Source organism: Bufo bufo, chromosome 9 (assembly GCF_905171765.1).
Source record: "Bufo bufo chromosome 9, aBufBuf1.1, whole genome shotgun sequence".
NCBI classification, from domain to species: domain Eukaryota; kingdom Metazoa; phylum Chordata; class Amphibia; order Anura; family Bufonidae; genus Bufo; species Bufo bufo.
Window position 1 is genome coordinate 227,158,330 of NC_053397.1, and position 576,716 is coordinate 227,735,045.

Genomic DNA, 576,716 nt, shown 5'->3' on the forward strand with positions numbered 1-576,716 from the left:
TACCCTGCAGATTTTCTGCCGTGAATTTATGTGTGGCAAACCTGGCGCCGCGCCAATCAACTGTTAAAAGAGTCCGGCGCTCTGGTGAATGCCTCGCCCTCTTCCTAGGTCATGTGACGTATGTGACATCACGTTCATCAGTCACATGGCCTAGGCGCAGCTCAGTCCTATTCAAGTGAAGGGACCTCGACTGCAATACCAAGCAGTGGACGGATAACATGACGTCACTACACGGCCTCCGCGGCCTCTTCAAACAGCTGATCGCGCGGGGGGGGGGGGGGGCGGAAGTCAGACCCCCAATCAGATTTTGATGACCGATCCTGAGGATAGGTCATCAATATTAAACACTCTGAAAACCCCTTTAAGTTTGCAGCACATAGATTTATGCTGCATATATCCCCAAAAATCTTCCTTGTGTGACCATAGCCTTAGGGAATTCCCCTTTTATAGAAGGGAGTGTCCGGGCACGTCCATGTATTGCTGTGTGATCTGTGTAATGCTCTTCAGCCAAGGATTAAACATTTTTAAACTTTCATGTTTTATATGGGGAATTAGATTCTGAAGGTCCCTCAGCAATCGCCTCTTTTGTCAGCTCGGTTGTCTCTTGAGCTCCCCCTAGTGGTGAATGCAGGGAGGCACAATTTTATCAGTTAATTTTACAGTGTCTATGAAGGCAAGTTCTGAGCACTAAGAAGATATACAGTACAGACCAAAAGTTTGGAGACACCTTCTCATTCAAAGAGTTTCTTATTTTCATGACTATGAAGGCATCAAAACTATGAATTAACACATGTGGAATTATATACATAACAAACAAGTGTGAAACAACTGAAAATATGTCATATTCTAGGTTCTTGAAAGTAGCCACCTTTTGCTTTGATTACTGCTTTGCACACTCTTGGCATTCTCTTGATGAGCTTCAAGAGGTAGTCCCCTGAAATGGTCTTCCAACAGTCTTGAAGGAGTTCCCAGAGATGCTTAGCACTTGTTGGCCCTTTTGCCTTCACTCTGCGGTCCAGCTCACCCCAAACCATCTCGATTGGGTTCAGGTCCGGTGACTGTGGAGGCCAGGTCATCTGGCGCAGCACCCCATCACTCTCCTTCATGGTCAAATAGCCCTTACTTTCAAAGTTTTCCCAATTTTTCGGCTGACTGACTGACCTTCATTTCTTAAAGTAATGATGGCCACTCGTTTTTCTTTACTTAGCTGCTTTTTTCTTGCCATAATACAAATTCTAACAGTCTATTCAGTAGGACTATCAGCTGTGTATCCACCTGACTTCTCCTCAACGCAACTGATGGTCCCAACCCCAATTATAAGGCAAGAAATCCCACTTATTAAACCTGACAGGGCACACCTGTGAAGTGGAAACCATTTCAGGGGACTACCTCTTGAAGCTCATCAAGAGAACGCCAAGAGTGTGCAAAGCAGTAATCAAAGCAAAAGGTGGCTACTTTGAAGAACCTAGAATATGACATATTTTCAGTTGTTTCACACTTGTTTGTTATGTATATAATTCCACATGTGTTAATTCATAGTTTTGATGCCTTCAGTGTGAATCTACAATTTTCATAGTCATGAAAATAAAGAAAACTCTTTGAATGAGAAGGTGGGTCCAAACTTTTGGTCTGTACTGTATTATGGAAGTAATCAGCACTGAATACTAAACCTATTACATTACAAATGTCTTCTCATGTAGCTGAAGGCAGTTTCTCCATTTTTCTCAGTTTTCAGCTGTTTCAGGCTGGGGAGAGGCTGAAAAATGGGAGATAAGAATTCACAGAAATCCCTTACCTGAGGATCCAGCATCTGCATGAGCCCATGGGCCTTTAGTCCAACCAATGCAGGAAACAGTATCCAAATGGAATCCGTTAGGTGACATCACTGCCTTAGAAGATGACATTACTGCCTTTGATGGCGATATCACTGCCTAAAATGGTGAAATCACTGCCTCAGATGATGTCATCACTGCATTTGATGGTGATGTCACTGTGTTAGTGACATCCCTGCCATAAATGGTGACTTCACTGCCTTAAAGGCTGACATCACTGCCTTAGATGGTGACATCACTGCCATAGATGATGACATCACTGCATTCGATCGGGATATCGCTGTGTTAGTGACATCACTGCTGTAAATTGTGACTTCACTCCCTTAGAGGCTGGCATGGCTGCCTTAGATGGTGACATCACTGCCTTAGATGGTGACATCACTGCCATAGATGATGACATCACTGCATTCGATGGTGATATCGCTGTGTTAGTGACATTACTGCTGTAAATTGTGACTTCACTCCCTTAGAGGCTGGCATGGCTGCCTTAGATGGTGACATCACTGCATTCGATGGTGATATCACTGTGTTAGTGACATCACTGCCGTAAATTGTGACATCACTGCCTTAGAGGCTGACATGGCTGCCTTAGATGGTGACATCACTAAACCTTTCCAGGATCCCAGAGACTTGTCAGCCCACTCCTGCAATGAAGCTGAAGTTCTCACAGGGTATGAAAACATTTACAACTATATTATTTCAGTCATTTACAGCAGCCCTGGAGGTCGGCAAGAGCAACATAACAGCGCGACTTCTTCCAGGAATGTTCCACGACTTTCGATTCCAGTTGCGCTGTATGGCTATAAGGTTCTTGACCCGACCCTTCGTCAGCCGCCATATTGTCACAGCGCCATTATAGCTCCACATTATCAAGCAGTAGAATCTTCTCACAGGAAAGTCTTCGGAGCACAAATTGTGGACGGACTGATAGGAACGAAAGTCACCAGAGTGGAAAAGAAATGAAAGCAGAAACCACTCGTGAGAAGATCAGGATTTCATACAAAAGTTACAACTTTTATGTGGCATTTAAAGCGCGCCGGAAAATTCACAGAAAAGACGGCGAACCAAAAGAAAGTCTGCGACTGTGACTTTATGTGACTCAAAGAAAAAAAATCCCAGTCCCAGTCTGCACTCATTAAAGCCATTGTACACGGGGCGGACGTCCCGAGCCCATTAAACACATATGATGTTACTTAAAAGGACGCATGGAAAAATATTTTGCTGATTGGCACAGCAGAGCGCCCGTCTCCTCCCCAGCAACAGAGGCTCGTAAAGCACCGCCTGCGCAGGGGGCATTCCTCTAAACGCAGCTCCGCTTCACAGCTGGCCTAATTGATCTAACACAGTCCACGGAAGGGGGCTCTCTGGTGTAATGAGGACCCCGCGTGGGGAGGGCAGTGATAACCGTGGATGTCACACATCAATGAGGTGCAAATAAACAAGTCATTTGTATGTAACATGTCAGCGAGACACGCAGGAGACGCCCGAGGAGCGCGGGACGAAAATCACATGACGTTTATGATAGGTCAGTTATAGACTGAAGAATTAACCGTATATAAAGATATAGCAATGTGCGACCATCGGAGCATCCGGGGAAGAACATGGCCGCCTCCAAGCACCAGTGAGGATCCTTACAGTTTGGCGCTGGCATGTATTTTTTCTCCACCTGCGGTTTTTGTGGCCTTTTGTTCTGGTGTTTTTTTTAACATGCTTTGCTTTACACTTTTTAGCATTTTTCCCAGATAAATGTGATGACAAAACCGCAAAAAAACGCCAAAAGCTCCAGTTCACTGCGTTTTTGAAAAGAAGCAAGAAAGAAAGAATGTCAGGAGTAAAAACTGCCTGTGTGTCCTGCGCGTTATATTTTCCATAGACCTTCAGCTAACATCTGGAGATGGCGATTATACCGCAATAAATGCAAAAAAAACACCAGAAAAAAACGACATGTGAAAACATCCTTATACATTCACCTTGGAGCCGTAGTTCAGACACGGCGGTACATCCGTCGCCCCGTCCGGTCTCAGACCGTCTCCATGGGGGAGAGATGTGGCGATGGAGCACGTTGCATACACTACGTCCACGTCCCCTGACCACTGTCCACACCACAGAAACTTCTCGTCCAACTCTTTCCGAGAGTTGACGGACCGACCCTCCAGCTTCTCGGAGTCCCACTACTTTTCAGGGACCTTGAATTACTCCCATGGCGTCCGCCCTCATCTAGCAGTGATGAGACAAAAGTAGAAGCCTGTGAAGTGCGGATCGTGGACCTGTGATCAGTACACGTAACGCTCCAGCATCGCCAGATTGCAGGGTGGTCAACCAGATTTTCTCTTGTTCTGGACAACTTATCCCAAAATCACGGACAGCCAACATTTTATAAGGACAAATTGGAAAACCATATGATGAAGAAGCAACGATGAAGATTCTAAGTAACACACGTCTACTGATCAGAACTAATCACCAGCAATTACTGGGAGCTGTGAAATGCTGATAAATACCACCAAAACAATCCGGTCCAGAACCGCCAGCCTCCAAAAAATCACAGACACTTGTTGTCTTTCAAGGACACAGAAACAAAGTTGCAAACCCTTTGGGATTGTGACATTGGATTTGTATCCTCGCTCCTTCTAGCGGTGTATTACAGGAGAAGACGCAGCAGCTTTCTGGGCATCTCCAGTCCATCTCATCGCTGGTAACCTCTGCTCTCTGCGGACGCAGCTGCACTAGTGACCCCTACTGGCTGACCGCTGACTGACAGCAGTGGACACACCACTTCTGCATATGTCCTGTGTACTCTGTGCATGTACTGATGGATATACAGCCGGTGACTGATGTAGACAGCTCTGTATAACTGGAGTGTGGGATGATTGACAGCTCTGCTGACAGGGCAGGTATCTGAGCAGCACATGCGCAGCAAAGCGCATGGTTAACAGATATCTGATACTTTACTTATCTAATAGAAATCAACCACACGTCGACAGAGCCAATATAAGGCAATGGCTACACCGCCACTTATAGCCTCGACCTAAAAACAGACTTTTGGGCTAGGACTACATGGTGGTTTTTAGGGTTACATGGCGACTATTAGTCTAGGTCTAAACAGTGACTTTTAGGCTATGGTTACACAGGCGCACAATTTGCAAATAACTTTTCCCGCTCGGCAGCGGCAACTCATTTGATTCCTTATAAAGGGTGTTGGAAATCTTACATCTGGTGGGGCTCACAGCGAGGCCACATCCTAAGATTGTTGACCAGCAGCAAGTGGAAAACAAATCGCACACGTTTTTCGGTTTCCCGACTGATTCACTCTGACATCCATAAGTAAGGGAAGGGTTAATCCCATCGCGTTCCATCCTTCTCTATAGGGGAGGATGGATTGTGTGTGGGCAGTAAAGTATATGGAGAATAATATGGCTGCCCGCCGTAGTGTCCTCCTGAGAGCCGCCACTGTAATCACTGATCGCTATATAAGGCCATCTGTTTACAGGGTGGCAGTTTTATAGGTGCTTGTGCGACTGCACATAAGACGCCAATTTACCGCCGCAGTGTGTTTTCATACGCAACCTCTCCATAAATCTGTATTAAAATCAAAATGGAAAATTTAAGGGAGCCGGGGCAGGCAGACAGATGGGAGGTCAGTGCCGCTGACGGCTCCGGTGTCACTGCGGCTGAGGCCACGTTCTGGTCCAGGACGCGGTCACACTGGCAGGAGATGTATGACAGAGCGCAGGCGGCCAGAACGGTATAGCAGGTGTCCAGCGCAGGTCAGAGGTCAATCGAGTGATTGCGTCTCCCCGAGAGTGCATCAAAACAGACAGGACCACAAAAATATGGGATCTAATCAGACGAGAGATTTATATCCTGGTTATTATTCCCTGCGTCGTCTGCATTGGTTGGAGTTAGGTATGAAATGTGATAGGGAGAAGAGCAGCCAGTAAGATGGGGCACTAGATGATGGTGGTAGTAGTTCTACAAGAAGCAGGTTAAAGTAGGTCATCCTGTTATTCAAATAGACCTTTATTTACACTGACGAGCAAAAGGGTAACAATGTTTAGAACTTCTAACTTTCAGGCTCCAGATCTCACCATGCACTGCAGCTTCGGACGTGAGACTCCCATCATCCTATAGACAATCCTCCGGCTATCTCATACATACATTGGACTTGCAGCTATTACGCATCTGATTAGTTCTGCAGATTCTTCTCGTGTAACTGCATGGTTACTGTTTTGCTCGTCAGTGTAACTGCATGGTTACTGTTATGCTCGTCAGTGTAACTGCATGGTTACTGTTTTGCTCGTCAGTGTAACTACATGGTTACTGTTTTGCTCGTCAGTGTAACTGCATGGTTACTGTTTTGCTCGTCAGTGTAACTGCATGGTTACTGTTTTGCTCGTCAGTGTAACTGCATGGTTACTGTTTTTCTCCTAAAATTGGAAATTAGTAATTTCTATTATTTTGTTATTATTTTGTAAATCCACCTTTGGCTTTCAGCACGGCCCGAGTCCTTCTGGGCATGCTCCCCATCAGATTCCGGCATGTCTTGGCTGAAATCTGCTCCGAGGTCTCTTCTACACATTCCCAATGTTGGTCCATACTGGTCGACTCGCTGGGGTACGAATACAGGTTTTTCTTCATGTCTCCCCACAAGTGTTGGATTGGATTGAGGTCCGGGGACTGTGGGGCCGATCCAGCTCCTCTACTTCATTGTCACTGAACCATTTCTTCTCCAACCTCGACGTATGCTTCGGGTCGTTGTCCTGGTGGAACACTATGTCGTCCTTTTCATACCCATAGTACTCGAGTGTAGGAAGTAACTCACCTTGCAGGATACTCACTTATAGCTCAGCATTGAGACCACCATCGATCCTGGTCAAGTATCCAACGCCTTTGGCTGTGAAACATCCCCATACCATCAGGCTTCCTCCACCAAACCTGGCAGTTCCTTCAAGTTCCCGATCCGTTATCCCCTTGTTTCTTCCAGACCCATGTTCCCCCATCAGAGCCCAGTCTATTGACTTTCATCTCATGGCTCCAAATCACCCGTTTCCGATCTTCTATTTTCCACTGTTCGTGCTTTTTTCTAAACTCGAGCCGACACTTCTTATGACGATATTGAAGTCGAGGCTTCTTCACCTTTTTTCGGGCCACCATTCCAGACTTGTGTAATGCGCGTCACACAGTGCTGACGTGGACTGCTGTGATGTCACTATTACGAAGCATACGAGCCGCCTCCACTGCCGAGCTTGTCTCTCCAGAACTGATAGACCTTGTGATGAGCGTTGACTCGGATATTTTGCCGGGACGTCCACCTCGTGGCTTTGGAATAGATGGACGGACTTCATTTCGGATTCTTCCAACTGTCATGGCGCTCACATGATGCAGTTTGGCGATTTTCTTGGCCGAGGTACCGCTGTCCATCAGCTGGATGACGCTGTCTCTCTTTTCTTGGGAAATCTTCTTCATGGCGGCTCCTGGATTCCAACCAGTGACCTTTCTCTTTGGAATCGACCTAATAATGCACTGAGCTCTTAGGGAATGTGAGGACAGGCTGCAATTTGTAGTCTACAAGAAGAAGAAGAAGATTGTTCACCACCAGGAGCAGAACAGTAACCACGCAGTTACACTGACGAGCAAAACAGTAACAACGCAGTTACACTGACGAGCAAAACAGTAACAACGCAGTTACACTGACGAGCAAAACAGTAACCATGCAGTTACACTGACGAGCAAAACAGTAACCATGCAGTTACACTGACGAGCAAAACAGTAACAACGCAGTTACACTGACGAGCAAAACAGTAACAACGCAGTTACACTGACGAGCAAAACAGTAACAATGCAGTTACACTGACGAGCAAAACAGTAACCATGCAGTTACACTGACGAGCAAAACAGTAACCATGCAGTTACACTGACGAGCAAAACAGTAACAATGCAGTTACACTGACGAGCAAAACAGTAACCATGCAGTTACACTGACGAGCAAAACAGTAACCATGCAGTTACACCGACGAGCAAAACAGTAACCATGCAGTTACACCGACGAGCAAAACAGTAACCATGCAGTTACACTGACGAGCAAAACAGTAACCATGCAGTTACACTGACGAGCAAAACAGTAACCATGCAGTTACACTGACGAGCAAAACAGTAACCATGCAGTTACACCGACGAGCAAAACAGTAACCATGCAGTTACACTGACGAGCAAAACAGTAACCATGCAGTTACACTGACGAGCAAAACAGTAACCATGCAGTTACACTGACGAGCAAAACAGTAACCATGCAGTTACACTGACGAGCAAAACAGTAACCATGCAGTTACACTGACGAGCAAAACAGTAACCATGCAGTTACACTGACGAGCAAAACAGTAACCATGCAATTACACTGACGAGCAAAACAGTAACCATGCAGTTACACTGACGAGCAAAACAGTAACAATGCAGTTACACTGACGAACAAAACAGCAACCATGCAGTTACACCGACGAGCAAAACAGTAACCATGCAGTTACACTGACAAGTAAAACAGTAACCATGCAGTTACACGAGAAGAATCTGCAGAACTAATCAGATGCTGAATAGCTGCAAGTCCAATGTATGTATGAGATAGCCGGAGGATTGTCTATAGGATGATGGGAGTCTCACGTCCGAAGCTGCAGTGCATGGTGAGATCTGGAGCCTGAAAGTCAGAAGTTCTAAACATTGTTACCCTTATGCTTGTCAGTGTATATCTGTGTCCAGGAAAGCAGGGTGACAAGCTGGTATCCCATGTGACTGATGTTACAGCTCCCACAGGTTGTCACCCCGCTTTCCCAGGCCCCTGACTGACAAGTCTACAGTGTTAGATTGGGTTCACATCTTTTGTTGTCAATTCCATCCGACCTGATGGCAAGAATAGCGCAGCGGACCCCATAAAAGTCGATGGGGGTCCATCTGGCGCCAATGAGGTTGTTGGTTGTGAATGGAGGTCACGAGACAAGGATTCTGTAAAGAACTGATCCTGATAGTGACGACGGTCCATAAATGTCCCACAGGGACGAAGACGATCCCCCAAACTGTAAAGAAAAAGTGCATCCTCCGGCCCAATGATCTAAAGGGGTTGGGACGAGGCAAAAGGGAGCAGATGGTCTTTTAGGGGGTGTCACCGAGGGGGAGGGGCGCAATCCGTGATCAGTTTTCTACACAACTCATTGATCTGCGTCATCCCTGAACAGATAAGAACGCGGGAAATGGAAGAAACGGAGAAGCAGTGACGATTACAAGTATGGGGCGCATTCTGCAAACACCGCCCCAGGCACCGACACAGCATGTCCCAGGGATGTAATCAGGAGCGGGACGGCTGACATCGGGGCTGCCTGTTACCACCCACGGGTGACACTCAGTGTGAAGTCGACCACCACAAGGGCAATAACTCCATAAAGAATAAGCAGCATCCGTGCACTACGGGGACCTCTGTCTAAGAGAGCGGCGCCTCATCGGACGTATAGGGAGGACAAGCTACTCAGGGAGGGTGAAGGATCCGCTGCAGCCCCAGGAGCTGGAAAGGTTCCCATTTTAGAAGATTCAATCACAGGTAAAACAATCCGACTGCGCAGTCACCAAGTGATAGAAGATCCAGGGTAACGCGTTTCGGGGTGGACGGTCGCCCCTTCATCAGACAATGTAAACAGTCATAACATCAGTATACCTGGGGCAAAGGCGCCAGTCCCGCCCCTCTGGGGATATCAGAGTTAAAATTAGCATATAAACTCAATTTCAATTATAATATGGCTAAAAACAACTCAAATTTGTTCTAAGAAGTGTAAAAAAATTAGAGAAATAAAATCTCTCATAGAACGAGGTAATCCGGCAGTTTATAAGCCGCGCCACCCCGCATTGCCTGATATGACCGCGCATGCGCATTACGCCCCACCGGGCTCGTAGGAGCCAGTAGTGTGTCGGAAGGACGCGGACACAGCGTATTCATCGCCTATGGTTAACACTCTCCTGAACGGAAACCTGACGGATCCCGGTAAAGTCAGCTCCATCTGTTAGGCTCCGTTATTTATGTCAGTTATGCGCCGAATCTGGGAATTCCGTCACTTTCATTCTTCTGCTCCTATAACAGAAATACCTAGCGCTGATGTGAAAGAGGCCAAAAGGATAACGGGCAATGTAAGTGGTTGTGAAGCCTGGAAATACAGAAGACCGGCGTCAAAGGAAAGAGTATACAACGTAAAGATACAATGTAACTAAGTATTACATGTGAATAGGGAGGACGAACAAACAATACTTCAATGTCGGACAGATTTAGCACAAAACTCTCTAAAATAAAAAATCCAAATAGGATCCAAGCTGAGATAAACTAAAATGGGGACATCACAGATAAATTAAAGGGGTCCTCTCTCTTCAGAAAATAGCATTTATTATGTAGAGGACGTTAATACAAGGCCCATCCTAATGTATTGGGGTTCTCCATATTGCCTTGGTTGGCTGGATTCATTTTTCCACCACATTATACACTGCTCGTTTCCATGGTTACGGCCACCCTTCAATCCATCAGCAGTGGTCGTGCTTGAGGATTTTGAATGTAGGCGGATGCAAACTGACCCACCTACAAATTAGCAAATTTCGTTCCCATCGCTGTTCCCCCGTTTCTGTAGGAACACTTCATCATCAAAGTCATATAGGTTGTGGGTATGGAAATAATCCCATCTAAAAAGGAACTTTTTTGAAGTGGTGGCATTGACCCATCTTTATCCAAATAATCAGCTATGACCCCTGTTGTCCAGCGCGGCACATCTAGTGTGGCCCCTTACATTCAGTTCTCCATTCAGTGTCCTGCAGATCATACTGGTGGAATCTGTATGATGGGAATCTAATCACGAAACCATCCATGCCTGGTGAGGAAAAAGATCCCCGAGATTAAGGAGCTTCTTGGGGGGTTTGGGTCCTTGCTTGTTTTGTTTTTTTGGAAGATGACAGTAAATTGCCTGCGTGTTTAACATACATCTTTTCTGGATATGACGCCGTCATGGGCTTGGTTGATTAAATCCACAATTCCTTGTTGGAAATCGGAGGCAGGGTCTGTAATACAGCGTAGCCGACAAACTGCGTTGTCCTGTAGCCCACCTCCCATATCATTAGATTATTATGGGCTCGGAGGCTTTTCAGGTCGCCTATTCCAGTACGGGAATGTAAGGTTTCTACATAGATTCCTTTACGATATGTAGAGCGAAGCTACATATTAGCTTAAAGGGGTTGTCCTGGCGTTTATATTATCATCGATATCTGATTGGCAGGGGTCTGACTCCCGGCACCCCCACCGATCAGCGATTTGACGAGGAGGTGGCGCTCCATGCGAGTGCTGCTTCCTCTTCATTACACTGCCATTGTCTTGGAAGTAATGACGAGTACTCGCTCCATTCACTTGAATAGTACTTGTAATTACACTGCGCAAACGCCGCACAGGAGACGACCTGTAGTGAAGAGGAAGCAGCGTTCACATCGAGCACCACCTCCACCACCATACAGCTGACCCCCGCAGATCAGATATTGATGACCTATCCTGACAATAGGTCATCAATATAAATGTCAGGACAACCCCTTTAAGACTGGATCACATTGGTAGGGGATCTAGACCATTTTCTGTGGAGGGCCCTGAAAATTGCATATTAAAGGGGTTATCCAACCCCAAAAATGGCCCCCAAATGCCCGTGTCCCTCACACAGATTGCACTTACCTCACTCCCGCCGCTGCATCTCCCCATTGCGCGGATCAAAACATCTGGTGACGGGGAGGGCAGCCAATAGCATCTCGAGTGACGCTAGGGAGGCTCGGGAGAAGCAGCGGCCGCCGTACGGGCATCAGAAGCGACCCGGGGAGCGAGGTAAGTACAATCTGTGTGAGGGGCCCGGGCATTTGGGGGGACATTATAGGGGTTGGATAACCCCTTTAATATTAGTATTCACCTCCTGTTTAGTCGCTCTTTGGTCGTTCTTCTGATCTCAGTGTCTGGTTAATACATTGGATGGTAAATCTACATATAAGTCAAACTCACAGGAAGACAAACCTGTGCTTAAAGGGAACCTGTCACTGGGATTTTGTGTATAGAGCTGAGGACATGGGCCGCTAGATCGTCGCTAGCACATCCGCAATACCCAGTCCCCATAGCTCTGTGTGCTTTTATTGTGTATAAAAACTGATTTGATACATATGCAAATTACCCTGAGATGAGTCAGAGCTTGAAAATATGACTCTTCTCTGGTCACACAAGTAAGATGTGACTCTTTTATGTTAATTTGCATATGTATCAAATCGTTTTTTTTACACAATAGAAGCACACAGAGCTATGGGGACTGGGTATTGCGGATGTGCTAGCGGCCATATAGCATCCCATGTTCTCAGCTCTATACCCAAAATCCAGGGGACAGGTTCCCTTTAAAAGGCTGATCTCGGCCTCTTTTAAAACGTATTTGGATAGACTGAAATTTCTTGACCTTTGTCTTTCCTTCTCTTCTTCTTCTTCTTAACTCTATTTTCCCTTCGGTCTGAAGAATTGTCTGATTTTCATGGTATTTTTTGATCCCACTAAATGAAGCTGCGGAGAGAAGCTGAGATGGACTGAAGGAAGTCCCTGTATTAGGACTGGAGCTCTTGGATGCATAGGATTGTATGTAGTGATGGGATCAGGGACGGACTGGCCAAACACCCCTACAGGGAAATTTACCGGTGGGCCGATGCCCAGGAGGCCGTCTGAGCCCTTCTCACGGCCGTCAGTAAGGTATATAACGACCTGATGCTCTCAGCATTAAATAATGTAGGAGCTTTAGGCAGTGGCCGCAGGTCCCTCTTGAGTGCAATCCCTCAAGTGCAATGATACTGCAAGGATGCCATCCCCAGGACGATGATACAGTTTCATATTGTGGGGCAGGCGGCCGTATATTGTGCTGCACTGTGATATATGGTTCTGCTGGGGCGGTATATTGTGCTGCACTGTGGTATCTGGTTCTGCTGGGGCAGTATATTGTGCTGCACTGTGGTATCTGGTTCTGCTGGGGCAGTATATTGTGCTGCACTGTGGTATCTGGTTCTGCTGGGGCAGTATATTATGCTGCACTGTGGTATCTGGTTCTGCTGGGGCGGTATATTGTGCTGCACTGTGGTATCTGGTTCTGCTGGGGCGGTATATTGTGCCGCACTGTGGTATCTGGTTCTGCTGGGGCAGTATATTGTGCTGCACTGTGGTATCTGGTTCTGCTGGGGCGGTATATTGTGCTGCACTGTGGTATCTGGTTCTGCTGGGGCAGTATATTGTGCTGCACTGTGGTATCTGGTTCTGCTGGGGCGGTATATTGTGCTGCACTGTGGTATCTGGTTCTGCTGGGGCAGTATATTGTGCTGCACTGTGGTATCTGGTTCTGCTGGGGCAGTATATTGTGCTGCACTGTGGTATCTGGTTCTGCTGGGGCAGTATATTGTGCTGCACTGTGGTATCTGGTTCTGCTGGGGCAGTATATTATGCTGCACTGTGGTATCTGGTTCTGCTGGGGCGGTATATTGTGCTGTACTGTGGTATCTGGTTCTGCTGGGGCAGTATATTGTGCTGCACTCTGGTATCTGGTTCTGCTGGGGCGGTATATTGTGCTGCACTGTGGTATCTGGTTCTGCTGGGGCAGTATATTGTGCTGCACTGTGATATATGGTTCTGCTGGGGCGGTATATTGTGCTGCACTGTGGTATCTGGTTCTGCTGGGGCAGTATATTGTGCTGCACTGTGGTATCTGGTTCTGCTGGGGCAGTATATTGTGCTGCACTGTGGTATCTGGTTCTGCTGGGGCAGTATATTATGCTGCACTGTGGTATCTGGTTCTGCTGGGGCGGTATATTGTGCTGCACTGTGGTATCTGGTTCTGCTGGGGCGGTATATTGTGCCGCACTGTGGTATCTGGTTCTGCTGGGGCAGTATATTGTGCTGCACTGTGGTATCTGGTTCTGCTGGGGCGGTATATTGTGCCGCACTGTGGTATCTGGTTCTGCTGGGGCAGTATATTGTGCTGCACTGTGGTATCTGGTTCTGCTGGGGCGGTATATTGTGCTGCACTGTGGTATCTGGTTCTGCTGGGGCAGTATATTGTGCTGCACTGTGGTATCTGGTTCTGCTGGGGCGGTATATTGTGCTGCACTGTGGTATCTGGTTCTGCTGGGGCAGTATATTGTGCTGCACTGTGGTATCTGGTTCTGCTGGGGCAGTATATTGTGCTGCACTGTGGTATCTGGTTCTGCTGGGGCAGTATATTGTGCTGCACTGTGGTATCTGGTTCTGCTGGGGCAGTATATTATGCTGCACTGTGGTATCTGGTTCTGCTTGGGCGGTATATTGTGCTGTACTGTGGTATCTGGTTCTGCTGGGGCAGTATATTGTGCTGCACTCTGGTATCTGGTTCTGCTGGGGCGGTATATTGTGCTGCACTGTGGTATCTGGTTCTGCTGGGGCAGTATATTGTGCTGCACTGTGGTATCTGGTTCTGCTGGGGCGGTATATTGTGCTGCACTGTGGTGTCTGGTTCTGCTGGGGCGGTATATTGTGCTGCACTGTGGTATCTGGTTCTGATTGGGTGGTATATTGTGCTGTACTGTGGTATCTGGTTCTGCTGGGGCGGTATATTGTACTGCACTGTGGTATCTCGTTCTGCTGGGGCAGTATATTGTGCTGCACTGTCGTATATGGTTCTGCTGGAGCAGTATATTGTGCTGCACTGTGGTATCTGGTTCTGCTGGGGCGGTATATTGTGCTGCACTGTGGTATCTGGTTCTGCTGGGGCAGTATATTGTGCTGCACTGTGGTATCTGGTTCTGCTGGGGCGGTATATTGTGCTGCACTGTGGTATCTGGTTCTGCTGGGGCAGTATATTGTGCTGCACTGTGGTATCTGGTTCTGCTGGGGCAGTATATTGTGCTGCACTGTGGTATCTGGTTCTGATTGGGTGGTATATTGTGCTGCACTGTGATATATGGTTCTGCTGGGGCAGTATATTGTGCTGCACTGTGGTATATGGTTCTGCTGGGGCAGTATATTGTGCTGCACTGTGATATATGGTTCTGCTGGGGCAGTATATTGTGCTGCACTGTGGTATATGGTTCTGCTGGGGCGGTATATTGTGCTGCACTGTGATATATGGTTCTGCTGGGGCAGTATATTGTGCTGCACTGTGATATATGGTTCTGCTGGGGTAGTATATTGTGCTGCACTGTGGTATCTGGTTCTGCTGGGCCGGTATATTGTGCTGCACTGTGGTATCTGGTTCTGCTGGGGCAGTATATTGTGCTGCACTGTGGTATCTGGTTCTGCTGGGGCAGTATATTGTGCTGCACTGTGGTATCTGGTTCTGCTGGGGCGGTATATTGTGCTGCACTGTGGTATCTGGTTCTGCTGGGGCGGTATATTGTGCTGCACTGTGGTATCTGGTTCTGCTGGGGCAGTATATTGTGCTGCACTGTGGTATCTGGTTCTGCTGGGGCGGTATATTGTGCTGCACTGTGGTATCTGGTTCTGCTGGGGCGGTATATTGTGCTGCCCTGTGGTATCTGGTTCTGCTGGGGCGGTATATTGTGCTGCTCTGTGGTATCTGGTTCTGCTGGGGCGGTATATTGTGCTGCACTGTGGTATCTGGTTCTGCTGGGGCAGTATATTGTGCTGCACTGTGGTATCTGGTTCTGCTGGGGCAGTATATTGTGCTGCACTGTGGTATCTGGTTCTGCTGGGGCGGTATATTGTGCTGCACTGTGGTATCTGGTTCTGCTGGGGCAGTATATTGTGCTGCACTCTGGTATCTGGTTCTGCTGGGGCGGTATATTGTGCTGCACTGTGGTATCTGGTTCTGCTGGGGCAGTATATTGTGCTGCACTGTGGTATCTGGTTCTGCTGGGGCAGTATATTGTGCTGCACTGTGGTATCTGGTTCTGCTGGGGCAGTATATTGTGCTGCACTGTGGTATCTGGTTCTGCTGGGGCGGTATATTGTGCTGCACTGTGGTATCTGGTTCTGCTGGGGCGGTATATTGTGCTGCACTGTGGTGTCTGGTTCTGCTGGGGCGGTATATTGTGCTGCACTGTGGTATCTGGTTCTGCTGGGGCAGTATATTGTGCTGCACTGTGGTATCTGGTTCTGCTGGGGCGGTATATTGTGCTGCACTGTGGTATCTGGTTCTGCTGGGGCAGTATATTGTGCTGCACTGTGGTATCTGGTTCTGCTGGGGCAGTATATTGTGCTGCACTGTGGTATCTGGTTCTGCTGGGGCAGTATATTGTGCTGCACTGTGGTATCTGGTTCTGCTGGGGCAGTATATTATGCTGCACTGTGGTATCTGGTTCTGCTGGGGCGGTATATTGTGCTGTACTGTGGTATCTGGTTCTGCTGGGGCAGTATATTGTGCTGCACTCTGGTATCTGGTTCTGCTGGGGCGGTATATTGTGCTGCACTGTGGTATCTGGTTCTGCTGGGGCAGTATATTGTGCTGCACTGTGATATATGGTTCTGCTGGGGCGGTATATTGTGCTGCACTGTGGTATCTGGTTCTGCTGGGGCAGTATATTGTGCTGCACTGTGGTATCTGGTTCTGCTGGGGCAGTATATTGTGCTGCACTGTGGTATCTGGTTCTGCTGGGGCAGTATATTATGCTGCACTGTGGTATCTGGTTCTGCTGGGGCGGTATATTGTGCTGCACTGTGGTATCTGGTTCTGCTGGGGCGGTATATTGTGCCGCACTGTGGTATCTGGTTCTGCTGGGGCAGTATATTGTGCTGCACTGTGGTATCTGGTTCTGCTGGGGCGGTATATTGTGCTGCACTGTGGTATCTGGTTCTGCTGGGGCAGTATATTGTGCTGCACTGTGGTATCTGGTTCTGCTGGGGCGGTATATTGTGCTGCACTGTGGTATCTGGTTCTGCTGGGGCAGTATATTGTGCTGCACTGTGGTATCTGGTTCTGCTGGGGCAGTATATTGTGCTGCACTGTGGTATCTGGTTCTGCTGGGGCAGTATATTGTGCTGCACTGTGGTATCTGGTTCTGCTGGGGCAGTATATTATGCTGCACTGTGGTATCTGGTTCTGCTGGGGCGGTATATTGTGCTGTACTGTGGTATCTGGTTCTGCTGGGGCAGTATATTGTGCTGCACTCTGGTATCTGGTTCTGCTGGGGCGGTATATTGTGCTGCACTGTGGTATCTGGTTCTGCTGGGGCAGTATATTGTGCTGCAATGTGGTATCTGGTTCTGCTGGGGCGGTATATTGTGCTGCACTGTGGTGTCTGGTTCTGCTGGGGCGGTATATTGTGCTGCACTGTGGTATCTGGTTCTGATTGGGTGGTATATTGTGCTGTACTGTGGTATCTGGTTCTGCTGGGGCGGTATATTGTACTGCACTGTGGTATCTCGTTCTGCTGGGGCAGTATATTGTGCTGCACTGTCGTATATGGTTCTGCTGGAGCAGTATATTGTGCTGCACTGTGGTATCTGGTTCTGCTGGGGCGGTATATTGTGCTGCACTGTGGTATCTGGTTCTGCTGGGGCAGTATATTGTGCTGCACTGTGGTATCTGGTTCTGCTGGGGCGGTATATTGTGCTGCACTGTGGTATCTGGTTCTGCTGGGGCAGTATATTGTGCTGCACTGTGGTATCTGGTTCTGCTGGGGCAGTATATTGTGCTGCACTGTGGTATCTGGTTCTGATTGGGTGGTATATTGTGCTGCACTGTGATATATGGTTCTGCTGGGGCAGTATATTGTGCTGCACTGTGGTATATGGTTCTGCTGGGGCAGTATATTGTGCTGCACTGTGATATATGGTTCTGCTGGGGCAGTATATTGTGCTGCACTGTGGTATATGGTTCTGCTGGGGCGGTATATTGTGCTGCACTGTGATATATGGTTCTGCTGGGGCAGTATATTGTGCTGCACTGTGATATATGGTTCTGCTGGGGTAGTATATTGTGCTGCACTGTGGTATCTGGTTCTGCTGGGCCGGTATATTGTGCTGCACTGTGGTATCTGGTTCTGCTGGGGCAGTATATTGTGCTGCACTGTGGTATCTGGTTCTGCTGGGGCAGTATATTGTGCTGCACTGTGGTATCTGGTTCTGCTGGGGCGGTATATTGTGCTGCACTGTGGTATCTGGTTCTGCTGGGGCGGTATATTGTGCTGCACTGTGGTATCTGGTTCTGCTGGGGCAGTATATTGTGCTGCACTGTGGTATCTGGTTCTGCTGGGGCGGTATATTGTGCTGCACTGTGGTATCTGGTTCTGCTGGGGCGGTATATTGTGCTGCCCTGTGGTATCTGGTTCTGCTGGGGCGGTATATTGTGCTGCTCTGTGGTATCTGGTTCTGCTGGGGCGGTATATTGTGCTGCACTGTGGTATCTGGTTCTGCTGGGGCGGTATATTGTGCTGCACTGTGGTATCTGGTTCTGCTGGGGCAGTATATTGTGCTGCACTGTGGTATCTGGTTCTGCTGGGGCGGTATATTGTGCTGCACTGTGGTATCTGGTTCTGCTGGGGCAGTATATTGTGCTGCACTCTGGTATCTGGTTCTGCTGGGGCGGTATATTGTGCTGCACTGTGGTATCTGGTTCTGCTGGGGCGGTATATTGTGCTGCACTGTGGTATCTGGTTCTGCTGGGGCGGTATATTGTGCTGCACTGTGGTATCTGGTTCTGCTGGGGCAGTATATTGTGCTGCACTGTGGTATCTGGTTCTGCTGGGGCGGTATATTGTGCTGCACTGTGGTATCTGGTTCTGCTGGGGCGGTATATTGTGCTGCACTGTGGTGTCTGGTTCTGCTGGGGCGGTATATTGTGCTGCACTGTGGTATCTGGTTCTGATTGGGTGGTATATTGTGCTGTACTGTGGTATCTGGTTCTGCTGGGGCGGTATATTGTACTGCACTGTGGTATCTGGTTCTGCTGGGGCAGTATATTGTGCTGCACTGTCGTATATGGTTCTGCTGGAGCAGTATATTGTGCTGCACTGTGGTATCTGGTTCTGCTGGGGCGGCATATTGTGCTGCACTGTGGTATCTGGTTCTGCTGGGGCGGTATATTGTGCTGCACTGTGGTATCTGGTTCTGCTGGGGCGGTATATTGTGCTGCACTGTGGTATCTGGTTCTGCTGGGGCAGTATATTGTGCTGCACTGTGGTATCTGGTTCTGCTGGGGCAGTATATTGTGCTGTACTGTGGTATCTGGTTCTGATGGGGCAGTATATTGTGCTGCATTGTGATATATGGTTCTGCTGGGGCAGTATATTGTGCTGCACTGTGGTGTCTGGTTCTGCTGGGGCGGTATATTGTGCTGCACTGTGGTATCTGGTTCTGCTGGGGCGGTATATTGTGCTGCACTGTGGTATCTGGTTCTGCTGGGGCGGTATATTGTGCTGCACTGTGGTATCTGGTTCTGCTGGGGCAGTATATTGTGCTGTACTGTGGTATCTGGTTCTGCTGGGGCGGCATATTGTGCTGCACTGTGGTATCTGGTTCTGCTGGGGCAGTATATTGTGCTGCACTGTGGTATCTGGTTCTGCTGGGGCAGTATATTGTGCTGCACTGTGGTATTTGGTTCTGCTGGGGCAGTATATAGTGCTGCACTGTGGTATCTGGTTCTGCTGGGGCAGTATATTGTGCTGCACTGTGGTATCTGGTTCTGCTGGGGCAGTATATTGTGCTGCACTGTGGTATCTGGTTCTGCTGGGGCAGTATATTGTGCTGCACTGTGGTATTTGGTTCTGCTGGGGCAGTATATAGTGCTGCACTGTGGTATCTGGTTCTGCTGGGGCAGTATATTGTGCTGCACTGTGGTATCTGGTTCTGCTGGGGCAGTATATTGTGCTGCACTGTGGTATCTGGTTCTGCTGGGGCAGTATATTGTGCTGCACTGTGGTATCTGGTTCTGCTGGGGTGGTATATTGTGCTGCACTGTGGTATCTGGTTCTGCTGGGGCGGTATATTGTGCTGCACTGTGGTATCTGGTTCTGCTGGGGCAGTATATTGTGCTGCACTGTGGTATTTGGTTCTGCTGGGGCAGTATATTGTGCTGCACTGTGGTATCTGGTTCTGCTGGGGCAGTATATTGTGCTGCACTGTGGTATCTGGTTCTGCTGGGGCAGTATATTGTGCTGCACTGTGGTATCTGGTTCTGCTGGGGCGGTATATTGTGCCGCACTGTGGTATCTGGTTCTGCTGGGGCGGTATATTGTGCTGCACTGTGGTATCTGGTTCTGCTGGGGCGGTATATTGTGCTGCACTGTGGTATCTGGTTCTGCTGGGGCGGTATATTGTGCTGCACTGTGGTATCTGGTTCTGCTGGGGCGGTATATTGTGCTGCACTGTGGTATCTGGTTCTGCTGGGGCAGTATATTGTGCTGCACTGTGGTATCTGGTTCTGCTGGGGCGGTATATTGTGCTTCACTGTGGTATCTGGTTCTGCTGGGGCAGTATATTGTGCTGCACTGTGGTATCTGGTTCTGCTGGGGCAGTATATTGTGCTGCACTGTGGTATCTGGTTCTGCTGGGGCGGTATATTGTGCTGCACTGTGGTATCTGGTTCTGCTGGGGCGGTATATTGTGCTGCACTGTGATATCTGGTTCTGCTGGGGCGGTATATTGTGCTTCACTGTGGTATCTGGTTCTGCTGGGGCGGTATATTGTGCTGCACTGTGGTATCTGGTTCTGCTGGGGCGGTATATTGTGCAGCACTGTGGTATCTGGTTCTGCTGGGGCAGTATATTGTGCTGCACTGTGGTATCTGGTTCTGCTGGGGCAGTATATTGTGCTGCACTGTGGTATCTGGTTCTGCTGGGGCGGTATATTGTGCTGCACTGTGGTATCTGGTTCTGCTGGGGCGGTATATTGTGCTGCACTGTGGTATCTGGTTCTGCTGGGGCGGTATATTGTGCTGCACTGTGGTATCTGGTTCTACTGGGGCGGTATATTGTGCTGCACTGTGGTATCTGGTTCTGCTGGGGCGGTATATTGTGCTGCACTGTGGTATCTGGTTCTGCTGGGGCAGTATATTGTGCTGCACTGTGGTATCTGGTTCTGCTGGGGCAGTATATTGTGCCGCACTGTGGTATCTGGTTCTGCTGGGGCAGGATATTGTGCTGCACTGTGGTGTCTGGTTCTGCTGGGGCAGTATATTGTGCCGCACTGTGGTATCTGGTTCTGCTGGGGCGGCATATTGTGCTGCACTGTGGTATCTGGTTCTTCTGGGGCAGTATATTGTGCTGTACTGTGGTATCTGGTTCTGCTGGGGCGGTATATTGTGCTGCACTGTGGTATCTGGTTCTGCTGGGGCGGTATATTGTGCTGCACTGTGGTATCTGGTTCTGCTGGGGCAGTATATTGTGCTGCACTGTGGTATCTGGTTCTGCTGGGGCGGTATATTGTGCTGCACTGTGGTATCTGGTTCTGCTGGGGCGGTATATTGTGCTGCACTGTGGTATCTGGTTCTGCTGGGGCAGTATATTGTGCTGCACTGTGGTATCTGGTTCTGCTGGGGCAGTATATTGTGCTGCACTGTGGTATCTGGTTCTGATTGGGTGGTATATTGTGCTGCACTGTGATATATGGTTCTGCTGGGGCAGTATATTGTGCTGCACTGTGGTATATGGTTCTGCTGGGGCAGTATATTGTGCTGCACTGTGATATATGGTTCTGCTGGGGCAGTATATTGTGCTGCACTGTGGTATATGGTTCTGCTGGGGCGGTATATTGTGCTGCACTGTGATATATGGTTCTGCTGGGGCAGTATATTGTGCTGCACTGTGATATATGGTTCTGCTGGGGTAGTATATTGTGCTGCACTGTGGTATCTGGTTCTGCTGGGGCAGTATATTGTGCTGCACTGTGGTATCTGGTTCTGCTGGGGCAGTATATTGTGCTGCACTGTGGTATCTGGTTCTGCTGGGGCAGTATATTGTGCTGCACTGTGGTATCTGGTTCTGCTGGGGCGGTATATTGTGCTGCCCTGTGGTATCTGGTTCTGCTGGGGCGGTATATTGTGCTGCTCTGTGGTATCTGGTTCTGCTGGGGCGGTATATTGTGCTGCACTGTGGTATCTGGTTCTGCTGGGGCAGTATATTGTGCTGCACTGTGGTATCTGGTTCTGCTGGGGCAGTATATTGTGCTGCACTGTGGTATCTGGTTCTGCTGGGGCGGTATATTGTGCTGCACTGTGGTATCTGGTTCTGCTGGGGCAGTATATTGTGCTGCACTCTGGTATCTGGTTCTGCTGGGGCGGTATATTGTGCTGCACTGTGGTATCTGGTTCTGCTGGGGCAGTATATTGTGCTGCACTGTGGTATCTGGTTCTGCTGGGGCAGTATATTGTGCTGCACTGTGGTATCTGGTTCTGCTGGGGCAGTATATTGTGCTGCACTGTGGTATCTGGTTCTGCTGGGGCGGTATATTGTGCTGCACTGTGGTATCTGGTTCTGCTGGGGCAGTATATTGTGCTGCACTGTGGTATCTGGTTCTGCTGGGGCGGTATATTGTGCTGCACTGTGGTGTCTGGTTCTGCTGGGGCGGTATATTGTGCTGCACTGTGGTATCTGGTTCTGATTGGGTGGTATATTGTGCTGTACTGTGGTATCTGGTTCTGCTGGGGCGGTATATTGTGCTGCACTGTGGTATCTGGTTCTGCTGGGGCAGTATATTGTGCTGCACTGTCGTATATGGTTCTGCTGGAGCAGTATATTGTGCTGCACTGTGGTATCTGGTTCTGCTGGGGCGGTATATTGTGCTGCACTGTGGTATCTGGTTCTGCTGGGGCGGTATATTGTGCTGCACTGTGGTATCTGGTTCTGCTGGGGCGGTATATTGTGCTGCACTGTGGTATCTGGTTCTGCTGGGGCAGTATATTGTGCTGCACTGTGGTATCTGGTTCTGCTGGGGCAGTATATTGTGCTGCACTGTGGTATCTGGTTCTGCTGGGGCGGTATATTGTGCTGCACTGTGGTATCTGGTTCTGCTGGGGCAGTATATTGTGCTGCACTCTGGTATCTGGTTCTGCTGGGGCGGTATATTGTGCTGCACTGTGGTATCTGGTTCTGCTGGGGCAGTATATTGTGCTGCACTGTGGTATCTGGTTCTGCTGGGGCAGTATATTGTGCTGCACTGTGGTATCTGGTTCTGCTGGGGCAGTATATTGTGCTGCACTGTGGTATCTGGTTCTGCTGGGGCGGTATATTGTGCTGCACTGTGGTATCTGGTTCTGCTGGGGCAGTATATTGTGCTGCACTGTGGTATCTGGTTCTGCTGGGGCGGTATATTGTGCTGCACTGTGGTGTCTGGTTCTGCTGGGGCGGTATATTGTGCTGCACTGTGGTATCTGGTTCTGATTGGGTGGTATATTGTGCTGTACTGTGGTATCTGGTTCTGCTGGGGCGGTATATTGTACTGCACTGTGGTATCTGGTTCTGCTGGGGCAGTATATTGTGCTGCACTGTCGTATATGGTTCTGCTGGAGAAGTATATTGTGCTGCACTGTGGTATCTGGTTCTGCTGGGGCGGTATATTGTGCTGCACTGTGGTATCTGGTTCTGCTGGGGCGGTATATTGTGCTGCACTGTGGTATCTGGTTCTGCTGGGGCGGTATATTGTGCTGCACTGTGGTATCTGGTTCTGCTGGGGCAGTATATTGTGCTGCACTGTGGTATCTGGTTCTGCTGGGGCAGTATATTGTGCTGTACTGTGGTATCTGGTTCTGATGGGGCAGTATATTGTGCTGCATTGTGATATATGGTTCTGCTGGGGCAGTATATTGTGCTGCACTGTGGTGTCTGGTTCTGCTGGGGCGGTATATTGTGCTGCACTGTGGTATCTGGTTCTGCTGGGGCGGTATATTGTGCTGCACTGTGGTATCTGGTTCTGCTGGGGCGGTATATTGTGCTGCACTGTGGTATCTGGTTCTGCTGGGGCAGTATATTGTGCTGTACTGTGGTATCTGGTTCTGCTGGGGCGGCATATTGTGCTGCACTGTGGTATCTGGTTCTGCTGGGGCAGTATATTGTGCTGCACTGTGGTATCTGGTTCTGCTGGGGCAGTATATTGTGCTGCACTGTGGTATTTGGTTCTGCTGGGGCAGTATATAGTGCTGCACTGTGGTATCTGGTTCTGCTGGGGCAGTATATTGTGCTGCACTGTGGTATCTGGTTCTGCTGGGGCAGTATATTGTGCTGCACTGTGGTATCTGGTTCTGCTGGGGCAGTATATTGTGCTGCACTGTGGTATTTGGTTCTGCTGGGGCAGTATATAGTGCTGCACTGTGGTATCTGGTTCTGCTGGGGCAGTATATTGTGCTGCACTGTGGTATCTGGTTCTGCTGGGGCAGTATATTGTGCTGCACTGTGGTATCTGGTTCTGCTGGGGCAGTATATTGTGCTGCACTGTGGTATCTGGTTCTGCTGGGGTGGTATATTGTGCTGCACTGTGGTATCTGGTTCTGCTGGGGCGGTATATTGTGCTGCACTGTGGTATCTGGTTCTGCTGGGGCAGTATATTGTGCTGCACTGTGGTATTTGGTTCTGCTGGGGCAGTATATTGTGCTGCACTGTGGTATCTGGTTCTGCTGGGGCAGTATATTGTGCTGCACTGTGGTATCTGGTTCTGCTGGGGCAGTATATTGTGCTGCACTGTGGTATCTGGTTCTGCTGGGGCGGTATATTGTGCCGCACTGTGGTATCTGGTTCTGCTGGGGCGGTATATTGTGCTGCACTGTGGTATCTGGTTCTGCTGGGGCGGTATATTGTGCTGCACTGTGGTATCTGGTTCTGCTGGGGCGGTATATTGTGCTGCACTGTGGTATCTGGTTCTGCTGGGGCAGTATATTGTGCTGCACTGTGGTATCTGGTTCTGCTGGGGCAGTATATTGTGCTGCACTGTGGTATCTGGTTCTGCTGGGGCGGTATATTGTGCTTCACTGTGGTATCTGGTTCTGCTGGGGCAGTATATTGTGCTGCACTGTGGTATCTGGTTCTGCTGGGGCAGTATATTGTGCTGCACTGTGGTATCTGGTTCTGCTGGGGCGGTATATTGTGCTGCACTGTGGTATCTGGTTCTGCTGGGGCGGTATATTGTGCTGCACTGTGATATCTGGTTCTGCTGGGGCGGTATATTGTGCTTCACTGTGGTATCTGGTTCTGCTGGGGCGGTATATTGTGCTGCACTGTGGTATCTGGTTCTGCTGGGGCGGTATATTGTGCAGCACTGTGGTATCTGGTTCTGCTGGGGCAGTATATTGTGCTGCACTGTGGTATCTGGTTCTGCTGGGGCAGTATATTGTGCTGCACTGTGGTATCTGGTTCTGCTGGGGCGGTATATTGTGCTGCACTGTGGTATCTGGTTCTGCTGGGGCGGTATATTGTGCTGCACTGTGGTATCTGGTTCTGCTGGGGCGGTATATTGTGCTGCACTGTGGTATCTGGTTCTACTGGGGCGGTATATTGTGCTGCACTGTGGTATCTGGTTCTGCTGGGGCGGTATATTGTGCTGCACTGTGGTATCTGGTTCTGCTGGGGCAGTATATTGTGCTGCACTGTGGTATCTGGTTCTGCTGGGGCAGTATATTGTGCCGCACTGTGGTATCTGGTTCTGCTGGGGCAGGATATTGTGCTGCACTGTGGTGTCTGGTTCTGCTGGGGCAGTATATTGTGCCGCACTGTGGTATCTGGTTCTGCTGGGGCGGCATATTGTGCTGCACTGTGGTATCTGGTTCTTCTGGGGCAGTATATTGTGCTGTACTGTGGTATCTGGTTCTGCTGGGGCGGTATATTGTGCTGCACTGTGGTATCTGGTTCTGCTGGGGCGGTATATTGTGCTGCACTGTGGTATCTGGTTCTGCTGGGGCAGTATATTGTGCTGCACTGTGGTATCTGGTTCTGCTGGGGCGGTATATTGTGCTGCACTGTGGTATCTGGTTCTGCTGGGGCGGTATATTGTGCTGCACTGTGGTATCTGGTTCTGCTGGGGCAGTATATTGTGCTGCACTGTGGTATCTGGTTCTGCTGGGGCAGTATATTGTGCTGCACTGTGGTATCTGGTTCTGATTGGGTGGTATATTGTGCTGCACTGTGATATATGGTTCTGCTGGGGCAGTATATTGTGCTGCACTGTGGTATATGGTTCTGCTGGGGCAGTATATTGTGCTGCACTGTGATATATGGTTCTGCTGGGGCAGTATATTGTGCTGCACTGTGGTATATGGTTCTGCTGGGGCGGTATATTGTGCTGCACTGTGATATATGGTTCTGCTGGGGCAGTATATTGTGCTGCACTGTGATATATGGTTCTGCTGGGGTAGTATATTGTGCTGCACTGTGGTATCTGGTTCTGCTGGGGCGGTATATTGTGCTGCACTGTGGTATCTGGTTCTGCTGGGGCAGTATATTGTGCTGCACTGTGGTATCTGGTTCTGCTGGGGCAGTATATTGTGCTGCACTGTGGTATCTGGTTCTGCTGGGGCGGTATATTGTGCTGCACTGTGGTATCTGGTTCTGCTGGGGCGGTATATTGTGCTGCACTGTGGTATCTGGTTCTGCTGGGGCAGTATATTGTGCTGCACTGTGGTATCTGGTTCTGCTGGGGCGGTATATTGTGCTGCACTGTGGTATCTGGTTCTGCTGGGGCGGTATATTGTGCTGCCCTGTGGTATCTGGTTCTGCTGGGGCGGTATATTGTGCTGCTCTGTGGTATCTGGTTCTGCTGGGGCGGTATATTGTGCTGCACTGTGGTATCTGGTTCTGCTGGGGCAGTATATTGTGCTGCACTGTGGTATCTGGTTCTGCTGGGGCAGTATATTGTGCTGCACTGTGGTATCTGGTTCTGCTGGGGCGGTATATTGTGCTGCACTGTGGTATCTGGTTCTGCTGGGGCAGTATATTGTGCTGCACTCTGGTATCTGGTTCTGCTGGGGCGGTATATTGTGCTGCACTGTGGTATCTGGTTCTGCTGGGGCAGTATATTGTGCTGCACTGTGGTATCTGGTTCTGCTGGGGCAGTATATTGTGCTGCACTGTGGTATCTGGTTCTGCTGGGGCAGTATATTGTGCTGCACTGTGGTATCTGGTTCTGCTGGGGCGGTATATTGTGCTGCACTGTGGTATCTGGTTCTGCTGGGGCAGTATATTGTGCTGCACTGTGGTATCTGGTTCTGCTGGGGCGGTATATTGTGCTGCACTGTGGTGTCTGGTTCTGCTGGGGCGGTATATTGTGCTGCACTGTGGTATCTGGTTCTGATTGGGTGGTATATTGTGCTGTACTGTGGTATCTGGTTCTGCTGGGGCGGTATATTGTACTGCACTGTGGTATCTGGTTCTGCTGGGGCAGTATATTGTGCTGCACTGTCGTATATGGTTCTGCTGGAGCAGTATATTGTGCTGCACTGTGGTATCTGGTTCTGCTGGGGCGGTATATTGTGCTGCACTGTGGTATCTGGTTCTGCTGGGGCGGTATATTGTGCTGCACTGTGGTATCTGGTTCTGCTGGGGCGGTATATTGTGCTGCACTGTGGTATCTGGTTCTGCTGGGGCAGTATATTGTGCTGCACTGTGGTATCTGGTTCTGCTGGGGCAGTATATTGTGCTGCACTGTGGTATCTGGTTCTGCTGGGGCGGTATATTGTGCTGCACTGTGGTATCTGGTTCTGCTGGGGCAGTATATTGTGCTGCACTCTGGTATCTGGTTCTGCTGGGGCGGTATATTGTGCTGCACTGTGGTATCTGGTTCTGCTGGGGCAGTATATTGTGCTGCACTGTGGTATCTGGTTCTGCTGGGGCAGTATATTGTGCTGCACTGTGGTATCTGGTTCTGCTGGGGCAGTATATTGTGCTGCACTGTGGTATCTGGTTCTGCTGGGGCGGTATATTGTGCTGCACTGTGGTATCTGGTTCTGCTGGGGCAGTATATTGTGCTGCACTGTGGTATCTGGTTCTGCTGGGGCGGTATATTGTGCTGCACTGTGGTGTCTGGTTCTGCTGGGGCGGTATATTGTGCTGCACTGTGGTATCTGGTTCTGATTGGGTGGTATATTGTGCTGTACTGTGGTGTCTGGTTCTGCTGGGGCGGTATATTGTACTGCACTGTGGTATCTGGTTCTGCTGGGGCAGTATATTGTGCTGCACTGTCGTATATGGTTCTGCTGGAGCAGTATATTGTGCTGCACTGTGGTATCTGGTTCTGCTGGGGCGGTATATTGTGCTGCACTGTGGTATCTGGTTCTGCTGGGGCGGTATATTGTGCTGCACTGTGGTATCTGGTTCTGCTGGGGCGGTATATTGTGCTGCACTGTGGTATCTGGTTCTGCTGGGGCAGTATATTGTGCTGCACTGTGGTATCTGGTTCTGCTGGGGCAGTATATTGTGCTGTACTGTGGTATCTGGTTCTGATGGGGCAGTATATTGTGCTGCATTGTGATATATGGTTCTGCTGGGGCAGTATATTGTGCTGCACTGTGGTGTCTGGTTCTGCTGGGGCGGTATATTGTGCTGCACTGTGGTATCTGGTTCTGCTGGGGCGGTATATTGTGCTGCACTGTGGTATCTGGTTCTGCTGGGGCGGTATATTGTGCTGCACTGTGGTATCTGGTTCTGCTGGGGCAGTATATTGTGCTGTACTGTGGTATCTGGTTCTGCTGGGGCGGCATATTGTGCTGCACTGTGGTATCTGGTTCTGCTGGGGCAGTATATTGTGCTGCACTGTGGTATCTGGTTCTGCTGGGGCAGTATATTGTGCTGCACTGTGGTATTTGGTTCTGCTGGGGCAGTATATAGTGCTGCACTGTGGTATCTGGTTCTGCTGGGGCAGTATATTGTGCTGCACTGTGGTATCTGGTTCTGCTGGGGCAGTATATTGTGCTGCACTGTGGTATCTGGTTCTGCTGGGGCAGTATATTGTGCTGCACTGTGGTATCTGGTTCTGCTGGGGTGGTATATTGTGCTGCACTGTGGTATCTGGTTCTGCTGGGGCGGTATATTGTGCTGCACTGTGGTATCTGGTTCTGCTGGGGCAGTATATTGTGCTGCACTGTGGTATTTGGTTCTGCTGGGGCAGTATATTGTGCTGCACTGTGGTATCTGGTTCTGCTGGGGCAGTATATTGTGCTGCACTGTGGTATCTGGTTCTGCTGGGGCAGTATATTGTGCTGCACTGTGGTATCTGGTTCTGCTGGGGCGGTATATTGTGCCGCACTGTGGTATCTGGTTCTGCTGGGGCGGTATATTGTGCTGCACTGTGGTATCTGGTTCTGCTGGGGCGGTATATTGTGCTGCACTGTGGTATCTGGTTCTGATTGGGTGGTATATTGTGCTGTACTGTGGTATCTGGTTCTGCTGGGGCGGTATATTGTACTGCACTGTGGTATCTGGTTCTGCTGGGGCAGTATATTGTGCTGCACTGTCGTATATGGTTCTGCTGGAGCAGTATATTGTGCTGCACTGTGGTATCTGGTTCTGCTGGGGCGGTATATTGTGCTGCACTGTGGTATCTGGTTCTGCTGGGGCGGTATATTGTGCTGCACTGTGGTATCTGGTTCTGCTGGGGCGGTATATTGTGCTGCACTGTGGTATCTGGTTCTGCTGGGGCAGTATATTGTGCTGCACTGTGGTATCTGGTTCTGCTGGGGCAGTATATTGTGCTGCACTGTGGTATCTGGTTCTGCTGGGGCGGTATATTGTGCTGCACTGTGGTATCTGGTTCTGCTGGGGCAGTATATTGTGCTGCACTCTGGTATCTGGTTCTGCTGGGGCGGTATATTGTGCTGCACTGTGGTATCTGGTTCTGCTGGGGCAGTATATTGTGCTGCACTGTGGTATCTGGTTCTGCTGGGGCAGTATATTGTGCTGCACTGTGGTATCTGGTTCTGCTGGGGCAGTATATTGTGCTGCACTGTGGTATCTGGTTCTGCTGGGGCGGTATATTGTGCTGCACTGTGGTATCTGGTTCTGCTGGGGCAGTATATTGTGCTGCACTGTGGTATCTGGTTCTGCTGGGGCGGTATATTGTGCTGCACTGTGGTGTCTGGTTCTGCTGGGGCGGTATATTGTGCTGCACTGTGGTATCTGGTTCTGATTGGGTGGTATATTGTGCTGTACTGTGGTATCTGGTTCTGCTGGGGCGGTATATTGTACTGCACTGTGGTATCTGGTTCTGCTGGGGCAGTATATTGTGCTGCACTGTCGTATATGGTTCTGCTGGAGAAGTATATTGTGCTGCACTGTGGTATCTGGTTCTGCTGGGGCGGTATATTGTGCTGCACTGTGGTATCTGGTTCTGCTGGGGCGGTATATTGTGCTGCACTGTGGTATCTGGTTCTGCTGGGGCGGTATATTGTGCTGCACTGTGGTATCTGGTTCTGCTGGGGCAGTATATTGTGCTGCACTGTGGTATCTGGTTCTGCTGGGGCAGTATATTGTGCTGTACTGTGGTATCTGGTTCTGATGGGGCAGTATATTGTGCTGCATTGTGATATATGGTTCTGCTGGGGCAGTATATTGTGCTGCACTGTGGTGTCTGGTTCTGCTGGGGCGGTATATTGTGCTGCACTGTGGTATCTGGTTCTGCTGGGGCGGTATATTGTGCTGCACTGTGGTATCTGGTTCTGCTGGGGCGGTATATTGTGCTGCACTGTGGTATCTGGTTCTGCTGGGGCAGTATATTGTGCTGCACTGTGGTATTTGGTTCTGCTGGGGCAGTATATAGTGCTGCACTGTGGTATCTGGTTCTGCTGGGGCAGTATATTGTGCTGCACTGTGGTATCTGGTTCTGCTGGGGCAGTATATTGTGCTGCACTGTGGTATCTGGTTCTGCTGGGGCAGTATATTGTGCTGCACTGTGGTATTTGGTTCTGCTGGGGCAGTATATAGTGCTGCACTGTGGTATCTGGTTCTGCTGGGGCAGTATATTGTGCTGCACTGTGGTATCTGGTTCTGCTGGGGCAGTATATTGTGCTGCACTGTGGTATCTGGTTCTGCTGGGGCAGTATATTGTGCTGCACTGTGGTATCTGGTTCTGCTGGGGTGGTATATTGTGCTGCACTGTGGTATCTGGTTCTGCTGGGGCGGTATATTGTGCTGCACTGTGGTATCTGGTTCTGCTGGGGCAGTATATTGTGCTGCACTGTGGTATTTGGTTCTGCTGGGGCAGTATATTGTGCTGCACTGTGGTATCTGGTTCTGCTGGGGCAGTATATTGTGCTGCACTGTGGTATCTGGTTCTGCTGGGGCAGTATATTGTGCTGCACTGTGGTATCTGGTTCTGCTGGGGCGGTATATTGTGCCGCACTGTGGTATCTGGTTCTGCTGGGGCGGTATATTGTGCTGCACTGTGGTATCTGGTTCTGCTGGGGCGGTATATTGTGCTGCACTGTGGTATCTGGTTCTGCTGGGGCGGTATATTGTGCTGCACTGTGGTATCTGGTTCTGCTGGGGCAGTATATTGTGCTGCACTGTGGTATCTGGTTCTGCTGGGGCAGTATATTGTGCTGCACTGTGGTATCTGGTTCTGCTGGGGCGGTATATTGTGCTTCACTGTGGTATCTGGTTCTGCTGGGGCAGTATATTGTGCTGCACTGTGGTATCTGGTTCTGCTGGGGCAGTATATTGTGCTGCACTGTGGTATCTGGTTCTGCTGGGGCGGTATATTGTGCTGCACTGTGGTATCTGGTTCTGCTGGGGCGGTATATTGTGCTGCACTGTGGTATCTGGTTCTGCTGGGGCGGTATATTGTGCTTCACTGTGGTATCTGGTTCTGCTGGGGCGGTATATTGTGCTGCACTGTGGTATCTGGTTCTGCTGGGGCGGTATATTGTGCAGCACTGTGGTATCTGGTTCTGCTGGGGCAGTATATTGTGCTGCACTGTGGTATCTGGTTCTGCTGGGGCAGTATATTGTGCTGCACTGTGGTATCTGGTTCTGCTGGGGCGGTATATTGTGCTGCACTGTGGTATCTGGTTCTGCTGGGGCGGTATATTGTGCTGCACTGTGGTATCTGGTTCTGCTGGGGCGGTATATTGTGCTGCACTGTGGTATCTGGTTCTACTGGGGCGGTATATTGTGCTGCACTGTGGTATCTGGTTCTGCTGGGGCGGTATATTGTGCTGCACTGTGGTATCTGGTTCTGCTGGGGCAGTATATTGTGCTGCACTGTGGTATCTGGTTCTGCTGGGGCAGTATATTGTGCCGCACTGTGGTATCTGGTTCTGCTGGGGCAGGATATTGTGCTGCACTGTGGTGTCTGGTTCTGCTGGGGCAGTATATTGTGCCGCACTGTGGTATCTGGTTCTGCTGGGGCGGCATATTGTGCTGCACTGTGGTATCTGGTTCTTCTGGGGCAGTATATTGTGCTGTACTGTGGTATCTGGTTCTGCTGGGGCGGTATATTGTGCTGCACTGTGGTATCTGGTTCTGCTGGGGCGGTATATTGTGCTGCACTGTGGTATCTGGTTCTGCTGGGGCAGTATATTGTGCTGCACTGTGGTATCTGGTTCTGCTGGGGCGGTATATTGTGCTGCACTGTGGTATCTGGTTCTGCTGGGGCGGTATATTGTGCTGCACTGTGGTATCTGGTTCTGCTGGGGCAGTATATTGTGCTGCACTGTGGTATCTGGTTCTGCTGGGGCAGTATATTGTGCTGCACTGTGGTATCTGGTTCTGATTGGGTGGTATATTGTGCTGCACTGTGATATATGGTTCTGCTGGGGCAGTATATTGTGCTGCACTGTGGTATATGGTTCTGCTGGGGCAGTATATTGTGCTGCACTGTGATATATGGTTCTGCTGGGGCAGTATATTGTGCTGCACTGTGGTATATGGTTCTGCTGGGGCGGTATATTGTGCTGCACTGTGATATATGGTTCTGCTGGGGCAGTATATTGTGCTGCACTGTGATATATGGTTCTGCTGGGGTAGTATATTGTGCTGCACTGTGGTATCTGGTTCTGCTGGGGCGGTATATTGTGCTGCACTGTGGTATCTGGTTCTGCTGGGGCAGTATATTGTGCTGCACTGTGGTATCTGGTTCTGCTGGGGCAGTATATTGTGCTGCACTGTGGTATCTGGTTCTGCTGGGGCGGTATATTGTGCTGCACTGTGGTATCTGGTTCTGCTGGGGCGGTATATTGTGCTGCACTGTGGTATCTGGTTCTGCTGGGGCAGTATATTGTGCTGCACTGTGGTATCTGGTTCTGCTGGGGCGGTATATTGTGCTGCACTGTGGTATCTGGTTCTGCTGGGGCGGTATATTGTGCTGCCCTGTGGTATCTGGTTCTGCTGGGGCGGTATATTGTGCTGCTCTGTGGTATCTGGTTCTGCTGGGGCGGTATATTGTGCTGCACTGTGGTATCTGGTTCTGCTGGGGCAGTATATTGTGCTGCACTGTGGTATCTGGTTCTGCTGGGGCAGTATATTGTGCTGCACTGTGGTATCTGGTTCTGCTGGGGCGGTATATTGTGCTGCACTGTGGTATCTGGTTCTGCTGGGGCAGTATATTGTGCTGCACTCTGGTATCTGGTTCTGCTGGGGCGGTATATTGTGCTGCACTGTGGTATCTGGTTCTGCTGGGGCAGTATATTGTGCTGCACTGTGGTATCTGGTTCTGCTGGGGCAGTATATTGTGCTGCACTGTGGTATCTGGTTCTGCTGGGGCAGTATATTGTGCTGCACTGTGGTATCTGGTTCTGCTGGGGCGGTATATTGTGCTGCACTGTGGTATCTGGTTCTGCTGGGGCAGTATATTGTGCTGCACTGTGGTATCTGGTTCTGCTGGGGCGGTATATTGTGCTGCACTGTGGTGTCTGGTTCTGCTGGGGCGGTATATTGTGCTGCACTGTGGTATCTGGTTCTGATTGGGTGGTATATTGTGCTGTACTGTGGTATCTGGTTCTGCTGGGGCGGTATATTGTACTGCACTGTGGTATCTGGTTCTGCTGGGGCAGTATATTGTGCTGCACTGTCGTATATGGTTCTGCTGGAGCAGTATATTGTGCTGCACTGTGGTATCTGGTTCTGCTGGGGCGGTATATTGTGCTGCACTGTGGTATCTGGTTCTGCTGGGGCGGTATATTGTGCTGCACTGTGGTATCTGGTTCTGCTGGGGCGGTATATTGTGCTGCACTGTGGTATCTGGTTCTGCTGGGGCAGTATATTGTGCTGCACTGTGGTATCTGGTTCTGCTGGGGCAGTATATTGTGCTGCACTGTGGTATCTGGTTCTGCTGGGGCGGTATATTGTGCTGCACTGTGGTATCTGGTTCTGCTGGGGCAGTATATTGTGCTGCACTCTGGTATCTGGTTCTGCTGGGGCGGTATATTGTGCTGCACTGTGGTATCTGGTTCTGCTGGGGCAGTATATTGTGCTGCACTGTGGTATCTGGTTCTGCTGGGGCAGTATATTGTGCTGCACTGTGGTATCTGGTTCTGCTGGGGCAGTATATTGTGCTGCACTGTGGTATCTGGTTCTGCTGGGGCGGTATATTGTGCTGCACTGTGGTATCTGGTTCTGCTGGGGCAGTATATTGTGCTGCACTGTGGTATCTGGTTCTGCTGGGGCGGTATATTGTGCTGCACTGTGGTGTCTGGTTCTGCTGGGGCGGTATATTGTGCTGCACTGTGGTATCTGGTTCTGATTGGGTGGTATATTGTGCTGTACTGTGGTGTCTGGTTCTGCTGGGGCGGTATATTGTACTGCACTGTGGTATCTGGTTCTGCTGGGGCAGTATATTGTGCTGCACTGTCGTATATGGTTCTGCTGGAGCAGTATATTGTGCTGCACTGTGGTATCTGGTTCTGCTGGGGCGGTATATTGTGCTGCACTGTGGTATCTGGTTCTGCTGGGGCGGTATATTGTGCTGCACTGTGGTATCTGGTTCTGCTGGGGCGGTATATTGTGCTGCACTGTGGTATCTGGTTCTGCTGGGGCAGTATATTGTGCTGCACTGTGGTATCTGGTTCTGCTGGGGCAGTATATTGTGCTGTACTGTGGTATCTGGTTCTGATGGGGCAGTATATTGTGCTGCATTGTGATATATGGTTCTGCTGGGGCAGTATATTGTGCTGCACTGTGGTGTCTGGTTCTGCTGGGGCGGTATATTGTGCTGCACTGTGGTATCTGGTTCTGCTGGGGCGGTATATTGTGCTGCACTGTGGTATCTGGTTCTGCTGGGGCGGTATATTGTGCTGCACTGTGGTATCTGGTTCTGCTGGGGCAGTATATTGTGCTGTACTGTGGTATCTGGTTCTGCTGGGGCGGCATATTGTGCTGCACTGTGGTATCTGGTTCTGCTGGGGCAGTATATTGTGCTGCACTGTGGTATCTGGTTCTGCTGGGGCAGTATATTGTGCTGCACTGTGGTATTTGGTTCTGCTGGGGCAGTATATAGTGCTGCACTGTGGTATCTGGTTCTGCTGGGGCAGTATATTGTGCTGCACTGTGGTATCTGGTTCTGCTGGGGCAGTATATTGTGCTGCACTGTGGTATCTGGTTCTGCTGGGGCAGTATATTGTGCTGCACTGTGGTATCTGGTTCTGCTGGGGTGGTATATTGTGCTGCACTGTGGTATCTGGTTCTGCTGGGGCGGTATATTGTGCTGCACTGTGGTATCTGGTTCTGCTGGGGCAGTATATTGTGCTGCACTGTGGTATTTGGTTCTGCTGGGGCAGTATATTGTGCTGCACTGTGGTATCTGGTTCTGCTGGGGCAGTATATTGTGCTGCACTGTGGTATCTGGTTCTGCTGGGGCAGTATATTGTGCTGCACTGTGGTATCTGGTTCTGCTGGGGCGGTATATTGTGCCGCACTGTGGTATCTGGTTCTGCTGGGGCGGTATATTGTGCTGCACTGTGGTATCTGGTTCTGCTGGGGCGGTATATTGTGCTGCACTGTGGTATCTGGTTCTGCTGGGGCGGTATATTGTGCTGCACTGTGGTATCTGGTTCTGCTGGGGCAGTATATTGTGCTGCACTGTGGTATCTGGTTCTGCTGGGGCAGTATATTGTGCTGCACTGTGGTATCTGGTTCTGCTGGGGCGGTATATTGTGCTTCACTGTGGTATCTGGTTCTGCTGGGGCAGTATATTGTGCTGCACTGTGGTATCTGGTTCTGCTGGGGCAGTATATTGTGCTGCACTGTGGTATCTGGTTCTGCTGGGGCGGTATATTGTGCTGCACTGTGGTATCTGGTTCTGCTGGGGCGGTATATTGTGCTGCACTGTGATATCTGGTTCTGCTGGGGCGGTATATTGTGCTTCACTGTGGTATCTGGTTCTGCTGGGGCGGTATATTGTGCTGCACTGTGGTATCTGGTTCTGCTGGGGCGGTATATTGTGCAGCACTGTGGTATCTGGTTCTGCTGGGGCAGTATATTGTGCTGCACTGTGGTATCTGGTTCTGCTGGGGCAGTATATTGTGCTGCACTGTGGTATCTGTTTCTGCTGGGGCGGTATATTGTGCTGCACTGTGGTATCTGGTTCTGCTGGGGCGGTATATTGTGCTGCACTGTGGTATCTGGTTCTGCTGGGGCGGTATATTGTGCTGCACTGTGGTATCTGGTTCTACTGGGGCGGTATATTGTGCTGCACTGTGGTATCTGGTTCTGCTGGGGCGGTATATTGTGCTGCACTGTGGTATCTGGTTCTGCTGGGGCAGTATATTGTGCTGCACTGTGGTATCTGGTTCTGCTGGGGCAGTATATTGTGCCGCACTGTGGTATCTGGTTCTGCTGGGGCAGGATATTGTGCTGCACTGTGGTGTCTGGTTCTGCTGGGGCAGTATATTGTGCCGCACTGTGGTATCTGGTTCTGCTGGGGCGGCATATTGTGCTGCACTGTGGTATCTGGTTCTTCTGGGGCAGTATATTGTGCTGTACTGTGGTATCTGGTTCTGCTGGGGCGGTATATTGTGCTGCACTGTGGTATCTGGTTCTGCTGGGGCGGTATATTGTGCTGCACTGTGGTATCTGGTTCTGCTGGGGCAGTATATTGTGCTGCACTGTGGTATCTGGTTCTGCTGGGGCGGTATATTGTGCTGCACTGTGGTATCTGGTTCTGATTGGGTGGTATATTGTGCTGTACTGTGGTATCTGGTTCTGCTGGGGCGGTATATTGTACTGCACTGTGGTATCTGGTTCTGCTGGGGCAGTATATTGTGCTGCACTGTCGTATATGGTTCTGCTGGAGCAGTATATTGTGCTGCACTGTGGTATCTGGTTCTGCTGGGGCGGTATATTGTGCTGCACTGTGGTATCTGGTTCTGCTGGGGCGGTATATTGTGCTGCACTGTGGTATCTGGTTCTGCTGGGGCGGTATATTGTGCTGCACTGTGGTATCTGGTTCTGCTGGGGCAGTATATTGTGCTGCACTGTGGTATCTGGTTCTGCTGGGGCAGTATATTGTGCTGTACTGTGGTATCTGGTTCTGATGGGGCAGTATATTGTGCTGCATTGTGATATATGGTTCTGCTGGGGCAGTATATTGTGCTGCACTGTGGTGTCTGGTTCTGCTGGGGCGGTATATTGTGCTTGTAACGGATCACCTGGTACACCGACCGGGTACCTCCGTTGAATGAATGCTCCTAGTGCTTTCCGAGGACTCCAAGCACTCCACTTGACGCCGTACGCACTGCAGACCCCACGAACCGCCGAAGCTTGGTTGAGGTCTCACCGTCTCCTACCCACCCTGGACCTACGACAAGGCTCCAGGCTCCAGTGGGTGGACCTCTCCTAAAACCAGAGATCAGGAACAGCCCTTAAAAGAGCTAGTAGTTATAGCCAGGGGAGTATACACGTATAGCAATCCCCACACACATGAGACGAGGCTCTATGTTGAAGGTGAAACAGGAACTGACTGTACTTCACGTACAGCCTCTTTTATTCACAAACCAAAAACATAGTACTGCCCACAGGGGTTTGAAATACAACCAATCAGTAATTAACAACACATACAATGCAACTACAGCAACCAATCGTTCACGCCCCCAGAGGACCAGAATGAAGACTGGGACATAGGACAACATATCCCCACAATGCATCATGGTCTCCTCCCCTCTGTCTGGAGACAACCTGAGGAGCAATCCAATTATCTCTCAGAACAAAGGGAGATCGCCAATACACATGTAGATACAACAGGACAGACATCACCATTTAAACACACAATGGGACAATGGCACAATAGAAACACACCCAGCATTTTCCTCCCAAGCTGACAAGTTACAATTATTATAGATTGTTACAACTTTGTGAGTTTACATTGGCCATACATATAACTTACATTAATTCAAACAGTATAACGTGGGGACAAACCTATCCAAAATTCACTTGAATCGGTTCAGGGGTTTAAAAGTTAGTATATGGCCCATAATCCTGGGGCAAGAGGCCAGCAGCCAGTCCTCTCCAAAACCCAGTGGCGAGGTCGGTTTCGCCACACATCTCCCCCTCCCAGGGAAGACTAACCAGATACCTGACCTCACGGTCAGTACCTGAGTTAGTCTGGCAGTCCAACCACAACCCAATACTGGACCTGTTGAATCTTGGGGCCTGGCTCTGTTCTGTATGTCCCCAGCTGTTGAGTGGGCATCTGCTACTCCTCGCTTCCTTGTGGTTCTCCAGCTTGGAACTGTAGGTACTTGGTGGGCAGAAGCCGACTGCGCTCTGCCCAGATGCCAGCTCTTCCGCTGGGGTAGCCTGTGGGAAGTCCGGCTCTGGAGAAGAGGATAGGGGAGGGCAGAGGCCGACTGCGCTCTGCCCAGATGCCAGCTCTTCCGCTGGGGTAGCCTGTGGGAAGTCCGGCTCTGGAGAAGAGGATAGGGGAGGGCAGAGGCCGACTGCGCTCTGCCCAGATGCCAGCGCTTCCGCTGGGGTAGCCTGTGGAAAGTCAGCCTCTGGAGAAGAGGATAGGGGAGGGCAGAGGCTGACTGCGCTCTGCCCAGATGCCAGCTCTTCCGCTGGGATGTGGTCAGGGAATCCTATCCCCAGGACCTTGTTGCAGATCGGCTGTGGAGAGGAGGAATCGCTTACCTCCTCCTCCTGGCATTCCTGCAGGGTTGGTGGGGGATCTGAACCGGCCGTCCAGCATCCCGGTAGGCCTGGTGCAGAGACCGCGGTCCCATCTGCACCATCGGAGTTAGGGGTGCTGTCCCCCTCCTCCTCCTGGTATCCCTGCGGAGATGGCTGGAGATCTGGACCGACCGTCCAGCATCTCTGTAGGACTGGTAGAGAGACCTCGGTCCCATCTCCACCTGCCATCTGTGGGTCCTCCCAGGACCAGTCTGTGAGGTCCCTCAACATTTGCGAGTAAGGACCACCTGCGTCCACACCTGGCAACTCCGGCTGCTGTTGAGGGTCTGGGCCAGCTGCCCAGCATCCCGGTGGAGAGACCTCGGTCCCGTCTCCCCCTGCCTGTTGTGGTTCCTCACAGGACCAGTTTATGAGGACTTCTACCTCTGTAGCTGGTACTGAAGCAGGGGATACTTCAGTCGGGTCTTCCCAGCTGTAGGGTTGTAGGTCTGGGACTGCCACCCAGCTCTCTGGCAGTGTATATTGGGACCGAATTGAGCTGAAGAAGTATTGGTAGTCCTGCTCCAGCTCCCACTCCTTTGTCACTAGAGATGCCAGGTCTTGTCTCACCTCTCTCGCTGTAGCCCAATCATGCATAGCCTCCCTGTAGTCATAGATATCCCAGAACCGGGACGCTCCAGCATCTCCGAACTCCGGTTCTGCGAAGGCCTCAAACAACAGGCCAGGGCCATCAGAATTCTCACCCTCGGGTCTGTCGTGCTCAGCCATCCAGGGGGAGTGCCGAATCACATACCACCAGAGTGCCTGGTAGGCGTCATCTAGCCAAAGCTCCTTCCATACCAGGCTCTCCAGTTCTGTCACCCACTCATTCAGGGGCTTCTCTCCCAGAAGGGGCATTCGCAGGGCCACTCGCATCCGCAACTGCTGTTCCTCACTGGGGAGACACTCGCCCCGCCGCCGCTGGGCATTTTCCAGGGCATCATACCAGACGCCTTTCCGGACTGCATCCCTCCAGTCCGGGTCATCCTCATCCTCGTAGTGGAACGCTGTTTGAAGACTAGCCGATTCCATCCTGCTGTAGCCAGGGGCGCTGTACGGATACTAGCGTTACCCTCAATTTAGTAAATCCACGAACGGTGTCTCCGAGCTGCTTCTCCTCACACTAGGACGCCATCCCACTGCTTGCCACCAATGTAACGGATCACCTGGTACACCGACCGGGTACCTCCGTTGAATGAATGCTCCTAGTGCTTTCCGAGGACTCCAAGCACTCCACTTGACGCCGTACGCACTGCAGACCCCACGAACCGCCGAAGCTTGGTTGAGGTCTCACCGTCTCCTACCCACCCTGGACCTACGACAAGGCTCCAGGCTCCAGTGGGTGGACCTCTCCTAAAACCAGAGATCAGGAACAGCCCTTAAAAGAGCTAGTAGTTATAGCCAGGGGAGTATACACGTATAGCAATCCCCACACACATGAGACGAGGCTCTATGTTGAAGGTGAAACAGGAACTGACTGTACTTCACGTACAGCCTCTTTTATTCACAAACCAAAAACATAGTACTGCCCACAGGGGTTTGAAATACAACCAATCAGTAATTAACAACACATACAATGCAACTACAGCAACCAATCGTTCACGCCCCCAGAGGACCAGAATGAAGACTGGGACATAGGACAACATATCCCCACAATGCATCATGGTCTCCTCCCCTCTGTCTGGAGACAACCTGAGGAGCAATCCAATTATCTCTCAGAACAAAGGGAGATCGCCAATACACATGTAGATACAACAGGACAGACATCACCATTTAAACACACAATGGGACAATGGCACAATAGAAACACACCCAGCATTTTCCTCCCAAGCTGACAAGTTACAATTATTATAGATTGTTACAACTTTGTGAGTTTACATTGGCCATACATATAACTTACATTAATTCAAACAGTATAACGTGGGGACAAACCTATCCAAAATTCACTTGAATCGGTTCAGGGGTTTAAAAGTTAGTATATGGCCCATAATCCTGGGGCAAGAGGCCAGCAGCCAGTCCTCTCCAAAACCCAGTGGCGAGGTCGGTTTCGCCACAGTGCTGCACTGTGGTATCTGGTTCTGCTGGGGCGGTATATTGTGCTGCACTGTGGTATCTGGTTCTGCTGGGGCGGTATATTGTGCTGCACTGTGGTATCTGGTTCTGCTGGGGCAGTATATTGTGCTGTACTGTGGTATCTGGTTCTGCTGGGGCGGCATATTGTGCTGCACTGTGGTATCTGGTTCTGCTGGGGCAGTATATTGTGCTGCACTGTGGTATCTGGTTCTGCTGGGGCAGTATATTGTGCTGCACTGTGGTATTTGGTTCTGCTGGGGCAGTATATAGTGCTGCACTGTGGTATCTGGTTCTGCTGGGGCAGTATATTGTGCTGCACTGTGGTATCTGGTTCTGCTGGGGCAGTATATTGTGCTGCACTGTGGTATCTGGTTCTGCTGGGGCAGTATATTGTGCTGCACTGTGGTATCTGGTTCTGCTGGGGTGGTATATTGTGCTGCACTGTGGTATCTGGTTCTGCTGGGGCGGTATATTGTGCTGCACTGTGGTATCTGGTTCTGCTGGGGCAGTATATTGTGCTGCACTGTGGTATTTGGTTCTGCTGGGGCAGTATATTGTGCTGCACTGTGGTATCTGGTTCTGCTGGGGCAGTATATTGTGCTGCACTGTGGTATCTGGTTCTGCTGGGGCAGTATATTGTGCTGCACTGTGGTATCTGGTTCTGCTGGGGCGGTATATTGTGCCGCACTGTGGTATCTGGTTCTGCTGGGGCGGTATATTGTGCTGCACTGTGGTATCTGGTTCTGCTGGGGCGGTATATTGTGCTGCACTGTGGTATCTGGTTCTGCTGGGGCGGTATATTGTGCTGCACTGTGGTATCTGGTTCTGCTGGGGCAGTATATTGTGCTGCACTGTGGTATCTGGTTCTGCTGGGGCAGTATATTGTGCTGCACTGTGGTATCTGGTTCTGCTGGGGCGGTATATTGTGCTTCACTGTGGTATCTGGTTCTGCTGGGGCAGTATATTGTGCTGCACTGTGGTATCTGGTTCTGCTGGGGCAGTATATTGTGCTGCACTGTGGTATCTGGTTCTGCTGGGGCGGTATATTGTGCTGCACTGTGGTATCTGGTTCTGCTGGGGCGGTATATTGTGCTGCACTGTGGTATCTGGTTCTGCTGGGGCGGTATATTGTGCTTCACTGTGGTATCTGGTTCTGCTGGGGCGGTATATTGTGCTGCACTGTGGTATCTGGTTCTGCTGGGGCGGTATATTGTGCAGCACTGTGGTATCTGGTTCTGCTGGGGCAGTATATTGTGCTGCACTGTGGTATCTGGTTCTGCTGGGGCAGTATATTGTGCTGCACTGTGGTATCTGGTTCTGCTGGGGCGGTATATTGTGCTGCACTGTGGTATCTGGTTCTGCTGGGGCGGTATATTGTGCTGCACTGTGGTATCTGGTTCTGCTGGGGCGGTATATTGTGCTGCACTGTGGTATCTGGTTCTACTGGGGCGGTATATTGTGCTGCACTGTGGTATCTGGTTCTGCTGGGGCGGTATATTGTGCTGCACTGTGGTATCTGGTTCTGCTGGGGCAGTATATTGTGCTGCACTGTGGTATCTGGTTCTGCTGGGGCAGTATATTGTGCCGCACTGTGGTATCTGGTTCTGCTGGGGCAGGATATTGTGCTGCACTGTGGTGTCTGGTTCTGCTGGGGCAGTATATTGTGCTGCACTGTGGTATCTGGTTCTGCTGGGGCAGTATATTGTGCTGCACTGTGGTATCTGGTTCTGCTGGGGCAGTATATTGTGCCGCACTGTGGTATCTGGTTCTGCTGGGGCAGGATATTGTGCTGCACTGTGGTGTCTGGTTCTGCTGGGGCAGTATATTGTGCTGCACTGTGGTATCTGGTTCTGCTGGGGCGGTATATTGTGCCGCACTGTGGTATCTGGTTCTGCTGGGGCGGCATATTGTGCTGCACTGTGGTATCTGGTTCTTCTGGGGCAGTATATTGTGCTGTACTGTGGTATCTGGTTCTGCTGGGGCGGTATATTGTGCTGCACTGTGGTATCTGGTTCTGCTGGGGCGGTATATTGTGCTGCACTGTGGTATCTGGTTCTGCTGGGGCAGTATATTGTGCTGCACTGTGGTATCTGGTTCTGCTGGGGCGGTATATTGTGCTGCACTGTGGTATCTGGTTCTGCTGGGGCGGTATATTGTGCTGCACTGTGGTATCTGGTTCTGCTGGGGCAGTATATTGTGCTGCACTGTGGTATCTGGTTCTGCTGGGGCAGTATATTGTGCTGCACTGTGGTATCTGGTTCTGCTGGGGCGGCATATTGTGCTGCACTGTGGTATCTGGTTCTGCTGGGGCAGTATATTGTGCCGCACTGTGGTATTTGGTTCTGCTGGGGCAGTATATTGTGCTGCACTGTGGTATCTGGTTCTGCTGGGGTGGTATATTGTGCTGCTCTGTGGTATCTGGTTCTGCTGGGGCGGTATATTGTGCTGCACTGTGGTATCTGGTTCTGCTGGGGCAGTATATTGTGCTGCACTGTGGTATCTGGTTCTGCTGGGGCGGTATATTGTGCCGCACTGTGGTATCTGGTTCTGCTGGGCAGTATATTGTGCTGCACTGTGGTATCTGGTTCTGCTGGGGTGGTATATTGTGCTGCTCTGTGGTATCTGGTTCTGCTGGGGCGGTATATTGTGCTGCACTGTGGTATCTGGTTCTGCTGGGGCGGTATATTGTGCTGCACTGTGGTATCTGGTTCTGCTGGGGCGGTATATTGTGCCGCACTGTGGTATCTGGTTCTGCTGGGGCGGTATATTGTGCCGCACTGTGGTATCTGGTTCTGCTGGGGCGGTATATTGTGCTGCACTGTGGTATCTGGTTCTGCTGGGGCGGTATATTGTGCCGCACTGTGGTATCTGGTTCTGCTGGGGCAGTATATTGTGCTGCACTGTGGTATCTGGTTCTGCTGGGGCAGTATATTGTGCTGCACTGTGGTATCTGGTTCTGCTGGGGCGGTATATTGTGCTGCACTGTGGTATCTGGTTCTGCTGGGGCGGTATACTGTGCGGCACTGTGGTATCTGGTTCTGCTGGGGCAGTATATTGTGCTGCACTGTGGTATCTGGTTCTGCTGGGGCGGTATATTGTGCTTCACTGTGGTATCTGGTTCTGCTGGGGCGGTATATTGTGCTGCACTGTGGTATCTGGTTCTGCTGGGGCGGTATATTGTGCTGCACTGTGGTATCTGGTTCTGCTGGGGCGGTATATTGTGCCGCACTGTGGTATCTGGTTCTGCTGGGGCGGTATATTGTGCTGCACTGTGGTATCTGGTTCTGCTGGGGCGGTATATTGTGCTGCACTGTGGTATCTGGTTCTGCTGGGGCGGTATATTGTGCTGCACTGTGGTACCTGGTTCTGCTGGGGCGGTATATTGTGCTGCACTGTGGTATCTGGTTCTGCTGGGGCAGTATATTGTGCTGCACTGTGGTATCTGGTTCTGCTGGAGCGGTATATTGTACTGCACTGTGGTATCTGGTTCTGCTGGGGCAGTATATTGTGCTGCACTGTGGTATCTGGTTCTGCTGGGGCGGTATATTGTCTGCACTGTGGTATCTGGTTCTGCTGGGGCGGTATACTGTGCGGCACTGTGGTATCTGGTTCTGCTGGGGCAGTATATTGTGCTGCACTGTGGTATCTGGTTCTGCTGGGGCAGTATATTGTGCTGCACTGTGGTATCTGGTTCTGCTGGGGCAGTATATTGTGCTGCACTGTGGTATCTGGTTCTGCTGGGGCAGTATATTGTGCTGCACTGTGGTATCTGGTTCTGCTGGGGCAGTATATTGTGCTGCACTGTGGTATCTGGTTCTGCTGGGGCGGTATATTGTGCTGCACTGTGGTATCTGGTTCTGCTGGGGCGGTATATTGTGCTGCACTGTGGTATCTGGTTCTGCTGGGGCGGTATATTGTGCTGCACTGTGGTATCTGGTTCTGCTGGGGCGGTATTTTGTCCTTCATTGCGGTGTTGCTGGTACTGTCTGCCTTCTGCCAACATGGGGCCACTTTTAGTTCCCAGTCCGCCCCTGGATGGGGTTCTCCTGGGGGTTTGGATTCTATGAGTTCTGTTGGGGTTTTGCTCAGTGTGACCCTGAGCCCGGACTCTGGTGTTTGCTGTTGCCGTATTTTTAAGGGTGGAAATTGTGACGAGGTCATCGCCTATTAGTCTCGGGGTGAGCCTTTTATGAGAAACCCGTAGGACACCAGAAGTGGCCAATGTTTTCCACCTCATAATCTTCTCTGTCCCTCTGGACTTCATGGGTTTTCTTCTCTAAAGTGTCTTCTATCTTTTTGGTTCTTCCGGTGAGGATACGTCTATCTAGCTAATTCCTGAAGCGCGCCATCTCTAGACGCAGGATAATCCGGAGACATTTTAGAAAATATAAAAGAAACTGAATTTAACCTGATAAGGACCAAGTCCCGAACATGTAAAGGGCTAGGTGCTGGGCTTTAATCCGGAGCGCTCTACCTGGGTCCCCGGAGGAGACAGAAGGGACTTATTACCAGTTTTTCCGTACATGGAGCTCGGTGAGCGCAGTACGGTGAGTAGAGCTATGCTCTACTCACCGGGTGTCTCAGTTACAAGACCCTGATCGTCTCTGCCTGTGTGCACTGCCCCCAAAAGGGACTGTATCCCCGTATACTGGGGGGAAAAGGTGCAAAATGTGAAAAAAATAATTAATTGTCAGTGTCCCTCTTACTTTTATTATATTTTTTTAGCTATTTTTTTAAATATGTTTTTCCACATAATATGACCTATATCATGTGGCAAAAATATATTTTAAGAAAATAGTTGAAAAAATATAATAAAATACAAATAAAGGTATAACAAAAAAAAACTTAGAAACGCCAAACCAAACTATAGCCATAGTTTTACTCAAAACTATACATATTATATGTTAAAAAAACAACATCAAAAAGGGAATTTTAGTGTCAGTTTAAATATTTTAAAAATGCAGATCTTTAGTTTAAAAAAAAAAGACTTTTACAAATAATTTGCACTTTTCCCCAAATAAAACAAACAAACTAAAAGACCCTATTTCTAAAAATCTCTTGTAACGTGGTAAAAATGTTGCAAAAATGATTTTCGTAGTCCAAAAAAATAAATAAAGTTGGGGTCGTTAAACCACCACGTGCGCTGAATCAGAAAAGAATGTCTGCTCATTAAAGGGTTAATAGACCAAAAACCCTAAAAACGGAACATGTTTTGTATTTATTCGCTAAATACGATTTCTCGGCCTAAATTAAGCCCTTGGAAAGGTTCATTGATATCTGAGATGGTCCCAGTTTAACCAGTGATTAGTCCTCGTCTTCACATGGATCACCCCCGGTGTTACTCACCTTCCCTCTTTCTCATGTTACCTGTGCTGTCCCCATTTTACTTCGCTCTATGACAGATTTTTTTGTCTAGTTCTTTGACATTTCTTCTACTGAATTTGAGTCTTTTTTAGGAGTATCACAAGCCCCTACATTGCCTGATGAAGGGGCGACTGTCCACTCCGAAACGTGTAACAATCATTCCTCTACCCTGGATCTTCTGTCACTTGGGTGACGGCTCAATCCGATTTTTAACCTTTGATTGAATCACTGCTATTAGAGGGCGCTGCGGCCACGAAGGGGCTACATGTCTGGACGATGGATAGGTAGGTGATACATTTCACCGCCACAAGGCTCCCAGCAGAACATTGCCCAGAGAATCACACCGACGACTTGTCCTCTTCCCATAGTGCACCTGATGCCAGCTCTTCCCCAGGTAAGTGACGCACACACCCGGCCATGTAGATGATGTAATGTGATTCCTCAGACCAGGCAGACTTCTTCCCATAATGCACCAGGTGCCATCCCTTCCCAGGTAAGTGATGCACGCACACCCGGCCAGCCACATGATGTAAGCCTATTCCTCAGACCATGCCAAGACAAAGGGGATTAGATGGCGAGCGACCATCTTCTTACTGTACCTGGAAAAAAGACCTCTAGATGTGACAAAGGCCAAAATCAGATCATAACAGTAAAGAAAGCATTAACCCCTTCCCGACTGGCGGCGTACAGGTACAGCTGCACCCGCGTGATCAGCGGCATGGGCCCGGCAGTCACTGACAGCCGAGCTCCTGCTGTATACGCCGGCATCAATGAAAACACTGATGCCGGTACTTTAACCCTCTGTATGGTGCGGTCAGCTCCCGTCCCCATCGGGTTCCCGCACTGCGGAGATGGGGACCAAATGACAGTGATGAAGTGTCACGAGGGTATCAAGAGCCACGTCTGACTCCGTTATACCCGGGGTCAGGAGATCGCAGCGGGTGGCTGCGCGCTCTATATCTAAAGATCACGGTGTTTCTTTGTGATTGTTTTCTGTGTTTGCCTTGCTATCCTTTTTGTCTCTCTCAAGGATCCGTAGCTTCTCCTCCTCAGCTGTTTCTTGTCTGCCACTCCCAACCTCCTTATATTCTCCCCTCACACTTCTCTAGTTGCCAGTTATAGAGCTTCCTGCCTGGACATCTATACTGACCCACTTGAGTGGTTAATCCTGGTTGTCGTTCCAGAGTGCTACCCTCCGGATCCCTGTTTGGCTTATTGTTGTCTCCTGTTGTCGCCCACCTGGGAATATATGTTGAGTTTGTGTTGTCTGTCCTCCCCTTGGTGTTTTCCCTTAGAGTTAGTGGTGCGGACTAGTGTTCCCATCGCCCTGTTCACTACCTAGGGCTCAGCTCAAGGAAAGCCAGGGCTTTAGGCACGTGATCGGCGTACGGGTGAGGAACCCGTCTAGGGACGTCAGGGCAGCCAGGTGCCAGCCGCCAGGTGAGTCAGGGGTCACCATCTTCCCTCTCACTTGGGCAGGGCCTTCCTCGTTCCCTCCCTCTGTGTCACGTATGTGATAGTCACGCCGACCGTGATATGAAGACTGTGAGACCCAGCCCCCTGGTCTGTCAGTGCATTACATGGGTAATACACTGACAGCCAATGAATTACAATATTATAATGCACTGTAGACGGGATCAGACCCCCAAAAGTTGAAGTCCCACAGTGGGAAACAAAAAGTAAAAAAAAGTAATAGAAAAAAAAAGTGTTTTACACAATAAAAAAAGTAAAAAAAAAAAAAAAAAACCTTTTCCCCATAATATTGTAATGCATTGTAGAGGGAATCAGACCCCCAAAAGTTAAAGTCTTACAGTGGGACAAAAAAAAAGTTTTATACAATAAAAAAAATAAAAGTTCCAAGTAAAAAAGTACCCTTTACCCACAATTAAGTTATAAAAATAGGGGAAAAATGAAAAATAGTCATATTAGTTTTTGCCGCGTCCGTAACAACCTGCTCTAAAAAATTATCACATGATCAGTCACCATCATTTAAATACCATACAAATAAAATCAGCCATTTTTTGGTCACCTTGCCTCTTAGAAAGTGTAATACCAAGCAATCAAAAGGTCGTATGTACCCCAAAATGATACCAATCAAACCGTCATCTCATCCCGAAAAAAAATGAGGCCCTAAATAAGACAATCACTCAAAAAATAAAATATATGGCTCTCAGAAATTGGCAACACAAAAACAAGATATTTTTCTTTTCAAAAATGCTTTTACTGTGTAAAATTTAACAAAAATAAAAAAATTGTCATATTAGGTATTGCCGCGTTCGTAACAACCAGCTCTATAAAAATATCACATGATCTACCCCGTCAGGTGAACACTGAAAAAATATGTAAATAAAAACAGTGCCATAACAGTTATTTGTTGTCACCTCTCCTTACAAAATACATAATATAGAGTGATCAAAAATTCATATGTGCCAGAAAATTTTAACAATCTAATCGTCATCTCATCCCGCAAAAAATGAGACCCTACCTAAGACAATCGCCGAAAAAAATAAAAACCAATAGCACCCAGAAACCAATCCATCAAAATATGCCCTGCAAATGCCATATAGCACTCCTTCCCTTCTGAGTCCTGCCATGAGCCCCCACAGCAGTTTATGGGGTGCTTTTTCTCCTGTTATCCCTCATGGAAATGAGAAATTTGGGGCTAAAGCAATATTTTATTGGAAGAAATGAAACTTTTTATTTTCACAGCCAAGTGTTTCTAAATTCCGTAAAACGCCTATGGGGTCAAACTGCTCAGTACACCCTTGAATATATTCTTTGAGGGGTGTAGTTTCCAAAATAGGGTAAGTTTTTGAGGGTTTCCACTGTAGGGGTATGTCAGGGTCTCTTCAAATACAAAATGGTGCCCAAAAGCCATTCTAGCAAAATCTGCCTCCACCATATGGCGCTCCTTCCCTTCTGACCACTGCTGTCTGCCCATACATCACTATACGACCACATATGGGGCATTTCTGTAAACTGCAGAATCAGAGTAATATATATTGAGGTTTATTCTGCTGTTAACCCTTGCTGTGTTGCAAAAAAATATTGATTAACATAAAAAATCTGAAAAAGAAAGTTAAATTTTGAAATTTCACACCCATTTTCCTTTAATTCTTGTGGAACACCTAAAGGGTTAACAAAGTTTGTAACATCAGTTTTAAATAATTTGAGGGGAGTAGTTTCTAAAATGGCATAATTTATGGGTGGTTTCCATTATGTAAGCCCCTCAAAATCACTTTGTAACTGAATTGGTGCTTAAAAATATGGTTTGGGAAATTTTCTTGGAAATTTAAAAAAATGCTTCTAAAATTCTAAGCCTTCAAACGTCTTAAATTTTTTTTAAATGTCATTTACAAGATGATGCAAATATAAAGCAGACATATGGGGAATGTTAAGTAATAAATATTTTATGAGGTATCACTATCCGTTTTAAAAGTTGAGAAATTCAAATTAAGGAAATTTTTCCTAATTTTTGGTAAACAAATTTTTTTTATAAATAAAGGTGAAATACTGTATATAAACTCATATGTAGCACTGTCATGAAGTACAATGAGAAAATAAGAGTTCAGAGTGATTACCACAAAATGGCCTGGAAAGGAAGGTGAAAACTGTCTGTGTCCTGAAGGGGTTAAAGGGGTTGGACAATCTCACACATTGGGGGCAAATCACTAGGACGACATCTACTACATTATCTGTACTCAGTTATCACTGTGTTATCTGTGGTGTTACATAGGACTGCAGGTGACATCTATTACATTATCTGTACTCAGTTATCATTGTGTTATGTGTGGTGTTACATAGGACTGCAGGTGACATCTACTACATTATCTGTACTCAGTTATCATTGTGTTATGTGTGGTGTTACATAGGACTGCAGGTGACATCTACTAAATTATCTGTACTCAGTTATCATTGTGTTATCTTTGGTGTTACATAGGACTGCAGGTGACATCTACTACATTATCTGTACTCAGAGAGTTATCACTGTGTTATCTGTGGTGTTACATAGGACTGCAGGTGACATCTACTACATTATCTGTACTCAGAGAGTTATCACTGTGTTATCTGTGGTGTTACATAGGACTGCAGGTGACATCTACTACATTATCTGTACTCAGAGAGTTATCACTGTGTTATCTGTGGTGTTACATAGGACTGCAGGTGACATCTACTACATGATCTGTACTCAGAGAGTTATCACTGTGTTATCTGTGGTGTTACATAGGACTGCAGGTGACATCTACTACATTATCTGTACTCAGAGAGTTATCACTGTGTTATCTGTGGTGTTACATAGGACTGCAGGTGACATCTACTACATTATCTGTACTCAGAGAGTTATCATTGTGTTATGTGTGGTGTTACATATGACTGCAGGTGACATCTACTACATTATCTGTACTCAGAGATATCACTGTGTTATCTGTGGTGTTACATAGGACTGCAGGTGACATCTACTACATTATCTGTACACAGAGAGTTATCACTGTGTTATCTGTGGTGTTACATAGGACTGCAGGAGACATCTACTACATTATCTGTACTCAGTTATCATTGTGTTATGTGTGGTGTTACATAGGACTGCAGGTGACATCTACTACATTATCTGTACTCAGAGAGGTATCACTGTGTTCTCTGTGGTGTTACATAGGACTGCAGGTGACATCTACTACATTATCTGTACTCGGTTATCACTGTGTTATCTGTGGTGTTACATAGGACTGCAGGTGACATCTACTACATTATCTGTACTCAGTTATCACTGTGTTATCTGTGGTGTTACATAGGACTGCAGGTGACATCTATTACATTATCTGTACTCAGTTATCATTGTGTTATGTGTGGTGTTACATAGGACTGCAGGTGACATCTACTACATTATCTGTACTCAGTTATCATTGTGTTATGTGTGGTGTTACATAGGACTGCAGGTGACATCTACTAAATTATCTGTACTCAGTTATCATTGTGTTATCTTTGGTGTTACATAGGACTGCAGGTGACATCTACTACATTATCTGTACTCAGAGAGGTATCACTGTGTTCTCTGTGGTGTTACATAGGACTGCAGGTGACATCTACTACATTATCTGTACTCAGAGAGTTATCACTGTGTTATGTGTGGTGTTACATAGGACTGCAGGTGACATCTACTACATTATCTGTACTCAGTTATCACTGTGTTCTCTGTGGTGTTACATAGGACTGCAGGTGACATCTACTACATTATCTGTACTCAGAGAGTTATCACTGTGTTATTGAGGTGTTACATAGGACTGCAGGTGACATCTACTACATTATCTGTACTCAGAGAGTTATCACTGTGTTATCTGTGGTGTTACATAGGACTGCAGGTGACATCTACTACATTATCTGTACTCAGAGAGTTATCACTGTGTTATGTGTGGTGTTACATAGGACTGCAGGTGACATCTACTACATTATCTGTACTCAGTTATCACTGTGTTATCTGTGGTGTTACATAGGACTGCAGGTGACATCTACTACATTATCTGTACTCAGTTATCACTGTGTTATGTGTGGTGTTACATAGGACTGCAGGTGACATCTACTACATTATCTGTACTCAGAGAGTTATCACTGTGTTATTGAGGTGTTACATAGGACTGCAGGTGACATCTACTACATTATCTGTACTCAGAGAGTTATCACTGTGTTATTGAGGTGTTACATAGGACTGCAGGTGACATCTACTACATTATCTGTACTCAGAGAGTTATCACTGTGTTATGTGTGGTGTTACATAGGACTGCAGGTGACATCTACTGCATTATCTGTACTCAGAGAGTTATCACTGTGTTATGTGTGGTGTTACATAGGACTGCAGGTGACATCTACTACATTATCTGTACTCAGAGAGTTATCACTGTGTTATTGAGGTGTTACATAGGACTGCAGGTGAAATTGACTACGTTGTCTGTACTCAGAGAGCTATCACTTGGTTATATGCAGTGTTACATAGGACTGCATGTGACATCTATTACATTATCTGTATTCTGAGAGTTATCACTGTGTTAACTGTGGTGTTACATAGGACTGCAGGTGACATCTATTACATTATCTGTACTCAGAGAGTTATCACTGTGTCAACTGTGGTGTTACATAGGACTGCAGGTGACATCTACTACATTATCTGTACTCAGAGAGTTATCATTGTCTTCTCTGTGGTGTTACATAGGACTGCAGGTGACATCTATTACATTATCTGTACTCAGAGAGTTATCACTGTGTTATTGAGGTGTTACATAGGACTGCAGGTGACATCTACTACATTATCTGTACTCAGAGAGCTATCACTGTGTTATTGTGGTGTTACATAGGACTGCAGGTGACATCTATTACATTATCTGTACTCAGAGAGTTATCGCTGTGTTATCTGTGGTGTTACATAGGACTGCAGGTGACATCTACTACATTATCTGTACTCAGAGAGTTATCATTGTGCTATCTGCTGTGTTACATAGGACTGCAGGTGACATCTACTACATTATCTGTACTCAGAGTTATCACTGTGTTATCTGTGGTGTTACATAGGACTGCGGGTGACATCTACTACATTATCTGTACTCAGTTATCACTGTGTTATATGTGGTGTTACATAGGACTGCAGGTGACATCTTCTACATTATCTGTACTCAGTTATCACTGTGTTATAGGTGGTGTTACATAGGACTGCAAGTGACATCTTCTACATTATCTGTACTCAGAGTTATCACTGTTATCTGTGATGTTACATAGGACTGCAGGTGACATCTACTACATTATCTGTACTCAGTTATCACTGTGTTATAGGTGGTGTTACATAGGACTGCAGGTGACATCTACTACATTATCTGTACTCAGAGAGTTATCACTGTGTTATCTGTGGTGTTACATAGGACTGCAGATGACATCTACTACATTATCTGTACTCAGTTATCACTGTGTTATATGTGGTGTTACATAGGACTGCAAGTGACATCTTCTACATTATCTTTACTCAGTTATCACTGTGTTATAGGTGGTGTTACATAGGACTGCAGGTGACATTTACTACATTATCTGTACTCAGAGAGTTATCTCTGTGGTATCGGTGGTGTTACATAGGACTGCAGGTGACATCTACTAAATTATCCGTACTCAATTTTCACTGTGTTCTCTGATGTGTTACATAGGACTGCAGGTGAAATCGACTGTTTCCTGTACTCAGAGAGCTAACACTGTGTTATTGTGGTGTTACATAGGACTGCAGGAGACATCTACTACATTATATGTACTCAGAGAGTTATCACCGTGTTATCTGTGGTGTTACATAGGACTGCAGGTGACATCTACTACATTATCTGTACTCAGAGATTATCACTGTGTTATTGTGGTGTTACATAGGACTGCAGGTGACATCTACTAAATTATCTGTACTCAATTATCAGTACTCAATTATCACTGTGTTATCTGTGGTGTTACATAGGACTGCAGGTGACATCTACTACATTATCTGTACTCAGAGAGGTATCACTGTGTTATCTGTGGTATTACATAGGACTGCAGGTGACATCTACTACATTATCTGTACTCAGTTATCACTGTGTTATCTGTGGTGTTACATAGGACTGCAGGTGACATCTACTACATTATCTGTACTCAGTTATCACTGTGTTATGTGTGGTGTTACATAGGACTGCAGGTGACATCTACTACATTATCTGTACTCAGAGAGTTATCACTGTGTTATTGAGGTGTTACATAGGACTGCAGGTGACATCTACTACATTATCTGTACTCAGAGAGTTATCACTGTGTTATGTGTGGTGTTACATAGGACTGCAGGTGACATCTACTGCATTATCTGTACTCAGAGAGTTATCACTGTGTTATGTGTGGTGTTACATAGGACTGCAGGTGACATCTACTACATTATCTGTACTCAGAGAGTTATCACTGTGTTATTGAGGTGTTACATAGGACTGCAGGTGAAATTGACTACGTTGTCTGTACTCAGAGAGCTATCACTTGGTTATATGCAGTGTTACATAGGACTGCATGTGACATCTATTACATTATCTGTATTCTGAGAGTTATCACTGTGTTAACTGTGGTGTTACATAGGACTGCAGGTGACATCTATTACATTATCTGTACTCAGAGAGTTATCACTGTGTCAACTGTGGTGTTACATAGGACTGCAGGTGACATCTACTACATTATCTGTACTCAGAGAGTTATCACTGTGTTATTGAGGTGTTACATAGGACTGCAGGTGACATCCACTACATTATCTGTACTCAGAGAGTTATCACTGTGTTCTCTGTGGTGTTACATAGGACTGCAGGTGACATCTATTACATTATCTGTACTCAGAGAGGTATCACTGTGTTATCTGTGGTGTTACATAGGACTGCAAGTTACATCTACTAAATTATCTGTACTCAGAGAGTTATCACTGTGTTATCTGTGGTGTTACATAGGACTGCAGGTGACATCTACTACATTATCTGTACTCAGTTATCATTGTGTTATCTGTGGTGTTACATAGGACTGCAGGTGACATCTACTCCATTATCTGTACTCAGAGTTATCACTGTGTTATGTGTGGTGTTACATAGGACTGCAGGTGACATCTACTACATTATCTGTACTCAGAGAGTTATCACTGTGTTATCTGTGGTGTTACATAGGACTGCAGGTGACATCTACTACATTATCTGTACTCAGAGAGTTATCACTGTGTTATGTGTGGTGTTACATAGGACTGCAGGTGACATCTACTACATTATCTGTACTCAGTTATCATTGTGTTATCTGTGGTGTTACATAGGACTGCAGGTGACATCTACTCCATTATCTGTACTCAGAGTTATCACTGTGTTATGTGTGGTGTTACATAGGACTGCAGGTGACATCTACTACATTATCTGTACTCAGAGAGTTATCACTGTGTTATCTGTGGTGTTACATAGGACTGCAGGTGACATCTACTACATTATCTGTACTCAGAGAGTTATCACTGTGTTATGTGTGGTGTTACATAGGACTGCAGGTGACATCTACTACATTATCTGTACTCAGTTATCACTGTGTTATCTGTGGTGTTACATAGGACTGCAGGTGACATCTACTACATTATCTGTACTCAGTTATCACTGTGTTATGTGTGGTGTTACATAGGACTGCAGGTGACATCTACTACATTATCTGTACTCAGAGAGTTATCACTGTGTTATGTGTGGTGTTACATAGGACTGCAGGTGACATCTACTACATTATCTGTACTCAGAGAGTTATCACTGTGTTATTGAGGTGTTACATAGGACTGCAGGTGACATCCACTACATTATCTGTACTCAGAGAGCTATCACTGTGTTATCTGTGGTGTTACATAGGACTGCAGGTGACATCTACTACATTATCTGTACTCAGAGAGTTATCACTGTGTTCTCTGTGGTGTTACATAGGACTGCAGGTGACATCTATTACATTATCTGTACTCAGAGAGGTATCACTGTGTTATCTGTGGTGTTACATAGGACTGCAGGTGACATCTACTACATTATCTGTACTCAGAGAGCTATCACTGTGTTATTGTGGTGTTACATAGGACTGCAGGTGACATCTATTACATTATCTGTACTCAGAGAGTTATCGCTGTGTTATCTGTGGTGTTACATAGGACTGCAGGTGACATCTACTACATTATCTGTACTCAGAGAGTTATCATTGTGCTATCTGCTGTGTTACATAGGACTGCAGGTGACATCTACTACATTATCTGTACTCAGAGTTATCACTGTGTTATCTGTGGTGTTACATAGGACTGCGGGTGACATCTACTACATTATCTGTACTCAGTTATCACTGTGTTATATGTGGTGTTACATAGGACTGCAGGTGACATCTTCTACATTATCTGTACTCAGTTATCACTGTGTTATAGGTGGTGTTACATAGGACTGCAAGTGACATCTTCTACATTATCTGTACTCAGAGTTATCACTGTGTTATCTGTGATGTTACATAGGACTGCAGGTGACATCTACTACATTATCTGTACTCAGTTATCACTGTGTTATAGGTGGTGTTACATAGGACTGCAGGTGACATCAACTACATTATCTGTACTCAGAGAGTTATCACTGTGTTATCTGTGGTGTTACATAGGACTGCAGATGACATCTACTACATTATCTGTACTCAGTTATCACTGTGTTATATGTGGTGTTACATAGGACTGCAAGTGACATCTTCTACATTATCTTTACTCAGTTATCACTGTGTTATCTGTGGTGTTACATAGGACTGCAGGTGACATCTACTCCATTATCTGTACTCAGAGAGTTATCACTGTGTTATGTGTGGTGTTACATAGGACTGCAGGTGACATCTACTACATTATCTGTACTCAGAGAGTTATCACTGTGTTATTGAGGTGTTACATAGGACTGCAGGTGACATCTACTACATTATCTGTACTCAATTTTCACTGTGTTCTCTGATGTGTTACATAGGACTGCAGGTGAAATCGACTGTTTCCTGTACTCAGAGAGCTAACACTGTGTTATTGTGGTGTTACATAGGACTGCAGGAGACATCTACTACATTATATGTACTCAGAGAGTTATCACCGTGTTATCTGTGGTGTTACATAGGACTGCAGGTGACATCTACTACATTATCTGTACTCAGAGATTATCACTGTGTTATTGTGGTGTTACATAGGACTGCAGAGACATCTACTACATTATCTGTACTCAATTATCAGTACTCAATTATCACTGTGTTATCTGTGGTGTTACATAGGACTGCAGGTGACATCTACTACATTATCTGTACTCAGAGAGGTATCACTGTGTTATCTGTGGTATTACATAGGACTGCAGGTGACATCTACTAGATTATCTGTACTCAGAGAGGTATCACTGTGTTATCTGTGGTATTACATAGGACTGCAGGTGACATCTACTACATTATCTGTACTCAGAGAGTTATCACTGTGTTCTCTGTGGTGTTACATAGGACTGCAGGTGACATCTACTACAATACCTATACTTAGAGAGCTATCACTGTGTTATCTGTGGTGTTACATAGGACTGCAGGTGACATCTACTACATTATCTGTACTCAGTTATCACTGTGTTCTCTGTGGTGTTACATAGGACTGCAGGTGACATCTACTACATTATCTGTACTCAGAGAGTTATCACTGTGTTATCTGTGGTGTTACATAGGACTGCAGGTGACATCTATTACATTATCTGTACTCAGAGAGTTATCACTGTGTTATCTGTGGTGTTACATAGGACTGCAGGTGACATCTACTACATTATCTGTACTCAGAGAGTTATCACTGTGTTACCTGTGGTGTTACATAGGACTGCAGGAGAATTCTACTACATTATCTGTACTCAGAGGGTTATCACTGTGCTATCTGTGGTGTTACATAGGACTGCAGGTGATATCTACTACATTATCTGTACTCAGTTATCACTGTGTTATTGAGGTGTTACATAGGACTGCAGGTGACATCTACTACATTATCTGCACTCAGAGAGCGATCACTGTGTCAACTGTGGTGTTACATAGGACTGCAGGTGACATCTACTACATTATCTGTACTCAGAGAGTTATCACTGTGTTATTGAGGTGTTACATAGGACTGCAGGTGATATCTACTACATTATCTGTACTTAGTTATCACTGTGTTATTGAGGTGTTACATAGGACTGCAGGTGACATCTATTACATTATCTGTACTCAGAGGGTTATCACTGTGTTCTCTGTGGTGTTACATAGGACTGCAGGTGACATCTACTACATTATCTGTTCTCAGAGTTATCACTGTGTCATATGTGGTGTTACATAGGACTGCAGGTGACATCTACTACATTATCTGTACTCAGTTATCACTGTGTTATCTGTGGTGTTACATAGGACTGCAGGTGACATCTACTACATTATCTGTACTCAGAGAGTTATCACTGTGTTATCTGTGGTGTTACATAGGACTGCAGGTGACATCTACTACATTATCTGTACTCAGTTATCACTGTGTTATCTGTGGTGTTACATAGGACTGCAGGTGACATCTACTCCATTATCTGTACTCAGAGAGTTATCACTGTGTTATCTGTGGTGTTACATAGGACTGCAGGTGACATCTACTACATTATCTGTACTCAGTTATCACTGTGTTATGTGTGGTGTTACATAGGACTGCAGGTGACATCTACTACATTATCTGTACTCAGAGGGTTATCACTGTGTTAGCTGTGGTGTTACATAGGACTGCAGGAGACATCTACTCGGTTATCACTGTGTTCTCGGTGCTGTTACATAGGACTGCTTGCACTGAGGTGTGTTGTATGACGCAGGCTCTGCTGCAATGTGTCAGCGATGCTCGGCCTGTGGTCCCCGCATGTATTGCTGGGCTCTGTCCTCCCCTCGAGCTTCACCCCACCATTTCCCAGGCGCAGGGATGACATAGGGCCATGTGGGGAGAAACTACATCTCCCGCCATGCACCTGGAGCGGCGCCATGTTGGTCTGGCATTCCCACATGATTCCATGTAGGAGAGGAGCAGATAGGGGCCTGCGCCTTTGCCCCGCCTTGCTTAGCACTGATTGGTCGGTGGAGCCGGCGGCGGCGCCGCTGATTGGTGGGCGTCGTCTGCCCGTCACGGCCGTCTCCATAGACAGGGGGAGAGTGAGAGGTGAGTCGCCGGGTGTCGTGTGTGTGAGGCGCGGGCGCACACCCCGTGTTATGTGCATGTATGTGCCCGGGAGGTGGGGGCCGGCGGCTCGGGCTCCCGGGGCCTCTGCTGGGCCCGCGGACGTTGGTTCGCTGCATAGGCCTCTGATGGTTGCAGGTTGTGGTGGGTAGTGAGGGGCCCGAGACCCTCCTCTCCCGCTGTGGGCCACGCCGTGCATGGTGGAGCACACGAGGGGCCACACATACACCTTGTTATAGCCGAGGGCCCCGCCATTTACCAGAGCACAACCGAGGGTCCCTCTGTATGGTCGTGTGTAACTGTAGGGCCCTCTGTACTCGGCTGAGGGGCCCTTCACACATCCCTGTACAGCTGAGGGGCCCTCTGTACTCGGCTGAGGGGCCCTTCATACCATCCCTGTACGGCTGAGGGACCCTTCATACCATCCCTGTACGGCTGAGGGGCCCTTCATACCATCCCTGTACGGCTGAGGGGCCCTTCATACCATCCCTGTACAGCTGAGGGGCCCTTCTTACATCTGTAAATGACTGAGGGGCCCTTCATAAATCCCTGTACAGCTGAGGGCCCCTATGTACCCTCCTGTACAGCTATGGGGCCCTTCATACATCCCTGTACAGCTGAGGGTCCCTCTGTACTCTCCTGTATGACTTGGGGGCCCATTTTTCATCCCTTTACAGCTTAGGGGCCCTTCGTACATCCTTGTTCGGCTGATGGGACCTCTAGCGTTCCTCTGCATCTGCGGGGCCCCACTTACATTCATGTACATATGCGGGCCCTTCGTTGATTCCTGTGCCCTCCCTGTCTGCTGTTTCTTAGCAAAAGCCTTTGTTAAATCACATGTTCTTTGGGGTCCCATCTCTGCAGCACTGTCTACTTTTATGCTGGATTTCCCAGGGGCCCAACTGACCAGCCCTAATAACAAAATCTTCAGGAGCTGCTGTGGAACTACAAGTATCAGCACAGCAGGCCTGGGTGGTTATGTAACAGCCTAGATATAAGAGGACTGGACAGAGTGTTGGGTCTGGTTGTGCTGGAATTTGTAGTTCCCATAGATTCTCCAGTATCAGCCATTTGTATCCAACGTCTTACATTTGTGATCTGTACAGCAGAATAGTGAGTGCAGCTCTGCAGTATAATACAGGATGTAACTCAGGATCAGTACAGGATAAGTAATGTATGTACACAGTGACTGCACCAGCAGAATACTGAGTGCAGCTCTGGAGTATAATACAGGATGTAACTCAGGATTAGTACAGGATAAGTAATGTATGTACACAGTGACTGCACCAGCAGAATAGTGAGTGCAGCTCTGGAGTATAATACAGGATGTAACTCAGGATCAGTACAGGATAAGTAATGTATGTACACAGTGACTGCACCAGCAGAATAGTGAGTGCAGCTCTGGAGTATAATACAGGATGTAACTCAGGATCAGTACAGGATAAGTAATGTATGTACACAGTGACTGCACCAGCAGAATAGTGAGTGCAGCTCTGGAGTATAATACAGGATGTAACTCAGGATCAGTACAGGATAAGTAATGTATGTACACAGTGACTGTACCAGCAGAATAGTGAGTGCAGCTCTGCAGTATAATACAGGATGTGACTCAGGATCAGTACAGGATAAGTAATGTATGTACACAGTGACTGCACCAGCAGAATAGTGAGTGCAGCTCTGAAGTATAATACAGGCTGTTATTCAGGATCAGTACAGGATAAGTAATGTATGTACACAGTGACTGAACCAGCAGAATAGTGAGTGCAGCTCTGGAGTATAATACAGGATGTATCTCAGGATCAGTACAGGATAAGTAATGTATGTACACAGTGACTGCACCAGCAGAATAGTGAGTGCAGCTCTGGAGTATAATACAGGATGTAACTCAGGATCAGTACAGGATAAGTAATGTATGTACACAGTGACTGCACCAGCAGAATAGTGAGTGCAGCTCTGGAGTATAATACAGGATGTAACTCAGGATCAGCCCACGATAAGTAATGTATGTGCACAGTGACTGCACCAGCAGAATAGTGAGTGCAACTCTGGAGTATAATACAGGATGTAACTCAGGATCAGTACAGGATAAGTAATGTATGTACACAGTCACTGCACCAGCAGAATAGTGAGTGCAGCTCTGGAGTATAATACAGGATGTAACTCAGGACCAGTACAGGATAAGTAATGTATGTACACAGTGACTGCACCAGCAGAATAGTGAGTGCAGCTCTGAAGTATAATACAGGATGTTATTCAGGATCAGTACAGGATAAGTAATGTATGTACACAGTGACTTCACCAGCAGAATAGTGAGTGCAGCTCTGGAGTATAATACAGGATATAACTGCATGATTTTCCTAGTCTATGACGTAAAGTCATGGTTTTATTAAAGACACGGAGGCTCCTATTGCTTTCCCTTTCTTTACTGTCCACCAATAGCAGCAAAGAATACATTTTACAAAATTAATCAAGAATAAGTAACCATAGTAACAAGGTCCCTCCCCTGACAGCCCCCTATAATAGGCAGCTCCTCCTCTGGACCTCCCTCTTTCTTTGAGACTCTGACACCAAGGCCAGAACTACAAACAGGAACCAGGAACCGAATCCTAAACTACAAACAGGAACCGGAACCGTACAACTGGAAGAAAACCGCCTCAGCACCAGCAAAACTGTAGATTGGGGCAACCTGGCCAACTTGTGGAAAGGCGACCCAAAGATGCAATAAGTCGCTGTCGGTAGGAACTTCAACCTGAAAGGAGAAAGAACAGAGAATATAGGGAAATAAATAGATCGTAGACCCCAAACTCGCTGGCCAATCAAATTCATGTAGATGCATGAAGAATAAATAATATCAATAAATAATACAAATATAAACGTACATAATAAGCAAGGGAGGGGAAAAAAGGGTGGGCAATACTCGCCTCCGTGTCTTTAATAAAACCATGACTTTACGTCATAGACTAGGAAAATCATGCAGTTTTACATCAAGACACGGAGGCTCCTATTGCAAGTTCAAAGCTGTTCAATTATAACTGAAAAAACATGAGGGGGAGGCCGAAAATTTAATTCCCTGAATGTCGTGGCCCTAGACCAATGAGCTAGGCGTAAGATGTCCTCCAAACGAGCCCCAGAAATCGCCAAAGAGGTAGCAGCCGCACCTCTCACTGAATGCGCGGTGAAAATGGAAGTATCCACTCCCGCCAGGGACATAACCCACTTCATCCAACGAGCTAAAGTAGGGCTGGAGACTGGGCCGAAAGGATGGCGAATGGAAAGAAAAAGCTGAGGAACCGTAGACCGATGAGGACTAGTCCGAGACTCGTACTCCCGTAAACAGGCAACCGGAAAAAGAGCCGGCGCAGGCGGGAAACTGGGGTACGATACCGATCTGATGTTGGTCTTAGTGCGTCTAGAAATGTTGAAGGTGACGCCTTCAGGAGTAAAGGATTTGGCATCATGATCAAGAGCCCGGACGTCAGAGACCCGTTTGCACGAAATAAGGCAAAAGAGAGTCACTAACTTGGCCGACAACTGCTGCAAGGATAGGTCCGGATTATTGGGCCATGAAGAAAAGGACAATACGGAAGAAACATCCCAAGTCGTAGTAAAACGAGGACAGGGAGGATGAGCCAGACGAGACCCACACAATAAACGACAAACTGAAGGATGCTGCCCAGCAGGGGTGCCATCAAAACCCTGATGCGTGGAAGAAATGGCAGATCTAAAGAGGTTAATCGTCCGATAAGCCTTACCTGCCTCAAATAAGGAAGTGAGGAACTATAACCGGTTCCGAAACGGGATCCAGGTCCCGTTCCAAGCACCAGCTAGCCCAAGTTCTCCAGGCTGCCCTATAAGATTTTCTGGTGCCGGGAGCCCATGCATTGTCCAGGAGGCGTCTAGTTGCGTCCGAAATGCCCTCGACCTCTCCGTGCTTCCTGAGATACGTCAGGCTAGCAACTGAAGGGATCTGTCCAGTAGGAGCGGGTGGTGTTGCCCCTGAGGGTCGCAGAGAAGCTCCACTTTACTCGGCAGAAGAAGAGGCACGTCCACGATGAGTTCCAGAAGAGCCGAGAACCAGGCCTGAGCCCCCCAGAATGGAACCACCACTACCAGATTGGCCGACTGGCGACGTGTTTGGAGTAGCATCCTCGGGATCTTAGCGAAAGGTGGAAAAGCATAGAGAAGCGAATCGGACCAGTCCTGCAGGAAAGCTGAAGAAGCGAGGGAGCTGAGTGTTGAGTTGCGAGGCGAACAGGTCTATGACGAGAGGACCCCAAACGCGTGATATTGCGGAGAAGATCGTTGGAGCCAGATTCCATCACTGCCGTCCAAGAAGTGTCGTGATCTCCAATCTGCACGACTGTTGTGGAGGCCCGGAATATACTCCGCCTGGACCATGATATCCTTGGATAGGCAGTAAGACCAAAATTCCTTCGCCAAACGTGCTAGAGTCGCAGAGTGGGTTCCGCCCAGACAGTTGACGTAACGCACGGCTGAAACATTGTCCATACGAAGTGTGATACACGCGTGGGCAAACCCTGTTGGTTGAAACTCTGAATGGCAAAGGAGCCGGCCAGAAGCTCCAAGGCATTGATGTGGAGAAGTGTTTCGTCCTCTGACCAACCGCCGCCTGTAGAGATCCCGTCGCAGTGAGCCCCCCAGACCTGGAGGCTCGCATCCGACTCCATTGTGAATTCGGGCTGGAAACCGAAAAACGCTCTGCCGTTCCACGCCTCCAGATTGTTGATCCACCAACAGAGTTCTTCTCGTGCTACCGTATCCGCAATCGCAGCACCGGAACGAATGTGTGCTATCTTCAGACGCTGAAGTGCACGGTAATGCAATGGTGCCCGGAAAACGGCTTGAATAGAGGAGGCCAACAGGCCGATGATTCAGGCTAGCTGGCGCAGCAACAAATGGGGCGCTGACAAAGCTTGACGGAGTTCTTTGCGTATAGAGTGTAACTTCGTCGTCGGGAGGCTGAGTGACTCTGCAATCGAGTCCACGTTGAATCCCAAAAACTCTATCCGTTGTAATGGGGTCAGGCAGGATTTCTCCGGATTGAGGAGGAATCCGAGGCGTGAGAGGAGATGCGAAGTCAATGAAGGTGTTCTAGTAGGGTCGTTCTGGACTGATGCATGAGGAGGATATCGTCCAGATATACAATCATCCGCACTCCCCGACTGCGTAGCCATGACATGGCGTGACGCATCAGTTTGGTGAAACACCAAGGAGCCGATGACAGGCCTAACGGGAGGCAGGTGAAACGCCAGACCTCCCCTCTCCAACGGAAGAGTGCAGGAGGTCCCTGGATGGGGTTGAAACTGGAACAGTCAAGTAAGCGTTTTTGAGGTCCAGTTTCACCATCCAGTCCCCAGGAAGGAGAAGATCCCGGAGCAGGAGAATCCCCTCTATCTTGAAGTGGAGACAACGAACCACTGAATTCAGAGCCCGAAGATGTATGACCGGGCGCATCTGACCACCTTTCTTCTGCACTAGGGAAATTTTGCTGAGGACTCCCTCGGGGAGAGGGGGAGCCCTCTCGATCGCTCGTTTGCAAACTAGAGACATAAGTTCCCTGTCTACGAGTGCACCGTGGGGTCGCGACAGTAGAAGAGGCGGTGGAGGGGGAACTAGGTCTGGGGAGTCTACTAGCTCGATGGGGAACCCTTTGACCGTGACCAAGACCCAGGGGTCTGATGTGATGGCTGACCAGGCATGGAAAAAATGACGGAGTCTGCCCCTGATGTAATGTTCCGAAAACCCCCCCCCCCGTCTGGGGGAGGATTACCGTAAGGTCTCCTGGAGTTGGGAGTTCCTCTGAACGACCTGGAGTGCCTCTGGCCGGGAAGAAGGGTGATGGGTTCCTCTGCTCCTGGAAGTGTGCCCCCACAAAACGACTCCGGTCCTTAATGAACGATTCTCCGAACAAGAGGCCTTGGGCGTCCTTGCCTGCCTCAGTTAGGGCCAGGTTGGCCAGTTTAGGGTCAATTTTAAACAAAATGGCTTTACGCCGTTCAATCGCATTTGAGGTGTTGGTACTACCTGCGATACAAATCGCTCTCTGGACCCAGCCCCTAAGTTCTTCCGGATCTACCGGAGAGCCTTCTGCCCTGGCAACTTCAGCCATTTCAAACAATTTGGCCATGGGGCCAAAGATATCAAGCAGTTTGTCCTGACAACTACATAGAGCGTAATCCAACCCTTTACGGGGGTTCCAGCCGGACTTAGAGAGGAACTGCAATTTTGTAAAATGTATTCTTTGCTGCTATTGGTGGACAGTAAAGAAAGGGAAAGCAATAGGAGCCTCCGTGTCTTGCTGTAAAACTCAGGATCAGTACAGGATAAGTAATGTATGTACACAGTGACTGCACCAGCAGAATAGTGAGTACAGCTCTGGAGTATAATACAGGATGTAACTCAGGATCAGTACAGGATAAGTAATGTATGTACACAGTGACTGCACCAGCAGAATAGTGAGTGCAGCTCTGGAGTATAATACAGGATGTAACTCAGGATCAGTACAGGATAAGTAATGTATATACACAGTGACTGCACCAGCAGAATAGTGAGTGCAGCTCTGGAGTATAATACAGGATGTAACTCAGGATCAGTACAGGATAAGTAATGTATGTACACAGTGACTGCACCAGCAGAATAGTGAGTGCAGCTCTGGAGTATAATACAGGATGTAACTCAGGATCAGTACAGGATAAGTAATGTATGTACACAGTGACTGCACCAGCAGAATAGTGAGTACAGCTCTGGAGTATAATACAGGATGTAACTCAGGATCAGTACAGGATAAGTAATGTATGTACACAGTGACTGCACCAGCAGAATAGTGAGTGCAGCTCTGGAGTATAATACAGGATGTAACTCAGGATCAGTACAGGATAAGTAATGTATGTACACAGTGACTGCACCAGCAGAATAGTGAGTGCAGCTCTGGAGTATAATACAGGATGTAACTCAGGATCAGTACAGGATAAGTAATGTATGTACACAGTGACTGCACCAGCAGAATAGTGAGTGCAGCTCTGGAGTATAATACAGGATGTAACTCAGGATCAGTACAGGATAAGTAATGTATGTACACAGTGACTGCACCAGCAGAATAGTGAGTGCAGCTCTGGAGTATAATACAGGATGTAACTCAGGATCAGTACAGGATAAGTAATGTATGTACACAGTGACTGCACCAGCAGAATAGTGAGTGCAGCTCTGGAGTATAATACAGGATGTAACTCAGGATCAGTACAGGATAAGTAATGTATGTACACAGTGACTGCACCAGCAGAATAGTGAGTGCAGCTCTGGAGTATAATACAGGATGTAACTCAGGATCAGTACAGGATAAGTAATGTATGTACACAGTGACTGCACCAGCAGAATAGTGAGTACAGCTCTGGAGTATAATACAGGATGTAACTCAGGATCGGTACAGGATAAGTAATGTATGTGCACAGTGACTGCACCAGCAGAATAGTGAGTACAGCTCTGGAGTATAATACAGGATGTAACTCAGGATCAGTACAGGATAAGTAATGTATGTACACAGTGACTGCACCAGCAGAATAGTGAGTGCAGCTCTGGAGTATAATACAGGATGTAACTCAGGATCGGTACAGGATAAGTAATGTATGTGCACAGTGACTGCACCAGCAGAATAGTGAGTGCAGCTCTGGAGTATAATACAGGATGTAACTCAGGATCAGCCCACGATAAGTAATGTATGTACACAGTGACTGCACCAGCAGAATAGTGAGTGCAGCTCTGGAGTATAATACAGGATGTAACTCAGGATCAGCCCACGATAAGTAATGTATGTACACAGTGACTGCACCAGCAGAATAGTGAGTGCAGCTCTGGAGTATAATACAGGATGTAACTCAGGATCAGTACAGGATAAGTAATGTATGTACACAGTGACTGCACCAGCAGAATAGTGAGTGCAACTCTGGAGTATAATACAGGATGTAACTCAGGATCAGCCCACGATAAGTAATGTATGTACACAGTGACTGCACCAGCAGAATAGTGAGTGCAGCTCTGGAGTATAATACAGGATGTAACTCAGGATCAGTACAGGATAAGTAATGTATGTACACAGTGACTGCACCAGCAGAATAGTGAGTGCAGCTCTGGAGTATAATACAGGATGTAACTGAGGATCAGTCCAGGATAAGTAATGTATGTACACAGTGACTGCACCAGCAGAATAGTGAGTGCAGCTCTGGAGTATAATACAGGATGTAACTGAGGATCAGTCCAGGATAAGTAATGTATGTACACAGTGACTGCACCAGCAGAATAGGGAGTGCAGCTCTGGAGTATAATACAGGATGTAACTGAGAATCAGTACAGGATAAGTAATGTATGTACACAGTGACTCTACCAGCAGAATAGTGAGTGCAGCTCTGGAGTATAATACAGGATGTAACTCAGGATCAGTACAGGATAAGTAATGTATGTACACAGTGACTGCACCAGCAGAATAGTGAGTGCAGCTCTGGAGTATAATGCAGGATGTAACTCAGGATCAGTACAGGAGAAGTAATGTATGTACACAGTGACTGCACCAGCAGAATAGTGAGTGCAGCTCTGGAGTATAATACAGGATGTAACTCAGGATCAGTACAGGATAAGTAATGTATGTACACAGTGACTGCACCAGCAGAATAGTGAGTGCAGCTCTGGAGTATAATACAGGATGTAACCCAGGATCAGTACAGGATAAGTAATGTATGTACACAGTGACTGCACCAGCAGAATAGTGAGTGCAGCTCTGGAGTATAATACAGGATGTAACTCAGGATCAGTACAGGATAAGTAATGTATGTACACAGTGACTGCACCAGCAGAATAGTGAGTGCAGCTCTGGAGTATAATACAGGATGTAACTGAGGATCAGTACAGGATAAGTAATGTATGTACACAGAGACTGCACCAGCAGAATAGTGAGTGCAGCTCTGGAGTATAATAGAGGATGTAACTCAGGATCAGTACAGGATAAGTAATGTATGTACACAGTGACTGCACCAGCAGAATAGTGAGTGCAGCTCTGGAGTATAATACAGGATTAGTAATGTAATGTCTGTACACAGCTGTGTATGTGGTTTATTTTTTATTGTTGTGTAACATTTATTTTTAGTGCATGTTTTCCAGGCTTTTCTTTTGGATAATAGATTTTTGGGGGTCCTGGGTGCTGTTGTGTTGGTGTTTGTGTGCCCTGAGTGGTGACTTGTCACTTTGCTTTGTGTCCCGGTTCTGTGGCGCTTTGTGTGTCGGGTTTCATGTTGACTTCTTGCTTTTTGTGTATTTATAGAGTCACAGGTGGAGCCGTCTGTGTGATCAATGTGTCCATACTGGAAGTAATGTTGTGATGGAGGATGAGAGTATTAGTCCTAATAGTGTAAAGTAAATTGTAAGCTTTTTGTGGTCCTGGGTAGTACTATTAGTAGAGAGAGAAATTCTTTTTGGATATTAGGAGTAGTATTCCTGTTGAGTGATCTTTATATTATTGATGTTAAAGGGGACCTCTCAACGCTCCTGACATGTCTGTTTAATAGCTTCATGCATTCCCCACGTACTAACAATTCTGGAGCATCTATTCTGTATGTTGTGCCATTACTTAATTATTCCTACTAGAAGTTATAAGTGAATTGCTATTATTCTTCAGTAAGGGTACAGAGGGGGGTAACCAGTTGGGGGGATGTCCCTGCACAGTCTGAAAATGGCGGCACTGATTGGATAGAGTGAGCTTGTGCAGGAACAACTCCCCAACTGGTTACCCCCCTCTGTACCCTTACTGAAGAATAATAGCAATTCAATTATAACTTCTAGTAAGAATAATACAGGAATAGCAGAACATACAGACAGGAATAGATGCTCCAGAATTGTTAGTACATGGAGAAAGCATGGAGATATTAACACAGGCGTCAGGAGCGGTGAGAGGACCTCTTTAAGGATGTAGTGGGGATGCTGGGTAGATTTAAAGGGACAGCACCAATTATAACTGGCGTCAGGAGCGGTGAGAGGACCTCTTTAAGGATGTGGTGGGGATGCTGGGTAGATTTAAAGGGACAGCAGCGATTATGACTGGTGATGTTGGCCGTTGATTGTACTGTGTGTCGTAGTAATCCTAGTCCGTGTGATGGGTTTACGTCATGACTTGGAGGCCTCCACTCACCTTCGGAGGTCTCAGTTGTGACTGGCGATGTTTGTCCTCTGGTTGGGAGCGGTGTCCTGTGGACTCTCATTGTCACAGAGACCCCTGAATCTGAACGGTGACCTCCCATAGTAAACTCTGCAGCTTGGCCCTGCTCATCCTGATCTTTCTGATTCCGTATGAAATCTCTAGGACTACAGTGATGACTGACACAGAGCTCCAGCTGGAGGAGTCTGGTGCAGGACTCCTGTCTGAGGACTCTTCGTACCTGGCTCTGTCCCCCTAGGGGTGACTCGGGGACTGATATTTGTAGGGCACCCTTCGTCTCGGGGTGATCGGCGCCCTATGCACTGACCGCCGACCCTGCAGGGGTTTATCCCTCGGAGATGATGATTTGCCTGGAGCCATGGCTGCCGCGATCAGGTGACGCCTTCTTCCCCCGCCGACCATTTCTCATTTAATCTTTGTTAATTTTTGATCAGATTACCGCAGTTAAGACGCTGACATTTTAAATATTTGGCCCTTGAGCCTTAATTGGGACGTCTCCGTCTCCTCGGCAGCCCCCCCGACGTGCTTCATACTTCTCTGTCCGCCTTGGAGGTTCCTCGCACCTTAACATTTACGCTATAAGTTATTTCTCTTATGTAAAGATCTGGTTGTGATGTACTGCAGGCTTCTAATACACTTTATGTTCCTGTTTCTCACCATTTTCAATATATGTGCTTGCTGTATGTGAATGAGATCCTTTACCTTTTAAGGTGCACTCTCAGTCTCAACCGTATTTTCAATCCACGTCAGATCTGCGTTTTTTGTGGATCGTACATGGACCTATTAATTTCTATGAGACAGTACAGGGTATGAGACAGTACAGGGTATGAGACAGTACGGGGTATGAGACAGTACGGGGTATGAGACAGTACGGGGTATGAGACAGTACGGGGTATGAGACAGTACAGGGTATGAGACAGTGCAAGGTATGAGACAGTGCAGGGTATGAGACAGTGCAGGGTATGAGACAGTGCAGGGTATGAGACAGTGCAGGGTATGAGACAGTACGGGGTATGAGACAGTACAGGGTATGAGACAGTACGGGGTATGAGACAGTGCGGGGTATGAGACAGTGCAGGGTATGAGACAGTACAGGGTATGAGACAGTACAGGGTATGAGACAGTACAGGAAATGAGACAGTACAAGGTATGAGACAGTACAGGGTATGAGACAGTACAGGGTATGAGACAGTACATGGTATGAGACAGTACAGGGTATGAGACAGTACAGGGTATGAGACAGTACAGGGTATGAGACAGCGCAACGGTATGAGACAGCGCAACGGTATGAGACAGTACGGGGTATGAGACAGTACGGGGTATGAGACAGTGCAGGGTATGAGACAGTGCAGGGTATGAGACAGTGCAGGGTATGAGACAGTACAGGGTATGAGACAGTACAGGGTATGAGACAGTACAGGAAATGAGACAGTACAGGGTATGAGACAGTACAGGGTATGAGACAGTACAGGGTATGAGACAGTGCAGGGTATGAGACAGCGCAACGGTATGAGACAGTACGGGGTATGAGACAGTACGGGGTATGAGACAGTGCAGGGTATGAGACAGTGCAGGGTATGAGACAGTGCAGGGTATGAGACAGTGCAGGGTATGAGACAGTGCAGGGTATGAGACAGTACAGGGTATGAGACAGCGCAGCGATATGAGACAGCGCATGGCATGAGACAGCGCATAGTATGAGACAGCGCAGAGATATGAGACAGCGCAGCGATATGAGACAGCGCAGCGATATAAGACAGCGCAGCGATATGAGACAGCGCAGCGATATGAGACAGCGCAACGATATGAGACAGCGCAGCGATATGAGACAGCGCAGAGATATGAGACAGCGCAGAGATATGAGACAGCGCAGAGATATGAGACAGCGCAGAGATATGAGACAGCGCAGAGATATGAGACAGCGCAGAGATATGAGACAGCGCAGAGATATGAGACAGCGCAGCGATATGAGACAGCGCAGAGATATGAGACAGCGCAGCGATATGAGACAGCGCAGCGATATGAGACAGCGCAGAGATATGAGACAGCGCAGCGATATGAGACAGCGCAGCGATATGAGACAGCGCAGCGATATGAGACAGCGCAGAGATGAGACAGCACAGAGATATGAGACAGCGCAGCGATATGAGACAGCGCAGCGATATGAGACAGCGCAGCGATATGAGACAGCGCAGCGATATGAGACAGCGCATAGTATGAGACAGCGCAGCGATATGAGACAGCGCAGCGATATGAGACAGCGCAGCGATATGAGACAGCGCAGCGATATGAGACAGCGCAGCGATATGAGACAGCGCAGAGATATGAGACAGCGCAGCGATATGAGACAGCGCAGAGATATGAGACAGCGCAGAGATATGAGACAGCACATAGTATGAGACTGAGCTGTGAATTATAGAACATTTCTTATTCTTGTTGCTTTTTCTCAGTCCTGCAACAAGAGTGAATGCCCCCTGAATGTGTTGTATCTCTCAGCTGAGGGTTTGTAACAGTCGTATCCAGTCTAGACAGTCTTAGCACATCTGTCTCCTCTACCCTGATGCTTTGTTACAATGTATCAGTGCAGGTATCAGTCACAGAGGATGGTCTGGCCTGGATACAAGTGTAACTATCCCTCAGCGGTGATAAGTATTTGGATGGTGTGGGTATAGAGCTCCGCTATCTGGTCCATGTGTCTGTCCGCCCCGCTGTTAATGCTGTTATTTTGCGCTCTCCCGTGTTCTCGCTCTGACTGTGCCTCCATTTTGTCTGCAGGTTTCCATGTAAATGCAGCAGAGGTTTCAATGCATTTATCGTCCCTCATCCGGCCGCAAAGACTTCCCTCGCTGCTGCTCTCCAGACCGCTGGGAACCGCGTCCTGTGACCCGTTCTCTGTCCTCCGAGCCGACACGGGAGCCGACCCAATGCTCAACAGAAAGCTGGGATGCCAGGGGTTTGGGGCGTCAGTGGCTGCGATGACCTCCTTCCCCCCACAGAGATACCATTACTTCCTAGTGCTGGATTTTGAGGCGACATGTGACAAACCCCAGATCCACCCTCAGGTAGAGCGGTCACCCGACCGGAGCGCTGCGAATGCAAACTGTTCCAAATGCAGGTTTAAAGGGGTTGGCCCACTGCAGTGTCAGACTGGTGGGGGTACTGCCTCTGGGACCCAGTCCTATTTCCAGGACAACACACGGCATACCAGAGGGGTGCTCCCCATTCATTGCTATGGGAGGTCCGGAAATAGCTGAGCGAGCAGTCCCATAGCGCTGAACGGAGGGTGTCTCCTCCTGCTGACCCGCACCTATCTGACATTGATGGCATAGCTCACCCTCTAAGAGACCGTGTAATGAGGCAGTACTGAGACAGGTTTATCCCCCCGGCTCAGGTGGGATGGTTCGCCTCACGGACAGACACTCACTTTACCTATTCGCCAGCTTATTTTTTTGCCAACATTTTGCACCATACTCTACTAAGCCACACCCATTTCCTCTAAGCCACTCCCCTTTGTCTAATGAAGCACTAGACACATGGCCGCCGGCCTCCTAGGGTTCTGCTGCATTCACTTTAATAATTCTCCCCCATTGTGGTTCGTTTTCTCACCATTAGATTTAAGACCTCTGCTTGCTGTCAATGTCTTTGACCTCATTCTTCTCACAGCTGAATTTGCTTTAGGCCTCATGCACACGGCCGTGTTCCGCGGCCGAGAGCGGTCCGTGGTGACACGGCCTGGATTCCTGTTGAGAGCAGGAGCGCACGGCATCATTGGTTGCTATGACGCCGTGTGCTTCATGCCGCCGCTGCACTAAAGTAATACACTATACATATAGTGGAGCGGCGGCATGAAGCGCACGGCGTCATAGCAACCAATGACGCCGTGCGCTCCTGCTCTCAACAGGAATCCAGGCCGTGTCACCACGGACCGCTCTCGGCCGCGGAACACGGCCGCGTGCATGAGGCCTTAGTTTCATCTAGACCATGGATCAGCAACCTTCAGCACTCCAGCTCCTGTGAGACTACAACTCCCAGCATGCACACATACTAAGCTATTCTTGTAACTCCCACAAAAGTGAAAGGAGGATTGTGGGAGTTGTAGTTTTAGAATAGCGGTGGTTGTTGATCCCTGATTTAGACTGTCTTATGTGAGCTGAGCACACCAGCGGCACAAGGGTTTGTTACAGTGTATCAGTGCAGGCTGCTCACGTCACAGACGATTGTTTAGACCGGGGACATTGTAACAAACCTTCTACTGTGTGAGCAGGGCAGCAAGCAGAGATCTTGAAAATGCTGAGGAATTTTCCATTGTACCCTGCCTGATTAAACTTTATCTGTGTGACCCCATTGATATGAGCTGCTGATCTCGGCTTACCTCACGTCCTCTCATGTGGAAAATGCATCAAAACGTATGAAAATAGCAGATTCTTTGTAAGCGCGGCGTCCTGCGCTCCTGCGCCGCGCCCTGAGAGGCAGGCATCGGTTTTCATCTGTCAGCGTGGAGATCAGCAATTAGAACGTGAGGAGCCAAATGCCACACATGACCCGCAGCACCAGGCGGCTGACAAACAAGGCCGGACAAATCGACGGATAATTTATAAGCTTTGCCCTAAAATCTAATTATTTGGCAATTTGAATTTCTCAGCCGGCCGGAGATCTGCAATAAATTTAACCCGCCATAAATTATTGAGGAGCCGCTGCCTGTGGTGTAAATCAGGAAAGATAAAAGACGCCCGAGAACGGGTCTAGTACCTCAGCTTCTAACGAGAGCGATCTGTCAGCCGCCCGGCCCGTCGGTGGGCACGGGGCGAATACTTACCTGCACCGCCACCTCCTCACGGCTGCCCTGCGCCTCCTCAGGTTCACCTTGATCAAAGCCTTTCCTATCCGTTCAGTCATGTAATAAACGAGACGTCACCCTTAATTTTAATCTTGTTTGGTTTCTGCAGTGCATACAGTTCTACCAATGCAGCCTGCAGTGTAAAGAATGGTGTTTTTTTAAAAAAATCTCTATTGGACTTGTTTTACTGGTATATCTTTAAAGAAAAAACATCCGTGCAGTAAGCCTCCCACAGCACAGACTGAAGTGTATAAATGTACAGCAGAACAGTGAGTGCAGCTCTGGGGTATAATACTGGTGTAACGGATCTCCTAGCCCCCCGACTGGGTGTCTCCGTTGATGGATGCTTCTAGTTCTTCCCGAGGGCTCCAAGCACTCCGCTCAACACAGTAAGCACTGCCGACCCCCTGAACCGCCGTAGCTTGGTTGGGATCTTGTCTTCTTCTACCCACCCTGGACCTACGACAAAGCTTCCAGTTTCCAGTGGGTGACCCTCTCTACTTTCAGAGGGCGATACAGGAACAGCTCTTACAAGAGCTAGGGATTATACTTTGGAGAGTATAATGATTATAGCAATCCCCAGAGTGCAGTTCTCCAATCCCCCAAACATGAGCCCAGACTTCATGAAGGGTAGAACAGGACCTTTAATGGGGCAACATGCCAGCCTTTTATGCAGGTCTTCCAGCAAGGGGCACTGCCCATGGGGACCGTGTGGAAGCCTGAGACAGTGTCTTACATAAACCAATCACATGCAGTTACAGGCAGAAAACACACACATGTGATACAATTAATCTACACAATGAGATAACGTAATCACTCACAGGCAACAACTACCCGTCTCCATAGTTCTGGTCCATAGGAAGGAGGCTAGCCCAGCAGAATAGTGAGTGCAGCTCTGGAGTATAATACAGGATGTAACTCAGGATCAGTACAGGATAAGTAATGTATGTACACAGTGACTGCACCAGCAGAATAGTGAGCGCAGCTCTGGAGTATAATACAGGATGTAACTCAGGATTAGTACAGGATAAGTAATGTATGTACACAGTGACTGCTCCAGCAGAATAGTGAGTGCAGCTCTGGAGTATAATACAGGATGTAACTCAGGATCAGTACAGGATAAGTAATGTATGTGCACAGTGACTGCACCAGCAGAATAGTGAGTGCAGCTCTGGAGTATAATATATTACAGGATGTAACTGAGGATCAGTACAGGATAAGTAATGTATGTATACAGTGATTCCACCAGCAGAATAGTGAGTGCAGCTCTGGAGTATAATACAGGATGTAACTCAGGATCAGTACAGGATAAGTAATGTATGTACACAGCAACTGCACCAGCAGAATAGTGAGTGCAGCTCTGGAGTATAGTACAGGATGTAACTCAGGATCAGTACAGGATAAGTAATGTATGTACACAGCAACTGCACCAGCAGAATAGTGAGTGCAGCTCTGGAGTATAGTACAGGATGTAACTCAGGATCAGTACAGGATAAGTAATGTATGTACACAGTGACTGCACCAGCAGAATAGTGAGTGCAGCTCTGGAGTATAATACAGGATGTAACTCAGGATCAGTACAGGATAAGTAATGTATGTACACAGTGACTGCACCAGCAGAATAGTGAGTGCAGCTCTGGAGTATAATACAGGATGTAACTCAGGATCAGTACAGGATAAGTAATGTATGTACACAGTGACTGCACCAGCAGAATAGTGAGTGCAGCTCTGGAGTATAATACAGGATGTAACTCAGGATCAGTACAGGATAAGTAATGTATGTACACAGTGACTGCACCAGCAGAATAGTGAGTGCAGCTCTGGAGTATAATACAGTATGTAACTCAGGATCAGTACAGGATAAGTAATGTATGTACACAGTGACTGCACCAGCAGAATAGTGAGCGCAGCTCTGGAGTATAATACAGGATGTAACTCAGGGGCAGTACAGGATAAGTAATGTATGTACACAGTGACTGCACCAGCAGAATAGTGAGCGCAGCTCTGGAGTATAATACAGGATGTAACTCAGGATCAGTAGAGGATAAGTAATGTATGTACACAGTGACTGCACCAGCAGAATAGTGAGTGCAGCTCTGGAGTATAATACAGAATGTAACTCAGGATCAGTACAGGATAAGTAATGTATGTACTCAGTGACTGCACCAGCAGAATAGTGAGTGCAGCTCTGGAGTATAATACAGGATGTAACTCTGGATCAGCACAGGATAAGTAATGTATGTACACAGTGACTGCACCAGCAGAATAGTGAGTGCAGCTCTGGAGTATAATACAGGATGTAACTCTGGATCAACACAGGATAAGTAATGTATGTACACAGTGACTGCACCAGCAGAATAGTGAGTGCAGCTCTGGAGTATAATACAGGATGTAACTGAGGATCAGTACAGGATAAGTAATGTATGTACACAGTGACTGCACCAGCAGAATAGTGAGTGCAGCTCTGGAGTATAATACAGGATGTAACTCAGGATCAGTACAGGATAAGTAATGTATGTACACAGTGACTGCACCAGCAGAATAGTGAGTGCAGCTCTGGAGTATAATACAGAATGTAACTCAGGATCAGTACAGGATAAGTAATGTATGTACTCAGTGACTGCACCAGCAGAATAGTGAGTGCAGCTCTGGAGTATAATACAGGATGTAACTCTGGATCAGCACAGGATAAGTAATGTATGTACACAGTGACTGCACCAGCAGAATAGTGAGTGCAGCTCTGGAGTATAATACAGGATGTAACTCTGGATCAACACAGGATAAGTAATGTATGTACACAGTGACTGCACCAGCAGAATAGTGAGTGCAGCTCTGGAGTATAATACAGGATGTAACTGAGGATCAGTACAGGATAAGTAATGTATGTACACAGTGACTGCACCAGCAGAATAGTGAGTGCAGCTCTGGAGTATAATACAGGATGTAACTCAGGATCAGTACAGGATAAGTAATGTATGCACACAGTGACTGCACCAGCAGAATAGTGAGTGCAGCTCTGGAGTATAATACAGGATGTAACTCAGGATCAGTACAGGATAAGTAATGTATGTACACAGTGACTGCACCAGCAGAATAGTGAGTGCAGCTCTGGAGTATAATACAGGATGTAACTCAGGATCAGTACAGGATAAGTAATGTATGTACACAGTGACTGCACCAGCAGAATAGTGAGTGCAGCTCTGGAGTATAATACAGGATGTAACTCAGGATCAGTACAGGATAAGTAATGTATGTACACAGTGACTGCACCAGCAGAATAGTGAGTGCAGCTCTGGAGTATAATACAGGATGTAACTCAGGATCAGTACAGGATAAGTACTGTATGTACACAGTGACTGCACCAGCAGAATAGTGAGTGCAGCTCTGGAGTATAATACAGGATGTAACTCAGGATCAGTACAGGATAAGTAATGTATGTACACAGTGACTGCACCAGCAGAATAGAGAGTGCAGCTCTGGAGTATAATACAGGATGTAACTCAGGATCAGTACAGGATAAGTAATGTATGTGCACAGTGACTGCACCAGCAGAATAGTGAGTGCAGCTCTGGAGTATAATACAGGATGTAACTCAGGATCAATACAGGATAAGTAATGTATGTACACAGTGACTGCACCAGCAGAATAGTGAGTGCAGCTCTGGAGTATAATACAGGATGTAACTCAGGATCAGTACAGGATAAGTACTGTATGTACACAGTGACTGCACCAGCAGAATAGTGAGTGCAGCTCTGGAGTATAATACAGGATGTAACTCAGGATCAGTACAGGATAAGTAATGTATGTACACAGTGACTGCACCAGCAGAATAGTGAGTGCAGCTCTGGAGTATAATACAGGATGTAACTCAGGATCAGTACAGGATAAGTAATGTATGTACACAGTGACTGCACCAGCAGAATAGTGAGTGCAGCTCTGGAGTATAATACAGGATGTAACTCAGGATCAGTACAGGATAAGTAATGTATGTACACAGTGACTGCACCAGCAGAATAGTGAGTGCAGCTCTGGAGTATAATACAGGATGTAACTCAGGATCAGTACAGGATAAGTAATGTATGTACACAGTGACTGCACCAGCAGAATAGTGAGTGCAGCTCTGGAGTATAATACAGTATGTAACTCAGGATCAGTACAGGATAAGTAATGTATGTACACAGTGACTGCACCAGCAGAATAGTGAGCGCAGCTCTGGAGTATAATACAGGATGTAACTCAGGGGCAGTACAGGATAAGTAATGTATGTACACAGTGACTGCACCAGCAGAATAGTGAGCGCAGCTCTGGAGTATAATACAGGATGTAACTCAGGATCAGTAGAGGATAAGTAATGTATGTACACAGTGACTGCACCAGCAGAATAGTGAGTGCAGCTCTGGAGTATAATACAGAATGTAACTCAGGATCAGTACAGGATAAGTAATGTATGTACTCAGTGACTGCACCAGCAGAATAGTGAGTGCAGCTCTGGAGTATAATACAGGATGTAACTCTGGATCAGCACAGGATAAGTAATGTATGTACACAGTGACTGCACCAGCAGAATAGTGAGTGCAGCTCTGGAGTATAATACAGGATGTAACTCTGGATCAACACAGGATAAGTAATGTATGTACACAGTGACTGCACCAGCAGAATAGTGAGTGCAGCTCTGGAGTATAATACAGGATGTAACTGAGGATCAGTACAGGATAAGTAATGTATGTACACAGTGACTGCACCAGCAGAATAGTGAGTGCAGCTCTGGAGTATAATACAGGATGTAACTCAGGATCAGTACAGGATAAGTAATGTATGCACACAGTGACTGCACCAGCAGAATAGTGAGTGCAGCTCTGGAGTATAATACAGGATGTAACTCAGGATCAGTACAGGATAAGTAATGTATGTACACAGTGACTGCACCAGCAGAATAGTGAGTGCAGCTCTGGAGTATAATACAGGATGTAACTCAGGATCAGTACAGGATAAGTAATGTATGTACACAGTGACTGCACCAGCAGAATAGTGAGTGCAGCTCTGGAGTATAATACAGGATGTAACTCAGGATCAGTACAGGATAAGTAATGTATGTACACAGTGACTGCACCAGCAGAATAGTGAGTGCAGCTCTGGAGTATAATACAGGATGTAACTCAGGATCAGTACAGGATAAGTACTGTATGTACACAGTGACTGCACCAGCAGAATAGTGAGTGCAGCTCTGGAGTATAATACAGGATGTAACTCAGGATCAGTACAGGATAAGTAATGTATGTACACAGTGACTGCACCAGCAGAATAGAGAGTGCAGCTCTGGAGTATAATACAGGATGTAACTCAGGATCAGTACAGGATAAGTAATGTATGTGCACAGTGACTGCACCAGCAGAATAGTGAGTGCAGCTCTGGAGTATAATACAGGATGTAACTCAGGATCAGTACAGGATAAGTAATGTATGTACACAGTGACTGCACCAGCAGAATAGTGAGTGCAGCTCTGGAGTATAATACAGGATGTAACTCAGGATCAGTACAGGATAAGTACTGTATGTACACAGTGACTGCACCAGCAGAATAGTGAGTGCAGCTCTGGAGTATAATACAGGATGTAACTCAGGATCAGTACAGGATAAGTAATGTATGTACACAGTGACTGCACCAGCAGAATAGTGAGTGCAGCTCTGGAGTATAATACAGGATGTAACTCAGGATCAGTACAGGATAAGTAATGTATGTACACAGTGACTGCACCAGCAGAATAGTGAGTGCAGCTCTGGAGTATAATACAGGATGTAACTCAGGATCAGTACAGGATAAGTAATGTATGTACACAGTGACTCCACCAGCAGAATAGTGAGTGCAGCTCTGGAGTATAATACAGGATGTAACTCAGGATCAGTACAGGATAAGTAATGTATGTACACAGTGACTGCACCAGCAGAATAGTGAGTGCAGCTCTGGAGTATAATACAGGATGTAACTCAGGATCAGTACAGGATAAGTAATGTATGTACACAGTGACTCCACCAGCAGAATAGAGAGTGCAGCTCTGGAGTATAATACAGGATGTAACTCAGGATCAGTACAGGATAAGTAATGTATGTACACAGTGACTGCACCAGCAGAATAGTGAGTGCAGCTCTGGAGTATAATACAGGATGTAACTCAGGATCAGTACAGGATAAGTAATGTATGTACACAGTGACTGCACCAGCAGAATAGTGAGTGCAGCTCTGGAGTATAATACAGGTTTATCTGGGTAGACCACACTGTGGACAGGAGAAAGGGGGGGTCATCAGATGCCCTCCATACATTATTTCTTTTGTAATGTGTTTTTTTATTTTCCACTTGTTGAGTTTTTTTCATTCTATTTTCTGTACATGATTATGGGGCGGCCATATTGCCTGCGCTGCTGCTGCTTTGCTTTGTTAGCAGCAGTTCAGTGATTTGCTTTACGGCAATCTCATGACCCATAGGAACATGCTACGTGGATTTACTCAGTGATTTCCGTGGAAGAGTGTTGTGGGCATGCCCTGAGATCTGTGCAATGAGGGGCAGAAGGTGGACTGTGACATTCGCCTATTGACTTCTATGGCAGTAGTGAAGTCATGACCTGTGCAGTGAGGGGGAGAAGGTTTGCTCTGAGTATTCAAGGGGTTCTCTGGGAATTAAGAAAATGAAAATATTTAAATATTACTTTATTATGAATATATTCCCAAATACCTTTCATTAGTAATAATGGCTCGTTTTGTCTGTGAAGCAATCATTAGGAGAAATAAAATGGCCGCCGTCCTATTAGTACACACAAAACCTGTCCTAATCACACAGGAGGACAAGTTTCTTCACAACACTGAGGTAAAGGGCTGCCTCATCTTCTTCTATGATCCTGAATACAGTTTAATATGATCTTCAGCTAAATCTCTGTAGAAATGGAGTTAATGTGGAGACGTGAGGTACAGAGAGGAGGTGGGATGTGGGTAATGAGCCGCAGCACTTGTATGCAGTCTCCATCACCACAGTCTGTCCTGACCGTCTTCTCTGTACCTCACGTCTCCTCATGAACTAAACTCCCCAGAGATTCAGCTGAAGATCTTATCATCTATATCTGGAGGATGAGGCAGCTCTTTACCTCAGTGCTCAGAAGCAACATGTCCTCCTGTGTGATTAGGACAGGTTTTGTGTGTATTAATAGGACGGGGGCCATTTTGTTTATCCTAATGATTGCTCCCTAAACAAAATGAGCCATTATAAATAATGAAAGGTATATGGGAAAATATTTAAGTATTTTCATTTTCTAAATTCCCAGAGAACCCCTTTAACTATTGACTTTAGTCAATAGAGTATTGTGGGCATGCCTTTTTACCTCCTGGGTTCTGTGGGAGAGTGTTGAGGGCATGGTCTGTGACCTGTGCTGCACAGAGAGAGGTGGGCTCTGATAATGACCTATTGACCTCTATCGGAAAGTGTTGTGGGCATGCTCTGTGACCCCGGCTGCATAGAGAGAGGTGGGCTCTGATAATGACCTATTGACCTCTATCGGAGAGTGTTGTGGGCATGCTCTGTGACCTGTGCTGCATAGAGAGAGGTGGGCTCTGATAATGACCTATTGACCTCTATCGGGGAGTGTTGAGGGCGTGCTCTGTGACCCCGGCTGCATAGAGAGAGGTGGGCTCTGATAATAACCTATTGACCTCTATCGGAGAGTGTTGTGGGCGTGCTCTGTGACCTGTGCTGCACAGAGAGAGGTGGGCTCTGATAATGACCTATTGACCTCTATCGGAGAGTGTTGTGGGCATGCTCTGTGACCTGTGCTGCACAGAGAGAGGTGGGCTCTGATAATGACCTATTGATCTCTATCGGAGAGTGTTGTGGGCATGCAGTGAGGGGTAGGAAGTGGGCCTTTACTATTACCTCCTGGGTTCTGTGGGAGAGTGTTGTGGGCATGCTCTGTGACCCCGGCTGCACAGAGAGAGGTGGGCTCTGATAATGACCTATTGACCTCTATCGGAGAGTGTTGAGGGCGTGCTCTGTGACCTGTGCTGCACAGAGAGAGGTGGGCTCTGATAATGACCTATTGACCTCTATCGGAAAGTGTTGTGGGCATGCTCTGTGACCCCGGCTGCATAGAGAGAGGTGGGCTCTGATAATGACCTATTGACCTCTATCGGGGAGTGTTGAGGGCATGCTCTGTGACCTGTGCTGCACAGAGAGAGGTGGGCTCTGATAATGACCTATTGACCTCTATCGGAGAGTGTTGTGGGCATGCTCTGTGACCTGTGCTGCACAGAGAGAGGTGGGCTCTGATAATGACCTATTGACCTCTATCGGAGAGTGTTGTGGGCATGCTCTGTGACCTGTGCTGCACAGAGAGAGGTGGGCTCTGATAATGACCTATTGACCTCTATCGGGGAGTGTTGAGGGCGTGCTCTGTGACCTGTGCTGCACAGAGAGAGGTGGGCTCTGATAATGACCTATTGACCTCTATCGGGGAGTGTTGAGGGCATGCTCTGTGACCTGTGCTGCATAGAGAGAGGTGGGCTCTGATAATGACCTATTGACCTCTATCGGAGAGTGTTGAGGGCATGCTCTGTGACCTGTGCTGCACAGAGAGAGGTGGGCTCTGATAATGACCTATTGACCTCTATCGGAGAGTGTTGTGGGCATGCTCTGTGACCTGTGCTGCACAGAGAGAGGTGGGCTCTGATAATGACCTATTGACCTCTATCGGAGAGTGTTGTGGGCGTGCTCTGTGACCTGTGCTGCACAGAGAGAGGTGGGCTCTGATAATGACCTATTGACCTCTATCGGAGAGTGTTGTGGGCATGCTCTGTGACCTGTGCTGCACAGAGAGAGGTGGGCTCTGATAATGACCTATTGACCTCTATCAGAGAGTGTTGTGGGCATGCTCTGTGACCTGTGCTGCACAGAGAGAGGTGGGCTCTGATAATGACCTATTGACCTCTATCGGAGAGTGTTGTGGGCATGCTCTGTGACCTGTGCTGCATAGAGAGAGGTGGGCTCTGATAATGACCTATTGACCTCTATCGGGGAGTGTTGAGGGCGTGCTCTGTGACCTGTGCTGCACAGAGAGAGGTGGGCTCTGATAATGACCTATTGACCTCTATCGGGGAGTGTTGAGGGCGTGCTCTGTGACCTGTGCTGCACAGAGAGAGGTGGGCTCTGATAATGACCTATTGACCTCTATCGGAGAGTGTTGTGGGCATGCTCTGTGACCTGTGCTGCATAGAGAGAGGTGGGCTCTGATAATGACCTATTGACCTCTATCGGAGAGTGTTGTGGGCCTGCTCTGTGACCTGTGCTGCACAGAGAGAGGTGGGCTCTGATAATGACCTATTGACCTCTATCGGAGAGTGTTGTGGGCATGCTCTGTGACCTGTGCTGCATAGAGAGAGGTGGGCTCTGATAATGACCTATTGACCTCTATCGGAGAGTGTTCTGGGCGTGCTCTGTGACCTGTGCTGCATAGAGAGAGGTGGGCTCTGATAATGACCTATTGACCTCTATCGGAGAGTGTTGTGGGCATGCTCTGTGACCTGTGCTGCATAGAGAGAGGTGGGCTCTGATAATGACCTATTGACCTCTATCGGAGAGTGTTGAGGGCGTGCTCTGTGACCTGTGCTGCACAGAGAGAGGTGGGCTCTGATAATGACCTATTGACCTCTATCGGAGAGTGTTGTGGGCATGCTCTGTGACCTGTGCTGCATAGAGAGAGGTGGGCTCTGATAATGACCTATTGACCTCTATCGGAGAGTGTTGTGGGCGTGCTCTGTGACCTGTGCTGCACAGAGAGAGGTGGGCTCTGATAATGACCTATTGACCTCTATCGGAGAGTGTTGTGGGCGTGCTCTGTGACCTGTGCTGCATAGAGAGAGGTGGGCTCTGATATTGACCTCTATCGGAGAGTGTTGTGGGCATGCTCTGTGACCCCGGCTGCATAGAGAGAGGTGGGCTCTGATAAGGACCTTTTGACCTCTATCGGAGAGTGTTGTGGGCGTGCTCTGTGACCTGTGCTGCACAGAGAGAGGTGGGCTCTGATAATGACCTATTGACCTCTATCAGAGAGTGTTGTGGGCGTGCTCTGTGACCTGTGCTGCACAGAGAGAGGTGGGCTCTGATAATGACCTATTGACCTCTATCGGAGAGTGTTGTGGGCATGCTCTGTGACCTGTGCTGCATAGAGAGAGGTGGGCTCTGATAATGACCTATTGACCTCTATCGGAGAGTGTTGAGGGCGTGCTCTGTGACCTGTGCTGCACAGAGAGAGGTGGGCTCTGATAATGACCTATTGACCTCTATCGGAGAGTGTTGTGGGCGTGCTCTGTGACCTGTGCTGCACAGAGAGAGGTGGGCTCTGATAATGACCTATTGATCTCTATCGGAGAGTGTTGTGGGCATGCAGTGAGGGGTAGGAAGTGGGCCTTTACTATTACCTCCTGGGTTCTGTGGGAGAGTGTTGTGGGCATGCTCTGTGACCCCGGCTGCACAGAGAGAGGTGGGCTCTGATAATGACCTATTGACCTCTATCGGAGAGTGTTGAGGGCGTGCTCTGTGACCTGTGCTGCACAGAGAGAGGTGGGCTCTGATAATGACCTATTGACCTCTATCGGAAAGTGTTGTGGGCATGCTCTGTGACCCCGGCTGCATAGAGAGAGGTGGGCTCTGATAATGACCTATTGACCTCTATCGGGGAGTGTTGAGGGCATGCTCTGTGACCTGTGCTGCACAGAGAGAGGTGGGCTCTGATAATGACCTATTGACCTCTATCGGAGAGTGTTGTGGGCATGCTCTGTGACCTGTGCTGCACAGAGAGAGGTGGGCTCTGATAATGACCTATTGACCTCTATCGGAGAGTGTTGAGGGCATGCTCTGTGACCTGTGCTGCACAGAGAGAGGTGGGCTCTGATAATGACCTATTGACCTCTATCGGAGAGTGTTGTGGGCATGCTCTGTGACCTGTGCTGCACAGAGAGAGGTGGGCTCTGATAATGACCTATTGACCTCTATCGGGGAGTGTTGAGGGCGTGCTCTGTGACCTGTGCTGCACAGAGAGAGGTGGGCTCTGATAATGACCTATTGACCTCTATCGGGGAGTGTTGAGGGCATGCTCTGTGACCTGTGCTGCATAGAGAGAGGTGGGCTCTGATAATGACCTATTGACCTCTATCGGAGAGTGTTGAGGGCATGCTCTGTGACCTGTGCTGCACAGAGAGAGGTGGGCTCTGATAATGACCTATTGACCTCTATCGGAGAGTGTTGTGGGCATGCTCTGTGACCTGTGCTGCACAGAGAGAGGTGGGCTCTGATAATGACCTATTGACCTCTATCGGAGAGTGTTGTGGGCGTGCTCTGTGACCTGTGCTGCACAGAGAGAGGTGGGCTCTGATAATGACCTATTGACCTCTATCGGAGAGTGTTGTGGGCATGCTCTGTGACCTGTGCTGCACAGAGAGAGGTGGGCTCTGATAATGACCTATTGACCTCTATCAGAGAGTGTTGTGGGCATGGTCTGTGACCTGTGCTGCACAGAGAGAGGTGGGCTCTGATAATGACCTATTGACCTCTATCGGAGAGTGTTGTGGGCATGCTCTGTGACCTGTGCTGCATAGAGAGAGGTGGGCTCTGATAATGACCTATTGACCTCTATCGGGGAGTGTTGAGGGCGTGCTCTGTGACCCCGGCTGCATAGAGAGAGGTGGGCTCTGATAATGACCTATTGACCTCTATCGGAGAGTGTTGTGGGCGTGCTCTGTGACCTGTGCTGCACAGAGAGAGGTGGGCTCTGATAATGACCTATTGACCTCTATCGGAGAGTGTTGTGGGCGTGCTCTGTGACCTGTGCTGCACAGAGAGAGGTGGGCTCTGATAATGACCTATTGATCTCTATCGGAGAGTGTTGTGGGCATGCAGTGAGGGGTAGGAAGTGGGCCTTTACTATTACCTCCTGGGTTCTGTGGGAGAGTGTTGTGGGCATGCTCTGTGACCCCGGCTGCACAGAGAGAGGTGGGCTCTGATAATGACCTATTGACCTCTATCGGAGAGTGTTGTGGGCATGCTCTGTGACCTGTGCTGCATAGAGAGAGGTGGGCTCTGATAATGACCTATTGACCTCTATCGGAGAGTGTTGAGGGCGTGCTCTGTGACCTGTGCTGCACAGAGAGAGGTGGGCTCTGATAATGACCTATTGACCTCTATCGGGGAGTGTTGAGGGCGTGCTCTGTGACCTGTGCTGCACAGAGAGAGGTGGGCTCTGATAATGACCTATTGACCTCTATCGGAGAGTGTTGTGGGCATGCTCTGTGACCTTTGCTGCATAGAGAGAGGTGGGGTCTGATAATGACCTATTGACCTCTATCGGAGAGTGTTGTGGGCATGCTCTGTGACCTGTGCTGCACAGAGAGAGGTGGGCTCTGATAATGACCTATTGACCTCTATCGGAGAGTGTTGTGGGCATGCTCTGTGACCTGTGCTGCATAGAGAGAGGTGGGCTCTGATAATGACCTATTGACCTCTATCGGAGAGTGTTGTGGGCGTGCTCTGTGACCTGTGCTGCACAGAGAGAGGTGGGCTCTGATAATGACCTATTGACCTCTATCGGAGAGTGTTGTGGGCATGCTCTGTGACCTGTGCTGCATAGAGAGAGGTGGGCTCTGATAATGACCTATTGACCTCTATCGGAGAGTGTTGTGGGCATGCTCTGTGACCTGTGCTGCATAGAGAGAGGTGGGCTCTGATAATGACCTATTGACCTCTATCGGAGAGTGTTGAGGGCGTGCTCTGTGACCTGTGCTGCACAGAGAGAGGTGGGCTCTGATAATGACCTATTGACCTCTATCGGGGAGTGTTGAGGGCGTGCTCTGTGACCTGTGCTGCACAGAGAGAGGTGGGCTCTGATAATGACCTATTGACCTCTATCGGAGAGTGTTGTGGGCATGCTCTGTGACCTGTGCTGCATAGAGAGAGGTGGGCTCTGATAATGACCTATTGACCTCTATCGGAGAGTGTTGTGGGCATGCTCTGTGACCTGTGCTGCACAGAGAGAGGTGGGGTCTGATAATGACCTATTGACCTCTATCGGAGAGTGTTGTGGGCATGCTCTGTGACCTGTGCTGCATAGAGAGAGGTGGGCTCTGATAATGACCTATTGACCTCTATCGGAGAGTGTTGTGGGCATGCTCTGTGACCTGTGCTGCACAGAGAGAGGTGGGCTCTGATAATGACCTATTGACCTCTATCGGAGAGTGTTGAGGGCGTGCTCTGTGACCTGTGCTGCACAGAGAGAGGTGGGCTCTGATAATGACCTATTGACCTCTATCGGAGAGTGTTGAGGGCATGCTCTGTGACCTGTGCTGCATAGAGAGAGGTGGGCTCTGATAATGACCTATTGACCTCTATCGGGGAGTGTTGAGGGCGTGCTCTGTGACCTGTGCTGCACAGAGAGAGGTGGGCTCTGATAATGACCTATTGACCTCTATCGGGGAGTGTTGAGGGCGTGCTCTGTGACCTGTGCTGCACAGAGAGAGGTGGGCTCTGATAATGACCTATTGACCTCTATCGGAGAGTGTTGTGGGCATGCTCTGTGACCTGTGCTGCATAGAGAGAGGTGGGCTCTGATAATGACCTATTGACCTCTATCGGAGAGTGTTGTGGGCATGCTCTGTGACCTGTGCTGCATAGAGAGAGGTGGGCTCTGATAATGACCTATTGACCTCTATCGAAGAGTGTTGTGGGCATGCTCTGTGACCTGTGCTGCACAGAGAGAGGTGGGGTCTGATAATGACCTATTGACCTCTATCGGAGAGTGTTGTGGGCATGCTCTGTGACCTGTGCTGCATAGAGAGAGGTGGGCTCTGATAATGACCTATTGACCTCTATCGGAGAGTGTTGTGGGCATGCTCTGTGACCTGTGCTGCACAGAGAGAGGTGGGCTCTGATAATGACCTATTGACCTCTATCGGAGAGTGTTGTGGGCGTGCTCTGTGACCTGTGCTGCACAGAGAGAGGTGGGCTCTGATAATGACCTATTGACCTCTATCGGGGAGTGTTGTGGGCGTGCTCTGTGACCTGTGCTGCACAGAGAGAGGTGGGCTCTGATAATGACCTATTGACCTCTATCGGGGAGTGTTGTGGGCGTGCTCTGTGACCTGTGCTGCACAGAGAGAGGTGGGCTCTGATAATGACCTATTGACCTCTATCGGAGAGTGTTGTGGGCATGCTCTGTGACCTGTGCTGCACAGAGAGAGGTGGGCTCTGATAATGACCTATTGACCTCTATCGGAGAGTGTTGTGGGCGTGCTCTGTGACCTGTGCTGCACAGAGAGAGGTGGGCTCTGATAATGACCTATTGACCTCTATCGGAGAGTGTTGTGGGCGTGCTCTGTGACCTGTGCTGCACAGAGAGAGGTGGGCTCTGATAATGACCTATTGACCTCTATCAGAGAGTGTTGAGGGCGTGCTCTGTGACCTGTGCTGCACAGAGAGAGGTGGGCTCTGATAATGACCTATTGACCTCTATCAGAGAGTGTTGAGGGCGTGCTCTGTGACCTATGTGGAGATGAGCTGTGACTGTCTCCTATTGGCTTCTATGACAGTGTGTTGGGAACGTGCTTTGAACCTATGCAGTAAGGTGGGGAGAAGATGAGCTGTGACCTGTTGTGAATGGCGGGCCCTGTGTTCTGTAAAAAGATGTGTTATCTGTTATAGTAATCCTGTCTGTGATGATAATGAGATGATGCTGAGAAGTTATCGCCACAGAACAGGATGTGTCAGCCTATTGTGAAACTAACTGACTGGAATGAAAACTGCAGGATGTTTTTAAAAAGGTTTTCCAAGACTTTTATACTGATGACCTTTCCTCTGACTAAGTCTTCAGTATCTGATGGGTGGGGGGTCCGACACCTGGGATCGCCCCCGATCGCCTGTTTGAGAAGGCATCAGCGCTCACTGTAGCACCACGGCCTGCTCTCTGCTCACCAAGCACAGCGCCGTACATTGTATAGTGGCCGTGCTTGGTATCGCTACGTGACCGATGAGCATGAGGTAACATGGCCGAGGGAGAGCTGAGAGAAGGCCACAACACTACTGCAAGGGCCGCAGCCTTCCTAAACATCTGATTGATGGAGGCCCGGGTTTCGTATCACCGGAGGATAGGTCATCAGTAGCAAAGTCTCGGAAACCGCCTGTTCATGCTCCACGTCATCTGCTGAGCGCAGGATCCCAGCCGCGTTCTTCATTGTGAGGTCGGGAGGACTTCCAGCAGGTGACCTCCATGGAATGAGGTCTCGTCTCAGGCCCTTTCGCCAGTGCGGGCAGTCATTGTGATCTTGCTCTCCGCCTCCACTTTTATCCTTAGAGGCTGGAGGCTGGATAATGCAGGCGCCAAGGTGAACCCTCAGAAGGTTTATCATCTGCAATCGCCCCCCATCATGTCACAGGGTAAGGCCTCGTGCAAACGACTGTTGTGTGTTTTGCGGTCCACAAATTCCGGATACGTAAAGCACGGATGTGCGTTCAGCCATTTGCGAAACGGCACGGACAGCCATCAATATAACCGCCTATTCTTGTCCGGAAAACGCGGACAAGAATAGGACAGGTTATATTTTTTTGGCGGACAACGGAACGGAGTGCTTTCCGCATCTTTTTCGGCCCCATTGAAGTGAATGGGTCCGCATCCGAGCCGCAAAAACTGCTTCTCGGATGTGGACCAAAACAACGGCTGTGTGCATGAGGCCTAAGGCTACTTTCACGCTTGCGTTTTGTGCGGATCCGTCATGGACGAATCCGTTCAGATAATGCAACCGCCCGCATCCGTTCAGAACGGATCCATCTTGAACACCATTGAAAGTCAATGGAGGACGGATCCCTTTTCTATTGTGTCAGATTGTGTCCCCATTGACTTACATTGTGTGACGGGACGGATCCGTTTTCTATTGTGCCAGATTGCGTCCCCATTGACTTACATTGTGTGACGGGACGGATCCGTTTGACTCACTCTTATCATTACAATCTGTGTTCACAGTGAGTGCTGTATTACTTACTCCTCATCATATAAATTCACCTGTGATCTCCCAGTATCCGCTGCTGGTTCAGTGTCTGCAGAGTGCTTGCCTGGGTGATATGCATTCTGGGAAGTGTTGTCTTTATTCCAGGTGCTGTGTAGTCGTCTATAGAAAAAAATAACTGCCCCGTATGATAAATGTTGGGGGTTTCTGTCCACAAGCTTGCTAATGGTTTCTGTTAACAATCTGCAAAATTATGGCTGTACCTCAGGACCAGCACAGGATCATTGATATGGCTGTACCTCAGGACCAGCACAGGATCAGTGATTATGGCTGTACCTCAGGACCAGCACAGGATCATTGATTATGGCTGTACCTCAGGACCAGCACAGGATCAGTGATTATGGCTGTACCTCAGCACCAGCACAGGATCAGTGATTATGGCTGTACCTCAGCACCAGCACAGGATCAGTGATTATGGCTGTACCTCAGCACCAGCACAGGATCAGTGATTATGGCTGTACCTCGGGACCAGCACAGGATCAGTGATTATGGCTGTACCTCAGGACCAGCACAGGATCAGTGATTATGGCTGTACCTCAGGACCAGCACAGGATCATTGATTATGGCTGTACCTCAGGACCAGCACAGGATAGGTGATTATGGCTGTACCTCAGGACCAGCACAGGATAGGTGATTATGGCTGTACCTCAGGACCAGCACAGGATCATTGACTATGGCTTTGCCTCAGGACCAGCACAGGATAGGTGATTATGGCTGTTCCTCAGGACCAGCACAGGATCAGTGATTATGGCTGTTCCTCAGGACCAGCACAGGATCAGTGATTATGGCTGTACCTCAGGACCAGCACAGGATAGGTGATTATGACTGTACCTCAGGGCCAGCACAGGATCATTGATTATGGCTGTACCTCAGGACCAGCACAGGATAGGTGATTATGGCTGTTCCTCAGGACCAGCACATGATCAGTGATTATGGCTGTACCTCAGTACCAGCACAGGATCAGTGATTATGGCTGTACCTCAGGACCAGCACAGGATCATTGACTATGGCTGTACCTCAGGACCAGCACAGGATCAGTGATTATGGCTGTACCTCAGGACCAGCACAGGATAGGTGATTATGGCTGTTCCTCAGGACCAGCACAGGATCAGTGATTATGGCTGTACCTCAGGACCAGCACAAGATCAGTGATTATGGCTGTACCTCAGGACCAGCACAGGATCAGTGATTATGGCTGTACCTCAGCACCAGCACAGGATCATTGATTATGGCTGTACCTCAGGACCAGCACAGGATAGGTGATTATGGCTGTTCCTCAGGACCAGCACAGGATAAGTGATTATGGCTGTACCTCAGGACCAGCACAAGATCAGTGATTATGGCTGTACCTCAGGACCAGCACAGGATCAGTGATTATGGCTGTACTTTAGCACCAGCACAGGATCAGTGATTATGGCTGTACCTCAGGACCAGCACAGGATCAGTGATTATGGCTGTACCTCAGGACCAGCACAAGATCATTGATTATGGCTGTACCTCAGGACCAGCACAGGATCATTGATTATGGCTGTACCTCAGGACCAGCACAGGATCAGTGATTATGGCTGTACCTCAGGACCAGCACAGGATCAGTGATTATGGCTGTACCTCAGGACCAGCACAGGATCTGTGATTATGGCTGTACCTCAGGACCAGCACAGGATCATTGATTATGGCTGTACCTCAGGACCAGCACAGGATCATTGATTATGGCTGTACCTCAGGACCAGCACAGGATAGGTGATTATAGCTGTACCTCAGGACCAGCACAGGATCATTGACTATGGCTGTACCTCAGGACCAGCACAGGATCAGTGATTATGGCTGTACCTCAGGACCAGCAGAAGAGCAGTGATTATGGCTGTACCTCAGGACCAGCACAGGATAGGTGATTATGGCTGTATCTCAGGACCAGCACAGGATAGGTGATTATGGCTGTTCCTCAGGACCAGCACAGGATCAGTGATTATGGCTGTACCTCAGGACCAGCACAGGATAGGTGATTATGGCTGTTCCTCAGGACCAGCACATGATCAGTGATTATGGCTGTACCTCAGTACCAGCACAGGATCAGTGATTATGGCTGTACCTCAGGACCAGCACAGGATCATTGACTATGGCTGTACCTCAGGACCAGCACAGGATCAGTGATTATGGCTGTACCTCAGGACCAGCACAGGATAGGTGATTATGGCTGTTCCTCAGGACCAGCACAGGATCAGTGATTATGGCTGTACCTCAGGACCAGCACAAGATCAGTGATTATGGCTGTACCTCAGGACCAGCACAGGATCAGTGATTATGGCTGTACCTCAGCACCAGCACAGGATCATTGATTATGGCTGTACCTCAGGACCAGCACAGGATAGGTGATTATGGCTGTTCCTCAGGACCAGCACAGGATAAGTGATTATGGCTGTACCTCAGGACCAGCACAAGATCAGTGATTATGGCTGTACCTCAGGACCAGCACAGGATCAGTGATTATGGCTGTACTTTAGCACCAGCACAGGATCAGTGATTATGGCTGTACCTCAGGACCAGCACAGGATCAGTGATTATGGCTGTACCTCAGGACCAGCACAAGATCATTGATTATGGCTGTACCTCAGGACCAGCACAGGATCAGTGATTATGGCTGTACCTCAGGACCAGCACAGGATCAGTGATTATGGCTGTACCTCAGGACCAGCACAGGATCAGTGATTATGGCTGTACCTCAGGACCAGCACAGGATCAGTGATTATGGCTGTACCTCAGGACCAGCACAGGATCATTGATTATGGCTGTACCTCAGGACCAGCACAGGATCATTGATTATGGCTGTACCTCAGGACCAGCACAGGATAGGTGATTATAGCTGTACCTCAGGACCAGCACAGGATCATTGACTATGGCTGTACCTCAGGACCAGCACAGGATCAGTGATTATGGCTGTACCTCAGGACCAGCAGAAGAGCAGTGATTATGGCTGTACCTCAGGACCAGCACAGGATAGGTGATTATGGCTGTATCTCAGGACCAGCACAGGATAGGTGATTATGGCTGTTCCTCAGGACCAGCACAGGATCAGTGATTATGGCTGTACCTCAGGACCAGCACAGGATAGGTGATTATGGCTGTTCCTCAGGACCAGCACAGGATTAGTGATTATGGCTGTACCTCAGGACCAGCACATGATCATTGATTATGGCTGTACCTCAGGACCAGCACAGGATAGGTGATTATGGCTGTTCCTCAGGACCAGCACAGGATCATTGATTATGGCTGTACCTCAGGACCAGCACAGGATAGGTGATTATGGCTGTTCCTCAGGACCAGCACATGATCAGTGATTATGGCTGTACCTCAGTACCAGCACAGGATCAGTGATTATGGCCGTACCTCAGGACCAGCACAGGATCAGTGATTATGGCTGTACCTCAGGACCAGCACAGGATAGGTGATTATGGCTTTTCCTCAGGACCAGCACAGGATCATTGATTATGGCTGTACCTCAGGACCAGCACAGGATAGGTGATTATGGCTGTTCCTCAGGACCAGCACAGGATCATTGATTATGGCTGTACCTCAGGACCAGCACAGGATAGGTGATTATGGCTGTTCCTCAGGACCAGCACATGATCAGTGATTATGGCTGTACCTCAGTACCAGCACAGGATCAGTGATTATGGCTGTACCTCAGGACCAGCACAGGATCATTGATTATGGCTGTACCTCAGCACCAGCACAGGATCAGTGATTATGGCTGTACCTCAGGACCAGCACAAGATCAGTGATTATGGCTGTACCTCAGGACCAGCACAGGATCAGTGATTATGGCTGTTTCTCAGGACCAGCACAGGATCATTGATTATGGCTGTACCTCAGGACCAGCACAGGATCAGTGATTATGGCTGTACCTCAGGACCAGCACAGGATCAGCGATTATGGCTGTACCTTAGGAACAGCACAGGATCAGTGATTATGGCTGTACCTCAGGACCAGCACATGATCATTGACTATGGCTGTACCTCAGGACCAGCACAGGATCAGTGATTATGGCTGTACCTCAGGACCAGCACAGGATCAGCGATTATGGCTGTACCTTAGGAACAGCACAGGATCAGTGATTATGGCTGTACCTCAGGACCAGCACAGGATCAGCGATTATGGCTGTACCTTAGGAACAGCACAGGATCAGTGATTATGGCTGTACCTCAGGACCAGCAGAAGAGCAGTGATTATGGCTGTACCTTAGGACCAGCACAGGATCAGTGATTATGGCTGTACCTCAGGACCAGCACAGGATCAGCGATTATGGCTGTACCTTAGGAACAGCACAGGATCAGTGATTATGGCTGTACCTCAGGACCAGCACATGATCATTGACTATGGCTGTACCTCAGGACCAGCACAGGATCAGTGATTATGGCTGTACCTCAGGACCAGCACAGGATCAGCGATTATGGCTGTACCTTAGGAACAGCACAGGATCAGTGATTATGGCTGTACCTCAGGACCAGCAGAAGAGCAGTGATTATGGCTGTACCTCAGGACCAGCACAGGATCAGTGATTATGGCTGTACCTCAGGACCAGCAGAAGAGCAGTGATTATGGCTGTACCTCAGGACCAGCACAGGATCAGTGATTATGGCTGTACCTCAGGACCAGCACAGGATCAGTGATTATGGCTGTACCTCAGGACCAGCACAGGATAAGTGATGCATTTACAGAGTAACCCGACCGTCAGCTGCATTACACGGTTGTGCTGGGGCCCTCTACAGATCTGCTGCATATGTCCGCACAGATTCTTTTCTGCTACATGTGGGGTTCGGAATTCCTATCTACATGCATTACTCGGTAAGTTGCTATGCAGTCCACAGCAGCTCCTTTCTGGCTTATTGCAGGGTCCTGAGCTCAGGGTCTCCCCGGTGACTTCTACTGGACCTAATAGTTGATAGGGGTTCAGCTTCTCGTCCACTGTAACAATCTAGCCTTAATTCCGTTGGCGTTTGGAGGGTTGGGGACGCCGTTCTCTGCCGCCATGTCCTGGGAGACACTCGGCACAGAAGACACAAGTCACATCCAGTCTTTACACAGAGATAATTGGAGCAGAAGATATCATCAATCTCGGGGACAATAAATCAAACACAATCATATTAGTCCATCACCGGCCGCTGCAGCCCACCACGGACGCTTCATTTTCATCAGTCTCTTCCATCTCTCGACCTTTCCACTCTGATCTAAGCAAACAAAATAAAAAGTGCAGCACTTGACCCCGGCTGCCAGAGAGGAGTGGGTGGCGCAGGAGCAGAGGCAGAACCTCAGTGATAGCTGCCCCATTATCCTGGCATTCCAGTCCCCCCCGAAGCTCTGCAGGGAGCCGGACACCACGATTTACCATCACCAGGAAAGAAGACGCACAATACATCTGGGGTGATATAAAGCCGCGCCGCCCCTCACCATAATGTGTATTTACTAATGGGGTCTTAGTACAGAGCAGTAAATCCCGGCTGACAGGTATCTGCGAGACTCCTCGCTGAGAACCGGAGGGTGAAGATGGATCGGATGCATTACACATTAATATGGAGGGTCGCTTATCAGAGCCTCAGCCCCCCCACTGTGCACGATGTGAGGCCACCGCAGGAGATGCCACGTCTTACATGAGATAATTGCATTACTCTGCAGCTTTAAGAAGGCGACCATTACTTTCTGCCTCTACAAAGCATCAGTGGCATCATGGGGGAATGAGGTGCAAGTAATATCACTGAGGCATGAGGTACCGGTCACTTCACTGAGGCATGAGGTACTAGTGATATTACTGAGGCGTGAGACCCTGGTGACCTCACTGAGGCACTGGTGATATCACTGAGGCACTTGAGATATGACTGAGGCACGAAGCACTGGTGACAGTGACATCACTGAGGCACTGGTAACAACACTGAGGCACGAGGCACTGGTGACATGTCTGAGGCACTGGTGACATGTCTGACGCACTGGTGACATGTCTGAGGCACTGGTGACATGTCTGAGGCACTGGTGACAACACTGAGGCACTGGTGACATGTCTGAGGCACTGGTGACAACACTGAGGCACTGGTGACATGACTGAGGCACTGGTGACATGTCTAAGGCACTGGTGACATGTCTGAGGCACTGGTGACATGTCTGAGGCACTGGTGACAACACTGAGGCACTGGTGACAACACTGAGGCACTGGTGACAACACTGAGGCACTGGTGACAACACTGAGGCACTGGTGACAACACTGAGGCACTGGTGACAACACTGAGGCACTGGTGACATGTCTGAGGCACTGGTGACATGTCTGAGGCACTGGTGACAACACTGAGGCACTGGTGACAACACTGAGGCACTGGTGACATGTCTGAGGCACTGGTGACATGTCAGAGGCACTGGTGACAACGCAGAGGCACTGGTGACAACACTGAGGCACTGGTGACATGTCTGAGGCACTGGTGACAACACTGAGGCACTGGTGACAACACTGAGGCACTGGTGACAACACTGAGGCACTGGTGACAACACTGAGGCACTGGTGACATGTCTGAGGCACTGGTGACATGTCTGAGGCACTGGTGACATGTCTGAGGCACTGGTGACAACGCAGAGGCACTGGTGACAACACTGAGGCACTGGTGACAACACTGAGGCACTGGTGACAACACTGAGGCACTGGTGACAACACTGAGGCACTGGTGACAACACTGAGGCACTGGTGACAACACTGAGGCACTGGTGACAACACTGAGGCACTGGTGACATGTCTGAGGCACTGGTGACATGTCTGAGGCACTGGTGACAACACTGAGGCACTGGTGACAACACTGAGGCACTGGTGACAACACTGAGGCACTGGTGACAACACTGAGGCACTGGTGACAACACTGAGGCACTGGTGACAACACTGAGGCACTGGTGACAACACTGAGGCACTGGTGACATGTCTGAGGCACTGGTGACATGTCAGAGGCACTGGTGACAACACTGAGGCACTGGTGACAACACTGAGGCACTGGTGACAGTGGTCAGACTGTGTAATGGGGGGCTTTACCGTTAATGGGTTGTCTTATAGTTGACCTCATTTAAAGGGGGTTTACATAGCGCTGACATATCCCGCAGCGCTGTACAGAATATCTCTTAGTTGTAGAGAGCTGCTTCTTACAGGAGGTCCGTGAACTGCGGCGTAAGAACGGGTTCTTAGACTATCGGGCACATATGCGCCAGACTGTCCGGATTACCTGGCGGCGGGTTACGGTGTCTCCCTGTATATATATATATGGCTCCTGTAATGGTCGCTGCGCTCAGCTCCTCCCTCCTGTTTATTTTGCTCACTGTCTACAGGCCACCGGTCCAGGAAGGGTTAAACCACTCTTAATTGCGTTCCTGGGTTGTAAAAAATGTATGAACGCGCTCGTAAAAGTGTCAGCAAGTAAAAATGTTTGCTTTTGGCTGCTTTGATTAAATTTTGCAAACTGTTTTTGAATATTAAGGAGCCGTCGTTATCAGTATGACATCAGTCAGTGGGCGCATTTCCATAACCCCAGCCGAGGCGCCGCTTTAAAGAGATATATAGAAATGGCGGCCTCATTGCGATGCGTCTTTATTAGGGAGAACTGACCAATTAATCTTCTGAAGGCACAAAACAAATTGTCACCGACACAAGGGACATAAAAGATGGGATTAACGACTGGCGCGTAATGATGGCGCTTTTATCTGCTCGGCTTCTCGCTGTTTGTTTTATCTCCGCGCCATTTGTTACGGATATTGTTATCATTAACGACCATTGAAGTCATGTGACCGCAGCCGCTGATGTCTAATGCAGGTCGTGACATGGTAATCGTGGCCTGCTACGTGGGAGGGTACTCTTCACACCTGCTAGTTTGCGGGGGCAGTAGTAATATGAACGCCCCCTTTATTCCCCTACCTCCGTCTCCTCTCGTCATGAAAGTTTCTTTTGATGTCAGAACAAATAATGTTCATTTGTGTTAGATACAAAGTAACAGGCGAATCGTACAGGCAAATAGTGAGCCGCTCCTCCAGGCCTTAAAGGGGGTCTCCAGTTTTATATAAATGAAGATTAAAGGAGTTCTCCAAGGGACCCCTCTTCATATGGGCAGGCAGGGTGCAGAAGTTAGAGGAAAAAAGACTCCGTCCCGTTCCTGCGCTGGGCCCCACGGGACCGGCAATGACACCTCCAGCCAATCAGTAGCCTCAGAGCACTGCTGACAGGTTAGTCCTTTTTTTTTTAACCCCTGCACGGTCTTATGACAAAGGGGTTCCCAGTCTCAGAGAGCCCCTTAAATCTCCACATAAATGGAAAGTTCTACAACTTTCTAATAGATGTTAGATTCCAACTCCTCAAATTTCTGTGGTCTTCGTTTTATGTCAGTGAATGAGAACACTCTAGATTACGTTCAGTAACACAGCTCATAGCTGTTCCAGCTCTCAGCTGAGGGTTTGTTACAGTTGTATCCAGTCCAGACAATGCTCTGTCAGCTGAACAACTTGTACTGATACATTGTAGCAAACTAGTAGAGACTGGATACAAACTAGTAGAGACTGGATACAAATGTAACAGACCATCAGCCGAGGGCTGGACTAGCTGTGTATGTGACTGTAAAGAGGAATATGCCTATAAACTCACAGCAAGCAGAGATCTTGAAAGCTTTGAATGACATTACACTGAATTGATGTGAGGCAGAGGGTTGTACTCGGCTATCTCAGGAACGCTCATAGAAATTAACGGAACGGCTGATCGCATGGGGCCCCCATTCTTGAGTGCTCTGATGATTATCCCTTAACCAACCGGAATACCCCTTTAAGCTGCAAAAGACATCTAACCTAGTCCTGCTTACACAGCTGAAGTTTGTAACAGCGTGTCAGTGCATTGTAACAAACGGTCAGCTGTGTGAGCAGGACATAGCATCCTCTCTGGCTGCCCAGGACACTTCCTCAGTATTTTATATATAGATACCACATAAATCATCAGTACTGATTGTTTCATTCTGTGTTTTTCATCATTCACCTCCAGAGCTGCATTCACAATTCATCATGCCCGAGAGCAGTACGTTGTGATAGAAGACACTGGAATGTCTGTGTGTAGAGCGCAGATAAACTACCGGCGTATTCCAGGCAGCGGCCTGCAGCTCTGGGTGTGATTGGAGGATAAGCTGTGCCCGTGGTCTGAGATGTGGTTACTGTGCGGTGAGGACCCGGATGGTTAATGTCTGATTCTTCTTACTTGCAGGAAATAATTGAGTTCCCTATACTGAAGTTAAACGGCAGAACCATGGAGATCGAGTCGACGTTCCACACGTATGTGCAGCCCGTGGTGCACCCTCAACTCACCCCGTTTTGCACTGAGGTAAGTGTAACTCTTGTGAATCACTGGATTACAATGTGTTTTCTGTGGGGTAGTTCCAGGACTTACTCTGCAGTGCTGTGTTCATCCTGATCTTCCTGGTTTCTCAATATAATGTCAGAACTACGGTGAAGACTGGCACACCGAGAGAGCAGTACTGGATTGTGCTGCAACTTCTTATTCTGTTCAGGGTCTGTGGAAAGCTGGGTGACAACTATAATGGGTGCCAAGAGGACAAATTAGGGCCAGATGTTCCCATGTTGTTGTGTTATAGATTGTAAGCTCTTCTAGGCAGGACTACATTAATGTACCTTATGCATTTGTCCTGGACAGTCCTCTGTGAACTAGTTGCTATCCTGTCAGGTTTGTTACAGTGTATCAGCCAAGGTAAAATATATCAGTCTAGAATCAGACTGTTACCTCACAACTGTGACAAATCCTCAGCTGTGAGAAGTCTTCAGTCTGCACAGAATAATGCTTCATGTGTTATTATCCGCGGCCATGAACCAGACGTCTGGTTATTACGTGCTATTTTTATTATATTGGGCGATCATAACCTACGACTTCAGTCACTGCTGAATGTTCTCAGGTGATGGGAGTAGTTGTCCTTCGCTCACACGACATCGTGAAAAGGTCGCCTCCATTTCTAATGAATTGTTGGGATTATCTGCCGCGGTGATAAGGTCAGAGCAGTCGTCGCCCGCATTAGTGCCATGTCATGAAGTGAGGGGAGCGGGTATCAGCATGAAAGAATAATGTTCAGCGCTGCAGCAGCGTTTTGTATCTCTGAGGTTGTGTCCAGACGCTGTATCTTCTGGATGATGAGGGTGATTGTGAGAAGCCATCGGTGCTCAGTATGTGGTTTCTGCAGGTGTCTAGGAAAGTTAGGTGTCAGGCTTTGAGGGAGATGATGTGGCGGCCATACTGGTTGTCTTAGAGGTGGAGTAGAAGCAGAGTGAGCCGCCCGCTCACCTGTAAGAGGTGTCGTGGACACATGCAGGGGTGACCACAAGGACCAGGGACACAGAGGGCCGAAATGTGTGAGGTCATCTGATACTGGAAGCAGCACCAGAACTGTTCATCCAGAGCTCCATGCATTAGAATCTCGCTGGCCGAGCAGCAGACAAACCTGAGGTCACCATGTACAATGCCAAGTGTTTGCTGGGGGGGGCGGCTAAAACCACAGGAGCTGGAGGGGGTAAAGCCACAGGAGCTGGAGAGAGGAGATGCTGGAGGGGGTAAAGCCACAGGAGCTGGAGAGAGGAGATGCTGGAGGAGGTAAAGCTACAGGAGTTGGAGAGAGGAGATGCTGGAGGGGGTAAAGCCACAGGAGCTGGAGAGAGGAGATGCTGGAGGGGGTAAAGCCACAGGAGCTGGAGAGAGGAGATGCTGGAGGGGGTAAAGCCACAGGAGCTGGAGAGAGGAGATGCTGGAGGGGGTAAAGCCACAGGAGCTGGAGAGAGGAGATGCTGGAGGAGGGTAAAGTCACAGAAACTGGAGAGAGGAGATGCTGGAGGATGGTAAATCCATAGAAGCTGGAGAGAGGAGATGCTGGAGGAGGTAAAGCCACAGGAGCTGGAAAGAGGAGATGCTGGAGGGGGTAAAGCCACAGGAGCTGGAGAGAGGAGATGCTGGAGGGGGTAAAGCCACAAGAGCAGGAGAGAGGAGATGCAGGAGGGGGTAAAGCCACAGGAGCAGGAGAGAGGAGATGCTGGAGGGGGTAAAGCCACAGGAGCTGGAGAGAGGAGATGCTGGAGGGGGTAAAGGCACAGGAGCTGGAGAGAAGAGATGCTGGAGAGGGTAACGCCACAGGAGCTGGAGAGAGGAGATGCTGGAGGGGGGTAAAGCCACAGGAGCTGGAGAGAGAAGATGCTGGAGGAGGGTAAAGCCACAGGAGCTGGAGAGAAGAGAGGAGATGCTGGAGGAGGTAAAGGCACAGGAGCTGGAGAGAAGAGATGCTGGAGGAGGGTAAAGCCACAGGAGCTGGAGAGAGAAGATGCTGGAGGAGGGTAAAGTCACAGAAACTGGAGAGAGGAGATCCAGGAGGGGGTAAAGCCACAGGAGCTGGAGAGAGGAGATGCTGGAGGGGATAAAACCGCAGGAGAGAGGAGATCCAGGAGGGGGTAAAGCCACAGGAGCTGGAGAGAGGAGATGCTGGAGGGGTAAAGCCACAGGAGCAGGAGAGAGAGGAGATGCTGGAGGGGGGTAAAGCCACAGGAGCGAGAGAGAGAGAGGAGATGCTGGAGGGGGTAAAGCCACAGGAGCAGGAGAGAGAGGAGATGCTGGAGGAGGTAAAGCCACAGGAGGTAGAGAGAGGAGATGCTGGAGGGGGTAAAGCCACAGGAGCAGGAGAGAGGAGATGCTGGAGGGGGTAAAGCCACAGGAGCTGGAGAGAGGAGATGCTGGAGGGGGTAAAGCCACAGGAGCTGGAGAGAGGAGATGCTGGAGGGGGTAAAGCCACAGGAGCTGGAGAGAAGAGAGGAGACGCTGGAGGGGGTAAAGCCACAGGAGCTAGAGAGAGAGGAGATGCTGGAGGGGGTAAAGCCACAGGAGCTGGAGAGAGGAGATGCAGGAGGGGGTAAAGCCACAGGAGCTGGAGAGAGGAGATGCTGGAGGGGGTAAAGCTACAGGAGCTGGAGAGAGGAGATGCTGGAGGGGGTAAAGCCACAGGAGCTGAAGAGAGGAGATGCTGGAGGGGGTAAAGCTACAGGAGCTGGAGAGAGGAGATGCTGGAGGGGGTAAAGCCACAGGAGCTGGAGAGAGGAGATGCTGGAGGGGGTAAAGCCACAGGAGCTGGAGAGAGGAGATGCTGGAAGGGGTAAAGCTACAGGAGCTGGAGAGAGGAGATGCTGGAGGGGGTAAAGCTACAGGAGCTGGAGAGAGGAGATGCTGGAGGGGGTAAAGCTACAGGAGCTGGAGAGAGGAGATGCTGGAGGGGGTAAAGCCACAGGAGCTGAAGAGAGGAGATGCTGGAGGGGGTAAAGCTACAGGAGCTGGAGAGAGGAGATGCTGGAGGGGGTAAAGCCACAGGAGCTGGAGAGAGGAGATGCTGGAGGGGGTAAAGCCACAGGAGCTGGAGAGAGGAGATGCTGGGGGGGTAAAGCCACAGGAGCTGGAGAGAGGAGATGCTGGAGGGGGTAAAGCCACAGGAGCTGGAGAGAGGAGATGCTGGAAGGGGTAAAGCTACAGGAGCTGGAGAGAGGAGATGCTGGAGGGGGTAAAGCTGCAGGAGCTGGAGAGAGGAGATGCTGGAGGGGGTAAAGCCACAGGAGCTGGAGAGAGGAGATGCTGGAGGGGGTAAAGCTACAGGAGCTGGAGAGAGGAGATGCTGGAGGGGGTAAAGCTACAGGAGCTGGAGAGAGGAGATGCTGGAGGGGGTAAAGCCACAGGAGCTGGAGAGAGGAGATGCTGGAGGGGGTAAAGCCACAGGAGCTGGAGAGAGGAGATGCTGGAGGGGGTAAAGCTACAGGAGCTGGAGAGAGGAGATGCTGGAGGGGGTAAAGCTACAGGAGCTGGAGAGAGAAGATGCTGGAGGGGGTAAAGCCACAGGAGCTGGAGAGAGGAGATGCTGGAGGAGGTAAAGCCACAGGAGCTGGAGAGAGGAGATGCTGGAAGGGGTAAAGCTACAGGAGCTGGAGAGAGGAGATGCTGGAGGGGGTAAAGCCACAGGAGCTGAAGAGAGGAGATGCTGGAGGGGGTAAAGCTACAGGAGCTGGAGAGAGGAGATGCTGGAGGGGGTAAAGCCACAGGAGCTGGAGAGAGGAGATGCTGGAGGGGGTAAAGCTACAGGAGCTGGAGAGAGGAGATGCTGGAGGGGGTAAAGCCACAGGAGCTGGAGAGAGGAGATGCTGGAGGGGGTAAAGCCACAGGAGCGAGAGAGAGAGGAGATGCTGGAGGGGGTAAAGCTACAGGAGCTGGAGAGAGGAGATGCTGGAGGGGGTAAACCTCAGTCCGCAGTTAGCTGTCACATCACAAGATAAGATCTCGCACTCTCGATGCTGTGACTGAAATTTAATCTACATTTTCAGATCAGTGGGATCCCCAGCAGTGACCGCAATGTTCACACAGGACAGTTAGCATGGGCGCTGCCGAAATGGTGGCGGAATCACGGCTGAACCTCCACATGTGAACCCCACACTGAGTCATCAATAAATATATCGCCCCAACCCATTAATGCACCCCCAGCTCATGTATTATTACACACGGTGCACCCCCTGATCAAGTATTATTACACACAGTGCACCCCCTGATCAAGTATTATTACACACGGTGCACCCCCTGATCAAGTATTATTACACACAGTGCACCCCCTGATCAAGTATTATTACACACAGTGCACCCCCTGATCAAGTATTATTACACACAGTGCACCCCCTGATCAAGTATTATTACACACGGTGCACCCCCTGATCAAGTATTATTACACACAGTGCACCCCCTGATCAAGTATTATTACACACGGTGCACCCCCTGATCAAGTATTATTACACACAGTGCACCCCCTGATCAAGTATTATTACACACAGTGCACCCCCTGATCAAGTATTATTACACACGGTGCACCCCCTGATCAAGTATTATTACACCCGGTGCACCCCCTGATCAAGTGTTATTACACACGGTGCACCCCCTGATCAAGTATTATTACACACAGTGCACCCCCTGATCAAGTATTATTACACGGTGCACCCCCAGCTCATGTATTATTACACGGTGCACGCCCTGATCAAGTATTATTACACGGTGCACCCCCTGATCAAGTATTATTACACACGGTGCACCCCCTGATCATGTGTTATTACACACGGTGCACCCCAAGCTCATGTATTATTACACACGGTGCACCCCCTGATCAAGTATTATTACACACGGTGCACCCCCTGATCAAGTATTATTACACACGGTGCACCCCCTGATCAAGTATTATTACACACAGTGCACCCCCTGATCAAGTATTATTACACACAGTGCAACCCCTGATCAAGTATTATTACACACAGTGCAACCCCTGATCAAGTATTATTACACACGGTGCACCCCAAGCTCATGTATTATTACACACGGTGCACCCCCTGATCAAGTATTATTACACACGGTGCACCCCCTGATCAAGTATTATTACACACGGTGCACCCCCTGATCAAGTATTATTACACACAGTGCACCCCCTGATCAAGTATTATTACACACAGTGCACCCCCTGATCAAGTATTATTACACACAGTGCACCCCCTGATCAAGTATTATTACACACGGTGCACCCCCTGATCAAGTATTATTACACACGGTGCACCCCCTGATCAAGTATTATTACACACGGTGCACCCCCTGATCAAGTATTATTACACACGGTGCACCCCCTGATCAAGTATTATTACACCCGGTGCACCCCCTGATCAAGTGTTATTACACACGGTGCACCCCCTGATCAAGTATTATTACACGGTGCACCCCCAGCTCATGTATTATTACACGGTGCACGCCCTGATCAAGTATTATTACATGGTGCACCCCCTGATCAAGTATTATTACACACGGTGCACCCCCTGATCATGTGTTATTACACACGGTGCACCCCAAGCTCATGTATTATTACACACGGTGCACCCCCTGATCAAGTATTATTACACACGGTGCACCCCCTGATCAAGTATTATTACACACGGTGCACCCCCTGATCAAGTATTATTACACACAGTGCACCCCCTGATCAAGTATTATTACACACAGTGCAACCCCTGATCAAGTATTATTACACACAGTGCAACCCCTGATCAAGTATTATTACACACAGTGCAACCCCTGATCAAGTATTATTACACACGGTGCACCCCCTGATCATGTGTTATTACACACGGTGCACCCCAAGCTCATGTATTATTACACACGGTGCACCCCCTGATCAAGTATTATTACACACGGTGCACCCCCTGATCAAGTATTATTACACACGGTGCACCCCCTGATCAAGTATTATTACACACAGTGCACCCCCTGATCAAGTATTATTACACACAGTGCACCCCCTGATCAAGTATTATTACACACGGTGCACCCCCTGATCAAGTATTATTACACACAGTGCACCCCCTGATCAAGTATTATTACACACGGTGCACCCCCTGATCAAGTATTATTACACCCGGTGCACCCCCTGATCAAGTATTATTACACACGGTGCACCCCCTGATCAAGTATTATTACACACAGTGCACCCCCTGATCAAGTATTATTACACGGTGCACCCCCAGCTCATGTATTATTACACGGTGCACGCCCTGATCAAGTATTATTACACGGTGCACCCCCTGATCAAGTATTATTACACACGGTGCACCCCCTGATCATGTGTTATTACACACGGTGCACCCCAAGCTCATGTATTATTACACACGGTGCACCCCCTGATCAAGTATTATTACACACGGTGCACCCCCTGATCAAGTATTATTACACACGGTGCACCCCCTGATCAAGTATTATTACACACGGTGCACCCCCTGATCATGTGTTATTACACACAGTGCACCCCCTGATCAAGTATTATTACACACGGTGCACCCCCTGATCAAGTATTATTACACACGGTGCACCCCAAGCTCATGTGTTATTACACACAGTGCACCCCCTGATCATGTGTTATTACACACAGTGCACCCCCTGATCATGTGTTATTATACACAGTGCACCCCCTGATCATGTGTTATTACACACGGTGCACCACAAGCTCATGTGTTATTACACACAGTGCACCCCCTGATCATGTGTTATTGCACCCAGTGCACCCCCTGATCATGTGTTATTACACACAGTGCACCCCCTGATCATGTGTTATTGCACCCGGTGCACCCCCTGATCATGTGTTATTGCACCCGGTGCACCCCCTGATCATGTGTTATTGCACCCGGTGCACCCCCTGATCATGTGTTATTGCACCCGGTGCACCCCCTGATCATGTGTTATTACACCCGGTGCACGCCCTGATCATGTGTTATTACACACAGTGCACCCTCTGATCATGTGTTATTGCACCCGGTGCACCCCCTGATCATGTGTTATTGCACCCGGTGCACCCCCTGATCATGTGTTATTGCACCCGGTGCACCCCCTGATCATGTGTTATTACACCCGGTGCACGCCCTGATCATGTGTTATTACACACAGTGCACCCTCTGATCAAGTATTATTACACACAGTGCACCCCCTGATCATGTGTTATTACACACGGTGCACCCCAAGCTCATGTATTATTACACACGGTGCACCCCCTGATCAAGTATTATTACACACGGTGCACCCCCTGATCAAGTATTATTACACACGGTGCACCCCCTGATCATGTGTTATTGCACCCAGTGCACCCCCTGATCATGTGTTATTGCACCCGGTGCACCCCCTGATCATGTGTTATTGCACCCGGTGCACCCCCTGATCATGTGTTATTGCACCCGGTGCACCCCCTGATCATGTTATTGCACCCGATGCACCCCCTGATCATGTGTTATTGCACCCGGTGCACCCCCTGATCATGTGTTATTACACACAGTGCACCCTCTGATCAAGTATTATTGCACCCAGTGCACCCCCTGATCATGTGTTATTGCACATGGTGACCCCCTGATCATGTGTTATTACACCCAGTGCACCCCTGCTCATGTGTTATTACACACAGTGCACCCCCAGCTCATGTATTATTACACCCAGTGCACTCCCTGATCATGTGTCATTGCACCCGGTGCACCCCCTGATCATGTGTTATTGCACCCGGTGCACCCCCTGATCATGTTATTGCACCCGGTGCACCCCCTGATCATGTGTTATTGCACCCGGTGCACCCCCTGATCATGTGTTATTACACACAGTGCACCCTCTGATCAAGTATTATTGCACCCAGTGCACCCCCTGATCATGTGTTATTGCACATGGTGACCCCCTGATCATGTGTTATTACACCCAGTGCACCCCTGCTCATGTGTTATTACACACAGTGCACCCCCAGCTCATGTATTATTACACCCAGTGCACTCCCTGATCATGTGTCATTGCACCCGGTGCACCCCCTGATCATGTGTTATTGCACCCGGTGCACCCCTGATTAAGTGTCATTGCACATGGTGACCCTCTGATCATGCAGTAATTGCTGCACCTTCTTATGCAACCTGTGGAGCTGCAGCAGATCTATCACATTGTGTATGGGTCGCCCTCAGCAGACCTCCTCGTATATGGTGATCCGTCTTCTTCCATGGTGCAGGACCCTATAAGTGCCGCATGTTTCCTCATCATAACAACTTAATGAAGTGGAAAAGAAAATCCTGCAGCGTCCTCTCCCGTGTTAATTAACGTTTCTCCCTGAAAGGTATTTATTAGCGCTCCTCCTCAGTCATTAGCGGGACATTCGTTTGCCTTAAGTCGGAGCCCGAGATTCATTACAATTAATTGTACTTGTGAGTTAATAAACGGCTCCGTCCACGAGGTCAGGGAGCGCCATGTTTTTGGGTGTTATCTATAGACCCTGTGCAATGGATGAAATTTTGGTACTTCTCATTGCTGAGGGTTTGTTACATATAGACACCTGACTGTCCTTTCTGTCCTCATAGTTTGTTACAGTGTATCCATGATGGTAAAATCCGGCTGGATACATTTGTATCAAAGCTTTAGTATTTGGTCTGTACGTGGTTTCAGCCTCTGGATGTGAATGTTAGGCCTCATGCACACGACCGTTGTTTTGGTCCGCATTCGAGCCGCAGTTTTTGCGGGCTGCAAAAGATGCGGATGGCACTCAGTGTGCTGTCCGCATCCGTTGCTCCGTTCCGTGGTCCGCAAAAAAAAATATAACCTGTCCTATTCTTGTCCGTTTTGTGGAACGCACACGGACGCCATCCATGTTTTGCGGATCTGCATTTTGCGGACCGCAAAACACACAACGGTCGTGTGCATGAGGCCTTATTCTCATTCATTGACAACAAGCAGCCATATTTAGACATAAAGTGTATTAGATAGTTGCAGGACTTTCTGTTACACGCTCTATGTAGGTCTGTTCGCACAGCGCAGTAAGATCCCATGCAGCGTTTTCCTCGAGTCATCATCTTTGCAGGAGCGACATTGTCAGCTCTTGGGCCCAGACCCGTGTCCTGCACTGCAGTGGGCTCCATGTAGGGGACGTCTCCCCTCTTATAATATCTGATCACATTTGCAGGATCACTGCTAAGTAATGACTTACCATAAAAATAATCTGCGCTGGGTACGGCTCACTCGTTTCATAAAATCCAGGGAACTTCTCTGTTATTTCTTGGCGCAGTGAATAATCTCGGCCATTTCTATGTTAATGTGGTCAGCAGGGCACAGACTGTGTCTAATCATCTCCGGGACACGCGTGCCCCTGCGCATTCCTGAAATTTTCCCCTAACTTTTTGCCGAATCCTTCCCCTTCCCTGTGCTTTCTCCAGAGATGACAGAAATCTGGTGTCCGTCCTGTCTGGGGAAAGCTGGGTGAAGGGGAACACGGTCTCCATCACAGCACCTACAAGGGTAGTCACCCAGCTTTCCCAGACTCTTAAGGTTTTCAGCAATTCAATATAATTCTGCCGTTTCCCAGTCGACTGCTTGCTGTCACTCAATAGAGACCTGCTATGTCCTGGTCGTGCGCTGGTCACACAGGTGCACGGCTTCTCAGAAGACTGCGCTTTGTTAACGGGGCTGTATGGACAGACATTCTGCTGTGGATGAGACTTTTTCAAAAAATCTCACCCACTTTGCTACAGTCGGCGCTGTAGATTTCATGTAGGGAATTCCTCTTCCAGTCTGCAGGGTTTACACCACGTGTGGCTGGACCCTGTAAGGAGTGCTGCACAGGACCAGCGTGGACTTTTATTCTTTGGAATGAACAAATAGAGGTTCTTTTGATTGACAGCAAGCAGAGATCTTTAAAACCCCATGAGGAATTGACACAGAAAGTTTATTGGTGACCCAATTGGATAATGTATAACATATCCTGGCCAGTCAGCGTATGAAGTGCTGCCCCCCCGCACTCAGGCGCTGGGAATGGTAAGTGATTATGTAGCTGGTTATTGGTTGTCACCCAGCTTTTCCAGAAACAGAATCAGGGTAAGGTCATGTGTGCTGTGTATGCTGCAGATACGCGGCAGTGGAACTGCGTGTGTAAAACCAGTGCCAAATGCAGGAGCAGCAAGTGGGTCCTGCCATCCTAAACCTGCAGAATGTCAGCTGAGGCTACTGTCACACTAGGATTCTACTGGATCCGGCAGGGTTCAGCAAAAACGCTTCCGTTACTGATAACACAACCGTCTGCATCCGGTATGCATAGCCAAGACGGATCCGGTTGTATTATCAGTAACATGGCCAAGACGGATCCGTCATGAACTCCATTGAAAGGCAATGAGGGACGGATCCGTTTTCTATTGTCAGATTGTGTCAGAGTGTCCCCTTTGACTTAAATCGTGGGATCCGTTTTGCTCCGCATCCAATGACAGAAAGAAATCCGCAGCACGCTGCTCTCCGGTATAGGAAAGGAACGCAATGCATTTAGGAGAATTCCCCTCTGTTCAGTTACAGTTTGTCCCCTTTGACAATGAATGGGGACAAAACGGAACCGTGTTTTTCCAGCATTGAGCGCCTATGATGGATCTCAATACCGGAAAATAGTAACACTAGTTTGAAACTACCCTTATGTTACGTATTTCTGCTGCGGATTCCTCTCCTTGCAGTGTAGAGGGCGAGATGTACAGAAGTTTGATCAATCGCTGTCTCTATATATTATGCATTCCATTTTATTTTTAAAATAATTCACATAAAAATACCTATCAGACAATCTAAAAAAAGAAATAAAAAATACATATACAATATATCTCTCTTAATAGCCTGTTAGCAATTGTGATCACAGTCCCTCTTTTGGTTCCTATTGCGGAGCTCACACAACTTCTGGAACCTTTGTTAATATGTAGCGTTCTCACCCATTGTCATGTTCCTCTATCATGTAGCTTTAGTATTGATGCTCCTTTGTTTTACTTTTCCATACACAGCATACTTGGTGCACACTTGGGCCAGATACAGTATTTATCTTGCTCACCCGTCTTCTGGTGTGTATTCGATACTAGTAATTAGTACATAACGTGGCTGTTCGCCTCATAACCGCTGGATCTCGCAGTTAGTCCGCGCGCTAGTGCCGGCACTTTCGTTTTAGCGCTTGTGAATTAGGGATATTGGGACACAGCTTTGCTCCATGACATATGTTTTATTCTTACATAGAGTATCTTTGTTTTCCTTGGATTGCCGCTATCTTGCCTTTGTATTTCTTTGCCAAACGCGTTTTGAAACCTGACAGGTTTCTTCTTCAGTGGTCAGATATATGAGATAAAATAAGGGACAAATCACTCGTTATATTGAGTCAGTATGATCCGTAAAAACCCGGACCAGACGATATCGGGTAAGTATATTAACTAAAAACGTGGACTGGACTACATGTGCTATTTATCTCTTATTCACATATTGCGATATCTTTACTTACTTAATGCTTTTCTCTATTATTTCATAGCTATATCATGGTAAAACATCTTCATAAAGAACCATGCATAAAGATATAGTAACTAGTTATATATGAATATATAATATAACAAAAAAAATAGTTTTATACTTTTAAAAATAATGTATATATATATCTTCATAGATGTTTTTCCAGCGCATCGACATGACCTGTTTCCTCCCACTGGCTCCAAAACATCTATGAATATATTTATATTATTTTTAAAAGTATCAAACTATTCTTATTATTTTTTTTGTTATACTATGTAACAGGGACTGTGATTACAATTGCTAATTTACATGCTATTAAGAGATATATATATTGTAAATGTATTTTTTATTTATTTGTTTAGATTGTCCAATAGGTATTTTCATGTGAATTCCTGCTATGCATGATATATAGAGCCGGCCATTGTAGTGGCTGTAGCAGGCTGTGCTGTATCCAGTCATTGTGTGGACACAAGTTTGCATCATTTCACTGCTTAGGAATCCCATTAGATATGGCAGCAGGCTATGGGCAGCGGACCCCTCGTGTCTGACCGCACCCGCCACCAATAAATAGCGATTTTCAGATGGTGAGAATATGTCTATGTCATAGAGGACGTCACTTCTCTCCTTCTTATTCATGTCTCTCTCTTGCAGCTGACGGGAATCATCCAAGAAATGGTGGACGGGCAGCCGACCCTGAGCCAAGTCCTGGAGGTGAGAGTCCGGAATCTCCAGTCTGTCGTATGCTGTGTCTGGTCCAAGCGTCGCACTCACATGTTGTGTCTGCTCGCGTGTTGTCAGACAAGTGTAACCTTGATGAAAGTTCTAACGTCGCTGTGAATTAATGATCATTGCCCCCCTCCCCCGATAATTATCAGTAGAGTGAGGTTTGATAACATCCTCTCCTGATTTAGCCGCGAGGCGCTCCAGGAGTGTGGTGACCTTCTAGTATGTGCCCCCTCTAGTAAACAAGCACCAAATCTTGTTAATAACATAGAGGGTGTAGGATGGGGCAGATAAGATCACAATTTTCTCCCTCGTCTGATTACATGGTCTTATCTGCGCAGGGACCGGCGTCTGCTCCAAAGCCAAAAGCCGCACATGACATTCCCTTTGTGTCTCTTCCCCTTGTGTCTTTCAGAGAGTCGATGAGTGGATGGCCAAAGAGGGGCTCTTAGATCCCAGCGTCAAGTCCATCTTCGTCACCTGCGGCGACTGGGACTTAAAACTCATGTGAGTATAAAGTGACAGACGGGATGTTATCTGAAGCTGTGTGTGCACAGCGCCATGTGTCTGATAGAGCCCCAGCACCCTGGGGACAGAGGCCCTGGTCTCCTTGGTGGTCCTGGTCTGTGATGTGATCAGGATTCTTGTTTTAATGTCCCCCGACCCCCCAGTAGGACCTGTGAACAGAAATATACTAACCCCCTTAAACCAGATTGCAGGGAATTAATACAAAAGGTTTGTAGCATGTAACCATGGAAACATATAGGTCTGCATAGGAGCTGTAGCTTTAGAAAAAAATGGGAAAAGTTCCACAACTCTTTCTAAACAATCTTCTGTGACTGCAGACTGATACAGTGTAGCTGCACTAATACATTGTAACTGCACTGATATATTGTAACTGTGCCCGATACATTGTAACTGCACTGATATATTGTAACTGTGCCCGATACATTGTAACTGCACTGATATATTGTGCCTGCGCTCACACATTGTAACTGCACTGATATATTGTGCCTGCGCTAGCACATTGTAACTGCACTGATATATTGTAACTGTGCCCGATACATTGTAACTGCACTGATATATTGTACCTGCGCTCACACATTGTAACTGCACTGATATATTGTGCCTGCGCTAGCACATTGTAACTACACTGATATATTGTGCCTGCGCTAGCACATTGTAACTGCACTGATATATTGTAACTGTGCCCGATACATTGTAGCTGCACTGATATATTGTGCCTGCGCTAGCACATTGTAACTACACTGATATATTGTGCCTGCGCTAGCACATTGTAACTGCACTGATATATTGTGCCTGTGCCCGATACATTGTAACTGCACTGATACATTGTAATTGTACTGATACATTGTAACTTCACTGCTACATTGTAACTTCACTGGGAGCTATCCGTATTAAAGGGGTTGTCTCATCATGGACAGTGGGGGCATAACGCTAGGATACACCCCCATTGTCTTATATTGAGAACGGAGCCCCTCAAGTGAAGGAGGGCGCACTGCGCATGCGCAGCCAGCCACCATTTATTTTCTATGGGGCCAGCGAAAATAGCCAAGCACTGGCTCTGCTATTTCCGTTGGCCCTATAGAAATGAATGGGAGCAAGGGCCGCGCATGCGCAGTGTGCCCTCCTTCACTTCTATGGGGAGCCGGCTTGGTGGTGGCCAGACCGGAGTCCTCCAGCCACCACCTTGCAGGGTTCCATTCTCGATATAGGTGCGGGTCCCAACGGTGGGACCCGCACCTATAAGACAATGGGGGCATATCCTAGTGATATGCCCCCATTGTCTATGATGAGACAACCCCTTTAATGGGCTTTAGACTGCAATTTCCTTTGAGGTGTTTGGGTGCGAGGTCTTGTCCAGTCAGATGATATATTTTTGCTTTTACAATCGCTGTAGTCGCCATATACGACTGCACAAAGATGGGGCAAAATTGATTAAAGTGAGTGTGGTGGCCGGTCCTGCTGCACCCCTCCGCCGTCCTCTGCCGTCCTCTGCCGTCCTCTGCCGTCCTCCGCCGTCCTCTGCCGTCCTCCGCCGTCCTCCGCCGTCCTCCGCCGTCCTCCGCCGTCCTCTGCCGTCCTCTGCCGTCCTCCGCCGTCCTCTGCCGTCCTCTGCCGTCCTCTGCCGTCCTCTGCCGTCCTCTGCCGTCCTCTGCCGTCCTCTGCCGTCCTCTGCCGTCCTCTGCCGTCCTCTGCCGTCCTCCGCCGTCCTCTGCCGTCCTCCCCCGTCCTCTGCCGTCCTCCGCCGTCCTCCGCCGTCCTCCGCCGTCCTCTGCTGTCCTCCGCCGTCCTCTGCCGTCCTCCGCCGTCCTCCGCCGTCCTCTGCCGTCCTCCCCCGTCCTCTGCCGTCCTCCGCCGTCCTCTGCCGTCCTCCGCCGTCCTCTGCCGTCCTCCGCCGTCCTCTGCCGTCCTCCGCCACTTCAGGCCTCGCAGGCGTCTACAGCACAATAAACATATTTGATGCGTGTTTTACGGCTTCTGGTCTAGATACGCGTGTAGAGGGTCCAAACCACCTCACACATTTGGGGATCGGCTCGTGTCCATTTACTTCTTTGCTTTTACAGAGTTTCCTTATTAAATGCCCCGCAGTGTACCTGATTATCAAAGAGGATTGTCTACACTGATACATTGTAACAGACCTTCAGCAGTAGGAAGTTGTAAATCTGAATATGTTTTCAGACTAAATATAAATTGTCAGCAAGCAGAGATTTTGACAGAAGTCTAGAAATGAACCAGAAACCAGCTAAAGCCTCAGTGAGGGAGCTTCGTTTACATGGGGCTGCAGATCGGTCTTTCATATCGCTTTGTGTGTACATCGACCCCCGTCCTTCAGACGCTGTATTTAACGATGCTCCTGCTGACATGAATCGCGGTTTAGGTGGGATGTGTCAGGCTGTTATTTTTATTGCGGTGGACGCTCGGATGACACCCGGCAGTAAATTGATTTCCGCGATGTTTTCTCGCTGCTTCGTTTTATTTTGACATCAATTTTCAAATTTAGCACTTAATAAGAAAATAAAAAACTAACGAGGGGCAGGCGGCAGATGTTTTACGGCGTCCTCCGGAGAGCGGGAGACTTACAGGGTGATTAAAAGAGGCGCCGTCACCTATAACAGGCGAGCGCCGTCGTATCTGCTGCATGTGAGGAAGCCACGGAAATTACTGACACTGTGGTACTGAGCCGAGCACGTGTCATACTGCAGTACTGCCCCCATCATTATGTGTCATACAGCAGTACTGCCCCCATCATTATGTGTCATACAGCAGTACTGCCCCCATCATTATGTGTCATACAGCAGTACTGCCCCCATCATTATGTGTCATACAGCAGTACTGCCCCCATCATTATGTGTCATACAGAACTACTGCCCCATCATTATGTGTCATACATTAGTACTGCCCCCATCATTATGTGTCATACAGCAGTACTGCCCCCATCATTATGTGTCATACAGAACTACTGCCCCATCATTATGTGTCATACATTAGTACTGCCCCCATCATTATGTGTCATACAGCAGTACTGCCCCCATCATTATGTGTCATACAGAACTACTGCCCCATCATTATGTGTCATACAGCAGTACTGCCCCATCATTATGTGTCATACAGAACTACTGCCCCATCATTATGTGTCATACAGCAGTACTGCCCCCATCATTATGTGTCATACAGCAGTACTGCCCCCATCATTATGTGTCATACAGAACTACTGCCCCATCATTATGTGTCATACAGCAGTACTGCCCCCATCATTGTGTCATACAGCAGTACTGCCCCCATCATTATGTGTCATACAGCACTACTGCCCCATCATTATGTGTCATACAGCCCTACTGCCCCCATCATTATGTGTCATACAGCCCTACTGCCCCATCATTATGTGTCATACAGCCCTACTGCCCCCATCATTATGTGTCATACAACACTACTGCCCCCATCATTATGTGTCATACAACACTACTGCCCCCATCATTATGTGTCATACAGCAGTACTGCCCCCATCATTATGTGTCATACAGCCCTACTGCCCCCATCATTATGTGTCATACAGCACTACTGCCCCCATCATTATGTGTCATACAACACTACTGCCCCCATCATTATGTGTCATACTGCAGTACTGCCCCCATCATTATGTGTCATACAGCAGTACTGCCCCCATCATTATGTGTCATACAACACTACTGCCCCCATCATTATGTGTCATACAGCACTACTGCCCCCATCATTATGTGTCATACAGCACTACTGCCCCCATCATTATGTGTCATACAGCCCTACTGCCCCCATCATTATGTGTCATACAGCCCTACTGCCCCCATCATTATGTGTCATACTGCAGTACTGCCCCCATCATTATGTGTCATACAACACTACTGCCCCCATCATTATGTGTCATACAGCAGTACTGCCCCCATCATTATGTGTCATACAGCCCTACTGCCCCCATCATTATGTGTCATACAGCACTACTGCCCCCATCATTATGTGTCATACAGCAGTACTGCCCCCATCATTATGTGTCATACAGCAGTACTGCCCCCATCATTATGTGTCATTCAGCCCTACTGCCCCCATCATTATGTGTCATACAGCACTACTGCCCCCATCATTATGTGTCATACAACACTACTGCCCCCATCATTATGTGTCATACTGCAGTACTGCCCCCATCATTATGTGTCATACAGCAGTACTGCCCCGATCATTGTCATACAACACTACTGCCCCCATCATTATGTGTCATACAACACTACTGCCCCCATCATTATGTGTCATACTGCAGTACTGCCCCCATCATTATGTGTCATACAGCAGTACTGCCCCCATCATTATGTGACATACAGCAGTACTGCCCCATCATTATGTGTCATACAGCAGTACTGCCCCCATCATTATGTGTCATACAGCAGTACTGCCCCATCATTATGTGTCATACAACACTACTGCCCCATCATTATGTGTCATACAGCAGTACTGCCCCCATCATTATGTGTCATACAGCAGTACTGCCCCCATCATTATGTGTCATACAGCACTACTGCCCCATCATTATGTGTCATACAGCACTACTGCCCCATCATTATGTGTCATACAGCAGTACTGCCCCCATCATTATGTGTCATACAGCACTACTGCCCCATCATTGTGTCATACTGCAGTACTGCCCCCATCATTATGTGTCATACAGCCCTACTGCCCCCATCATTATGTGTCATACAACACTACTGCCCCCATCATTATGTGTCATACAGCAGTACTGCCGCCATCATTATGTGTCATACAACACTACTGCCCCCATCATTATGTGTCATACAACACTACTGCCCCCATCATTATGTGTCATACAACACTACTGCCCCCATCATTATGTTTCATACAGCAGTACTGCCCACATCATTATGTGTCATACAGCAGTACTGCCCCCATCATTATGTGTCATACTGCAGTACTGCCCCCATCATTATGTGTCATACAGCAGTACTGCCCCCATCATTATGTGACATACAGCAGTACTGCCCCCATCATTATGTGTCATACAACACTACTGCCCCATCATTATGTGTCATACTGCAGTACTGCCCCCATCATTATGTGTCATACAGCAGTACTGCCCCCATCATTATGTGTCATACAACACTACTGCCCCATCATTATGTGTCATACTGCAGTACTGCCCCATCATTATGTGTCATACTGCAGTACTGCCCCCATCATTATGTGTCATACAGCAGTACTGCCCCCATCATTATGTGTCATACAGCACTACTGCCCCATCATTATGTGTCATACAACACTACTGCCCCATCATTATGTGTCATACTGCAGTACTGCCCCATCATTATGTGTCATACTGCAGTACTGCCCCCATCATTATGTGTCATACAGCAGTACTGCCCCCATCATTATGTGTCATACAGCACTACTGCCCCATCATTATGTGTCATACAGCACTACTGCCCCCATCATTATGTGTCATACAGCACTACTGCCCCATCATTATGTGTCATACAACACTACTGCCCCATCATTATGTGTCATACAGCACTACTGCCCCCATCATTATGTGTCATACAGCAGTACTGCCCCATCATTATGTGTCATACTGCAGTACTGCCCGCATCATTATGTGTCATACTGCAGTACTGCCCCATCATTATGTGTCATACAGCACTACTGCCCCCATCATTGAGTGTCATACAGCACTACTGCCCCCATCATTGTGTCATACAGCACTACTGCCCCCATCATTATGTGTCATACAGCACTACTGCCCCATCATTATGTGTCATACAGCAGTACTGCCCCCATCATTATGTGTCATACAGCACTACTGCCCCCATCATTATGTGTCATACAGCACTACTGCCCCCATCATTATGTGTCATACAACACTACTGCCCCATCATTATGTGTCATACAGCACTACTGCCCCCATCATTATGTGTCATACAGCAGTACTGCCCCATCATTATGTGTCATACAGCAGTACTGCCCCCATCATTATGTGTCATACTGCAGTACTGCCCCATCATTATGTGTCATACTGCAGTACTGCCCCCATCATTATGTGTCATACAGCAGTACTGCCCCCATCATTATGTGTCATACAGCACTACTGCCCCATCATTATGTGTCATACAGCACTACTGCCCCCATCATTATGTGTCATACAGCACTACTGCCCCATCATTATGTGTCATACAACACTACTGCCCCATCATTATGTGTCATACAGCACTACTGCCCCCATCATTATGTGTCATACAGCAGTACTGCCCCATCATTATGTGTCATACTGCAGTACTGCCCACATCATTATGTGTCATACTGCAGTACTGCCCCCATCATTATGTGTCATACAGCACTACTGCCCCCATCATTGTGTCATACAGCAGTACTGCCCCATCATTATGTGTCATACTGCAGTACTGCCCACATCATTATGTGTCATACTGCAGTACTGCCCCCATCATTATGTGTCATACAGCAGTACTGCCCCCATCATTATGTGTCATACAGCACTACTGCCCCATCATTATGTGTCATACAGCAGTACTGCCCCCATCATTATGTGTCATACAGCACTACTGCCCCCATCATTATGTGTCATACAGCACTACTGCCCCCATCATTATGTGTCATACAGCAGTACTGCCCCCATCATTATGTGTCATGCAGCAGTACTGCCCCATCATTGAGTGTCATACTGCACTACTGCCCCCATCATTGTGTCATACAGCACTACTGCCCCCATCATTATGTGTCATGCAGCACTACTGCCCCCATCATTATGTGTTATACAGCACTACTGCCCCCATCATTGAGTGTCATACAGCAGTACTGCCCCCATCATTATGTGTCTTACAGCAGTACTGCCCCCATCATTGAGTGTCATATTGCATTACAACCCCCATCACTGTGTCATCTTCACCACGACCCCCATCATGTTCTTCTGAGCAGTGTATCTAATCCTGTCCTGTGTGATACTGTCTGCTGAGCTGTGTATCTAATCCTGTCCTGTGTGATACTGTCTGCTGAGCTGTGTATCTAATCCTGTCCTATGTGATACTGTCTGCTGAGCTGTGTATCTAATCCTATCCTGTGTGATACTGTCTGCTGAGCTGTGTATCTAATCCTATCCTGTGTGATACTGTCTGCTGAGCCATGTATCTAATCCTATCCTGTGTGATACTGTCTGCTGATCTGTGTATCTAATCCTATCCTGTGTGATACTGCCTGCTGAGCTGTGTATCTAATCCTGTCCTATGTGATACTGTCTGCTGAGCCGTGTATCTAATCCCATCCTGTGTGATACTGTCTGCTGAGCTGTGTATCTAATCCTATCCTGTGTGATACAGTCTGCTGAGCTGTGTATCTAATCCTATCCTGTGTGATACTGTCTGCTGAGCTGTGTATCTAATCCTGTCCTGTGTGATACTGTCTGCTGAGCTGTGTATCTAATCCTGTCCTATGTGATACTGTCTGCTGAGCTGTGTATCTAATCCTATCCTGTGTGATACTGTCTGCTGAGCTGTGTATCTAATCCTGTCCTGTGTGATACTGTCTGCTGAGCCATGTATCTAATCCTATCCTGTGTGATACTGTCTGCTGAGCTGTGTATCTAATCCTGTCCTGTGTGATACTGTCTGCTGAGCTGTTTATCTAATCCTATCCTGTGTGATACTGTCTGCTGAGCTGTGTATCTAATCCTATCCTGTGTGATACTGACTGCTGAGCTGTGTATCTAATCCTATCCTGTGTGATACTGACTGCTGAGCTGTGTATGTAATCCTATCCTGTGTGATACAGTCTGCTGAGCTGTGTATCTAATCCTATCCTGTGTGATACTGTCTGCTGAGCTGTGTATCTAATCCTATCCTGTGTGATACTGTCTGCTGAGCTGTGTATCTAATCCTATCCTGTGTGATACTGCCTGCTGAGCTGTGTATCTAATCCTATCCTGTGTGATACTGTCTGCTGAGCTGTGTATCTAATCCTATCCCGTGTGATACTGTCTGCTGAGCTGTGTATCTAAGGGCTCTTTCACACTTCCGTTGTTGTCTTCCGGCATAGAGTTCCGTCGTCGGGGCTCTATGCCGGAAGAATCCTGATCAGGATTATCCTAATGCATTCTGAATGGAGAGTAATCCGTTCAGGATGCATCAGGATGTCTTCAGTTCCGGAACGGAACGTTTTTTGGCCGGAGAAAATACCGCAGCATGCTGCGCTTTTTGCTCCGGCCAAAAATCCTGAACACTTGCCGCAAGGCCGGATCCGGAATTAATGCCCATTGAAAGGCATTGATCCGGATCCGGCCTTAAGCTAAACGTCGTTTCGGCGCATTGCCGGAGCCGACATTTAGCTTTTTCTGAATGGTTACCATGGCTGCCGGGACGCTAAAGTCCTGGCAGTCATGGTAGTAGCGGGGAGCGGGGGAGCAGTATACTTACCGTCCGTGCGGCTCCCCGGGCGCTTCAGAGTGACGTCAGGGCGCCCCAAGCGCATGGATCATGTGATCACATGGATCACGTCATCCATGCGCATGGGGCGCTCTGACGTCATTCTGGAGCGCCCCGGGAGCCGCACGGACTGTAAGTATACCGCTCCCCCGATCCCCGCTCCTACTATGGCAACCAGGACTTTAATAGCGTCCTGGGTGCCATAGTAACACTGAACGCATTTGGAAGACGGTTCCGTCTTCAAATGCTTTCAGTACACTTGCGTTTTTCCGGATCCGGCAGGCACCTCCGGCAACGGAAGTGCATGCCGGATCCCAACAACGCAAGTGTGAAAGAGGCCTAATCCTATCCTGTGTGATACTGTCTGCTGAGCCGTGTATCTAATCCTATCCTGTGTGATACTGTCTGCTGAGCTGTGTATCTAATCCTATCCTGTGTGATACTGACTGCTGAGCTGTGTATCTAATCCTCTCCTGTGTGATACTATTTGCTGAGCTGTGTATCTAATCCTATCCTGTGTGATACTGTCTGCTGAGCTGTGTATCTAATCCTATCCTGTGTGATACTGTCTGCTGAGCTGTGTATCTAATCCTGTCCTGTGTGATACTGTCTGCTGAGCTGTGTATCTAATCCTATCCTGTGTGATACTGTCTGCTGAGCTGTGTATCTAATCCTATCCTGTGTGATACTGTCTGCTGAGCCGTGTATCTAATCCTATCCTGTGTGATACTGTCTGCTGAGCTGTGTATCTAATCCTCTCCTGTGTGATACTGTCTGCTGAGCTGTGTATCTAATCCTCTCCTGTATGATACTATTTGCTGAGCCGTGTATCTAATCCTATCCTGTGTGATACTGTCTGCTGAGCTGTGTATCTAATCCTATCCTGTGTGATACTGACTGCTGAGCTGTGTATCTAATCCTCTCCTGTGTGATACTATTTGCTGAGCTGTGTATCTAATCCTATCCTGTGTGATACTGTCTGCTGAGCTGTGTATCTAATCCTATCCTGTGTGATACTGTCTGCTGAGCTGTGTATCTAATCCTGTCCTGTGTGATACTGTCTGCTGAGCTGTGTATCTAATCCTATCCTGTGTGATACTGTCTGCTGAGCTGTGTATCTAATCCTATCCTGTGTGATACTGTCTGCTGAGCCGTGTATCTAATCCTATCCTGTGTGATACTGTCTGCTGAGCTGTGTATCTAATCCTATCCTGTGTGATACTGACTGCTGAGCTGTGTATCTAATCCTCTCCTGTATGATACTATTTGCTGAGCTGTGTATCTAATCCTATCCTGTGTGATACTGTCTGCTGAGCTGTGTATCTAATCTTTTCCTGTGTGATACTGTCTGCTGAGCTGTGTATCTAATCCTATCCTGTGTGATACTGACTGCTGAGCTGTGTATCTAATCCTCTCCTGTGTGATACTATTTGCTGAGCTGTGTATCTAATCCTATCCTGTGTGATACTGTCTGCTGAGCTGTGTATCTAATCCTATCCTGTGTGATACTGTCTGCTGAGCTGTGTATCTAATCCTATCCTGTGTGATACTGTCTGCTGAGCTGTGTATCTAATCCTATCCTGTGTGATACTGTCTGCTGAGCCGTGTATCTAATCCTATCCTGTGTGATACTGTCTGCTGAGCTGTGTATCTAATCCTATCCTGTGTGATACTGACTGCTGAGCTGTGTATCTAATCCTCTCCTGTATGATACTATTTGCTGAGCTGTGTATCTAATCCTATCCTGTGTGATACTGTCTGCTGAGCTGTGTATCTAATCTTTTCCTGTGTGATACTGTCTGCTGAGCTGTGTATCTAATCCTATCCTGTGTGATACTGACTGCTGAGCTGTGTATCTAATCCTCTCCTGTGTGATACTATTTGCTGAGCTGTGTATCTAATCCTATCCTGTGTGATACTGTCTGCTGAGCTGTGTATCTAATCCTATCCTGTGTGATACTGTCTGCTGAGCTGTGTATCTAATCCTATCCTGTGTGATACTGTCTGCTGAGCCGTGTATCTAATCCTATCCTGTGTGATACTGTCTGCTGAGCTGTGTATCTAATCCTATCCTGTGTGATACTGACTGCTGAGCTGTGTATCTAATCCTCTCCTGTATGATACTATTTGCTGAGCTGTGTATCTAATCCTAGCCTGTGTGATACTGTCTGCTGAGCTGTGTATCTAATCTTTTCCTGTGTGATACTGTCTGCTGAGCTGTGTATCTAATCCTATCCTGTGTGATACTGACTGCTGAGCTGTGTATCTAATCCTCTCCTGTGTGATACTATTTGCTGAGCTGTGTATCTAATCCTATCCTGTGTGATACTGTCTGCAGAGCTGTGTATCTAATCCTATCCTGTGTGATACTGACTGCTGAGCTGTGTATCTAATCCTCTCCTGTGTGATACTATTTGCTGAGCTGTGTATCTAATCCTATCCTGTGTGATACTGTCTGCTGAGCTGTGTATCTAATCCTCTCCTGTGTGATACTATTTGCTGAGCTGTGTATCTAATCCTATCCTGTGTGATACTGTCTGCAGAGCTGTGTATCTAATCCTATCCTGTGTGATACTGTCTGCTGAGCTGTGTATCTAATCCTATCCTGTGTGATACTGTCTGCTGAGCCGTGTATCTAATCCTATCCTGTGTGATACTGTCTGCTGAGCTGTGTATCTAATCCTATCCTGTGTGATACTGACTGCTGAGCTGTGTATCTAATCCTCTCCTGTATGATACTATTTGCTGAGCTGTGTATCTAATCCTAGCCTGTGTGATACTGTCTGCTGAGCTGTGTATCTAATCTTTTCCTGTGTGATACTGTCTGCTGAGCTGTGTATCTAATCCTATCCTGTGTGATACTGACTGCTGAGCTGTGTATCTAATCCTCTCCTGTGTGATACTATTTGCTGAGCTGTGTATCTAATCCTATCCTGTGTGATACTGTCTGCAGAGCTGTGTATCTAATCCTATCCTGTGTGATACTGACTGCTGAGCTGTGTATCTAATCCTCTCCTGTGTGATACTATTTGCTGAGCTGTGTATCTAATCCTATCCTGTGTGATACTGTCTGCTGAGCTGTGTATCTAATCCTCTCCTGTGTGATACTATTTGCTGAGCTGTGTATCTAATCCTATCCTGTGTGATACTGTCTGCAGAGCTGTGTATCTAATCCTATCCTGTGTGATACTGTCTGCTGCGCTGTGTATCTAATCCTATCCTGTGTGATACTGACTGCTGAGCTGTGTATCTAATCCTATCCTGTGTGATACTGTCTGCTGAGCTGCAGTTTCAGACTTGTGACTGGAGTAGGGAGTGGCGTAGCTAAGGCTTAGATACACAGTGTTTCATGTCATATGAATCTGTCAGTGAGCAGAACCCTGTGTCTAGTGGTTTTGGGGTTCACCCTCTGCCTCTTCTCTCGCTCTCGAAGTAACGTGACTCAGGAGCTCTGGTTATTGCCTTTCTTCACATTCATGAGGCTAGTTTGTTTGTCTACAGAGAGAGAAGTGCACAGACCTAAAGTAAGTGCATTCCCCCCCCCCCCCCCCCCCCCCCCCAAAAAAAAAAATATATATATATATAAAAATCATTATAGAGGCTTTATATTACAGATTCAGCATATTTACCAGAAACATTGTAACAAAATAACATCATAAGAGCAGAATAGTGAGTGCAGCTCTGGAGTATAATACAGTATGTAACTCAGGATCAGTACAGGATAAGTAATGTATGTACACAGTGACTGCACCAGCAGAATAGTGAGTGCAGCTCTGGAGTATAATACAGGATGTAACTCAGGATCAGTACAGGATAAGTAATGTATGTACACAGTGACTGCACCAGCAGAATAGTGAGTGCAGCTCTGGAGTATAATACAGGATGTAACTCAGGATCGGTACAGGATAATTAATGTATGTACACAGTGACTGCACCAGCAGAATAGTGAGTGCAGCTCTGCAGTATAATACAGGATGTAACTCAGGATCAGAGCAGGATAAGTAATTAATGTACACAGTGACTGCACCAGCAGAATAGTGAGTGCAGCTCTGGAGTATAATACAGGATGTAACTCAGGATCAGTACAGGATAAGTAATGTATGTACACAGTGACTGCACCAGCAGAATAGTGAGTGCAGCTCTGGAGTATAATACAGGATGTAACTCAGGATCGGTACAGGATAATTAATGTATGTACACAGTGACTGCACCAGCAGAATAGTGAGTGCAGCTCTGGAGTATAATACAGGATGTAACTCAGGATCAGTACAGGATAAGTAATGTATGTACGCAGTGACTGCACCAGCAGAATAGTGAGTGCAGCTCTGGAGTATAATACAGGATGTAACTCAGGATCAGTACAGGATAAGTAATGTGTGTACACAGTGACTGCACTAGCAGAATAGTGAGCGCAGCTCTGCAGTATAATACAGGATGTAACTCAGGATCAGAGCAGGATAAGTAATTAATGTACACAGTGACTGCACCAGCAGAATAGTGAGTGCAGCTCTGGAGTATAATACAGGATGTAACTCAGGATCAGTACAGGATAAGTAATGTATGTACACAGTGACTGCACCAGCAGAATAGTGAGTGCAGCTCTGGAGTATAATACAGGATGTAACTCAGGATCAGTACAGGATAAGTAATGTATGTACACAGTGACTGCACCAGCAGAATAGTGAGTGCAGCTCTGGAGTATAATACAGGATGTAACTCAGGATCGGTACAGGATAATTAATGTATGTACACAGTGACTGCACCAGCAGAATAGTGAGTGCAGCTCTGGAGTATAATACAGGATGTAACTCAGGATCAGTACAGGATAAGTAATGTATGTACGCAGTGACTGCACCAGCAGAATAGTGAGTGCAGCTCTGGAGTATAATACAGGATGTAACTCAGGATCAGTACAGGATAAGTAATGTGTGTACACAGTGACTGCACTAGCAGAATAGTGAGCGCAGCTCTGCAGTATAATACAGGATGTAACTCAGGATCAGAGCAGGATAAGTAATTAATGTACACAGTGACTGCACCAGCAGAATAGTGAATGCAGCTCTGGAGTATAATACAGGATGTAACTCAGGATCAGTACAGGATAAGTAATGTATGTACACAGTGACTGCACCAGCAGAATAGTGAGTGCAGCTCTGGAGTATAATACAGGATGTAACTCAGGATCAGTACAGGATAAGTAATGTATGTACACAGTGACTGCACCAGCAGAATAGTGAGTGCAGCTCTGGAGTATAATACAGGATATAACTCAGGATCAGTACAGGATAAGTAATGTATGTACACAGTGACTGCACTAGCAGAATAGTGAGTGCAGCTCTGGAGTATAATACAGGATGTAACTCAGGGTCAGTACAGGATAAGTAATGTATGTGCACAGTGACTGCACCAGCAGAATAGTGAGTGCAGCTCTGGAGTATAATACAGGATGTAACTCAGGATCAGTACAGGATAAGTAATGTATGTACAGAGTGACTGCACCAGCAGAATAGTGAGTGCAGCCCTGGAGTAAGGATGTAACTCAGGATCAGTACAGGATAAGTAATGTATGTACACAGTGACTGCACCAGCAGAATAGTGAGTGCAGCTCTGGAGTATAATACAGGCTGTAACTCAGGATCAGTACAGGATAAGTAATGTATGTACACAGTGACTGCACCAGCAGAATAGTGAGTGCAGCTCTGGAGTATAATACAGGATGTAACTCAGGATCAGTACAGGATAAGTAATGTATGTACACAGTGACTGCACCAGCAGAATAGTGAGTGCAGCTCTGGAGTATAATACAGGATGTAACTCAGGATCAGTACAGGATAAGTAATGTATGTACACAGTGACTGCACCAGCAGAATAGTGAGTACAGCTCTGGAGCATAATACAGGATGGAACTCAGGATCAGTACAGGATAAGTAATGTATGTACACAGTGACTGCACCAGCAGAATAGTGAGTGCAGCTCTGGAGTATAATACAGGATATAACTCAGGATCAGTACAGGATAAGTAATGTATGTACACAGTGACTGCACCAGCAGAATAGTGAGTGCAGCTCTGGAGTATAATACAGGATATAACTCAGGATCAGTACAGGATAAGTAATGTATGTACACAGTGACTGCACCAGCAGAATAGTGAGTGCAGCTCTGGAGTATAATACAGGATGTAACTCAGGATCAGTACAGGATAAGTAATGTATGTACACAGTGACTGCACCAGCAGAATAGTGAGTGCAGCTCTGGAGTATAATACAGGATGTAACTCAGGATCAGTACAGGATAAGTAATGTATGTACACAGTGACTGCACCAGCAGAATAGTGAGTGCAGCTCTGGAGTATAATACAGGATGTAACTCAGGATCAGTACAGGATAAGTAATGTATGTACACAGTGACTGCACTAGCAGAATAGTGAGTGCAGCTCTGGAGTATAATACAGGATGTAACTCAGGGTCAGTACAGGATAAGTAATGTATGTGCACAGTGACTGCACCAGCAGAATAGTGAGTGCAGCTCTGGAGTATAATACAGGATGTAACTCAGGATCAGTACAGGATAAGTAATGTATGTACAGAGTGACTGCACCAGCAGAATAGTGAGTGCAGCCCTGGAGTAAGGATGTAACTCAGGATCAGTACAGGATAAGTAATGTATGTACACAGTGACTGCACCAGCAGAATAGTGAGTGCAGCTCTGGAGTATAATACAGGCTGTAACTCAGGATCAGTACAGGATAAGTAATGTATGTACACAGTGACTGCACCAGCAGAATAGTGAGTACAGCTCTGGAGCATAATACAGGATGGAACTCAGGATCAGTACAGGATAAGTAATGTATGTACACAGTGACTGCACCAGCAGAATAGTGAGTGCAGCTCTGGAGTATAATACAGGATATAACTCAGGATCAGTACAGGATAAGTAATGTATGTACACAGTGACTGCACCAGCAGAATAGTGAGTGCAGCTCTGGAGTATAATACAGGATATAACTCAGGATCAGTACAGGATAAGTAATGTATGTACACAGTGACTGCACCAGCAGAATAGTGAGTGCAGCTCTGGAGTATAATACAGGATGTAACTCAGGATCAGTACAGGATAAGTAATGTATGTACACAGTGACTGCACCAGCAGAATAGTGAGTGCAGCTCTGGAGTATAATACAGGATGTAACTCAGGATCAGTACAGGATAAGTAATGTATGTACACAGTGACTGCACCAGCAGAATAGTGAGTGCAGCTCCACAATATAAAGTAGGATCAGTGGAGGGTAAGTAATGTATGTACACAGTAATGCGATGCTCTGTATGTGTCCGCTCTTCTGCAGCGCTGCAGTCAGGGTATATCATATCTGAAGTTTCAGTTCCGCAGAACTTTTCCACCTTGTGATTGAGTAGAGGTTTGGGATCTTGGTGTGATTGGAGCAGACAGGGCGGTGAACAGAGCCGTCACTGATGGAGAAGGTTACTTTGTGGATTCGGAGCTTGGATGGGGACCCAGTGCAGGAATTAATTTAATATGAGGAGATGCAGTTGGTGAGAACTTGGAAGCGGCTTCTTTGTGAGGAGGCAATAAATAGATGGTGAAGATGGAGCCGCCGAGTTCTGAAGGACGGAGCAGCAGAAGATTGAAGAGGTGGATGCAGGAACCTGTGCGGCGTCTTTTCTTGCAGGCCGCCTCAGGCAGACTCTGTGCCTCCTGGAGAATGACAGCAGTGTGACACCAGAGAAATAATTACTAACAAATCCCGGTGCCTGCAAACAGCTGTGTGTTCAGCAGCGTGTCACCGAGCATCAGAGCAGCAGACAGCCGCGACTAGAGCCTTATCGAGGCTGGGGGCTCCTGCGAGGTGCCGTCCCCCCAGCTCCTGCGAGCTCTGTGCAGGTATCTGCGGCCATCATCAGGTAGAGGAGGCCAATCTGAAGGGCTGCCACCTGCAGACAGAACATGGCGCTTCTCCTTTCACATCCTTTCTGTTAGGGCTCATGCACACCAACATGTTTTCATTCCGCGTCCGTTCAGTTTTTCTTGCGGACCGTATACGGAACCATTCATTTCAATGGGTCGGCAAAAAAACAGCAGTTACTCAGTGTGCATTCCATTTCCGTATGTCTGCATGTCCGTTCCGCAAAAAATAGAACATGTCCTATTAATGTTCGCATAACGGACAAGGATTGCACTGTTCTATTGGGGGCCGGCCGTTCCGCAAAATACGGAATGCACGCGGATGCCATCTCTATTTTTTGTGGATACATGCGGTCATGTACATGCGGCCTTACAGTCTATCTATTACCAGGTGAATCGTCGTGACCGCATCGACCAGAGCTTTACATCAACATATTCAAAAAGTCTCCGGCGCAGAGTTCACTGTGTGACTTCATCTCCCGGTAATATCTGAGCTTCTCATGAGGTTTTGCAGCGGCCACCAATTAACCCTCTGTTGTCTAAAGCTTTTTTGTGGAACCTCATAAAATGACAGCATTAAAAATTCCAAAACATGGGAAAAAAAATCCACAAAACTAAAAATCAAACCTTTCTGCTGTGATCTGAGGTAAATACAGGAGACCGTATTGAATGGGTCTTGGATTGAAGTACGACGATGATGATGATGTAAATGAAACCAAACTGTCCGGCGGCGTTGACACTGGTGCATCTGCTGCGCTGCTCGTCCATCCTGCCCCGCCTCTTTTTAACATTTATTTCTCCGAAGCTGCGTCCTCATTGCGTATTTTTCAGCCATTAAAATCCTCCAGTCAATCTGCGGCAGTATTCCGAGTCTGATTCTCCGATTTCTTCCATGGATTTGCATTAATAATGCCCTGAGTCTGCCTTCACTTTACCGCTAATCCATGTGCATCTACCATGGTCTCTTCTTGCAGATTTTAAGTCTGCAGTGAAATCTGCATTCGCATGGACGGCAACCAGGATTACCATCCCAAGCCATGAGCCATGGATTCTGCAGACGTCCGATTGATGTCAGGTGTGAATACCGTTGTGTGAACATACACTTCATCATTAACAACTGTTGGCGGGGACGCTCGTTACTGATGATCTGGCAGTGTAATACTGCCGGCGGTTTCCTGATGAATGAGCCAACGCTAGTTCATCGGGCAATTGGAATCTTTCATCAGGTTTGGAAATCATTGTTTGCCGGCGGCAGATTGTGCTGTGTAATTGCGATCTGCTGGCGGCAAGCAATGATGCGGTATGAGGACGAGCGATGGCATAGCGATCACTGCTCCCCATTCAGTGGAGGAGATCACTGCATGTAATAGCAGCAGTCTCCTCCACCGACGAGCAGGCGATTGCCGGGAATGAACGCGTCCCTCCTGACAATTTCCTTCTGGATTGTTTAATACAGCCTTAAGCCACTTCCACTAAGCGCCACATCTTCTGCCCAGCAGAGCGGAAACCATGCCTGGAGATGGAGAGAAAGATGGCGGCTGTGTGATGGACTAATAGGGTGAAAGTCGCAGCTTGCGGACGATGAGATGTTCCGGATTGTCAGACTTTAGTGACTATCATATTAAAGGCTTTCACTTGCTTCCTATAATTAGGGCTTATGGTATTCTGCTTCCCTTATCTGTGACTTGGGGTCCTGTCCAGTGTCGAGGCGCACCCCTTGTCTGACACGCACTCCTGGAGAGTCGATGGGATGTAAGGCTGAGGCCTCCAGAGCTGAGATCCCGGCGCCTCCATTCATTAGTGCAGGCTGACAGCAGATTGAGGCGGTGCGCTGCTGCTGTCATGTCGGCGCTTCATGCGCGGTGATATTTAAAGCTGACGCTCCACTTATAGACTTGTTGTACCGTGACAAGTTAAAATAAATAAATGTGGAGTCCTCCTGTCACCGCGTCCTCGCTGCTGTCACCCGCTCCGTAATAAGCTGCATCTTATTATGCATGTGTTGTGGTAATTATTTATTTGATATGAGGCTGTCAGCATAGACGGTAAACATGTGTATTGTGCGTGGAGCCGGCGTGATGAAACCGTCCGCAGATAGAGAAAATAACAATCCGGGCGAGATCTCTGACAGCGGCAGTGAACGGCACGGGCACAATTCTGCAACTTTAGCAATGTTCCTATAAGTGGCTTTCCTCTGGGGAATTTCTGTAAGGAAGTGCCACATGCTGCGGGCCCGTCCTCGGACGTCAGGTGTACGCTGGAGCGGCCGCCATGTCCTGTAATGAGGTGGCGCAGGATGTGTAATAATACTGGAAGGGTCACAGGGTGCGGGCCCGTCCTCGGATGTCAGGTGTACGCTGGAGCGGCCGCCATGTCCTGTAATGAGGTGCCGCAGGATGTGTAATAATACTGGAAGGGTCACAGGGTGCGGGCCCGTCCTCGGACGTCAGGTGTACGCTGGAGCGGCCGCCATGTCCTGTAATGAGGTGCCGCAGGATGTGTAATAATACTGGAAGGGTCACAGGGTGCGGGCCCGTCCTCGGACGTCAGGTGTACGCTGGAGCGGCCGCCATGTCCTGTAATGAGGTGCCGCAGGATGTGTAATAATACTGGAAGGGTCACAGGGTGCGGGCCCGTCCTCGGACGTCAGGTGTACGCTGGAGCGGCCGCCATGTCCTGTAATGAGGTGCCGCAGGATGTGTAATAATACTGGAAGGGTCACAGGGTGCGGGCCCGTCCTCGGACGTCAGGTGTACGCTGGAGCGGCCGCCATGTCCTGTAATGAGGTGGCGCAGGATGTGTAATAATACTGGAAGGGTCACAGGGTGCGGGCCCATCCTCGGACGTCAGGTGTACGCTGGAGCGGCCGCCATGTCCTGTAATGAGGTGGCGCAGGATGTGTAATAATACTGGAAGGGTCACAGGGTGCGGGCCCGTCCTCGGACGTCAGGTGTACGCTGGAGCGGCCGCCATGTCCTGTAATGAGGTGCCGCAGGATGTGTAATAATACTGGAAGGGTCACAGGGTGCGGGCCCGTCCTCGGACGTCAGGTGTACGCTGGAGCGGCCGCCATGTCCTGTAATGAGGTGGCGCAGGATGTGTAATAATACTGGAAGTGCCACATGCTGCGGGCCCGTCCTCTGACGTCAGGTGTACGCTGGAGCGGCCGCCATGTCCTGTAATGAGGTGCCGCAGGATGTGTAATAATACTGGAAGGGTCACAGGGTGCACTGCATTATGCTTCTCTCACAGACCAGCAAGTTTGGGTGCTCTATTTCACTTTTAGGGTGCATTCTTCGGTTTTGGTCATGTTGCACTTTTTGCTGTGATTTTCACTAATTTCAGCCCAAACCTTATGACCTCGACGTGAGTACGGCTTATACTCCATGCACATCCAGAGCTGTATTTTTACCTTTATGGCTGTAGTCACAGCAGCAGGGTTATACTGGGTTATACTGCAGCCACCACTAGAGGGAGCTGAGAAGGCGAGCACAGCCTGTGATATCAGTGAGGTCAGTGTGAATAGTCTGCGGTCAGCTCCCCCTAGTGGTGGCTTCTGGTAGCCGGAATGGCTCCTTTGCCACAAAGATACGTGAAGTGAACTGGTACAAAGAAAGTAATCCAACAGATCCCGTTAGATTGGTCAGAATCATTCTGGGGATGCAGACGGCAGGGTCACTAGGATTTTCATCGAGATTATATTAGACTTTCTGATAGACCTTCCTTTCCAATTCTTCACCATTTTCAAGAGTCCTGCTCGCTGTAAGTCCAGGTTTACACGTCGGTTTTTGCCACCAAAGTCTATGGGTTCGTTCACATGGCCTTTTTTAATGGTCAATCATTAGTGGTTGTCAAAAAATTGCACGTCTTATTTTTGGCCTTTTTCACGGCTAGACCGTCCCCATTGAAATAAATGGGACCGCATTTAACGGCTGCTTAAACAAGAGTGCGCCCATGTAACGGCCATTAAAAACAGGTACACTTGGTCTTTCAGGGGTTAAATAAATAAAAAACTACTAATAATTCCTCCTCCACTTGCACACGCAGGGACACTCGACGTTCACTGGATGCGGCAGGACCTGAATTTCCCAGTGTGATGATGTCATCATGCTGCATCCAGTGAAGCGCCAGTGTCCCTGCGCGTGCAAGTGGAGGAGGAATTATTAGTAGTAAGGGGGCCATTCATAATACTGGGGGCCACTAAGGATGGCATTTATAACTGGGGCCATTTATAATACTGGGGGCCACTAAGGGGGCCATTCATAATACTGGGGGTCACTAAGGATGGCATTCATAACTGGGGGCCATTCATAATACTGGGGGCCACTAAGGATGGCATGCATAACTGGGGGCCACTCATAATACTGGGGGCCACTAAGGGGGCCATTCATAATACTGGGGGCCACTAAGGATGGCATGCATAACTGGGGGCCACTCATAATACTGGGGGCCACTAAGGGGGCCATTCATAATACTGGGGGCCACTAAGTGTGTCATTTATAATACTGGGGGCCATTTAGGGGGCCATTCATAATACTGGCAGCCACTAAGTGTGTCATTCATAATACTGGGGGCCACTAAGTGTGTCATTTATAATACTGGGGGCCACTTAGGGGGCCATTCATAATACTGGCGTCCACTAAGGATGGCATTCATAACACTGGGGGCCACTCATAATACTGGCGGCCACTAAGGATGGCATTCATAACACTGGGGGCCACTCATAATACTGGCGGCCACTAAGTGTGTCATTCATAATACTGGGGGCCACTAAGGGGGCCATTCATAATACTGGGGGCCACTAAGGATGGCATTCATAACACTGGGGGCCACTCATAATACTGGCAGCCACTAAGGGGGCCATTCATAATACTGGGGGCCACTAAGGATGGCATTCATAACACTGGGGGCCACTCATAATACTGGCAGCCACTTAGGGGGCCATTCATAATACTGGGGGCCCACTAAGGATGGCATTCATAACACTGGGGGCCACTCATAATACTGGGGGCCACTAAGGGGGCCATTCATAATACTGGTGACAGCTAAGGATGGCATTCATAACACTGGGGGCCACTCATAATACTGGCAGCCACTTAGGGGGCCATTCATAATACTGAGGGCCACTAAGGATGGCATTCATAACACTGGGGGCCACTCATAATACTGGCAGCCACTTAGGGGGCCATTCATAATACTGGGGGCCACTAAGGATGGCATTCATAACACTGGGGGCCACTCATAATACTGGCGGCCACTAAGTGTGTCATTCATAATACTGGGGGCCACTAAGGGGGCCATTCATAATACTGGGGGCCACTAAGGATGGCATTCATAACACTGGGGGCCACTCATAATACTGGGGGCCACTAAGGGGGCCATTCATAATACTGGTGACAGCTAAGGATGGCATTCATAACACTGGGGGCCACTCATAATACTGGCAGCCACTAAGGGGGCCATTCATAATACTGGGGGCCACTAAGGATGGCATTCATAACACTGGGGGCCACTCATAATACTGGCAGCCACTTAGGGGGCCATTCATAATACTGGGGGCCACTAAGGATGGCATTCATAACACTGGGGGCCACTCATAATACTGGCGGCCACTAAGTGTGTCATTCATAATACTGGGGGCCACTAAGGATGGCATTCATAACACTGGGGGCCACTCATAATACTGGGGGCCACTAAGGGGGCCATTCATAATACTGGGGGCCACTAAGGATGGCATTCATAACACTGGGGGCCACTCATAATACTGGCAGCCACTATGGGGGCCATTCATAATACTGGGGGCCACTTAGGGGGCCATTCATAACACTGGGGGCCACTCATAATACTGGGGGCCACTAAGGGGGCTATTCATAATACTGGTGACAGCTAAGGATGGCATTCATAACACTGGGGGCCACTTAGGGGGCCATTCATAACACTGGGGGCCACTCATAATACTGGGGGCCACTAAGGGGGCCATTCATAATACTGGGGGCCACTAAGTGTGTCATTCATAATACTGGGGGCCACTTAGGGGGCCATTCATAATACTGGGGGCCACTAAGGGGGCCACTCATAACACTGGCGGCCACTAAGGGTGACATATATATAATACGGGGGGGGGGGGGGGGGGGGGGGGCATTCATAACACTGGGGGCCACTGATGAGGTACTAATCATACTGGTGACACAGGGAGGATTTGCCCCTTGTAGGATTAGGGTCTCCCTTGGGGGGTCAGTGAGTTTTTTTCTCCCCCCTCCCTCGTGGTGACTTACCCCCCAGCACAGCGGCGAGCAGATGGACGTTAACCCGCTGTGATTAGTTTGTAGATGGCGGCATTAATTTTTGATATGCTGGGACCACCTGAGAGATGGAATTCAATTACCGCCTCGTCCTCCTCCTCCGCCGCCCCTTCACTTTCGCCCCTTTCCACGCTTTATTTCCAGCAGAACCTGTTGAAATTCCACCGCCTTTATTTGCAGCGCTGACCTCCGGGATAATTAGGGTTAAATTGATAAGCTATCACCGCGCTGACACATTTTATCATCCACTGTTTGCACGAGAGGCTACAATACAAAGGGGAGGCTGCAAATTGTGCTGCGCTGTCAGCGGCGGCCCCAGATAAAGGCATCCGCGCTCAGATAACGGCTGCGGCTATTGTGGGACAATTAGTGTCCCCTCCCCCGCCCGGTGCCCAGCGCCGTATTTCACCTTGTGCCATCCTGTGATAATGATGCCCCGCTCCGTGTGAGGGGAGATAGCGCTCAATGGCTCCTCATCCATCTCTATATCCGCACCCTGCGCACTTAAGGAGAGTGATAAGGAGGCCTGAGCATCCATCATGGAGGCAGCGGCCGCATTATGAGCCCCCCCGTCTGTCTGGAAAAAATCTGCAGCTTATAGGCACCGTCCTCGCCGCCGCTCATCTCCGCAGAGACAAAATGTGACTTGTGCAGAAACTTATTAAACTCTTCCCAGTGGCAGCGGCCGACCTCCGGTGCTGATCTTTATGTATAAGGTTAATATCAGGAAGATGGGCGAGCTCGCCGCATACAGATGGAGAGAGGTCTGTCTGTCCGTGGGAAACAGGAAGGCCAAATCCAGCTTCCCATAAAAAACCATATCTTTATTTCTTCAGCGGTAAAAACATATTCATAACACCAAAAGTCTATGCGCTTCGGACATTAAAATCTTAGTCCTTAATCATCACATGTCATGATTAAAAACGCGTAGACTTTTGGTGTTAGGAATATGTTTTTACCGCTGAAGAAATAAAGATATCGTTTTTTATGGGAAGCTGGATTTGGCCTTCATGTTTCCCATATTATTGCGGCCAAGTCCGGGCTCCGATCCGTGCATCCCATTAAGTGAGCACAGGAGAGCGCTGCAGCTTTCTACCTTTACACATCTGTCTATTATCTATCTATTATCTATCTATCTATTATCTATATCTATTATCTATATTATCTATCTATTATCTATCTATCTATTATCTATCTATTATCTATTATCTATCTATCTATTATCTATTATCTATCTATTATCTATCTATCTATTATCTATATCTATTATCTATCTATTATCTATCTATCTATTATCTATATCTATTATCTATATCTATCTATCTATCTCCTATCTATCTATTATCTATCTATCTATTATCTATCTATTATCTATCTATCTATTATCTATATCTATTATCTATATCTATCTATCTATCTCCTATCTATCTATTATCTATCTATCTATTATCTATCTATTATCTATCTATTATCTATCTATCTATTATCTATCTATTATCTATATCTATTATCTATCTATCTATCTATCTATCTATTATCAATCTATTATCTATCTATTATCTATCTATCTATTATCTATCTATCTCCTATCTATCTATCTATTATCTATCTATCTATCTATCTCCTATCTATCTATTATCTATCTGTTATCTATCTATTATCTCTCTATTATCTATCTCTCTATTATCTATCTATCTATTATCTATCTATCTCTATCTATCTATTATCTATATCTATTATCTGTCTATTATCTATCTCTCTATTATCTATCTATCATCTATCTATTATCTATCTATCATCTATCTCCTATCTATCTATTATCTATCTATCTATCTATCTATATTCTATCTATCTATATCTATCTATTATCTATCTATCTATCTATCTATCTATCTATCTATCTATCTATCTATTATCTATCTATCTATTATCTATCTATCTATCTATTATCTATCTATCTATCTATCTATCTATCTCTCTATTATCTATCTATCTATTATCTATCTCTCTATTATCTATCTCTCTCTATCTCTCTCCTATCTATCTCCTATCTATCTATTATCTATCTATCTATCTATCTATTATCTATCTCTCTATTATCTATCTCTCTCTATCTCTCTCCTATCTATCTCCTATCTATCTATTATCTATCTATCTATCTATCTATTATCTATCTCTCTATTATCTATCTCTCTATTATCTATCTATCATCTATCTATTATCTATCTATCATCTATCTCCTATCTATCTATTATCTATCTATCTATCTATCTATCTATCTATCTATCTATATTCTATCTATCTATATCTATCTATTATCTATCTATCTATCTATCTATCTATCTATCTATCTATTATCTATCTATCTATCTATTATCTATCTATCTATCTATCTATCTACCTATCTATCTATCTATCTATCTCTCTATTATCTATCTATCTATCTATCTATCTATCTCTCTATTATCTATCTATCTATTATCTATCTCTCTATTATCTCTCTCTCTCTATCTATCTCCTATCTATCTATTATCTATCTATCTATCTATTATCTATCTCTCTATTATCTATCTCTCTCTATCTCTCTCCTATCTATCTCCTATCTATCTATTATCTATCTATCTATCTATCTATCTATCTATTATCTATCTCTCTATTATCTATCTCTCTATTATCTATCTATCATCTATCTATTATCTATCTATTATCTATCTATCATCTATCTCCTATCTATCTATTATCTATCTATCTATCTATCTATATTCTATCTATCTATATCTATCTATTATCTATCTATCTATCTATCTATCTATTATCTATCTATCTATCTATTATCTATCTATCTATCTACCTATCTATCTATCTATCTATCTACCTATCTATCTATCTATCTATCTATCTATCTATCTATCTATCTCTCTATTATCTATCTATCTATTATCTATCTCTCTATTATCTATCTCTCTCTATCTCTCTCCTATCTATCTCCTATCTATCTATTATCTATCTATCTATCTATCTATCTATTATCTATCTCTCTATTATCTATCTCTCTCTATCTCTCTCCTATCTATCTCCTATCTATCTATTATCTATCTATCTATCTATCTATTATCTATCTCTCTATTATCTATCTCTCTATTATCTATCTATCTATTATCTATCTATCTCTCTCCTATCTCTCTCCTATCTATCTATTATCTATCTATTATCTATCTTCTATCTATCCATCCATCTCATGTCTGTCTGTCTGACTGTCCGTCCATCTTCTGTCCCGGAGTGATACATAACATATTTTCCTATAGTTTTGTTTCCCTCTTACAGACGTGCCTCGTGATCCCAGCACAGAGTAGACACATTGGACTTTCAGATCCGTCAACAGCAGCTTGCTGACTCTTTTCTCCTGTACATACAGTCTAATGTATTCTATCACACGGTGTCATTCGTACTGTTGTAATGTATTGGATGTTTGTACAGTCAGAGCCTGTGTACACTATGGGTCTGTATTCAGTCTGTCGGGGCGCAGTGGAAGCCTCCATTGTCTATGCTCATCATAAACTAGTGACATCACTGTGGCTTTAGTGATGTCACCGGTCTGTGATGAATATTGTGGCTTGTGGGGTTCTGTGATCCAGCTGTGTGACGAGCGGCGCTGATCCACTGGACTAAACGCTTCTCTCTCTTGCAGGCTGCCAGGACAGTGTGAATATTTAGGACTGCAAGTCGCAGATTACTTCAAGCAGTGGATTAATCTGAAGAAGGTACTCTTCTTACCCCCTTCCTTTACATGTGTTTGTCCTCGGGGAGGTGTCCGCGGCCGTGGTTATTTGCATGGAAATGAAGTGTGATTTTTTTTCAGCATGTCTCCGGGGGATGGACAGATTTCTCTCTCCTCCTTTTGTGCAGTTAATGGGAGTCTGATACCAGAGAGTACAATGGCCGAGAGATCCCAGCATGATATTACACATGGCATCTCAAATGAAAGAAAATATCCAATGAAATCTTACATTGGTCGTAGTAGATTGGGAACCACATCGATCACTATGATCGTCTGCTGTATGAGAGCAATAGATTGTATTCTCCTGTCCTACAGTCATCCTCTCCCCTGAAATGGCTGATAACAGGGGGTAATAGACTGTATTCTCCTGTCCTACAGTCATCCTCTCCCCTGAAATGGCTGATAACAGGGAGCAATAGACTGTATTCTCCTGTCCTACAGTCATCCTCTCCCCTGAAATGGCTGATAACAGGGAGCAATAGACTGTATTCTCCTGTCCTACAGTCATCCTCTCCCCTGACATGGCTGATAACAGGGGGCAATAGATTGTATTCTCCTGTCCTACAGTCATCTTCTCCCCTGAAATGGCTGATAACAGGGGGCAATAGACTGTATTCTCCTGTACTACAGTCATCCTCTCCCCTGACATGGCTGATAACAGGGAGCAATAGATTGTATTCTCCTGTCCTACAGTCATCCTCTCCCCTGACATGGCTGATAACAGGGAGCAATAGATTGTATTCTCCTGTCCTACAGTCATCCTCTCCCCTGAAATGGCTGATAACAGGGGGCAATAGATTGTATTCTCCTGTCCTACAGTTATCCTCTTCCCTGAAATGGCTGATAACAGGGGGCAATAGACTGTATTCTCCTGTCCTACAGTCATCCTCTCCCCTGAAATGGCTGATAACAGGGAGCAATAGACTGTATTCTCCTGTCCTACAGTCATCCTCTCCCCTGAAATGGCTGATAACAGGGGGCAATAGATTGTATTCTCCTGTCCTACAGTCATCCTCTCCCCTGGAATGGCTGATAACAGGGGGCAATAGACTGTATTCTCCTGTCCTACAGTCATCCTCTCCCCCTGAAATGGCTGATAACAGGGAGCAATAGACTGTATTCTCCTGTCCTACAGTCATCCTCTCCCCTGAAATGGCTGATAACAGGGGCAATAGACTGTATTCTCCTGTCCTACAGTCATCCTCTCCCCTGAAATGGCTGATAACAGGGGGCAATAGACTGTATTCTCCTGTCCTACAGTCATCCTCTCCCCTGAAATGGCTGATAACAGGGAGCTATAGATTGTATTCTCCTGTCCTACAGTCATCCTCTCCCCTGAAATGACTGATAACAGGGGGCAATAGACTGTATTCTCCTGTCCTACAGTCATCCTCTCCTCTGAAATGGCTGATAACAGGGAGCAATAGACTGTATTCTCCTGTCCTACAGTCATCCTCCCCCCTGAAATGGCTGATAACAGGGGGCAATAGACTGTATTCTCCTGTCCTACAGTCATCCTCTCCCCTGAAATGGCTGATAACAGGGAGCAATAGATTGTATTCTCCTGTCCTACAGTCATCCTCTCCCCTGAAATGGCTGATAACAGGGGGCAATAGACTGTATTCTTCTGTCCTACAGTCATCCTCTCCCCTGAAATGGCTGATAACAGGGGGCAATAGACTGTATTCTCCTGTCCTACAGTCATCCTCTTCCCTGAAATGGCTGATAACAGGGGGCAATAGACTGTATTCTCCTGTCCTACAGTCATCCTCTCCCCTGAAATGTCTGATAACAGGGGGCAATAGACTGTATTCTCCTGTCCTACAGTCATCCTCTCCCCTGAAATGTCTGATAACAGGGGGCAATAGACTGTATTCTCCTGTCCTACAGTCATCCTCTCCCCTGAAATGGCTGATAACAGGAGGCAATAGACTGTATTCTCCTGTCCTACAGTCATCCTCTCCTCTGAAATGGCTGATAACAGGGGGCAATAGACTGTATTCTCCTGTCCTACAGTCATCCTCTCCCCTGAAATGGCTGATAACAGGGGCAATAGATTGTATTCTCCTGTCCTACAGTCATCCTCTCCTCTGAAATGGCTGATAACAGGGGGCAATAGACTGTATTCTCCTGTCCTACAGTCATCCTCTCCCCTGAAATGTCTGATAACAGGGGGCAATAGACTGTATTCTCCTGTCCTACAGTCATCCTCTCCGCTGAAATGGCTGATAACAGGGGCAATAGACTGTATTCTCCTGTCCTACAGTCATCCTCTCCCCTGAAGTGGCTGATAACAGGGGGCAATAGACTGTATTCTCCTGTCCTACAGTCATCCCATCCCCTGAAATGGCTGATAACAGGGGGCAATAGATGCAGTGCACTGTAAATGCAGGATTTATGCTTCTCTGTTGGTGCATTTGAGTATTACTCGCCAATAGGTCAGTGCTGGGGTCTCCGTCTCACTTCTGGGATTCTGCTCCTGTGTGTCGGTCGGCTCCCGTGGCTCAGTGTGCTGCAGACTTTCTTGCTTGCACCTAGCAGCCCTGTAAATGCCGCGCGTCGTCTGTCTGTCATGTGCTGTCAGAGCGGATCTGCTCGCTGATAGCAGGCGCCCTGTAAATGCGATGTGACGGCACGGCGAGGCATTGCGCAGTTCACTGACCATTACACATCGCCATTTGAAGTTCACTAAACTTTTGCTGAACAGATAGCAGCTTGTAGCTGGCAGAGCAAGTAACCTGGGCCGCGACTTGTGTAATGAGGAGTCCCGCGCCCCCCACCTCCTGTCCATGCCCATGCCTGCAGGAGCTATTTGTGCCCAATTCTTGCTGGTCCGGAGCTGTTGGCACAATCACCCGCCTCCTGCAGTGATTGTAATCTGGGGTGACAGGCGCAGACAAATGACAGCCTGACGTTTAATATTGGCGGTGTGTGAGGGCGGCCGCAGATCCCGCTGCACTCCAATGACTAACCTTCTCAGGCAGGGCCACAGAGGCCCCACAGAAAAAATCCACAGAGATCTGCTGACATCAATGACGTCACGACTGCTATCACTGGCCTGGGTGCGGCTTAGCCCCGTTCTCTTCAATGGTGCTGAGCTGCGCCCAGGCCTATGTTAGTAGTCGTGATGTCACTGGCCTGTGGGAGAGAGCGAGATGGCCTCTGCGCCACTGTCATCCCCGCTGCCTTCTGAAACAGCTGATTGGCAAGGGTCTCAGGTGTCGGACCCCCACCAATCAGATACTGATGATCCATCTTTCATTTTCAAATTGCACATGTCCGGGGATAGTTTGCTAATCTGTGTACAGTCGTGGCCAAAAGTTTTGAGAATTACATAAATATTGGAAAAGTTGCTGCTTAAGTTTTTTTAATAGCAATTTGCATATACTCCAGAATGTTATGAAGAGTGATCAGATGAATTGCATAGTCCTTCTTTGCCATGAAAATTAACTTAATCCCAAAAAACCTTTCCACTGCGTTTCATTGCTGTCATTAAAGGACCTGCTGAGATCATTTCAGTAATCGTCTTGGTAACTCAGGTGAGAATGTTGACGAGCACAAGGCTGGAGATCATTATGTCAGGCTGATTGGGTTAAAATATCAGACTTGACATGTTAAAAGGAGGGTGATGCTTGAAATCATTGTTCTTCCATGGTTAACCATGGTGACCTGCAAAGAAACGCGTGCAGCCATCATTGCGTTGCATAGAAATGGCTTCACAGGCAAGGATATTGTGGCTACTAAGATTGCATCTCAATCAACAATTTATAGGATCATAAAGAACTTCAAGGAAAGAGGTTCAATTCTTGTTAAGAAGACTCCAGGGCGTCCAAGAAAGTCCAGCAAGCGCCAGGATCGTCTCCTAAAGAGGATTCAGCTGCGGGATCGGAGTGCCACCAGTGCAGCGCTTGCGCAGGAATGGCAGCAGGCAGGTGTGAGCGCATCTGCACGCACAGTGAGGCCAAGACTTCTGGAAGATGGCCTGGTGTCAAGAAGGGCAGCAAAGAAGCCACTTCTCTCCAAAAAAAACACCAGGGACAGATTGATCTTCTGCAGAAAGTATGGTGAATGGACTACTGAGGACTGGGGCAAAGTCATATTCTCCGATGAAGCCTCTTTCCGATTGTTTGGGGCATCTGGAAAAAGGCTTGTCCGGAGAAGAAAAGGTGAGCGCTACCATCAGTCCTGTGTCATGCCAACAGTAAAGCATCCTGAGACCATTCATGTGTGGGGTGGCTTCTCATCCAAGGGAGTGGGCTCACTCACAGAAAACACAGCCATGAATAAAGAATGGCACCAAAACACCCTCCAACAGCAACTTCTTCCAACAATCCAACCACAGTTTGGTGAAGAACAATGCATTTTCCAGCACGATGGAGCACCGTGCCATAAGGCAAAAGTGATAACTAAGTGGCTCGGGGACCAAAACGTTGACATTTTGGGTCCATGGCCTGGAAACTCCCCAGATCTTAATCCCATTGAGAACTTGTGGTCAATCCTCAAGAGGCGGGTGGACAAACAAAAACCCACTAATTCTGACAAACTCCAAGAAGTGATTATGAAAGAATGGGTTGTATCAGTCAGGAATTGGCCCAGAAGTGGATTGAGAGCATGCGCAGTCGGATTGCAGAGGTCCTGAAAAAGAAGGGCCAACACTGCAAATACTGACTCTTTGCATAAATGTCATGTAATTGTCGATAAAAGCCTTTGAAACGTATGAAGTGCGTGTAATTATATTTCACTACATCACAGAAACAACTGACACAAAGATCTAAAAGCAGTTTAGCAGCAAACTTTGTGAAAACTAATATTTGTGTCATTCTCAAAACTTTTGGCCACGACTGTAGACACCTGATTTTCAGTGGATCCCATCAAACTGTGATCCACGATCACAGATCTTGTGTGTATGGGCAGCTCTCAAAGGAAGGAATAGCTTATGGCCCCGGTGTCCGCCTGCCTTGTGCCTGCAGCCGATGTGTCTCCGGTTATCCACGCAGTTTGCTCCGGCCTCTGCTCACTCATCCTGTCTGACACTTACCTGTACGGCTGCTCTTAGATCTCGGAGGTCCCGGTGTGCGCCTGCCTTGTGCCTGCTGCCGGTGTGTCTCCGGTTCTCCACGCGGTTTGCTCCGGCCTCTGCTCACTCATCCTGTCCGACACTTACCTGTACGGCAGCTCTTAGATCTCGGAGGTCCCGGTGTCCGCCTGCCTTGTGCCTGCAGCCGATGTGTCTTCGGTTCTCCACGCTGTATGCTCCGGCCTCTGCTCACTCATTCTGTCTGACACTTACCTGTACGGCAGCTCTTAGATCTCGGAGGTCCCGGTGTGCGCCTGCCTTGTGCCTGCTGCCGGTGTGTCTCCGGTTCTCCACGCTGTTTGCTCCGGCCTCTGCTCACTCATCCTGTCTGACACTTACCTGTACGGCAGCTCTTAGATCTCGGAGGTCCCGGTGTCCGCCTGCCTTGTGCCTGCTGCCGGTGTGTCTCCGGTTCTCCACGCTGTATGCTCCGGCCTCTGCTCACTCATCCTGTCTGACACTTACCTGTACGGCAGTTCTTAGATCTCGGAGGTCCCGGTGTGCGCCTGTCTTGTGCCTGCTGCCGGTGTGTCTTCGGTTCTCCACGCTGTATGCTCCGGCCTCTGCTCACTCATCCTGTCTGACACTTACCTGTACGGCAGCTCTTAGATCTCGGAGGTCCCGGTGTCCGCCTGCCTTGTGCCTGCTGCCGGTGTGTCTCCGGTTCTCCACGCTGTATGCTCCGGCCTCTGCTCACTCATCCTGTCTGACACTTACCTGTACGGCAGCTCTTAGATCTCGGAGGTCCCGGTGTCCGCCTGCCTTGTGCCTGCTGCCGGTGTGTCTCCGGTTCTCCACGCTGTATGCTCCGGCCTCTGCTCACTCATCATGTCTGACTCTTACCTGTACGGCAGTTCTAAGATCTCGGAGGTCCCGGTGTCCGCCTGCCTTGTGCCTGCTGCCGGTGTGTCTCCGGTTCTCCACGCTGTTTGCTCCGGCCTCTGCTCACTCATCCTGTCTGACACTTACCTGTACGGCAGCTCTTAGATCTCGGAGGTCCCGGTGTGCGCCTGCCTTGTGCCTGCTGCCGGTGTGTCTCCGGTTCTCCACGCTGTATGCTCCGGCCTCTGCTCACTCATCCTGTCTGACACTTACCTGTACGGCAGTTCTTAGATCTCGGAGGTCCCGGTGTGCGCCTGTCTTGTGCCTGCTGCCGGTGTGTCTTCGGTTCTCCACGCTGTATGCTCCGGCCTCTGCTCACTCATCCTGTCTGACACTTACCTGTACGGCAGCTCTTAGATCTCGGAGGTCCCGGTGTCCGCCTGCCTTGTGCCTGCTGCCGGTGTGTCTCCGGTTCTCCACGCTGTTTGCTCCGGCCTCTGCTCACTCATCCTGTCTGACACTTACCTGTACGGCAGCTCGAAGATCTCGGAGGTCCCGGTGTCCGCCTGCCTTGTGCCTGCTGCCGGTGTGTCTCCGGTTCTCCACGCTGTTTGCTCCGGCCTCTGCTCACTCATCCTGTCTGACACTTACCTGTACGGCAGCTCGAAGATCTCGGAGGTCCCGGTGTCCGCCTGCCTTGTGCCTGCTGCCGGTGTGTCTCCGGTTCTCCACGCTGTATGCTCCGGCCTCTGCTCACTCATCCTGTCTGACACTTACCTGTACGGCAGTTCTTAGATCTCGGAGGTCCCGGTGTCCGCCTGCCTTGTGCCTGCTGCCGGTGTGTCTCCGGTTCTCCACGCTGTATGCTCCGGCCTCTGCTCACTCATCCTGTCTGACACTTACCTGTACGGCAGTTCTTAGATCTCGGAGGTCCCGGTGTGCGCCTGTCTTGTGCCTGCTGCCGGTGTGTCTTCGGTTCTCCACGCTGTATGCTCCGGCCTCTGCTCACTCATCCTGTCTGACACTTACCTGTACGGCAGCTCTTAGATCTCGGAGGTCCCGGTGTCCGCCTGCCTTGTGCCTGCTGCCGGTGTGTCTCCGGTTCTCCACGCTGTATGCTCCGGCCTCTGCTCACTCATCCTGTCTGACACTTACCTGTACGGCAGCTCTTAGATCTCGGAGGTCCCGGTGTCCGCCTGCCTTGTGCCTGCTGCCGGTGTGTCTCCGGTTCTCCACGCTGTATGCTCCGGCCTCTGCTCACTCATCATGTCTGACACTTACCTGTACGGCAGTTCTAAGATCTCGGAGGTCCCGGTGTCCGCCTGCCTTGTGCCTGCTGCCGGTGTGTCTCCGGTTCTCCACGCTGTTTGCTCCGGCCTCTGCTCACTCATCCTGTCTGACACTTACCTGTACGGCAGCTCTTAGATCTCGGAGGTCCCGGTGTCCGCCTGCTGCCGGTGTGTCTCCGGTTCTCCACGCTGTTTGCTCCGGCCTCTGCTCACTCATCCTGTCTGACACTTACCTGTACAGCAGCTCTAAGATCTCGGAGGTCCCGATGTCCGCCTGCCTTGTGCCTGCTGCCGGTGTGTCTCCGGTTCTCCACGCTGTTTGCTCCGGCCTCTGCTCACTCATCCTGTCTGACACTTACCTGTACGGCAGCTCGAAGATCTCGGAGGTCCCGGTGTCCGCCTGCTGCCGGTGTGTCTCCGGTTCTCCACGCTGTTTGCTCCGGCCTCTGCTCACTCATCCTGTCTGACACTTACCTGTACAGCAGCTCTAAGATCTCGGAGGTCCCGATGTCCGCCTGCCTTGTGCCTGCTGCCGGTGTGTCTCCGGTTCTCCACGGTGTTTGCTCCGGCCTCTGCTCACTCATCCTGTCTGACACTTACCTGTACGGCAGCTCTAAGATCTTGGAGGTCCCGGTGTCCGCCTGCCTTGTGCCTGCTGCTGCCGGTGTGTCTCCGGTTCTCCACGCTGTTTGCTCCGGCCTCTGCTCACTCATCCTGTCTGACACTTACCTGTACGGCAGCTCTAAGATCTTGGAGGTCCCGGTGTCCGCCTGCCTTGTGCCTGCTGCTGCCGGTGTGTCTCCGGTTCTCCACGCTGTTTGCTCCGGCCTCTGCTCACTCATCCTGTCTGACACTTACCTGTACGGCAGCTCTTAGATCTCGGAGGTCCCGGTGTCCGCCTGCCTTGTGCCTGCTGCCGGTGTGTCTCCGGTTCTCCACGCTGTTTGCTCCGGCCTCTGCTCACTCATCCTGTCTGACACTTACCTGTACGGCAGCTCTTACATCTCGGAGGTCCCGGTGTCCGCCTGCCTTGTGCCTGCTGCCGGTGTGTCTCCGGTTCTCCACGCTGTTTGCTCCGGCCTCTGCTCACTCATCCTGTCTGACACTAACCTGTACGGCAGCTCTTACATCTCGGAGGTCCCGGTGTCCGCCTGCCTTGTGCCTGCTGCCGGTGTGTCTCCGGTTCTCCACGCTGTATGCTCCGGCCTCTGCTCACTCATCCTGTCTGACACTTACCTGTATGGCAGTTCTTAGATCTCGGAGGTCCCGGTGTCCGCCTGCCTTGTGCCTGCTGCCGGTGTGTCTCCGGTTCTCCACGCTGTATGCTCCGGCCTCTGCTCACTCATCATGTCTGACACTTACCTGTACGGCAGCTCTTAGATCTCGGAGGTCCCGGTGTCCTCCTGCCTTGTGCCTGCTGCCGGTGTGTCTCCGGTTCTCCACGCTGTTTGCTCCGGCCTCTGCTCACTCATCCTGTCTGACACTTACCTGTACGGCAGCTCTAAGATCTCGGAGGTCCCGGTATCCGCCTGCCTTGTGCCTGCTGCCGGTGTGTCTCCGGTTCTCCACGCTGTATGCTCCGGCCTCTGCTCACTCATCCTGTCTGACACTTACCTGTACGGCAGCTCTAAGATCTCGGAGGTCCCGGTATCCGCCTGCCTTGTGCCTGCTGCCGGTGTGTCTCCGGTTCTCCACGCTGTTTGCTCCGGCCTCTGCTCACTCATCCTGTCTGACACTTACCTGTACGGCAGCTCTTACATCTCGGAGGTCCCGGTGTCCGCCTGCCTTGTGCCTGCTGCCGGTGTGTCTCCGGTTCTCCACGCTGTTTGCTCCGGCCTCTGCTCACTCATCCTGTCTGACACTAACCTGTACGGCAGCTCTTACATCTCGGAGGTCCCGGTGTCCGCCTGCCTTGTGCCTGCTGCCGGTGTGTCTCCGGTTCTCCACGCTGTATGCTCCGGCCTCTGCTCACTCATCCTGTCTGACACTTACCTGTATGGCAGTTCTTAGATCTCGGAGGTCCCGGTGTCCGCCTGCCTTGTGCCTGCTGCCGGTGTGTCTCCGGTTCTCCACGCTGTATGCTCCGGCCTCTGCTCACTCATCATGTCTGACACTTACCTGTACGGCAGCTCTTAGATCTCGGAGGTCCCGGTGTCCTCCTGCCTTGTGCCTGCTGCCGGTGTGTCTCCGGTTCTCCACGCTGTTTGCTCCGGCCTCTGCTCACTCATCCTGTCTGACACTTACCTGTACGGCAGCTCTAAGATCTCGGAGGTCCCGGTATCCGCCTGCCTTGTGCCTGCTGCCGGTGTGTCTCCGGTTCTCCACGCTGTATGCTCCGGCCTCTGCTCACTCATCCTGTCTGACACTTACCTGTACGGCAGCTCTAAGATCTCGGAGGTCCCGGTATCCGCCTGCCTTGTGCCTGCTGCCGGTGTGTCTCCGGTTCTCCACGCTGTTTGCTCCGGCCTCTGCTCACTCATCCTGTCTGACACTTACCTGTACGGCAGCTCTAAGATCTCGGAGGTCCCGGTGTCCGCCTGCCTTGTGCCTGCTGCTGCCGGTGTGTCTCCGGTTCTCCACGCTGTATGCTCCGGCCTCTGCTCACTCATCCTGTCTGACACTTACCTGTACGGCAGCTCTTAGATCTCGGAGGTCCCGGTGTCCGCCTGCCTTGTGCCTGCTGCCGGTGTGTCTCCGGTTCTCCACGCTGTATGCTCCGGCCTCTGCTCACTCATCCTGTCTGACACTTACCTGTACGGCAGCTCTTAGATCTCGGAGGTCCCGGTGTCCGCCTGCCTTGTGCCTGCTGCCGGTGTGTCTCCGGTTCTCCACGCGGTTTGCTCCGGCCTCTGCTCACTCATCCTGTCCGACACTTACCTGTACGGCAGCTCTTAGATCTCGGAGGTCCCGGTGTCCGCCTGCCTTGTGCCTGCTGCCCGTGTGTCTCCGGTTCTCCACGCTGTTTGCTCCGGCCTCTGCTCACTCATCCTGTCTGACACTTACCTGTACGGCAGCTCTTAGATCTCGGAGGTCCCGGTGTCCGCCTGCCTTGTGCCTGCTGCCGGTGTGTCTCCGGTTCTCCACGCTGTTTGCTCCGGCCTCTGCTCACTCATCCTGTCTGACACTTACCTGTACGCCAGCTCTTAGGTCTCGGAGGTCCCGGTGTCCGCCTGCCTTGTGCCTGCTGCCCGTGTGTCTCCGGTTCTCCACGCTGTATGCTCCGGCCTCTGCTCACTCATCCTGTCTGACACTTACCTGTACGGCAGCTCTAAGATCTTGGAGGTCCCGGTGTCCGCCTGCCTTGTGCCTGCTGCCGGTGTGTCTCCGGTTCTCCACGCTGTTTGCTCCGGCCTCTGCTCACTCATCCTGTCTGACACTTACCTGTACGGCTGCTCTTAGATCTCGAAGGTCCCGATGTGCGCTTGCCTTGTGCCTGCAGCCGATGTGTCTCCGGTTCTCCACGCTGTTTGCTCCGGCCTCTGCTCACTCATCCTGTCTGACACTTACCTGTACGGCAGCTCTTAGATCTCGGAGGTCCCGATGTGCGCTTGCCTTGTGCCTGCAGCCGATGTGTCTCCGGTTCTCCACGCTGTTTGCTCCGGCCTCTGCTCACTCATCCTGTCTGACACTTACCTGTACGGCAGCTCTTAGATCTCGGAGGTCCCGGTGTGCGCTTGCCTTGTGCCTGCTGCTGCCGGTGTGTCTCCGGTTCTCCACGCTGTTTGCTCCGGCCTCTGCTCACTCATCCTGTCTGACACTTACCTGTACGGCAGCTCTTAGATCTCGGAGGTCCCGGTGTGCGCCTGCCTTGTGCCTGCTGCCGGTGTGTCTCCGGTTCTCCACGCTGTTTGCTCCGGCCTCTGCTCACTCATCCTGTCTGACACTTACCTGTACGGCAGCTCTTAGATCTCGGAGGTCCCGGTGTGCGCCTGCCTTGTGCCTGCTGCCGGTGTGTCTCCGGTTCTCCACGCTGTTTGCTCCGGCCTCTGCTCACTCATCCTGTCTGACACTTACCTGTACGGCAGTTCTTAGATCTCGGAGGTCCCGGTGTCCGCCTGCTGCCGGTGTGTCTCCGGTTCTCCACGCTGTTTGCTCCGGCCTCTGCTCACTCATCCTGTCTGACACTTACCTGTACGGCAGTTCTTAGATCTCGGAGGTCCCGATGTCCGCCTGCCTTGTGCCTGCCTTGTGCCTGCTTCTGCCACGCTTTCATAATGAGGGAGGTTTATTAGTGGCTGCAATTAATAAGGCAATATGTAATAACATTGCGGGTAAATTTCATCACGGGGAATTAATATGCGATTACAGGGCGAGCGAACCCAGGGCAGAGTGTTAATTAATGTGTAATTACAGTGTAAACATAATTACAGGTAATGAGTGGATCCCATACAGGGGTGGAGTAGATGCGGCGGCGTCCCCGGCAGAGGAATCTGGTTAATATTCAATTAGACATCAAACCTTCACCCTCTTCTAGGTGATAAAGAACAATAAGGAGCTGAAGCCTCTCATCAGATCCGGGGGGAGACATTAGACGCCCCCTCCTTTCATGTAAAGAAATGAGATCCTGGGTCTTTTCTCTTTTAAATACGCCTCAGAGAAAAAAGCCGAACTCTGAACGCGTTCTTTTCATTCGCTGCTTCCGTCTTGTTAACATGTGTTGCCTTTGGGGTAATCAGGGAAAAAATATTATGTCCTTTTACAATTACCGGGTTTTGGAATATTAAAATGTCTCAGTGCATCGGCAGCGGCACTTTGATTGGTATTCTAACCTTTGACTACACCATAAAGTGAGCCGCTCTTAGAGCCAATATTGCTGGGCTGAAATTTAATTCCGAAATGATTCCAGATAATAGGCAGACAGATAATATATGCATGAAGGATATTATGTTTGGGATAGATGCAGCAGGGCCAGGGCGCAGGAGCTGAATAATAGCCCAGAGTGAGTTATAATCTGCAGGGTAGAAATACCTAAGTGTCAGCCCTCGAATAGGAACCATTAAATCAAAGACAGGCGGAAGAGGGAGGAGAGCGCCAGTGGCCGCGGCAGCGCTGCCTCCCCGCCGTCCTCCCGCTCCACCTTATACTTATGTATTTATTATTCTTCCACACTAGTGAGATCCTTCCACAGTCTTGTGGTTTGGCACATCCCGGGTCGTCACCCGCCGGAGGCCACTACATTGTTTGGGAAGTGGCGCTTTTGCTGCCTTCTCTCTGTAGCGGGTCTTATTCTGCAGTTGGAGCCACGTGACCCTGACACTGGTTCACCTTGTTATCCTGCCATGGACCCCATATGGTAGGTACTAACGACCTACATGCCAAGAACACCCCACAAAACCGTCCGCTTTGGAGATGCTCGAACCCAGTGGTCCTGACACCACCATTTGGCCCCTGTCAGAGTCGCTCAGATCCTTCCACTTGCTAATTTTTCCTGCTTTCACCAACATCAAGAACTGACTGTTCATATGCTGTGTGATATATCCCCCCGCTACAGGCGCCATTGTGCCACCGCTGACTCTTCTGATCCGTGGAGCCCACAACACATTGAGTTTAATTCTCATATGTTCAGATAAATACCCATTGATCTGTAATTAACTTTGCAATGATTTAATGTGCCCCTGCAGCAGCCAAGGCTCAGAAAACGCTTTACACATGCTACATTTAACTGATTCTTCCTCTTCCCGTACAGAGACTAATGTTTATTAGACGTGATAGAGCAGCATCCGTACATGATCAGGGATGCCAACGTCTGGCTTCTCAAATTTGCCTTTAGGGGTCGCTGTAAACATTTATTAAGTTTTGTAGCTGGATGATCATTTGGCCAAATCCTCCGTAAATCTTACGACAAGTTCACATTCTTCCAAAAAACTTACAGAATCCTATAAACCATTTCACATAAAACTTCAGGAGAATGAGTGACATAAGGAGACATTTCATCACATACGTAAACCACTCCACATTCTGATATTTCTATGTTATGAGGTCTCCCTCTCAAGCCACAGATCCCAGCTACTTAAGAATATATAATACCACCCTATGTACAAGAATATAACTACTATAATACTGCTCCTATGTACAGGAATATAACTACTATAATACTGCTCCTATGTACAAGAATATAACTACTATAATACTGCTCCTATGTACAAGAGTATAACTACTATAATACTGCTCCTATGTACAAGAATATAACTACTATAATACTGCTCCTATGTACAGGAATATAACTACTATAATACTACTCCTATGTACAAGAATATAACTACTATAATACTGCTCCTATGTACAAGAATATAACTACTATAATACTGCCTCCTATATACAAGAATATAACTACTATAATACTGCTCCTATGTACAAGGATTTAACTACTATAATACTGCCTCCTATGTACAAGAATATAACTACTATAATACTGCTCCTATGTACAAGAATATAACTACTATAATACTGCTCCTATGTACAAGAATATAACTACTATAATACTGCTTCTATGTACAAGAATATAACTACTATAATACTGCCTCCTATATACAAGAATATAACTACTATAATACTGCTCCTATGTACAAGAATATAACCACTATAATACTGCCTCCTATGTACAAGAATATAACTACTATAATACTGCCTCCTATTTACAAGAATATAACTACTATAATACTGCTCCTATGTACAAGAATATAACTACTATAATACTGCTCCTATGTACAAGAATATAACTACTATAATACTGCTCCTATGTACAAGAATATAACTACTATAATACTGCTCCTATGTACAAGAATATAACTACTATAATACTGCTCCTATGTACAAGAATATAACTACTATAATACTGCTTCTATGTACAAGAATATAACTACTATAATACTGCCTCCTATGTACAAGAATATAACTACTATAATACTGCTTCTATGTACAAGAATATAACTACTATAATACTGCCTCCTATATACAAGAATATAACTACTATAATACTGCTCCTATGTACAAGAATATAACCACTATAATACTGCCTCCTATGTACAAGAATATAACTACTATAATACTGCCTCCTATGTACAAGAATATAACTACTATAATACTGCTCCTATGTACAAGAATATAACTACTATAATACTGCTCCTATGTACAAGAATATAACTACTATAATACTGCCTCCTATGTACAAGAATATAACTACTATAATACTGCTCCTATGTACAAGGATATAACTGCTATAATACTGCCTCCTATGTACAAGAATATAACTACTATAATACTGCTCCTATGTACAAGGATATAACTGCTATAATACTGCCTCCTATGTACAAGAATATAACTACTATAATACTGCTCCTATGTACAAGAATATAACTACTATAATACTGCTCCTATGTACAAGAATATAACTACTATAATACTGCTTCTATGTACAAGAATATAACTACTATAATACTGCCTCCTATGTACAAGAATATAACTACTATAATACTGCTTCTATGTACAAGAATATAACTACTATAATACTGCCTCCTATATACAAGAATATAACTACTATAATACTGCTCCTATGTACAAGAATATAACCACTATAATACTGCCTCCTATGTACAAGAATATAACTACTATAATACTGCCTCCTATGTACAAGAATATAACTACTATAATACTGCTCCTATGTACAAGAATATAACTACTATAATACTGCTCCTATGTACAAGAATATAACTACTATAATACTGCCTCCTATGTACAAGAATATAACTACTATAATACTGCTCCTATGTACAAGGATATAACTGCTATAATACTGCCTCCTATGTACAAGAATATAACTACTATAATACTGCTCCTATGTACAAGAATATAACTACTATAATACTGCTCCTATGTACAGTAATATACCTACTATAATACTGCCTCCTATGTACAAGAATATAACAACAATAATACTGCTTCTATGTACAAGAATATAACTACTATAATACTGCCTCCTATGTACAAGAATATAACTACTATAATACTGCTTCTATGTACAAGAATATAACTACTATAATACTGCCTCCTATATACAAGAATATAACTACTATAATACTGCTCCTATGTACAAGAATATAACCACTATAATACTGCCTCCTATGTACAAGAATATAACTGCTATAATACTGCCTCCTATGTACAAGAATATAACTACTATAATACTGCCTCCTATGTACAGGAATATAACTACTATAATACTGCTCCTAGGTACAAGAATATAACTACTATAATACTGCTCCTATGTACAAGAATATAACTACTATAATACTGCCTCCTATGTACAAGAATATAACTACTATAATACTGCTCCTATGTACAGGAATATAACTACTATAATACTGCTCCTATGTACAAGAATATAACTACTATAATACTGCTCCTATGTACAAGAGTATAACTACTATAATACTGCTCCTATGTACAAGAATATAACTACTATAATACTGCCTCCTATGTACAAGGATTTAACTACTATAATACTGCCTCCTATGTACAAGAATATAACTACTATAATACTGCTCCTATGTACAAGAATATAACTACTATAATACTGCTCCTATGTACAAGAATATAACTACTATAATACTGCCTCCTATGTACAAGAATATAACTACTATAATACTGCCTCCTATGTACAAGAATATAACTACTATAATACTGCTCCTATATACAAGAATATAACTACTATAATACTGCCTCCTATGTACAAGAGTATAACTACTATAATACTGCCTCCTATGTACAAGAGTATAACTACTATAATACTGCCTCCTATGTACAAGACTATAACTACTATAATGCTGCTCCTATGTACAAGAATATAACTACTATAATACTGCCTCCTATGTACAGGGATAGAACTACTATAATATTGCTCCTATGTACAAGGATATAACTACTATAATACTGCCTCCTATGTACAAGAATATAACTACTATAATACTGCCTCCTATGTACAAGAATATAACTGCTATAATACTGCTCCTATGTACAAGAATATAACTACTATAATACTGCTCCTATGTACAAGAATATAACTACTATAATACTGCTCCTATGTACAAGAATATAACTACTATAATACTGCCTCCTATGTACAAGAATATAACTACTATAATACTGCTCCTATGTACAAGAATATAACTACTATAATACTGCTCCTATGTACAAGAATATAACTACTATAATACTGCTTCTATGTACAGAAATATAACTACTATAATACTGCTCCTATGTACAAGAATATAACTACTATAATACTGCTCCTATGTACAAGAATAACTACTATAATACTGCTCCTATGTACAAGAATATAACTACTATAATACTGCTCCTATGTACAAGAATATAACTACTATAATACTGCTCCTATGTACAGGAATATAACTACTATAATACTGCTCCTATGTACAAGAATATAACTACTATAATACTGCTCCTATGTACAAGAATATAACTACTATAATACTGCTCCTGTGTACAAGAATATAACTACTATAATACTGCTCCTGTGTACAAGTATATAACTACTATAATACTGCTTCTATGTACAAGAATATAACTACTATAATACTGCTCCTATGTACAAGGATATAACTGCTATAATACTGCCTCCTATGTACAAGAATATAACTACTATAATACTGCTCCTATGTACAAGAATATAACTACTATAATACTGCTCCTATGTACAGTAATATACCTACTATAATACTGCCTCCTATGTACAAGAATATAACAACTATAATACTGCCTCCTATGTACAGGAATATAACTACTATAATACTGCTCCTATGTACAAGAATATAACTACTATAATACTACCTCCTATGTACAAGAATATAACTACTATAATACTGCTCCTATGTACAAGAATATAACTACTATAATACTGCCTCCTATGTACAAGAGTATAACTACTATAATACTGCCTCCTATGTACAAGAATATAACTACTATAATGCTGCTCCTATGTACAAGAATATAACTACTATAATACTGCTCCTATGTACAAGAATATAACTACTATAATACTGCTCCTATGTTCAAGAATATATCTACTATAATACTGCTCCTATGTACAAGGATATAACTACTATAATACTGCTCCTATGTACAAGAATATAGCTACTATAATACTGCTCCTATGTACAGGAATATAACTACTATAATGCTGCTCCTATGTACAAGAATATAACTACTATAATACTGCTCCTATGTACAAGAATATAACTACTATAATACTGCCTCCTATGTACAGGGATATAACTACTATAATACTGCCTCCTATGTACAGGGATAGAACTACTATAATGCTGCTCCTATGTACTATTATATGACACTTAATGTCGGTTTCTGCCCCTGCTCTGTGGTATTATATGGAGGTATTTTCTTCTCCTTTGTTTCTCTTGCAGAGATTCTGTGGAGACTTATCGTCTATGAATTGTTATAATCTGAGGATTCTTATATTATGGCGGTTTTTGCTACCGTCAGTGCTGTGCGGCGCGATCTCTGGACGTCCTTTACTCGCCATAAATCCGGCCTTCATTATTATGTCCGAGGGATGAATGTCGCCGCTTCTTTGTCCTGTCCGATTCATGAGATCTTGTGATGGTTTGATATAAATTGTAGACATCAGGGTTTACGTTGTGTTTTATCTGCGCTGCTCCTCTCCAGGCTTTGTCTGGACGTCTCTGGAATATTTGGGGAACGCTCCTTGGTCTTTGGGCTGCCAGAGGCACAGTTTTATAATTTGAGTACATCGTTATTCCTGGTGTCTCTTCCATCTTTCTGGTTGTGGGAAAGCTGGGTGATATCCAGGGTGCACAGCACCAGAGCTCCATAGGAGATCTTCTCCTGTTCTCCTTTAGTCTCTTCCGTCTCTAGTAAAGCTGGGTGACCGGTGACCTTGGCCTTCGTATTTCACCCTCGGCAGTAGAGGCACAGAGGCTGTATCTCTGCATTAATGGGCAGATCTAGCACGTAGAGGTGGGAAAGCTGAGTGGCTGTAATGGTTCTCACCCAACTTTACCACTAGCGCCTTCAAGGTATGTCTCATGTTATATGGACGGTGTTATCTGACATATACAGGTAGTCTTCAGGAAGGGGCGTGAGGCATTCATTTTATTCTGTAACAATGTCACATCAGGACGCTGAGATTTACGGCTCCTGTAACATGCCGTGATGAGCGTGGCCCTTCTGCACACGTCTTTTATTTGTGGGATTTTTGGATCCTGTTCAGCCTGAATATACATAGACACTGAGGGAGTGTCAGGGAGCGAACAGCTGCCGCCATGATTCCCCTTCTTGTCAGTACTGACACTTGTCCTTCGGCCGCTTGCACTTCATTTGTGGTTTTATGATAGAATTAAATTTATGTCAGCATCGCACTGAGGCGGAGCGTGAAGGCTGCGAGGTCAGAAGGGAGTCACACATGGCGGTATGGAAATGGCCGAGACGCTGAGGAGAGTAGGAAAGATATACAAAGTGACGTAACAGGAGCTGGAGGACAGGAGAACCACAAGTCCCAGACAAATTAAAATCCATCCTGGTGGTTGCAAAATGTATCTCCAGCCACATTTACTGTTTCTTTCTACTGTGTAGTCCCTGTATGTATCCATGACATTACTTAATGATCCAGTACTGATCTGGATGTACGTCCTATACTCCAGAGCTGCACTCACTATTCTGCTGGTACAGTCAGTGTGCATACATTACTTATCTTGTACTGATCCGGAGGTATGTCCTGTATTATACTCCAGAGCTGCACTCACTATTCTGCTGGTGCAGTCACTGTGTACATACATTACTTATCTTGTACTGATCCGGAGGTATGTCCTGTATTATACTCCAGAGCTGCACTCACTATTCTGCTGGTACAGTCAATGTGTACATACATTACTTATCCTGTACTGATCCTGAGTTACATCCTGTATTATATTCCAGAGCTGCACTCACTATTCTGCTGGTGCAGTCACTGTGTACATAAATTACTTATCCTGTACTGATCCTGAGTTACATCCTGTATTATACTCCAGAGCTGCACTCACTATTCTGCTGGTGCAGTCACTGTGTACACACATTACTTATCCTGTACTGATCCTGAGTTACATCCTGTATTATATTCCAGAGCTGCACTCACTATTCTGCTGGTGCAGTCACTGTGTACATACATTACTTATCCTGTACTGATCCTGAGTTACATCCTGTATTATACTCCAGAGCTGCACTCACTATTCTGCTGGTGCAGTCACTGTGTACATACATTACTTATCCTGTACTGATCCTGAGTTACATCCTGTATTATACTCCAGAGCTGCACTCACTATTCTGCTGGTGCAGTCACTGTGTACATACATTACTTATCCTGTACTGATCCTGAGTTACATCCTGTATTATACTCCAGAGCTGCACTCACTATTCTGCTGGTGCAGTCACTGTGTACACACATTACTTATCCTGTACTGATCCTGAGTTACATCCTGTATTATACTCCAGAGCTGCACTCACTATTCTGCTGGTGCAGTCACTGTGTACACACATTACTTATCCTGTACTGATCCTGAGTTACATTCTGTATTATACTCCAGAGCTGCACTCACTTTTCAGTTATTTTTGCCTGGAAAGGAAGTACTTTTTGCAGAACCTTTTCTCTTTTAAAGCTGATCTCAGATGTTGGTCACACAAACTGACCATAACTGGCGCTAAAAATAACGGATCTGTTTTTTTTGTTTTGTTTTTTATATAATTTTTCTGTTCGATTTAGGCTGAGTTCCGATCAGCGTTCAGCCTTTCCGTCCTCCTGTTCGGTTATAGGATCAGAAGAACAGAGAGGACGGATGCGGCACAGAACTGAGCTGATCGGAGCCGACGGACCGCCTAGATTATAATGAAGTCCTATGCGACAACTTTTGTCTCCGCTTGAAAAATCTTCCTCTGAGCAGAATCCTAACGGACTCCATGATAGTTTCTGGACTCTCACTGCAATCTTTGGTGGCCATTTGGCACCAGGAGTGGTGTGGAGTGGGCTCGGCATGCATGTTGGTACCTGCATTCCTTGGATATAATGGAGGCCATTTTGGCACCAAAATTACAGAAAGTAAGGCAGGCCCAGCATGCATGTGGAACCTACACTCGCTGAATTGTATGTAGCCGTCATGGCAAATAACAGTAGAATTTAGTGTTAGGACCCGTCTTACAGAGATCGCCTTGACGTGCAGCAGACGGGCTCAGATAATTTTGTACAAAATGATTTGCCTAGCATCTCTAACTTATTAGTGTAGCACTTGCAATAATTAGCAATTTTGTACTTTATTTGATTTGCAGAGAGCTGTTGCATTGCATGTTTTGTTTTACAGTCTTGTTCTCAGCCACAGCAACGTGCCCCTGCGCTTTGGGATGTGCTGACTGACCCCCTTTTTCTTTGCACCATGATATTCTATGGGGCCTGTCGGCTCCGATCAGCTCAGTTTTTTCTGTTCTTCTGATCCTATAACCGAACAGGAGGACGGAAAGGCTGAACGCCGATGTGATCCCGTCCTGCGTGTTGGTGTGACTGGTGTTACACCGCGCCCCGTGCACTGTACTTATCTTTACGACTGTAACCGCTGGGGGCCCGACCGCTTGTTGGTGTGACTGGTGTTACACCGTGCACTGTACTTATCTGTACGACTGTAACTGCTGGGGGCCCGTCCTGCGTGTTGGTGTGACTTGTCTTACTCCGCGCCCCGTGCACTGAACTTATCTTTATGACTGTAACCGCTGGGGGCCCGACCGCTTGTTGGTGTGACTGGTGTTACACCGTGCACTGTACTTATCTGTACGACTGTAACCGCTGGGGGCCCGTCCTGCGTGTTGGTGTGACTTGTCTTACTCCGCGCCCCGTGCACTGAACTTATCTTTATGACTGTAACCGCTGGGGGCCCGACCGCTTGTTGATGTGACTGGTGTTACACCGTGCCCCATGCACTGAACTTATCTGTACGACTGTAACCGCTGGGGGCCCGACCACTTGTTGGTGTGACTGGTGTTACACCGCACCCCGTGCACTGAACTTATCTGTATGACTGTAACCGCTGGGGGCCCGACCGCTTGTTGGTGTGACTGGTGTTACACTGCGCCCCGTGCACTGTACTTATCTGTACGACTGTAACCGCTGGGGGCCCGACCGCTTGTTGGTGTGACTGGTGTTACACTGCGCCCCGTGCACTGTACTTATCTGTACGACTGTAACCGCTGGGGGCCCGACCGCTTGTTGGTGTGACTGGTGTTGCACCGCGCCCCGTGCACTGTACTTATCTGTACGACTGTCACCGCTGGGGGCCCGACCGCTTGTTGGTGTGACTGGTGTTACACCGCGCACTGTACTTATCTGTACGACTGTAACCGCTGGGGGCCCGACCGCTTGTTGGTGTGACTGGTGTTACACTGCGCCCCGTGCACTGTACTTATCTGTACGACTGTAACCGCTGGGGGCCCGACCGCTTGTTGGTGTGACTGGTGTTACACTGCGCCCCGTGCACTGTACTTATCTGTACGACTGTAACCGCTGGGGGCCCGACCGCTTGTTGGTGTGACTGGTGTTACACTGCGCCCCGTGCACTGTACTTATCTGTACGACTGTAACCGCTGGGGGCCCGACCGCTTGTTGGTGTGACTGGTGTTACACTGCGCCCCGTGCACTGTACTTATCTGTACGACTGTAACCGCTGGGGGCCCGACCGCTTGTTGGTGTGACTGGTGTTACACTGCGCCCCGTGCACTGTACTTATCTGTACGGCTGTAACCGCTGGGGGCCCGACCGCTTGTTTGTGTGACTGGTGTTGCACCGCGCCCCGTGCACTGTACTTATCTGTACGACTGTAACCGCTGGGGGCCCGACCGCTTGTTGGTGTGACTGGTGTTACACTGCGCCCCGTGCACTGTACTTATCTGTACGACTGTAACCGCTGGGGGCCCGACCGCTTGTTGGTGTGACTGGTGTTACACTGTGCCCCGTGCACTGTACTTATCTGTACGACTGTAACCGCTGGGGGCCCGACCGCTTGTTGGTGTGACTGGTGTTGCACCGCGCCCCGTGCACTGTACTTATCTGTACGACTGTCACCGCTGGGGGCCCGACCGCTTGTTGGTGTGACTGGTGTTACACTGCGCCCCGTGCACTGTACTTATCTGTACGACTGTAACCGCTGGGGGCCCGACCGCTTGTTGGTGTGACTGGTGTTACACCGCGCACTGTACTTATCTGTACGACTGTCACCGCTGGGGGCCCGACCGCTTGTTGGTGTGACTGGTGTTACACCGCGCACTGTACTTATCTGTACGACTGTAACCTCTGGGGGCCCGACCGCTTGTTGTGGTTTTTTCCTGTTTTGCAGTTTTCTCATCTGCAGCTCAGGGTGACGTGGACTTGGGTGTCACCGGCTGCGCAGGGTGAGGACAGGCGACATCAGACTGCAGGGCGTCCTGCGGCTGAGAGCTGGAGATGAGCTCACATTGGCTCCTCAGGGGTTACCTCGGCTTTTTATTTCCCCCATTTGCACGTGCTGATGGTATACGACCTGAATATAAATCCGCCATGATACCGGGCGCAGCGTTTACTGCCATGCCGAGGTGACGGCTGCGGATTTTATCTGTTTTATCATTTTACTTTATTATTCTTTTATTAAATACATAAAGAGAAAATTGCATCGGCAACTTCACATAAACATGGCGATGGGCGTGGTCAGACCGCTCTGCGCAGGGCCCGCCGCTGCCGCCTCATGGGGGGGCCAGTGATGCCGAGTGTGATGGAGACCCCTGAACCAGAGAATCTCTTAATTCTTTTCTCTTTTATTTTTTTAAACAAAATTTTTGTTATAAATTTGCTCCGAATGTCCAAATCCTGTGCAAGACCCCCCTCTGGAGAGGAATTGACCAGTCCATCTCCACAGCTGAGGCTCGTCACAGTGTGTCGGTGTATGTCGTCTGCAGCATAAACATCTCTACTGTGTATCAGTACATGATTGGCCAGCACCGTCAGGTGCGAGAAGGGTTAAGTCTGTACACGGAGTCAAGCTTTGGATGAAACCTAACTAGTGTTTTCATTCTCTGGCAGCAAACAGAGGTAATGAAAATTGTGAGGCATTGAAGCACTAAGGTGCACATTTGCTGAGCTGTTACTACCTGTTTTTGGTGTTAACTGCGGCAACAGAAAATTAGCAAATTCTGACAGGCAGTAAATTGGTGTAAAAAAAAGGATATTTTCTCGTCACTTGCAGATTTGAAAAGTAGCCACAAAGGTCGGGGTGTGCCACAAAGGTCGGGGTGTGCCACAAAGGTCGGGGTGTGCCACAAAGGTCGGGGTGTGCTGTGTGCAGAGGTTCCCTCACAGGCCGCCGTCCATCCGGGACCCTGGTTTCTTGCAGGAGACCATGATGGCGGCACACAAATCCGCCGTCCATGATTTGCAGAGCCTTGTTACCTTTGTGATGATGGGAGTAGTTGTCCCTGTTTGGATCCTCCGCTGCGCTCGCCTTTCTTCCAGTCTATGTATGAAAGTAATAATGTGTATAAATGGCTTTATTAAGGGCCCGCGGCTGCACCTCCATCCGAGGCCTCCGCTCTGCCGCTCTCTAACAGTTCACGTTCCCGATAAAATATATCGCAGAGAAAAAACACAAGATGATGTTTGTTCTGCCTAATTATCAGAAGTGTTACTTTACGAGGATTGCAGCACATTATACTTTTATTGTGGTGTAATTATACCAGCTGCCTGTGGTCTGTGTCATAAAACTGCAAAAAAATGCCTCATTATCCCTGGAAAGAAAGCTTTTCCTCCTGTTTTTATTATTCCTATTTTTTCCCTTTCCCTTTTGTTTTAATTTTCTGAGCTTTGAATTGTCTGGAGACCCCGGGAGATTTGCCTGGTTAACTCCTGTGATGCCAGAAGACGTGCGCCCCCATAAGCCTCCGAAAGAGCTCTGCTGTAAGAGACTGCTGGTGTCAGGGGCCCGACCTATACCGTAGATTAGGAGCCGCCTGATACGGGAAGAGACTGCTGGTGTCAGGGGCCCGGCCTATAGATCAGGAGCCGCCTGAGACTGTAAGAGACTGTAAGGTGTCAGGGGCCCGGCCTATAGATCAGGAGCTGCCTACAGACTGTAAGAGACTGTAGGTGTCAGGGGCCCGGCCTATAGATCAGGAGCCGCCTACAGACTGTAAGAGACTGATGATCACAGGGAGCTGCCTATAGATCAGGAGCCGCCTGAGACTGTAAGAGACTGTTCGGTGTTAGGGGCCCGGCCTATAGATCAGGAGCCGCCTGAGACTGTAAGAGACTGTAAGGTGTCAGGGGCCCGGCCTATAGATCAGGAGCTGCCTACAGACTGTAAGAGACTGTAGGTGTCAGGGGCCCGGCCTATAGATCAGGAGCCGCCTACAGACTGTAAGAGACTGATGATCACAGGGAGCTGCCTATAGATCAGGAGCCGCCTGAGACTGTAAGAGACTGTTCGGTGTTAGGGGCCCGGCCTATAGATCAGGAGTCGCCGGAGACTGTAAGAGACTGCTGATCACAGGGGCCCGGCCTATAGATCAGGAGTCGCCGGAGACTGTAAGACACTGCTGATCACAGGGGCCCGGCCTATAGATAAGGAGCCGCCGGAGACTGTAAGAGACTGCTGATCACAGGGGCCCGGCCTATAGATAAGGAGCCGCCGGAGACTGTAAGAGACTGCTGATCACAGGGGCCCGGCCTATAGATCAGGAGTCGCCGGAGACTGTAAGAGACTGCTGATCACAGGGGCCTGGCCTATAGATAAGGAGCCGCCGGAGACTGTAAGAGACTGCTGATCACAGGGGCCCGGCCTATAGATCAGGAGTCGCCGGAGACTGTAAGAGACTGCTGATCACAGGGGCCCGGCCTATAGATCAGGAGTCGCCGGAGACTGTAAGAGACTGCTGATCACAGGGGCCCGGCCTATAGATAAGGAGTCGCCGGAGACTGTAAGAGACTGCTGATCACAGGGGCCCGGCCTATAGATAAGGAGCCGCCTACAGACTGTAAGAGACTGATGATCACAGGGAGCCGCCTATAGATCAGGAGTCGCCGGAGACTGTAAGAGCCTGCTGATCACAAGGGCCCGGCCTATAGATCAGGTGTCGCCAGAGACTGTAAGACACTGCTGATCACAGGGGCCCGGCCTAGAGATCAGGAGCCGCCGGAGACTGTAAGAGACTGCTGATCACAGGGGCCCGGCCTATAGATCAGGAGTCGCCGGAGACTGTAAGACACTGCTGATCACAGGGGCCCGGCCTATAGATAAGGAGCCGCCGGAGACTGTAAGAGACTGCTGATCACAGGGGCCCGGCCTTTAAGAACGGGCAGAGATCCCCAGGTCTAGATGTTCTGAGCGGGTATAGACATACCCCAAGAGACCGCAGAATCAGGGGCTCCTTTGCCTCCTCTAGGGGGTCGCATGTGACTCAAACTCCAAATATCCACTGTTATTCTAGGTTCTAAAGCAACAAAACAGGAATAGCACAGAGGGGGTGAATACTTTGGCAAGAAATAGCGGGTCCAGCGCTCGGGTCTTGAATAAAACCATAAATCTTTTATTTAAAATATTTTAAAAAAAGTCCAAAAATGGCACACAGCAGGACCTCTGCCCGCACCAGTCACCGGACTGTGCTCCGAGCGCTGGACCCTCATTTTTGTTTCTACAGTGAATTTGCTTCTCCGAAAGATCCGTGCACTGAGGACTAACAAGGCGGCGAGCAAGGCCCTGTGCATGCGTGTAATTAATGGGAGACAGACTCCTGTGTAATTCTGTGAGGATTACAGGCGGTGGCCCCTCGTGTCTGCGGCCCCTGGGCGGATGGCAATGCATTGATTGGCGTAGTGAATGCTCGGCAGCTACGATCGATGAGCTGTTGAGATAACGCGGGTTTTCTCATTCACATCAGGCTGATTACAGATGTTTTCTACACACAGAAGATTCCTCTGTGACAAGAGGTCAACAGCCGAGCCGGAGCGGGACCTGCGGGTTACACGGGGCCGGAGATTACAGGGGCCACGTCCCTGACACTCTACTCCAATCTATCGCCTAATGTCTCCTCACTGTTTAATTAATCCTCCGTCGTCCTCTGGAAGGATGAAACCTGCGACATAGGTGACCGCTGTGTGTGCGCAGAAGTCTCTGTGTGTACCGCAAGTGTGCGCTCACTGCCGCTCAGCCCCATGAAAGGAGACAGTCGCTCCGTTCTCTGTTAATGAAGCCTCATCGCTTAAGAATGAGACATTGCGCATTTGTTTTCAATATCTTATTGTTACTGAGGGTTTTGTTACAGTGTATTAGTGCAGAAAACAGCCGTCAGCCTGGCGTCCTGAACTGGGCAGAGATTTCTTTTAGTAGTGTTTTAAACTCACATGAGGTATTGTCCACCCTGATACATTGTAACAAACTGTCAGCTGTGTTGAGAGGACTAGGTCAAGACTTGGCTGGGAATTACATTACATTCACTGATGGCAAACAGAGATCCTAAAAATGCAGAAGAAGTAAAGCCGCAAAACCTATTGCCCCCTGTTATCAGCCATTTCAGAGGAGAGGATGACTGTAGGACAGGAGAATACAGTCTATTGCCCCTGTTATCAGCCATTTCAGGGGAGAGGATGACTGTAGGACAGGAGAATACAGTCTATTGCTCCCTGTTATCAGCCATTTCAGGGAAGAGGATGACTGTAGGACAGGAGAATACAGTCTATTGCTCCCTGTTATCGGCCATTTCAGGGGAGAGGACGACTGTAGGACAGGAGAATACAATCTATTGCCCCCTGTTATCAGCCATTTCAGGGGAGAGGATGACTGTAGGACAGGAGAATACAGTCTATTGCCCCCTGTTATCAGACATTTCAGAGGAGAGGATGACTGTAGGACAGGAGAATACAGTCTATTGCCCCCTGTTATCAGCCATTTCAGGGGAGAGGATGACTGTAGGACAGGAGAATACAGTCTATTGCCCCCTGTTATCAGCCATTTCAGGGGTGAGGATTACTGTAGGACAGGAGAATACAGTCTATTGCCCCCTGTTATCAGCCATTTCAGGGGAGAGGATGACTGTAGGACAGGAGAATACAATCTATTGCCCCCTGTTATCAGCCATTTCAGGGGAGAGGATGACTGTAGGACAGGAGAATACAGTCTATTGCCCCCTGTTATCAGCCATTTCAGGGGAGAGGATGACTGTAGGACAGGAGAATACAGTCTATTGCCCCCTGTTATCAGCCATTTCAGGGGAGAGGATGACTGTAGGACAGGAGAATACAATCTATTGCCCCCTGTTATCAGCCATTTCAGGGGAGAGGATGACTGTAGGACAGGAGAATACAGTCTATTGCCCCCTGTTATCAGCCATTTCAGGGGAGATGATGACTGTAGGACAGGAGAATACAGTCTATTGCCCCCTGTTATCAGCCATTTCAGGGGAGAGGATGACTGTAGGACAGGAGAATACAGTCTATTGCCCCTGTTATCAGCCATTTCAGGGGGGGGGGATGACTGTAGGACAGGAGAATACAATCTTTTGCCCCCTGTTATCAGCCATTTCAGGGGAGAGGATGACTGTAGGACAGGAGAATACAATCTATTGCCCCCTGTTATCAGCCATTTCAGGGGAGAGGATGACTGTAGGACAGGAGAATACAGTCTATTGCTCCCTGTTATCAGCCATTTCAGGGGAGAGGATGACTGTAGGACAGGAGAATACAGTCTATTGCCGCCTGTTATCAGCCATTTCAGGGAAGAGGATGACTGTAGGACAGGAGAATACAATCTATTGCCCCCTGTTATCAGCCATTTCAGGGGGGAGGATGACTGTAGGACAGGAGAATACAATCTATTGCCCCCTGTTATCAGCCATTTCAGGGGAGAGGATGACTGTAGGACAGGAGAATACAATCTATTGCCCCCTGTTATCAGCCATTTCAGGGGAGAGGATGACTGTAGGACAGGAGAATACAGTCTATTGCCTCCTGTTATCAGCCATTTCAGGGGAGAGGATGACTGTAGGACAGGAGAATACAGTCTATTGCCTCCTGTTATCAGCCATTTCAGGGGAGAGGATGACTGTAGGACAGGAGAATACAGTCTATTGCCCCCCTGTTATCAGCCATTTCAGGGGAGAGGATGACTGTAGGACAGGAGAATACAGTCTATTGCCCCCCTGTTATCAGCCATTTCAGGGGAGAGGATGACTGTAGGACAGGAGAATACAGTCTATTGCCCCCCTGTTATCAGCCATTTCAGGGGAGAGGATGACTGTAGGACAGGAGAATACAGTCTATTGCCCCCTGTTATCAGCCATTTCAGAAGAGAGGATGACTGTAGGACAGGAGAATACAGTCTATTGCCTCCTGTTATCAGCCATTTCAGGGGAGAGGATGACTGTAGGACAGGAGAATACAGTCTATTGCCCCCTGTTATCAGCCATTTCAGGGAAGAGGATAACTGTAGGACAGGAGAATACAATCTATTGCCCCCTGTTATCAGCCATTTCAGGGGGGAGGATGACTGTAGGACAGGAGAATACAATCTATTGCCCCCTGTTATCAGCCATTTCAGGGGAGAGGATGACTGTAGGACAGGAGAATACAATCTATTGCCCCCTGTTATCAGCCATTTCAGGGGAGAGGATGACTGTAGGACAGGAGAATACAGTCTATTGCCTCCTGTTATCAGCCATTTCAGGGGAGAGGATGACTGTAGGACAGGAGAATACAGTCTATTGCCTCCTGTTATCAGCCATTTCAGGGGAGAGGATGACTGTAGGACAGGAGAATACAGTCTATTGCCCCCCTGTTATCAGCCATTTCAGGGGAGAGGATGACTGTAGGACAGGAGAATACAGTCTATTGCCCCCCTGTTATCAGCCATTTCAGGGGAGAGGATGACTGTAGGACAGGAGAATACAGTCTATTGCTCCCTGTTATCATCCATTTCAGGGGAGAGGATGACTGTAGGACAGGAGAATACAGTCTATTGCCCCCCTGTTATCAGCCATTTCAGGGGAGAGGATGACTGTAGGACAGGAGAATACAATCTATTGCTCCCTGTTATCAGCCATTTCAGGGGAGAGGATGACTGTAGGACAGGAGAATACAGTCTATTGCCCCCTGTTATCAGCCATTTCAGAGGAGAGGATGACTGTAGGACAGGAGAATACAGTCTATTGCCCCCTGTTATCATCCATTTCAGGGGAGGATGACTGTAGGACAGGAGAATACAATCTATTGCCCCCTGTTATCAGCCATTTCAGGGGAGAGGATGACTGTAGGACAGGAGAATACAATCTATTGCCCCCTGTTATCAGCCATTTCAGGGGAGAGGATGACTGTAGGACAGGAGAATACAGTCTATTGCCTCCTGTTATCAGCCATTTCAGGGGAGAGGATGACTGTAGGACAGGAGAATACAGTCTATTGCCTCCTGTTATCAGCCATTTCAGGGGAGAGGATGACTGTAGGACAGGAGAATACAGTCTATTGCCCCCCTGTTATCAGCCATTTCAGGGGAGAGGATGACTGTAGGACAGGAGAATACAGTCTATTGCCCCCCTGTTATCAGCCATTTCAGGGGAGAGGATGACTGTAGGACAGGAGAATACAGTCTATTGCTCCCTGTTATCATCCATTTCAGGGGAGAGGATGACTGTAGGACAGGAGAATACAGTCTATTGCCCCCCTGTTATCAGCCATTTCAGGGGAGAGGATGACTGTAGGACAGGAGAATACAATCTATTGCTCCCTGTTATCAGCCATTTCAGGGGAGAGGATGACTGTAGGACAGGAGAATACAGTCTATTGCCCCCTGTTATCAGCCATTTCAGGGGAGAGGATGACTGTAGGACAGGAGAATACAGTCTATTGCTCCCTGTTATCAGCCATTTCAGGGGAGAGGATGACTGTAGGACAGGAGAATACAGTATATTGCCCCCTGTTATCAGCCATTTCAGGGGAGAGGATGACTGTAGGACAGGAGAATACAATCTATTGCTCCCTGTTATAAGCCATTTCAGAGGAGAGGATGACTGTAGGACAGGAGAATACAGTCTATTGCCCCCTGTTATCAGCCATTTCAGGGGGGAGGATGACTGTAGGACAGGAGAATACAGTCTATTGCCCCCTGTTATCAGCCATTTCAGGGGAGAGGATGACTGTAGGACAGGAGAATACAATCTATTGCCCCCTGTTATCAGCCATTTCAGAGGAGAGGATGACTGTAGGACAGGAGAATACAGTCTATTGCCCTCTGTTATCAGCCATTTCAGGGGAGAGGATGACTGTAGGACAGGAGAATACAATCTATTGCCTCCTGTTATCAGCCATTTCAGGGGAGAGGATGACTGTAGGACAGGAGAATACAGTCTATTGCCCCCTGTTATCAGCCATTTCAGGGGAGAGGATGACTGTAGGACAGGAGAATACAATCTATTGCCCCCTGTTATCATCCATTTCAGAGGAGAGGATGACTGTAGGACAGGAGAATACAGTCTATTGCCCTCTGTTATCAGCCATTTCAGGGGAGAGGATGACTGTAGGACAGGAGAATACAGTCTATTGCCCCCTGTTATCAGCCATTTCAGGGGAGAGGATGACTGTAGGACAGGAGAATACAGTCTATTCCTCCCTGTTATCAGCCATTTCAGGGTAGAGGATGACTGTAGGACAGGAGAATACAGTCTATTGCTCCCTGTTATCAGACATTTCAGGGGAGAGGATGACTGTAGGACAGGAGAATACAGTCTATTGCCCCCTGTTATCATCCATTTCAGAGGAGAGGATGACTGTAGGACAGGAGAATACAATCTATTGCTCCCTGTTATCAGCCATTTCAGGGGGGAGGATGACTGTAGGACAGGAGAATACAGTCTATTGCCCCCCCTGTTATCAGCCATTTCAGGGGAGAGGATGACTGTAGGACAGGAGAATACAGTCTATTGCCCCCTGTTATCAGCCATTTCAGGGGAGAGGATGACTGTAGGACAGGAGAATACAGTCTATTGCTCCCTGTTATCAGCCATTTCAGGGGAGAGGATGACTGTAGGACAGGAGAATACAATCTATTGCCCCCTGTTATCAGCCATTTCAGAGGAGAGGATGACTGTAGGACAGGAGAATACAGTCTATTGCCCCCTGTTATCAACCATTTCAGGGGAGAGGATGACTGTAGGACAGGAGAATACAATCTATTGCCCCCTGTTATCAGCCATTTCAGGGGAGAGGATGACTGTAGGACAGGAGAATACAGTCTATTGCCCCCTGTTATCATCCATTTCAGGGGAGAGGATGACTGTAGGACAGGAGAATACAGTCTATTGCCCCCTGTTATCATCCATTTCAGAGGAGAGGATGACTGTAGGACAGGAGAATACAATCTATTGCTCCCTGTTATCAGCCATTTCAGAGGAGAGGATGACTGTAGGACAGGAGAATACAGTCTATTGCTCCCTGTTATCAGCCATTTCAGGGGAGAGGATGACTGTAGGACAGGAGAATACAGTCTATTGCCCCCTGTTATCAGCCATTTCAGGGGAGAGGATGACTGTAGGACAGGAGAATACAATCTATTGCTCCCTGTTATCAGCCATTTCAGGGGGGAGGATGACTGTAGGACAGGAGAATACAGTCTATTGCTCCCTGTTATCAGCCATTTCAGGGGAGAGGATGACTGTAGGACAGGAGAATACAGTCTATTGCCCCCTGTTATCAGCCATTTCAGAGGAGAGGATGACTGTAGGACAGGAGAATACAGTCTATTTCCCCCTGTTATCAGCCATGTCAGGAAGATATTGGTTGCGGTGTCCCTCATCTACACCCTATTCTGCATCGGTGGTGATTTGCATCGTGAGGTCAGCCCCTGCGGTGGCAGCATCAATGGTCCTAGGCACTGATGCCTTCATTTGTCGTCTCTCAGCTTTGGTTTGATTTACTGAAGTCTTCGGGAACTTAGTAAAGTTTCTTGTGGATCAATCTAAGTGGAGACATTTAAGGAGTTTGCCTTTGGGACTCTTTGAAGCTCCTGAATAGTCAGTAAATGACGGTCGTAGCTTAGTAACTAGCCGCCTGCTGGGCATGAGTCCTGACGAGCCTGGCACTGGTCTGTCTTCCCTGTGCCCTGCTCCACACCCGGGTGTCCCTCTTCTCCTTTGTCTGGGCATCACTTTGAAGCCTCGTCCTGCTCCAGCCTGGGATTTCATTAGGAGCAGGGATGATAGCGGCTCGCCTTGCGCCTTTTTTTATTCTCCTTTGCTCTTCATTATGGCAGAGTCGCTGCGGCTTTCCTCTCACTTGTGCCGAGCCTTTTGTTCTGCCTTTGTCTATTTATCACACTGTGAAGGTTGAAAGAGATGTTATTAATCTGGGAGAATGAAGGCAGGATTAGTGGTATGAATCGCATTCTGAGAGGTGTAATGATAGAAAGAGTCGCTCTGTTGGCGAGCCGGGCAGGTTTGATAAATGGGGAGCACACTATACTGACTCTCACATTGTCGCGGCTGCAAGCTCTTACCCACTGGGGCGAGTCGAGTCTCTCAGATCTGGGAGCCGTCCTGCGCTAGCCTCACCTGATCCACGACGCTGGGACATCAGCCGCAACCCCCCTCCCCGGCAGCAGGTTTAATGGGAAACCAAGACACACGGAGTATGAAGAGTCATTATCAGCGCCTCTCTCGTCTTCTCCATTCTCATGTGCGATCCCTCCACGTGTTCTGCCGAAACCGACGTTGACAAATGTCCCCGGCGCTCACCTTAGATAACTGACTTTGTGCGGCTTTGTTATGGATCCAGTAGGGTCAGATGTGAGGATGACGTCCTGGGGGCGATCCTGTTCTGACCATTGCTTGGAAATATGGAAATGTGTGATTTCTAACATTAAATGAATCCACTGCCAGGAACCTGACAGAGACCCTGCTTGCTGCATGGGGTCGCTGCTCGGAGTGCTGGCCTCTGCTGATCTCCCTGCAGCCTTCTCCCCAGCCCCGGCTGATTGTCAGCCTTCTCCCTGTACATGATATTGGGAGGCAGTACTCCAGAGCCGTGGGAGACCATGGGTTAACTGTCAGTGGGATAAGTCACTATGATTGGCCGGCAGCGCTCAGTGATCTTGTTTTCTGTCACATTTATCACAATTGATGTTTTCAATTAACGGGCTGATTTGTTGTCAGTAATCTGGTTCTGGGTGTCAGGGTTCGTTAGGTGAGGCCCCTGACAGCAGGCACGACTTCTTCCTGTCAGATGTGAAGACGCCGCGGCCACTGACAGCCGGGTGACAGACGCCTGTAATTCTGCGAAAATCTTCCCTGACTGTTTCACCTTCACACTGCAGCCAAAATAAATTGGGGAGGTTATCAGTGGAACATTTCCGAATGCTAAGAGCCCGGGCTAGCACTTCCAGGCGAGTAATGAGGCCCCGGCGCTGGATATCATTTAGCATGGAAATTGCCTGACACAATGGCTGAATCTGGCAGTGGCTGCGACGACTCCTCCTCCGGGGGATTGTGCATCGCCCAGACTTCACCTCATCACACGCAGATCTGCCCTGAGCATCGCAACGTAGTGAGAGAAAAAACGGATCCAAACAGTGACGGCGACTACAGATGGACACGTATATGCACGGTGTATATACACGGTGTGGCGTATACTTATCTATATCGTCCCATACGTGTAGAGTATACATATCTATATAATCCTGTATATACACAGCGTGGCGTATACTTATCTATATAGTCCCATACCATACGTGATACAGTGTATATAGAGATACAGCCTCAGTCCTGGAGATATGTGATGATACAGTGTATATAGAGATACAGCCTCAGTCCTAGAGATATGTGATGATACAGTGTATATAGAGATACAGCCTCAGTCCTGGAGAGATGTGATGATACAATGTATATAGAGATACAGCCTCAGTCCTGGAGAGATGTGATGATACAATGTATATAGAGATACAGCCTCAGTCCTAGAGATATGTGATGATACAGTGTATATAGAGATACAGCCTCAGTCCTGGGGATATGTGATGATACACTATAGAGATACAGCCTCAGTCCTGGAGATATGTGATGATACAATGTATATAGAGATACAGCCTCAGTCCTGGGGATATGTGATGATACAATGTATATAGAGATACAGCCTCAGTCCTGGGGATATGTTATGATACAGTGTATATAGAGATACAGCCTGAGTCCTGGGATATGTGATGATACAATGTATATAGAGATACAGCGTCAGTCCTGGAGATATGTGATGATACAATGTATATAGAGATACAGCCTCAGTCCTGGAGATATGTGATGATACAATGTATATAGAGATACAGCCTCAGTCCTGGGGATATGTTATGATACAGTGTATATAGAGATACAGCCTGAGTCCTGGGATATGTGATGATACAATGTATATAGAGATACAGCGTCAGTCCTGGAGATATGTGATGATACATTGTATATAGAGATACAGCCTCAGTCCTGGAGATATGTGATGATACAGTGTATATAGAGATACAGCCTCAGTCCTGGAGATATGTGATGATACACTATAGAGATACAGCCTCAGTCCTGGAGATATGTGACGATACAGTGTATATAGAGATACAGCCTCAGTCCTGGAGATATGTGATGATACAGTGTATATAGAGATACAGCCTCAGTCCTAGAGATATGTGATGATACAGTGTATATAGAGATACAGCCTCAGTCCTGGAGATATGTGATGATACAGTGTATATAGAGATACAGCCTCAGTCCTAGAGATATGTGATGATACATTGTATATAGAGATACAGCCTCAGTCCTGGAGATATGTGATGATACAGTGTATATAGAGATACAGCCTCAGTCCTGGAGATATGTGATGATACAATGTATATAGAGATACAGCGTCAGTCCTGGAGATATGTGATGATACATTGTATATAGAGATACAGCCTCAGTCCTGGAGATATGTGATGATACAATGTATATAGAGATACAGCGTCAGTCCTGGAGATATGTGATGATACATTGTATATAGAGATACAGCCTCAGTCCTGGAGATATGTGATGATACAGTGTATATAGAGATACAGCCTCAGTCCTGGAGATATGTAATGATACAATGTATATAGAGATACAGCGTCAGTCCTGGAGATATGTGATGATACATTGTATATAGAGATACAGCCTCAGTCCTGGAGATATGTGATGATACAATGTATATAGAGATACAGCGTCAGTCCTGGAGATATGTGATGATACATTGTATATAGAGATACAGCCTCAGTCCTGGAGATATGTGATGATACAGTGTATATAGAGATACATCCTCAGTCCTGGAGATATGTGATGATACATTGTATATAGAGATACAGCCTCAGTCCTAGAGATATGTGATGATACAATGTATATAGAGATACAGCCTCAGTCCTGGAGATATATGATGATACAATGTATATAGAGATACAGCCTCAGTCCTGGAGAGATGTGATGATACAATGTATATAGAGATACAGCCTCACTCCTAGAGATATGTGATGATACAATGTATATAGAGATACAGCCTCAGTCCTGGGGATATGTGATGATACAATGTATATAGAGATACAGCCTCAGTCCTGGAGATATGTGATGATACAATGTATATAGAGATACAGCCTCAGTCCTGGAGATATGTGATGATACATTGTATATAGAGATACAGCCTCAGTCTTAGAGATATGTGATGATACAATGTATATAGAGATACAGCCTCAGTCCTGGAGATATGTGATGATACAATGTATATAGAGATACAGCCTCAGTCCTGGAGATATATGATGATACATTGTATATAGAGATACAGCCTCAGTCCTGGAGAGATGTGATGATACAATGTATATAGAGATACAGCCTCAGTCCTGGGGATATGTGATGATACAGCCTCAGTCCTGGAGATATGTGATGATACAATGTATATAGAGATACAGCCTCAGTCCTGGAGATATATGATGATACATTGTATATAGAGATACAGCCTCAGTCCTGGAGAGATGTGATGATACAATGTATATAGAGATACAGCCTCAGTCCTGGGGATATGTGATGATACAGCCTCAGTCCTGGAGATATGTGATGATACAGTGTATATAGAGATACAGCCTCAGTCCTGGGGATATGTGATGATACAGTGTATATAGAGATACAGCCTCAGTCCTGGGGATATGTGATGATACAATGTATATAGAGATACAGCCTCAGTCCTGGAGATATGTGATGATACAGTGTATATAGAGATACAGCCTCAGTCCTGGAGATATGTGATGATACAGTGTATATAGAGATACAGCCTCAGTCCTGGAGATATATGATGATACAGTGTATATAGAGATACAGCCTCAGTCCTGGGGATATGTGATGATACAATGTATATAGAGATACAGCCTCAGTCCTGGAGATATGTGATGATACAGTGTATATAGAGATACAGCCTCAGTCCTGGAGATATGTGATGATACAGTGTATATAGAGATACAGCCTCAGTCCTGGAGATATGTGATGATACAGTGTATATAGAGATACAGCCTCAGTCCTGGAGATATGTGATGATACAATGTATATAGAGATACAGCCTCAGTCCTAGAGATATGTGATGATACAATGTATATAGAGATACAGCCTCAGTCCTGGAGATATGTGATGATACAATGTATATAGAGATACAGCCTCAGTCCTGGAGATATGTGATGATACAATGTATATAGAGATACAGCCTCAGTCCTGGAGATATGTGATGATACAATGTATATAGAGATACAGCCTCAGTCCTGGAGAGATGTGATGATACAATGTATATAGAGATACAGCCTCAGTCCTGGAGATATGTGATGATACATTGTATATAGAGATACAGCCTCAGTCCTAGAGATATGTGATGATACAATGTATATAGAGATACAGCCTCAGTCCTGGAGATATGTGATGATACAGCCTCAGTCCTGGAGATATGTGATGATACATTGTATATAGAGATACAGCCTCAGTCCTAGAGATATGTGATGATACAATGTATATAGAGATACAGCCTCAGTCCTGGAGATATGTCATGATACAATGTATATAGAGATACAGCCTCAGTCCTGGAGATATATGATGATACATTGTATATAGAGATACAGCCTCAGTCCTGGAGATATGTGATGATACAGTGTATATAGAGATACAGCCTCAGTCCTGGAGATATGTGATGATACAATGTATATAGAGATACAGCCTCAGTCCTGGAGATATGTGATGATACAATGTATATAGAGATACAGCCTCAGTCCTGGATATATGTGATGATACAATATATATTGAGATACAGCCTCAGTCCTGGAGATATGTGATGATACAGTGTATATAGAGATACAGCCTCAGTCCTGGAGATATGTGATGATACAATGTATATAGAGATACAGCCTCAGTCCTGGAGATATGTGATGATACAATGTATATAGAGATACAGCCTCAGTCCTGGAGATATGTGATGATACAGTGTTTATAGAGATACAGCCTCAGTCCTGGGGATATGTGATGATACAATGTATATAGAGATACAGCCTCAGTCCTGGAGAGATGTGATGATACATTGTATATAGAGATACAGCCTGAGACCTGGAGATATGTGATGATACAGTGTATATAGAGATACAGCCTCAGTCCTGGAGATATGTGATGATACAATGTATATAGAGATACAGCCTCAGTCCTGGAGATATGTGATGATACAATGTATATAGAGATACAGCCTCAGTCCTGGAGATATGTGATGATACAGTGTATATAGAGATACAGCCTCAGTCCTGGAGATATGTGATGATACAATGTATATAGAATACAGCCTCAGTCCTGGAGATATGTGATGATACAGTGTATATAGAGATACAGCGCCAGTCCTGGAGATATGTGATGATACAATGTATATAGAGATACAGCCTCAGTCCTGGAGATATGTGATGATACAGTGTATATATAGATACAGCCTCAGTCCTGGAGATATGTGATGATACAATGTATATAGAGATACAGCCTCAGTCCTGGGGATATGTGATGATACATTGTATATAGAGATACAGCCTCAGTCCTGGAGATATGTGATGATACAATGTATATAGAGATACAGCGTCAATCCTGGGGATATGTGATGATACATTGTATATAGAGATACAGCCTCAGTCCTGGAGATATGTGATGATACAATGTATATAGAGATACAGCCTCAGTCCTGGAGATATGTGATGATACAATGTATATAGAGATACAGCCTCAGTCCTGGAGATATGTGATGATACAATGTATATAGAGATACAGCGTCAGTCCTGGAGATATATGATGATACATTGTATATAGAGATACAGCCTCAGTCCTGGAGAGATGTGATGATACAATGTATATAGAGATACAGCCTCAGTCCTGGGGATATGTGATGATACAATGTATATAGAGATACAGCCTCAGTCCTGGAGATATGTGATGATACAATGTATATAGAGATACAGCCTCAGTCCTGGAGATATGTGATGATACAGTGTATATAGAGATACAGCCTCAGTCCTAGAGATATGTGATGATACAATGTATATAGAGATACAGCCTCAGTCCTGGAGAGATGTGATGATACAGTGTATATAGAGATACAGCCTCAGTCCTGGGGATATGTGATGATACAGTGTATATAGAGATACAGCCTCAGTCCTGGAGATATGTGATGATACATTGTATATAGAGATACAGCCTCAGTCCTGGAGATATGTGATGATACAGTGTATATAGAGATACAGCCTCAGTCCTGGGGATATGTGATGATACAATGTATATAGAGATACAGCCTCAGTCCTGGAGATATGTGATGATACAATGTACAGTGGGGGAAATAATTATTTGACCCCTCACTAATTTTGTAAGTTTGTCCAATGACAAAGAAATGAAAAGTCTCAGAACAGTATCATTTCAATGGTAGGTTTATTGTAACAGTGGCAGATAGCACATCAAAAGGAAAATCGAAAAAATAACTTTAAATAAAAGATAGCAACTGATTTGCATTTCATTGAGTGAAATAAGTATTTGAACCCCTACCAACCATTAAGAGTTCTGGCTCCCACAGAGTGGTTAGACACTTCTACTCAATTAGTCACCCTCATTAAGGACACCTGTCTTAACTAGTCACCTGTATAAAAGACACCTGTCCACAGAATCAATCAATCAAGCAGACTCCAAACTCTCCAACATGGGAAAGACCAAAGAGCTGTCCAAGGATGTCAGAGACAAAATTGTAGACCTGCACAAGGCTGGAATGGGCTACAAAACCATTAGCAAGAAGCTGGGAGAGAAGGTGACAACTGTTGGTGCGATTGTTCAAAAATGGAAGGAGCACAAAATGACCATCAATCGACCTCGCTCTGGGGCTCCACGCAAGATCTCACCTCGTGGGGTGTCAATGGTTCTGAGAAAGGTGAAAAAGCATCCTAGAACTACACGGGAGGAGTTAGTTAATGACCTCAAATTAGCAGGGACCACAGTCACCAAGAAAACCATTGGAAACACATTACACCGCAATGGATTAAAATCCTGCAGGGCTCGCAAGGTCCCCCTGCTCAGGAAGGCACATGTGCAGGCCCGTCTGAAGTTTGCCAATGAACACCTGAATGATTCAGAGAGTGACTGGGAGAAGGTGCTGTGGTCTGATGAGACCAAAATAGAGCTCTTTGGCATTAACTCAACTCGCTGTGTTTGGAGGAAGAAAAATGCTGCCTATGACCCCCAAAACACCGTCCCCACCGTCAAGCATGGGGGTGGAAACATTTTGCTTTGGGGGTGTTTTTCTGCTAAGGGCACAGGACAACTTATTCGCATAAACGGGAAAATGGACGGAGCCATGTATCGTGAAATCCTGAGCGACAACCTCCTTCCCTCTGCCAGGAAACTGAAAATGGGTCGTGGATGGGTGTTCCAGCACGACAATGACCCAAAACATACAGCAAAGGAGTGGCTCAAGAAGAAGCACATTAAGGTCATGGAGTGGCCTAGTCAGTCTCCGGACCTTAATCCAATCGAAAACCTATGGAGGGAGCTCAAGCTCAGAGTTGCACAGAGACAGCCTCGAAACCTTAGGGATTTAGAGATGATCTGCAAAGAGGAGTGGACCAACATTCCTCCTAAAATGTGCGCAAACTTGGTCATCAATTACAAGAAACGTTTGACCTCTGTGCTTGCAAACAAGGGTTTTTCCACCAAGTATTAAGTCTTTTTTTGTTAGAGGGTTCAAATACTTATTTCACTCAATGAAATGCAAATCAGTTGCTATCTTTTATTTAAAGTTATTTTTTCGATTTTCCTTTTGATGTGCTATCTGCCACTGTTACAATAAACCTACCATTGAAATGATACTGTTCTGAGACTTTTCATTTCTTTGTCATTGGACAAACTTACAAAATCAGTGAGGGGTCAAATAATTATTTCCCCCACTGTATATAGAGATACAGCCTCAGTACTAGAGATATGTGATGATACAATGTATATAGAGATACAGCCTCAGTCCTGGAGATATGTGATGATACAATGTATATAGAGATACAGCCTCAGTCCTGGAGATATGTGATGATACAATGTATATAGAGATACAGCCTCAGTCCTGGAGATATGTGATGATACAGTGTATATAGAGATACAGCCTCAGTCCTGGAGATATGTGATGATACAATGTATATAGAGATACAGCCTCAGTCCTGGAGATATGTGATGATACAATGTATATAGAGATACAGCCTCAGTCCTGGAGATATGTGATGATACAATGTATATAGAGATACAGCCTCAGTCCTGGAGATATGTGATGATACAATGTATATAGAGATACAGCCTCAGTCCTGGAGATATGTGATGATACAGTGTATATAGAGATACAGCCTCAGTCCTGGAGATATGTGATGATACAGTGTATATAGAGATACAGCCTCAGTCCTGGAGATATGTGATGATACAATGTATATAGAGATACAGCCTCAGTCCTGGAGATATGTGATGATACAATGTATATAGAGATACATCCTCAGTCCTGGAGATATGTGATGATACAATGTATATAGAGATACAGCCTCAGTCCTGGAGATATGTGATGATACAATGTATATAAAGATACAGCCTCAGTCCTGGAGATATGTGATGATACAATGTATATAGAGATACAGCCTCAGTCCTGGAGATATGTGATGAAACAATGTATATAGAGATACAGCCTCAGTCCTGGAGAGATGTGATGATACAATGTATATAGAGATACAGCGTCAGTCCTGGGGATATGTGATGATACAATGTATATAGAGATACAGCCTCAGTCCTGGAGATATGTGATGATACAATGTATATAGAGATACAGCCTCAGTCCTGGGGATATGTGATGATACAATGTATATAGAGATACAGCGCCAGTCCTGGAGATATGTGATGATACAATGTATATAGAGATACAGCCTCAGTCCTGGAGATATGTGATGATACAGTGTATATAGAGATACAGCCTCAGTCCTGGAGATATGTGATGATACAGTGTATATAGAGATACAGCCTCAGTCCTGGAGAGATGTGATGATACATTGTATATAGAGATACAGCCTCAGTCCTGGAGATATGTGATGATACAATGTATATAGAGATACAGCCTCAGTCCTGGAGATATGTGATGATACATTGTATATAGAGATACAGCCTCAGTCCTGGAGATATGTGATGATACAATGTATATAGAGATACAGCCTCAGTCCTGGAGATATGTGATGATACAATGTATATAGAGATACAGCCTCAGTCCTGGAGATATGTGATGATACAATGTATATAGAGATACAGCCTCAGTCCTGGAGATATGTGATGATACATTGTATATAGAGATACAGCCTCAGTCCTGGAGATATGTGATGATACAATGTATATAGAGATACAGCCTCAGTCCTGGAGATATGTGATGATACAATGTATATAGAGATACAGCGTCAGTCCTGGGGATATGTGATGATACAATGTATATAGAGATACAGCCTCAGTCCTGGAGATATGTGATGATACATTGTATATAGAGATACAGCCTCAGTCCTGGAGATATGTGATGATACAATGTATATAGAGATACAGCCTCAGTCCTGGAGATATGTGATGATACAATGTATATAGAGATACAGCCTCAGTCCTGGAGATATGTGATGATACAATGTATATAGAGATACAGCCTCAGTCCTGGAGATATGTGATGATACAATGTATATAGAGATACAGCCTCAGTCCTGGAGATATGTGATGATACAATGTATATAGAGATACAGCCTCAGTCCTGGAGATATGTGATGATACAATGTATATAGAGATACAGCCTCAGTCCTGGAGATATGTGATGATACAATGTATATAGAGATACAGCCTCAGTCCTGGAGATATGTGATGATACAATGTATATAGAGATACAGCCTCAGTCCTGGAGATATGTGATGATACAATGTATATAGAGATACAGCCTCAGTCCTGGAGATATGTGATGATACAATGTATATAGAGATACAGCCTCAGTCCTGGAGATATGTGATGATACAATGTATATAGAGATACAGCCTCAGTCCTGGAGATATGTGATGATACAATGTATATAGAGATACAGCCTCAGTCCTGGAGATATGTGATGATACAATGTATATAGAGATACAGCCTCAGTCCTGGAGATATGTGATGATACAATGTATATAGAGATACAGCCTCAGTCCTGGAGATATGTGATGATACAATGTATATAGAGATACAGCCTCAGTCCTGGAGATATGTGATGATACAATGTATATAGAGATACAGCCTCAGTCCTGGAGATATGTGATGATACAATGTATATAGAGATACAGCCTCAGTCCTGGAGATATGTGATGATACAATGTATATAGAGATACAGCCTCAGTCCTGGAGATATGTGATGATACAATGTATATAGAGATACAGCCTCAGTCCTGGAGATATGTGATGATACAATGTATATAGAGATACAGCCTCAGTCCTGGAGATATGTGATGATACAATGTATATAGAGATACAGCCTCAGTCCTGGAGATATGTGATGATACAATGTATATAGAGATACAGCCTCAGTCCTGGGGAGATGTGATGATACAATGTTTACTGGCCTTGGTCAGTAAGGATCAGTTTTGGATGAAGCCTTGGATCAGTGAGCGGCCGCTCCTGGGTTATTGATTGACGTCAGTCTGGTAGATTTGGTCCTGGGCGCAGTCTGCTCGGTCCCTAAACCTGCAGCACGAGGCCCCTTGCAGATAATTATTTGGATGTGATAATGCAGTTAGTGCACTATTAAAAAAAGCCCCTGATATGATTAGTATGGATTTAATATCACATGATATATCATTATATCGTTACCCGCTGACAGATGTAATTGAAATACACTTATTGCAGCCGTGGGTCAGGTTTCATTCAATCACCCGCACCTCAGGGGAGATCCACGACATCGAAAAATAATCGTCAGGAGGGAACATTGCAATAAAAATAAAGAAACCAGCGACCTGCCTTTATCCGCCAGAGCCCTCGTCCCTCTGCCCAGGGATTTCTTTACGACTCCGAGCACAGAATCGCCCCTTCCTGCTGCATGAGGAGGGGCGACCATGGGAAATCCCAGGATTTCTATCGAGAAATAAGGGTATAGATATGACAGTCGCTGAACGCACTAAATGCCGCTCCACCTGCTCCTCCACCAGGAGAGAATTCCTGCATTTGATTGCATTTATGGTTTTGTCGTAAGGCTACTTATTATGGCGGCACCTACAGCCGGGAACAGTCCGGGGAGCGCAGAACAAAACCCCAATTTATATGAAAATGTCTCGATAAATACGAAATACGACTGACGAGCGGCTCCAATCTTCACACATTGTGGGTATATATTATATAGGGAGACATTGTAATATTGTAGATCCCTTACAGTCCTGCATCTGTTACTCAGCAGCCATGATTCAGGGCGATGAGGATTTCATGATGACGCCCCCGGCCGCCATGTTCATTCTTTCTTGCGCAGCTGACGTGCATCTTTTTGTGATGTTTGCTCCTTTTTGGTCATGTGACCTGTCACAGCCGCTAAATGTTGTAAGTACGCGAGGCAGCAGCTTAACGAGCGCGGGGTTAACTTGACTTTGATCCTGGTTTGCTTTCAGACCTGATAAAGGCTTTGTGCCTGCAGATCAATACCTGCGAGGTGCCGGATTTATCGCCGGGCCCCGGATTAATCACATCCCACCTCGCCTGTTTACACAGCGCACCGTCCGATAATTCCCGTCCTCTGCCGGCTCTTGCCATTTTTGACTTTTTGTCCTTGCAGAGCTGAGTCGGCGTAGCAATGGCGGGGTGTCTGCAGAAAGGATCCGCATGGTCACCGGCCTGCCGTGTGGGGACGTGTCCTGACTATGTGGTGCTGCCTCACTAATAAAGACAATGGGAATGGCTGGAGTTCCCCTTTAATCATTAAGGCTACCTGTGGCCTTAGGTCTACAGAGCATTTCAGGAGACACACAGCAGAATTGCTGAACACTGCTGATTTACGTTACAGTGTGTTCACCATTGCCCTCCATCATTGATGCGGCTGATGTCTTTGTAGCGTCCTATGTTCGTAGTGGCGTTACTGGTGGCGGTATATGGAGCAGCCATCTTGTGGCAGTAGCTGGTGTAATCCCTGTGCATGCGCCGCTCTTCACTTTGTAACCAGTTGGTATACAGCGTAGCAGGCGACTGACCCTTCCGCAGCACCTGCCGATCTGGGAATTCGCCTGCCACCAGTTCACAACCTTGTGCCAGGACAGCCATGGACGATGGATTCGGAGACCTACCGTCTGACCAGTGCCCCCCATGTGTGAGCCCAATCTCACGGGAAATGCTGTGTCACGATCCAGACTCACCCCTACTGCATGGCACCAATGGCAGTGTGACCAGCGCCATTTTAACTTCACAGCTTTACTGCAACTACCCGTACCATGCCCTTCCATGCTAGGCACGCACCGGGTCCCTACTTCTAGTGCAGACCCTCATACAGAGTGGTCATTAATTTGTGCTCCGTCTCGCCGGCGCAGTCCTCATCCCTGTTGGATTGTTCTGCGCTCTAATTGAGTGTAAAACGAGGTTCATGCAGGATTGTAGTGAGGGTCCCGAGGAGCAGGGGGCTGTATATTCATGTGTGGGGGCCCATACATTTATATATGCATGACCCTGATGTCGCAGAGTGGAGTGCGTCTTATGGTATATCAGGAGTGTAAAGTATAATGAGCTGTATGATTATAGAGAGTTCTGGCGGAGAGCCGTCGTCAGCAAACAGAGGTCTTGAAAATGATGAAGAGCTGACACCTAAAACCTGTTGCAGAACTTTTCATGATGAAACTTCATTCCTGAGCTCTGGTATTAAAGCTGCCTCCGACCCGCCAGCCCCGAGCGCCGCCGTAGGTGATGGCGCCCCCTGTATGGATTCAGCACTTTGCTGTTTTATATGTTGCGCGGTGCCTCTGGTTTCCCCCTTACTGCTGTGCCCATGTGTACACCCCGTGTCCCAGTGATTGGCGCTCATGCCGGTACCATTGCCGCCCTGGCTCCATGCCTCTGGGTATCTTTCATTTCGCAGCCTATTATCCACCTTGCAAGAGGAAATCAGTGGGATTTACTGGAATCTCCGGAAATAAATATCTGACTATTGTAGCAGCAAATGACTTCGCCGGACGCCCATCTATGTTTGGCAAACAGAAGAGACGAGGAGCGCGGGCCGTGCGGATAAATACGTGTTATGTATGTGTAATCCGTGTGGAACACACACACTTGTAACAGCCGCCAGATCCATCCATAAGCCTCTCCGGCACGCTGCCGCCGGGGCTGACGACGCATGGAGCCGCCTGATTATACACACCGCCATCTCAGCAATGTCATTTCACAGGGCGATCAGTGTTGGGAGGTAATGGCAGCCGCCGCCGGGGGACAGAATATTAAAGGGGCTAATGGAAAAGCTCCCAGATACACAAGGAGGGGGTGAGGGGCAAGAACACGGGGAGAACTGCCACACATGGCTGGGCACTGAACTAATGAGGCACGAGGCACAATACAACCACCTACTCCACCCCCCACTGCGCAGAATTAGCGCAGAGCAACCCGCGTCCCAATCAGATGTAGAAGGTTTATGTCTTGTTAGGCCGGAGGAACCTTTATATTGTATTATAACCATTATACGCGTCAGATAATCTCCCTCGGATTTGTCAGTAATGTAAGGCTATCCGAGGAGAAATGACTTGTAGCACGTGACATGGCCCCGGTATGTCTGTAATCAACATGTGTCATCTGCCTGTGTAGAGCGCAGCGCTGTCACATTTGATATCATTCCCGGCGTGGTGACATCACTGCCCTTCATATGTCATCTGCCCGTGTAGAGCACAGCGCTGTCACATGTGATATCATTCCCGGTGTGGTGACATCACTATTCCTGGCTCAGGTGACATCACTGCCCTCTGTGTGTCATCCGCCCGTTTAGAGCGCAGCGCTGTCACATGTGATATCATTCCCGGCGTGGTGACATCACTGCCCTCCGTGTGTCATCTGCCCGTGTAGAGCGCAGCGCTGTCACATGTGATATCACTATTCCTGGCTCAGGTGACATCACTGCCCTCCATGTGTCATCCGCCCGTGTAGAGCACAGCGCTGTCACATGTGATATCATTCCCGGCGTGGTGACATCACCGTCCTCCATGTGTCATCCGCCCGTGTAGAGCGTAGCGCTGTCACATGTGATATCATTCCCGGCGTGGTGACATGACCGTCCTCCATGTGTCATCCGCCCGTGTAGAGCGCAGCGCTGTCACATGTGATATCATTCCCGGCGTGGTGACATCACTGCCCTCCATGTGTCATCCGCCCGTGTAGAGCATAGCGCTGTCACATGTGATATTATTCCCGGCGTGGTGACATCACTGCCCTCCATGTGTCATCCGCCCGTGTAGAGCGCAGCGCTGTCACATGTGATATCATTACCGGCCTGGTGACATCACTGCCCTTCATATGTCATCTGCCCGTGTAGAGCACAGCGCTGTCACATGTGATATCATTCCCGGTGTGGTGACATCACTATTCCTGGCTCAGGTGACATCACTGCCCTCCATGTGTCATCCGCCTGTGTAGAGTGCAGCGCTGTCACATGTGATATCATTCCCGGCGTGGTGACATCACTGTCCTCCATGTGTCATCCGCCTGTGTAGAGCGTAGCGCTGTCACATGTGATATCATTCCCGGTGTGGTGACATCACTATTCCTGGCTCAGGTGACATCACTGCCCTCCATGTGTCATCCGCCCGTGTAGAGCGCAGCGCTGTCACATGTGATATCATTCCCAGTGTGGTGACATCACTATTCCTGGCTCAGGTGACATCACTGCCCTCTGTGTGTCATCCGCCCGTGTAGAGCGCAGCGCTGTCACATGTGATATCATTCCCGGCGTGGTGACATCACTGCCCTCCATGTGTCATCCGCCCGTGTAGAGCGCAGCGCTGTCACATGTGATATCATTCCCGGCGTGGTGACATCACTGTCCTCCATGTGTCATCCGCCCGTGTAGAGCGTAGCGCTGTCACATGTGATATCATTCCCGGCGTGGTGACATCACTGCCCTCCATGTGTCATCCGCCCGTGTAGAGCGCAGCGCTGTCACATGTGATATCATTCCCGGCGTGGTGACATCACTGCCCTCTGTGTGTCATCCGCCCGTGTAAAGCGCAGCGCTATCACATGTGATATCATTCCCGGCGTGGTGACATCACTGCCCTCCGTGTGTCATCCGCCCGTGTAGAGCGCAGCGCTGTCACATGTGATATCACTATTCCTGGCTCCGGTGACATCACTGCCCTCTGTGTGTCATCCGCCCGTGTAAAGCGCAGCGCTGTCACATGTGATATCATTCCCGGCGTGGTGACATCACTGCCCTCTGTGTGTCATCCGCCCGTGTAGAGCGCAGCGCTGTCACATGTGATATCACTATTCCTGGCTCTGGTGACATCACTGTCCTCCATGTGTAATCCGCCCGTGTAGAGCGCAGCGCTGTCACATGTGATATCATTCCCGGCGTGGTGACATCACTGCCCTCCATGTGTCATCCGCCCGTGTAGAGCGCAGCGCTTTCACATGTGATATCATTCCCGGCGTGGTGACATCACTGCCCTCTGTGTGTCATCCGCCCGTGTAAAGCGCAGCGCTGTCACATGTGATATCATTCCCGGCGTGGTGACATCACTTCCCTCCGTGTGTCATCCGCCCGTGTAGAGCGCAGCGCTGTCACATGTGATATCACTATTCCTGGCTCAGGTGACATCACTGCCCTCCATGTGTCATCCGCCCGTGTAGAGCACAGCGCTGTCACATGTGATATCATTCCCGGCGTGGTGACATCACTGTCCTCCATGTGTCATCCGCCCATGTAGAGCGCAGCGCTGTCACATGTGATATCATTCCCGGCGTGGTGACATCACTGCCCTCCATGTGTCATCCGCCCGTGTAGAGCGCAGCGCTGTCACATGTGATATCATTCCCGGCGTGGTGACATCACTGCCCTCCATGTGTCATCCGCCCGTGTAGAGCGCAGCGCTGTCACATGTGATATTATTTCCGGCGTGGTGACATCACTGTCCTCCATGTGTCATCCGCCCGTGTAGAGCGTAGCGCTGTCACATGTGATATCATTCCCGGCCTGGTGACATCACTGCCCTCCATGTGTCATCCGCCTGTGTAGAGTGCAGCGCTGTCACATGTGATATCATTCCCGGCGTGGTGACATCACTGCCCTCCATGTGTCATCCGCCTGTGTAGAGCGTAGCGCTGTCACATGTGATATCATTCCCGGTGTGGTGACATCACTATTCCTGGCTCAGGTGACATCACTGCCCTCCATGTGTCATCCGCCCGTGTAGAGCGTAGCGCTGTCACATGTGATATCATTCCCGGCGTGGTGACATCACTGTCCTCCATGTGTAATCCGCCCGTGTAGAGCGCAGCGCTGTCACATCTGATATCATTCCCGGCGTGGTGACATCACTGCCCTCCATGTGTCATCCGCCCGTGTAGAGCGCAGCGCTGTCACATGTGATATCATTCCCGGCGTGGTGACATCACTGCCCTCCATGTGTCATCCGCCCGTGTAGAGCACAGCGCTGTCACATGTGATATCATTCCCGGTGTGGTGACATCACTATTCCTGGCTCAGGTGACATCACTGCCCTCTGTGTGTCATCCGCCCGTGTAGAGCGCAGCGCTGTCACATGTGATATCATTCTCTGCGTGGTGACATCACTGCCCTCCGTGTGTCATCCGCCCGTGTAGAGCGCAGCGCTGTCACATGTGATATCATTCCCGGCGTGGTGACATCACTATTCCTGGCTCAGGTGACATCACTGCTCTCTGTGTGTCATCCGCCCGTGTAGAGCGCAGCGCTGTCACATGTGATATCATTCCCTGCGTGGTGACATCACTGCCCTCCGTGTGTCATCCGCCCGTGTAGAGCGCAGCGCTGTCACATGTGATATCATTCCCGGCGTGGTGACATCACTAGGCCTGGCTCAGGTGACATCACTGTCCTCCATGTGTCATCCGCCCATGTAGAGCGCAGCGCTGTCACATGTGATATCATTCCCGGCGTGGTGACATCACTGTCCTCCATGTGTCATCCGCCCATGTAGAGCGCAGCGCTGTCACATGTGATATCATTCCCGGCGTGGTGACATCACTGCCCTCCATGTGTCACCCGCCCGTGTAGAGCGCAGCGCTGTCACATGTATGTTGTCTGTAGGACACGTTTCTCCCCCGTCTCTCATGGTGATATCATTCTGTGCTCGACATATGGCGCGGGAGGGGCGAGGACGGAGGCGAATGACTGCGGTGTCAGGATTGCGATGCTTCTGCCGCTTTATCTGGGAATATTAAACCGTATTGCGTGACATCCGGCGGCAGCCTGAATAGATATCGCAATTCATCTCCCACTCAGCCGCTGACAAGCTACACTGCCCTTGTTGAAAGGCATCCGTCAGACTCATCCCGGCTCTTGTCCTCCACCCTCCATCTTCCCTCCAAATAAATAGTGGAATATAATGGAGCGAAGAGAGAGAAAGCGCCGGACCCCCCCACCCCCACCATGAGAGCCGCGGTGTATTAGCGCCTGTTTAGATAACATTGAGAATATCAGAATGACTGAAACCATTACAGGATGAATAAAATAAAGCAGCGGAATAAGCCGCGAAGGTGACGGCGTAATACAGGCGTTTAATATTTGATGTGATGGGATAAAGAGGATCACCTTCCAATCGAATGGCGTGTCAGCCCAGAATCTATTACTGAATCCCAGTGTGATTTGACGGCGGCGCTCCGTGTTATTCTTCACTAGTTACGGCAATCTTCTCCCCCGACATCACTCACGGATTTTTTTCTTTGCATGAGTAAACACCCATTATACCCGCGGCCCTGCCACTGGAACCTTAAATCACCGCTGCCGCTCTTAAGGCTGATGGGCACAGATTGTTGTTTCATTATTTGTCCTGATAAATGGAATTTCGGACCATTTCATGTCGCCATTTCCCCCTCTGCTTTTTGTGACTTATGTGGCGGAAGCTTCTGTTCTGGAGACATTTTCTTGCAGTGCGACAGTCGAACCGCGGCTCCATTTTGTCACAAGTTCAGTGGAAATGACAAGAGTCAGGATGGGATTTATAAGTGAGAACCCCCATAGACCCCTGCAGATCCAAATGTGTTACCAGTGATAATCACAGGGATTATTAAATATCAGAGGTTCAGCTTATCATTCATAGTCACTGTTCATCCTGCGCATCCTGGTTCATAAATAGAATGCTAGAACTATTATGACAGTTCCACAGACAGAACAGTACGGAGATGAGGCTCCATGCAAAGGTGAGGAATATTCTGGAAAACACCCAGATTTCATACACTTTACTTACAGAATAACTTGATTTAGGCCTACCCCAGACACTCATTCTTTCAAGAGCCACCTTTTCTATCCCCTCCACCTGCCTATCCTTCTCTACCTGAGACCTGCTATTTAGAGGAGTTCGGAGGTGTACTGATCCTGGGTTACATCCTGTATTATACTCCAGAGCTGCACTCACTATTCTGCTGGTGCAGTCACTGTGTACATACATTACTTATCCTGTACTGATCCTGAGTTACATCCTGTATTATACTCCAGAGCTGCACTCACTATTCTGCTGGTGCAGTCACTGTGTACATGCATTACTTATCCTGTACTGATCCTGAGTTACATCCTGTATTATACTCCAGAGCTGCACTCACTATTCTGCTGGTGCAGTCACTGTGTACATACATTACTTATCCTGTACTGATCCTGAGTTACATCCTGTATTATACTCCAGAGCTGCACTCACTATTCTGCTGGTGCAGTCACTGTGTACATACATTACTTATCCTGTACTGATCCTGGGTTACATCCTGTATTATACTCCAGAGCTGCACTCACTATTCTGCTGGTGCAGTCACTCTGTACATACATTACTTATCCTGTACTGATCCTGGGTTACATCCTGTATTATACTCCAGAGCTGCACTCACTATTCTGCTGGTGCAGTCACTCTGTACATACATTACTTATCCTGTACTGATCCTGAGTTACATCCTGTATTATACTCCAGAGCTGCACTCACTATTCTGCTGGTGCAGTCACTCTGTACATACATTACTTATCCTGTACTGATCCTGGGTTACATCCTGTATTATACTCCAGAGCTGCACTCACTATTCTGCTGGTGCAGTCACTCTGTACATACATTACTTATCCTGCACTGATCCTGAGTTACATCCTGTATTATACCCCAGAGCTGCACTCACTAATCTGCTGGTGCAGTCACTGTGTACATACATTACTTATCCTGTACTGATCCTGAGTTACATCCTGTATTATACTCCAGAGCTGCACTCACTATTCTGCTGGTGCAGTCGCTGTGTACATACATTACTGATCCTGTACTGATCCTGAGTTACATCCTGTATTATACCCCAGAGCTGCACTCACTATTCTGCTGGAGCAGTCACTGTGTACATACAATACTTATCCTGTACTGATCCTGAGTTACATCCGGTATTATACTCCAGAGCTGCACTCACTATTCTGCTGGTGCAGTCACTGTGTACATACATTACTGATCCTGAGTTACATCCTGTATTATACTCCACAGCTGCACTCACTATTCTGCTGGTGCAGTCACTGTGTACATACATTACTTATCCTGGACTGATCCTCAGTTACATCCTGTATTATACTCCAGAGCTGCACTCACTATTCTGCTGGTGCAGTCACTGTGTACATACATTACTTATCCTGTATTATACTCCAGAGCTGCACTCACTATTCTGCTTTTTTGGTCCCTTTCTTATTTTGCTTCTCCTTTCTTTTTCGCTCTTTATATCTCGCTCCTCTTACCTCTTTCCTTCTATCTATCTCCTTTGATCTTGCTGATCATTTCCAGCTCCTCATTCTGCTCCTGTTCTGTACGATAGGTCCTCAGTTGTGGCTCCTCCTATCTCACTTCTCGTTTCCCTCTCTCTTATTTCGCCCCTCATGTTTTCCTCTCACTCCTCATTCCCAACTCCTTGGATATCACTCCTTGTATGTCACTCTTGTTTCTTCATCTCTTCCTGTTCGTACCCCATCCCTTGTGTCTTGCTCCTCGTATCCCACTTCTCGTTTCTCGCTTCTCATGTTTCCCTTTCTTATCTCACTCCTTTTATCTTCTTCCTCATATCCTGCTCCTTATTTCCTGCTACTTGTAAATCATTCCTTGTATGTCGCGTGTTGTTTCCTCATATCTTGCTCCTCATGTCTCTCTCCTGATATGTATGCCTGATGAAGGGACTGGTGATGTCTCGCTATGTAACATCATTGCTTCTATCTTTTTTAGCCATTAAAAGGTATCAAACCTGCAAAACTCTTTTTTTGTTTCTGTTAATGAGAGCACTAAACTAGTTCTCTCCTGATATCTCACTTCACATCCCGCTCCCCATGTCTTGCTCCTCGTATCCCGCTCCTCGTGTCTTGCTCCTCGTATCCCGCTCCTCGTATCCCGCTCCTCGTATCCCGCTCCTCATGTCTTGCTCCTCGTATCCCGCTCCTCGTGTCTTGCTCCTCGTATCCCGCTCCTCGTATCCCGCTCCTCGTGTCTTGCTCCTCGTATCCCGCTCCTCGTATCCCGCTCCTCGTGTCTTGCTCCTCGTATCCCGCTCCTCGTGTCTTGCTCCTCGTATCCCGCTCCTCGTGTCTTGCTCCTCGTATCCCGCTTCTCGTGTCTTGCTCCTCGTATCCCGCTTCTCGTGTCTTGCTCCTCGTATCCCGCTCCTCGTGTCTTGCTCCTCGTATCCCGCTCCTCGTGTCTTGCTCCTCGTATCCCGCTCCTCGTGTCTTGCTCCTCGTATCCCGCTTCTCGTGTCTTGCTCCTCGTATCCCGCTCCTCGTGTCTTGCTCCTCGTAGCCCGCTCCTCGTGTCTTGCTCCTCGTGTCTTGCTCCTCGTATCCCGCTTCTCGTGTCTTGCTCCTCGTATCCCGCTTCTCGTGTCTTGCTCCTCGTATCCCGCTCCTCGTGTCTTGCTCCTCGTATCCCGCTCCTCGTGTCTTGCTCCTCGTGTCTTGCTCTTCGTATCCCGCTCCTCGTGTCTTGCTCCTCGTATCCCGCTTCTCGTGTCTTGCTCCTCGTATCCCGCTCCTCGTGTCTTGCTCCTCGTATCCCGCTCCTCGTGTCTTGCTCCTTGTATCCCGCTCCTCATGTCTTGCTCCTTGTATCCCGCTCCTCATATCTTGCGCCTCGTGTCTTGCTCCTCGTGTCTTGCTCCTCGTGTCTTGCTCCTCGTGTCTTACTCCTCGTATCTTACTCCTCGTATCCTGCTCCTCGTGTCTTGCTCCTCGTGTCTTGCTCCTCGTATCCCGCTCCTCATATCTTGCGCCTTGTGTCTTGCTCCTCGTGTCTTGCTCCTCGTATCCCGCTCCTCATGTCTTGCTCCTCGTATCCCGCTCCTCGTGTCTTGCTCCTCGAATCCTGCTCCTCGTGTCTTGCTCCTCGTATTCCGCTCCTCGTGTCTTGCTCCTCGTATTCCGCTCCTCGTGTCTTGCTCCTCGTATTCCGCTCCTCATGTCTTCCTCCTCGTATCCCGCTCCTCATGTCTTGCTCCTCATGTCTTGCTCATCATATCCCGCTCCTCATGTCTTGCTCCTCGTATCCCGCTCTTCATGTCTTGCTCCTCATGTCTTGCTCCTTGTATCCCGCTCCTCATGTCTTCCTCCTCGTATCCCGCTCCTCGTGTCTTGCTCCTCATGTCTTGCTCCTCATATCCCGCTCCTCATGTCTTGCTCCTCGTATCCCGCTCCTCGTATCCCGCTCCTCGTGTCTTGCTCCTCGTATCCCGCTCCTCGTATCCCGCTCCTCGTGTCTTGCTCCTTGTATCCCGCTCCTCGTGTCTTGCTCCTCGTATCCCGCTTCTCGTGTCTTGCTCCTCGTATCCCGCTTCTCGTGTCTTGCTCCTCGTATCCCGCTTCTCGTGTCTTGCTCCTCGTATCCCGCTCCTCGTGTCTTGCTCCTCGTATCCCGCTCCTCGTGTCTTGCTCCTCGTATCCCGCTCCTCGTGTCTTGCTCCTCGTATCCCGCTTCTCGTGTCTTGCTCCTCGTATCCCGCTCCTCGTGTCTTGCTCCTCGTAGCCCGCTCCTCGTGTCTTGCTCCTCGTGTCTTGCTCCTCGTGTCTTGCTCCTCGTATCCCGCTTCTCGTGTCTTGCTCCTCGTATCCCGCTTCTCGTGTCTTGCTCCTCGTATCCCGCTCCTCGTGTCTTGCTCCTCGTATCCCGCTCCTCGTGTCTTGCTCCTCGTGTCTTGCTCTTCGTATCCCGCTCCTCGTGTCTTGCTCCTCGTATCCCGCTTCTCGTGTCTTGCTCCTCGTATCCCGCTCCTCGTGTCTTGCTCCTCGTATCCCGCTCCTCGTGTCTTGCTCCTTGTATCCCGCTCCTCATGTCTTGCTCCTTGTATCCCGCTCCTCATATCTTGCGCCTCGTGTCTTGCTCCTCGTGTCTTGCTCCTCGTGTCTTGCTCCTCGTGTCTTACTCCTCGTATCTTACTCCTCGTATCCTGCTCCTCGTGTCTTGCTCCTCGTGTCTTGCTCCTCGTATCCCGCTCCTCATATCTTGCGCCTTGTGTCTTGCTCCTCGTGTCTTGCTCCTCGTATCCCGCTCCTCATGTATTGCTCCTCGTATCCCGCTCCTCGTGTCTTGCTCCTCGAATCCTGCTCCTCGTGTCTTGCTCCTCGTATTCCGCTCCTCGTGTCTTGCTCCTCGTATTCCGCTCCTCGTGTCTTGCTCCTCGTATTCCGCTCCTCATGTCTTCCTCCTCGTATCCCGCTCCTCATGTCTTGCTCCTCATATCCCGCTCCTCATGTCTTGCTCCTCGTATCCCGCTCTTCATGTCTTGCTCCTCATGTCTTGCTCCTTGTATCCCGCTCCTCATGTCTTCCTCCTCGTATCCCGCTCCTCATGTCTTGCTCCTTGTATCCCGCTCCTCATGTCTTCCTCCTCGTATCCCGCTCCTCGTGTCTTGCTCCTCATGTCTTGCTCCTCATATCCCGCTCCTCATGTCTTGCTCCTCGTATCCCGCTCCTCATGTCTTGCTCCTCATGTCTTGCTCCTCGTATCCCGCTCCTCATGTCTTGCTCCTTGTATCCCGCTCCTCATGTCTTCCTCCTCGTATCCCGCTCCTCATGTCTTGCTCCTCGTATTGCTCTTCTCATTTCTCTCTCCTGGTATCTTACTCCTTATATCTCACTCCTATTTTCTTCCTTCTCGTCTCTCGCTCCTTGTGTCTGAGCCACACATTTGCACTTGAATAACACGCAGTGATCCCCTCCCCCCTTTATGTTTTTGTTGCTGTACGGTTCAGGGCGACGGTCCAGTATTTTTGGGGTGATTACCACCAAGGTCACTCCTTTGGGGTCAGCCGCTGTGACTAGCACTGGTGACGTGAAGCCTCGGATTCCTGCACAGAGATGTTCATCCCGGTTGTTTGGCGAATGTCATCGGCGTGAGATCATAAATGGCTTATTCTGAGGCTATTGATTAACCTTTGATTGTGGCCCCGCAGTCAGGTCGTAGCCATGACGGGTGTATTCGTGATATAACTTCCATGTTGTACGCGACATGCGAGGGGCGACATCTTTGCTCCGTGATAATTTTTACGCCGTCTCTTCCTCTTCTTATCTCAGGGTGTGAGCGCCTCCTCTGGATCTGATCGATCTCTGCGCCAACACCAGGAGAAAAACAATTAAAAGGCGATTGATCGGCGCTCGCTGAATATTCATAATGTGACAACCTGACCTTCAGCCAGGCGGCAGGTTGGGGCTCATCCCCTGTGCCGACCTTGAGATCTGAAGAAGACGTCCAGAAATCCTCTGCTGTCACATTCAGGACTCTGGGAAAACTGGGTGCCGTGACCTGTGTGACCTGTAAAGCTGGTGATCACTGTGCCCCAGCTTTCCTGGAATCTGATGGGTATATCCTGAAAGTGGCGGAGACATAAGGATTTGCTTTATTGCGCGCTTTTCTTTGACCAGATATAATTTTGATGTCTTTAAATTATTTCATGTAATGGCATTTATAAGGGTGTGTGGCCCTTTAAGAGACAGTGTAACCTAAAAGGAGGGAAAATGACGCTTTTTACGTAGTGAGCCTGTGAGGTTAGAGACACAGGGAGCCTCATGCCTCAGGTTGCGGAAGGTGCTCTTTTGTGCTGCCAGCTCCTGGTAACATGGTTTTCCGTACGTTGGCGTTTCACATCCGCCGCATTGTTTTGATTTGCGTCTGACGCCGGCCCAGGTCTTGACCGGTGAGAGCTGCGAACAATGAAGACATCAGAAGCTGTTTATCCGCGGGCGGACGTGCCGGTGCGCGCTCCCCTTTGTGTACATAAAGTGTAATTCCAGTGAATTATGAGCAGACTTAATTAGGAGTTTTAATTGCTGATCATCTCCCCCTGGATTAACGCCGTTATCTATTAATTATCTGCACAGCAAAGAGGGAGGCGGCGGCGGCGGAGTCTTACGTCCGCACCACTTAATTATGTGCTAACAGGGAAGTAACAGGCGGCAAATATGCCGTTATTAGCTGTAAATTTCCGGAGACGCTGCGTCCAATCAGCCGCTTCACACGCTCCCGTCCATCTGGTTCCGTCACGTCGTCTCGGCACTTGTACCTGATCTGCTGATGGCGATTGACGCGCTCATGTGTCGCCGTTCCCTGATTCTTCAGTGCAGACGCCATATGTAAGCCATGGGCTTGTAGCTGTGGTTGCCAACTTTGTCGCCATGATGCCCGTCCCGACAACTGACAACAGACGTTTCGGTCATCACCATCTGTTCATTGGGACCCAGCAACCTGTGAAACATTGGGGGAGATTTATCAAGACACATTTATGACGAGTCGCAGGCGATCCCTCCGGCAGTCTGTGTACGTCGGCTCTGAACTGCTGCAGATGTCTGCCCTAATTTGCGCCAGAAAACTAGACTAAATGAAGATAAATTTGTATCTGCTGTTGGCCACGCCCCTTCCGTGTCCTTGCCACTCCCCCTTTTGGGAAAGTGTTGAGGGTGGCGTATATAGAGGCACTTTTCTGGTGCAAAGCAGATAATAAATCTCCCCTATTGTGTTTGTGACGGTGGTTACATCGTAGCCTGAGCTCTGTTCTCCCCATCAAACCCATAACACCCAGCGGGAGGTGAGGGGCATCTACAGGTGGATGGAGCTGACCACAGCAGAGGGAGGGGTCAATGACCTTTATTAACCTGAGCCCTGACCCCCCTTGGCCCCCCTACCCTCTTTTCCCTTCGTTGGCCATCCTGCCCCCCATACTCTGTCTTCTGCTATATATGTGCCTCTGCCCCCAGCTATCCTGCCCTCTGCCTCCCTGCTGTTTTCTCCTGCCCTCTTCACACATCGTCAGTCCTGATTTCTGCCAGACCTCTCTGACCTCAGCCCCCTCCTCTTTCCCCCCTGCCCTCAGCCCTCTCCTCTCTGTCCCCCTGCCCTCAGCCCCCTCCTCTCTGTCCCCCTGCCCTTAGCCCTCTCCTCTCTGCCCTCAGCCCTCTCCTCTCTGTCCCCCTGCCCTCAGCCCCCTCCTCTCTGTCCCCCTGACCTCAGCCCCTCCTCTTTCCCCCCTGCCCTCAACCCTCTCCTCTCTGTCCCCCTGCCCTCAGCCCCCTCCTCTCTGTCCCCCTGCCCCCTCCTCTCTGTCCCCCTGCCCTCAGCCCCCTCCTCTTTCCCCCTTGCCCTCAGCCCCCTCCTCTCCGCACCCCTGACCTCAGCCCCTCCTCTTTGCCCTCAGCCCCTCCTCTTTCCCTTAGCCGCCTCCTCTCTGCCCTCAGCCCCTTCCTCTCTGCCCTCTGCACCCTCCACTCTGCCATCAGAGACAGAGAGGAGGGGGCTGGAGGACAGAGAGGAGGGGCTAAGGGCAGGGGGGTGGAGAGGAGAGGGCTGAGGGCAGGGGGGTGGAGAGGAGAGGGCTGAGGGCAGCCACCTCCTCTCTGTCCCTCAGCCCTCTCCTCTCCACCCCCCTGCCCTCAGACCCCTCCTCTCTGTCCCCCAGCCCCCTCCTCTCCGCACCCCAGCCCTCTCCTCTCCGCACCCCAGCCCTCTCCTCTCTGTCCCCCTGCCCTAAGCCCCCTCCTCTCTGTCCTCAGCCCCCTCCTCTCTGCCCCCCCTGCCCTCAGCCCCCTCCTCTCTGTCCCCCTGCCCCCTCCTCTCTGCCGCCCCTGCCCTCAGCCCCCTCCTCTCTGTCCCCCTGCCCTCAGCCCCCTCCTCTCTGTCCCCCTGCCCTCAGCCCCCTCCTCTCTGTCCCCCTGCCCTCAGCCCCCTCCTCTCTGTCCCCCTGCCCTCAACCCCCTCATCTCTGCCCTCAGCCTTCTCCTCTCTGCCCTCAGCCTTCTCCTCTCTGCCCTCAGCCTTCTCCTCTCTGCCCTCAGCCTTCTCCTCTCTGCCCTCAGCCCTCTCCTCTCTGCCCTCAGCCCCCTCCTCTCTGTCCCCCTGCTTTCAGCCCCCTCCTCTCCGCACCCCTGCCCTCAGCCCCATCCTCTCTGTCCCCCTGCTCTCAGCCCCCTCCTCTCTGTCCCCTCCTCTCTGTCCCCCTGTCCTCACCCTTATCCTCTTTGTCCCTCAGCCCCCTCCTCTCCGCACCCCTGCTCTCAGCCCCTTCCTCTCTGTCCCCCTGCCCCCTCCTCTCTGTCCCCCTGCCCTCAGCCCCCTCCTCTCCGCACCCCTGCCCTCAGCCCCTTCCTCTCTGTCCCCCTGCCCCCTCCTCTCTGTCCCCCTGCCCTCAGCCCCCTCCTCTCCGCACCCCTGCCCTCAGCCCCTTCCTCTCTGTCCCCCTGCCCCCTCCTCTCCGCACCCCTGCCCTCAGCCCCTTCCTCTCTGTCCCCCTGCCCCCTCCTCTCCGCACCCCTGCCCTCAGCCCCTTCCTCTCTGTCCCCCTGCCCCCTCCTCTCTGTCCCCCTGCCCTCAGCCCCCTCCTCTCCGCACCCCTGCCCTCAGCCCCCTCTTCTCTGTCCCCCTGCCCTTAGCACTCTCCTCTCTGCCCTCAGCCCCCTCCTCTCTGTCCCCCTGCCCTCAGCCCCCTCCTCTCTGTCCCCCTGCCCTTAGCCCTCTCCTCTCTGCCCCCTTGCCCTTAGCCCCCTCCTCTCTATCCCCCTGCCCTCAGCCTCATCCTCTGTCCCCCTCCTCTCTGCCCCCCTGCCCTCAGCCCCCTCCTCTCCGCACCCCTGCCCTCAGCCCCCTCCTCTCTGTCCCCCTGCCCTCAGCCCCCTCTTCTCTGTCCCCCTGCCCTTAGCACTCTCCTCTCTGCCCTCAGCCCCCTCCTCTCTGTCCCCCTGCCCTCAGCCCCCTCCTCTCTGTCCCCCTGCCCTTAGCCCTCTCCTCTCTGCCCCCTTGCCCTTAGCCCCCTCCTCTCTATCCCCCTGCCCTCAGCCTCATCCTCTGTCCCCCTCCTCTCTGCCCCCCTGCCCTCAGCCCCCTCCTCTCCGCACCCCTGCCCTCAGCCCCCTCCTCTCTGTCCCGCTGCCCTCAGCCCCCTCCTCTCCGCACCCCTGCCCTTAGCCCCCTCCTCTCTGTCCCCCTGCCCCCTCCTCTCCGCACCCCTGCCCTTAGCCCCCTCCTTTCTGTCCCCCTTCTCTCAGCCCCCTCCTCTCTGCCCCCCTGCCCTCAGCCTCTGTCCCCCTGCTCTCAGCCCCCTCCTCTCCGCACCCTCCTCTCCGCACCCCTGCCCTCAGCCCCCTCCTTTCTGTCCCCCTGCCCACAGCCCTCTCCTCTCCGCACCCTCCTCTCCGCACCCCTGCCCTCAGCCCCCTCCTTTCTGTCCCCCTGCTCTCAGCCCCCTCCTCTCCGCACCCCTGCCCTCAGCCCCCTCCTTTCTGTCCCCCTGCTCTCAGCCCTCTCCTCTCTGCCCCCCTGCACTCTTTCCCTCACCCTGCACCTCCTGTTCTTCTGATTCACATTTAGGGTAGGGGTTGTCGCGGTGCCAGCTCTTTCCTTGGCATCTTTCCTTCTCGCAGACCACCATGAAGCTTCTTCTTTTCTTCCATCTCCTCCTGCCTCCCCCGGACCCCGCGATCCGTATTGTGGCCCTTGCACGCATGATGTCATCCTTTGTACCTAGTGGATCCAGCTCCTTCTTCATCTCCTCTTTCCAAGCAATTTACATTTCAATCTGCGCGGGGCCCGTGCGCCATCGCCCTCCACGCCGGGGGAACCGATTTACAAATTAAACTGGGAAATCTGCTGCCAAGTTGGTGTCTCCGCCGCTATTAACAACTGTATCTTATTATGGCGGAGGACAGCGAGAATATAAACCGCCTGAGTGCGACGGGGAATCGGATTTACCATCGGCTTCATTTATTTATCAGCACAGGAGAGGTGCGGGGTTATCTCTTCTGATCACCAGTGCTCTGATGGGAGTAGTAGTGTTGTAATAATAATGACAGTGAGAGTGGCCGCTGCAGAGATGCAATGAGATATGACACTGTGAAGTAATCGCAGTAGGCGGAGCTACCTCACTATACCACCAAACACATGATCATCATACTGTACATACATCTGATACAGCATGATGACATCATACATGATAGCGCATGACATCATCTGGGGGGTTTGGCCTAAGCAGTCTAAGGATGTTCGGAGATGGTGACATGCACCGGCAGATCCCCCTCAGAGCAGGTAACACGCACACCTACAAATATGAGGTCATATGGTCAGCTTTTTCTTATCTGTCTCTAGGAAAGTTGGGTAACAACAACGCTGGCAGTTTTGACCCATTTGCCTTTCCCAGGGTCTGCAGTGCAGGAAGCTGGGTTATACCCAGAACTAATAATGGTGACTGATGTCAGGTTACAACAGCCAGAACGTGTTCCCGGGAGTCATTTACAACAAGAAAAAGTTTCTTCATTTTTTACTTCCTTGGTGCTGCTGCGAGCAAATCTGGACAGAATGAGTCTTCTTTCCCCCTCTGACAGCTGATTGTATAGCGCCTTCTTACTTTCCCAGCAGAAGGAGTATTCTCCAGCTACACTGCCATGTACTGCAGAGGATCTGCTCCTCCTTACTGGGCAGAAAGTGATTTCTATTGGCTGCCCTACAAGTAACAGAGGATTGGTATGCAGAGGCCTGGCAGTGGGAGAACAACCGAGCATGCATGTCCTTCAGCTCTCAGCTCAGGAGCTGGAATGCACTGAACACCAGGTGGAGCCATACTATGTAAGTAACTGAACACCAGGTGGAGCCATACTATGTAAGTAACTGAACACCAGGTGGTGCCATACTATGTAAGTAACTGAACACCAGGTGGAGCAATACTATGTAAGTAACTGAACACCAGGTGGAGCCATACTATGTAAGTAACTGAACACCAGGTGGAGCCATACTATGTACGGTAATTAAATGAACACCAGGGGGAGCCATATTATGTAAGTAACTAGACACCAAGTAGCGCCATACTGTGTAAGTAACTGAACACCAGGGGGAGCCATACTATGTAAGTAACTGAACACCAGGTGAAGCCATACTATGTAAGTAACTGAACACCAGGTGGAGCCATACTATGTACGGTAATTAAATGAACACCAGGTGGAGCCATATTATGTAAGTAACTAGACACCAAGTAGCGCCATACTGTGTAAGTAACTGAACACCAGGGGGAGCCATACTATGTAAGTAACTGATCACCAGGTGGAGCCATACTATGTAAGTAACAACACCATGTGGCGCCATACTATGTAAGTAACGGATCAACAGGTGGAGCCACACTATGTAAGTAACTGAACACCAGGTGGAGCCATACTATGTAAGTAACTGAACACCAGGTGGAGCCATACTATGTAAGTAACTGAACACCAGGTGGAGCCATACTATGTAAGTGACTGAGCACCAGGTGGAGCCATACTATGTAAGTAAATGAACACCAGGTGGAGCCATACTATGTAAGTAACTGAATACCAGGTGGAGCCATACTATGTAAGTAACTGAACACCAGGTGGAGCCATACTATATAAGTAACAACACCAGGGGGAGCTATACAATGTAAGTAACAACACCATGTGGCGCCATACTATGTAAGTAACGGATCAACAGGTGGAGCCACGCTATGTAAGTAACTGAACACCAGGTGGAGCCATACTATGTAAGTAACTGAACACCAGGTGGAGCCATACTATGTAAGTAAATGAACACCAGGTGGCGCCATACTATGTAAGTAACTGAACACCAGGGGGAGCCATACTATGTAAGTAACTGATCACCAGGTGGAGCCATACTATGTAAGTAACGGATCAACAGGTGGAGCCACACTATGTAAGTAACTGAACACCAGGTGAAGCCATACTATGTAAGTAACTGAACACCAGGTGGAGCCATACTATGTAAGTAACTGATCAGCAGGTGGAGCCATACTATTTAAGTAACTGATCAACAGGTGGAGCCATACCATGTAAGTAACTGAACACCAGGTGGGGACATACTATGTAAGTAACAACACCATGTGGCGCCATACTATGTAAGTAACTGATCAACAGGTTGAGCCATACTATGTAAGTAACTGAACACCAGGTGGAGCCACACTATGTAAGTAACTGAACACCAGGTGGAGCCATACTATGTAAGTAACTGAACACCAGGTGGAGCTATACTATGTAAGTAACTAAACACCAGGTGGAGCCATACTATGTAAGTGACTGAGCACCAGGTGGAGCCATACTATGTAAGTAACAACACCAGGTGGCGCCATACTATGTAAGTAACTGATCAACAGGTGGAGCCATACTATGTAAGTGACTGATCACCAGGTGGAGCCATACTATGTAAGTAACAACACCAGCTGGCGCCATACTATGTAAGTAACTGATCAACAGGTGGAGCCATACTATGTAAGTAATTGCACACCAGGTGGAGCCATACTATGTAAGTAACTGAACACCAGGTGGAGCCATACTGTGTAAGTAACTGAACACCAGGTGGAGCCATACTATGTAATAAGCGTAATAGCAGGTGGAGCCATACTATGTAAGTAACTTAATAGGAGGTGGAGCCATACTATGTAAGTAACTGATCAACAGGTGGAGCCATACTATGTAAGTAACTGAACACCAGGTGGAGCCACACTATGTAAGTAACTGAACACCAGGTGGAGCCATACTATGTAAGTAACTGAACACCAGGTGGAGCTATACTATGTAAGTAACTAAACACCAGGTGGAGCCACACTATGTAAGTGACTGAGCACCAGGTGGAGCCATACTATGTAAGTAACAACACCAGGTGGCGCCATACTATGTAAGTAACTGATCAACAGGTGGAGCCATACTATGTAAGTGACTGAGCACCAGGTGGCGCCATACTATGTAAGTAACAACACCAGCTGGCGCCATACTATGTAAGTAACTGATCAATAGGTGGAGCCATACTATGTAAGTAACTGATCACCAGGTGGAGCCATACTATTTAAGTAAATGAACACCAGGTGGCACCATACTATGTAAGTAAATGAAACAGATCCGGCATCATTGACTTACATTTATTTTGCTGCCGGATGCAGTTTTTTCCATTTCGCTGATCAGTTTTGTCCTCATTGACAATGATTGGGGACAAGACGGAACTGTTTTGGCCCGGTTTTGAGATCCTCTGCTGGGTCTCAAAACTGGAATGACACAAAGCAAGAATGAAAAATCCCTAAGGCTAAGTTCACACTTCAGTTTTTTGGTGAGTTATTTCCATTAGTTATTGTGAGCCAAAATCTGTGGTGAAGCCTTTACAGATATCAGGTATAATGGAAATATCTGCACCTATTCTGTGTTTTTGACTGAAGTGTGAACTCAGCATTACGCTACATTCACACGAACATATTTTGTTTTCGTGTCCGCATCAGTATGTCCTTTCCGTAGCCCCCCAAAAAAGATAGAACGTGTCCTAGTCTTGTCCATTTTGCAGACAAGGATAGGCATTGTTACAATGGATCCGCAAAAAAACTGATGCCATATGGACGTCATCTGTATTTTTTGCGGACCACAAAACACATATGGTCATGTGAATGTAGCCTTATTTGGTTGAAGGTGAAGACAAATAATGAGAAGGAAATAAGGATGAGGCAGACGAGGTTTGTACGACCTCGCGATTCTCGTCATCACACTTGTTATCATCCCCTGAGGACACTTAAATGGGAGGAATTTATTTTGATCAATGACAGGAGCCGCGAGAGCGGCACAAATGTCAGATATGATCTTAATGGCGGCGAAGCTCTGACAACTCACAAACAGTCTACAGTGCTTTACACAGACACCAAATGGTGCTGGGGATCCTGTGTGTGCAGGGGTCACATGTTCATTTACATACATAGTATGGCAAATCCTGGTGTTAAGTTACTTACATAGTATGGCTCCCTCTGGTGTTCAGTTACTTACATGCTATGGTGCCTCCTGGTGATCAGTTACTTACATAGTATAGCTCCACCTGGTGTTCAGTTACTTACATAGTATGGCTCCACCTGGTGTTCATTTACTTACATAGTATGGCTCCACCTGGTGATCAGTTACTTACATAGTATGGCGCCCCCTGGTGTTCAGTTACTTACATAGTATGGCTCCACCTGGTGATCAGTTACTTACATAGTATGGCGCCTCCTGGTGCTCACTTACTTACATAGTATGGCTCCACCTGTTGATCAGTTACTTACATAGTATGGCCCCCTGGTGTTCAGTTACTTACATAGTATGGCACCACCTGGTGTTCAGTTACTTACATAGTATGACTCCACCTGGTGTTCAGTTACTTAGATAGTATGGCTCCACCTGGTGTTCAGTTACTTACATAGTATGGCACCACCTGGTGTTCAGGCATTTACATAGTATGGCTCCACCTGGTGTTCAGTTACTTACATAGTATGGCTCCACCTGGTGTTCAGTTACTTACATAGTATGGCTCCACCTGGTGTTCAGTGACTTACATAGTATGGCTCCACCTGGTGTTCAGTTACTTACATAGTATGGCTCCCCCTGGTGTTCAGTTACTTACATAGTATGGCCCCCTGGTGTTCAGTTACTTACATAGTATGGCTCCACCTGGTGATCAGTTACTTACATAGTATGGCCCCCTGATGTTCAGTTACTTACATAGTATGGCTCCACCTGGTGTTCAGGTACTTACATAGTATGGCTCCACCTGGTGTTCAGTTACTTACATAGTATGGCTCCCCCTGGTGATCATTTACTTACATAGTATAGCTCCCCCTGGTGTTCAGTTACTTTCATAGTATGGCTCCACCTTGTGATCAGTTACTTACATAGTATGGCGCCCTCTGGTGTTCAGTTACTTACATAGTATGGCTCCACCTTGTGTTCAGTTACTTACATAGTATGGCTGTTCCTGGTGCTTACTTTCTTACATAGTATGGCTTCCCCTGGTGTTCAGTCACTTACATAGTATGGCTCCACCTGGTGTTTAGTCACTTACATAGTATGGCTCCACCTGGTGATCAGTTACTAACATAGTATGGCTCCCCCTGGTGTTCAGTTACTTACATAGTATGGCTCCACCTGGTGTTCAGTTACTTACATAGTATGGCTCCACCTGGTGTTCAGTGACTTACATAGTATGGCTCCACCTGGTGTTCAGTTACTTACATAGTATGGCTCCCCCTGGTGTTCAGTTACTTACATAGTATGGCCCCCTGGTGTTCAGTTACTTACATAGTATGGCTCCACCTGGTGATCAGTTACTTACATAGTATGGCCCCCTGATGTTCAGGTACTTACATAGTATGGCTCCACCTGGTGTTCAGTTACTTACATAGTATGGCTCCACCTGGTGTTCAGTTACTTACATAGTATGGCTCCCCCTGGTGATCATTTACTTACATAGTATAGCTCCCCCTGGTGTTCAGTTACTTTCATAGTATGGCTCCACCTTGTGATCAGTTACTTACATAGTATGGCGCCACCTGGTGTTCAGTTACTTACATAGTATGGCTCCACCTTGTGTTCAGTTACTTACATAGTATGGCTGTTCCTGGTGCTTACTTTCTTACATAGTATGGCTTCCCCTGGTGTTCAGTCACTTACATAGTATGGCTCCACCTGGTGTTTAGTCACTTACATAGTATGGCTCCACCTGGTGATCAGTTACTAACATAGTATGGCTCCCCCTGGTGTTCAGTTACTTACATAGTATGGCTCTCCCTGGTGATCAGTTACTTACATAGTATGGCTTCTCCTGGTGCTTACTTTCTTACATAGTATGGCTCCCCCTGGTGTTCAGTCACTTACATAGTATTGCTCTACCTGGTGATCAGTTACTAACATAATATTGCTCCACCTGGTGTTCAGTTACTTACATAGTATGGCTCCACCTGGTGATCAGTTACTAACATAATATGGCTCCACCTGGTGTTCAGTTATTTACATAGTATGGCTCCACCTGGTGTTCAGTTATTTACATAGTATGGCTCTCCCTGGTGATCAGTTACTTACATAGTATGGCTACACATGGTGATCAGTTACTTATATAGTATGGCTCCACCTGGTGTTCAGTTACTTACATAGTATGGCTCCACCTGGTGTTCCGTTACTTACATAGTATGGCTCTCCCTGGTGTTCAGTTATTTACATAGTATGGCTCCACCTGGTGTTCAGTTACTTACATAATATGGCTCCACCTGGTGTTCAGTTACTTACACAGTATAGCGTCACTATGTTTTCAGTACATTCCAGCTCCTGAGCTGAGCGCTGGAGGACATGCATGCTCTGCTGCTCTCCCACTGCCAGGCCTCTGTTTACCGATCCTCTGTTCCTTGTAGGGCAGTCAATAGAAATCACTTTCTGCCCAGTAAGGAGGATCAGACCCTCTGAATTACATTGTAGTGTAGCTGAAGAATACTCCTTCTGAATGGGAAGTAAGAAGGCGCTATACAATCAGCTGCCAGAGGGGGAAGGAGACTCATTCTGTCCAGATCTGCTCGCAGCAGCACCTAGGAGGTAAAAAATGAAGAAACTTTTTCTTGCCTCAGAAATACTAAAATGCTTTTTCAGATTTGTGGTGATTGACTCCCGGCATCACGTTCTGGCTGTTGTAACCTTACATCAGTCAATATTACTAGTTCTGGGTATAACCCAGCTTCCCCAGATTCCTGCAAAGGCAAATGGGTCAAAACTGCCAGCGTGGTTGTCACCCAACTTTCCTAGAGACAGATAAGAAAAAGCTGACCAGATTTGGGGGGGGTGTTCTATGGCTATCAGCGTCTTTTCTGCAGATTATACATCTCTTTACTCCGGGCTCCGTCCACTCTTTGGTTCTGTGTATTTGAATATCTGGATGATGATTTGTACTTTATGTGTGTGATCCTGTGAAATTCCTTTTATCTGGTGTCTGATAATCCAGAACTTCCGGCACTTGTCATGTCAGCGATGATGAGAAGCGGTTACCGATGAAGTGTCTCTGTAGCATTATATCTTTGGATCCTCTCATGTGTCCTGTTGTATTTACTATAACCACCCAGTTATGCGGCACCTGTGCCTGTGACCCTCGGAATTTCTCAGTGTGTTGCCCCTTTTGCCGCAGTGCCCTAACTCTCGTCTCTCTCCCCAGGCGTACAGCTTCGCTATCGGTACTTGGCCGAAGAACGGACTCCTAGACATGAATAAGGGCATGAGCCTGCAGCACATAGGGCGACCCCACAGCGGAATAGGTGAGTGCCGCCACTGCGTGCAGTGTAAGTATGATACATGCAGCTCCATGTCCACCCACCTGCTCAGCTGGCACCCACCACCGTCAGGGTGAGGGTTAATTCTTCTCAGCCTCTCGCCACAAAAACTCTGAAATCAATAGATGTTAAGGAGATGAATTATTCACAGCAGCGTTTAATTAGAGCGCCTGCTCTGGGGGACACCCCCCAGTGTTATTGACAGGACTTGCATTAAAATTTGGTTTGGGCTTGGAGCTGGTATCCATTTAAATGGCGTGTGGGGAGAGCCCTAGAGGTGCCGCCACTGACAGCACCCACGTGACAGCCGCAGCCAGGATATCACTGCACCCTGAAAACCCAAGACCTGACTTCTCCGTTTCATACGTCCATCATTTCGGTTCCAAGTGCACCATTGTGTTGTGGAGTCTCATTGGTTCTGACCGATCCTCACCCTGTGATAGATTTTGGCTCAGCCTCTCGCTCCCTTGTGTTATCCCTCAACCCCATTGTGTTACCCCTGTACCTTATTGTGTTATCCCTCATCCCCATTGTATTACCCCTCCTCCACCTTCATATGGAGTGTGACTGTCAAGCCACAAGCCTGCAGAAAGTTCAGTTTCCACCGCCACCGTTGCGCTCTATCCTCCCTTGGCACCAGGTAAAAGAAGCAAAATAAAATTGTCTTCCCATCCCAGTGTTTAGTTCTGCTCCATCAGGACACCTATTGTCAGTGACTCTGGCTTAGCTGCCTTGTCTGATGGAGTATCTGCTGCTCTCAGATTGGCTGCTGGATATATGAGAAGGACAGACATCACTCCCGTTTTGGTGTGTGGCGGTCAGCGTCTCCAGTGTATCTGTGCTGCTGGCTGAAACCCAGAGTGCGCGGTGTATCTGTTCTGCTGACCCATGGATTGTGCAGTGTATCTGTTCTGCTGACCCTCAGAGTGCACGGTGTATCTGTGCTGCTGACTCCCAGAGTGCGTGGTGTATCTGTTCTGCTGACCCTCGGAGTGCGCGGTGTATCTGTTCTGCTGACCCATGGATTGTGCAGTGTATCTGTTCTGCTGACCCTCGGAGTGCACGGTGTATCTGTGCTGCTGACTCCCAGAGTGCACGGTGTATCTGTGCTGCTGACACCCAGAGTGCGCGGTGTATCTGTGCTGCTGACTCCCAGAGTGCGCGGTGTATCTGTTCTGCTGACCCTCGGAGTGCACGGTGTATCTGTGCTGCTGACTCCCAGAGTGCGTGGTGTATCTGTTCTGCTGACCCTCGGAGTGCGCGGTGTCTCTGTGCTGCTGACACCCAGAGTGCACGGTGTATCTGTGCTGCTGACTCCCGGAGTGCGCGGTGTATCTGTGCTGCTGACTCCCATTTTGCGGTGTATCTGTGCTGCTGACCCTCGGAGTGCACGGTGTATCTGTGCTGCTGACCCTCGGAGTGCACGGTGTATCTGTGCTGCTGACCCTCGGAGTGCACGGTGTATCTGTGCTGCTGACCCTCGGAGTGCGCGGTGTATCTGTGCTGCTGACTCCCAGAGTGCGTGGTGTATCTGTGCTGCTCACACCCAGAGTGCGCGGTGTATCTGTGCTGGTGACACCCAGAGTGCGCGGTGCATCTGTGCTGCTGACTCCCGGAGTGCGCGGTGTATTTGTGCTGCTCACACCCAGAGTGCGCGGTGTATCTGTGCTGCTGACACCCAGAGTGCGCGGTGTATCTGTGCTGCTGACTCCCGGAGTGCGCGGTGTATCTGTGCTGCTCACACCCAGAGTGCGCGGTGTATCTGTGCTGCTGACACCCAGAGTGCGCGGTGTATCTGTGCTGCTGACACCCAGAGTGCGCGGTGTATCTGTGCTGCTGACTCCCGGAGTGCGCGGTGTATCTGTGCTGCTCACACCCAGAGTGCGCGGTGTATCTGTGCTGCTGACACCCAGAGTGCACGGTGTATCTGTGCTGCTGACCCTCGGAGTGCATGGTGTATCTGTGCTGCTGACCCTCGGAGTGCACGGTGTATCTGTGCTGCTGACCCTCGGAGTGCGCGGTGTATCTGTGCTGCTGACTCCCAGAGTGCGTGGTGTATCTGTGCTGCTCACACCCAGAGTGCGCGGTGTATCTGTGCTGCTGACACCCAGAGTGCGCGGTGTATCTGTGCTGCTGACTCCCGGAGTGTGCGGTGTATCTGTGCTGCTCACACCCAGAGTGCGCGGTGTATCTGTGCTGCTGACACCCAGAGTGCGCGGTGTATCTGTGCTGCTGACTCCCAGAGTGCGCGGTGTATCTGTGCTGCTGACACCCAGAGTGCACGGTGTATCTGTGCTGCTGACACCCAGAGTGCGCGGTGTATCTGTGCTGCTGACTCCCGGAGTGCAGGGTGTATCTGTGCTGCTGACTCCCGGAGTGCAGGGTGTATCTGTGCTGCTGACACCCAGAGTGTGCGGTGTATCTGTGCTGCTGACTCCCGGAGTGCGCGGTGTATCTGTGCTGCTGACTCCCGGAGTGCGCGGTGTATCTGTGCTGCTGACCCCCAGAGTGCGCGGTGAATCTGTGCTGCTGACTCCCAGAGTGCGTGGTGTATCTGTGCTGCTGACACCCAGAGTGCGCGGTGTATCTGTGCTGCTGACACCCAGAGTTTGCGTTGTATCTGTGCTGCTGACTCCCGGAGTGCGCGGTGTATCTGTGCTGCTCTGACACCCAGAGTGCGTGGTGTATCTGTGCTGCTGACACCCAGAGTGCGCGGTGTATCTGTGCTGCTGACACCCAGAGTGCGCGGTGTATCTGTGCTGCTGACACCCAGAGTGCGCTGTGTATCTGTGCTGCTGACACCCAGAGTGCACGGTGTATCTGTGCTGCTGACCCCCAGAGTGCGCGGTTTATCTGTGCTGCTGACACCCAGAGTGCGTGGTGTATCTGTGCTGCTGACACCCAGAGTGCGCGGTGTATCTGTGCTGCTGACACCCAGAGTGCGCGGTGTATCTGTGCTGCTGACACCCAGAGTGCGCGGTGTATCTGTGCTGCTGACTCCCGGAGTGCACGATGTATCTGTGATGCTGACCCTCGGAGTGCACGGTGTATCTGTGCTGCTGACACCCAGAGTGCGCGGTTTATCTGTGCTGCTGACTCCCGGAGTGCGCGGTGTATCTGTGCTGCTGACACCCAGAGTGCGCGGTGTATCTGTGCTGCTGACACCCGGAGTGCGCGGTGTATCTGTGCTGCTGACCCCCAGAGTGTGCGGTTTATTTGTGCTGCTGACACCCAGAGTGCGCGGTGTATCTGTGCTGCTGACACCCAGAGTGCGCGGTTTATCTGTGCTGCTGACACCCAGAGTGCGCGGTGTATCTGTGCTGCTGACACCCAGAGTGCGCGGTTTATCTGTGCTGCTGACTCCCGGAGTGCGCGGTGTATCTGTGCTGCTGACCCCCAGAGTGTGCGGTGTATCTGTGCTGCTGACCCCCAGAGTGCGCGGTGTATCTGTGCTGCTGACCCCCAGAGTGCGCGGTGTATCTGTGCTGCTGACACCCAGAGTGCGCGGTGTATCTGTGCTGCTGACCCCCAGAGTGCGCGGTGTATCTGTGCTGCTGACACCCAGAGTGCGCGGTGTATCTGTGCTGCTGACACCCAGAGTGCGGGTGTATCTGTGCTGCTGACCCCCAGAGTGCGCGGTGTATCTGTGCTGCTGACCCATGGATTGTGCAGTGTATCTGTGCTGCTTACCCCCAGAGTGTGCGGTGTATCTGTGCTGCTGACCCCCAGAGTGCGCGGTGTATCTGTGCTGCTGACACCCAGAGTGCGCGGTGTATCTGTGCTGCTGACCCCCAGAGTGCGCGGTGTATCTGTGCTGCTGACCCCCAGAGTGCGCGGTGTCTCTGTGCTGCTGACCCCCAGAGTGCGCGGTGTATCTGTGCTGCTGACACCCAGAGTGCGCGGTGTATCTGTGCTGCTGACCCCCAGAGTGTGCGGTGTATCTGTGCTGCTGACCCCCAGAGTGCGCGGTGTATCTGTGCTGCTGACCCCCAGAGTGCGCGGTGTATCTGTGCTGCTGACACCCAGAGTGCGCGGTGTATCTGTGCTGCTGACCCCCAGAGTGCGCGGTGTATCTGTGCTGCTGACTCCCGGAGTGCGCGGTGTATCTGTGCTGCTGACCCCCAGAGTGCGCGGTGTATCTGTGCTGCTGACCCATGGATTGTGCAGTGTATCTGTGCTGCTGACCCCCAGAGTGCGCGGTGTATCTGTGCTGCTGACCCCCAGAGTGCGCGGTGTATCTGTGCTGCTGACCCCCAGAGTGCGCGGTGTATCTGTGCTGCTGACTCCCGGAGTGCGCGGTGTATCTGTGCTGCTGACCCTTGGATTGTGTGGTGGGCCGGCCCTTAGCAGATCGTCCACCGCTCTTCATAAATCGTCTGGGGATGACTGCGGTGCTGGCACGGGGCTCTGCCTGGAAGCACTATGTGGCCATAGGTTCACATGGTGACCCGGGTGACCTGCTTTTCATCCTCAGGAGGCAGTTATGGGGTTTCCAGTTATAAGTGAGTCACCATATCCATCACTTGTCAGCGGAGCTGCGTGCGAGGCGTCTCTTACCTCCAGCCCGCAGCTTGGGACACGGCCCATTACCCGCCCAGAGTTCCCAGCACTTCTGCAATCAATGCTTTAATTGATGCTTCCTGCAGTTAATGTATCCAAGAAATGAGTGATCGGCCCCTGGAATGGAGGTGCGGAGTCTAGGGCCCGGGACATCACAGGAGCCTCCCTCCTCCTGCCCTGGACTGTACATATAGAGGTGGCCCAGAAGGATGAGGCAGCCGGGGTACTAGTGACCCGCGAGCGGCAATCCGTCACGGGCAGTATCTCTCATCATCTGAATCTTATTTATACCCCTCCCCTTATTGAAGCTCCTCCCCCTTATTGAGGCTCCTGCAATCTGCATGCAGTAATTTCCAGGTCGTCTTATTGCTTGTAGTTTATATTTAATTCTCTAACCCGAAATCACCTGTGTACACAGCAGCTGGTCTGAAAGAGCAAAGCTTCAGTACTAAGCATGGTGCAGGGGCAGAACAGAAGCCTCTGATGAGGCAGGAAGTAGATTCCAGACTCCCTCAGACTCCAACAGACAATGCAGCTGAGCTGGAGTCACTGATTATAGTTGTGCCCCAATGGAGCAGAGCTGCACTGTAAAGCATGGTGCAGGGACAGAACAGAAGCCTCCGATATGGCAGGGAGTTGGGCTCGGTCTTCCTTAGGATACCTGCACATGGATGTGGGTTTGAAATGCTGTATTACGCTGTGCAGGACCCGTTACACTCCAGTAGACAAGGCAGCTGAACTAAAAGCAGCTGACTGTGAAGAAAGTAACTGGCAGCAAGCAGAGGTAGTGACCAGAACTAAACATCAGCTTTATCTTCTGGGATCTTCTTCTTCAGATCCCTTCCTTGGTCTCCGGGCAGAGGAAGGCTTCTGCTGCTCATCACATTTATTGGTCACATTAAGCAGAGATGCATCGTCTGGTAAATGCGGTGTTCTTCCATCTATCGCGGTGGCGGTATTGTGATGGCGGCCGCTCCGGTGATTGCACAGATAAGTAATTGCTGGGAAGTAAACACTTTGTGTATGCGCCGGTGATGGATCTCGGACATTACTCCTGAGAGCGGCCGTTTGGAGATTTTTGGCATGTCACGGGCGGATGATGTAAGTCGGGTATTTATCTACCGGAGAGCGAATAATGGCTGATGACATCATGAGCCGCCGAGATAATCTGGAAATGGATGAAAGGAGGAGGCCGGGATCATTCATCCTGCATGAATCGAGGAAGATGGATCCACACGGGCAGCGACATCAGCCTGGGGCGCAGCCGCAGACCATGCGCCCTGCATCCGGTTTTTGTACTTCTGAAATCTGCATCATGATCTGAGCCCCTGAGTCACCCCTGCCCCATCACTCTCTTCTATTGCTCTGCCTGGGTCAGTACTCACTGGAGTTCTAGCATTCTATTCAGGAAACAGAAGGCTCAGGATAACCAGTGTCATAGGTCCTTCTATTTTTGCGCATATGTTCCTTTTTCCAAACCCTTAGATTTGGCACCTCTGGCACTAATATCAGATCCCCCAGTACTGCTCACCCATCCGACCCATCCTAGGGTCCCGCAGCTGCTCCTCATCGAGTCTCATAGGAATGCATTCATTTAAATGATCAGCGCCATTCTGTGCAAATAATGGTTGGTGTGTGTGGGTTGTGGTTGGTGGGGGGTTGGGTCGATGTTGGTTGCTGTGGTTAGTGTTGATTGTAATTGGTGTTGGCTGTGGTTGTGGTAAGTGTGGGCCGTGGTAAGTGGTGTGGGCCGTGGTAAGTGGTGTGGGCCGTGGTAAGTGGTGTGGGCCGTGGTAAGTGGTGTGGGCCGTGGTAAGTGGTGTGGGCCGTGGTAAGTGGTGTGGGCCGTGGTGAGTATTGCTTGTGGTGAGGGTGAGTGTTGGCCGCGGTGAGTGTTGCTTGTGGTTGTTGAATTAAGTCACATGACTGAAATCGCATGTAATGCGTGGCCTCATGCGTGTGTCCCGTGTCCTTTGTTTGGAGTCGCTCTGCAGAGACTGAAGTCGTGGTAACTTTCCTGAAGATTTACCGTCTAATCTTCATATGGAATTTGTGTATTTATCATGTGCCGGGGCTTTTGAGCGAGAGTCTGAAAAATGAAGAGAGGATTTCACTGACGGAAAACCGTTTAATGTCTGTCACGGGCAGCGGAATATGGCGGGCGCGCCACAGACGCAAATAAGATGCCTTTACTTCTCCCGTCATCTTCTTTGCTCGTCCTTGAAGAGAAAAAACCTTCTGCATAATAGGAAAGAGAGAAGATGGCGAGATAAGAGCTGGAAGGAAAAAGGATTTGTGTGAGTGGCAGGAGTCACCTGCGCGGCGGCGGCGAAGGCGCCATTATCCGTGGCGTACAATAGAGGGATCGGCAGATAATGGCTTCTATCTGCTTATTTCCATATATGAAGCCGAGACCTTTCCACCTGCAGATGTTGGGAAACTTCTCATCACAAACTTTTCTGCAGAACATCGGAGGCGATGCGCGGAGGAGATGAGCAGGAAATGATAGCGGCAATAGTTAATGTCAGAGGCTATAAATGTACGGGGCAACCTCAGTTATAATGTACTGCCCTCGGGAGTCGCTAGATATCCTAGTCCTCAGGGGCCCCCATAGATCCCAGCCCCACTCCAGGAGCCCCTATAGATTCCCCCCAGAAGCACCTATAGATCCCAGCCCTCCCCGGAGAGCCTATAGATCCCAGCCCTCCCAGGAGCCCCTATAGATCCCACCCAGAAGCACCTATAGACCCCAGCCCTCCCAGGAGCCCCTATAGATGCAGCTATCTTACTGGTGATAATCCAAATTCATCTGATTACATATGGTCTCCCCTATCTGAGGGTGTTCATCCAGAGCTTATCGATTCATTAGTAGAATGACATAACTACAGTGTAGACTGACACACACAGGAGTGGGAGAGTGTCCTTTTAAGTGACAATGTAATGGCGTCATTAGTGATTGAGTTCCTTACAGTGTATCCGTGCAGATCCTTCTCTTACCAGCACTGACACATTGTAACAAACACTCAACAAAATGGGATTTTCGCTATTTCTATGTGGACGATGATTACTCCCCAGGAGTGGGGTCCCTGGAGGTGAGTGATCGCAGACCATGGCGCCCGCCGGCCCCTGTGCAGCTCCTCTCTGTAACCTTACCTTGTTAGGGGGGGTTAACCCCTTGGTTACTGTTGCAGCTATTGTTACCCTGGTAGCCTTCACCCTTACAAGATGCCCTGCTCCCGGGGTCGGCTGCTGTCTTTATCTGGGTGCGGGGAGGTTGGGGTGGCGTAGTGTTCACAATGCAGAGTATTAATTAGGCGCAGCAGCGGGGGCGGCAGAATAAATGGCCTGTGCGGCTTCTCTCCTGAATGAGGAGGTTAATGGGATGCTCGCAGAGTAGACAGCTTTAATGAGCTTCAACTGGATGTGCCGGGAGTTTACTGTGTGTGTTAAAAGGGTCACACTGCACTAGTCTGATGTGGATTGTGTGCGGGACCCCCGGGGTCAGGGGTGAGCGGCTGTCAGAGTGCAGGAGAGCTGCATTCACTTAGTGACACCATTCTAATTAACTACTGCTGGAGACGGCAGCGTCCGCTCCGCACACAGGGAGGGAAACGCATTTACTAAGTGCATGAGCTGAGGCACCGAGTGCGGGACATCCACTGACACTCCTGTGGCCCCTGAAGACCCCTGGGCTCCTCCTGCTGTGGCTACTGGTGTCTGATGCACCATTCTGGGGTCGCTGCCTGTCATCCAGATGGACGCCACCGCATATAACTGATTTCTGTAAGCTACAAGTGCTGGAGAGCAGAGCTCGGGACGCAGGGGAGCGCCATTCAGGGTCTGTGCACATTTAGTTTTTCACCCATTGTCGCCATATGCACCGGGAGAGCTGCTGCTGTGTACGCCAGAAGTAGCCCAGGGACACTATTCCCCTGTCAGAGGCCAAAAGTGATCCCCGCCAGTGTAGTGCATGCAAACTCCACTTTCTTATACAGTAAACCACTGCAAAAATGCGTAGTGCACGGTTTATTTTACCATTGTGGTTAATGACTAGGGTATGTTCCTGCTGTATACCAGTCACACCGGACCCCATAATACTATGATTATGTTGCAGTTCTGGGGAGCACATACTATGATTATGTTGCAGTGCTGGGGAGCACATGCTATGATTATCTTGCAGTACTGGGGAGCACATACTATGATTATGTTGCAGTGCTGGGGAGCACATACTATGATTATGTTGCAGTGCTGGGGAGCACATACTATGATTATGTTGCAGTGCTGGGGAGCACATACTATGATTATGTTGCAGTGCTGGGGAGCACATACTATGATTATGTTGCAGTTCTGGGGAGCACATACTATGATTATGTTGCAGTGCTGGGGAGCACATGCTATGATTATGATGAGGTGGTATGCTTAGGATCATGAGCAGCTCCTTTCCTTCTCCATACTCTTCTCTTCCCATCACTCTGGTACAAGTTGATCTTGGTCTCATCTGTCCATAGGATGTTGTTCCGGAACTGTGAAGGATTTTTTAGATGTCGTTTGGCAAACTCTAATCTGGCCTTCCTGTTTTTGAGGCTCACCAATGGTTTCCATCTTGTGGTGAACCCTCTGTATTCACTCTGGTGAAGTCTTCTCCTGATGGTTGACTGACACACATACACCTACCTCCTGGAGAGTGTTCTTGGTCTGGCCAACTGTTGTGAAGGGCGTTTTCTTCACCAGGGAATGAATTCTTCGCTCATCCACCAGTTGTTTTCCGTGGTCTTCCGGGTCTTTTGGTGTTGCTGAGCTCACCGGTGCGTTCCTTCTTTTTAAGAATGTTCCAGGCAGTTGTTTTGGCCGCGCCTAATGTTCTTGCTATCTCTCTGATGGGCTTGTAGTGTTTTTTCAGCCTAATGATGGCTTCACTGATAGTGACAGCTCTTTAGATCTCATCTTGAGAGTTGACAGCAACAGATTCCAAATGCAGATAGCAGACGTGAAATGACCTCTGGACCTTTTATCTGCTCATTGTAATTGGGATAATGCGGCAATAACACACACCTGGCCATGGAACAGCCGAGAAGCCAATTGTCCCATTACTTCTGGTCCCTTAACAAGTAGGAGGCACAGATGTAACTGCTGTAATTCCTGCACCGTTCACCTGATTTGGATGTAAATCCCCTCAGATTACAGCTGACAGTCTGCAGGTAAAGCACATCTTGTCCGTTACATCTCACATCCATTGTGGTGATGTATAGAGCCAAAAATGTTAGAATTGTGTCCATGTCCCAATATTTATGGACCTGACTGTATGTAACTTATTGTAAGTTTACAAGAGCCATGAGGTAAGAAATGCCTCACGTGCGCCATTTCTTCTGATTCTAAATTCGTGCATGATAACGTCGGAGGCCCCGGTCGCTATCTCAGTAGTTAGAGCTGTCAGCCGGGGGCAGGGAGGGTCACACCTGAGTCCTCAGAGCCAGTGCGGTGATGTAAAGCTCCTGCGCCTTGTCAGACAGCGCTCTTAACCCCTGCTCAGCCAGGGATGGCGGATACAGGATCGCAGGGGGAGGGGGGGCGGCAGGTGGGACATCGGTCCGTCATCGGACAGTCAGAGCACATTAACTGGGTGACATGTTTCTCATTAACCAGCCTGAGAGGTGTCACCGCCGGGTGACAGCGGAGAAGAGACAGCTGACAGCGGCTCCGCTCCCGCCACCTCTGCTGCTGCAGCGCTCACGTAATTAGGATACCTTTCTGCCGTGGGGCGAGACGTGCGGCACGGGGGCACAGCACCGGCTTTACAGAGCACCTCCGCCATGAAATGCTTAAAGGGCCAGTGCCCAGTCATCATTGCATAATCAAAAGGTCTGCCTCTTTCTGATGGACAAGATCTCTGCCTGCTGTCAGTGAATGGGAACGTCCTGACCTTGTCCTGGTCACACAGTCCTCAGTGGCAGCACAAGTCTCTCTCCTGTGCGGTGTGCTTGTTACAGTGTGTCAGCACAGGTAATACGGATCAGATTGGAGCCCAGGATACTTAGCACAAGGAATATTGTTTAGACTGCTGGATACAACTGTGACAAACCCTCAGCTGTGTGAGCAGAACTAGGTCAGGATGGGTTCCCAGCTTTTGTATGTAAACAGTAAACTTCCCATTCACTGACAGCATGGGAAGATTTAGAAAATGTCATAGATTTGGACTGCGCTGCTTATGTGTCAGTCTTTACTGTAGTTCTTACATTCTGTTCATGAATCAGGAGGCCCTGGATGTGCAGGGTTATAGGGCGGTATAAGAGCCAGTGACGTTGCTGCCCCTGCGGAGGGTCCTCAGGGGGCTCCTGTAATTCTCGCTGTGATTTCGCTCATCCTTCTCGGTGTCTGTCATGTTGGCTATTCACCTTGAACAATAGAAATATTCTGCCTCAATTAGGCGCCTACATGAGGCACGAGGCGCAGGCTCGGCTGTGGGGGTTAATAGGTGTCTCTGGCGGTGTAACTATCATTGATCTGTTGCTGTCTGCTTCCTATCTCAGCCCCAGCGATGCCGCGCACACCGCCTAATCAATGTCAGCAAAATTATTACTTGCAGATAGAGCCCAGGGTTGGGGGGTAGAGGGCGCACATTACTGCTGACCCGTCCTCCTCCTCACTGCCACCGCCAGCACATTAACCACTTCCCCGCCTGTCAGACCCCCGTCCTCCCAGCGCTGCAGCGTCCCCTCCATGGAGGCATCGCCAGGGCCCCGCCAGAATAAGGATTACAGGATGTAACTCAGGATCAGTACAGGAAAAGTAATGTATGTACACAGTGACTGCACCAGCAGAATAGTGATTGCAGCTCTGGAGTATAATACAGGATGTAACTCAGGATCAGTACAGGATAAGTAATGTATGTACACAGTGACTGCACCAGCAGAATAGTGAGTGCAGCTCTGGAGTATAATACAGGATGTAACTCAGGATCAGTACAGGATAAGTAATGTATGTACACAGTGACTGCACCAGCAGAATAGTGAGTGCAGCTCTGGAGTATAATACAGGATGTAACTCAGGATCAGTACAGGATAAGTAATGTATGTACACAGTGACTGCACCAGCAGAATAGTGAGTGCAGCTCTGGAGTATAATATAGGATGTAACTCAGGATCAGTACAGGATAAGTAATGTATGTACACAGTGACTGCACCAGCAGAATATTGAGTGCAGCTCTGCAGTATAATACAGGATGTAACTCAGGATCAGTACAGGATAAGTAATGTATGTACACAGAGACTGCACCAGCAGAATAGTGAGTGCAGCTCTGGAGTATAATACAGGATGTAACTCAGGATAAGTAATGTATGTACACAGTGACTGCACCAACAGAATAGTGAGTGCAGCTCTGGAGTATAACACAGGATGATACTCCGGATCAGTACAGGATAAGTAATGTATGTACACAGTGACTGCACCAGCAGAATAGTGAGTGCAGCTCTGGAGTATAATACAGGATGTAACTCAGGATCAGTACAGGATAAGTAATGTATGTACACAGTGAATGCACCAGCAGAATAGTGAGTGCAGCTCTGGAGTATCATACAGGATGTAACTCAGGGTCAGTACAGGATAAGTAATGTATGTACACAGTGACTGCACCAGCAGAATAGTGAGTGCAGCTCTGGAGTATAATACAGGATGATACTCCGGATCAGTACAGGATAAGTAATGTATGTACACAGTGACTCCACCAGCAGAATAGTGAGTGCCGCTCTGGAGTATAATACAGGATGTAACTCAGGATCAGTACAGGATAAGTAATGTATGTACACAGTGACTGCACCAACAGAATAGTGAGTGCAGCTCTGGAGTATAACACAGGATGATACTCCGGATCAGTACAGGATAAGTAATGTATGTACACAGTGACTCCACCAGCAGAATAGTGAGTGCAGCTCTGGAGTATAATACAGGATGTAACGCAGGATCAGTACAGGATAAGTAATGTATGTACACAGTGACTGCACCAGCAGAATAGTGAGTGCAGCTCTGGAGTATAATACCAGGATGTAACTCAGGATCAGTACAGGATAAGTAATGTATGTACACAGTGACTGCACCAGCAGAATAGTGAGTGCAGCTCTGGAGTATAATACAGGATGTAACTCAGGATCAGTACAGGATAAGTAATGTATCTACACAGTGACTGCACCAGCAGAATAGTGAGTGCAGCTCTGGAGTATAATACAGGATGTAACTCAGGATCAGTACAGGATAAGTAATGTATGTACACAGTGACTGCACCAGCAGAATAGTGAGTGCAGCTCTGGAGTATAATGCAGGATGTAACTCAGGATCAGTACAGGATAAGTAATCTATGTACACAGTGACTGCACCAGCAGAATAGTGAGTGCAGCTCTGGGGAATAATACAGGATGTAACTCAGGGTCAGTACAGGATAAGTAATGTATGTACACAGTGACTGCACCAGCAGAATAGTGAGTGCAGCTCTGGAGTATAATACAGGATGTAACTCAGGATTAATACAGGATAAGTAATGTATGTACACAGTGACTCCACCAGCAGAAAAGTGAGTGCCGCTCTGGAGTATAATACAGGATGTAACTCAGGATCAGTACAGGATAAGTAATGTATGTACACAGTGACTGCACCAACAGAATAGTGAGTGCAGCTCTGGAGTATAATACAGGATGATACTCCGGATCAGTACAGGATAAGTAATGTATGTACACAGTGACTCCACCAGCAGAATAGTGAGTGCAGCTCTGGAGTATAATACAGGATGTAACTCAGGATCAGTACAGGATAAGTAATGTATGTACACAGTGACTGCACCAACAGAATAGTGAGTGCAGCTCTGGAGTATAATACAGGATGTAACTCAGGATCAGTACAGGATAAGTAATGTATGTACACAGTGACTGCACCAGCAGAATAGTGAGTGCAGCTCTGGAGTATAATACAGGATGTATCTCAGGATCAGTACAGGATAAGTAATGTATGTACACAGTGACTGCACCAGCAGAATAGTGAGTGCAGCTCTGGAGTATAATACAGGATGTAACTCAGGATCAGTACAGGATATGTAATGTATCTACACAGTGACTGCACCAGCAGAATAGTGAGTGCAGCTCTGGAGTATAATACAGGATGTAACTCAGGATCAGTACAGGATAAGTAATGTATGTACACAGTGACTGCACCAGCAGAATAGTGAGTGCAGCTCTGGAGTATAATGCAGGATGTAACTCAGGATCAGTACAGGATAAGTAATGTATGTACACAGTGACTGCACCAGCAGAATAGTGAGTGCAGCTCTGGGGTATAATACAGGATGTAACTCAGGGTCAGTACAGGATAAGTAATGTATGTACACAGTGACTGCACCAGCAGAATAGTGAGTGCAGCTCTGGAGTATAATACAGGATGTAACTCAGGATTAATACAGGATAAGTAATGTATCTACACAGTGACTGCACCAGCAGAATAGTGAGTGCAGCTCTGGAGTATAATACATGATGTAACTCAGGATCAGTACTGGATAAGTAATGTATGTACACGGTGACTGCACCAGCAGAATAGTGAGTGCAGCTCTGGAGTATAATACAGGATTTAACTCAGGATCAGTACAGGATAAGTAATGTATGTACACAGTGATTGCACCAGCAGAATAGTGAGTGCAGCTCTGGAGTATAATACAGGATATGACTCAGGATCAGTACAGGATAAGTAATGTATGTACACAGTGACTGCACCTGCAGAATAGTGAGAGCAGCTCTGGAGTATAATACAGGATTTAACTCAGGATCAGTACAGGATAAGTAATGTATGTACACAGTGACTGCACCAACATAATAGTGAGTGCAGCTCTAGGGTATAATACAGGATGTAACTCAGGACCAGTACAGGATAAGTAATGTATGTACACAGTGACTGCACCAGCAAAATAGTGAGTGCAGCTCTGGAGTATAATACAGGATGTAACTCAGGATCAGTACAGGATAAGTAATGTATGTACACAGTGTCTGCACCCGCAGAATAGTGAGTGCAGCTCTGGAGTATAATACAGGATGTAACTCAGGATCAGTACAGGATAAGTAATGTATGTACACAGAGCCTGCACCAGCAGAATAGTGAGTGCAGCTCTGGAGTATAATACAGGATGTAACTCAGGATCAGTACAGGATAAGTAATGTATGTACACAGTGACTGCACCCGCAGAACAGTGAGTGCAGCTCTGGAGAGTAATACAGGATGTAACTGAGGTTTAGTAATAGTCATAATTCCAAATTTCCTGAATAAGAACGTCATTGTTTTCAGTGTGCGGTTGATGTTCCACGTTTGCGGTCTCTGGATTACCCCCCATGTACGGTCTCTGTCCATTGACTTGAATATGAGATGTGGAGGAACCTCTAGTTTTTATTCTAGTAATTAGTCAGTTTTTCTTAGTCTCTTGAGTTTCCTGGCTTTTCTTCCTCCTTCTTTCTTCGGTGGAGTTGCTTCCGTCCTCCTTTGCGTTGTTTTCTATGCGTGGAGCAGACACGTCATCTTCACATCTGGTGCTCTGTTACATTAGCAGCTGAGTCGGAGTGTTCGTGTCACCGGCAGTCTCTGGTTGCGCTCTCACACCAGCAGACGACAGTCACCCCACAGCATATTCCAGCAAAGCCTCGTCCTCATCAATATTCACAAGTCATTATCGGCAATGGCAGTTCAAGGTGAGACACGAGGATGTCAGAGGACGGGGAGACGCCGCCGTGCCCTGCCGCTCTGATGGTCGGGGTCTGGGCTGTTTGCTTCCTGAAGCTCATGTCAATATGTCAGTGCCGCCATCTGCATGTGATTAATTTCCATGAAGGTTAAAGAGAAATGGCGAGTTCTTAAAGGAGCCCTCCTCACAATGTTACACTGACCCCCCAACCGCAAGCTACCATTGTATGGGTGATTCTGCAAAATGTAGAAAGCTGTTCTAATATATAGCTCCCATAATGCAGCATTTATCTGCATCCTTGGGCGGAGCTTTTCTGTGTGCACATGACGCCTGCGCGGGAGGAAAGGGGAGGAGTCTGACACATACACAAGAAAGAGGAGTCGTCTGTTATCTGTGTAGAAGAAAAGGGGGTTGTCTGACACCTGTGCAGAAGAAAAGAGGGAAAGGTCTGACAACTGTTCAAAGGGAAAGGGGGAGGAGTCTGACAACTGTGCAGAAGAAAGGGGGAGGAGTCTGACACATGTGCAGAAGAAAGGGGAGGAGCCTCACATACATGCAGCAGAGGGAGGAGTCTAAGACATGTTCAGAAGAAACGGGGGAGGATTGGGTCCCTTGGATATCCACAAGCTGTTGTTAGGCAGCCGTCACTTTGGATCTTGTTGAGGACTGTTCAGATATGGGTGGGTTCTGGTGACAATTCCACGCTGCCCTCATTGCACTGGAATCCCTCGTGGCCTGTGACCCATTTGGATCCGGCTGAATCCCTCCACCATTGAGTCACTGATTTTGGGTCTGAAACACAAACCATTGGCCACATGTGGTGCCTTCTGGAGCAGTCCTGTATTTCCCCCCATTGGTGTCAGATCATTAGGAAGGGAAGTGCTCGGAGAGGTGAGCTCCTCCAGGACTAATAACACCGCGCTCCTGACAAAGCTGCAGCACGGCGCTGGAATGAGGACACGCTGAGGAGCATTGGCCTTGTTTCTTGCTTCCACTGCGCTCCTGCGGTGCGGCCCTCCCTTAACGTGGAGTTAACGAGAGCGTCTGTTCACCACGGTGACCTTCTGCCTCCGAGTCTGCTGGATCCTTCCTTGATTAAGCCGGACTTGAAGATGCTTCACCTCCATTAACTTGTTTTACATGGAAGAGAAAAAAGAAGATTTAAAAAAGAAACTTTCTCTTAATTGGTGCCGGCCTTTCTGTGCTCCGCATGAAAGCTCTGATCAGGATAATGAAGTTGGAGTGTACGATGGGGAAGGTGCTGCAGGAAGGAGCGAGAGCTCAGCGGCCTGGAACCTCTCGCTGCTGGACACTCTGTAGCGGGCACTAAAGGTGTCCAATACCTTCAGTAGCTGTTAAAGGGTATCACGAGAACGGGGGCCCCATACCCCGTGGAGCCCCTCTGAAATGGACAGAGCACACCGCTCCCATAGAATTGAATGGATCGGCATCACGTTTTCCGACTAGCTGCTCCATCCATTTCAGAGAAGGATCTACGGGGTATCAGGAGTCTTCATGTTTGTGGGGGTCCTACCGCTGTGACCCCCACAAATCTAATAGTTATCTCCTATCCTGTGAATAGAGGATTACTTTTTCTAACCGGAATACCCCTTTAACAGTTGTATACCTTCTGACCACCCCCCCTCCCCCCCTCATACACGTGTAAAGTTAGCTTGGCCAAGCATGCATGTGTTCTCAGTAGGGATAGGTAAATAGGCCACTTCCAGACTCCCCTGTGTCTTCCAGACCCCACTGTTCCCTCAAGAATCCTCTGTCCCCTTCCAGAATCCTTTGTCCCCTTCCAGAATCCTCTTTCCCCTTCCAGAATCCTTTGTCCTCTTCCAGAATCCTCTGTGCCCTTCCACAATCCTCTGTCCCCTTCTACAATCCTCTTTGCCCTTCCAGAATCCTCTGTGCCCTTTTCAGAATCCTCTGTGCCATTCCAGAATCCTTTGTCCCCTTCCAGAATCCTCTGTGCCCTTCCAGAATCATCTGTCCCCTTCCAGAATCCTCTGTGCCCTTTCAGAATACTCTGTGCCCTTCCAGAATCCTCTGTCCCCTTTGAGAATTCTCTTCGAGAATCCTCTGTCCCCTTTGAGAATCCTCTGTCCCCTTTGAGAATCCTCTGTCCCCTTTGAGAATCCTCTGTCCCCTTTGAGAATCCTCTGTCCCCTTTGAGAATCCTCTGTCCCCTTTGAGAATCCTCTGTCCCCTTTGAGAATCCTCTGTCCCCTTTGAGAATCCTCTGTCCCCTTTGAGAATCCTCTGTCCCCTTTGAGAATCCTCTGTCCCCTTTGAGAATCCTCTGTCCCCTTCGAGAATCCTCTGTCCCCTTTGAGAATGCTCTGTCCCTTTCGAGAATCCTCTGTCCCCTTTGAAAAACCTCTGTCCCCTTCGAGAATCCTCTGTGCCCTTTCCAGAATCCTCTGTGCCATTCCAGATTCCTCTGTGCCCTTCCACAATCCTCTGTCCCCTTCCAGAATCCTCTTTGCCCTTCCAGAATCCTCTGTGCCCTTCCAGAATCCTTTGTCCCCTTCCTGAATCCTCTATCACCTACCAGAATCCTTTGCCCCCTTCCAGAATCCTCTTTCCCCTTCCAGAATCCTTTGTCCTCGTCCAGAATCCTCTGTGCCCTTCCACAATCCTCTGTCCCCTTCTACAATCCTCTTTGCCTTTCCAGAATCCTCTGTGCCCTTCCACAATCCTCTGTCCCCTTCTACAATCCTCTTTGCCTTTCCAGAATCCTCTGTGCCCTTCCAGAATCCTCTGTGCCATTCCAGAATCCTCTGTCCCCTTCCAGAATCCTCTGTCCCCTTCCAGAATCTTCTGTCCCCTTCCAGAATCCTCTGTCCCCTTCCAGAATCCTCTGTCCCCTTCCAGAATCCTCTGTCCCCTTCCAGAATCCTCTGTCCCCATCCAGAATCCTCTGTGCCTTTCCAGAATCCTCTGTCCCCTTCCAGAATCCTCTGCGCCCTTCTAGACTCCTCTATACACCTTGAGACTCTTCTGTCCTCTGTAGACCCAGTTGTCCACTTTGAAGACCCCTGTGCCCCCTCCAGAATTCTCTGTCCGCCTCTAAGTCTGCTTTTGCCCTTTGAGGCTCCTGTAACTTCTGTTTTTCGCTTCCAGTTTGTATGTTGTGCTCCTGGAGTCACACAGCAGAATGAACCCTAAATGTCTCCACTTTACCTGCAGGATCTAGAGGTGTTTATCACCTCAGCCTGGTGCACTGATAAACTGTGCTCCTATTCTGATTTGTGCCCCCCATGCTGTAAAGTCCGTGTGGTGAGCCCCCTCTTCATTTACTTAGAAATAGATAAATGGTCGCTGCAGCGTACGTCTGCCTGCTGCAGGGTGGATTTGATTTAAATCATAGTTTTCTACATAAAGACTAATTCTTGCTGGTATAACTTATAATATGCAAGTAGATGAAGATTTAAACAACTTTTCATATTAGGTTGATTCTGCATTCATAGGTTTGTAGAAGTTAGGTTTAAGGTATTTTTCTCAACTCTGTTCATGTTATAACATTTTTGCTGTGAAGAAGAGGCCTGTGATCTCTGCTGAGTCAAATTCAGTTTTGAGAACTGCAAAAGTAAACCAAGCATCTGTGATAATATCTTGTAGGCAGAGAAACTGCCCAATAATCTTACAAAAACCTCTGGAAGAGCCGGACATTGTAAATGGATTCATGGAATTTATTTACCAAAAAAATTACACACATAGAAACCTGGAATGTGTCGGCAGATAAGAACCATTTGGCCCATCTAGTCTGCCCAATATACTGAATACTATGGATAGCCCCCGGCCCTATCTTATATGAAGGATGGCCTTATGCCTATCCCATGCATGCTTAACCTCCTCCACTGTATTTGCAGCTACCACTTCTGCAGGAAGGCTATTCCATGCATCCACTACTCTCTCAGTAAAGTAATACTTCCTGATATTACTGTTAACCCTTTGCCCCTCTAATTTAACACTATGTCCTCTTGTAGCAGTTTTTCTTCCTGTAAATCTTCTCTCCTCTTTTACCTTGTTGATTCCCTTTATGTATTTAGCAGTTTCTCTCATCTCCCCTCGGTCTTGTCTTTCTTCCAAGCTATACATGTTAAGGTCCTTTAATCTTTCCTGGTAAGTTTTATCCTGCAATCCATGGACCAGTTTAGTAGCTCTTCTCTGAACTCTCTCCAAAGTATCAGTATCCTTCTGGAGATATGGTCTCCAGTACTGCGCACAATACTCCAGATGAGGTCTCACTAGTGCTCTGTAGAGCGGCATGAGCGCCCCCCTCTGTCTACTGGTAATGCCTCTCCCTATACACCCCAGCATTCTGCTAGCATCTCCTGCTGCTCTATGACATGGTCTGCCTACCTTTAAGTCTTCTGAAATAATGACCCCTAAATCCCTTTCCTCAGATACTGAGGTTAGGACTGGATCACTGATTGTATATTCTGCTCTTGGGTTTTTACGCCCCAGGTGCCTTATCTTGCACTTATCAACATTACATTTTAGTTGCCAGATTTTTGACCATTCCTCTAGTTTTCCTAAGTCCTTTTCCATTTGGTGTATCCCTCTAGGAACATCAACCCTGTTACAGATCTTTGTGTCATCAGAAAAAAGACACACCTTACCATCGGGGCCTTCTGCAATAGATATTAAACAATATGGGTCCCAGAACAGATCCCTGAGGTACCCCACTGGTAACAAGACCATGGTCTGAATATACTCCATTGACTACAACCCTCTGTTGTCTGTCCCTCAGCCACTGCCTAATCCATCCAACAATATGGGAGTCCACGTACAGCCTTATTCTACATAATTAAAAAACTGATCTTTATTTCATGATGGAATAACCTTTGGATGGTAATATATTTTCCTCAAAAAGCATTTTATATAAAAAAAAATCTGATTTAAATAAAATAAAAAAATGATTTAATTAAAAAAAAATACGATTTTTATTTTTTTAAAATCATAGATTTTTATCCACCCTGGCCTGCTGTGATTGACAGCTCTTCCCTCTCAAGAGGTCGTGCAGCATCTCAAGGTGTTCTGCCCAGAATCAGAAGACGCCCTGGGGTAGTCTTCCCCCCCCAGCGCCGCAGTCACCCCCTTGTACTGCCATGTCCTGAAACCGTCAATCTTCATGGATCATCGTTTACCCTTCACCTGTTTCCGATGCAGCGGTCAGACTCAGAAATTTGCTGTGCGCTGGACCTTGCAGTTCTAACTTTTGTCCACTAGGTGTCGCACCGTTTTGCTGGTGGAGTTCTGGGGGTGTGAGGCAGGTGAGGGGGTCCTAGGTGTGATGAGAGGTTCGCTGTGATGTCTGCAGAGCATTAATATGTACAGAAGCTGCTCTCATCCTTCCCCACACTTCACTAATGATCACAATTGCTTTCCACCCCGTGGCAGATCACAGGGATTTGCAATCAGTAGCCGGAGGCAGCCGCACTTCATCCTCTAATAGAAAAATGGCGCGAAGCAATGGCGGTGTAAATTGTGGCATACGGCTGAGCTGCGGCGAGTTAGTGAGAATGCGGTCACTAATGCTTTACAGTGACAATAGCGGGGGTGGAGGGAAAAGAAACCTAGAAAGCGGTAAAACGGTGATTCAGGCAATATATATATGTACATATGGCGAGTGAGGAACCGCGACCACCGTATGTTATTAGACCCCTGGGCGCATCTGTAGCCTACACTACTCCTAAAATGTAACAATCCAGTATGGGGCGAGGGAGGATCTAGGGCTCTGTTCATATCTGGACGGCTTTTAAGGACAGAACATTTGTGTCCTAATGATGTGCACATAATAACCTGAGACTCTGAGGGGTTAATAAATGGCTGCCACTTTGGAGAAGTTTCTTTATTCGGCGGCTTTGCCTGCAGATCACAGCGGTGCAGACACCGCCGCACTCCTATTGAGTCCATCCTGGCAGGCCCATTTCCGCCACACATAGTCCAGCTCCTAATGAGACGACGGCAGCTAGTTAGCAGAGGGGTGTGTGTGTCGGGCTAAAATGAGATAGTTAAACTGCGGTGATTGAAGGTGGAGGTCGGGGGTCAGCTCAATTATCTTGTTGCAGAATAATCGCCGGCTCGTTTGATATGGCGGTTCTAAGCCACGGCGGCGGCACAGACAAGCTGCTTTGTGTCTGTGTGACAAGAAGAGGCGCACACACCAAATGAGAAGTATTACACTAGTTAAAATCATTAGAAAGGGTTCCTCAACAGCCTCCCCCCTCCTCCACGGCGCCCCCCCCCCCCCCCCCCATACGACGCGATTTCAGAAGCAGGACTCATACTGTGAGTGGAGCTTCAACTCTCTAAAGATTCAGGACCAGTTACTCGCACCAAAATAATCCTTACGTTCCCCATCATTTACTCCGTACAAAGTCCCTTCCGGCAAATAGTTCAGAGTCGGAATTGAAGGCGAACGCGCCGGCTTTAAACAAGGACACGATCAGTAATGCAGATCGCCTTCCTGCGGCCTCCCCGCATCTCCCATCAGCACAGTAAATGACGGAGGTGGCGGCTTCTGATGGGTTAATGAGCGCTAATGGCGCCGTGTGTTCAGGCGTGACATTGATGAAGACTCCACACAAGTAGATATATACATGCAGAGGTTTATATCATTGCCAGGGACCTTATTGTCATTAATGTAATCATCCAGGGCCTCCTGGTTCATAAACAGAGCTGCAGAACAGAAGCCAGACTTATACACAGAGCAATAGGAAAGAGTGGCCAAGGGAACCAGAATGCCATGCGGAGCACAGGCAAAGCTGAGTTGGGCGCAGGAGCTCACAATCGAGTGGAGAATGCATGCGGTCCGAGTCCTGTGCGCAGAGCTGATGGGGTTGATACAGTGTATCAGAGTAGATAAGACCTGTCATCCGGGGAGATCTGTGCAGATACATTGTAACAGCTGTGTGAGCGACACTAGGGCATGGTTTCAGTCTCTGAATGCATAAAATGAAGGTTCTCGTTCGCTGAAAGCAAGCAGGGATCCTAAAAATGGTGGAAAATTAGACATGCAGAACTTTTCCTTATGCAAGGAATAAGCTTTATTTAGAGAAAACTAGACAAGCCCTTTAAGTAATAATCTGTAAATATCAGACGGGGAACGGACATGGACCACAATGTGATGTGAATGTCATCGGATGTTGCAGGAAATAAAGTTTATTACGTTGCGTTTCCGGTGCGAGATGCGTCGCAGCGTCCTGCAGCCAGCGCTCCCCTCATGTTATCCCGTTCAGTTGAAGCCGAGCCTGTAAATCCTTATTGTGGAGGCGAGAGAGCGGGAGGGAGGGCGCGGGAGATAAATGTTAGCTCATTTCTTAAGTAATTAGTTACCTCCTCATCCCCGTGTTGTAATTGTGAAGAAGCTGTAATGTTTAATTAGTCTGTAAATGAAACCCCAATTTCATAATGGCTGCGTTGACAGCGTTAAGTGAGACGGGCGCAGAAGGGGACGCATTGTTTCAGCTGGAGATGAAGCCGTCCGTCAGTAAACCAAGCGTCTCGGGGAGAAAATGGAAATGATAAGCGAAGTGAGGCTAATTAGCAAAATCATACAGGCCCCTGCTGATGGCTCTCATGAAAGAGGGAGGGTAATGGAGCCTGGCCGCTGAGAGATCCATTAATTGGAGCTGATCTCTGCTCTGGCGCAAAAGAGAGTGCAAGACGCCATCGTCTGGTCTCCTCCGTGCTTATGTGTTGCAGCAAGGACAGGACAAGCAGTCTCGGGGTTCATAAATTACAGCCGAGAGCAAAGAAAAATCAATAAACCCCTCCAAAATAATAAATCCGTTATGAAGAAAGCCGGGGGACAACCGATATGGCGGCAATCACAGACATTGTCACCCGCTTTCCACAGTCCTGGATAAATCACTGGATAACTAGGCAGACCATTCAGAAGTCTGAGAAAGCCGTGATGGAGGCTTTATTGGTTGTCATCCCATCCCCCTGTCCTCCTTCCATCCCCTCTATTCTTCTTCATCCAGTTCTTCTACCATTCCCTCCTTTGTTTTTTATTTCTTTCCCCATTCTTCTACCTTCCCCTCTGCTTTCTTTCACCCTGTTCTTTTTATTCCCCTCATTCTTAATCCTTCCCCTCCTTTTCCTTCCTTTCTCTCTGTTCTCCTTCCTTCTTTTGTTATTCCTTCCCTTCCATTTTTTTTAGTCCCCTTTGTTCTCCTTCTTTTGCCCCATCCTTCCTTCCTTTTTCTCCATTCTCCTTCTCTCTCTCCTCCATTCTCCTGACCACAGTTTCTTTCACTTCATTCTGCTTTGCTGTCTACTGTTTTTCTCCTCCATATTCCCTTCTTCTTTCCTTTTCCTCTCTGTTCTCCAGACCTTCCGCTTTGATCTCTGCACTTTCCCTCTCCATCCTCCTCATCTACTCCTTTGTTCCTCTGACCTATTGACCTTCCCCTCCATCCTCCTAAGCTTTCCCTCCGTCCTCCCGAGCTTTCCCTCCGTCCTCCCGAGCTTTCCCGCCGTCCTCCCGAGCTTTCCCGCCGTCCTCCCGAGCTTTCCCGCCGTCCTCCCGAGCTTTCCCTCCGTCCTCCCGAGCTTTCCCGCAGTCCTCCCGAGCTTTCCCGCCGTCCTCCCGAGGATTCCCGCCGTCCTCCCGAACTTTCCCGCAGTCCTCCCGAACTTTCCCGCCGTCCTCCAGAACTTTCCCGCCGTCCTCCCGAGCTTTCCCGCCGTCCTCCCGGGCTTCCCCTCCGTCCTCCCAAGCTTCCCCTCCATCCTCCCGAGCTTCCCCTTCGTCCTCACGAGCTTCCCCTCCGTCCTCCCGAGCTTCCCCTCCGTCCTCTTGACTTTCTACTCCCGACCTTCCCCTCTATCCTTCTGAAATTCTCCATCCTCTTGACCGTCCCCTCCATCCTCACGACCTTTGTTCTTCTGACTTTTCCATCCATCTTTCTCACCTTCCCCTCTGTCCTCCTTACCATCTCCTCCACTGTGTTCCTGACCTTCCCCTCCTCTGTCCTCCTGACCTTCCACTCCTCCGTCCTCCTGACCTTCCACTCCTCCGTCCTCCTGACCTTCCACTCCTCCGTCCTCCTGATTTTCCCCTCCTCCGTCCTCCTGACCTTCCACTCCTCCGTCCTCCTGACCTTCCACTCCTCCGTCCTCCTGACCTTCCACTCCTCCGTACTCCTGACCTTCCACTCCTCCGTCCTCCTGACCTTCCCCTCCTCTGTCCTCCTGACCTTCCCCTCCTCTGTCCTCCTGACCTTCCCCTCCTGTATCTTTCTGACCTTCCCCTCCTCTGTCCTCCTGACCTTCCACTCCTCCATCCTCCTGACCTTCCACTCCTCCGTCCTCCTGACCTTCCACTCCTCCGTCCTCCGTCCTCCTGACCTTCCCCTCCTCTGTCCTCCTGACCTTCCACTCCTCCGTCCTCCTGACCTTTCCCTCCTCTGTCTTCCTGACCTTCCTCTCCTCTGTCCTCCTGACCTTCCCCTCCTCTGTCCTCCTGACCTTCCCCTCCTCTATCTTCCTGACCTTCCCCTCCTCTGTCCTCCTGACCTTCCACTTCTCCGTCCTCCTGACCTTCCACTCCTCCGTCCTCCTGACCTTCCACTCCTCCGTCCTCCTGACTTTACCCTCCTCTGTCCTCCTGACCTTTCCCTCCTCCTGACCTTCCCCTCCTCTGTCCTCCTGACCTTCCCCTCCTCTGTCCTCCTGACCTTCCCCTCCTCTTACTTTCCCCTCCTCCGTCCTCCTGACACCTGGTTAGTGGACCGGACTCAGTACTTAGATCCCGTGTATACAGAAGGCGCTGACGTCCACTAGTTGCTCACTGCCAGCCGCTGTGTATTGCAATAATCTTGTTGGATTGTTATAAAGTGCGGCAGTGGCGGGCCCAGAGCATCCGCGGCACTCTGGTTCAGCCGCTCCCCTGCCCTCGCTGCACTGAAATATTGGCATATACAACCATAAATCTCAATTTACAAGTGTGACTGCAGCGCGGGGAGTTGCGTTATACTAATGATCGCGCCTCACCATTATTTTTCATGTTACACCACAGTTATAAATTTTTAAGAACGTCAGCGGCCGCAAAGATGTTCCAGCATTTTTTTTCCTAGCACTTTTAACCCTTCATCATCTGGTGCAACACATGGACACCTGCAAAGATCATGACCTGCTCTCTCCTTCCGTAATAGAAAATGCTCCCCTTTCTTCATCCACATGTAGGCCTTTTGGGGAAATTGGGACCAGCCACAAGAGTTCATTAGTGAGCCACAACCTCTGGGTCTGTCACCACCACCTGTGCTACAACTGCCTGCAGCATCCCCACCACCTGCACCAACATCTCCACCACCTGTAGCACCACCACCTGCATCAGCATCCCCACCACCTACAGTACCGCCACCTGCACCAACATTTCCACCACCTGCATCAGCATCCCCACCACCTACAGTGCCACCACCTGCACCAACATCTCCACCACCACCTGCATCAGCATCCCCACCACCTACAGTGCCACCACCTGCACCAACATCACCACCACCTGCATCAGCATCCCCACCACCTACAGTGCCACCACCTGGACCAACATCTCCACCACCTGTAGCACCACCACCTGCATCAGCATCCCCACCACCTACAGTGCTACCACTTGCACCAGCATTTCCACCACCTACAGTGCCACCACCTGCACCAACATCTCCACCACCTACCGTGCCACCACCTGCACCACCACCTGCAGCACCACCACCTGCATCAGCATCCCCACCACCTACAGTGCCACCACCTTCACCAGTATCCCCGCCACCTGCAGATCAACCACCTGCAGCAGCACCCACACTGCCTGCAATGCCACCATCTGCACTAGAATCCCTACCACCTGCACCAGCATCCCCACCACTTGCACCAACATCCTCATCACTTGCAGGGTCATCACCTGAACCAACACCTGCAGTACCACAATATGCACCAGCATCCCTACCACCTGCACCAGCATCCCCACCATCTGCACCAGCATCCCCACCATCTGCAACGCCACTGCCTTCACCAGCATACCCACCATCTGAAGCTGAACCCCCTGCAGCAGCATCGCCACCGCCTGAAAAATGTTGCAGCTTTGTAATAGACTTCGTTTCAGTTTCCTACCATTTTTAAGATCTCTGCTTGCTATCAGTGATTGTGAGCTCATCCCGATCTAGTAGAACCCGAGAGATGCTCATCTCTAGTTCTTGTGCATGTGAGGAAGCTGTCCAGTGTGGTGGGCTAAACAGGCACCAGGAGATGGAGGTGCACTGGTTGGCTGTGGTCTACCGCACCAGGAGCACAGGATATACCGTATGCTGTACCTCACAATGTGCCCTATGAAGCAGTCAGCAGGGGGCACCTTGATTTCTGTGCTGCAGATCTGGGTCCCGTCACTCTCTAGGTGGCAGGACCGCTGCGTACACAGAAAGTTTCAGGTCACCAATTTCACAAGTATGTTGTCTGACATTCCCGGCGAGCGGCGCACAACAAATGGCTGTGCTGCAGACGGCGCAGTGACAGATTTGCAGCCGTTAGGGCACAGCCATTAAGTCAGTATTGTGGCTCTGACCTACGAGCGATGGAGTGATAGATGCAAGTAATTTGAAAGCCCAGGCTGCCATGAGGCTGCCCCGTGAGTGAGACGTACGCAGCCCCAGTGCATAAATAATGCACATCACAGCAAACATGCCAAACAACACAATTAACCCTGCGTGGAGCCCTGCAACAGGCACGCGTTTTATCCTTTGTATAGGGTGTCATCCGTTCCGCCGGAGCCCAGCGCATCCGCCTGTGACCGTAAAACTTTCAGAACTTTTTACTGCAACTGTATACTGCAGATACCGGCGGTCCTGGGCTCAGGGTGGGGTACGCTTCCATTGCCTGGAGAGATGAACCTTTACCTATATACTTGTCCGAATTACTTATTATCTAATTATATGACTATAAGATAATGCCAAAAGTATCACGTGTAACTATGTAACCTGTGAAGGTCCAATCAGATGTACTGTAACCGCCTTGAAAACCCCCAGTTACGCCTACTGTCATAAGGATATAAAATAAGGCGAACCTCGGATCTCCGCAGATACAGCCCCTTAGTCATTGTGTCTGTGTTATTCGGCCGATTGACCTGATATTTGATTGTTGATTGCTTTATACCTGAAAAATGTATTACTCTGACAACCCCTAGGACCCCATCAACCTATAACACGGGCGGGGAATTCTCTGGAGATTTCAGCTGTAAAGCCTGTACAATTGTGAATGCAGCTCTGGAGCTTGTGTAATACAGCACTGGGAGCTTCCAGTGTTCATCAGGCCATGTCATCCTCACCCTGGACTGTGCCACCATTTGCTGCCGTGACCAGATCCTTCACCATTCATATACATCCATTCATCTCTAGAAAATAACCCCCATCATCATAGAGCAGTAGCACTGGAGCACACACTGGGAGATCCGTGGCCTCCAATATTCCTCCCACTAATGTGGGACGTTGTCCCCGTCTGAGCTTAGGGCTAGGAACTGTGAGTGCAGCTCTGGAGGTGACTGGAGTGTCACATCTGAGGATCAGTACCAGATAGGCAGAGGAGATGATTTACAGAGTTACTCAGCTTCATAGCACTCATGTTGATTGTGAGTGCAGCTCTGGAGGTGACTGGAGTGTCACATCTGAGGATCAGTACCAGATAGGCAGAGGAGATGATTTACAGAGTTACTCAGCATCATAGCACTTGTGTGGATTGTGAGTGCAGCTCTGGAGGTTACTGGAGTGTCACATCTGAGGATCAGTACCAAATAGGTAGAGGAAAGGATTTACAGAGTTACTCAGCTTCATAGCACTCATGTTGATTGTGAGTGCAGCTTTGGAGGTGACTGGAGTGTCACATCTGAGGATCAGTACCAGATAGGTAGAGGAAAGGATTTACAGAGTTACTCAGCTTCATAGCACTCATGTGGATTGTGAGTGCAGCTCTGGAGGTGACTGGAGTGTCACATCTGAGGATCAGTACCAGATAGGCAGAGGAAAGGATTTACAGAGTTACTCAGCTTCATAGCACTCATGTGGATTGTGAGTGCAGCTCTGGAGGTGACTGGAGTGTCACATCTGAGGATCAGTACCAGATAGGCAGAGGAAAGGATTTACAGAGTTACTCAGCTTCATAGCACTCATGTGGATTGTGAGTGCTGCTCTGGAGGTGACTGGAGTGTCACATCTGAGGATCAGTACCAGATAGGCAGAGGAAAGGATTTACAGAGTTACTCAGCTTCATAGCACTCATGTGGATTGTGAGTGCAGCTCTGGAGGTGACTGGAGTGTCACATCTGAGGATCAGTACCAGATAGGCAGAGGAAAGGATTTACAGAGTTACTCAGCTTCATAGCACTCATGTGGATTGTGAGTGCAGCTCTGGAGGTGACTGGAGTATCACATCTGAGGATCAGTACCAGATAGGCAGAGGAAAGGATTTACAGAGTTACTCAGCTTCATAGCACTCATGTGGATTGTGAGTGCAGCTCTGGAGGTGACTGGAGTGTCACATCTGAGGATCAGTACCAGATAGGCAGAGGAAAGGATTTACAGAGTTACTCAGCTTCATAGCACTCATGTGGATTGTGAGTGCAGCTCTGGAGGTGACTGGAGTGTCACATCTGAGGATCAGTACCAGATAGGCAGAGGAAAGGATTTACAGAGTTACTCAGCTTCATAGCACTCATGTGGATTGTGAGTGCTGCTCTGGAGGTGACTGGAGTGTCACATCTGAGGATCAGTACCAGATAGGCAGAGGAAAGGATTTACAGAGTTACTCAGCTTCATAGCACTCATGTGGATTGTGAGTGCAGCTCTGGAGGTGACTGGAGTGTCACATCTGAGGATCAGTACCAGATAGGCAGAGGAAAGGATTTACAGAGTTACTCAGCTTCATAGCACTCATGTGGATTGTGAGTGCAGCTCTGGAGGTGACTGTCTTTGCGCCCCCTCCTAAATGAGATTACTGTTAGTTTTGGCGCAGTTGTCACGCGCAGAGACCTTCGCTCCATTAGTCCGAGTGTCCAGCGTTCTCGGCACGATGAGAGGGGATGATGGCCGCCGCCGCCCCTCACGCTGGGAACGTCTTGCTAGTGATGTGTAAACAAACCTGATGAATGAGACGCCGCGATCTCAGCTCGGCCGCAGTCCTATGTAAATGAGCTGTAATGGCGCCGAGTCGTTCTCTGTTGTGATCAATTCTTAATGACATTCGCTTGTTGTGGCCGAGACGTCACCGGTGAGAAGAGAAGTAAACGTCTCTCTCCACCGTTCATTAGCCGTGAGGAATGTGCCGCCACCGGAGCGGGGATGGATTTCTGAGGGTTCCTTTTCCGGGATTGTTGGATCGCAGGCGTAAGGAGACGTTCTGCGTCCATCATAAGGAGCCCCCCCCCCCCAATAATAAATACGACCTGGAAATAGTCTTGTAGCCGCTGACATCCTAGGCGACTGTTGGCGCGATTATCAGCGTTGTCACCCAGCTTTCCCTGTACCCTGGTGGGCACATAGGCCTCCATTGTTGGGCACTTACATCCTCTCTGCACTCCCTTTCTATTACTGCTCTGCCTGTGTGTCAGTCTTCACTGTAGTTCTAGTGTTCTGTTCAGAACAAAGGCGTTCTGCAGAGCAGGGGATTGTGGGACAAAACATTGACAATATTTAATAACCCTGTGATTATCTGGGATCTGAACTCATATATTGTGCCCCAATTGTCCAATCCTGCACTGATACATTGTAGCAAACTCTCAAAACAGAGGAGAGAGAGACCTGTGATGTGTGTATCTCACAGAGGAATGTTTGCTCTGATACATTGTGACAATCCTCTGCAGTGAAAATTTGAGGTCACGAATGAGTTTTTCAAGTTTCTGTTCCCTAACAGCAAGCAGAGATCTGGAAAATAATAAGGAGCTGAAACACAAAGCCTTTGGGGCGTGGTCCACGATCCAATGTGACAACACTTCAGCGAGGCCATGTTTTCAGTAAACTGATAAATACTATTAGCATCGATTGGGTTTTAAATTTTTTTTTTTAAAAAGTGCTGTCGAGTCGCCTGGTGCAGGCGGTGCCGGTGGTCGTCGTGATGGGCGATGTGAGCAGCCGCCACTCGCTGTAGTGTATGACCAGTATTAGGCAGGACATTCGATTTGCCATCACCGCTGGATCTCCAGAGCCGACCATCATACCGCCATCATCAGACGCAGGTGCTCCCCTCCCCTGCGAGGCCAGAGCTGTCACTTACTGTCAAGACAGATGGCAGAAAACATGGCAGCCGGGGGCTATCCGTTTCCTCCTCTGTAATCGCCTCCTCCTGCTGACATTTGAATAAAATGCTCAGTGTATGAACGCGGTGCCTGATGTTCCCGGGGCGCGGGGGGCGCGGCGCTATCACATCCAGTCCATCTTATCACAGGGGTAATTTGATGATAACAAATAATCCGCTGCTGGAAAGGAAACATGTGTCCGACGAGAGATTGGATGTAGGTGGATTGTGCCCCGGGGCCGCTGCTGCCGAGATGGCAAATGTCCTTCTGTTTGACATACAGCGAGCAGCCCAACCTCTGAGCCGCGCGCTGTTAACCCCTGTGCTGCTGCAGCGGTGTCCCAGTGAAGGAATGTGGGCTAATTAGCTGGATTGTTAATTAAGAGTAAGCAGATTTCCATCAGGACCCCAGACCATCTGTGAGGAGCGGAGCAATGTGTGACGAGCTCCCGCTAATAACTCATCACTAATCATCCTCCCCTCTTCGTAGAGTGTACGGAATGTGGCAGTCACTGCACCCATGTCTCTGCCCTGTACCAATGACTCTGCCCTCTACCAGTCACTGCACCAATGCCTCTGCCAGCCTCTGCACTGATCACTCTACCTGTGCTCTCCACAGTGCTGCACCTCCTACATCTCATCCTCATCTCTGTCTACCATCCTACCCGTACTCTCCACAGTGCTGCACCCCCTACATCTCCTCCTCATCTCTGTCTACCATCCTACCTGTGCTCTCCACAGTGCTGCACCTCCTACATCTCCTCCTCATCTCTGTCTATCATCCTACCTGTACTCTCCACAGTGCTGCACCTCCTACATCTCATCCTCATCTCTGTCTACCATCCTACCCGTACTCTCCACAGTGCTGCACCCTCTACATCTCCTCCTCATCTCTGTCTACCATCCTACCTGTGCTCTCCACAGTGCTGCACCTCCTACATCTCCTCCTCATCTCTGTCTACCATCCTACCCGTACTCTCCACAGTGCTGCACCCCCTACATCTCCTCCTCATCTCTGTCTACCATCCTAGCTGTACTCTCCACAGTGCTGCACCTCCTACATCTCCTCCTCATCTCTGTCTACCATCCTACCCGTCCTCTCCACAGTGCTGCACCCCCTACATCTCCTCCTCATCTCTGTCTACCATCCTACCTGTACTCTCCACAGTGCTGCACCCCCTACATCTCCTCCTCATCTCTGTCTACCATCCTACCTGTACTCTCCACAGTGCTGCACCCCCTACATCTCCTCCTCATCTCTGTCTACCATCCTCCCTGTACTCTCCACACTGCTGCACCCCCTACATCTCCTCCTCATCTCTGTCTACCATCCTACCTGTGCTCTCCACAGTGTTGCACCCCCTACATCTCCTCCTCATCTCTGTCTACCATCCTACCTGTGCTCTCCACAGTGTTGCACCCCCTACACCTCCTCCTCATCTCTGTATACCACCCTACCTGTGCTCTCCACAGTGCTGCACCCCCTACATCTCCTCCTCATCTCTGTCTACCATTCTACCCGTCCTCTCCACAGTGCTGCACCCCCTACATCTCCTCATCTCTGTCTACCATCCTACCTGTACTCTCCACAGTGCTGCACCCCCTACATCTCCTCCTCATCTCTGTCTACCATCCTACCTGTACTCTCCACAGTGCTGCACCCCCTACATCTCCTCCTCATCTCTGTCTACCATTCTACCCGTCCTCTCCACAGTGCTGCACCCCCTACATCTCCTCATCTCTGTCTACCATCCTACCTGTGCTCTCCACAGTGCTGCACCTCCTACATCTCCTCCTCATCTCTGTCTACCATCCTACCTGTGCTCTCCACAGTGCTGCAACCCCCTACATCTCCTCCTCATCTCTGTCTACCATTCTACCCGTCCTCTCCACAGTGCTGCACCCCCTACATCTCCTCCTCATCTCTGTCTACCATCCTACCTGTACTCTCCACAGTGCTGCACCCCCTACATCTCCTCCTCATCTCTGTCTACCATTCTACCTGTCCTCTCCACAGTGCTGCACCTCCTACATCTCCTCCTCATCTCTTTCTACCATTCTACCCGTCCTCTCCACAGTGCTGCACCTCCTACATCTCCTCCTCATCTCTTTCTACCATTCTACCCGTCCTCTCCACTGTGCTGCACCTCCTATATCTCCTCCTCATCTCTGTCTACCACCCTACCCGTGCTCTCCACAGTGCTGCACCTCCTATATCTCCTCCTCATCTCTGTTTACCATCCTACCCGTGCTCTCCACAGTGCTGCACCCCCTACATCTCCTCCTCATCTCTGTCTACCATCCTACCTCTGTTCTCCACAGTGCTGCACCTCTACATCTCCTCCTCATCTCTGTCTACCATCCTACCTGTGCTCTCCACAGTGCTGCACCCCCTATATCTCCTCCTCATCTCTGTCTACCACCCTACCCATGCTCTCCACAGTGCTGCACCCCCCTACATCTCCTCCCCATCTCTGTCTACCATCCTACCTGTACTCTCCACAGTGCTGCACCTCCTATATCTCCTCCTCATCTCTGTCTACCATCCTACCTGTGCTCTCCACAGTGCTGCACTTTCATCTCCTCGTCATCTCTGTCTACCATCCTACCCGTGCTCTCCACAGTGCTGCACCCCTGCATCTCCTCCTCATCTCTGTCTACCATCCTACCTGTACTCTCCACAGTGCTGCACCCCCTACATCTCCTCCTCATCTCTGTCTACCATCCTACCTGTACTCTCCACAGTGCTGCACCTCCTACATCTCCCCTTCATCTCTGTCTACCATCCTACCCGTGCTCTCCACAGTGCTGCACCCCTACATCTCCTCCTCATCTCTGTCTACCATCCTACCCGTACTCTCCACAGTGCTGCACCTCCTACATCTCCTCCTCATCTCTGTCTACCATCCTACCTGTGCTCTCCACAGTGCTGCACTCCTGCATCTCCTCCTCATCTCTGTCTACCATCCTACCTGTGCTCTCCACAGTGCTGCACCCCCTACATCTCTGTCTACCATCCTACCTGTACTCTCCACAGTGCTGCACTCCTGCATCTCCTCCTCATCTCTGTCTACCATCCTACCTGTGCTCTCCACAGTGCTGCACCCCCTACATCTCTGTCTACCATCCTACCTGTACTCTCCACAGTGCTGCACTCCCTACATCTCCTCCTCATCTCTGTCTACCATCCTACCTGTACTCTCCACAGTGCTGCACCCCTACATCTCCTCCTCATCTCTGTCTACCATCCTACCTGTACTCTCCACAGTGCTGCACCCCCTACATCTCCTCCTCATCTCTGTCTACCATCCTACCTGTGCTCTCCACAGTGCTGCACCCCCTACATCGCCTCCTCATCTCTGTCCACCCTCCTACCTGTACTCTCCACAGTGCTGCACCTCCTACATCTCCTCCTCATCTCTGTCTACCATCCTACCTGTACTCTCCACAGTGCTGCACCCCCTACATCTCCTCCTCATCTCTGTCTACCATCCTACCTGTGCTCTCCACAGTGCTGCACCCCCTACATCGCCTCCTCATCTCTGTCCACCCTCCTACCTGTACTCTCCACAGTACTGCACCTCCTACATCTCCTCCTCATCTCTGTCTACCATCCTACCTGTACTCTCCACAGTGCTGCACCCCCTACATCTCCTCCTCATCTCTGTCTACCATCCTACCCGTGCTCTCCATAGTGCTGCACCCCCTACATCTCCTCCTCATCTCTGTCTACCATCCTACCTGTGCTCTCCACAGTGCTGCACCCCCTACATCTCCTCCTCATCTCTGTCTACCATCCTACCTGTGCTCTCCACAGTGCTGCACCTCCTACATCTCCTTCTCATCTCTGTCTACCATCCTACCTGTGCTCTCCACAGTGCTGCACCTCCTACATCTCCTCCTCATCTCTGTCTACCATCCTACCCGTGCTCTCCACAGTGCTGCACCCCCTACATCTCCTCCCTCATCTCTGTCTACCATCCTACCTGTGCTCTCCACAGTGCTGCACCTCCTACATCTCCTCCTCATCTCTACCATCCTACCTGTACTCTCCACAGTGCAGCACCTCCTACATCTCCTCCTTATCTCTGTCTACCATCCTACCTGTACTCTCCACAGTGCTGCACCCCTACATCTCCTCCTCATCTCTGTCTACCATCCTACCTGTGATCTCCACAGTGCTGCACTCCCTACATCTCCTCCCTCATCTCTGTCTACCATCCTACCTGTACTCTCCACAGTGCTGCACCTCCTACATCTCCTCCTCATCTCTGTCTACCATCCTACCTGTACTCTCCACAGTGCTGCACTCCTGCATCTCCTCCTCATCTCTGTCTACCATCCTACCTGTGCTCTCCACAGTGCTGCACCTCCTACATCTCCTCCTCATCTGTCTACCATCCTACCTGTGCTCTCCACAGTGCTGCACCCCCTACATCTCCTCCTCATCTCTGTCTACCATCCTACCTGTGCTCTCCACAGTGCTGCACCCCCTACATCTCCTCCTCATCTCTGTCTACCATCCTACCTGTGCTCTCCACAGTGCTGCACCTCCTACATCTCCTCCTCATCTCTGTTTACCATCCTACCTGTGCTCTCCACAGTGCTGCACCCCCTACATCTCCTCCTCATCTCTGTCTACCATCCTACCTGTGCTCTCCACAGTGCTGCACCTCCTACATCTCCTCCTCATCTCTGTCTACCATCCTACCTGTGCTCTCCACAGTGCTGCACCCCCTACATCTCCTCCTCATCTCTGTCTACCATCCTACCTGTACTCTCCACAGTGCTGCACCCCCTACATCTCCTCCTCATCTCTGTCTACCATCCTACCTGTGCTCTCCACAGTGCTGCACCCCCTACATCGCCTCCTCATCTCTGTCCACCCTCCTACCTGTACTCTCCACAGTGCTGCACCTCCTACATCTCCTCCTCATCTCTGTCTACCATCCTACCTGTACTCTCCACAGTGCTGCACCCCCTACATCTCCTCCTCATCTCTGTCTACCATCCTACCTGTGCTCTCCACAGTGCTGCACCCCCTACATCGCCTCCTCATCTCTGTCCACCCTCCTACCTGTACTCTCCACAGTACTGCACCTCCTACATCTCCTCCTCATCTCTGTCTACCATCCTACCTGTACTCTCCACAGTGCTGCACCCCCTACATCTCCTCCTCATCTCTGTCTACCATCCTACCCGTGCTCTCCATAGTGCTGCACCCCCTACATCTCCTCCTCATCTCTGTCTACCATCCTACCTGTACTCTCCACAGTGCTGCACCCCCTACATCTCCTCCTCATCTCTGTCTACCATCCTACCTGTGCTCTCCACAGTGCTGCACCTCCTACATCTCCTTCTCATCTCTGTCTACCATCCTACCTGTGCTCTCCACAGTGCTGCACCTCCTACATCTCCTCCTCATCTCTGTCTACCATCCTACCCGTGCTCTCCACAGTGCTGCACCCCCTACATCTCCTCCCTCATCTCTGTCTACCATCCTACCTGTGCTCTCCACAGTGCTGCACCTCCTACATCTCCTCCTCATCTCTACCATCCTACCTGTACTCTCCACAGTGCAGCACCTCCTACATCTCCTCCTTATCTCTGTCTACCATCCTACCTGTACTCTCCACAGTGCTGCACCCCTACATCTCCTCCTCATCTCTGTCTACCATCCTACCTGTGATCTCCACAGTGCTGCACTCCCTACATCTCCTCCCTCATCTCTGTCTACCATCCTACCTGTACTCTCCACAGTGCTGCACCTCCTACATCTCCTCCTCATCTCTGTCTACCATCCTACCTGTACTCTCCACAGTGCTGCACTCCTGCATCTCCTCCTCATCTCTGTCTACCATCCTACCTGTGCTCTCCACAGTGCTGCACCTCCTACATCTCCTCCTCATCTGTCTACCATCCTACCTGTGCTCTCCACAGTGCTGCACCCCCTACATCTCCTCCTCATCTCTGTCTACCATCCTACCTGTGCTCTCCACAGTGCTGCACCCCCTACATCTCCTCCTCATCTCTGTCTACCATCCTACCTGTGCTCTCCACAGTGCTGCACCTCCTACATCTCCTCCTCATCTCTGTTTACCATCCTACCTGTGCTCTCCACAGTGCTGCACCCCCTACATCTCCTCCTCATCTCTGTCTACCATCCTACCTGTGCTCTCCACAGTGCTGCACCTCCTACATCTCCTCCTCATCTCTGTCTACCATCCTACCTGTACTCTCCACAGTGCTGCACCCCCTACATCTCCTCCTCATCTCTGTCTACCATCCTACCTGTGCTCTCCACAGTGCTGCACCCCCTACATCTCTTCCTCATCTCTGTCTACCATCCTACCTGTGCTCTCCACAGTGCTGCACCCCCTACATCTCCTCCTCATCTCTGTCTACCATCCTACCTGTACTCTCCACAGTGCTGCACCCCCTACATCTCCTCCTCATCTCTGTCTACCATCCTACCTGTACTCTCCACAGTGCTGCACCTCCTACATCTCCTCCTCATCTCTGTCTACCATCCTACCTGTGCTCTCCACAGTGCTGCACCCCTACATCTCCTCCTCATCTCTGTCTACCATCCTACCTGTACTCTCCACAGTGCTGCACCTCCTACATCTCCTCCTCATCTCTGTCTACCATCCTACCTGTACTCTCCACAGTGCTGCACCTCCTACATCTCCTCCTCATCTCTGTCTACCATCCTACCTGTACTCTCCACAGTGCTGCACCTCTACATCTCCTCCTCATCTCTGTCTACCATCCTACCTGTACTCTCCACAGTGCTGCACCTCCTACATCTCCTCCTCATCTCTGTCTACCATCCTACCTGTACTCTCCACAGTGCTGCACCTCCTACATCTCCTCCTCATCTCTGTCTACCATCCTACCTGTGCTCTCCACAGTGCTGCACCCCCTACATCTCCTCCTCATTTCTGTCTACCATCCTACCTGTGCTCTCCACAGTGCTGCACCCCCTACATCTCCTCCTCATCTCTGTCTACCATCCTACCTGTACTCTCCACAGTGCTGCACCTCCTACATCTCCTCCTCATCTCTGTCTACCACCCTACCTGTACTCTCCACAGTGCTGCACCTCCTACATCTCCTCCTCATCTCTGTCTACCATCCTACCTGTGCTCTCCACAGTGCTGCACCTCCTACATCTCCTCCTCATCGCTGTCTACCATCCTACCTGTGCTCTCCACAGTGCTGCACCCCTACATCTCCTCCTCATCTCTGTCTACCATCCTACCTGTACTCTCCACAGTGCTGCACCCCCTACATCTCCTCCTCATCTCTGTCTACGTGTGTATAAAGGTTTCTAAATGTGCATATAGGTGTATACAGGAGCATACATGTGTATATAGTTATATACAGGTGCATAAATGTGTATAAATGTGCATATAGGTGTATACAGGAGCATACATGTGTATATAGTTATATACAGGTGCATAAATGTGTATAAATGTGCATATAGGTGTATACAGGAGCATAAATGTGCATATAGGTATATACAAGTGCATAAATGTGCATATAGGTGTATACAGGAGCATAAATGTGCATATAGGTGTATACAGGAGCATAAATGTGTATATAGGTGTATACAGGAGCATAAATGTGTATATAGGTGTATACAGGAGCATAAATGTGCATATAGGTGTATACAGGAGCATAAATGTGTATATAGGTGTATACAGGAGCATAAATGTGTATATAGGTATATATAGGTGTATAAAGGTGCCTAAATGTGTATATAGGTGTATACAGGAGCATAAATGTGTATATAGGTGTATACAGGAGCATAAATGTGCATATAGGTGTATACAGGAGCATAAATGTGTATATAGGTGTATACAGGAGCATAAATGTGTATATAGGTATATATAGGTGTATAAAGGTGCCTAAATGTGTATATAGGTGTATGTACAGTGCTGCCCATAATTATTCAGATCCTTGGCGGATTTTGACTTAAAGTTACTTTTATTCAACCAGCAAGTAATTTTTTTGACGGGAAATGACAGATGTCTCCCAAAAGACAATAAGACGATGTACAAGAGGCATTTTTGGGGAAACAAACCATTTCTCAGCTTTTATTTACATTTGAGCAAAAAATACAAGATGTTCCGCACTGTGGAAAATGTCAGAGGACGTGGTCGGAAGCCAAAAGTGACACCTGTGCTGCCAGGAGGATAGTTAGAATCCAAGAATCACCACCAAGGCTGTCCTGGTGAATCTGGGCTTTGCTGGTGGCAATGTCTCAAGGCAGACAATCCAACGGACACCGCACACTGCAGACCAAGGAGGACGCCACTTCTCCAGATAAGGCAGACAATCCAGCGGACACCGCACACTGCAGACCAAGGAGGACGCCACTTCTCCAGATAAGGCAGACAATCCAGCGGACACCGCACACTGCAGACCAAGGAGGACGCCACTTCTCCAGATAAGGCAGACAATCCAGCGGACACCGCACACTGCAGACCAAGGAGGACGCCACTTCTCCAGATAAGGCAGACAATCCAGCGGACACCGCACACTGCAGACCAAGGAGGACGCCACTTCTCCAGATAAGGCAGACAATCCAGCGGACACCGCACACTGCAGACCAAGGAGGACGCCACTTCTCCAGATAAGGCAGACAATCCAGCGGACACTGCACACTGCAGACCAAGGAGGACGCCACTTCTCCAGATAAGGCAGACAATCCAACGGACACCGCACACTGCAGACCAAGGAGGACGCCACTTCTCCAGATAAGGCAGACAATCCAGCGGACACCGCACACTGCAGACCAAGGAGGACGCCACTTCTCCAGATAAGGCAGACAATCCAGCGGACACTGCAGACCAAGGAGGACGCCACTTCTCCAGATAAGGCGGACAATCCAGTGGACACTGCAGACCAAGGAGGACGCCACTTCTCCAGATAAGGCAGACAATCCAACGGACACCGCACACTGCAGACCAAGGAGGACGCCACTTCTCCAGATAAGGCAGACAATCCAGCGGACACCGCACACTGCAGACCAAGGAGGACGCCACTTCTCCAGATAAGGCGGACAATCCAACGGACACCGCACACTGCAGACCAAGGAGGACGCCACTTCTCCAGATAAGGCGGACAATCCAACGGACACTGCACACTGCAGATCAAGGAGGACGCCACTTCTCCAGATAAGGCAGAAATCCAACAGACACTGAAGATCAAGGAGGACGCCACTTCTCCAGATAAGGCAGACAATCCAACGGACTCTGCACACTGCAGACCAAGGAGGACGCCACTTCTCCAGATAAGGCAGACAATCCAACGGACACTGCACACTGCAGACCAAGGAGGACGCCACTTCTCCAGATAAGGCAGAAATCCAACGGACACCGCACACTGCAGACCAAGGAGGACGCCACTTCTCCAGATAAGGCAGAAATCCAACGGACACTGCAGACCAAGGAGGACGCCACTTCTCCAGATAAGGCAGACAATCCAACGGACTCTGCACACTGCAGACCAAGGAGGACGCCACTTCTCCAGATAAGGCAGACAATCCAGCGGACACCGCACACTGCAGACCAAGGAGGACGTCACTTCTCCAGATAAGGCGGACAATCCAACGGACACTGCACACTGCAGATCAAGGAGGACGCCACTTCTCCAGATAAGGCAGAAATCCAACGGACACTGCAGACCAAGGAGGACGCCACTTCTCCAGATAAGGCAGACAATCCAACGGACTCTGCACACTGCAGACCAAGGAGGACGCCACTTCTCCAGATAAGGCAGACAATCCAGCGGACACTGCACACTGCAGACCAAGGAGGACGCCACTTCTCCAGATAAGGCAGACAATCCAACGGACACCGCACACTGCAGACCAAGGAGGACGCCACTTCTCCAGATAAGGCAGACAATCCAGCGGACACCGCACACTGCAGACCAAGGAGGACGCCACTTCTCCAGATAAGGCAGACAATCCAGCGGACACTGCAGACCAAGGAGGACGCCACTTCTCCAGATAAGGCGGACAATCCAGTGGACACTGCAGACCAAGGAGGACGCCACTTCTCCAGATAAGGCAGACAATCCAACGGACACCGCACACTGCAGACCAAGGAGGACGCCACTTCTCCAGATAAGGCAGACAATCCAGCGGACACCGCACACTGCAGACCAAGGAGGACGCCACTTCTCCAGATAAGGCGGACAATCCAACGGACACCGCACACTGCAGACCAAGGAGGACGCCACTTCTCCAGATAAGGCGGACAATCCAACGGACACTGCACACTGCAGATCAAGGAGGACGCCACTTCTCCAGATAAGGCAGAAATCCAACAGACACTGAAGATCAAGGAGGACGCCACTTCTCCAGATAAGGCAGACAATCCAACGGACTCTGCACACTGCAGACCAAGGAGGACGCCACTTCTCCAGATAAGGCAGACAATCCAACGGACACTGCACACTGCAGACCAAGGAGGACGCCACTTCTCCAGATAAGGCAGAAATCCAACGGACACCGCACACTGCAGACCAAGGAGGACGCCACTTCTCCAGATAAGGCAGAAATCCAACGGACACTGCAGACCAAGGAGGACGCCACTTCTCCAGATAAGGCAGACAATCCAACGGACTCTGCACACTGCAGACCAAGGAGGACGCCACTTCTCCAGATAAGGCAGACAATCCAGCGGACACCGCACACTGCAGACCAAGGAGGACGTCACTTCTCCAGATAAGGCGGACAATCCAACGGACACTGCACACTGCAGATCAAGGAGGACGCCACTTCTCCAGATAAGGCAGAAATCCAACGGACACTGCAGACCAAGGAGGACGCCACTTCTCCAGATAAGGCAGACAATCCAACGGACTCTGCACACTGCAGACCAAGGAGGACGCCACTTCTCCAGATAAGGCAGACAATCCAGCGGACACTGCACACTGCAGACCAAGGAGGACGCCACTTCTCCAGATAAGGCAGACAATCCAACGGACACCGCACACTGCAGACCAAGGAGGACGCCACTTCTCCAGATAAGGCAGAAATCCAACGGACACTGCAGACCAAGGAGGACGCCACTTATCCAGATAAGGCAGACAATCCAACGGACTCTGCACACTGCAGACCAAGGAGGACGCCACTTCTCCAGATAAGGCAGACAATCCAGCGGACACTGCACACTGCAGACCAAGGAGGACGCCACTTCTCCAGATAAGGCAGACAATCCAACGGACACCGCACACTGCAGACCAAGGAGGACGCCACTTCTCCAGATAAGGCAGAAATCCAACGGACACTGCACACTGCAGATCAAGGAGGACGCCACTTCTCCAGATAAGGCAGAAATCCAACGGACACTGCAGACCAAGGAGGACGCCACTTCTCCAGATAAGGCAGACAATCCAACGGACTCTGCACACTGCAGACCAAGGAGGACGCCACTTCTCCAGATAAGGCAGACAATCCAACGGACACCGCACACTGCAGACCAAGGAGGACGCCACTTCTCCAGATAAGGCAGACAATCCAACGGACACTGCACACTGCAGACCAAGGAGGACGCCACTTCTCCAGATAAGGCAGACAATCCAGCGGACACTGCAGACCAAGGAGGACGCCACTTCTCCAGATAAGGCGGACAATCCAGTGGACACCGCACACTGCAGATCAAGGAGGACGCCACTTCTCCAGATAAGGCGGACAATCCAACGGACTCTGCACACTGCAGACCAAGGAGGACGCCACTTCTCCAGATAAGGCAGACAATCCAACGGACACCGCACACTGCAGACCAAGGAGGACGCCACTTCTCCAGATAAGGCAGACAATCCAGCGGACACCGCACACTGCAGACCAAGGAGGACGCCACTTCTCCAGATAAGGCGGACAATCCAGCGGACACCGCACACTGCAGACCAAGGAGGACGCCACTTCTCCAGATAAGGCGGACAATCCAACGGACACTGCACACTGCAGATCAAGGAGGACGCCACTTCTCCAGATAAGGCACAGAAAAGCTCGCTTGGCCTTTGCAAAAGCTCATCTGGACAAAGAAAAAGACTTCTGGTCTTCTGTTTTATGGTCAGATGAAACTAAAATGTCATTGTTTGGTCACAATGATGTTTCCTTCATTTGGCATAAAAAAGGAGAAGCCTTCAACCCAAAGATCACCATCCGCACTGTCAGACATGGTGGTGGGAACCTAATGCTTTGGGGATGTTTTTCAGCCAATGGACCAGGGAACCTGATCACAGTAAACGGCACCATGAAAAAAGGGCAATACATGAGGCTTCTCACCGACAACATCCGGCCGTCTGCAGAGAAATGTGGCCTTGGGCACCAGTGGACAATGACCCAAAACACACAGCAAAAGTGGTGAAGAAATGGTTAGCAGACAACAACATTAATGTTTTGGAGCGGCCCAGCCAGAGTCCAGACTGGAATCCAATGGAGAATCTGTGGAGGAGCTAAAGATCAGGGTGATGGCGAGAAGACCCTCCGACCGGAAAGACTTGGAGCTCATTGCTAAAGATGAATGGGCAAAAATACCTGTGGAGACCTGCAAAAAGCTGGTCTGCAATTATAGGAAGCGTCTGATTGCTGTAATAGCCAATAACGGCTTTTCTATTGATTATTGAGAAGGGGATGGATAGTTTTGGACTGGACACTTTTTGCTCAAATGTAAATAAAAGCTGAGAAATGTTTTTCCCACAATAATGTCTCTTGTACATCGTCTTATTATCTTTTGGGAGACACCGATGTCATTTCCCGTCAAAAAATTACTTGCTGGTTGAATAAAAGTAACTTTAAGTCAAAATTTGCCGGGGGTATGAATAATTATGGGCAGCACTGTATGTACAGTGTGATGACAGTATACAGGGGTATGAATAATTATGGGCAGCGCTGTATGTACAGTGTGATGACAGTATACAGGGGTGTGTATAATTATGGGCAGCACTGTATGTACAGTGTGATGACAGTATACAGGGGTATGAATAATTATGGGCAGCACTGTATGTACAGTGTGATGACAGTATACAGGGGTATGTATAATTATGGGCAGCACTGTATATACAGTGTGATGACAGTATACAGGGGTATGTATAATTATGGGCAGCACTGTATGTACAGTGTGATGACAGTATACAGGGGTGTGTATAATTATGGGCAGCGCTGTATGTACAGTGTGATGACAGTATACAGGGGTATAAATAATTATGGGCAGCGCTGTATGTACAGTGTGATGACAGTATACAGGGGTATGAATAATTATGGGCAGCACTGTATGTACAGTGTGATGACAGTATACAGGGGTGTGTATAATTATGGGCATCACTGTATATACAGTGTGATGACAGTATACAGGGGTATAAATAATTATGGGCAGCGCTGTATATACAGTGTGATGACAGTATACAGGGGTGTGTATAATTATGGGCAGCACTGTATGTACAGTGTGATGACAGTATACAGGGGTATGTATAATTATGGGCAGCACTGTATATACAGTGTGATGACAGTATACAGGGGTATGTATAATTATGGGCAGCGCTGTATGTACAGTGTGATGACGGTATACAGGGGTATGAATAATTATGGGCAGCACTGTATGTACAGTGTGATGACAGTATACAGGGGTATAAATAATTATGGGCAGCACTGTATGTACAGTGTGATGACAGTATACAGGGGTGTGTATAATTATGGGCAGCGCTGTATGTACAGTGTGATGACAGTATACAGGGGTATGAATAATTATGGGCAGCGCTGTATGTACAGTGTGATGACAGTATACAGGGGTGTGTATAATTATGGGCAGCGCTGTATGTACAGTGTGATGACAGTATACAGGGGTATGAATATTTATGGGCAGCACTGTATGTACAGTGTGATGACAGTATACAGGGGTGTGAATAATTATGGGCAGCGCTGTATGTACAGTGTGATGACAGTATACAGGGGTATGAATAATTATGGGCAGCGCTGTATGTACAGTGTGATGACGGTATACAGGGGGTAGGAATAATTATGGGCAGCGCTGTATGTACAGTGTGATGACAGTATACAGGGGTATGTATAATTATGGGCAGCACTGTATGTACAGTGTGATGACAGTATACAGGGGTATGTATAATTATGGGCAGCGCTGTATATACAGTGTGATGACAGTATACAGGGGTATGAATAATTATGGGCAGCGCTGTATGTACAGTGTGATGACAGTATACAGGGGTGTGTATAATTATGGGCAGCGCTGTATGTACAGTGTGATGACAGTATACAGGGGTATGTATAATTATGGGCAGCACTGTATATACAGTGTGATGACAGTATACAGGGGTATAAATAATTATGGGCAGCGCTGTATGTACAGTGTGATGACAGTATACAGGGGTGTGTATAATTATGGGCATCACTGTATATACAGTGTGATGACAGTATACAGGGGTATAAATAATTATGGGCAGCGCTGTATGTACAGTGTGATGACAGTATACAGGGGTGTGTATAATTATGGGCAGCACTGTATGTACAGTGTGATGACAGTATACAGGGGTGTGTATAATTATGGGCAGCACTGTATGTACAGTGTGATGACAGTATACAGGGGTATGTATAATTATGGGCAGCGCTGTATGTACAGTGTGATGACAGTATACAGGGGTGTGTATAATTATGGGCAGCGCTGTATGTACAGTGTGATGACGGTATACAGGGGTGTGTATAATTATGGGCAGCCCCGTATGTACAGTGTGATGACAGTATACAGGGGTATGTATAATTATGGGCAGCACTGTATGTACAGTGTGATGACAGTATACAGGGGTGTGTATAATTATGGGCAGCGCTGTATGTACAGTGTGATGACAGTATACAGGGGTGTGTATAATTATGGGCAGCACTGTATGTACAGTGTGATGACAGTATACAGGGGTATGAATAATTATGGGCAGCACTGTATGTACAGTGTGATGACAGTATACAGGGGTATGAATAATTATGGGCAGCGCTGTATGTACAGTGTGATGACAGTATACAGGGGTATGTATAATTATGGGCAGCGCTGTATGTACAGTGTGATGACAGTATACAGGGGTGTGTATAATTATGGGCAGCACTGTATGTACAGTGTGATGACAGTATACAGGGGTATGTATAATTATGGGCAGCGCTGTATGTACAGTGTGATGACAGTATACAGGGGTATGTATAATTATGGGCAGCGCTGTATGTACAGTGTGATGACAGTATACAGGGGTATGAATAATTATGGGCAGCGCTGTATGTACAGTGTGATGACAGTATACAGGGGTATGAATAATTATGGGCAGCACTGTATGTACAGTGTGATGACAGTATACAGGGGTATGAATAATTATGGGCAGCGCTGTATGTACAGTGTGATGACAGTATACAGGGGTATGTATAATTATGGGCAGCACTGTATGTACAGTGTGAAGACAGTATACAGGGGTATGAATAATTATGGGCAGCACTGTATATACAGTGTGATGACAGTATACAGGGGTATGAATAATTATGGGCAGCACTGTATGTACAGTGTGATGACAGTATACAGGGGTATGAATAATTATGGGCAGCGCTGTATGTACAGTGTGATGACAGTATACAGGGGTGTGTATAATTATGGGCAGCGCTGTATGTACAGTGTGATGACAGTATACAGGGGTATGAATAATTATGGGCAGCACTGTATGTACAGTGTGATGACAGTATACAGGGGTGTGTATAATTATGGGCAGCACTGTATGTACAGTGTGATGACAGTATACAGGGGTATGTATAATTATGGGCAGCGCTGTATGTACAGTGTGATGACAGTATACAGGGGTGTGTATAATTATGGGCAGCACTGTATGTACAGTGTGATGACAGTATACAGGGGTATGTATAATTATGGGCAGCGCTGTGTGTACAGTGTGATGACAGTATACAGGGGTATGTATAATTATGGGCAGCGCTGTATGTACAGTGTGATGACAGTATACAGGGGTGTGTATAATTATGGGCAGCACTGTATGTACAGTGTGATGACAGTATACAGGGGTATGTATAATTATGGGCAGCGCTGTATGTACAGTGTGATGACAGTATACAGGGGTATGTATAATTATGGGCAGCACTGTATGTACAGTGTGATGACAGTATACAGGGGTATGAATAATTATGGGCAGCACTGTATGTACAGTGTGATGACAGTATACAGGGGTATGTATAATTATGGGCAGCACTGTATGTACAGTGTGATGACAGTATACAGGGGTATGAATAATTATGGGCAGCACTGTATGTACAGTGTGATGACAGTATACAGGGGTATGTATAATTATGGGCAGCACTGTATGTACAGTGTGATGACAGTATACAGTGGTGTGTATAATTATGGGCAGCACTGTATGTACAGTGTGATGACGGTATACAGGGGTATGAATAATTATGGGCAGCGCTGTATATACAGTGTGATGACAGTATACAGGGGTGTGTATAATTATGGGCAGCACTGTATGTACAGTGTGATGACAGTATACAGGGGGGTATAAATAATTATGGGCAGCGCTGTATGTACAGTGTGATGACAGTATACAGGGGTGTGTATAATTATGGGCAGCACTGTATGTACAGTGTGATGACAGTATACAGGGGTGTGTATAATTATGGGCAGCGCTGTATGTACAGTGTGATGACAGTATACAGGGGTATGAATAATTATGGGCAGCGCTGTATGTACAGTGTGATGACAGTATACAGGGGTATGAATAATTATGGGCAGCACTGTATGTACAGTGTGATGACAGTATACAGGGGTATGTATAATTATGGGCAGCGCTGTATGTACAGTGTGATGACAGTATACAGGGGTATGAATAATTATGAGCAGCACTGTATGTACAGTGTGATGACAGTATACAGGGGTATGAATAATTATGGGCAGCGCTGTATGTACAGTGTGATGACAGTATACAGGGGTATGAATAATTATGGGCAGCACTGTATGTACAGTGTGATGACAGTATACAGGGGTATGAATAATTATGGGCAGCACTGTATGTACAGTGTGATGACAGTATACAGGGGTATGAATAATTATGGGCAGCGCTGTATGTACAGTGTGATGACAGTATACAGGGGTGTGTATAATTATGGGCAGCGCTGTATGTACAGTGTGATGACAGTATACAGGGGTATGAATAATTATGGGCAGCGCTGTATGTACAGTGTGATGACAGTATACAGGGGTGTGTATAATTATGGGCAGCACTGTATGTACAGTGTGATGACAGTATACAGGGGTATGAATAATTATGGGCAGCGCTGTATGTACAGTGTGATGACAGTATACAGGGGTGTGTATAATTATGGGCAGCGCTGTATGTACAGTGTGATGACAGTATACAGGGGTATGAATAATTATGGGCAGCACTGTATGTACAGTGTGATGACAGTATACAGGGGTATGAATAATTATGGGCAGCGCTGTATGTACAGTGTGATGACAGTATACAGGGGTGTGTATAATTATGGGCAGCGCTGTATGTACAGTGTGATGACAGTATACAGGGGTATGTATAATTATGGGCAGCACTGTATGTACAGTGTGATGACAGTATACAGGGGTATGAATAATTATGGGCAGCGCTGTATGTACAGTGTGATGACAGTATACAGGGGTGTGTATAATTATGGGCAGCGCTGTATATACAGTGTGATGACAGTATACAGGGGTATGTATAATTATGGGCAGCACTGTATGTACAGTGTGATGACAGTATACAGGGGTGTGTATAATTATGGGCAGCGCTGTATGTACAGTGTGATGACAGTATACAGGGGTGTGTATAATTATGGGCAGCGCTGTATATACAGTGTGATGACAGTATACAGGGGTATGTATAATTATGGGCAGCACTGTATGTACAGTGTGATGACAGTATACAGGGGTATGTATAATTATGGGCAGCACTGTATGTACAGTGTGATGACAGTATACAGGGGTATGAATAATTATGGGCAGCACTGTATGTACAGTGTGATGACAGTATACAGGGGTATGAATAATTATGGGCAGCACTGTATGTACAGTGTGATGACAGTATACAGGGGTATGAATAATTATGGGCAGCACTGTATGTACAGTGTGATGACAGTATACAGGGGTATGAATAATTATGGGCAGCACTGTATGTACAGTGTGATGACAGTATACCGGGGTATGAATAATTATGGGCAGCACTGTATGTACAGTGTAATGACAGTATACAGGGGTATGAATAATTATGGGCAGCACTGTATGTACAGTGTGATGACAGTATACAGGGGTATGTATAATTATGGGCGGCGCTGTATGTACAGTGTGATGACAGTATACAGGGGTATGTATAATTATGGGCAGCACTGTATGTACAGTGTGATGACAGTATACAGGGGTATGAATAATTATGGGCAGCACTGTATGTACAGTGTGATGACAGTATACAGGGGTATGTATAATTATGGGCAGCGCTGTATGTACAGTGTGATGACAGTATACAGGGGTATGTATAATTATGGGCAGCACTGTATGTACAGTGTGATGACAGTATACAGGGGTGTGTATAATTATGGGCAGCGCTGTATGTACAGTGTGATGATAGTATACAGGGGTGTGTATAATTATGGGCAGCGCTGTATGTACAGTGTGATGACAGTATACAGGGGTATGTATAATTATGGGCAGCGCTGTATGTACAGTGTGATGATAGTATACAGGGGTGTGTATAATTATGGGCAGCGCTGTATGTACAGTGTGATGACAGTATACAGGGGTGTGTATAATTATGGGCAGCACTGTATGTACAGTGTGATGACAGTATACAGGGGTATGAATAATTATGGGCAGCACTGTATATACAGTGTGATGACAGTATACAGGAGTATGTATAATTATGGGCAGCGCTGTATGTACAGTGTGATGACAGTATACAGGGGTATGTATAATTATGGGCAGCACTGTATGTACAGTGTGATGACAGTATACAGGGGTGTGTATAATTATGGGCAGCACTGTATGTACAGTGTGATGACAGTATACAGGGGTATGTATAATTATGGGCAGCGCTGTATGTACAGTGTGATGACAGTATACAGGGGTATGAATAATTATGGGCAGCGCTGTATGTACAGTGTGATGACAGTATACAGGGGTATGTATAATTATGGGCAGCGCTGTATGTACAGTGTGATGACAGTATACAGGGGTATGAATAATTATGGGCAGCGCTGTATGTACAGTGTGATGACAGTATACAGGGGTATGTATAATTATGGGCAGCACTGTATGTACAGTGTGATGACAGTATACAGGGGTATGTATAATTATGGGCAGCGCTGTATGTACAGTGTGATGACAGTATACAGGGGTATGTATAATTATGGGCAGCGCTGTATGTACAGTGTGATGACAGTATACAGGGGTGTGTATAATTATGGGCAGCGCTGTATGTACAGTGTGATGACAGTATACAGGGGTGTGTATAATTATGGGCAGCGCTGTATGTACAGTGTGATGACAGTATACAGGGGTATGAATAATTATGGGCAGCACTGTATGTACAGTGTGATGACAGTATACAGGGGTATGTATAATTATGGGCAGCGCTGTATGTACAGTGTGATGACAGTATACAGGGGTGTGTATAATTATGGGCAGCACTGTATGTACAGTGTGATGACAGTATACAGGGGTATGAATAATTATGGGCAGCGCTGTATGTACAGTGTGATGACAGTATACAGGGGTATGTATAATTATGGGCAGCGCTGTATGTACAGTGTGATGACAGTATACAGGGGTATGTATAATTATGGGCAGCGCTGTATGTACAGTGTGATGACAGTATACAGGGGTATAAATAATTATGGGCAGCGCTGTATGTACAGTGTGATGACAGTATACAGGGGTATGTATAATTATGGGCAGCGCTGTATGTACAGTGTGATGACAGTATACAGGGGTGTGTATAATTATGGGCAGCACTGTATGTACAGTGTGATGACAGTATACAGGGGTATGTATAATTATGGGCAGCGCTGTATGTACAGTGTGATGACAGTATACAGGGTTATGTATAATTATGGGCAGCACTGTATGTACAGTGTGATGACAGTATACAGGGGTGTGTATAATTATGGGCAGCGCTGTATGTACAGTGTGATGACAGTATACAGGGGTATGTATAATTATGGGCAGCGCTGTATGTACAGTGTGATGACAGTATACAGGGGTATGTATAATTATGGGCAGCGCTGTATGTACAGTGTGATGACAGTATACAGGGGTGTGTATAATTATGGGCAGCGCTGTATGTACAGTGTGATGACAGTATACAGGGGTATGTATAATTATGGGCAGCGCTGTATGTACAGTGTGATGACAGTATACAGGGGTGTGTATAATTATGGGCAGCACTGTATGTACAGTGTGATGACAGTATACAGGGGTATGAATAATTATGGGCAGCACTGTATGTACAGTGTGATGACAGTATACAGGGGTGTGTATAATTATGGGCAGCGCTGTATGTACAGTGTGATGACAGTATACAGGGGTATGAATAATTATGGGCAGTGCTGTATATACAGTGTGATGACAGTATACAGGGGTGTGTATAATTATGGGCAGCACTGTACAGTGTGATGACAGTATACAGGGGTATGAATAATTATGGGCAGCGCTGTATGTACAGTGTGATGACAGTATACAGGGGTGTGTATAATTATGGGCAGCACTGTACAGTGTGATGACAGTATACAGGGGTATGAATAATTATGGGCAGCGCTGTATATACAGTGTGATGACAGTATACAGGGGTATGAATAATTATGGGCAGCGCTGTATGTACAGTGTGATGACAGTATACAGGGGTGTATATAATTATGGGCAGCGCTGTATGTACAGTGTGATGACAGTATACAGGGGTATGTATAATTATGGGCAGCGCTGTATGTACAGTGTGATGACTATACAGGGGTGTGTATAATTATGGGCAGCGCTGTATGTACAGTGTGATGACAGTATACAGGGGTATAAATAATTATGGGCAGCGCTGTATGTACAGTGTGATGACAGTATACAGGGGTGTGTATAATTATGGGCAGCGCTGTATGTACAGTGTGATGACTATACAGGGGTGTGTATAATTATGGGCAGCACTGTATGTACAGTGTGATGACTATACAGGGGTGTGTATAATTATGGGCAGCGCTGTATGTACAGTGTGATGACTATACAGGGGTGTGTATAATTATGGGCAGCGCTGTATGTACAGTGTGATGACAGTATACAGGGGTATAAATAATTATGGGCAGCGCTGTATGTACAGTGTGATGACTATACAGGGGTGTGTATAATTATGGGCAGCGCTGTATGTACAGTGTGATGACAGTATACAGGGGTATGTATAATTATGGGCAGCACTGTATGTACAGTGTGATGACAGTATACAGGGGTATGTATAATTATGGGCAGCACTGTATGTACAGTGTGATGACAGTATACAGGGGTATGAATAATTATGGGCAGCACTGTATGTACAGTGTGATGACAGTATACAGGGGTGTGTATAATTATGGGCAGCGCTGTATGTACAGTGTGATGACAGTATACAGGGGTGTGTATAATTATGGGTAGCGCTGTATGTACAGTGTGATGACAGTATACAGGGGTGTGTATAATTATGGGCAGCACTGTATGTACAGTGTGATGACAGTATACAGGGGTGTGTATAATTATGGGCAGCGCTGTATGTACAGTGTGATGACAGTATACAGTGGTGTGTATAATTATGGGCAGCGCTGTATGTACAGTGTGATGACAGTATACAGGGGTATGTATAATTATGGGCAGCACTGTATGTACAGTGTGACAGTATACAGGGGTATGAATAATTATGGGCAGCACTGTGTGTACAGTGTGATGACTATACAGGGGTGTGTATAATTATGGGCAGCGCTGTATGTACAGTGTGATGACTATACAGGGGTGTGTATAATTATGGGCAGCGCTGTATGTACAGTGTGATGACAGTATACAGGGGTATGTATAATTATGGGCAGCGCTGTATGTACAGTGTGATGACAGTATACAGGGGTATGTATAATTATGGGCAGCGCTGTATGTACAGTGTGATGACAGTATACAGGGGTATGAATAATTATGGGCAGCGCTGTATGTACAGTGTGATGACAGTATACAGGGGTATGAATAATTATGGGCAGCGCTGTATGTACAGTGTGATGACAGTATACAGGGGTATGTATAATTATGGGCAGCGCTGTATGTACAGTGTGATGACAGTATACAGGGGTATAAATAATTATGGGCAGCACTGTATGTACAGTGTGATGACAGTATACAGGGGTGTGTATAATTATGGGCAGCACTGTATGTACAGTGTGATGACAGTATACAGGGGTGTGTATAATTATGGGCAGCGCTGTATGTACAGTGTGATGACAGTATACAGGGGTGTGTATAATTATGGGCAGCGCTGTATGTACAGTGTGATGACAGTATACAGGGGTATGTATAATTATGGGCAGCGCTGTGTGTACAGTGTGAAGACAGTATACAGGGGTATGTATAATTATGGGCAGCACTGTATGTACAGTGTGATGACAGTATACAGGGGTATGTATAATTATGGGCAGCGCTGTATGTACAGTGTGATGACAGTATACAGGGGTATGAATAATTATGGGCAGCGCTGTATGTACAGTGTGATGACAGTATACAGGGGTATGTATAATTATGGGCAGCGCTGTATGTACAGTGTGATGACAGTATACAGGGGTGTGTATAATTATGGGCAGCGCTGTATGTACAGTGTGATGACAGTATACCGGGGTATGTATAATTATGGGCAGCACTGTATATACAGTGTGATGACAGTATACAGGGGTGTGTATAATTATGGGCAGCACTGTATGTACAGTGTGATGACAGTATACAGGGGTATGTATAATTATGGGCAGCACTGTATGTACAGTGTGATGATATACAGGGGTGTGTATAATTATGGGCAGCACTGTATGTACAGTGTGATGACAGTATACAGGTGTATGAATAATTATGGGCAGCACTGTATGTACAGTGTGATGACAGTATACAGGGGTGTGTATAATTATGGGCAGCACTGTATGTACAGTGTGATGACAGTATACAGGGGTATGTATAATTATGGGCAGCACTGTATGTACAGTGTGATGACAGTATACAGGGGTATAAATAATTATGGGCAGCGCTGTATGTACAGTGTGATGACAGTATACAGGGGTATGTATAATTATGGGCAGCACTGTATGTACAGTGTGATGACAGTATACAGGGGTATGAATAATTATGGGCAGCACTGTACAGTGTGATGACAGTATACAGGGGTATGAATAATTATGGGCAGCGCTGTATGTACAGTGTGATGACAGTATACAGGGGTGTGTATAATTATGGGCAGCACTGTACAGTGTGATGACAGTATACAGGGGTATGAATAATTATGGGCAGCACTGTATGTACAGTGTGATGACAGTATACAGGGGTGTATATAATTATGGGCAGCGCTGTATGTACAGTGTGATGACAGTATACAGGGGTATGTATAATTATGGGCAGCACTGTATGTACAGTGTGATGACAGTATACAGGGGTATGAATAATTATGGGCAGCACTGTATATACAGTGTGATGACAGTATACAGGAGTATGAATAATTATGGGCAGCGCTGTATGTACAGTGTGATGACAGTATACAGGGGTGTGTATAATTATGGGCAGCGCTGTATGTACAGTGTGATGACAGTATACAGGGGTATGTATAATTATGGGCAGCGCTGTATGTACAGTGTGATGACAGTATACAGGGGTATGTATAATTATGGGCAGCGCTGTATGTACAGTGTGATGACAGTATACAGGGGTATGTATAATTATGGGCAGCACTGTATGTACAGTGTGATGACAGTATACAGGGGTGTGTATAATTATGGGCAGCACTGTATGTACAGTGTGATGACAGTATACAGGGGTATGTATAATTATGGGCAGCGCTGTATGTACAGTGTGATGACAGTATACAGGGGTATGAATAATTATGGGCAGCGCTGTATGTACAGTGTGATGACAGTATACAGGGGTGTGTATAATTATGGGCAGCGCTGTATGTACAGTGTGATGACAGTATACAGGGGTATGAATAATTATGGGCAGCGCTGTATGTACAGTGTGATGACAGTATACAGGGGTATGTATAATTATGGGCAGCACTGTATGTACAGTGTGATGACAGTATACAGGGGTATGTATAATTATGGGCAGCGCTGTATGTACAGTGTGATGACAGTATACAGGGGTATGTATAATTATGGGCAGCGCTGTATGTACAGTGTGATGACAGTATACAGGGGTGTGTATAATTATGGGCAGCGCTGTATGTACAGTGTGATGACAGTATACAGGGGTATGTATAATTATGGGCAGCGCTGTATGTACAGTGTGATGACAGTATACAGGGGTGTGTATAATTATGGGCAGCGCTGTATGTACAGTGTGATGACAGTATACAGGGGTATGAATAATTATGGGCAGCGCTGTATGTACAGTGTGATGACAGTATACAGGGGTATGTATAATTATGGGCAGCGCTGTATGTACAGTGTGATGACAGTATACAGGGGTATGTATAATTATGGGCAGCGCTGTATGTACAGTGTGATGACAGTATACAGGGGTATGTATAATTATGGGCAGCGCTGTATGTACAGTGTGATGACAGTATACAGGGGTGTGTATAATTATGGGCAGCGCTGTATGTACAGTGTGATGACAGTATACAGGGGTATGTATAATTATGGGCAGCGCTGTATGTACAGTGTGATGACAGTATACAGGGGTATGAATAATTATGGGCAGCGCTGTATGTACAGTGTGATGACAGTATACAGGGGTGTGTATAATTATGGGCAGCACTGTATGTACAGTGTGATGACAGTATACAGGGGTATGTATAATTATGGGCAGCACTGTATGTACAGTGTGATGACAGTATACAGGGGTATGAATAATTATGGGCAGCGCTGTATGTACAGTGTGATGACAGTATACAGGGGTATGAATAATTATGGGCAGCGCTGTATGTACAGTGTGATGACAGTATACAGGGGTGTGTATAATTATGGGCAGCACTGTATGTACAGTGTGATGACAGTATACAGGGGTGTGTATAATTATGGGCAGCACTGTATGTACAGTGTGATGACAGTATACCGGGGTATGTATAATTATGGGCAGCACTGTATGTACAGTGTGATGACGGTATACAGGGGTGTGTATAATTATGGGCAGCACTGTATATACAGTGTGATGACAGTATACAGGGGTATGAATAATTATGGGCAGCGCTGTATGTACAGTGTGATGACAGTATACAGGGGTGTGTATAATTATGGGCAGCGCTGTATGTACAGTGTGATGACAGTATACAGGGGTATGAATAATTATGGGCAGCACTGTATGTACAGTGTGATGACAGTATACAGGGGTATGAATAATTATGGGCAGCGCTGTATGTACAGTGTGATGACAGTATACAGGGGTATGAATAATTATGGGCAGCGCTGTATGTACAGTGTGATGACAGTATACAGGGGTGTGTATAATTATGGGCAGCACTGTATGTACAGTGTGATGACAGTATACAGGGGTATAAATAATTATGGGCAGTGCTGTATGTACAGTGTGATGACAGTATACAGGGGTATGAATAATTATGGGCAGCGCTGTATATACAGTGTGATGACAGTATACAGGGGTATAAATAATTATGGGCAGCACTGTATGTACAGTGTGATGACAGTATACAGGGGTGTGTATAATTATGGGCAGCGCTGTATGTACAGTGTGATGACAGTATACAGGGGTATGTATAATTATGGGCAGCGCTGTATGTACAGTGTGATGACAGTATACAGGGGTGTGTATAATTATGGGCAGCACTGTATGTACAGTGTGATGACAGTATACAGGGGTATGTATAATTATGGGCAGCGCTGTATGTACAGTGTGATGACAGTATACAGGGGTATGTATAATTATGGGCAGCGCTGTATATACAGTGTGATGACAGTATACAGGGGTATGTATAATTATGGGCAGCGCTGTATGTACAGTGTGATGACAGTATACAGGGGTATGTATAATTATGGGCAGCACTGTATGTACAGTGTGATGACAGTATACAGGGGTATGAATAATTATGGGCAGCGCTGTATGTACAGTGTGATGACAGTATACAGGGGTATGAATAATTATGGGCAGCGCTGTATGTACAGTGTGATGACAGTATACAGGGGTATGTATAATTATGGGTAGCGCTGTATGTACAGTGTGATGACAGTATACAGGGGTATGAATAATTATGGGCAGCGCTGTATGTACAGTGTGATGACAGTATACAGGGGTGTGTATAATTATGGGCAGCGCTGTATGTACAGTGTGATGACAGTATACAGGGGTATGTATAATTATGGGCAGCGCTGTATGTACAGTGTGATGACAGTATACAGGGGTGTGTATAATTATGGGCAGCACTGTATGTACAGTGTGATGACAGTATACAGGGGTATGAATAATTATGGGCAGCGCTGTATGTACAGTGTGATGACAGTATACAGGGGTGTGTATAATTATGGGCAGCGCTGTATGTACAGTGTGATGACAGTATACAGGGGTATGAATAATTATGGGCAGCGCTGTATGTACAGTGTGATGACAGTATACAGGGGTATGTATAATTATGGGTAGCGCTGTATGTACAGTGTGATGACAGTATACAGGGGTATGAATAATTATGGGCAGCGCTGTATGTACAGTGTGATGACAGTATACAGGGGTGTGTATAATTATGGGCAGCGCTGTATGTACAGTGTGATGACAGTATACAGGGGTATGTATAATTATGGGCAGCGCTGTATGTACAGTGTGATGACAGTATACAGGGGTGTGTATAATTATGGGCAGCACTGTATGTACAGTGTGATGACAGTATACAGGGGTATGAATAATTATGGGCAGCGCTGTATGTACAGTGTGATGACAGTATACAGGGGTGTGTATAATTATGGGCAGCGCTGTATGTACAGTGTGATGACAGTATACAGGGGTATGAATAATTATGGGCAGCGCTGTATGTACAGTGTGATGACAGTATACAGGGGTATGTAGAATTATGGGCAGCGCTGTATGTACAGTGTGATGACAGTATACAGGGGTATGAATAATTATGGGCAGCGCTGTATGTACAGTGTGATGACAGTATACAGGGGTATGAATAATTATGGGTAGCACTGTATGTACAGTGTGATGACAGTATACAGGGGTATGTATAATTATGGGCAGCGCTGTATGTACAGTGTGATGACAGTATACCGGGGTATGTATAATTATGGGCAGCACTGTATGTACAGTGTGATGACAGTATACAGGGGTGTGTATAATTATGGGCAGCACTGTATGTACAGTGTGATGACAGTATACAGGGGTATGTATAATTATGGGCAGCGCTATATGTACAGTGTGATGACAGTATACAGGGATATGTATAATTATGGGCAGCGCTGTATGTACAGTGTGATGACAGTATACAGGGGTATGTATAATTATGGGCAGCGCTGTATGTACAGTGTGATGACAGTATACAGGGGTGTGTATAATTATGGGCAGCGCTGTATGTACAGTGTGATGACAGTATACAGGGGTATGAATAATTATGGGCAGCACTGTATGTACAGTGTGATGACAGTATACAGGGGTATGAATAATTATGGGCAGCGCTGTATGTACAGTGTGATGACAGTATACAGGGGTGTGTATAATTATGGGCAGCGCTGTATGTACAGTGTGATGACAGTATACAGGGGTATGTATAATTATGGGCAGCGCTGTATGTACAGTGTGATGACAGTATACAGGGGTATAAATAATTATGGGCAGCACTGTATATACAGTGTGATGACAGTATACAGGGGTATGAATAATTATGGGCAGCGCTGTATGTACAGTGTGATGACAGTATACAGGGGTATGTATAATTATGGGCAGCGCTGTATGTACAGTGTGATGACAGTATACAGGGGTATGAATAATTATGGGCAGCGCTGTATGTACAGTGTGATGACAGTATACAGGGGTGTGTATAATTATGGGCAGCACTGTATGTACAGTGTGATGACAGTATACAGGTGTGTGTATAATTATGGGCAGCGCTGTATGTAGAGTGTGATGACAGTATACAGGGGTATGAATAATTATGGGCAGCGCTGTATGTACAGTGTGATGACAGTATACAGGGGTATGTATAATTATGGGCAGCGCTGTATGTACAGTGTGATGACAGTATACAGGGGTGTGTATAATTATGGGCAGCACTGTATGTACAGTGTGATGACAGTATACAGGGGTATGAATAATTATGGGCAGCGCTGTATGTACAGTGTGATGACAGTATACAGGGGTGTGTATAATTATGGGCAGCGCTGTATGTACAGTGTGATGACAGTATACAGGGGTATGAATAATTATGGGCAGCACTGTATGTACAGTGTGATGACAGTATACAGGGGTATGTATAATTATGGGCAGCGCTGTATGTACAGTGTGATGACAGTATACAGGGGTATGAATAATTATGGGCAGCGCTGTATGTACAGTGTGATGACAGTATACAGGGGTATGTATAATTATGGGCAGCGCTGTATATACAGTGTGATGACAGTATACAGGGGTGTGTATAATTATGGGCAGCACTGTATGTACAGTGTGATGACAGTATACAGGGGTGTGTATAATTATGGGCAGCGCTGTATGTACAGTGTGATGACAGTATACAGGGGTATGTATAATTATGGGCAGCACTGTATGTACAGTGTGATGACAGTATACAGGGGTATGAATAATTATGGGCAGCGCTGTATGTACAGTGTGATGACAGTATACAGGGGTATGAATAATTATGGGCAGCACTGTATGTACAGTGTGATGACAGTATACAGGGGTGTGTATAATTATGGGCAGCGCTGTATGTACAGTGTGATGACAGTATACAGGGGTATGTATAATTATGGGCAGCGCTGTATGTACAGTGTGATGACAGTATACAGGGGTATGAATAATTATGGGCAGCGCTGTATGTACAGTGTGATGACAGTATACAGGGGTGTATATAATTATGGGCAGCGCTGTATGTACAGTGTGATGACAGTATACAGGGGTGTGAATAATTATGGGCAGCGCTGTATGTACAGTGTGATGACAGTATACAGGGGTGTGTATAATTATGGGCAGCACTGTATGTACAGTGTGATGACAGTATACAGGGGTATGTATAATTATGGGCAGCACTGTATGTACAGTGTGATGACAGTATACAGGGGTGTGTATAATTATGGGCAGCACTGTATGTACAGTGTGATGACAGTATACAGGGGTATGAATAATTATGGGCAGCACTGTATGTACAGTGTGATGACAGTATACAGGGGTATGAATAATTATGGGCAGCGCTGTATGTACAGTGTGATGACAGTATACAGGGGTGTGTATAATTATGGGCAGCGCTGTATGTACAGTGTGATGACAGTATACAGGGGTATGTATAATTATGGGCAGCACTGTATGTACAGTGTGATGACAGTATACAGGGGTGTGTATAATTATGGGCAGCGCTGTATGTACAGTGTGATGACAGTATACAGGGGTATGTATAATTATGGGCAGCGCTGTATGTACAGTGTGATGACAGTATACAGGGGTATGTATAATTATGGGCAGCGCTGTATGTACAGTGTGATGACAGTATACAGGGGTGTGTATAATTATGGGCAGCACTGTATGTACAGTGTGATGACAGTATACAGGGGTATGTATAATTATGGGCAGCACTGTATGTACAGTGTGATGACAGTATACAGGGGTATGAATAATTATGGGCAGCGCTGTATGTACAGTGTGATGACAGTATACAGGGGTATGTATAATTATGGGCAGCACTGTATGTACAGTGTGATGACAGTATACAGGGGTGTGTATAATTATGGGCAGCGCTGTATGTACAGTGTGATGACAGTATACAGGGGTATGTATAATTATGGGCAGCGCTGTATGTACAGTGTGATGACAGTATACAGGGGTGTGTATAATTATGGGCAGCGCTGTATGTACAGTGTGATGACAGTATACAGGGGTATGTATAATTATGGGCAGCGCTGTATGTACAGTGTGATGACAGTATACAGGGGTATGAATAATTATGGGCAGCGCTGTATGTACAGTGTGATGACAGTATACAGGGGTGTGTATAATTATGGGCAGCGCTGTATGTACAGTGTGATGACAGTATACAGGGGTGTGTATAATTATGGGCAGCACTGTATGTACAGTGTGATGACAGTATACAGGGGTATGTATAATTATGGGCAGCACTGTATGTACAGTGTGATGACAGTATACAGGGGTGTGTATAATTATGGGCAGCGCTGTATGTACAGTGTGATGACAGTATACAGGGGTATGTATAATTATGGGCAGCGCTGTATGTACAGTGTGATGACAGTATACAGGGGTATGTATAATTATGGGCAGCACTGTATGTACAGTGTGATGACAGTATACAGGGGTGTGTATAATTATGGGCAGCGCTGTATGTACAGTGTGATGACAGTATACAGGGGTATGAATAATTATGGGCAGCGCTGTATGTACAGTGTGATGACAGTATACAGGGGTGTGTATAATTATGGGCAGCACTGTATGTACAGTGTGATGACAGTATACAGGGGTGTGTATAATTATGGGCAGCGCTGTATGTACAGTGTGATGACAGTATACAGGGGTATGTATAATTATGGGCAGCGCTGTATGTACAGTGTGATGACAGTATACAGGGTTATGTATAATTATGGGCAGCGCTGTATGTACAGTGTGATGACGGTATACAGGGGTATGAATAATTATGGGCAGCGCTGTATGTACAGTGTGATGACAGTATACAGGGGTATGAATAATTATGGGCAGCACTGTATATACAGTGTGATGACAGTATACAGGGGTATGTATAATTATGGGCAGCACTGTATGTACAGTGTGATGACAGTATACAGGGGTGTGTATAATTATGGGCAGCGCTGTGTGTACAGTGTGATGACAGTATACAGGGGTATGTATAATTATGGGCAGCACTGTATGTACAGTGTGATGACAGTATACAGGGGTATAAATAATTATGGGCAGCACTGTATGTACAGTGTGATGACAGTATACCGGGGTATGAATAATTATGGGCAGCACTGTATGTACAGTGTGATGACAGTATACAGGGGTATGTATAATTATGGGCAGCGCTGTATGTACAGTGTGATGACAGTATACAGGGGTGTGTATAATTATGGGCAGCACTGTATGTACAGTGTGATGACAGTATACAGGGGTATGAATAATTATGGGCAGCACTGTATATACAGTGTGATGACAGTATACAGGGGTATGAATAATTATGGGCAGCACTGTATGTACAGTGTGATGACAGTATACAGGGGTATGAATAATTATGGGTAGCGCTGTATGTACAGTGTGATGACAGTATACAGGGGTATAAATAATTATGGGCAGCACTGTATGTACAGTGTGATGACAGTATACAGGGGTATGAATAATTATGGGTAGCGCTGTATGTACAGTGTGATGACAGTATACAGGGGTATAAATAATTATGGGCAGCACTGTATGTACAGTGTGATGACAGTATACAGGGGTATGTATAATTATGGGCAGCGCTGTATGTACAGTGTGATGACAGTATACAGGGGTATGTATAATTATGGGCAGCACTGTATGTACAGTGTGATGACAGTATACAGGGGTATGTATAATTATGGGCAGCACTGTATGTACAGTGTGATGACAGTATACAGGGGTGTGTATAATTATGGGCAGCACTGTATGTACAGTGTGATGACAGTATACAGGGGTGTGTATAATTATGGGCAGCGCTGTATGTACAGTGTGATGACAGTATACAGGGGTATGAATAATTATGGGCAGCGCTGTATGTACAGTGTGATGACAGTATACAGGGGTGTGTATAATTATGGGCAGCACTGTATGTACAGTGTGATGACAGTATACAGGGGTGTGTATAATTATGGGCAGCGCTGTATGTACAGTGTGATGACAGTATACAGGGGTATGTATAATTATGGGCAGCGCTGTATGTACAGTGTGATGACAGTATACAGGGGTATGTATAATTATGGGCAGCGCTGTATGTACAGTGTGATGACGGTATACAGGGGTATGAATAATTATGGGCAGCGCTGTATGTACAGTGTGATGACAGTATACAGGGGTATGAATAATTATGGGCAGCACTGTATATACAGTGTGATGACAGTATACAGGGGTATGTATAATTATGGGCAGCACTGTATGTACAGTGTGATGACAGTATACAGGGGTGTGTATAATTATGGGCAGCGCTGTATGTACAGTGTGATGACAGTATACAGGGGTATAAATAATTATGGGCAGCACTGTATGTACAGTGTGATGACAGTATACCGGGGTATGAATAATTATGGGCAGCACTGTATGTACAGTGTGATGACAGTATACAGGGGTATGTATAATTATGGGCAGCGCTGTATGTACAGTGTGATGACAGTATACAGGGGTGTGTATAATTATGGGCAGCACTGTATGTACAGTGTGATGACAGTATACAGGGGTATAAATAATTATGGGCAGCACTGTATGTACAGTGTGATGACAGTATACAGGGGTATGTATAATTATGGGCAGCGCTGTATGTACAGTGTGATGACAGTATACAGGGGTGTGTATAATTATGGGCAGCACTGTATGTACAGTGTGATGACAGTATACAGGGGTATGAATAATTATGGGCAGCACTGTATGTACAGTGTGATGACAGTATACAGGGGTATGAATAATTATGGGTAGCGCTGTATGTACAGTGTGATGACAGTATACAGGGGTATAAATAATTATGGGCAGCGCTGTATATACAGTGTGATGACAGTATACAGGGGTGTGTATAATTATGGGCAGCACTGTATGTACAGTGTGATGACAGTATACAGGGGTATGAATAATTATGGGCAGCACTGTATGTACAGTGTGATGACAGTATACAGGGGTATGAATAATTATGGGCAGCGCTGTATGTACAGTGTGATGACAGTATACAGGGGTATGAATAATTATGGGCAGCACTGTATATACAGTGTGATGACAGTATACAGGGGTATGAATAATTATGGGCAGCACTGTATGTACAGTGTGATGACAGTATACAGGGGTATGAATAATTATGGGCAGCGCTGTATGTACAGTGTGATGACAGTATACAGGGGTGTGTATAATTATGGGCAGCACTGTATGTACAGTGTGATGACAGTATACAGGGGTATGTATAATTATGGGCAGCACTGTATGTACAGTGTGATGACAGTATACAGGGGTATGTATAATTATGGGCAGCGCTGTATGTACAGTGTGATGACAGTATACAGGGGTATGAATAATTATGGGCAGCACTGTATGTACAGTGTGATGACAGTATACAGGGGTATGAATAATTATGGGTAGCGCTGTATGTACAGTGTGATGACAGTATACAGGGGTATAAATAATTATGGGCAGCGCTGTATGTACAGTGTGATGACAGTATACAGGGGTATGTATAATTATGGGCAGCGCTGTATGTACAGTGTGATGACTATACAGGGGTGTGTATAATTATGGGCAGCACTGTATGTACAGTGTGATGACAGTATACAGGGGTATGTATAATTATGGGCAGCACTGTATGTACAGTGTGATGACAGTATACAGGGGTATGAATAATTATGGGCAGCACTGTATGTACAGTGTGATGACAGTATACAGGGGTATGAATAATTATGGGTAGCGCTGTATGTACAGTGTGATGACAGTATACAGGGGTATAAATAATTATGGGCAGCGCTGTATGTACAGTGTGATGACAGTATACAGGGGTATGTATAATTATGGGCAGCACTGTATATACAGTGTGATGACAGTATACAGGGGTGTGTATAATTATGGGCAGCGCTGTATGTACAGTGTGATGACAGTATACAGGGGTGTGTATAATTATGGGCAGCGCTGTATGTACAGTGTGATGACAGTATACAGGGGTATGTATAATTATGGGCAGCACTGTATGTACAGTGTGATGACAGTATACAGGGGTATGAATAATTATGGGCAGCACTGTATATACAGTGTGATGACAGTATACAGGGGTATGAATAATTATGGGCAGCACTGTATGTACAGTGTGATGACAGTATACAGGGGTATGAATAATTATGGGTAGCGCTGTATGTACAGTGTGATGACAGTATACAGGGGTATAAATAATTATGGGCAGCACTGTATGTACAGTGTGATGACAGTATACAGGGGTATGAATAATTATGGGTAGCGCTGTATGTACAGTGTGATGACAGTATACAGGGGTATGTATAATTATGGGCAGCGCTGTATATACAGTGTGATGACAGTATACAGGGGTATGTATAATTATGGGCAGCGCTGTATGTACAGTGTGATGACAGTATACAGGGGTATGTATAATTATGGGCAGCACTGTATGTACAGTGTGATGACAGTATACAGGGGTATGTATAATTATGGGCAGCGCTGTATGTACAGTGTGATGACAGTATACAGGGGTATGTATAATTATGGGCAGCACTGTATGTACAGTGTGATGACAGTATACAGGGGTATGTATAATTATGGGCAGCACTGTATGTACAGTGTGATGACAGTATACAGGGGTGTGTATAATTATGGGCAGCACTGTATGTACAGTGTGATGACAGTATACAGGGGTATGAATAATTATGGGCAGCACTGTATGTACAGTGTGATGACAGTATACAGGGGTGTGTATAATTATGGGCAGCGCTGTATGTACAGTGTGATGACAGTATACAGGGGTATGAATAATTATGGGCAGCGCTGTATGTACAGTGTGATGACAGTATACAGGGGTGTGTATAATTATGGGCAGCACTGTATGTACAGTGTGATGACAGTATACAGTGGTGTGTATAATTATGGGCAGCGCTGTATGTACAGTGTGATGACAGTATACAGGGGTATGTATAATTATGGGCAGCGCTGTATGTACAGTGTGATGACAGTATACAGGGGTATGTATAATTATGGGCAGCGCTGTATGTACAGTGTGATGACAGTATACAGGGGTATGTATAATTATGGGCAGCGCTGTATGTACAGTGTGATGACGGTATACAGGGGTATGAATAATTATGGGCAGCGCTGTATGTACAGTGTGATGACAGTATACAGGGGTATGAATAATTATGGGCAGCACTGTATATACAGTGTGATGACAGTATACAGGGGTATGTATAATTATGGGCAGCACTGTATGTACAGTGTGATGACAGTATACAGGGGTGTGTATAATTATGGGCAGCGCTGTATGTACAGTGTGATGACAGTATACAGGGGTATAAATAATTATGGGCAGCACTGTATGTACAGTGTGATGACAGTATACCGGGGTATGAATAATTATGGGCAGCACTGTATGTACAGTGTGATGACAGTATACAGGGGTATGTATAATTATGGGCAGCGCTGTATGTACAGTGTGATGACAGTATACAGGGGTGTGTATAATTATGGGCAGCACTGTATGTACAGTGTGATGACAGTATACAGGGGTATAAATAATTATGGGCAGCACTGTATGTACAGTGTGATGACAGTATACAGGGGTATGTATAATTATGGGCAGCGCTGTATGTACAGTGTGATGACAGTATACAGGGGTGTGTATAATTATGGGCAGCACTGTATGTACAGTGTGATGACAGTATACAGGGGTATGAATAATTATGGGCAGCACTGTATGTACAGTGTGATGACAGTATACAGGGGTATGAATAATTATGGGTAGCGCTGTATGTACAGTGTGATGACAGTATACAGGGGTATAAATAATTATGGGCAGCGCTGTATATACAGTGTGATGACAGTATACAGGGGTGTGTATAATTATGGGCAGCACTGTATGTACAGTGTGATGACAGTATACAGGGGTATGAATAATTATGGGCAGCACTGTATGTACAGTGTGATGACAGTATACAGGGGTATGAATAATTATGGGCAGCGCTGTATGTACAGTGTGATGACAGTATACAGGGGTATGAATAATTATGGGCAGCACTGTATATACAGTGTGATGACAGTATACAGGGGTATGAATAATTATGGGCAGCACTGTATGTACAGTGTGATGACAGTATACAGGGGTATGAATAATTATGGGCAGCGCTGTATGTACAGTGTGATGACAGTATACAGGGGTGTGTATAATTATGGGCAGCACTGTATGTACAGTGTGATGACAGTATACAGGGGTATGTATAATTATGGGCAGCACTGTATGTACAGTGTGATGACAGTATACAGGGGTATGTATAATTATGGGCAGCGCTGTATGTACAGTGTGATGACAGTATACAGGGGTATGAATAATTATGGGCAGCACTGTATGTACAGTGTGATGACAGTATACAGGGGTATGAATAATTATGGGCAGCGCTGTATGTACAGTGTGATGACAGTATACAGGGGTATAAATAATTATGGGCAGCGCTGTATGTACAGTGTGATGACAGTATACAGGGGTATGTATAATTATGGGCAGCGCTGTATGTACAGTGTGATGACTATACAGGGGTGTGTATAATTATGGGCAGCACTGTATGTACAGTGTGATGACAGTATACAGGGGTATGAATAATTATGGGCAGCACTGTATGTACAGTGTGATGACAGTATACAGGGGTATGAATAATTATGGGTAGCGCTGTATGTACAGTGTGATGACAGTATACAGGGGTATAAATAATTATGGGCAGCGCTGTATGTACAGTGTGATGACAGTATACAGGGGTGTGTATAATTATGGGCAGCACTGTATGTACAGTGTGATGACAGTATACAGGGGTATGAATAATTATGGGCAGCGCTGTATGTACAGTGTGATGACAGTATACAGGGGTGTGTATAATTATGGGCAGCGCTGTATGTACAGTGTGATGACAGTATACAGGGGTGTGTATAATTATGGGCAGCACTGTATGTACAGTGTGATGACAGTATACAGGGGTATGAATAATTATGGGCAGCGCTGTATGTACAGTGTGATGACAGTATACAGGGGTATGAATAATTATGGGTAGCACTGTAGGTGTATACTAGGGCTGAAACGATTACTCGATTAAATCGAGTAATTCGACACAAATTTTTTTTTTTGCATCGAAGATTCGTTTGTGTCATGTGACCACGGAGCGGGAGTGAAGCGCTTGCTATTACTCCTGCTCCGTGATCTCCCGCTGCGCTTGGAATACTTACCTTTCCAGCAGGCGGCCTCCGGACACTCCACAGCACGTCCATGGTCCCGCGCTGCTCTGACCTCCTGACGTACGCACGCCGTGACCTGACGCGCTGTGTGACGTCAGGAGCAGAGCAGCACAGAACGATGGAGTGTCGGCAGCGCCCCTGCTGGAAAGGTAAGTTGGTGAAACCGAGGGGGTGGGGGCGCGACTAAGGCCAGGCGCCTGGAGTGCACAGCGTCATAGAAACCAGTGACGCTGTGCAATCCGGGTGTCAGGAGGAGCATGGCAGCAGAGCTGATGGCACAATGGGGGCAGAGCTGATGGCACAATGGGGGCAGAGCTGATGGCACAATGGGGGCAGAGCTGATGGCACAATGGGGGCAGAGCTGATGGCACAATGGGGGCAGAGCTGATGGCACAATGGGGGCAGAGCTGATGGCACAATGGGGGCAGAGCTGATGGCACAATGGGGGCAGAGCTGATGGCACAATGGGGGCAGAGCTGATGGCACAATGGGGGCAGAGCTGATGGCACAATGGGGGCAGAGCTGATGGCACAATGGGGGCAGAGCTGATGGCACAATGGGGGCAGAGCTGATGGCACAATGGGGGCAGAGCTGATGGCACAATGGGGGCAGAGCTGATGGCACAATGGGGCAGAGCTGATGGCACAATGGGGGCAGAGCTGATGGCACAATGGGGGCAGAGCTGATGGCACAATGGGGGCAGAGCTGATGGCACAATGGGGCAGAGCTGATGGCACAATGGGGGCAGAGCTGATGGCACTGGGGGGCAGAGCTGATGGCACAAGGGGGCAGAGCTGATGGCACAATGGGGCAGAGCTGATGGCACAATGGGGGCAGAGCTGATGGCACAAGGGGGCAGAGCTGATGGCACAAGGGGGCAGAGCTGATGGCACAAGGGGGCAGAGCTGATGGCACTGGGGTGAGGGAGAGCTGAATGCACTGGGTGGGGAGAGCTGATGGCACTGGGGGGAACTGGTGCACTTGGGCTGATCGCACAGTGGGGAACAAAGGGTGTTGGGGACTAATGGCAGGGGGTCTGATGAGTTTTTATAAAGGAAAGCAGTCTATTATTTTTTTTTTTATTAGATTACTCGATTAATTGTAAAAAATAATCAATAGAATACTCGATTACTAAAATAATCGTTTACTGCAGCCCTAGTGTATACAGGTGCTTAAATGTGTATATAGGTGCATAAATGTCTATTTAGGTATATATAGGTGTGTATATAGATGTATATAGGGGTATACAGGTACATAGGTGTGTATATAGATGTATATAGGGGTATACAGGTGCATAGGTGTGTATATAGATGTATATAGGGGTATACAGGTGCATAGGTGTGTATATAGATGTATATAGGGGGATACAGGTACATAGGTGTGTATATAGATGTATATAGGGGTATACAGGTGCATAGGTGTGTATATAGATGTATATAGGGGGATACAGGTACATAGGTGTGTATATAGATGTATATAGGGGTATACAGGTGCATAGGTGTGTATATAGATGTATATAGGGGTATACAGGTGCATAGGTGTGTATATAGATGTATATAGGGGTATACAGGTGCATAGGTGTGTATATAGATGTATATAGGGGTATACAGGTGCATAGGTGTGTATATAGGTGCATAAATGTCTATTTAGGTATATATAGGTGTGTATATAGATGTATATAGGGGTATACAGGTACATAGGTGTGTATATAGATGTATATAGGGGTATACAGGTGCATAGGTGTGTATATAGATGTATATAGGGGTATACAGGTGCATAGGTGTGTATATAGATGTATATAGGGGGATACAGGTACATAGGTGTGTATATAGATGTATATAGGGGTATACAGGTGCATAGGTGTGTATATAGATGTATATAGGGGGATACAGGTACATAGGTGTGTATATAGATGTATATAGGGGTATACAGGTGCATAGGTGTGTATATAGATGTATATAGGGGTATACAGGTGCATAGGTGTGTATATAGATGTATATAGGGGTATACAGGTGCATAGGTGTGTATATAGATGTATATAGGGGTATACAGGTGCATAGGTGTGTATATAGGTGCATAAATGTCTATTTAGGTATATATAGGTGTGTATATAGATGTATATAGGGGTATACAGGTGCATAGGTGTGTATATAGATGTATATAGGGGTATATATAGATGTATATAGGGGTATACAGGTACATAGGTGTGTATATAGATGTATATAGGGGTATACAGGTGCATAGGTGTGTATATAGATGTATATAGGGGTATACAGGTGCATAGGTGTGTATATAGATGTATATAGGGGTATACAGGTGCATAGGTGTGTATATAGATGTATATAGGGGTATACAGGTGCATAGGTGTGTATATAGATGTATATAGGGGTATACAGGTGCATAGGTGTGTATATAGATGTATATAGGGGTATACAGGTGCATAGGTGTGTATATAGATGTATATAGGGGTATACAGGTGCATAGGTGTGTATATAGGTGCATAAATGTCTATTTAGGTATATATAGGTGTGTATATAGATGTATATAGGGGTATACAGGTGCATAGGTGTGTATATAGATGTATATAGGGGTATACAGGTGCATAGGTGTGTATATAGATGTATATAGGGGTATACAGGTGCATAGGTGTGTATATAGATGTATATAGGGGTATACAGGTGCATAGGTGTGTATATAGATGTATATAGGGGTATACAGGTGCATAGGTGTGTATATAGATGTACATAGGGGTATACAGGTACATAGGTGTGTATATAGATGTATATAGGGGTATACAGGTGCATAGGTGTGTATATAGATGTATATAGGGGTATATATAGATGTATATAGGGGTATACAGGTGCATAGGTGTGTATATAGATGTATATAGGGGTATACAGGTGCATAGGTGTGTATATAGATGTATATAGGGGTATACAGGTGCATAGGTGTGTATATAGATGTATATAGGGGTATACAGGTGCATAGGTGTGTATATAGGTGCATAAATGTCTATTTAGGTATATATAGGTGTGTATATAGATGTATATAGGGGTATACAGGTGCATAGGTGTGTATATAGATGTATATAGGGGTATACAGGTGCATAGGTGTGTATATAGATGTATATAGGGGTATACAGGTGCATAGGTGTGTATATAGATGTATATAGGGGTATACAGGTGCATAGGTGTGTATATAGGGGTATACAGGTGCATAGGTGTGTATATAGATGTATATAGGGGTATACAGGTGCATAGGTGTGTATATAGATGTATATAGGGGTATACAGGTGCATAGGTGTGTATATAGATGTATATAGGGGGATACAGGTACATAGGTGTGTATATAGATGTATATAGGGGTATACAGGTGCATAGGTGTGTATATAGATGTATATAGGGGTATACAGGTGCATAGGTGTGTATATAGATGTATATAGGGGTATACAGGTGCATAGGTGTGTATATAGATGTATATAGGGGGATACAGGTACATAGGTGTGTATATAGATGTATATAGGGGTATACAGGTGCATAGGTGTGTATATAGATGTATATAGGGGGATACAGGTACATAGGTGTGTATATAGATGTATATAGGGGTATACAGGTGCATAGGTGTGTATATAGATGTATATAGGGGTATACAGGTGCATAGGTGTGTATATAGATGTATATAGGGGTATACAGGTGCATAGGTGTGTATATAGATGTATATAGGGGTATACAGGTGCATAGGTGTGTATATAGATGTATATAGGGGTATACAGGTGCATAGGTGTGTATATAGATGTACATAGGGGTATACAGGTATATACACAGTATATATAGGCATATGGCTGCTCGCCTGGAGTTGCCGCCGTTGTGGACTCATCTATCACAGTCCCCGGTACCTGACCCTGCACAGGACTGATCTGAGCGTCGCCGCAGGACGAGCTCCGTGTAAGCGACTGATGTTACTTAAGATCATCCACTGCTAAATTGAGAAGCCGTTGTTCCATGAGAGCGCCCATCATGTGACCGCGTCCCGTCCTCCCATCGATCGGAATAACCTCACAAGGCTCAGCCTGCGCGGACGGATCGATACTGAAGCCTCCTGGAAACAAGGACTATGGTGTCCCCCACCCCGGACTGCGTCTCCTCCCTTCCTCCAGGCTGATGAGGGGCGGAGGTCAGGAATTGCAGAATTGACAGCGGAGCCACTCGCCGCTCCGGCCGTGCATCTCCGGGAAATCTCATCCATTTCGTTGACACCATCTTGGTTCCAGGAGATCACAGGCCAAATTAAACTCAGTAGCACTTCTTCTCCTAGCGTAGCCGCCATAACCGCGGGTTTGTACATCAGCCTCCGCCACACGTACCGCCACAGCTGATCCCACGTCTGAACAGCGCTCAATGTCGGTGAGATAATCTGCAGCTGTAAACACCTTGACTGAGGATGCAGCCTCATTAGCAGGACCGTATGGCGTCACGGCAGCGACAAATCACAGGTCACGTCTGGTATTCAACATGGGAAGAAAATGAGATGTCTAATTACTGCCATGAAATACAGCGCGCTGATCGCGCTCTACCGCTCGTCTTCAGTAGAAAAGTCACACATTTTTGCACAAAATTTCTGATATTTTTGGATTCTCCACCGCTCACGGGATTTTTTATAAAAGTAGGTGGAGCTTAGTGAAAGTGGTGGGAAATTTACCACAATTCTTGCTCCGACATTGACCTCAATTGTATCTGAAAGTGCAGATTTTAGTTTGTGGCACACGGACCCCCAAGATGGGCGAATGTTACCCCTTCAGACCTTTTACTGAGATGAGTGGCAGTCACAGTAAATCTGCCCCAATGACTGAACAGCCCCTGAAAAGTGCTGCCTGGGGGAGACAGAAAGCACTTCCTGGTTCTGTGGAGTCACATGGAGTATCACATGATCACTCTCAGCCAGTCTGCAGCTCTGAGACAGATCATATGACTCCTGTTTCTGCCTTGCATGTCACATGATCCTCTCCATATGATCATGTGATACACCAGGCAGACTGGTTGCTAGGCCAGAGAAAGAACTGTGGCCGGTGAGCCGCCATCACCGCAGGATCTCTGCTTTCTGTTGGTCGGCGGTGCACCAGTCGGTACTGCGGATCAGACCTCTGTCTCCTGACAGCCGCCGTGTGAGCCGGACAAGGTCAAGACAGGATGTAAGCAAGAATATTTAATTCACTAACAGCAAGCAGAGATGCTGAAAATGATGAGGAATTAAAGCTGAGTCTGTGGGGAAGTTTCTGAGCTGTTGATTATTATCCCGCGGCGTCTGATGGTGATGATGGTTGTACAGCGGGATCAGATAGGAGTCACCCGCCAGACATTTGTCAGGAGCTTCTTATTCTGCACACAAGGATGACGGTATAATCTTATAGACGGGCTGATAGACGCCATGAGATTGTGCCCCCCTCCCCCGCCGTGGCCATTGTTCTGCCGCCGTCACCTTCTCCGACAGTCCAAAAGCTCAGTGCGCAGATTAGACGGAGCCTTTATCAGACGGAGAGGCCTGATAATAGCGCTCAGCAAATCCTCGCCTGTCACAGATTAGACCGTCCGCCGCGCATTAGCCGCCATATCATCACCTCCTTTTATTCTCACTTTCTCCATGTATGGCGCGACTCCGTGCAGCGGGGAGAGTCAGCTTTAATCTGATCTGCCATTGGTTTTCCTGCCGCTTATCCCTGTGCCAGTATCGATCGGCGCGGCCCCGAACGCTCATCACCTCGCTGTCTGTAGGGAGTGATGAGTGGAAGCAAGAAGTGTTGTGGGGAGGGCAGCAGGGCCGGATGAATACGATTAATCTGAGTGCCTGCCGACACGAGGGGAGCCGTAAGAGCGTGTCCTCATCAGGGGGCGTGAATGGCCCCGACTTCTGTCTGTGGGATAAAGAGAATGGATGTCACGGAGGGAATAACTGGGATTTCTGCTGTGAACTGATTAGTGCTCTCGGCGTATTATCATACTCATCGTGTATGTCCAGCTCCAGGTTTAGTGGAGTTTCTTCGACTCTTTGGGGGAGGAAGTGGGTGGTGACACCAAGGCCCCTCCCCTCTTTAGTACACACCCCTGCTTACCTGTACATTTCCCTCTACTTTATTCACGGCATCCCCTCCCCCGACAACGAGCATCATCCATGCTGAACCTCATTAACAAGTGGAACATTTCGCCAGACTTGATCGGGCGGTTGATGTCGGCGGGTACGAAGTAGAGCCGGTCGCGCCTTCTCCAGATATCCCATTTCCCTGCGTTGTTTTGGGCGTATTTCACTTTAATTCTGACATATCAGGTAATGATGGTGTGCGGCCGGCAGGCTGCGATGTGCATGGCCGCCTTATTGAGCTCTCATCACCTCCTGATAACTTTATAGCCAAGACGAGGCCCAGAATTTATTATCAGTCAATGGAGCTCGATACTCTAACAAGGCGTGTAATAAGATATACATATTTAATGATCTGGAGTAAAACATTCTCTTAATGGGAGGATGAGAGGAGCCCTTTTAATTTTCTTCCCCATCCCGGTCGCTGCTAATGTCTCCATATAATGGCTTTATTACAGAGGATGCAAGCGAGGCCGCATTTAAAGGGACAGCACCATTCACCTGCCTTATCACACTCCACTGCTCAGGAGAAGGGCACAGATTTTATAAAGTTTCAGGTTTAAACAAAAGGATGGTTTCGCCTTTTATCCTGTCATTTAGTGAAAATAGAATTGTCTAAATTAGAGAGAGCGCTGGATAGAAGCTGAAATGGCTGATAACAGGGGCAATAGACTGTATTCTCCTGTCCTACAATCATCCTCTCCCCTGAAATGGCTGATAACAGGGAGCAATAGACTGTATTCTCCTGTCCTACAGTCATCCTCTCCCCTGAAATGGATGATAACAGGGAGCAATAGACTGTATTCTCCTGTCCTACAGTCATCCTCTCCCCTGAAATGGCTGATAACAGGGAGCAATAGACTGTATTCTCCTGTCCTACAGTCATCCTCTCTCCTGAAATGGCTGATAACAGGGGGCAATAGACTGTATTCTCCTGTCCTACAGTCATCCTCTCCCCTGAAATGGCTGATAACAGGGGGCAATAGACTGTATTCTCCTGTCCTACAGTCATCCTCTCCCCTGAAATGTCTGATAACAGGGAGCAATAGACTGTATTCTCCTGTCCTACAATCATCCTCTCCCCTGAAATGGCTGATAACAGGGAGCAATAGACTGTATTCTCCTGTCCTACAGTCATCCTCTCCCCTGAAATGGTTGATAACAGGGAGCAATAGACTGTATTCTCCTGTCCTACAGTCATCCTCTCCCCTGAAATGGCTGATAACTGGGGGCAATAGACTGTATTCTCCTGTCCTACAGTCATCCTCTCCCCTGAAATGGCTGATAACAGGGGGCAATAGACTGTATTCTCCTGTCCTACAGTCATCCTCTCCTCTGAAATGGCTGATAACAGGGAGCAATAGACTGTATTCTCCTGTCCTACAGTCATCCTCTCCTCTGAAATGGCTGATAACAAGGGGCAATAGACTGTATTCTCCTGTCCTACAGTCATCCCCTCCCCTGAAATGGCTGATAACAGGGAGCAATAGACTGTATTCTCCTGTCCTACAGTCATCCTCTCCCCTGAAATGGCTGATAACAGGGGGCAATATACTGTATTCTCCTGTCCTACAGTCATCCTCTCCCCTGAAATGGCTGATAACAGGGAGCAATAGACTGTATTCTCCTGTCCTACAGTCATCCTCTCCCCTGAAATGGCTGATAACAGGGGGCAATAGACTGTATTCTCCTGTCCTACAGTCATCCTCTCCCCTGAAATGGCTGATAACAGGGAGCAATAGACTGTATTCTCCTGTCCTACAGTCATCCTCTCCCCTGAAATGTCTGATAACAGGGGGGCAATAGACTGTATTCTCCTGTCCTACAGTCATCCTCTCCCCTGAAATGGCTGATAACAGGGAGCAATAGACTGTATTCTCCTGTCCTACAGTCATCCTCTCCCCTGAAATGGCTGATAACAGGGGGCAATAGACTGTATTCTCCTGTCCTACAGTCATCCTCTCCCCTGAAATGGCTGATAACAGGGAGCAATAGACTGTATTCTCCTGTCCTACAGTCATCCTCTCCCCTGAAATGGCTGATAACAGGGGGTAATAGACTGTATTCTCCTGTCCTACAGTCATCCTCTCCCCTGAAATGGCTGATAACAGGGGGCAATAGACTGTATTCTCCTGTCCTACAGTCATCCTCTCCCCTGAAATGGTTGATAACAGGAGGCAATAGACTGTATTCTCCTGTCCTACAGTCATCCTCTCCCCTGAAATGGCCGATAACAGGGGACAATAGACTGTATTCTCCTGTCCTACAGTCATCCTCCTCCCTGAAATGGCTGATAACAGGGGGCAATAGTCTGTATTCTCCTGTCCTACAGTCATCCTCTCCCCTGAAATGGCTGATAACAGGGGGCAATAGACTGTATTCTCCTGTCCTACAGTCATCCTCTCCTCTGAAATGGCTGATAACAGGGGGCAATAGACTGTATTCTCCTGTCCTACAGTCATCCTCTCCCCTGAAATGGCTGATAACAGGGAGCAATAGACTGTATTCTCCTGTCCTACAGTCATCCTCTCCCCTGAAATGGTTGATAACAGGGAGCAATAGACTGTATTCTCCTGTCCTACAGTCATCCTCTCCCCCTGAAATGGCTGATAACAGGGGGTAATAGACTGTATTCTCCTGTCCTACAGTCATCCTCTCCCCTGAAATGGCTGATAACAGGGAGCAATAGACTGTATTCTCCTGTCCTACAGTCATCCTCTCCTCTGAAATGGCTGATAACAGGGGGCAATAGACTGTATTCTCCTGTCCTACAGTCATCCTCTCCCCTGAAATGGCTGATAACAGGGAGCAATAGACTGTATTCTCCTGTCCTACAGTCATCCTCTCCCCTGAAATGGTTGATAACAGGGAGCAATAGACTGTATTCTCCTGTCCTACAGTCATCCTCTCCCCCTGAAATGGCTGATAACAGGGGGTAATAGACTGTATTCTCCTGTCCTACAGTCATCCTCTCCCCTGAAATGGCTGATAACAGGGGGCAATAGACTGTATTCTCCTGTCCTACAGTCATTTTCTCCCCTGAAATGGCTGATAACAGGGGGCAATAGACTGTATTCTCCTGTCCTACAGTCATCCTCTCCCCTGACATGGCTGATAACAGGGAGCAATAGACTGTATTCTCCTGTCCTACAGTCATCCTCTCCCCTGAAATGGCTGATAACAGGGGGCAATAGACTGTATTCTCCTGTCCTACAGTCATCCTCTCCCCTGGAATGGCTGATATCAGGGGGCAATAGATTGTATTCTCCTGTCCTACAGTCATCCTCTCCCCTGAAATGGCTGATAACAGGGGGCAATAGACTGTATTCTCCTGTCCTACAGTCATCCTCTCCCCTGAAATGACTGATAACAGGGGGCAATAGACTGTATTCTCCTGTCCTACAGTCATCCTCTCCCCTGAAATGGCTGATAACAGGGGGCAATAGACTGTATTCTCCTGTCCTACAGTCATCCTCTCCCCTGAAATGGCTGATAACAGGGAGCAATAGACTGTATTCTCCTGTCCTACAGTCATCCTCTCCCCTGAAATGGCTGATAACAGGGGGCAATAGATTGTATTCTCCTGTCCTACAGTCATCCTCCCCCCTGAAATGGCTGATAACAGGGGGCAATAGACTGTATTCTCCTGTCCTACAGTCATCCTCCCCTGAAATGGCTGATAACAGGGGGCAATAGACTGTATTCTCCTGTCCTACAGTCATCCTCCCCCCTGAAATGATTGATAACAGGGGGCAATAGACTGTATTCTCCTGTCCTACAGTCATCCTCTCCCCTGAAATGGCTGATAACAGGGGGCAATAGACTGTATTCTCCTGTCCTACAGTCATCCTCTCCCCTGAAATGGCTGATAACAGGGGGCAATAGATTGTATTCTCCTGTCCTACAGTCATCCTCTCCCCTGAAATGTCTGATAACAGGGGACAATAGACTGTATTCTCCTGTCCTACAGTCATCCTCTCCCTGAAATGGCTGATAACAGGGAGCAATAGATTGTATTCTCCTGTCCTACAGTCATCCTCTCCCCTGAAATGGCTGATAACAGGGAGCAATAGACTGTATTCTCCTGTCCTACAGTCATCCTCTCCCCTGAAATGGCTGATAACAGGGGGTAATAGATTGTATTCTCCTGTCCTACAGTCATCCTCTCCCTGAAATGGCTGATAACAGGGAGCAATAGATTGTATTCTCCTGTCCTACAGTCATCCTCTCCCCTGAATTGGCTGATAACAGGGGGCAATAGATTGTATTCTCCTGTCCTACAGTCATCCTCTCCCCTGAAATGGCTGATAACAGGAGCAATAGACTGTATTCTCCTGTCCTACAGTCATCCTCTCCCCTGAAATGGCTGATAACAGAGGAGCAATAGATTGTATTCTCCTGTCCTACAGTCATCCTTCCCCTGAAATGGCTGATAACAGGGGGCAATAGATTGTATTCTCCTGTCCTACAGTCATCCTCTCCCCTGACATGGCTGATAACAGGGAGCAATAGACTGTATTCTCCTGTCCTACAGTCATCCTCTCCTCTGAAATGGCTGATAACAGGGGGCAATAGACGGTATTCTCCTGTCCTACAGTCATCCTCTCCCCTGAAATGGCTGATAACAGGGGGCAATAGACGGTATTCTCCTGTCCTACAGTCATCCTCTCCCCTGAAATGGCTCTTAACAGGGGGCAATAGACTGTTTTTTCCTGTCCTACAGTCATCCTCTCCCCTGAAATGGCTGATAACAGGGGGCAATTAACTGTATTCTCCTGTCCTACAGTCATCCTCTCCTCTGAAATGGCTGATAACAGGGGGCAATAGACTGTTTTTTCCTGTCCTACAGTCATCCTCTCCCCTGAAATGGCTAAAAACAGGGGGCAATAAACTGTATTCTTCTGTCCTACAGTCATCCTCCCCCCTGAAATGGCTGATAACAGGGGGCAATAGACTGTATTCTCCTGTCCTACAGTCATCCTCTCCTGAAATGGCTGATAACAGGGAGCAATAGACTGTATTCTCCTGTCCTACAGTCATCCTCTACCCTGAAATGGCTGATAACAGGGGGCAATAGACTGTATTCTCCTGTCCTACAGTCATCCTCTCCCCTGAAATGGCTGATAACAGGGGACAATAGACTGTATTCTCCTATCCTACAGTCATCCTCTCCCCTGAAATGGCTGATAACAGGGGGCAATAGATTGTATTCTCCTGTCCTACAGTCATCCTCTCCCCTGAAATGGCTGATAACAGGGGGTAATAGATTGTATTCTCCTATCCTACAGTCATCCTCTCCCCTGAAATGGCTGATAACAGAGGAGCAATAGATTGTATTCTCCTGTCCTACAGTCATCCTCTCCTCTGAAATGGCTGATAACAGGAAGCAATAGATTGTATTCTCCTATCCTACAGTCATCCTCTCCCCTGAAATGGCTGATAACAGGGGGCAATAGACTGTATTCTCCTGTCCTACAGTCATCCTCTCCCTGAAATGGCTGATAACAGGGGGTAATAGATTGTATTCTCCTGTCCTACAGTCATCCTCTCCCCTGAAATGGCTGATAACAGGGGGCAATAGACTGTATTCTCCTGTCCTACAGTCATCCTCCCCCCTGAAATGGCTGATAACAGGGGGCAATAGACTGTATTCTCCTGTCCTACAGTCATCCTCTCCCCTGAAATGGCTGATAATAGAGGAGCAATAGATTGTATTCTCCTGTCCTACAGTCATCCTCTCCCCTGACATGGCTGATAACAGGGAGCAATAGACTGTATTCTCCTGTCCTACAGTCATCCTTTCCCCTGAAATGGCTGATAACAGAGGAGCAATAGATTGTATTCTCCTGTTCTACAGTCATCCTCTCCTCTGAAATGGCTGATAACAGGAAGCAATAGATTGTATTCTCCTATCCTACAGTCATCCTCTCCTCTGAAATGGCTTATGTGTCACCGCCAGTTCTGTGAGAAGATCTGGCAGACGTTCTTCTCTACTTCTTGTATGATGTTCTTTGTTTTGGTTTCACTTTCTCATCTTCTTTCCTTCTGCCAGGTGTCACTTATTTTGACTAATCGTCTTCCTTTATAATCCCTCCCATACTGCCTCACTTTGCGGTTTAAACTACTTCCTGGATGAAGTGTTCACTGCTGGAGGCTGCTTCTGCTGTTTGTTCAGATAAGTCATTTACTTTATTGTGTTTCCTTGCTGGCTTGATTCTAGGTGACCCTGACTCCGTCCGTATTAAGTTCAGGGAGCCGGTGGTCGTGTCCCCTCATTATTATAGGGTTTTCAGGTGTCACACAGTATTAGGTACGTGGGCATGCAATCGTCTACCATACAGACCCTTGCATGGGCATAGCAGTCAGGGAGAGCTCTTAGGCCACTTTCACACGAGCGAGTATTCCGCGCGGATGCGATGCGGGAGGTGAACGCATTGCACCCGCACTGAATACCGACCCATTCATTTCTATGGGGCTGTTCACATGAGCGGTGATTTTCACGCATCACTTGTGCGTTGCGTGAAAATCGCAGCATGCTCCTCTTTGTCCGTTTTTCACGTAACGCAGGCCCCATAGAAATGAATGGGGTTGCGTGAAAATCGCAAGCATCCGCAAGCAAGTGCGGATGCGGTGCGATTTTCACGCACGGTTGCTAGGAGACGATCGGGATGGAGACCCGATCATTATTATTTTCCCTTATAACATGGTTATAAGGGAAAATAATAGCATTCTGAATACAGAATGCATAGTAAAACATCGCTGGAGGGGTTAAAAAAAATAATAATAATTTAACTCACCTTTGTCCAGTTGATCGCGGCCCGGCATCTCCTTCTGTCTCCTTTGTTGAACAGGACCTGTGGTGAGCATTTTACAGGTAAAGGACCTTTGGTGACGTCACTTCGGTCATCATATGATCCATCACATGATCTTTTACCATGGTGATGGGTCATATGATGACCGGAATGACGTCACCAAAGGTCCTGTTTCTGCACAGAGATCAGATAAAGACAGAAGGAGTTGTCGGCTGCGCGATCAAGTGGACTAAGGTGAGTTAAATTATTTTTTATTTCTTTTTAACCCCTCCAGCGATGTTTTACTATGTATTCTGTATTCAGAATGCTATTATTTTTCCTTATAACCATGTTATAAGGGAAAATAATACAATCTACAGAACACCGATCCCAAGCCTGAACTTCTGTGAAGAAGTTCGGGTTTGGGTACCAAACACGCGCGATTTTTCTCACGCGAGTCCAAAAGGCATTACAATGTTTTGCACTTGTGCGGAAAAATCCCGCAACGCACCCGCACATTTTCCCGCAACGCTGGTGTGAAAGAGGCCTTAGGGTTTTATAGGGCTCACCTATAAGCTCCTTAGTTTGGGATCAAGCCAGTCGCTCGTTTATTTATATGTTCCAGCTATCTGTTAATTTCATCACTGACATTATAAACCGCCATAACCGTCTTAAGCATGGATCCGGTTTCAGCCTTGATTGACCACATGCAAGGTCTTTCACTGGAGGAAGCAGATCTCCGTAAAACTGTGTCTCAGTTTCAGATGACCGGTTCTGCTTGCGTTGATAGAGTTTGTTCCAAGCCTAAGATCTCGCTCCCGGATACGTTCTCCGGGGGTAGTGAGAATTTTGGTCGCTTTAGAGAGGCTTGCAAACTCCATTTTCGCCTACTTCCCCATTCCTCTGGTGATGAGGAGCAGAGGGTGGGGATCATCATCCCGCTGCTCAGGGATAACCCTCAGTCTTGGGCCTTTTCGCTGCCGGTGAAGGCACGGTCCCTCCAATCGGTGGATGAATTTTTTGTAGCCCTGGGGCAGATATATGATGACCGGGATCGTATTGCTCTGGCTGAATCTAAACTGCGTCTTTTATGCCAGGGTAAACAGTCCGCAGAGATATATTGTTCTGAATTTCGGAGATGGGCAGCTGATACTGGTTGGAATGATGCTGCACTCCGAAGTCAATTTTGCCATGGTCTTTCGGAAAGATTGAAAGATGCATTTGCCTTTCATGAGAGACCTGCCTCAATGGAGTCTGCCATGTCTCTAGCTGTTCGTATTGACAGGCGTCTTAGAGAGAGAGGAGAGACCTCTCCTTCCTGTCATATTCAGTCCAAGGACAGTGGGGCTGTCTCATTCAGTGCGCAGGGGTCTCAGTCTGTCTCAATCCCCTCTGAGGAGGAGGCCATGCAGCTGGGTTTGCTTGCCTCTGATAGTAGAGGATTCAGCTCTCAGAGGATGGTCTGTTTCCGTTGTGGGGGTATAAATCATTTAGCTAATGTTTGCCCCTCTAGGAGATTCATGAAGTTTTCTGAGGGTAATAAAAAAAAAAAAAAAGAAAAAAAGAAACCATCAAAAAACTTTCCATTTGCTTCTATTGGCAAGGTTGATGCGGAAATTGAAGGTTTGCCGTTTGCTTGTAGTTCCCGTTTTCTCCTACCTGCCAGGGTGGCGCTAGATAGCAAGAACATTTTTTGTGAGATTTTGGTGGATAGTGGAGCAGCTGTCAATCTCATTGATAATTTGCAACAACGCATGCGCATGGTTTCCAGGTATGCACTTTGGGAAAGGATATACCTGTTTTTGCTATCGATTCCGCTCCACTTTCTCAAAGATCATTAAAGGGCATAGTTCACAATATCCGTTTGACTGTGGCTGACGCTCATGTTTAGGATGTGTCATGTTTCGTCTTAAGCGGATTACCTACTCCTCTAGTGTTGGGGCTACCCTGGCTCACTAAACATAACCCCACCATTGATTGGCAAGCGAGGCAAATAAATGGTTGGAGTGAGTTTTGCAGAGAGAATTGCCTCACGGCGTCTCTTTCAGAGGTTTCTACCAAGACTGTGCCATCTTTTCTTTCTGAATTTTCGGATGTGTTTTCCGAAAGTGGTGTCCAGGAGCTGCCCCCTCACCGGGAGTACGACTGCCCTATTAATCTCATCCCAGGAGCCAAGCTGCCAAAATCTCGTTTATACAATCTCTCCCAACCTGAGAGGGTCGCTATGCGTGCTTATATCTCTGAGAGCCTGAGAAAGGGACACATCCGACCCTCGAAGTCACCTGTTGCCGCTGGTTTTTTTTTTGTTAAGAAAAAAGATGGTTCTTTAAGACCTTGTCTGGATTTCAGGGAGCTGAACCGTATCCCGATTCGTGACCCATATCCGCTTCCTCTGATCCCGGACCTGTTTAACCAGATTGTTGGGGCTAAAGTTTTTTCTAAGTCTGATTTAAGAGGGGCATACAACCTAGTCAGGGTCAGAGAAGGGGAGGAATGGAAGACGGCCTTCAATACCCCTGAGGGCCATTTCGAGAATTTGGTTATGCCCTTTGGTTTGATGAATGCTCCGGCCGTCTTCCAACATTTTGTGACCAGCATTTTTTATCATTTAATCAGGAAATTTGTACTGGTGTATCTAGATGACATTTTGATTGTTTCTCATGATTTCCAGACTCATCGGAACCACCTATGTCAGGTCTTGCTGATTCTGCAGGAGAATAAATTGTACGCTAAACTGGAAAAATATGTGTTTTAGGTTCCGGAGATACAATTTCTTGGTTTTCTTCTCTCCGCTTCTGGTTTTCGAATGGACCCTGAGAAGGTTCGCGCTGTGCTTGATTGGGAGCTTCCTGAGAATCAGAAGGCGCTGATGCGGTTTTTGGGTTTTGCCAATTATTACAGAAAGTTCATTTTGAATTATTCCTCTGTTGTTAAGCCACTCACTGATATGACTAGAAAGGGGGTGGATTTTTCCTCGTAGTCGGTAGATGCGTTTAAAGCCTTTTCTAGTATCAAAGAGAGTTTTGCTTCCGCTCCTATTTTGGTACAACCTGATATCTCTCTGCCCTTCATTGTTGAGGTGGACGCTTCTGAGGTGGGTGTGGGTGCGGGTACGGTCTTATCTCAGGGTCCCTCTCCTGTCAAATGGCGACCGTGTGCCTTTTTCTCAAGGAAACTCTCCTCCGCAGAGAGAAATTACGATGTGGGAGATAGGGAGTTGTTGGCCATCAAGTTAGCTTTTGAGGAATGGCGCCATTGGTTAGAGGGAGCCAGAAATCCTATTACCGTGTTTACCGACCATAAGAATCTGGTCTACTTGGAATCGGCCAAGCGTCTGAACCCGAGACAGGCCAGATGGGTTTAATTTTGTTGTTACGTTCCTCCCTGGGGTTAAGAATGTGAAGGCGGATGCCCTGTCACGTTGTTTTCCGGGAGGGGGGAACTTTGAAGACCCGGGTCCCATTTTGGCTGAAGGGGTGGTCGTCTCTGCTCTTTATCCTGATTTGGAGGCAGAGGTTCAGGCAGAGGCTCCTGATCTTTGTCCTCCTGGGAGGTTTTTTGTGCCTCTCGCTTTACGACACAAGGTTTTTAAGGCGCACCACGATACTGTCCTTGCTGGGCACCCGGGGAGTAGAGCCACAGTGGATCTCATTGCTCGGAGATTCTGGTGGCCGGCTCTTCGTAAGACGGTTGAGGGTTTTGTGGCAGCCTGCGAGACCTGCGCTGTGCCAAGGTCCTTCATTCACGGCCATCGGGTTCTCTCTTCCCGTTACCCATTCCTTCCCGTCCTTGGACGCATCTGTCCATGGACTTCATTACGGACCTGCCTCGTTCCCCGGGGAAGACTGTGATTCTGGTGGTAGTGGACCGTTTTAGCAAAATGGCACATTTCATTCCCTTTCCTGGGTTACCCAATGCTAAGACGTGGCGCAAGCGTTTGTTGATCATATTGTTAAATTGCATGGCATGACTTCAGACATCGTTTCTGATAGGGGCACGCAATTTGTTTCCATATTCTGGAAGGCCTTCTGTTCTCGCTTGGGGCTTCGGTTGTCGTTCTCTTCTGCTTTTCACCCGCAGTAGAATGGTCAGACATAACGCGTCAATCAGAATCTGGAGACATATCTGCGCTGTTTTGTGGCGGAGAATCAGGAGGATTGGTGTTCTTTTTTGTCCCTTGCTGTGTTTGCTTTACATAACCGTCGCCAGGAGTCCTCTGATAAGTCACCATTTTTTAGTGCATAAGGGTTTCATCCGCAGTTTGGGACATTCTCTGGAGAGGGGGTCTTCTGGTTTACCTGATGAGGAGAGATTTTCCTCGTCTTTGTCATTTATTTGGCAAAAGAGGATGAGTGAGAGATATAAGTGTGTGGTGGATAAGAGACGTGTGCCTGGTCCGGACCTGAATGTGGGTGATCTGGTGTGGTTGTCTACAAAGAATATCAAACTGAAGGTTCCCTCCTGGAAGTTGGGTCCTAAGTTTATTGGGCCTTACAAGATCTTGTCCGTCATCAATCCCGTTGCCTTCCGTCTTGATCTTCCTCAGACTTGGAAGATCCATAATGTTTTTCACAGGTCCCTATTAAAACCGTATGTCCAACCCACTGTACCCTCCTCTTTGCCTCCTTCTCCGATTGTTGTTGATGGTAATCTATTTCAGGTCTCTAGGATTGTGGATTCTCGCATTATCCGCGGTTCTCTTCAGTACCTCGTTCATTGGGAGGGTTATGGTCCTGAGGAGAGGATGTGGGTCCCAGTGGCGGACATTAAGGCCACTCATCTCATCAGGGCTTTCCATAGGTCTTATCCTGAGAAGGTGGGCTCTGAGTGTCTGGAGTCCACCCGTAGAGGGAGGGGTACTGTCACCGCCAGTTCTGTGAGAAGATCTGGCAGACGTTCTTCTCTACCTCTTTTATGATGTTCTTTGTTTTGGTTTCACTTTCTCATCTCCTTTCCTTCTGCCAGGTGTCACTTATTTCGACTAATCGTCTTCCTTTATAATCCCTCCCATACTGCCTCACTTTGCGGTTTAAACTACTTCTGCTGTTTGTTCAGATAAGTCATTTATTTTATTGTGTTTCCTTGCTGGCTTGGTTCTAGGTGACCCTGACTCCGTCCGTATTAAGTGCAGGGAGCCGGTGGTCATGTCCCCTCACTATTATAGGGTTTTTAGGTGTCACACAGTATTAGGTACGCGGGCATGCAATCATCTACCATACAGACCCTTGCATGTGCTTAGCAGTCAGGGAGAGCTCTTAGGGTTTTATAGGGCTCACCCATAAGCTCCTTAGTTTGGGATCAAGCCAGTCGATCGTTTATTTATATGTTCCAGCTATCTGCTAACTTCATCCGTGACATGATAACAGGGGGTAATAGACTGTATTCTCCTGTCCTACAGTCATCATCTCCCCTGAAATGGCTGATAACCGGGAACAATAGACTGTATTCTCCTGTCCTACAGTCATCCTCTCCCCCCTGAAATGGCTGATAACAGGGGGCAATAGACTGTATTCTCCTGTCCTACAGTCATCCTCTCCCCTGAAATGGCCGATAACAGGGGGCAATAGACAGTATTCTCCTGTCCTACAGTCATCCTCTCCCCTGAAATGGCCGATAACAGGGGGCAATAGATTGTATTCTCCTGTTCTACAGTCATCCTCTCTCCTGACATGGCTGATAACAGGGGGCAATAGACTGTATTCTCCTGTCCTACAGTCATCCTCTCCCCTGAAATGGCTGATAACAGGAGGCAATAGACTGTATTCTCCTGTCCTACAGTCATCCTCTCCCCTGAAATGGCTGATAACAGGGGGCAATAGATTGTATTCTCCTGTCCTACAGTCATCCTCTCCCCTGAAATGGCTGATAACAGGGGGCAATAGATTGTATTCTAGTGTCCTACAGTCATCCTCTCCCCTGAAATGGCTGATAACAGGGAGCAATAGACTGTATTCTCCTGTCCTACAGTCATCCTCTCCCCTGAAATGGCCGATAACAGGGGGCAATAGACAGTATTCTCCTGTCCTACAGTCATCCTCTCCCCTGAAATGGCCGATAACAGGGGGCAATAGATTGTATTCTCCTGTCCTACAGTCATCCTCTCCCCTGAAATGGCCGATAACAGGGGGCAATAGACAGTATTCTCCTGTCCTACAGTCATCCTCTCCCCTGAAATGGCCGATAACAGGGGGCAATAGATTGTATTCTCCTGTCCTACAGTCATCCTCTCCCCTGAAATGGCTGATAACAGGGAGCAATAGACTGTATTCTCCTGTCCTACAGTCATCCTCTCCCCTGAAATGTCTGATAACAGGGGGCAATAGACTGTATTCTCCTGTCCTACAGTCATCCTCTCTCCTGAAATGGCTGATAACAGGGGGCAATAGACTGTATTCTCCTGTCCTACAGTCATCCTCTCCCTGAAATGGCTGATAACAGGGGGCAATAGATTGTATTCTCCTGTCCTACAGTCATCTTCTCCCCTGAAATGGCTGATAACAGGGGGCAATAGACTGTATTCTCCTGTCCTACAGTCATCCTCTCCCCTGAAATGGCTGATAACAGGCGGCAATAGACTGTATTCTCCTGTCCTACAGTCATCCTCTCCCCTGACATGGCTGATAACAGGGGGCAATAGACTGTATTCTCCTGTCCTACAGTCATCCTCTCCCCTGAAATGGCTGATAACAGGGGGCAATAGATTGTATTCTCCTGTCCTACAGTCATCCTCTCCCCTGAAATGGCTGATAACAGGCGGCAATAGACTGTATTCTCCTGTCCTACAGTCATCCTCTCCCCTGAAATGGCTGATAACAGGGGGCAATAGATTGTATTCTCCTGTCCTACAGTCATCCTCTCCCCTGAAATGGCTGATAACAGGGGGCAATAGATTGTATTCTAGTGTCCTACAGTCATCCTCTCCCCTGAAATGGCTGATAACATTGGGCAATAGACTGTATTCTCCTGTCGTACAGTCATCCTCTCCTCTGAAATGGCTGATAACAGGGGGCAATAGACTGTATTCTCCTGTCCTACAGTCATCCTCACCCCTGAAATTGCCGATAACAGGGAGCAATAGACAGTATTCTCCTGTCCTACAGTCATCCTCTCCCCTGAAATGGCCGATAACAGGGGGCAATAGATTGTATTCTCCTGTCCTACAGTCATCCTCTCTCCTGACATGGCTGATAACAGGGGGCAATAGACTGTATTCTCCTGTCCTACAGTCATCCTCTCCCCTGAAATGGCTGATAACAGGAGGCAATAGACTGTATTCTCCTGTCCTACAGTCATCCTCTCCCCTGAAATGGCTGATAACAGGAGGCAATAGACTGTATTCTCCTGTCCTACAGTCATCCTCTCTCCTGACATGGCTGATAACAGGGGGCAATAGACTGTATTCTCCTGTCCTACAGTCATCCTTTCCCCTGAAATGGCTGATAACAGGGGGCAATAGATTGTATTCTCCTGTCCTACAGTCATCCTCTCCCCTGAAATGGCTGATAACAGGGGGCAATAGACTGTATTCTCCTGTCCTACAGTCATCCTCTCCCCTGAAATGGCTGATAACAGGGAGCAATAGACTGTATTCTCCTGTCCTACAGTCATCCTCTCCCCTGAAATGGCTGATAACAGGGAGCAATAGATTGTATTCTCCTGTCCTACAGTCATCCTCTCCCCTGAAATGGCTGATAACAGGAGGCAATAGATTGTATTCTCCTGTCCTACAGTCATCCTCTCACCTGAAATGGCTGATAACAGGGGGCAATAGACTGTATTCTCCTGTCCTACAGTCATCCTCTCCTCTAAAATGGCTGATAACAGGAAGCAATAGATTGTATTCTCCTGTCCTACAGTCATCCTCTCCCCTGAAATGGCTGATAACAGGGGGCAATAGACTGTATTCTCCTGTCCTACAGTCATCCTCTCCCCTGAAATGGCTGATAACAGGGGGCAATAGACTGTATTCTCCTGTCCTACAGTCATCCTCTGCCCTGAAATGACTGATAACAGGGGGCAATAGATTGTATTCTCCTGTCCTACAGTCATCCTCTCCCCTGAAATGACTGATAACAGGGGGCAATAGATTGTATTCTCCTGTCCTACAGTCATCCTCTCCCCTGAAATGACTGATAACAGGGGGCAATAGATTGTATTCTCCTGTCCTACAGTCATCCTCCCCCTGAAATGGCTGATAACAGGGGGCAATAGACTGTATTCTCCTGTCCTACAGTCATCCTCTCCCCTGAAATGGCTGATAACAGGAGGCAATAGACTGTATTCTCCTGTCCTACAGTCATCCTCTCCTCTGAAATGGCTGATAGCAGGGGGCAATAGACTGTATTCTCCTGTCCTACAGTCATCCTCTCCCCTGAAATGGCTGATAACAGGGGGCAATAGACTGTATTCTCCTGTCCTACAGTCATCCTCTCCCCTGAAATGGCTGATAACAGGGGGCAATAGACTGTATTCTCCTGTCCTACAGTCATCCTCTCCTCTGAAATGGCTGATAACAGGGGCAATAGACTGTATTCTCCTGTCCTACAGTCATCCTCTCCCCTGAAATGGCTGATAACAGGGGGCAATAGACTGTATTCTCCTGTCCTACAGTCATCCTCTCCCCTGAAATGGCTGATAACAGGGGGCAATAGACTGTATTCTCCTGTCCTACAGTCATCCTCTCCCCTGAAATGGCTGATAACAGGGGGCAATAGACTGTATTCTCCTGTCCTACAGTCATCCTCTCCCCCCTGAAATGGCTGATAACAGGGGGCAATAGATTGTATTCTCCTGTCCTACAGTCATCCTCTCCCCTGAAATGGCTGATAACAGGGGGCAATAGACTGTATTCTCCTGTCCTACAGTCATCCTCTCCCCTGAAATGGCTGATAACAGGGGGCAATAGACTGTATTCTCCTGTTTTACAGTCATCCTCTCCCCTGAAATGGCTGATAACAGGGGGCAATAGACTGTATTCTCCTGTCCTACAGTCATCCTCTCCCCTGAAATGGCTGATAACAGGGGGCAATAGACTGTATTCTCCTGTCCTACAGTCATCCTCTCCCCTGAAATGGCTGATAACAGGGAGCAATAGATTGTATTCTCCTGTCCTACAGTCATCCTCTCCCCTGAAATGGCTGATAACAGGGGGCAATAGACTGTATTCTCCTGTCCTACAGTCATCCTCTCCCCTGAAATGGCTGATAACAGGGAGCAATAGACTGTATTCTCCTGTCCTACAGTCATCCTCTCCCCTGAAATGGCTGATAACAGGGAGCAATAGTCTGTATTCTCCTGTCCTACAGTCATCCTCTCCCCTGAAATGGCTGATAACAGGGGCAATAGACTGTATTCTCCTGTCCTACAGTCATCCTCTCCTCTGAAATGGCTGATAACAGGGAGCAATAGACTGTATTCTCCTGTCCTACAGTCATCCTCTCCCCTGAAATGGCTGATAACAGGGGGCAATAGACTGTATTCTCCTGTCCTACAGTCATTCCCCCCTCCTGAAATGGCTGATAACAGGGGCAATAGACTGTATTCTCCTGTCCTACAGTCATTCCCCCCTGAAATGGCTGATAACAGGGGGCAATAGACTGTATTCTCCTGTCCCACAGTCATCCTCTCCTCTGAAATGGCTGATAACAGGGGGCAATAGACTGTATTCTCCTGTCCTACAGTCATCCTCTCCCCTGAAATGGCTGATAACAGGGGGCAATAGACTGTATTCTCCTGTCCTACAGTCATCCTCTCCCCTGAAATGGCTGATAACAGGGGGCAATAGACTGTATTCTCCTGTCCTACAGTCATCCTCTCCCCTGAAATGGCTGATAACAGAGGGCAATAGATTGTATTCTCCTGTCCTACAGTCATCCTCTCCCCTGAAATGGCTGATAACAGGGAGCAATAGACTGTATTCTCCTGTCCTACAGTCATCCTCTCCCCTGAAATGGCTGATAACAGGAGGCAATAGACTGTATTCTCCTGTCCTACAGTCATCCTCTCCCCTGAAATGGCTGATAACAGGGGGCAATAGACTGTATTCTCCTGTCCTACAGTCGTCCTCTCCCCTGAAATGGCTGATAACAGGGGGCAATAGACTGTATTCTCCTGTCCTACAGTCATCCTCTCCCCTGAAATGGCTGATAACAGGGGGCAATAGACTGTATTCTCCTGTCCTACAGTCATCCTCTCCCCTGAAATGGCTGATAACAGGGGGCAATAGACTGTATTCTCCTGTCCTACAGTCATCCTCTCCCCTGAAATGGCTGATAACAGGGGGCAATAGACTGTATTCTCCTGTCCTACAGTCATCCTCTCCCCTGAAATGGCTGATAACAGGGGGCAATAGACTGTATTCTCCTGTCCTACAGTCATCCTCTCCCCTGAAATGGCTGATAACAGGGGGCAATAGACTGTATTCTCCTGTTTTACAGTCATCCTCTCCCCTGAAATGGCTGATAACGGGGCAATAGACTGTATTCTCCTGTTTTACAGTCATCCTCTCCCCTGACATGGCTGATAACGGGGCAGTAGACATGACACAGCCTTTCATTCGGATATACTTGTCGTCGTCCATTTCTGACGTGGAGCCTGGGGGGGCGTTCTGTTCTCTGGCTCTAGAGGTCATGTTGGGCCTCTTTAGGCTCAGGAGTTGGATGGCGGTATTGAGCGGCCGCACTTTTCTTTAGGTGTTTTGCGTAGAGGCTGAGAGTGGAGGTACGTGACCCCATAGAGCGGTGTGTTCCTATTAAGGCGGCTTTCTGGGGCAGTGCTGCCTTCTGAGGACCCGACCGACTTTAAATCAGTTTTTAGAACTCTTTTAATAAAGCAGTTTTGGGATTTTTCAAAGCCCTGTCTTCATGTCACAGATTCGCCGCGCCGCACTCTCCGGGAGAGAAAGGACGACGGAGGAATGCTCGGGTTTGATCTGCCTCCTGCAGAATGGAGACAAAGGTAGCGCCAGTGATCGCTGCCGCTGTGCAAAAATAGGCCACAGTCTCCCTGGAAGATGAAGGCGCCGCCACAAAATCAAGTGTTCACTTCCCGGCTCAAACCCAGTGAAATGTGCCGCGCTCGCTTTTAGGGCTGCGCCGCCACTTTTTTGATTTACCTATGAAAAAGAGAAATAAGATCCATGTTCGGGCTTTTGACACAACTGCCACAGGAGACGTAAGCTTACGGTGCCAGGCAGCTGTGTGCGGGCTCTGCCACACTCACAAGAGGGTCACTTACTTACAGAATGGCCACGTCTTGTCATCATCAGGGTGTAAGAAGATGAAGCGCTGCAACTGTAACGAGTCCTACAGCTGTGCGTCCTCCTGATCACCAGGATCACATCGAATAACAGCAAGCAGAGATCATGAAAAGTGCAAGGAGTTGACACAAGCAGTGTATATACCTCGTCATACAAGGGGTTGTGTCTGACGAGACCACACATTTTTGCAGCTTTCTAACAAACTTTGTCTTTTAATTCATTACCGTTTCACTGCTTGCTGTCAGTGAATGGGAGCATTCTTGAATGCTGATAGTCCAGCTGAAGGTTTGTTACAATGTATTAATGTAGGTAACAACTTAGATTTCTGTAGAGAGATTTGTGTTGCTGCTGTGTTTTGCTAGCAAAGAATTCTCTACACTGATGCACTGTAGCAAACCCTCAGCCATATGCGCCAGACTAGGTAAGGATGGGTTTTCTGCCTCTTTTCCCATTTACTAATAGCAAGCAGAGATTTTAGAATTTAAAGGGTAACGGTCATATTTTTTTTGTAATTGGCTTGGGAAACACATACAAAAAATATATAAAGCTTTATTAGGTAATTAATGACAAATAATTACAACGACACATGATTCAAGACCATAATCTAAAACGAGTAAAGCAGCCATACAGGCGGGGGCTGGGTCCCTGTGTTGTCCCACTGCCCCGGTGTTTTCTCTCTCTCTTCCCTTGTAGCTGCCTGTAGTTGGTATACCCATTGATGGTCTCCTACTGGTACCTTGGGTGGTATACAGGGCCTTTGGGATTATGAGATGGGTTTCAGGTGATCATTGGTATATATATTACTATATGTTAGATATTGGGATCTTACACCTCGCCCGTCGGCATGTGAGCGACTTCTCACCACACCGCCTGTATTGCTGCTTTACTTGTTTTAGATTATGGTCTTGAACCATGTGTCGCTGTAATTATTGGTCATTAATTACCTAATAAAGCTTTATATATTTTTTGTATGTGTGTCCCTACGTTCTTTTTGGTTTTCTATATGATGTCATGCATCTTACCAGGTTGTACGCCTTAGTTCCCTAATACTTATTGAACTAGTCCTTGCAGCTTTCTCCTTGCTCCGCCAGGCATTGGCGTCCTCCGTCTCCGATCTTGTATATAGAGAAGACGGAGGACGCAGTAGTGGGTAGTCCTGAACGCTGCGTGCGCGCTCCCAACGGACCGCGGAAGTGACTTGCTTCTAGAGCGATGTAACTCCCGCTCTAGGGACTAATAAAGCCCAAGCTCCAGCAGCCTCTAGTTGACACCAGGTACCCGGCCACCAGTCAACGGGAGGGAAGTGGACACAAGTATTAACCCCTGCACTGCTGTTTTATAAATAACCCCCACAAACTGCCAGTATTAATGCAGATGGCAATATGTGTGCGCTCTCAGGAGGAGGAGGAGGAGGAGGATCTGTTTAACTGCGGAGAAAGACGATTATACTGGGGTGACTACTTCTGTATACTGGGGTGAGCGGGTCTGTATGCTGGGGTGAGGGGGTCTGTATGCTGGGGTGACCGGGTCTGTATACTGGGGTGACCGGGTCTGTATGCTGGGGTGACCGGGTCTGTATGCTGGGGTGACCGGGTCTGTATGCTGGGGTGACCGGGTCTGTATGCTGGGGTGACCGGGTCTGTATGCTGGGGTGACCGGGTCTGTATACTGGGGTGAGGGGGTCTGTATACTGGGGTGACCGGGTCTGTATGCTGGGGTGACCGGGTCTGTATACTGGGGTAACCGGGTCTGTATGCTGGGGTGATCGGGTCTGTATGCTGGGGTGAGCGGGACTGTATGCTGGGGTGAGCGGGTCTGTATACTGGGATGACCGGGTCTGTATGCTGGGGTGACCGGGTCTGTATGCTGGGGTGACCGGGTCTGTATACTGGGGTGACTACTTCTGTATACTGGGGTGAGCGGGTCTGTATGCTGGGGTGTGCTGGTCTGTATACTGGGGTGACCGGGTCTGTATGCTGGGGTGACCGGGTCTGTATGCTGGGGTGACCGGGTCTGTATGCTGGGGTGACCGGGTCTGTATACTGGGGTAACCGGGTCTGTATGCTGGGGTGATCGGGTCTGTATGCTGGGGTGAGCGGGACTGTATGCTGGGGTGAGCGGGTCTGTATACTGGGGTGACCGGGTCTGTATACTGGGGTGACCGGGTCTGTATACTGGGGTGACCGGGTCTGTATACTGGGGTGACCGGGTCTGTATACTGGGGTGACTACTTCTGTATACTGGGGTGACTACTTCTGTATACTGGGGTGAGCGGGTCTGTATGCTGGGGTGTGCTGGTCTGTATGCTGGGGTGCCCTGGGCTGTATGCTGGGGTGCCCTGGTCTGTATGCTGGAGTGTCCTGGTCTGTATGCTGGGATGTCCTGGTCTGTATGCTGGGGTGACGGGGTCTGTATACTGGGGTGAGGGGGTCTGTATACTGGGGTGACCGGGTCTGTATGCTGGGGTGCCCTGGGCTGTATGCTGGGGTGCCCTGGTCTGTATGCTGGAGTGTCCTGGTCTGTATGCTGGGATGTCCTGGTCTGTATGCTGGGGTGACGGGGTCTGTATACTGGGGTGACGGGGTCTGTATACTGGGGTGAGGGGGTCTGTATGCTGGGGTGACCGGGTCTGTATGCTGGGGTGACCGGGTCTGTATGCTGGGGTGACCGGGTCTGTATACTGGGGTGACCGGGTCTGTATACTGGGGTGACCGGGTCTGTATACTGGGGTGACCGGGTCTGTATGCTGGGGTGACTACTTCTGTATACTGGGGTGAGCGGGTCTGTATGCTGGGGTGTCCTGGTCTGAATGCTGGGGTGTCCTGGTCTGTATGCTGGGGTGACCGGGTCTGTATGCTGGGGTGACCGGGTCTGTACGCTGGAGTGAGCGGGTCTGTACGCTGGGGTGCCCTGGTCTGTACGCTGGGGTGTCCTGGTCTGTACGCTGGGGTGTCCTGGTCTGTACGCTGGGGTGAGCGGGTCTGTATGCTGGGGTGACGGGGTCTGTATACTGGGGTGACTGGGTCTGTATGCTGGGGTGAGCGGGACTGTATGCTAGGGGGGGGGGGGTCTGTATACTGGGGTGAGGGGGTCTGTATGCTGGGGTGAGCGGGTCTGTATACTGGGGTGACTGGGTCTGTATGCTGGGGTGTCCTGGTCTGTATGCTGGGGTGTCCTGGTCTGTATACTGGGGTGAGGGGGTCTGTATACTGGGGTGAGCGGGTCTGTATGCTTTGGTGAGCGTGTCTGTGTATTGGGGTGACCGGGTCTGTATACTGGGGTGGGTGGGTGTGTATACTGGGGTGACCGGGTCTGTGTATTGGGGTGTCCAGGTCTGTAGATATTCCATTGTTAACCCTTTAATTGCTGGGGGCTGCAGACACAGCATCTGATGGAGTCGCCACCGACACTGTGTACAAACGGCGGCTGCACGCATTCAATTATAATAAATGCGGGGGCTAAATGGCGGGTGGGCGTGAGCTGGTGCTGAGGATGACGATGGTTAGCAGGAATGTTCACTTACACCAGGGATTAATGGCAGCGAGTCTTATTTGGAATAATTCTGATTTCTCCATAATTTTCGGCAGAATCTTTGAGTGCTCGCGCGACAACTACAGGGGCGCAAATGTAATAGTCACTGCAACCAGAGGTTATGCCACCCCGCACCTCTCCGATCAGCTAATCCCTGCAACCTCCGGAGCTAGAAACAGCACTTTAAAGGAAACGTGGTGGTCGTGCCGGGTTACTGCAGTCCAGCTTCCATTTACTTCAATGGTAACTGAGCTGCAGTAACCCAGAACGTCCACTACACTTTGAACGGCGCTGCGCTTCCTGTTTCATCCAGTGCGGGAGGCTGCAGGGAACAAGCTGATCGGTGGGGTGAGAGGTGGTAGATCCTCTGCGATCAGATATAGGACAGGTCATCAGTATTAGGAGCCTGGAAAACCCCTTTAACCATTCGCTGTGCCGCAAAAATATCTCTATTCCTGTGCTTTGGGTCACATGATGTAGGTCGATGTTGTGATGTCACTGGGTTGTCGTCCAGCGGTATCGTTCTCCAAACAAGAGGGAAACCTTCATGGTGAGTGGCGCCCCCTAGTGGTGATTTCCTAGGAAGTCAGAAGCCATTGCGTTGCTGCAGGCCTCCATTATATGCAGAGGGGCGGCCATGACTGTGCGAGTCCGTCATACAGCTGACGAGATCTGACCTGTGGGGCTCTCCCCTTTCTTTAACCCTTGGATCGGTCCGGGGCGCCCCTGGTTCTCTGGGCCGAGTCGCAGCCATCAGTCAGGATGAGCCTCTGCTGTCTGCTATGAATAGAGCTGTCCGGCTGATTGTGATGTATGGGTTTTCATTACTGCCTCCTGCTCCTCGACGCCCCACGTGTGGAAATCCTATTTATTCCTTAATTTGTTAAGAAGCGGGGGGAGGAGCGCCCCTCGTCCTGATCTCGGCCCAATCAGGGGGGGTAATTGGCTGAGGCCGCAGCGCGGCTCAGGCCTTGATGAAGAGATATGTGTCTGCTGCTGGTGTCCGGGCGAGCTGCCCCTGCCGCACCGGCCTCCCCGGCCTCAATTAATAATGATTTGCAAATGGCAGACAAGCAGTAACGTAGAAAGATGGTCGCCGGCCTCGCTCCCCTTAATTTCCTGCTGTAATATAAATTGCGCGGTAACGGAAAACCAGTATCATAAATTCTCTGATTAGTTATTCAGCGTAATAAATGGCCCCCTATCTGCCGCAGCTTCCACCTTCATGCTCGAACGTTTCCCCCATCTAGAGCTGCGCTCCTGCCTGCCGCCCTGGACTCCGGAAAAGCCGAGTGACAACCTGTAGAGGCCTGCGCGGCCCGCGACCAGGATTATTTATAGTAATGATACGTTTATAGCGGTGTACAGGCTCCACCGGGGGATACAGCCCTTCTGTTCAAGAACCAGGAGGCACAGGATGAACTGGTTCCTAAACAATGAGTATAAATGGCTTCCATGGAGAGCCGACGGCCGGGTCGTTGGTGCTGGACACTGGTCGTGCGCCATGATTCGCTTTCGTCTTCTCGCTCTCTGTGCTTTGCATATATATTAATCCCGCCCCCCCCCCCCCTTATTTTCTCTTTAGCAGACGATATGCAAATGAAGTCATTTAGCTGAAAGTAGAAGACGATCCTCAGTGTAACTTAATTACTGTGATTTATAGCCCCCCCTTCATAGCCTTGTAGTGTATGTCATTATAGCCCCCCACAATCCCCCCTCCCCCCTCGTTTGTATTGTATGTCATTATAGCCCCCCACAATCCCCCCTCCCCCCTTCATAGCCTTGTAGTGAATGTCATTATAGCCCCCCACAATCCCCCTCGTTTGGAGTGTATGTCATTATAGCCCCCCCACAATCCCCCTCGTTTGGAGTGTATGTCATTATAGCCCCCACAATCCCCCCTCCCCCCTCGTTTGGAGTGTATGTCATTATAGCCCCCCACAATCCCCCTCGTTTGGTGTGTATGTCATTATAGCCCCCACAATCCCCCCTCCCCCCTCGTTTGTATTGTATGTCATTATAGCCCCCCACAATCCCCCCTCCCCCCTTCATAGCCTTGTAGTGAATGTCATTATAGCCCCCCACAATCCCCCTCGTTTGGAGTGTATGTCATTATAGCCCCCCCACAATCCCCCTCGTTTGGAGTGTATGTCATTATAGCCCCCACAATCCCCCCTCCCCCCTCGTTTGGAGTGTATGTCATTATAGCCCCCCACAATCCCCCTCGTTTGGTGTGTATGTCATTATAGCCCCCACAATCCCCCCTCGTTTGGAGTGTATGTCATTATAGCCCCCCACAATCCACCCTCCCCCCTCGTTTGTATTGTATGTCATTATAGCCCCCCACAATCCCCCCTCCCCCCTTCATAGCCTTGTAGTGAATGTCATTATAGCCCCCCACAATCCCCCTCGTTTGGAGTGTATGTCATTATAGCCCCCCACAATCCCCCCTCGTTTGGAGTGTATGTCATTATAGCCCCCACAATCCCCCTCCCCCCTCGTTTGGAGTGTATGTCATTATAGCCCCCCACAATCCCCCTCGTTTGGTGTGTATGTCATTATAGCCCCCACAATCCCCCCTCCCCCCTCGTTTGGAGTGTATGTCATTATAGCCCCCACAATCCCCCCTCGTTTGGAGTGTATGTCATTATAGCCCCCACAATCCCCCCTCGTTTGGAGTGTATGTCATTATAGCCCCCACAATCCCCCTCGTTTGGTGTGTATGTCATTATAGCCCCCACAATCCCCCCTCGTTTGGAGTGTATGTCATTATAGCCCCCACAATCCCCCCTCGTTTGGAGTGTATGTCATTATAGCCCCCCACAATCCCCCCTCGTTTGGAGTATATGTCATTATAGCCCCCCACAATCCCCCCTCGTTTGTAGTGTATGTCATTATAGCCCCCCACAATCTCCCCTCCCCCCTCGTTTGGAGTGTATGTCATTATAGCCCCCACAATCCCCCCTCGTTTGGAGTGTATGTCATTATAGCCCCCCACAATCCCCCTCGTTTGGAGTGTATGTCATTATAGCCCCCCACAATCCCCCTCGTTTGGTGTGTATGTCATTATAGCCCCCACAATCCCCCCTCCCCCCTCGTTTGGAGTGTATGTCATTATAGCCCCCACAATCCCCCCTCGTTTGGAGTGTATGTCATTATAGCCCCCACAATCCCCCCTCGTTTGGAGTGTATGTCATTATAGCCCCCACAATCCCCCTCGTTTGGTGTGTATGTCATTATAGCCCCCACAATCCCCCCTCGTTTGGAGTGTATGTCATTATAGCCCCCACAATCCCCCCTCGTTTGGAGTGTATGTCATTATAGCCCCCACAATCCCCCCTCGTTTGGAGTGTATGTCATTATAGCCCCCCACAATCCCCCCTCGTTTGGAGTATATGTCATTATAGCCCCCCACAATCCCCCCTCGTTTGTAGTGTATGTCATTATAGCCCCCCACAATCTCCCCTCCCCCCTCGTTTGGAGTGTATGTCATTATAGCCCCCACAATCCCCCCTCGTTTGGAGTGTATGTCATTATAGCCCCCCACAATCCCCCCTCGTTTGGAGTGTATGTCATTATAGCCCCCCACAATCCCCCTCGTTTGGAGTGTATGTCATTATAGCCCCCCACAATCCCCCCTCGTTTGGAGTGTATGTCATTATAGCCCCCCACAATCCCCCCTCCCCCCTCGTTTGGAGTGTATGTCATTATAGCCCCCCACAATCCCCCTCGTTTGGAGTGTATGTCATTATAGCCCCCACAATCCCCCTCGTTTGGAGTGTATGTCATTATAGCCCCCCACAATCCCCCTCGTTTGGAGTGTATGTCATTATAGCCCCCACAATCCCCCTCGTTTGGAGTGTATGTCATTATAGCCCCCCACAATCCCCCTCGTTTGGAGTGTATGTCATTATAGCCCCCACAATCCCCCTCGTTTGGAGTGTATGTCATTATAGCCCCCACAATCCCCCCTCGTTTGGAGTGTATGTCATTATAGCCCCCCACAATCCCCCTCGTTTGGAGTGTATGTCATTATAGCCCCCCACAATCCCCCCTCGTTTGGAGTGTATGTCATTATAGCCCCCCTCCCCCATTTGTTGTATTTGTGGGTTCAGTGGATGAGGCCCTCCATGATGGACGGGGTGGAGGGACGGCGGCTGATAATGGATGTGTAATTGAGTCGTTAGCTGCCTTCTTGCCTCCAGGAGCGCCTGGCACTAAGTGTACGAGAGCGCTGATTAAGCCGCCCTCACCCGCTCTTAATAAACAGTTTATGAGGCCTGGCGCACACGCTACCCGTGGCCGCCGCCGCCGCCCACCCCGGGCCTCACTCACTTCTGCTGAGTGATAAACTCTAATTAAGTCTAATATTTAAAAATATGGTAATGGCGACTTGTGTGAGGAAGCGATCGCCATCTCCATAATTTCATTATTACGTAAAATACGCTAATTATTCCGCCGGAGCTTATTACAGCAAGATAATGGGGGGGGGGGGGGGGGTCACCGAGCCTGGAGCCGGAGACATTATGTATTGGATGATGGAGATCCTATGTGTGGATGATGGGATGATGGGGATTCCTGTTCTGTGTGACGATAGCAGATTCTGGTCGATGGCGGGCTCGGCACCCCGCTGTCCCCCGGCCCCCAGCTTTTGGGGTGCGCGCTCTGGTGTGGGTGCAGCAGGTCCAGGTGTCTCCTCCAGGATGAGATGAAGGAGTCCTGTGAATTGTAACGCTGGCATTATCCCGGCAGGTCAGGGGGTTAATGGCTTCTCGTAATGCCTCTGCCCCGCTCATTGCGAGCAATCTGCCCGGGACACAAGCGGTCGATACGGCGTTCATTAGACGACCTGTTACTTGTGTCCGATCGTCTGCAGCCGAGCAAGAACCCAGCGAGAAAGGAAGCTCTGTACATGGCGGTGACGTTGCGGTGCAGACTGCGGAGCGAGGCGCCATGTGAACTCCGGTACCTGCACTTATCAAAAGCTGGAAGTAAAATGCCCGCTCTGCGGCTGACCGCAGTGACCGCGAGGAAGCCATGAGTTATAGCCGCCATGTTACCATCCAGGTAATGAAGACGCTGGAGCGTCCGAACATCATGTGACCGAGGCCATCACAGGGTTAAATGTGTCCCATCCAATAACTATCATCTCCTCAATCAGTGGGACATATCTGTACAATAAAAAATCAGCCTCCAGGATCCAGTCCGAAGATCCCCTCATAGATCCCAAGATTCCCTCATAGATCCCTCCCCAAGATCTCATAGATCCTATCCCTATTCCAGCTCCCCTCCTCAGGATCTCCTTATAGATCCAAGCCCTCCTCACATGATCCCCTCCTAGATTCTATCCCCATTTCTCAAGATCCCCTCATAGATCCCACCATCCTCCCCAAGATCCCCTGATAGATCCAATCCCCCTTCCGAAGATCCCCTCATAGATCCCATCCCTCTCAAAGGATCCCCTCATAGATCCCCTCCCCCTCTCCAAGATCCCCTCTTAAATCCCCTCCCCAAGATCCCCTTCATAGATCCCCTCCCCCTTCTCAAGATCCCCTCATAGATCCCACCATCCTCCCCAAGATCCCCTGATAGATCCAATCCCCCTTCCCAAGATCCCCTCATAGATACCATCCCTCTCAAAGGATCCCCTCCCCCTCTCCAAGATCCCCTCTTAAATCTCCTCCCCAAGATCCCCTCATAGATCCCATCCCCCTCTCCAGGATCTCTCCCTTCTCAAGATCCCCTCATAGATCCCACCATCCTCCCCAAGATCTCCTCATAGTTCCAATGCCCCTTCCCAAGATCCCATCCCTCTCAAAGGATCCCCTCATAGATCCCCTCCCCCTCTCCAAGATCCCCTCATAGATCCCACCATCCTCCCCAAGATCTCCTCATAGTTCCAATGCCCCTTCCCAAGATCCCATCCCTCTCAAAGGATCCCCTCATAGATCCCCTCCCCCTCTCCAAGATCCCCATCATAGATCCCATCCCCCTCTCCAGGATCCCCTCATAAACCCCCTCCCCAAGATCCCCATCATAGATCCCATCCCCCTCTCCAGGATCCCCTCATAAACCCCCTCCCTAAGATCCCCATCATAGATCCCATCCCCCTCTCCAAGATCCTCTCATAGATCCCATCCCCCTCTCCAGGATCCCCTCTCCCTTCTCAAGATCCCCTCATAGATCCCACCATCCTCCCCAAGATCTCCTCATAGTTCCAATGCCCCTTCCCAAGATCCCATCCCTCTCAAAGGATCCCCTCATAGATCCCCTCCCCCTCTCCAAGATCCCCATCATAGATCCCATCCCCCTCTCCAAGATCCCCTCATAAACCCCCTCCCCAAGATCCCCTCATAGATCCCAGCCCTCCCCCCATGATTTCCTTATAGACCCTAATACGCCGCCGCCTTAAATGTCACGACAACATCATTGGCCGTTATAATGAAGACGATTCCGAGTTTGGGGGAATTCTTTGATTTTGGGTTAATATTATTCTCATATTTAAAGTCGTTGTGTCCAGGACTGAAGAGTCCAAAAACGGTGACCCCCCCTTCCCCCTATGAATATTCGGCAGGGGGTGATGTCCGCAGGACTGGGGGTCGGGGGCAGTGGTAGATTTGGTCTCTGTCTCCTGTCATCTCCTTCACCGTGTCAATAGAAAACTAATTTTCCTTCTCTGGCGAGAAATGAGGCGCGAGGCGCGGCGGTAATTGGGGATAATGAGCAAAGTTTTTCTTAATATTCGTCCACTGCTGTCATCGTAACTGGACAAGAGAAATGGTCCCAGTGGCGGCGCCCCATCTGCATTAACCCCTTGCCTTCAACCTATCCCAGCTGTACCGTGTATAGGAGTCGCTGGGCCCGGGTGACACCTGCCTTTTCTCTCTGCTCCATTGGGATCAGTGGCTCCAGCTCAGCTGCATCGCCTATGGGCCCCTGATGTAGTCTGTAATCCTTCCCTGTCCCCCATTCTTTACACTGCAGGCTTACTTGGCTTATGTGTCCAAGCAAAGGGTAATCAGTTACATCTGTTTCTCCCCCTTTACCTTCTTCTGTGGACAGAAACCCTAATGCCAGTGTACGCAGCCCTCCTGCCGCAGTATATATACCTGTATATCCCCTGCTAACATCTTACACATCAGATTACTGCAGCCCCAGTGTAATGTATGTACACAGTGACTGCACCAGCAGAATAGTGAGTGCAGCTCTGGAGTATAATACAGGATGTAACTCAGGATCAGTACAGGATAAGTAATGTATGTACACAGTGACTGCACCAGCAGAATAGTGAGTGCAGCTCTGGAGTATAATACAGGATGTAACTCAGGATCAGTACAGGATAAGTAATGTATGTACACAGTGACTGCACCAGCAGAATAGTGAGTGCAGCTCTGGAGTATAATACAGGATGTAACTCAGGATCAGTACAGGATAAGTAATGTATGTACACAGTGACTGCACCAGCAGAATAGTGAGCGCAGCTCTGGAGTATAATACAGGATGTAACTCAGGATCAGTACAGGATAAGTAATGTATGTACACAGTGACTGCACCAGCAGAATAGTGAGTGCAGCTCTGGAGTATAATACAGGATGTAACACAGGATAAGTAATGTATGTACACAGTGACTGCACCAGCAGAATAGTGAGTGCAGCTCTGGAGTATAATACAGGATGTAACTCAGGATCAGTACAGGATAAGTAATGTATGTGCACAGTGACTCCACCAGCAGAATAGTGAGTGCAGCTCTGGAGTATAATACAGGATGTAACTCAGGATCAGTACAGGATAAGTAATGTATGTACACAGTGACTGCACCAGCAGAATAGTGAGTGCAGCTCTGGAGTATAATACAGGATGTAACTCAGGATCAGTACAGAATAAGTAATGTATGTACACAGTGACTGCACCAGCAGAATAGTGAGTGCAGCTCTGGAGTATAATACTGGATATAACTCAGGATCAGTACTGGATAAGTAATGTATGTACACAGTGACTGCACCAGCAGAATAGTGAGTGCAGCTCTAGGGTATAATACAGGATGTAACTCAGGATCAGTACAGGATAAGTAATGTATGTACACAGTGACTGCACCAGCAGAATAGTGAGTGCAGCTCTGGAGTATAATACAGGATGTAACTCAGGATCAGTGCAGGATAAGTAATGTATGTACACAGTGACTGCACCAGCAGAATAGTGAGTGCAGCTCTGGAGTATAATACAGGATGTAACTCAGGATCAGTACAGAATAAGTAATGTATGTACACAGTGACTGCACCAGCAGAATAGTGAGTGCAGCTCTGGAGTATAATACTGGATATAACTCAGGATCAGTACAGGATAAGTAATGTATGTACACAGTGACTGCAAAAGCAGAATAGTGAGTGCTGCTCTGGAGTATAATACATGATGTAACTCAGGATCAGTACAGAATAAGTAATGTATGTACACAGTGACTGCACCAGCAGAATAGTGAGTGCAGCTCTGGAGTATAATACTGGATATAACTCAGGATCAGTACAGGATAAGTAATGTATGTACACAGTGACTGCACCAGCAGAATAGTGAGTGCAGCTCTGGAGTATAATACAGGATGTAACTCAGGATCAGTGCAGGATAAGTAATGTATGTACACAGTGACTGCACCAGCAGAATAGTGAGTGCAGCTCTGGAGTATAATACAGGATGTAACTCAGGATCAGTACAGAATAAGTAATGTATGTACACAGTGACTGCACCAGCAGAATAGTGAGTGCAGCTCTGGAGTATAATACTGGATATAACTCAGGATCAGTACTGGATAAGTAATGTATGTACACAGTGACTGCACCAGCAGAATAGTGAGTGCAGCTCTGGAGTATAATACAGGATGTAACTCAGGATCAGTACTGGATAAGTAATGTATGTACACAGTGACTGCAGCAGCAGAATAGTGAGTGCTGCTCTGGAGTATAATACAGGATGTAACTCAGGATCAGTACAGTATAAGTAATGTATGTACACAGTGACTGCACCAGCAGAATAGTGAGTGCAGCTCTGGAGTATAATACCGGATGTAACTCAGGATCAGTACAGGATAAGTAATGTATGTACACAGTGACTCCTCCAGCAGAATAGTGAGTGCAGCTCTGTAGTATAATACAGGATGTAACTCAGGATCAGTACTGGATAAGTAATGTATGTACACGGTGACTGCACCAGCAGAATAGTAAGTGCAGCTCTGGAGTATAATACAGGATGTAACTCAGGATCAGTACAGGATAAGTAATGTATGTACACAGTGACTGCACCAGCAGAATAGTGAGTGCAGCTCTGGAGTATAATACTGGATGTAACTCAGGATCAGTACAGGATAAGTAATGTATGTACACAGTGACTGCACCAGCAGAATAGTGAGTGCAGCTCTGGAGTATAATACAGGATGTAACTCAGGATCAGTACAGGATAAGTAATGTATGTACACAGTGACTGCACCAGCAGAATAGTGAGTGCAGCTCTGGAGTATAATACCGGATGTAACTCAGGATCAGTACAGGATAAGTAATGTATGTACACAGTGACTCCTCCAGCAGAATAGTGAGTGCAGCTCTGTAGTATAATACAGGATGTAACTCAGGATCAGTACTGGATAAGTAATGTATGTACACGGTGACTGCACCAGCAGAATAGTGAGTGCAGCTCTGGAGTATAATACAGGATGTAACTCAGGATCAGTACAGGATAAGTAATGTATGTACACAGTGACTGCACCAGCAGAATAGTGAGTGCAGCTCTGGAGTATAATAGAGGATGTAACTCAGGATCAGTACAGGATAAGTAATGTATGTACACAGTGACTGCACCAGCAGAATAGTGAGTGCAGCTCTGGAGTATAATACAGGATGTAACTCAGGATCAGTACAGGATAAGTAATGTATGTACACAGTGACTGCACCAGCAGAATAGTGAGTGCAGCTCTGGAGTATAATACAGGATGTAACTCAGGATCAGTACAGGATAAGTAATGTATGTACACAGTGACTGCACCAGCAGAATAGTGAGCGCAGCTCTGGAGTATAATACAGGATGTAACTCAGGATCAGTACAGGATAAGTAATGTATGTACACAGTGACTGCACCAGCAGAATAGTGAGTGCAGCTCTGGAGTATAATACAGGATGTAACTCAGGATCAGTGCAGGATAAGTAATGTATGTACACAGTGACTGCACCAGCAGAATAGTGAGTGCAGCTCTGGAGTAAAATACAGGATGTAACTCAGGATCAGTACAGAATAAGTAATGTATGTACACAGTGACTGCACCAGCAGAATAGTGAGTGCAGCTCTGGAGTATAATACTGGATATAACTCAGGATCAGTACTGGATAAGTAATGTATGTACACAGTGACTGCACCAGCAGAATAGTGAGTGCAGCTCTGGAGTATAATACAGGATGTAACTCAGGATCAGTACTGGATAAGTAATGTATGTACACAGTGACTGCAGCAGCAGAATAGTGAGTGCTGCTCTGGAGTATAATACAGGATGTAACTCAGGATCAGTACAGTATAAGTAATGTATGTAAACAGTGACTGCACCAGCAGAATAGTGAGTGCAGCTCTGGAGTATAATACCGGATGTAACTCAGGATCAGTACAGGATAAGTAATGTATGTACACAGTGACTCCTCCAGCAGAATAGTGAGTGCAGCTCTGTAGTATAATACAGGATGTAACTCAGGATCAGTACTGGATAAGTAATGTATGTACACGGTGACTGCACCAGCAGAATAGTGAGTGCAGCTCTGGAGTATAATACAGGATGTAACTCAGGATCAGTACAGGATAAGTAATGTATGTACACAGTGACTGCACCAGCAGAATAGTGAGTGCAGCTCTGGAGTATAATACTGGATGTAACTCAGGATCAGTACAGGATAAGTAATGTATGTACACAGTGACTGCACCAGCAGAATAGTGAGTGCAGCTCTGGAGTATAATACAGGATGTAACTCAGGATCAGTACAGGATAAGTAATGTATGTACACAGTGACTGCACCAGCAGAATAGTGAGTGCAGCTCTGGAGTATAATACCGGATGTAACTCAGGATCAGTACAGGATAAGTAATGTATGTACACAGTGACTCCTCCAGCAGAATAGTGAGTGCAGCTCTGTAGTATAATACAGGATGTAACTCAGGATCAGTACTGGATAAGTAATGTATGTACACGGTGACTGCACCAGCAGAATAGTGAGTGCAGCTCTGGAGTATAATACAGGATGTAACTCAGGATCAGTACAGGATAAGTAATGTATGTACACAGTGACTGCACCAGCAGAATAGTGAGTGCAGCTCTGGAGTATAATAGAGGATGTAACTCAGGATCAGTACAGGATAAGTAATGTATGTACACAGTGACTGCACCAGCAGAATAGTGAGTGCAGCTCTGGAGTATAATACAGGATGTAACTCAGGATCAGTACAGGATAAGTAATGTATGTACACAGTGACTGCACCAGCAGAATAGTGAGTGCAGCTCTGGAGTATAATACAGGATGTAACTCAGGATCAGTACAGGATAAGTAATGTATGTACACAGTGACTGCACCAGCAGAATAGTGAGCGCAGCTCTGGAGTATAATACAGGATGTAACTCAGGATCAGTACAGGATAAGTAATGTATGTACACAGTGACTGCACCAGCAGAATAGTGAGTGCAGCTCTGGAGTATAATACAGGATGTAACTCAGGATCAGTAATGTATGTAGCTGGAGTATATAACTGGGGTCAGTACAGTATATTGCACATGTCCATGTAGATTGAGCAGTGGTTTACGGTATTATACCTATATAACTGTTGATGGTTTTGTGTTCCTGTTTCTTGGTCTCCTCCGTGTTTCGCTCCCTCTGCAGACGTTACTCTTCAGGTCGTTGTTCCCACTTCCAGGATGAGCCGGTGACCTGTGTGATGTAGGGAAGCAGCTGCTGTATTCATTACCGGAATCTGCCGCTTTAACATTGACGGATGAGTCGTCCCCCTGTGATGCTCGGCGCATGTACAGACCATAAAACATGGGGACAGCTTAAATATGGCCCTGTTCAGCTTCACACCCATCGGCGATCCGTCTTCCTGCTCCTAGCAAATGGGAGCATTACAGCCGCCTTCTCCGCTGATACGTGCTGATGGTGGCTGCTCCGTGACCCCTCATCCTGCACATCGTGCACCCCCTCCCCGCTATATAGAAATGATCCTGCAGGTAATGTCCAGGACCCGGTCATTTCTCACCTCCACTACTGTAACCCATTACTGGGTCCTAATCTGTTACCAAAACCGGCTCGGCATCAATCCACCCGGGCGTAACTCCCCGTCTTGTGAAAACACCTGGGTATGGGCCCCATAAGAAGAGCATAACGAGGGCCCTCTGCTGGTGTCCCCCCTGGATACAAACCCATAAAAACAACATAACGAGGGCCCTGGTGCTTCTCCTGTGTACTGGGCTCCAAAAGGATAGCATAAAAAGGGCCCTCTACTGGAGCCGCTCGTGGGTATGGGACCCTATAAGAAGAGCATAGCAAGGGCCCTCTACTGGTGCTGCTCCTGTGTACGGGGCCCCAAAAGGATAGCATAAAAGGGGCCCTCTACTAGTGCTGCTCGTGGGTTTGGGACCCTATAAGAAGTGCATAACAAGGGCCCTCTACTGGTGCCGCTCGTGGGTATGGGACCCTATAAGAAGAGCATAACAAGGGCCCTCTACTGGTGCCGCTCGTGGGTATGGGACCCTATAAGAAGAGCATAACAAGGGCCCTCTACTGGTGCTGCTCCTGTGTACGGGGCCCCAAAAGGATAGCATAAAAGGGGCCCTCTATTAGTGCTGCTCGTGGGTATGGGACCCTATAAGAAGTGTATAACAAGGGCCCTCTATTGGTGCTGCTCCTGTATACGGGGCCCCAAAAGGATAGCATAACAAGGGCCCTCTACTGGTGCCGCTCCTGGGTATGGGAGCCTATAAGGATAGCATAACGAGGGCCCTCTACTGGTGCTGCTCCTGTGTACGGGGCCCCAAAAGGATAGCATAAAAGGGGCCCTCTACTAGTGCTGCTCGTGGGTATGGGACCCTATAAGAAGAGCATAACAAGGGCCCTCTACTGGTGCCGCTCCTGGGTATGGGAGCCTATAAGGATAGCATAACGAGGGCCCTCTACTGGTGCTGCTCCTGTGTACGGGTCCCCAAAAGGATAGCATAACGAGGGCCCTCTACTGGTGCCGCTCCTGGGTATGGGACCCTATAAGGATAGCATAACAAGGGCCCTCTACTGGTGCCGCTCCTGGGTATGGGAGCCTATAAGGAGAGCATAACGAGGGCCCTCTACTGGTGCTGCTCCTGTGTACGGGGCCCCAAAAGGATAGCATAACGAGGGCCCTCTACTAGTGCTGCTCGTGGGTATGGGACCCTATAAGGAGAGCATAACGAGGGACCTCTACTGGTGCCGCTCCTGGGTATGGGACCCTATAAGGAGAGCATAACGAGGGACCTCTACTGGTGCCGCTCCTGGGTATGGGAGCCTATAAGGAGAGCATAACGAGGGACCTCTACTGGTGCCGCTCCTGGGTATGGGACCCTATAAGGAGAGCATAACGAGGGCCCTCTACTGGTGCCGCTCCTGGGTATGGGAGCCTATAAGGAGAGCATAACGAGGGCCCTCTACTGGTGCTGCTCCTGTGTACGGGGCCCCAAAAGGATAGCATAACGAGGGCCCTCTACTAGTGCTGCTCGTGGGTATGGGACCCTATAAGGAGAGCATAACGAGGGACCTCTACTGGTGCCGCTCCTGGGTATGGGACCCTATAAGGAGAGCATAACGAGGGACCTCTACTGGTGCCGCTCCTGGGTATGGGAGCCTATAAGAAGAGCATAACAAGGGCCCTCTACTGGTGCCGCTCCTGGGTATGGGAGCCTATAAGGATAGCATAACAAGGGCCCTCTACTGGTGCCGCTCCTGGGTATGGGAGCCTATAAGGATAGCATAACAAGGGCCCTCTACTGGTGCCGCTCCTGGGTATGGGAGCCTATAAGGATAGCATAACAAGGGCCCTCTACTGGTGCCGCTCCTGGGTATGGGACCCTATAAGGATAGCATAACAAGGGCCCTCTACTGGTGCCGCTCCTGGGTATGGGAGCCTATAAGGAGAGCATAACGAGGGCCCTCTACTGGTGCTGCTCCTGTGTACGGGGCCCCAAAAGGATAGCATAACGAGGGCCCTCTACTAGTGCTGCTCGTGGGTATGGGACCCTATAAGGAGAGCATAACGAGGGACCTCTACTGGTGCTGCTCGTGGGTATGGGACCCTATAAGGAGAGCATAACGAGGGACCTCTACTGTTGCCGCTCCTGGATTCAAAACCCATAAAAACAACACAACGAGGGCCCCAAAAGGATAGCATAAAAATGGCCCTCTACTGGTGCTGCTCCTGGGTACGGGGCCCCATAAGATGAGCATAAATAGGTGCCTCTCCTGGTGCTGCTCTTTGGTACGGGGCCCCTATAAGAAAAGCCTATGGGGCTCTTTCCCATAATGCATCTCTGGGTGTCACACGTCAGGCTTGATTGGTTCATTGCTTCCATGATATGCCATATCTCCGGGATGTTGCTGCTCTCCGTAGATTGTAAGCTCACAGGCCCAGGATGCTCAGGAGATGGCTGGGGGATTGGTGGCGCGGTCCAGATGTGGCTGGCGCAGTTTACGTGTCATGTCTGCAGCACATGGCAGAGCGGCCTCCCGGCCTGCACCTTCCCCCGGCTCGTGGTCCGCTCGCTTTATGGGCACATTTTTCTCGTCCCGCTGACACAGGCGCTAAGTGGATTTGTGTCTTGTGCGCGGCGGATTATCACATTACCTCCATGTCCTACATAAACATATTACTTTATATTCCATCGCCCTAATGAAAACCGAGCAGCGGCCGCGCTTCCCACATCTCCTGTCTGTGACTGATGGACAAGAGCGCAGATTTATTAAAAAATGACGATCCGACCGCCCCCCCTTCATGGACTGCACTGAAAAATCAATGTGGTTATTGTAGGAATATTGTCTATTGATATTGTAATAATACGACAGCGATGGATTTACGGGCGAGATGTGAATGAAGCGGGTCAGTCTGCGGTTAGAGAGGAAAGTGCACACGTCCTTCACCCCTCCGGGAGCGCGGCCCCATCTGCCGCATTGTCACCTGTCCGCGCCCTTGTCATGGAGGGGACATTACTGCGCCCACTTAAAATATGTTTTCCGATCAAGGTTCAGGATGAGTCACTACGGCGTCCGCCATGAATCACCTCCTTTATAGCCCTGGAACATGAGAAATAACGTAAATGTGTCAAGGACTGGAGAGCGCTCCGACCGCACCATTCTCATTACGTATTCCGTGTCCTACATTGTGGACGTTTGGATCGCAGATGATAGTTCACCCTGCTCTCCCGCAATTTCCTCTGTCAATCCCATCCAGCCTCAGATTCCTGAGCGCCAGATCCCAGGATATCCCGGCTGCAGACTGACCGATTCCAGATCATATCCACAGAAGAGACTTTCCGTCGCTCTATCTGGAGTCGTGGTGACAGTTTAGCGGATGGGGCGGAGCCTCTGAGCGACGATCACTATTGACCAATAGAAATCTGCTCAGAATGTAACATCGGCCGTCCACCATAAATATGGTGTCCTTATGTGCAGTCAGTCTGAAGACGCAGAATTACCGGAATGGGTATGTGACCAGACGTCAGTCATGGCGGCTGACTGCGGGATGCCTTAAAGGGGACCTCTCACCGCTCCTGACATGTCTGTTTAATAACTCCATGCATTACCCAAGTACTAACACTTCTGGAGCATCTATTCTCAGGCTCTATGTTGTGCCAATCCTCTATTATTTCTACTAGAAGTCATGAATGAATTGCTAGCAGCCTGCAGTAAGGGTACAGAGGAGGGTAACCAGTTAGGGGGGTGTCCCTGTACTGACTGACAATGGCAGCACTGATTGGATAGAGTCAGTCTGTGCAGGGTCACGCCCCCAACTGGTTACCCCCCTCTGTACCCTTACTGAAGGCCAATAGCAATTCATTCATAACTTCTAGAAGGAATAATAAAGGAACATAGAGCCATAAGAATAGATGCTCCAGAACTGTTATTACATGGGGAGTGCATGGAGATATTAAACGTCAGGAGCGGTGAGAGGACCTCTTTAAAGTGAAAAGTAGGTCGAAGCCGGCTCTTAGGATGTGTTCACACGATGCGCCCAAAATTGCCACAGTTTACGAACTGATGGTCAGTGGTTGATAAATTTTGCAGGTAAAAACCAATGGCCGCCACGTGAGAACCCGGCCATCTGGAGACGATGCGCGGGTTCAGCATCCGCCTGCCGCTCACTAATCCGCTCTTTCTCCGCCGCCTTGTTTTCTGAGTTTTTGATTAGAGTTTATAAAATTGTTGTCGTATGAGCGAGCCCCTGACGTGTTATTAAATCATTGCCGCGGATTACACGGGAAAATCAATGCGCAGCTGTAATTGCATATTAGCTGTGTGTTCCACCATTGTTATTTTATTCCTTTTTTTTTATGTGGAGATAATTATAATAAGCGTGTTTACCTCGCTGCTGATGGAATCTGTCCTGCTAAGTGATTTACTAAGCGCGATCCTGCGGGATGGCATCGACGAGCGGGATAAAGGGCAAAGAATCAGGAAACCTGTGTCCTGAGAAATGCGCGGCCCCATCGTGGTCCTGAGGAGACAACTGTACCGTCCCTTTAAATCCAGATATGCCGTAATACAAAATGCCCAGAACATATGAACGTTCCCAGTATCTGCTCTGTATACATATACACTGCACAGTACCACTTCTCCTGTCCTGTATACTGGGTGTAATCCTCAGTATCTGCTCTTATTCTGTATATATATACACACTGCACAGTACCACTTCTCCTGTCCTGTATACTGGGTGTAATCCTCAGTATCTTCTCTTATTCTGTATATATACACACTGCACAGTACCACTTCTCCTGTCCTGTATACTGGGTGTAATCCTCAGTATCTGCTCTTATTCTGTATATATATACACACTGCACAGTACCACTTCTCCTGTCCTGTATACTGGGTGTAATCCTCAGTATCTGCTCTTATTCTGTATATATATACACTGCACAGTACCACTTCCCCTGTCCTGTATACTGGGTGTAATCCTCAGTATCTGCTCTTATTCTGTATATATATACACTGCACAGTACCACTTCTCCTGTCCTGTATACTGGGTGTAATCCTCAGTATCTGCTCTTATTCTGTATATATATACACACTGCACAGTACCACTTCTCCTGTCCTGTATACTGGGTGTAATCCTCAGTATCTGCTCTTATTCTGTATATATATACACTGCACAGTACCACTTCCCCTGTCCTGTATACTGGGTGTAATCCTCAGTATCTGCTCTTATTCTGTATATATATACACTGCACAGTACCACTTCTCCTGTCCTGTATACTGGGTGTAATCCTCAGTATCTGCTCTTATTCTGTATACATATACACTGCACAGTACCACTTCTCCTGTCCTGTATACTGGGTGTAATCCTCAGTATCTGCTCTTATTCTGTATATATATACACACTGCACAGTACCACTTCTCCTGTCCTGTATACTGGGTGTAATCCTCAGTATCTGCTCTTATTCTGTATATATATACACTGCACAGTACCACTTCCCCTGTCCTGTATACTGGGTGTAATCCTCAGTATCTGCTCTTATTCTGTATATATATACACTGCACAGTACCACTTCTCCTGTCCTGTATACTGGGTGTAATCCTCAGTATCTGCTCTTATTCTGTATATATATATATATATACACTGCACAGTACCACTTCTCCTGTCCTGTATACTGGGTGTAATCCTCAGTATCTGCTCTTATTCTGTATATATATACACTGCACAGTACCACTTCTCCTGTCCTGTATACTGGGTGTAATCCTCAGTATCTGCTCTTATTCTGTATATATATATATACACTGCACAGTACCACTTCTCCTGTCCTGTATACTGGGTGTAATCCTCAGTATCTGCTCTTATTCTGTATATATATACACTGCACAGTACCACTTCTCCTGTCCTGTATACCGGGTGTAATCCTCAGTATCTGCTCTTATTCTGTATATATATACACTGCACAGTACCACTTCTCCTGTCCTGTATACTGGGTGTAATCCTCAGTATCTGCTCTTATTCTGTATATATATACACTGCACAGTACCACTTCTCCTGTCCTGTATACTGGGTGTAATCCTCAGTATCTGCTCTTATTCTGTATATATATACACTGCACAGTACCACTTCTCCTGTCCTGTATACTGGGTGTAATCCTCAGTATCTGCTCTTATTCTGTATATATACACTGCACAGTACCACTTCTCCTGTCCTGTATACTGGGTGTAATCCTCAGTATCTGCTCTTATTCTGTATACACACACTGCACAGTACCACTTCTCCTGTCCTGTATACTGGGTGTAATCCTCAGTATCTGCTCTTATTCTGTATATACACACTGCACAGTACCACTCCTCCTGTCCTGTATACTGGGTGTAATCCTCAGTATCTGCTCTTATTCTGTATATACACACTGCACAGTACCACTCCTCCTGTCCTGTATACTGGGTGTAATCCTCAGTATCTGCTCTTATTCTGTATATATATATATATACACTGCACAGTACCACTCCTATATACATACACAGTGGATATAAAATGTCTACACACCCCTGTATGTGTCCTCTATCTATATATATATATATACAGTGGATATAAAGTCTACACGCCCCTGTATGTGTCCTCTATATATACAGTGGATATAAAGTCTACACACCCCTGTATGTGTCCTCTATATATACAGTGGATATAAAGTCTACACGCCCCTGTATGTGTCCTCTATATATACAGTGGATATAAAGTCTACACACCCCTGTATGTGTCCTCTATACATACAGTGGATATAAAGTCTACACACCCCTGTATGTGTCCTCTATATATACAGTGGATATAAAGTCTACACGCCCCTGTATGTGTCCTCTATATATACAGTGGATATAAAGTCTACACACCCCTGTATGTGTCCTCTATATATACAGTGGATATAAAGTCTATACACCCCTGTATGTGTCCTCTATATATACAGTGGATATAAAAAGTCTACACGCCCCTGTATGTGTCCTCTATATATACAGTGGATATAAAGTCTACACACCCCTGTATGTGTCCTCTATATATACAGTGGATATAAAGTCTACACACCCCTGTATGTGTCCTCTATATATACAGTGGGGGAAATAATTATTTGACCCCTCACTGATTTTGTAAGTTTGTCCAATGACAAAGAAATGAAAAGTCTCAGAACAGTATCATTTCAATGGTAGGTTTATTGTAACAGTGGCAGATAGCACATCAAAAGGAAAATCGAAAAAATAACTTTAAATAAAAGATAGCAACTGATTTGCATTTCATTGAGTGAAATAAGTATTTGAACCCTCTAACAAAAAAAGACTTAATACTTGGTGGAAAAACCCTTGTTTGCAAGCACAGAGGTCAAACGTTTCTTGTAATTGATGACCAAGTTTGCGCACATTTTAGGAGGAATGTTGGTCCACTCCTCTTTGCAGATCATCTCTAAATCCCTAAGGTTTCGAGGCTGTCTCTGTGCAACTCTGAGCTTGAGCTCCCTCCATAGGTTTTCGATTGGATTAAGGTCCGGAGACTGACTAGGCCACTCCATGACCTTAATGTGCTTCTTCTTGAGCCACTCCTTTGTTGCCTTTGCTGTATGTTTTGGGTCATTGTCGTGCTGGAACACCCATCCACGACCCATTTTCAGTTTCCTGGCAGAGGGAAGGAGGTTGTCGCTCAGGATTTCACGATACATGGCTCCGTCCATTTTCCCGTTTATGCGAATAAGTTGTCCTGTGCCCTTAGCAGAAAAACACCCCCAAAGCAAAATGTTTCCACCCCCATGCTTGACGGTGGGGACGGTGTTTTGGGGGTCATAGGCAGCATTTTTCTTCCTCCAAACACAGCGAGTTGAGTTAATGCCAAAGAGCTCTATTTTGGTCTCATCAGACCACAGCACCTTCTCCCAGTCACTCTCTGAATCATTCAGGTGTTCATTGGCAAACTTCAGACGGGCCTGCACATGTGCCTTCCTGAGCAGGGGGACCTTGCGAGCCCTGCAGGATTTTAATCCATTGCGGTGTAATGTGTTTCCAATGGTTTTCTTGGTGACTGTGGTCCCTGCTAATTTGAGGTCATTAACTAACTCCTCCCGTGTAGTTCTAGGATGCTTTTTCACCTTTCTCAGAACCATTGACACCCCACGAGGTGAGATCTTGCGTGGAGCCCCAGAGCGAGGTCGATTGATGGTCATTTTGTGCTCCTTCCATTTTCGAACAATCGCACCAACAGTTGTCACCTTCTCTCCCAGCTTCTTGCTAATGGTTTTGTAGCCCATTCCAGCCTTCTGCAGGTCTACAATTTTGTCTCTGACATCCTTGGACAGCTCTTTGGTCTTTCCCATGTTGGAGAGTTTGGAGTCTGCTTGATTGATTGATTCTGTGGACAGGTGTCTTTTATACAGGTGACTAGTTAAGACAGGTGTCCTTAATGAGGGTGACTAATTGAGTAGAAGTGTCTAACCACTCTGTGGGAGCCAGAACTCTTAATGGTTGGTAGGGGTTCAAATACTTATTTCACTCAATGAAATACAAATCAGTTGCTATCTTTTATTTAAAGTTATTTTTTCGATTTTCCTTTTGATGTGCTATCTGCCACTGTTACAATAAACCTACCATTGAAATGATACTGTTCTGAGACTTTTCATTTCTTTGTCATTGGACAAACTTACAAAATCAGTGAGGGGTCAAATAATTATTTCCCCCACTGTACAGTGGATATAAAGTCTACACGCCCCTGTATGTGTCCTCTATATATATACAGTGGATATAAAAAGTCTACACGCCCCTGTATGTGTCCTCTATATATACAGTGGATATAAAGTCTACACGCCCCTGTATGTGTCCTCTATATATACAGTGGATATAAAGTCTACACGCACCTGTATGTGTCCTCTATATATACAGTGGATATAAAGTCTACACACTCCTGTTAAAATGTCAGGTTTCTGTGATGTAAAAAAATGAGACAAAGATAAAGCATTTCAGAACTTTTTCCTCCCTTAATGTGACCTATAAACTGTGCAACTCAATGGAAAAACAAACTGAGATCTTTAAGGTAGAGGGAAGAAAACAAAAAAACATTAAAATAATGTGGTTGCATAAGTGTGCACACCCTCCTATAACTGGGGCTGTCGCTGTGTTCAGAATGAAGCAATCACATCCAGAATCCTGTTAGATCGCAGTCGGCAGACACCGGCCGTCATGTAAAGGGCTTCTGATTGACCCCAGATAAAGCTCAGCCGCTCTAGTTGGTCTTTCCTGAAATGTCCTTGGTCACATCCCACAGCAGAAGCCACGGTCCACAGAGAGCTTCCATCAGCGGGATCTCATTGTTAGAAGGTATCAGTCAGGAGAAGGGGACACAAGAATGTCCAAGGCATTAGATCTACCATGGAACACAGTGGAGACCGTCATCATCAAGTGGAGGAAATATGGCCCAACAGTGACATCACCAAGAACTGGACGTCCCTCCAAAACTGATGAGTCCTGGCTGTGTGGTCCACGTGCCAACAATCTCCGTATTCTTCATATGTCTGGACTATGGGGTAGAGGGGCAAGACGAAAGCCTCTTCTTACCAAGAAAAACATCCAAGCCAGGCGACATTCTGCAAAAACACATCTGAAGTCTCCCAGAAGCATGTGGGGAAAGGTGTTATGGTCTGCTGGAACCAAGGTGGAACTTTTTGGCCATAATTCCAAAAGATATGTTTGGCACAAAAACAACCCTGCCCATCCCCAGAAGAACCCCATCCCCACAGTGAAGCCTGGCGGTGGCAGCATCGTGCCAAGGGGCTGGTCTTCTTCAGATGGAACTGGGGCCTTAGTTAAGCTGGAGGGAATTCTGAACAGTTCCAAATACCGGTCAATATTGGCCCAAAACCTTCAGGCTTCTGCTAGAAAGCTGAACATGAAGAGGAGCTTCATCTCTCAGCAGGACAACGACCCAAAGCATCCATCCAAATCACCAAGGGATGGCTTCACCAGAAGAAGATGAAAGTTTTGGAATGGCCCAGCCAGAGCCCAGACCTGAATCCGATTGACAATCTGTGGGGTGATCTGAAGAGGGCCGTGCCCAGGAGATGCCCTCGCAATCTGTGGGGTGATCTGAAGAGGGCCGTGCCCAGGAGATGCCCTCGCAATCTGTGGGGTGATCTGAAGAGGGCTGTGCCCAGGAGATGCCCTCGCAATCTGTGGGGTGATCTGAAGAGGGCTGTGCCCAGGAGATGCCCTCACAATCTGTGGGGTGATCTAAAGAGGGCTGTGCCCAGGAGATGCCCTCGCAATCTGTGGGGTGATCTGAAGAGGGCTGTGCCCAGGAGATGCCCTCACAATCTGTGTGGTGATCTGAAGAGGGCTGTGCCTAGGAGATGCCCTCGCAATCTGTGGGGTGATCTGAAGAGGGCTGTGCCCAGGAGATGCCCTCACAATCTGTGGGGTGATCTGAAGAGGGCTATACACAGGAGATGCCCTCGCCATCTGTGGGGTGATCTGAAGAGGGCTGTGCCCAGGAGATGCCCTCACAGTCTGTGGGGTGATCTGAAGAGGGCCGTGCCCAGGAGATGCCCTCGCAATCTGTGGGGTGATCTGAAGAGGGCTGTGCCCAGGAAATGCCCTCGCAATCTGTGGGGTGATCTGAAGAGGGCTATACACAGGAGATGCCCTCACAATCTGTGGGGTGATCTGAAGAGGGCCGTGCCCAGGAGATGCCCTTACAATCTGTGGGGTGATCTGAAGAGGGCTGTGCCCAGGAGACGCCCTCGCAATCTGTGGGGTGATCTGAAGAGGGCTATGCCCTCACAGTCTGTGGGGTGATCTGAAGAGGGCCGTGCCCAGGAGATGCCCTCGCAATCTGTGGGGTGATCTGAAGAGGGCTGTGCCCAGGAAATGCTCTCGCAATCTGTGGGGTGATCTGAAGAGGGCTATACACAGGAGATGCCCTCACAATCTGTGGGGTGATCTGAAGAGGGCTGTGCCCAGGAGATGCCCTCGCAATCTGTGGGGTGATGTGAAGAGGGCTGTGCCCAGGAGATGCCCTCACAATCTGTGGGGTGATCTGAAGAGGGCTGTGCCCAGGAGATGCCCTCGCAGTCTGACAGATTTGGAGGGTTTCTGCAAAGAGTCAAAATGTGCCCATGCTGATAGACTCAGACCCAAAAAGACTGAGTGCTGGAATAACATCAAAAGGGGCTTCAACAAAGTATTAGTGTAAGGGTGTGCACACTTATGCAACCATATTAGGCTACTTTCACACTAGTAGCAGTGTGATCCGCCGGATCCGCCAATTTGGATGTCACTGAAAGCATTTGTGAGACGGATCCGGATGCGCATCCATCTCACAAATGCATTGCAAGAACGGATCCGTCTCTCCGCTTGTCATGTGGACAGATGGATCCGTCTTGTATTTTTTTTCACATTTTTACCGGTCTGCGCAGGCGGGAAGGACTGATCTGCACTAATACATTCCTATAGGGAAAAATACCAGATCCGGCATTCAGGCAAGTCTTCAGTTTTTTGGGGCGGAGATAAAACGGTAGCACGCTGCGGTATTATCTCCGTCCTGATCAGTCAAAACGACTGAACTGAAGACGTCCTGATGCGTCCTGAGCGGATCGCTCTCCACTCAGAATGCATGGGGATAAAACTGATCAGTTCTTTTCCGGTATTGAGCCCCTAGGACGGAACTCAGCGCAGGAAAAGAATAACGCTAGTTATTTTAGTTTTATATTTTTTCTTCCCTCCACCTAAAAGATTTCAGTTTGTTTTTCCATTGAGTTGTACAGTTTATAGGTCACATTTCTTTACATCACAGAAACCTGACATTTATACAGGGGCGTGTAGACTTTATATCCATCCACTGTATATATAGAGGACACATACAGGGGCGTGTAGACTTTTTATATCCACTGTATATATAGAGGACACATACAGGGGCGTGTAGACTTTTTATATCCACTGTATATATAGAGGACACATACAGGGGCGTGTAGACTTTTTATATCCACTGTATATATAGAGGACACATACAGGGGCGTGTAGACTTTTTATATCCACTGTATATATAGAGGACACATACAGGGGTGTGTAGACTTTATATCCACTGTATATATAGAGGACACATACAGGGGTGTGTAGACTTTATATCCACTGTATATATAGAGGACACATACAGGGGCGTGTAGACTTTATATCCACTGTATATATAGAGGACACATACAGGGGCGTGTAGACTTTATATCCACTGTATATATAGAGGACACATACAGGGGCGTGTAGACTTTTTATATCCACTGTATATATAGAGGACACATACAGGGGTGTGTAGACTTTTTATATCCACTGTATATATAGAGGACACATACAGGGGTGGGTGTGTAGACTTTTTATATCCACTGTATATATAGAGGACACATACAGGGGCGTGTAGACTTTTTATATCCACTGTATATATAGAGGACACATACAGGGGTGGGTGTGTAGACTTTTTATATCCACTGTATATATAGAGGACACATACAGGGGCGTGTAGACTTTGTATATCCACTGTATATATAGAGGACACATACAGGGGCGTGTAGACTTTAAATCCACTGTATATACAGAGGACACATACAGGGGCGTGTAGACTTTTTATATCCACTGTATATATAGAGGACACATACAGGGGTGTGTAGACTTTATATCCACTGTATATATAGAGGGCACATACAGGGGCGTGTAGACTTTTTATATCCACTGTATATATAGAGGGCACATACAGGGGCGTGTAGACTTTTTATATCCACTGTATATATAGAGGACACATACAGGGGTGTGTAGACTTTATATCCACTGTATATATAGAGGACACATACAGGGGCGTGTAGACTTTTTATGGACACTGCACAGTACCACTGCATTGGTGCCAGTGTCTGGAGTTTAGACTGCCAGTATTACAGAGGATTGCCTAGAGTGCATACTATTGTAGCAAACCCTCAGCTTTTGTAGTCAGCTTGGTTTTCCAGCTTCTGGATGTAAACATTCACTGACAGCAATCACATTTTCTAGACCAGTCATCGTAAAGCTGCTGAAGTTCTCATGGTGCAGTGATGGCTCTTCGCAGTCGGCGCCGGCAGTCGTATAATGTTCTGGTTGTGACATCCCTTGGGACATGTGAGGGGCTGCAGATTTGTGACCTGTCACTTTTCAGCTTCGGACCCCCCCAGACAAGAGGCAATTTGTTGTGTGAATTAATAAGATAATCTGTAAACCGTTGCGGGTGTAGCATTGACGCCGCGCCCGCTCTGCTCTATCGACCACTCTGAGTTTGATGATATGGAAGTTCACGGCGGTTCTTTGTGTACAGGTCAGAGAGCGCGTAATCTCCCGGACCCCGCTAATCCCTGTCACTCACCAGTGGCGAATACTCAGCAATTATCGGACAGGTTCAATACAGCGAGGAGCGGTGTCTGACTGAAGGATGCCACACTGGAGAGTCTGGTTGTCAGCATCTCCAGTAAGAGGGGTGACTGGGGGGAAACCGAGTCCGGCGGTCTCCGTATTTCAGTTTTAGTAATAATCTTCTGGTGCCGGATTGCCCGGGCGCCGTCTGATAATCTGACACTGGGCGGCTCCTGACTATCAGAATGGTGCCGGGAGCGTCACCGTTAGAGGCAGAGTATCCGGACACGGCTGGCGGATTATTGGACTGCCTGGCTGCTGCGGCCTCTGCCCTCCTGGGTCGACTGTACAGATCCGTCCTCTATTAGGCGGTAATGCCGCGGCTCTCCGCCTTCGTCAGCCGTGCTGTCTGCTCCATCAGGATAGTGCCACGATCCCTCTGCTAAGTTATTAGGGACATAACCTTGTCCATTAGCGCAAATGACTGACTGAAGTCTACAGTGCGGTGAGCAGCTCCGTCCTACGTGACCATGTGGCCCCGGGCACCGCCGCAGCTCTACGCTTAATTAAAAGTTGACTTTTTTTCTTCCGTTTCTGCTGTAGGTGACTTTATCCGTGCTCCACATCCTGAGTACGTAACAACACGAGCGCAGCTCCTGGGGCGCAGCTCAGTGCGTTACATCTGTATGTGTCGTCACGTGGGGAGAATCAGGGTAACCCCGGCTGCAGGGTGGAGGTGGAATGATCAGGAAGCTTAGCCGACAATTGTTACGCCATTTTGTCTTCAGTATGAAGAGAAGCTCTGGAGCACAAAGTGCTGCTCTAACAAGGAGAGCACACGAACATTGTGAGCGCGCTTCACTTGTCTGGTTCTATACACCCCCAGCATTCAGTTAATGTGGCCTTAATTACTCCGCGCCGGAGGCGAAAGATCAACTATTTCATTAGATCAGATTCATTATTATGAAACAAGTGTATTATATAATGGGGGGGGGGGGGCTGCATACAAGCAGCATTGTACTGATGGTGTCACCCAGCTTTTCCAAAACCAGATACAACAGATGCCATCTTACGAGACTCCAGCAGGGAGCGCTCTTGTACCGGGGTTATCACTACGTGTCATGTGGTGCAGCACTGTAAGGGTTAAGGTGGATTTACACGGCCCGATATTCAGGCAGATTATCGCTAATCGGGAAGTTCCTACAAACGTGCGCCGATCACCTGATGCCAAAACGCTCGTCCATTGGGTGATCCTGTTCCTGCAGGTTCATAAATGACGGTTTCTGTGCCGATCACAGTAGCGACCACATGTCCTCGTACTGTGGAGGAGATCGCTGCATGCACAGGAGTCTCCTCCACTGAGTAAATCCTCCTGTGCAGTAACGTCTGCAGCGATTCCTCCCACACGCAGCCCCTGTGCGGAGCGATGTGCCGCCTCTTCTTCTGTAGTCCGGGTGGGGCGGTCTCCGAGGCCATGGGACGCCCCCCTCCGTCGTTAGCGCCTCTCTCCTGCTCTCAGACAGCGCCGCAGCCTCGCAGACAGTGAAATATGGCGGCAATTAGCCCGGACACAGTTCAATTATGATAAACAGTGCGCGCCCCCTTTATACTGTGATTAAGAGGCCCCCGCGTGATAGAGAGACCTAATCCCACATTATTACGGCCCGCTCTGATTAGACCGCGCGCGGCAGCTTTACAGGACGAGATGGATGTCAAGTCTTCTTTATCATTTCCACATCACTGGGGATCCGGCCGTCCTCCCCGCGCACATCCATCCTCATCCCGCGCCCCCCCCCCCCGGTACCAGGGCACTGCCACATGGAAGTTGGCAAAGTCACCCTTACGGTAACAGCTTGATAAATGGCCGCGGCGTAATGAAATGGAGACATCAAGGCGCGGGGGCGAGGAAGAAAAAGCGTTAATCCGACACGACGCAGCTGTCCTGCGACGGAGGGGAGAAGGAAGAAGGATGGCCGTCCCCGCCGTGTGCTGTCAAGGGAGAAATTACACATTTACTTTTGCTTTTTCTTAAGGAGACGCTTCTCATAGATCAAAACCCGGATTTACAAGCCAATTTCCAACATGAAATATAGACGGCAGGAATCAATTTAACGTCGCGCCCCCCCCCCCCCCCCCCCATCCATTAACCCTTCAGTGGTTTCAACATATAGCAAGAAGTTGTGTATACAAAGCAACCTGCCACCCAGGCATTATGGGGGGCACAGATCTGGGGGGTGGGGGAGCACGGAGCTATCTGGGGGGCACACAGCTGTCTGGGGGGAGAGCAGTGCTATCTGGGGGGCACACAGCTGTCTGGGGGGAGCGCAGTGCTATCTGAGGGGAACGCAGTGCTATCTGGGGGGCACACAGCTGTCTGGGGGGAACACAGTGCTATCCGGGGGGCACACAGCTGTCTGGGGGGAACACAGTGCTATCTGGGGGGCACACAGCTGTCTGGGGGGAGAGCAGTGCTATCTGGGGGGAGGGGGGAACACAGTGCTATCTGGGGGGGCACACAGCTTTCTGGGGGGAGGGGAACACAGTGCTATCTGGGGGGGCACACAGCTGTCTGGGAGGAGCGCAGTGCTATCTGGGGGGAGGGGGGCACACAGCTGTCTGGGGGGAGCGCAGTGCTATCTGGGGGGCACACAGCTGTCTGGGGGGAACACAGTGCTATCTGGGGGGCACACAGCTGTCTGGGGGGAGCGCAGTGCTATCTGGGGGGAGGGGGGCACACAGCTGTCTGGGGGGAACACAGTGCTATCTGGGGGGCACACAGCTATCTGGGGGGCACACAGCTGTCTGGGGGGAACACAGTGCTATCTGGGGGGCACACAGCTGTCTGGGAGGAGCGCAGTGCTATCTGGGGGGAGGGGGGAACACAGTGCTATCTGGGGGGCACACAGCTGTCTGGGGGGAGAGCAGTGCTATCTGGGGGGAGGGGGAAACACAGTGCTATCTGGGGGGGCACACAGCTTTCTGGGGGGAGGGGAACACAGTGCTATCTGGGGGGGCACACAGCTGTCTGGGGGGAGGGGGAGCACAGTGCTATCTGGGGGGCACACAGCTGTCTGGGGGGAGGGGGAGCACAGTGCTATATGGGGGGCACACAGCTGTCTGGGGGGAGCGCAGTGCTATCTTGGGGGCACACAGCTTTCTGGGGGGGAGACAGTGCTATCTGGGGGGGACACAGCTGTCTGGGGGAGCGCAGTGCTATCTTGGGGGCACACAGCTTTCTGGGGGGGAGACAGTGCTATCTGGGGGGTCACACAGCTTTCTGGGGGGGAACACAGTGCTATCTGGGGGGGACACAGCTGTCTGGGGGAGCGCAGTGCTATCTGGGGGGCAAACAGCTTTCTGGTGGGTCACACAGCTTTCTGGGGGGAACACAGTGCTATCTGGGGGGCAAACAGCTTTCTGGTGGGTCACACAGCTTTCTGGGGGGAACACAGTGCTATCTGGGGGTCACACAGCTTTCTGGTGGGTCACACAGCTTTCTGGGGGGATGGGGAACACAGTGCTATCTGGGGGGGGTCACGGCTTTCTGGGGGGGGAGACAGTGCTATCTGGGGGGCACACAGCTGTCTGGGGGAACACAGTGCTATCTGGGGGGGTCACGGCTTTCTGGGGACACCATGAACCTCACTACTGTGCTTTAGGCCCCTTTCACACAAGCGAGTTTTCCGCGCGGGTGCGATGTGTGACGTGAACGCAGAGCACCCGCACTGAATCCTGACGCGTTCACTTCAATGGGTCCGTGTACATGAGCGATGTCTTTCACGCATCAGTTCTGCGTTGCGGGAGAATCGCAGCACGTTCTATATTCTGCATTTTTCACGCAGCCCTGGCCCCGTAGAAGTGAATGGGGCCTCAGTGAAAAACGCATTTCATCCGGAAGCAAGTGCGGATCCAATGCGTTTTTCACTGGTGGTTGCTAAGAGATGTTGTTTGTAAATCTTTCGTTTTTTCTGTTCTGATGCGTTTTTTACGCGCGTGATAATAAACTAAATCAATCGCAGACAAAACTGACTGAACTTCCTTGCAAAACGGTGCGAGTTTCCCTGAAGGCGTCCGGAGGCGATCCGCCAGGCTCGGTGCACTCGGCCTTATACTGAGGGCAGAGACAACCACTGGCGCATCCGGGGGCTCCCAGCCATATTACATGTTGTTAGTTCCGAGATCCCCTTTACGTTGTGTGATTTGCAGATCTGGCCGTTGCGTTATTGATGAATGATCATCAATATGGGATCGGTGGAGGCACCACGCCGATCGGTACCAGCTCCTCCGCCCTCATTCCCGTCAGGGGTGCCTCATGTGTCCGCAGGTTGTGGCTGGCGTTACACCTACACACTGTGGGCAGGTTTTACTAATGGTGGACGCCCCCTTAACATCCTCTGTTGTCCTTGATGTTGGCAGCCGTGTCTTGCAGGGTGTTTTCATGGCGGCCATGTTGGCTGTCACCCAGCTTTCCCAGACTTTGACTGACGCGTTTCTTCTTCTCTCCACAGACGACTGCAGGAACATCGCTAACATCATGAAGACGCTTGCTCACCGAGGCTTCATCTTCAAGCAGACCTCCAGGCGCATCTAATGTAGTCGGGGAGCCGGGCCGCGGGGTGGGAGTGGGGGCAGGAGGCTGCATGTAGCTCTTTCCTTACTGCGTCCACCTGGGTGGCCGACCAGATACAGGACATTAGGTGGAGGCGACACATTGTTACGGACTGACCTCTGAGGTGAGAATCGCTGTCCATACGGCTCCACCATGAAGATCTGTCACACTCCATCATCCGCTTTGCCCTAGACAGTTACCACCCCCATCCTCCCCACCTGCTGCCTGTATCTTCTCCCAGGCGTCCTGGGATGGCTTAGATGACAAGACCTCCTTAATACAACCCCCATCATCCAGAAGGCTGAGATTCTACACTGAAGTGTTTCGTCCCAGTGAGGAAGATAAGAATTTACCGTAGTCTGAAGGTCGAGGCATTACTAATGGTGTGCGCTTATTAGACGACGCTCCACAGTGCGGAAATATGACCACCCCGAGACGGAGACTTCACCTGGACGCATCTAGATCCCTGGGATTGGCCGCTTCTCCTTACAGTTACTTCTCCTTTAAGAAAGGTTTTATACTGAAAAGTTCTGCAAATTCCTAATAGACTTTGGGGGTCATTTTTCATCCGGATTAGCGGGGTGCCCAAGTCTGAGATCTACTCCAGACCCCTGACTAGAGTAGATTTCAGATCTCGTTTACACCTACCCCAGGATGGCGTAAAAACACCCGTGCGACAACATTTAAAAAGTCACAAAACAAGGTCTTGTGACTTTTTGTACACCAAAAACTGGCATAGCGATATTAGTTAATGACCCCCTTTCTGTTTCACTCTTCAGTATTTTTAAGATCTCTGCTTGTTGTCAATGAATGGGAACATTGTTTACATCCAGAGGTTGGAAACCCTGTTGGACCTGATATTTCTCAAAACTGAGGGTTTGTTACACTGTATCAGTTTAGAGGATATTGAACAGCCTGGAGCGCTGCTGCATTTAGCTCACAGTTACTTCACTGATACATTGTTACAAACCCACAGTAGAGAAGAATGGAAACAAATGATATTAGAAAGTTGCAGAATGTTACTGGGAAGCTGTAGATGACCCCCATTCACAGCCTGAGCTCCGCTCCTGCTTAGAGGGGGAGGGGCAGAGTTGCTCCTTAAAGGGCCGCATCACTGATAACGATATTGTTGCGTTTGTTCAAACTTTTGTTTCCACCTCATTAACAGAACAATAAACATCATTGCATGGAGAACGATCAGCGTCACCCACAACGGGCGAGATCAGCAGTTTTCTCATTTACTTGGCATCTGTCCCATTTGTGGCCTTCGCACCGTCCCGTTGGCCTCTGTTATCAGCCAATCAATTGGAAAATGTAAGGTAAACTGTGATTGGTCGAGCAATGAGGACTCGCCCATTTTAAGGGCCAGTTTCTTGACTTTCTAATTGACACAGTGAAGGTTTCATTACCCTCGACAGATGAGGACGGTGACGAACAATGTGGAAATCCAGAAGTCGCACCTTCCACGATAAATCTGATAAGTGGCGCACGGGCCCAGCTCCAGCCGCTTGTCACTCAGGACACAAATGTTCCTGATGCTGAGAACAATAACTATTGAAGTTTTTTTCACTTTTCTAACTAAATTCAAATTTGTGAAAAGGAACCGCCATCACGCAACGCTCATAAATCCGCCATGCTGCAGCGAGAACTCGTAATACTCCAGGGAAAGTCGAGTGACCAGCGCCAGACCCCAGAGATATAGGCAAGAACCCCCAAAGTAACAACCTTAGTCCCAGGGTCTTCAGTTTCCTGCACAGCCGCCACTACAAATCCCAGGGGTTCTCACCCAGCTTTCCCAAGACTCCCGAATGACAAACCTGCAGAACTATGCAGTGCCGTCCCTCTTGCTGTGCCGCTGCATAATGGGCAGATTGGTTTTCAGGTCTCTAGGAAAGTTGGGTGATTACTCTTTATAGAGCTGTAATGGAAGCCATATTGGTTGTCACTCAGCTTTCCCAGGACTAAGAAATGACAGAATATAACACCTCGGCAGGAGAAGACTCCGGAGTAACCGCTTTCTGATCAGTAACGCGTCTCTGGTTTTCACACCGCGCTGTGTCTGGTTTCGCAGGTTTTCATCGCTATTTAAAGTTTCATCCTAAATTCCTGGAAGAGGCCGCTCAGGTTTGATATCGGCCCTTCCTCCATGACAGTCCATTCATCATTAGCCTCCTGCCCTTACTGAGACCCCTGATTCAGACATGGCGTCACGATGTACCGCAGTGATACAACAGTGTCCGGATGCGGTTTCATCAAATGCACGGCAGAGGTCGTCGTCCGGACATGTGAAGATTAACAAAAATAAAAAGAAGTGACATTCATGATTGTGCGCCTGGTGATTACTGCGCCGCAGGGGAAGTGACGAGTGTGTGCCTGGTGATTGCTGCGCTGCATGGAACTGACGAGTGTGCGCCTGGTAACTGCTACGATGCAGGGGAACTGATGAGTGTGCGCCTGGTGATTGCTGCGCTGCATGGAACTGACGAGTGTGCGTCTGGTGATTACTGCGCCGCAGGGGAAGTGACGAGTGTGCGCCTGGTGATTGCTGCGCCACAGGGGAAGTGACAAGTGTGCGCCTGGTGATTGCTGCGCTGCATGGAACTGACGAGTGTGCGCCTGGTGATTACTGCGCCGCAGGGGAAGTGACGAGTGTGTGCCTGGTGATTGCTGCGCCACAGGGGAAGTGACAAGTGTGCGCCTGGTGATTGCTGCGCTGCATGGAACTGACGAGTGTGCGCCTGGTGATTTCTGCGCTGCATGGAACTGACGAGTGTGCGCCTGGTGATTACTGCGCCGCAGGGGAACTGACGAGTGTGCGCCTGGTGATTACTGCGCCGCAGGGGAACTGACGAGTGTGTGCCTGGTGACTGCTACGACACAGGGGAACTGACGAGTGTGCGCCTGGTGATTACTGCGCCGCAGGGGAAGTGACGAGTGTGTGCCTGGTGATTGCTGCGCCACAGGGGAAGTGACAAGTGTGCGCCTGGTGATTGCTGCGCTGCATGGAACTGACGAGTGTGCGCCTGGTGATTTCTGCGCTGCATGGAACTGACGAGTGTGCGCCTGGTGATTACTGCGCCGCAGGGGAACTGACGAGTGTGCGCCTGGTGATTACTGCGCCGCAGGGGAACTGACGAGTGTGTGCCTGGTGACTGCTACGACACAGGGGAACTGATGAGTGTGCGCCTGGTGACTGCTGCGCCGCATGGGAACTGACGAGTGTGCGCCTGGTGATTTCTGCGCTGCATGGAACTGACGAGTGTGCGCCTGGTGATTACTGCGCCGCAGGGGAACTGACGAGTGTGTGCCTGGTGACTGCTGCGCCGCAGGGGAACTGACGAGTGTGCGCCTGGTGATTACTGCGCCGCAGGGGAACTGACGAGTGTGCGCCTGGTGATTACTGCGCCGCAGGGGAACTGACGAGTGTGTGCCTGGTGATTACTGCGCTGCATGGGAACTGACGAGTGTGCGACTGGTGATTACTGCGCCGCAGGGGAAGTGACGAGTGTGTGCCTGGTGATTGCTGCGCCGCAGGGGAAGTGACGAGTGTGCGCCTGGTGATTGCTGCGCTGCATGGAACTGACGAGTGTGCGCCTGGTGACTGCTACGACGAAGGGGAACTGATGAGTGTGCGCCTGGTGACTGCTGCGCCGCATGGGAACTGACGAGTGTGCGCCTGGTGATTGCTGCGCTGCATGGAACTGACGAGTGTGCGCCTGGTGATTGCTGCGCCGCAGGGGAACTGACGAGTGTGCGCCTGGTGATTACTGCGCCGCAGGGGAACTGACGAGTGTGTGCCTGGTGACTGCTGCGCCGCAGGGGAACTGACGAGTGTGCGCCTGGTGATTACTGCGCCGCAGGGGAACTGACGAGTGTGCGCCTGGTGATTACTGCGCCGCAGGGGAACTGACGAGTGTGTGCCTAGTGATTACTGCGCTGCATGGGAACTGACGAGTGTGCGCCTGGTGATTACTGCGCCGCAGGGGAACTGACGAGTGTGTGCCTGGTGATTACTGCGCTGCATGGGAACTGACGAGTGTGCGTCTGGTGATTACTGCGCTGCATGGGAACTGACGAGTGTGCGTCTGGTGATTACTGCGCTGCATGGGAACTGACGAGTGTGCGCCTGGTGATTACTGCGCCGCAGGGGAACTGACGAGTGTGTGCCTGGTGATTACTGCGCTGCATGGAACTGACGAGTGTGCGTCTGGTGATTACTGCGCTGCATGGGAACTGACAAGTGTGCGTCTGGTGATTACTGCGCTGCATGGGAACTGACGAGTGTGCGCCTGGTGATTACTGCGCTGCAGGGGAACTGACGAGTGTGTGCCTGGTAATTACTGCGCCGCAGGGGAACTGACGAGTGTGCGTCTGGTGACTGCTACGACGCAGGGGAACTGATGAGTGTGCGCCTGGTGATTGCTGCGCTGCATGGAACTGACGAGTGTGCGTCTGGTGACTGCTACGACGCAGGGGAACTGATGAGTGTGCGCCTGGTGATTGCTGCGCTGCATGGAACTGACGAGTGTGCGTCTGGTGACTGCTGCGCCGCAGGGGAACTGACGAGTGTGCGTCTGGTGACTGCTGCGCTGCATGGAACTGACGAGTGTGCGTCTGGTGATTGCTGCGCTGCATGGAACTGACGAGTGTGCGCCTGGTGATTACTGCGCCGCAGGGGAAGTGACGAGTGTGCGCCTGGTGATTGCTGCGCTGCATGGAACTGACGAGTGTGCGTCTGGTGACTGCTGCGCCGCAGGGGAACTGACGAGTGTGCGTCTGGTGACTGCTGCGCTGCATGGAACTGACGAGTGTGCGTCTGGTGATTGCTGCGCTGCATGGAACTGACGAGTGTGCGCCTGGTGATTACTGCGCTGCAGGGGAACTGACGAGTGTGTGCCTGGTAATTACTGCGCCGCAGGGGAACTGACGAGTGTGCGTCTGGTGACTGCTACGACGCAGGGGAACTGATGAGTGTGCGCCTGGTGATTGCTGCGCTGCATGGAACTGACGAGTGTGCGTCTGGTGACTGCTGCGCCGCAGGGGAACTGACGAGTGTGCGTCTGGTGACTGCTGCGCTGCATGGAACTGACGAGTGTGCGTCTGGTGATTGCTGCGCTGCATGGAACTGACGAGTGTGCGCCTGGTGATTACTGCGCCGCAGGGGAAGTGACGAGTGTGCGCCTGGTGATTAATGCGCTGCATGGAACTGACGAGTGTGCGTCTGGTGATTACTGCGCTGCATGGGAACTGACAAGTGTGCGTCTGGTGATTACTGCGCTGCAGGGGAACTGACGAGTGTGTGCCTGGTAATTACTGCGCCGCAGGGGAACTGACGAGTGTGCGTCTGGTGACTGCTACGACGCAGGGGAACTGATGAGTGTGCGCCTGGTGATTGCTGCGCTGCATGGAACTGACGAGTGTGCGTCTGGTGACTGCTGCGCCGCAGGGGAACTGACGAGTGTGCGTCTGGTGACTGCTGCGCTGCATGGAACTGACGAGTGTGCGTCTGGTGATTGCTGCGCTGCATGGAACTGACGAGTGTGCGCCTGGTGATTACTGCGCCGCAGGGGAAGTGACGAGTGTGCGCCTGGTGATTGCTGCGCTGCATGGAACTGACGAGTGTGCGTCTGGTGACTGCTGCGCCGCAGGGGAACTGACGAGTGTGCGTCTGGTGACTGCTGCGCTGCATGGAACTGACGAGTGTGCGTCTGGTGATTGCTGCGCTGCATGGAACTGACGAGTGTGCGCCTGGTGATTACTGCGCCGCAGGGGAAGTGACGAGTGTGCGCCTGGTGATTGCTGCGCTGCATGGAACTGACGAGTGTGCGTCTGGTGACTGCTGCGCCACAGGGGAACTGACGAGTGTGCGTCTGGTGACTGCTGTGCCGCATGGGAACTGACGCGTGTGCGCTTGGTGAATGCTGCGTCGCAGGGGAACTGATGAAAACTTACGTGTGTGCGACTGGTGATTGCAGTACTGCGGGGGAATAATGAGTGATGAATGTGCTGGTGATTGCTGCGCCCCCGGGGGACTGGCGAAGACTGATAAGTGTGTATCTGGTGATAGTTGCACCGTGGGGGAACTGACGTGTGTGCGACTGGTGATTGCTGCACTGTGGGGGGGAAGGGGAGTTGAGACTGACAAGTGTGCACCTGTGATGGCTTCGCTGGGGGGGAGATGGAAACTGACCGAGTGCAAGTGTGTGTCTGGTGATCGCTGTGCCGTGGGGGCACTGACGAGTGTGCGACTGGTGATTGCTGCACCACGGGGGGGGGGACTGACAATTGTGCGTCTGGTGATTCCTGTACCGGGGGAAGGGGGGAGTGGAGACTGATGAGTGTGTGCCTGGTGATTGCTTCGTCGGGGGGGGGGGGGGCCTAGTGAATGTGCGCCTAGTGATTTCTGTACCATGGGGAGTTCAGGGGGACTGACGAGTGTGCGACTGGTGATTGCTTTATTGCGGGAGGGGGGCCCAAATGTCAGACAAGCCAGAATTATCTATTTATTTCAGTCTTAAAACAAACCAACCAATCTAAGGGGCATCTCCTTTGCACCAGAAAAGTGGCTTTAAAAAGTCGCAAGCTGTGTTTGCAACTTTTTTTTGGGGGGGGTGGGGGTTCTTCTTTATACGCTGCCCTCATCATGGTAAGAAGAGGAAAGGGCCGTGACCACCAGACTAATTTATCTTCATTTATTCCAGTTTTCGGGTGCAAATTGGGGCAGACATCTGCAGCAGTTCAGAGCCGACGTAGATTTCTGTTCAGGTGCATGGACTGCCGGAGGAATCGCCTGTGGGTTGTCATAAATGTGGTGATTCCTCCGCAGAAAGCGCCGGTCTTGATAAATCTCCCCCTAAGGCCCCTTCCAGACGAGCGTGTCCGGATTAGGTCCGGATGTGTTGCGTCTGCGATCAGGGAAAATCGTGCGAGTGCGCATGCAATTTCAGTCAGTTTCGACTGCGATTGTGTTGCGTTGCTCCGTTTTTTCCGCGCGAGTGCAATGCGTTTTGCACGCACGTGAGAAAAAAACTGATTGTGGCACCCAGACCCGGACTTCTTCACTGAAGTTCGGATTCGGTGTTCTGTAGATTTTTTTATATTCCCTTATATCATCGTTATAAGGGGAAATAATTGCATTCTTAACACAGAACACTTACTAAGGCCACTTTCACAGGTGCGGATCCGTCTGGTGTCTGCACAGACGGATCCGCACTTATAAATGCAAACGCTGGTATCCGTTCAGTACGGATCCGTCTGCATAACTAAGTAAAAAACGCTGCAAGCTGCCTCCAGAGCGGAATGGAGGCTGAACGGAGCCAAACTGATGCATTCTGAACGGATCCTTATCCATTCAGAATGCATTGGGGCTAAACTGATCCGTTTGGGGCCGCTTGTGAGAGGAGCCCTGAAATGGATCTCACAGGCGGACCCAGAAACACCAGTGTGAAAGTAGACAAAAATGTGCCTTGAGGGGTTAAACATTTTTTTTTTTTACTCACCTCATCCACTTGATCGCGCAGCCGGCATCGTCTTTCTTTTTTCTTTCAGGACCTGCCAAAGGACCTTTGATGACCTAATCGTCGGAATCTTCTATCTTCATTCAGCAGGGTCTGCGCTGACGTCACCACGTGCTGAGCGCGCTTATGTCATCAAAGGTCCTTTGGCAGGTCCTGTAAGAAGAAGAAAAGACGATGCTGGCTGCGCGATCAAGTGGATGAGGTGAGTTAATTATTTATTTTTTAACCCCTCAAGGCACATTTTACTATGCATTCTGTATTAAGAATGCTATTATTTCCCCTTATAACCATGTTATAAGGGAAAATAATACAGTAAATTGATTTTAACCACCTCAGCCCCCAGTGCTTAAACACCCTTAATGACCAGACCACTTTTTACACTTCTGACCTACACTACTTTCACTGTTTATTGCTCGGTCATGCAACTTACCACCCAAATGAATTTTACCTCCTTTTCTTCTCACTAATAGAGCTTTCATTTGGTGGTATTTCATTGCTGCTGACATTTTTACTTTTTTTGTTATTAATCGAAATTTAACGAATTTTTTGCAAAAAAAATGACATTTTTCACTTTCAGTTGTAAATTTTTTTTAAAAAACGACATCTATATATAAATTTTTCTCTAAATTTATTGTTCTACATGTCTTTGATAACAAAAAAAATGTTTGGGTAAAAAAAAAAATGGTTTGGGTAAAAGTTATAGCGTTTACAAACTATGGTACAAAAATGTGAATTTCCGCTTTTTGAAGCAGCTCTGACTTTCTGAACACCTGTCATGTTTCCTGAGGTTCTACAATGCCCAGACAGTAGAAAAACCCCACAAATAACCCCATTTCGGAAAGTAGACACCCGAAGGTATTCGCTGATGGGCATAGTGAGTTCATAGAACTTTTTATTTTTTGTCACAAGTTAGCGGAAAATGATTTTTTTATTAATTTTTTTTCCTTACAAAGTCTCATATTCCACTAACTTGTGACAAAAAATAAAAACTTCCATGAACTCACTATGCCCATCACGAAATACCTTGGGGTGTCTTCTTTCCAAAATGGGGTCACTTGTGGGGTAGTTATACTGCCCTGGCATTTTAGGGGCCCTAATGTGTGGGAAGTAGTTTGAAATCAAAATGTGTAAAAAATGCCCTGTGAAATCCTAAAGGTGCTCTTTGGAATATGGGCCCCTTTGCCCACCTAGGCTGCAAAAAAGTGTCACACATGTGGTATCGCCGTACTCAGGAGAAGTTGGGCAATGTGTTTTGGGGTGTCATTTTACATATACCCATGCTGGGTGAGATAAATATCTCGGTCAAATGCCAACTTTGTATAAAAATGGGAAAGGTCTTTTGCCGAGATATTTCTCTCACCCAGCATTGGTATATTTAAAATGACACCCCAAAACACATTGCCCAACTTCTCCTGAGTACGGCGATACCACATGTGTGACACTTTTTTGCAGCCTAGGTGGGCAAAGGGGCCCACATTCCAAAGAGCACCTTTCGGATTTCACAGGGCATTTTTTACACATTTTGATTTCAAACTACTTCTCACACATTAGGGCCCCTAAAATGCCAGGGCAGTATAACTACCCCACAAGTGACCCCATTTTGGAAAGAAGACACCCCAAGGTATTTCGTGATGGGCATAGTGAGTTCATGGAAGTTTTTATTTTTTGTCACAAGTTAGTGGAATATGAGACTTTGTAATAAAAAAAAAAAATCATCATTTTCCGCTAACTTGTGACAAAAAATTCTAGGAACTCGCCATGCCCATCACGGAATACCTTGGGGTGTCTTCTTTCCAAAATGGGGTCACTTGTGGGGTAGTTATACTGCCCTGGCATTTTAGGGAACCTAATGCGTGAGAAGTAGTTTGAAATCAAAATGTGTAAAAAATGCCCTGTGAAATCCGAAAGGTGCTCTTTGGAATGTGGGCCCCTTTGCCCACCTAGGCTGCAAAAAAGTGTCACACATCTGGTATCTCCGTACTCAGGAGAAGTTGGGCAATGTGTTTTGGGGTGTCTTTTTACATATACCCATGCTGGGTGAGAGAAATATCTCGGCAAAAGACAACTTTTCCCATTTTTTTATACAAAGTTGGCATTTGACCAAGATATTTATCTCACCCAGCATGGGTTTTGCGGATTTCCACGGATCCGCAAAACACATACGGACGTCTGAATGGAGCCCTACAGGGGGGTGATCAATGACAGGGGGGTAATCAGGGAGTCTATATGGGGTGATCACCCCCCGTCATTGATCACCCCCCTGTAAGGCTCCATTCAGACGTCCGTATGTGTTTTGCGTATCCGCGTTTTGCGGATCCACGGATCCGCAAAACACATACGGACGTTTGAATGGAGCCCTACAGGGGGGTGATCAATGACAGGGGGGTGATCAGGGAGTCTATATGGGGTGATCACCCCCCTGTCATTGATCACCCCCCTGTAAGGCTCCATTCAGACGTCCGTATGTGTTTTGCGGAGCCGATCCATGGATCAGTGGATCCGCAAAACACATACGGACCTCTGAATGGAGCCAGCCTTACAAGGGGGTGATCAATGACAGGGGTGATCAGGGAGTCTATATGGGGTGATCACCCCCCCGTCATTGATCACCCCCCTGTAAGGCTCCATTCAGACGTCCGTATGTGTTTTGCGGATCCGATGATCCATAAAACACATACGGACGTCTGAATGGAGCCTTACAGGGGGGTGATCAATGACAGGGGGGGTGATCAGGGAGTCTATATGGGGTGATCACCCCCCTGTAAGGCTCCATTCAGACGTCCGTATGTGTTTTGCGGATCCGATCCATGGATCCGTAAAATACATACGGATATCTGAATGGAGCCTTACAGGGGGGGTGATCAATGACAGGGGGATGATCAGGGAGTCTATATGGGGTGATCAGGGGTTAATAAGTGACGGGGGGGGGGGGGGGGTAGTGTAGTGTGGTGCTTTGTGCAAGATGACGCACAGATGCATCCAGGAGGAATGAATCGACCGCCGCCAGGACGCATCCGTGCGTTAGGCGGTCGGGAAGCGGTTAATGGGGTCCGGAGTCCCTATCATCTCCTAGCAACCATGCGTGAAAATCTCACCGCATCCGCATTTTCACTCATCCCTATTAATTTCTATCGGGCCTGCGTTGCGTGATTAACGCAGAATATAGAACAGGCTGCGATTTTCACACCGCAAAATCACCGCTCATGTGCACAGCCCCATTGAAGTGAATGGGTCCGGATTCAGTGCGGGTGCAATGCGTTCACCTCACGCATTGCACCTGCGCGGAATTCTTGCCCGTGTGAAAGAGGCCTAAGAATTTTCTAGAAAATGGGCATGGCCAGGCAGACAGAATATTACCATCTCACCTCGTTACGCCGTTTACAGTAGGACCAATGAAGCGCATTTAAATTATTGAAGCTCAGACCCCAGAAAAAGACCAGCGACCGTTACACATCCAGATAGTGAGTATAGAAAGTGCACCACATATCCATGCACTCCAAGTCCCTGGCCTCCAGCCCAGGTGCATATGAATTCCCTTGATCCGGTATCCAATAATCTAGAAAATCTTCCTGATGAGGTCGCTGCTGGGTGAATGTATGGAGAGGCAGCTGTGCACATCTCTGGCCAAGTCTATGGGGGTCTGTGTCTCCACCTCATTATGGAACCAGTCACATAGCAGGACAATGAATCACATGACTGCTGGGGGGCCCCTCTGGACCCTGCACCACATCTCTCCAGCATTCACGGTCCTCTTCTCTGGCCCGGACGCAGTTTCCATTCAAAGCAGGCAGCACCTGAGAGATGGAGAGAGTTGTCAGCTCCGCCTGTGATCTCCACATCCAGATGATGGACTCAAATGAAGGAGTGATTAGTGACACAGCAGTGAGGAGCCTGACCGATCCACCCAGGGCAAGAAAAGCCACCTCCCTGTGTCCACTATGCCGGAGAACCCGGACTCTTCATTCATTTACTGTACAGGCGGTCATTGCCCTCCATCACCTCCAAACTCCTCTCTCCTCCTTCAGACCATCCGTCCCTCCATCACCTCCAAACTCCTCTCTCCTTCAAACCACCCATCCCTCTCCAAACTCCTCCTCCTTCAGACCACCCATCCCTCTCCATCAGCTCCAGACTCCTCTCTCCTCCTTCAGACCACCCGTCCCTCTCCATCAGCTCCAGACTCCTCTCTCCTCCTTCAGACCACCCATCACCTCCAAACTCCTCCTCCTTCAGACCACCCATCCCTCTCCATCACCTCCAAACTCCTCCTTCAGACCACCCATCCCTCTCCAAACTCCTCTCTCCTCCTTCAGACCACCCGTCCCTCTCCATCATCTCCAAACTCCTCTCTCCTCCTTCAGACCACCCATCACCTCCAAACTCCTCCTCCTTTAGACCACCCATCCCTCTCCATCACCTCCAAACTCCTCCTTCAGACCACCCATCCCTCTCCAAACTCCTCTCTCCTCCTTTAGACCACCCGTCCCTCTCCATCACCTCCAGACTCCTCTCTCCTCCTTCAGACCACCCGTCCCTCTCCATCACCTTCAAACTCCTCTCTCCTCCTTCAGACCACCTGTCCTCTCTCCATCACCTCCAAACTCCTCTCTCCTCCTTCAGACCACCCGTCCCTCTCCATCACCTCCAGACTCCTCTCTCCTCCTTCAGACCACCCGTCCCTCTCCATCACCTCCAAACTCCTCTCACCTCTTTCAGACCACCCGTCTCTCTCCATCACCTCCAGACTCCTCTCTCCTCCTCCAGACCACCCATCCCTCTCCATCACCTCCAGACTCCTCTCTCCTCCTCCAGACCACCCATCCCTCTCCATCACCTCCAGACTCCTCTCTCCTCCTCCAGACTACCCGTCTCTCTCCATCACCTCCAAACTCCTCTCTCCTCCTCCAGACCACCCGTCCCTCTCCATCACCTCCAAACTCCTCTCTCCTCCTTCAGACCACCCGTCCCTCTCCATCACCTCCAGACTCCTCTCTCCTCCTCCAGACCACCCATCCCTCTCCATCACCTCCAGACTCCTCTCTCCTCCTCCAGACCACCCATCCCTCTCCATCACCTCCAGACTCCTCTCTCCTCCTCCAGACTACCCGTCCCTCTCCATCACCTCCAAACTCCTCTCTCCTCCTTCAGACCACCCGTCCCTCTCCATCAGTTCCAGACTCCTCTCTCCTCCATCAGACCACCCGTCCCTCTCCATCACCTCCAGACTCCTCTCTCCTCCTCCAGACTACCCGTCTCTCTCCATCACCTCCAAACTCCTCTCTCCTCCTTCAGACCACCCGTCCCTCTCCATCAGTTCCAGACTCCTCTCTCCTCCTCCAGACCACCCATCCCTCTCCATCACCTCCAGACTCCTCTCTCCTCCTCCAGACTACCCGTCTCTCTCCATCACCTCCAAACTCCTCTCTCCTCCTCCAGACCACCCGTCCCTCTCCATCACCTCCAAACTCCTCTCTCCTCCTCCAGACCACCCATCCCTCTCCATCACCTCCAGACTCCTCTCTCCTCCTCCAGACCACCCGTCTCTCTCCATCACCTCCAAACTCCTCTCTCCTCCTCCAGACCACCCGTCCCTCTCCATCACCTCCAAACTCCTCTCTCCTCCTCCAGACCACCCGTCCCTCTCCATCACCTCCAAACTCCTCTCACCTCTTTCAGACCACCCGTCTCTCTCCATCACCTCCAAACTCCTCCTTCAGACCACCCGTCCCTCTCCATCACCTCCAAACTCCTCTCTCCTCTTTCAGACCACCCGTCCCTCTCCATCAGTTCCAGACTCCTCTCTCCTCCAGACCACCTGTCCCTCTCCATCAGCTCCAGACTCCTCTCTCCTCCTCCAGACCACCCGTCCCTCTCCATCACCTCCAAACTCCTCTCTCCTCCATCAGACCACCCGTCCCTCTCCATCAGTTCCACATTCCCCCCAAACCCTTCTGTCCTTTTCCAAACTCCCCTCCCCCCCCTTCAGAACCCGCCTGTTTCCCACCCATCATTCATCTGAATCCGCGTCAGGCCTCGACCCTTGAGACACCAGTTTTACCTGGAATGTTCCTTTAATTACATTGCGCCGTCACTTTCCTTTCAGACAGACAATATGGCGCTCAGTGTCCGATTATAAAACAAAGCCTGAAGGACGTCGGCTCCAGGGTCACAAAACCAAACGCTGCCCGTCCCATATTTCAGGCCGAAAAAATGGTTGTCAGAGGATTTGCTCTATTGATTTCATACTTCAGCTAAATGGCTTCACAAATTGTCTCAGAACCCGAGCGCCATAAACGGCAGGACAAGCGGCAAATCATTCACAGAAAGCGGCAGCAGATGGACGACCCCTCCCCCACACATCTCCAGGGATAGCACCCTAATATCTGTGTTTTATATGGGGTAATGAAGGCTACAGTTCTGAAACTTAAAGCGACGTCCACCCTCAAGGTAATCGCTGGCAGCCGCCATCGCTGTACATATTCAGTTTATACTGCACATTCTTATTACGGTGGTGATGGAACCAGCACAGTGTTCACAGCAGCACAGAGTGTATCAGGAAGCACAGTCTGAGGCCAGTCTCCTGACCACTAACAGCTGACACTTGGGGAGACAGGAGGAATATGGAAGTCTCATTACCAGACATTTCCTGAAATATCATTACTTCATCTCAGTGAGAAGTGACGGCGCCATTCAAATACTAAGGTCCCCTCCCCCATCACACCGTTGTTGAACTAGACTGATTTGCTACACAGACTGAGTGACCACCGTCCAGTCACACACTGACCTTCTGTATAGTGTGACCTCACTGCCTTCCTGTGACATCACCATCCATTTAGATTGACCTGCTATATAGTGTGACCTCACCCTGTGACATCACCGTCCACTCAGACTGACCTGCTATGTAGTGTGACCTCACTGCTCTCACCCTGTGACATCACCATCCACTCAGACTGATCTTCTGTATAGTGTGACCTCACTGCTCTCACCCTGTGATATCACCGTCCACTCACAGACTGACCTTCTGTATAGTGTGACCTCACTGCTCTCAACCTGTGACATCACCGTCCACTCAGACTGACCTGCTATATAGTGTGACCTCACTGCTCTCAACCTGTGACATCACCGTCCACTCAGACTGACCTTCTGTATAGTGTGACCTCACTGCTCTCACCCTGTGACATCACCGTCCACTCACAGACTGACCTTCTGTATAGTGTGACCTCACTGCTCTCACCCTGTGACATCACCGTCTACTCAGACTGACCTGCTATATAGTGTGACCTCACTGCTCTCACCCTGTGACATCACCGTCCACTCAGACTGACCTTCTGTATAGTGTGACCTCACTGCTCTCACCCTGTGACATCACCGTCCACTCACAGACTGACCTTCTGTATAGTGTGACCTCACTGCTCTCACCCTGTGACATCCCCGTCCACTCAGACTGACCTTCTGTATAGTGTGACCTCACTGCTCTCACCCTGTGACATCACCGTCCACTCAGACTGATCTTCTGTATAGTGTGACCTCACTGCTCTCAACCTGTGACATCACCGTCCACTCAGACTGACCTGCTATATAGTGTGACCTCACTGCTCTCAACCTGTGACATCACCGTCCACTCAGACTGACCTTCTGTATAGTGTGACCTCACTGCTCTCACCCTGTGACATCACCGTCCACTCAGACTGACCTTCTGTATAGTGTGACCTCACTGCTCTCACCCTGTGACATCACCGTCCACTCACAGACTGACCTTCTGTATAGTGTGACCTCACTGCTCTCAACCTGTGACATCACCGTCCACTCAGACTGACCTGCTATATAGTGTGACCTCACTGCACTCACCCTGTGACATCACCGTCCACTCAGACTGACCTTCTGTATAGTGTGACCTCACTGCTCTCACCCTGTGACATCACCGTCCACTCACAGACTGACCTTCTGTATAGTGTGACCTCACTGCTCTCACCCTGTGACATCCCCGTCCACTCAGACTGACCTTCTGTATAGTGTGACCTCACTGCTCTCACCCTGTGACATCACCGTCCACTCACAGACTGACCTTCTGTATAGTGTGACCTCACTGCTCTCACCCTGTGACATCCCCGTCCACTCAGACTGACCTGCTATATAGTGTGACCTCACTGCTCTCACCCTGTGACATCACCGTCCACTCAGACTGACCTTCTGTATAGTGTGACCTCACTGCTCTCACCCTGTGACATCACCGTCCACTCAGACTGACCTGCTATATAGTGTGACCTCACTGCTCTCACCCTGTGACATCAGCGTTCACTCAGACTGACCTGCTATATAGTGTGACCTCACTGCTCTCACCCTGTGACATCACCGTCCACTCAGACTGACCTTCTGTATAGTGTGACCTCACTGCTCTCACCCTGTGACCTCACTGTCCACTCACAGACTGACCTTCTGTATAGTGTGACCTCACTGCTCTCACCCTGTGACCTCACTGTCCACTCACAGACTGACCTTCTGTATAGTGTGACCTCACTGCTCTCAACCTGTGACATCACCGTCCACTCAGACTGACCTGCTATATAGTGTGACCTCACTGCTCTCAACCTGTGACATCACCGTCCACTCAGACTGACCTTCTGTATAGTGTGACCTCACTGCTCTCACCCTGTGACATCACCGTCCACTCACAGACTGACCTTCTGTATAGTGTGACCTCACTGCTCTCACCCTGTGACATCACCGTCCACTCAGACTGACCTTCTGTATAGTGTGACCTCACTGCTCTCACCCTGTGACATCACCGTCCACTCAGACTGACCTGCTATATAGTGTGACCTCACTGCTCTCACCCTGTGACATCAGCGTTCACTCAGACTGACCTGCTATATAGTGTGACCTCACTGCTCTCACCCTGTGACATCACCGTCCACTCAGACTGACCTTCTGTATAGTGTGACCTCACTGCTCTCACCCTGTGACATCACCGTCCACTCACAGACTGACCTTCTGTATAGTGTGACCTCACTGCTCTCACCCTGTGACTTCACTGTCCACTCACAGACTGATCTTCTGTATAGTGTGACCTCACTGCTCTCACCCTGTGACTTCACCGTCCACTCAGACTGACCTGCTATATAGTGTGACCTCACTGCTCTCAACCTGTGACATCACCGTCCACTCAGACTGACCTTCTGTATAGTGTGACCTCACTGCTCTCACCCTGTGACTTCACTGTCCACTCAGACTGACCTTCTGTATAGTGTGACCTCACTGCTCTCACCCTGTGACATCACCGTCCACTCAGACTGACCTGCTATATAGTGTGACCTCACTGCTCTCACCCTGTGACATCAGCGTTCACTCAGACTGACCTGCTATATAGTGTGACCTCACTGCTCTCACCCTGTGACTTCACTGTCCACTCACAGACTGATCTTCTGTATAGTGTGACCTCACTGCTCTCACCCTGTGACATCACCGTCCACTCAGACTGATCTTCTGTATAGTGTGACCTCACTGCTCTCACCCTGTGACATCACCGTCCACTCAGACTGACCTTCTGTATAGTGTGACCTCACTGCTCTCACCCTGTGATATCACCGTCCACTCACAGACTGACCTTCTGTATAGTGTGACCTCACTGCTCTCAACCTGTGACATCACCGTCCACTCAGACTGACCTGCTATATAGTGTGACCTCACTGCTCTCAACCTGTGACATCACCGTCCACTCAGACTGACCTTCTGTATAGTGTGACCTCACTGCTCTCACCCTGTGACATCACCGTCCACTCACAGAGTGACCTTCTGTATATTGTGACCTCACTGCTCTCACCCTGTGACATCACCGTCCACTCACAGACCGACCTGCTATGTAGTGTGACCTCACTCCTCTCACCCTGTGACATCACGGTCCACTCAGACTGACCTGCTATGTAGTGTGACCTCACTGCTCTCACCCTGTGACATCACCGTCCACTCACAGACTGACCTTCTGTATAGTGTGACCTCACTGCTCTCACCCTGTGACATCACCATCCACTCACAGACTGACCTTCTGTATAGTGACCTCACTTCTCTCACCCTGTGATGTCACCATCCACTCACAGACTGCCCTGCTATGTAGTGTGACCTCACTGCTCTCACCCTGTGACATCACCGTCCATTCAGATTGACCTGCTATGTAGTGTGACCTCACCCTGTGACATCACCATCCATTCAGATTGACCTGCTATGTAGTGTGACCTCACTGCTCTCACCCTGTGACATCACCGTCCATTCAGGCTGACCTGCTATATAGTGTGACCTTGCTGCTGTCACATCACCGTCCGCTCACAGACTGACCTGCTGTATAGTGTGACCTCACTGCTTTCACCCTGTTACATCACCGTCCATTAAGATTGACCTGCTATATAGTGTGACCTCACTGCTCTCACCCTGTGACATCACCGTCCACTCAGACTGACCTTCTGTATAGTGTGACCTCACTTCTCTCACCCTGTGACATCACCGTCCACTCAGATTGCCCTGCTATGTAGTGTGACCTCACTGCTTTCATCCTGTGACTTCACTGTCCACTCAGACTGACCTGTATAGTGTGACCTCACTGCTCTCACCCTGTGACATCACTATCCACTCCCAGACTGCCCTGCTATGTAGTGTGACCTCACTGCTCTCATCCTGTGACATCACCGTCCATTCAGATTGACCTGCTGTAGTGTGACCTCACTGCCCTCAGCCTGTGACATCACCATCCATTCAGATTGACCTGCTATATAGTGTGACCTCACTGCCCTCCTGTGACATCACGATCCGCTCAATACCACAAGAATGTTTCCACATCACCAATCTGACCCCTGGAGCAAGGATTGAGCACAGGCCAGATCTGCAGTCACCTATAGATAGCGGCCATCACACAGGGCCGTATACATCATCTGAATGTCACGTCCACATCAGTGCTGGGCTTATGGTTATACTCAATTCACCTCCAGAGCTGCAGTCATATCTGTTGCTTTTCTGTGAGCAGAGCAGTGGTGCACTGTGCGACCTCTACCTTTTGCATGGAAGCCCGTACGGTTCCTCTAGTATGGAGGCCTCAGGGTGTCAGGCCCCGCTGGGCACTGTATATAAACGCCGACAACCTCCCAGGCTGCACCACTCTACAAATTTCATGACAAATTTCCTTATCACCCACTCCACTCAATTGCATGCAAAACCTGTGAAACTACAACTCTCAGCATGTCCAGACAATCCTCAGATATTGTTACAATCATGGGTCACTCACCCCGCACTGTGATACTAATGAGACCGTCTTCTTACAGTATGTTCAGCAGCCATGATGTCGTCTGCACACCCCCCCCCCCCCCCCCACAGGTGACCTCATTACACTGCACACATAATCCCACCCACAGATTGTCACATGACATGGATGATGGGAGTGGGACCTGAAGGTAAGAGCCTCCACCGCTGATCTCTAGTGATGGATAGGCGGCATTCTCAGTGATGTCACCGCTGATCTCTAGTGAATAGATAGGCTGCATTCTCAGTGATGTCACTGCTGATCTCTAGTGATGGATAGGCGGCATTCTCAGTGATGTCACCGCTGATCTCTAGTGAATAGATAGGCTGCATTCTCAGTGATGTCACCGCTGATCTCTAGTGATGGATAGGCTGCATTCTCAGTGATGTCACCGCTGATCTCTAGTGATGGATAGGCTGCATTCTCAGTGATGTCACCGCTTATCTCTAGTGAATGGATAGGCGGCATTCTCAGTGATGTCACCGCTGATCTCTAGTGATGGATAGGCTGCATTCTCAGTGATGTCACCGCTGATCTCTAGTGATGGATAGGCTGCATTCTCAGTGATGTCACCGCTGATCTCTAGTGATGGATAGGCGGTATTCTCAGTGATGGCACCGCTGATCTCTAGTGATGGATAGGCGGCATTCTCAGTGATGTCACCGCTGGTCTCTAGTGATCGATAGGCTGCATTCTCAGTGATGGCACCGCTGATCTCTAGTGATGGACAGGCGGCATTCTCAGTGATGTCACCGCTGATCTCTAGTGAATAGATAGGCTGCATTCTCAGTGATGTCACCGCTGATCTCTAGTGATGGATAGGCTGCATTCTCAGTGATGTCACCGCTGATCTCTAGTGATGGATAGGCTGCATTCTCAGTGATGTCACCGCTTATCTCTAGTGAATGGATAGGCTGCATTCTCAGTGATGTCACTGCTGATCTCTAGTGATGGATAGGCTGCATTCTCAGTGATGTCACCGCTGATCTCTAATGAATGGATAGGCTGCATTCTCAGTGATGTCACCGCTGATCTCTAGTGATGGATAGGCTGCATTCTCAGTGATGTCACCGCTGATCTCTAATGAATGGATAGGCTGCATTCTCAGTGATGTCACCGCTGATCTCTAGTGATGGATAGGCGGTATTCTCAGTGATGGCACCGCTGATCTCTAGTGAAGGGATAGGCTGCATTCTCAGTGATGTCACCGCTTATCTCTAGTTAATGGATAGGCTGCATTCTCAGTGATGTCACTGCTGATCTCTAGTGATGGATAGGCTGCATTCTCAGTGATGGCACCGCTGATCTCTAGTGAATGGATAGGCGGCATTCTCAGTGATGTCACCGCTGATCTCTAGTGATGGATAGGCTGCATTCTCAGTGATGTCACCGCTGATCTCTAGTGATGGATAGGCTGCATTCTCAGTAATGTCACCGCTGATCTCTAGTGAATGGATAGGCTGCATTCTCAGTAATGTCACCGCTGATCTCTAGTGATGGATAGGCGGCATTCTCAGTGATGTCACCGCTGGTCTCTAGTGATGGACAGGCGGCATTCTCAGTGATGTCACCGCTGATCTCTAGTGAATGGATAGGCTGCATTCTCAGTGATGTCACCGCTGATCTCTAGTGATGGATAGGCTGCATTCTCAGTGATGTCACCGCTGGTCTCTAGTGAATGAATAGGCAGCATTCTCAGTGATGTCACCGCTAGTCTCTAGTGAATGGATAGGCGGCATCCTCAGTGATGTCACCGCTGGTCTCTAGTGATGGACAGGCAGCATTCTCAGTGTTGTCACCGCTGATCTCTAGTGAACAGATAGGCGGCATTCTCAGTGATGTCACCGCTGATCTCTAGTGATGGATAGGCGGCATTCTCCGTGATGTCACCGCTGATCTCTAGTGATGGATAGGCGGCATTCTCAGTGAGGTCACAGCTGATCTCTAGTGATGGATAGGCGGCATTCTCAGTGATGTCACCGCTAGTCTCTAGTGAATGGATAGGCGGCATCCTCAGTGATGTCACCGCTGGTCTCTAGTGATGGACAGGCGGCATTCTCAGTGTTGTCACCGCTGATCTCTAGTGAACAGATAGGCGGCATTCTCAGTGATGTCACCGCTGATCTCTAGTGATGGATAGGCGGCATTCTCCGTGATGTCACCGCTGATCTCTAGTGATGGATAGGCGGCATTCTCAGTGAGGTCACAGCTGATCTCTAGTGATGGATAGGCGGCATTCTCAGTGATGTCACCGCTGATCTGTAGCCAATAGGAGGTTCCTCACTATATTTAGGATAGGAGACCTTGGACACGTGTTAGAGTAACTGTCGCCATCTGTTACTTTGTTACTTGAATCAACAGCTCATCATCTGAGTCAGAGCAGTACTGAGTTAATACCCCCACAGTGATGACCAGGTGTAATAGAGGTAAGATTACTTCTTATTTTATTCATCTCCCAAGATGCATCATTTCCAGTCGCCATTTTCTATTTTCCTTCCTGGGTGGAGCCTAATCATCATAAAACTATCTATTTGCACCTGTGTAGGGGAGGGGCCATTAGTGGGAGGAGTCTGACATCTCATCGCTATCGTGGGAAAATACTTGTCATGGAGGTAAAGGCCACGACCTGTGGGGGGTGAGCTCTGACTTCTGGGGCACAAAGAGTTTCCCCAAGTTCCTTCTGCACCTTTTAACAGTTGAAAAGGTGCCAAGTCCCAGCGGCCCCGGCTCCGCGCTCACAATAGAGTCCATGTGCTGGGGGTCACGCCCGCTCTGTCTCACTATCTAATTCTCTAATTGCAAACATAAAACAATATTTACATAAATTAAAAGCTGCAGAATGTCAGCGGCTCCTTTCGGCGTCACCGGAAGGCACTGAAGCCGAGCCAGGCGTTCTCACTGGTCACTGTGCCAAGAACCTCAAGGCTTCTTCATCTTCTTCACGGACGATGAACTTGAGGCGGATTCTCGTCTCTTCCGCTACGGGCAAAAAAAAGAGAAACGTCACCCACGCTGGTCACATGACATTCAGACCCAACCGGTGGTCTGTATCAAGATTAAAGCCCTGGAAACCACAGGGTTAACTCATAAAAACAATGAATGAAATAGAGTAACATGAGATAAAAATGTACAATGTATGAGAATGAGAATTATAAAGAAGGAGCACAATGAAAATACGTGGACAGTCATCCTCCCCCCTGAGATGGCTGATAACAGGGGGCAATAGACTGTATTCTCCTGTCCTACAGTCATCCTCTCCTCTGAAATGGCTGATAACAGGGGGCAATAGACTGTATTCTCCTGTCCTACAGTCATCCTCCCCCCTGAGATGGCTGATAACAGGGGGCAATAGACTGTATTCTCCTGTCCTACAGTCATCCTCCCCCCTGAGATGGCTGATAACAGGGGGCAATAGACTGTATTCTCCTGTCCTACAGTCATCCTCTCCCCTGAAATGGCTGATAACAGGGGGCAATAGACTGTATTCTCCTGTCCTACAGTCATCCTCTCCCCTGAAATGGCTGATAACAGGGGGCAATAGACTGTATTCTCCTGTCCTACAGTCATCTTCTCCCCTGAAATGGCTGATAACAGGGAGCAATAGACTGTATTCTCCTGTCGTACAGTCATCTTCTCCTCTGAAATGACTGATAACAGGGGGCAATAGACTGTATTCTCCTGTCCTACAGTCATCCTCTCCTCTGAAATGGCTGATAACAGGGGGCAATAGACTGTATTCTCCTGTCCTACAGTCATCCTCTCCCCTGAAATGGCTGATAACAGGGGGCAATAGACTGTATTCTCCTGTCCTACAGTCATCCTCTCCCCTGAAATGGCTGATAACAGGGGGCAATAGACTGTATTCTCCTGTCCTACAGTCATCCTCTCCCCTGAAATGGCTGATAACAGGGGGCAATAGACTGTATTCTCCTGTCCTACAGTCATCCTCTCCCCTGAAATGGCTGATAACAGGGAGCAATAGATTGTATTCTCCTGTCCTACAGTCATCCTCTCCCCTGAAATGGCTGATAACAGGGAGCAATAGACTGTATTCTCCTGTCCTACAGTCATCCTCTCCCCTGAAATGGCTGATAACAGGGGGCAATAGACTGTATTCTCCTGTCCTACAGTCATCCTCTCCCCTGAAATGGCTGATAACAGGGGGCAATAGACTGTATTCTCCTGTCCTACAGTCATCCTCTCCCCTGAAATGGCTGATAACAGGGAGCAATAGATTGTATTCTCCTGTCCTACAGTCATCCTCTCCCCCTGAAATGGCTGATAACAGGGGGTAATAGACTGTATTCTCCTGTCCTACAGTCATCCTCTCCTCTGAAATGGCTGATAACAGGAAGCAATTGACTATATTCTCCTGTCCTACAGTCATCCTCTCCCCCTGAAATGGCTGATAACAGGGAGCAATAGACTGTATTCTCCTGTCCTACAGTCATCCTCTCCCCTGAAATGGCTGATAACAGGGGGCAATAGACTGTATTCTCCTGTCCTACAGTCATCCTCTCCTCTGAAATGGCTGATAACAGGGAGCAATAGATTGTATTCTCCTGTCCTACAGTCATCCTCTCCCCTGAAATGGCTGATAACAGGGGGCAATAGACTGTATTCTCCTGTCCTACAGTCATCCTCTCCCCTGAAATGGCTGATAACAGGGGGCAATGGACTGTATTCTCCTGTCCTACAGTCATCCTCCCCCCTGAAATGGCTGATAACAGGGGGCAATAGACTGTATTCTCCTGTCCTACAGTCATCCTCTCCTCTGAAATGGCTGATAACAGGGGGCAATAGACTGTATTCTCCTGTCCTACAGTCATCCTCTCCTCTGAAATGGCTGATAACAGGGGGCAATAGACTGTATTCTCCTGTCCTACAGTCATTCACTCCCCAGATGTAGATAAGAATGGCGGGGGGCTTGTCGGCAGATATTTGCGGTTTCCCCTCAGAATTTTCCTTAATTTCCATAAGACAATGAAGAATCATTTTTCAATTGTGTCATATGATGAAATTTATCTGAGCAGCATAAGTATTAGCGCCCCCGGCCAAATGCTCAGAGCCCCCACCCCCCTGCAGAGGGTTAACCATTCACTGCACGTTGCAAACTCACTGAGGCCTGGAGGAGCCGACCTACAGAGCGGAGCTCGGTTCAGAAGGTACAGGGGGTTTTAGAACGCCTTACACTCTCCAGAATGTTGCAGGGCTCTGCATCTTTCCCATTTTTTATACTAATCGCTACAGTATTTAAAAGTGTGTAGTAAAGTGGGCGTGGTTACCAATTGTAATGAGTTTCACTTCTCACCCTTTTAGCTAAGATCAAGTCTAGTATCTGTTCTTATCAGTCTGCCTTGACTGCCGGCCCAGGTCCTTTGGGTGCCCCCTGCACTCTGACTTTGAGCATAGTTGATTAAATTCAGCTTCAGCTCACTGCTGCTATTGGGTGTAGGGCTATTCCCCAGGGAACAAGAGTGCTCTGGTCTCCGACCTCCTCTTGGCCTGTGGCTTAATAGTCTTGGTGTACGACGTTAGACAGTGCTTACTTGGATCTCGATAGCCGAAGACAACGACGACTGAAAGATTTTCTCCGACTGCAATCAAGGAGAAGATCTTTGTGAAGACTCAACAAGGAACCCAGACGACGAGGACTGAAGACTTCGGCCTGAAGGTCTTCGACTTCGGGGAACCCCGGCGAGGAAAAGAAGCTCGGCGAAGACCTTCCCTGGAATAAGCTCCGCCCAGCAAGAAGGAATCTGCATAGCCCCACCCACCAGTGGCAAAAGGGGACACTGAGAAGATTCTTCAGTGATGCTACAGAAGGAAGAAAGGCCACGGAAGAGGCCCACCAGGACACTTCAGCCTCCACTTCATTGGCTACTAACCCGGCGGCACCCGTTCCCCTGAAGCAACGGGAAAGCAAGAAGCCCAGGCAGACCGTTGTCCTGAAGCTGAAGTAAGTGGACGGGAGAGTGCCAGACATGAGCAAGGACGTGTTTGGCAAGAAGATGGTCAGGGAACAGGGATTTGCAAAGCCAGAAGTGGTGAGCATCCATTAGTTCTTCGCAGGGATGTTCTGGATCACTTTTGCTTCCGTGGCCATCTGCAAAAGGTACTGGGAGATGGTCAAAGCAGCGAGACCGGAATCCCCTTTTAGGCACTTTGTGGGCAGCTGCCCCGTACAAAGGGAAGAAAGGAGAGTAATCGTCTCTATGCGGAATCCACACATCACAGGCAAGGACATCGTCACCTTCCTGAAGCGGTTCTGCACCGTGGTGAGGGACCCCACCCACATCTTGGACAGAAACGGCTTCTGGACCGTCAAGTGGTTTGTCATCGTCCGCCTCAACAAAGAACCTTCAGACCCGGATGGCGTACAGCACCTGCCACAGTCATTCTCCCTGGGCAACTCTTTGGCCCTCATCTACTACCCCGATATGCCGCAGGTCTGCAGGAAATGCAGCAAGAAGGGCAACCAGATGAAGGACTGCAAGGAGGACGCCTGCAGAATTTGTCATATGGCAGGACACGACTTCAAGGACTGCCCGAAGAAGACGGTATGCAATCTGTGCGGTCTGGCCTCCCACGTCTACAAGGACTGCCCTAGGAGGGAATGCACCTGGGAAGCCATCGCAGCCAGAGCTCCGGCCAACGGGAACCCCATCCCAACCTTAACTCCGGCGGTGACCAAACCTTAGGTGAAACCACCTAGGAAGGAGGGTAAGCAGACATCTGCCCCTGGCCACGCTCCCGTGTCCTCCCTTTCCCGCCCAACCCCCTCGCTCCCCGTCACCACCACCACTGAGGCAGTCCAAATCCATCTGCCCATCGTAACCTCAGTGGCACCTCCCCGTGCCGACAGCCCAACCCGCCTCATTGTCACCACAGCAGCAGCACTAACCGCCCCTCCAGCTGCTGCAGTCTCCTACGAGGAGGAATATCCCGCTCTCTTGTACCCAGGTGTCCAACTAAGAAAGAGGAAGAGAAAGGAGAGGGACAGCCCAGTCGCCGACCACTCCAAGAAAAAGATGATCGAGGCGGTGGAAGATCCCCTGCCCGACAAAGAAGAAAAAAATGGAGCAGCAGGTGGAGGAACAGGCAGTCGCCGACGGGGCCCCCGACCAGCAAGGCCCCCAGACCACCGAAACCCTCGACGAGACCGACGTGGAGGAAATAGTGGCCAAAGGGGGAACCGCCGACCCGCAAGCCCTCCAGACAACCATAGCCGAAATCGAAGCCCAGGTCCAGCTGCTGCAGAGGCCACCCGCAGACAGCGGACAAGAGAAAGAGAAGTCGCCGGACGACCGGGGTGGGAACTAAGTTGTATCATTTCCGCTAACCTATTTATTGTCCTACATGATGGCAAATTTTAACCTTTTTTCCATAAATGTTAGGAGCATTAGGGATGGGTCCAGGTGTCAGACAGTACTAACTTTTCTTGCTTCCCAGGTTGCCGACGTGTACATGTTGCAGGAGTGTGCTTTGCCCCCCTCTAGGTCTCACAACCATCTGGCCGGGCGGTGGTCCCATGGCCCACCCTACTGGTCCGGTGGTGGCGAATGACAAATGTTTGTTTGAATGGACTAGTGACTGGTGGGAGTACGTTAAATTCCAGTTTCGTTGTTTGTTTCAGGCCAAACAACAACAGGCGTGTGAGAAGAAGAGGGTCTTCAGAAAGCTGCAGCGTGAGCTGCGGTCCCTGCAACACCTTCACCGGTGCGGCTGGAGCGTCAGAGAGGAGCTGGAGGAGACCAAGAGGAGCCTGAAAAGGCACTTTGAGGAGGAATCCAAGCGAATCATCTTCCACTCCAAAGTGGAGAACCTGGAAAAGGGTGAGAAGTGTAACTTGTTCTTTTTCAGGAAACTCCACGCCGGCCACATGACCCTGAACGAACTTCGAGACAAGGATGGCAACTTACGATCAGGGAAGGATGAAGTGATGGGAGTCGTCACAGACTGCTACAGCGACCTCTACTCCCTGAAGAACACCGACCCAAAAGTCGCTGATAAATTCCTGTCAGGTATAACTAACCATCGTGACCCTGCAGGTGCGGAGGCAATAGATGACCCCCTGACGGTGGGGGAGGTGCTCTCTGCTGCTAGATCCTTTCGGTCCGGCAGGACCCCGGGCAGTGACGGCCTCCCAGCGGAGCTCTATGTAGCACTGGGGGATCTGATTTGTCCGGACCTGCTGGAACTCTATGAGGAGATGGTGGTGGAGGGTAGGATGCCCCCATCATTGAGTGAAGGAATGATCACGATCTTGTATAAGCGGAAGGGGGAGAGATGTGACTTGAAAAACTGGCGTCCCATCTCTCTCCTGAACGTGGACTACAAGATCCTCGCCAAGGTGCTAGCCAACCGGCTGAAGGTAGTCATCGGCAGAATCGTCCCCCCGGATCAGACCTGCGGCATCCCTGGGCGCAGGATCGCAGACAGTCTCGCTCTCATGAGAGACACGGTATAATGCATCAAAGACCGCCGTGTTCACACGGCCCTGGTCAGCCTTAATCAGGAGAAGGCCTTTGACCGAGTGTCTCATGAATTCATGGGCAAGGCATTGCGCAAGCTGGGTCTGGGCAGGAGGTTCTGTTTGTTTGTTAACCTTGTGGACCTTGACATTTGCAGCACGGTGCAGGTGAACGGCTGGAAGACTGACCCCTTTCCAGTGCGCTCTGGGGTCAGACAAGGCTGCCCTCTTTCACCTCTCCTTTTTGTTTGCGTTATAGAACTCTTTGCGGAGTCTATCCGGCAGAATGGAGAGATCAGAGGGATCACCGCACCAGGACTCGGACACTACGAGATCAAGTGCTCGCTGTACATAGACGACGTGACCGACTTCTGCGCTGACCAGCGTTCGCTGACTGCACTCGTGCAGACCTGCGAGGAGTTCCGACAGTCAACTGCGGGAAGTCGGAAGCCATGCTCTTCGAGGACTGGCAACTGGCTTCTTCTGCCCCCTTCCCATTTACCATCAAATCAGACTTCATCAAGATCCTGGAAGTCTGGTTCGGGAAGGAAGGCGCAGCCCTAAAGTCTTGGGAAGAACGCTTGGCCAAAGTCAACCAGAGAATCGGCCTGTGGAGCCTCAGACAACTCACTATTGAGAGCAAAGCACTGGTCCTGCGTAACGAAGTTCTGCCGGTGCTCCAGTACACCGCACAGGCATGGCCCCCTCTTGCCACTGTTTTCATGGCCATCACCAGGACAGTGTTTCGCTTCATCTGGGGATCTAAGATGGACAGAGTGAAACGAGCCATCATGTACAAAGAGCCCCGCAAGGGCGGAAAGGGCATTCCGGACCTGCCCACCTTACTGCGGATCGCCTTTGTTTGTGACAGCGTTCGTCGGACTCTGAGAACAGCCAACGGCTCTGCGGGCAAGGCTATGTCCCGCTTCTTCCTCCTGCCCTTCTGGAGGGGTCTGGGCTGGGATAAGTGGGACAGCTCCATCCCTTACAACTGGCACCCTCCCTGGTTGTACTGGGACGTCGTCAGGTTTGTGAGGGAACATCAGCTGGAGGGCCTCAAACCCGACTTGTGGAAACCAAAGACTATCCACAAGCTCATCAGAGCAAAGGATGCGGTGGAGTCAATTCCAGGGTCCATGACGACACCCTACAGACAGTTTGGACTAATGTGTCGTCAGACAGGTTAACCAACAGGCACAAGGCCATACAGGGAGGACTGCCAATTTGGTCATTTATGCACGCCCGCAACCTGTGCAAAACCCGGTACTGCCCCAGGTGCCCCTTCGTGAAGGAAACATCGTACCACCTGTTTTGGGAGTGCCGCTTTGCACAGCGCCTGTTGGATGCCCTGAAACGAACTCAAAGACTCAGTGCCCAGAAACAGCCTGCAATACACTTCGGTGCTGTACGGACTATTTCCTGGGACTCATACTGTTGGAGGCCTCCGGGAGGCCTGGCGCCGTATGAACTGTTTTAAGGACGCTATTTGGTTTGCTAGGAACCGGCTCATCCTCAGGAGGGAGAACAAGTCCGTCCTGCACTGCCGCAGACTTATCCACAGTCTGCTGCGGGACTACAACATCTCGGACGTTGACGAGGAAGAAGAGGACTAAACCCCTCTCCTCCCGTTTGTTTCTGTCTTCTCAATAAAGCTGAGGGCATGTGATCCCCCCTCCCATCCCCCTCCCCTAATCACTGTCTAAACGCTTTGTTGGAAGGTTTTGTGATTGAACAGGTATGCTAGTGTAGCATGCATTGCGATGTATAGTGTAGGCTAGCCTGAGCTGCGTCACAGTACTAAAGTATGTATAACGACTGATTGTAATAAAGGTGTTTTCAATGAAGTTTCACTTAACATATATAGATAACTAAGAGTACAATATGCAATATTCACCTACAGATATATATAACTGGGAGAGAACATATAGAGTAACAGTGTAATATATAGTATCCATGTAGAGATACACCTGTATATACAGTGCCTTGAAAACTTATTCATAACCTTTGAACTTTTCCACATTTTTTCATGTTACACCTAAAAACTTAGAAGGGTTTTCCGAGATTTTAATACTGATGACTTATCCTCTGGATAGGTCACCAGTATCTGATTGGTGGTGGTCCGACATCTGGGACCCCCGCTGATCAGCAGTTTCAGAAGGCAGTGGGGCTCGCAGTGGCATTGCCGCCTTCATGCAGCTTTTCCGAGGCCAGTGACGACGAGTTCATCTGTCAGGTGGCCCAGGAGCAGCTCAGCCCCATAGAAGTGAATGGGACAGAGCGTGAGCTGAGAGCAGGCCGCGGTGCTCACAGATGATCGGCGGGGGTCCTGGTCGCTGAACCCCACCAATCAGATACTGATGACCTATTCAGAAAAAGCCACAGGAGCTAGAGAGAGAGGAGACGCTGGAGGGGGGCAAAGCCACAGGAGCTAGAGAGAGAGGAGACGCTGGAGGGGGGCAAAGCCACAGGAGCGAGCGAGAGAGAGAGAGAGAGAGAGAGAGGAGACGCTGGAGGGGGGCAAAGCCACAGGAGCGAGAGAGAGAGAGAGAGAGAGAGGAGATGCTGGAGGGGGGCAAAGCCACAGGAGCGAGAGAGAGAGGAGATGCTGGAGGGGGTAAAGCCAAAGGAGCGAGAGAGAGAGAGAGAGAGAGAGAGAGAGAGAGGAGACGCTGGAGGGGGGTAAAGCCACAGGAGCGAGAGAGAGAGGAGACGCTGGAGGGGGGCAAAGCCACAGGAGCGAGAGAGAGAGAGAGGGGAGATGCTGGAGGGGGGCAAAGCCACAGGAGCGAGAGAGAGAGGAGATGCTGGAGGGGGTAAAGCCAAAGGGGAGAGAGAGAGAGAGAGAGAGAGAGAGAGAGAGAGGAGACGCTGGAGGGGGGTAAAGCCACAGGAGCGAGAGAGAGAGGAGACGCTGGAGGGGGTAAAGCCAAAGGAGCGAGAGAGAGAGAGAGAGAGAGAGAGAGAGAGAGGAGACGCTGGAGGGGGGTAAAGCCACAGGAGCGAGAGAGAGAGGAGACGCTGGAGGGGGGCAAAGCCACAGGAGCGAGCGAGAGAGAGAGAGAGAGAGAGAGAGAGAGAGAGAGAGAGAGAGAGAGAGAGAGAGAGGAGACGCTGGAGGGGGGCAAAGCCACAGGAGCGAGAGAGAGAGAGAGGGGAGATGCTGGAGGGGGGCAAAGCCACAGGAGCGAGAGAGAGAGGAGATGCTGGAGGGGGTAAAGCCAAAGGGGAGAGAGAGAGAGAGAGAGAGAGAGAGAGGAGACGCTGGAGGGGGGTAAAGCCACAGGAGCGAGAGAGAGAGGAGACGCTGGAGGGGGGCAAAGCCACAGGAGCTAGAGAGAGAGGAGACGCTGGAGGGGGGTAAAGCCACAGGAGCTAGAGAGAGAGAGGAGACGCTGGAGGGGGGTAAAGCCACAGGAGCTGGAGAGAAGAGAGGAGACGCTGGAGGGGGGCAAAGCCACAGGAGCTAGAGAGAGAGGAGACGCTGGAGGGGGGTAAAGCCACAGGAGCTAGAGAGAGAGGAGACGCTGGAGGGGGGCAAAGCCACAGGAGCTAGAGAGAGAGAGGAGACGCTGGAGGGGGGTAAAGCCACAGGAGCTGGAGAGAAGAGAGGAGACGCTGGAGGGGGTAAAGCCACAGGAGCTGGAGAGAAGAGAGGAGACGCTGGAGGGGGGTAAAGCCACAGGAGCGAGAGAGAGAGAGGAGACGCTGGAGGGGGTAAAGCCACAGGAGCGAGAGAGAGAGGAGACGCTGGAGGGGGGTAAAGCCACAGGAGCTGGAGAGAAGAGAGGAGACGCTGGAGGGGGGTAAAGCCACAGGAGCGAGAGAGAGAGGAGACGCTGGAGGGGGGTAAAGCCACAGGAGCTGGAGAGAAGAGAGGAGACGCTGGAGGGGGGTAAAGCCACAGGAGCGAGAGAGAGAGAGGAGACGCTGGAGGGGGGTAAAGCCACAGGAGCGAGAGAGAGAGAGGAGACGCTGGAGGGGGGTAAAGCCACAGGAGCTGAAGAGAGAGAGGAGACGCTGGAGGGGGGTAAAGCCACAGGAGCGAGAGAGAGAGAGGAGACGCTGGAGGGGGGTAAAGCCACAGGAGCGAGAGAGAGAGGAGATGCTGGGGGGGTAAAGCCACAGGAGCTGGAGAGAAGAGAGGAGACGCTGGAGGGGGGTAAAGCCACAGGAGCGAGAGAGAGAGGAGACGCTGGAGGGGGGTAAAGCCACAGGAGCTGGAGAGAAGAGAGGAGACGCTGGAGGGGGTAAAGCCACAGGAGCTGGAGAGAGAGGAGACGCTGGAGGGGTAAAGCCCCAGGAGCTGAAGAGAGGAGACGCTGGAGGGGGTAAAGCCACAGGAGCTGAAGAGAGGAGACGCTGGAGGGGGGTAAAGCCACAGGAGCGAGAGAGAGAGAGGAGACGCTGGAGGGGGGCAAAGCCACAGGAGCTGGAGAGAAGAGAGGAGACACTGGGATTGCTTGTGGTCTGGTACCATAGAGATGCACAGTTCTGCATTGGAGTCCAGGACTCTTCCCAGTAATTTATATGTTTGTTCTATAACAAAGGGGTTCTCAGACCTAAATTGAAAAAAAATAATAATAATAATAATAATAACGGGCATGAACTAATGTGAATATGAAAAAATTAACCCCTTTTGGAAACCCCTCCAGGAATGTTTTAAAATCCAATGCAAAACCTTCCTAGAAGACGGAGGGTGCGGTCTGGGTTTACGCATCCATAGGCGATGTCCAGCAGGGAGGGGGGCACATACTTTTGGCTATGTAGTATGCAGCCAGCTAAAGGTAGCATTACTTCTTTATATAAGAGAAGGGTGATGAGCGGCTCACAATACTGGGGTGATGGGTGCAGGTCGCCCCTCTTTCTATCCACACCTTCTACCTCCGTCTGGAACAGAAGACGTTTGATCTTAACAATGTGACTTGAGCTGAAAAAACAAGGCGCCGGCGGGAGCGCGGCACAGAACGCCGAACGGCTTCTAATTCTGGCTTCACAGAGCGGGGGTCTCCTGCTTCTGCCCATTAGTAGGCTGACTTCTGAGAGCGGGAACAAAGGCCTGCGCTGTGAAGCATTCTGGGACAGCCAACTCATTAGGGATGGACGACTGGAGGAAAAGTTTACCGAATCAAAGCTGCTCTAATCTGCAGTACCCGACTAACTTCAGCACAGAGCTAATCTCTTCCAGCATGGGCTTTCTTTACATCAGACCTTCACCCCCTGGAAGGGTCTGAAAATCCATCAGTGAATGGATTGCCCCACTTCCATGTCATATGCTCAGAGAAATGGATCATGGGATGGAAACTGGTAGTTCAGCTCACATGTAAGAGCAGAGCCATGGAAAATGGGGGGCATCTACTACACAACTGCTCCCTGTGTCCCCCCTCCACGTCCTCTGTCTCCCCCCCCAGGCTCCCTGCGTCTCCCCCCTCCAGGCTCTGGCCGTCCTCCCTCCTTCCCCCCCTCCAGACTCAGTGTCACCCTCTGTCTCCCTGTGTCCCCCCTCCACGTCCTCTGTCCCCCCCCCCAGGCTCCCTGTGTCCCCCCCCTCCAGGCTCTGGCCGTCCTCCCTTCTTCCCCGCCTCCAGACTCCGTGTCACCATCTGTCTCTCCTCCAGGCTCCCTGCGTCACCCCTCCAGGCTCCCTGTGTCCCCCTCTGTCTCACTTACGGCTCCCTGTGTCCCCCTCTATCTCACTCCAGGCTCCCTGCGTCCCCCCTCCAGGATCCCTGCGTCCCCCTCTGTCTCCCTCTATCTCACTCCAGGCTCCCTGCGTCCCCCCTCCTGCCTCCCTGCGTCCCCCCTCCTGGCTCCCTGCGTCCCCCCTCCTGGCTCCCTGCGTCCCCCCTCCTGGCTCCCTGCGTCCCCCCTCCTGGCTCCCTGCGTCCCCCCTCCTGCCTCCCTGCGTCCCCCCTCCTGGCTCCCTGCGTCCCCCCTCCTGGCTCCCTGCGTCCCCCCTCCTGGCTCCCTGCGTCCCCCCTCCAGGCTCACTCACTGCTCCGTGTCCCCCTTTGTCTCACTCACGGCTCCCTGTGTCCCCCCTAGGCTCCCTGTGTGTCCCCCCTCCAGGCTCCCTGTGTCACCCTCTGTCTCACGGCTCCCTGTGTCCCTCCTTCAGGCTCCCTCCGTTCCCCCTCCCAGCTCCCTGCGTCACCCTCTGTCTCACGACTCCCTGTGTCCCCCCTCCAGGCTCCCTGCGTCACCCTCTGTCTCACGACTCCCTGTGTCGCCCCTCCAGGCTCCCTGTGTCCCCCTCTATCTCACTCACGGCTCCCTGTGTCCCCCCTAGGCTTCCTGTGTGTCCCTCCTTCAGGCTCCCTCCGTTCCCCCTTCAGACTCCCTGTGTCACCCCTCCAGGCTCCCTGTGTCCCCCCTAGGCTTCCTGTGTGTCCCCCCTCCAGGCTCCCTGTGTCACCCTCCCTCTCACGGCTCCCTGTGTCCCCCTCTATCTCACTCACGGCTCCCTGTGTCCCCCCTAGGCTTCCTGTGTGTCCCTCCTTCAGGCTCCCTCCGTTCCCCCTTCAGACTCCCTGTGTCACCCTGTCTCCCTCCAGGAGTTGACCAGGGTGCAGGACATGCTCACAGCCAGCAGGTGGCAATGTCTGTTCACAGACACATGCGCCACCAAGGGGTCAGAGTCGGAGGCTGATTTCCATGTTATATAAGGTGACATGAGGTCAGATTACTTCTGGTTACCAGTGATTCTATATTTGGGGGGCACATCAGGGGCGTCAGGACCACCTCAGAGTATAAATCCTACAGTACAAGAGCATTGCTTGGTATGGAGAGGAGCAGCGGAGGAGACGTTCCCGGGCCCCATTCACCCTACGGGCTCCTGAGAGATTTCTTTTCCAAGGTAGTGTAAAATGGCCGCAGTGTGAATGCGTCTGACCTTTTGTCTTGGATTAATCTAATTGTGTCGTCTTTGTGTAATCAGCCGGTAAAGGTCAGCGCCGGATGTAACACGGCCTCCTCCGGGTAATGGGTCTGCCGGGCACTAAATTACCCCGATTCCACTGCTCCGAAATATGTCAAAGAGCAGGTCACATTAACCCTGAGAACGCCAGGGTGATGCGAGTCCATGTAACCACGAGGGCACAATCCCAAGAGCCTCCCCCATTACAGTCTCCGTACAGGTAACGCCCCCCCCCTGTATGATCTAATAGTCTCCGTACAGGTAACGCCCCCCCTGTATGATCTATAATAGTCTCCGTACAGGTAACGCCCCCCCTGTATGATATCATAGTCTCCGTACAGATAACGCCCCCCCTGTATGATCTAATAGTCTCCGTACAGGTAACGTCCCCCCCTGTATGATCTATAATAGTTTCCGTACAGATAACGCCCCCCCTGTATGATCTATAATAGTCTCCGTACAGATAACGCCCCCCCTGTATGATCTATAATAGTCTCCGTACAGATAACGCCCCCCCTGTATGATATCATAGTCTCCGTACAGATAACGCCCCCCCTGTATGATCTAGAATAGTCTCCGTACAGGTAACGCCCCCCCTGTATGATCTATAATAGTCTCTGTACAGGTAACGCCCCCCCTGTATGATCTATAATAGTCTCTGTACAGGTAACGCCCCCCCTGTATGATCTATAATAGTCTCCGTACAGGTAACGCCCCCCTCTGTATGATATCATAGTCTCCGTACAGGTAACGCCCCCCCTGTATGATATCATAGTCTCCGTACAGGTAACGCCCCCCCCTGTATGACAGAAGAGCCCCAGTACAGGTAACGCCCCCCCCCCCCTGTATGACAGAAGAGCCCCTGTACAGGTAACGCCCCCCCCTGTATGACAGAAGAGCCCCTGTACAGGTAACACCCCCCCCTGTATGACAGAAGAGCCCCTGTACAGGTAACGCCCCCCCTGTATGACAGAAGAGCCCCAGTACAGGTAACGCCCCCCCCTGTATGACAGAAGAGCCCCTGTACAGGTAACGCCCCCCCCCCCCCCCCCCCGGTATGACAGAAGAGCCCCTGTACAGGTAACACCCCCCCCTGTATGACAGAAGAGCCCCTGTACAGGTAACGCCCCCCCTGTATGACAGAAGAGCCCCTGTACAGGTAACGCCCCCCCCCTGTATGACAGAAGAGCCCCTGTACAGGTAACACCCCCCCCTGTATGACAGAAGAGCCCCTGTACAGGTAACGCCCCCCCTGTATGACAGAAGAGCCCCAGTACAGGTAACGCCCCCCCCCTGTATGACAGAAGAGCCCCTGTACAGGTAACGCCCCCCCTGTATGACAGAAGAGCCCCAGTACAGGTAACGCCCCCCCCCTGTATGACAGAAGAGCCCCTGTACAGGTAACGCCCCCCCCCCCCCCCCGGTATGACAGAAGAGCCCCTGTACAGGTAACGCCCCCCCCTGTATGACAGAAGAGCCCCTGTACAGGTAACGCCCCCCCCCCCGGTATGACAGAAGAGCCCCAGTACAGGTAACGCCCCCCCCCCCTGTATGACAGAAGAGCCCCTGTACAGGTAACGCCCCCCCCTGTATGACAGAAGAGCCCCTGTACAGGTAACGCCCCCCCCCTGTATGACAGAAGAGCCCCTGTACAGGTAACGCCCCCCCTGTATGACAGAAGAGCCCCAGTACAGGTAACGCCCCCCCCTGTATGACAGAAGAGCCCCTGTACAGGTAACGCCCCCCCCCCCTGTATGACAGAAGAGCCCTGTACAGGTAACGCCCCCCCTGTATGACAGAAGAGCCCCTGTACAGGTAACGCCCCCCCCCTGTATGACAGAAGAGCCCCTGTACAGGTAACGCCCCCCCTGTATGACAGAAGAGCCCCTGTACAGGTAACGCCCCCCCCCCCTGTATGACAGAAGAGCCCCTGTACAGGTAACGCCCCCCCCCTGTATGACAGAAGAGCCCCTGTACAGGTAACGCCCCCCCCCCCCCCGTATGACAGAAGAGCCCCTGTACAGGTAACGCCCCCCCTGTATGACAGAAGAGCCCCTGTACAGGTAACGCCCCCCCCCCCCCCTGTATGACAGAAGAGCCCCTGTACAGGTAACGACCCCCCTGTATGACAGAAGAGCCCCTGTACAGGTAACGCCCCCCCGGTATGACAGAAGAGCCCCTGTACAGGTAACACCCCCCCCGGTATGACAGAAGAGCCCCTGTACAGGTAACACCCCCCCCCTGTATGACAGAAGAGCCCCTGTACAGGTAACGCCCCCCCTGTATGACAGAAGAGCCCCAGTACAGGTAACGCCCCCCCCTGTATGACAGAAGAGCCCCTGTACAGGTAACGCCCCCCCCTGTATGACAGAAGAGCCCCTGTACAGGTAACGCCCCCCCCCCTGTATGACAGAAGAGCCCCTGTACAGGTAACGCCCCCCCCCTGTATGACAGAAGAGCCCCTGTACAGGTAACGCCCCCCCCCTGTATGACAGAAGAGCCCCTGTACAGGTAACGCCCCCCCCCCCTGTATGACAGAAGAGCCCCTGTACAGGTAACGCCCCCCCCCCTGTATGACAGAAGAGCCCCTGTACAGGTAACACCCCCCCCTGTATGACAGAAGAGCCCCTGTACAGGTAACGCCCCCCCTGTATGACAGAAGAGCCCCAGTACAGGTAACGCCCCCCCCCTGTATGACAGAAGAGCCCCTGTACAGGTAACGCCCCCCCTGTATGACAGAAGAGCCCCTGTACAGGTAATGCCCCCCCCTGTATGACAGAAGAGCCCCTGTACAGGTAACGCCCCCCCCCCTGTATGACAGAAGAGCCCCTGTACAGGTAACGCCCCCCCTGTATGACAGAAGAGCCCCTGTACAGGTAACGCCCCCCCCCCTGTATGACAGAAGAGCCCCTGTACAGGTAACACCCCCCCTGTATGACAGAAGAGCCCCTGTACAGGTAACACCCCCCCTGTATGACAGAAGAGCCCCTGTACAGGTAACGCCCCCCCCCTGTATGACAGAAGAGCCCCTGTACAGGTAACGCCCCCCCCTGTATGACAGAAGAGCCCCTGTACAGGTAACACCCCCCCCTGTATGACAGAAGAGCCCCTGTACAGGTAACGCCCCCCCCCTGTATGACAGAAGAGCCCCTGTACAGGTAACGCCCCCCCTGTATGACAGAAGAGCCCCAGTACAGGTAACGCCCCCCCCCCCCCTGTATGACAGAAGAGCCCCTGTACAGGTAACACCCCCCCTGTAGGACAGAAGAGCCCCTGTACAGGTAACGCCCCCCCCCCCTGTATGACAGAAGAGCCCCAGTACAGGTAACACCCCCCCCCTGTATGACAGAAGAGCCCCTGTACAGGTAACGCCCCCCCCTGTATGACAGAAGAGCCCCTGTACAGGTAACGCCCCCCCCCCCCCCCCCCCCCGGTATGACAGAAGAGCCCCTGTACAGGTAACGCCCCCCCGGTATGACAGAAGAGCCCCAGTACAGGTACCGTCTCCGCGCGGTGGATGCACGGACTGAGGTGCTGAACGCTGGGAATGGAGACGTCTCCTGTTTGATATGTAAATGGATTCAGTTTTGCTGCAGAGAAACTATTGAACACATGAACAGAATGTCATCTCGGGGCAAATCCTCTGGCATAAACCTCTGCCCCAATCAATAGGGGCGAGGACCCCGTCCGCGTGCTCTGCACCCCCAGGACCCCCCCCCCCCCCCCCGGCTGGAGGTGAGCAATGAATATGCTAAATATAATGTAATGGAATGATGGGAAAGAGAAGCCTGGGGGCAGATGTCCTACCTGGAGATAATCACCTAGCCCCCCAGGAAGGAGATGTCGCCTCTGCAGCTGATAGATAAGAGGCCTTCAATCTCCTTGTAAATCGTAAGACATTGGAAGATGAAGCCCCTTATCAGCGGACGGCGCCGCTCTTCACTGCAGGAGCTTAAGGACCTTCCAGGAAGATGTGGATTACACATGAGAATCGCCTGCAGGAGCGGAGAAATGATTATTTCCGGAGAGCCCCCGGGGGGACGTTTCCATGGGAGGCTCGGAGCAGATCTGTGCAGAAATCACACTCACTATTAGAGATTAAGAGGAGAGACGTGGAACGAGAGGACGATCCCCCCGAAACGGACAAGCTGGGGGTCTCATACCGCAGCCAGAGAAGACACTGGAAGGTGACAGAAAGAAGAGGCAGAGAGGACGATCCCCCCGAAACGGACAAGCTGGGGGTCTCATACCGCAGCCAGAGAAGACACTGGAAGGTGACAGAAAGAAGAGGCCGAGAGGACGATCCCCCCGAAACGGACAAGCTGGGGGTCTCATACCGCAGCCAGAGAAGACACTGGAAGGTGACAGAAAGAAGAGGCCGAGAGGACGATCCCCCCGAAACGGACAAGCTGGGGGTCTCATACCGCAGCCAGAGAAGACACTGGAAGGTGACAGAAAGAAGAGGCAGAGAGGACGATCCCCCCGAAACGGACAAGCTGGGGGTCTCATACCGCAGCCAGAGAAGACACTGGAAGGTGACAGAAAGAAGAGGCAGAGAGGACGATCCCCCCGAAACGGACAAGCTGGGGGTCTCATACCGCAGCCAGAGAAGACACTGGAAGGTGACAGAAAGAAGAGGCCGAGAGGACGATCCCCCCGAAACGGACAAGCTGGGGGTCTCATACCGCAGCCAGAGAAGACACTGGAAGGTGACAGAAAGAAGAGGCCGAGAGGACGATCCCCCCCGAAACGGACAAGCTGGGGGTCTCATACCGCAGCCAGAGAAGACACTGGAAGGTGACAGAAAGAAGAGGCCGATCCCCCCGAGACGGACAAGCTGGGGGTCTCATAGCGCAGCCAGAGAAGACACTGGAAGGTGACAGAAAGAAGAGGCCGAGAGGACGATCCCCCCGAAACGGACAAGCTGGGGGTCTCATACCGCAGCCAGAGAAGACACTGGAAGGTGACAGAAAGAAGAGGCCGATCCCCCGAGACGGACAAGCTGGGGGTCTCATAGCGCAGCCAGAGAAGACACTGGAAGGTGACAGAAAGAAGAGGCCGAGAGGACGATCCCCCCGAAACGGACAAGCTGGGGGTCTCATACCGCAGCCAGAGAAGACACTGGAAGGTGACAGAAAGAAGAGGCCGATCCCCCCGAGACGGACAAGCTGGGGGTCTCATAGCGCAGCCAGAGAAGACACTGGAAGGTGACAGAAAGAAGAGGACGAGAGGACGATCCCCCCGAAACGGACAAGCTGGGGGTCTCATACCGCAGCCAGAGAAGACACTGGAAGGTGACAGAAAGAAGAGGCCGATCCCCCAGAAAAGGACAAGCTGGGGGTCTCATACCGCAGCCAGAGAAGACACTGGAAGGTGACAGAAAGAAGAGGACGATCCCCCCGAGACGGACAAGCTGGGGGTCTCATAGCGCAGCCAGAGAAGACACTGGAAGGTGACAGAAAGAAGAGGCCGAGAGGACGATCCCCCCGAAACGGACAAGCTGGGGGTCTCATACCGCAGCCAGAGAAGACACTGGAAGGTGACAGAAAGAGGAGGCCGATCCCCCAGAAACGGACAAGCTGGGGGTCTCATACCGCAGCCAGAGAAGACACTGGAAGGTGACAGAAAGAAGAGGCAGAGAGGACGATCCCCCCGAAACGGACAAGCTGGGGGTCTCATACCGCAGCCAGAGAAGACACTGGAAGGTGACGGAGAGAGGAGCAAACAAGAGGAGCTGACGAAGAACCTGCACAGCACCACTTCTCCTGTATATATACACTGCACAGTACCACTTCTCCTGTATATACACACTGCACAGTACCACTTCTCCTGTATATATACACTGCACAGTACCACTTCTCCTGTATACACTGCACAGCACCACTTCTCCTGTATATACACACTGCACAGTACCACTTCTCCTGTATACACTGCACAGTACCACTTCTCCTGTATATATACACTGCACAGTACCACTTCTCCTGTATATATACACTGCACAGTACCACTTCTCCTGTATATACACACTGCACAGTACCACTTCTCCTGTATATATACACTGCACAGTACCACTTCTCCTGTATACACTGCACAGTACCACTTCTCCTGTATATATACACTGCACAGTACCACTTCTCCTGTATATATACACTGCACAGTACCACTTCTCCTGTATATACACACTGCACAGTACCACTTCTCCTGTATATATACACTGCACAGTACCACTTCTCCTGTATACACTGCACAGCACCACTTCTCCTGTATATACACACTGCACAGTACCACTTCTCCTGTATACACTGCACAGTACCACTTCTCCTGTATATATACACTGCACAGTACCACTTCTCCTGTATATATACACTGCACAGTACCACTTCTCCTGTATATACACACTGCACAGTACCACTTCTGTATATATACACTGCACAGTACCACTTCTCCTGTATACACTGCACAGTACCACTTCTCCTGTATACACTGCACAGCACCACTTCTCCTGTATATATACACTGCACAGTACCACTTCTCCTGTATATATACACTGCACAGTACCACTTCTCCTGTATACACTGCACAGCACCACTTCTCCTGTATATATACACTGCACAGTACCACTTCTCCTGTATATATACACTGCACAGTACCACTTCTCCTGTATATATACACTGCACAGTACCACTTCTCCTGTATATATATACACTGCACAGTACCACTTCTCCTGTATATACACACTGCACAGTACCACTTCTCCTGTATATACACACTGCACAGTACCACTTCTCCTGTATATACACACTGCACAGTACCACTTCTCCTGTATATACACACTGCACAGTACCACTTCTCCTGTATATACACACACTGCACAGTACCACTTCTGTATATACACACTGCACAGTACCACTTCTCCTGTATATACACACTGCACAGTACCACTTCTCCTGTATATATACACTGCACAGTACCACTTCTCCTGTATATACACACTGCACAGTACCACTTCTCCTGTATATACACACTGCACAGTACCACTTCTCCTGTATATACACACACTGCACAGTACCACTTCTCCTGTATATACACACACTGCACAGTACCACTTCTCCTGTATATACACACTGCACAGTACCACTTCTCCTGTATATACACACTGCACAGTACCACTTCTCCTGTATATACACACACTGCACAGTACCACTTCTCCTGTCCTGTATACTGGGTGTAATCCTCAGTATCTGCCCTTATTCTGTAAGGACTATAATACTGCTCCTATATACAAGAATACAACTACTATAATACTGCCTCCTATGTACAAGAATATAACTACTATAATACTGCTCCTATATACAGGAATATAACTACTATAATACTGCCTCCTATGTACAAGAATATAACTACTATAATACTGCCTCCTATGTACAAGAATATAACTACTATAATACTGCCTCCTATGTACAAGAATATAACTACTATAATACTGCTCCTATGTACAAGGATATAACTACTATAATACTGCTCCTATGTACAAGAATATAACTACTATAATACTGCCTCCTATGTACAAGAATATAACTACTATAATACTGCTCCTATGTACAGGAATATAACTACTATAATACTGCTCCTATGTATAAGAATATAACTACTATAATACTGCCTCCTATGTACAAGAATATAACTACTATAATACTGCTCCTATGTGCAAGAATATAACTGCTATAATACTGCTCCTATGTACAAGAATATAACTACTATAATACTGCCTCCTATGTACAAGAATATAACCACTATAATACTGCCTCCTATGTACAACAATATAACTACTATAATACTGCCTCCTATGTACAAGAATATAACTACTATAATACTGCTCCTATATACAAGATCATAACTACTATAATACTGCTCCTATGTACAAGAATATAACTACTATAATAATGCTCCTATGTACAAGAATATAACTGCTATAATACTGCTCCTATGTACAAGGATATAACTACTATAATACTGCTCCTATGTACAAGAATATAACTACTATAATACTGCCTCCTATGTACAAGAATATAACTACTATAATACTGCTCCTATGTACAAGAATATAACTACTATAATACTGCTCCTATGTACAAGATTATAACTACTATAATACTGCCTGCTATGTACAAGAATATAACTACTATAATACTGCTCCTATGTACAAGAATATAACTACTATAATACTGCCTCCTATGTACAAGAATATAACTACTATAATACTGCTCCTATGTACAAGAATATAACTACTATAATACTGCTCCGATGTACAAGAATATAACTACTATAATACTGCCTTCTATGTACAAGAATATAACTACTATAATACTGCCCCTATGTATAAGAATATAACTACTATAATACTGCTCCTATGTACAAGAATATAACTACTATAATACTGCTCCGATGTACAAGAATATAACTACTATAATACTGCCTTCTATGTACAAGAATATAACTACTATAATACTGCCCCTATGTATAAGAATATAACTACTATAATACTGCTCCTATGTACAAGAATATAACTACTATAATACTGCTCCGATGTACAAGAATATAACTACTATAATACTGCCTTCTATGTACAAGAATATAACTACTATAATACTGCCTTCTATGTACAAGAATATAACTACTATAATACTGCCTCCTATGTACAAGGATATAACTGCTATCATAGTTGTCTTTCTAGGGGTTATTCTGTACAGGCAGCAGGCGTCCTGGACTCCTTGTGTGCAGTACCAGTCATGTATTACAGCAGATAATAGTTGAAGATCATGCGGCAGATACCCTTACAATAGAATCTGTCAGCAGGTATGAGCATGCTGAACTGCTGACAGCACTAGGTAGGGACTGGGGAGAGCAGTGTTCCTGTGTCTCCAAGAGGGGGCGCGTTACCATTATGTGCTCCCGACATTGTGCTGCTTCACAGCCCCTCCCCTCTGGTCTGAGTGACAGCTCTAATGATCAACCAGGAGATCGCTACAGCTGTCACTCAGACTAGGGGGCGGGACTATGATTGAGCTCAATGCAGTCAAGCCTCCTGTGCACTTCAAGGAGCAGAATCTGGCAGAATAAAACTTTGTATTCTCCCTACTCCTGATGAAATTCGAGAAATGTATGTTTCTTCTGGACTCCTAGGCCCTCCATAGTGCTGTCAGCAGCATGGTGAAGACTGCTGACAGACTCCCTTTAAGTGCGGCTGGTTCCGGATGGATATTCTGGATCAGTGATGGCCGACGAACACATGCGATCTGCCATCTCCACTCCCAAGCCCGGCGATGCAGAGGTAAGTCCTTACCTGTGCCTGCGCCGCGAGCCGCTCTGAAACCCATGCGGTCCCCGGGAGCAGGCAGCTCCGAGAACAGCCCGATGAAGGACTTACCTGTGAAGATGGTGGATCGCATGTGTTCGTCGGCCAACACTGGGAACTGGCCATTACTGGACTGGATTTCTGCCGTCGCACTGGGAAGTTACTGAGGCTGTAATAAGTAAAATCTGCAGGAAGCGGACATCAAGAACCTCATTCTGCTGCAGCCAGCAGAGGTTGTGAGGGGATTGGCTGGCTCCCCCACTGTGCGCCGGGATTCAGCAGGACCCTCCCCAGCATACACTCACCGAGTTGGGGGTCAGCGGTGCTCCCACCACGTCTATGATGGGGTCCTTCAGCTCCAGTTTGATCTCCTCTGTGCTGGCAGGAGCCTGGGTCTCCCCGCTGGAGCTCTCCACAGGCGCGGCTGTGATGGCGGTTCCGGTTTTGGACAAGGCCTCGAAGCGATGGCGAAGCATCTGCAGCTCGTACTCGCAGTTGGAGAAGGCTTGTTTGAGCTCATAGAGCAGGACCAGATCGCTGCGCAGCTCATTAAACATCTGCACAATGTCCTCGGTCGGCATCGGGTTCAAATCTGCGGAGAAACGGGAGGAACATCAGGGTCTGGACAGCTTTAGAGCCCATGCACACAGAAAAACCGTGCAGACGTTTTCAGCGCGTTTCCAAAACGCGTTGTGTGAACATCCCCTCACACCTCATCGGCGGCACCGGTCTGCAGGCGGAGATCCCCTTTAAAACCTCTGCCCCCAAACCTGCTCCTATGGAAGGGCCCCACATGCTGCACCCGCTCACCGTCTGGGGTATCAGGGCCCTAAGATGAAAGCAACCGTTCAGAGAGGGAGCAGGGGTCGTCAGAGCTAACACATGCCCCCCACCACCTCCGCTGCCCTGCCGCTAGCTGTCAGTGAATGAGAACATTCATTTTCACATTCTTGTAAGAAGAAACCTGACCTAGTCCTGCTGACACAGCTGAGGGTTCCTTGCAGTGTATCAGTGCAGAAAAAGATAGATTCCATGTGGTGACAGCAAGCAGAGATTGTGAAAATTGGAGGAATTATGGATACATAAGGCTACTTTCACACTAGCGGCACGGACCTCCGCTAGTGACCGTGTCCCCCCGGACTGCCGCTCCGTCCCCACTGACTATAATAAGGGGGGGGCGGAGTTCCGGCGAGGCACGGCATCATAGTCCGGGGGCACGCGGTCACAGCCGCCGGAGGTCCGTGCCGCTAGTGTGAAAGTAGCCTGAGCATTGTGACTATAAATGCTTCTCACCACAGGCAGTGCCCAGACATTACGAGGTACATCGCACCTCACACCTCAACCAAATCTGGAAGAATGTTGATGAGTAAATAGAGGTCCTCCCCTCCCCCAGGCACGGCCATGTTGTCCTATTTTACGTTATAATAGAGGCGCCATTCTCACACTGCGTGAACCGCCATCTGCAAACTCTCTGTATTAGTGGATAATAAAACACACAGTCCATCGGGACTACAAAAGAGCTCTGCGCTCGCATTCTATTCCCCCTCCCGGCGCCCTTCTTTTTTTTTTTAAACTCACCTACTCCGAGTTCCGATAGCATCTGATCCAGAGCTTTAATCTTCTTCTGTCCGACTGAGCTGGGGAGTTTCATCTGCAAATACAAAGAAGAAAGGAGCCACACAGCTCCGTCAGGCCGCACCGGCGGATTCCGACTTCAAACGGCGGAAGGAATGAAAGGGAAGAGGTAGAAATGAAACCTAAAGAGGGAGCATCGCTGGGGGGACGGGGCAAGGGTGGGCATTGCACTCCGCATTGTGCAGCCTCTGCTGCGGGGCCCACAACGGATCCCATCCTGCAATTGTCTGCTGTAACCAAACCCGTAACAAAGAGGCGCGGGGATAAAGTTCAGCTCCGCGGCTTCAGACAACTACTTCCTGCAGTGGGATGAAGATGAAAGGCGCTGACTGGCAGGATGTCTGTCTACAATGGCCCCATTTGATGCCGCGTTCCCATTTAGCAGAGTTTTTTCTAATCCTTCTAGGGCAGGATGCTCTTTCTGCGCGCACCGCCCGCGCCCCCTGAGCAGTGGGGATTCATTTAGCAGGTGATATAACAAAGAGGCGAGAAGTTAGACTCGACACAGAAGTGCGGCCGAAAAGACAGGAGCAAGGAGTAAGCCGGCAGAGCAGAAAACAGCGGGAGCCGCCGGCGCCGAGCGCCGCAGAACGAATTACCCCTACTCATTAAAAATGACAAGTAAAAATAGGATCACTTAACAGGCACTTGTTACCCATTGAATTACCCGGCGGAGGATCACAGGTAACGCCGCAGCATCACAAGGCCGCAGAGACGCGAGCGCCGGCACCTATTCACTACCGCCGCCTGCCACTTTCATTCTTACAAAGCTCGCCGGACTCGCGCCGTGTGAATAATTAGACAAGGAGTAAATGGCCATTACCCGACCGGCCGAGACTGGGCGATTTAAATGCTCCGCGCCTCAGTGTCAGGGACGCAGCATGAAAGCGCGGTCTACGGCAGGTAATCAGCGCAGACTGAACCTCGTTACCGCCAAATGGAAGACTGGAACATCTCGCGTCGTCATCAAAGAGAATCGCCCTGCAGACAAGTACAAACGGCAGCACGGAACGCGGGACAATCGCCGAGAGCAGCTCTCGCCCCTGACAGCCATTAAAGGGGTCTCCTACCACACTGCTAGGATATGATGCCAGGGGCTGAGTAGGGGGCAGCGGAGCAGTGAACCTCAGCCCAAGTCCAGTGGACGCTCATCTGTGGTGTCTGGGAAAAAGCTCAATGTCGGGGTGCAGCACAGACCCCACAGATCAGACATGGGGGGCGCTATACTCAGGGTACGAGGAGGCAAAGTGAACTCTGCTACACCTGGGGGAGTCAGTAGGGGATGAGCTCCTGAGAGGAGGCCACACTTCCAGCATGCAGGTAAAGGGGCGCAGATATTTCGGGGCTGCCGTCCTCTGTACACTACAGGGTGATGTTCTGCACCGTGTCCTCGGCGCCCCTCATCCGCGCGCTCTGTAGTGCGGCCGCCATGTCTTCCTCCACCCTCTAAATCTAATCAATTAATCTTTCCACTAATTTCCCTTTTTTGCGCGCCGTTCTCTCTTCCGCGTGGAGAGACTTCATTGGCTCCCGGGAGCCGGAGTATATTTTAATTTTGCCATCATTAAGAAGATGCTGTGATTTATGCGGCGGCTGTCAGACTAATATCTTTAAGATTTAGCGGGCTGCGGCGATTCATCTTAAAGAGTGATGAGGCCTGATTGCTGTGGATGCAGAATGTATTAGCAGTAAATGAGCAGTCTATTACTCACGCCGCCTCATCATCTGTTAGGTAAGCTCCGTTAGCTAAACACATCTAGAGAGGGCGACACACGGGGTGACCGCACTGCCCGCCGTCAGCAGGGAACCATTAACCCCAAAACACTCCGCCGCAAGACGGGGCGGTGCAACGGACTAGAAACACGTCAACTCCATGCCTAAACTAACCCTGCGTGATGGGGCACCCCCATAATCCCTGCAGGAAGACCTGACAAAGAACGGAAACCAGAGGCAGGACAGGTGGACCCCACCGATCTAACAGTCAACTCCAATATCCTGTGCAGGATACCCCTTTAAGGCTCATCCTGTACTGATCCTGAGATACATCCTGTATTATACTCCAGAGCTGCACTCACTATTCTGCTGGTGCAGTCACTGTGTACATACATTACTTATCCTGTACTGATCCTGAGTTACATCCTGTATTATACTCCAGAGCTGCACTCACTATTCTGCTGGTGCAGTCACTGTGTACATACATTACTTATCCTGTACTGATCCTGAGTTACATCCTGTATTATACTCCAGAGCTGCGCTCACTGTTCTGCTGGTGGAGTCACTGTGTACATACATTACTTTTCCTGTACTGATCCTGAGTTACATCCTGTATTATACTCCAGAGCTGCACTCACTATTCTGCTGGTGCAGTCACTGTGTACATACATTACTTATCCTGAGTTACATCCTGTATTATACTCCAGAGCTGCACTCACTATTCTGCTGGTGCAGTCACTGTGTACATACATTACTTATCTTGTACTGATCCTGAGTTACATCCTGTATTATACTCCAGAGCTGCACTCACTATTCTGCTGGTGCAGTCACTGTGTACATACATTACTTATCCTGTACTGATCCTGAGTTACATCCTGTATTATACTCCAGAGCTGCACTCACTATTCTGCTGGTGCAGTCACTGTGTACATACATTACTTATCCTGTACTGATCCTGAGTTACATCCTGTATTATACTCCAGAGCTGCACTCACTATTCTGCTGGTGGAGTTTCTGGGGTTTGAGAACCAAGTCTAGGGTCATTTAGACGTGTTGCCCGGGGTTCTAGTTGTTCTCCCCTAATCAACCATCGTTCTACATGTGAGGTACATAGTGGACTGCGGTCGGTGATATTTGGTTCTACTGAATTCTTGACTAAAAGTCTTTGAAACTCTAAAGGGGTTCTGCAGCATCTGATCGGCCGGGGTGTAAGCTCTTCAGAGCAGGGAAGATCCCACGCCTGGTAACAGAGTAACTAGCCGTGCATTCTGGGTAAGACCCTGGTCATACAGCGGCCCCAGCACTACTCAGGGGATCTCAGCTTGTGATTTGCCGGCCGGCTCCCCTCTGATAGCAATTTTTTCAGGTCAACATATTTCAGTCCCGTGGAGGAGTCACTCGGATAATTACACACACGTCTCTACTGATTTAGGGACTACGGCTCCCATCACTGAGTAATAAACAACCGCTTAAGCTGTACCAGAGGGTCATAAATACCCAGGAGAAGACCGCCCTACCAAATCATCGCACTGCAAGAGGACACTGCAACACTACAACAGCATGACTGCTGGACTCCGGACACTAAGGCAGTGACAACTGGGAACTTCACCTTCAGCTGAGCTCATTCATTTATCAATGATTCATAAAGTTACATGATACTAATATGTCTGCCTGAAGCCACCACTAGAGGGAGCTCCCTACATACAGATTATACAGCCACCACTAGAGGGAGCTCACTACATACAGATTATACAGCCACCACTAGAGGGAGCTCACTACATACAGGTTATACAGTCACCACTAGAGGGAGCTCACTACATACAGATTATACAGTCACCACTAGAGGGAGCTCACTACATACAGATTATACAGTCATCACTAGAGGGAGCTCACTACGTACAGATTATACAGCCACCACTAGAGGGAGCTCACTACATACAGAATATACAGCCACCACTAGAGGGAGCACACTACATACAGATTATACAGCCATCACTAGGGGGAGCTCACTACATACAGATTATACAGCCACCACTAGAGGGAGCTCACTGCATACAGATTATACAGCCACCACTAGAGGGAGCTCACTACATACAGATTATACAGTCACCACTAGAGGGAGCTCACTACATACAGATTATACAGTCACCACTAGAGGGAGCTCACTACATACAGATTATACAGCCACCACTAGAGGGAGCTCACTACATACAGATTATACAGCCACCACTAGGGGGCGCTCACTACATACAGATTATACAGCCACCACTAGAGGGAGCTCACTACATACAGATTATACAGCCATCACTAGAGGGAGCTCACTACATACAGATTATACAGCCGCCACTAGAGGGAGCTCACTACATACAGATTATACAGTCACCACTAGAGGGAGCTCACTACATACAGATTATACAGTCACCACTAGAGGGAGCTCACTACATACAGATTATACAGCCAGCCTGAAGATGGTGCCTGCATGGTCAAAGTACCTGCATGTCCTGGTTTCTTTCATTATTGCCGTTATTAGAGGCTGATAGGACACTAATGGGAGTGATTATTCCCGGTTGTATCGCAGCACCTGTATTTTGCTGTACAATAACAGACATTAATGGCCGCCTCTTTGGCGATCAGCGCTCGGTGTAGGGGCCGCCATACTTTATCATGAAGGTTCATGGTTCTCAGCATCAGTCACGAGCGGCACTGGGGGGCGCAGATATTAGGGAGGGTCTTCTTTATATCGTCTGGCGTTCAGAGGTGTAAGATAATTGTGTTTGAGGGGGCGGAGCATCCGCTGAGCGGTGCTGCACCCTGAGGATGGCGCCAAGTGGGGGATCTGGTAAAGCCTCTAGCGTTTCGTTTATCCCCAGCGCAGAGACGACGTCCAGAGATTTCCAGCCGCTTCTGAGCCTCAGTTCAAGGTGACCAAAGGTCGGGCTGTAAAAACCGGAGGCCGGGGCGCAGTCCTGACTCCACCATTATTAGAGGACGAGCGGCTCCAGTCAGCACAGACTCGTCATCCTGCGGAGATTCGCCACCGCTACTAATTAATCAAATGGCGCCTGTCAGGAGCGGAATATTAATAAGTGCTGACACCGCGCCTGCTCCCTGCGCTGTCCCACGCTGCGGCGGCCATGTCCATCTCTGTCAGCCAGGCCCCAATCGCGCTTTGCATTTGTGAAGAGAAGTAATTTTAAGCTGGTGAGCTCGATCTAACGCGGCTCGCGTCCTCTCTACTTCATTAGGCCGAGCGGCGGCGGCTGCGGCTGCTGTTTATTTGTCGTCAGATTGCAAAGTTAACCCCTTCCGTGCCACAGGGTCATAATACATGCATGTAAGTGAGGATCAAAGGCTGAAAATGTATAACTAGGGTTCAGGAAGCTGAGATACGTGGAGCTGTTTGTAAAGCTGCTTTAGGGGCCCCTGTACTCGTGCCAGAAACATGATGGGGGGATTTTTTCGGGATCAGAAATGATCTCTTGGTTCGGCAGAGCAGGAAAAGGAAAACCCCCGGGACCCCTCCTCGGCAAACAGCTACTCAGACCTCAGCTCCCTGATGTGCGAGAAGAGACACTGGGGTTCACTTCAGTCACCCCTGTCCAGGTGCTGGGTTTAAGCTATGGGGCTGCACTGGCCAGTGTAAGGAAGGATGTTGGGAGTTTTAGTATACAGGAATTAAAGGATGGCTCATCGGTATCTGATTGGTGGGGGTCAGACCCCCGGCCCCCCGCTTATCAGCTGTGTGAGAAGGTAGCGGCAATCCTGTGAGCGCCGGGGCCACCTCTGCTTTTCCTAGGCCGAGTGACGACACCTTCATCGGTCACTTGGCCCGGGAGCAGCTCAGCCCCACAGAAGTGAACGGGACTGAGTGCAATACCGAGCACGGCCACTATACAATGTACGGCGCTGTGCTCCGCGAGGAGAACCGCTGATCGGCGGGAGGCAGAGTGTCCGACCCCACCAATCAGATACTGATGACGGATCCAGAGGATAGGTCAGAAGTAAAAAAAAAATCTCGGGAAAAAAACTTTTAAAGTGATGAAAAAAGATCAGAAGTGAAGATAAGAGACTGCTCTGGGCAGACATTACTGCGATGCTCTCAGTGACACCATGGGGGGAAGCCCACATTACCGGGTCTATGGCTACTGCGTGGGGGTCTCTACTGTTCATCCCCTTAATGGTAAGGAAGCGGAGCAGTGGGAACACATGCGACGTACCCTTTGGCTGCGCAGCGTCACTCCTGCCGATTTGAAGTCTGGAAACCTGATGCCAGCCGTTTCGGGGACAGCCTGGAAATAAAGAAATGCAAAAGAGAAAATGGATCAGAACATTAAAGGATTCTGTGCAAAATCATCTTACAATCTGTAAATGACCGGACCCAGGAGATGCCGTAGACAGTGTCTAAGGGGTTAAAGGGCCGGGATCCCTACCCCACACAGCACTAGGGTTCACATGACAGACACAGGCCACCCCCCGGGCCCCTGATGGGAATGGCTCATACATGAAGAATATTTCAGCCAGCGTCCCCATTAACTCCTGAGCTGCTGGAGCAGGGTGGTGGCCAGGACCCCGGAAAAAGCCCTAAGGCAGCGTCACCTGGCTCAATAGCTGTGTGATTGCAGCCATTAACCACCCTGAAGAAGCGGGGCTCAGGGGAGCGCCAGCGTCCTTCTATTGATTCAAGGTTTCCTGATTGCCCCCTGAGCGTAAACACAGCGGCAGAGGGGGCACTTAGCATGCAGGCGGCACAAGGGCGGCCTGACACTTCTCAATGATTTTACGCCAGGACCCATCAGCGAGGAGTCGTCGCCTCCAGACACACGAGAGGCGTTAATTCCAGTTATTTGCAAAAACAAATACGAGAGAGCGCAGCACATGCAATTAAAGCGGGGAAGGGCAGAGAGACCGCGCAATGTACGTGTCACGACAGCGCGAGACGTGCGCCAATCTCAGGCCCCGCAGACTACATATACAAATGGTATCATTGTGGAATCCGAGAGATTTCCCTTCAACGTGAAACCCCCATCTGGAGGGCATTGGACTGTGAGCTCTGGTGACCAGGACCACCGCGTCCGCACTGTAACCACGGAACCACGGACTGTCCCGAGAGAACCTCCAGGGCCGCATCACATAATGAGGGCTGCAATCTCACCGCTTTATAGGGACACAGTTGGGTCCCTTCCAACTACAAGGGTATCTGATAATGGGGGGCTAGCCGGAGGGTCACTGACACAATGGGGGGCTAGCCGGAGGGTCACTGACACAATGGGGGGCTAGCCGGAGGGTCACTGACACAATGGGGGGCTAGCCGGAGGGTCACTGACACAATGGGGGGCTAGCCGGAGGGTCACTGACACAATGGGGGGCTAGCCGGAGGGTCACTGACACAATGGGGGGCTAGCCGGAGGGTCACTGACACAATGGGGGGCTAGCCGGAGGGTCACTGACACAATGGGGGGCTAGCCGGAGGGTCACTGACACAATGGGGGGCTAGCCGGAGGGTCACTGACACAATGGGGGGCTAGCCGGAGGGTCACTGACACAATGGGGGGCTAGCCGGAGGGTCACTGACACAATGGGGGGCTAGCCGGAGGGTCACTGACACAATGGGGGGCTAGCCGGAGGGTCACTGACACAATGGGGGGCTAGCCGGAGGGTCACTGACACAATGGGGGGCTAGCCGGAGGGTCACTGACACAATGGGGGGCTAGCCGGAGGGTCACTGACACAATGGGGGGCTAGCCGGAGGGTCACTGACACAATGGGGGGCTAGCCGGAGGGTCACTGACACAATGGGGGGCTAGCCGGAGGGTCACTGACACAATGGGGGGCTAGCCGGAGGGTCACTGACACAATGGGGGGCTAGCCGGAGGGTCACTGACACAATGGGGGGCTAGCCGGAGGGTCACTGACACAATGGGGGGCTAGCCGGAGGGTCACTGACACAATGGGGGGCTAGCCGGAGGGTCACTGACACAATGGGGGGCTAGCCGGAGGGTCACTGACACAATGGGGGGCTAGCCGGAGGGTCACTGACACAATGGGGGGCTAGCCGGAGGGTCACTGACACAATGGGGGGCTAGCCGGAGGGTCACTGACAATGGGGGGCTAGCCGGAGGGTCTCCGATAATGGGGAACTAGCCGGAGGGTCTCCGATAATGGGGGGCTAGCCGGAGGGTCACCGTCAATGGGGGGCTAGCCGGAGGGTCACCGTCAATGGGGGGCTAGCCGGAGGGTCACCGTCAATGGGGGGCTAGCCGGAGGGTCACTGACACAATGGGGGGCTAGCCGGAGGGTCACTGACACAATGGGGGGCTAGCCGGAGGGTCACTGACACAATGGGGGGGCTAGCCGGAGGGTCACTGACACAATGGGGGGCTAGCCGGAGGGTCACTGTCAATGGGGGGCTAGCCGGAGGGTCACTGTCAATGGGGGGCTAGCCGGAAGGTCACGGATAATGGGGGGTTGGCGGGTTGTGTACTGGGTCTCTGATAATATGAGGGGCTAGCTGGAGGGTCACTGATAATAGGGGGGGGGGGTGTACTGGGCCTCCGATAATGGGGGGCTAGCTGGAGGGTCTCCGATAATGGGGGGCTAGCCGGAGGGTCTCCGATAATGGGGGGCTAGCCGGAGGGTCACTGACAATGGGGGGCTAGCCGGAGGGTCACTGACAATGGGGGGCTAGCCGGAGGGTCACTGACAATGGGGGGCTAGCCGGAGGGTCACTGACAATGGGGGGTTGGCGGGTTGTGTACTGGGTCTCTGATAATATGAGGGGCTAGCTGGAGGGTCACTGATAATAGGGGGGGGGGGGTGTACTGGGCCTCCGATAATGGGGGGCTAGCTGGAGGGTCTCCGATAATGGGGGGCTAGCCGGAGGGTCTCCGATAATGGGGGGCTAGCCGGAGGGTCACTGACAATGGGGGGCTAGCCGGAGGGTCACTGACAATGGGGGGCTAGCCGGAGGGTCACTGACAATGGGGGGCTAGCCGGAGGGTCACTGACAATGGGGGGCTAGCCGGAGGGTCACTGACAATGGGGGGCTAGCCGGAGGGTCACTGACAATGGGGGGTTGGCGGGTTGTGTACTGGGTCTCTGATAATATGAGGGGCTAGCTGGAGGGTCACTGATAATAGGGGGGGGGGGTGTACTGGGCCTCCGATAATGGGGGGCTAGCTGGAGGGTCTCCGATAATGGGGGGCTAGCCGGAGGGTCTCCGATAATGGGGGGCTAGCCGGAGGGTCTCCGATAATGGGGGGCTAGCCGGAGGGTCACTGACAATGGGGGGCTAGCCGGAGGGTCACTGACAATGGGGGGCTAGCCGGAGGGTCACTGACAATGGGGGGCTAGCCGGAGGGTCACTGACAATGGGGGGCTAGCCGGAGGGTCACTGATAATGGGGGGCTAGCCGGAGGGTCACTGACAATGGGGGGTTGGCGGGTTGTGTACTGGGTCTCTGATAATATGAGGGGCTAGCTGGAGGGTCACTGATAATAGGGGGGGGGGGGGGTGTACTGGGCCTCCGACAATGGGGGGCTAGCTGGAGGGTCTCCGACAATGGGGGGCTAGCTGGAGGGTCTCCGATAATGGGGGGCTACCTGGAGGGTCTCCGATAATGGGGGGCTACCTGGAGGGTCACTGATAATAGGGGGGGGGGTGTACTGGGCCTCCGACAATGGGGGACTAGCTGGAGGGTCTCTGACAATGGGGGGCTAGCTGGAGGGTCTCCGATAATGGGGGGCTAGCTGGAGGGTCTCCGATAATGGGGGGCTAGCTGGAGGGTCTCGTAAGGTCTCTAATAACGAGGGAGGACTAGTTGCAGGGTTTCTGATCATGGGGGGCTTGTTACAGGGTCTTTAATAATAAGGGGGGCACTTGCTGCAGGGTCTATATTAATGGGGCGTCTTGCAGGGTCCTGTGCGATGCATGAACACTCTCTGACCGCAGCGCCTTGTAGCAGCAGACCCCCCTGCAGCAGTGCTGAGGTCAATGAGTGCCATGTAATACACACATGTGCTGGGTAGGAGATGGGACTACTCTGGGGGTCCGGTGGGTTCACCCCCCCACACTTTATTACATGTGGACTGAGACCCTAAAAGCCTGGAGCTTAGACTTGTACAATGTCTGCATGGCCTCCATCTGTGAGGAGAAAATCCTGGGATGTCCCCAAAGCAATAAGAATGTTGAGGAGAAGGTGGGGGCCGCCACAATGAGCGGTGACCCCCCGGCGAGGAACCTTACAGGCTTCTCGGTCTCCTTCTTCTGAGGCAGCTTCTTCTTGGTGGCTTTCCTCTCAGCCCGCCGCAGTTCGGTGGTGGTGTCGGCGGCAGTGATGAGCTTTTGGAGGTCCTGGGCTTTTTTCTCCCGTTCCTTCTTCCTGCTCTCAATCTTCCGCAGCTCTTGGATAAGATATTCCTCCTCCGAAACCTACAGGAAGCAAACCAGACCCGGGAATCAGACTTCTGACAACACTGAGCAAAGGGCACCACCTAGTGGCCCCCACGTGCATTACACCATATGAGGGGTGGACCGCAGTCCTGCCCGGACCCCAGAACTGGATGCAGGGACAGAGGGGGCTCCCAATACGGGGCAAACCCAAAAGTTTAAAGGGAATTTCCTATTTTCTGCATATAAAGCTCCAAACAAAGGAAATACACTTTCTATTTGTTTCCAAGAACAATCAATCCAATTAATTTCTCTTCATTTGTCACAAACCGTCAGGGTCGGAGGCGAGCAGCGCTCCAGGGGTTTGATACAACTGCATCAAACCTGCAATTCACTAACAGCAAGCAGAGATATATACCGTAGAAAGTTGCAGAAATGTTATTGAATGATGAAGCTTTATTTGCAGAAAACAATTTGAGCCATGTAAAGATGTCCACCGCGGACAATCACAGCACAGCATTCATTCGCTTCACTGCTCTGGGAAAATGAAAGTTGCACCGTGATTGGCTGCTAGTCGTCCCCCATGATTTATACTCGTTGTGCCCCTTGGTTTCTGCTGGTCGCCTTCTGCCCAGTTTATGCTGGTTGTCCTGCCTGGTATATACTGGCCAGGAAGAAGCAAACTGTAAAACCAGCAGAATGACTTCAAACCCAGGAACCGAGGACCCAGAGGGCGATGAGATCAGCTAAAAAGAGAATAGGCTTCCTGCTCCGCAGCCGCCCCCCCCCAGCTCTACAAGAAGCGCGCTTCACCCGCCAGACAGCTCTGTGCTCCGCGCAGCGGGTCAGGAGGAAAGCAGAGTTCAAGGAAGACTCTTCAGATCCTAACAGCAGCCGGAGACAGAAGGGCTGAGCCCCCCGGCGTCTAAGGGGTTAACGGCATTAGAGCCCTAATATTACAGCGGCGCTCCCTAGTGGTGAGCAGGAGACACCTGGACCTACAGGGTCTGGGGAGGCTCCGCTCTCGGACGGGACCTACCTGCTCCGGGGTCCTGTTATAAAGCCGGTGTGAACCTGGGCCCCCCCAGCGGCAGCGCTACTCTCGGACCCGATGTGACCTACCTGCTCCGGGGTCCTGTTATAAAGCCTCTCCAGCTGCTCCTTTCTCCTTCTCTCATGAGCGGCATCAAACACTGGGATCTTCAGGTCTGTTCCCGGGGTGGCGCGGATGTTTGCCAGCTTGGCACAGATGGCGTAGTAACGGTCCTTCAGATCTTCTGTTGACCTTTTCTGTGACACCAGAGGCAATGGGATTAAAGGGGAGCTCCACCTTCAGTGATGTTGGGATAGAGAAGAGATGAGAGTGCATGGTGCAGCCCCAATAACCCCCCCAGTCTCCATGTGCACCTTCTTCTAGGTTCTCCATCACAGCAGGGGGAGGGGAGGGGTTAATCTTTAAAGGGGAACTACCTGATCTACAAACAGCGCCCCTCCTTCTGTGAGCAGAGCCTGGTACTGCAGCCCAGGCACAGCCCATGACCTGGAGGACAAAGTGCATAGGCTTTCTTCATTCACTGACAGCAAGCAGGGATCTAACAAAATATTGGAGTGATGAACACACAAAGTCTATTAAAAAGCATTAGGACAATGTAACGGGGACAATGCAGTGCGACCCGTGTGCTGGGACACTGACCGGCTGCGCTCACTCCGCCCCAGTACTTACCTTGAACTGCTGGTGGTCGTAGCGATCGTGAACGACAATGAAGCGCAGGTCGAAGCGCCGGCAGAGGTCAAACAGGTGGTCAGTCTCGGCCTTGGTCCAGCCGTCGTCGTGCAGATACAGCTGATATTCCTGCTCGGAGTACACGGGGACCTGCACCGCCTGTGGAGAGATCATTGGGGGCACGCAGTGAGGACCCTGTTCACACTCGCCTTCTGCTCGCCGCTTTTACTCTTACATTTCACTTCTGCTGTGAGTGGAGTTCTCGGGAGAGCGCCGCGCAGGAGTCGGCCCAACCATATAACTACATCCCGTCCTAACCTACACCTCTATACAGTGACAAGCAGAAGGTAAGTGCCCCCCGTGCAGACGCACATTCAGGCAGCAGCTGGGATGGTTCCAGAACCGCGGCCTCAATCCTCAGAGCTGATCCGTAAAATGTGCAAAACGGCAGCTTATCCCCTGTGAGGAGACGGCAGATTACAGCGGGGGAGCGCTTGTCGGGTCTGGCGCTGCGGCCGCCGCAGCTGGAGATTAACAGCAGGATGACAAGACGATCCCCGAGCTACTGAGAGGCACGATGCGGATCAATAACCAGCACAGTGATCACTGCTACATCTGCCAACCCTGCACAGAGGCTGCGGCCTGCAACCGGCACTGCTACATCTGCCAACCCTGCACAGAGGCTGCGGCCTGCAACCGGCACTGCTACATCCTCCGACAACATACAACCCTCACAGAGGCTGCGGCCTGCAACCGGCACCGCTATATCCTCCGACAACATACAACCCTCACAGAGGCTGCGGCCTGCAACCGGCACTGCTACATCCTCCGACAACATACAACCCTGCACAGAGGCTGCAGCCTGCAACCGGCACTGCTACATCCTCCGACAACATACAACCCTGCACAGAGGCTGCGGCCTGCGACCGGCACTGCTACATCCTCCGACAACATACAACCCTGCACAGAGGCTGCGGCCTGCAACCGGCACTGCTACATCCTCCGACAACATACAATCCTCACAGAGGCTGCGGCCTGCAACCGGCACTGCTACATCCTCCGACAACATACAACCCTCACAGAGGCTGCGGCCTGCAACCGGCACTGCTACATCCTCCGACAACATACAACCCTCACAGAGGCTGCGGTCTGCAACCGGCACTGCTACATCCTCCGACAACATACAACCCTGCACAGAGGCTGCGGCCTGCAACCGGCACTGCTACATCCTCCGACAACATACAACCCTGCACAGAGGCTGCGGCCTGCAACCGGCACTGCTACATCCTCCGACAACATACAACCCTGCACAGAGGCTGCGGCCTGCAACCGGCACTGCTACATCCTCCGACAACATACAACCCTGCACAGAGGCTGCGGCCTGCAACCGGCACTGCTACATCCTCCGACAACATACAACCCTGCACAGAGGCTGCGGCCTGCAACCGGCACTGCTACATCCTCCGACAACATACAACCCTCACAGAGGCTGCGGCCTGCAACCGGCACTGCTACATCTGCCAACCCTGCACAGAGGCTGCGGCCTGCAACCGGCACTGCTACATCTGCCAACCCTGCACAGAGGCTGCGGCCTGCAACCGGCACTGCTACATCCTCCGACAACATACAACCCTCACAGAGGCAACCGGCACTGCTACATCTGCCAACCCTGCACAGAGGCTGCGGCCTGCGACCGGCACTGCTACATCCTCCGACAACATACAACCCTGCACAGAGGCTGCGGCCTGCGACCGGCACTGCTACATCCTCCGACAACATACAACCCTCACAGAGGCAACCGGCACTGCTACATCCTCCGACAACATACAACCCTGCACAGAGGCTGCAGCCTGCGACCGGCACTGCTACATCCTCCGACAACATACAACCCTCACAGAGGCAACCGGCACTGCTACATCCTCCGACAACATACAACCCTGCACAGAGGCTGCGGCCTGCAACCGGCACTGCTACATCCTCCGACAACATACAACCCTGCACAGAGGCTGCGGCCTGCGACCGGCACTGCTACATCCTCCGACAACATACAACCCTGCACAGAGGCTGCGGCCTGCAACCGGCACTGCTACATCCTCCGACAACATACAACCCTCACAGAGGCTGCAGCCTGCAACCGGCACTGCTACATCCTCCGACAACATACAACCCTCACAGAGGCTGCGGCCTGCAACCGGCACTGCTACATCTGCCAACCCTGCACAGAGGCTGCGGCCTGCAACCGGCACTGCTACATCTGCCAACCCTGCACAGAGGCTGCAGCCTGCGACCGGCACTGCTACATCCTCCGACAACATACAACCCTCACAGAGGCAACCGGCACTGCTGCATCCTCCGACAACATACAACCCTGCACAGAGGCTGCGGCCTGCAACCGGCACTGCTACATCTGCCAACCCTGCACAGAGGCTGCGGCCTGCAACCGGCACTGCTACATCCTCCGACAACATACAACCCTGCACAGAGGCTGCGGCCTGCGACCGGCACTGCTACATCCTCCGACAACATACAACCCTGCACAGAGGCTGCGGCCTGCGACCGGCACTGCTACATCCTCCGACAACATACAACCCTGCACAGAGGCTGCGGCCTGCGACCGGCACTGCTACATCCTCCGACAACATACAACCCTGCACAGAGGCTGCGGCCTGCAACCGGCACTGCTACATCCTCCGACAACATACAACCCTGCACAGAGGCTGCGGCCTGCAACCGGCACTGCTACATCCTCCGACAACATACAACCCTCACAGAGGCTGCGGCCTGCAACCGGCATTGCTACATCCTCTGACAATATACAACCCTCACAGAGGCAACCGGCACTGCTACATCCTCCGACAACATACAACCCTGCACAGAGGCTGCGGCCTGCAACCGACACTGCTACATCTGCCAACCCTGCACAGAGGCTGCGGCCTGCAACCGGCACTGCTACATCTGCCAACCCTGCACAGAGGCTGCAGCCTGCGACCGGCACTGCTACATCCTCCGACAACATACAACCCTCACAGAGGCAACCAGCACTACTACATCCTCCGACAACATACAACCCTCACAGAGGCTGCGGCCTGCAACCGGCACTGCTACATCCTCCGACAACATACAACCCTCACAGAGGCTGCGGCCTGCAACCGGCACTGCTACATCCTCCGACAACATACAACCCTCACAGAGGCTGCGGCCTGCAACCGGCACTGCTACATCCTCCGACAACATACAACCCTGCACAGAGGCTGCGGCCTGCAACCGGCACCGCTACATCTGCCAACCCTACACAGAGGCTGCGGCCCGCAACCGGCACTGCTACATCCTCCGACAACATACAACCCTGCACAGAGGCTGCGGCCTGCAACCGGCACTGCTACATCCTCCGACAACATACAACCCTGCACAGAGGCTGCGGCCTGCAACCGGCACTGCTACATCCTCCGACAATATACAACCCTGCACAGAGGCTGCGGCCTGCGACCGCCACTGCTACATCCTCCGACAATATACAGCCCTGCACAGAGGCTGCGGCCTGCAACCGGCACTGCTACATCCTCCGACAACATACAACCCTGCACAGAGGCAACCGGCACTACTACATCCTCCGACAACATACAACCCTCACAGAGGCTGCGGCCTGCGACCGGCACTGCTACATCCTCCGACAACATACAACCCTGCACAGAGGCAACCAGCACTACTACATCCTCCGACAACATACAACCCTCACAGAGGCTGCGGCCTGCGACCGGCACTGCTACATCCTCCGACAACATACAACCCTGCACAGAGGCTGCGGCCTGCAACCGGCACCGCTACATCCTCCGACAACATACAACCCTGCACAGAGGCTACGGCCTGCAACCGGCACTGCTACATCCTCCGACAACATACAACCCTGCACAGAGGCTGCGGCCTGCGACCGGCACTGCTACATCCTCCGACAACATACAACCCTGCACAGAGGCTGCGGCCTGCAACCGGCACTGCTACATCCTCCGACAACATACAACCCTCACAGAGGCTGCGGCCTGCAACCGGCACTGCTACATCCTCCGACAACATACAACCCTGCACAGAGGCTGCGGCCTGCAACCGGCACTGCTACATCCTCCGACAACATACAACCCTCACAGAGGCTGCGGCCTGCAACCGGCACTGCTACATCCTCCGACAACATACAACCCTCACAGAGGCTGCGGCCTGCGACCGGCACTGCTACATCCTCCGACAACATACAACACTGCACAGAGGCTGCGGCCTGCGACCGGCACTGCTACATCCTCCGACAACATACAACCCTGCACAGAGGCTGCGGCCTGCGACCGGCACTGCTACATCCTCCGACAACATACAACCCTCACAGAGGCTGCGGCCTGCAACCGGCACTGCTACATCCTCCGACAACATACAACCCTGCACAGAGGCTGCAGCCTGCAACCGGCACTGCTACATCCTCCGACAATATACAACCCTCACAGAGGCAACCGGCACTGCTACATCCTCCGACAATATACAGCCCTGCACAGAGGCTGCGGCCTGCAACCGGCACTGCTACATCCTCCGACAATATACAACCCTCACAGAGGCAACCGGCACTGCTACATCCTCCGACAATATACAGCCCTGCACAGAGGCTGCGGCCTGCGACCGGCACTGCTACATCCTCTGACAATATACAACCCTGCACAGAGGCTGCGGCCTGCAACCGGCACTGCTACATCCTCCGACAATATACAACCCTTTACAGAGGCAACCGGCACTACTACATCCTCCGACAATATACAACCCTCACAGAGGCTGCGGCCTGCGACCGGCACTGCTACATCCTCCGACAATATACAGCCCTGCACAGAGGCTGCGGCCTGCAACCGGCACTGCTACATCCTCCGACAATATACAACCCTTACAGAGGCAACCGGCACTACTACATCCTCCGACAATATACAACCCTCACAGAGGCTGCGGCCTGCGACCGGCACTGCTACATCCTCCGACAATATACAGCCCTGCACAGAGGCTGCGGCCTGCAACCGGCACTGCTACATCCTCCGACAATATACAGCCCTGCACAGAGGCTGCGGCCTGCGACCGGCACTGCTACATCCTCCGACAACATACAACCCTGCACAGAGGCTGCGGCCTGCAACCGGCACTGCTACATCCTCCGACAATATACAACCCTCACAGAGGCAACCGGCACTACTACATCCTCCGACAATATACGACCCTCAGAGGCTGCGGCCTGCGACCGGCACTGCTACATCCTCCGACAATATACAGCCCTGCACAGAGGCTGCGGCCTGCGACCGGCACTGCTACATCCTCCGACAATATACAACCCTCACAGAGGCAACCGGCACTACTACATCCTCCGACAATATACAACCCTCACAGAGGCTGCGGCCTGCGACCGGCACTGCTACATCCTCCGACAATATACAACCCTGCACAGAGGCAACCAGCACTACTACATCCTCCGACAATATACAACCCTCACAGAGGCTGCGGCCTGCAACCGGCACTGCTACATCCTCCGACAATATACAGCCCTGCACAGAGGCTGCGGCCTGCGACTGGCACTGCTACATCCTCCGACAATATACAACCCTCACAGAGGCTGCGGCCTGCGACCGGCACTGCTACATCCTCCGACAATATACAGCCCTGCACAGAGGCTGCGGCCTGCAACCGGCACTGCTACATCCTCCGACAATATACAGCCCTGCACAGAGGCTGCGGCCTGCGACTGGCACTGCTACATCCTCCGACAATATACAGCCCTGCACAGAGGCTGCGGCCTGCGACCGGCACTGCTACATCCTCCGACAATATACAACCCTCACAGAGGCAACCGGCACTACTACATCCTCCGACAATATACAACCCTCACAGAGGCTGCGGCCTGCGACCGGCACTGCTACATCCTCCGACAATATACAGCCCTGCACAGAGGCTGCGGCCTGCAACCGGCACTGCTACATCCTCCGACAATATACAGCCCTGCACAGAGGCTGCAGCCTGCAACCGGCACTGCTACATCCTCCGACAACATACAACCCTCACAGAGGCTGCGGCCTGCGACCGGCACTGCTACATCCTCCGACAACATACAACCCTGCACAGAGGCTGCGGCCTGCAACCGGCACTGCTACATTCTCCGACAACATACAACCCTCACAGAGGCTGCGGCCTGCAACCGGCACTGCTACATCCTCCGACAACATACAACCCTCACAGAGGCTGCGGCCTGCAACCGGCACTGCTACATCCTCCGACAACATACAACCCTCACAGAGGCTGCGGTCTGCAACCGGCACTGCTACATCCTCCGACAACATACAACCCTGCACAGAGGCTGCGGCCTGCAACCGGCACCGCTACATCTGCCAACCCTGCACAGAGGCTGCGGCCTGCAACCGGCACTGCTACATCCTCCGACAATATACAACCCTCACAGAGGCAACCGGCACTGCTACATCCTCCGACAATATACAGCCCTGCACAGAGGCTGCGGCCTGCGACCGGCACTGCTACATCCTCTGACAATATACAACCCTGCACAGAGGCTGCGGCCTGCAACCGGCACTGCTACATCCTCCGACAATATACAGCCCTGCACAGAGGCTGCGGCCTGCAACCGGCACTGCTACATCCTCCGACAATATACAACCCTTTACAGAGGCAACCGGCACTACTACATCCTCCGACAATATACAACCCTCACAGAGGCTGCGGCCTGCGACCGGCACTGCTACATCCTCCGACAATATACAGCCCTGCACAGAGGCTGCGGCCTGCAACCGGCACTGCTACATCCTCCGACAATATACAGCCCTGCACAGAGGCTGCGGCCTGCGACCGGCACTGCTACATCCTCCGACAACATACAACCCTGCACAGAGGCTGCGGCCTGCAACCGGCACTGCTACATCCTCCGACAATATACAACCCTCACAGAGGCAACCGGCACTACTACATCCTCCGACAATATACGACCCTCAGAGGCTGCGGCCTGCGACCGGCACTGCTACATCCTCCGACAACATACAACCCTCACAGAGGCTGCGGCCTGCGACCGGCACGGCTACATCCTCCGACAATATACAACCCTGCACAGAGGCTGCGGCCTGCAACCGGCACTGCTACATCCTCCGACAATATACAACCCTCACAGAGGCAACCGGCACTGCTACATCCTCCGACAATATACAGCCCTGCACAGAGGCTGCGGCCTGCAACCGGCACTACTACATCCTCCGACAATATACAACCCTCACAGAGGCTGCGGCCTGCAACCGGCACTGCTACATCCTCCGACAACATACAACCCTCACAGAGGCTGCGGCCTGCAACCGGCACTGCTACATCCTCCGACAATATACAGCCCTGCACAGAGGCTGCGGCCTGCAACCGGCACTGCTACATCCTCCGACAATATACAACCCTGCACAGAGGCTGCGGCCTGCAACCGGCACTGCTACATCCTCCGACAACATACAACCCTCACAGAGGCAACCGGCACTACTACATCCTCCGACAATATACAACCCTCACAGAGGCTGCGGCCTGCGACCGGCACCGCTACATCCTCCGACAATATACAACCCTGCACAGAGGCTGCGGCCTGCAACCGGCACTGCTACATCCTCCGACAACATACAACCCTCACAGAGGCTGCGGCCTGCAACCGGCACTGCTACATCCTCCGACAACATACAACCCTCACAGAGGCTGCGGCCTGCAACCGGCACTGCTACATCCTCCGACAACATACAACCCTCACAGAGGCTGCGGCCTGCAACCGGCACTGCTACATCCTCCGACAACATACAACCCTCACAGAGGCTGCGGCCTGCAACCGGCACTGCTACATCCTCCGACAACATACAACCCTGCACAGAGGCTGCGGCCTGCGACCGGCACTGCTACATCCACTAACAATATACACTTATTATATGACGCCATACACACAGGCATGCTCCCTATATTGTATACAGGTAAATGTCCTATGTTATACAGAATATACTTCCATACACATTACATACATTATATATTATTTTCGTGCTATTTACTATATATGCTTTGTACATAATATTTTATTAAATAATTTCAGGGGTCGTGTGAGTTAAAGGGGTATTCCGGGGGGGAGCTTGGCTGCATGACAATATGGCAGCTTAACCCGTCAGCTCGGTGGATGAGCGCCGCAATAACAAGACAAAATGAACACAAACCTACACAAAACCAGTACTGTAATGTACTTACCGCCTCCCGTTCTCCTGCGATGTCGAAGGGGAAGAGAAGTGAGCGGGCACCATGACGCATTTCAGAGTTCGTCACAGCGATGAACTCTCCACAAGATGGCGCCGCTCCCTCACAGAACAGCCCAACGGCGGCTGCTGTTAATGAAGAATCCAGCGGGGGCAGCAGCGACCGTAAAATGCCGACATTAACCCCTAACAAATCAGCTATTATCCCTAAAACCACACTTCTACCCCAGATAATAAGTTAGAGAAATAAAAAAACAAAACGATGCTAACCTTTTCTCTTCAAACCCCAACGAACCTGCAAAAGAAACGTAATCTACCCTCCCAAAACTCCTCAAAATACTCTCCCAGCCAGGATATGTCGCCAAACGAACAACCCATTACAGAAAACATACTGAAAGAAATGCTAACATCCCTACAAACCAATATATGCGACAATAGAAAGTCTATGCTCACGGACCTGCCACATAGAAAACAAAATGGAGGAATTTATCGCCGCCCATAACGACCTAACAGACGCGTTCGGAGAGAAGATGGCTGAAGGAAAAAATTACAGATCTAGAAGAAATGAGGAATACCTGAAGAAGATGACCCCCCCCAATTCAGAAAACTACGTACAACAACTTCTCAAATCAATTCCACCTACACGTGACAATATGCTGCTCCGAATAGACCGAGCACGCCGGGTACCCCAGTCTCAATCCGCGCCCCCGAACGCTCCAAGAGATCTGCTGAATGGAAGACACGTTTACCACATAAAAGACCAACTTCTACAGGACAACAGAAGGAGGAAAGCCCTGCCTGAGCCTTGCCTGAGCCCTGCCTGAGCCTTGCCTGAGCCCTGCCTGAGCCTTGCCTGAGCCCTGCCTGAGCCTTACCTGAGCCTTGCCTGAGCCTTGCCTGAGCCTTGCCCGAGCCTTGCCCGAGCCTTGCCCGAGCCTTACCCGAGGGTTGCCTGAGCCCTGCCTGAGGGTTGCCTGAGCCCTGCCTGAGGGTTGCCTGAGCCCTGCCTGAGGGTTGCCTGAGCCTTGCCCGAGCCTTGCCCGAGCCTTGCCCGAGCCTTGCCCGAGCCCTGCCTGAGCCTTGCCCGAGCCTTACCCGAGCCCTACCTGAGGGTTGCCTGAGCCCTGCCTGAGGGTTGCCTGAGCCCTGCCTGAGCCTTGCCTGAGCCCTGCCTGAGCCCTGCCTGAGCCCTGCCTGAGCCCTGCCTGAGCCCTGCCTGAGCCCTGCCTGAGCCCTGCCTGAGCCCTGCCTGAGCCTTGCCTGAGCACTACCCGAGCCCTGCCTGAGCCTTACCTGAGCCTTACCTGAGCCCTACCTGAGCCTTGCCTGAGCCCTACCTGAGCCTTACCTGAGCCTTACCTGAGAACTACCCGAGCCCTGCCTGAGCCTTACCTGAGAACTACCCGAGCCCAGCCTGAGCCTTACCTGAGCCTTACCTGAGCCCTGCCTGAGCCCTGCCTGAGCCTTACCTGAGCCCTGCCTGAGCCCTGCCTGAGCCCTGCCTGAGCCTTGCCTGAGCCCTACCTGAGCCTTACCTGAGCCTTGCCCGAGCCCTACCAAAATATCCAAATTTTCCTGGATCTTTCAGCAACGACTCTACAAGCAAGAAAAGATCTGTCTAACATCACCAGCGCTCTCCGGGAGAACGAAATCAGATGCAGATGGGGCTTCCCTATGAAAATAATCATCAAAAAAAAAAGATACCCCATATATAATACGAAACCAAGAAGGGAAAAGCTACTACAACAATGGAACCTAACGCAAGCATCCAAACACCAGCCCAAAATATATTATATATATATATATATATATATATATATATATATATATATATATATATATATATATAAATATAAATAATCACACAAGAATGGAAGACCCCCGGAAAAAGAGGAAATCACCCCTAAAACATCGGAACTAACCAAATGGCGCTAATCCGCCAACCTGATCTCTCCGCCAGACTATAGGCAATATAAACTATAACCGCTTATATTTGTATTTATTCTTCTGTAATATTTCTCATTATATTTTTTAAGATAAGAATTCCGTATGGCTGGACAAGCCGATACACACACTAACTGAAGATACATTATATGAAAAGGTAAAATCTATTCCCTTTTTATTTTATTTATTTTTTAAATAAACATGACTATAAAAATGACCTCTATTAACGCTAAAGCCCTAAATTGTCCCACTAAACGCTTCTTACTGTGGAACGAGGCAATATCTTTAAAATGTGATATTCTTCTCTCACAAGAAACACATTCTCATAAAGATAAAACCCCTAAACGCCAACATCCTAACTTCCCGCACATATTCCTAGCATCAATGGATAGAAAGAAAGGAGGCGTTATGATCGCAATAAAAAATACCATCAATCAACAAGGTAGAGATATAATATTACTATGTGAATTAAACAATATTAAAAACACTTTAGTAAATATATATTCCTCTAATACAAAACAAAATGAATTTATCGCCAAAATATTCTCAAAATTTTAAAAAAAATAGCACATGGTCCAATAATAATTGGCGGTGACTTCAACGATATTATGTTCCCAGATCTAGACGAACGTCCAATATACCTAACCTTATTGTTATAGGAGGCTAGACGCCTGGCGATGCCACCACGGAACCGAAAAAGACGACACCTTCTACTCTCTACCAAACAACTCCTACAGCAGAACAGAGACCCCAAACCCATCAATTGGGAATATCTCACAGTCAGACCATGCACCGACATCAATAGAACTAAAGAACAATATCTGGGTCCATCGACAAGACTATGTCATCAATCCCCCAGAATACATCGATAAATCCTCCCTAAAAGAGTATTTTACCATTAACAACCAATCAGATTGCAATCCCTTTTCCCCATGGAACGCAGATAAAGCAGTGATACGCGGGATAGTCAAACAGCAGCGCACAGAAATCAACTAACAAGAAACTACACGCAGAAAATAAAAACAAAAACCAAACTGATTCCGAAAATATAAAAATACTCAGGCTAGAACTAGAACAAACTCTTGCCAATCAATATGGAAAAATATAAAATTTATTTCTGCTTCAACAATTAGGGATCGACCGATATTGATTTTTTAGGACCGATACCGATAATCTGTGAACTTTCCGGCCGATAGCCGATAATTTATACCGATATTCTGTGAATTTTCATTTTTGAAAAAAAAACAACATTTTTTTTATAATAATTCCTACTCAAATCTGCTGAAAATGAATGTTTATTGTTTACGTGTAGTTATTTTTTTGTAAATCTTTCTTTTTCATTTATGATTATTATTTTGGTGTTTTTTTACTAACCATTAGCCCCCTAATAGATCTCTATTGTGGTGACTAGGACCTCACACTGTCCCTGCGGCCCTGGGCTCTGTGCACACAGCAGCGGGGAGCTGACCATGGAGGGCTTCAGTAGCGTCCTGGCTGCCATGGTAACTGATCGGAACTGCCACCAATGCAATGAGAAGGAGCGGAGGGGACCACTGCCACCAATGATAATAGTATTTGGGGGGGGGGGGGGCGCACTGCGCCACCAATGAAGATAAGCCTTTCATTCATTCATATACAGGAGGCGGGAGCTGGCTGCAGAATCACATAGCCGGCTCCGGACTTCTATGAGCGGTAGCTGCGATCTGCGGTAGTTAACCCCTCAGGTGCCGCGGATCGCAGTTACCGCTCATAGAGGTCGGGAGCCGGCTATGTGATTCTGCAGCCAGCTCCCGCTTCCTGTATGTGAATGATCGAGAGACTTATCTTCATTGGTGGCGCAGTGGCCACAGCCCCTCCCCTCCTCTTGTCCTCCCTCCTCTCATTGGTGGCAGCAGCACAGGGGGGAGGAGACACTGCTTCCTGCTCCCCTGTGCTGCTGAGGGAACACGGAGAGCGCTAAGAGGAGCGAGATCTGTGTTCCCAATACGTTATCGGAATATCTGCAAAATAGATGCAGAAACTGATAACGGTCAAAATCCTGAATATCGGCCGATAATCGGTCGATCCCTATCAACAATAATAAACCTGGAAAATTCCTTGCAAGACAAGCTAAAACCAAAGAAGCAAAACAAAGGATAGCTTACCTACTGACAGAAAACAATCAAAAAGTAATAAACCCACAACAGGTAGTCGAAAAATTCTAAGAAAATTACTCCTCTCTATACAACCTTAAAAATGACCCAAATATCACTCAACCAACTACTACTGATATTACAAACTTTTTGAAATCTATGAATCTAATAAAAATAAATAAATAACCAACTCAACATTATCAACACACCATTTAATAAAACTGAAATTTTAAATGCTATAAAACATTTAAGACTAGGCAAATCACCAGGGCCAGACGGCCTTACTAATAGATATTATAAAGTATTTGCAGAAGATCTAACACCTAATTTAGAAACAATATTCAATCTAAAATAAAATCCTTCCCAAAAGAAATGCTGACAGCTACAATTATAACCCTACCTAAAGCAGGAAAAGGACGGCACACCACCTCATTTTCGCCCAATTTCCTTATTGAACACGGACATCAAAATATATGCAAAAATAATAGCAAATAGATATTGGTAATAATATTCTTCCCTTGATAATTACACGTAGAATAAATCAACCTTATACAACATTGTAATTCAGTAAATATCCCTTCCTTCTTCCTATCATTAGACGTTGAAAAGCATTTGCCAGGATACACCGGGGCTAGCTACAATCTGCCATTATGGCACTGTACTCCAACCCTACAGGAAGAGTCTATTCCTCTGGTTATGGCCTCATGCACACGACCGGTTTTTTTTGCGGTCCGCAAAACGGATTTCCGTTGTTCCGTGACCGTTTTTTCTTCCGTGGGTCTTCCTTGATTTTTGGAGGATCCACAGACATGAAAAGTGAAAAAAATAAGTAAGTCAAGTTTGCATTGAAAATGATAGGAATCACGGACACAGATCACAGATGACTATCTTGTGTGCATCCGTGATTTTTCACGGACCCATTGACTTGAATGGGTCCGTGAACCGTTGTCTGTGAAAAAATAGGACAGGTCATATTTTTTTCACGGACTGGAAAAACGGATCACGGACACGGAAGCCAAACAGTGCATTTTCCGATTTTTCCACAGACCCATTGAAAGTCAATGGGTCCGGGAAAAAAAAACAGAAAACGGAACAACGGCCGCGGATGCACACAACGGTCGTGTGCATGAGGCCTATCTCTCAGAACCCTTCATTATCAGTAACGGTACAAGACAAGGATGCCCACGCATCATTAATGGAGCCCCTAGCAGAAACAATTCGTACAAACTCACAAATAATAGGTATTAAAGTGGGTACAACAGAACATAAAATTACATTATACGCAGACGATATAATATTAACATAAAAAAAAAAATTCAAATACACTACAAACTACCTTATCCAAATTTAATACGATTTCATACTACAAAAGAAATCAGAAATTTGGAACATAAGCATTCCTTGTAAAATACAATTAGAAATAACCGCATCACTCCCATATCAATGGAACATCAAGAAAATGTAATATCTAGGAATATACATCACATCCAACAGTCAAAATCTATACAAAGAAAATTATAAACCCTCATTAACTTCAATACCTCAAAAAGGACTCGTATACAAAAATACAACTATCCTGGGCTGGCAGAACAGCCTTAGTCAGAATGTCCATCCTTCTATATACATTCCGCACAATCTCCATTCCAATCAAAAACTCCTTTTTTTTTCTCAACTACAAAATCAAATTTCAAAATTTATAATGGACACAAAAAAAAACGGAATTAATTCAGATACTATGACGACATTGGAGAATGGGAGGCATGGGACTACTGGATACGAAGAATCACTAGACCAAACAAAACACTGGTGGGCAAACTCACAAACGGAAAAAAGGCACTGGGCTCAAATAGAGGAAAACTGTCTAAAATCAGACCCCATTACTATATTCAAAACTATTAAACCACAAAAAAAGGAACACCACAAATCCGTATAAGGTATAAAGGCCACACAAACCAGCTGGGAAAATGATGTCAATAAATACCCTATGTCTAACAAAACAATCTGTCCAGATATCAATCTTTCCAACTAGGAAAAAAAATGGAATAAAAAAATTTTTAAGACTTAACCAACACAAATAACCAACACTAATTAAACTCATTCGCCCATTTAGATTCCCATTTACCTAACAGACACTAATATTGAAGAATCAGACATTCTTTTTCCCAAATTCAATTTAACGACTCAATTTTTCCTAAATCTGCATTTACATTTTTCTCTACTCAAAATCCTATAATGGAAGGTATTTCTAACTTTGATGCTGATATTAATAACATGGGAAATAAGCTAAAGAATAAATACTACAATGGGAAAGAGACCTTGGAAGAACCAATTCCTCCGACCATTGGAGACCTGGACTAATGAATTATCTAAAGCAAAGCGCCGCTCTGAACTCTCATGGAAAATACTTCTGAGATGGCGCCCAACACCGGCAGAACGAGACCACATTGACCCCCGCTACTCTGATCTACGCTGGAAAAATTGCGGAGCTCAAGGAACCCATCTACATCTATGGTGGTCATGCCTAAAAATTCCAACATTTTGGAAAACAGTATTTGAAAAACTAAACAAGATGCTCAATAAGAACATTCGACCATCTCCAGACTTTGCCTTATGTTTTCCACCAAACCAGTGGGATCCCATATAACACCGGCCGCAAGAAGCCTCATAGCACAAAAACGGAAAACTCCAGAAACCCCCACCATCGGCCTCACACGCATACAGTACTGAAATTAAATTTACATCATATTCAATATCTTTGAAAAAATAAAATAAAAAATAATGGTCTTTATGGAACCCGAACTAAGTACCAGACCAAACAGATTTTCCCTTAATCATAGATAATTTTCCAGACTAATGTTGATATTATTTACCTGTTATATCTGCATCATAAAAATATATAATAACTAATCCTTAAATATTTAAGATATATATATATGTGGGTGTGTGCACATAATGTATACGCATGTGCACTATTATCTTCACAAATATATTCTGCCTATTCTATAAAGATATATGTGTAGATGTGTGCAAGCATATAAGATGGATGGATACATGTGGGTGCGAGTTTTTACACATATATTCGAGCTGTTCTTTAGTTATGTTACTTAATGCACATGTGTTTATATTCATTGTCCAACCCACCCCCGATCCCTCTTATCACTTGAGTTATTGATAACTTATATCATTATTTGTAGTTGTTAATGTATAGATAGGAGTGTAGGACATTCACGAGTGTCTATGTCTATATGTATATACACGTGTTATTCTCCACTCACTAATATTATATAATTCAACTGCTCTAATAAACAAATAATAATACAAGGAACCTGTTGTATAAGTTCTGTTTGCTGATCAACTGTTACATTAAACATATGAAATGTAACCTTATAATATATCAAAAATGTACTGAATAAAGTAAAGGGGTATTCCGGTAGGTACGAGTTATCCCCTATATATAGAGCAGAGGGGCTGAAGATGCTCTCAGGGCCCCTCCACGATAGCAGCGGCTCCTCCCATCTCCGGAGTTACAACCAGACGGGTTACCAGTCCGGCCAAACCATTACCCGACCACCCACAGCACAATATAACCTGTAGAAACAGAAGATAAAACCAGGTTCTGATCTAAGGGTCTCACACACTTTATTAAACCTGGCAAATGGATAGTCCTTCCCCTCCTCTGAAGCCCGTCTCCAGTGGTAGAAAATGGCGCCGTCCTTCCTGGCTGGGTTTGTAAAGGGCATCCATTTCCACGGTCGCACTTTCTTACAGCCCAGCTTTGCCTTTACCGTGCGGTATCCTTGTGTCGTGTCGCTGGGTAGTAATGGAGGGGCATCCCTGCAGAGAGATGGGGACAACAAGAGCGCGTTCACATAGACACGTGGCATTCGGCAGAAGGCAACACATTTATCACTACTTCTCCTTCTAATTAAACCTTCCCTGCACCTCACATATAGACAACATTAGGTGCACCGAAGGAAACGGAGATAACGGAGCAACCAACCAGCCATCTACTCAGCTAGAGGAGTCACTGTGGGCATACATTACTTATCCTGTACTGATCCTGAGTTACATCCTGTATTATACTCCAGAGCTGCACTCACTATTCTGCTGGTGCAGTCACTGTGTACATACATTACTTATCCTGTACTGATCCTGAGTTACATCATGTATTATACTCCAGAGCTGCACTCACTATTCTGCTGGTGCAGTCACTGTGTACATACATTACTTATCCTGTACTGATCCTGAGTTACATCCTGTATTATACTCCAGAGCTGCACTCACTATTCTGCTGGTGCAGTCACTGTGTACATACATTACTTATCCTGTACTGATCCTGAGTTACATCCTGTATTATACTCCAGAGCTGTACTCACTATTCTGCAGGTGCAGTCACTGTGTACATACATTACTTATCCTGTACTGATCCTGAGTTACATCCTGTATTATACTCCAGAGCTGCACTCACTATTCTGCTGGTGCAGTCACTGTGTACATACATTACTTATCCTGTACTCATCCTGAGTTACTTCCTGTATTATACCCCAGAGCTGCACTCACTATTCTGCTGGTGCAGTCACTGTGTACATACATTACTTATCCTGTACTGATCCTGAGTTACATCCTGTATTATACTCCAGAGCTGCACTCACTATTCTGCTGGTGCAGTCACTGTGTACATACATTACTTATCCTGTACTGATCCTGAGTTACATCCTGTATTATACTCCAGAGCTGCACTCACTATTCTGCTGGTGCAGTCACTGTGTACATACATTACTTATCCTGTACTGATCCTGAGTTACATCCTGTATTATACCCCAGAGCTGCACTCACTATTCTGCTGGTGCAGTCACTGTGTACATACATTACTTATCCTGTACTGATCCTGAGTTACATCCTGTATTATACTCCAGAGCTGCACTCACTATTCTGCTGGTGCAGTCACTGTGTACATACATTACTTATCCTGTACTGATCCTGAGTTACATCCTGTATTATACTCCAGAGCTGCACTCACTATTCTGCTGGTGCAGTCACTGTGTACATACATTACTTATCCTGTACTGATCCTGAGTTACATCCTGTATTATACTGCAGAGCTGCACTCACTATTCTGCTGGTGCAGTCACTGTGTACATACATTACTGATCCTGTACTGATCCTGAGTTACATCCTGTATTATACTCCAGAGCTGCACTCACTATTCTGCTGGTGCAGTCACTGTGTACATACATTACTAATCCTGTACTGATCCTGAGTTACATCCTGTATTATTCTCCAGAGCTGCACTCACTATTCTGCTGGTGCAGTCACTGTGTATATACATTACTTATCCTGTACTGATCCTGAGTTACATCCTGTATTATACTCCAGAGCTGCACTCACTATTCTGCTGGTGCAGTCACTGTGTACATACATTACTTATCCTGTACTGATCCTGAGTTACATCCTGTATTATACCCGAGAGCTACACTCACTATTCTGCTGGTGGAGTCACTGTGTACATACATTACTTATCCTGTACTGATCCTGAGTTACATCCTGTATTATACTCCAGAGCTGCACTCACTATTCTGCTGGTGCAGTCACTGTGTACATACATTACTTATCCTGTACTGATCCTGAGTTACATCCTGTATTATACTCCAGAGCTGCACTCACTATTCTGCTGGTGCAGTCACTGTGTACATACATTACTTATCCTGTACTGATCCTGAGTTACATCCTGTATTATACTCCAGAGCTGCACTCACTATTCTGCTGGTGCAGTCACTGTGTACATACATTACTTATCCTGTACTGATCCTGAGTTACATCCTGTATTATACTCCAGAGCTGCACTCACTATTCTGCTGGTGCAGTCACTGTGTACATACATTACTTATCCTGTACTGATCCTGAGTTACATCCTGTATTATACTCCAGAGCTGCACTCACTATTCTGCTGGTGCAGTCACTGTGTACATACATTACTTATCCTGTACTGATCCTGAGTTACAGCCTGTATTACACTCCAGAGCTGCACTCACTATTCTGCTGGTGCAGTCACTGTGTACATACATTACTTATCCTGTACTGATCCTGAGTTACATCCTGTATTATACTCCAGAGATGCACTCACTATTCTGCTGGTGCAGTCACTGTGTACATACATTACTTATCCTGTACTGATCCTCAGTTACATCCTGTATTATACTCCAGAGCTGCACTCACTATTCTGCTAGTGCAGTCACTGTGTACATACATTACTTATCCTGTACTGATCCTGAGTTACATCCTGTATTATACTCCAGAGCTGCACTCACTATTCTGCTGGAGGAGTCACTGTGTACATACATTACTTATCCTGTACTGATCCTGAGTTACATCCTGCATTATACTCCAGAGCTGCACTCACTATTCTGCTGGTGCAGTCACTGTGTACATACATTACTGATCCTGAGTTACATCCTGTATTATACTCCAGAGCTGTGCTCACTATTCTGCTGGTGCAGTCACTGTGTACATACATTACTTATCCTGTACTGATCCTGAGTTACATCCTGTATTATACTCCAGAGCTGCACTCACTATTCTGCTGGTGCAGTCACTGTGTACATACATTACTTATCCTGTACTGATCCTGAGTTACAGCCTGTATTATACTCCAGAGCTGCACTCACTATTCTGCTGGTGTGAGCTCAGTCTGATCAGTAAAATTGGATGGATATGCAAGAAAAAGGGGGGTCAGTCAGCACATCCCATTGCGCAGGTGCACGCTGCGATGGCTAGAAACACGAAAAAAGAAACGCACAATGCAACAGCACTCTGCAAACACAAATTACACACAAATAACGCTACGTGCTCTCCCTGCATTCACTGAAAGCCGTCTGGCACCAGGACAGGTATAGAGTGGACCCAGCATGCATGTGGGAACCTGCATTCCCTAGAGGTTATGGTGACCAGTAAGGCACATAACAGGTAGTATTTAGGGCTCATTCAGACAGCGGTATGTGTTTTGCGGTCCGCAAACTGCAGATCCACAAAACACGGATACTGACGCCTGTGTGTTCCGCAATCCGCAATATTGGTTGGATTTGGTGATGTCATCGACACAGAGGTGTGATTGCTAGGCTCTTGGCCTCCTGATTGGATGAGGTTGATCAGGTGGAGGCGGGGCTTACTTTTTGTCGGAGTACAGCAGAGCGTACACCTCGCGGTGCATCCCCTCCGGCCTCTTGAACGTCAGGGTCTCAGAAGATTTCTTGGACTTTTTCTATAAGGAAAAATCAAACATGTTAAAGGATTCTTCCTCTCAGGGAGGCGCAGCTGACGGACATTTAAAGGGCCGGCGTCCTGCCTTCTGTTAATATCCATTATTGGATGAAGCAAAGTATGAAACTCTCTCATGTACTTGTGCATTTCAGATCATTTTAAGACTCTGCTTGCTGTCAGTGAATGAGAACATTCTCTCCTAGCATAGTCCTAGTCACACAGCTGAGGGTTTGTTACAATTTAGGCAATGCTCTGTGAGCCACACAGCTCGCTACCAGGCATGTGCAGGTGTTCAGGATCTAAATGTAACCAAGAGAGTTTTCATTCACTGACAACAAGCAAAATGCATAATAAGCTACTGCACACAATGGGGAGAATCTCTTAGGGTTCATTCACACGACCGTACAAATGGATCCGCATCCGTTCTGCAAATTTGCGGAACAGGTGCAGACCCATTCATTTCAATGGGGCCGCAAAAGATGCGGACAGCACTCCGTATGCTGTCCGCATCCGCTGTTGCGTTCCGCGGCCCCGCAAAAAATATGGAGCATGTCCTATTCTTGTCAGCAAGCGCGGACAAGCTTAGGCATTCTCAATATAGCGCTGGACATGTGACGAACGCACACGGCCGGTGTTTGTGTTTTGCGGATCCGCAATTTGGGGACCGCAAAACACTTACGGTCCTTTGAATGCACCCTAAAATAGGTAAATATGGAGAAGAAATCTGTGTGAGCCGGACACACAACCTCCAGATGTAAACAAAAATGTTCCCATTCACTGACAGCAAGCACTCATAATGTATCTGCACAGTCTGGGAACTCACCTTGTCTGCATTTATAATGTCCTTCTTGCTGATTATTCCAGGGGTCTCCTGCTCCACACCCCCCAGCTCCAAAATATCCCTGACGTCGGCTCCAGTCGTCATGGTGGACGCTGAAGAACAGCAGAAAAGCAAGAGCGTTAGACGCAGCGGGCGGCACGCAGGTGCAAGACCAGAGCATTGTGCCAGCAGGGCTACAGCGGAAATAGGTACAGAGACAGCAGGGCTACAGCGGAAATAGGTACAGAGACAGCACCGCTACACCGGGGGGGGGGGGGGTGTACAGACACAGCACCGCTACATCGGGGGGAGGTGGTGTACAGACACAGCACTGCTAAACAGGGGGAGGAGGTGTACAGACACAGCACTGCTACACCGGGGGAGGGGGGGGGGGGTTTACAGACACAGCACTACTACACAGGGGAGGGAGGTGTACAGACACAGCACTGCTACACCGGGGGGGGGGGGGGGAGGTGTACAGACACAGCACTGCTACACGGGGGGGGGGGGGAGGTGTACAGACACAGCACTGCTACACCGGGGGGGGGGGGGGGTTTACAGACACAGCACTACTACACAGGGGAGGGAGGTGTACAGACACAGCACTGCTACACGGGGGGGGGGGGGGAGGTGTACAGACACAGCACTGCTACACCGGGGGGGGGGGGTGTACAGACACAGCACTACTACACCGGGGGGGGTGTACAGACACAGCACTGCTACACCGGGGGGGGGGGAGGGGTGTACAGACACAGCACTGCTACACCGGGGGGGGGAGGGGTGTACAGACACAGCACTGCTACACCGGGGGGGGAGGGGTGTACAGACACAGCACTGCTACACCAGGGGGGGAGAGGGGTGTACAGACACAGCACTGCTACACCAGGGGGGGAGGTGTACAGACACAGCACTACTACACCGGGGGGGGGGGGGGGTGTACAGAAACAGCACTGCTACACCGGGGGGGGGGAGGGGTGTACAGACACAGCACTGCTACACCGGGGGGGGGAGGGGTGTACAGACACAGCACTGCTACACCGGGGGGGGGGAGGGGTGTACAGACACAGCACTGCTACACCGGGGGGGGGAGGTGTACAGACACAGCACTACTACACCGGGGGGGGGGGGGGTGTACAGAAACAGCACTGCTACACCGGGGGGGGGGGGAGGGGTGTACAGACACAGCACTGCTACACCGGGGGGGGGGAGGGGTGTACAGACACAGCACTGCTACACCGGGGGGGGGGAGGGGTGTACAGACACAGCACTGCTACACCGGGGGGGGGAGGTGTACAGACACAGCACTGCTACACCGGGGGGGAGGGGTATGCTCAGGACACAGGATATCTCAGGGCTGAGGCGCACCGGGCATGTACTGAATACTGATAATCACCGGGCAGGAAGAGGTTAATAAACAAACATTACAGGGACGTATAAAATGGGATCTACCGCTGCCCGGGGAGCACTTACCGACGTTCTGTCAGCTGCAGACCGCTGAGACGTTATCGCAGGGGCGCAGCCTGATGACGTCACATGGAGTCACTGGTCGCACATTGATGAGGAAAGAATCATTGGCGCGCGCCACCTAGCGGAGACTGAGGGACTGACGTCACACTGCGGACCTGTAATAACCGGGGGATGGTATAATACAGATAATGTGACGTCACACTGCGGACCTGTAATAACCGGGGGACGGTATAATACTGATAATGTGACGTCACACTGCGAACCTGTAATAACCGGGGGATGGTATAATACAGATAATGTGACGTCACACTGCGGACCTGTAATAACCGGGGGACGGTATAATACAGATAATGTGACGTCACACTGCGGACCTGTAATAACCGGGGGACGGTATAATACAGATAATGTGACGTCACACTGCGGACCTGTAATAACCGGGGGACGGTATAATACAGATAATGTGAGTGACGTCACACTGCGGACCTGTAATAACCGGGGGACGGTATAATACAGATAATGTGACGTCACACTGCGGACCTGTAATAACCGGGGGACGGTATAAGTCACACTGCGGACCTATGGAAGCTGAGCTCTGATTGGTGGCTATGGAAGCTGGGCTCTGATTGGTGGCTATGGAAGCTGGGCTCTGGTTGGTGGCTATGGAAGCTGAGCTCTGGTTGGTGGCTATGGAAGCTGGGCTCTGATTGGTGGCTGTGGAAGCTGAGCTCTGGTTGGTGGCTATGGAAGCTGAGCTCTGGTTGGTGGCTATGGAAGCTGGGCTCTGGTTGGTGGCTATGGAAGCTGAGCTCTGGTTGGTGGCTATGGAAGCTGGGCTCTGGTTGGTGGCTATGGAAGCTGAGCTCTGGTTGGTGGCTATGGAAGCTGGGCTCTGATTGGTGGCTGTGGAAGCTGAGCTCTGGTTGGTGGCTATGGAAGCTGGGCTCTGGTTGGTGGCTATGGAAGCTGGGCTCTGATTGGTGGCTATGGAAGCTGGGCTCTGATTGGTGGCTATGGAAGCTGGGCTCTGGTTGGTGGCTATGGAAGCTGGGCTCTGGTTGGTGGCTATGGAAGCTGGGCTCTGGTTGGTGGCTATGGAAGCTGGGCTCTGGTTGGTGGCTATGGAAGCTGAGCTCTGGTTGGTGGCTATGGAAGCTGGGCTCTGGTTGGTGGCTATGGAAGCTGGGCTCTGGTTGGTGGCTATGGAAGCTGGGCTCTGATTGGTGGCTATGGAAGCTGGGCTCTGATTGGTGGCTATGGAAGCTGAGCTCTGGTTGGTGGCTATGGAAGCTGGGCTCTGGTTGGTGGCTATGGAAGCTGGGCTCTGGTTGGTGGCTATGGAAGCTGGGCTCTGGTTGGTGGCTATGGAAGCTGGGCTCTGGTTGGTGGCTATGGAAGCTGAGCTCTGGTTGGTGGCTATGGAAGCTGGGCTCTGATTGGTGGCTATGGAAGCTGGGCTCTGGTTGGTGGCTATGGAAGCTGGGCTCTGGTTGGTGGCTATGGAAGCTGGGCTCTGATTGGTGGCTATGGAAGCTGGGCTCTGGTTGGTGGCTATGGAAGCTGAGCTCTGGTTGGTGGCTATGGAAGCTGAGCTCTGGTTGGTGGCTATGGAAGCTGGGCTCTGATTGGTGGCTATGGAAGCTGGGCTCTGATTGGTGGCTATGGAAGCTGGGCTCTGGTTGGTGGCTATGGAAGCTGAGCTCTGGTTGGTGGCTATGGAAGCTGGGCTCTGGTTGGTGGCTATGGAAGCTGAGCTCTGGTTGGTGGCTATGGAAGCTGAGCTCTGGTTGGTGGCTATGGAAGCTGGGCTCTGATTGGTGGCTATGGAAGCTGAGCTCTGGTTGGTGGCTATGGAAGCTGGGCTCTGGTTGGTGGCTATGGAAGCTGAGCTCTGGTTGGTGGCTATGGAAGCTGGGCTCTGGTTGGTGGCTATGGAAGCTGGGCTCTGGTTGGTGGCTATGGAAGCTGGGCTCTGATTGGTGGCTATGGAAGCTGGGCTCTGATTGGTGGCTATGGAAGCTGAGCTCTGGTTGGTGGCTATGGAAGCTGGGCTCTGGTTGGTGGCTATGGAAGCTGGGCTCTGGTTGGTGGCTATGGAAGCTGAGCTCTGGTTGGTGGCTATGGAAGCTGGGCTCTGGTTGGTGGCTATGGAAGCTGGGCTCTGGTTGGTGGCTATGGAAGCTGGGCTCTGGTTGGTGGCTATGGAAGCTGGGCTCTGGTTGGTGGCTATGGAAGCTGGGCTCTGGTTGGTGGCTATGGAAGCTGGGCTCTGGTTGGTGGCTATGGAAGCTGGGCTCTGGTTGGTGGCTATGGAAGCTGGGCTCTGGTTGGTGGCTATGGAAGCTGGGCTCTGGTTGGTGGCTATGGAAGCTGGGCTCTGGTTGGTGGCTATGGAAGCTGAGCTCTGGTTGGTGGCTATGGAAGCTGGGCTCTGGTTGGTGGCTATGGAAGCTGGGCTCTGGTTGGTGGCTATGGAAGCTGGGCTCTGGTTGGTGGCTATGGAAGCTGAGCTCTGGTTGGTGGCTATGGAAGCTGGGCTCTGATTGGTGGCTATGGAAGCTGAGCTCTGGTTGGTGGCTATGGAAGCTGGGCTCTGGTTGGTGGCTATGGAAGCTGGGCTCTGATTGGTGGCTATGGAAGCTGGGCTCTGGTTGGTGGCTATGGAAGCTGGGCTCTGATTGGTGGCTATGGAAGCTGGGCTCTGGTTGGTGGCTATGGAAGCTGGGCTCTGGTTGGTTGCTATGGAAGCTGGGCTCTGGTTGCTATGGGCAGTTTTACTGTGAGGCAGCCGAGTCAGGCCGGCTCCCTGTATAAGGATGTGTTCGTTTCTCGAGGAGAATTACACTCACACACTGGCCCAGAGGCAATGCGGGGGTTAACACTGCCGTCTGCTGTAGGTGGCAGCGCGTGCTTCCTCCTTCCTCCAGCAGGTGGCAGCGCCTCCCTCCTTGCTGTAATTAGCAGAATGATAATACAAGGAAACTGCAGTACAAACAGCGGAGCGCGGCCGGAGATCCCCGAGATAAGCGGCAAACAATGGGGGAAGTCCTGTGTCAGCACAGACTGGAGGACGCAGCTCCATACAGGGCCACGTGCACCTGCAGGAGAAAGTAAGTGAACCCCTGTGGAAATGGTCACTAATACAATGTAACGACACATAAACAATCCCACCCACAGGGAGAAAAAGTAAGTGAACCCCCATGCTCATTACTTCTCCAAGAGCTAATTGGCAGAAGGTGTTTCAGTGAAGGAGAGGAGATTGGAATGGGGGGCTCGGGGGGCTTTATCCACTAAGTACAGGCACCCAAAGCCTGGTTACTGACAGATCTGGTTCCAAGGGAGACTGCTTAGTGTGAACAGTGCCTGACCGCAAACATCTGCCCGAAGACGCAGGAAGCTGGAGATCTGGGTGTTCCCCAATCCACAGACCAGTTGTCTCCAAATTCAGGACCCCCTAGGAGCAGGGCCGTCTTTAATATTGATTAGACCCTGGGCAAAACTTTACTTGGGCCCCCTGGATCCCGCCTTCCCACACCCTAGCAGCAATCACGGCCTCCACCACAACACACACCCCTGGTAGAGTCCAGTGAATGACTAAATACTTCCAGTTCTGAAGACTCTGGCGGCTCAGGATCAGTGCTCTGGGCTGGAAGTGGGCACCGCTCTGCAGGATGGAGAACAGGGCTCAGCTCACCCTAGTGTTACAGTGCATCCCAGCACCCCACAGTATGCAGTATAGCACCCTATAGTATACAGCACCCCACAGTATGCAGTATAACACCCTATAGTATACAGCACCCCACAGTATGCAGTATAGCACCCTATAGTATACAGCACCACACAGTATGCAGTATAGCACCCTATAGTATACAGCACCCCACAGTATGCAGTATAGCACCCTATAGTATACAGCACCGCACAGTATGCAGTATAGCACCCTATAGTATACAGCACCCCACAGTATGCAGTATAACACCCTATAGTATACAGCACTCCACAGTATGCAGTATAGCACCCTATAGTGTACAGCACCCCATACTATACAGTACCCCACAGTATACAGCACCCAACAGTATATAGTAGAGCAGTATAGCACCCCACAGTATACAGTAGAGCAGTATAGCACCCCACAATATGCAGCATCCCACAGTATATAGCACCCCAAAGTATACAGTATATAGCACCCCAAACTATACAGTACCTTACAGTATACAGTAGAGCAGTACAGCACCCCACAGTATACAGTAGAGCAGTATATCACTCCACAATATACAGCACCCTACAGTATACAGCACCTCACGATATACAGTATACAGCACCTCACAGTAAAGAGTAGAGCAGTATAGTACCCTACAATATACAGCACCCCACAGTATACAGCATCCCAGGTATACAGTAAAGCAGTATAGCACCCCACAGTATACAGTAAAGCAGTATAGCACCCCACAGTATACAGTAAAGCAGTATAGCACCCCACAGTATACAGTAGAGCAGTATATCACTCCACAATATACAGCACCCTACAGTATACAGCACCTCACGATATACAGTATACAGCACCTCACAGTAAAGAGTAGAGCAGTATAGTACCCTACAATATACAGCACCCCACAGTATACAGCATCCCAGGTATACAGTAAAGCAGTATAGCACCCCACAGTATACAGTAGAGCAGTATAGCAACCCACAGTATACAGCCCCCTACAATATAGAGCACCCCATAGTATACAGAGCATTATAGCACACCACAGTATACAGCCCCCCACAATATACAGTAGCTTACAGTATATTAGTATAACAGCCCCTTTTCCTGATGTAATCTTCACAAAAAAAGCTCCACAGTTAAGGCAAACCTCTCCTGCAGCAACACTCCTGGTAAAAAGAAAGGACCTTTGATGACCTCATAGCCATGTGACCAGTAATATTGCTAGGTTACTGGTCACATGGTGATGATGTCATCTAAGGTCCTTTAGAATCACAGCTCTCACGGTTCGCTGCCTGGAGTGTCAGCAGGCATGGCAGCACCCCCCTGTGTAGCTGACAGCCTGACACCCGGGGTAGTGGCTAGCAGGGCTTAAGAGGCAGCTGCCCCTTGTTAAAGACGGCCCTGCCTAGGAGGGGTGTCAGGATAAGACCCCTCCAGGAGACATGGGCAATCCGGAAAGGGCTGGTGGAGGTTGCATTATGGTTTGGGGCTGGTGGAGGGGGCATTATGGTTTGGGGATGGTGGAGGTTGCATTATGGTTTGGGGCTGGTGGAGGGGGCGTTATGGTTTGGGGCTGGTGGAGGGGGCGTTATGGTTTGGGGCTGGTGGAGGGGGCGTAATGGTTTGGGGCTGGTGGAGGGGGCGTTATGGTTTGGGGATGGTGGAGGGGGCGTTATGGTTTGGGGCTGGTGGAGGGGGCGTTATGGTTTGGGGCTGGTGGAGGGGGCGTTATGGTTTGGGGCTGGTGGAGGGGGCGTTATGGTTTGGGGCTGGTGGAGGGGGCGTTATGGTTTGGGGCTGGTGGAGGGGGCGTTATGGTTTGGGGATGGTGGAGGGGGCGTTATGGTTTGGGGCTGGTGGAGGGGGCGTTATGGTTTGGGGCTGGTGGAGGGGGCGTTATGGTTTGGGGCTGGTGGAGGGGGCGTTATGGTTTGGGGCTGGTGGAGGGGGCGTTATGGTTTGGGGCTGGTGGAGGGGGCGTTATGGTTTGGGGCTGGTGGAGGGGGCGTTATGGTTTGGGGCTGGTGGAGGGGGCGTTATGGTTTGGGGCTGGTGGAGGGGGCGTTATGGTTTGGGGCTGGTGGAGGGGGCGTTATGGTTTGGGGCTGGTGGAGGGGGCGTTATGGTTTGGGGCTGGTGGAGGGGGCGTTATGGTTTGGGACTGGTGAAGGGGGCATTGGGTAGGGGATGGTGGAGGGGGCATTATGGTTTGGGGCTGGTGGAGGGGGGATTCCTGACCTTAACCCCCTCCCCCCCAAGTAGATATTGATGACCAATCCTGACGATAGGTCATTAATATTAACGGCAGGACAACCCCTGCAAACCCATGGAGATGCTGTGACCTGAAGAGGGCTGTGCGCACAAGGCATCCCAGAAATACTGATGAAATGAAACACATTTGTAGGGAGTAATGGTTCAAAATTCCTCCTCAATGTTGAGCAAATGTAATATTAGCAGCTATAGGGAGGGAATGTATGGTGGAGGCAGGGCCGGCGCCACCCATAAGCAGAGTAGGCCACCACGTAGAGCGCACTCTGGCTGGGGGCGCCGGCGCTCTGGAGTCTGGCCGCCAGTGGCGTTGCGAGGTGGGTGCGGCAGGTGCTGGCCACACCGGGTGACACCAGTCTGATGGGGTATCACCCGCCGGACCCAAGTTCCCAACACCACTAGCACCTGCCCAATTGTACTTGTGCCGCTGATCTGATCCTGTACTTGCCGGCTGCGCGGGCATGAGTTCAGTCACTTCGGCGTGCAATCCCGCGAGACCCGCGACCTCCCGAGATGGGTCTCGTGGGATCACGCGCCGCAGTACGGGATTGCGCGCCGAAGGCACTGAACTTAACTGAACGCATGCTCGTGCAGCCGGCAAGTACAGACTGTACAGGATCAGCGACACAAGTACGGGGGGAGGGGGGGGTATTGACTACATAATGGAGGGCTGTCTGGGGGCAAAATTACTTAGTGGAGGGCAGTGGGGGGCAAATTACATAATGAGGGGCAAACAACATAATGTCGGGCAGTGTGGGGGGCAAAGTACATAATGTGAGGCAGTGTGGGGGGGCAAATTACTTATCGTGGGGCAGTGTAGGGGGCAGCATTACTAATGAGAGCATTCTAGAAGGGAATTACTAATGGTGGGACTATGAAGAGTACTATTACTATGGGGTAGTATTATTTCTTCAGGATAGTATTTGTGGTATTGGGGCAGGGGCACAGCGAGCAGCAGGATAACACTGTGGGGGCTCCAGGTTGGGGGATGATGATAGAAATGTGAGGACACTAAGATGTCGGTGTGTCACACTCTGCAGAGACGAGGCGGCTGAGAGAAGTGTCCGGACCGAATGGAGAAGATGATGAGAAGATCTACATCGGAGGAGACGTCACCCGGAGGCTCTGGATGGGACAGGTACCTGCTGCTCTATATGTGCAATGCTGCTGTTTTATGTTTTGCATATGAGAAAATGTTTACATTTTAAATGTTTTAATTAAATGTTCTATTTTACTATTTTTATTATTTGGTCGAAAGGCTGATTGGGGGGAGGGGGGATTGTAAGGGGACTGCTGCAGAATATCTAAAATTAGCTGCTCAAGTAAAATGTTGCATGCAACAATCATTAAATAGGTGGCCGACAAAGGGGCGGGTCAAAGGGCGTGGTCAATGGGTGGAGTCAAGGGGGCGGCAAAATTAGCTTTTGCCTAGGGTGGCAAAACTCCTTGCACCAGCCGCGGGTGAAGGTGATTGCTGCTAATGGGGAGTCTAAACTTTGCGGGTTCACTTACTTTTTCCCTGGCTCTGTAGATTATCCCATGTGCTCGTTTCATTACATTGGGACAGATTTACTAATGTGAAAAGCCGCATTTGCTCCATAATTTGTGACTTTTTGCGCCTCTTGCCACTTTGTGGCGCCAAGCAGAAGAGGTGGGGCCGGCCACCAGATTTATTACAATGTACACGAGAAGCTGGCGCAGATTATAGTCCAGTTCGTAGACGGTGCCCAATCTAGGAAGAGGGTGGTGCGCAGGAAATGAGGGAATCTGCCCCCTTTGCCCGGCTGCAGAGGCTTTTTGGGCCCCTGTGTGACTGTAATCTCTGCACCCTGCACAGTACATGATTCTATACATCATGTCTGACATCTGGGACACTGCAGTAACCGGACGGACCGGAGCGGGCGCTGACTAATGCTGATTTAATAATATCTCGCAGGCAGGAGAGGGGCCCGCTGCCAGCTCCCGTCAACAGAAACTCCCGGACCTGCTCTGCTATGTGCTGGGACTTGCTGCGTCTCTGCGTTGGCGGACATTGATGTGTAACCTCTTCATCAGTGTCTGCCAGCCTGGCACTGGTCAGGTGTCTCTGCAGCGGGCACAGCATCGGATACCCGCCTGTCAGCAGACGTTAGGGGGCAGTCTAGCTGCTGACAGATCCAGACTGGCTTCTCCTATGTACTCTTCTGCAGCCGGGAGGGTCACATGGGTGTACACGGGTCTGTAGCCCCCTCCCCAAATGTCCACTGCCCCCATCCCCTGGGATCCTGTGCTTTTAGTTTTCACCTCTGTTTCATCTGATGTACTCCTTGTCCGCAGAGCTGACATTTTTCCTCACCACATCAACATTAATCTCGTAGGCTCTGTTCACATTTCTAACATGGTGGATGTGGTTTTGCAGCCTCCGCGCAGGTGTGAACAGAGCTTTTCTGCCGTGACCTCGGGTGAACCGACGATGGTAGATAAGAGACTCGTTACTGTACTGCCCCAGAATCGGGCAGAATACTTTACTGCTAAAGAAGGCGATATTCTGCAAACCTCTCTACCGTGACATCACCCCTGTCCTTCTGCACAGAGTGATCTGGGAACAGGAGGGTTAAAAAATACTGTTCAGATCCAATCCATAAACAGCCCGAAAACTAACGGCGCCCCCTGTCCTGGACCCAGCCCGGGCTTCTGCTTCTACCTGCTGGGAACATTCCTTGTCCAGGCCTAAACATCTTGCAGCTGAGGGTTTGTTACACTGTATCCAGTCTAGACAATCCTCTATGAGATAAACAGCCCGGACTGAAACATTTTACCTGCACTGATACATTGTAACATTATCACAACAGGAGAGCAATTTGTATTTAAGGGGAACCTATCCCCGGGATTTTGTGTATAGAGCTGAGGACATGGGCCGCTAGATGGCCGCTAGCACATCCGCAATACCCAGTCCCCATAGCTCTGTGTGCTTTTATTGTGTAAAAAAAACCGATTTGATACATCTGCAAATTAACCTGAGACGAGTCCTGTCCGTGAGACGAGTCCTGTCCGTGAGACGAGTCCTGTCCGTGAGACGAGTCAGAGACAGGACTCATCTCAGGGTAATTTGTATATGTATCAAATCGGCTTTTTTACACAATAAAAGCACACAGAGCTATGGGGACTGGGTATTGCGGATGTGCCAGCGGCCATATAGCAGCCCATGTCCTCAGCTCTATACACAGAATCCCGGGGACAGGTTCCCTTTAACACATGATTGTGATCAGGACCAGGTCAGCGTTTTTCTTTTCCGGCACCGAGTTCCGTCCTCGGGGCTCAATACCAGAAAAGAACTGATCAGTTTTATCCCCATGCATTCTGAATGGAGAGCGATCCGTTCAGGACGTCTTCAGTTCAGTCTTTTTACCTTTTCAGCACGAAGATAATACCGCAGCATTCTACGGTTTTATCTCCGGCCAAAAAAAACGGAAGACTTGCCTGAATGCTGGCATTTTTTCCCATAGGAATGTATTAGTGTCTGATCCGGCATTCAAAATACCTGGAATGCCGGATCCGTCCGCAGACCGGTAAAAATGTGAAAAAAAAAAAAAAAAAAAAAACAGATCAGTTTGTCCTTATGACAAACGGACAGACGGATCCGTTCTTGCTATGCATTTGTAAGACGGGTTTAGGATCCTGATCAGTTTTAAAATGCAATCAGTTTGCATGCGTTTTGCCGGATTCCTCTGCCGCAAGTGTGAAAGTAGCCTTAGTGAGTGTTTTATTCACTGACAGCAAACAGACATCTTGAAAATGATGAGGCATTATAAACACAAAAGGGGAAGGTTACAGTAAGATTCACCAAGTGGATGAAGCTCTGCGCCTCTCACCGCGTGTCTCTGCCGGTCCCAGAAATTTACGCCAATATGAGACGATATCAAAAACTGGAACAAAAAATCCACAAAGAGAAAGCGGTTCAATCCCTAATCTGCTCCACCGCCCCTCACCCCAGGGAGCGGGGAGCGTGGCCTTCCTGCTGTCTCTCCTTCACACAGTCCATACCTTGGATGTCACGTGATCATTCTGACTTCTGGGTCGTCCGCGCTTGTTTCTTGATAAGTAAATTTATGTTGTTGGGCTTATTCTGTGCCACCATATTGCGCCTGCGCCAGCCTTCATTGCTACTTGTGTGTGAATCTGTAATGCGCCACAGGGCGGTATACGGTCAGGGCCTCACACCTCAGTTTATAGCACCTCGGGGCTGGTGGGCGTCTTTTCCGAAACATGTGATTGAATGAAACAAGGCGCAAAACTGGACTAGACGAAAAGTCAACACAAAGGTTATGTGAAAAAACCTTCTGCATGTGGTAAATGAAACACATTCTGAGCCAGACGCAGACCCGGCATTGTACCGGCAGTGATACAGTGAGGTGGCCAGAGAAGGACAAACTGACCGTTTTGCTTTTCTTCCATTGTGGCGTTCACAATATTTTTGTATTTTATCAGTTCAGACATGGTGGTAACAGTTATGTTTATTTTTGCATTTTCTTTTTTGTTTGTATAGTTTTTTTTATTGTAATTTTTACTCTTCTGGGATTTGAACCTGAGATCCGTACCATAGACTGTAATGGAGATCCGTACCATAGACTGTAATGGAGATCCGTACCATAGACTGTAATGGAGATCCGTACCATAGACTGTAATGGAGATCCGTACCATAGACTGTAATGGAGATCCGTACCATAGACTGTAATGGAGATCCGTACCATAGACTGTAAAGGAGATCCGTACCATAGACTGTAATGGAGATCTGTACCATAGACTGTAATGGAGATCCGTACCATAGACTGTAATGGAGATCCGTACCATAGACTGTAATGGAGATCCGTACCATAGACTGTAAAGGAGATCCGTACCATAGACTGTAATGGAGATCTGTACCATAGACTGTAATGGAGATCTGTACCATAGACTGTAATGGAGATCTGTACCATAGACTGTAATGGAGATCTGTACCATAGACTGTAATGGAGATCTGTACCATAGACTGTAATGGAGATCTGTACCATAGACTGTAATGGAGATCTGTACCATAGACTGTAATGGAGATCTGTACCATAGACTGTAATGGAGATCTGTACCATAGACTGTAATGGAGATCTGTACCATAGACTGTAATGGAGATCTGTACCATAGACTGTAATGGAGATCCGTACCATAGACTGTAATGGAGATCTGTACCATAGACTGTAATGGAGATCTGTACCATAGACTGTAATGGAGATCCGTACCATAGACTGTAATGGAGATCCGTACCATAGACTGTAATGGAGATCCGTACCATAGACTGTAATGGAGATCCGTACCATAGACTGTAATGGAGATCTGTACCATAGACTGTAATGGAGATTTGTACCATAGACTGTAATGGAGATCCGTACCATAGACTGTAATGGAGATCTGTACCATAGACTGTAATGGAGATCTGTACCATAGACTGTAATGGAGATCTGTACCATAGACTGTAATGGAGATCTGTACCATAGACTGTAATGGAGATCTGTACCATAGACTGTAATGGAGATCTGTACCATAGACTGTAATGGAGATCTGTACCATAGACTGTAATGGAGATCTGTACCATAGACTGTAATGGAGATCTGTACCATAGACTGTAATGGAGATCTGTACCATAGACTGTAATGGAGATCTGTACCATAGACTGTAATGGAGATCCGTACCATAGACTGTAATGGAGATCTGTACCATAGACTGTAATGGAGATCTGTACCATAGACTGTAATGGAGATCCGTACCATAGACTGTAATGGAGATCCGTACCATAGACTGTAATGGAGATCTGTACCATAGACTGTAATGGAGATTTGTACCATAGACTGTAATGGAGATCCGTACCATAGACTGTAATGGAGATCCGTACCATAGACTGTAATGGAGATCTGTACCATAGACTGTAATGGAGATCTGTACCATAGACTGTAATGGAGATCTGTACCATAGACTGTAATGGAGATCTGTACCATAGACTGTAATGGAGATCTGTACCATAGACTGTAATGGAGATCTGTACCATAGACTGTAATGGAGATCTGTACCATAGACTGTAATGGAGATCTGTACCATAGACTGTAATGGAGATCCGTACCATAGACTGTAATGGAATGCTATTGCAGTGTGTGGGGTTATTAATGCTTTCACCAGATTTATTGTGTTACTCCTTTAGGCAGATTTCATGCAGTTTAATATGTGGAGTTGTCAACAGGAGCGGCCATTGTTTAGAAGGCATTAAAGGGGTTCTCCTGTGATTGATTCATAAATGAGAATCCGACATCACATACAGTGCCTTGCAAAAGTATTCACCCCCTTGACTTTTTTCGTGTTTTGGTGTCTCACAACCTGGAATTCACATGGATTGTTTGAGGATTTGTATCCTGTAATTACAGAAGATGCCGACAACTGTGAAGATGGTTTTTTTTATTGTGAAGCAACAACAAATAGGACAAAATAACAGAAAAAGTCAATGTGCAGAACTATTCACCCCCTGCAGTCAGTACTTTGCAGCAATCACAGCTCCCGGTCGCTCTGGATACGTCTCTATGAACAGTCGCCACATCTGACCGCTGGGATTGTCGCCCGTTCCTCCTTGCAGAACGGCTCCGGCTCCTTCAGGTCGGATGTTTGCCCTTGTGAACAGCAATCTTTACGTCTGACCACAGACTTTCTATTGGACTGAGATCTGGGCTGTGACTCGGCCGTTCCAACAGATTTACAGGTTTCCCCTTAAACCCCTCAAGTGTTGCTTTAGCCGTGTGTTTGGGGTCATTGTCCTGCTGGAAGGTGAACCTCCGTCCTGGCCTCAGATCACGCACAGAGTGGGGCAGGTTCTGCTGAAGGATATCCCTGTATTCAGCACCATCCATCTTTCCCTCAGCTCTGACCAGTTTCCCAGTCCTCCCAGTATGATGCTGCCACCACCAGGTCTCACTGTGGGGATAGTGTTCTGTGAGGTGATGTGTTGGGTTTGCTCCAGACATAGCGTTTTCTTTGATGGCCGAAAAGTTCAATGTCAGTCTCCTCAGACCGGAGCCCCTTCCTCCATACATTTTGGGGTCTCCTCAGACCAGAGCCCCTTCCTCCATACATTTTGGGGTCTCCTCAGACCAGAGCCCCTTCCTCCATACATTTTGGGGTCTCCTCAGACCAGAGCCCCGTCCTCCATACATTTTGGGGTCTCCTCAGACCAGAGCCCCTTCCTCCATACATTTTGGGGTCTCCTCAGACCAGAGCCCCTTCCTCCATACATTTTGGGGTCTCCTCAGACCAGAGCCCCTTCCTCCATACATTTTGGGGTCTCCTCAGACCAGAGCCCCTTCCTCCATACATTTTGGGGTCTCCTCAGACCAGAGCCCCTTCCTCCATACATTTTGGGGTCTCCTCAGACCAGAGCCCCTTCCTCCATACATTTTGGGGTCTCCTCAGACCAGAGCCCCGTCCTCCATACATTTTGGGGTCTCCTCAGACCAGAGCCCCTTCCTCCATACATTTTGGGGTCTCCTCAGACCAGAGCCCCTTCCTCCATACATTTTGGGGTCTCCTCAGACCAGAGCCCCTTCCTCCATACATTTTGGGGTCTCCTCAGACCAGAGCCCCTTCCTCCATACATTTTGTCTCCCGCAGGCCTTTTCCCAACCTCACAACGCGCCTTATTGTTTCTAGCTGACAGTAATGGCTTCTTCTGGCCACTCCGCCATAAAGCCCAACTCTATGGAGCGTACGGCTTATTGTCGTCCTCTGTACAGATACTCCCGTCTCTGCTGTGGAACTCTGCAGCTCCTCCAGGGTCACCTGAGGTCTCTGTGCTGCCTCTCTGATTAATGCCCTCCTTACCCGGTCCGTCAGTTTTGGTTTGGCGGCCGTCTCTTGTGCCATGTTCTTTCCATTTGGTTATGATAGATTGGATGGTGCTCCTGGGGATCAGCACAGATTTGGATATTTCTTTATAGCCTAACCCTGACTTGTACTTCTCCACAACATTGCCCCTTACTTGTTTGGAGAGTTCCTCGGCCTTCATGACAGTGTTTGGTTAGTGATGCCTCTTGCTTAGGTGTTGCAGCCTCTGGTGTGTATATGTAATGACAGGTCATGTGACACTTAGATTACACACAGGTGACATCATGTCACTAATCATGTGACTTCTTTAGGTAATTGGTTGCACCAGAGCGTTTTATGGGCTTCCTAACAAAGGGGGTGAATACATACGCACAGGACAATTTTCTGTTTTCTATTCCTGGTTTTATTTATATATTTTTCTCATTTCACTTCACCGACTCAGACTATTGTGTTCTGATCCATCACATAGAATTCAGATTAACAAAACATTGAACTTAAGGCTGTAATGTAACAAAATACAAAAAAAGTCAAGGGGCGTGAATACTTTTGCAAGGCACTGTAGAAGATGGCAGACTCTACAAACAGTCCTGTACCTCCCATGGATCTAGAGATCTCCACATCCATGGCTCCAGGCGGGCAGCACAGGGGGTGTATCATTTCTGTTGCATCTCGGGGGGTGTGTCCTTCCACCTGCAGCTCGGGGGGTGTCCTTCCAGCTGCAGCTCGGGGTGTGTCCTTTCTTGGGGCATTTCCTTTCTCAGGGGAATGTCCTTCTGCAGCTCTCTCACTGTAACTGTCAGAGCTTCTAACAGGAGATATAGTTGGTGGTAGTTGAAGGATGGAACTGAGCATGTGTGACCATACTGATCCACATCAGGTGGACGTGCATAATCACCAGGAGACTCCATTGAAATGAAGTAAAAAGAATATCTGACAACTGGAGCATTATTACAACAAATACTAAATGACAAGAGTCACCAGTTCTCCATCCTGAATAATACTATGTTATATAACGTAATGGTGACACCGCCCCTTTAATTATAGTATTTGACAATGATCCCACGCCTCCTACCTAATGCTAACAACATTTCAGAAGCAGAGAGACAGGAAAAAAATAGCTAATTATAATTTATTTAATATTCTCTATGACTCTACAGACCTCCGCAGTGTGACCGCTCTTACGGTACAGACCTCTGCAGTGTGACCGCTCTTACGGTACAGACCTCCGCAGTGTGAGCGCTCTTACAGTACAGACCTCCGCAGTGTGACCGCTCTTACAGTACAGACCTCCGCAGTGTGAGCGCTCTTACAGTACAGACCTCCGCAGTGTGACCGCTCTTACAGTACAGACCTCCGCAGTGTGACCGCTCTTACGGTACAGACCTCCGCAGTGTGAGCGCTCTTACGGTACAGACCTCCGCAGTGTGAGCGCTCTTACAGTAGAGACCTCCGCAGTGTGACCGCTCTTACAGTACAGACCTCCGCAGTGTGACCGCTCTTACAGTACAGACCTCCGCAGTGTGACCGCTCTTACAGTACAGACCTCCGCAGTGTGACCGCTCTTACAGTACAGACCTCCGCAGTGTGACCGCTCTTACAGTACAGACCTCCGCAGTGTGACCGCTCTTACAGTACAGACCTCCGCAGTGTGACCGCTCTTACAGTACAGACCTCCGCAGTGTGACCGCTCTTACAGTACAGACCTCCGCAGTGTGAGCGCTCTTACAGTACAGACCTCCGCAGTGTGACCGCTCTTACAGTACAGACCTCCGCAGTGTGACCGCTCTTACAGTACAGACCTCCGCAGTGTGACCGCTCTTACAGTACAGACCTCCGCAGTGTGACCGCTCTTACAGTACAGACCTCCGCAGTGTGAGCGCTCTTACAGTACAGACCTCCGCAGTGTGACCGCTCTTACAGTACAGACCTCCGCAGTGTGACCGCTCTTACAGTACAGACCTCCGCAGTGTGACCGCTCTTACAGTACAGACCTCCGCAGTGTGACCGCTCTTACGGTACAGACCTCCGCAGTGTGACCGCTCTTACGGTACAGACCTCCGCAGTGTGACCGCTCTTACGGTACAGACCTCCGCAGTGTGACCGCTCTTACGGTACAGACCTCCGCAGTGTGACCGCTCTTACGGTACAGACCTCCGCAGTGTGACCGCTCTTACGGTACAGACCTCTGCAGTGTGACCGCTCTTACGGTACAGACCTCCGCAGTGTGACCGCTCTTACGGTACAGACCTCCGCAGTGTGACCGCTCTTACAGTACAGACCTCCAGGACGGTATTATTTGCACGATGTATCGCTGTTGTTTTTGGCTTCTTCTTGTGTTTGAGAAAGGAGTAAAGATCTCTGTGGTTCAGATGCTGCTCCTGGGAATGAGACTTCCAGCTCCTACTGCTCGGCCCCCAATAAGTGCAGGGACCCCAAAAGTCACACGAGACTACAGCACACAGGATGGGATTAGATACACAGCTCAGCAGGCAGTATCACACAGGAGAGGATTAGATACACAGCTCAGCAGACAGTATCACACAGGATAGGATTAGATACACAGCTCAGCAGACAGTATCACACAGGATAGGATTAGATACACAGCTCAGCAGACAGTATCACACAGGATAGGATTAGATACACAGCTCAGCAGACAGTATCACACAGGATAGGATTAGATACACAGCTCAGCAGACCGTAACACACAGGATAGGATTAGATACACAGCTCAGCAGACAGTATCACACAGGATAGGATTAGATACACAGCTCAGCAGACAGTATCACACAGGATAGTATTAGATAAACAGCTCAGCGGACAGTATCACACAGGATAGGATTAGATACACAGCTCAGCAGACAGTATCACACAGGATAGGATTAGATACACAGCTCAGCAGACAGTATCACACAGGATAGGATTAGATACACAGCTCAGCGGACAGTATCACACAGGATAGGATTAGATACACAGCTCAGCAGACAGTATCACACAGGATAGGATTAGATACACAGCTCAGCAGGCAGTATCACACAGGATAGGATTAGATACACAGCTCAGCAGACAGTATCACACAGGAGAGGATTAGATACACAGCTCAGCAGACAGTATCACACAGGATAGGATTAGATACACAGCTCAGCAGACAGTATCACACAGGATAGGATTAGATACACAGCTCAGCAGACAGTATCACACAGGATAGGATTAGATACACAGCTCAGCAGACAGTATCACACAGGATAGGATTAGATACACAGCTCAGCAGACCGTAACACACAGGATAGGATTAGATACACAGCTCAGCAGACAGTATCACACAGGATAGGATTAGATACACAGCTCAGCAGACAGTATCACACAGGATAGGATTAGATACACAGCTCAGCAGACAGTATCACACAGGAGAGGATTAGATACACAGCTCAGCAGACAGTATCACACAGGATAGGATTAGATACACAGCTCAGCAGACAGTATCACACAGGATAGGATTAGATACACAGCTCAGCAGACAGTATCACACAGGATAGGATTAGATACACAGCTCAGCAGACAGTATCACACAGGATAGGATTAGATACACAGCTCAGCAGACCGTAACACACAGGATAGGATTAGATACACAGCTCAGCAGACAGTATCACACAGGATAGGATTAGATACACAGCTCAGCAGACAGTATCACACAGGATAGGATTAGATACACAGCTCAGCAGACCGTAACACACAGGATAGGATTAGATACACAGCTCAGCAGACAGTATCACACAGGATAGGATTAGATACACAGCTCAGCAGACAGTATCACACAGGATAGGATTAGATACACAGCTCAGCAGACAGTATCACACAGGAGAGGATTAGATACACAGCTCAGCAGACAGTATCACACAGGATAGGATTAGATACACAGCTCAGCAGACAGTATCACACAGGATAGGATTAGATACACAGCTCAGCAGACAGTATCACACAGGATAGGATTAGATACACAGCTCAGCAGACAGTATCACACAGGATAGGATTAGATACACAGCTCAGCAGTCAGTATCACACAGGACAGGATTAGATACACAGCTCAGCAGACAGTATCACACAGGATAGGATTAGATACACAGCTCAGCAGACAGTATCACACAGGATAGGATTAGATACACAGCTCAGCGAACAGTATCACACAGGATAGGATTAGATACACAGTTCAGCAGACAGTATCACATAGGATAGGATTAGATACACAGCTCAGCAGATAGTATCACACATAGTAGGATTAGATACACAGCTCAGCAGACAGTATCACACAGGATAGGACTGGATACACAGCTCAGCAGACAGTATCATACAGGATAGGATTAGATACACAGCTCAGCAGACTGTATCACACAGGACAGGATTAGATACACTGCTCAGCAGGCAGTATCACACAGAATAGGATTAGATACACAGCTCAGCAGACAGTATCACACAGGATAGGATTAGATACACAGCTCAGCAGACAGTATCACACAGGATAGGATTAGATACACAGCTCAGCAGACAGTATCACACAGGATAGGATTAGATACACAGCTCAGCAGACAGTATCACACAGGATAGGATTAGATACACAGCTCAGCAGACAGTATCACACAGGATAGGACTGGATACACAGCTCAGCAGGCAGTATCACACAGGAGAGGATTAGATACACAGCTAAGCAGGCAGTATCACACAGGAGAGGATTAGATACACAGCTCAGCAGGCAGTATCACACAGGATAGGACTGGATACACCAGCTAAAGCTGCATTAACACGAGCCAATAATCTCCCAGATTATCGGAATGACCCTTCCTGTGAACGGTCGCTCCCGACAATCTGTCCGTGTAAATGTGTCGCCGATCACCCGGTGAACAAGCGACACGCTCGTCCATCAGGTGATCCTGTCGCTCATGCGGGCTCCACCGATCACGGCTTCTGGGCAGCGGGTTGTGTCTTCTAAACAGCGATCTGCCGCCCAGAAACCATGAATCTGTATGAGGACGAGGGATCACTATAGAGACCACATGTCCTCGTACTGTGGAGGAGATCGCTGCATGTAAATGTGTCTCCTCCACTGACGAGCAGCCGATTGTCAGGAAGGAACGCTTCCTTCCCGACAATCTGCTGCAGAATCCACCATAAGAAGCCGTGTGCGGCGGGGCCCTTATCACAGTGATGCAGAGTGACAGGGGAATGATTTGTGAGTAGATTCAGGTGCCAAGAACAAACGTTTGTAGAGAGCGAGGTGCGGCCAGCGATAGGTTATCACGCGCTATCTTATCGAGAGAGTCACTGGCAGCATCGATAGCGAGACTGGTTATTACACATTGTACAGTATCCAGCAGAAGAGAGATACCGCATGATGGTAGCCGAAAAACTACCGCTTCCCCCCCCCCCCCCCCCCCCGACTACCAGGCATAAACCAACCAAGAGAGCGGATATCTACAAATGACCTGCCAAATATTACATCACAGCCGAGTGCTAGCAACTGAAGGCACCCAAATATTAACTGTAGTGGGCAGTTATATTCTTGTACATAGGAGGCAGTATTATAGTAGTTATATTCCTGTACATAGGAGCAGTATTGTAGTAGTTATATTCTTGTACATAGGAGGCAGTATTATAGTAGTTATATTCCTGTACATAGGAGGCAGTATTATAGTAGTTATATTCTTGTACATAGGAGCAGTATTATAATAGTTATATTCTTGTACATAGGTGGCAGTATTATAGTAGTTATATTCTTGTACATAGGAGGCAGTATTATAGTAGTTATATTCTTGTACATAGGAGCAGTATTATAGTAGTTATATTCTTGTACATAGGAGCAGTATTATAGTAGTTATATTCCTGTACATAGGAGGCAGTATTATAGTAGTTATATTCTTGTACATAGGAGCAGTATTATAGTAGTTATATTCTTGTACATAGGAGCAGTATTATAGTAGTTATATTCTTGTACATAGGAGCAGTATTATAGTAGTTATATTCCTGTACATAGGAGCAGTATTATAGTAGTTATATCCCTGTACATAGGAGGCAGTATTATAGTAGTTATATTCTTGTACATAGGAGCAGTATTATAGTAGTTATATTCTTGTACATAGGAGCAGTATTATAGTAGTTATATTCTTGTACATAGGAGCAGTATTATAGTAGTTATATTCTTGTACATAGGAGCAGTATTATAGCAGTTATATTCTTGTACATAGTAGCAGTATTATAGTAGTTATATTCTTGTACATAGGAGCAGTATTATAGTAGTTATATTCATGTACATAGGAGGCAGTATTATAGTAGTTATATTCTTGTACATAGGAGGCAGTATTATAGTAGTTATATTCTTGTACATAGGAGGCAGTATTATAGTAGTTATATTCTTGTACATAGGAGCAGAATTATAGTAGTTATATCCTTGTACATAGGAGGCAGTATTATAGTAGTTATATTCATGTACATAGGAGGCAGTATTATAGTAGTTATATTCTTGTACATAGGAGGCAGTATTATAGTAGTTATATTCTTGTACATAGGAGCAGTATTATAGCAGTTATATTCTTGTACATAGGAGGCAGTATTATAGTAGTTATATTCTTGTACATAGGAGCAGTATTATAGGAGTTATATTCCTGTACATAGGAGGCAGTATTATAGGAGTTATATTCTTGTACATAGGAGCAGTATTATAGTAGTTATATTCTTGTACATAGGAGGCAGTATTATAGTAGTTATATTCTTGTACATAGGAGCAGTATTATAGTAGTTATATTCCTGTACATAGGGGGCAGTATTATAGTAGTTATATTCTTGTACATAGGAGCAGTATATAGTAGTTATATCCCTGTACATAGGAGCAGTATTATAGCAGTTATATTCATGTACATAGGGGGCAGTATTATAGTAGTTATATTCTTGTACATAGGAGCAGTATATAGTAGTTATATTCTTGTACATAGGAGCAGTATTATAGTAGTTATATTCCTGTACATAGGAGCAGTATTATAGTAGTTATAGTCTTGTACATAGGAGCAGTATTATAGTAGTTATATTCTTGTACATAGGAGCAGTATTATAGTAGTTATATTCTTGTACATAGGAGCAGTATTATAGTAGTTATATTCTTGTACATAGGAGCAGTATTATAGTAGTTATATTCTTGTACATAGGAGCAGTATTATAGTAGTTATATTCTTGTACATAGGAGCAGTATTATAGTAGTTATATTCTTGTACATAGGAGCAGTATTATAGTAGTTATATTCTTGTACATAGGAGCAGTATTATAGTAGTTATATTCTTGTACATAGGAGGCAGTATTATAGTAGTTATATTCTTGTACATAGGAGCAGTATTATAGTAGTTATATTCTTGTACATAGGAGGCAGTATTATAGTAGTTATATTCTTGTACATAGGAGCAGTATTATAGTAGTTATAGTCTTGTACATAGGAGCAGTATTATAGTAGTTATATTCTTGTACATAGGAGCAGTATTATAGTAGTTATATTCTTGTACATAGGAGCAGTATTATAGTAGTTATATTCTTGTACATAGGAGGCAGTATTATAGTAGTTATATTCTTGTACATAGGAGCAGTATTATAGCAGTTATATTCTTGTACATAGGGGCAGTATTATAGCAGTTATATTATTGTACATATGGGCAGTATTATAGCAGTTATATTCTTGTACATAGGAGCAGTATTATAGTAGTTATATTCCTGTACATAGGAGCAGTATTATAGTAGTTATATTCTTGTACATAGGAGCAGTATTATAGTAGTTATATTCTTGTACATAGGAGCAGCATTATAGTAGTTATATTGTTGTACATAGGAGGCAGTATTATAGTAGTTATATTCTTGTACACAGGAGGCAGTATTATAGCAGTTATATTCTTGTACACAGGAGGCAGTATTATAGCAGTTATATTATTGTACATAGGGGCAGTATTATAGCAGTTATATTCTTGTACATAGGAGCAGTATTATAGTAGTTATATTCCTGTACATAGGAGCAGTATTATAGTAGTTATATTCTTGTACATAGGAGCAGTATTATAGTAGTTATATTCTTGTACATAGGAGCAGTATTATAGTAGTTATATCCTTGTACATAGGAGCAGTATTATAGTAGTTATATTCTTGTACATAGGAGCAGTATTATAGTAGTTATATTCTTGTACATAGGAGCAGTATTATAGTAGTTATATTCTTGTACATAGGAGCAGTATTATAGTAGTTATATTCTTGTATATAGGAGCAGTATTATAGTAGTTATATTCTTGTACATAAGAGGCAGTATTATAGTAGATATATTCTTGTACATAGGAGCAGTATTATAGTAGTTATATTCTTGTACATAGGAGCAGTATTATAGTAGTTACATTCTTGTACATACGAGCAGTATTATAGTAGTTATATTCTTGTACATAGGAGCAGTATTATAGTAGTTATATTCCTGTACATAGGAGCAGTATTATAGTAGTTATATTCTTGTACATAGGAGCAGTATTATAGTAGTTATATTCTTGTACATAGGAGCAGTATTATAGTAGTTATATCCTTGTACATAGGAGCAGTATTATAGTAGTTATATTCTTGTACATAGGAGCAGTATTATAGTAGTTATATTCTTGTACATAGGAGCAGTATTATAGTAGTTATATTCTTGTACATAGGAGCAGTATTATAGTAGTTATATTCTTGTATATAGGAGCAGTATTATAGTAGTTATATTCTTGTACATAGGAGGCAGTATTATAGTAGTTATATTCTTGTACATAGGAGCAGTATTATAGTAGTTATATTCTTGTACATAGGAGCAGTATTATAGTAGTTATATTCTTGTACATAGGAGCAGTATTATAGTAGTTATATTCTTGTACATAGGAGGCAGTATTATAGTAGTTATATTCTTGTACATAGGAGCAGTATTATAGTAGTTATAGTCTTGTACATAGGAGCAGTATTATAGTAGTTATATTCTTGTACATAGGAGCAGTATTATAGTAGTTATATTCTTGTACATAGGAGCAGTATTATAGTAGTTATATTCTTGTACATAGGAGGCAGTATTATAGTAGTTATATTCTTGTACATAGGAGCAGTATTATAGCAGTTATATTCTTGTACATAGGGGCAGTATTATAGCAGTTATATTATTGTACATATGGGCAGTATTATAGCAGTTATATTCTTGTACATAGGAGCAGTATTATAGTAGTTATATTCCTGTACATAGGAGCAGTATTATAGTAGTTATATTCTTGTACATAGGAGCAGTATTATAGTAGTTATATTCTTGTACATAGGAGCAGCATTATAGTAGTTATATTGTTGTACATAGGAGGCAGTATTATAGTAGTTATATTCTTGTACACAGGAGGCAGTATTATAGCAGTTATATTCTTGTACACAGGAGGCAGTATTATAGCAGTTATATTATTGTACATAGGGGCAGTATTATAGCAGTTATATTCTTGTACATAGGAGCAGTATTATAGTAGTTATATTCCTGTACATAGGAGCAGTATTATAGTAGTTATATTCTTGTACATAGGAGCAGTATTATAGTAGTTATATTCTTGTACATAGGAGCAGTATTATAGTAGTTATATCCTTGTACATAGGAGCAGTATTATAGTAGTTATATTCTTGTACATAGGAGCAGTATTATAGTAGTTATATTCTTGTACATAGGAGCAGTATTATAGTAGTTATATTCTTGTATATAGGAGCAGTATTATAGTAGTTATATTCTTGTACATAAGAGGCAGTATTATAGTAGATATATTCTTGTACATAGGAGCAGTATTATAGTAGTTATATTCTTGTACATAGGAGCAGTATTATAGTAGTTACATTCTTGTACATACGAGCAGTATTATAGTAGTTATATTCTTGTACATAGGAGCAGTATTATAGTAGTTATATTCCTGTACATAGGAGCAGTATTATAGTAGTTATATTCTTGTACATAGGAGCAGTATTATAGTAGTTATATTCTTGTACATAGGAGCAGTATTATAGTAGTTATATCCTTGTACATAGGAGCAGTATTATAGTAGTTATATTCTTGTACATAGGAGCAGTATTATAGTAGTTATATTCTTGTACATAGGAGCAGTATTATAGTAGTTATATTCTTGTACATAGGAGCAGTATTATAGTAGTTATATTCTTGTATATAGGAGCAGTATTATAGTAGTTATATTCTTGTACATAGGAGGCAGTATTATAGTAGTTATATTCTTGTACATAAGAGGCAGTATTATAGTAGATATATTCTTGTACATAGGAGCAGTATTATAGTAGTTATATTCTTGTACATAGGAGCAGTATTATAGTAGTTACATTCTTGTACATACGAGCAGTATTATAGTAGTTATATTCTTGTACATAGGAGCAGTATTATAGTAGTTATATTCTTGTACATAGGAGCAGTATTATAGTAGTTAGTCTTGTACATAGGAGCAGTATTATAGTAGTTATATTCTTGTACATAGGAGGCAGTATTATTGTAGTTATATCCTTGTACATAGGAGCAGTATTATAGTAGTTATATTCTTGTACATAGGAGCAGTATTATAGTAGTTATATTCTTGTACATAGGAGGCAGTATTATAGTAGTTATATTCTTGTACATAGGAGCAGTATTATAGTAGTTATATTCTTGTATATAGGAGCAGTATTATAGTAGTTATATTCTTCTACATAGGAGCAGTATTATAGCAGTTATATTATTGTACATAGGAGCAGTATTATAGTAGTTATATTCTTGTACATAGGAGCAGTATTATAGTAGTTATATTCTTGTACATAGGAGGCAGTATTATAGTAGTTATATTCTTGTACATAGGAGGCAGTATTATAGTAGTTATATTCTTGCACATAGGAGCAGTATTATAGTAGTTATATTCTTGTACATAGGAGCAGTATTATAGTAGTTATATTCTTGTACATAGGAGCAGTATTATAGTAGTTATATTCCTGTACATAGGAGCAGTATTATAGTAGTTATATTCTTGTACATAGGAGCAGTATTATAGTAGTTATATTCTTGTACATAGGAGGCAGTATTATAGTAGTTATATTCTTGTACATAGGAGGCAGTATTATAGTAGTTATATTCTTGTACATAGGAGGCAGTATTATAGTAGTTATATTCTTGTACATAGGAGCAGTATTATAGTAGTTATATTCTTGTACATAGGAGGCAGTATTATAGTAGTTATATTCTTGTACATAGGAGGCAGTATTATAGTAGTTATATTCTTGCACATAGGAGCAGTATTATAGTAGTTATATTCTTGCACATAGGAGCAGTATTATAGTAGTTATATTCTTGTACATAGGAGCAGTATTATAGTAGTTATATTCTTGTACATAGGGGCAGTATTATAGTAGGTATATTACTGTACATAGGGGCAGTATTATAGTAGGTATCGCTGCTTTTTGCTGTGACCTCCACTGTTCTATTGTGTTCGAATCATTTGTCATTTTCTGCCTCTACTTTTTAGATTTCACTTCCATGTTTTTCGCTAGGGGGTGACACTGAGCTTTGCTGAATGTTCTTTTAAGGGAAGATTTTTTTGCTGAACCTCTTTAAGGCGTTTTGCACTTGGCCTCATTTCCGATCCGCGTGCAGACGTTCCAGCTTCCTCTCATTCGTTTCTACGGGGGTCCGCACTAACTAATAGTGTGCTGTCCTCATTTGTGTGCCTTTTCTGCGAATGATAGTACATGTCCTGTTCTTGTCCATTTTTCAGACAAGAGTTGCCATTTCTACTAGCGGGAGTGAGATAATTGCGGAGCGCACATGGACAGTAATTCGTATCTTGCAGATGCCTGGTTTTCAGACCGCACTATGTGAATGAGACCTAAATGACCACATTGACACTTTTGGGGTCACTTATTAAAAACGGCATTTTAGACGCCAGTCTTAATAACCCTGCGCTGACTATTGATGCGCCAGGCGCATTTACCTCCATCCTAAATCTATGCATTCTTCATTGCGCCCGTAGATCTGGATCCTTTTTTAATGCCTCAAACAGGTGTATAAAATGATAACTGAGTCGGGCCGTCCGGCCCTTTTCCTCCCACGCCAGGCCCCCTTTTTTTGGATGTGTTCACCATAAATTGGCGCAGATCTATTCCTAGACACCCCCTTGTGTCTGCGCTCTTTCTTCTCGGTACTATAGCCTGTTGCTCCTTATCTCTTGGCCGCTGCTCTGTTCGCGAAGCTTCTTAGAGCCGGAGTGTTTTCCGAGTGTTGGGCCGTGGACAGTATTTACAGGGAAGGAAACATGTTTGCCAAGAATCCTTCATCAAGACTTCGACCTCAGCGGAGGTGTCAGGACAGCAGCGTTGTCAGGAAGGGGCGGAGCTTTCCTGGCGCAGTGTGGGCAAATATTGTCCGTCAGAACACCAAATATTGGGAGATAAGTGGCGCATTAATCTGATTACAATATCTATTACATGGAAGATATTGGTTATGCCAGAAGCCATTTTCCCTCAGGTTACAGATTTGATTGTATTATGTAGTGGTTGTCGCGGAGACGTCGCGTGGTACTTTGCGGTGACCACTTTTTGCCTCTATGTAAATAAATCTTAATCTCTGTCGAAAGGCAAATTTTACATCTTTCTAATAGAGTATGTATTTACATTTTTAACAAATTACTTGATCTCTGATTGCGGTCAGTGAACAAGAACAATGCTGTTTAGATTCAGAGGTAACAATCCTCTGCACATCTAGTCCTGCTCTTTGCTGAGGGTTTGTTACAATTGTATCCAGCCTAGACAGCTCAGCTAAAATCTCTCTATAAGGCTACTTTCACACTTGCGGCAGGACGGATCCGACAGGCTGTTCACCCTGTCGGTTCGTCCTTCCGCTATTTCGCCGTTCTGCTGGACCGCCGCTCCGTCCGCTTTGACAATAATGGGGACGGGGGCGAAGCTCCGACGCAGTTCGCGGTGAGAGGCCACCGGACTAAAAAGTCGGACATGCAGGACTTTTAGTCCAGCGGCCTTTCGCCACGCACTGCCGTGCTGCGCCGGAGCTCCACCCCGGTCTTCATTATAGTCAATGGGGACGGAGCAGCGGTCCGGCGGCACGGCAAAATAGCGGAAGGACGGATCCGACAGGGTGAACAGCCTGTCGAATCCGTCCTGCCGCAAGTGTGAAAGTAGCCTAAGGGCTTGTTTACACGAACGTGCCGTGTTTTGCGGTCTGCAAATTGCGGAATGGAATGGACGGCCCATTAAAGAAATGCCTATTCTTGTCCGCAAAACAGACAAGAATAGGACAGGATCTATAATTTTTGAGGGGCCACAAAACGGAGCAACGGATTCGGACAGCACTTAGAGTGCTGTCCGCATCTTTTGCGGCCCCATTGAATGAGCCTTTAGATTGCTACAATGTATCAGTCCAGGCTGTTTAGGTCACAGAAGATTGTCTAGATGGGCCACAACTGTAGCAAACCCTCAGCTGAGAGCAGGTACATGTGTATGTAAACAAGCGTGTTCTCAGTCACTGACAGCAAGCAAAACTCTTCAAATGGTGTGGGATTGAAAGATAACGTCTTTATCAGCCTTTATTCATCTTGAATGACTTGTTTATTATGGCCATGGCACCATAATGGGTTCATGGTCGCCCAGCAGCACAGAGTATTTCAGAGGTGCTCATGTGTGTATTACATTGTGCACAGAGAAGAGGGCATTTTGCCCTGACAGCTGCAGCTTCCTATGTTGGTGACATCATTGATGAAGTTTTATTTCCATGGATTTCACGTGTCTGAAGCAGGAAGTCGTCTCTTCCCCTCTTGCTGTGGATCTGCTGGGAGTGACAGTTGTGTGTGGTGTCAATGCCCTGTGTGCAGAGCAGATGAGCCCGGCTGCTGGGATGAGCGGTGCCCCTGTGCCCGGGCACAGTCTCTGTGGGAGATAAGCAGGTGTCAGGAAGCCGCCAGCTCCCCGGAGCAGAGGTCACCCTGCAGAGTCCGCTCATTATCCCCTGACCCTGATCCACATGTCCCTATCATCCAGTGGAAGATTCCGCTGTCAATGAAATCCCTTTATTCTGGAAATTCCCAGTGTAGTAGCTGAGCAGCTGATTCACTGGGCTCAGGTCATCAAATCTGTACAAGCCCAGAACCTGAGCCCCGAACCTCACCCCAGATCCTGAGACCTGGTCATCAAATCTGTACAAGCCCAGAACCTGAGCCCCGAACCTCACCCCAGATCCTGAGACCAGGTCATCAAATCTGTACATGAGGAACCCAGGACCTGAGCCCCGAACCTCACCCCAGATCCTGAGACCTGGTCATCAAATCTGTACATGAGGAACCCAGAACCTGAGCCCCGAACCTCACCCCAGATCCTTAGACCTGGTCATCAAATCTGTACAAGCCCAGAACCTGAGCCCCGAACCTCACCCCAGATCCTGAGACCAGGTCATCAAATCTGTACATGAGGAACCCAGGACCTGAGCCCCAAACCTCACCCCAGATCCTGAGACCAGGTCATCAAATCTGTACATGAGGAACCCAGGACCTGAGCCCCGAACCTCACCCCAGATCCTGAGACCTGGTCATAAAATCTGTACATGAGGAACCCAGGACCTGAGCCCCGAACCTCACCCCAGATCCCGAGACCTGGTCATCAAATCTGTACGTGAGGAACCCAGGACCTGAGCCCCGAACCTCACCCCAGATCCTGAGACCTGGTCATCAAATCTGTACATGAGGAACCCAGGACCTGAGCCCAGAACCTCACCCCAGATCCTGAGACCTGGTCATCAAATCTGTACGTGAGGAACCCAGGACCTGAGCCCAGAACCTCACCCCAGATCCTGAGACCTGGTCATCAAATCTGTACGTGAGGAACCCAGGACCTGAGCCCCGAACCTCACCCCGGATCCTGAGACCTGGTCATCAAATCTGTACAAGCCCAGAACCTGAGCCCCGAACCTCACCCCAGATCGTGAGACCAGGTCATCAAATCTGTACATGAGGAACCCAGGACCTGAGCCCCGAACCTCACCCCAGATCCTGAGACCAGGTCATCAAATCTGTACATGAGAAACCCAGGACCTGAGCCCCAAACCGCAGCACCAGAACCTGAGCCCAGATCAGGAAATCTGGACATGGGGAATCCTGAACCTCATGTCCATCAAATCTGTATATGAGTGTCCAGAACAAAATGGTCCTGTCTTAGGGCACACCCATCGACACCTCAAAAGTATGACTTCCTCCATCATCCCTTTATTCCAGACCCTTTACTCCCCCTGAAGCATGCACCAGTCTCTCTTCCCCATGCAGTGTGCACCAGTCTCTATCCTCCGTGCACCAGTCTCTTTTCCCCATGCAGCATGCACCAGTCTCCTTCCCATTCAGTCTGTGCCAGTCTCTTTCCCCTGTGCAGCATGTCAGTTTCTCTCTTCACTGCAGTGTGCACCAGTCTCTCTCCCCCATGCAGCGTGCACCAGTCTCTCTCTCTCTTTTATGCACCACTCTCTCTCTCTCTTCCATGCAGCGTGCACCAGTCTCTCTCTCTCCCATGCAGCGTGCACCAGTCTCTCTCTCTCTCTCTCTTCCATGCAGCGTGCACCAGTCTCTCTCTCTCTCTTCCATGCAGCGTGCACCAGTCTCTCTCTCTCTCTCTTCCATGCAGCGTGCACCAGTCTCTCTCTCTCTCTTCCATGCAGCGTGCACCAGTCTCTCACTTCCATGCAGCGTGCACCAGTCTCTCACTTCCATGCAGCGTGCACCAGTCTCTCACTTCCATGCAGCGTGCACCAGTCTCTCACTTCCATGCAGCGTGCACCAGTCTCTCACTTCCATGCAGCGTGCACCAGTCTCTCACTTCCATGCAGCATGCACCAGTCTCTCTCTCTTCCATGCAGCATGCACCAGTCTCTCTCTTCCATGCAGCGTGCATTAGTCTCTCTATCCCATGCCGCGTACACCAGTCTCTCTCTAATGCCGCGTACACCAGTCTCTCTCTAATGCAGCGTGCACCAGTCTCTCTCTCTCTCTCTCTTCCATGCAGCGTGCACCCGTCTCTCTCTCTTCCATCCAGCGTGCACCAGTCTCTTTCTCTCCCATTTAGCGTGCACCAGTCTCTTTCTCTCCCATGCAGCGTGCAACAGTCTCTTTCTCTCCCATGCAGCGTGCACCAGTCTCTCTCATGCAGCATGCACCAGTGTCTCTCTTCCATGCAGCGTGCACCAGTCTCTCTGTCTTCCATGCACCGTGCACCAATCTCTCTCTGTTATGCACCGTGCACCAGTCTCTCTCTCTTATGCACTGTGCACCAGTCTCTCTCTCTTATGCACCGTGCACCAGTCTCTCTCTTCCGTGCACCAGCCTCTCTGTCTTCCATGAAGCGTGTACCAGTCTTTCCCTCCCATGCAGCATGCACCAGTCTCTCTCTCTTAGGCACTGTGCACCAGTCTCTCGCTCTTCCATGCAACGTGCACCAGTCTCTCTCTCTTGCATGCAGCGTCCACCAGTCTCTCTCTCTTCCATGTAGCGTGCACAAGTCTTTCTCTCCCATGCAGCATGCATCGGTCTCTCTCTCTTGTAGGGTGCACCAGTCTCTCTCTCTCTCTCATGTAGGGTGCACCAGTCTCTCTCTCTTCCATGCAGCGTGCACCAGTCTCTCTCTCTTCCCTGCACCACTCTCTTTCCCCTGTGCAGCATGTGTCAGTTTCTCTCCCCACTGCAGTGTGCACCAGTTTCTCTCCCCCGTGCACCAGTCTCTCTCTCCCATGCAGCGTGCACCAGAGTCTCTCTCATGCAGCATGCACCAGTCTCTATCCCATGCAGCGTGAACTATTCTCTTTATCCCATGCAGCGTGCACCAGTCTCTCTCCCTTGTACAGCATGCGCCAGTCTCTCTCTATCCCATGCAGCGTGCACCAGTCTCTCTCCCCTGTACAGCATGCACCAGTCTCTCTCTATCCCATGCAGTGTGCACCAGTCTCTCTCCCCTGTACAGCATGCACCAGTCTCTCTCTATCCCATGCAGCGTGCACCAGTCTCTTTATCCCATTCAACGTGCACCAGTCTCTCTCCCCTGTACAGCATGCGCCAGTCTCTTTCTCCCATGCAGCTTACACCAGTCTCTCTCCCCTGTACAGCATGCGCCAGTCTCTTTCTCCCATGCAGTGTGCACCAGTCTCTCTGTCGTCCATGCAGCATGCACCAGTCTCTCCATTCCATGCAGCATGCACCAGTCTCTCCATTCCATGCAGCATGCACCAGTCTCTATATTCCATGCAGCATGCACCAGTCTCTCTTTCTTCCATGCAGTGTGCACCAGTGTCTCTCTATTCCATGCAGCGTGCACCAGTCTCTTTCTTCTGTACAGCATGCGCCAGTCTCTTTCCCCGTGCAGCATGCGTCAGTCTCTCTTCACTGTACAGCATTCACCAGTCTGTTTTCCCCATGCAGCATGTGCCAGTTTCTCTCCCCAGTGCAGCATGTGCCAGGCTCTCTTCCCTTTACAGCATGCGCCAGTCTCTCTTGCCTGTAATGAGTGCGCCAGCCTCTCTCACCTGTACAGCATGCATCAGTTTCTTTCCCCTGTGCAGCATGCGCCGGTCTCTCTCCACTGTACAGCATGCATCAATCTATTTCCCCAGTGCAGGATATGTCAGTCTCTCTCTCTCCAGTGCAGCATGCGCAAGTCTCTCTCTCCTGTACAGCATGCACCAGTCTTTTCCCCCCGTACAGCATGTGTCAGTTTTCCCCCCAGTGCAACATGCGCCAGTCTCCCTTCACTGTAAAACATGCGCCAGTCTCTTTCCCCATGCAACATGCGCCAGTCTCCCTTCACTGTAAAACATGCGCCAGTCTCTTTCCCCGTGCAACATGCGCCAGTCTCCATTCACTGTAAAACATGCGCCAGTCTCTTTCCCCATGCAACATGCGCCAGTCTCCCTTCACTGTAAAACATGCGCCAGTCTCTTTCCCCATGCAACATGCGCCAGTCTCCCTTCACTGTAAAACATGCGCCAGTCTCTTTCCCCGTGCAACATGCGCCAGTCTCCCTTCACTGTAAAACATGCGCCAGTCTCTTTCCCCGTGCAACATGCGCCAGTCTCCCTTCACTGTAAAACATGCGCCAGTCTCTTTCCCCATGCAACATGCGCCAGTCTCCCTTCACTGTAAAACATGCGCCAGTCTCTTTCCCCGTGCAACATGCGCCAGTCTCCCTTCCCTGTGATGTGTGCAAATCTCTCTTTCTGTCCCATGCAGCGTGCGCCACTCTTTCTCCCTCTTGCAGTGTGTACCAGTCTCTGTCCATTGTGAAGCATGCGCCATCTGCCAGTCTCTTTCCCCTGTGCCATGTGTCTCTCTCTCCCCCATGCCACATGCGTTTTGAGATTTTATTGTTTAGAATTGTCCGGTTTGCACATCTGATTATACGGTGACGATGAGACACTAAGGGCACAGCTACCTGCGCTGGCTCCAGCTGTTTCTCACACAAAGCCTCTGAAGAAGTTGGTGAAAGTCCAAATCTCCTGCACCCTGACAGCAAAGCAAACACCGTCCCTGTGTAACAGCTGATAACCGTAGGCTAACTACGCCACGAGCGGCTGACACAGCTGCAGAACGGCATGTCCAATATAACAGGGCGTGAACAGCAGCGCAGCATGGGAATGAGCACAGTCTAATAAAATGTGTGCCCATATACCTCCCAGCATCCCCTGCTTCTTCAGTGTCTGCACACAGCCTGCTCTGGTTTTATATAAGGTTCTGTCCCCGGCATCCAAGTGGCTCAGCTAACCCGATAGGGTGTCTAATAACAACAGAATAGTGATCGCAGCTCTGGAGTATAATACAGGATGTACCGTTGTGTTCAAAATAAGAGTGGCTAAAGCTCCGAATCCTTCTAATATCTTCTATCTCCATCCACACAGATGCATTGGGAACACCGCACCTTCTATTCCGAATCACAACATGAAGGAAAATATATCACATTTGTGTTGTTCTTCTAAAAAAAAATGAAGAAAAGTGAGTATTAGACTGTTCAAAAACATAGCAGTGTTCGTCGTCTTCTTTACAAACTCAGACACTCACTAGATAAACGGAGAAATGTCTGAAGATTTTCTTTCCTCTGAATCCCGTCACTAATACTCAGGCTACTTTCACACTTTAGTTCGGGGTTCCGCTTGTAAGCTCCGTATGAAGGCTCTCACAAGCGGCCCCAAACGGATCCATACGGCCCCAATGCATTCTGAGTGGACGCGGATCCGCTCAGAATGCATGAGTCTGGCAGCGTTCAGCCTCCGCTCAGCAGGCGGACCCCTGACATTGCTTGCAGCGTTCGGGTGTCCGCCTGGCCGTGCGGAGCCAAACGGATCCGTCCAGACTTACAATGCAAGTCAATGGGGACGGATCCGTTTGAAGTTGACACAATATGGTGCAATTGCAAACGGATCCGTCCCCCATTGACTTTCAATGCAAAGTCAGGACGGATCCGTCTGACTAACTGTGGCGAAAGCCACTTCGCCATGGTGGCTACACTAACTTTCAGACTTCGAATTTTTTCTGAAAGATAATGCAGACGGATCCGTTCTGAACGGATCCCAACGTTTGCATTATAGGAGCGGATCCGTCTGTGCAGACACCAGACGGATCCGCTCGGAACGCAAGTGTGAAAGTTGTATAACCGCTGTCTCTGAGACCTGCTGGACGTCTGTGCTGCTCGGAGTCACCACCTTCGGCCCCTGTGACCAGGTATTCCGGCCCCGGATGATGGGACCACAGTCCACAGTTCTTCTCTAGTTCTTGGTTTTGCCTCAGAAACTGCATTTTTGATGTCACCCACAAGTTTCCTATTGGATTAAGATCCGGGGATTGGGCCGGCCGCTCCATAACGTCAATCTTGTTGGTCTGGAGCCGAGATGTTGCCCGTGTACTGTTGTGTTTGGGGTCGTCGTCTTGTTGGAACACCCATTTCAAGGGCATCTCCTCTTCAGCATAAGGCAGCATGACCTCTTCCAGTCTTCTGATGGATTCAGACTGATCCGTGATCCCTGGTCTGCGATAAATAGGCCCCGTAGTCTGAGACACATCCCCATATCATGATGCTTGTCCACCATGCTTTACTGTCTTCACAGTGTACTGGGGCTGGATTCAGTGTTTGGGGGTCGTCTGACAAACTGTCTCCGGCCACTAGACCCAAAAAGAACCATCTCACTTCCATCAGTCCACAGAATGTCTCTTCAGGCCGGTCAATGTGCTCTTTGGCAGATTGTAAGCTCTTCAGCACACGTCCTGTTTCCAGCAGTGGGACTTTGCGGGGGCTTCTTGCAGATCGCTCGGCTTCACATCGGCGTCTTCTCCTTGTAACAGGACTCACAGGTGACTTTACACCTTCTTCATCTTCCTGGAGCTGATTGTTGGCCGAGTCCTCGCCATCTTGGCTTTTCTTCTATCCATTCCAATGGTAGTTTTTCGCTTTCTTCCACGTCTTTCAGGTTTTGCCATTTTAAAGCATTTGCCATCATTTTAGCTGAGCAGCCGATCATTTTCTGCACTTCTTTATATGTTTTCCCCTCTCCAATCAACTTTTTAATCAAGGTGCGCTGTTCTTCTGAACAATGTCTGGAAGGACCCATTGTCCTCAGAGAGAAATGCACTGTAACCGGCAGGTGCGACATCTGCTGCCTTCCTTATATAAGGGCAATAATTACCACCTGTTGTTCAAAGAATGAATGACCTCACTCATTGACCTCCACACTGCTATTCTTTTGAGCATGCCCCTTTCAATAAGTGACTGAATTACACAGAATCAGCGGCAGGCATGTCATCACTGTTGGGTCTGTAGGATTTCTATTACTCTACTAGACCTGATAGTAAATTATCTGCCATGTAGAAATATCATTTCTACCAAAAACAGTGATTGATCAGGTTAGTGATGTCTGACTGCTATTATTTTGAATACAACTGTATGTGCACAGTGACTGCACCAGAAGAAAAAATAAGCGTAGTATTAGCACTATAAAATTTTTGATGACTATGGCATTATTGTACTTTATCTGGTCTGCAGAGAGCAGCCGCAGCTTTATACTGAAACTAACTAAAATCAGCCTATGGGGCAGACAGGCTGATCAGGAGTGCACGACCCGCCGGAGGGCCACATCTCCAGCGCTGTAAATCTGCAAAAAAAAAGGGGGTTAGTCAGCACATCCCAATGCGCAGGTGCACGCTGCCATGGCTAAAAAAATTGAGAAAAAAGACAATGCAGCAGCACCTTGCTAACCAGATAAAGTACAACGATGCCATAGTCACAAAAAATATTATAGTGCTAATGCTGCGCTTATCTATAAAGGGAGATGCTTGGCAAATGCTTTTTATACAAAACCATCTGAGCCCGTCTGCCAAACGTCAAGGCGATCTCTGTAAGACGGGTCCTAGCACTAAATACTACCTGTTATGCGCCATAATAGCCGCCATAAAGTTCAGGAAGTGTTGGTTCCACATGCATACTGGGTCCACTCTGCCAGGTAGTATTTAGTGTTAGGACCTGTCTTACAGAGATTGCCTTGACGTTTGGCAGACGGGCTCAGATGGTTTTGTACAAAAAGCATTTGCCAAGCATCTCCCTTTATAGATAAGCGCAGCATTAGCACTATAATATTTTTTGTGACTATGGCATCGTTGTACTTTATCTGGTTAGCAAGGTGCTGCTGCATTGTCTTTTTTCTCTATGTTTTCAGCCATGGCAGCGTGCACCTGCGCATTGGGATGTGCTGACTAACCCCCTTTTTTTTTTTTTTTGCAGATCCACCAGCAGAATAGTAAGTGCAGCTCTGGAGTATAATACCGGATGTAACTCAGGATCAGTACAGGATAAGTAATGTATGTACACAGTGACTGCACCAGCAGAATAGTGAGTGCAGCTCTGGAGTATAATACAGGAGGTAACTCAGGATCAGTACAGGAGAAGTAATGTATGTACACAGTGACTGCACCAGCAGAATAGTGAGTGCAGCTCTGGAGTATAATACTGGATGTAACTCAGGATAAGTAATGTATGTACACAGTGACTCCACCAGCAGAATAGTGAGTGCAGCTCTGGAGGATAATACAGGATGTAACTCAGGATCAGTACAGGATAAGTAATGTATGTACACAGTGACTGCACCAGCCGAATAGTGAGTGCAGCTCTGGGGTATAAACAGGATATAACTCAGGATCAGTACAGGATAAGTAATGTATGTACACAGTGACTGCACCAGCAGAATAGTGAGTGCAGCTCTGGAGTATAATACAGGATGTAACTCAGGATCAGTACAGGATAAGTAATGTATGTACACAGTGACTGCACAAGCAGAATAGTGAGTGCAGCTCTGGAGTATAATACAGGATGTTACTCAGGATCAGTACAGGATAAGTAATGTATGTACACAGTGACTGCACCAGCAGAATAGTGAGTGCAGCTCTGGAGTATAATACAGGATGTAACTCAGGATCAGTACAGGATATGTAATGTATGTACATAGTGACTGCACCAGCAGAATAGTGAGTGCAGCTCTGGAGTATAATACAGGATGTAACTCAGGATCAGTAATGTATGTACACAGTGACTGCACCAGCAGAATAGTGAGTGCAGCTCTGGAGTATAATACAGGATGTAACTCAGGATCAGTACAGGATAAGTAATGTATGTACACAGTGACTGCACCAGCAGAATAGTGAGTGCAGCTCTGGAGTATAATACAGGATGTATCTCAGGATCAGTACAGGATAAGTAATGTATGTACACAGTGACTGCACCAGCAAAATAGTGAGTGCAGCTCTGGGGTATAATACAGGATGTAACTCAGGATCAGTACAGGATAAGTAATGTATGTACACAGTGACTCCACCAGCAGAATAGTGAGTGCAGCTCTGGAGTATAATACAGGATGTAACTCAGGATCAGTACAGGATAAGTAATGTATGTACACAGTGACTGCACCAGCAGAATAGGGAGTGGAGCTCTGGAGTATAATACAGGATGTAACTCAGGATCAGTACAGGATAAGTAATGTATGTACATAGTGACTGCACCAGCAGAATAGTGAGTGCAGCTCTGGAGTATAATACAGGATGTAACTCAGGATCAGTAATGTATGTACACAGTGACTGCACCAGCAGAATAGTGAGTGCAGCTCTGGAGTATAATACAGGATGTAACTCAGGATCAGTACAGGATAAGTAATGTATGTACACAGTGACTGCACCAGCAGAATAGTGAGTGCAGCTCTGGAGTATAATACAGGATGTAACTCAGGATCAGTACAGGATAAGTAATGTATGTACACAGTGACTGCACCAGCAGAATAGTGAGTGCAGCTCTGGAGTATAATACAGGATGTAACTCAGGATCAGTACAGGATAAGTAATGTATGTACACAGTGACTGCACCCGCAGAATAGTGAGTGCAGCTCTGGAGTATAATACAGGATGTAACTCAGGATGAGTACAGGATAAGTAATGTATGTACACAGTGACTGCACCAGCAGAATAGTGAGTGCAGCTCTGGAGTATAATACAGGATGTAACTCAGGATCAGTACAGGATAAGTAATGTATGTACACAGTGACTGCACCAGCAGAATAGTGAGTGCAGCTCTGGAGTATAATACAGGATGTAACTCAGGATCAGTACAGGATAAGTAATGTATGTACACAGTGACTGCACCAGCAGAATAGTGAGTGCAGCTCTGGGGTATTATACAGGATGTAACTCAGGATCAGTACAGGATAAGTAATGTATGTACACAGTGACTGCACCAGCAGAATAGTGAGTGCAGCTCTGGAGTATAATACAGGATGTAACTCAGGATGAGTACAGGATAAGTAATGTATGTACACAGTGACTGCACCAGCAGAATAGTGAGTGCATCTCTGGAGTATAATACAGGATGTAACTCAGGATCAGTACAGGATAAGTAATGTATGTGCACAGTGACTGCACCAGCAGAATAGTGAGTGCAGCTCTGGGGTATTATACAGGATGTAACTCAGGATCAGTACAGGATAAGTAATGTATGTACACAGTGACTCCACCAGCAGAATAGTGAGTGCAGCTCTGGAGTATAATACAGAATGTAACTCAGGATCAGTACAGGATAAGTAATGTATGTACACAGTGACTGCACCAGCAGAATAGTGAGTGCAGCTCTGGAGTATAATACAGGATGTAACTCAGGATGAGTACAGGATAAGTAATGTATGTACACAGTGACTGCACCAGCAGAATAGTGAGTGCAGCTCTGGAGTATAATACAGGATGTAACTCAGGATCAGTACAGGATAAGTAATGTATGTACACAGTGACTGCACCAGCAGAATAGTGAGTGCAGCTCTGGAGTATAATACAGGATGTAACTCAGGATCAGTACAGGATAAGTAATGTATGTACACAGTGACTGCACCAGCAGAATAGTGAGTGCAGCTCTGGGGTATAATACAGGAAGTAACTCAGGATCAGCACAGGATAACTAATGTATGTACACAGTGACTGCACCAGCAGAATAGTGAGTGCAGCTCTGGAGTATAATACAAGATGTAACTCAGGATCAGTAATGTATGTACACAGTGACTGCACCAGCAGAATAGTGAGTGCAGCTCTGGAGTATAATACAGGATGTAACTCAGGATCGGTACAGGATAAGTAATGTATGTACACAGTGACTGCACCAGCAGAATAGTGAGTGCAGCTCTGGAGTATAATACAGGATGTAACTCAGGATCAGTACAGGATAAGTAATGTATGTACACAGTGACTGCACCAGCAGAATAGTGAGTGCAGCTCTGGAGTATAATACAGGAGGTAACTCAGGATCAGTACAGGATAAGTAATGTATGTACACAGTGACTGCACCAGCAGAATAGTGAGTGCAGCTCTGGAGTATAATACAGGATGTAACTCAGGATCAGTACAGGATAAGTAATGTATGTACACAGTGACTGCACCAGCAGAATAGTGAGTGTAGCTCTGGAGTATAATACAGGATGTAACTCAGGATGAGTACAGGATAAGTAATGTATGTACACAGTGACTGCACCAGCAGAATAGTGAGTGCAGCTCTGGAGTATAATACAGGATGTAACTCAGGATGAGTACAGGATAAGTAATGTATGTACACAGTGACTTCTCCAGCAGAATAGTGAGTGCAGCTCTGGAGTATAATACAGGATGTAACTCAGGATCAGTACAGGATAAGTAATGTATGTACACAGTGACTGCACCAGCAGAATAGTGAGTGCAGCTCTGGAGTATAATACAGGATGTAACTCAGGGTCAGTACAGGATAAGTAATGTATGTACACAGTGACTGCACCAGCAGAATAGTGAGTGCAGCTCTGGAGTATAATACAGGATGTAACTCAGGATGAGTACAGGATAAGTAATGTATGTACACAGTGACTGCACCAGCAGAATAGTGAGTGCAGCTCTGGAGTATAATACAGGATGTAACTCAGGATCAGTACAGGATAAGTAATGTATGTACACAGTGACTGCACCAGCAGAATAGTGAGTGCAGCTCTGGAGTATAATACAGGATGTAACTCAGGATGAGTACAGGATAAGTAATGTATGTACACAGTGACTGCACCATCTCAAAGACTGTAGGAGCAGAGTCCCCAGTAGTACAGAGTATTTCAGGAGAGGAGTGTGCTGACACCAGTGGTATATACAGTATATAGCAGACAGGACTCATTGTGTTTAGTGTCCGATATGGGGACGTCTTTAATATTTCATGACTCCTTTAATGGCGTCTATAATGTCCTTTATGATCACAGCCAACATTGGAGGGAACATTAAAGGGACAATGTGTGACTTCCCTTCATCCCTCTAACGCGGATGTGACTCACAGGATGAGAACAGGGACTCGTCCTCCTGCCACTATAAACGCTGCTTCGCTGGGTGACATCATCCGTCGCTGCTGCTTTGTTGCACATTTCATGATCTTCTATTCAAAGACGTGATCACAGAATGTTCCATGCTGGAAAATAGTGTCAGGCTTCACCCCTTTCTCCTTACCTACAATCAGACCCCACCCCTTTCTCTTTACCCACACCTCCAGTCAGGCTCCACCCCTTTCTCTTTACTCACACCTCCAGTCAGGCTCCACCCCTTTCTCTTTACTCACACCTCAAGTCAGGCTCCACCCCTTTCTCCTTACCCACACCTCCAGTCAGGCCCCACCCCTTTCTCCTTACCCACACCTCCAGTCAGGCTCTGCCCCTTTCTCCTTACCCACACCTCCAGTCAGGCTCCACCCGTTTCTCCTTACTCACACCTCCAGTCAGGCCCTGCCCCTTTCTCCTTACACCTCCAGTCAGGCTCCACCCCTTTCTCCTTACCCTCACCTCCAGTCAGGCTCCGCCCCTTTCTCCTTTCCCACACCTCCAGTCAGGCCTGGAGTACTGACCCGGAGAATGAAGGGAACAGCTCAGTTTTATATCCTAGGAAAAGCCATATAAACAAAACCCATAAAACTATATAAATGTGGTATCACTGTAATCGTACTGACCGGAGAATGAAGAGAACAGGTCAGTTTTATCTCATTGGGAACAATGTAAAAACAAACCCCATAAAACTATATAAATGTGGTATCTCTGTAATCGTACTGACCCAGAGAATGAAGAGAACAGGTCAGTTTTATCTCATAGGGAACGCTGTAAAATCAAAACCCATAAAACTATATAAATGTGGTATCGCTGTAATCGTACTGACCCGGAGAATGAAGGGAACAGGTCAGTTTTATCTCATAGGGAACGCTGTAAAAACAAACCCCATAAAACTATATAAATGTGGTATCACTGTAATCGTACTGACCCGGCGAATGAGGAGAACAGGTCAGTTTTATCTCATAGGGAACGCTGTAAAAACAAGACCCTTAAAACTACACTGCTAAAAAAAATAAAGGGAACACTTAAACAACACAATGTAACTCCAAGTCAATCGCACTTCTGTGAAATCAAACTGTCCACTTAGGAAGCAACAATGAGTGACAATCAGTTTCACATGCTGTTGTGCAAATGGGATAGACAACAGGTGGAAATTATAGGCAATTAGCAAGACACCCCCAATAAAGGAGTGGTTCTGCAGGTGGTGACCACAGACCACTTCTCAGTTCCTATGCTTCCTGGCTGATGTTTTGGTCACTTTTGAATGCTGGCGGTGCTTTCACTCTAGTGGTAGCATGAGACGGAGTCTACAACCCACACAAGTGGCTCAGGTAGTGCAGCTTATCCAGGATGGCACATCAATGCGAGCTGTGGCAAGAAGGTTTGCTGTGTCTGTCAGCGTAGTGTCCAGAGCATGGAGGCGCTACCAGGAGACAGGCCAGTACATCAGGAGACGTGGAGGAGGCCGTAGGAGGGCAACAACCCAGCAGCAGGACCGCTACCTCCGCCTTTGTGCAAGGAGGAACAGGAGGAGCACTGCCAGAGCCCTGCAAAATGACCTCCAGCAGGCCACAAATGTGCATGTGTCTGCTCAAACGGTCAGAAACAGACTCCATGAGGGTGATATGAGGGCCCGACGTCCACAGGTGGGGGTTGTGCTTACAGCCCAACACCGTGCAGGACGTTTGGCATTTGCCAGAGAACACCAAGATTGGCAAATTCGCCACTGGCGCCCTGTGCTCTTCACAGATGAAAGCAGGTTCACACTGAGCACATGTGACAGACGTGACAGAGTCTGGAGACGCCGTGGAGAACGCTCTGCTGCCTGCAACATCCTCCAGCATGACCGGTTTGGCATTGGGTCAGTAATGTTGTGGGGTGGCATTTCTTTGGAGGGCCGCACAGCCCTCCATGTGCTCGCCAGAGGTAGCCTGACTGCCATTAGGTACCGAGATGAGATCCTCAGACCCCTTGTGAGACCATATGCTGGTGCGGTTGGCCCTGGGTTCCTCCTAATGCAAGACAATGCTAGACCTCATGTGGCTGGAGTGTGTCAGCAGTTCCTGCAAGACGAAGGCATTGATGCTATGGACTGGCCCGCCCGCTCCCCAGACCTGAATCCAATTGAGCACATCTGGGACATCATGTCTCGCTCTATCCACCAACGTCACGTTGCACCACAGACTGTCCAGGAGTTGGCAGATGCTTTAGTCCAGGTCTGGGAGGAGATCCCTCAGGAGACCGTCCGCCACCTCATCAGGAGCATGCACAGGCGTTGTAGGGAGGTCATACAGGCACGTGGAGGCCACACACACTACTGAGCCTCATTTTGACTTGTTTTAAGGACATTACATCAAAGTTGGATCAGCCTGTAGTGTGTTTTTCCACTTTAATTTTGAGTGTGACTCCAAATCCAGACCTCCATGGGTTAAAAAATTTGATTTCCATTTTTAAATTTTTGTGTGATTTTGTTGTCAGAACATTCAACTATGTAAAGAACAAAGTATTTCAGAAGAATATTTAATTAATTCAGATCTAGGATGTGTTATTTTTGTGTTCCCTTTATTTTTTTGAGCATTGTATATAAATGTGGTATCTCTGTAATCGTACTGACCGGAGAATGAAGAGAACAGGACAGTTTTATCTCATGGGGAACGCTGTAAATACAAAACCCATAAAACGATATAAATGTGGTATCGCTGTAAGTATTCCAGTTTCCCACTACATGATTGTATGCAGTAATAAATGGTTCCATTAGAAAGTGCAACTTGTCCCACAAAAGACAAGCCCTGCTAGAGCTATGTGAGCCGAGGAAGGGGTTCCTGCCAAGAAGGGGTTAATGCTATACAGAAGGATGGCCGAAGAGCTAGCACTCCATCAGGTTGCCTTTCATCATTTTCTTTGTATTTGATCTTAGGATGGATATTGATTTATTTCGGGATGGTGGGAATACATTGTATGATTGTAGATTATAACTCAGGATTTATAGTAAACAGAACTGGAAAGTGGTTCATCAGAGAAGCGGCGCCGGCTGAGGAGATTATGGAATAATTCTGGATTTTCTCCTGTCTATATGAAGTCCTGGCAACACTGGTAAGGTGGGTGCAGTACCCAGCACAGCCTCACGGTGTCACTGCTGCTGTACTGAGCCTGATGGGGGTGATGAGGGCTGCGCTGCTGTCACTGGAGCCCAGCACTGACATCATACAGGGGCCACTGTCATGCTGCGGGGCCTTTCACTGACTGCATTGATCTCATAGGACACACACAGCATGCATGTAGCAAGCAGGTGAAAGACATACACGGACTGTGGGGGCATGGGCACTGTGATATGATATTTGGGGTGCTCCTGGGGCTCTGGCAGAGGGGCAGTATGTTGGCAGTCTCACTTCTCCTTGGCGCGGGGCAGGTTCCAGCAGGTCCCTCGTTAATAATCTTCTGCTCCTGTCACTAATTAGATGATTGCGTCATCTCTCCCCACACAGATCCAGAATTTCTAGTGACACCGGATGCAGGTGATGGGCCCATCGTACCATAATAAAGCACCCAACAAACAGCGGTGTGACTGACACCTGAAAAACACTCAGACACGCCCGCAGTGCAAGTGTGCAGAATACTGGCGCACGGGCAGCAGAGCCCTGCATCTAATGCCAGAACTAGAGGACTGCACTGTAAGCCGCTGGGTGGCAGCGCCTGGGCCCAGGATGAGTGCTGGAGAGGATCACCCCCCTCATCATCCGGCGGCACGGAGGCCCTGATCCTGGGCACAACCTGCTCACATCAAAGCACAGATTATCTGCAATTACAGGAATTTCTGTGCAGTTCAAAGAATGAAACTTTCTTTGATAAATCGGGGGCTGCAGTGACAGGGCCATGACGGGCGACGTGTAATCCTCCTCCATCTATCACACTTTACATGGCCGCCTGTCGTAGGAGAACTAGAACTGTCAGACTCCAGCTCAGCTGCATCGTCTGCTGGAGTCCGAGGCCCCTGTGTCTCTTCACCAGGGGCCGACTGGGAGCATAAAGTGGCCCCATTTTGTAGTTGGGTCCAAACTGATGGAAGGCAGGGCCAGCTATACCATATTGTGCCGCAGTCCATCACAAGCCGGTCCCCTGGGCATCAGCCCACAGGAAAGGTCTATGGCCAATCCGCCCCTGCTCTTCACATCTTCGAGCCGCTGTCCATCCCCCATATTTTACTCTGCAGCGCTTTCCCATCAGGATGCAGCTAGTCGGTGACTATATAGCTCATCTGTACTGGGGTCTGAAATCCCCCTCCTGCTGCTCTGTCCTTCCTCCCTTCTTTACACTGTAGCTTTGCTTCCTATGTATTAGCACAGGCCCGTTAGAAAGTTGCGGAGCTTATCTCTGTTCCAGCAAGGACTAAGGATTATAAACTACAAGTAGCTGAACCCCCATTGGGAGCCTTCACCCCAATATCCAGGGTCCAGGCCCCCAGAGGAGCAGCTGCTTCTGAGCGTCCATGGGTGCCCATGCTGCAGGACTGGGGCACATCTGTCATTGGAGGGCCCCTCCCCGGTGCACACAGAGCGGGGTCCTCAATATGATCCTGGGAGATTGTATAATATGGGGCTCCCCGCCATTACCAGTAGACAGAGGGAGCGCTCATGCCGCTCTACAGAGCACTAGTGAGACCTCATTTGGAGTATTGTGCTCAGTACTGGAGGCCATATCTCCAGAAGGATATAGATACTTTGGAGAGAGTTCAGAGAAGAGCTACTAAACTGGTCCATGGATTGCAGGATAAAACTTACCAGGAAAGATGAAAGGACCTTAACATGTAGAGCTTGGAAGAAAGACGAGACAGAGGGGAGATGAGAGAAACTGCTAAATACATAAAGGGAATCAACAAGGGAAAAGAGGAGAGAAGATTTACAAGAAGAAAAACTGCTACAAGAGGACATAGTGTTAAATTAGAGGGGCAAAGGGTTAAAAGTAATATAATGAAGTATTACTTTACTGAGAGAGTAGTGGATGCATGGAATAGCCTTCCTGCAGAAGTGGTAGCTGCAAATACAGTGAAGGAGTTTAAGCATGCATGGGATAGGCATAAGGCCATCCTTCATATAAGATAGGGCCAGGGCTATCCATAGTATTCAGTATATTGGGCAGACTAGATGGGCCGAATGGTTCTTATCTGCCGACACATTCTATGTTAATTATAGTCGGTGCTGAATTACTCAGAATTATCTATTGGAGACGTTCCGTATAGAATACGGTTGTGTAACGCTGCCGATGACTCACTGGACAAGCGTCCCAGATACCAGCACAGGAGCAAAGGACTACTACTCCCCACAGTACACAGGACAACTTCTGACGGCGCCCCCTCTACAGGGGGGTGCTCTGCAAGGGTGACATGGGGCTTCAGGTGGTTATCGCAGGTGATGACCACTTTATGAGGCTGAGTGACTGGAGGCTGAGGAGACTCTTGTGTTAGAGGCTGCAGTGACTGGAGGCTGAGGAGACTCTTGTGTTAGAGGCTGCAGTGACTGGAGGCTGAGGGACTATCCTGTTAGAGGCTATAGTTGCTTCTACTTGGGGCATTGATCTCAGGAGGAGCAGGTCCCTGGGGGCCCCTTCTGTCCATTCCCCGACTGCATTAGTGCCTTACTATGAAGACTTGTACAATATTTGCCTCCTTCAGACCCGCGTCTGGTCCAGGACATCGGGGGAGGAGGGGGGGGGGGTGCAGAGGTAGCAGTGACGCCCGGGAACTGGTGAGGAAACTCCCGCCACATAAGATGGCAGCTGGGGCCCCGGCTCCAGGAACTTTCTGTTACACCCCCGCTTCAGGGGGCCTTGGCTGGGAACATGCAGCAGATCCGGGGCTCTTGCAGGTTTTTGGCGGTTACAGTTGAGGTTCAGGCCGGGTTCACATCACTGCTTGGCTTTCCGTTCTTCTAATCCGTAATTTTGCGCAGACAGGACTATTTCTCCATTAAAAAATAACTGATCTCTGATGGAACTGATCAAAACTGATGCTCAAAATAAAGGATGACAGATCAGAAGAGCGGAAAGCGAAACGACTTTTCTGGGACTGTCCAGTGGTCCAGAACAACCGCTAATCCGGCAGCCATCAGGCGCAATTGTTGCCGGATTGGTAGGAACTGCACTGTATTATTACCGTGGCCTGTCGGTCATCTGTGCCTCCCGTAGAAGGTTCCACAAGATCCTCCACCAAGTTTTTGACCCAAGTCTTTTTGTCCCTCGTCTTTCCTGGAAGATGTGGCCCCTTATAGACCGGGCCCCCATGCAGCTGCACAGGTTGTGCATATGGTACGTATATGGCCCCTGCATTGTGGTCTGATGCTCCTCTGTGACCACTGGACATGTTGGGAGTTATACTCCATCGAGGTGATACAGTGAAGTTGAACGCTGCTGATCCTTGGATTAGAGGATAGTATAATGAGCTGTCAATCACAGAGGGAGGGATGCTGTGATTGACAGCTCCAGCTATTGAGGGATCCCCAGCCAATCAGAGAGCGCCGCTCCTCCAGGATCCGGATGCCCATAAATGTGCGGCCTGCAGAGTGGATTCATGATCTGACTCATGGGATTAGTTGTGCTTGTTTGTTGGGGCTTTTTTTACTTGTGCGCTCCCCTCCCTGCCCTGAGAGCAAGAAAAGCCGCCCGTCCTGCCAAACCAGCACCAGCAGACAGAAATAGACACGCTTCTTGGCAGAAGAACTTACTCTCTTCTCCGGAGATATCCATCTCTCTCCTCTTCCAGTGATGGCTGCAGCATACAACGGTGCTGTGCCCCAACACACATGAAGGAAATAATAATACACATAATAATAGCATACAAAAGAATTATGCAAAAAAAAATATATAAATAGTAATGTTAATAATAAAAAACACACAATAATAAATATAAGAATAATATAATAAAATATGCAGAAAAAGGGTTAATATGAATAAAAAAAATACACATAATTATAAAATACTACATTATGATGATTTTAATAGAAAATACAAATAAGATAAATATAATAAAATACAAAATAAGGAAATAAAAATAAAATAAATTATTGTAAAAAAAAAAGAAAATCATAATGCAATAAATAATAAGCCACCAGGATCAGCACGGTGGCTCAGTAGTTAGCAGTGGTACAGTGGTTAGAGGTGGCTCAGTGGTTAGAGGTGGTTCAGTGGTTAGCGGTGTTTCAGTGGTTAGCGGTGGATCAGTAGTTAGCGGTGGTTAGTGGTGGCTCAGTAGTTAGCGGTGGCTCAGTGGTTAGAGGTGGTTTAGTAGTTAGCGGTGGCTCATTGGTTAGCGGTGGCTCAGTGGTTAGAGGTGGTTTAGTAGTTAGCGGTGGCTCATTGGTTAGAGGTGGCTTAGTAGTTAGCGGTGGTTCAGTGGTTAGAGGTGGTTTAGTAGTTAGCGGTGGCTCATTGGTTAGCGGTGGCTCAGTGGTTAGAGGTGGTTTAGTAGTTAGCGGTGGCTCATTGGTTAGCGGTGGCTCAGTGGTTAGAGGTGGCTTAGTAGTTAGCGGTGGTTCAGTGGTTAGAGGTGGTTTAGTAGGTAGCGGTGGCTCATTGGTTAGGGGTGGTTCAGTGGTTACACGTGGTTTAGTAGTTAGCGGTGGCTCAGTGGTTAGAGGTGGTTTAGTAGTTAGCGGTGGCTCATTGGTTAGCGGTGGCTCAGTGGTTAGAGGTGGTTTAGTAGTTAGCGGTGGCTCAGTGGTTAGCGGTGGCTCAGTGGTTAGAGGTGGCTCAGTGGTTAGCGGTGGCTCAGTGGTTAGAGGTGGTTTAGTAGTTAGCGGTGGCTCAGTGGTTAGAGGTGGTTTAGTAGTTAGCGTTGGCTCATTGGTTAACGGTGGCTCAGTGGTTAGCGGTGGCTCAGTGGTTAGAGGTGGTTTAGTAGTTAGCGGTGGCTCAGTGGTTAGAGGTGGTTTAGTAGTTAGCGGTGGCTCAGTGGTTAGCGGTGGTTTAGTAGTTAGCGGTGGCTCAGTGGTTAGAGGTGGTTTAGTAGTTAGCGGTGGCTCATTGGTTAGCGGTGGTTTAGTAGTTAGCGGTGGCTCAGTGGTTAGAGGTGGTTTAGTAGTTAGCGGTGGCTCAGTGGTTAGAGGTGGTTTAGTAGTTAGCGGTGGCTCAGTGGTTAGAGGTGGTTTAGTAGTTAGCGGTGGCTCAGTGGTTAGAGGTGGTTTAGTAGTTAGCGGTGGCTCATTGGTTAGCGGTGGCTCAGTGGTTAGAGGTGGTTTAGTAGTTAGCAGTGGCTCAGTGGTTAGAGGTGGTTTAGTAGTTAGCGGTGGCTCAGTGGTTAGAGGTGGTTTAGTAGTTAGCGGTGGCTCAGTGGTTAGAGGTGGTTTAGTAGTTAGCGGTGGCTCATTGGTTAGCGGTGGCTCAGTGGTTAGCACTGGGCTCCTAGGTTTGAACCTGACCAAGGTCACCATCTGTGTGGAGTTTGTATGTTCTCCCCGTGTTTGTGTGATGGGGAACTTAGATTGTGAGCCCCATTGGGGACAGGCTGATAATAATGTCTGTGCAGCGCTGTGGAATATGTCAGCGCTATAGAAGTGCATAAAATAAATACTAATTAATAGTAATACAGTAAGAATGAATCCCTGATGAAGCCCCGGCAGGTCCTCTGTATGGGACGTCTCTCACTTCCTGATGTGACTCGTCGGCCGCTGTTCACATGGAGACAATAATCTTACCTAAATGTGCTGCGATATTCATGGAGATTGTGATGTGAGGGCAGAGCTGCGATTGCACAATGGCAAGGATTAAATAACTGCTATTAATGAAGAAATGGCCGCCCTTGTGTGACAACAAGCTCCGCAGCTTTCAGAACAGTTAGGATTTCAGTCCTTGAGGCTATTGACTCGAACTAGACACAAGCAGAGGACAAGTGTGGAGCTGTTTCAGGAATGAAGAGCCAACCTTACATCTATTGTTGTGCTACTACTGAATTGTCCACAATGGATACAATTGTAACAAACCCTCAGATGTGAGAAGCACTAGCCCAGGACCAGTCCTCTTGGTTTTAGTTTCTTCTTATGTGGCTCAGGGGACTTTGGGTGTCACCGCTACTTGTGCGCCCCATAGCTATGCCCTGCTGTGGGGTCAGGGTTTTGTTTACTTTCACTGACAGCAAGCAAAGATGTTGAAAATGGTAAGGAATTGAAAGTAGCAGAAGTGTTTTATTACAGATTTATTGAGAATCACCCAGAATCACCTGATGCCAGGATCAGCCTCGGTCTCATTTTTTAATTCTTACAAAATCTGCATCAGCAAGCTCTGTATGAGCCTAGACTACACCAAGAGCCATTTCTTGCATGAACTGTGTATTGGACAGCACATTGGCCCAGGGATCAGCCTGTAACCCCTTAGGGTGATGTCTAGAATGAGGTGAGAACATGAGAAAACATCATGGGTGGGGGGGGGGGGGGGGGGTTTCTTACAATGTCTGCCCTGAAGCCCCCCCAGAGGTTAGGACAAATCTACTTCCATAAGGTGTGCACGTGGTAAATCCCCATCTAGACCCCTACCTAAACCTACCGCTGCGGGCAGTGTACACGTGGGCATATTATACAGTAATACAACTAAATCCATGGACGGGGCAGAAGGGGTGTTCTCATTCACTGACACCAGACAGTGATATTGAAAGTGGTGAGGAACTGAAGGACAGTCTAGAAAGTTGGTATATAATATGGGGACTGAAGGGGTTTTGGGTTAATATATGACATTTCTGTATAAACTAAAGGTTCTCAACTTTCTAATATAGTTCTATGGTTTCTCACCATTTTCAAGACATGTATTTGCTGTCAGTGAATGGAGGACTCTTGTTTCCATTCAAGGGCAGTGATTTTCCATATAGTACTCCCCCAGTCACTGAGAAGTGGATACATTTGTATCAGTCAGACAATGCTCTGGACTTCAGGCTGATACATTGTAGCAGAGAGATTCAGCTCACAGAGCACTGTCCGGACTGGACAGAATTGTAACAAACCCTCAGCTGAAGGCAGGCGTAGCCATTTACTACGTCTGAATGGACACTACAGTGTTCTCATTCACTGACCGCAAGCAAATATCTACAAAAATCAGAATAAAAGTCAATTAGAAAGTTGTCGAACTTTTCATTTCTACAGATAAAGCTTTATGAAATGGAGGCCCTTTAAGCTTTAGAAGACTGGACAGGACACAGCAGATGATCCAGTCTAGAGATGAGGGGTCACTTCTGGGGTCTCCGTGTAGGACGTGAGGGTATATGTGACGGGACACAGCAGATGATCCAGTCTAGAGATGAGGGGTCACTTCTGGGGTCTCCGTGTAGGACGTGAAGGTATATGTGACGGGACACAGCAGATGATCCAGTCTAGAGATGAGGGGTCACTTCTGGGGTCTCTGTGTAGGACGTGAAGGTATATGTGACAGGACACAGCAGATGATCCAGTCTAGAGATGAGGGGTCACTTCTGGGGTCTCCGTGTAGGACGTGAAGGTATATGTGACAGGACAGAGCAGATGATCCAGTCTAGAGATGAGGGGTCACTTCTGGGGTCTCCGTGTAGGACGTGAAGGTATATGTGACAGGACACAGCAGATGATCCAGTCTAGAGATGAGGGGTCACTTCTGGGGTCTCTGTGTAGGACGTGAAGGTATATGTGACAGGACACAGCAGATGATCCAGTCTAGAGATGAGGGGTCACTTCTGGGGTCTCTGTGTAGGACGTGAAGGTATATGTGACAGGACACAGCAGATGATCCAGTCTAGAGATGAGGGGTCACTTCTGGGGTCTCCGTGTAGGACGTGAAGGTATATGTGACAGGACAGAGCAGATGATCCAGTCTAGAGATGAGGGGTCACTTCTGGGGTCTCCGTGTAGGACGTGAAGGTATATGTGACAGGACACAGCAGATGATCCAGTCTAGAGATGAGGGGTCACTTCTGGGGTCTCCGTGTAGGACGTGAAGGTATATGTGACAGGACAGAGCAGATGATCCAGTCTAGAGATGAGGGGTCACTTCTGGGGTCTCCGTGTAGGACGTGAAGGTATATGTGACAGGACACAGCAGATGATCCAGTCTAGAGATGAGGGGTCACTTCTGGGGTCTCTGTGTAGGACGTGAAGGTATATGTGACAGGACACAGCAGATGATCCAGTCTAGAGATGAGGGGTCACTTCTGGGGTCTCCGTGTAGGACGTGAAGGTATATGTGACAGGACAGAGCAGATGATCCAGTCTAGAGATGAGGGGTCACTTCTGGGGTCTCCGTGTAGGACGTGAAGGTATATGTGACAGGACACAGCAGATGATCCAGTCTAGAGATGAGGGGTCACTTCTGGGGTCTCCGTGTAGGACGTGAAGGTATATGTGACAGGACACAGCAGATGATCCAGTCTAGAGATGAGGGGTCACTTCTGGGGTCTCCGTGTAGGACGTGAAGGTATATGTGACAGGACAGAGCAGATGATCCAGTCTAGAGATGAGGGGTCACTTCTGGGGTCTCCGTGTAGGACGTGAAGGTATATGTGACGGGACACAGCAGATGATCCAGTCTAGAGATGAGGGGTCACTTCTGGGGTCTCTGTGTAGGACGTGAAGGTATATGTGACAGGACAGAGCAGATGATCCAGTCTAGAGATGAGGGGTCACTTCTGGGGTCTCTGTGTAGGACGTGAAGGTATATGTGACAGGACAGAGCAGATGATCCAGTCTAGAGATGAGGGGTCACTTCTGGGGTCTCCGTGTAGGACGTGAAGGTATATGTGACAGGACACAGCAGATGATCCAGTCTAGAGATGAGGGGTCACTTCTGGGGTCTCCGTGTAGGACGTGAAGGTATATGTGACAGGACAGAGCAGATGATCCAGTCTAGAGATGAGGGGTCACTTCTGGGGTCTCCGTGTAGGACGTGAGGGTATATGTGACAGGACAGAGCAGATGATCCAGTCTAGAGATGAGGGGTCACTTCTGGGGTCTCCGTGTAGGACGTGAAGGTATATGTGACGGGACAGAGCAGATGATCCAGTCTAGAGATGAGGGGTCACTTCTGGGGTCTCTGTGTAGGACGTGAGGGTATATGTGACAGGACACAGCAGATGATCCAGTCTAGAGATGAGGGGTCACTTCTGAGGTCTCCGTGTAGGACGTGAAGGTATATGTGACAGGACACAGCAGATGATCCAGTCTAGAGATGAGGGGTCACTTCTGGGGTCTCCGTGTAGGACGTGAAGGTATATGTGACGGGACACAGCAGATGATCCAGTCTAGAGATGAGTGGTCACTTCTGGGGTCTCTGTGTAGGACGTGAAGGTATATGTGACAGGACACAGCAGATGATCCAGTCTAAAGATGAGGGGTCACTTCTGGGGTCTCTGTAGGACGTGAAGGTATATGTGACGGGACACAGCAGATGATCCAGTCTAGAGATGAGGGGTCACTTCTGGGGTCTCTGTAGGACGTGAAGGTATATGTGACAGGACAGAGCAGATGATCCAGTCTAGAGATGAGGGGTCACTTCTGGGGTCTCTGTAGGACGTGAAGGTATATGTGACAGGACACAGCAGATGATCCAGTCTAGAGATGAGGGGTCACTTCTGGGGTCTCTGTGTAGGACGTGAAGGTATATGTGACAGGACACAGCAGATGATCCAGTCTAGAGATGAGGGGTCACTTCTGGGGTCTCCGTGTAGGACGTGAAGGTATATGTGACAGGACACAGCAGATGATCCAGTCTAGAGATGAGGGGTCACTTCTGGGGTCTCTGTGTAGGACGTGAAGGTATATGTGACAGGACACAGCAGATGATCCAGTCTAGAGATGAGGGGTCACTTCTGGGGTCTCTGTGTAGGACGTGAAGGTATATGTGACGGGACACAGCAGATGATCCAGTCTAGAGATGAGGGGTCACTTCTGGGGTCTCCGTGTAGGACATGAAGGTATATGTGACGGGACACAGCAGATGATCCAGTCTAGAGATGAGGGGTCACTTCTGGGGTCTCTGTGTAGGACGTGAAGGGATATGTGACGGGACACAGCAGATGATCCAGTCTAGAGATGAGGGGTCACTTCTGGGGTCTCTGTAGGACGTGAAGGTATATGTGACAGGACAGAGCAGATGATCCAGTCTAGAGATGAGGGGTCACTTCTGGGGTCTCTGTGTAGGACGTGAAGGTATATGTGACAGGACAGAGCAGATGATCCAGTCTAGAGATGAGGGGTCACTTCTGGGGTCTCTGTGTAGGACATGAAGGTATATGTGACAGGACACAGCAGATGATCCAGTCTAGAGATGAGGGGTCACTTCTCGGGTCTCCGTGTAGGACGTGAAGGTATATGTGACAGGACACAGCAGATGATCCAGTCTAGAGATGAGGGGTCACTTCTGGGGTCTCTGTGTAGGACGTGAGGGTATATGTGACAGGACACAGCGGATGATCCAGTCTAGAGATGAGGGGTCACTTCTGGGGTCTCCGTGTAGGACGTGAAGGTATATGTGACAGGACAGAGCAGATGATCCAGTCTAGAGATGAGGGGTCACTTCTGGGGTCTCTGTGTAGGACGTGAAGGTATATGTGACAGGACACAGCAGATGATCCAGTCTAGAGATGAGGGGTCACTTCTGGGGTCTCCGTGTAGGACGTGAAGGTGTATGTGACAGGACACAGCAGATGATCCAGTCTAGAGATGAGGGGTCACTTCTGGGGTCTCCGTGTAGGACGTGAAGGTATATGTGACAGGACAGAGCAGATGATCCAGTCTAGAGATGAGGGGTCACTTCTGGGGTCTCCGTGTAGGACGTGAAGGTATATGTGACAGGACACAGCAGATGATCCAGTCTAGAGATGAGGGGTCACTTCTGGGGTCTCTGTGTAGGACGTGAAGGGACACAGCAGATGATCCAGTCTAGAGATGAGGGGTCACTTCTGGGGTCTCTGTAGGACATGAAGGTATATGTGACGGGACAAAGCAGATGATCCAGTCTAGAGATGAGGGGTCACTTCTGGGGTCTCTGTGTAGGACGTGAAGGTGTATGTGACAGGACACAGCAGATGATCCAGTCTAGAGATGAGGGGTCACTCTGTAGGACATGAAGGTATATGTGACGGGACACAGCCCATGGTGTGAGTTATGGATGGTCCATAGACGCTCGTGATGATCTGTCCCACGGGGATTCTCAGCCCGGACTGTAGGGCAGAGGCCCCAACACTAAATCTGTGACCAGCCCCCACCTACCACATGCTATTCATAACACTAGTGCCTTTTGTGGCTCAGGGGCCTTTGGTACTCACCGCTACTTGTGCCCCCCATAGCTATGCCCCGCCGTGGGGTCAGGGACCTGTGAGAAGAGCCCTGCTCCTGGCATGAAAGCTCACAGAGTAGTAGAAGGGCCATGCCTGTGTATAGGATCCAGACTGTAGGCGACTGTTTATATAGGGGATGCAGCCTGTACTGTGGACATTGGGGCAACATATGGGGACACAAAGTGCAGGAAAGTGGGCGACGGTGGTGAATGGAGCATCACCCCAGAAATGTATCGGCAGCCTGGAAATCTAGATTTAGGTCATCCTGCAGAATTCAAAAACGTAAACTGCAGCCAACACATCTACATACTGTATACATCTATAGGCACATGTCTCTACATGTATATCTATATACACATGGGGCAGTCACCCTGTATATAACCACGTGCCTATAGATCGGTACACACCGGGGTATTGTCTATAACCACGTGCCTATAGATCGGTAAACACCGGGGTATTGTCTATAACCACGTGCCTATAGATCGGTACACACTGGGGTATTGTCTATAACCACGTGCCTATAGATCGGTACACACATCGGGGTATTGTCTATAACCACGTGCCTATAGATCGGTACACACACCGGGGTATTGTATATAACCACGTGCCTATAGATCGGTACACACACCGGGGTATTGTATATAACCACGTGCCTATAGATCGGTACACACAGGGGTATTGTATATAACCACGTGCCTATAGATCGGTACACACCGGGGTATTGTATATAACCACGTGCCTATAGATCGGTACACACCGGGGTATTGTATATAACCACGTGCCTATAGATCGGTACACACACCGGGGTATTGTATATAACCACGTGCCTATAGATCGGTACACACACCGGGGTATTGTATATAACCACGTGCCTATAGATCGGTACACACCGGGGTATTGTCTATAACCACGTGCCTATAGATCGGTACACACAGGGGTATTGTATATAACCACGTGCCTATAGATCGGTACACACATCGGGGTATTGTCTATAACCACGTGCCTATAGATCGGTACACACCGGGGTATTGTCTATAACCACGTGCCTATAGATCGGTACACACATCGGGGTATTGTCTATAACCACGTGCCTATAGATCAGTACACACCGGGGTATTGTATATAACCACGTGCCTATAGATCGGTACACACAGCGGGGTATTGTATATAACCACGTGCCTATAGATCGGTACACACAGCGGGGTATTGTATATAACCACGTGCCTATAGATCGGTACACACAGCGGGGTATTGTATATAACCACGTGCCTATAGATCGGTACACCGGGGTATTGTATATAACCACGTGCCTATAGATCGGTACACACCGGGGTATTGTATATAACCACGTGCCTATAGATCGGTACACAGCGGGGTATTGTATATAACCACGTGCCTATAGATCGGTACACAGCGGGGTATTGTATATAACCACGTGCCTATAGATCGGTACACACAGGGGTATTGTATATAACCACGTGCCTATAGATCGGTACACACCGGGGTATTGTATATAACCACGTGCCTATAGATCGGTACACACCGGGGTATTGTATATAACCACGTGCCTATAGATCGGTACACACATCGGGGTATTGTATATAACCACGTGCCTATAGATCGGTACACACACCGGGGTATTGTATATAACCACGTGCCTATAGATCGGTACACAGCGGGGTATTGTATATAACCACGTGCCTATAGATCGGTACACAGCGGGGTATTGTATATAACCACGTGCCTATAGATCGGTACACACAGGGGTATTGTATATAACCACGTGCCTATAGATCGGTACACCGGGGTATTGTATATAACCACGTGCCTATAGATCGGTACACACCGGGGTATTGTATATAACCACGTGCCTATAGATCGGTACACACCGGGGTATTGTATATAACCACGTGCCTATAGATCGGTACACACCGGGGTATTGTATATAACCACGTGCCTATAGATCTGTACACATCGGGGTATTGTATATAACCACGTGCCTATAGATCGGTACACACACCGGGGTATTGTATATAACCACGTGCCTATAGATCGGTACACACATCGGGGTATTGTATATAAGCACGTGCCTATAGATCGGTACACACCGGGGTATTGTATATAACCACGTGCCTATAGATCGGTACACCGGGGTATTGTATATAACCACGTGCCTATAGATCGGTACACACCGGGGTATTGTATATAACCACGTGCCTATAGATCGGTACACACCGGGGTATTGTATATAACCACGTGCCTATAGATCGGTACACACCGGGGTATTGTATATAACCACGTGCCTATAGATCGGTACACATCGGGGTATTGTATATAACCACGTGCCTATAGATCGGTACACACATCGGGGTATTGTATATAACCACGTGCCTATAGATCGGTACACACAGCGGGGTATTGTCTATAACCACGTGCCTATAGATCGGTACACACAGCGGGGTATTGTCTATAACCACGTGCCTATAGATCGGTACACACCGGGGTATTGTATATAACCACGTGCCTATAGATCGGTACACACCGGGGTATTGTCTATAACCACGTGCCTATAGATCGGTACACACCGGGGTATTGTCTATAACCACGTGCCTATAGATCGGTACACAGCGGGGTATTGTCTATAACCACGTGCCTATAGATCGGTACACACAGGGGTATTGTATATAACCACGTGCCTATAGATCGGTACACCGGGGTATTGTATATAACCACGTGCCTATAGATCGGTACACACCGGGGTATTGTATATAACCACGTGCCTATAGATCGGTACACACCGGGGTATTGTATATAACCACGTGCCTATAGATCGGTACACACCGGGGTATTGAATATAACCACGTGCCTATAGATCGGTACACCGGGGTATTGTATATAACCACGTGCCTATAGATCTGTACACATCGGGGTATTGTATATAACCACGTGCCTATAGATCGGTACACACACCGGGGTATTGTATATAACCACGTGCCTATAGATCGGTACACACATCGGGGTATTGTATATAAGCACGTGCCTATAGATCGGTACACACCGGGGTATTGTATATAACCACGTGCCTATAGATCGGTACACCGGGGTATTGTATATAACCACGTGCCTATAGATCGGTACACACCGGGGTATTGTATATAACCACGTGCCTATAGATCGGTACACACCGGGGTATTGTATATAACCACGTGCCTATAGATCGGTACACACCGGGGTATTGTATATAACCACGTGCCTATAGATCGGTACACATCGGGGTATTGTATATAACCACGTGCCTATAGATCGGTACACACATCGGGGTATTGTATATAACCACGTGCCTATAGATCGGTACACACAGCGGGGTATTGTCTATAACCACGTGCCTATAGATCGGTACACACAGCGGGGTATTGTCTATAACCACGTGCCTATAGATCGGTACACACCGGGGTATTGTATATAACCACGTGCCTATAGATCGGTACACACCGGGGTATTGTCTATAACCACGTGCCTATAGATCGGTACACACCGGGGTATTGTCTATAACCACGTGCCTATAGATCGGTACACACCGGGGTATTGTATATAACCACGTGCCTATAGATCGGTACACGTGCCGCGGTCATTCATTCCTGGTCATGACCCAATAAAGGAGCCTGAAGCCGAAGTCCTGAGATCCTTGACAAATTGGGTTTTTATTGTACAGCTATTTACAGGAGGAATCAGGCGGCAGTGCAGACAGTACCGGCCCCCCCTACAGGGGAAGCAACAAGACATTAAAAGTATTGTACAAAAAAGAACAAAGTGTAAAAAAAACTGGACCCAAAGTGTCCTGAGCAGTAATAAATGCTATGTACAGGTCCGTGCAGTGCACACTGGCGGCCAGCAGGCGGCGCTGGTGACTGGCAGTAATTGCACTTTAAGAGCAGATTTTCCCCAATACTTTAGTTTAATAAAATAAAATTTAACTCCAACACTTCTGGAGGCCCCCCACCCCCCAGGCTTTCTAGACTCTTACAGTATAATAAAGAGCTGAAACTTCCAGATCAGCAAAAAATAAAACTTCAATTCACCTTACAAAAATGCAAGAAGCTCAATTTTTACAAATATTGTACAAAATACAGAGAATTGCGGCGTCTTCCCTGGTCCGACTCTTTAAATAATATATTTATATTATAGATCTGGTTGGCTCCGCCTTAAATAGCCCAATGTACAGACATATATACAGCCCCGCCCACGCGGGGGCACGGCAGTCTCTGGGGTCACATGTGCCTCTTCATGTGCAGGGCCAGGTGGTCGGAGCGGGAGAAGGCGCGCTCACACAGGTGGCACTGGAAGGGGCGGTGGCCGGTGTGCTTGCGGAAATGGCGCGTGAGCTCATCGGAGCGGGCGAACTTCCAGCCGCAGCCTTCCCAGTTACAGTGATAGGGCTTCTCGCCTGAGGAAGGAAGCAGAAGGGTTAATTACTGCCAGTCTGTGGGGCAATAACTGCTGGGGCAGGAGGGGTAATGCTACCAGTCTGTGGGGCAATGCTACCAGTCTGTGGGGCAATAACTGCTGGGGCAGGAGGGGCAATTACTACCAGTCTGTGGGGAAACTAGTACAGGGGCAATACTACCAGTCTGTGGGGGTAATAACTGCTGGGGCAGGAGGGGCAACGCTACCAGTCTGTGGGGTAATTACTGCAGGGGCAGGAGGGGTAATGCTACCAGTCTGTGGGGCAATGCTACCAGTCTGTGGGGCAATGCTACCAGTCTGTGGGGCAATGCTACCAGTCTGTGGGGCAATGCTACCAGTCTGTGGGGCAATGCTACCAGTCTGTGGGGCAATGCTACCAGTCTGTGGGGTAATAACTGCTGGGGCAGGAGGGGCAATTACTACCAGTCTGTGGGGAAACTAGTACAGGGGCAATACCACCACTCTGTGGGGGTAATAACTGCTGGGGCAGGAGGGGCAACGCTACCAGTCTGTGGGGTAATTACTGCAGGGGCAGGAGGGGTAATGCTACCAGTCTGTGGGGCACAGAGCTGTAGCCCCTCCACAGCTTCGGGGTCTGTGCCTGTAGGACCCCTGACATGTACCTGAGGGAGTCCCAGCTGACATGGGGGGGGGGGGGGGTTTAGCAGCGACATTTGGGGGGGCCCTGCGCCCTCTCTCACCTGTGTGCGTCCGCATGTGCGCCTTCAGGTGCGAGCTCTTGGTGTAGGTCTTGCCGCAGCCCGGGTACTCGCAGTTGTGGGTCGCCGTTCTCTTCCGGGCCCAGGAGCGGCGCCCTCTCTTCGGCTTGCAGTCGTCGGGGGCCCCCATGGCCGGGTAGTACTCCAGCAGCGGGGAGGACGGGGGGGTGACCAACATGCCGTGCATGGCGGGGTGCACCTTCATGGCGTCCCTGTACACCCCGAAGTGTCCATGGAACTGTGGGGGCCCCTGGCCGGGGAAGGCTGGGGGGTAGGGTTGGTACTGCTGGGGCAGGAAGTGCAACTCAGCGGCCATCAGGTGGCAGTCATTCAGGGTCATCTCCTCCGCGTGGCCCCCGGGGCTGATCCTGTAGGCAGGGCCCCCCAGGTGCATGATAGCGCCAGCCTTGTGCTCCATGCAGTCGGGTGTAGTCGGGGCCCCCAGCATGCACGACTGCTCCGGCCGCTCCTTCTTTATCTTGTGGCCCAGGTGCTGGATCTGCTCCATGGACAGGGGCCCCTGGTTGTCCATGCCGGTGGCCCTCAGCTCCGTGTATTTCCGGCTGCAGGACATGGGGGGCTTCAGGCTGTAGTCCGGCAGGTCGGGGGTCAGCAGCTCCGCCACGTAGCTGTGCTGGGGGCTGCCATACTTGTGCCCGGGGGGGTAGGAGCCATCGCTGTCATAGGTGGTGCTGCAGCTCTCCGGGGTCTCCGGCAGGGGGTAGGTGGGGCCCCCGCCGCCCCCTCCGGGGTTATTGCTGGTTGTGTGCGACAAAATAAAGTCCAAGTCCACGAACTTCCCCAGATCGTCCTCCTCCTTCTTGATGCTGCAGGAATCGATGATGGTGTAGCCGAGGTCGTCCATGGCCAGCTCCTGGGGAGAAAACCGCAGCGTTAGGAAAACCGCAACCAATCCCTGAGGACACAGGAGCCGCAGACTGCTCCGACACACTGTAACAGAACACAGACCACTGCTCCGACACACTGTAACAGAACACAGACCACTGCTCCGACACACTGTAACAGAACACAGACCACTGCTCCGACACACTGTAACAGACCACAGACCACTGCCCCGACACCCTGTAACAGACCACTGCCCCGACACCCTGTAACAGACCACTGCCCCGACACCCTGTAACAGACCACTGCCCCGACACCCTGTAACAGACCACTGCCCCGACACCCTGTAACAGACCACTGCCCCGACACCCTGTAACAGACCACTGCCCCGACACCCTGTAACAGACCACTGCCCCGACACCCTGTAACAGACCACTGCCCCGACACCCTGTAACAGACCACTGCCCCGACACCCTGTAACAGACCACTGCCCCGACACCCTGTAACAGACCACTGCCCCGACACCCTGTAACAGACCACTGCCCCGACACCCTGTAACAGACCACTGCCCCGACACCCTGTAACAGACCACTGCCCCGACACCCTGTAACAGACCTGCAGACTGCCCCGACACCCTGTAACAGACCTGCAGACTGCCCCGACACACTAACAGACCTGCAGACTGCCCCGACACTGTAACAGACCTGCAGACTGCCCCGACACTGTAACAGACCTGCAGACTGCCCCGACACACTGTAACAGACCTGCAGACTGCGCCGACACACTAACACCAGCTCAGCTTTACTGCTCCGTGTGACCCTTCTGACAACTTCACAACATTAAACGACTGCAGGAAAGACAGACCAGAGAGAGGCCGACAACCAGACTCTGCTACATGACAACCGCTGGACACTGCACCCTCACCGGCTGAGCTCTGCTACATGAGGACACGTTATATAAGGGGGGGGGGGTATAAAATTAGAAAGTTTGCAGAAATAAACGTTAGACACCAGCAGAAACCGCAGGAGCTGAAGTAACTGCAGCCGCAACGTGTGACAACAGTCCAATCTGTTGGAAATCAAGGATGCTCCCACCGTACCCTGCACCATCACCGGCTCAGCTCTGCTACATCGCACGGGACACATTACATACACTGTCCCGTCACCGGCTCAGCTCTGCTACATCGCACTGGACACATTACATACACTGTCCCGTCACCGGCTCAGCTCTGCTACATCGCACTGGACACATTACATACACTGTCCCGTCACCGGCTCAGCTCTGCTACATCGCACTGGACACATTACATACACTGTCCCGTCACCGGCTCAGCACTGCTACATCGCACTGGACACATTACATACACTGTCCCGTCACCGGCTCAGCTCTGCTACATCGCACTGGACACATTACATACACTGTCCCGTCACCGGCTCAGCTCTGCTACATCGCACGGGACACGTTACATACACTGTCCCGTCACCGGCTCAGCTCTGCTACATCGCACGGGACACGTTACATACACTGTCCCGTCACCGGCTCAGCTCTGCTACATCGCACGGGACACGTTACATACACTGTCCCGTCACCGGCTCAGCTCTGCTACATCGCACTGGACACATTACATACACTGTCCCGTCACCGGCTCAGCTCTGCTACATCGCACGGGACACATTACATACACTGTCCCGTCACAGGCTCAGCTCTGCTACATCGCACTGGACACATTACATACACTGTCCCGTCACCGGCTCAGCTCTGCTACATCGCACGGGACACGTTACATACACTGTCCCGTCACCGGCTCAGCTCTGCTACATCGCACGGGACACATTACATACACTGTCCCGTCACCGGCTCAGCTCTGCTACATCGCACTGGACACATTACATACACTGTCCCGTCACCGGCTCAGCTCTGCTACACGGCACTGGACACATTACATACACTGTCCCGTCACCGGCTCAGCTCTGCTACATCGCACTGGACACATTACATACACTGTCCCGTCACCGGCTCAGCTCTGCTACATCGCACGGGACACGTTACATACACTGTCCCGTCACCGGCTCAGCTCTGCTACATCGCACGGGACACATTACATACACTGTCCCGTCACCGGCTCAGCACTGCTACATCGCACTGGACACATTACATACACTGTCCCGTCACCGGCTCAGCTCTGCTACACCGCACTGGACACATTACATACACTGTCCCGTCACCGGCTCAGCTCTGCTACATCGCACGGGACACATTACATACACTGTCCCGTCACCGGCTCAGCTCTGCTACACGGCACGGGACACATTACATACACTGTCCCGTCACCGGCTCAGCTCTGCTACATCGCACGGGACACATTACATACACTGTCCCGTCACCGGCTCAGCTCTGCTACACGGCACGGGACACATTACATACACTGTCCCGTCACCGGCTCAGCTCTGCTACATCGCACTGGACACATTACATACACTGTCCCGTCACCGGCTCAGCTCTGCTACATCGCACTGGACACATTACATACACTGTCCCGTCACCGGCTCAGCTCTGCTACACGGCACTGGACACATTACATACACTGTCCCGTCACCGGCTCAGCTCTGCTACATCGCACGGGACACGTTACATACACTGTCCCGTCACCGGCTCAGCTCTGCTACACGGCACGGGACACATTACATACACTGTCCCATCACCAGCTGGGCTCCGCTGCTCGGGCCCTCAGGGGCCACTGACCTGGACCATGCCGAGCTGCTTGTCGTGCGCTGGGGGGAGGCTGGAATAGACGGCGGTCATGCTGCTCCAGTCTGCGGGGTCCTAGTGCCCGTCTCCGTCTCCGGAGGCTTCAACAAACTAGTAATCAGCTCCGCTGGCTGCAGCCTCCTGTTAAGCCAGCGCCTAATTAATATTCATGAGCTCTCTCCTGTGATTGGCTGCTAGCTTTATTTGTACACAGTATGCCACTGGCTGGACCCGCCCCCAGCTTCAGGCTAACAGGTCACGTGGTGTTAACAGGTCTCGTAATTAAAAGGTAATGAATGGTAAAGTGAGATACATTGTATACAAGGCGAAGCGAGAGCCGATACAGTGTGCGGAGCGCGAATACACCGTGTATACACACACACTGCTCACACCATATACATATATATATACACGGTATACACTATTATATATACACACTGCACACACCATATATATACACACACACTGCTCACACCATATACATATATATATATATACACGGTATACACTATTATATATATATACACACGGTATACACTATTATATATACACACTGCACACACCATATATATATACACACACTGCTCACACCATATACATATATATATATATATACACGGTATACACTATTATATATACACACACTGCACACACCACATATATATACACACACTGCACATACCACATATATATATATATATATATATATATACACACACTGCATATATATATACACACACACTGCATATATATATATATATATATATATATATATATATATACACACACACTGCATATATATATACACACACTGCATATATATATACACACACACTGCATATATATATACACACACACTGCATATATATATACACACACACTGCTCACACCATATACATATATATATATATATATACACGGTATACACTATTATATATATATATATATATACACACGGTATACACTATTATATATACACACTGCACACACCATATATATATACACACGGTATACACTATTATATATACACACTGCACACACCATATATATATACACACACACTGCACACACCACATATATATATATATATATATACACACTGCATATATATATATATATACACACACACTGCATATATATATATACACACACTGCTCACACCATATACATATATATATACACACGGTATACACTATTATATATACACACACTGCACACACCACATATATATATATATATACACACACACACTGCACACGGTATACACTATTATATATACACACACTGCACACGGTATACACTATTATATGTACACACGGTATACACTATTATATATACACACACTGCACACACCATATATAAATATATATATATACACACACACTGCACACGGTATACACTATTATATATACACACTGCACACACCATATATATATACACACTGCACACGGTATACACTATTATATATACACACACTGCACACGGTACACACTATTATATATACACACACTGCACACGGTATACACTATTATATATACACACACTGCACACGGTATACACTATTATATATACATACTGCACACACCATATATATATATATACACACACTGCACACAGTATACACTATTATATATACACACACTGCACACGGTATACACTATTATATATACACACTGCACACACCATATATATATATACACACACTGCACACGGTATACACTATTATATATACACACACTGCACACGGTATACACTATTATATATACACACTGCACACACCATATATATACACACACTGCACACGGTATACACTATTATATATACACACACTGCACACGGTATACACTATTATATATACACTGCACACACCGCATATATATATGTAAAAAAAAAATCTGTTCTATATATATATATATATACACACACATATACTGCATAAAGTATATAACACACAGTATCTCACCACTCACATTTCTGTAAATCTTTTCCTCTCTCTTTTCCTGGGACAACCCTGAAGACCTGACCCTGTGATACAATGTAACGCAGTCAGTGGACGGCTGGTATAACAGTGTAAATTGGGCGTGTCCTCAAAATATCAACACATCGCCATTAATGTCTAAACCGCTGGTAACAGAAGTGAGGTGAGGACACCCCTAAGTGACAACGGCCAAATTGTGCCCAGAGTGTCAGTATTCTGTGTGGCCCCCATTATTTCCCAGCACGGCCTTATCCCTCTTGGACATGGAGGTCACTAGAGCCCACAGATGCTCCTTAGGGTTTAGGTCTGGAAACATGCTTGGTCGGTCCAGCATTCACACGTCCGCAATTCTGTTCCACATTTTGCGGAACAGAATTGCAGACCCATTCATTTCTATGGGGCCGCACGATGTGCTGCACGGATCCGGAAATGCGGATCCGCACTTCCGGATCTGCAATTCCGTTCCCAGACAAGATTAGGCATATTCTATTATAGTGCCGGCGATGTGCGGTCCGCAAAATGCAGAACGCACATTGAAGGTGTCCGTGTTTTGCGGATCCGTGGATCCGCAAGACACATACGGATGTGTGAATGGACCTTTACCCTCAGGTTCTTTACAAGGCAGTGGTCGTCTTGGAGGTGTTTGGGGTCGTTATCATGTTGGATACTGCCCTGCGGCCCAGTTGCTTCAGTATGTCACAGGACATGTTCCCATTCATGGTTCCCTCACTCACCTGGAGCTCCCCACAGCCAATTGCACTCACACAACCTCTGGATATGGTGCTGAGCACTGACAGGCTGACCCCCCACCACTGTAACCTCTGCAGCAATGCTGGCAGCACTCATACAACCTCTGGATATGATGCTGAGCACTGACAGGCTGACCCCCCCCCCACCCCTGTAACCTCTGCAGCAATGCTGGCAGCACTCATACAGTCTCTGGATATGGTGCTGAGCACTGACAGGCTGACCCCCCACCACTGTAACCTCTGCAGCAATGCTGGCAGCACTCATACAGCCTCTGGATATGACACTGAACACTGACAGGCTGACCCCCCACCCCTGTAACCTCTGCAGCAATGCTGGCAGCACTCATACAACCTCTGGATATGACGCTGAGCACTGACAGGCTGACCCCCCACCACTGTAACCTCTGCAGCAATGCTGGCAGCACTCATACAACCTCTGGATATGACGCTGAGCACTAACAGGCTGACCCCCCACCACTGTAACCTCTGCAGCAATGCTGGCAGCACTCATACAGCCTCTGGATATGACGCTGAGCACTGACAGGCAGAACCCCCACCCCTGTAACCTCTGCAGCAATGCTGGCAGCACTCATACAACCTCTGGATATGACGCTGAGCACTGACAGGCTGACCCCCCACCCCTGTAACCTCTGCAGCAATGCTGGCAGCACTCATACAACCTCTGGATATGACGCTGAGCACTGACAGGCTGGCCCCCCACCCCTGTAACCTCTGCAGCAATGCTGGCAGCACTCATACAGTCTCTGGATATGACGCTGAGCACTGACAGGCTGACCCCCCACCCCTGTAACCTCTGCAGCAATGCTGGCAGCACTCATACAGCCTCTGGATATGACACTGAACACTGACAGGCTGACCCCCCACCCCTGTAACCTCTGCAGCAATGCTGGCAGCACTCATACAACCTCTGGATATGACGCTGAGCACTGACAGGCTGACCCCCCACCACTGTAACCTCTGCAGCAATGCTGGCAGCACTCATACAACCTCTGGATATGACGCTGAGCACTGACAGGCTGGCCCCCCACCCCTGTAACCTCTGCAGCAATGCTGGCAGCACTCATACAGCCTCTGGATATGACGCTGAGCACTGACAGACTGACCCCCCACCCCTGTAACCTCTGCAGCAATGCTGGCAGCACTCATACAACCTCTGGATATGACGCTGAGCACTGACAGGCTGACCCCCACCCCTGTAACCTCTGCAGCAATGCTGGCAGCACTCATACAGCCTCTGGATATGACGCTGAGCACTGAAAGGCTGCCCCCACCCCTGTAACCTCTGCAGCAATGCTGGCAGCACTCATACAACCTCTGGATATGACGCTGAGCACTGACAGGCTGACCCCCCACCCCTGTAACCTCTGCAGCAATGCTGGCAGCACTCATACAACCTCTGGATATGACGCTGAGCACTGACAGGCTGACCCCCACCCCTGTAACCTCTGCAGCAATGCTGGCAGCACTCATACAACCTCTGGATATGACGCTGAGCACTGACAGGCTGACCCCCACCCCTGTAACCTCTGCAGCAATGCTGGCAGCACTCATACAACCTCTGGATATGACGCTGAGCACTGACAGGCTGACCCCCACCCCTGTAACCTCTGCAGCAATGCTGGCAGCACTCATACAACCTCTGGATATGACGCTGAGCACTGACAGGCTGACCCCCCACCCCTGTAACCTCTGCAGCAATGCTGGCAGCACTCATACAACCTCTGGATATGACGCTGAGCACTGACAGGCTGACCCCCCACCCCTGTAACCTCTGCAGCAATGCTGGCAGCACTCATACAACCTCTGGATATGGTGCTGAGCACTGACAGGCTGACCCCCACCCCTGTAACCTCTGCAGCAATGCTGGCAGCACTCATACAACCTCTGGATATGGTGCTGAGCACTGACAGGCTGACCCCCACCCCTGTAACCTCTGCAGCAATGCTGGCAGCACTCATACAGCCTCTGGATATGATGCTGAGCACTGACAGGCTGACCCCCACCCCTGTGACCTCTGCAGCAATGCTGGCAGCACTCATACAACCTCTGGATATGACGCTGAGCACTGACAGGCTGACCCCCCACCCCTGTAACCTCTGCAGCAACGCTGGCAGCACTCATACAGCCTCTGGATATGACGCTGAGCACTGACAGGCTGACCCCCCACCCCTGTAACCTCTGCAGCAATGCTGGCAGCACTCATACAACCTCTGGATATGACGCTGAGCGCTGACAGGCTGACCCCCCACCCCTGTAACCTCTGCAGCAATGCTGGCAGCACTCATACAACCTCTGGATATGACGCTGAGCACTGACAGGCTGACCCCCCACCCCTGTAACCTCTGCAGCAATGCTGGCAGCACTCATACAACCTCTGGATATGACGCTGAGCAATGACAAGCTGACCCCCCACCCCTGTAACCTCTGCAGCAATGCTGGCGGCACTCATATAACCTCTGGATATGACGCTGAGCACTGACAGGCTGACCCCCCACCCCTGTAACCTCTGCAGCAATGCTGGCAGCACTCATACATCCTCTGGATATGACGCTGAGCACTGACAGGCTGACCCCTCACCCCTGTAACCTCTGCAGCAATGCTGGCAGCACTCATACAGCCTCTGGATATGACGCTGAGCACTGACAGGCAGAACCCCCACCCCTGTAACCTCTGCAGCAATGCTGGCAGCACTCATACAGTCTCTGGATATGACGCTGAGCACTGACAGGCTGACCCCCCACCCCTGTAACCTCTGCAGCAATGCTGGCAGCACTCATACAGCCTCTGGATATGACGCTGAGCACTAACAGGCTGACCCCCCACCCCTGTAACCTCTGCAGCAATGCTGGCAGCACTCATACAACCTTTGGATATGATGCTAAGCACTGACAGGCTGACCCCCACCCCTGTAACCTCTGCAGCAATGCTGGCAGCACTCATACAACCTCTGGATATGACGCTGAGCACTGACAGGCTGACCCCCCACCCCTGTAATCTCTGCAGCAATGCTGGCAGCACTCATACATCCTCTGGATATGACGCTGAGCACTGACAGGCTGACCTCCCACCCCTGTAACCTCTGCAGCAATGCTGGCAGCACTCATACAGCCTCTGGATATGACGCTGAGCACTGACAGGCTGACCCCCACCCCTGTAACCTCTGCAGCAATGCTGGCAGCACTCATACAACCTCTGGATATGACGCTGAGCACTGACAGGCTGACCCCCCACCCCTGTAACCTCTGCAGCAATGCTGGCAGCACTCATACAACCTCTGGATATGACGCTGAGCACTGACAGGCTGACCCCCACCCCTGTAACCTCTGCAGCAATGCTGGCAGCACTCATACAGCCTCTGGATATGACGCTGAGCACTGAAAGGCTGCCCCCACCCCTGTAACCTCTGCAGCAATGCTGGCAGCACTCATACAACCTCTGGATATGACGCTGAGCACTGACAGGCTGACCCCCACCCCTGTAACCTCTGCAGCAATACTGGCAGCACTCATACAGCCTCTGGATATGACGCTGAGCACTGACAGGCGGACCCCCACCCCTATAACCTCTGCAGCAATGCTGGCAGCACTCATACAGCCTCTGGATATGACGCTGAGCACTGACAGGCTGACCCCCACCACTGTAACCTCTGCAGCAATGCTGGCAGCACTCATACAACCTCTGGATATGACGCTGAGCACTGACAGGCTGACCCCCCACCCCTGTAACCTCTGCAGCAATGCTGGCAGCACTCATACAACCTCTGGATATGACGCTGAGCACTGACAGGCTGACCCCCCACCCCTGTAACCTCTGCAGCAATGCTGGCAGCACTCATACAACCTCTGGATATGACGCTGAGCACTGACAGGCTGACCCCCCACCCCTGTAACCTCTGCAGCAATGCTGGCAGCACTCATACAACCTCTGGATATGACGCTGAGCACTGACAGGCTGGCCCCCCACCCCTGTAACCTCTGCAGCAATGCTGGCAGCACTCATACAACCCCTGGATATGACGCTGAGCACTGACAGGCTGACCCCCACCCCTGTAACCTCTGCAGCAATGCTGGCAGCACTCATACAACCTCTGGATATGACGCTGAGCACTGACAGGCTGACCCCCACCCCTGTAACCTCTGCAGCAATGCTGGCAGCACTCATACAACCTCTGGATATGACGCTGAGCACTGACAGGCTGACCCCCACCCCTGTGACCTCTGCAGCAATGCTGGCAGCACTCATACAGCCTCTGGATATGACGCTGAGCACTGACAGGCTGACCCCCCACCCCTGTGACCTCTGCAGCAATGCTGGCAGCACTCATACAACCTCTGGATATGATGCTGAGCACTGACAGGCTGACCCCCCACCCCTGTGACCTCTGCAGCAATGCTGGCAGCACTCATACAACCTCTGGATATGAGGCTGAGCACTGACAGGCTGACCCCCCACCCCTGTAACCTCTACAGCAATGCTGGCAGCACTCATACAACCTCTGGATATGACGCTGAGCACTGACAGACTGACCCCCCACCCCTGTAACCTCTGCAGCAATGCTGGCAGCACTCATACAGCCTCTGGATATGACGCTGAGCTCTGACAGGCTGACCCCCACCCCTGTAACCTCTGCAGCAATGCTGGCAGCACTCATACAACCTCTGGATATGACGCTGAGCACTGACAGGCTGACCCCCCACCCCTGTAACCTCTGCAGCAATGCTGGCAGCACTCATAGAGCCTCTGGATATGACGCTGAGCACTGACAGACTGACCCCCACCCCTGTAACCTCTGCAGCAATGCTGGCAGCACTCATACAACCTCTGGATATGACGCTGAGCACTGACAGGCTGACCCCCCACCCCTGTAACCTCTGCAGCAATGCTGGCAGCACTCATACAACCTCTGGATATGACGCTGAGCACTGACAGGCTGACCCCCCACCCCTGTAACCTCTGCAGCAATGCTGGCAGCACTCATACAACCTCTGGATATGACGCTGAGCACTGACAGACTGACCCCCCACCCCTGTAACCTCTGCAGCAATGCTGGCAGCACTCATACAGCCTCTGGATATGACGCTGAGCACTGACAGGCTGACCCCCACCCCTGTAACCTCTGCAGCAATGCTGGCAGCACTCATACAACCTCTGGATATGACGCTGAGCACTGACAGGCTGACCCCCCACCCCTGTAACCTCTGCAGCAATGCTGGCAGCACTCATACAACCTCTGGATATGACGCTGAGCACTGACAGGCTGACCCCCACCCCTGTAACCTCTGCAGCAATGCTGGCAGCACTCATACAACCTCTGGATATGACGCTGAGCACTGACAGGCTGACCCCCCACCCCTGTAACCTCTGCAGCAATGCTGGCAGCACTCATACAACCTCTGGATATGACGCTGAGCACTGACAGACTGACCCCCCACCCCTGTAACCTCTGCAGCAATGCTGGCAGCACTCATACAGCCTCTGGATATGACGCTGAGCACTGACAGGCTGACCCCCACCCCTGTAACCTCTGCAGCAATGCTGGCAGCACTCATACAACCTCTGGATATGACGCTGAGCACTGACAGGCTGACCCCCCACCCCTGTAACCTCTGCAGCAATGCTGGCAGCACTCATACAACCTCTGGATATGACGCTGAGCACTGACAGGCTGACCCCCACCCCTGTAACCTCTGCAGCAATGCTGGCAGCACTCATACAACCTCTGGATATGACGCTGAGCTCGTGCGTGCAGCTTCTCTGGTCGACCACGGTGAGGTCTGTTCTGATGGAACCTGTCTTGTTAAACTGCTGTACGGTCTTGGCCACCGCGCTGCAGCTCAGCGTTAGGGTGTTGGAATCTTCTTATAGCCTCGACCATCTTTATGTAGAACAATTCTTTTTCTCAGAGTTCTCAGAGAGCCATGTAGAACGTCCAGTCACCAGTATGAGAGAGCGATATCACCAAATGTACCGCACCTGAGGACTTGTAACTAACAAGTCACATGACACCGGGGAGGGAAAATGGCTGATTGGGTACAATTTGGTCATTTTCACTTAGGGGTGTCCTGACTTGTGAGATACTGTATACACAGCACACAGTGTAATATATATACACACAGCATGTGGCGATATTCTCATAATTTGTGTAGATAGAAAACAGAAATATATGTTACACACCGCACTATATCCACCCTCCTATATCCTCACACAGAATGCACTGGATCAGCAAACCTGTACACACCGCCAACACTGGATCTACATTATATACATACCTATACACACATTCCTATGCACTTCATATACATATCTATACACACCCTCCTATACACCGTATACACACATTATACACATACACACCCTCCTATACACCGTATACACACATTATATACATACACACCCTCCTATACACAGTATACACACATTATATACATACACACCCTCCTATACACCGTATACACACATTATATACATACACACCCTCCTATACACCGTATACACACATTATACACATACACACCCTCCTATACACCGTATACACACATTATATACATACACACCCTCCTATACACCGTATACACACATTATATACATACACACCCTCCTATACACTGTATACACACATTATACACATACACACCCTCCTATACACCGTATACACACATTATACACATACCTATACACACCCTCCTATACACTGTATACACACATTATATACATACACACCCTCCTATACACCGTATACACACATTATACACATACACACCCTCCTATACACCGTATACACACATTATACACATACACACCCTCCTATACACAGTATACACACATTATATACATATCTATACACACATTATATACATACACACCCTCCTATACACCGTATACACACATTATATACATATCTATACACACTCTCCTATACACTGTATACACACATTATACACATACACACCCTCCTATACACTGTATACACACATTATATACATACACACCCTCCTATACACAGTATACACACATTATACACATACACACCCTCCTATACACTGTATACACACATTATATACATACACACCCTCCTATACACAGTATACACACATTATATACATACACACCCTCCTATACACCGTATACACACATTATATACATATCTATACACACCCTCCTATACACCGTATACACACATTATATACATACACACCCTCCTATACACTGTATACACACATTATACACATACACACCCTCCTATACACCGTATACACACATTATACACATACACACCCTCCTATACACCGTATACACACATTATATACATACACACCCTCCTATACACTGTATACACACATTATATACATACACACCCTCCTATACACAGTATGCACACATTATACACATACACACCCTCCTATACACTGTATACACACATTATATACATACACACCCTCTTATACACCGTATACACACATTATACACATACACACCCTCCTATACACTGTATACACACATTATATACATATCTATACACACTCTCCTATACACTGTATACACACATTATACACATACACACCCTCCTATACACTGTATACACACATTATACACATACACACCCTCCTATACACTGTATACACACATTATATACATACACACCCTCCTATACACTGTATACACACATTATATACATACACACCCTCCTATACACAGTATACACACATTATACACATACACACCCTCCTATACACTGTATACACACATTATATACATATCTATACACACCCTCCTATACACCGTATACACACATTATACACATACACACCCTCCTATACACAGTATACACACATTATATACATACACACCCTCCTATACACCGTATACACACATTATATACATACACACCCTCCTATACACTGTATACACACATTATATACATACACACCCTCCTATACACTGTATACACACATTATACACATACACACCCTCCTATACACTGTATACACACATTATACACATACACACCCTCCTATACACTGTATACACACATTATATACATACACACCCTCCTATACACAGTATACACACATTATACACATACACACCCTCCTATACACTGTATACACACATTATATACATACACACCCTCCTATACACAGTATACACACATTATACACATACACACCCTCCTATACACTGTATACACACATTATATACATACACACCCTCCTATACACCGTATACACACATTATACACATACACACCCTCCTATACACTGTATACACACATTATATACATACACACCCTCCTATACACTGTATACACACATTATATACATACACACCCTCCTATACACCGTATACACACATTATACACATACACACCCTCCTATACACAGTATACACACATTATATACATACACACCCTCCTATACACCGTATACACACATTATACACATACACACCCTCCTATACACAGTATACACACATTATATACATACACACCCTCCTATACACCGTATACACACATTATACACATACACACCCTCCTATACACAGTATACACACATTATATACATACACACCCTCCTATACACCGTATACACACATTATACACATACACACCCTCCTATACACAGTATACACACATTATATACATACACACCCTCCTATACACCGTATACACACATTATACACATACACACCCTCCTATACACAGTATACACACATTATACACATACACACCCTCCTATACACCGTATACACACATTATACACATACACACCCTCCTATACACCGTATACACACATTATACACATACACACCCTCCTATACACTGTATACACACATTATATACATACACACCCTCCTATACACCGTATACACACATTATATACATACACACCCTCCTATACACCGTATACACACATTATACACATACACACCCTCCTATACACCGTATACACACATTATACACATACACACCCTCCTATACACAGTATACACACATTATATACATATCTATACACACATTATACACATACACACCCTCCTATACACTGTATACACACATTATACACATACACACCCTCCTATACACTGTATACACACATTATACACATACACACCCTCCTATACACTGTATACACACATTATACACATACACACCCTCCTATACACAGTATACACACATTATATACATATCTATACACACATTATACACATACACACCCTCCTATACACCGTATACACACATTATACACATACACACCCTCCTATACACCGTATACACACATTATACACATACACACCCTCCTATACACTGTATACACACATTATACACATACACACCCTCCTATACACTGTATACACACACATGCACACCAGGCTGCACACACCTGTGCGGTTATTAGCTAGCAGAGAAATAGCCAGCGATACAATGTTGCAGAAGACGCAGGAGGACGGATATAATGTTTCACCGCTCTCTCCCCGGTCTCCTGCGGTTTTCTATCCGCGCTGTGTGCCGTGTGCTCTGTGGTTTGGTCATTCAGGAGGCATCTTACCGCCTGGGTTGTCAGTTGTCGGGGGCTCATACACATCATTACTGAGTATTCACAGGATGAGGAATTAATGGGAAGTCATTGTTTAGTTAATTGTTTCATTTGCTACAAAATAAACATGGGAGGGGGGGGTGTCAGGGCTCCATCGCCCCCTCCCCCATTTATAGCTCTATCGGGCGGCACATTAACCCCTTGGCGGCAGAATATGTGGAGGGAGATAAGAGAAGACTTCGGAGAATTCTTTATCTGCTCACTCCAGCGCCCTGAATATTACACCCGAGGGGGAGGGGCTGACCCGAGACTGTCAGGAACCACTGGGGATATCAGAGGTGACCCCGAAAATAGAGGGGTGCAGTCACTCTGGAGCCACATGAGGAGCCCAGCGCTCAGGAGGTTAACATTCTCTCTAATCAGTTGTTAATGAGCAGTAAGGGTCCATTCACACGTCAGTATGTGTTTTCCAGATCTGCAAAACACGGACACCAGCAATTTTGGTCCGCATTTTGTGGACCGCACATCGCCGGCCCTCTCATACAAAATGTATGTTCTTGTTCGTAATTGCGGACAAGAATAGGACATGTTCTATTTTTCTGTGTAATGGAAGTGCGGATCCACAAATGCGGATGCGGACAGCACATTCCGGCCCATTGAAAATGAATGCGGAATGGATGCGGACGTGTGAATGGACCCTAAATGGAGGTGACGGATCCCAGCACCAGACAGCAGGGGGCGCCAAGGGGCAGCATCTCCAGGACATCCCCATTATGACAACCGGGGGTCAGGGCTCCATCCACCCACTATTACAATTAGGGGGTCAGGGCTCCATTACCCCCCCCCGCTATTACAATTAGGGGGTCAGGGCTCTATTCCCCCCCCGCTATTACAATTAGGGGGTCAGGGCTCTATTCCCCCCCTATTACATTTAGGGGGTCAGGGCTCTATCCCGCTCCCCTATTATATTATGGGCCAGTGACTCCCACGTCTTTCTCCCTTCTATCGACACTTATCAGGATGGATGAAGTAAATGGAGGCCATTGTGTTTCCAGAAGAGTCTCCTGCAAAAGAGACAAGACCCCCGCTCATAGAGTGCAAGACCCCTATTCTGCACACATTTTTCACCGACGATTTCAGAAAGTGATCATGTGATGTCCAGGGCGCTCAGATTTTAGTCCTGTAGTCAGTAGAATAGGAGATCTCTCCAGTACCGGGCTATCGCCCGGAGCCCCTCTACAAGATGGGAAGCGCCTATAATGCCCGGATGTGACGGGGCAGAACCAGGTTTATCATGATATATACATATTTTTGACAGCCCAAAGAAATGTGACTTTCCTCACCTGGTCCAACCAAACAGGCACCACTGCGGACCCTCTCCACAAGAGAAGGCCCCCCATAAACCATTCTCTAACCCTCCAGGCCAAAGGCTCCTGCAAGGGTCGGGGACTAGTGGTCATCCTCAGCCGAAGCTTCCACCTGGCCTGCTGGAAGCACCACCATTGTGATCATGGCATCGTCCCCACCAGGAAAGTAGGTTTATCACGATAATATGCCTTATAGGGGTCTTTGCTGGATGAGCACACGACTCCGGGCCTATTGCCCCAAGATGGAGGTGGGGGGGGGGGGGGGTCTGGCAGGTCACATGTCCACAGGTCGCAGTTTGGGCTCTTTCAGCACATTCATCTTGTAGTGTTTGGGAAACAAAAGACCACAATACAAGAACATTAGAGACCACCAAGCCTCAAAAAAGACCCTGCACAGGGCAGAGCGCTCACAATACCCCACCAATGACCACCACTGAAAGCGGCAGATATCATTAGCATAGCGTGAAAAGGACATTAATCATGTAAATCACACAGAAGAGGTCAATCTACAGCTTATAATGGTGCTGGAGCATTATAGGAGGAGTGGCTGATATCAGTCACATTTGATGTAATGTCTGGAGGTTATATCAGCGCTGGAGCATTATAAGAGGAGCGGCTGATATCAGTCACATAGGATGCAATGTCTCTGGAGGTTATATCAGAGCTGGAGCGTTATAAGAGGAGCTGATATCGGTCACATATGATGTAATGTCTCTGGAGGTTATATCAGCGCTGGAGCATTATAAGATTTCTTTAATTCCTATCATCATCCTATTGAGGAATTTTACGGCAATAGACTGTATTCTCCTGTCCTACAGTCATCCTCTCCCCTGAAATGGCCGATAACAGGAGCAATAGACTGTATTCTCCTGTCCTACAGTCATCCTCTCCCCTGAAATGTCTGATAACAGGGGGCAATAGATTGTATTCTCCTGTCCTACAGTCATCCTCTCCCCTGAAATGGCTGATAACAGGGGGCAATAGACTGTATTCTCCTGTCCTACAGTCATCCTCTCCCCTGACATGGCTGATAACAGGGAGCAATAGATTGTATTCTCCTGTCCTACAGTCATCCTCCCCCCTGAAATGGCTGATAACAGGGGGTAATAGACTGTATTCTCCTGTCCTACAGTCATCCTCTCCCCTGAAATGGCTGATAACAGGGAGCAATCGATTGTATTCTCCTGTCCTACAGTCATCCTCTCCCCTGAAATGGCTGATAACAGGGGGCAATAGATTGTATTCTCCTGTCCTACAATCATCCTCTCCCCTGAAATGACTGATAACAGGGGGTAATAGACTGTATTCTCCTGTCCTACAGTCATCCTCTCCCCTGAAATGGCTGATAACAGGGGGCAATAGACTGTATTCTCCTGTCCTACAGTCATCCTCTCCCCTGAACTGGCTGATAACAGGGAGCAATAGACTGTATTCTACTGTCCTACAGTCATCCTCTCCCCTGAAATGGCTGATAACAGGGGGCAATAGACTGTATTCTCCTGTCCTACAGTCATCCTCTCCCCTGAAATGGCTGATAACAGGGGGCAATAGACTGTATTCTCCTGTCCTACAGTCATCCTCTCCCCTGAAATGGCTGATAACAGGGGGCAATAGACTGTATTCTCCTGTCCTACAGTCATCCTCTCCCCTGAAATGGCTGATAACAGGGAGCAATAGACTGTATTCTCCTGTCCTACAGTCATCCTCTCCCCTGAAATGGCTGATAACAGGGGGCAATAGACTGTATTCTCCTGTCCTACAGTCATCCTCTCCCCTAAAATGGCTGATAACAGGGGGCAATAGACTGTATTCTCCTGTCCTACAGTCATCCTCTCCCCTGAAATGGCTGATAACAGGGGGCAATAGACTGTATTCTCCTGTCCTACAGTCATCCTCTCCCCTGAAAAGGCTGATAACAGGGGGCAATAGATTGTATTCTCCTGTCCTACAGTCATCCTCTCCCCTGAAAAGGCTGATAACAGGGGGCAATAGATTGTATTCTCCTGTCCTACAGTCATCCTCTCCCCTGAAATGGCTGATAACAGGGGGCAATAGACTGTATTCTCCTGTCCTACAGTCATCCTCTCCCCTGAAATGGCTGATAACAGGGGGCAATAGACTGTATTCTCCTGTCCTACAGTCATCCTCTGTCCTGAAATGGCTGATAACAGGGAACAATAGACTGTATTCTCCTGTCCTACAGTCATCCTCTCCTCTGAAATGGCTGATAACAGGGGGCAATAGACTGTATTCTCCTGTCCTACAGTCATCCTCTCCCCTGAAATGGCTGATAACAGGGGGCAATAGACTGTATTCTCCTGTCCTACAGTCATCCTCTCCCCTGAAATGGCTGATAACAGGGGGCAATAGACTGTATTCTCCTGTCCTACAGTCATCCTCTCCCCTGAAATGGCTGATAACAGGGGGCAATAGACTGTATTCTCCTGTCCTACAGTCATCCTCTCCCCTTAAAAAGCTGATAACAGGGAGCAATAGACTGTATTCTCCTGTCCTACAGTCATCCTCTCCCCTGAAATGGCTGATAACAGGGGGCAATAGACTGTATTCTCCTGTCCTACAGTCATCCTCTCCCCTGAAATGGCTGATAACAGGGGGCAATAGACTGTATTCTCCTGTCCTACAGTCATCCTCTCCCCTGAAATGGCTGATAACAGGGAGCAATAGACTGTATTCTCCTGTCCTACAGTCATCCTCTCCCCTGAAATGGCTGATAACAGGGGGCAATAGACTGTATTCTCCTGTCCTACAGTCATCCTCTCCCCTGAAATGGCTGATAATAGGGGGCAATAGACTGTATTCTCCTGTCCTACAGTCATCCTCTGTCCTGAAATGGCTGATAACAGGGAACAATAGACTGTATTCTCCTGTCCTACAGTCATCCTCTCCCCTGAAATGGCTGATAACAGGGGGCAATAGACTGTATTCTCCTGTCCTACAGTCATCCTCTCCTCTGAAATGGCTGATAACAGGGGGCAATAGACTGTATTCTCCTGTCCTACAGTCATCCTCTGTCCTGAAATGGCTGATAACAGGGGGCAATAGACTGTATTCTCCTGTCCTACAGTCATCCTCTCCCCTGAAATGGCTGATAACAGGGGGCAATAGACTGTATTCTCCTGTCCTACAGTCATCCTCTCCCCTGAAATGGCTGATAACAGGGGGCAATAGACTGTATTCTCCTGTCCTACAGTCATCCTCTCCCCTGAAATAGCTGATAACAGGGAGCAATAGACTGTATTCTCCTGTCCTACAGTCATCCTCTCCTCTGAAATGGCTGATAACAGAGGGCAATAGACTGTATTCTCCTGTCCCACAGTCATCCTCTCCCCTGAAATGGCTGATAACAGGGGGCAATAGATTGTATTCTCCTGTCCTACAGTCATCCTCTCCCCTGAAATGGCTGATAACAGGAAGCAATAGACTGTATTCTCCTGTCCTACAGTCATCCTCTCCCCTGAAATGGCTGATAACAGGGAGCAATAGATTGTATTCTCCTGTCCTACAGTCATCCTCTCCCCTCAAATGGCTGATAACAGGGAGCAATAGACTGTATTCTCCTGTCCTACAGTCATCCTCTCCTCTGAAATGGCTGATAACAGGGGGCAATAGACTGTATTCTCCTGTCCTACAGTCATCCTCTCTCCTGAAATGGCTGATAACAGGGGGCAATAGACTGTATTCTCCTGTCCTACAGTCATCCTCTCCCCTGAAATGGCTGATAACAGGGGGCAATAGACTGTATTCTCCTGTCCTACAGTCATCCTCTCCCCTGAAAAGGCTGATAACAGGGGGCAATAGATTGTATTCTCCTGTCCTACAGTCATCCTCTCCCCTGAAATGGCTGATAACAGGGGGCAATAGACTGTATTCTCCTGTCCTACAGTCATCCTCTGTCCTGAAATGGCTGATAACAGGGAACAATAGACTGTATTCTCCTGTCCTACAGTCATCCTCTCCCCTGAAATGGCTGATAACAGGGGGCAATAGACTGTATTCTCCTGTCCTACAGTCATCCTCTCCTCTGAAATGGCTGATAACAGGGGGCAATAGACTGTATTCTCCTGTCCTACAGTCATCCTCTCCCCTGAAATGGCTGATAACAGGGGCAATAGACTGTATTCTCCTGTCCTACAGTCATCCTTTCCCCTGAAATGTCTGATAACAGGGAGCAATAGACTGTATTCTCCTGTCCTACAGTCATCCTCTCCCCTGAAATGGCTGATAACAGGGGGCAATAGATTGTATTCTCCTGTCCTACAGTCATCCGCTCCCCTGAAATGGCTGATAACAGGGGGCAATAGACTGTATTCTCCTGTCCTACAGTTATCATCTCCCCTGAAATGGCTGATAACAGGGGGCAATAGATTGTATTCTCCTGTCCTACAGTCATCCTCTCCCCTGAAATGGCTGATAACAGGGGTCAATAGACTGTCTTCTCCTGTCCTACAGTCATCCTCTCCCCTGACATGGCTGATAACAGGGAGCAATAGACTGTATTCTCCTGTCCTACAGTCATCCTCTCCCCTGAAATGTCTGATAACAGGGAGCAATAGACTGTATTCTCCTGTCCTACAGTCATCCTCTCCCCTGAAATGGCTGATAACAGGGGCAATAGACTGTATTCTCCTGTCCTACAGTCATCCTCTCCCCTGAAATGTCTGATAACAGGGAGCAATAGACTGTATTCTCCTGTCCTACAGTCATCCTCTCCCCTGAAATGGCTGATAACAGGGGGCAATAGATTGTATTCTCCTGTCCTACAGTCATCCGCTCCCCTGAAATGGCTGATAACAGGGGGCAATAGACTGTATTCTCCTGTCCTACAGTCATCCTCTCCTCTGAAATGGCTGATAACAGGGGGCAATAGACTGTATTCTCCTGTCCTACAGTCATCCTCTCCTCGGAAATGGCTGATAACAGGGAGTAATAGACTGTATTCTCCTGTTTTACAGTCATCCTCTCCCCTGAAATGGCCGATAACAGGGGCAATAGATTGTATTCTCCTGTCCTACAGTCATCCTCTCCCCTGAAATGTCTGATAACAGGGAGCAATAGACTGTATTCTCCTGTCCTACAGTCATCCTCTCCCCTGAAATGGCTGATAACAGGGGGCAATAGACTGTATTCTCCTGTCCTACAGTCATCCTCTCCCCTGAAATGGCTGATAACAGGGGGCAATAGATAGTATTCTCCTGTCCTACAGTCATCCGCTCCCCTGAAATGGCTGATAACAGGGGGCAATAGACTGTATTCTCCTGTCCTACAGTCATCCTCTCCCCTGAAATGGCTGATAACAGGGAGCAAAAGACTGTATTCTCCTGTCCTACAGTCATCCTCTCCCTTGAAATTCCTGATAACAGGGGGCAATAGACTGTATTCTACTGTCCTACAGTCATCCTCTCCCCTGAAATGGCTGATAACAGGGGCAATACACTGTATTCTCCTGTCCTACAGTCATCTTCTCCCCTGAAATGGCTGATAACAGGGGGCAATAGACTGTATTCTCCTGTCCTACAGTCATCCTCTCCCCTGAAATGGCTGATAACAGGGGGCAATAGACTGTATTCTCCTGTCCTACAGTCATCCTCTCCCCTGAAATGGCTGATAACAGGAGCAATAGACTGTATTCTCCTGTCCTACAGTCATCCTCTCCCCTGAAATTGCTGATAACAGGGGGCAATAGACTGTATTCTCCGGTCCTACAGTCATCCTCTCCCTGGCCTGACATGGCTGATAACAGGGGGCAATAGACTGTATTCTCCTGTCCTACATTCATCCTCTCCCCTGAAAAGGCTGATAACAGGGGGCAATAGACTGTATTCTCCTGTCCTACAGTCATCCTCTCCCCTGAAATGGCCGATAACAGGGGGCAATAGACTATATTCTCCTGTCCTACAGTCATCTTCTCCCCTGAAATGGCCGATAACAGGGAGCAATAAACTGTATTCTCCTGTCCTACAGTCATCCTCTCCCCTAAAATGGCCGATAACAGGGGGCAATAGACTGTATTCTCCTGTCCTACAGTCCTCCTTTCCCCTGAAATGGCCGATAACAGGGACAATAGACTGTATTCTCCTGTCCTACAGTCATCCTCTCCCCTGAAATGGCTGATAACAGGGGGCAATAGACTGTATTCTCATGTCCTACAGTCATCCTCTCCCCTGAAATGGCCGATAACAGGGGCAATAGACTGTATTCTCCTGTCCTACAGTCATCCTCTCCCCTGAAATGGCTGATAACAGGGGGCAATAGATTGTATTCTCCTGTCCTACAGTCATCCTCTCCCCTGAAATGGCTGATAACAGGGGGCAATAGACTGTATTCTCCTGTCCTACAGTCATCCTCTCTCCTGAAATGGCCGATAACAGGGGGCAATAGACTGTATTCTCCTGTCCTACAGTCATCCTCTCCCCTGAAATGGCTGATAACAGGGGGCAATAGACTGTATTCTCCTGTCCTACAGTCATCCTCTCTCCTAAAATGGCCGATAACAGGGGGCAATAGACTGTATTCTCCTGTCCTACAGTCATCCTCTCCCCTGAAATGGCTGATAACAGGGAGCAAAAGACTGTATTCTCCTGTCCTACAGTCATCCTCTCCCTTGAAATTCCTGATAACAGGGGGCAATAGACTGTATTCTACTGTCCTACAGTCATCCTCTCCCCTGAAATGGCTGATAACAGGGGCAATACACTGTATTCTCCTGTCCTACAGTCATCTTCTCCCCTGAAATGGCTGATAACAGGGGGCAATAGACTGTATTCTCCTGTCCTACAGTCATCCTCTCCCCTGAAATGGCTGATAACAGGGGGCAATAGACTGTATTCTCCTGTCCTACAGTCATCCTCACCCCTGAAATTGCCGATAACAGGGAGCAATAGACAGTATTCTCCTGTCCTACAGTCATCCTCTCCCCTGAAATGGCTGATAACAGGAGCAATAGACTGTATTCTCCTGTCCTACAGTCATCCTCTCCCCTGAAATTGCTGATAACAGGGGGCAATAGACTGTATTCTCCGGTCCTACAGTCATCCTCTCCCTGGCCTGACATGGCTGATAACAGGGGGCAATAGACTGTATTCTCCTGTCCTACATTCATCCTCTCCCCTGAAAAGGCTGATAACAGGGGGCAATAGACTGTATTCTCCTGTCCTACAGTCATCCTCTCCCCTGAAATGGCCGATAACAGGGGGCAATAGACTGTATTCTCCTGTCCTACAGTCATCTTCTCCCCTGAAATGGCCGATAACAGGGAGCAATAGACTGTATTCTCCTGTCCTACAGTCATCCTCTCCCCTAAAATGGCCGATAACAGGGGGCAATAGACTGTATTCTCCTGTCCTACAGTCCTCCTTTCCCCTGAAATGGCCGATAACAGGGACAATAGACTGTATTCTCCTGTCCTACAGTCATCCTCTCCCCTGAAATGGCTGATAACAGGGGGCAATAGACTGTATTCTCATGTCCTACAGTCATCCTCTCCCCTGAAATGGCCGATAACAGGGGCAATAGACTGTATTCTCCTGTCCTACAGTCATCCTCTCCCCTGAAATGGCTGATAACAGGGGGCAATAGATTGTATTCTCCTGTCCTACAGTCATCCTCTCCCCTGAAATGGCTGATAACAGGGGGCAATAGACTGTATTCTCCTGTCCTACAGTCATCCTCTCCCCTGAAATGGCTGATAACAGGGGGCAATAGATTGTATTCTCCTGTCCTACAGTCATCCGCTCCCCTGAAATGGCTGATAACAGGGAGCAATAGACTGTATTCTCCTGTCCTACAGTCTTCCCCCTCCCTGAAATGGCTGATAACAGGGGGTAATCGACTGTATTCTCCTGTCCTACAGTCATCCTCTCCCCTGAAATGGCCGATAACAGGGAGCAATAGATTGTATTCTCCTGTCCTACAGTCATCCGCTCCCCTGAAATGGCTGATAACAGGGAGCAATAGACTGTATTCTCCTGTCCTACAGTCTTCCCCCTCCCTGAAATGGCTGATAACAGGGGGTAATCGACTGTATTCTCCTGTCCTACAGTCATCCTCTCCCCTGAAATGGCTGATAACAGGGGGCAATAGATTGTATTCTCCTGTCCTACAGTCATCCTCTCCCCTGAAATGGCTGATAACAGGGGGCAATAGACTGTATTCTCCTGTCCTACAGTCATCCTCTCCCCTGAAATGGCTGATAACAGGGGGCAATAGATTGTATTCTCCTGTCCTACAGTCATCCGCTCCCCTGAAATGGCTGATAACAGGGAGCAATAGACTGTATTCTCCTGTCCTACAGTCTTCCCCCTCCCTGAAATGGCTGATAACAGGGGGTAATCGACTGTATTCTCCTGTCCTACAGTCATCCTCTCCCCTGAAATGGCTGATAACAGGGGGCAATAGACTGTATTCTCCTGTCCTACAGTCATCCTCTCCCCTGAAATGCCTGATAACAGGGGGCAATAGATTGTATTCTCCTGTCCTACAGTCATCCTCTCCCCTGAAATGGCTGATAACAGGGAGCAATAGACTGTATTCTCCTGTCCTACAGTCATTCTCTCCCCTGAAATGGATGATAACAGGGGGCAATAGACTGTATTCTCCTGTCCTACAGTTATCCTCTCCCCTGAAATGGCTGATAGCAGGGAGCAATAGACTGTATTCTCCTGTCCTACAGTCATCCTCTCCCCTGAAATGGCTGATAACAGGGGCAATAGACTGTATTCTCCTGTACTACAGTCATCCTCTCCCCTGAAATGGCTGATAACAGGGAGCAATAGACTGTATTCTCCTGTCCTACAGTCATCCTCTCCCCTGAAATGGCCGATAACAGGGGCAATAGATTGTATTCTCCTGTCCTACAGTCATCCTCTCCCCTGAAATGGCTGATAACAGGGGGCAATAGACTGTATTCTCCTGTCCTACAGTCATCCTCTCCCCTGAAATGTCTGATAATAGGGGGCAATAGACTGTATTCTCCTTTCCTACAGTCATCCTCTCCCCTGAAATGGCTGATAACAGGGGGCAATAGACTGTATTCTCCTGTCCTACAGTCATCCTCTCCCCTGAAATGACTGATAACAGGGGGGAAATAGACTGTATTCTCCTGTCCTACAGTTATCCTCTCCCCTGAAATGGCTGATAACAGGGGGCAATAGACTGTATTCTCCTGTCCTACAGTCATCCTCTCCCCTGTAAAGGCTGATAACAGGGGGCAATAGACTGTATTCTCCTGTCCTACAGTCATCCTCTCCCCTGAAATGGCTGATAACAGGGGGCAATAGACTGTATTCTCCTGTCCTACAGTCATCCTCTCCCCTGTAAAGGCTGATAACAGGGGGCAATAGACTGTATTCTCCTGTCCTACAGTCATCCTCTCCCCTGAAATGGCTGATAACAGGGGGCAATAGACTGTATTCTCCTGTCCTACAGTCATCCTCTCCCCTGAAAAGGCTGATAACAGGGGGCAATAGATTGTATTCTCCTGTCCTACAGTCATCCTCTCCCCTGAAATGGCTGATAACAGGGGGCAATAGACTGTATTCTCCTGTCCTACAGTCATCCTCTCCCCTGAAATGGCTGATAACAGGGGGCAATAGACTGTATTCTCCTGTCCTACAGTCATCCTCTGTCCTGAAATGGCTGATAACAGGGAACAATAGACTGTATTCTCCTGTCCTACAGTCATCCTCTCCCCTGAAATGGCTGATAACAGGGGGCAATAGACTGTATTCTCCTGTTCTACAGTCATCCTCTCCCCTGAAATGACTGATAACAGGGGGGAATAGACTGTATTCTCCTGTCCTACAGTCATCCTCTCCCCTGAAATGGCTGATAACAGGGAGGAATAGACTGTATTCTCCTGTCCTACAGTCATCCTCTCCCCTGAAATGGCTGATAACAGGGGGCAATAGACTGTATTCTCCTGTCCTACAGTCATCCTCTCCCCTGAAATGGCTGATAACAGGGGGCAATAGACTGTATTCTCCTGTCCTACAGTCATCCTCTCCCCTGAAAAGGCTGATAACAGGGGGCAATAGATTGTATTCTCCTGTCCTACAGTCATCCTCTCCCCTGAAATGGCTGATAACAGGGGGCAATAGACTGTATTCTCCTGTCCTACAGTCATCCTCTCCCCTGAAATGGCTGATAACAGGGGGCAATAGACTGTATTCTCCTGTCCTACAGTCATCCTCTGTCCTGAAATGGCTGATAACAGGGAACAATAGACTGTATTCTCCTGTCCTACAGTCATCCTCTCCCCTGAAATGGCTGATAACAGGGGGCAATAGACTGTATTCTCCTGTCCTACAGTCATCCTCTCCCCTGAAATGACTGATAACAGGGGGGAAATAGACTGTATTCTCCTGTCCTACAGTCATCCTCTCCCCTGAAATGGCTGATAACAGGGAGCAATAGACTGTATTCTCCTGTCCTACAGTCATCCTCTCCCCTGAAATGGCTGATAACAGGGGGCAATAGACTGTATTCTCCTGTCCTACAGTCATCCTCTCCCCTGAAATGGCTGATAACAGGGGGCAATAGACTGTATTCTCCTGTCCTACAGTCATCCTCTCCCCTTAAATGGCTGATAACAGGGGACAATAGACTGTATTCTCCTGTCCTACAGTCATCCTCTCTCCTGAAATGGCTGATAACAGGGGGCAATAGACTGTATTCTCCTGTCCTACAGTCATCCTCTCTCCTGAAATGGCCGATAACAGGGGGCAATAGATTGTATTCTCCTGTCCTACAGTCATCCTCCTTCCTGAAATGGCCGATAACAGGGGCAATAGACTGTATTCTCCTGTCCTACAGTCATCCTCTCCCCTGAAATGGCTGATAACAGGGAGCAATAGACTGTATTCTCCTGTCCTACAGTCATCCTCTCTCCTGAAATGGCTGATAACAGGGGGCAATAGATTGTATTCTCCTGTCCTACAGTCATCCTCTCCCCTGAAATGGCCAATAACAGGGAGCAATAGACTGTATTCTCCTGTCCTACAGTCATCACCCCCTGAAATGGCTGATAACAGAAAGCAATAGACTGTATTCTTCTGTCCTACAGTCATCCCCACCTGAAATGGCTGATAACAGGGGGTTATAGACTGTATTCTCCTGTCCTACAGTCATCCTCTCCCCTGAAATGGCTGATAACAGGGAGCAATAGACTGTATTCTCCTGTCCTACAGTCATCCTCTCCCCTGAAATGGCTGATAACAGGGGGCAATAGACTGTATTCTCCTGTCCTACAGTCATCCTCTCCCCTGAAATGGCCGATAACAGGGAGCAATAGACTGTATTCTCCTGTCCTACAGTCTTCCCCCTCCCTGAAATGGCTGATAACAGGGGGTAATCGACTGTATTCTCCTGTCCTACAGTCATCCTCTCCCCTGAAATGCCCGATAACAGGGAGCAATAGATTGTATTCTCCTGTCCTACAGTCATCGTCTCCCCTGAAATGGCTGATAACAGGGAGCAATAGACTGTATTCTCCTGTCCTACAGTCATTCTCTCCCCTGAAATGGCTGATAACAGGGGGCAATAGACTGTATTCTCCTGTCCTACAGTCATCCTCTCCCCTGAAATGGCTGATAACAGGGGCAATAGACTGTATTCTCCTGTACTACAGTCATCCTCTCCCCTGAAATGGCTGATAACAGGGAGCAATAGACTGTATTCTCCTGTCCTACAGTCATCCTCTCCCCTGAAATGGCCGATAACAGGGGCAATAGATTGTATTCTCCTGTCCTACAGTCATCCTCTCCCCTGAAATGGCTGATAACAGGGGGCAATAGACTGTATTCTCCTGTCCTACAGTCATCCTCTCCCCTGAAATGTCTGATAACAGGGGGCAATAGACTGTATTCTCCTGTCCTACAGTCATCCTCTCCTCTGAAATGGCTGATAACAGGGAGTAATAGACTGTATTCTCCTGTCCTACAGTCATCCTCTCCCCTGAAATGGCTGAAAACAGGGGCAATTGACTGTATTCTCCTGTCCTACAGTCATCCTCTCCCCTGAAATGGCTGATAACAGGGGGCAATAGACTGTATTCTCCTGTCCTACATTCATCCTCTCCCCTGAAATGACTGATAACAGGGGGGAAATAGACTGTATTCTCCTGTCCTACAGTCATCCTCTCCCCTGAAATGGCTGATAACAGGGAGCAATAGACTGTATTCTCCTGTCCTACAGTCATCCTCTCCCCTGAAATGGCTGATAACAGGGGGCAATAGACTGTATTCTCCTGTCCTACAGTCATCCTCTCCCCTGAAATGGCTGATAACAGGGGGCAATAGACTGTATTCTCCTGTCCTACAGTCATCCTCTCCCCTGAAATGGCTGATAACAGGGGGCAATAGACTGTATTCTCCTGTCCTACAGTCATCCTCTCCCCTGAAAAGGCTGATAACAGGGGGCAATAGATTGTATTCTCCTGTCCTACAGTCATCCTCTCCCCTGAAATGGCTGATAACAGGGGGCAATAGACTGTATTCTCCTGTCCTACAGTCATCCTCTCCCCTGAAATGGCTGATAACAGGGGGCAATAGACTGTATTCTCCTGTCCTACAGTCATCCTCTGTCCTGAAATGGCTGATAACAGGGAACAATAGACTGTATTCTCCTGTCCTACAGTCATCCTCTCCCCTGAAATGGCTGATAACAGGGGGCAATAGACTGTATTCTCCTGTCCTACAGTCATCCTCTCTTCTGAAATGGCTGATAACAGGAGGCAATAGACTGTATTCTCCTGTCCTACAGTCATCCTCTGTCCTGAAATGGCTGATAACAGGGGGCAATAGACTGTATTCTCCTGTCCTACAGTCATCCTCTCCCCTGAAATGGCTGATAACAGGGGGCAATAGACTGTATTCTCCTGTCCTACAGTCATCCTCTCCCCTGAAATAGCTGATAACAGGGAGCAATAGACTGTATTCTCCTGTCCTACAGTCATCCTCTCCTCTGAAATGGCTGATAACAGAGGGTAATAGACTGTATTCTCCTGTCCTACAGTCATCCTCTGTCCTGAAATGGCTGATAACAGGGGCAATAGACTGTATTCTCCTGTCCCACAGTCATCCTCTCCCCTGAAATGGCTGATAACAGAGGGCAATAGACTGTATTCTCCTGTCCTACAGTCATCCTCTCTCCTGAAATGGCTGATAACAGGGAGCAATAGATTGTATTCTCCTGTCCTACAGTCATCCTCTCCCCTGAAATGGCTGATAACAGGAAGCAATAGACTGTATTCTCCTGTCCTACAGTCATCCTCTCCCCTGACATGGCTGATAACAGGAGCAATAGACTGTATTCTCCTGTCCTACAGTCATCCTCTCCCCTGAAATGGCTGATAACAAGGGGCAATAGACTGTATTCTCCTGTCCTACAGTCATCCTCTCCCCTGGAATGGCTGATAACATGGAGCAATAGACTGTATTCTCCTGTCCTACAGTCATCCTCTCCTCTGAAATGGCTGATAACAGGGGGCAATAGACTGTATTCTCCTGTCCTACAGTCATCCTCTCCCCTGAAATGGCTGATAACAGGGGGCAATAGACTGTATTCTCCTGTCCTACAGTCATCCTCTCCCCTGAAATGGCTGATAACAGGGGGCAATAGACTGTATTCTCCTGTCCTACAGTCATCCTCTCCCCTGAAATGTCTGATAACAGGGAGCAATAGACTGTATTCTCCTGTCCTACAGTCATCCTCTCCCCTGAAATGGCTGATAACAGGGGGCAATAGATTGTATTCTCCTGTCCTACAGTCATCTGCTCCCCTGAAATGGCTGATAACAGGGGGCAATAGACTGTATTCTCCTGTCCTACAGTTATCATCTCCCCTGAAATGGCTGATAACAGGGGGCAATAGATTGTATTCTCCTGTCCTACAGTCATCCTCTCCCCTGAAATGGCTGATAACAGGGGCAATAGACTGTATTCTCCTGTCCTACAGTCATCCTCTCCCCTGAAATGTCTGATAACAGGGAGCAATAGACTGTATTCTCCTGTCCTACAGTCATCCTCTCCCCTGAAATGGCTGATAACAGGGGGCAATAGATTGTATTCTCCTGTCCTACAGTCATCCGCTCCCCTGAAATGGCTGATAAGAGGGGGCAATAGACTGTATTCTCCTGTCCTACAGTCATCCTCTCCTCTGAAATGGCTGATAACAGGGGGCAATAGACTGTATTCTCCTGTCCTACAGTCATCCTTTCCTCGGAAATGGCTGATAACAGGGAGTAATAGACTGTATTCTCCTGTTTTACAGTCATCTTCTCCCCTGAAATGGCCGATAACAGGGGCAATAGATTGTATTCTCCTGTCCTACAGTCATCCTCTCCCCTGAAATGTCTGATAACAGGGAGCAATAGACTGTATTCTCCTGTCCTACAGTCATCCTCTCCCCTGAAATGGCTGATAACAGGGGGCAATAGACTGTATTCTCCTGTCCTACAGTCATCCTCTCCCCTGAAATGGCTGATAACAGGGGGCAATAGATTGTATTCTCCTGTCCTACAGTCATCCGCTCCCCTGAAATGGCTGATAACAGGGGGCAATAGACTGTATTCTCCTGTCCTACAGTCATCCTCTCCCCTGAAATGGCTGATAACAGGGAGCAATAGACTGTATTCTCTTGTCCTACAGTCATCCTCTCCCTTGAAATTCCTGATAACAGGGGGCAATAGACTGTATTCTACTGTCCTACAGTCATCCTCTCCCCTGAAATGGCTGATAACAGGGGCAATACACTGTATTCTCCTGTCCTACAGTCATCTTCTCCCCTGAAATGGCTGATAACAGGGGGCAATAGACTGTATTCTCCTGTCCTACAGTCATCCTCTCCCCTGAAATTGCTGATAACAGGGGGCAATAGACTGTATTCTCCTGTCCTACAGTCATCCTCTCCCCTGAAATTGCTGATAACAGGGGGCAATAGACTGTATTCTCCGGTCCTACAGTCATCCTCTCCCTGGCCTGAAATGGCTGATAACAGGGGGCAATAGACTGTATTCTCCTGTCCTACATTCATCCTCTCCCCTGAAAAGGCTGATAACAGGGGGCAATAGACTGTATTCTCCTGTCCTACAGTCATCCTCTCCCCTGAAATGGCTGATAACAGGGGGCAATAGACTGTATTCTCCTGTCCTACAGTCATCTTCTCCCCTGAAATGGCCGATAACAGGGAGCAATAGACTGTATTCTCCTGTCCTACAGTCATCCTCTCCCCTAAAATGGCCGATAACAGGGGGCAATAGACTGTATTCTCCTGTCCTACAGTCCTCCTTTCCCCTGAAATGGCCGATAACAGGGACAATAGACTGTATTCTCCTGTCCTACAGTCATCCTCTCCCCTGAAATGGCTGATAACAGGGGGCAATAGACTGTATTCTCATGTCCTACAGTCATCCTCTCCCCTGAAATGGGCGATAACAGGGGCAATAGACTGTATTCTCCTGTCCTACAGTCATCCTCTCCCCTGAAATGGCTGATAACAGGGGGCAATAGATTGTATTCTCCTGTCCTACAGTCATCCTCTCCCCTGAAATGGCTGATAACAGGGGGCAATAGACTGTATTCTCCTGTCCTACAGTCATCCTCTCTCCTGAAATGGCTGATAACAGGGGGCAATAGACTGTATTCTCCTGTCCTACAGTCATCCTCTCTCCTGAAATGGCCGATAACAGGGGGCAATAGATTGTATTCTCCTGTCCTACAGTCATCCTCCTTCCTGAAATGGCCGATAACAGGGGCAATAGACTGTATTCTCCTGTCCTACAGTCATCCTCTCCCCTGAAATGGCTGATAACAGGGAGCAATAGACTGTATTCTCCTGTCCTACAGTCATCCTCTCTCCTGAAATGGCTGATAACAGGGGGCAATAGATTGTATTCTCCTGTCCTACAGTCATCCTCTCCCCTGAAATGGCCAATAACAGGGAGCAATAGACTGTATTCTCCTGTCCTACAGTCATCACCTCCTGAAATGGCTGATAACAGAAAGCAATAGACTGTATTCTTCTGTCCTACAGTCATCCCCCCCTGAAATGGCTGATAACAGGGGGTAATAGACTGTATTCTCCTGTCCTACAGTCATCCTCTCCCCTGAAATGGCTGATAACAGGGGGCAATAGACTGTATTCTCCTGTCCTACAGTCATCCTCTCCCCTGAAATGGCTGATAACAGGGGGCAATAGACTGTATTCTCCTGTCCTACAGTCATCCTCTCCCCTGAAATGGCCGATAACAGGGAGCAATAGACTGTATTCTCCTGTCCTACAGTCTTCCCCCTCCCTGAAATGGCTGATAACAGGGGGTAATCGACTGTATTCTCCTGTCCTACAGTCATCCTCTCCCCTGAAATGGCCGATAACAGGGAGCAATAGACTGTATTCTCCTGTCCTACAGTCATCCTCTCCCCTGAAATGCCTGATAACAGGGGGCAATAGATTGTATTCTCCTGTCCTACAGTCATCCTCTCTCCTGAAATGGCTGATAACAGGGGGCAATAGACTGTATTCTCCTGTCCTACAGTTATCCTCTCCCCTGAAATGGCTGATAGCAGGGAGCAATAGACTGTATTCTCCTGTCCTACAGTCATCCTCTCCCCTGAAATGGCTGATAACAGGGAGCAATAGACTGTATTCTCCTGTCCTACAGTCATTCTCTCCCCTGAAATGGCTGATAACAGGGGGCTATAGACTGTATTCTCCTGTCCTACAGTCATCTTCTCCCCTGACATGGCTGATAACAGGAGCAATAGACTGTATTCTCCTGTCCTACAGTCATCCTCTCCCCTGAAATGGCTGATAACAGGGGGCAATAGACTGTATTCTCCTGTCCTACAGTCATCCTCTCCCCTGAAATGGCTGATAGCAGGGAGCAATAGACTGTATTCTCCTGTCCTACAGTCATCCTCTCCCCTGAAATGGCTGATAACAGGGGCAATAGACTGTATTCTCCTGTACTACAGTCATCCTCTCCCCTGAAATGGCTGATAACAGGGAGCAATAGACTGTATTCTCCTGTCCTACAGTCATCCTCTCCCCTGAAATGGCCGATAACAGGGGCAATAGATTGTATTCTCCTGTCCTACAGTCATCCTCTCCCCTGAAATGGCTGATAACAGGGGGCAATAGACTGTATTCTCCTGTCCTACAGTCATCCTCTCCCCTGAAATGTCTGATAACAGGGGGCAATAGACTGTATTCTCCTGTCCTACAGTCATCCTCTCCTCTGAAATGGCTGATAACAGGGAGTAATAGACTGTATTCTCCTGTCCTACAGTCATCCTCTCCCCTGAAATGGCTGATAACAGGGGCAATTGACTGTATTCTCCTGTCCTACAGTCATCCTCTCCCCTGAAATGGCTGATAACAGGGGGCAATAGACTGTATTCTCCTGTCCTACAGTCATCCTCTCCTCTGAAATGGCTGATAACAGGGGGCAATAGATTGTATTCTCCTGTCCTACAGTCATCCTCTCCCCTGAAATGGCTGATAACAGGGGGCAATAGATTGTATTCTCCTGTCCTACAGTCATCCTCTCGTCTGAAATGGCTGATAACAGGGGGCAATAGACTGTATTCTCCTGTCCTACAGTCATCCTCTCCCCTGAAATGGCTGATAACAGGGGGCAATAGATTGTATTCTCCTGTCCTACAGTCATCCTCTCCCCTGAAATGGCTGATAACAGGGAGCAATAGATTGTATTCTCCTGTCCTACAGTCATCCTCTCCTCTGAAATGGCTGATAACAGGGAGCAATAGACTGTATTCTCCTGTCCTACTGTCATCCTCTCCCCTGAAATGGCTGATAACAGGGGGCAATAGATTGTATTCTCCTGTCCTACAGTCATCCTCTCCCCTGAAATGGCTGATAACAGGGAGCAATAGATTGTATTCTCCTGTCCTACAGTCATCCTCTCCCCTGAAATGGCTGATAACAGTGGGCAATAGACTGTATTCTCCTGTCCTACAGTCATCCTCCCCCCTGAAATATCTGATAACAGGGGGCAATAGATTGTATTCTCCTGTCCTACAGTCATCCTCTCCTCTGAAATGGCTGATAACAGGGGGCAATAGACTGTATTCTCCTGTCCTACAGTCATCCTCCCCCCTGAAATATCTGATAACAGGGGGCAATAGATTGTATTCTCCTGTCCTACAGTCATCCTGTCCCCTGAAATGGCTGATAACAGGAGGCAATAGACTGTATTCTCCTGTCCTACAGTCATCCTCTCCCCTGAAATGGCTGATAACAGGGGGCAATAGACTGTATTCTCCGGTCCTACAGTGATCCTCTCCCCTGAAATGGCTGATAACAGGGAGCAATAGACTGTATTCTCCTGTCCTACAGTCATCCTCTCCCCTGAAATGGCTGATAACAGGGGGCAATAGATTGTATTCTCCTGTCCTACAGTCATCCTCTCCCCCCCCCCCCCCCCCCGAAATGGCTGATAACAGGGGGCAGTAGACTGTATTCTTCTGTCCTACAGTCATCCTCTCCTCTGAAATGGCTGATAACAGGGGGCAATAGACTGTATTCTCCTGTCCTACAGTCATCCTCTCCCCTGAAATGGCTGATAACAGGGGGCAATAGACTGTATTCTCCTGTCCTACAGTCATCCTCTCCCCTGAAATGGCTGATAACAGGGGGCAATAGATTGTATTCTCCTGTCCTACAGTCATCCTCCCCCCCCCCCCTGAAATGGCTGATAACAGGGGGCAATAGACTGTATTCTCCTGTCCTACAGTCATCCTCTCCTCTGAAATGGCTGATAACAGGGGGAAATAGACTGTATTCTCCTGTCCTACAGTCATCCTCTCCTCTGAAATGGCTGATAACAGGGGGCAATAGACTGTATTCTCCTGTCCTACAGTCATCCTCTCCCCTGAAATGGCTGATAACAGGGGGCAATAGACTATATTCTCCTGTCCTACAGTCATCCTCTCCCCTGAAATGGCTGATAACAGGGGGCAATAGACTGTATTCTCCTGTCCTACAGTCATCATCTCCCCTGAAATGGCTGATAACAGGGGGCAATAGACTGTATTCTCCTGTCCTACAGTCATCCTCTCCCCTAAAATGGCTGATAACAGGGGGCAATAGACTGTATTCTCCTGTCCTACAGTCATCATCTCCCCTGAAATGGCTGATAACAGGGGGCAATAGATTGTATTCTCCTGTCCTACAGTCATCCTCTCCCCTGAAATGGCTGATAACAGGGAGCAATAGACTGTATTCTCCTGTCCTACAGTCATCCTCTCCTCTGAAATGGCTGATAACAGGGGGCAATAGATTGTATTCTCCTGTCCTACAGTCATCCTCTCCCCTGAAATGGCTGATAACAGGGGGCAATAGATTGTATTCTCCTGTCCTACAGTCATCCTCTCCCCTGAAATGGCTGATAACAGGGGGAAATAGACTGTATTCTCCTGTCCTACAGTCATCCTCTCCCCTTAAATGGCTGATAACAGGGAGCAATAGACTGTAGTCTCCTGTCCTACAGTCATCCTCTCCCCTGAAATGGCTGATAACAGGGAGCAATAGACTGTATTCTCCTGTCGTCATCCTCTCCTCTGAAATGGCTGATAACAGGCGGCAATAGATTGTATTCTCCTGTCCTACAGTCATCCTCCCCCCTGAAATATCTGATAACAGGGGGCAATAGATTGTATTCTCCTGTCCTACAGTTATCCTGTCCCCTGAAATGGCTGATAACAGGAGGCAATAGACTGTATTCTCCTGTCCTACAGTCATCCTCTCCCCTGAAATGGCTGATAACAGGGGGAAATAGACTGTATTCTCCGGTCCTACAGTCATCCTCTCCCCTGAAATGGCTGATAACAGGGAGCAATAGACTGTATTCTCCTGTCCTACAGTCATCCTCTCCCCTGAAATGGCTGATAACAGGGGGCAATAGATTGTATTCTCCTGTCCTTCAGTCATCCTCTCCCCCCCCCCCTGAAATGGCTGATAACAGGGGGCAATAGACTGTATTCTCCTGTCCTACAGTCATCCTCTCCTCTGAAATGGCTGATAACAGGGGGCAATAGACTGTATTCTCCTGTCCTACAGTCATCCTCTCCCCTGAAATGGCTGATAACAGGGGGCAATAGACTGTATTCTCCTGTCCTACAGTCATCCTCTCCCCTGAAATGGCTGATAACAGGGGGCAATAGATTGTATTCTCCTGTCCTACAGTCATCCTCCCCCCCCCCCCCCCTGAAATGGCTGATAACAGGGGGCAATAGACTGTATTCTCCTGTCCTACAGTCATCCTCTCCTCTGAAATGGCTGATAACAGGGGGCAATAGACTGTATTCTCCTGTCCTACAGTCATCCTCTCCTCTGAAATGGCTGATAACAGGGGGCAATAGACTGTATTCTCCTGTCCTACAGTCATCCTCTCCCCTGAAATGGCTGATAACAGGGGGCAATAGACTGTATTCTCCTGTCCTACAGTCATCCTCTCCCCTGAAATGGCTGATAACAGGGGACAATAGACTGTATTCTCCTGTCCTACAGTCATCATCTCCCCTGAAATGGCTGATAACAGGGGGCAATAGACTGTATTCTCCTGTCCTACAGTCATCCTCTCCCCTGAAATGGCTGATAACAGGGGGCAATAGACTGTATTCTCCTGTCCTACAGTCATCCTCTCCCCTGAAATGGCTGATAACAGGGGGCAATAGACTGTATTCTCCTGTCCTACAGTCATCATCTCCCCTGAAATGGCTGATAACAGGGGGCAATAGATTGTATTCTCCTGTCCTACAGTCATCCTCTCCCCTGAAATGGCTGATAACAGGGGGCAATAGACTGTATTCTCCTGTCCTACAGTCATCCTCTCCCCTGAAATGGCTGATAACAGGGAGCAATAGACTGTATTCTCCTGTCCTACAGTCATCCTCTCCTCTGAAATGGCTGATAACAGGGGGCAATAGATTGTATTCTCCTGTCCTACAATCATCCTCTCCCCTGAAATGGCTGATAACTGGGGGCAATAGACTGTATTCTCCTGTCCTACAGTCATCCTCTCCCCTTAAATGGCTGATAACAGGGAGCAATAGACTGTATTCTCCTGTCCTACAGTCATCCTCTCCCCTGAAATGGCTGATAACAGGGAGCAATAGACTGTATTTTCCTGTCCTACAGTCATCCTCTCCTCTGAAATGGCTGATAACAGGCGGCAATAGATTGTATTCTCCTGTCCTACAGTCATCCTCTCCCCTGAAATGGCTGATACCAGGGGGCAATAGATTGTATTCTCCTGTCCTACAGTCATCCTCTCCCCTGTAATGGCTGATAACAGGGGGCAATAGACTGTATTCCCCTGTCCTACAGTCATCCTCTCCCCTGAAATGGCTGATAACAGGGGGCAATAGACTGTATTCTCCTGTCCTACAGTCATCCTCTCCCCTGAAATGGCTGATAACAGGGGGCAATAGATTGTATTCTCCTGTCCTACAGTCATCCTCTCCTCTGAAATGGCTGATAACAGGGGACAATAGACTGTATTCTCCTGTCCTACAGTCATCCTCTCCCCTGAAATCGCTGATAACAGAGAACAATAGACTGTATTCTCCTGTCCTACAGTCGTCCTCTCCCCTGAAATGGCTGATAACAGGAGGCAATTGACTATATTCTCCTGTCCTACAGTCATCCTCTCCCCTGAAATGGCTGATAACAGGGGCAATTGACTGTATTCTCCTGTCCTACAGTCATCCTCTCCCCTGAAATGGCTGATAACAGGGGGCAATAGACTGTATTCTCCTGTCCTACAGTCATCCTCTCCTCTGAAATGGCTGATAACAGGGGGCAATAGACTGTATTCTCCTGTCCTACAGTCATCCTCTCCCCTGAAATGGCTGATAACAGGGGGCAATAGATTGTATTCTCCTGTCCTACAGTCATCCTCTCCCCTGAAATGGCTGATAACAGGGAGCAATAGATTGTATTCTCCTGTCCTACAGTCATCCTCTCCTCTGAAATGGCTGATAACAGGGGGCAATAGACTGTATTCTCCTGTCCTACAGTCATCCTCTCCTCTGAAATTGCTGATAACAGGGGGCAATAGACTGTATTCTCCTGTCCTACAGTCATCCTCTCCTCTGAAAAGGCTGATAACAGGGGGCAATAGACTGTATTCTCCTGTCCTACAGTCATCCTCTCCTCTGAAATGGCTGATAACAGGGGGCAATAGACTGTATTCTCCTGTCCTACAGTCATCCTCTCCTCTAAAATGGCTGATAACAGGGGGCAATAGACTGTATTCTCCTGTCCTACAGTCATCCTCCCCCCTGAAATATCTGATAACAGGGGGCAATAGATTGTATTCTCCTGTCCTACAGTCATCCTGTCCCCTGAAATGGCTGATAACAGGAGGCAATAGACTGTATTCTCCTGTCCTACAGTCATCCTCTCCCCTGAAATGGCTGATAACAGGGGGCAATAGACTGTATTCTCCTGTCCTACAGTCATCCTCTCCCCTGAAATGGCTGATAACAGGGAGCAATAGACTGTATTCTCCTGTCCTACAGTCATCCTCTCCCCTGAAATGGCTGATAATAGGGGGCAATAGATTGTATTCTCCTGTCCTACAGTCATCCTCTCCCCCCCCCCCCTGAAATGGCTGATAACAGGGGGCAGTAGACTGTATTCTCCTGTCCTACAGTCATCCTCTCCTCTGAAATGGCTGATAACAGGGGGCAATAGACTGTATTCTCCTGTCCTACAGTCATCCTCTCCTCTGAAATGGCTGATAACAGGGGGCAATAGACTGTATTCTCCTGTCCTACAGTCATCCTCTCCCCTGAAATGGCTGATAACAGGGGGCAATAGACTGTATTCTCCTGTCCTACAGTCATCCTCTCCCCTAAAATGGCTGATAACAGGGGGCAATAGACTGTATTCTCCTGTCCTACAGTCATCATCTCCCCTGAAATGGCTGATAACAGGGGGCAATAGACTGTATTCTCCTGTCCTACAGTCATCCTCTCCCCTGAAATGGCTGATAACAGGGGGCAATAGATTGTATTCTCCTGTCCTACAGTCATCCTCTCCCCTGAAATGGCTGATAACAGGGGGCAATAGATTGTATTCTCCTGTCCTACAGTCATCCTCTCCCCTGAAATGGCTGATAACAGGGGGCAATAGACTGTATTCTCCTGTCCTACAGTCATCCTCTCCCCTTAAATGGCTGATAACAGGGAGCAATAGACTGTATTCTCCTGTCCTACAGTCATCCTCTCCCCTGAAATGGCTGATAACAGGGAGCAATAGACTGTATTCTCCTGTCCTACAGTCATCCTCTCCTCTGAAATGGCTGATAACAGGCGGCAATAGATTGTATTCTCCTGTCCTACAGTCATCCTCTTCCCTGAAATGGCTGATAACAGGGGGCAATAGATTGTATTCTCCTGTCCTACAGTCATCCTCTCCCCTGTAATGGCTGATAACAGGGAGCAATAGACTGTATTCTCCTGTCCTACAGTCATCCTCTCCCCTGAAATGGCTGATAACAGGGAGCAATAGACTGTATTCTCCTGTCCTACAGTCATCCTCTCCTCTGAAATGGCTGATAACAGGGGGCAATAGACTGTATTCCCCTGTCCTACAGTCATCCTCTCCCCTGAAATGGCTGATAACAGGGGGCAATAGACTGTATTCTCCTGTCCTACAGTCATCCTCTCCCCTGAAATGGCTGATAACAGGGGGCAATAGATTGTATTCTCCTGTCCTACAGTCATCCTCTCCTCTGAAATGGCTGATAACAGGGGACAATAGACTGTATTCTCCTGTCCTACAGTCGTCCTCTCCCCTGAAATGGCTGATAACAGGGAGCAATAGACTGTATTCTCCTGTCCTACAGTCATCCTCTCCCCTGAAATGGCTGATAACAGAGAACAATAGACTGTATTCTCCTGTCCTACAGTCATCCTCTCCCCTGAAATGGCTGATAACAGGGGGTAATAGACTGTATTCTCCTGTCCTACAGTCATCCTCTCCCCTGAAATGTCTGATAACAGGGGCAATAGACTGTATTCTCCTGTCCTACAGTCATCCTCTCCCCTGAAATGGCTGATAACAGGGGGCAATAGACTGTATTCTCATGTCCTACAGTCATCCTCTCCCCTGAAATGGCTGATAACAGGAGGCAATAGACTGTATTCTCCTGTCCTACAGTCATCCTCCCCCCTGAAATGGCTGATAACAGGAGGCAATAGACTGTATTCTCCTGTCCTACAGTCATCCTCTCCCCTGAAATGGCTGATAACAGGGGGCAATAGATTGTATTCTCCTGTCCTACAGTCATCCTCTCCCCTGAAATGGCTGATAACAGGGGGCAATAGACTGTATTCTCCTGTCCTACAGTCATCCTCTCCCCTGAAATGGCTGATAACAGGGGGCAATAGACTGTATTCTCCTGTCCTACAGTCATCCTCTCCCCTGAAATGGCTGATAACAGGAAGCAATAGATTGTATTCTCCTGTCCTACAGTCATCCTCTCCCCTGAAATGGCTGATAACAGGGGGCAATAGACTGTATTCTCCTGTCCTACAGTCATCCTCTCCCCTGAAATGGCTGATAACAGGGGGCAATAGACTGTATTCTCCTTTCCTACAGTCATCCTCTCCCCTGAAATGGCTGATAACAGGAGTAATAGACTGTATTCTCCTGTCCTACAGTCATCCTCTCCCCTGAAATGGCTGATAACAGGGGGCAATAGACTGTATTCTCCTGTCCTACAGTCATCCTCTCCCCTGACATGGCTGATAACAGGGAGCAATAGACTGTATTCTCCTGTCCTACAGTCATCCTCTCCCCTGAAATGGCTGATAACAGGAAGCAATAGATTGTATTCTCCTGTCCTACAGTCATCCTCTCCCCTGACATGGCTGATAACAGGGGGCAATAGACTGTATTCTCCTGTCCTACAGTCATCCTCTCCCCTGAAATGGCTGATAACAGGGGGTAATAGACTGTATTCTCCTGTCCTACAGTCATCCTCTCCCCTGAAATGTCTGATAACAGGGGCAATAGACTGTATTCTCCTGTCCTACAGTCATCCTCTCCCCTGAAATGGCTGATAACAGGGGGCAATAGACTGTATTCTCATGTCCTACAGTCATCCTCTCCCCTGAAATGGCTGATAACAGGAGGCAATAGACTGTATTCTCCTGTCCTACAGTCATCCTCCCCCCTGAAATGGCTGATAACAGGAGGCAATAGACTGTATTCTCCTGTCCTACAGTCATCCTCTCCCCTGAAATGGCTGATAACAGGGGGCAATAGATTGTATTCTCCTGTCCTACAGTCATCCTCTCCCCTGAAATGGCTGATAACAGGGGGCAATAGACTGTATTCTCCTGTCCTACAGTCATCCTCTCCCCTGAAATGGCTGATATCAGGGGGCAATAGACTGTATTCTCCTGTCCTACAGTCATCCTCTCCCCTGAAATGGCTGATAACAGGAAGCAATAGATTGTATTCTCCTGTCCTTCAGTCATCCTCTCCCCTGAAATGGCTGATAACAGGGGGCAATAGACTGTATTCTCCTGTCCTACAGTCATCCTCTCCCCTGAAATGGCTGATAACAGGGGGCAATAGACTGTATTCTCCTTTCCTACAGTCATCCTCTCCCCTGAAATGGCTGATAACAGGAGTAATAGACTGTATTCTCCTGTCCTACAGTCATCCTCTCCCCTGAAATGGCTGATAACAGGGGGCAATAGACTGTATTCTCCTGTCCTACAGTCATCCTCTCCCCTGACATGGCTGATAACAGGGAGCAATAGACTGTATTCTCCTGTCCTACAGTCATCCTCTCCCCTGAAATGGCTGATAACAGGAAGCAATAGATTGTATTCTCCTGTCCTACAGTCATCCTCTCCCCTGACATGGCTGATAACAGGGGGCAATAGACTGTATTCTCCTGTCCTACAGTCATCCTCTCCCCTGAAATGGCTGATAACAGGGAGCAATAGATTGTATTCTCCTGTCCTACAGTCATCCTCTCCCCTGAAATGGCTGATAACAGGGGGCAATAGATTGTATTCTCCTGTCCTACAGTCATCCTCTCCCCTGAAATGGCTGATAACAGGGGGTAATAGACTGTATTCTCCTGTCCTACAGTCATCCTCTCCTCTGAAATGGCTGATAACAGGGAGCAATAGACTGTATTCTCCTGTCATACAGTCATCCTCTTCCCTGAAATGGCTGATAACAGGGGGCAATAGATTGTATTCTCCTGTCCTACAGTCATCCTCTCCACTGAAATATCTGATAACAGGGGGCAATAGATTGTATTCTCCTGTCCTACAGTCATCCTCTCCCCTGAAATGGCTGATAACAGGGGGCAATAGACTGTATTCTCCTGTCCTACAGTCATCCTCTCTCCTGACATGGCTGATAACAGGGAGCAATAGATTGTATTCTCCTGTCCTACAGTCATCCTCTCCCCTGACATGGCTGATAACAGGGGCAATAGATTGTATTCTCCTGTCCTACAGTCATCCCCTCCCCTGAAATGGCTGATAACAGGGGGCAATAGATTGTATTCTCCTGTCCTACAGTCATCCTCTCCCCTGACATGGCTGATAACAGGGGCAATAGACTGTATTCTCCTGTCCTACAGTCATCCTCTCCCCTGAAATGGCTGATAACAGGGGGCAATAGATTGTATTCTCCTGTCCTACAGTCATCCTCTCCCCTGAAATGGCTGATAACAGGGGGTAATAGACTGTATTCTCCTGTCCTACAGTCATCCTCTCCTCTGAAATGGCTGATAACAGGGAGCAATAGACTGTATTCTCCTGTCATACAGTCATCCTCTTCCCTGAAATGGCTGATAACAGGGGGCAATAGATTGTATTCTCCTGTCCTACAGTCATCCTCTCCACTGAAATATCTGATAACAGGGGGCAATAGATTGTATTCTCCTGTCCTACAGTCATCCTCTCCCCTGAAATGGCTGATAACAGGGGGCAATAGACTGTATTCTCCTGTCCTACAGTCATCCTCTCTCCTGACATGGCTGATAACAGGGGCAATAGATTGTATTCTCCTGTCCTACAGTCATCCCCTCCCCTGAAATGGCTGATAACAGGGGGCAATAGATTGTATTCTCCTGTCCTACAGTCATCCTCTCCCCTGACATGGCTGATAACAGGGGCAATAGACTGTATTCTCCTGTCCTACAGTCATCCTCTCCCCTGAAATGTCTGATAACAGGGGGTAATAGACTGTATTCTCATACAACACAGATCTGGTTTGCGCCATTTCTAGTTCTGAGCTGTGATCTTATCCGCTGCTCCAGTTCCAACATCACCTCCAAGAGAATAAAAAAATACCCAAAAAACCCCCAGATAAAACTACTTTCTAATGTACGTTCTGTAGCCATGGGGACACAGACACATAGGTCTGCATAGGAGGTGTGTACATAAAACGGGCAAAATTTAACCAAGACCATTTGCAAATTTGTTTAATTTTAGATGAAAAGTGCTTAAAGGGCTTAAAACAGGGAGCTCAGCATGACGGTATCTGCACCATCTCCCCCCCCCCACCCCCCCATTTGTTTTTAAACACAATTTGGGATCTGGGTTTAGTGTGAAGACTCCGCGGCGTGAGGCGATGATGTAAGGATCGAGAAGATGCAGCACAGACATCAGATCCTTCAGACGCGCGCTACGTTTACCACATCGGACCCCGGCTTAGTGCCGCCACGTTATTTACAAGATGTGAAAGGAGCGACAATTATGTGTTGCACCGCGTCTGCGGACCACAACGCGCCTCCATGTCTGCGGCACGGCACCGTGTTCCAGGATCATAAACATAAAGAAAATGAAACCGGCAAATGTTGCTCCTGATACGGTTCTCCGGGAGTTTCCATCGAGATCAATCAGTAGCTCTCTCCATGTCTTGTGTATAAAGGGTTCATTTGTATATTCTGCTATGTGCCTTCTGTATCAGTTCCTCAAGATCTCTGCTTGCTGTCATTCAGTAGGAGACTTCTACGAAGCAATCCCCTTCATGTGATAGGAACGCTCCTGGGGGCGCATGCTCAGAATCCTCAGCGTAGCACAGACAAATCTCATGATCCCCTTTTCCTGAAATCTGCAGCTTGTCAATTGTTGCATTTTTCTTTTATGGGTTTTGGGGAGATCTGTGCGCAGCAAGAACCGCATAAAAACACACAAACCCAATAAAAAGTGCAGCCACTGTAAAGATGGGTATTCATTGATAGAAAGCAGAGATTTTGAAAACTGAGGAACTGATAGGCTATGGAATAATTGTAGAACTTCATGCAAGCCGCATGTGCAAAGCATTTCGGGGGGGGGGGGATGTCGCTGCGGCCTGGTGCTGGGCGTCGCCCTTCTGATACTTTATCATTATTGTGTTTCACGTATGGATATAGGTCACAATGTCTCATTCCTGCACAAACCTGCAGCAGATAAATACATATTGTGCAGGTAGCGGAGGAGTGATCCGACCGGCTCGATCGCTTCTTATTCCCCAGGTTATTGTAGCTTCGGAGACTGCGACCGGAAGCGGCTGCAGAGGCGACACACCAGACCCTGATGTACGAGAATAGGCGCTACAGGGTCATCTCCCCAACATCAGGCTACACAGCGACTAAACTGTATAAATTGTAGGAAAATGGCGGCGGCGGCAATGAGAGGTCATGTAAGGGCCTGCAGCGCAACACTACACTTAGACTGTACGAAGCTGTGATGTCATCGACCATGCAGGATATTAAAATCAAGATTTGTGTCATCAGGGGCTTATTGTAACGACCATAACTGGTAAACGGGGTCCTCTCCAGGGGCCAACAGAGGAATAAGTGCCCCCCCATCATGTAATGTAGATCATGTAGATGAAACTTGCATTATCAGGGACAGAATCATCTCCTCACCTGTAGCCCCCCCCCGGCCCCAGGATGGTTCACAGACCTCCCCCAAAATCCAGAGTACAGTAACTACTAGACAAGGGGGAGAGGATGCAGCTGCAGGATGAGCATTAGGGATGAGCGAATTTCATATTTTCAAATTCATTTTTGGTTCGTGTTGTGGTATAAGCCGAATTGCGTTTTGGATTCCGTTACCACGGACCATAACATTACCACGGACCATGATGGAATGCATTTAGAGGACTCCAGCATAACGGAAACCGGACGGATCTGTTTTTCAGCCCATAGACCTCTATTATGACAGGATAGAATTGCATTATGGTCCATGGTAACGGAATCCATAACGCAATTCAGCTTATACCACAACATGAACCGAAAATGAATTTCAAAATATGAAATTTGCTCATCCCTAATGAGTACGTCTGTGAGACTGCATGCTGTGAGCGGGGAGAAGGGGATACAGCTACAGGATCCCTGTGTCTGTGAGACTGCATGCTGTGAGTGGGGAGAAGGGGATACAGCTACAGGATCGCTGTTTCTATGAGACTGCATGCTGTGAGCGGGGAGAAGGGGATGCAGCTACAGGATCGCTGTGTCTATGAGACTGCATGCTGTGAGCGGGGAGAAGGGGATGCAGCTACAGGATCCCTGTGTCTGTGAGACTGCAGGCTGTGAGTGGGGAGAAGGGGATACAGCTACAGGATCGCTGTGTCTGTGAGACTGCAGGCTGTGAGTGGGGAGAAGGGGATACAGCTACAGGATCGCTGTGTCTGTGAGACTGCAGGCTGTGAGTGGGGAGAAGGGGATGCAGCTACAGGATCGCTGTGTCTGTGAGACTGCAGGCTGTGAGTGGGGAGAAGGGGATACAGCTACAGGATCGCTGTTTCTATGAGACTGCATGCTCTGAGCGGGGAGAAGGGGATACAGCTGCAGGATCCCTGTTTCTATGAGACTGCAGGCTGTGAGCGGGGAGAAGGGGATACAGCTACAGGATCTCTGTTTCTATAAGACTGCATGCTGTGAGCGGGGAGAAGGGGATACAGCTACAGGATCGCTGTGTCTGTGAGACTGCAGGCTGTGAGTGGGGAGAAGGGGATGCAGCTACAGGATCGCTGTGTCTGTGAGACTGCAGGCTGTGAGTGGGGAGAAGGGGATACAGCTACAGGATCCCTGTGTCTGTGAGACTGCATGCTGTGAGCGGGGAGAAGGGGATGCAGCTACAGGATCGCTGTGTCTGTGAGACTGCATGCTGTGAGTGGGGAGAAGGGGATACAGCTACAGGATCGCTGTTTCTATGAGACTGCAGGCTGTGAGTGGGGAGAAGGGGATACAGCTACAGGATCGCTGTTTCTATGAGACTGCATGCTGTGAGCGGGGAGAAGGGGATACAGCTACAGGATCTCTGTTTCTATGAGACTGCATGCTGTGAGCGGGGAGAAGGGGATACAGCTACAGGATCTCTGTTTCTATGAGACTGCATGCTGTGAGCGGGGAGAAGGGGATACAGCTACAGGATCCCTGTGTCTGTGAGACTGCATGCTGTGAGTGGGGAGAAGGGGATACAGCTACAGGATCGCTGTGTCTGTGAGACTGCATGCTGGGAGCGGGGAGAAGGGAATGCAGCTACAGGATCGCTGTGTCTGTGAGACTGCAGGCTGTGAGCGGGGAGAAGGGGATACAGCTACAGGATCCCTGTGTCTGTGAGACTGCATGCTGTGAGTGGGGAGAAGGGGATACAGCTACAGGATCGCTGTGTCTGTGAGACTGCAGGCTGTGAGCGGGGAGAAGGGGATACAGCTACAGGATCCCTGTTTCTATGAGACTGCAGGCTGTGAGCGGGGAGAAGGGGATACAGCTACAGGATCGCTGTTTCTATGAGACTGCAGGCTGTGAGCGGGGAGAAGGGGATACAGCTACAGAATCGCTGTGTCTGTGAGACTGCATGCTGGGAGCGGGGAGAAGGGGATGCAGCTACAGGATCTCTGTGTCTGTGAGACTGCAGGCTGTGAGCGGGGAGAAGGGGATACAGCTACAGGATCGCCGTGTCTGTGAGACTGCAGGCTGTGAGCGGGGAGAAGGGGATACAGCTACAGGATCGCTGTGTCTGTGAGACTGCATGCTGTGAGTGGGGAGAAGGGGATACAGCTGCAGGATCGCTGTGTCTGTGAGACTGCATGCTGTGAGCGGGGAGAAGGGGATGCAGCTACAGGATCCCTGTTTCTGTGAGACTGCAGGCTGTGAGTGGGGAGAAGGGGATACAGCTACAGGATCCCTGTTTCTATGAGACTGCATGCTGTGAGTGGGGAGAAGGGGATACAGCTACAGGATCCCTGTTTCTATGAGACTGCAGGCTGTGAGCGGGGAGAAGGGGATACAGCTACAGGATCGCTGTTTCTATGAGACTGCATGCTGTGAGTGGGGAGAAGGGGATGCAGCTACAGGATCCCTGTTTCTATGAGACTGCATGCTGTGAGCGGGGAGAAGGGGATACAGCTACAGGATCCCTGTTTCTATGAGACTGCAGGCTGTGAGTGGGGAGAAGGGGATACAGCTACAGGATCCCTGTTTCTATGAGACTGCATGCTGTGAGTGGGGAGAAGGGGATACAGCTACAGGATCCCTGTTTCTATGAGACTGCAGGCTGTGAGTGGGGAGAAGGGGATACAGCTACAGGATCGCTGTTTCTATGAGACTGCAGGCTGTGAGCGGGGAGAAGGGGATACAGCTACAGGATCGCCGTGTCTGTGAGACTGCAGGCTGTGAGCGGGGAGAAGGGGATACAGCTACAGGATCGCCGTGTCTGTGAGACTGCATGCTGTGAGCGGGGAGAAGGGGATGCAGCTACAGGATCCCTGTTTCTGTGAGACTGCAGGCTGTGAGTGGGGAGAAGGGGATGCAGCTACAGGATCCCTGTTTCTATGAGACTGCATGCTGTGAGTGGGGAGAAGGGGATACAGCTACAGGATCCCTGTTTCTATGAGACTGCATGCTGTGAGTGGGGAGAAGGGGATACAGCTACAGGATCGCTGTTTCTATGAGACTGCAGGCTGTGAGCGGGGAGAAGGGGATGCAGCTACAGGATCGCTGTGTCTGTGAGACTGCATGCTGGGAGCGGGGAGAAGGGGATGCAGCTACAGGATCTCTGTGTCTGTGAGACTGCAGGCTGTGAGCGGGGAGAAGGGGATACAGCTACAGGATCGCCGTGTCTGTGAGACTGCAGGCTGTGAGCGGGGAGAAGGGGATACAGCTACAGGATCGCTGTGTCTGTGAGACTGCATGCTGTGAGTGGGGAGAAGGGGATACAGCTGCAGGATCGCTGTGTCTGTGAGACTGCATGCTGTGAGCGGGGAGAAGGGGATGCAGCTACAGGATCCCTGTTTCTGTGAGACTGCAGGCTGTGAGTGGGGAGAAGGGGATACAGCTGCAGGATCCCTGTGTCTGTGAGACTGCAGGCTGTGAGCGGGGAGAAGGGGATACAGCTACAGGATCCCTGTTTCTATGAGACTGCAGGCTGTGAGCGGGGAGAAGGGGATACAGCTACAGGATCGCTGTTTCTATGAGACTGCATGCTGTGAGTGGGGAGAAGGGGATGCAGCTACAGGATCGCTGTTTCTATGAGACTGCATGCTCTGAGCGGGGAGAAGGGGATACAGCTACAGGATCCCTGTTTCTATGAGACTGCATGCTGTGAGTGGGGAGAAGGGGATACAGCTACAGGATCCCTGTTTCTATGAGACTGCAGGCTGTGAGCGGGGAGAAGGGGATACAGCTACAGGATCGCTGTTTCTATGAGACTGCATGCTGTGAGTGGGGAGAAGGGGATGCAGCTACAGGATCGCCGTGTCTGTGAGACTGCATGCTGTGAGCGGGGAGAAGGGGATACAGCTACAGGATCCCTGTTTCTATGAGACTGCAGGCTGTGAGTGGGGAGAAGGGGATACAGCTACTGGATCCCTGTTTCTATGAGACTGCATGCTGTGAGTGGGGAGAAGGGGATACAGCTACAGGATCCCTGTTTCTATGAGACTGCAGGCTGTGAGTGGGGAGAAGGGGATACAGCTACAGGATCCCTGTTTCTATGAGACTGCAGGCTGTGAGTGGGGAGAAGGGGATACAGCTACAGGATCCCTGTTTCTATGAGACTGCAGGCTGTGAGCGGGGAGAAGGGGATACAGCTACAGGATCCCTGTTTCTATGAGACTGCAGGCTGTGAGCGGGGAGAAGGGGATACAGCTACAGGATCGCTGTTTCTATGAGACTGCAGGCTGTGAGCGGGGAGAAGGGGATACAGCTACAGGATCGCCGTGTCTGTGAGACTGCAGGCTGTGAGCGGGGAGAAGGGGATACAGCTACAGGATCGCCGTGTCTGTGAGACTGCAGGCTGTGAGCGGGGAGAAGGGGATACAGCTACAGGATCGCCGTGTCTGTGAGACTGCATGCTGTGAGCGGGGAGAAGGGGATGCAGCTACAGGATCCCTGTTTCTGTGAGACTGCAGGCTGTGAGTGGGGGGAAAGGGGATGCAGCTACAGGATCCCTGTTTCTATGAGACTGCATGCTGTGAGTGGGGAGAAGGGGATACAGCTACAGGATCCCTGTTTCTATGAGACTGCATGCTGTGAGTGGGGAGAAGGGGATGCAGCTACAGGATCCCTGTTTCTGTGAGACTGCAGGCTGTGAGTGGGGAGAAGGGGATACAGCTACAGGATCCCTGTTTCTATGAGACTGCAGGCTGTGAGTGGGGAGAAGGGGATGCAGCTACAGGATCCCTGTTTCTATGAGACTGCAGGCTGTGAGCGGGGAGAAGGGGATGCAGCTACAGGATCGCCGTGTCTGAGAGACTGCATGCTGTGAGCGGGGAGAAGGGGATGCAGCTACAGGATCCCTGTTTCTATGAGACTGCAGGCTGTGAGTGGGGAGAAGGGGATACAGCTACAGGATCCCTGTTTCTATGAGACTGCAGGCTGTGAGTGGGGAGAAGGGGATACAGCTACAGGATCCCTGTTTCTATGAGACTGCAGGCTGTGAGTGGGGAGAAGGGGATACAGCTACAGGATCCCTGTTTCTATGAGACTGCAGGCTGTGAGCGGGGAGAAGGGGATACAGCTACAGGATCCCTGTTTCTATGAGACTGCATGCTGTGAGTGGGGAGAAGGGGATACAGCTACAGGATCCCTGTTTCTATGAGACTGCAGGCTGTGAGTGGGGAGAAGGGGATACAGCTACAGGATCGCTGTTTCTATGAGACTGCATGCTGTGAGTGGGGAGAAGGGGATACAGCTACAGGATCCCTGTGTCTGTGAGACTGCAGGCTGTGAGTGGGGAGAAGGGGATACAGCTACAGGATCGCTGTGTCTGTAAGACTGCATGCTGTGAGTGGGGAGAAGGGGATGCAGCTACAGGATCGCTGTGTCTGTGAGACTGCAGGCTGTGAGTGGGGAGAAGGGGATACAGCTACAGGATCGCTGTTTCTATGAGACTGCATGCTGTGAGCGGGGAGAAGGGGATACAGCTACAGGATCCCTGTTTCTGTGAGACTGCAGGCTGTGAGTGGGGAGAAGGGGATACAGCTACAGGATCCCTGTTTCTATGAGACTGCATGCTGTGAGTGGGGAGAAGGGGATACAGCTACAGGATCGCCGTGTCTGTGAGACTGCAGGCTGTGAGTGGGGAGAAGGGGATACAGCTACAGGATCCCTGTTTCTATGAGACTGCAGGCTGTGAGCGGGGAGAAGGGGATGCAGCTACAGGATCGCCGTGTCTGAGAGACTGCATGCTGTGAGCGGGGAGAAGGGGATGCAGCTACAGGATCCCTGTTTCTATGAGACTGCAGGCTGTGAGTGGGGAGAAGGGGATACAGCTACAGGATCCCTGTTTCTATGAGACTGCAGGCTGTGAGTGGGGAGAAGGGGATACAGCTACAGGATCGCTGTGTCTGTGAGACTGCAGGCTGTGAGTGGGGAGAAGGGGATACAGCTACAGGATCCCTGTTTCTATGAGACTGCAGGCTGTGAGTGGGGAGAAGGGGATACAGCTACAGGATCCCTGTTTCTATGAGACTGCAGGCTGTGAGCGGGGAGAAGGGGATACAGCTACAGGATCCCTGTTTCTATGAGACTGCAGGCTGTGAGTGGGGAGAAGGGGATACAGCTACAGGATCCCTGTTTCTATGAGACTGCAGGCTGTGAGCGGGGAGAAGGGGATACAGCTACAGGATCGCTGTGTCTGTGAGACTGCAGGCTGTGAGCGGGGAGAAGGGAATGCAGCTACAGGATCCCTGTTTCTATGAGACTGCAGGCTGTGAGCGGGGAGAAGGGGATACAGCTACAGGATCGCTGTGTCTGTGAGACTGCAGGCTGTGAGCGGGGAGAAGGGAATGCAGCTACAGGATCCCTGTTTCTATGAGACTGCAGGCTGTGAGCGGGGAGAAGGGGATACAGCTACAGGATCGCTGTGTCTGTGAGACTGCATGCTGTGAGTGGGGAGAAGGGGATACAGCTACAGGATCGCTGTTTCTATGAGACTGCATGCTGTGAGTGGGGAGAAGGGGATACAGCTACAGGATCGCTGTTTCTATGAGACTGCAGGCTGTGAGCGGGGAGAAGGGGATACAGCTACAGGATCGCTGTGTCTGTGAGACTGCATGCTGTGAGTGGGGAGAAGGGGATACAGCTACAGGATCGCTGTGTCTGTGAGACTGCATGCTGTGAGCGGGGAGAAGGGAATGCAGCTACAGGATCGCTGTGTCTGTGAGACTGCAGGCTGTGAGCGGGGAGAAGGGGATACAGCTACAGGATCCCTGTTTCTATGAGACTGCAGGCTGTGAGCGGGGAGAAGGGGATACAGCTACAGGATCGCTGTGTCTGTGAGACTGCATGCTGTGAGTGGGGAGAAGGGGATACAGCTACAGGATTAGAGCATTAACGGAGGATTTACATCTATAGAAAAAGTTCAAGAAAAATGTGACTGTGGGAAGCGCGCATCTCTACAGCCTCGTTATTCCTCATGACATCCACTTTGCTATAAACGGGTGCAATAGATTTGTCAGCAGTGTAAAGCCTCATTCACACGTCAGTGATTGTGAGCCAAAACCCGGACTGGAGCCTCCACAGACATAAGGTATAAGGCCTCTTGCACACGACCGTATGTCTGTTTCAGTATTTTGTGGTCCGCAAAAAACGGATCTGCAAAAAAAACTGATGACATCCGTGTGCATTTCGTTTTTTGCAGAACGGAACAGCTGGCCCCTGATAGAACAGTCCTATCCTTGTCCGTTATGCGGACAATAATAGGACATGTTCTATCTTTGAACAGAATGGAAATACGGATACGGAAGGTTTTTATTGTGGATCCATTGAAATGAATGGTTCCGTATACGGTCCCTATATGGAACGCAAAAAAAACAGGAAAAAAAAAAAAAGGCCCAGGGGAAATATCTGCTCCTGTTCTGTGTTTAGAGCCGCACCTGGTTTTGGCTCAAAATCACTGATGGAAATCACTGACCGAACACTGACGTGTGACGGAGGCATAAAAGTGATTATTTAGGAATTGGAGTTTTAGGTGGGAAGTTAAAAATGGTGCTACATAGACTACAGTATATGACGGCATTAGGTACTGTGGTATATGAGGCTATAAAGTGGGAACTATATGGTGGTATTATTTTAAGGTAGTATTTGCATTCTGTGTATAATTGATACGGTGATATTAAATGTGAGCTCTATATGACAGTATTATATTGGCACTATATGGTGGGATTATGTGGGCTGAGGAAAACAAGATTTCTGAAATGGAGACATAAGACCCCACTCTCCTCATTCTCGGACCCCCTTTTTGTCACATCAGTCCGGCAGGGATGCAGTGAACGCTACAGGCGGGTACTGGCTGCTGCAGGCGCAATGCTCTAGAGCAGTGGTGGCACTCAGAGCCCTCTCTGTGGGCACCCATGCCATGGAAAACGTCTATGGCGTACCAATATGTCTCAGACTTTTCCTGCCATTCATCAGCGCAGGGCGCTCTATGAACAGCGCAGGCAGCGCACGGAATGTAGGCAGGATATTATAGCTACATGCTAAAGTACATGGAAGATATAATATGTTGGACTGTAGTGTTCAGGGTAAATTGCCGGCTTGCAGTTTGGGCACTCGGTCTCTAAAAGGTTCGCCATCACTGCTCTAGAGCCTCTAGGCCTCTGATGATGGAGCACCCCTGTGTTCTCCATACAGTCAGCACACAGGTAGACATGGCGGGAGTCACGCGTGTGCGCCCCCCCTGCGGCCAGGACTCTAGCCCGTGTTTAGACTGTGCTGTGATGAAGGATTTGGTGGCGATATCTGGGGCTCGTCCATTCTGCTCTGCTTGGAGGGGCTCTCCTCCCCTCCTTATATACCCGCACTATTTTTAACGCTGCCTACGCAAATCCAGTTCCGGAATGAGCATGCTGCTCAGCCAAACGGGAAGAGGAGATGGGGGTCAGCTTCCTGAACATGGCAAAAAAAAAAACTGAAATCCATGCAGCAAGGCCGGGGACACGCACGCTGGCCTGCTCGTATCTGGGAGCACATCCCATCATTTCCTCCAACTTTCACTGCTGCAGGAAGACAGAGATTAGCAGATGTGGACGGAGCGCCGCCCTGCTGGGGTAATGCCCCCGAAGACAGGTGTCACCTCACTGTAGGGTGCATGATTCTGCTGCCATGTGAGGGGGCCCATAAATAATGCATCACAGCTAGGGCCCCGCTATTCACAGGGGCTCCACGTATAGAAGAGCTGCTCCGTGGCTCCAGAGCTACAAGACGTATGACAGGAAGGAGCAGAATACCGCACCAGAAGAAAAATAAGGGGCGGAGCTAAGCCATGACAATGTCGCAACATTTGTATCAACGTGTAACCAACGGTTCCGTTCCATTGTATCAGTGACTGTTGATCCATGCAGATTGGTTGAAGGTATACGCTGTATATGACATCACTCACCTGTCCCAGAAACAGCGCCCCCCTTGTCCATAGACTGTGTCTGGTATGGCACCCATGACTACTAGACAGGAGCGAATTATGGAAATCAATGAAAGGATGTCATGTGATGGACCCGCTGACAGCCGGAGCTCAGCGCTACACGTTATAGAGACAGTCATAATCGACCATACACATCTGTGGTGGGGGATGGGTGCACCATGCAAGGGACCCAAGTGGGTGCTGCACCCTGTGTACATTTATATCAGGATTCCTAGAACTATATAATAGACAGGACTCTGCTATAGCCTTCAGCCCCTCCCTCCGCGGCTTTTCTGCGCCATTATTACCTGTCATGTCCGTTTCTCTTCCTGAAAACAGTAACTGGACATTTTTCTGCTCATTTCTCGCTGTGTAGTTTATACAACAGGTGTGTCAGCGAGAGACAGCCAAAATCAACACGCGCCTCACCGCAGCGGGCGGGCTACCGAGCAGCCTCACCGGGCACCGGCACGCCGCCTTAACCCCCAACCTGCCAATCAACATCCACAACTGCAGAGCAGCGCCCCCTGTGTAAAATAGCGCAGAATCACCTCCGTACATTCACCACAACGAGAACAGCAGCGACCGGCGTGTTTTACGTGATTTGTCGGATGTCAGTGTAGACAATCCTCTGTGCGCCAAACACATCCACAACACAGATCTAAGCAGTTTGGGCAAAGTCTACACCCCACCGCTCTCCAGATATCAGTGATATTATACAGGAGGTGACATCACCGCTCTCCTGATATCAGTTATATTATACAGGAGGTGACATCACCGCTCTCCTGATATCAGTGATATTATACAGGAGGTGACATCACCGCTCTCCTGATATCAGTTATATTATACAGGAGGTGACATCACCGCTCTCCAGATATCAGTGATATTATACAGGAGGTGACATCACCGCTCTCCTGATATCAGTTATATTATACAGGAGGTGACATCACCGCTCTCCAGATATCAGTTATATTATACAGGAGGTGACATCACCGCTCTCCTGATATCAGTGATATTATACAGGAGGTGACATCACCGCTCTCCTGATATCAGTTATATTATACAGGAGGTGACATCACCGCTCTCCTGATATCAGTGATATTATACAGGAGGTGACATCACCGCTCTCCTGATATCAGTGATATTATACAGGAGGTGACATCACCGCTCTCCAGATATCAGTTATATTATACAGGAGGTGACATCACCGCTCTCCAGATATCAGGTATATTATACAGGAGGTGACATCACCGCTCTACGGATATCGGTTATATTATACAGGAAGTGACATCACCGCCCTCCAGATATCAGTTATATTATACAGGAGGTGACATCACCGCTCTCCAGATATCAGTTATATTATACAGGAGGTGTCATCACCGCTCTCCTGATATCAGTTATATTATACAGGAGGTGACATCACCGCTCTCCAGATATCAGTTATATTATACAGGAGGTGACATCACCGCTCTCCAGATATCAGTTATATTATACAGGAGGTGACATCACCGCTCTCCAGATATCAGTTATATTATACAGCAGGTGACATCACCGCTCTCCAGATATCAGTTATATTATACAGGAGGTGACATCACCGCTCTCCAGATATCAGTTATATTATACAGGAGGTGACATCACCGCTCTCCAGATATCGGTTATATTATACAGGAGGTGACATCACCGCTCTCCAGATATCCGTTATATTATACAGGAGGTGACATCACCGCTCTCCAGATATCAGTTATATTATACAGGAGGTGACATCACCGCTCTCCAGATATCAGTTATATTATACAGGAGGTGACATCACCGCTCTCCAGATATCAGTTATATTATACAGGAGGTGACATCACCACTCTCCAGATATCGGTTATATTATACAGGAGGTGACATCACCGCTCTCCAGATATCCGTTATATTATACAGGAGGTGACATCACCGCTCTCCGGATATCAGTTATATTATACAGGAGGTGACATCACTGCTCTCCGGATATCAGTTATATTATACAGGAGGTGACATCACCGCTCTCCAGATATCAGTTATATTATACAGGAGGTGACATCGCAGCTCTCCGGATATCAGTTATATTATACAGGAGGTGACATCACCGCTCTCCAGATATCAGTTATATTATACAGGAGGTGACATCACTCTCTCCAGATATCAGTTATATTATACAGGAGGTGACATCACCGCTCTCCGGATATCAGTTATATTATACAGGAGGTGACATCACCGCTCTCCGGATATCAGTTATATTATACAGGAGGTGACATCACCGCTCTCCAGATATCAGTTATATTATACAGGAGGTGACATCGCAGCTCTCCGGATATCAGTTATATTATACAGGAGGTGACATCACCGCTCTCCAGATATCAGTGATATTATAAAGGAGGTGACATCACTGCTCTACAGATATCAGTTATATTATACAGGAGGTGACATCACCGCTCTCCAGATATCAGTTATATTATACAGGAGGTGACATCACCGCTCTCCAGATATCAGTTATATTATACAGGAGGTGACATCACTGCTCTCCAGATATTAGTTATATTATACAGGAGGTGACATCACCGCTCTCCAGATATCAGTTATATTATACAGGAGGTGACATCACCGCTCTCCAGATATCAGTTATATTATACAGGAGGTGACATCACTCTCTCCAGATATCAGTTATATTATACAGGAGGTGACATCACCGCTCTCCGGATATCAGTTATATTATACAGGAGGTGACATCACCGCTCTCCAGATATTAGTTATATTATACAGGAGGTGACATCACCGCTCTCCAGATATCAGTTATATTATACAGGAGGTGACATCACCGCTCTCCAGATATCAGTTATATTATACAGGAGGTGACATCACCGCTCTCCAGATATCAGTTATATTATACAGGAGGTGACATCACCGCTCTCCAGATATCAGTTATATTATACAGGAGGTGACATCACCGCTCTCCAGATATCAGTTATATTATACAGGAGGTGACATCACTCTCTCCAGATATCAGTTATATTATACAGGAGGTGACATCACCGCTCTCCAGATATCAGTTATATTATACAGGAGGTGACATCACAGCTCTCCGGATATCAGTTATATTATACAGGAGGTGACATCACCGCTCTCCAGATATCAGTTATATTATACAGGAGGTGACATCACCGCTCTCCAGATATCAGTTATATTATACAGGAGGTGACATCACCGCTCTCCAGATATCAGTTATATTATACAGGAGGTGACATCACCGCTCTCCAGATATCAGTTATATTATACAGGAGGTGACATCACAGCTCTCCGGATATCAGTTATATTATACAGGAGGTGACATCACCGCTCTCCAGATATCAGTTATATCATACAGGAGATGACATCACCGCTCTCCAGATATCAGTTATATTATACAGGAGGTGACATCACCGCCCTCCAGATATACATTATATAGGAGCAGACACTCACCCATTGTTTGCCCTCTTTTGCCACCTTCTCATGCGCTCTGCACAACCACAACATTTTCACGTTCCATAAACGCAGAGACGTTGTGCACACAGTAAGACATTTGTTGCACTCCATGCTGCACGGTGGCACGGGCATACGGTGCACATGATGCTTGATATTCTGGGTGTGCAGTGTGCAGCCTGCCTACCTGCCTGCCTGCCTGACTGCCTACCTACCTACCTGCCTGCCTGACTGCCTACCTGCCTTCCTGCCTCTCCGCAGAGTGTGACCTGAGATCACAACGAGCTGCACATGACTCCACTTATTTTGTTGGGGGTCACCCAGAAAGCACGGCCCCGGCTGCAGGGAGAGGAGCAGGAGGGTGCAAACACATCTCCCCTCAATGTCCCCCGCTGCCAGTCTGTGCTCAGGGATCCCCAGCAATCATGGCTGTAACTATTGGGGTGAAGAGGCGGCAGTGGCGAGACGCACAGGAGTTATTTTTGTGGCAGTTTAAGTTTTTTGCCAAGATTTTCAAATTCTCTGCAAAACCGCTGTAGTTTCTCTACAATTATGGAAATTATGGGGAAAAAAAGCGTCAAGAACCATGACAGAAACGACCTGTGTAATTACAGCCGGAGGTGGACCCTGAGGGTCCCCCTAAACTGGGACCAGTACCATGACAGTGGGGGCTGTTACAGATTTTGGATCTCGCACAGTGGCTTGAAGATGGACGATCCATGGCGGCAGCTTCTTCGCGGATGATGGGAGCCCACAAAGGGGAGACCCCCGGCTGTGAGAACTAGACCCCAAATAAAGGAGACACCCCCAACTGAGCACCAGACCCCAAATAAAGGGGAGACCCCTGACTGTGAGCAGCAGACCCCAAACAAAGGGGAGCCCCCGACTGTGAGCACCAGACCCCAAATAAAGGGGAGACCCTCGATTTTGAGCACCAGACCCAAAAACAAAGAGGAGACCCCAGACTGTAAGCACCAGACCCCAAACAAAGGGGAGACCCCGACTGTGAGCACCAGACCCCAAATAAAGGGGAGACCCTCGATTTTGAGCACCAGACCCAAAAACAAAGAGGAGACCCCAGACTGTAAGCACCAGACCCCAAACAAAGGGGAGACCCCGACTGTGAGCACCAGACCCCAAATAAAGGGGAGACCCTCGATTGTGAGCACCAGACCCAAAAGAAAAGAGGAGACCCCGACTGTGAGCACCAGACCCCAAACAAAGAGGAGACCCCAACTGTGAGAACCAGATCCCAAACAAAGAGGAGACCCCGACTGTGAGCACCAGACCCCAAATAAAGGGGAGACCCCCGACTGTGAGAACCAGACCCCAAACAAAGAGGAGACCCCGACTGTGAGCACCAGACCCCAAACAAAGATGGAGACCCTCGGCTGTGAGCACCAGACCCCAAAACAAAGAGGAGACCCCAGACTGTGAGAACCAGATCCCAAACAAAGAGGTGACCCCGACTGTGAGCACCAGACCCCAAACAAAGAGGAGACCCCGACTGTGAGCACCAGATCCCAAACAAAGAGGAGACCCTCGACTGTGAGAACCAGATCCCAAACAAAGAGGAGACCCCGACTGTAAGCACCAGATCCCAAACAAAGAGGAGACCCTCGACTGTAAGCACCAGACCCCAAAACAAAGAGGAGACCCCCGACTGTGAGCACCAGACCCCAAACAAAGAGGAGACCTCAGACTGTGAGCACCAGACCCCAAATAAAGGGGAGACCCCGACTGTGAGCACCAGACCCCAAAAACAAAGAGGAGACCCCCGACTGTGAGAACCAGACCCCAAAAACAAAGAGGTGACCCCGACTGTGAGAACCAGATCCCAAACAAAGAGGAGACCCTCGACTGTGAGCACCAGACCCCAAATAAAGGGGAGACCCTCGGCTGTGAGCACCAGACCCCAAAGAGGAGACCCCCAACTGTGAGCACCAGACCCTAAATAAAGGGGACACCCTCGACTGTGAGCACCAGACCCCAAATAAAGGGGACACCCTCGACTGTGAGCACCAGACCCCAAATAAAGGGGACACCCTCGACTGTGAGCATCAGACCCCAAATAAAGAGGAGACCCCTGACTGTGAACACCAGACCCCAAATAAAGGGGACACCCTCGACTGTAAGCACCAGACCCCAAATAAAGAGGAGACCCCAGACTGTGAGCACCAGACCCCAAATAAAGGAGACACCCTCGACTGTGAACACCAGACCCCAAGTAAAGGGGAGACCCCGACTGTGAGCACCAGACCCCAAATAAAGGGGAGACCCCGACTGTGAGCACCAGATCCCAAATAAAGGGGAGACCCCGACTGTGAGCACCAGACCCCAAATAAAGGGGACACCCTCGACTGTAAGCACCAGACCCCAAATAAAGAGGAGACCCCAGACCCCAAATAAAGGAGACACCCTCGACTGTGAGCACCAGACCCCAAATAAAGGGGAGACCCCGACTGTGAGCACCAGACCCCAAATAAAGGGGAGACCCCGACTGTGAGCACCAGATCCCAAATAAAGGGGAGACCCCGACTGTGAGCACCAGACCCCAAATAAAGGGGAGACCCCGACTGTGAGCACCAGACCCCAAACAAAGAGGAGACCCCAGACTGTGAGCACCAGACCCCAAATAAAGGAGACACCCTCGACTGTGAGCACCAGACCCCAAATAAAGGGGAGACCCCGACTGTGAGCACCAGACCCCAAATAAAGGGGAGACCCCGACTGTGAGCACCAGATCCCAAATAAAGGGGAGACCCCGACTGTGAGCACCAGACCCCAAATAAAGGGGAGACCCCGACTGTGAGCACCAGACCCCAAATAAAGAGGAGACCCCCGACTGTAAGCACCAGACCCCAAATAAAGGAGACACCCTCGACTGTGAGCACCAGACCCCAAATAAAGGGGAGACCCCGACTGTGAGCACCAGACCCCAAATAAAGAGGAGACCCCCGACTGTGAGCACCAGACCCCAAATAAAGGAGACACCCTCGACTGTGAGCACCAGACCCCAAATAAAGGGGAGACCCCGACTGTGAACACCTGACCCCAAATAAAAGGGAGACCCCTGACTTTGAGAACCAGACCCCTAACAAAATAGGAAATTCTGTATAAATAATAGCAACTAAAAACTCTGCAGACTTCCATATACAAAGAGGCGGATTCCTTAAGAACTCTGCATGCTGTCAGTGAATGGGAAAATTCTCATTCGCATTCAGAAGCACTGACGTGACACACTGTCACGTACCTGCAGCTGTGTCAGCTAAAAAAGGTTATGGATGTAAACAGGGCCCTGTTCACTGACACCAAGCAGAGATATTCAGCACTTTGAACACATCGGATGGTGAAGCTTTATGTACACGGAAACCCCTGTAAAGGTGACTGCATCTCATGGGCTGGGTCATGGAGGAGCCCCCCAGGATATACTGATTGGAAGCTCTTTACAACCAGATATTGGGACTAGGTGGCTGCTGCTATGGGGCCCGGAATCTTTGGGGGCCACTCAGTGAGGACTCTCTGCGCTCCAGCTCTGCTATGTGACGTCTCTGCTGTGCCGTGTGACGGGGCTGCACCCCTGACTCTACCTCTATTTTTTCTAATTGCACCCCTGGAATTATGTGTACAGAATGGCGCAGGTGCAGCGCCGCCGCTACTGGTGGGGGGAGATTTATCAAACTGGTGGGAAGTGGAACTGGCCGAGTCGCCCAGAGCAACCAGTCAGATTCCACCTTTCATTTCTCACAGCTGCTTTGGAAAATGAAAAGAGGAATCTGATTGGTTGGTATGGGCGACTAAGGCTGAGTTCACACTTCAGTTATTTGATCAGTTATTTCCATCAGTTTTTGAGCCAAAAGGAAAGTTCTGCACCAGTTCTGTGTTTTTGGCTCCCAATAACTGATGGCAATAAGTGAAGTGTGAACACAGCCTAAGCCAGTTCTACTGTGCACCGCTCTTGATAAATCTCCCCCAATGTTCTTGCACCTGACGGGGCCCCTACAGTCCATGGCTGCAGCACACACAGCTCGGCTGCTCCTCTCCCCTGTGACCTGTCTGCAGTCACGGAGATGTCATGAGGATGAAGCTGAGCTGATGGCGAGGCTCCAGAGCTCAGACATTTCCCTCCAGGAGACAAGTGATGATGGTTGAGGGAAAGCTGGAAAAGTCACCATGCAAATCTGAGTTTCTGTTGAGCCTGATTGAGTCCTTCAGGGTGGAGCCGCTTCTTCTTCAAAGCGATACCAGTTTGTGTTGAGCAGCTCCATGCATTCCTGGGATGTGGCTCACCACCTGAGTCAGAAGCAGGTTCTCAGGGGCCCTGCACACATCTGGCTCCAGCTCTGCAAGCCTTCAAGGGCAAGGCCGTGGGCATCCTCCACAGGGACCACTGCAGCCCTGGCTTCAGAGCAGCTCTTCATAGTGCTGCATTTATATGGGAACGGGGTTTAGTTCGCATTCGTGGTTCTGTTCCGCAGCCCCCCCAAAAAAGATGAAACATGTTCCATTCTTGTCCGCAATCAATGACAAGAATAGGCATTTTCTATTATAGTTGCTGCCGTGTGCGGTCCGCAAAACACTACGGTCATGTGAATGCGCCCTTATTCACTCGTCTGTGACAAGACATTCAGTGTTTCATCCTTGACAATGTACATGAAGGGTCTGTGTTTGGCCCGTGGGTCCGTTTTTGTCCTCCATGTGTCCGCCATTCACCCTGTGCACTGCTAGGCTGAAAACTGGCGTCCCAGAACATCTACCAATAGTCCGTGATGCCATCCGTGTTTAGTTATTTTCCTGAACCCCTAGACTTCTGTGGATGTGATTGATACTTTGTCAGAATTCTCACAGTCAAGTATACTACATATCTGCGCCAGTTATATCTGCACCAATCATATCTACACCAGTCATATCTGCACCAGTCATATCTGCACCAATCATATCTGCACCAGTCATATCTGCACAAGTCATATCTGCACAAGTCATATCTGCACCAGTCATATCTGCACCAGTCATATCTGCGCCAATCATATCTGCGCCAGTCATATCTGCACCAGTCATATCTGCACCAGTCATATCTGCACCAATTATATCTGCACCAGTCATATCTGCACCAATCATATCTGCACCAATCATATCTGCACCAGTCATATCTGCACCAGTCATATCTGCACCAATCATATCTGTATCAGTCATATCTGCACCAGTCATATCTGCACCAATCATATCTGCACCAATCATATCTGCACCAGTCATATCTGCACCAATTATATCTGCACCAGTCATATCTGCACCAGTCATATCTGCACAAGTCATATCTGCACAAGTCATATCTGCACCAGTCATATCTGCACAAGTCATATCTGCACCAGTCATATCTGCACCAATCACATCTACACCAGTCATATCTGCACAAGTCATATCTGCACAAGTCATATCTGCACCAGTCATATCTGCACAAGTCATATCTGCACCAGTCATATCTGCACCAGTCATATCTGCACCAGTCATATCTGCACAAGTCATATCTGCACCAGTCATATCTGTATCAGTCATATCTGCACCAAATTTGAAGCTATCTCCAAATCCCATAGTCTCACTGCTCTTACACTAAAGAGTCCACAGTCTCACTGCTCCTACAGTATTGAGTCCATAGTCTCACTGCTCTTACAGTAGAGTCCATAGTCTCACTGCTCTTACAGTAAAGAGTCCATAGTCTCACTGCTCTTACAGTATAGAGTCCATAGTCTCACTGCTCTTACAGTAAAGAGTCCATAGTCTCACTGCTTTTACAGTAAAGAGTCCATAGTCTCACTGCTCTTACCATAAAGAGTCCATAGTCTCACTGCTCTTACAGTAAAGAGTCCATAGTCTCACTGCTCCTACAGTAAAGAGTCCGTACTCTCACTGCTCCTACAGTAAAGAGTTCATAGTCTCACTGCTCTTACAGTAAAGAGTCCGTAGTCGCACTGCTCCTACAGTAATGAGTCCATAGTCTCACTGCTCCTACAGTAAAGAGTCCGTACTCTCACTGCTCCTACAGTAAAGAGTTCATAGTCTCACTGCTCTTACAGTAAAGAGTCCGTAGTCGCACTGCTCCTACAGTAATGAGTCCATAGTCGCACTGCTCCTACAGTAATGAGTCCATAGTCTCACTGCTCTTACAGTAAAGAGTCCATAGTCTCACTGCTCTTACAGTAAAGAGTCCATAGTCTCACTGCTCTTACAGTAAAGAGTCCATAGTCTCACTGCTCTTACAGTAAAGAGTCCATAGTCTCACTGCTCTTACAGTATAGAGTCCATAGTCTCACTGCTCTTACAGTAAAGAGTCCATAGTCCCACTGCTCTTACAGTAAAGAGTCCCTAGTCTCACTGCTCTTACAGTAAAGAGTCCATAGTCTCACTGCTCTTACAGTACAGAGTCCATAGTCTCACTGCTCTTACAGTAAAGAGTCCATAGTCTCACTGCTCTTACAGTAAAGAGTCCATAGTCTCACTGCTCTTACAGTAAAGTCTCCATAGTCTCACTGCTCTTACTGTAAAGAGTCCATAGTCTCACTGCTCTTACAGTAAAGAGTCCATAGTCTCACTGCTCTTACAGTAAAGAGTCCATAGTCTCACTGCTCTTACAGTATAGAGTCCATAGTCTCACTGCTCTTACAGTATAGAGTCCATAGTCTCACTGCTCTTACAGTAAAGAGTCCATAGTCTCACTGCTCTTACAGTAAAGAGTCCATAGTCTCACTGCTCTTACAGTAAAGAGTCCATAGTCTCACTGCTCTTACAGTAAAGAGTCCATAGTCTCACTGCTCTTACAGTATAGAGTCCATAGTCTCACTGCTCTTACAGTAAAGAGTCCATAGTCTCACTGCTCTTACAGTAAAGGGTCCATAGTCTCACTGCTCTTACAGTACAGAGTCCATAGTCTCACTGCTCTTACAGTAAAGAGTCCATAGTCTCACTGCTCTTACAGTATAGAGTCCATAGTCTCACTGCTCTTACAGTATAGAGTCCATAGTCTCACTGCTCTTACAGTAAAGAGTCCATAGTCTCACTGCTCTTACAGTATAGAGTCCATAGTCTCACCGCTCTTACAGTAAAGAGTCCATAGTCTCACTGCTCTTACAGTAAAGAGTCCACAGTCTCACTGCTCTTACAGTAAAGAGTCCATAGTCTCACTGCTCTTACAGTAAAGAGTCCATAGTCTCACTGCTCTTACAGTAAAGAGTCCATAGTCTCACTGCTCTTACAGTAAAGAGTCCATAGTCTCACTGCTCTTACAGTAAAGAGTCCATAGTCTCACTGCTCTTACAGTAAAGAGTCCATAGTCTCACTGCTCTTACAGTAAAGAGTCCATAGTCTCACTGCTCTTACAGTAAAGAGTCCACAGTCTCACTGCTCTTACAGTAAAGAGTCCACAGTCTCACTGCTCTTACAGTAAAGAGTCCATAGTCTCACTGCTCTTACAGTAAAGAGTCCATAGTCTCGCTGCTCTTACAGTAAAGAGTCCATAGTCTCGCTGCTCTTACAGTAAAGAGTCCATAGTCTCACTGCTCTTACAGTATAGAGTCCATAGTCTCACTGCTCTTACAGTATAGAGTCCATAGTCTCACTGCTCTTACAGTAAAGAGTCCATAGTCTCACTGCTCTTACAGTAAAGAGTCCATAGTCTCACTGCTCTTACAGTATAGAGTCCATAGTCTCACTGCTCTTACAGTATAGAGTCCATAGTCTCACTGCTCTTACAGTAAAGAGTCCATAGTCTCACTGCTCTTACAGTATATAGTCCACAGTCTCACTGCTCTTACAGTATAGAGTCCATAGTCTCACTGCTCTTACAGTAAAGAGTCCATAGTCTCACTGCTCTTACAGTATATAGTCCACAGTCTCACCGCTCTTACAGTAAAGAGTCCATAGTCTCACCGCTCTTACAGTAAAGAGTCCATAGTCTCACTGCTCTTACAGTAAAGAGTCCATAGTCTCACTGCTCTTACAGTAAAGAGTCCATAGTCTCACTGCTCTTGCAGTATAGAGTCCATAGTCTCACTGCTCTTACAGTATAGAGTCCATAGTCTCACTGCTCTTACAGTATAGAGTCCATAGTCTCACTGCTCTTACAGTAAAGAGTCCATAGTCTCACTGCTCTTACAGTAAAGAGTCCATAGTCTCACTGCTCCTACAGTAAAGAGTCCATAGTCTCACTGCTCCTACAGGAAAGTGTTGACTCGCGGTTACTGCGATGAATGTGCGCATTCCGATTGCCTGCTGGAAACGGCGCATGTTTATAGGCTTATCTCCTGGTGGATTCTGATTGGTTGGTGAGGATACATGTGATACATAATGTGGGTTTGTTACAATGTATCAGTGTATATAATGCTCATTGAGGGGAACACATCTCTCTTCTGACAACTGTGCATTTTTCCCTGTCAGATACTCAGATTGTCAGCCTTCTGGCGCACAGTCTCCTTCCGTTTTTTTCTCTGTGATGTTTTGCGCCGTTCCTGGTTATGTAACAAGGACGCTGCGGGGGGGTTTCATCCTGACAACTACTAATGGCCACCATTCTGCTCCCTATAGGGCGGTCACTCAGCTCTCTGCAGACTCTGAATGGCAGAATGAAATCTGCACCAGCATGCCCCCTGTGTCTTCCTCCTCCAGACGTCTATGGACAGGCCGTGGGATCCTCGCTCCAGTCCTGCGGGTGCAACTCCCCTCTACTAATGGATGAGTGCCTGCAGAGGAGTTCTCCTTTAAAGAATATGGGTCTATAGCCAGCGCACCGATCACCCCCAGCAGGCCTGTGGGTTACTTGATCTATACGGGGAAGTTTGGGCGCAACCCGACCCTCACACCTGATCATATGATCCCACAGGTGCCCACCAAATGGACATCTAGGGGGACCCTGAGCTTGTGGCTGTATGGGGCCCAGATACAGGTGATGCCCCACATCCATCAGTGTGTGAGAGCAGAGGCCAGGTTAACCCCTCACCTGGTGGACCTTGTGGGGGCTGCTCAGCGCCCGGGGCAGCGTCCTATCATCATCCTTTAATGAGGATCTGGATTTTCCATTTTATAGAGGACATTACCTGAGCTGGAGCCGCTGCCGGCCGCAGACGAGGGTCCGCACAAAAGCCCCTGCTTAGCCTCTTCATTATGTAAATATCTGCAGCCCCCAGGCTGTGGCCCCAGCAGGGGGGGGGGGGGCGCAGATAACATCTCGCTGCTGCTACTTATGGCTTTGTCCTCATCATCACTTTGGTAAGTATGAAGCTTCCTGAAGTACTGTGATCCCTGGAGCCCACAGAGAACTGTGGCCCCGGACCCCGCGGGTCCATCATTTACCTTTCATAATGTGACCTGTACAGACCGCATGGCGACTACTATACGGGTTCATCCCTGGATTCAGGTCATTTATGTCCACTGCCCTTGGATACAACATAGATCTGCTTCACTTTGCACATTGGAGACCCCTGAATCTGCAAGGGACCCTTCTCTCAGGGTGTGCGTCTGAGTAGGAGGGGCCGCTTAGCAGCATCGAAATGGGGCCCCAGCTGGTGCAGATCCTTTAACTGTCCATAAGACCCACCTGCACAAGTAGCACCTCAGGATCCCCCCCTGAGATCCCCCTCCTATAGATAGGGCGTGGGCTGTCACCAAATACCCTCCCTGCAGAGGGTCGCTCTAGCGCTCTAGTTATACTGGGGTATTCACCTATAGAGGGTCACTCTAGTTATACAGGGGTACCCCCTTGCAGAGTGTTGCTCTAGTTATACGGAGTACTCCCCTGCAGAGGGTTGCTCTAGTTATACAGGTGTACCCCCCTCTAGAGGGTTGCTCTAGTTATACAGGGGTACCCCCCTCTAGAGGGTTGCTCTAGTTATACAGGTGTACTCCCCTGCAGAGGGTTGCTCTAGTTATACAGGTGTACCCCCCTCTAGAGGGTTGCTCTAGTTATACAGGGGTACCCCCCTCTAGAGGGTTGCTTTAGTTATACAGGTGTACCCCCCTCTAGAGGGTTGCTCTAGTTATACAGGGGTACCCCCCTGCAGAGGATTGCTCTAGTTATACTGGGGTACCCCCTGCAGAGGGTTGCTCTAGTTATTCAGGGGTACTCCCCTGCAGAGGGTTGCTCTAGTTATACTGGGGTACTCTTCTGCAGAAGTTTGCTCTAGTTATACAGGGGTACTCCCCTGCAGAGGGTTGCTCTAGTTATACAGGGGTACCCCCTTGCAGAGGGTTGCTCTAGTTATACTGGGGTACTCTTCTGCAGAAGTTTGCTCTAGTTTTCAGGGGTACTCCCCTGCAGAGGGTTGCTCTAGTTATACAGGGGTACCCCCTTGCAGAGGGTTGCTCTAGTTATACAGGGGTACCCCCTTGCAGAGGGTTGCTCTTGTTTTACTGGGGTACTCCCCTGCAGAGGGTTTCTCTGTTTATACTGGAATGTATTGGATAACACTGACATAATGCTGTCAGTGTTATCCAATACATTCCAGAACTCTAAAGGTTACACAGCATCATAAATCACTATAATGCTATGAGACCCCGTCAGTGCTGGGAGGTCAGGACGGGAGCTACCGCATATTCACACTGCGAGTCTGGAGCGTGGAACTCGCTCGTCTGAAAGGGGCTTTATCTGCAGCGTAATCTCCTCCATCAGATAACATGGACTGCGATATTACAGACGACACGCCGCCATAGATTCACAACCTCACAACACAGCACGACGCTCTCTACCTGAGTCCCAGACCCTAGAGAACTACAGCTCTGAGGCAAGCAGCAGGCAGCACCTGATGGGAGTCTCAGCCAGACTCTGAATAAATTTACACTGGCAGTCAATGGCGGTGGGTAATGCGGAGATCAGCGTCACACTGGCGGTAGCACACCCCTGCTCTGACCTCTATGAGTAGCGCATCGTACCGCGGTTTACAAGCGCAGTTTATTATGAAGTAAAAAGAAGATGAAAAGGAAGGATCCATTAGGTGTCATCGCTCACAGTGAGGTGGCTTCAGTAATAAACTGCGCAGCCTCATGAGACGCTGAGTCCTGTATGACGCCGACCGGAATCTGCAGTAACCCTTCCCTGTCCTATAGTCCCACCCACAGAGCTGTGCGTTATGGGAGATAAGATGGCACCTATCGCTGAGCGAACTGACAAATTCAACGACCGACCAGTAACATCATCATCTGAAAGGAAGTCGGCTAAATGTTTCATCCGATTGTTGGATAACCGGTGGGGAGTGGGGGGAACTGGGGCTGGGTCACTGGGTCCCACAGACACCATGTAGCTGCTCTCCGGAAGGGGTGCACCCCAATAGGAAATAAGTCAAGAGAGTCAGGGTCTGCAGTAACCAGGCGGCTTCTTTACTGGGGGAACTAAAGTGCAAAACAATACAGACGAGGCATAGGGCTGGCTTCTCCAGTCTCCTCCCTGAGACGAGGCATCCCTGAGCTGGCTTCTCCAGTCTCCTCCCTGAGACGAGGCATAGGGCTGGCTTCTCCAGTCTCCTCCCTGAGACGAGGCATAGGGCTGGCTTCTCCAGTCTCCTCCATGAGATGAGGCATAGGGCTGGCTTCTCCGGTCTCCTCCCTAGGATGAGGCATAGGGCTGCCTTCTCCAGTCTCCTCCCTGAGACGAGGCATCCCTGAGGTCTGCAGTAACCAGGCGGCTTCTTTACTGGGGCAACTAAAGTGCAAAACAATACAGACGAGGCATAGGGCTGGCTTCTCCAGTCTCCTCCCTGAGACGAGGCATCCCTGAGCTGGCTTCTCCAGTCTCCTCCCTGAGACGAGGCATAGGGTTGGCTTCTCCAAACTCCTCCCTGAGACGAGGCATAGGGCTGGCTTCTCCAGTCTCCTCCATGAGATGAGGCATAGGGCTGGCTTTTCCGGTCTCCTCCCTAGGATGAGGCATAGGGCTGCCTTCTCCAGTCTCCTCCCTGAGACGAGGCATAGGGCTGCCTTCTCCAGTCTCCTCCCTAAGATGAGGCATAGGGCCGGCTTCTCCAGTCTCCTCCCTGAGACATGGCATAGTGCTGGCTTCTCCAGTTTCCTCCCTGAGATGAGGCATAGGGCTGGCTTCTCCAGTCTCCTCCCTGAGACGAGGCATAGGGCTGGCTTCTCCAGTCTCCTCCCTGAGACGATGCATAGGGCTGGCTTCTCTGGTCTCCTCCCTAGGACGAGGCATAGGGCTTCCTTCTCCGGTCTCCTCCCTGAGACGAGGCATAGGGCTGCCTTCTCCAGTCTCCTCCATGAGACGAGGCATAGGGCTGGCTTCTCCAGTCTCCTCCCTGAGACGAGGCATAGGGCTGGCTTCTCCAGTCTCCTCCTGGAGACGAGGCATAGGGCTGCCTTCTCCGGTCTCCTCCCTGAGACGAGGCATAGGGCTGCCTTCTCCAATCTCCTCCCTGATACGATGCATAGGGCTGGCTTCTGCAGTCTCCTCCCGGAGACGAGGCATAAGGCCAGCTTCTCCAGTTTCCCCCTTGTAGAAAAAGGTTTGGTCCTGAGCTAGCTATCCCTCTCTCTCAGAAGGCTAGTACCCTGGCAAAAGGCTGGTGGCCTATGGACTGTGGCATAGTCTCTCCTTATAAGCACCGGTCCCTATCTGCAGACTGGCAGAGTCTCTCCTACTAAGCACCGGTCCCTATCTGCAGACTGGCAGAGTCTCTCCTACTAAGCACCGGTCCCTATCTGCAGACTGGCAGAGTCTCTCCTACTAAGCACTGGTCCTTATCTACAGACTGGCGAAGTCTCTTCTACTAAGCACTGGTCCCTATCTGCAGACTGGCAGAGTCTCTCCTACTAAGCACTGGTCCCTATCTACAGACTGGCAGAGTCTCTCCTACTAAGCACCGGTCATTATCTGCAGACTGGCAGAGTCTCTTCTACTAAGCACTGGTCCTTATCTACAGACTGGCAGAGTCTCTTCTACTAAGCACTGGTCTCTATCTGCATATCTGCAGACTGGCAGAGTCTCTTCTACTAAGCACTGGTCCCTATCTGCAGACTGGCAGAGTCTCTTCTACTAAGCACTGGTCCCTATCTACAGACTGGCAGAATCTCTCCTACTAAGCTCTGGTCCCTATCTGCAGACTGGCAGAGTCTCTCCTACTAAGCACTGGTCCCTATCTACAGACTGGCAGAGTCTCTCCTACTAAGCACTGGTCCCTATCTGTAGACTGGCAGAGTCTCTTCTCCTAAGCACTGGTCCCTATCTGCAGACTGGCAGAGTCTCTCCTACTAAGCACTGGTCCCTATCTACAGACTGGCAGAGTCTCTCCTACTAAGCACTGGTCCCTATCTACAGACTGGCAGAGTCTCTCCTACTAAGCACTGGTCCCTATCTACAGACTGGCAGAGTCTCTCCTACTAAGCACTGGTCCCTATCTGTAGACTGGCAGAGTCTCTTCTCCTAAGCACTGATCCCTATCTACAGACTGGCAGAGTCTCTCCTACTAAGCACTGGTCCCTATCTGCAGACTGGCAGAGACTCTTCTACTAAGCACTGGTCCCTATCTGCAGACAGGCAGAGTCTCTTCTACTAAGCACTAGTCCCTATCTACAGACTGGCAGAGTCTCTTCTACTAAGCACTGGTCCCTATCTGCAGACTGGCAGAGTCTCTCCTACTAAGCACTGGTCCCTATCTGCAGACTGGCAGAGTCTCATCTACTAAGCACTGGTCCCTATCTGTAGACTGGCATTGTCTCTTCTACTAAGCACTGATCCCTATCTGCAGGCTGGCAGAGTCTATCCTACTAAGCACTAGTCCCTATCTGCAGACTGGCATAGTCTCTTCTACTAAGCACTGGTCCCTATCTGCAGACTGGCAGAGTCTCTCCTACTAAGCACTAGTCCCTATCTGCAGACTGGCAGAGCCTCCTTTACTAAGCACTGGTCCCTATCTGCAGACTGGCAGAGTCTCTCCTACTAAGCACTGGTCCCTATCTGCAGACTGGCATAGTCTCTTCTACTAAGCACTGGTCCCTATCTGCAGACTGGCAGAGTCTCTGGTACTAAGCACTAGTCCCTATCTGCAGACTGGCAGAGTCTCTGGTACTAAGCACTAGTCCCTATCTGCAGACTGGCATAGTCTCTTCTACTAAGCACTGGTCCCTATCTGCAGACTGGCAGAGTCTCTCCTACTAAGCACTGGTCCCTATCTACAGACTGGCAGAGTCTCTCCTACTAAGCACTGGTCCCTATCTGCAGACTGACAGAGTCTCTTCTACTAAGCACTGGTCCCTATCTGCAGACTGGCAGAGTCTCATCTACTAAGCACTGGTCCCTATCTGCAGACTGGCAGAGTCTCTCCTACTAAGCACTGATCCCTATCTGCAGGCTGGCAGAGTCTATCCTACTAAGCACTAGTCCCTATCTGCAGACTGGCATAGTCTCTTCTACTAAGCACTAGTCCCTATCTGCAGACTGGCAGAGTCTCTGGTACTAAGCACTAGTCCCTATCTGCAGACTGGCAGAGTCTCTGGTACTAAGCACTAGTCCCTATCTGCAGACTGGCAGAGTCTCTCCTACTAAGCACTGGTCCCTATCTGCAGACTGGCAGAGTCTCTCCTACTAAGCACTAGTCCCTATCTGCAGACTGGCAGTGTCTCTGGTACTAAGCACTAGTCCCTATCTGCAGACTGGCAGAGTCTCTCCTACTAAGCACTGGTCCCTATCTGCAGACTGGCAGAGTCTCTTCTACTAAGCACTGGTCCCTATCTGCAGACTGGCAGAGTCTCATCTACTAAGCACTGGTCCCTATCTGCAGACTGGCAGAGTCTCTCCTACTAAGCACTGATCCCTATCTGCAGGCTGGCAGAGTCTATCCTACTAAGCACTAGTCCCTATCTGCAGACTGGCATAGTCTCTTCTACTAAGCACTGGTCCCTATCTGCAGACTGGCAGAGTCTCTCCTACTAAGCACTGGTCCCTATCTGCAGACTGGCAGAGTCTCATCTACTAAGCACTGGTCCCTATCTGTAGACTGGCATTGTCTCTTCTACTAAGCACTGGTCCCTATCTGCAGACTGGCAGAGTCTCTGGTACTAAGCACTAGTCCCTATCTGCAGACTGGCAGAGTCTCTGGTACTAAGCACTAGTCCCTATCTGCAGACTGGCATAGTCTCTTCTACTAAGCACTGGTCCCTATCTGCAGACTGGCAGAGTCTCTGGTACTAAGCACTAGTCCCTATCTGCAGACTGGCAGAGTCTCTGATACTAAGCACTGGTCCCAATCTGCAGACTGGCAGAGTCTCTGGTACTAAGCACTGGTCCCTATCTGCAGACTGGCAGAGTCTCTGGTACTAAGCACTGGTCCCTATCTGCAGACTGGCAGAGTCTCTCCTACTAAGCACTGGTCCCAATCTGCAGACTGGCAGAGTCTCTCCTACTAAGCACTGGTCCCTATCTGCAGACTGGCAGAGTCTCTGGTACTAAGCACTAGTCCCTATCTGCAGACTGGCAGAGTCTCTGGTACTAAGCACTGGTCCCTATCTACAGACTGGCAGAGTCTCTCCTACTAAGCACTGGTCCCTATCTGCAGACTGGCAGAGTCTCTTCTACTAAGCACTGGTCCCTATCTGCAGACTGGCAGAGTCTCATCTACTAAGCACTGGTCCCTATCTGCAGACTGGCAGAGTCTCTCCTACTAAGCACTGTTCCCTATCTGCAGACTGGCAGAGTCTATCCTACTAAGCACTAGTCCCTATCTGCAGACTGGCATAGTCTCTTCTACTAAGCACTGGTCCCTATCTACAGACTGGCAGAGCCTCCTCTACTAAGCACTGGTCCCTATCTACAGACTGGCATTGTCTCTTCTACTAAGCACTGGTTCCTATCTGCAGACTGGCAGAGTCTCTCCTACTAAGCACTGGTCCCTATCTGCAGACTGGCATTGTCTCTTCTACTAAGCACTGGTCCCTATCTGCAGACTGGCATTGTCTCTTCTACTAAGCACTAGTCCCTATCTGCAGACTGGCAGAGTCTCTGGTACTAAGCACTAGTCCCTATCTGCAGACTGGCATAGTCTCTTCTACTAAGCACTGGTCCCTATCTGCAGACTGGCAGAGTCTCTGGTACTAAGCACTAGTCCCTATCTGCAGACTGGCAGAGTCTCTGATACTAAGCACTGGTCCCAATCTGCAGACTGGCAGAGTCTCTGGTACTAAGCACTGGTCCCTATCTGCAGACTGGCAGAGTCTCTGGTACTAAGCACTGGTCCCTATCTGCAGACTGGCAGAGTCTCTCCTACTAAGCACTGGTCCCAATCTGCAGACTGGCAGAGTCTCTCCTACTAAGCACTGGTCCCTATCTGCAGACTGGCAGAGTCTCTGGTACTAAGCACTAGTCCCTATCTGCAGACTGGCAGAGTCTCTGGTACTAAGCACTAGTCCCTATCTGCAGACTGGCATAGTCTCTTCTACTAAGCACTGGTCCCTATCTGCAGACTGGCAGAGTCTCTGGTACTAAGCACTGGTCCCTATCTGCAGACTGGCAGAGTCTCTGATACTAAGCACTGGTCCCAATCTGCAGACTGGCAGAGTCTCTGGTACTAAGCACTGGTCCCTATCTGCAGACTGGCAGAGTCTCTGGTACTAAGCACTGGTCCCTATCTACAGACTGGCAGAGTCTCTCCTACTAAGCACTGGTCCCAATCTGCAGACTGGCAGAGTCTCTCCTACTAAGCAGTGGTCCCTATCTGCAGACTGGCAGAGTCTCTGGTACTAAGCACTGGTCCCTATCTGCAGACGGGCAGAGTCTCTCTTACTAAGCACTGGTCCCTATCTGCAGACTGGCAGAGTCTCATCTACTAAGCACTGGTCCCTATCTGCAGACTGGCAGAGTCTCCTCTACTAAGCACTAGTCCCTATCTGCAGACTGGCAGAGTCTCTCCTACTAAGCACTGGTCCCTATGTGCAGACTGGCAGAGTCTCTGGTACTAAGCACTAGTCCCTATCTGCAGACTGGCAGAGTCTCTCCTACTAAGCACTGGTCCCTATCTCCAGACTGGCAGAGTCTCTCCTACTAAGCACTGGTCCCTATCTGCAGACTGGCAGAGTCTCTTCTACTAAGCACTGGTCCCTATCTACAGACTGGCAGAGTCTCTCCTACTAAGCACTGGTCCCTATCTGCAGACTGGCAGAGTCTCTGATACTAAGCACTGGTCCCAATCTGCAGACTGGCAGAGTCTCGGGTACTAAGCACTGGTCCCTATCTGCAGACTGGCAGAGTCTCTCCTACTAAGCACTGGTCCCAATCTGCAGACTGGCAGAGTCTCTGGTACTAAGCACTAGTCCCTATCTGCAGACTGGCAGAGTCTCTGGTACTAAGCACTGGTCCCTATCTGCAGACTGGCAGAGTCTCTCCTACTAAGCACTGGTCCCAATCTGCAGACTGGCAGAGTCTCTGGTACTAAGCACTAGTCCCTATCTGCAGACTGGCAGAGTCTCTCCTAGTAAGCACTGGTCCCAATCTGCAGACTGGCAGAGTCTCTGGTACTAAGCACTGGTCCCTATCTGCAGACTGGCAGAGTCTCTGATACTAAGCACTGGTCCCAATCTGCAGACTGGCAGAGTCTCTGGTACTAAGCACTGGTCCCTATCTGCAGACTGGCAGAGTCTCTGGTACTAAGCACTAGTCCCTATCTGCAGACTGGCAGAGTCTATGGTACTAAGCACTAGTCCCTATCTGCAGACTGGCATAGTCTCTTCTACTAAGCACTGGTCCCTATCTGCAGACTGGCAGAGTCTCTGGTACTAAGCACTAGTCCCTATCTGCAGACTGGCAGAGTCTCTGATACTAAGCACTGGTCCCAATCTGCAGACTGGCAGAGTCTCTGGTACTAAGCACTGGTCCCTATCTGCAGACTGGCAGAGTCTCTGGTACTAAGCACTGGTCCCTATCTGCAGACTGGCAGAGTCTCTCCTACTAAGCAGTGGTCCCTATCTGCAGACTGGCAGAGTCTCTTCTACTAAGCACTGGTCACTATCTGTAGACTGGCAGAGTCTCTCCTACTAAGCACTGGTCCCAATCTGCAGACTGGCAGAGTCTCTCCTACTAAGCAGTGGTCCCTATCTGCAGACTGGCAGAGTCTCTGGTACTAAGCACTGGTCCCTATCTGCAGACGGGCAGAGTCTCTCTTACTAAGCACTGGTCCCTATCTGCAGACTGGCAGAGTCTCATCTACTAAGCACTGGTCCCTATCTGCAGACTGGCAGAGTCTCCTCTACTAAGCACTAGTCCCTATCTGCAGACTGGCAGAGTCTCTCCTACTAAGCACTGGTCCCTATGTGCAGACTGGCAGAGTCTCTGGTACTAAGCACTAGTCCCTATCTGCAGACTGGCAGAGTCTCTCCTACTAAGCACTGGTCCCTATCTCCAGACTGGCAGAGTCTCTCCTACTAAGCACTGGTCCCTATCTGCAGACTGGCAGAGTCTCTTCTACTAAGCACTGGTCCCTATCTACAGACTGGCAGAGTCTCTCCTACTAAGCACTGGTCCCTATCTGCAGACTGGCAGAGTCTCTGATACTAAGCACTGGTCCCAATCTGCAGACTGGCAGAGTCTCGGGTACTAAGCACTGGTCCCTATCTGCAGACTGGCAGAGTCTCTCCTACTAAGCACTGGTCCCAATCTGCAGACTGGCAGAGTCTCTGGTACTAAGCACTAGTCCCTATCTGCAGACTGGCAGAGTCTCTGGTACTAAGCACTGGTCCCTATCTGCAGACTGGCAGAGTCTCTCCTACTAAGCACTGGTCCCAATCTGCAGACTGGCAGAGTCTCTGGTACTAAGCACTAGTCCCTATCTGCAGACTGGCAGAGTCTCTCCTAGTAAGCACTGGTCCCAATCTGCAGACTGGCAGAGTCTCTGGTACTAAGCACTGGTCCCTATCTGCAGACTGGCAGAGTCTCTGATACTAAGCACTGGTCCCAATCTGCAGACTGGCAGAGTCTCTGGTACTAAGCACTGGTCCCTATCTGCAGACTGGCAGAGTCTCTGGTACTAAGCACTAGTCCCTATCTGCAGACTGGCAGAGTCTATGGTACTAAGCACTAGTCCCTATCTGCAGACTGGCATAGTCTCTTCTACTAAGCACTGGTCCCTATCTGCAGACTGGCAGAGTCTCTGGTACTAAGCACTAGTCCCTATCTGCAGACTGGCAGAGTCTCTGATACTAAGCACTGGTCCCAATCTGCAGACTGGCAGAGTCTCTGGTACTAAGCACTGGTCCCTATCTGCAGACTGGCAGAGTCTCTGGTACTAAGCACTGGTCCCTATCTGCAGACTGGCAGAGTCTCTCCTACTAAGCACTGGTCCCAATCTGCAGACTGGCAGAGTCTCTCCTACTAAGCAGTGGTCCCTATCTGCAGACTGGCAGAGTCTCTTCTACTAAGCACTGGTCACTATCTGTAGACTGGCAGAGTCTCTTCTACTAAGCACTAGTCCCTATCTGTAGACTGGCAGAGTCTCTTCTACTAAGCACTGGTCCCTATCTGCAGACTGGCAGAGTCTCATCTACTAAGCACTGGTCCCTATCTGCAGACTGGCAGAGTCTCCTCTACTAAGCACTGGTCCCTATCTGCAGACTGGCAGAGTCTCTCCTACTAAGCACTGGTCCCTATGTGCAGACTGGCAGAGTCTCTGGTACTAAGCACTAGTCCCTATCTGCAGACTGGCAGAGTCTCTGATACTAAGCACTGGTCCCAATCTGCAGACTGGCAGTCTCTGGTACTAAGCACTGGTCCCTATCTGCAGACTGGCAGAGTCTCTCCTACTAAGCACTGGTCCCTATCTACAGACTGGCAGAGTCTCTGGTACTAAGCACTAGTCCCTATCTGCAGACTGGCAGAGTCTTTGGTACTAAGCACTGGTCCCTATCTGCAGACTGGCAGAGTCTCTCCTACTAAGCACTGGTCCCAATCTGCAGACTGGCAGAGTCTCTGGTACTAAGCACTAGTCCCTATCTGCAGACTGGCAGAGTCTCTCCTAGTAAGCACTGGTCCCAATCTGCAGACTGGCAGAGTCTCTGGTACTAAGCACTGGTCCCTATCTGCAGACTGGCAGAGTCTCTGGTACTAAGCACTGGTCCCTATCTGCAGACTGGCAGAGTCTCTGGTACTAAGCACTAGTCCCTATCTGCAGACTGGCAGAGTCTCTGGTACTAAGCACTGGTCCCTATCTGCAGACTGGCAGAGTCTCTGATACTAAGCACTGGTCCCAATCTGCAGACTGGCAGAGTCTCTGGTACTAAGCACTGGTCCCTATCTGCAGACTGGCAGAGTCTCTGGTACTAAGCACTAGTCCCTATCTGCAGACTGGCAGAGTCTCTGGTACTAAGCACTGGTCCCTATCTGCAGACTGGCAGAGTCTCTGGTACTAAGCACTGGTCCCAATCTGCAGACTGGCAGAGTCTCTGGTACTAAGCACTGGTCCCTATCTGCAGACTGGCAGAGTCTCTGGTACTAAGCACTAGTCCCTATCTGCAGACTGGCAGAGTCTCTGGTACTAAGCACTGGTCCCTATCTGCAGACTGGCAGAGTCTCTTCTACTAAGCACTGGTCCCTATCTGCAGACTGGCAGAGTCTCTGGTACTAAGCACTGGTCCCAATCTGCAGACTGGCAGAGTCTCTGGTACTAAGCACTAGTCCCTATCTGCAGACTGGTAGAGTCTCTTCTACTAAGCACTGGTCCCTATCTGCAGACTGGCAGAGTCTCTGGTACTAAGCACTGGTCCCTATCTGCAGAACACTAGGGGCTCTGACTGCTTTCCTGATATACAGTTTCTGGCTGAACTAGAATCTTCTACTGTGAGGGGTGGAGTGGAGAAACACAGCCGAAACAGAACTATTGCTACAATTTCTGTCTATCATAGAGTTGTATGGCGTTTCGGGGAGCAGTGGGCACTGGTGGTTGCGAGGGAGTGGATGGGTCTGAGATATAGGGGTGTCTGAGGATGTGGGGGAGCAGAGGGTTTTGGGGGTGATCCTGGAGGATGCTTCCCTCTTTCTCAAGGTGTGTTGTCCGCCACCTGTTACACCTTTGTCCATTTTTCAGGGAATGCGGTTGGCCTTGGGCAACTCTGGCCCCTCACCTGCTCCAAAATGTGCGCCCGCCGGAATTCCTGAGAAAAACTGAGGGGAAAATGCTCCTGTTCTTCTGTGCGCAGGGCGGATCTCCAGCCCCAAGTGTTACCCCCATCATCAGCAGAAGCCCAGGGGTGTAAGAGGAACATCCATCACAACTCATCCCATCCAACCATGTACAGTCTCATGGGTCCCATCCGATCTCTCTGCAGACCTCATGTGCCGCTTTTCTCCAGGTTGGGCGCCGCTCTCTTCCCCTGCAGGGTTACAGGGATCAGCGCCTGCAGAATTCTCATTGTACTGTACAGTGTGAAATCTACAGAGTCCGCCATGTGTGAATGCAGCCATTGTGTCACAGAGCCCCCAGACTCTGGCGCTGCTTATCTCCTTTTGGTTTTATGACTTGGGCTGCAGGGCAGAAGCAATCCTCTCCATCTTGGATCTCCAGGACCTTGACTTGTAGAGTGATGGCCCGGAGGCACACCAGAGGGGTTGTCGGGTGGTCACTGACACCTTGGTCCTCTGGTTTGCCATCTTGTCAGATAAGCGGTGTTTGCCTCTGTTTGGTTGCTATGGCCTCCGGACTCCTCCGCTTTGTCAGACTTCGCCTTTTGTTTATTACTCACCTCCTGCTGAAGAATGGCGGCCATGACGAGGCCCACAAGCCTGACAACTGCTCCTCTGACAACAAAGACGTCTGAGGCGGCAAGACCTCCCTTCATCCTGACTGATACAAGCATAGCCATAGGGCTGAATATGGGCCGGGCCCCTGTACCAGGGCCCCTAGGGCCACCTGGACACAGTGCATCTTACACATAGATTTTCTGTACAGATTTGAACAATTCTCATCTCCGCGGTGCGGATTCGTGTGGAGATCTGGGGCAATCTGCAAAAATCCACGACAAATCTGCAAGTAACACATGGATTTTGGTTTGGAAATCCTCACAAAAACCTGCGGAAACGACACCGCCGTGTGCGTGCCCCCTCAGTCCGCCTGCGATATATACTGCACAGTGGTGTCACAGCTGATGGGCCCCGGGGATGAGTGTGGCCCTCCCAGCAAGTATCAGTAAATGTGATGTCATGCTGTGGCCATCTCGCATGTCATTTATTCGCTTGCCTCTATCATCTGGATGAATTATTGCATCTAAGAGACACCATTTTCAAGATCTCTGCTTGCTGTCATTGAATGGGAACATGTATTAAATATTTGCAGAGGCTGAAATGTCGTCCTGACCTTACCCTGATCACAGCTGATTGTTTGTTACAGTGTACAGCGCAGATCTCTCCCAAGATGATGGATGTGATCCAGGTTTTATTCCATGAATGGACCCTAAAGGGTGAGGCCAGTGCTGCTCTGTGTAGTCCCATCCCATCCAACATATATACAGCGGTGTGATGTCATCATGTGCAGCTGCTGTGATGTCATTGCGCCCTCCTGACTGTCCTCCCAGGTCACTGTGGCTGATCCCTATGATGAGTGTATGGATCCCTACGTCTAGGTAAGACCCGGTGCTGTGGGGAGCAGAGGATGATGGGAGTTGTTTATATGCAGTGGCTCATATTCCGGATGGTGATCCGCCTTTGACCTGAGAACAATGCGTACAAGTCTCTGCAGGCGGCGGCGCTCACACGAGATGCTCTGCAGCGTTACCGTGACACATGGGCTGTAATTTCAGGTAGACTGAATCATGTGCCGGTGACACACGTACAGTAGGATTTCATGGCTGCAGATACGGTGGGGACGTGATTTATGGCTGATTGCATGCGAGCTGCGGTGAAGTCATCAGCCTTATGACTGTTTCCAGATCCACGCTCCCATCAGACTCCAGGCCATGGGTGCACCTGCACCCGAAGAGTTGTCACCATTCTAGATTCTGTCAGGGGTGCAGACTATGGACTTCCCCCCGCACCCGTGTGCGCTCAACGTGGACCGGAGATGTCCAGCCTTACGCCTCTATCACACAACCGTTTTTTTTTCCCTGTTTTTTGTGTTCGTATACGGAACCATTCATTTCAATGATTTCGCAAAAAAAAACGGAATGTACTCCGTATGCATTCCGTTTCCGTTTTTCCGTTCCGTTGAAAGATAGAACATGTCCTATTATTGCCCACAAATCATGTTCCGTGGCTCCATTCAAGTCAATTGGTCCGCAAAAAAAATGGAACACATACGGAAATGCATCCGTATGTCTTCCGTATCTGTTCCGTTTTTGCGGAACCATCTATTGAAAATGTTATACCCAGCCCAATTTTTTCCATGTAATTACTGTATACTGTATATGCCATACGGAAAAACTGAACAGAAATGGAAACACAAAAACGAAACAACGGATCCGTGAAAAACGGACCGCAAAACACAGAAAAAGTCATATGGTTGTGTGAAAGAGGCCCTAAGGCTCATGCACACGACCGTATGTATTTAGTGGGCCGCAAAAAATACGGGTGGCGTCCGTGTGCATTCCGTATTTTGCAGAAAGGAACAGCTGGCCCCTAGTAGAACAGCCTTATTGTAAAGAAGAATGTTTCCATTCCCTACCGGTAAGCAGAGATCTTGAAACTGCAGAAAACTTCACCTACAGGGACTTGTATATTCCCAACAAGTGGGGGCTATAGGCTGAAGATGGCAGATATAGTGGCAGGTGCCCCCCACATGCTACCGAACCTCGAGCATTGCCCCCTTCTCCACTGCTGCACCAGGCGTGGGGACTTGGTGCAGGTAAGTCACATCACCCAGAAGATGGGTTCGCTGGCATGGTGCCACCAGGATCAGGGCAGATAACTGATCTAATCCTTTACAAGTATTCATTAGTGCGTGGGTGAAATCTAACCAAGCCGTAAAAACCGGTTCACTGACATCTCAGCCGCAAAAAAGGTTCTGTCTGTCAACAACATCTAGTAAATGTTATCCCAGATCCAGGGAGAGTGTCAGGAAGGAGGAGGCGCCGGGACAGGCAGTGATGTCAGCGTACATGGTATATTATGGTATAAGGTGCAGGGACAGGCAGTGATGTCAGCATACATGGTATATTGTGGTATAAGGTGCAGGGACAAGCAGTGATGTCAGCGTACATGGTATATTGTGGTATAAGGTGCAGGGACAGGCAGTGATGTCAGCATACATGGTATATTGTGGTATAAGGCGCCGGGACAGGCAGTGATGTCAGCATACATGGTATATTGTGGTATAAGGTGCAGGGGCAGGCAGTGATGTCAGCGTACATGGTATATTGTGGTATAAGGTGCAGGGACAGGCAGTGATGTCAGCGTACATGGTATATTGTGGTATAAGGTGCAGGGACAGGCAGTGATGTCAGCATACATGGTATATTGTGGTATAAGGCGCCGGGACAGGCAGTGATGTCAGCATACATGGTATATTGTGGTATAAGGTGCAGGGGCAGGCAGTGATGTCAGCGTACATGGTATATTGTGGTATAAGGTGCAGGGACAGGCAGTGATGTCAGCGTACATGGTATATTGTGGTATAAGGTGCAGGGACAGGCAGTGATGTCAGCATACATGGTATATTGTGGTATAAGGTGCAGGGACAGGCAGTGATGTCAGCGTACATGGTATATTGTGGTATAAGGTGCAGGGGCAGGCAGTGATGTCAGCGTACATGGTATATTGTGGTATAAGGTGCAGGGACAGGCAGTGATGTCAGCGTACATGGTATATTGTGGTATAAGGTGCAGGGACAGGCAGTGATGTCAGCGTACATGTATATTGTGGTATAAGGTGCAGGGGCAGGCAGTGATGTCAGCGTACATGGTATATTGTGGTATAAGGTGCAGGGACAGGCAGTGATGTCAGCGTACATGGTATATTGTGGTATAAGGTGCAGGGACAGGCAGTGATGTCAGCATACATGGTATATTGTGGTATAAGGTGCAGGGACAGGCAGTGATGTCAGCATACATGGTATATTGTGGTATAAGGTGCAGGGACAGGCAGTGATGTCAGCGTACATGGTATATTGTGGTATAAGGTGCAGGGACAGGCAGTGATGTCAGCGTACATGGTATATTGTGGTATAAGGCGCAGGGACAGGCAGTGATGTCAGCATACATGGTATATTGTGGTATAAGGTGCAGGGACAGGCAGTGATGTCAGCGTACATGGTATATTGTGGTATAATGTGCAGGGACAGGCAGTGATGTCAGCGTACATGGTATATTGTGGTATAAGGCGCAGGGACAGGCAGTGATGTCAGCGTACATGGTATATTGTGGTATAAGGCGCAGGGACAGGCAGTGATGTCAGCGTACATGGTATATTGTGGTATAAGGTGCAGGGACAGGCAGTGATGTCAGCGTACATGGTATATTGTGGTATAAGGCGCAGGGACAGGCAGTGATGTCAGCGTACATGGTATATTGTGGTATAAGGTGCAGGGACAGGCAGTGATGTCAGCATACATGGTATATTGTGGTATAAGGTGCAGGGACAGGCAGTGATGTCAGCATACATGGTATATTGTGGTATAAGGTGCAGGGACAGGCAGTGATGTCAGCGTACATGGTATATTGTGGTATAAGGTGCAGGGACAGGCAGTGATGTCAGCGTACATGGTATATTGTGGTATAAGGCGCAGGGACAGGCAGTGATGTCAGTGTACATGGTATATTGTGGTATAAGGTGCAGGGACAGGCAGTGATGTCAGCGTACACGGTATATTGTGGTATAAGGTGCAGGGACAGGCAGTGATGTCAGGATACATGGTATATTGTGGTATAAGGCGCAGGGACAGGCAGTGATGTCAGCGTACATGGTATATTGTGGTATAAGGTGCAGAGACAGGCAGTGATGTCAGGATACATGGTATATTGTGGTATAAGGTGCAGGGACAGGCAGTGATGTCAGGATACATGGTATATTGTGGTATAAGGTGCAGGGGCAGGCAGTGATGTCAGCGTACATGGTATATTGTGGTATAAGGTGCAGGGACAGGTAGTGATGTCAGCGTACATGGTATATTGTGGTATAAGGTGCAGGGACAGGCAGTGATGTCAGCGTACATGGTATATTGTGGTATAAGGTGCAGGGACAGGCAGTGATGTCAGCGTACATGGTATATTGTGGTATAAGGTGCAGGGACAGGTAGTGATGTCAGCGTACATGGTATATTGTGGTATAAGGTGCAGGGACAGGCAGTGATGTCAGCGTACATGGTATATTGTGGTATAAGGTGCAGGGACAGGCAGTGATGTCAGCGTACATGGTATATTGTGGTATAAGGCGCAGGGACAGGCAGTGATGTCAGCATACATGGTATATTGTGGTATAAGGCGCAGGGACAGGCAGTGATGTCAGCGTACATGGTATATTGTGGTATAAGGCGCAGGGACAGGCAGTGATGTCAGCGTACATGGTATATTGTGGTATAAGGTGCAGGGACAGGCAGTGATGTCAGCATACATGGTATATTGTGGTATAAGGTACAGGGACAGGCAGTGATGTCAGCGTACATGGTATATTGTGGTATAAGGTGCAGGGACAGGCAGTGATGTCAGGATACATGGTATATTGTGGTATAAGGTGCAGGGACAGGCAGTGATGTCAGGATACATGGTATATTGTGGTATAAGGTGCAGGGGCAGGCAGTGATGTCAGCGTACATGGTATATTGTGGTATAAGGTGCAGGGACAGGTAGTGATGTCAGCGTACATGGTATATTGTGGTATAAGGTGCAGGGACAGGCAGTGATGTCAGCGTACATGGTATATTGTGGTATAAGGTGCAGGGACAGGCAGTGATGTCAGCGTACATGGTATATTGTGGTATAAGGCGCAGGGACAGGCAGTGATGTCAGCATACATGGTATATTGTGGTATAAGGCGCAGGGACAGGCAGTGATGTCAGCGTACATGGTATATTGTGGTATAAGGCGCAGGGACAGGCAGTGATGTCAGCGTACATGGTATATTGTGGTATAAGGTGCAGGGACAGGCAGTGATGTCAGCATACATGGTATATTGTGGTATAAGGTGCAGGGACAGGCAGTGATGTCAGCATACATGGTATATTGTGGTATAAGGTACAGGGACAGGCAGTGATGTCAGCATACATGGTATATTGTGGTATAAGGTGCAGGGACAAGCAGTGATGTCAGCATACATGGTATATTGTGGTATAAGGTGCAGGGACAGGCAGTGATGTCAGGATACATGGTATATTGTGGTATAAGGTGCAGGGACAGGCAGTGATGTCAGCGTACATGGTATATTGTGGTATAAGGTGCAGGGACAGGCAGTGATGTCAGCATACATGGTATATTGTGGTATAAGGCGCAGGGACAGGCAGTGATGTCAGCGTACATGGTATATTGTGGTATAAGGCGCAGGGACAGGCAGTGATGTCAGCGTACATGGTATATTGTGGTATAAGGTGCAGGGACAGGCAGTGATGTCAGCGTACATGGTATATTGTGGTATAAGGTGCAGGGACAGGCAGTGATGTCAGCGTACATGGTATACTGTGGTATAAGGTGCAGGGACAGGCAGTGATGTCAGCGTACATGGTATATTGTGGTATAAGGCGCAGGGACAGGCAGTGATGTCAGGGTACATGGTATATTGTGGTATAAGGTGCAGGGACAGGCAGTGATGTCAGCATACATGGTATATTGTGGTATAAGGTACAGGGACAGGCAGTGATGTCAGCGTACACGGTATATTGTGGTATAAGGCGCAGGGACAAGCAGTGATGTCAGGATACATGGTATATTGTGGTATAAGGTGCAGGGACAGGCAGTGATGTCAGCATACATGGTATATTGTGGTATAAGGTACAGGGACAGGCAGTGATGTCAGCGTACATGGTATATTGTGGTATAAGGTGCAGGGACAGGCAGTGATGTCAGCGTACATGGTATATTGTGGTATAAGGCGCAGGGACAGGCAGTGATGTCAGCGTACATGGTATATTGTGGTATAAGGCGCAGGGACAGGCAGTGATGTCAGGGTACATGGTATATTGTGGTATAAGGTGCAGGGACAGGCAGTGATGTCAGCGTACATGGTATATTGTGGTATAAGGTGCAGGGACAGGCAGTGATGTCAGCGTACATGGTATATTGTGGTATAAGGCGCAGGGACAGGCAGTGATGTCAGCGTACATGGTATATTGTGGTATAAGGTGCAGGGACAGGCAGTGATGTCAGCGTACATGGTATATTGTGGTATAAGGTGCAGGGACAGGCAGTGATGTCAGCGTACATGGTATATTGTGGTATAAGGTGCAGGGACAGGCAGTGATGTCAGCATACATGGTATATTGTGGTATAAGGTGCAGGGACAAGCAGTGATGTCAGCGTACATGGTATATTGTGGTATAAGGCGCAGGGACAGGCAGTGATGTCAGCGTACATGGTATATTGTGGTATAAGGCGCAGGGACAGGCAGTGATGTCAGCGTACATGGTATATTGTGGTATAAGGCGCAGGGACAGGCAGTGATGTCAGCGTACATGGTATATTGTGGTATAAGATGCAGGGACAGGCAGTGATGTCAGCGTACATGGTATATTGTGGTATAAGGTGCAGGGACAGGCAGTGATGTCAGCGTACATGGTATATTGTGGTATAAGGCGCAGGGACAGGCAGTGACGTCAGCGTACATGGTATATTGTGGTATAAGGTGCAGGGACAGGCAGTGATGTCAGCGTACATGGTATATTGTGGTATAAGGTGCAGGGACAAGCAGTGATGTCAGCGTACATGGTATATTGTGGTATAAGGTGCAGGGACAGGCAGTGATGTCAGCATACATGGTATATTGTGGTATAAGGTGCAGGGACAGGCAGTGATGTCAGCGTACATGGTATATTGTGGTATAAGGCGCAGGGACAGGCAGTGATGTCAGCGTACATGGTATATTGTGGTATAAGGTGCAGGGACAGGCAGTGATGTCAGCGTACATGGTATATTGTGGTATAAGGCGCAGGGACAGGCAGTGATGTCAGCGTACATGGTATATTGTGGTATAAGGCGCAGGGACAGGCAGTGATGTCAGGGTACATGGTATATTGTGGTATAAGGTGCAGGGACAGGCAGTGATGTCAGCGTACATGGTATATTGTGGTATAAGGTGCAGGGACAGGCAGTGATGTCAGCGTACATGGTATATTGTGGTATAAGGCGCAGGGACAGGCAGTGATGTCAGCGTACATGGTATATTGTGGTATAAGGTGCAGGGACAGGCAGTGATGTCAGCGTACATGGTATATTGTGGTATAAGGTGCAGGGACAGGCAGTGATGTCAGCGTACATGGTATATTGTGGTATAAGGTGCAGGGACAGGCAGTGATGTCAGCATACATGGTATATTGTGGTATAAGGTGCAGGGACAAGCAGTGATGTCAGCGTACATGGTATATTGTGGTATAAGGCGCAGGGACAGGCAGTGATGTCAGCGTACATGGTATATTGTGGTATAAGGCGCAGGGACAGGCAGTGATGTCAGCGTACATGGTATATTGTGGTATAAGGCGCAGGGACAGGCAGTGATGTCAGCGTACATGGTATATTGTGGTATAAGATGCAGGGACAGGCAGTGATGTCAGCGTACATGGTATATTGTGGTATAAGGTGCAGGGACAGGCAGTGATGTCAGCGTACATGGTATATTGTGGTATAAGGCGCAGGGACAGGCAGTGACGTCAGCGTACATGGTATATTGTGGTATAAGGTGCAGGGACAGGCAGTGATGTCAGCGTACATGGTATATTGTGGTATAAGGTGCAGGGACAAGCAGTGATGTCAGCGTACATGGTATATTGTGGTATAAGGTGCAGGGACAGGCAGTGATGTCAGCATACATGGTATATTGTGGTATAAGGTGCAGGGACAGGCAGTGATGTCAGCGTACATGGTATATTGTGGTATAAGGCGCAGGGACAGGCAGTGATGTCAGCGTACATGGTATATTGTGGTATAAGGTGCAGGGACAAGCAGTGATGTCAGGATACATGGTATATTGTGGTATAAGGTGCAGGGACAAGCAGTGATGTCAGCATACATGGTATATTGTGGTATAAGGTGCAGGGACAAGCAGTGATGTCAGCATACATGGTATATTGTGGTATAAGGTGCAGGGACAAGCAGTGATGTCAGCGTACATGGTATATTGTGGTATAAGGTGCAGGGACAGGCAGTGATGTCAGCGTACATGGTATATTGTGGTATAAGGTGCAGGGACAGGCAGTGATGTCAGCATACATGGTATATTGTGGTATAAGGTGCAGGGGCAGGCAGTGATGTCAGCGTACATGGTATATTGTGGTATAAGGTGCAGGGACAGGCAGTGATGTCAGCGTACATGGTATATTGTGGTATAAGGTGCAGGGACAGGCAGTGATGTCAGCGTACACGGTATATTGTGGTATAAGGCGCAGGGACAGGCAGTGATGTCAGGATACATGGTATATTGTGGTATAAGGTGCAGGGACAGGCAGTGATGTCAGCGTACATGGTATATTGTGGTATAAGGTGCAGGGGCAGGCAGTGATGTCAGCGTACATGGTATATTGTGGTATAAGGTGCAGGGACAGGCAGTGATGTCAGCGTACATGGTATATTGTGGTATAAGGTGCAGGGACAGGCAGTGATGTCAGCGTACACGGTATATTGTGGTATAAGGCGCAGGGACAGGCAGTGATGTCAGGATACATGGTATATTGTGGTATAAGGTGCAGGGACAGGCAGTGATGTCAGCGTACATGGTATATTGTGGTATAAGGTGCAGGGACAGGCAGTGATGTCAGGGTACATGGTATATTGTGGTATAAGGTGCAGGGACAGGCAGTGATGTCAGCGTACATGGTATATTGTGGTATAAGGTGCAGGGACAGGCAGTGATGTCAGCGTACATGGTATATTGTGGTATAAGGCGCAGGGACAGGCAGTGATGTCAGCGTACATGGTATATTGTGGTATAAGATGCAGGGACAGGCAGTGATGTCAGCGTACACGGTATATTGTGGTATAAGGCGCAGGGACAGGCAGTGATGTCAGGATACATGGTATATTGTGGTATAAGGTGCAGGGACAGGCAGTGATGTCAGCGTACAAGGTATATTGTGGTATAAGGTGCAGGGACAGGCAGTGATGTCAGGGTACATGGTATATTGTGGTATAAGGTGCAGGGACAGGCAGTGATGTCAGCGTACATGGTATATTGTGGTATAAGGTGCAGGGACAAGCAGTGATGTCAGCGTACAAGGTATATTGTGGTATAAGGTGCAGGGACAGGCAGTGATGTCAGCATACATGGTATATTGTGGTATAAGGTGCAGGGACAGGCAGTGATGTCAGCGTACATGGTATATTGTGGTATAAGGTGCAGGGACAAGCAGTGATGTCAGCGTACAAGGTATATTGTGGTATAAGGTGCAGGGACAGGCAGTGATGTCAGCATACATGGTATATTGTGGTATAAGGTGCAGGGACAGGCAGTGATGTCAGCATACATGGTATATTGTGGTATAAGGTGCAGGGACAGGTAGTGATGTCAGCGTACATGGTATATTGTGGTATAAGGTACAGGGACAAGCAGTGATGTCAGCGTACATGGTATATTGTGGTATAAGGTGCAGGGACAGGCAGTGATGTCAGCATACATGGTATATTGTGGTATAAGGCGCAGGGACAGGCAGTGATGTCAGCATACATGGTATATTGTGGTATAAGGTGCAGGGACAGGCAGTGATGTCAGCGTACATGGTATATTGTGGTATAAGGTGCAGGGACAAGCAGTGATGTCAGCATACATGGTATATTGTGGTATAAGGTGCAGGGACAAGCAGTGATGTCAGCGTACATGGTATATTGTGGTATAAGGTGCAGGGACAGGCAGTGATGTCAGCGTACATGGTATATTGTAGTATAAGGTGCAGGGACAGGCAGTGATGTCAGGATACATGGTATATTGTGGTATAAGGTGCAGGGACAGGCAGTGATGTCAGCGTACATGGTATATTGTGGTATAAGGTGCCGGGACAGGCAGTGATGTCAGCGTACATGGTATATTGTGGTATAAGGTGCAGGGACAGGCAGTGATGTCAGCGTACATGGTATATTGTGGTATAAGGTGCAGGGACAAGCAGTGATGTCAGCGTACATGGTATATTGTGGTATAAGGCGCAGGGACAGGCAGTGATGTCAGCATACATGGTATATTGTGGTATAAGGTGCAGGGACAGGCAGTGATGTCAGCGTACATGGTATATTGTGGTATAAGGTGCAGGGGCAGGCAGTGATGTCAGCGTACATGGTATATTGTGGTATAAGGTGCAGGGACAGGCAGTGATGTCAGCGTACATGGTATATTGTGGTATAAGGTGCAGGGACAGGCAGTGATGTCAGCGTACATGGTATATTGTGGTATAAGGTGCAGGGACAAGCAGTGATGTCAGCATACATGGTATATTGTGGTATAAGGTGCAGGGACAGGCAGTGATGTCAGGATACATGGTATATTGTGGTATAAGGTGCAGGGACAAGCAGTGATGTCAGGATACATGGTATATTGTGGTATAAGGTGCAGGGACAGGCAGTGATGTCAGCGTACATGGTATATTGTGGTATAAGGCGCAGGGACAGGCAGTGATGTCAGCGTACATGGTATATTGTGGTATAAGGTGCAGGGACAGGCAGTGATGTCAGCGTACATGGTATATTGTGGTATAAGGTGCAGGGACAGGCAGTGATGTCAGCATACATGGTATATTGTGGTATAAGGTGCAGGGACAGGCAGTGATGTCAGCGTACATGGTATATTGTGGTATAAGGTGCAGGGACAGGTAGTGATGTCAGCGTACATGGTATATTGTGGTATAAGGTGCAGGGACAGGCAGTGATGTCAGCGTACATGGTATATTGTGGTATAAGGTGCAGGGACAGGCAGTGATGTCAGCGTACATGGTATATTGTGGTATAAGGTGCAGGGACAGGCAGTGATGTCAGCATACATGGTATATTGTGGTATAAGGTGCAGGGACAGGCAGTGATGTCAGCATACATGGTATATTGTGGTATAAGGTGCAGGGGCAGGCAGTGATGTCAGGATACATGGTATATTGTGGTATAAGGTGCAGGGGCAGGCAGTGATGTCAGCGTACATGGTATATTGTGGTATAAGGTGCAGGGGCAGGCAGTGATGTCAGCGTACATGGTATATTGTGGTATAAGGTGCAGGGACAGGCAGTGATGTCAGCGTACATGGTATATTGTGGTATAAGGTGCAGGGACAGGCAGTGATGTCAGCATACATGGTATATTGTGGTATAAGGTGCAGGGACAGGCAGTGATGTCAGCATACATGGTATATTGTGGTATAAGGTGCAGGGACAGGCAGTGATGTCAGCATACATGGTATATTGTGGTATAAGGTGCAGGGGCAGGCAGTGATGTCAGCATACATGGTATATTGTGGTATAAGGTGCAGGGACAGGCAGTGATGTCAGCATACATGGTATATTGTGGTATAAGGCGCAGGGACAGGCAGTGATGTCAGGGTACATGGTATATTGTGGTATAAGGTGCAGGGACAGGCAGTGATGTCAGCGTACATGGTATATTGTGGTATAAGGTGCAGGGACAGGCAGTGATGTCAGCATACATGGTATATTGTGGTATAAGGTGCAGGGACAGGCAGTGATGTCAGCATACATGGTATATTGTGGTATAAGGTGCAGGGACAGGCAGTGATGTCAGCATACATGGTATATTGTGGTATAAGGTGCAGGGGCAGGCAGTGATGTCAGCATACATGGTATATTGTGGTATAAGGTGCAGGGACAGGCAGTGATGTCAGCATACATGGTATATTGTGGTATAAGGCGCAGGGACAGGCAGTGATGTCAGGGTACATGGTATATTGTGGTATAAGGTGCAGGGACAGGCAGTGATGTCAGCATACATGGTATATTGTGGTATAAGGTGCAGGGGCAGGCAGTGATGTCAGCATACATGGTATATTGTGGTATAAGGTGCAGGGACAAGCAGTGATGTCAGGATACATGGTATATTGTGGTATAAGGTGCAGGGACAGGCAGTGATGTCAGCGTACATGGTATATTGTGGTATAAGGTGCAGGGACAAGCAGTGATGTCAGGATACATGGTATATTGTGGTATAAGGTGCAGGGACAGGCAGTGATGTCAGCGTACATGGTATATTGTGGTATAAGGCGCAGGGACAGGCAGTGATGTCAGCGTACATGGTATATTGTGGTATAAGGTGCAGGGACAGGCAGTGATGTCAGCGTACATGGTATATTGTGGTATAAGGTGCAGGGACAGGCAGTGATGTCAGCGTACACGGTATATTGTGGTATAAGGTGCAGGGACAGGTAGTGATGTCAGCGTACATGGTATATTGTGGTATAAGGTGCAGGGACAGGCAGTGATGTCAGCATACATGGTATATTGTGGTATAAGGTGCAGGGACAGGCAGTGATGTCAGCGTACATGGTATATTGTGGTATAAGGTGCAGGGACAGGCAGTGATGTCAGCATACATGGTATATTGTGGTATAAGGTGCAGGGACAGGCAGTGATGTCAGCATACATGGTATATTGTGGTATAAGGTGCAGGGGCAGGCAGTGATGTCAGGATACATGGTATATTGTGGTATAAGGTGCAGGGGCAGGCAGTGATGTCAGCGTACATGGTATATTGTGGTATAAGGTGCAGGGGCAGGCAGTGATGTCAGCGTACATGGTATATTGTGGTATAAGGTGCAGGGACAGGCAGTGATGTCAGCGTACATGGTATATTGTGGTATAAGGTGCAGGGACAGGCAGTGATGTCAGCATACATGGTATATTGTGGTATAAGGTGCAGGGACAGGCAGTGATGTCAGCATACATGGTATATTGTGGTATAAGGTGCAGGGACAGGCAGTGATGTCAGCATACATGGTATATTGTGGTATAAGGTGCAGGGGCAGGCAGTGATGTCAGCATACATGGTATATTGTGGTATAAGGTGCAGGGACAGGCAGTGATGTCAGCATACATGGTATATTGTGGTATAAGGCGCAGGGACAGGCAGTGATGTCAGGGTACATGGTATATTGTGGTATAAGGTGCAGGGACAGGCAGTGATGTCAGCGTACATGGTATATTGTGGTATAAGGTGCAGGGACAGGCAGTGATGTCAGCATACATGGTATATTGTGGTATAAGGTGCAGGGACAGGCAGTGATGTCAGCATACATGGTATATTGTGGTATAAGGTGCAGGGACAGGCAGTGATGTCAGCATACATGGTATATTGTGGTATAAGGCGCAGGGACAGGCAGTGATGTCAGGGTACATGGTATATTGTGGTATAAGGTGCAGGGACAGGCAGTGATGTCAGCGTACATGGTATATTGTGGTATAAGGTGCAGGGACAGGCAGTGATGTCAGCATACATGGTATATTGTGGTATAAGGTGCAGGGACAGGCAGTGATGTCAGCATACATGGTATATTGTGGTATAAGGTGCAGGGACAGGCAGTGATGTCAGCATACATGGTATATTGTGGTATAAGGCGCAGGGACAGGCAGTGATGTCAGCGTACATGGTATACTGTGGTATAAGGTGCAGGGACAGGCAGTGATGTCAGCGTACATGGTATATTGTGGTATAAGGTGCAGGGACAGGCAGTGATGTCAGCGTACATGGTATATTGTGGTATAAGGTGCAGGGACAGGCAGTGATGTCAGCGTACATGGTATATTGTGGTATAAGGTGCAGGGACAGGCAGTGATGTCAGCGTACATGGTATATTGTGGTATAAGGTGCAGGGACAGGCAGTGATGTCAGCGTACATGGTATATTGTGGTATAAGGCGCAGGGACAGGCAGTGATGTCAGCGTACATGGTATATTGTGGTATAAGGTGCAGGGACAGGCAGTGATGTCAGCATACATGGTATATTGTGGTATAAGGTGCAGGGACAGGCAGTGATGTCAGCATACATGGTATATTGTGGTATAAGGTGCAGGGACAGGTAGTGATGTCAGCGTACATGGTATATTGTGGTATAAGGTGCAGGGACAAGCAGTGATGTCAGCGTACACGGTATATTGTGGTATAAGGTGCAGGGACAGGCAGTGATGTCAGCGTACATGGTATATTGTGGTATAAGGTGCAGGGACAAGCAGTGATGTCAGCGTACATGGTATATTGTGGTATAAGGTGCAGGGGCAGGCAGTGATGTCAGCATACATGGTATATTGTGGTATAAGGCGCAGGGACAGGCAGTGATGTCAGCGTACATGGTATATTGTGGTATAAGGTGCAGGGACAGGCAGTGATGTCAGCATACATGGTATATTGTGGTATAAGGTGCAGGGACAGGCAGTGATGTCAGCGTACATGGTATATTGTGGTATAAGGTGCAGGGACAGGCAGTGATGTCAGCATACATGGTATATTGTGGTATAAGGTGCAGGGACAGGCAGTGATGTCAGCGTACATGGTATATTGTGGTATAAGGTGCAGGGACAGGCAGTGATGTCAGCATACATGGTATATTGTGGTATAAGGTGCAGGGGCAGGCAGTGATGTCAGCGTACATGGTATATTGTGGTATAAGGCGCAGGGGCAGGCAGTGATGTCAGCATACATGGTATATTATGCAGTAATGTGCAGATATGGTATGTGGTAGTATGTGGTATATTGTAGTATATGGTGTGTAGTTGTATATGGTATATTATGGTCAGGGGTGCACTACCAATGAGGCCAGATGAGGCGATTGCCTCAGACAGCACCAAGTAGGGGCAAGAGAGGGGCAGCCGAAGGGCCATGGGCTAAAGGGAAAGGGTTAGGTTAAGAAATTGGCATTGGGGGACGAAGGCGCCATTTCAGTTTTCGCTTCAGGCAGCAGAAAGGCTAGGTGCACCCCTGATTGTGGTATATGGTGCAGGGACAGGCAGTGATGTCAGGCTATATGGTATATTGTAGGATATGGGGCAGTAATGTGCAGATATGGTAGGTGGTAGTATATGGTATATTGTAGTATATGGTATGTGGAAGTATATGGTATATTGTAGTATATGGTATGTGGAAGTATATGGTATATTGTAGTATATGGTATGTGGAAGTATATGGTATATTGTAGTATATGGTATGTGGAAGTATATGGTATATTGTAGTATATGGTATGTGGAAGTATATGGTATATTGTAGTATATGGTATGTGGTATATAATAGAACAAAAGTAACTGGGCCCTCTCAGGGTATCTGCACCATTAGCATGAATAACTGTACTTACTGACAATGATAATATAAAACTGTAATTTAAAATACCTGTCCACTACACCATAAAACACAATATGCAGAGGTCCAATATGGCAAATACTAAGATAGAAAATACAAAAATTCGAGGACTAAAATAGAATATTCAATAATTCGTACGAATATTCGGCAGATATTCTTATGGGAAAGTCTAATATTAAAATTTTTGGCGATAATCCAATGTCCTTTATGTACGTCCCTTTCGATATATAACAGGGATATCCGAAAATAAGCAAAGTCCCAATGCGCAATCAAAGAACAAACTCAAGCGGCGTCCCGCCAATAGCATCCACCAGCAGCGTCCACTGGAATAGTAATGCAGTTTTTAAATCGCTGGATAATAATTGCTGGATAAAATCGTACGGTCTTACCGACAAAGATGCAGTTATGGACCTCTGGGTTTGCAGCCCATATCTGGTAGTAAACTCGCACACCGGCAATTGTTTGGCACATGTAGTCAGGCCTTCACCATGGAATCAGGCCTTACACATTCTTTTCCAAGTGGACCTTTCGTGTGACAGATGGTTCTTTCTTTGCGACTTTCCAGTCAAATCTCCAGCTTCCCAAGTGGTCCAAATGTTGGGGTCCAGTCTAGGCTAGACGCGTTTCGGGGTTTAGAAGTACCCCTTCCTCAGTAGCTGTGTGATTCCATGGTGAAGGCCTGACTACATGTGCCAAACAATTGCCGGTGTGCGAGTTTACTACCAGATATGGGCTGCAAACCCAGAGGTCCATAACTGCATCTTTGTCGGTAAGACCGTACGATTTTATCCAGCAATTATTATCCAGCGATTTAAAAACTGCATTACTATTCCAGTGGACGCTGCTGGTGGATGCTATTGGCGGGACGCCGCTTGAGTTTGTTCTTTGATTGCGCATTGGGACTTTGCTTATTTTCGGATATCCCTGTTATATATCGAAAGGGACGTACATAAAGGACATTGGATTATCGCCAAAAATTTTAATATTAGACTTTCCCATAGGAATATCTGCCGAATATTCGTACGAATTATTGAATATTCTATTTTATTCCTCGAATTTTAGTATTTTCTATCTTAGTATTTGCCATATTGGACTACTGCATATTGTGTTTTATGGTGTAGTGGACAGGTATTTTAAATTACAGTTTTATATTATCATTGTCAGTAAGTACAGTTATTCATGCTAATGGTGCAGATACCCCGAGAGGGCCCAGTTACTTTTGTTCTATTATATTTCTCTTTTTGAGTGGACTGGGTGACTCCTCTCGACTGCGTGCACCTCTTGGGTCAATAGTTAGTCCAGTGCGTCACATCTATTCTCTTTTTTGGTATGTGGTATGTGGTGCAGGAACAGACAGTAATGTGTGGCTATGCTATATTGTGGTAGATGGTGTATGGTAAATATGAAGAAACAAAGTTGCCAGGAGATAAAGGACACAGATACATAAAGAAATGTATTAAGAACACCAAGGACCTCAGTTATAAACACTAAAAACGCAAGTACCGCCATGATACAATCAAAGTAGGGCATAAGCCATGGTAAGTGACCCCCTGTGAAATACCTATAATATAACTTAGATATACACTGCCATCTGGATGTAACTAAGCAGACAGTTCTGAGCCTCCTATTGGATAATTACTGCACGGGGGCGATTATCTTTCAGCTGCAATAAGTTATTTAACCCCGACTGGTGCAATGAGCTGCTTCTCATTTCTTAAACAACCATGTAGAAAGCCACATCTCGTGGTCGTGGAAAAAATGTTCGTCTGTTTGAGAAGGGTCAAATCAGTGGCATGCATCAAGCAGAGAAAACATCTAAGGAGATTGCAGAAACTACTAACATTGGGTTAAGAACTGTCCAAGGCATTATTAAACGCTGGAAGGATAGTGGGGACCCATCGTATTCGAGGAAGAAATGTGTCGGGGAAAAAATCCTGAATGACGGTGATCGGCGATCACTTAAACGTTTAGTGAAATCAAATCAAAGAAAAACAACAGTAGAACTCAGGGCTATGTTTAATAGTGAAAGTAATAGAACTCAGGGCTATGTTTAATAGTGAAAGTAATAGAACTCAGGGCTATGTTTAATAGTGAAAGTAATAGAACTCAGGGCTATGTTTAATAGTGAAAGTAAGAGCATCTCCACACGCACAATGCGAAGGGAACTCAAGGGATTGGACTGAACAGCTGTGTAGCCGTAAGAAAACCACTAATCAGTGAGGAAACCAGAAAAAAGGCTTCAGTTTGCTCGGGAGCATAAAGATTGGACTCTGGAGCGATGGAAGAAGGTGATGTGGTCTGATGAGTCCAGACTTACCCTGTTCCAGAGTGATGGGCACATCAGGGTAAGAAGAGAGGCAGATGAAGTGATGCCCCCATCATGTCTGGTGCCTCCTGTACCAGCCTGTGGGGGCAGTGCTATCATCTGGGGTCCTGCAGTTGGTCAGGTCTAGGTTCAGCCACAGTATGTGCTCCAAGAATTAGGTCAGCGACCACCTGAACCTACTGAAGGACCAGGTTATTCCAGCAATGGATTTGTTCTTCCCTGATGGCACGGGTATATTCTAAGATGACAATGCCAGGATTCATCGGGCTCAGATTGTGAAAGAGTGGTTCAGGGAGCAGGAGACGTCATTGTCACACATGGATTGGCCACCATAGACCTTAACCCCATTGAGAATCTTTGGAATGTGCTGGAGAAGGCTTTGTGCAGCGGTCAGACTCTACCATCATCAATACAAGATCTTGGTGAGAAATTACTGCAACACTGGATGGAAATAAATCTTGTGACATTGAAGAAGCTTATGGAAACAACGCCACAGCGAATGCGTGCCGTAATCAAAGCTAAAGGCTTTTTTTGGTGGCAATTTTTTTTTTGGACAGACAGTGTATATTATATAAGCATATGAAGAACAATGGTACCCTATGTACTGAAGAAGAGACCAAACAATCCCTTATAGAATAAGATCATGATAGAAATATCACCAGAATAATAGCAGCCGAGGGGTCGGGTCTGGAGCAAGCCCACACGTGTCTCCACTCTCAGCAGCTTCCTCAGGGGTCTGCGGTGTTGTGTTCTTTTTCCTTATCCTTAATACATTTCTTTATATATTTGTCCTTTATGTCATGGCAACTTTGTTTCTTCATTTTTACTAGTTGTTTGGGAACGAGGGACATAATATTACTCTGATAGTGGAGCCTGCCTATCTCTACTTACCAGGATATGGTATATAGTAGTATATTGTATGTAGCAGTATATGGTATATTGTAGTATATGGTATATAGTAGTATATTGTATGTAGCAGTATATGGTATATTGTAGTGTAGTATATGGTATATTGTGGTATATGGTGCAGGGACAGGAAGTGATGTGAGGATATGGCATATTGCAGTATATTGTATGTACCAGTATATGGTATGTAGTAGTATATTATAGTATATTGTATATTGTAGTATATGATGATGATGATGTAAGATGATATGTGGACACTTTAATTCCCAGTCTTAATTGTCCAAGAAATTGAAAGTTCAGAGGGAAATAATTATAACAATCATCTCCACCTCATTTACAGGTCGAGCCCGGAGTGAATCACGTCCTTCTAGAACCTGAGAAAGCAAACAATGATCAGGACAGGGGCCAAGAGATCCCAGAGGTGACATGTGACTAGATCCCACACAAAGAGCAGGACAGATAGCGGGCACACAGCAGGACAGATAGCGGGCACACAGCAGGACAGATAGCGGGCACACAGCAGGACAGACAGTGGGCACACAGCAGGACAGATAGCGGGCACACAGCAGGACAGATAGCGGGCACACAGCAGGACAGATAGCGGGCACACAGCAGGACAGACAGTGGGCACACAGCAGGACAGACAGTGGGCACACAGCAGGACAGATAGCGGGCACACAGCAGGACAGATAGCGGGCACACAGCAGGACAGACAGTGGGCACACAGCAGGACAGATAGCGGGCACACAGCAGGACAGATAGCGGGCACACAGCAGGACAGATAGCGGGCACACAGCAGGACAGACAGTGGGCACACAGCAGGACAGATAGCAGGCACACAGCAGGACAGACAGTGGGCACACAGCAGGACAGACAGCGGGCACACAGAAGGACAGACAGTGGGCACACAGCAGGACAGACAGCCGGTACACAGCAGGACAGACAGCCGGTACACAGCAGGACAGAAAGTGGGCACACAGAAGGACAGACAGCGGGCACACAGAAGGACAGACAGCGGGCACACAGAAGGACAGACAGCGGGCACACAGAAGGACAGACAGTGGGCACACAGCAGGACAGACAGCCGGTACACAGCAGGACAGACAGTGGGCACACAGAAGGACAAACAGGGGGCACAAAGAAGGACAGACAGCGGGCACACAGCAGGACAGACAGCCGGTACACAGCAGGACAGACAGTGGGCAGGGCACACAGAAGGACAAACAGGGGGCACACAGAAGGACAGACAGCGGGCACACAGCAGGACAGACAGCGGGCACACAGCAGGACAGACAGCAGGCACACAGCAGGACAGACAGTGGCTACACAGCAGGACAGACAGCAGGCACACAGCAGGACAGACAGCGGGCACAGCAGGACAGACAGCGGGCACACAGCAGGACAGACAGCGGGCACACAGCAGGACAGACAGTGGTCACACAGCAGGACAGACAGCAGGCAGACAGGAGGACAAACAGCGGCGACACAGCAGGACAGACAGCGGGCACACAGCAGGCAGACAGTGGTCACACAGCAGGACAGACAGCAGGCAGACAGGAGGACAAACAGCGGCGACACAGCAGGACAGACAGCAGCACACAGCAGAATCCAGACCTCCTCTGCAGAGTCTAGACTTCCTCTGCAGAATCCAGACCTCCTCTGCAGAGTCTAGACCTCCTCTGCAGGGTGCAGACCTCCTCTGCAGGGTCCAGACCTCCTCTGCAGAGTCCGGACCTCGTCTGCAGAGTCCGGACCTCCTCTGCAGAGTCCAGACCTCTTTTGCAGGGTCCAGACCTCCTCTGCAGAGTCCAGACCTCCTCTGCAGAATCCAGACCTCCTCTGCAGAGTCCAGACCTCCTCTGCAGAGTCCGGACCTCCTCTGCAGAGTCCAGACCTCTTCCAGATCTCCTCTGACACTGATCTCGTTTCCCTCAAGACCAGAAAGTGTCAGGGATGAGCTGGTCCAGAGGATGCATGCAGGGAGAACGGACCAGAGGCCCGCGGCCAGACGAAACCCCCACAATATGCAAGAGATAAATGAGACAGTACATTAACCTGGCAGGGTTTATTGATAAAGGGCTCCTGACCACTAATGCCTAGGGGCCCCGCTCAGTCTGCCCCTGCGGCCCTGCATGCATGTCTATGCACAAACAATGTCTTTGGCTCTCTTAAAAAAATCCCCATATCCCATTGTCTGTAGGTCACTGAGGTGGCGTCTATAGGTGGAGATGATTCTAGGTCACATTTAAGGTGCCTCCTGTGCAATCTGCCCCTCGCCTTCACGTGCAGAAATCTCATAAGACCGCAGGCAAGAAAATGACATCTCCAGAGGTCCCGGGCACCTCTCCAAGGGAGCGGCTCCAACTTTTCCAGGCTCTATGATTAGAAAGTGACTGGACAAGAATGGGAAGGAAGTCGAGTTTAATTTCTTATGGAGCAAACGTCTTAGTCAGAGCCAAGCCCACGATTCTAGTACCCAAATAAATTCTGAAGACTGTGGCTCCACGTGAGCGCTGCCACCGTGCCCACCGCCAGGTGCCCCAGGGATTGGTGATCTAAATTTAGCAACAACCTGCTCCTTTTTATTACAGTTTCCAAAATTGCCTGCACTTCAAAGAAGAGTTTATGATGCCCAGCCCATGACTGGTGTCCCCTCCTCACATGGAGCCATGCAGGCGGCATCTGCTGCAGAACCTCTTGAGACCACCAAAGGTCAGTTTAAAGGTCAGTTATATTCACACACTGCAACTTTGCTTCAGAAAGTTTTTAGAATGTCCCATACATCTGGATGAGATTTGCAGAAATCCATGCGCCTGCTGCAGAAATAACCTCATTGACATGCATTTTCACCCGCAGAAACTTTTAGACCAAATCTGCCAAACTAACCCTAAACATCCTGCTCAGGGCAATGCGTGGCGACCCTGGAGCTGTAATCACAGCCATATCGCCAGCATTTTCAGAAATCAGTGTCCATCACCAGCTATGCTTTTCTATTGTTTCATGCATTTAAAAAAAATATATTATTTGCAAATGATTGTGATTCTACATCTCCTCCCATTTGGGTATACAGCTCCTGTGCAGACCTATGTATCTCAGTGGTCTACTTACATTTGGTAGGTAGATACAATATCGCAGGACTGCACACGGCTTCTGTGTTGTCTGCAACCATATATACATATAAGGGGTCATTTACTATCCAGAAATACACCTGTATTAGGTGTATTTCTGGCGCAGATTGCGGTGTAGAGGTTATTTGCACCACAATCTGCCACTATTCCCTGCTCACGGAAGGTCCATAAAAGGGGGCATGGCGTAGGTGGGGGAGAGGAGGGGCCGGCCGGTCTCATTTACCATTTTCTACACCTGTTTCAGGAGTAGAAAAAGGTCTAAATGTAAGACTGCGAGGAAGCTCAGAAGCTTCTTACATTTAGACTGGCGCTATATGATATACTGAAGTTATGAAGAGGCCGGTGCCTGTAAATAACTCCGGAGGATCCACCGCTAGGTATAGGGGTTATTAAGACCGGTGTCTAAGACGCTGGTCTTAATAAATGACCCCCACAGGTCTGCACAGGAGCTGTATACCCAATTGGGAGAAGATTATTAATCAAGAGAATTTGCTAATTAATTTGTTGAATCTTAGATGTACTGGAGAAAAAAATAACATGTTTGAAAACATCTTCACACTCAGGGACTTGTCTTTAGTGTTTTAGTTTTATTTTAGAGAGAACAACTGCTCTTTATGAGGTCAAAATGCAACTTATTAGATTGTGCACAGGAGGAAGGTGAGTAGGAATATGGGGGGAGTGAAGAGAAAGAGGAGAAGAGTGAGGAGGAAGAGAAGGAAGATGAGGAGAGTAAGGAGGAAGAAGAGGAGAGTGAGGAGGAGGATGAGGGGAGTGAGGAGGAAGATGAGGAGAGTGAGGAGGAAGAGGAGAGTGGGGAGGAAGAGGAGGAGGATTAGGGGAGTGAGGAGGAATATGAGGCAAGTCAGGAGGAAGAGGAGGAGAGTGAGGAGGAGGATGAGAGGAGTGAGGAGGAAGATGAGGAGAGTGAGGAGGAAGAGGAGGAGAGTGAGGAGGAAGAGGAGGAGGATGATGGGAGTGAGGAGGAAGAGAAGTAAATTGAGGAGAGTGAGGAGGAGGGGAGTGAGGAGGAAGAGAAGGAAGATGAGGAGAATGAGGAGGAAGAGGAGGAGGATGAGGGGAGTGAGGAGGAAGGTGAGGAGGAGAGTGATGAGGAGGAAGATGAGGAGAGTGAGGAGGAAGAGGAGGAAGATGGGGGAGTGAAGAGGAGGAAGATGAGGAGAGTAAGGAGGAAGAGGAGGAGAGTGAGGAGGATGAGGATGAGGGGAGTGAGGAGGAAGATGAGGAGAGTGAGGAGGATGAGGGGAGTGAGGAGGAAGAGGAGGAAGATGAGAGTCAGGAGGAGGATGAGGGCAGTGAGGAGGAAGAGAAGGAAGATGAGGAGAGTGAGGAGGAAGAGGAGGAGGCTGGGGGGAGTGAGGAGGAAGAGAAGGAAGATGAGGAGAGTGAGGAGGACGAGGAGGAGGCTGAGGGGAGTGAGGAGGAGAGTGAGGAGGAAGATGGTGAGAGTGAGGAGAAAGAGAAGGAAGATGAGGAGAGTAAGGAGGAAGAGGAGGAGAATGAGGAGGAAGAGGAGGAGGAGGTAAATGAGGAGGAAGAAGAGGAAAGTGAGGAGGAAGAGGAGGAGGATTAGGGGATTGAGGAGGAAGATGAGGAAAGTGAGGAGGAAGATGGGGCGGGGAGGAAGAGAAGGAAGATGAGGAGAGTCAGGAGGAAGATGAGGAGAGTGAGGAGGAAGAGGGGAGTGAGGAGGAAGAGAAGGAAGATGAGGAGAGTGAGGAGGAGGATGAGGGGAGTGAGGAGGAAAAGAAGGAAGATGAGGAGAGTGAGGAGGAGGATAAGGGGAGTGAAGAGGAAGAGAAGGAAGATGAGGAGAGTGAGGAGGATGAGGGGAGTGAGGAGGAAGAGGAGGAGAGTGAGGAGAAGAAAGATGAGGAGAGTGAGGAGAAAGAGAAGGAAGATGAGGAGAGTAAGGAGGAAGATGAGAGTGAGGAAGATGATGAGGAGAGTGAGGAGGAAGATGAATAAAGTATGGAGGAAGAGAATAAAGATGAGAGTGATGAGGAAGAGGAGAAAGATGAGGACAGTGAGGAGGAAGATGAGGAGAGTGAGGAGGAAGATGAGGAGAGTAAGGTGGAAAATGAGGAGGAAAAGGAGGAAAGTGAGGAGAAGGAGGAGGAAGAGAATGAAGATGAGGAGAGTGAGGAGGAAGATGAGGAGGAAGAGGTGAAGAGTAAGGAGAAAGAGAAGGAAGATGAGGAGAGTAAGGTGGAAGATGAGGAAAATGAGGAGGAAAAGGAGGAAAATGATGAGGAAGATAAGGAGAGGAGGAAGACGAGGAGAGTGAGGAGAAAGAGAAGTAAGATGAGGAGGAAGAGAAAGAAGATGAGGAGAGTCAGGAGGAGAGTGAGGCGGTATAGGAGGAAGATGAGGAAAATGAGGAGGAAAAGGAAAAAGATGAGGATAGTGAGGAGGAAGAGGAGAGTGAAGACAAGGATGTGGTGAGTGAGGATGGTCATGTCATATGGTGATCAGCTGTTTGAAGAGAAGGCGGAGTACCACTTCCTCTTCATTATCCTGCTCGTCCTCTCAGAGGCGCTCTTCACTTGAATAATGGGAGTACTTGTAATTACATTACGCTGCTGCCGCTGACTGTGGGAATCAGAACCTTGTGTATGTATGCCCCCCCCCCCCTGCAGCCCTCATTGTGCCCGATCGGGCCCCCCTCCCTTCCCCCCTATTTCAATATGGCAGGCGGCCATACTGCCATCTCTCACCTCCTCCGCAATCATATTCAGGATGGCGGGCAGCGGTATCAGCAAGTGTCAGCTGTAACATACAGCTGGCACAATGCTGCAACTCTGGTACCGATG

The 576,716-nt window shown here is 48.7% G+C and overlaps 4 protein-coding genes across 4 annotated transcripts; 1 reads left to right on the forward strand and 3 right to left on the reverse strand.

Moving 5' to 3' along the window:
- The first annotated feature begins 58,889 nt into the window (after positions 1–58,889).
- Positions 58,890–334,600, forward strand: ERI3 (ERI1 exoribonuclease family member 3). The gene is made up of 8 exons (XM_040407389.1): positions 58,890–59,043; positions 72,056–72,342; positions 99,453–99,569; positions 111,747–111,806; positions 112,234–112,325; positions 138,719–138,791; positions 207,247–207,346; positions 333,303–334,600. The coding sequence occupies exons 1-8, from the start codon at positions 58,890–58,892 to the stop codon at positions 333,383–333,385; spliced, it is 966 nt and encodes a 321-aa protein (XP_040263323.1). The 3' UTR covers positions 333,386–334,600.
- Positions 334,601–354,634: 20,034 nt separating this feature from the next.
- DMAP1 (DNA methyltransferase 1 associated protein 1) lies at positions 354,635–412,369 on the reverse strand. The gene is made up of 11 exons (XM_040407390.1): positions 412,301–412,369; positions 410,834–410,943; positions 409,920–410,011; positions 406,392–406,587; positions 390,402–390,560; positions 389,801–389,968; positions 388,535–388,720; positions 384,511–384,582; positions 378,524–378,596; positions 377,251–377,537; positions 354,635–355,183 (listed from the first exon to the last, which is right to left on the reverse strand). Exons 2-11 carry the CDS (start codon positions 410,933–410,935, stop codon positions 355,124–355,126), a joined length of 1,395 nt encoding a protein of 464 aa, XP_040263324.1. The 5' UTR covers positions 410,936–410,943; positions 412,301–412,369; the 3' UTR covers positions 354,635–355,123.
- Positions 412,370–470,031: 57,662 nt separating this feature from the next.
- LOC120978626 (Krueppel-like factor 2) lies at positions 470,032–475,270 on the reverse strand. The gene is made up of 3 exons (XM_040406880.1): positions 475,126–475,270; positions 471,523–472,414; positions 470,032–470,801 (listed from the first exon to the last, which is right to left on the reverse strand). Exons 1-3 carry the CDS (start codon positions 475,183–475,185, stop codon positions 470,626–470,628), a joined length of 1,128 nt encoding a protein of 375 aa, XP_040262814.1. The 5' UTR covers positions 475,186–475,270; the 3' UTR covers positions 470,032–470,625.
- Positions 475,271–535,029: 59,759 nt separating this feature from the next.
- LOC120979874 (uncharacterized protein slr1819-like) lies at positions 535,030–535,725 on the reverse strand. The gene has a single exon (XM_040408832.1). It carries the CDS (start codon positions 535,723–535,725, stop codon positions 535,030–535,032), a length of 696 nt encoding a protein of 231 aa, XP_040264766.1.
- Between the last annotated feature and the right edge of the window lie 40,991 nt (positions 535,726–576,716).

Bases quoted from the DNA above. Each gene is read 5' to 3' on its own strand.
- LOC120978626 (XM_040406880.1), bottom strand. From the start codon at position 475,185: ATGACCGCCGTCTATTCCAGCCTCCCCCCAGCGCACGACAAGCAGCTC. The intron at 472,415-475,125 runs GTCAGTGGCCCC...TTTTCTCCCCAG, and splicing joins AGCAGCTCGGCATGGTCCAG to GAGCTGGCCATGGACGACCT. The intron at 470,802-471,522 runs GTGAGAGAGGGC...TTCCTTCCTCAG, and splicing joins GCACATGCGGACGCACACAG to GCGAGAAGCCCTATCACTGT.
- DMAP1 (XM_040407390.1), bottom strand. From the start codon at position 410,935: ATGACGACTGGAGCCGACGTCAGGGATATTTTGGAGCTGGGGGGTGTG. The intron at 377,538-378,523 runs GTGAGTTTAAAA...GTTTCTCCGCAG, and splicing joins GCTATCGGAACTCGGAGTAG to ATTTGAACCCGATGCCGACC. The intron at 355,184-377,250 runs GTGAGTGTATGC...TTTTGCCCGTAG, and splicing joins CACCGCTGACCCCCAACTCG to CGGAAGAGACGAGAATCCGC.
- ERI3 (XM_040407389.1), top strand. From the start codon at position 58,890: ATGATTCCATGTAGGAGAGGAGCAGATAGGGGCCTGCGCCTTTGCCCC. The intron at 72,343-99,452 runs GTAGAGCGGTCA...TCTTACTTGCAG, and splicing joins AACCCCAGATCCACCCTCAG to GAAATAATTGAGTTCCCTAT. The intron at 112,326-138,718 runs GTGAGTATAAAG...TCTCTCTTGCAG, and splicing joins GACTGGGACTTAAAACTCAT to GCTGCCAGGACAGTGTGAAT.
- LOC120979874 (XM_040408832.1), bottom strand. From the start codon at position 535,725: ATGACTGATACAGATATGACTGGTGCAGATATGACTTGTGCAGATATG.